Source organism: Equus caballus, chromosome 2 (assembly GCF_041296265.1).
Source record: "Equus caballus isolate H_3958 breed thoroughbred chromosome 2, TB-T2T, whole genome shotgun sequence".
Lineage (NCBI taxonomy): Eukaryota > Metazoa > Chordata > Mammalia > Perissodactyla > Equidae > Equus > Equus caballus.
This window is the reverse complement of record NC_091685.1, coordinates 62,634,090-63,194,708: the sequence shown is the minus strand read 5'-3', so window position 1 is coordinate 63,194,708 and position 560,619 is coordinate 62,634,090. Positions and strand designations below refer to the sequence as shown.

The 560,619-nt window shown below is 43.6% G+C and overlaps 6 protein-coding genes and 3 long non-coding RNA genes across 29 annotated transcripts; 5 read left to right on the top strand and 4 right to left on the bottom strand.

The window, feature by feature from the left end:
- The first annotated feature begins 758 nt into the window (after positions 1 to 758).
- On the top strand, positions 759 to 42,929 carry ZNF395 (zinc finger protein 395). 8 transcript variants are annotated; one of them, XM_070256703.1, is made up of 12 exons: positions 24,441 to 24,560; positions 25,169 to 25,377; positions 26,021 to 26,179; positions 27,504 to 27,750; positions 29,167 to 29,399; positions 31,247 to 31,356; positions 34,865 to 35,100; positions 35,605 to 35,705; positions 36,425 to 36,707; positions 38,046 to 38,138; positions 39,021 to 39,124; positions 39,377 to 42,929. In XM_070256703.1, exons 4-12 carry the CDS (start codon positions 27,517 to 27,519, stop codon positions 39,486 to 39,488), a joined length of 1,506 nt encoding a protein of 501 aa, XP_070112804.1. In that variant the 5' UTR covers positions 24,441 to 24,560; positions 25,169 to 25,377; positions 26,021 to 26,179; positions 27,504 to 27,516; the 3' UTR covers positions 39,489 to 42,929. The 8 variants fall into 8 exon arrangements, with proteins under 8 accessions (XP_023491978.1, XP_023491979.1, XP_070112805.1 ...); XM_070256702.1 differs by lacking the exon at positions 25,169 to 25,377; XM_070256701.1 differs by lacking the exon at positions 24,441 to 24,560 and having other exon boundaries at positions 24,712 to 25,377.
- On the bottom strand, positions 31,453 to 39,101 carry LOC111772509 (uncharacterized). Its single transcript, XR_011434538.1, has 5 exons — positions 38,964 to 39,101; positions 38,220 to 38,321; positions 36,636 to 36,853; positions 32,214 to 32,328; positions 31,453 to 31,625 (listed from the first exon to the last, which is right to left on the bottom strand). It is a non-coding gene; the product is annotated as an uncharacterized lncRNA (long non-coding RNA).
- Positions 42,930 to 44,572: 1,643 nt separating the features above from the next.
- PNOC (prepronociceptin) lies at positions 44,573 to 70,266 on the bottom strand. Of its 6 annotated transcripts, none has more exons than XM_070256706.1 (4): positions 70,124 to 70,266; positions 56,868 to 57,017; positions 47,734 to 48,182; positions 44,573 to 44,994 (listed from the first exon to the last, which is right to left on the bottom strand). In XM_070256706.1, exons 1-3 carry the CDS (start codon positions 70,124 to 70,126, stop codon positions 47,781 to 47,783), a joined length of 555 nt encoding a protein of 184 aa, XP_070112807.1. In that variant the 5' UTR covers positions 70,127 to 70,266; the 3' UTR covers positions 44,573 to 44,994; positions 47,734 to 47,780. The 6 variants fall into 6 exon arrangements, with proteins under 6 accessions (XP_070112807.1, XP_070112806.1, XP_023491983.2 ...); XM_070256705.1 differs by having other exon boundaries at positions 47,792 to 48,182; positions 70,124 to 70,235; XM_023636215.2 differs by lacking the exon at positions 70,124 to 70,266 and adding an exon at positions 66,854 to 67,432.
- Positions 70,267 to 113,599: 43,333 nt separating this feature from the next.
- On the top strand, positions 113,600 to 228,312 carry LOC111772507 (uncharacterized). The gene is made up of 3 exons (XR_002806399.2): positions 113,600 to 113,969; positions 190,814 to 191,100; positions 226,180 to 228,312. It is a non-coding gene; the product is annotated as an uncharacterized lncRNA (long non-coding RNA).
- On the bottom strand, positions 123,425 to 132,666 carry LOC111772508 (uncharacterized). Of its 2 annotated transcripts, XR_011434529.1 has the most exons (4): positions 132,365 to 132,666; positions 131,758 to 131,842; positions 128,258 to 128,334; positions 123,425 to 126,914 (listed from the first exon to the last, which is right to left on the bottom strand). It is a non-coding gene; the product is annotated as an uncharacterized lncRNA (long non-coding RNA). The 2 variants fall into 2 exon arrangements; XR_002806400.2 differs by lacking the exons at positions 131,758 to 131,842; positions 132,365 to 132,666 and adding an exon at positions 128,541 to 128,875.
- Positions 189,320 to 284,854, bottom strand: ELP3 (elongator acetyltransferase complex subunit 3). Of its 2 annotated transcripts, XM_001495587.6 has the most exons (15): positions 284,607 to 284,854; positions 281,354 to 281,453; positions 278,514 to 278,652; positions 271,729 to 271,799; positions 270,878 to 270,941; positions 268,831 to 268,899; positions 266,284 to 266,438; positions 249,276 to 249,437; positions 246,346 to 246,472; positions 237,753 to 237,946; positions 223,264 to 223,354; positions 220,707 to 220,772; positions 218,579 to 218,806; positions 217,533 to 217,614; positions 189,320 to 190,589 (listed from the first exon to the last, which is right to left on the bottom strand). In XM_001495587.6, exons 1-15 carry the CDS (start codon positions 284,623 to 284,625, stop codon positions 190,513 to 190,515), a joined length of 1,644 nt encoding a protein of 547 aa, XP_001495637.1. In that variant the 5' UTR covers positions 284,626 to 284,854; the 3' UTR covers positions 189,320 to 190,512. The 2 variants fall into 2 exon arrangements, with proteins under 2 accessions (XP_001495637.1, XP_070117380.1); XM_070261279.1 differs by lacking the exon at positions 278,514 to 278,652 and having other exon boundaries at positions 284,607 to 284,727.
- On the top strand, positions 284,767 to 339,090 carry NUGGC (nuclear GTPase, germinal center associated). 6 transcript variants are annotated; one of them, XM_023636205.2, is made up of 20 exons: positions 284,767 to 284,921; positions 288,873 to 288,905; positions 296,423 to 296,510; positions 299,373 to 299,477; positions 300,089 to 300,197; positions 301,020 to 301,236; positions 301,745 to 301,975; positions 304,491 to 304,700; positions 309,757 to 309,932; positions 311,385 to 311,403; positions 311,682 to 311,771; positions 316,812 to 316,917; positions 318,160 to 318,293; positions 322,390 to 322,554; positions 328,865 to 329,022; positions 330,549 to 330,687; positions 331,865 to 331,973; positions 332,639 to 332,775; positions 335,005 to 335,095; positions 338,607 to 339,090. In XM_023636205.2, exons 3-20 carry the CDS (start codon positions 296,468 to 296,470, stop codon positions 338,744 to 338,746), a joined length of 2,379 nt encoding a protein of 792 aa, XP_023491973.2. In that variant the 5' UTR covers positions 284,767 to 284,921; positions 288,873 to 288,905; positions 296,423 to 296,467; the 3' UTR covers positions 338,747 to 339,090. The 6 variants fall into 6 exon arrangements, with proteins under 6 accessions (XP_023491973.2, XP_070117376.1, XP_070117379.1 ...); XM_070261275.1 differs by having other exon boundaries at positions 284,767 to 284,987; positions 301,014 to 301,236; XM_070261276.1 differs by having other exon boundaries at positions 284,774 to 284,921; positions 301,014 to 301,236.
- A 29,561-nt stretch (positions 339,091 to 368,651) lies between these two features.
- SCARA5 (scavenger receptor class A member 5) lies at positions 368,652 to 483,590 on the top strand. Of its 2 annotated transcripts, none has more exons than XM_014737808.3 (9): positions 368,652 to 369,066; positions 373,199 to 373,316; positions 400,105 to 400,233; positions 437,690 to 438,364; positions 448,003 to 448,083; positions 450,113 to 450,211; positions 451,946 to 452,002; positions 473,243 to 473,437; positions 481,406 to 483,590. In XM_014737808.3, the coding sequence occupies exons 2-9, from the start codon at positions 373,205 to 373,207 to the stop codon at positions 481,540 to 481,542; spliced, it is 1,485 nt and encodes a 494-aa protein (XP_014593294.2). In that variant the 5' UTR covers positions 368,652 to 369,066; positions 373,199 to 373,204; the 3' UTR covers positions 481,543 to 483,590. The 2 variants fall into 2 exon arrangements, with proteins under 2 accessions (XP_014593294.2, XP_023491971.1); XM_023636203.2 differs by having other exon boundaries at positions 368,697 to 369,066; positions 373,204 to 373,316.
- Positions 483,591 to 530,775: 47,185 nt separating this feature from the next.
- PBK (PDZ binding kinase) lies at positions 530,776 to 556,454 on the top strand. The gene is made up of 8 exons (XM_001492945.5): positions 530,776 to 530,978; positions 536,619 to 536,696; positions 540,833 to 540,926; positions 546,020 to 546,162; positions 546,715 to 546,884; positions 547,497 to 547,626; positions 555,061 to 555,240; positions 555,752 to 556,454. The coding sequence occupies exons 2-8, from the start codon at positions 536,639 to 536,641 to the stop codon at positions 555,949 to 555,951; spliced, it is 975 nt and encodes a 324-aa protein (XP_001492995.1). The 5' UTR covers positions 530,776 to 530,978; positions 536,619 to 536,638; the 3' UTR covers positions 555,952 to 556,454.
- Positions 556,455 to 560,619: the final 4,165 nt, after the last annotated feature.

Genomic DNA, 560,619 nt, shown 5'->3' with positions numbered 1-560,619 from the left:
CCTACACTTTCTAGATGCTAGTAGCCATCTCCCCCCACCTCTCCAGTTGTGACAATCAAAAATGTCTCCAGATATTGCCAAATGTCTCCTGCGGGCAAAATTGCTCCCAACTGAGAGCCAATGACCTATAAGCATTTTGGTTCTCTTTATATATTTTTCATATTTAACAAATAGTGGGAGATAGGGGAAGGGAAATATTTATTGCTTACTTGGTATGAGCTAGGCACTATACCTATGTTTTTTAATTTCACCTTACAGATAAAAAAGCTGAGGTTCAGACACATAAAAGAACTTGCTGAAGATCATAAAGCTTGTTCAGCAGTTAAATCAGGATTGCAAGCCAGGCTGGTTTGACTGCAAAGCTTTTAGTCGTTACCAGCACACTCCCCACTGCCTCTCGGCAAGAAAAACAGCATACCTCAAACTGAAGGTGAACTGCAGATTCAACAAGTATGCTAAAGATATTTAAAAACTTTTCGGAGTAGGGGAATTATCACTCTTCTCATCCTGACATTTCTTTGAATATGAATATATATGACCATACAGAGAGACACTGGGGCCCTTCACTACCGTGTGGCTCTGCTCTTATCTCTGAAAAACAGAGCAACACAATGGAACAGCTTCTTGTTACAAATTATACAAAAGCCAGAGCTTAACGGTGCCAAAAGCAACTGGTATTGTTTACATAAGGGCTGAAAGCTAATAGTTAACTTTCTCCCATTCCAGAAACAGTAAATAACGCCTCACTTTGCAACTACAAACGAGTAAAATGTCATAAAATGGAGAAGAAAACATTAAATCAAGAGGAAAATGGAAAGGCTGCTTCCCAGGCGCCCTCCCTCTCTCGCACTTTCGCTCGCGCTCCGGGCGCTCCGGGCTGCGCAGCCCGGGTCTCTACCGCCCCCGCCGAGCTCGGTCCGCGGCGCCCGGGGCTTTCTGGCTTCCTTTCCCGCCCTGCGGCGAGCTCGGCCTCTCGGAGAAGCCTGTCTCAGAGCCAGGCCTGGAAAAACAACAGCAAGAAACTTTGGCTCGGTTTGCGGCCCAGCGAAAAAAGGCAAACACCCAAGTTTGGTTCGGGGCTGCAGCCGCCGGTTCCGATTCGGGGGTGGGGCTGGGGGTGGGGGTGTGTCACATCTCGGTCAGGTTCAAGTGCGCATGTGCGCGAGGAGTCGCTGGGGCACTTATTGAGCGCCCACTGTCTACGAGCGGCCGGGGGTGCGTATCGCGGGCGCGCGGTGGGGGCGCGGGGAGGGCGCGGGCGCGCGTGGCCGGCGCGCGGCCGCGTGCGCGCGCGGCGCCTGTGGCGGGGAGGGGGCTGGCGGAGGGCGCCGGGGGTGTGTCCCGAGCCTCGCTCCTTCGCTGGCTGGCTGGCGCGCTCCTGCGCTCCCTTCCCGGGCGGGGAATCCGGGCCGGGTTGTGGCCGCAGCCGCGTACGTGAGCGCAGTGTCCCGGAGAGGGAGGGAGGCCGGCCAGGTGGGCGCGAACGCAGCCTCGGCGGGCGGGTGGCCGGAGCGGAGCGGAGCGGCGGGCCGCGCCGGGTGGGCGGATAGGGGCCGCGGCCGCTGCAGCGCCGAGCTGAGCCGAGCCGAGCTGTCCGAGCGGGAGCGGCCCGGCCCGCGCTGTTGCTCGCGGCGGGGCGAGGTGAGCTGCGCGGGGACCTCGCGGCGCTGCAGCCCGGGGCCGGGGGCGGCCGGGAACTTGCCCCGCTCCGCACGCCCGCGGGGCCGGGCCGGGGCCTGAGGGCCCGGGGGGCCGGCGCGGCGGGCAGCGGCCGGTCGGGGCGCGGGGCGCTGCGGCAGTGCCCGCGCCGGCTGGGTGGGGGCGGCCGCCCGCTCTCCGTGCGTCGCCTTGTTTATGTCGCTGGCCGCCGGCGCTCGCGAAGGCACCCCCTCCCCAACTTTGAGCGCTGGTCCGGAGTCGCCTCGACGACGAGGACTGAGCTGCCCCCTCCCTGACCCTTTCCGGCTGGGCTGCTCGCCCAGCCCTCCCGGCGCCCCGCGCGTTCCTGCCCACTCCGCCGAGCGAGCGAATGCCGGGCTCCGGGACGCGCGCCGCGACACACCCTCCACCTCGGAGGCCGGCTGTCCTTTTCTGTCCCCCCCTTCCTTCCGCGCGGTTTCACCCTCCCTCTCCTCACCGGTGGCCCCTGGCCCTCCTTGGAGCTGGCACCGTGGGCAAGTGCGGTGCCCGGGGTGGGGACAGGGGGGGCGGGCCGGGGGCTGGACAGGGAGTTTGTCATGTGCAAACAATCTCAAAGGCAGCGTTTTCGTCCTTGCCTTGGAGTTCAGGGCTCAGCACCTTCCCTTTGGGATTGACTCAGAAATCTAAAGAAGCCCACCTGCCAGGGGGTGAGGGGGTGCTGCTGCCTCCTTGATTTCAGGCAGTGCTGGCTAATCCCCAGTGGCTTTGGAGCGCTCACCAGGCAGGCGGTCCCATAACGCCAGGCCTCCAGGCGCAGGGGTTACCTACAGGCCACCGCTACGTTCTTTACACTCCTCTTTCTAGAAAAGTGTATCTGGTGCAGTTTGCCTGAAAGTGAGTGATCAACAGGTGTTGAAGGCATTTTTGCCACCCTCCTAGGTGTTATGTAAACAGAGGTTCCGAGTCTCAAGGAACTTGAAACACAACGAAGCAGAGCAATTAAGTTAAACTCCACAGGTACTTTTGAGGGTGTGCTGTGTTCTCAGCACCATGCCAGGCTCTCTGGGAGATGTTAAGAGGCACACACGAAATCTAAGGCCTCAGAAAGCCTACTGACCAGGTGGAAGTGATTTGAGAGCTCAAGTTCAAATTAATGTTCTGTGGCTGCCTAAATTACTGTAAATGCTCAGGGGCTAGGGGTAGGGGGAATATCAAAGGGAAGGTTAGCGGTTGGGAATGGATTTAGAGTACTGAGTTCTGAAATAAGTTATACATATGGAGAATAGCTCACTGGCAAAGGCCCAAGGGCGAGAAAGGCAGAAGTAACAGGTGCAAGAGGTCGCAGCGGGACTACCAGAGGAGAAGAGGTTCAGACAGTTATCTCAGTGAGGGGGGATACACAGATAGATGAGATGATTTCCTCTAGCGGTTATAATCTCATGGAAGAGACAGAAAGTCTAGAGCATGTGAAATAAGACCTCAAGTTAGGGCACAATTAACGGTCAATATGAGAGGTATGGAATAGTGCTATTGGAGTTCGGAGAAGGGAGCTATAAGCAGGAATTGCAAGGACTATATTCCTGGAGGCTGAGACCCTTGAGATGGGCCTGGAGGTGCCAATGAACGTGGCCTTCCAGAGAGACAAGGAGGTGGCCTGTCTAGGGAACCTTTCCTGAACAGTAGGAGATAAAGGTGGAGAGGAACAATGGTTGAGATTGTGAAAGTCCTAGAAAGCCAGACTGGGGAATTGCACTTTACCCTGTGTGTTCTGGAGAGACATGAAAGGTTTTTGAGCCAGAGAGTGATGTAATGAAAGGTTAATTGGAAAGGTTTTTAAAAGTAACGTTAGGAGACAAATCTGTTAGTAGGCGGTTGCAGTTGTGGGGTGTCCAGGGTTTGGACGGGGGTAACTGGAAATGGAAAAGAGGGAGGGTTTTGGAAGCATTACTGTTGAAACGTGCTAACAGGGGCAGGGTGAAGGAAGGAGATGAATGGAAATTAATTCTTTGTGGAAGCTGATTAGATGCCAGGGCCTTGGAGCTGCTGTAGTCTGTAACTGGAGAAATCGGAAATGTGTGTGTTGGAGAGAAGTAATTGACACTCAGGCTGCAGAGAAGTTTCTCGTGTTTGCCAAGACATCCTAACATAGGTGTCCTGTAAGCAGCTGCAGCTCAGAGATTGGTGGGAGAGGCTGCCAAAGCCGGGAGAGGGAAGGCACTCCTGAGGATAAATGTGGCATCTTCTCAGTCACAGGGAGGCAGTAGAGGTTGCTAGTGAGTGGGACTGAGGGTCTGAGTTGGAAGTCTCTGTTGTGTATTGCCATTAAAATGATACCCTCTGGTCCTGGACCTGGCAAAGTGACTCTGGGGAATTGAGGCTCCAAGGAGGATGGGACACTTATTCTTCTAACCCTGAGGGTGGGGTTGGAGACTAGAGGGAAGTAGAATGGAGTTTGCTAAACATATGAATTGCTGGGCTTTGAGACAAGTTGAAGTTTGCTTTCCAGTGAGATCTTCAGGCTTATCCCGGTGTCCTTCATAGGGGTGCGCGGGGAAGCAGCAAGATGGGGGAGCAGCAAAATGATTGGAAGGAGGAAGGAGAAAATTTTGGGCCTGGGGACACTGCCTTTCCCAGGACGGGGTCGTCCTCACCAGCGCCATTGCCCGTTCTCTGGAATCCAGTGGGCTGCCGGCAAAGGGGAGCTGGTTCAGTTTTCCCTGAGCTCCGAATTCTGCTTTTTCTGTTGCAAGGGTGACTTAGGGTGATTTGCTGAACAAATTCCTCAGGCCTCAACTTGCAACATCTGAGAGCTGGTGAATTTGAAGGATGATTGCAAGAAGTTGCAGAATGAGTGAAGAATGTAATTGCATTTCCTTATCCTCCCTGTTTCTTTGAGATGAAGAATCAGTGAGGTAGCTGGGTAAGCTGACTTGGTGGGGAGAGGCGTCCATGGGATGTTTTTTGTTTATAGGGAGTATATGACTGGCAAAAAAAAAAAAAAAGGCAAGGAGCAGTGGTTGAGCTTATTTACTCTTTGCAGAGCAGTGTATTCTGCACTGTTTTGACCATAACCTACATTAAGAAATAAAATTTACATCATGACCTAGAATAATCATGTATGTAAAAATCTAGGTTCGTGAAGTGCCTTGGTGCAATCTCCTCTGATATTTTTGTTTTCTATTATTTTTCATTAAAAATGCTTATTGTCTCCCACTGAGTTGATTTAAGCACTCTGTGATGGATCATAACCCACAGTTTGAAAAACAGTTGTAGAGAATTTTCACATCTAGTAAGTATTTATTGAGCTGCTGATGTGCAGAGCTACCCTTACTAGTGCTGAAGGTGGAAGGGAGCATGAGGAAGAGATTAAAAGTCTACAGATTAGTTGGAGAGATAAGACATCGCTGTGATTAAGGAACAAGGCAAGATGATTAAGTGCCAAAATGAAAAATAAGTACTCATAGGGTCAGAGGAGGGGCAAGCAGCCTGTGCTGGGGTGGCTTGGAGGAACTGTTTGGAATAGGGCAGAGGGTGTGGGATGAGCCTGTTGGGATGTCTTGTGGTGGCGCACAGGTTGGGGGTGTAACGTGGACAAAGGCTTGGAGTTAGGGATGTACCCAGTGTGTGTGAGAGTGAGGAACAGAGGGTTCTTGATAGAGAATAGGGAGAAATCAGGTTGGAAAGGTGGATTAGGGTGAAAATACAGTGTAGGGCTTAGCCACGGGTGGCCCAAAGAATGTTTTCTGCTTTCAGTGTCTTATAATTTGGACTATTCAAAGGTCTTTAAAAAAAAAAAAAGGAGAACAATCCAGAAACCCTCTGGATTTGAGACTCTTGAAGAATCAGACCAAGGTGATCCTCTAGAGCTGAGTGGTGGCTGCCCCCTGTGGATGGGAGACAGGCCTTGTGGTCCCAAATTGTCATAGTCCCTGTGCTCCCTGTTGCCTCAATCCAGTCTCTTTGGATTCCCTTCTTAGTCCTGTAGGCCAGTGGGTTTGTGACCTCAGTTTTCAAGAGACTTGAATGCCAAGCTTGGGAGTTTGGGATCGCTGTCCGGGTAGGAGTATGACATTATGGAATCTGAGATATTTGTGTGCAGATGATTTGTTTTAGGCAAGTCAGCAGCACTTTCAGAGTTGCTGCTGGCTGGGACTTTGAAATATTTTTCTGATGGTTGGAAATGGTACAGATTAGAGAGGGCCTTGGGCTCTGTTCTCTATAGTGCCACCAATTTCTGGTGACCCCAAGATCTCTCAAGCCTTCTCATTTTCGACTCGTGGCTGGCACGGTTAGATGGTGGCTCCTGGCGTGTATCCTCTGAGAATGATGTTGGGGTACTAACTTGGTGAGATGTGAGTCACGGCTGCGAAATGCCATATGACATTAGATTCTCAGGAGCTTTGGTTCTGAGAGTCAGTAATAAAGGAACATCAAGGAGGGGGCTGTCAAGAAATGACAACCCCAGAGGGTAGGCCTCCAGGATCCAGCGATTTGTAATCCAGGATTCATAATAGCCACAGAGTAACTCATTCAAGCCCAGGGGTTAAGGCAAATGATTCCCAGGAAACCAGCCTGATTTGAGGACCAGCTGAAGTGAATTAGTTCAGGTCTCTGCATTTTAGAGACAGTTTACCCTGGGGGGTCCATAACCACCCATGATTCAGAGGGCTTCCCAGGTGAGCTACAAGGTAGGAGCGACTGAGCAGTAGTCACCCCGCTTTTGTACAGGTTGCACAATCGATTCTTTGAAAATAGTGCTTTTGTAGCATTGGAAAAAAGTCAAAATGGAAGTGCTTTTTCCTTAAAAGTGGGTGGCTGTAGGATGCAAGGATAACCGGAAGTCAGCCGGATCTCATCCAGTGAAGCCCTTTTCCTGTTTTATATGATGGTTCAGTTACTTGGATCAGAGAAATGTAGCAGCTGTGGTGCACTCTGGCTTTACGAAAGTATTTAGTAGTTTCTTAAGATGTGATGGTCCATATTAAATAAGTGGTAGAATGTGGGCTGGATGGTGTTATTAGTTTAATTTGACAATCATATGCAAAAACTGTTAATTCGTGACACTGAGTCAGCCGAGAAGCGAGTCTGGAAATGAGTGCTGTAAGGTTCTATTCTTGGCCTTGAGCCACTGAACATTATTTCCAGTGTTGTGGATGAAGATACAGAAGGTGTGTTTGTCAGCTTTGCTGATGGCACAGAGGTGGGATGGATCGCTTATTTAGTAGCTAAATCAAGTAGATGATCAAGATAAAATCATCTAGAATGAGGGCCCCAATAAAAAAAGAAGTTCACTAAGGGATAAATGTAAAGTCTGATTTAGTTTTTAAAATTTGAATTGTAATGTATTGAGGTGTTCCTGCATTCTCACGAGATAAGCCCACTTCTGGGGATGAAGCTGAGACCATATCCAAAATGTACATGTTTGATGCACAGAGATGATTCAGTTTTTTTTAATCTATAGTGAAAAATTGGAAACAACCTAAATATCCAATGGTCTGAGTGGGCTGTAAGTAGTCCATAAGTGATTCTAATTAATTGTGTCTTTGTAATGGAATATTATGAAGCCGTTAAAAGTAATGTTTAGAAACAGTTTTTTGTTTGTTTTTTTGTTTGTTTTTTTTGAGGAAGATTAGCCCTGAGCTAACTACTGCCAATCCTCCGCTTTTTGCTGAGGAAGACTGGCCCTGAGCTAACATCCATGCCCATCTTCCTCTACTTTATATGCGGGACGCCTACCACAGCATGGTTTTTGCCGAGAGGTGCCATGTCCGCACCCGGGATTGGAACTGGCGAACCCCAGGCCGCCGAGAAGCGGAACATGTGCACTTAACCGCTGCACCACCGGGCCAGCCCCCTAGGAATAGTTTTAAAATAACTTGGAAAAATGTTTCTGCTAAAAGTTAAGGTGCATTTACAATATAATCTCAAGTCTTGCAAAAACAAAGTCTGTAGGAAATGCTACTTCTAGATGGATCTAATTGAGTGACTTTCTTTTTTTACATTTTTAATTTATTATGTGCATTTTCTATAACATGTATGTATTTCACAGTGGGAAAACCACTACTATGTATATTTTTTAATATATTTTTTTAGAGCAGTTTTAGGTTCATAGCAAATAGAAAGATACAAAGATTTCCCACTTACCCCCTGCCCCACACATGCATAGCCTCCCCCATTATCAACATCTCCCACCAGAGTGGTACGTTGTTATATCTGATAAACCAACACTGACACATTATTTTCACCCAAGTCCATAGTTTACATTAGGGTTCATTCTTGGTGTTGTACATTCTATGCATTTGAATAAATGTGTAATGACATGTATCCATCATTATAATATCATAAAGGGCCTTTACTGCCCTAAAGCCTCTGTGCTCTGCCTGTTCATCCCTCCCCCTCCCAACCCTTGGCCTCCACTCATCTTTTTACTGCCTCCACAGTTTTGCCTTTCCCACAGTGTTACATAGTTGGAATCATATGGTATACAGTCTTTCAGATTTCTTCTTTCACTTAGTAATCCTTCACGTTTTCATGGCTTGATACCTCATTTCTTTTTAGCACTGAATAATAATATTCCATTGTTTGGATGTACCACAGTTTTGTTTATCCATTCACCTACTGAAGGACATCTTGGTAGCTTTCAAGTTGTGGCGATTATTATGAATAATGCTGCTGTAAACATCTGTGTATACAGGGTTTTGCTTGGACTTAAGTTTTCAACCTCTTTGAGTAAATACAGGAGCATGATTGCTGGATCATATGGGAAGACTATGTTTAACTTTGTAAGAAACTGCCAACTGTCTTCCAAAGTGGCTGTGCCATTTTGCATCCCCACCAGCACCGGCTGAGAGTTCCTGTTGCTCCACATCCTCACCGGCATTTGGTATTGTCAGTGTTCTGGATTTTGGCCATTCTAATAGGTGTGTAGTGGTATCTCGTTTTCATTTGTATTTCCCTAATGACATGTGATGATATCGTCTTATGTACTTTCTTGCCATCTGTGTGTCATCTTTCGTGAGGTGTCTGTTAGGTCCTTGGCTTATTTTTTAATCAAGTTGTTTGTTTTCTTATTGTTGAGGTTTAAGAGTTCTTTGTATGTTTTGGATAATAGTCTTTATGAGATATATCATTAGCAAACATTTTCTCCCAGTCTGTGGTTTGTTTTCTCAATTCTCTTGAACACTGGTATTTTACAAACATTTTGTTATTCAGGGACAGGCTGGGGTAGAGGTCAGTGGTTCATTCAGTGACGCACCTTGAGTACCTGTCAGTTATGGTCAGGTGCTGGATTAAACACTGGAGTCACAAAGTGAGACTCAGTCCGTGACCTGAGGTTGATGTGATTGAAAGGGGGTACTGACAGGTCAACAGACCACACAGTGTATCCCTGATGGTACTTCATACGTGCAGGTCATGTGGGAAAAATGTCTTGGGATTGTTCTATTCATGAGTTTCATGTGAGCCCTAAGTGGGATGATGCTTTCAAAAAATCAAATCCAGTTCATAACTGGAGCAGAACTTTAGTGATCCAATCACAGGATCTAGTTTCAGTGACCTCTGCTGGTCATATGACATTTGGACCACTTGGGGGGCCATGATTTAAAAGAAATTTGAACAACAAGACTTTATCCATGGGAGGGAGACGCTGATGATTGAGAATCAAGAATGACTGGAATACACTCATGGGGTGGGTACACGATAGCGCTTTCAAATATTTTCATAGTTATCAGGTATAGGAAAGAGTATACTTGATCATTTCTGCTCCTAGTGTCACTATGACCAATGGGGGAACAATTGCTTTATCCTCTTTAAGCTTCAGATTCCTCATCTGTAGAATGGTTACATTACGTGATTCTTCATCTGTAGAATGATTACACTGAAGTGTAATGACCTTTTATTACACTTACACTGAAATGTAAGTTCCCTTTTATTTTATTTATTTATTTATTTTGGAAAACAACCCCAACTTTTTTTTTTTTTGAGGAAGATTAGCCCTGAGCTAACATCTGCCACCAATCCTCCTCTTTTTGCTGAGGAAGACTGGCCCTCAGCTAACATCTGTGCCCATCTTCGTCTACTTTATGTGTGGGACGCCTGCCACAGCATGGCTTGCCAAGCGGTGTATAGGTCCGCACCTGGGATCTGAACTGGCAAACCTCGGGCCAGCCCCTTTAAGGTCCATTCTAACCCTAAAGACTGGAAGAGCAGATTTCAGTTCAGTATGAAAAAGGACTTTTTTAGCCAGCAGAGCTGTCCAGCAATGGAAACGTCTGCCCATGGAGCAGTGAGCTTCCATTGTTGGAGGTATTCTGGTTGGGCTGAATGCTGTTGATTAGGGATGCTGGAGAAGAGAAGGACAGGAATTAGGCTCACCTCCAAAGTCCTTTCCGATTCTTAGCGTCAGGTTATTACGTGACTTGTCAAAGCTGAAAGAATGTGGAATAGGGGATTTGCCTCTAGTTGCACCATTTGAGTCACCATCATCATGTAAGCTCTTTAGAAAATGCTTATAAATGGGTCCCAACGTTTTCAAGAGACCCTTCTGGGGTCATTTTAAAAAAGGATGAAGAGAACTATTTCCAGGTGGATCAGGACTCAGTTTGTGGCCCCAGGGCTGCTGAAAATTGAATTTGGTCTTTAGGGAAAGCAAGAAGGTGGGGATGGGATGGAAATGGCAAATAATCATAAATAAAATAGATTGACTTATGGAAGACTAATGTGTTTATTGGCCAGTTCTATTCAGTATAGTTAATAAATCAAGCAGGGCCCTTTAATTGAATGCTGAGTCCTCTGCTTTGGCTGTGGAGGACCTGAGAGTGCCCTTGACCGTTTCCTTCCTATTTCGTTTCCCACACTGCAGATATTTATCACCAAGTATAGCATGTTAAATGCCATCCTGACACCAGGGATGAGACTGTGTCTTGTGGTGGCTCTGTAGGTTTAGCGACAAAGAGAACAAGAGATGGATAAATTTAAAGAAACTTGTGAGTGGGATTTTCCAGAATGCATATATTTAGTGTATATCAGACAATAAGTTTGTGGTTTGGGTTGAAAGTTTTTCATTTTTATTATTTATAGCTTACATGTAGAAAATTTGGTTTAGTTTAATTTTGCCTAAATTTTACTTAGATAGATGGTTTATTTAGAATCCACCCTCATTATTTCAAACTTTTAGATTTTCTTCCTGATATTTTTGGATTACTTTCTTGTGTTAGGGCATGGCTAGGGCTAACTCACATAGCAAAAGTTTCTGAGTGAGAGAATGGAGGTTCAGCTCATCTTTGGAGAATATCACAGGAGGGCTTCTGTCTCCACAATTCCTGCTCACATTTTGGCATTTAAAAAATCAGTATTTGGCAAGAAATTGCTCTCTCCTCACATGGAGTAAAGCAATTTTGGGGGGTACGGCCTAGGAAATGCCAGTTTTAGGTGTATGTAAAAAATGGAGGCAGAAGTTGGTTATTTAGAACTAAGGTTGGAAATCTTGGTGCTCTTGATGGTGAAGGGCCGGGTCTCCTTTATCTTGGTGTCGTCTGGGCCTCACACAGCATGTGGCACTTCAGCTGTGCTGGGTGAATTGCTGTGACTCGGTTTCCAGGGCCACATATAGTGGCTATGGGGAAAACTTAGATTATCGTATGCCTTTTTTTAAAGCAAAGTATAAGAAGAAATAACAGTTCTCAGCCTTTTTTGTCCTTTGAGTATTGAGACGCCATAAAACTTTCGCTAAAAACAACCACATTCAGTGGCTGTTTTTCAAAGTGCAGGGGGAATGAAAAACTCCCTCTCTTCTTTCTATTTTTCTTCTGCTGCTGAAAATGAATTGCTCTTGGTGTGCCGTTCTTAAATTCGTGTGTCCTCTCTCCATTTTAATCTTATCTATTTTTATGGTGACTGTCGCCATGGTACTTGCGCTCTTTACATAGCACAACAGAGATTTCGGATGTCTGATAGGACAGCTCAGAGTTCGGCTGCAGCCAGCAGAGAAACTGTGTTTGAGTTTTTTTTTTTAAAATGAGGTATCATTTGCATACAGTGGAATGCTCAGATCTTAAGTGTGCTGTTTAATCAGTTTTGACAAATGCGTTTTGAGACAGAACATTTCCATCACCTCAGAAATGTTCCTTGTGACCGTTTCCAGATAATCCTCCCCAGCCCAGAAGGACCACAGCTCTGATTTCTATCACCCTAGGTTAGTTTTGCCTACTAGGTTCTTAATATTAGAATTTTGTGTTTCTAAGGACTTTATACATAATGCTTGGAAGAGGTGGAGGGGTGTGTGTGTGTGTGTGTGTGTGTGTATATATGTATGTTTGTGTTTGTGTTTAAAAATCAGCGTTCTATATGGTTTGGTGGCCCTGGTGAGTAAATAATTTTTTGGAGCTCGTCTAAAGTGGTGTTCAGATTCTTCCTTCTCCTTAGCCCATGGGATATGGATTTATGTTAGGAATCCTGATTCCCAGATGGAAAAGTCTGAGGCACAGACAGCTAGGCATGGTGTGGAATAAGTGTGATTGGGCAAGGGCTGCCATTATTGGCAAGTGTATGCGTGTGTGTTTGTTGTGTTGGAGAGCTGGAATGCTCAGCTAGAAGAGCTGGAATTGCTCCTAGGATATCCCTTCGGATTACCCAGAAGCCCCCTGACATACTTTCTCTTTTTCTCTGCCTCTTCCTTGAAATAACATAGACGTTTAACAATCCACAGAGTTACAGAGTTGGGCTTGTAATATTGAAACAAGATCTGTGTTGCAAAGTCCGCTGCTTTCCACTGCTGAGCTCTCAGCCTCCTGGGAAGCGTGTGTCAGTTTTGGGTAGAAATTGCCCCTAAACACATTACTGAAATGTATTTAAGGAGTCAGTTTCTTTCTTTCTTTTTAAAAAAATTAAATGGCTAAATGAAATTTTCATTTCGCAAGTAGTACATGAACACGTTCTCTGTAGGGGAAAAAAATGCAGACTTTTCAGAGCAAACAAAATCTTCTTTGACAACCACTCCTAATCACAGTGCTTGCCCAGAGGTTAACCACTGTTACGAGGTTGTTGGTATTTTCCAAATGCTTTACATACTTGTATTTATACCTATAGAACTCAAGAAAAGCTAAGTGCACTGCACTGCTAGTATCATGCTGTGCTCCCCTCCCCCGACAGTGTATCTTGGTGATTATTTCCTGTCTGTATATATAGGTCTTCTTGATTCTGTTTATTTCTGCATGGTTCTTCCTTGGAATTAGAAGTCTTCCCCTAAATGAGGGACGTTTAAGTTGTTTCCAAATCCTCCACTGTGACAAATGCTGTTATAATAAACATGGCTGCACATGCTTCTTTGTAGCACGTCCTAGTATTTCTGTAGGTTAGATACCGAGGAGGGGAATTGCCAGGTAATAGGGTACTTTAATTTTATGTCTTAATAAAGACCTGTTATGGGGCCAGCCCCGTGGCTGAGTGTTAAGTTCGTGCGCTCTGCTTCGGTGGCCCAGGGTTTTGCCAGTTCGGATCCTGGGCAGAGACATGGCACTGCTCATCAGGCCGTGCTGAGGCGGCGTCCCACATAGCACAACCAAAACGACCTGCAACTAGAATCTATAACTATGTACTGGGAGACTCTGGGGAGAAGAGGAAGAAAAAAAAAGATGACGACAGATGTTAGCTCAGGGCCAATCAAAAAAAAAAAAAAAACAAAGCCCCATTACGAGTCAGTTCCCAGCTTAGACTTAATGTAGGCCAGGGCGTACTTGAAGGGTACTCAGACGTGCAGCGGTGGTCTTCTAAGAGCAGGCAGGATTTAGGGTGTGCTGGGTGTGTGCACCCCATGAGTCAGTGCTGGTTGGCTGGAAGGGTTGGTGGGAAGGGCTCCTCTGGGCCCCATGGTTTATTCCGTCTGGCTCCCCCGAGGACTTTGCCCTGCGTGTGGGTCATGGTCGTGTGGAGAAGACTCACGGGATGGATGAACAGCATGTTGTGGACTCTGGCTAGTAAATTCCAAACCCATTTCATTCCCTAAGTGGGGACATTCGGTGCATCTGCGATTCTTCCCTGTGCTGTCTTCAGAATACAAAGTGTGGCTTAAATGCTTAAGCCAAGGGTGAGGCGCTTGGAAGCATTTTAGTGTTCTTAAAAATCTGGAACACTGTCATGTTACTTTTATTAGTATGGTTCATTTTATTTGGAGAAGGGTGGTGTGTGTACACTTCTCGCCATCATCCCTAGATCTCTGACAGCTCCTAGAAAACATGAAAATTCATCATGTCAGGCCAAACTCATGCCTTTAAGAGCCAGTGTGGCAAGGGAGGGCTTGGCTGTGTCTCTTGAAGGGCATGGCTGGTGTCATTGGCCACCTAGCTAATGAGAGGCAGAGCCCTTTTGCAGCCTGAATTCTTTCATATGCATTCTCCTTCAGATCCCTTAGGCAGATGTAAATGAAAACAGTTCTGGTTCTGACCCTGGGGGAACCCCGCTGTTGCATTCAAACAATTATCCAAACCCAGTAATGCACTTATGTTGTTTTCTTTTGGGGTATTGAGGTGTCTCCTCCTCTGGTCTCCTGCAGGTGTCAGCAGGTGCTCCTGCCATTTCAGGATTTGGTGACAAAGCTGGCACTCCACCTTATCTCTCCCGTTTGGAGGATTCTGTCGGGGCCCTCCTGCCTTCATCTTTCTGGACTTCATGGCATGCCCTCCCCACCACACGGCCCATTTAGGTGACTGTCCTTTGGTTTTACAAGTCATCTTTCTTGCTGGACAGCTACCAGTGTTCCAAGAGTGGACGATTCTCCAACTTTAGAGTGGGTGGGTGGGCAGTGCGTTTCTTTTTGTTTTTAGTAGTTCTGCTGGACAAAACTGTTTGTTTGTTTGTCGGTCTTTGTGACCACAGTAGGATGACAGTCTGAACTAAAGTGATGAGGAGACCCCTTTACTGGGTTCTGACTGTTGCTACAGAGCTCTTACGTGGTTTCAAGTTTTTTTTTTTTTTAAAAGCTTGGCACCTGAGCTAACAGCTGTTGCCAATCTTTTTTTTTCTTCTCCCCAAAGCCCCCCCAGTACACAGCTGTAGATTCTCGTTGTGAGTGCCTCTGGTTGTGCTATGTGGGATGCCGCCTCAGTGTGGCCTGACGAGCGGTGCCTTGTCCATGCCCAGGATCCAAATCAGCAAAACCCTGGGCTGCCGAAACAGAGTGCGTGAATTTAACCACTTGGCCATGGGGCGGCCCCAGGTTTTTTTTCCTGAAGCCTATTATACCGCTCTTGTCGATTTAATTCACTGGTTGCTCTTTCTCCTACTTGCACAGTCTTCCCTGTAATCTTCCTGGAAGCCTGCCTCTTCTCTACCCAGAGTTCAGTGCCTTTTTTTTTTCAGGCTGACATTTACTGAGAGCTCTGTGCCAGACACGGTGCTCAGTGCTTGAGGTGCGTGTTTTCATTCTCTCCTGGGCTCCTCTCTCAGACCTGGAGTATTAGAATCTCTATGAAGAGGAGCTTGGTGACTCTCAAAACCAAGGCACTGTTGAAAAAAATTGCATTGCCTCATCATAGCCCCAAATTATCCTTTGGCGTAGGAGCCAGTGCTTTCACTGTTTTACACGTGAGGAAACTGAGGCACAGAAAGGCCAGGTAATTTGCTCAAGGTCACAAAATTGGGAAGTTAGAGCTCGTTTGCAACCCTGTTTCCTGGTGCATCCTCTTTGGGGTGTTTGAACAAGTGTTAAGTAAGAATAACTGTAGCCCTGCTCCTGGGGGAGCCCCATAGTTGATTCTTTGCTATCTTAGTGCCCATTGCATTTCCCCTTCCATGCCAAACCACCACCACTACAGTAATCTCTCCGTGAGTCAAGTTTTCACTAACAAGGAGCCTTTAAGAAGTCATCCAGAGCCAGCCTTGATGGCCTTGTGGTTAAAGTTCAGCGCACTCCACCTTGGTGTTCTGGGTTCGGTTCCCAGGTGTGGAACCACACCACTTGTCTGTCAGTAGCCATGCTGTGGGGGCGGCTCACAGAGAAGGACTTACAACTATACACAACTATGTACTGGGGCTTTGGAGGCAGGGAAGAAGAGGGAAAAAACACATGAAGGAAGATTGGCAACAGATGTTAGCTTATGGCAACTCTTTCCCTGCCAAAAAAAAAAAATGTCATCCAGTCTAGCTTCTTACTCCTCTTGCTTGTTGCATAATTTTCCTGTATAATATAGTAGAAAGAGCATAGCTTTTGGAATCAGGCATACTTGAGCTCACATCTTAGTTCTGTCACTTTCCAGCTCTGTGGACTTGGGAATGTTCCCCAACCTCCCTGAGCCTCAGTTTCCTTATCTGTAAGATGGAGGAGCTGATGGTACTTATCTCATGGGATTATTGTGAGGGATGAAATGAGGCGCAGTCTGTGAAGTGCTTAGCAAGTGACCGGCACATCAGTCTCTGATAAGTGGTAGCTCTTAGAACATTCCTGAAGGAACGTCAGTCTATCTTCCTGTTTTATTTCCTATTTTCTCTTGCCTGTGACTCTGTAACAGTTCTACTGAGGTAGTTAGATGCGATTCTGTTGCTTGTGAACATCCCACTGCCTTTTCCCTGAAAAGGTTCTAGTCTTCTGCCTGCCTGCCTGGCTGCCTGGCGCAGCAGCGAGACCCTAGGCGCTCCTCGATCGTCTTCAGGCAGGTGGGGGCCCAGCAGCACTGAGCAGCCACGGCCTGAGTGTCTTGGCCTGCTGAGCGCCGATTTCATCCTTCACTTCTCTCAGAGGGCTACTTGGGGGCCATCTGGTCTCTGTGATTGATCCACATTTATTTTGTCGCTTTGGCTTAGAAAATCCTCACCAGTGAGCATGCTGATCAATGCTGCCCCTCAGTCCATTTCAGGAAAAACACCCTGAGATCCTGAGCTGGGACTGAGGTGACCTCTCATTCAGCTTGTTTCTCCGTCTCTATTCGGTCTTTGAACTCATCCTCAGCCCCACAATTATTGGGGCATGAAGATTCCTTAAATGGTCTCCTCCAGAGAAAGGGACTTCCGTAGTGGGTCATGCCTTGGGCAAGCCCCCCCCCCCCCACCGCCTCGTGCTCATTTTTCACCGCGTATTTAAACAATCTTCCTTTGTGGTGTCTATAGTCTCTTCACTTAGGCTGACTTTCTGTTTTCTGGGGGAAACATGTCTGTCTCCCTCACCCTCCAGTCACTCAGATTTTTTTAGACTCATAACTTTTTTTTGACTTATTTAACTTATGTCAAACCCTTAAAATTTTAACACGCACATTCATCTAACTTTATGAGTTTAATCCTAAAACCATCTTTTTGTCAGTCTTCGGTGTTGGATTGCTGCATATTTTTTGCATTTTCCTGAAAGAAGCAAATTCTGATTCATTCATCTAATTATACAGCACGAGCATATGAATGTAGCTCTGGAGCATATTAAGTGCTTATATAAACAAGCGCTGGATGTGTGATCCAGGTGGGAGCTCAGCCCTAAAGTGCTTTGAGGGTGGGGTCTGAAGCTTGGGCTTCTTACTCATTCTGTTCAGTTCATCGGTGAGAGCCTGACACATGTGTTCACTATCAGCAGATTTTTAAAAACACTGGTGTGTATTCTATATTGCTCCTTTCCCTGGGTTTCTGGTGAGTCGGTGCCGAATCGTTTCCCGTGTGGGTCTGCACTGCCGTGGGCCGGATCCGGCTCCGGGACAGCTGGAACAGGTCCTGGGCGTCTGCGGGTGGGGCACAGGTTTGGGAGGAAGGCACTGGAGGTTCCTCAGGGAGGCTGGCCCAGCCTTGCCTCAGGGAGGCTTGGCCGCAGGCCTTGAACCACCCTGGGCAGGGCCCCAAGACTGTGATTTCGGTGGGGGGAGGAGAGCAGGAGAGGGACCGAGGGTGAGGTGAGTGGCCAGGTCACATGGGGAACGGGCAGCAGCCAGGCCCTGGCTTTGGGCCGCAGGGGCAAAGCCGGCTGGCGTGGTGTTGAGCTCTAAGGACTGAGTCTGGGGATTGGGTCCCTGTGGCCAGCAGGCCTCTAAGTGGAATATGTTGGATTTCTCGGTTCCCCTATCTTGCTGAAATCAGTTTTGTTGTGATTGCAATTAATTAGTTGCTCACCTGTGGTCAACTTCTTGATTTCCTTTAGCGTCAGTGGTTGTATTACTCGTTCTGGTTAAATATCCTTTCACAATCTCACTTCCCAGATCCCGGCTCAACAGTGGCGACTAAACATTCAGAGTGGCCTGTTGTGTTATTTAGCTATCTAGCACCAGTCTATGATAGGAGAGCAGGGGAAGGAAACGCATCTCTCGAGTTCCTTCCAGATGCTGGGCACTGCTCTCATTTTTTTACAGGTGAGGCAGGAAATTGAGGCTCTGAGATGGTGGTGAATTGTCATAAGTCACACAGGTTGAGGTGATGGGTCCATGTCTCTGGCTGCTGTCTGTTCTTTCCCTGGAGAAGTGCCCTCGACAGTGTGCCTCAGTGCCTTGGCTTAGCTTCCCTGGCACATGCTGTATATCCATTTTGGTAAGCCAGTTTCAGCTCCTCAGCGCCATCCAGCCTTTTTTGCCTCAGCCACAGCACTCCTGGGGGATGGAAGCATTCTCCTTGGTTTTGGGAGAAATGCTCCAATCCTGGGAGAGCAGAGCAGAGTCTCCCAGAAGAAGGTGATAGAGTGACAGGGTGAGGAGCTGTCCCCCATCCTGAAACAGAAAACCTGTCTAATTAATTGAGGAGTCAGAATAAAGGGAAAAGTTGGGTTAAAAGTTGATCTTCGGAAACCTGGCACCTCCTTTCTGGCCAGAGAGACCTGTTCTTATGGGCCAGTCAGCCATCCTGGTCTTGGAACGAATTCTGGTATCCAGCTCCTGTTTCAGGTTTTTAAATGTTATCAGCCACTTGACTGTTCTGTTATCCCAACAGCACACGTTTCTTATCTTGTGACTTACAATTCCCAAGATTACAACTGATTTCCTGGTAGCTTAGGTTTTGCGTGGCTCCCCGATGAGACTTGGATTCCTGAGAGGTGTTTGAGTGGCAGCTCCATCCCTTCCCTCATCTGTCTGTCTGTTCTGGTTCGCTGTCTCTGGTTGACCCATCTTGTCTGCCTGTGCATGGTTTCTCATCTTTAATTCTGGACCTCACACTCCTAGCCTGGACCCCAGACCAGGGGACACCGTTCTTGGGCCCCTGCAGCCCTGTGTGCTCTGATTACCTGCCACGGAGGGGGCCGCTGCCTTTTGATCACCTGCTGATTCCAGCCAGGCAAGGCCCCAGGTGGCTCTCACCCTCCTCACACGCCCCACTGTCTGTTTGTTTAGCATCATCAGGGAATGTGATTATTCATTCAGATAACTTTGGGGTTCCAAATAGTTTTTCTACTTTAGCTACCTAAATGAAAAGAAAAAAAGTGGAGTCTGCATTTCTCTGCCTTCTTAAAGGAGCGAGAACGTGAGAGAACCTTTTTGGTGGTCTCGGGATTGGCGCCTCAGGCGTCATTCCTGCGCAGGCTCCCCTTTCTGGCCTGTGCACACTCAGGGCCTTTTGCTTGTGGGCCTTTGATTGTGAGGGTTTTTAAACTCTCACCTCCATGTTTTGTATTTTGGGGTGGTTCTTTTGTTGCTAGCTTGTGCTGTTCATGACTGTAAGGACCTCTGGTAGGTCCCTTCTTCCCAGTGAAACGCACACTTTCTTCCTCGCAGCACAGTGAGGATCAGACAAGGCAACGTAAAGGCGTCAGGGCTGTGAACTCCAGAGCCCCTATCCTGAGACCTGTCTTTTGCTGGGTCTTCCCTTGTGCAGAAGAGAGACCTGGACCAGGGAGGGGCCAGGAAAGCTGCAAATGCCACACTTCGCTAGCTTGGGCAACTCAGGGACCTTCTTGAGGAACCTCAGTTTTCTCAGCTGTAAAATGAGGATTATATTGTCCCTCTATATTTTCTTGAGTTGCTGGGAGGTTGGGAAAAAAAGGAAGCCCTCAAATGTGTGTATTAAGGTGAGTGTGGACCCAAGTGCCGTTCAAGCATTCATTGGTGGTTTGAGCAGTCCCTTAGAAGCTTATTCTGAAAACTGCCAGAGAGAGCTGCTGGCTCTCCTGGAGACATTCAGCTCCTTCCGGCCACTCTGAGTGAAGTGCCAAGTCAGCAGTCGTCCATCTCCCCACCTCCTTCAGGAACCCTCATGTAGTTTTAGCACAGTTCAAATCTGGTTTAAGCACGGTGCACACACCCACAGGTACACATGTGCATGCGTGCCCACCGCCCCCTCACATGTTCAGAACCAGTGCTGGGTGACCCTCCAGCTCACAGCACAGTTACAGGCACGCTGTTACTTGGACCTACTTCCTTCTATAGATGTTCTCTCCCTGTTTTCAAGAAGACACTACTGTCTTAGAACTGAGTTTGAACACGGTTTGAAACTCTATCCTTGCTTTTGATACCTCTGTCTTCATTTTAGGGCAAGCAAGCAGCAAGTATTATTTCTTATAACACATTATTTTTGAGTCTGGTGCTGTCCTCGCCCACGGGAATATCATCGATTTGAAATTATAAATCTGCTGGGATAAGCAAGATATGGTCTCTCCCCTCAAAGGGCTTACAGTCCAAGAGAGATGTAGTCCTATTAATCCTAGTAGGAATGGTTACAGAGTACTGAGCCCTAACTAGGTGCCACGTGCTGTGCTAAGAATTGTTTTGTTCCACGCAGAGCAGTGTGTGCATGACAGAGCAATGAACCAAGGGCGCTGGTGGTTTGAAAGCAATGGGGAGCTAGGTGTGAAAGCAGGGGAAGTGTATTTGAGTAGAGCTGTGAAAATGCTGTTCTCCCTGCCAGCAGAGCAAACAGAACCATTTCTTTTACTTGATTGAATGACTGTTGTGCAGTCAGACAACAAAAGTGTTTGTTGATCAGGGTCATTTATTATTTGCTGGAGAAAATTCAGTGTAACCACATCAGCTGACCTGTTTCTGTGGTCCATCTGCTGGAATATGAAAATAGCACTGCTATTTGGGGCCCTTATTTTCCCTCCCATTATTCTATTACACCTATTACAATAATGGGAAGGCTGGATGCTCACTTACAGGGGATGCTGTGGAGAGGGTTCTGGCCCTGCATGGGGCATGGGCAACCTTTAAGGTCCCTGTCAATTCTGAGAGTCTGTCAGTTTAATTTTACTGGTAATCTAAGCTATTATACATTGGTGCAGTGTAATCTGGTTTTTAAAAACCTTCAGAAGGAGATAATAATTAGGATGCCCTGAGAATCCAAATGGTCATTCTCTGAACAGCTGATTTAGAAATGATGGTATTGGATCAGTCGCTGATATGCTCACTGCTGTGTATCTTTAGCTTGTATTGTGAAAATCTACAATGCACACCACACATTTTAAAAATGGTATAACACAGCCTGATAAATAACTTGAGAGATCTAGAAGTTTTAGCTCAGGCCTTGGCTACTTTCAGAGAGGTTTGTATTCAAAGCCAGAGTCCTCTGGGAAGAAAAGGTCAATATATGCTCAGTGAAGTGAGTATTTTTTGCTTTTTCTAAATAAGCCCAGGAGAAAATAAGGCTTGAGAACCAGCAGGCAGCATTTGGCTGGTGATGATGGAGTGTGAGAACTTGCTTTTCCCAGAGTTCAAGGGTGACCTGCAACTGAGAGGACCCCAGACATATTTGCATATAACCATAGATGTGCTGCATATGTACACGGCAGCTCTCAACAGCGATCGATTCTGGCTAAGAATTGCTGAGAAATGAATTGTTTGGAAATCCCATTGTCCATTGAGTGCTGTCGTAAAGTAAGAGATGTGGTTTGCTGCAACATCTTGACCTTTGGATGAGCTTAGAACACCACACTGAAAAAAATTAAGTGAAAACTTTACAGATTTAAAAGAAAAAAATAGCAACTTTCTGATAAAAGATTAAGAATGTTATGTGAAATAATAGTGAAAGAACTGAAAACTCAAACCATTGATCTGTGCAGTGATTACCCAGTGGAGATCATAAAATAGAAAGCTGAGGTTTAGTAGAGAACCTGAAACTCTTGGCAGAGGGTTGACGTCCTTCCCCTTGATCCATAAATTGTTCATTGAGAGGAAGCAGGCACCCAAGGTTTAGCACATGGGAGTCTTACTCTAAACTTCACTCTCCTCAGCTTAAAAAACAGAACAAAACAAAAACCATTAGTTTTGTAATGAATCACTGTGACTTATGACCTGTGTCCTAGAAGTGCCACTAGGTGATGTCATGGCTTGCTGCAGTGTCCCTGGGTGGGAGGAGAGAGCAGCCATTGTGTATGAGCGTGTGCACACACATGTACATGTGCTCAGACGTGGTTGTCCGGCAACAGTCACATGTCAAATAGCAATTTGCAACCCAGACCCACAGAGAGCATTTGTTTTCCTATTCTGCCTGTTCCAGTTATTTAACTGATGGCAGATGTCCTCATTAAGGACTCTTAGCACATCAGAATATGTTTGCTGAGCCTGGAAAAGGGCTAACCCTTTTTGGACATTGACCAAAATATGTATTCTAGGGTAGCCAACCCCTCCTATTGGTGACAGTGGTAGGGATGAGAAGAACAAGAGGGCTCAGGATCCCCTTAAAACTGTACATCAGCAGGAAAGTCTTTTTTTTTTTTTTTTTTTGGCATGAGTTTATGTTTCAATCAAGGAATTCCTGTAAGTTGTGAATGTAACATCATAAAGTGGGATTTGGCTACATGTTGAAGCATTGTTAGTGTTACCCTGAGATGTTCCTTGATTTTGCTTTGCTGCATCAGAACCATATGGCATAGGGCCGGCCTCATGGCCGAGTGGTTAAGTTCATGTGCTCCACTTTGGTGGCCCAAGGTTTCGCCAGTACAGATCCTGAGTGTGGACATGTCACCGCTCATCAGGCCGTACCGAGGCGGCGTCCCACAGGCCACAACTAGAAGGACCCACAAGTAAAATATACAACCATGTACTGGGGGGGTTGGGGGAGAAAAAGCAGAAATAAAAAAGAATGGCAACAGTTGTTAACGCAGGTGCCAATCTTTGAGGGAAAAAAAACCCAAAACCATATGGCAAATTAGGGGATGATTGCTTTATACAGACCATTGATAGCTCCGAAGAAAGAAACCAACGGAGGAGTGAATAGAAGGAGACATCAGAGAAGAGAGGTTTCAAGGAAGCTACAGATAGATTGATAGCAGCATGCTGGGGGGGATGGTAAGGACCCTCCATCCGAGCTGAACAGTAATGGGCAATCCTGGAAGGTCACTCTAGGGTCTAGAGTTACCTGGTTCCTCCTCCCAGCTGCACGCAGACGTCTGTAGGTGCTCGAGTTCACCTCTGAATCCCTGGAGGACTCTGTTGATTGTGTTCTCTCTGGAGCCATGTCTGTAATATCAGGATGAGTGTGCGGTGGACACAGGAGAGGCAGTGAATCACACCTGGTGATGCTGCTCAGCTTGCATTTAGTCTAGATTTGTGTTTTTTTCTTGCGTGCTATCAATCCCCAGTATGAACTTGGCTAAAATTTTCCTTAGCTTTTGGGATTGATTACAGTCTCTTTGTGCCCTCTCAGAGGGCAATTTGTGTATAAAGGTCTTCCCAAGCCACTAAATGATTAACAGTGACTTGGACTGTTACTTTAACATGTTTTGACTAAAACATTGACCTTTATTTTGTAGGTAGGAGGCTAAGGTGCAGGTGGAAGAGATTTTCAAGGAAGGAAAGTGCACGAGGAAATGGAACTAGAGACTCGCAGGACTGGGAGCTGTTTTTTTCCATTATGGTTCACTGACATAGGAAAAGAAAATACCATGTAGATGAAAAGCAGCTTAACTGAGTGTTTTATTTTGAGAGATCCTAGACCCACTGGAATAATGGCAGGATTGTAATCGTTGACACCAGACAGACATGAGTTCAGCACACAGGACTCAGGTTCCTAGTTGTGTACCCTCAGCATCCGAACCTCCCTGGGGTTCAGTTTCCTCATCAGAAATAAAAGATGGTGTTTCTCTCAAGTCGTTCTGAGGATTAAATTAGATATAATTTGTGAAAGTGCCCATTAGGCACTTAATAAAGGCAGTTTCCCTTCCTCCTTTCTCTTCTGCTTTTAAAAATTAAGATTTGGGTGGTCTAAAAATAAAGCAAATAATAAAATGCATTTCAGTGTGGAATTCGGGCAAGTTAAAGGAGAAAAGCCAGAGAAGGACAGGAAGCGCCCGTGGGACCAAGCCGGAAGAGGGCACGTTCCCCAACTCTGCAGATCCAGCAGGCTTCACAAACCAAAAAAAGTATTCTTTAAATTTAAAAAAAAAAAAGGGTTTCGAAAACAGCATCAGAGTTTTTTAGCCAAATATTTCAGTCTCTCTCTGGAGACTGGAAGCCAGGAATTTTGGAAATGCTGCCCTTTCTTCATTTTTGGTGGTGGAAACCTCACACTTCCTGCTGGGGAGCGTGGGGGAGGCCGCCATGTTTTTGGTCAGGAAGAGGGCCGTCCTTTGAATGGATGGGTGCTGCCACCTGCTGTCTCCCCGTGGCACTGCGGCTTCACCTCTAGCTCTTCAAGAGCTCGATGAAATTAAGCCGAGAGTCAGGGCTTCTTATTTCTGGCTTGAGACTTCAAGGATCACGGTAGGTGACTGAGTTTTTCAAACCGAGTTAGCTTAGATATACATTTTTTTTTTTTTTTTGTAGTGGTAAAGCATTTGCTCCCTACGTTTGTCTTCCTCTTTATTGTTATAGTAAAGCTTTCCCATGGTGTTACTGAGTATAAAGTCACTGGACAACTGAACAGGAACTCGGTAGGATGCTTTGACTTCGACCTTTTCCTACCTTTGCTTTGCTTTCTAGGGAATTCAGGATGGAGACACCATGTGATCTGATTCCAGCCCTGGAACCTCTGAGTAAAATACTTGTAAAAATGAGCCAAACCCTTTTCCTCAATATTTGCAACTTTATTATCTTTTAAAGGTATTTTTCCCACTCCTGTTTTGTTTTTGTGGAGATATTTGCTTAGCATACTTTGCTGGAATGACCGGGAAAGAGGCCAGGGTTTGGGAGATGTTGAGATGGCATGAGACCCAAACGAACCCCTGAGGTGTTTTTGGACAAGGGAAAAAGTGAAGGAGGTTTACGGAACTGTTCAAAGACAGTTTGAACCCATAGCTGTGGTGACAGTTTTCATCTGGTGTGAGTGCGGCCAGGAGGGAGAGGCGGGAGGGAGGAGAAATGTGGCTGGAACGGTCTCTGGACATGCCGAGCTTAATAGGCTGGGGTGGAGTTAGCCTGGTGGGCGTTCCAGGTAGGCAAATAGCATTGGTATTGAGGTCCATGAAAATCCTAGTATTTTATATCTGCCACAGCACTGCAGATGTGCTTTATCAGTTGCTCAAGTGGATAGTAACTGAATAAATGAGTAGGTGGGGACAGAGGACCTGGAACATCAGAGATCAGAAGTGTGCTAGGGGACCCAAAGGAGATGCACCGCAGGATGGCTGAGGAGCCACGAGCGCTCTGGAGAAGGCAGGCCGTGTGAGTTTGCCAAGTGCCGGGTCTGATCCCTCCCCTTCTGCTCGCAGACCCAGGCCCGGGAGCAGCCGGGCCCCTGGCAGGGATCCACCCCATGACCTGTGCTGGAGCAAAGGATTCATATTTGTGGTGGTGGAGGGACTGCAGAGTTCTGGCCTGTTTTTGTACGACCAATGGAAGTCAATTCTCAGAGAGGAGTTGGCAAGAATGAAGGTGGAGAGAAGGGCAGCTGGGGACAACGAGGGTACCGTTGGGGGTTGTGAGTACAAAGCTTGACCCTTCAGATGTTGGGCAGTACCTTGAAGCCAGTTTGTGACATAGATGGCAGAGATGGAAGTCAGTGGAGTCAAAGGAGATGAGGAATGGGGAAGTAGAGGCCACAGGTCATGGGTCCCAGGCAGAGCATATCTGGAAAGAGGAGGGGGAGCATAGTGTAGTCCTGAGAAGCACACTTTGAAGTTCGCAGGTCTTGGGGTCCCTGACTTGGCCTTTTACCAGCTTTGACCTTGATCAAGTCTCTTAATCTCTCTGAGCCTCTGGTTTTTTTTGAGAGCAGAACAAGGCTGGATGCTAATGGTCCCTGCAGAATGCCAGAATGCCAGTACAGCACTTAAAACAGTCTAGCACATAGCAAACGCTCTTAAGTGTTAAGTAGGAATATACTGTCTACACATATAGAAGAGGTATTCGGAGGTGAGCCCTCCAAGTGACTTGGGGTTAGATCTTATTACCTAATGGGGAAAAAAAGGTACCATTCATCATCTTTTTAAGAATCTGAATGGTAAAGTCTAATACAGAATTAATAAGAAGGCTGTGCCCAAAATATTCATTCCCACTGAGGCTGGAACTAGATTGGACTTCATCATAATGATGCTCCTTTGCATTTCTGTCACGCTTTACAGGTTGTGAAGAGCTTCTGCAGGAATGTTCTCATTTGCTCCTCCAAGGTGCTGGTGAGGGGAGTGTAGGCATTGTGATGTATAGATGAGGAAACGCTCTGAGTGGGACTGACCGCGTGGCCTGAGGACAGATCTGTGTTTTCCCTGCGTCTCACTTGGCAGGTGGGGTGTGGGTCAGGGGAGGGATTTCCCACGAGCAAGCTTGTTGACTGATTCGGGTCACTGAGGGACCTATAAGATAGAGTTCCTCTTTTCTGGAATGGTGTAGGTGCCTGAAGGTCAAGGGGTGGTCCCTGATGGCCCTGCCCAGCCCTGGGGCTTGTTGAGTGCCAGTGTGGTTAGGACCCTCCTCCCAGGCAGGAGGATTTTGACTAATGAAGTGTCACACCAAGGTTTCCAGTTCTGATCTCCTCCCTAGCTCTTCCTCTCTATAAAATGCCAGGATAGCCCTACCCGATTTCCTGCTTTCTGGAGTATGACAAGTGGGGGTGCGTTGATGCCTCAGAGCATGCTGGAATGATGTGTGCCATTTGCAGAACAGCTCCTGTAGGTCATGAGATGAACGCACTGAGGCCCGGAATGGCCTTCCTTGTTCAAGTGACGGCTGTGGTCCTACGTGTCCCTCACCCCTGAGTGGTTAGTGGTCTGACGCTGGGTGCTGTTGGAGGTGGCGTGTGGGCAGCTCGGACACCTGGACTTGAAGTCAGGAGACCAGATCTCATTCAGGCCGTGGCCCCAACTACCTTTATCACTGTGAACAAGTCGCTTAAACTCTACGCATTAGGTTCCTCAAGTGTGAAATGAGGAGAGTTAACGTGGCTCGTTTTTGTGGCTCTTTGCAGCTTTGAAGCCAGTTGAGCTTCAGAATCTGTATCAGCAAATGTCCTCATGCTTTGACTTAGCCGTATCACATCTAGGAACTTGACCGAGGAAGTGGTTGTTGGTGTGTGTGCTGAGGTTGAGCTCAGAGATGCTCCCTGCAGGCAGAGCAGTTTGAACAGCGCAACACCGGATGTAGCCCTCAGGTCCAATACTAAGGGATTTGTTAAATTGGTGATGATACATCCACCCGAGAAAATAACTGTGTGGCTTCTAAAAGTGTTTTTATACAGTAACACTTAATGATAGAGTAAAACCTACACAAGATATCAAGTGAAAATTCACTTTACCCAACCATGATCCCATTTTAGTAGGAATGAAAGTATATAAATACACGTATAGAATAAAGCTTGGAATGCTATGTAGGCAATGTGGGTATCTCTGGGAGGCAGCTTCTTGAGTGATTTGTTCTTCTTTGTGCTTATTGGTATTTTCTAAATGTCCTACTCGGAATGGATATTACTTTTGTAAAGAGAAAAAATTGTAAAAGTTACTTTAAAATGCTTCATCTGTTTTAATGGATGCTCACGGGCTCCTGCTGCGTGTAGGGCTTCCTGATTCCTCCAGATAAAGACTAAAGGACTCCGTGTCCCCTTTGCCTCCCCAGGAAAGGCAGCAGCATGGCCACTGTGCTGTCCCGGCGCCTTGGTAAGCGCTCCCTCCTGGGAGCCCGGGTGTTGGGGCCTCCCGGGGCTGCCCCACCCTCGGAGCCTCAGGCGGAGCTGCTGGAGGGGGTGACTCCCCAGCCCTTCCTCGCCTCTAAGGACACTTCCTGCCAGGAGCAGCCCAAGGAAGTCTTCAAGGCTCCCAGCACATCAGGCCTCCAGCAGGTGGCCTTTCAACCTGGGCAGAAGGTAGGTTGATCCCTGAGTGGACAGGCGACTGATCTCCCCAGGCTTAGGGCTGGCAGGCCAGTGGTGCCCTGAATGACAGGCCAAAAACACTCTGGGCACCAGTTTGCACACAGACTTATTCCTTGCAGCCATGTGGGCCCTTGGGCAGTAGGCTTCTTGAGAGAATGAGCCGTCCTTAGCAGACCCAGAGCTCCTGCACGACAATGCTGTCTGTAGGAAAAGCTGGAAAGACCTGACATCTGATATTCTTGGCTTAGCCCTACTCAGAACCTCAGTTCGAGGCGTGGCCAGAGCTCAGTTTTTCTTAATCTGCATCAGTTTGCAACTTTACACAAACAAGGGAAAGAATCTCAGCTTTTAAGAGATAGATAAAGTTGTGTCTTTGAACTACCTTTAGACATTTTCAAGAGACAGAGGTGTTTGTGTAGTCAGAATGCCATTTAGATTTCCTTTTCCAGTGTTCCTCTCCTCGTGGCAGGGCCCAGTCATCGCCTGTGCCTGATACTCTCACTAGACCAGGTGGATGGGCTTCTCTCTCACTGCCTTCTCAAGGGCCAGTAAATAGAGACTCTGCCTTCTGTCTCCCTGCCAAGGCTTGTGTCGTTCAGTCCTCTCTTCCCACGAGGTAAGGCGACCTGCCAACCGCTATGTACCCTTTGAGAGAAGTCAGCCTGCTTCTGCACTTCTGCTATCTTGTTCCAGGCAGAGTGAGAATTCTCTGAAGGGAAAAATGCAATTTTTTGATGTAAGGCGTAAGGCAATTCAAAGCAATAGTTGGGAACCAGCAGATAAACAGGCCTTCAAAGGCAAGCAGGGCAAGAAATCAGAGGGATGGATATAGATTCCAGATTCATTTGATCAGAAAAATTAATCCATTTACATTTGAAGTGATTATTGATAGGTAAGGACTTACCGTTGTGATTTGGTTAATTGTTTTCTGACTGTTTTGTAGTTCCTTTGTTCCTCTCTTGCTGTCTTCCTTTGTGATTTGTTGATTTTTTTGTAGTCGTATGCTTTGATTCCTTTCTCTTTATCTTTTGTGTATCTACTAGAGGTTTTTGTTGCTTTGTGGCTACCATGAGGCTTATAGAAAACATGTTATAGTTAGAACAGTCTATTTTAAGATGATAACTTCAGTCCCATACAGATTCCAAGTTCAGGAAAAAAATCCCAGAAATGGACATGTTCACTTTCTCCAGCTAGAGAATTTATAAGGATCTGTTTGGGGAAGAACCAATCCAGTGTGGCTAGTCTGGGTGCCCAGGTGGGAAGCAGGTACCTGGGAGCATCTGTTTGAATTAAAGATGAGTCAGAGAATACAGTTTGTGGCAGGTGTATCCTGGCTCCCAGAACTTGGGGCACATGGGGTGAGACCTATCAATTGCTGATCACTGGTTGCTGTTTTTCTCCCCCCAGGTTTATGTGTGGTATGAGGGTCAAGAATGCACAGGACTGGTGGAGCAGCATAGTTGGGCAGAGGATAAGGTGACTGTCTGGCTGTTGGATCAGAAGTTACAAATCTGCTGCAAAGCAGAGGAGGTGTGGCTGGCCGAGTTGCAGGGCCCTATTCCTCAGGCACCACCTCTGGAGCAAGGAACCCAGATGCCAGCCTACAGGCCTGTCTCCAGGAACATTGATGTCCCGAAGAGGTTTGTGTGGAAGAACCTGGGCTCTGAAAGACAGGAGGGTGGTGAGGTGTGGGGTCGTGGGGTGCCTTGGGATGGGGAAAGAATGCATAAGTCCTAGGTGCCTAGCTGTCAAGATATTGGACAAATGGGATACAGAGAAGGCATCTTTTAAAGAAACCCAGAATGGCATCTTTTCTTCCCCAATTCTGTTATGAGTGATGTGTCTTCGGTTTGGCTAAAGGTTATATTTTTCCTCTTTTTATGCTTAACCTAAAATTTGTTCTTTGTTTTTCATGACAAGAGAGAGGGAAAAAATGGCTTAGATTTGACGTCCGCAAACTTGTTCTCAGTGGGCCAGATAGTAATTAATGTAAGGCTTTGTGGGCCAGAGTGCCTGTTGCAACTACTCAGCTCTGTTGTGGTGTGTGAAAGCAGCCACAGAAGTACATAGACAAGTGAGCGTGGTTGCACCCCCAAAAAACTTTACTTATGGATGCTCAACTTTCAATTTTATGTAATTTTCCTGTGTCACATGTCAAATAATATTTTTCTTTTGATTTTTAAAACCAGTTAAAAATTGTAAAACCATTCTTAGCTTGCAAGCCGTACAGAAGTAGGCGGCAGGCTGTGCCCACCCGCAGCCCATAGATTGCTGGCCCCTGGCTTAGATATTCAGAACCTTGATGTTGAATGAAGAATGTACATTTTGCTTTAGAATTTTATGATACGATTTTATTAGAATATACATTTATTAGAATATATACTAATTTTTATGTTGCATACTCTATGCATGTTGATCTTTCAAAATAAAAAAGAAGACCTGCCAGTGGAGATTGTCTTATATACAAGATGTGCAAGAAGTTAAGCCCCATTCCACCTCTTTCTGTGTTTCTCTGTGGTACTGCTGTTAGTGACAGTACACCCGGTGTCTTGAGACCAGACTAGAGTAACAGTATTTGTGATTGTGAATTCGGTGGAATGCTGGCAAAGAAGTTTTCTGTCCTGTGTAAATCGAAATACAAAGATCATACAAAAAAGAGGATGCTGATATGTTTAATATATTACTATACTTGGTTTAGCTGCTTCAAACCCAGTCACATATTTTAGTGCATCTGAATTGTAAAGAATGAATGAATACAGTCTTTGAAGTAGACAAGCTACCTAGAAATTTATTTCGGACTAACTTTTCATACTTTCGCATTAACTTAGAGATAGCTCTAGTTTCACTTCCAAATAATGTAACTTGATATGGATTTTTAAAAAATTGCACGTGAAATTTTATAGAACTTTGCTGTATAAAGCATTGGGAGATTTATTTTAGTGTTTCTGGTTTACTTGCTCATTGTCTTATGTAATAGGTTCTGTTGACATTCAGAAGCTATCAAAATTCCTCATTTTTGGGGAGGAGAGGAAAAGAATTGGTTAGTGTAATTGCTCCCTCTTAAACTTAAGTGTAAGACAAGGAAAGGAGGGTGATTTTAGTGCTTTCAGATTCCAGCGGGCGTCTTTTATGCCTATGCTTTATTTCATTGCTTTGACTCTTGTCTGTTTCCCCCAAATAAAATTCTCCATTTTAAGCTCCAGCGTCCGAGTTAGGGAGGGAATTCAGGGGAAAACGGAGCTGCATCAGGATGTCAGCAGTGGGATGGAGACCCTCCAGCTTCTATTGGGGTTGACTGATATTATAAACATAATTCAGAATGAGTGTTTTTCATGAAGAATCAGTAGAAACCTTCATGCTTGATTTAATTTATATTGCTTGAGCACACATTGGCTGATTGTAGTGGGGGCGTGGAGGGGGCAGTCTAGAAGTGTAAGATGATCGCGTGTCAGGAAGCAACCTTTGGCACTCACCCATTTGAATCCAGGAAGTCGGATGCAGTGGAAATGGATGAGATGATGGCGGCCATGGTGCTCACGTCCCTGTCCTGCAGCCCAGTCGTGCAGAGTCCTCCTGGAGCTGATGCCAACTTCTCTGGTGAGGAAGGGGGCCTGTGTGGGTTCTGGGTGCAGCAGAGGCTCAGGGCTGATCCCCTCTGCTTTGAGCAGCTAATTGCCACAGTCACCAGCCTACCAACAGGATCTCTGGAGTCTCTTCTCACGTGCACCTCAGATGGCTGAGTGATGTTGAGTTAGATGCTTCCATTCTTTTTCCTCAGTTTCCTCATCTGGGGAGAAGTTTCCTGGTGCATTGTGAAGATGATTGAGCATGGGACTGAGGCACACTGGCCACTGGAGTAAGTTCTTCTGTGGGAGTAAGTGAATGAGGCACTTCGGTGGGGGCCTGAGCAAGGCCAGTAGAGGAATATTTAGTTCACAAAGGCAGAAACTTACTAAATGGTCCTCTAGTGGCCTCAGAAAATTCATGTCCCCATTCCAAGTGCCTCAGCCTTGTAAATTAATGAGGGCCTACAGGCCAAGGACCTGAACTAAATGAGCTGAAGTCTAAAATAAATCTGAATGCTTAATACAAACCAAGAGTATGACTTCAAAGCAAATTTATGAACTAAAAGAAAAATTCTTCTAGTGCGACCCCAAAATCCATTATCAGTAATCTGGGAGGAAGAAGGGTTGCTGGATGTTAGTTGTTTGATGAGGCTGGTGGTGAACCTGGAGTTCTTTTTGAAATTCCTTATAGGGCTGGCCTGACTTACTCCCAGGGAATAACTTTTTCATGGGTGAGATCTAACCGGATTGCAAGCTACTTAAAAGCTTGTAGGAAAGTATGGAAATAGCTTGGAGCACATAGCAGGAGGAAGGTGGCCTTTACAAGTATCCCTCACAGTCATCTCCTAGATAGAAAGTACGTTTAGAGGTGTGATAAAGCAAACTTACTTATTTCGCCCAAAGCCTGTGGTCAGTGACTAGGCTGCTGGAGTAGTCACTGTAGTCTGATGGCACCTGGTTGTGCAGCATAGTGTTGCACACCTGCTCTCTTAGCACTTGGGAGCTACACAAGCAAAATGCAGAGGAAGGAGTCAGTTTTAAAGTTCTCAGGAAATTCTGCAAGTTTAAGAGATCCAGGAAGTTGGTCAACAGAAGGAAGATCCAGGAAAGAGTCACAAAGGGAAAGAAGCATTGACTCCAATTCCCATCAGGTTATGTGTGTATAACACGTGCATACATGTTCACACACACCCCAACAAAACACGCCTTAACTGATACTAGGCCATTAAGTCCCTTTTTGACAAAAAATTGTCTATTAAAGATTTTTTCCATTACAGTTTATTTCTGATCTTATGGTTGAAGTCAGTGGAAAAATAAGGCTTCCTCGGCAGCTGACTATATTGAAGTATTCTGCGGGGTGAGGTCTGTACAACAACCCAAACCTTGCTGTCATCATGGATTCTTTCTACACAGAAACCACCTGCTCCCTTTGGAGTTGTTAGGATGGCTCTGCGCGTTGTGCGTGTGTGTAAAGAACAGAGGGAATGAGGCCTATTTCTTAAAGGCTCACCGTGAACTCCCCTCCTGTGCGTTTGCAGAGGAGCACTTTGTTTCTATGCTGTAGAATTCCTATTTCCCCTGCCCTGGAAATCTTATCTAAGGTAGAGTCATTTATGTTCACCTGATAGCTTATGGATTAATTTGTGATACTGACTTCTTGCTTTGTTTTATGTTTTTCATCCTTTGTGTGCTACTTTGCCACCTTCAGCCTTTGGGCCATTTGCACGGTTCCTTGTGGAAGGCTGCTGTGATGTAGGCTTTGCTGCGGTTTGACCTGCCCTCTATTTCCAGAGTGCTGATCACCTAGATGGAGCATTCTCCTCCTTGCCCTTCTCTCCCAGATAAGTTTCCCGAGTGGACAGGTGTGGACCCTTGACCTGTTGACCCTTTAGTGACTCCTGAATTCTTTTTTTTTTGAGGAAGATTAGCCCTGAGCTAACATCCACTGCCAGTCCTCCTCTTTTTCCTGAGGAAGTCTGGCCCTGAGCTAACATCCGTGCCCGTCTTCCTCTACTTTATACGTGGGACGCCCACCACAGCATGGCTTGCCAAGCAGTGCCTTGTCCGCACCCGGGATTGGAACCGGCGAACCCCGGGCCATTGAAGCGGCACGTGGGAACTTAACCTCTGCACCACGGGGCTGGCCCTGGCTCCTGAATTCTTACCTGAAGGGCTCCCTTATTTTAAGCGCCATGTGTAGATGTCGTAAACTCTTGGTTTCCAGGAAGGGGAAGTCATAGCTTTGAGGCTTGTCAGTGATACTTGGGGAGGGGAGAGTTCATCCAGCCCATTCCGTTTGGGTGGGCTTCCCCTGGCGTGTGAAGTTGGATTAAGGACAGCCTGCACTGGAAACATGGAATGCTGGGAGCCTAGATTAGCCTAGAAGCGGTTTGGAACATAGAGCAGGATGAGAGAAAAGCAGTCGAGTTTTTGTGCTGGCCACAAGGGCTGTGGTAGTCGATCTCTGAATCCAGGAACACCCCATGGAACACCCGCCCGTGTTGGGAGATGGGTCTTTTGGGGACTTGGCCACCATACCTGTGCGTCACAGCGCTTTTTCCCCCTTCTCTTGCCATTTCCGTGTATCAGAATTTCAGACTCTCCTATACTGTAAATGGATTCACGGCCTAGGCATGGAAGAGTCTGGGTTGGGCCTAAAGCAGTCTGAAGACAGGCAATTTAAAAACTGAAAATTTCACGCATCTCCTGGTGATCTTCCTGTTGAGACGCTGGGAGGAGGGCAGCGGGTTCAGGGCCATGTCAGGCGTGAGGGCTTCCTGTCGTCTGGTGATTAGTCTGAATCACTCTCAGAGCCTACCTTTCCCTCTCCAAACGTGTTACTTCTGGCTAAAAGTGGGAGCCACGTGGGCTGCAGCTCGCTCTGCTAGATGTTATTCCTCCTGTAAGAGCCAAATGGTTTCTTTTTGCACACAGGTTTTGGTGTATTTGCCTAGGTTTAAATTATCGAAAGGCATTTTTCAAGAAAGCTGGTCCACAAGCTCTGAACTTGGCCTTTCCATCCCACAGCGCTGTAGGGAGAGCTTCCTGAGTGGTACCCGGCACGCTGTGTGTGCACACTCTCACCCACTTGTTAGACCTGGAGGCTGCAGGGGCTTTTCTCCTCCCTTCCCCACTCTCCTCCTGCTTTCTTTTAACATATAAAGTGAGAAATACGTTTTAATTAGGTTCTCTTTCTGTTAATAATACACAAAATGAAGTTGCAGCGTGCGTTGCTTCGTCAATGATTAGCAACATGGCCGTGGTAGGAAGTGTCCACTAGAGCAGACCAGGGCTGCCCATGGAGACTGCTGCAGTGAACGGGCCCACTCCTCATCTTACCAAAGCTCAGAGACGGAGGGTCCCTCCCACTGTCCCCCCTTGCCCCCAGAGTGGCAAAACCAGCCAGAGCCAGAGCCGGGAATTGGCTTCAGGAGCCCAGACTCCAAACGAGAATCTCGTGGTCTCCCACCTGGGCTGGCCGTGCCAGAGCCGTGCCTGGGGACAGGCCCGTGAGCGTCCTCTGTCTTCTCTCTGGCCAGCTTCCCGCGCGGCCTGTGACCCGTGGAAGGAGAGCGGGGACGTGTCCGACAGCGGCAGCAGCACCACCAGCGGGCACTGGAGCGGGAGCAGCGGCGTTTCCACCCCCTCGCCCCCCCACCCCCAGGCCAGCCCCAAGTATTTGGGGGACGCCTTTGGTTCTCCCCAAACTGATAATGGATTTGAGACCGATCCAGACGCTTTCCTGTTGGATGAACCAGCTCCACGCAAAAGAAAGGTACAAAGTATGGTATGAGGGTGAACTCGGGCAGGAGGGTTGGTGAGGGGCCGGCCAGCCAGCCAGCTGTGGAGGGGAGGGGCCCCCGCAGGCCCCAGGCCTTCTCTGGCTCCATCCCCTTTCAGTTTCCCTTCGTGGCTTCTGATCTCATGGTAGTCCCAGGAGCCTAATGGAATCTTTAGTGCTCTTTAATGCCACTTCCTTTTCCTTTCATCTCTGCCCCAGTCTCTGCCTTCTTTTCCCACACTCCTACAGAGGCCTGTGTGTGAGAGGCCTCCGGTGGGGTCTTCCTACAGTGCCAGGCACTGCTGCTGGCCACCAGGACCATCTCCTGGGTCCGCGCTCTCTGCCTCTGCTTGTCAGTTTCTCTGGCCCCAGAGAACCCCTTCCGCAGGGCTTTTTGTTGGGTTCTGTTTGAAGGCAGTGGAAGTTCCCACTGGGTGAGGGTGAGAGGGGCATGAGGGAGAGGAACATACTCCGATTATCCGTCTTCCTTCCTCCTAGAACTCTGTGAAGGTGATGTACAAGTGCCTGTGGCCAAACTGTGGCAAAGTCCTGCGCTCTATTGTGGGCATCAAACGACACGTGAAAGCCCTCCACCTGGGGTAGGTCTGGAGCCCAGGGCCGCTGCCAAGGGTGCCGTTCAGGTGTTCCTTCAGCCTGCTGGCTCCCCATGACCCACAGCCTGGAATGCTTCCAAGAGAATGGCTTGCTGAGAACAACACCTGGTGCCTATCCCTGACCCCTGTGCCCAGCAAGATAGCCCATTGGGAAGAGATCTTTGCTGGGAAGGGAGGACCCTCCCGTCGTGGTGAATGGTGATGCTGGTCATGGGAAGGGAGCTCCATCCATCTTGTGGATTTTGGTTCTCAGTAGAAATAGGGTAACTTGGTGAGACCCCATTGTGAGTTCCGTACCTCCCTCCCCAGGGAGCTGGGGCTCCATTAGCACTGACCCCCTGGAGCCTGGGCTTCTTGTGGCAGAGGAATCTGACTCACACCCCTCTCCCTTGAGGAGAGAGCGTGACCGCAAGTAGGTGAGGCCCAGAGAGGACCCATGGCAGAGCTCAGAGGCAGGTGACCCCTCGGGAGGAGACACTCGCACACGTTCTGTGTGAGAAGCCCTCAGTGCCAGTAGGCACAGCTCCCATTGCTGTGAGCATGTAACTCCTGCAGTGCTGCATCCGGAGCTGGTCTCCTGGGCCTTCTCCTGGGCTCCTTCCCTGGCTGGCAGGGTGGCCCCGAGCAAGTACTCCCTTCTGTCCCTTGGTTTCCCCTGTGTTTGAACTTGTCCCTGATCATCACCACATCTCCCTCCCACACAGGGACACTGTGGACTCCGACCAGTTCAAGCGGGAGGAGGATTTCTACTACACAGAGGTGCAGATGAAGGAGGAAGCTGCTGCTGCTGCTGGCGCCCCGACAGCTGACCCAGCTCCCACCCCCGGGGTGACCAGCCCGCCCCTTGCTGTTCTCCCGCCGCCTCCTCCCAAAGCCCAGTCCTCAGGCCCGGAACACCCTGGCCTGGAGTCTTACCTGCCCTCTGGTGCTCTCAGCAAGTCAGCTCCTGGCTCCTTCTGGCACATTCAGGCTGACCATGCATACCAGGTATGGGGTGGGGGCACGTTGGGGGCTCGGCCTTGTGGTCACGAGGACAGTCAGTGTCTGACCTTTCACCAGCCAACCTAATCACAGGCTGCTGACCGCCAGGATTGAAGGCCGAGCCCTTTAGCTAAATTGCTCATCTCTAGCTTCTAGAAGGAAGAAAAGAAAAATGACTTCACATTCAATAAATGTGGGAATTCCAGGGTTCTACGTCAGTCGCTTTCATGAGTGGTTACTAGAAATCTGGCTGACTCCCTGAGTTTTACAGGTTGTTGGGTTTGGACTAGGGAATTGCTACTTCTCTGGTTACAAAAGGGGATGGAGTAGTGTATTTGGGCTTCCCAGAGCAAATCCCTAGTTCCTAGAATTGTGTTACATTAGCAAGCAGTCCAACACCCATTGTTGGAATGAGTGTTAAGCTTTGGGCTATGATTTTCAGATAGAATAAGACATAGTCCCTGACCTTGTGAAGTGCATGGTTTAGCTGGAGAGAGAAATGAATATGTAACTATGATTAATTGTAACAAATAGTTAAAGTGCCTTATTAGAGGCACAAGAAATTGTGGGTACAGGAAGGACCAAGCCATGCCCACGTGATTGGGAAAGTTGTCCCGGAGTGGGTGGCATTTAGGATGGTCTTCACTGCACACTGTAGGTAAATGCACAGCTTGCTGTGTGCCAGTTTTTCTTAAAATCCTTTTGTGCCTACAAGTTGGTTTTATCAGACTCTAGGCTGATTTGCAAGTTAGTAATTAAAAAGAAGTGCTTTCCATCAGAAAGCCGTTACAAAATGAGCCAGCTCTCCTTCTCATTGGAATGAGTGGCTGCTTTGCTATTTCATGTTTGGCCAACTTCAGGTGGCCTTTCAGGCAGCTGGCTGACACTATGAGATGGGGCCTGGAGAGTGTGGCTGTGTTTTTACAAACAGACCTAAACCCAGACACCCAGGAGAGTGTTGCTACTTCCAGTGCTTGCCTGGGGAGACCATACCCTTAGTGCAGCTCGGAAGGCTTCTGGACTCCTTTGGGGAACTGCCTATAGCGTATTCTTGGTAGGTGATCCAGCCAAGAAGTTAATCTGCCATGGAGGTTAGGTCATGAGGCTGCTCCATAAAGCAGCTCTGAGAGAAGGGTTTCAAAAAATAGATTGGAGCCTGAGACGAGGACACGCCATAGAGCTGAATATCTGCTAGTTCTATTGGGAAGAGCATTCTTGTCTATCCCAGCATTTTCGGGTCAGAGAGACACCTTCTGCTGGGGACCGTGAAGTTACAGGGAAGATGGGTGGACTTGAGAGCTCCCTGAGCTGGAACCAAGGCCGACACGCTGTCGTCTCCTGCAGGCCCTGCCGTCCTTTCAGATCCCCGTGTCGCCACACATCTACACCAGTATTAGCTGGGCTGCCGCCCCCTCCACGGCCTCCTCCCTCTCTCCGGTGAGTGTGCCCGTGTCCAAGCCTCAGCACGTCTGGGGGCCCTGGAACAAGCCGAGGGTTCTTCCATCTCCCTGCACTTGCCTCCAGCGCCCAAAGGTCTTGAAGGTCTCCACGCACTCTCCCCCTTGCCCAGCAAGGTCACAGCTCCTCTTAGAAGGAAGAAGGAGGGTACTCGCGGAGTACCTAGATCAAGCAAATTTATTGCCAAGAAAATCATGAGGCTAGGCCAGAGTCAGTGTTCTACTTAGCCCTGAGTGTCTGTGGGTGCTTGTTAAGGTTTTAATGCTGGGAGAGGAGCAGGGAGAGAATGTGGGAAATCTGGAGAGGAAGAGGGTGAGCAAGAAAGAAGATAGGAGGTTTTGGGGGCTGTAGCGGGTGATCAGAAATCTCAAGGCCACTGTGGACCAGCGCCTTAGGATGCTTGCCTCTGAGCTAAAGAAAATTGAAGTAATTTTGAACCACACATTGTGGGTCCTAGTCTTAAATATCTCCCACAGGAAGCTATCACACTTTGTAAAACCTAAGTGCCCGAGGGTGCCATTGGGGCGCTGCGATCCCTCTTTTTGTTCCACGTATAGTGACTCCATCTCAGTTCGCAGGGAGCAGCCCATGAGGTGGCCAGGTCCAGTGGCTCCCCTACCCACAGCCCCTACACTGTCGCCAGCCTGGCTTACAGGCCTGCGCTTCATTCTCCACCCTCCCTTCCTGACCCGGCCCCTGTGCGCCTCTCGCTGGAATATCCTTCCAGAGAGGGTGTCCTGGAGTCCTGGCACAAGGAGGGCCTCGGCAAGTGGGGCCGACTGTCCCGTGGGCTGGTTCTCTCACCTTTCACTGCTGCTCCCGTGCTCACGGCAGTGCTTGCGGCCCCTCTCTCATGCCCAGGTCCGGAGCCGGTCGCTAAGCTTCAGCGAGCCCCAGCAGCCACCACCTGCAATGAAATCTCACCTGATTGTTACGTCTCCGCCCCGGGCCCAGAGCAGCGCCAGGTGAGACTGGCCACTTCCATGGCCTCCTTTCTGGCTTCTGTCCCCGACATCTATACTGCAAGTGTCCCCCTGACCCTGGTCTCCAGGGCAGGTCCCTCAGGGGAGCCCAGCTGGAGGACACCCTGGACGCTGGGGGAGGCTTCCAGTCCTCTGGCCCTTGCAGCGTCGGCTTGTTCACACAGCTTCGGCCTGGCTGCTCTCCAGCTCTAAGCACCAGCGCGTGACTGCACCCTCATTATTCTCTTTTGGCAGGAAAGCCCGCGGGGAGGCTAAGAAGTGCCGCAAAGTGTATGGCATTGAGCACCGGGACCAGTGGTGCACAGCCTGCCGCTGGAAGAAGGCCTGCCAGCGCTTCCTGGACTGAACCTGTCCAGCCGGCTCGGCCTCTTTGCTCCTGGCCCTGACTGCAGCCAGATGACAAAAGGCAGACGCGCCACAAGCCCTCAGCAGAAACCTAAAAGATAAAGAGCGGGCGTTGGGAGTTTGGGCTCTATGGGCTAAGGTTTAATACTTAAAGCATTTTTCCCTCCCTTGTGGGAACATTTCATTTTTTAAAAAAAGAAAGGAAAATACTTTTTTCCCCTAAAATAGGAGAGAGCCAAAACTGACCAAGGTTATTCTGTAGCGAACCAGAGACCAAAGAATTAATTACTCTCGCTTTCCCACATCCCGTCTCTGTAGGGGATTAGTTTGTACGTATCAAAAGAAGGAACAGCTCGTTCTGTTTCCTGCTGAGTTGGTGAATTCTTTGCTTTCTCAACTCTTCCAGAAAGGACTGTGAGCAAGATGAATTTACTTTATTTTAAAAAAGAGTTTCTGGCTGATGACTCAGAGCAGGACCTGCCGCGGATGGGGTGGGCAGAGTGGGGGTATCTGGGCGCTTTTTAAGGTGCCGCTGGCCCCTCTTCTCCGCCTGAATCTGGGAGAAGGGAGAGCTTGTCCTCACCAAGCAGCTTCCATGGAAGTAAAAGGAGAGCCCTTTCTTGGTGACGACTGTTTGAATCTGGGTTTCCTCAGACGTTGGGTTGCATCCCAACAAATATTGTATGGCTTCTTCTCAAAGCCCAGACTAATAGGTTTTTAAAGACTGTCCCCAAATAGCTGAGCCAAAAGGCTAGTCCAAATTCCCTTCTTGAAATGTGGCAGTTAAACACTACCTTGATCATCCTTTCCTCTTTCCTTGAGGAAAAAGTAGAGGGTTTAGTATCTGTGAAAGCTCTCCGCTGTTAGCTGAGTGAGTCGACTCCCTCTGACGTTCCCTCTCTCCAGTTATGGAATGACACCTCTAAAACACTTTATTTTCTTTTATAGTATATTCAGAAGCCTTTATCTGATTAAAGTTCCCTTTTTTCGATGAGAGACCTTGTGGTAGGTTCCTCTTTGTCTCTGGTTTCACCAGGGATTTTCCCATTTCCCTCCCAAGGCTGCAGGTGGGGCTGGCATGGGAGAGGGAGAGAGAAGAGAAAGATGGAAAGGTAAACGGCAGCGTGGCCCTAGGAAGGAGAGGGAATTGACAGGTGGCTGATTGTTCCATTGGCTCACCTGCTTCTTTGGGGGCAATCTGATCTTCTTCCTAAGGTGACAAGTAGGACCAGACTCTTGGGTCAATGCAAGAAGGTTCTTCTTCTTTTTTTTTTTTAACCAGTGTTGGTCCAGTCCAAGTGATGAGGAGGGTCAGTTTGATTCAGTGTAACCTTCCCAGAGACGTGTTGAGCACCATTTCTTGCCTGAGGGTGGGATGGGGAAGGTTAAAGAGTCCTGGGGAGCTCCTGTGATGAGGAGCTGGGGTTGGATTAGCAGTTCCTGGTGCTTCAGCCCCTGGTGTTTCTGGAGACCTTGGGAATTGAGAGGAGCCTGAACTGCGCTTGCTTGGGAGGTAAATAGGCAGAGCTGTGCTTGATGAGCAGGAGGGAGATGGAGCGGGCGTTCAGTGCCATGTTAACCAGTGATTAATAAAGCCTGGGCGCACTGAGCCCCGAAGGGAGGACACGGTTTTGTGTGGGAACCTCACCTTTCTCCTAAGCGTGAGTTGTTTGGGGATCCTCAGGGCCTGCTTGAAGGTGACCACCCTCCCAGCTGTCTTGGGTACCAGTCCTGGACCTATGTCCCAGATGTCAGGGGCTCAGGGAATCCCACCAAGCCACCTCTTTGGGGGGACTGGGCAGCAGCGTCCACCCTTGGCTCTAATCAAGGCCGTCCTCTTGGTCCCAGGTGGAAATAGCTGCCTGTTGAAGCTCCTTTGACTACTTCACATGGGGAATGCACAGGTGCTTTTCAGCCCAGGACTTGCTGAGTGTTAGAAAACCTGCAGACCTGCTCGGGGCCTGATGTTGTGAAGGGTGATAGTGACCTAGGTTTGGTGACAGAGGGTAAGACGCTCTTATGATGGGTGTCTTTGGTGGTGACGGGGTATATTTTTATAACTTAGTAAAAATTATGTGGAATCTGTCCCTTGGTAAAGCTGGAAGCCAGGCCAGCAAGAGGTGGCCCAGGGTTCTTCCTCCTGTCTCTTCAGCCTCCCTGAGAATTGAAAGAGGACAGCAGGTTGTTGCCTGTCTTGACCGTACTGACTTCCCACAGTGTCCCCCTTGAGGTCTTATCGGTGAGGGGCAGGAGCGTGGGGACTAGGGGAGTCTGCCCAGTGGTGTCTCCCCTTCCCTTCTCAGTCAGGGCTCCTGCTGGTTCTCGTCTTTAGAGAAGCTGTGTTAATTTTTCCCCTCGGTTTGGATCATGTAGATATAACTGGATATATAAAGAGATTTTCTCTAAGTGAGGTAGGCTTTTCATGTTATTGGTACACAGGGCAGAAAAGGAAGAGAGAAAGAAGAAATAGATGAAAACAATTTAAAAGCCGAGGTGGTTTTATTATTTTTTTGTTTTGTTTTGGTGCAGCTTTCCCTGTCTGCATTTGCGCCTCTCTCCTTTTTGGTGGTGGTGGTGGCCTCCTCTGGCCTCGCTCCTCCCGCTCCTCCATCTTGTGGCTGTTGTGTTGGTTCTTGACGTGTGGTCTGTCCTTGGGGTGGCCCCATTTGTTTCTTCTCGGAGGGCGGGGTGGTTTGTGAACTGATCCAATGATCATGCCTATTTTCTTCATCTCTGTATCTCTCCCGACTTCCCAGCCCACCTGGGCAGCAACATTTGCTAGAAGGTAAGATGCCACAGGTGTGCGTTTGAAACTAACAGGACTGATTTTCCAAGCAGTTATTTTGGGAAACTATTCCAGTGATGTTACCCTTATTCAAGAGATTTCTTGGCATTACCTCGGAGTCATGTGGTGCCTGCGTTGAGCAGCCTTAATGATGCTGAGTCTGCACCCATGCTCATTCAGGGCAGAGAGAGTCCAGCGAGTAGTGTCTGTGGTCTGGTGCACGAGGCCTGACTAGCGAGTGAAATAACTTGGATTTAGTTATGTGACTTTTATGCTGGCTGTGAAAGCAACTTTGTAATTTCAGAGAGCGTTTTGAGCAGCATCCGCATAGTGATAGTAAGCCTATAGCTTGACTCCTTGGAGGACATTATTGATTTGGATGTGGAAGCTCTTGAAGAAATCTGTCCTGTTACTTTCTGGTCCTCTCGGGTTCTGACTTTACTAGGGGCAAGGAAAAAGAAAAACAAAAAAAAACTAGAGAAGAGGGAGATAAATCCCATCTGTGAATTTGTCTTAATAATTGGCGCCTTTTCCCCAGCTGTCTTCCAAGTATTATTTTTACTGTTAAAAAAATTTTTTTAAAAATGTGAAATGTAATGTTTTTACAGCAACAATATGAAATATATTTTATAAGGAATAAAATGGTACATTGTCTGATTTAATGTGTGCCTGTCCCTCTGCCCCTCCCCTTGCAAAGGATAAGATTATCATTGTCCTTAGTGTTAAACAAATGATAGCATGTGACACTGGGAAACACTAGGTGACATCACCAGGGACCAGGCCAAGCGCTTACACGGATGACCTAAATGACCATATGAAGGAGTGCTATTACTCCCATTGACAGAGGAGAGAGTGAGGCACAGAGGTTAAGTAACTTGCCCAAGGTCATAAACTGGGCAATAATGGCACTAGGATTGTAGTCCAGGCAGTAACTATTTTCTATACTGCTTGTACTGACAATCGGGAGCATGTTCTTGGCCATATTCCTGAGTTTGCTGGGGAGTGGGCAAGTGACTTAGGAGAAAATACATCACACTTTACTTATGGAATGCATTCTGACCCTAGGGAGCAGCTCGGGCCACTCCTGAATTCCTTGATTCTGTGTACTGTGCTGGCCCAAATGGCTAATTTAAAAGCTGGCCTAGGTGGGCAGGGTGTTGGAAGCAGAAAGCAACCCTTGCAGCACTGGGACTGCTTTATGCAATTTCAGCTTCTAGGACCATGGTGCGTCTCTGGGCACGGCTTCTAGGGACCCCCCCAACAGTGCCCGATAGTGAAGGTGATGCCACTTTGAGAAGACCCGGGAACTTGATCACAGCAGAAGTCGGTCAAGCTCAGCAGCCTGTAAAGCGGGTGTGGGAGATTGTCTTTGGCCTTGTTCCTTACCTTGGGGTAGAACAGAGGGCTTCTTTCTCCCACTTCCTTTGTCCTTCCTCACCCCATCTCTCTAAGAAAGTCCCAAATGAATCCACTGCTCTACTGCAGTTTGCCCGAGCCCCCTTCAGATCAGGTCATTGCCTTTGAGCTGGCCATTCTCCGTTGGCAGCCCTGGGCCCTCCCAGGCTTCATCTGAGGAAACCCAAATTTTCCTGCTTCTGGTTGGGTTTGACCAACAGGAGACACCTGGCTGGAGTTTGAAGGGCCGGAGGAGAGAGAAGTCGGGGTATTGTGTCAACTGGCCCTTCTGCCCTGCACAGTGTGAGTGGCTATTTCCCTACTGAGAGCTACAGGGAGCTGCAGTTCTCATGGGGTTCCAGTAACCCCCCCTTACTAGAGCTCCCCCACTCCTCCGCAGAGGCCTCACCATCCCTTACTGATTTCCTGTATCCCTGTCTATTTTGTAGATGATTGACTCTCCTCAATTACGCCATTTGGGTGTGCCAGATGCTTCTTGGCTGAACTCTGGTAGTTACACGTCTTAACATGTTTCATGTTAATTGGAACCCATTCCGGTGTTCCCAAGCCAGCAGGATCAGCATCACCTGGAACTTGTTAAAAATGTAGATTTGTACTGAGTCAGAAACCAGGAGTGGGGCCCAGCAACTCACTGGCCTGTGATGGTGATGTGCACAGGGAGGTTCTACAGACCCTGTGCCCTCTAGGCCACCCGTCCATTCGCACAGCTGTGGACATCAACTCCCCCCCGACTTGGATCTGGGGACACAGCGCAGGTGGGGTGTTGCCCTGTCTTACTTTATATAAAGAAGATCCATGTGCTTTTTGCCTGTGCCTCCCGAGAGGCAGCTCTGATGGTGTGTTTGGAGTCTGTGCTCCTCACTTCACTGAAAACAGCCAACCAATTTATTAACCATTTGCTCAGTAGAAGTTTAATGGAGAAATATCTGTTTAAAACAATCAGTCAAAAAGAACAGCTCTTTTACAAACAAGTTATGGCAGTGACGAGTCAAAACCCCAGGCTTGGTTTCCTGTTCCTTTAACCCACCCCTAGAAGGGGGAAGAGGCAGGTGAGAAGGAATGATGGGGCTGTTTAAATGTTAGCTGGGGGAATTACAAAAATACACTCTGATGTAGCAACAGGGGTGTCGTGAAACATGCCATGGGCGGGGGGCGGGGGGAAGACAACCAGACAGGAGCTTCTGCGCCCTGCGGGTGGAGACCTGGAGGCAAAGCCTGCCTCAGTGCCTTGGGGAAGAGGGAATCCTGGTACCCGGCTGGCAGGTCTGGGGCTGGAGACATGCTGTTTTGGGGATCACCCGGACACCTGGGGAGACAGAAATGATTAAAATGGCAAACCTGATAGTTTTCCTGACCCTTCACTCCTATTGGCCCTCGTGACCGAGCAATGGAAAGGAGGCAAGGAAAAGCTACCAACTGAATGGATAGCCCCTGAAGCAGCAAGAAGGGTTCCCTCACTCCCTCTACACGCCTGCTCTCCCTGGCCCTGAGTCCACTGGCAGGACTGAGGGTCAAGGTGGGGTCTGTGGGCTGGGCCTTGGGATGCATGGCATAGGCCCCCTGCCCAGAAACAGTTTTCTTGTCCCTGGCATTTGGAACTCATGTGTAGTAATTCATTTCCCGAGGCTAAATAGCCTCCTCATACTGCGAGTGCTCTGTAAGCCTGGTTTCACTAATTCCTCACCATGAATGAACCTGTTCACTTCCCACTGTCTGGAAGGGTCAGGGCTCAGGGCAGCAGAAGAGAGGACAGCGGTATAGGGACAGCAAATACCGAGACCAGTGTGCCCTTTTCACAGATCAGTCTAGGACTAGTCCTGAACCCCAATGCTCCTCCTAGCCAGGACATCATTACACTTCCCAAATAGGGTTCTTTATCCCATTCCCGTGGTAGGGAGCCCCATTCCCTCCAGCCTTGTAAGTATACATTGGTATTGGCTACTCAGAAGTCCACAACAGCTCTGGCAACAGGAGGCCCCCAGGATGGGGAAATCTCAAGCCAGTGTAGGGCTGGTTGGGGTGTGTGTAGGTGAATAGAGGTAGGGTTTAAGCTGCCCGATACGGACTCGTAAATATATATCCATATCAGAACTCAGCAACCATGAGTATGTGGAGAGAAGAAGTAGAGATGGTTGCAGGAGAAAGGAGAGCAACCAATAATATCTGAATGAGCTGGTTAATGTTTCCAATGTTTCCATCAAGAACTTTCCAGTTTTGTTTCAGTGCCTTTCAGTTGGAAGCTTAATAGAAGAATTAGAAAAACCAATTTCCTGAGTAGGGGTTCAAATAGTTTTTAAAAAAGTAAATTGATTGCGCCTAATGTGACTGATTTTAAACTGTCTTTAGGTAAAGAAAATGTTTGCAGTTCAGATTTAGACATGAGCTTCAATGTTCCTTAAGAGCCACTTTAAAGAAAAATGTCTTTAAGATTCGAAATAATTAAATCCATGTTATTTCTGAAAGATTTGCTCGTGGGTACTGCACAGATACGGCTTAGGAAGAAACAGAATGCTTGTTAAGGTTCCAAGAGCATGACTTCAAAACCAGTGCAGGTTAATTCAGCGCCTTTGTAGATTAGTCATTCTGCTAAAATAAACACAGCAGCCTTCTCCCTACAACTTAATACATATGTCCATATTTGGCAATGGGCCTTTTGCAAACAAGCTGGCCTACCTGCAAAGAGTGACGTGGGCTGCCTCTGTGCTGAAGTGTGGGTGCCAAAGATTAACACATGTATTAATATACTTTAAAGGAAGATTATCAACGATCTGGCTACCTTTCTTGTATGGGAAACAAAAATAAAAGCGCACATGCAGACTTTTTTCTTTTATGCGTCTGAGTCAGGGGAAAGCCTCACTTGGGGAATGTTTTGGGAATGTTTTTGACCAACTGATTCGTTCTTTCTGTTCGGGTGAGTTTCTAGACTGTTTAAGGCAGAGGCATGAGACTCTGCAGATAATCATATTCCCGTATATGAGTTAAGGCACGTATGCTCGATGGTTGGGATTTTCTTAGATTTTTAGGACATTCCACTATACTAGCTCCCTATGCCACTCAAAGTTATGTATGGGTTGATGGGCTGAGGAAAGTCGAGTTTGTAATGACTGGGCAATAAATTAGGGTCTTTGAGGTTTAGTATCTGAAATGTAATACAGATGCATGAGTAAGCATGCCCATGGGGGCAAGAACAGACCAGAAAGGACAGAGGAATAAGGGCAAACAAGCAAACAAAACCGAAACAAAAATGGCACCTGGAAAGAAGCAAAAAGTGAGGAAGGATAATGATCCCTTAGTCCCTATTCTAAAAGCTGCCAGGTCAGTTGGCCTAAATTCTCAAAGCCTTACTCAGCGATGATGCCATCGACTGCAAGGAATCAGTTCATCTCTGGCAAGGCGGTAGGATGGGCAAATGATGAGGGGAAGAAAGAAAAGCAGAAAGTGTAACTCCAGGTCCTAATGAGAACTCCTTGACTGGAGAGGAGTGGGGAAGTTTAATGGTTTTCATGGAATCCAGTCACCTCGAAATATAGGAGGGAATGGGGGATAGCCAAGCTGTCTTTGAAGGTAAAATAGTAATATCACGGCCACAGAAATCAGGCTCTTTGCAAATGGCTACGGGTAGGTCCAGCTCTTGGTTCTTAGAGAGAACGTCTCTGAGGAAAGGTGAGCTGAATGGTTGTTACGGCAACCAGATACGAGGACTGGTCCACTGAACTGTCCCCATAGTAACTAAGCTCCTGGAGAGCTATAAAGGAATTAGTTATCTTAACATACTACTATTATCCCCATGGTAACCAGTCTCTAAATGGCAGTGGTCAGCCTCAAGGAGCAATCCTAGGAAAATCTTTGCTCCCTAGAGAAAGGGTGGGCATAAGGCGGGGAGGTGAGTTTACCTCCCAGGCCGCCCAGGAGCTGAACACCTTGAGGTGGTGTGGGGTCCGTGTATGTGTTTGGGGGCTAATGTGCTTCCAGTTCTGGGAGGAAGGCTAAGACAGTGGGGATAAGAGTTTTCTTCTTGCCCCCAGCTCATTCGTGCTCAACTCACTCATGGGTTGAAGTGGACGGTGCAGCTGGGAGGGGCTCCCCTTCCGGCTACGCATTACCATTCTGGTGCAGGGTGCGCCGGCGCTGGCTGGACTGCATACTCAGGACCAGGTACTGCCTCATGAACTCACTGAACCGCTTCTGGTTGGCCAACTTCCGGGCAGACTTCCGGGCCCCAGTGAATCCCCCGAACCTCTTCTGCAGCTGCTTCTGCTCCATCTCTCCAGCCTCATCCATGCCAGGCTCTGTCCCTTTCTGCAGTTGGAACAGGCTCCTGATGCGAGGCATTCTCTTCAGATGCATCTCGGAGGCTCTTGGCTGGTAAAGAGCAGCCACCACATGCTCTGACTCAGCAGAGCTGAGTTGCCTGGAGCCCCTGCCCATGACCTTGGTGCATGGAGTCCAGAGAGGGCTGGCCAAGACCTTCCCTTCACACTCAAGGATGCACACCTGCAAAGACAGAGGTGGGAGGAAGGATAAAGACCAGTGATGTCTATTAGTCCAAGGCAATGAGAAGATAAAGTCCCTCTATCATCTATGTCTGTAATGCAAGCACTTCTGAGGCATCTCAAGTACCATGCAGCAGTTTTACATGTGGTTTGTTAGGTTCATAGAATTTCAGAGTTGGAAGGAAACAGAAAACTATCTGGTCCAGCTCCACCATTTCACAAATGAAGAAACCTGGGGCTCAGAGAGGTGAGGTTAACTTACCCTAGGTGACACAGCAAGTTAATGCAGAATGAGAGCACCAAAATTGCACCCAGTTATAGCCTTTTTTGGGCTTTTGGAGCCAAACACAGCTTGTGAGGGTCCCCCATAAGGATGGATTTTATTTTGCTCTTTTATCAGGCTTGGGGGAGGTCAGATTGACTGAAGAAATTGGGCATGTCAAAGTGTGTAGTTAAATCTGCATGGTTATTTGAAGGTCACCAGGTAAAGATCAACCTTGGTGGTGTTAGTTCTTCACCCTACATACACTATTCATCATCATCTGTGCATGATTTATAGAAAGTGAGGGTCAAGGGTCTAGGCGGGTTGGACAATCTGGTTCCAGATGAGGAAGAGGGACCATGAGATGCAATCCAGTAGACTCGCCAGGCTCCTGGGAACTTGTGACGCTGCTCTGCCTCTCCAGGTGTCTCCCACTTCTCGTCTAGACCACCAGCCTGACCACGATGTTTCCCCATCCCCTTCTGACTGGTCGTGACCTGGGCCCCACCGTCTCACATTCTTGTCTCTGATTTGGTCTCCTGGAAGCCTCTGACTCCAACTTTTCTTCCTATTTACTGGTTTGGCTTTACCCCAAATGCTCCTCTCTGTGTTTCTGACCTTAACCAGATGAAAATCCTACTTCAGCCTGACCTTGCCGCCATGGGCAGCATGAAGCTGCAGGGTCTTTTCTCAAACCTTGGAACTCTTGCCTGGCTTAAGGACACCAGGAGTTACTGCTCTCTGTGGCACATGAGAAGACTGGTGTGTGTGCCCCATAGCCCCTATCTGGGGGTCAAAAACACTCAGCCAGGTGTTCAGGGTGGCACAGATGCTCTACTGGCAAGTTTCTAACCTGATCCCTAACCAAGGAGTGAGATGTGCATGCAGCTTAAATCACAGACCTCACAGGCTGTTCCACCAAACTCTAGAAAGATCTCCTTCAATCCTACTTCTCCTGCAAGGCTTTGCCACCCTTGACCCTGACCCCCTTTTGTCACTGCCAGGCTTCTCCAAGATGTGATGTGCACTTACGCCTCTACCTCAGCATCTTCCACTTTCTCCTCAACTTGAAGTATGCTTCCCACCCTCATCCACGCCACTAACTTTGCCTTCTTGAGGACCACCAGTGACTTCCCAGTCACGGGACCTAATGGTCCTGCTTAGCCCTCATTCTCCTTGACCCTGCAGCATTTGGCAATGCAGACAACACCCTCTAGAAAGTTCTCTTTCTGATATTGCACTCACATCTCAGACTTGGTGCTCCTTCCTCCTGTGTTCCTAAGATTCTGACTTTAAACTTCTTCTCCGCTCTCCTTACAATCTGCCCCTTGGTGACTTTGTTCATTTCTGTGATTTTGGTCATCACTTTCTCAGGGTATCCCAGGTCTATATGTCCAGCATCTGATATCTCCTGAACTTCAGACTCTGATCTCCATCTGGAATCCCCATCAAATTGCCTGACCAGCACTTTAAGTGAAATTTGTTAAGAATGAAGTCCACCTTCCCTTCTGGGGCAGAGGCTGCCAGTTGCCCATTCCATACTCATCTCCCCTCTTCCTTACTAACAGAATGCTTGTTTTCTTCCTGAAGGCCACACGTATGTTTCCCAACCTCCTTTGTAGCCAGAGGTGGCCAAACACATATAAATGGAAGTGACCAGGTGGGACTTCCGGGAAACTAGGGGGCTGACTTAGCTAGGAAGAACATCGTTCCACTTCCTCCAGCCTCCTGCTTAGAATGTGGACATTTTGGCTGGTGCTCAGTTGGCAATCTTGAAACCAAGAGGTGACTCAGAGGATAGAAGCCATATGAGGATGGCAGCCATTTACAGGTAAAGCAGAAAGAGAATGAATCTGGGACATTGGTGATGGAGTGGAGTTGTTATTCCAGCCCTGGACTGCCTGCCTCCCGACTTTTTTATGAGAAATCAAATTTGTCATATTTAAGCCACTGTTACTTTAGGTTTTTGTTACTAGCAGGTGAATTTGCTTCTTATCTGATATACTTTCCCCACCCCAAGTCTGCCTTTCTGCTCAGTCTCTGTGTGTCTGTCTCTGAGTGTCACCTTATTCCCCAGTTGACTTGGGTTTAGAATATCTGGGCATATCCTCAGCGTCTCCCTCCTCCCAACTCCCATTATGCCATCCAACCAGTATGTAAGCCTGCCCCTCCTTTCCATCCCCTCTGCCTAAGTACCTCTTAGGGTGCAGTGGCTTCCTAACTGATCGCCCCATCTCTGACCCCAGCTGCTGGCAGAATAGTCTTCCAGAAGAATAGATCTAGTCACATCATTACTAGCCCACAACTGTCCAATATTTTGTCTTTGTCCAAAAAACAACTCCAGACCCCTGAGTGGAGCATTCAAGTACCTCCGCCATCTGGTCTTAGCCCATCTTTCAGTCTTATTTCTGATTCCTCCTCACTGCACCCCTACCCCTGGCCCTGCCATGCCTTTTCTCACTATGTTCCCGCTGGGAATGACCTCCTTCCATCCATCCTTTGGGGCCAGCCAAGCTCCAGAGTGACTCCTCTATGACACCTTCTTCTAGTTCCCTGGCCAGAATTGCTCTCTCCTGCCTCTGTGTTCCCACAGAACTTTGTATTGCTCTTGTGGAAATTTATGTGGTTAATATAATTATAATACCTCACAAGGCAGATTATGGCAAATTAGAGACCTCATCTTACTCATGCTAAGATCATTTACAGGAATCTTCTGCATCTAGTAAATAGTGGGGTTTCAACAGAGATTTGTCAACCTGAGTCGAATCAATTAAGAAGTCACCTTATGCTTAGCTAAGTGTGAAAAAGAGAAAATTCTTTTAAAAAAGAAAAAGGACGAGAAAGAGAATCTCCGAAAGAACAGGAGTTTCAGCTTATTGCAATGGGAACTCGCCCCATCCCCCGCCCCAGCACTTGGTAAAGGCTTCTGATGTCATACTTGTCACCCTGTACAACTCTCTGTTTACCTGATTACTTGTCTTTCGCATTAGACCAGGGTTCCCAACCTTTTGTGGGTCATGAACTCTTTTGAGAATCTAAAGAAAGCTATGGACCCACCCTTTCACCATATAAATGCACACTCATGTCAAATGTGCATACAATTTTAGAATGTTCATAGATCTGCTTTTCTTTTCTTCTTCTTCTCCTCTAAGCCCTCCAGTACATAGTTGTATATTCTAGTTGTAGGTCCTTCTAGTTCTACTATGTGGGACGCCGCCTCAGCATGGCTTGATGAGCGGCGATAGGTCCGTGCCCAGGATCCTAACTGGCAAAACCCTGGGCCTGTGAAACAGAGCACGTGAACTTAATCACTCGCCCATGGGGCTGGCCAAGGGCTCATAGATTTATAAAACCATGGACTCCAGGCTAAGGACCTCTTTACTTGGCTGTAAGTTGTGCTGTAGGGAGAGTCTATATGCATTCCAGCCACCTAATACCTGGGATATGAAGTGGAGACCATACTGAGGATGAGAAATGGAATCAACAGGAGAAAGGATGGGATCTGCAGCTGAAGTCACCCACTAGCCATACTGGGAACCAGCCCCAACTCTTCTTGTGTAGCAGCAAAGCGTTGCATAGAATGCTAGCACTAGGAGGACCCTTAGGCAACACCTGGTTCAATGGCTCCTACACCTGGGTGTGAATCCAAATCACCTGCAGAACTTTAAAAAACACAGAATTTCAAAACCCAGCTAAATCCCTGAGGAATAGAACCACAGTTTAAAACATTTTTACAAAGTTCAGGTAATTCTGAAATTTGCCTAGGTTTGGAAGTCACTGATGTAGTCCATGTTTGCATCTTACGAGGAGGTTTAGTAATGTGTCCAAAACTACACTGTTAGAAAACAGTATAACCCGAACAAGAACTCAAAAGTTTCGAGTCCCAACCCAGGACATCTCCTACTCAGTGTCCTCTGTGTGCTTGCAATACGGATTAATGGAAATTAACGAGAGAATAAGGATCCTGAGACAAAAGGTAAGGTTCTGATGGGAAAGTTGCTCATTTTCTGCTGGACCAGAGAAGAGAAAGAGACAGTATACGATGGGAATACCACTTACCTTCACTGGTAAGGCTTCCAAGGAGCACCCTCTGCCAAGCCCACCTGCTAGCCAGAGGCGGTGGTTTTGGCACCTACTGATACTCAAGCTGTGGCTGTTCTGAGCAAGTCTTTTCCGTTTGGATTTTTCTCAGAGATGCTGGCAGAACTAACACATCATCGGTGCCAACTCGGCAGAGGTACATAGAGAAACCGCTTTTTCACACTCACAATGTCACTGGATATGAAAGAATCGTGGGCAACTTCCATAGATGAAGAGGGCGGACTTTTGAACAACGATAGCTGCAGACTGGAGTGTTCTTTAAGAATCACTACTGAAGCTTGTTAGAATGCAAAGTCTTAGCCCACACCCCTGGAGATTCCGAGTCAGAAGCCAAGGGTGGGGCCCAGGAATTTGCATTTGTAGCAAGCACCCCCAGGTGATTCTGAAGCTGGACAACGCTGAGAAATTCTGCTTTGGAACAAGCTCTGAGGAGGAAGAAGCCATCATGGAACGCAGTGGTCAGAGATTCTTCCAAAGGGTCACTGGGGTCTGTACTTAGCCTTCTCCTAAAACACTTTGAAGAAAATCACGTAGAACCAATCTGTAGTATGTTATTTCAGATAATTATCCTATTGGGTTATTATTCTATAGCAGTGGGTGCGATTTTGCCCCCTTGGGGACATTTGGCAGTCTGGTGACATTTTTGGTTGTCACATGGTGGGCATGGGGGATGCTACTGCAGAGGCCACGGGTGCTGGTAAACATCCTGCAATGCACGATAGCCCCCCCACACAACAAAGAGTTATCCAGCCCAAAATGTCCACGGTGGTGAGTCTGAGAAACCCTACTCTACAGAGTCAACGAGAAAGCAGGAGAGCAGGGTAGCACTGGGAAATCCAGTAGAAGTGTAGAATTTTGGAGCTGAAATGGACCTTTGCACAATCGGTCCAATCTTTGCAGAATTGGAGCCCCCAATGCTTGTTGAGTTGTTCCTCTCCTTCAATTTACAGGAACAGGTGGAAGTTGTTAAACCTGGAGGCTATTAGATCTGTGAGCCCCTGGGTTTCTAAGCCCAGATGGTAATTAGATTGTGTGTCAATCCGAGAAAATGAAATTCTGTGATCAAACCAGATGCATAGCCTGTATGGAGACTTGACATACTGTTTAGATGAATTAGGTACTAACAAAATCATCTCAACTTTCGATTTAGGAGAAAATTTTGGGCAAATATGAGGAATCCAAATTCACAAGAGCATTTGTAGCACCAGATGGACATGTGAGCTTAATGCGTAACCCTGTGGTCTGAGGGACCCAGCAGCCTCTTTACAGAGATGGGTTAATGGTCTATTAAGTAAGCTGAACACATTTTCACAGCCCACGCTGATGGCATTGCTATATTAAGCCAGGGTTCGGGTGAGCATCTGGAAGTCTCAGATTGGTGCCAAATTGATCTGTAAAGCTGGGCTTGTGGAGAAACTGAGCAAAGGGCCATTTGGATGTCTGGGATCAAAGATTAGGGAAACAGGCACAGGAACCCTTAGGAAGGAGCAGAAGAAGGTCACTGAGATTGCCAAGTTTCTGCTACTAAAGAATGAAACCACTTCTGACCAAGAGAGATTTGGGAGCTGTTTCCTTCAAGAGGTGCTGCTAGAATGCCCAAGGGCTGACACGAACAGGCCAGCAGATGAATAGTGCAAAAGAAAAACGTGTAAGGAACTCCTACTGCCAATCAACCACTGAGTTTTCACATAATGAAGATAGAAAGCGTGAGCAGAAGTTGTTCTTTTGCTATTAATAGAGCTTTAAGAAGTTTTAAATAAATTTCCACAGATCTTTCTTGGGGGTTACCTTCTGCTTTGTCTCTACAGCAAATCAGTGAATCTAGTTTCTTCTACTTAAGCTGATGGGGTAAGTACCATCCATATTTAGGTGAAAGCCCAGGACATTGCAGTGGGTTTGGGTGTGTGAGTCATTTACTGACCAAAATTATAGTCTAACAAAAAGCCAGCCATACTTGGACCATACCTAATCGACCTGGAGTGAGAAATAAAGAAATTCTTGATGAAGCCAAGGGTCCAGAGGGTTCTGGGAATAGCTCGGGCTTGCATAATTTCATGGAGGGATTGGGAAGGTGGCCTTGGCTGAAATATCTGAGTCCCCCCATCATTCACAGAGTGGACAGACCCAAGGATTGTGATATTTGGAGATGAGATGTGGTTGCCTACATTTTAGGCATTTCATAAAACTTTTAAAAATAGATTAAAAGTGAATACAAACTAGAAACCAAACAACCAGGCAGCCAGGTCCCCAGGGGGTCAGCAGGCACTGTGAGGGGTTCATCCTTCACTGTGAGGCTATAACTGGCCATTTTCTAACTTGTTTCAAAGAAGTAACTCACAGTGTTAAACCCAGAGATTTAAGATGCTATGGAGAAATGGAAACATGGTCCAAATTCTTTACTGGTTTCCAAAGACACCAACGTAAAAATCTCTGCAGTGTCTGCCGTGGATGTACATACCTATCGGAGATGAAAGTTCTTGCAATTTTACCGTTTCCACAGGACATGCCTATTGAGCACTTCTCTGTACCACAGACTGTGCTACACGCTGGGATCCCCAGAACCATCAGAAAAGGAAGCGTGCACCTAATGGTGAGAGATGGACTAGCAAATACAAGTATCTGCAGAGCACAAAGGATGGAGAGGCTGGCTCTATTGGGGGCAGGTGGAGAATCAGCAAAGTGTTCTTGTAAGAGGTGAAACTTAATGTTGGTTTTGAAGGATGAGGGGGATTTATTAGCTGAGGGAGGAGGGAGAGGCTCGCACAAGATGGCAGGGCTAGTTCCAGGAGCAGAGGGAAGGCCAGGAAAGGAAGGCGAGATTTCCTGGGAAGTGTGGAAAGTGATTGGAGCCCAGGAGAGAGGAAGGGAGGAGTGTACCTTTGGGAGTTCTGTGTCACCTGAGGGGAGCCAAAGGCCTGGGATATGGGTATGGCATCTCAGAGGGAGAGAGTACATAGAGGTAAGAAGCAGGAAATCTTGGAGATCACTTATGTTTAGTGGGTAGGGAGAGGAACAGGAGCCCCACAGGAGGCAGCAAAAGGAGAGTCAGAATGGAGAAGAGAGCCAGGCAAGTTTGCCAAGAGAGGGCAAGGAGCAAATCAGTCCCAGGATTCAGTGGTTAGGAGTTGCTGGTGACTTCCAAGAGAGCAGTGAGTGAGTCAAAGTTGCAATCTTTCAAGAAACATGACAACGAAGGGAAGGAAAGAGCAAGCGGCGGAAGGGGAAAAGGAAGGAGAATGCTCAGCAGGAAAATCAAGGGTACAAAGGAAGGAGGAGGAAGAAGGGGCAGGAGCACAGACGGGAGGCAGGTGGGGAGGACAAAGACAGAGCCCAGGGTGGCGGTAAGGAGGCTGGAAAGAATTTGTACTTGTTGGGCTCCGTCTTCTCAGTACAAGGCAACCCAAGGTCATGGCGTCCAAGGGGCTGGGAAGGTCACTAGTGCTTAACAATCAGGGGTGATGTTTGTTCCAAAGAGAAGTCGGAGCCAGTGCAGGAAGAGCTTGGTGTTTGGGTCTGTCGGGGCTGTGTCTGCTCATCCTTAGAGCGTTAGCCCAACACAAATGCTTGGTTTCTATATTTGTACATTTGCCTTAAGGAACAGTAGTTACTTTTGGTTGTTTTTAAAGGTTGAGGAGTTTGAAACATGGCATCTTTTGAAAAAAGTTTATCAGACTATAAAGAAAAAATAATTGTTGTATTGGATTCGATAGGAGAGGAGTAACTATTTAGACGGAAATGAAAGCAGTTGAGAAAGTAGCTTATTTAATGAAAAGAAATTTAATGCAGGACTTGCACCTCAAATTCAAAATTTAAAATATAAGCGGGCATTTAGGCATTTATTGTAGAGTTATCTATAATATCAAAAAATGGAGGGCAACATACATACTCAACAGGAGGGAAATGGTTAAATTATACTATATTCATAGAAAGAAATTACTTAAAATAATGTTTAATAACACAGGAAAATTATCCTGATATAATGTAGCAAGTGAAAAAACTGGGATTCTTCCTCTAGTGAGTTTAAAGGTGATTTTAATTTTCATTTTTTATACTTCTGTGAATTCGCTAAATTCTCTAAAATGCGTATACATTATTTTAATAATGAGAACAAAATGGCAGCATGGGCAGGTCTTCATTTGAATGTGGTAAAGTGGAAAGATGACGGGGTTTGTGTTCAGAAAATGCTCAAGTCCTGCGTCTGTTTCCTGCTGATCACATGACACCGGGTGAGTCACATGACCTCTAGGTGAGGCCTTAGTTTCTCATTCTGGATCTGCTCTGGCGGAGGGAGAGAGGAGAAGACAGCGATGCTCCCAGACCTACCCCAAGGCTGAAGCTGTCGAGAGCTGGGTGGAGCTTCTCTCTGCAGGCCAGGCAGTCCTTCTGGCAGCTGCTGGACACGCTGGAGAAGAGGCTGAGCAGCAGGAGGTCACAAAGCAGGATTTTCATGGTGCAGGAGCCGGGAGCCAGTTGCTAAAACACAAGCGAGGGTGGGTGGCAGTTAGAACAGCCATTCTGTGTGGGCCAGTAGGGGCTGGGGGCCCTCGCACAGGGGATGCAAGAAAGATACTCTTTGGAGGGGACGGTGTGAGGGCCCGAGATTCACCTCCCAGGAGGAAATGGATTGTCAAGGGCACAGGTGGTCTGCTCCTGCAGCCAGGCCTAATGGTCATGCAGGGACTAGTGTCTGGGCTCCTGGGGAGAGCACACCTCTGCGATTCCTGCCACCCAGCTGGCCTTGACATGCACGAGTGATTCCGGGGAGCTAAAGGCCTCACTTCGCAGCTTACCAGTGTGTGACCTTAAGACAACCTTTCCAAGTCTCAGTTTTCATAGCTATAAAAGGGGAATAGTGGTCCCTGCCTTGTCACAGGGCTGTTGCAAAGATGAGATGAGATCCGCAAGGAAAGTTTTGTAAAGTGCCTTGCAAGAGTGAGATGCGTCAAACATGAGATTTACGAGTGACTCATGTACCTTGTCTCATCCTCCCCAGCCCCGACCAGGAGTGACCCACGTCCCAGAATGTGCTCTTCCTGGAGGCTTCTGCCACGTTGCTTGTCCATTTCCCCTGCTAGATGTGAGCTAGCTTCCTGAGCACACAGCCAGTGCTATGTTCACCTTGCTCGTCCACGCAAAACACAGAACAAGGTGTGTGGAGTTATTTATTGAAAAATGAACAAAGAAACTATTCTAAGGGGATAGCTCTAATGATGACTAGTTAGTTAGCTCAGTAGTTTATATTCTTTGTGCAGGATGGCCTGAAAGATGCACAGTTTTTCCTCTTCCTCTTTACATTTATCCTGTGATCAAGCCTCCTGGATCAGAAAGCTATTTCGTTGGACTGCATCATTTTGGGTCCTGTAGAACCATCTTTACTTGGAGGATTTAGAGAAAAGGGGAACAAGGGAACTTTCTAGACATGTTGTGAACATTCTTGATTGGGCTGTAGGTCACAGGGGTGTATACATTTGCCAAAAACTATTGAATTGTACATTTAAATTCTGTGCATTTCACTGTACGTAAATTTTACTGAAAAAAAAAGAGTTCAGTGTAGGAAAACAAAAATAATTGCCTTGATGGCTTTTTCACCAGACTATACTGAGAAAAGTATAAGCTTTGCTGCTCAAATGCAGTGTGTGAGCAGCATCATCAGCATCACTTGGCATCTTGGTAGAAATGCAGACTTTCGGGCCCTACCCTAGAACCACTGATTCTAGATCTGTGTTTTTTAGCCAGATCCTCAGGTGATTTGTGCAGATGCTGAAGTTTGAGAAGCACTGGTAGAAGATGGATGTGAAATGGAGCAAGTCAATAGGAGGAGGAAGGGGATGCTGCAGTTGAGGTCACCCAGTGGCCATATGGAGAGACCACCCCAGCTCTTGTGCATCATCTAAGGATTTCATACCAAGAGGATGTCGACTAGCATATGCTCAATCAGTGTTTAAGTCAATGAGGTGACATTTGAGATGGGTTTTGAATGACGAGTAACAGTTTGCCAAGAGGACAAGGAAGGGGGCATCTGAGAGACTCAGGAAGCAGCCTTTTCAAAGGCATAGAGGAGTCAGAACCATAGCCTGTGAGGGGATAGGGAGCGGGCTGGTGTGCTGGGGCCACCTGCCTGCACTCCCTAAGGGAAGCCCCCTGCCAAAAGAGAGGCTTGATCCAGAGGAATGGGGTCTGCTTTGCCATCCTGAAGGGTTTGAGCTTTACCCTACAGGTTATGAGAGTCCCAGGCTGAGGAACATGAGCATCTATACAAATGAATATATCTCAAACGCAGTTTTTCTTCTCTATCCCGAGGGCCAGTACCTTACTTGAGATTTATTGCCTTGGGTACTGTGATAGCCTCCTAATTAGTCTGCCTAATGATCTGGCTTCCCACCAAGCCTTCTCCAAATTGGATGATGTCACTTCTCACTTAAAATAATTCTATAACCCGCGTTGGGACTCAGCATTGCTCCTGCTCACTTCTCTAGCTTCGTCTCCCATCACTCGCCCTTGTGCCTCCTCTCGTCCTAGTGAAGCATGTATAATTCCCAGCTCTATTGGGTCCTTAATGCCTTGGTGAAAGGACTTCTTGGTACTTGCTCTTCCTTCTGCCCAGAACGTCTGTCTCTAACTGATACTTCATACACACCTCAAGACTTATGCCCTCTGGGAAGCCATCTCCAATCCTGGTCTGCGTTAGATGAATCTCCTCTGCTTCTACAGCATTGGGATGCAGCACATCCTAGCCAGAAGCAGGGGAGGCTCAGGGGCCTGCCTGTCAACCAGGCACAACACATCTTTGTCACAGAGTTGTCATGATTAGCATTTTCTCATCTGCTCGTCACTACAGACTGCCTGGGTTCACATCCCAGGTCTGCAACTCAACCTCTGTTTCTCATCTGTAAAAATGGGACAGTAATAGGACCTATCTCTTGTGACGATTAATGGGTTAATGTTTGAAGGAGTTAAAATGGCACCTGGCACATGGCAAGTACTATAGAAAAGCAAGAGCCCACACAGAGCCTTCACTCTATAACTCCATCACTGTCTCTCTCAGGGCACTGATCACGCTGCACGGTAAGCTTGGACTATGTGTCTATTTCCCCTACTGGCTGTGACTTCCTGAAGGGCAGAGATCACGTTCTATGGTCCTCTGTCTTTCTGTCACCCAGCACAGGGCACTTAGAAGATGCTAAAAATGTTTGATAAATGACAGTGGAGTATCTCAGGAGCCATCATCCTTCTCCTTAGCAAGTGTAGGGTTGAGGAGTGTCTAGGAGCCTCTGCCTCATTGGGGGGCCGGGATGCTCATAGCACGGGAGCCACTTCAGGACCTATGTCACTGACAAAGCTTCCATTAGCTAATTGTTCAGTTCAAGAAGGGAGGCATATGAACTAGTTTTGTTTCAGGGCAAGGCAAGATGCCATCCTAAGCTGAACTTCCACATGTGTTACAAACGGCGGTGAGGCATGGTTGGAATAGTTCTATATGCTAAGTTTGTACAGGTTAATTAGGTGTTGGTAGACAAGCTATGGAAGCTCATCACCACTTACAGGTCCATTTTTTTTGGTGAAGAAGATTTGCCCTGAGCTAACATCTGTGCCAATACTCCTCTATTTTGTATGTGGGATGCCTCCACAGCATGGCTGACGAGTGGAGTAGGTCTGAGCCCGGGACCCTCATCCGCAAACCTGGGCTTCCGAAGGAGAGTGCGCGGAACTTTACCCACTCGGCAATGGAGCCAGCCCCCTCTTACAGGTTCTTTTGAAGAGAAAATGAATCTTGAGTTCCAAACAGCCACCATATAAGCAAATGTCTTAAATTTAGGACTACCTTAATAAGCCTTTTGTTTACATTGAGAATTGCCTTTATATTTCTTATTCTACTGACTTTCAGTTTTTCTAGTCAGGAGACATTTTTGTAGAATTTGTCCCGAATGGCATGGCTGTGCTCTTTACGGCCACATGATGGCAGTGCCTGTATGTCACAGAAGAAAGGGAAGGAGAGGAGAAGAGACTGCTGCCTTTCCTTCCTAATACAAAATCGCAATCCAGAAGGTTTGCGTAGGCTGAGCTGATAAGTGGTGACAGATGTTAATGAAATGCTCTCTGGCTGAGGTTTTTCGTGAACTTCATTAACCGGGGCAACTTGCACTTTTGGGAAATGTTTGCTGGATTGACTGATACTTGTTATCTCAAATTCTGGGTAAACGGGTTTTTAGGGTGAGGTGAAGAAAGAAAATGAACTCCTGGGACATTTAGCATGTGTTCGATTTGGTAGCCTTCTTGCATGTAAAATGTGGGCCTTCTTTGGTTTGGCACTAGTCCATGGCACGCCTCTCCTCCACTTTCCCACCTCGCTCCCTCTCTAGCTCCCACCCCTCACTTTTAACAGGTGACCCCACCCATTATTTAAAAACCATCCATACTCAATGCTATTCATTCTCCTCTGCAATTCAAAGAATCCTTAGAACGGGAATGACAGCACAGTCCTATCTCACTGGCGGTTTGTGATATTTAAATGAGATTAATATAAACGAAAGCTCAAAATATATGTAATTATCTTTAAAAAGAGGACAACATTTTGTACTTTTGGATGCTCCTCGCAACACTTGATATGGTTGTGTTCTAGGTTAGGTTAGATTTGGAAGTTTATTGAAAACTCAATGGAAGTTTTTCATTTTTAAGAAGTCTTGACAACATCTATGTGCTTTTTTTGTTGCTTTGTCTATAAGTTAATGCCAATTAAGGTGAAAGCGAGTAATTAGTTAATTCACGGGTTATATTTATGTTTGATCTTTACACTTTGTGACTTTGGGCAAGTATTTCCCCTCTGAGAGCTTCAGTCTTCTCTACTGCAAACTGGGGGTAACAACAGGTTTTTGTTGTTGTTGTTTATTGTACGATACTGACCATCAGTAAATAAAACTTCCCTGAACGTGTTTGAATTTTATGGCTTGCATTTCACTGGTGAGCCAAGCTCAGCTAACACTTCTATAATCTGGACATCTCGTACTGAATAAAGAAACGTTTAATTACCTTTTAGTTCGGTAATGACACCTCATAAATCTAATTGTGCCTCACTGTTTATAAATTATAAACATACCACTGTGTTTCAGCCTTAATCTATTTGCATGTAATCTTGCTTCTAAGGGCAATATAATTCGTTGTTTATCTGTTTGGAGAATTACGTATGAAGCTTTAGCTGAAGCTAAAAGTTAATTGAGTTTTGTCTTATTACCTATGAGAGAGCCTGTAATTTTGGTGCTTTTAGTGGTGAAGGGAAGAGGAGCAGACTTCCCGCTAGAGGTATGTGCGTCCCCATCCTTCTCATCAACCACATGTGTAGATAGTGTTCTTTACAGGTTACAAAAGATTTTTATATCCACATACAACCCTATATCTAGGGTTAATATTATCCCCCTTTTGAGATGAACGTAAGTTCGTAGAGGTTAGGCAACTTGCCAAGATCATCCAGCTTATAAACAGCAGAGCCCTGACTCAAACTCAGGTATTTTGATGCCAAATCGTATGTTCTGGGAAACTAAACTCCCTATACTGGTGCTGCTTTGAAAGGCTGGCAAATTCTGGTGGAATCTCATTGAGACTGTCTCTTTGTATTTAATAGTAACTATTTAGAGTACTATGTGCCAGGCACTGGGCTAGCTGCTTTAGCATCCATCCTGTGGGGTAAATGCTATTATCCCCATTTTACAGTTTAGAAGACTGAGGCTTGACGGAGGAGAGAGAACTTAGAGTGGCAGCCCTGAGACAAACCCATCTGATTTCCAGGCTCATGCTTTCAATGGTCTCTGCAGTTATCTGGCAGTCTTTGCGTGGGTGAATTCATTCTAAGGACCTCCTTTTGATCTGAACTCTGGGCTTCCTGCTCCTCTGATAGCAATCTCTTTATTTTTATTGTTGCCTCTCCCCAGTTCAGAGGAAGTTTTCATTGCCCACCAGCACGGGGGTTTGTCTTTCACACGCCTCATTTCTTTGACCCGTTGCAGATAGGCCTCCTACACAGAGCTGTTACTTCTTCAGGAGCTATTACTGAGGGAGGCCTCTTGAGTTTCTTTTCCTCCTCTGACTAATACACTTACGTTGAAAAAGGTCCCTCTTCTGCTCTAAATTTCCACCTGGAAGGAGGGAATGGGCTTAGAGGAGGTGGAGGCCAAAGCAAGTTCCCTCCACAGACCAGGTAGGCCTGGTGCCGGGCAGCGCTGAATGAGCGGGAGCCCTGAGAGAGAAACGGGAGTCCCAGCTGCTAGCTCGGGCTCTGTCGCTACCCGGGGCATCTTGAGCAAGGCCCCTTCTTTCTCTGGGCCTCAGTTTCTCCTTCTCCAAAAGGAGGCAGTTGGAGGAGATAGTTAATATTTTTGATTTTATAAGTGGCCAGATATTTGTGATTTCCTGGTAAAGGGAAGCAAGAAGGAAGGAGGGAAGAGGGAGCGAGGATGAGGGTTTCACGAGCAAGCAGCTTCAGGGCAGCACAGGGCAGAGGCCAGGAGAGCAGGCCAGCTGGGGGCTCAGGCGAGGGCCTGGAGGGGCCACAGATACATCTCCTCTCAGGCTGCCACAAAGAAAGAGTGGAAATGTATCACTCTTAACCTTGATCTTCTGCTCAAAGCCAACGGGTCCACATATCCTGTTAAAATGGATTTTTAAAAGCTTTTATTTACTTTTATAATAAAATCACTCAACATTCTTTTCAAAAAGATTAGAAAATACAGAGGAGCAAAAGAGCCATGGATCTAGACCAATAATCTTCACGCTTCTTTAACTGTATACCTCCAGCAATCAGCTTTCAGCACAAATTCCCAATTTATTTATTTGTAGGTTGTATACATTATAAAACCAACTAGAGTGCAAATTAAGAAAGAGAACAACATGAAAAAGCCTCGATTTCCTGAAGTCTGGTGGATCGTCGGGCACCCACGTCCCTTCTGGGCACCACTGGCCTAGACTTGCTAACATCTAGTGACGACACTGACGGTGAGTTCTGAGGAAGCTGAGGACAGTCTGACGGGTCTGTCTTCCCAGCTGTCAGCACTGCGCGGCTCCTATCAGGAATGCCACACACGTTTCTTGGCTGAATGAATGAAAAGCTGAATGGGGAGTGGGGGCGGGGAAGTGCAGAGACAAGTGAGAGAAGAGGGGCGGTTGGCTCTGAGCTGTGGTGGAAGGCAGAGCCCTGGATGGTGTATGTGTGATCCACCAAAATTTTCACGAGACCCAGGACTCCTCGGAGGCAAGCTCTCCACTTCCCCGCCAAGCCAGGGCATTCAGAGCTGGCCATGCTGCGTTTCTGCCATGCCGACGCAGCAGCCAGTATTTGAAAAACCACAGGACACATGGAAAGTCAAGACTGAATGTGATTGTAGCCTAACTAGGGAATTGCCCAGAAAATCAGGTTGGCCCTCAAATTGGAGTGCCCCAAATCTCACAGCTAGTTTGTGGTTAGAAGGAAATCTTCATGTTAGATAGTGGGAACACCTATAGACATTTAAATAAAAGTGTTTAGAAAATCCAGTTTGCCTAATGAGTTCCCAACCATTCAGGCCACTGCAAGCTGTTGTCACGATGACTCCTTTTTTCTGAGAAGGGCCCATCCCGCCCTCCCCCCCCCCCAGCCCCGCCAGGATATCTGATAGGGAGCTCCATCCAGACCAGAAAAGAAGATTTCAAAGATTCCTTCCTGGGCTCTGGGCCCTGTAGGCTGGGGGATGAGGCTCAGTGAACCACGTTGATAAAACCATAGAACGCTTACCCTAAACCTCACATCTCTACCCCGCGTGTGTGTGTGTGCGCGCGTGTGCGTATGTGTATTAGCACCATGTAGACAAGTTGAGCTCACTGCCTGGCACACAGTAGGTTCAATAAATGGCAATTCCTTTGCCCACCTTTTGTGCCTTTGTCCCAGTAGCCCCCTCCCTCTCCAAAGCCCTTGACCCATCCAAGTTCTACCTCCTTTTCTGCCCCACTAGAATCCTCGGAACCTGAAGCCAGCGCTCCTTCCCCCGAGTTCCTCCAGCACCCGCTGTCTGGACGACGCCCGTTAGGACTTAATTACACCCAGGCTTGCCTGGTCCTCTAATTGTTTCACTGTTTGTGTTGCCCCACCCCCACTCCATTAGTTTGTAAGCACCCCCGACCCGAAGCGGGAGAGGCGCTGAAGCAGGGAAGACGGGACTCAGTCTTCTCTCTGCCAGCCCTGAAGAAATTACTTAACCTCTCAGCTTCAGTCTCCTCGACTGCAACACGGAGATAATGACACCACCTCCCAGGGCTGCCGCCGGGGATAATGGGTGTGAAAGCGCTAAGATGTAAATCGTTGTACGAATGTAAAGGGCTGTTATTATCACCTCTGTTGAATCCCCCCGAAGCCCCCGCGCGCCTCCCCTGCTTGGTGGAGTGTAGATGATAAACACCTGATTGATTGAATACAGACTAGCTTTGTGACAGCTCCTGTCGTAGGCTCCAGAGAGCACGGGTTGGAGCCTAATGCTGCAATTACTCCCTTCATTCACAAGGCAAAATCTCCTGCATTTTCTAAATCCCCGAGTACCCTCAGCCTTCAGCTGATAAAGCAGGGGCTACGGCCCTGCAGAGAACAAAATTGCACCCCGAAGCCGCCCCCAGGCTGCACCACAGCGCCCTCGAGGGTCAGTACATGGAACCGTGAAGGCTGCTCCTTTATAAGGCAGCGCTTGAAACCCTCCCCTACAGAAGACCCAGCAAGCCCAAATGGACGCTAATCCTTTTTGTTAAAGGTATCACACCATCAGTGGAAGTGTATCGAATATTTCCCTGCCACACTTTATAAATGTGAAAAAGGAGCGTGCGTGCAGCAGCCACCCACAGGCAGTGAGAAAGAGCAGCAATTTCTTTGGAAGGTTTTGATAAGAAGCCAGGCAGTTACTTTTCCCCTCTATGTTGAAAACTCTGGTTTAGGCTTGCTGGCGAATGCCGTGCAAAGCTCATCTTTTGTTCATCTGCCGAACAATGTTATTGGTTATAATTGGGGCAATTATGGGCTGCTCGAGGAAGCGAAACACAGATGTTTAAGCCCAGGATCAGGGTATTCAAGTCCAAAGCAGCTTGCTTTAAATAGTCCATTTCCCTCATCATCCTGCCTTACTTGAAATTCCCCTAGAACTTGCCCATGTTCAGAGTGAAATGGGGGGAGAAGGGGATGGGTAATGGAGGGAGGGGAAGCAAGACATGAAGGGAGAGAGATGCACAAAGAGAGGGAGAAAGAGAAGGAGGCTGAGGAAGAGCAAGAGAGAGTTTGGATGACTTCTGAACGTATTCCACCCGGGCAGAGACCGTCAGGTGGGAGAGATGGGGAGGAGGAGAAAGATGCAGAGAAAGATAATAGACCTCCAAATAACTCAGGGTCTGGGAACCAAGGTCATCCCTGCAGAAATCGATGTGGAATTCACACACAGCGACCGCACTCAGCAGTGTGCTGGTGGAGCACAACGCCCCGGGTGCGACTTGTCCCCACCTCATTATTAGCAATTTCTATTTGATTCCCTCAGGATTAAAAACCTAAATCCAAATTAAGTTCAGTCATACATTGAAAACCAGCCTGAACACACTATGCGGGAAGGAAAGAGGAAGTCAGCCACAGAGAAATCACTCACAAGGGTGCCAGGGGTGGGGGGCATCCCGAGGGCTGCCCTGAAAGGCAAGCCCCCCCCTTCAAGTGCCTACCCCTCCTCTGAGCTCACTCCTACAGCCACCTTTCCTCAACAGATAGCAATGACAAAGTAGGTGCCTCATCTGGGGAATCAAAACTTTTCCTCATCTCCAAGTTCAGCTCTTTCTTCTTCTGCATCTCCCTTTAGGAGGAAAAACCTCAACCCTCCCCCTGCCACTCCCCATCCGAGCCCTGAAAATAAAATGAATGAAGAAATAATCTCACAGGAGGCCTGGAGCAGCCTGGATCCACACTGGACAAAGGACAGAGGCTGCGGCCAGCGCCCCGGCTGCCCTGCTCCTTCCCGGGGCTCCCGGCAGTCTGTCTTGGGGCTGGGATTTGCATGCAGTTGCCTACCTGAGAGCTGTCAGTAGCCGGCTCCTTCGGATGTGAGGCTGGGTTCTCGTATCAGCCACACCAGCATATATATCCTCCCCGGCACACACACAGCCCTCCCCTTCCCTGCCCACCTCGATGACACATCCACACACTGACCCCCTTAATCAAGCCAACGGCAGAGCCTACAATCCTTCCTGGCCGCTGCTGCCCCCCAGCTCTGTGCTCAGACCTGTGACATCCCACCCTCCCCATCAGTCCACTCTCAAGCCTGCTTTACCTGGGCTCCGTTCAGCCAGGATCCCACAGCTGCTTCCCTTTGCTTCCAGAGGCACCCGAGGACTGACGGGGAGCTCTGGCAAGTCAGTCAGAAAAAAGACTCCTGGTGACAGTGGTGAGGCAGACCCCAGCCCTGGAGTCTCCTTGAGCAACGTTTTTGCCTGAAGAGTAAAGAATAGGAATCAGGCAGAAGGAGAGGGAGCTCACACCCGGCTGCCACAGGCACGGAGAAGTCCAGAGCTGAGCTGAGTCAAGCCCCTTCCTATTGTCGTTGCCCCACAGGCAGCAACAACTAGGCCACTCGGGAGTGGCTCCACCTGCCACAGGCCAGGTCAGGAGGTGTCTCATTGGTGCCTGCAGCATGGCACAATGTAAAATGCTGAGACTTCACACTCAGAACGAAGTGTCTGAAATTCTGGCTCTGCCATCAGACCAAGTTGCTCCTCTTTGCGAACCTCAGGTCTTCCTTCTCTAAAATGGGTGTAATACCTCCCAGGATGGTTCTGAGCAGAAAAGCGAGATTCTGTTTGTATTTGAAACATATGAGACTTTTCATAAATGTGAGTTCTGCATGCTTTCTATCCTTTTTACATTAAACAATACCAGATGAATCTAAAAATCCCCCGTCAGCATCTCATGTCACATCAGAGCGCTTTTAAAGCTGCTGCTGTAACTTAGGGTGTCACAGCTAACTGCCTTAGAGTCTCAGAAGCTGCTGAAGACGCCCCTCGGCTCGCTGTGGAGCCTCCTTCCCTTCTCTGTGGGGGGTAGCTCACGGTCAGCCCAGGCAGGAATGTTAGCTTCTGCAGCGTCCTTGGGGGTCCTCCTTTCCTTGCCCTGGGAGAATTGTGCCATGACCTCCTCCTTGGCTCTCCCAAGAAGATCCAAAAATATTCCAGAATCTCAGGGTCTGAGTCTGGGTTGTCCAAGGGGCTGAAGTAAGTCTAGCTCTCTCATCGATCTGAGATGGGTGGAGAAAGATTTGAGAAAGCATCTGCTCTGACTGCTAATGGGTATGGGGATTCTTTTTGGGGTGACGGAAATGTTCTGGAATTAGAAAATGCTGATGGTTGCACAGCATAGTGAATATACTACAAGTCATTGAATTTTACACTTTAAGATAGCGAATTTTATGTTATACGAATTATATCTTAATGAAAAAATAGATGGAAAGCAAGCAAGCAAGCACCTGCCCCAGATTAAGAGCAACAAGTTTTAAGATTAAAACTTCCCTCCCATTTGTATTCACAGCCAAAGGGCCCAGGAGATCTGCACACCCATGATTTTCCACGTAGGTCTCTATTGCTCGAACCTTAACTCTTTGTTACCCCAGGTCAAAGCTCCCGCTTTGAACCTGAGAAGTCATCACGACTGTGGCAGTCTTGCCTCCTGATGTATGCTGGGGTCCCAGGCTGGAGCTTGATTGCCCCGTGTGGTGGCAGATGTTGCAGGTTCCCTACCTAATACCCAGTCCCCTGTTCTTCCTTACTAAACAGTACCCTTGATTTCCTTCTAGGTGGCAATGTGCTCCACCTAGAAGAAAATCAAAGCTACATTTGCCACCCTTCCTTGAAGCTAAGGGTAGCCAATGAAAGTCAATCTGCTAGTCATTGAGTGGGGCTTCTAGCAAAGCTCTTTTAAAGCGGGCCAATTCAGCTAGACAAGTCCTCTTCTTTGCCCTCCTTCCCCCTGCCTGGAGCATAAATGTGATGGCTGGAGCTATAGCAGCTATCTTGGATCGTGAAACAACTTTGAGGATGGAAGCCATGAGCTAAAGATGATGGAGCATAAAGATAAAAGGATTCTGGTAGTCATCTGGTCCCAAGATGACTATGGAGCTGCCATACCAATCCTGGATTTCCAAACTCCAATTTTTTTTTGAAGAGGAAAAACTCAAATATTTATTTCAAATATCAGTCAGGGTTCAGTTAGCTTTTGCTGCATAACAAGCCACACCATAGTAAGAAGCTTAACCAACAAACCATCTATCTGGCTTGTAATACCACAAATTGGCATTTTAGGCAGGGGTCAGCAGCACAGCTCTGGTCTCAGTTGGGCTCCCTCATCATTCTGCAGTCAGCTGCAGGTGGAGTCAGAGGTAGGTTGCCTGGCTGTCCGCTGGGGCACCTGCGTTCTCCTCCACGTGTTTTATCCCTCCCATGTCCCTCATGTCCCTTCAGCGGGCTGGTCTGGTGTGGTCTCAGAGCAAGGCTGAGGTGCGCGCACAAGCAAATACAGTCAAGCAGGGAAACAAGCCGAAGAGGGTAGCATTCCTTGAGGCCTAAGCCATTGCTTTTGCTGCATTTGTTGGCTAATGGCTGTCGCAAGGCCAGTCCAGAGCCAGGGTGGGTGGTGACTTTTCACAGGACAAAGGGGGTGGCTACAGAGAGGAGCCATTGATAACTTCAATCTACCGTGTTTCGCTTAAGCCACTTATTTGGATTCTCCGTTAACGCAGTAGAAAATCGTCTGAAATGATACACCTGCCTTTGAGCACCTAGTAATTCCTAGGGTGTTTGGTAGCTGAATACTTTTTCTTTCCTTGAGGGAAAGAAAAAGCAAGAGTGAAAAGTCACTTAACTTCTCTGAACTTTTTTCCTCATTTACCAAAGGGAAGAGTCAAACCGAATGACCTGGAAGTTCTCTTTGGGTTGAATGAGGCCACATGCTGTGGTCGGCTGTGTCCTGAAACACGTGGAGGGGGAGGCTGGAATGGACCCAGGAGGGTAGTTTACAACCACTGCTGGGTCGGGGAGAAGAACCTTGCCTCTCGGAAAAGCAAGAGGAAACTAGAAAGCACGCACTCGGTGTGGTGCTCACGCTGACTTACAGGCTTTTTCCTCAGCACTTGGCCCCTGACCCGTGGCACTGAGGTCCTCCGGCTTCCCCCAGGTGGCAGGTTGTAGAGCCGAGAGCTGCCTTCTGCTCTCCTGACTGACGGTATACATTTATTAAAGTCGTTGGGGAGGAACGGTCACACAGCCTCATTTCCAACAATTACGAGGCAGTGGAAGTTCACTGCTGCCCAGACTGGCTTGCCATCCTCTTGCAACGGAGAGGCTCCAGCGCGGGGGCTGCAAGAATTAGACTCCATTCACTTCTGACAGGTAAGTTTAGAGGCAGATTTAGAAGCTCTTAAAACAGCCACCAGGACATTTCAGCAAGAGGGAGTGCAAGGGGAAGAAGGCAGCCCTGGGTGGGCTCCCTCGCGGAGCCCCTTGAACCTCCAGCCACCCAGCAATTTTCCCCGTTCAGGTAGAGAGCATCTCACCATCAAGTGTTTGGCGGCTTGGAATTCGCTGATTGACTGTGGCGCCTCCAGCCAGTTGGTCTCCTTAGTAACCACGCCAGCAGGGTCCCAGCTGGAAAAGCTGCTGCTTATTTTCAAAGAGGGCAAACTCTCTCCACGTTTTAAAACACCTTAAATCGGAGCACAAACGGATTTTTGAAAGAGAGAGACACACGTGCTTCTGTACAACTTTGCTTCCAAAAATGGATGGGCTTTATGGGCGATTGAGGAAAGTTGAATTTTAGTGTTCTGTAAGAGCTGGGTTTTAAATGGAGAGTTAGGCAAATACAATTTCAAGGTGAACAGCCAATTATTGCCTTTGCAAGTGTAGGTTTTCCCTCCCAGAGTATCCAGCCACCTGCTGTGCTAGGTGACCTGAGATGAAAGGGAGCTGGACACAGGTGTGCTTGCCCTCGAGAAGCTAGCCTGGGCACAAGACGGATGCTAGCGAATGGTGGCCAGGACGGCGTGCACTGTAGTGGCTCTGACAATCAGGGAATTAGAATGCACATAACCAGGTGCTAATTGTAAATCAGACTGGAAGTGAAAGAGAGAAGTTCGAGTCAGAAGGCAGAGATGACATGATGTTTCTCCTGTTTTTTGAAAAGAATGTTAGGATGCTGAGGATCATTACAGGTTCTGAGCGGGCAGCAGAGTGGCAGCTGGGCTTCACTGTGGGCAAATACAAGGATTGGGGGCTATGTTAGTCTGCACGGGCTGCCCTAACAAAGCCCCACAGGCTGGGCGGCTTCAACAGCAGACATTTGTTTTCTCACAGTTCTGGAGGCTGGAAGTCTGAGATCAAGGGTTAGGCTCTCTGGAGGCCTCTCTCCTTGGCTTGTAGAGGCCGTCTCCTCCCTGTATCCTCACATGGTCTTCCCTCTGTGTGTCTGTGTCCTGACCTCCTCTTCTTATAGGGACACCAGTCCTATTGGATTGGGGCCCACCCTAATAACCTTATTTAACCTTAATCACCTCTGTAGAGGGCCTATCTCCAAATACAGTCACATCCTGAAGTGCTGGGGTTAAGGCTTCAACATACAATTTTTTTTTGGTGGGAGGAGGGCGCAATTCAGCCTAGAATGGGGAAAATGATACTGTGCCCATCAAATCACGAGGATAAAACCCCAGAAAGGGAACTAAAGGCCACTATGAGCCACTGGGTGGCTAATGTGCATGGTGAGTTCCTTCTACCTCTGGGCCCAGACCCAGGCGTTGGTCTCCCCAGACACTAAGCTGACAATGTGCGTCCTGCTTTGCCATCGCCTCACAGAGTTCCTGAACACTCATGCAGTTCTCACGGCTCTGTCTGCAGAGTCCCCTCACCCCAGGAGGTGTGTCCTGAATCACAGAAACTTAAGGAATGCCATGCTCAGAATAAGAAGGCATCCAGCCACTCCTGATGCTTCAGATCGTGGTCCCTGAGAAGTTTTGTGGGATGGTGCAGTTTTTCCTCTGTGGGGTCAATATCTGAATGCTGGGAGGTGGCTCCAATATCCTTATTTTCCGTGACTTCCTTTACATAAATGTATGCTCCTCCTTCTGGATACAAACCCCTCTTCAGCTTGTCCTTCTGCTGGGTTAAGCACGAGTTCGAATGTGAGCTCATTTGTTTTCACATCTCTGCATCTTGGGAGGGACTCTGAGGTCTCTCTCTAGCTCAAATCTCCCCTTCTCTTCCGGTGCCAGATTCCCAGTGCCTTCAGGAGGTTCTTGTTCAGCTGTCACCTGGATGCCCACAAGGATGTTGCCATATTCCTCTTAGCTACCCCCATCAAAACTTCCGGTGTCGGCAATAACATTCTCACAGCCTACGTGTTCTAAACGGTCGTCTTCCTTCTCTCTCATTCCCTGTCCTTTGTATTCGGGGTGTTATCAAGCGGAATCGGTTCATCTTTATTGCCATTTGTCAGAGATCCCAGCTCTCCCTCTCTTTCTCTCTCTTCGATCTAATCCATATACAGCTGCTTGCCTGATAATTTTTAAATGACATTTTCATTTTGCTTCATTCGATACCTTGCTCCAAAATTATAATTTAAAGGCAAAGAATGATAGAGTTGCAAAGTAGTGGGGTGCACTGCGTCGCCATTAGACTTGAACCCTGAAGACCTGGATTTGAGTCCCGCCCTAGCCTCTCACCTGCCACGTGACTTTGGTCAAACACTCCTACTTCCAGGACCTTGAACTCCTTCTTTAAAATGGGCATAGTAATCCCTAACAATGGTATTTATTCAGTTACTGTAAATAAATTCAGTTAATGCAAATAAAAAGGCTTTGAAAACTGTAAGGTACCACACAAATGCAAAAATATAATGATAGTCGCTCAAGACCATCTCCAGTGCAACCACTTCTTATAACTAATTAAAAATTGTCCTTTTCCCTTCTTGAGCCTCCATAGCATTTTTCTGGACAGTTGCTGGTATTCAGATTTGCAGTTTGCATGGCACAGTGTGTCCCCTGCTGATCCCTGCCAGGTGCACGTCCTGCCTGCAGAGGACTGGAAACCACCTGAGGGAACCAACTTGTATTTTCTCCTGTTCCTCTCCAGCGGAGTACGGTGCCAAGCACACCGAGGTCAACCAATCCCACGTGCATTGATTGAGCACCAAATATTTGTTGATATGCACTGAGTGCATAGTAATAGGCAGGGGATTCAATGAAATATAATAAAAGTCCCTGCTCTCAAAGAGCTCACAGGCTGGTTTGGAAGATGAGCTGCAAGAACGGAAAAGGATGTATAAGGCTGTTACAGTGTTAGCGAAAGAGACGTGGGCACTGAAAGCAGTGGATCCCCTACGCCTGGCACAGTGGGAGAGCCTTGGCCACTGGGGAAGATTTAAGCTGGGTCTTGAAGGACAGGTAAGATCTGGATGGGTGGAGATGGCGGAGGGTAGGAGACAGGGAACAGGCCGGGGAGCTGGAGTGGAGGAGCCTTTGCAGAAGGGAGATGTAGCAGAAGGGGCTGGACGTGCAGGCCGGGCGAGACAGTAGAAGGCCTTGAGTGGTGGCCTCAACAACTTGACCTCTACCCTGGCAATCAGAAGACGTTGAGAATTGTTGCGCAGGGGGTGATATGCTCAAGGCCGTCTCTTGGGCGTGTTAAGCTAGGGTTGACCCTAATACTTACTGATTGGAGAAAGCAGGAACGTGTCTCTGTACGTGTTCATCTGTCTCTCTGGGGCCGGTTCTGTATGGACGACTGCAGCCTCAAAATCCCGCTAGAAATAAATATACAAATAGTCAAGCAACCACACTGAAAGCTTTCTATTTTTTCAGCAGTGTCACGTGAAAATCTCCTGATCCCTTGACATTTCCTGTTTCTGGATAAACTCACTTCTCTCCCTCACCGCCACCATCAGAGGCCTCACGACCAGGGCCAGTCTGAGCCTGTGCCTGACAGAGAAGGGCCCCTTCTTCCTCCCTCTCCCCGAAGGGCTGTTGGCTTAAAGCTCACAGAATGCCATTTCACGAAATTGTGTTGTTCACGCAAGATGACTATCTTCCCAAAGCTATTTCGTGTTTCTGGAAGAGGAAAATATGAAACAAATTAATTATTTTTTTTTGAGAAAGAAAACTGTTTTAGTCCTTTGCAAAATAAAACAATGGATCTCCAAGCCTGATTTTTCTGCATCAATTAAAAGACATTTCCTAAGAACCGTGTCGTGACCTCCCCCCTCCCGCTAGCCCTCTCCCCACCCTGGGCCTCTGCCGGCCACACGCACACACAGCTGGTACTTCCAGCTCTGCCTCCCATCGTTACAATCAAAGAGCTTTCACCCAGCACCCGCATGAGCTGGCGCCTTTAGAATTACTTGCAAAATGTATCTCATTGAATCACACTAGTGCCTAACAAAATCTGAAGCCACACGGTCGGTTAAGATAATGGAATTGTTTCTCCCCCGGAAAGATAGGTGGTTAACCTCTTGTGTCATATATAACAGAACTGAGTGCTGTCTTCCAAGAGAGGAACTTTTGCAGAGACTAACTGGGGCTGGCCACAACTTTGCTCTGCCTTTTTCTGTTGCTTTGCCCACCAATGTGGAAGAGGTGCCCAGCCCTGGCCCCAGGAGTTCAGACTCCTATCCTAACGACAGATAAGACTAAATGAGAATGGGACTCCCTCCTGAGGCAGCGCATCTGTATTCCAGGCTGCCACGCGGCCGCCATGGGGCTGCATCCAGGACCCGAATGTTTTATTGAACCATTAATAGTAAATTTTCTGCTTGGATTCCCTGCTGCTTGGAGACAAAAGGCACCAGAGGGCTCTGAGTCAGGGCTCAGGGTTGGGGTGGAAACATTCTTATTTGCATTCCATAGCTTCGTGCGCGTGCACAGTCTAAACACACACAGACCACCCCCTCCCCACCAGCGTAACTGTACAAATTCTTTTTCATTCATTCATTTGACAGACACGGACTGAGGGCCTCCTCGGAGGCAGGCACTGTGCTGGGGGCTGGGCACACAGACAAGAATGAGACAGGATCCCGTCTGCAGCACACCGTAGCCCCTGAAGCTTGAAAAATGCATTTAGGATTAACACAAAGCAGTACATGCCCCAAATATGAATAGATGCCAGAGGGTTTTAAATTAATGAACAATAGATTCAGAAGAGAGAAGTAAAAGGAAGGCCAGATGATCACAATTGGGTAAAATGGTATGGTCACAGACTGGTGGGAAACAAGAAAGAAAGAAATCATTGACACGGTAATTTTTACTTCTTTTCAAAATGTTATTTCATGTTGTTACAGTAATATTCATATCGTAAAATAGGGAGAGGTTAGGTGAGAGGACATTCAAGTTGTAGCCAGAGTCTTTGCAAGCAATACAACATTCTCTCATAGTGAAATATTTGCTCAATGAATAAATGTTTCATCATGCAAACAATTATCCCAATAATTTCCAGAGATGGAACCACCTATGGAACAGAAAATGGTATTTTCCCCCCAAATAAAAATAGTTTTCTTTTCTAATGATACAAGCAATGCATGCTCATTATAATAAAAACTATTTAGATGATACCCCAAAAAAGCATAAAAATGAAAGTAAAAATTCATCTGGAGATAGACGTAGATATATACATAAATACACATATAGGCAAGTGCTATACAGTGGAGCAAAGACAGTCTTTTTAAAAAATGGTGCTGGAACAACTTGACATCCATGTGCAGAAGTGAATCTAGACACAGACCTTACACCCTTCACAAAAATTAACTCAAAAGCATCATAGACCCCACATGTTCTTTGCAGTATTCTTTACAATAGCTAAGACATGGAAACAACCTAACTGTCCTTTGGTGGATGAATGGATAAAGAAAATGTGGTGTATATACATACAATGAAATATTATTCAGACATAAAAAAGAATGAAACCTTGCCATTTGCAACAACATGGATGGACTCTGAGGGCATTATGCTAAGTGAAATAAGTCAGACAGGAAAAGATAAATACTATATGATCTCATTTATATGTTGAATCTAAAAAACAAAAAATAAACAAAAAAACTGAGCTGGTGGATCTAGACAACAGATTGGTGGTTGCCTGAGGTGATGGGGGGAGGGTGAAATGGGTGAAGGGGGTCAAAGGTACAAATTTCCAGTTATAAAATGAGTAAGTGATGGGAATGTAGTGTAGAGGATGGCGATTATAGTTAATAATACCGTGTTGCATATTTGAAAGTAGCTAGGAGAGTGGATCTTGAAAGTTCTCATCGCAAGAAAAAGATCTGTAACTGTGTGTGGTGACAGATGTTAACTGGACTTATTGTGGTGATCATTTTGCAATATATACAAATATCGAATCATTACATTGTACACCAGAAACTAATATAATGTTATGTCAATTATACCTCAATTTAAAAAAAATGCATCATACACAACTAGAAGGACCTACAACTAAAAAATATACAGCTATGTACTGGGGGGATTTGGGGAGAAAAAAAAGATTGTCAACAGTTGTTAGCTCAGGTGCCAATCTTTAAAAAAAAAAAATGCATCATAGACCTAAATGCAAAACTATACAACTCCTAGGAGATATCATAGGAGAAAACTTTGATGACATTTAGTATGGGGATGACTTTTTAGATATGGTACCAAAGGAGCAATCCATGAAAGAAAGAATCAATAAGCTGGACTTCATTAAAATTAAAATTTTCTTTTCTACAAAAGACAATGTCAGGAGAATGAGAAGACAAGCCACAGGCTGGGAGAAAATATTTGAAAAAGACACATCTGATAAAGGACTATTATCCAAGAGATACAAAGAGCTCTTAAAACTCAACAAGAAGAAAACAAACAACCTAATTAAAAAATGAGCCAAAGACCTTAACAGACACCTTACCAAAGAACATATTCAGATGGCAAATAAGCATATTAGAAGATGCTCCACATTGTATGTCATCAAGGAAATGCAAATTAAAACAACAATGAGATACTACTACACACCTATTAGAATGGCCAAAATCCAGAACACTGACAACACCAAATGCTGGTGAGGACGTGGAGCAACAGGAACTCTCACTCATTGCTGGTGGGGATGCAAAATGGTACACCCACTTTGGAAAACATTTTGGTGGTTTCTTACCAAATTAAACATGCTCTTACCATACGATCCAGCAATCATGCTCCTGGGTATTCACCCAAAGGAACTGAAAACTTATGTCCACACGAAAACCTGCACACACATGTTCATAGCAGCTTTACTCGTAATTGCCAAAATGTGAAGCAACCAAGATGTCCAGATACATAAACTGTAGCACATCCAGACAATGAAATATTATTTAGCACTAAAAAAAAATAAGCTATCAAGCCATGAAAAGACACGGAGGAAGCTTAAATGTCTATTACTAAGTGAAAGAAGTCAATCTGAAAGGCTACACATGGTATGATTCCAACTATATGACACTCTGGAAAAGGCAAAAGTATGGAGACAGCGAAAAGATCAGTGGCAGCCAGGGCTTCGAGAGGAGGAGCCATGAATAGGCGGAGCACAGAGGGTTTTAGGGCAGTGAAGATACTCTGTGTAATACCATAAAGATGAATACATGTCATTATACATTCGTCCAAACCCACAGAATGTACACCAAGAGTAAACCCTGATGTAAACTATGGACTTTGGGTGATTATGATGGGTCAATGTGGGTTTATCAATTGTAACAAATGTCCCTTCTGGTGGGGGGATGTTGATAATGGGGGAGGCTATCGATGCATGTGTAGGGGGTCAGGGAGTCAATGGGAAATCTCTGTACCTTCCTCTCAGTTTGCTGTGAATCTAAAACTGCTCTAAAAATAGTCTTTAAAAAATTTCATTTCTAATTCTATTTCTCAGAGATAATTCCTCTTAATATTTGGTTGTATAGACCACCAAACTTTTCTTCATGCATGTATCTTTAAAACTCTACCACCATGTTCATAGCAGCATTATCCACAATCACCAAAGGTGGAAAAAACTCGAATCCATCAACAATAAATGGATAAACAGAATGTGATATATCCATATGCTGGAATATTGTTCACCTTAACAGGAGGGAAATTCTGACACTTGGTACAACATGGATGAACCTTGAAGACATTACGCCAGGTGAAATAATCCAGTTGCAAAAGGACAAATACTGTAGGATTCCACTTATATGAAGTACCTGGAGGACTGAAATTCATAGCAATAGAAGGTAGAGTGTTGGTTGCCAGGGGCTGGGGGAGGGGAGAATGGAGAGTGGTTTGATTGGCCTGGAGTTTCAGCTGGGGAAGACGACAATGTTCTCGAGATGGATAGTGGTGAAGTTGCGCAACAAGGTCAATCTAAGGGAAGGCTTATTGTTCAACTTTTTCAACTTTTGAAAGTGATAGTTAATGCCACTGAATTGTACACTTAAAAATGGTTAAAATGGGGGCCAGCCCAGTGGCACAGCAGTTACGTTCACACATTCTGCTTCAGCATCCCAGGTTCGCTGGTTCGGATCCCAGGTGCGGACCTATGCACCGCTTGTTAAGCCATGCTGTGACAAGTGTCCCACATATAAAGTAGAGGAAGATGGGCATGGATGTTAACTCAGGGCCAGTCTTCCTCAGCAAAAAGAGGAGGATTGGCAGCAGATGTTAGCTCAGGGTTAATCAGCCTCGAAAGAAAAAAACAAATGGTTAAAATGGTCAAATTTATGTTATGTATATTTTGCCACAATAAAGAAAGTTCAGTTAAAATATAACTCTGCCGCCTCCTTCCCACCGCACACACACATATGTACCTTGGTTGCAAGTAACAAAAAAACTCAATTCAAATTAGTTCAAGCACTAAAGAGGACTTTAGGTACAGAAATACCTCCTAAACCCAACGGCAGGCACGCAGCTAGCTATTTCGGGCACTGAGACCAAGAACCAGAAGCTTCAGAAACAAGAGCCACTCTCTCAGTCTCTCTGTCTTCTCTATCTTTGGGGTTGCGAAGTCTCTGTCTTCTACACCATTCAGGGCATCTGTTTCTTCCATCTCTCAGTCTGGGCTGGTTTTCTCTGTGTTCCAAGCGTGCGGTGGAAGGTAGCTGCCCTCAGCTTCTGGGTTTACTTTTCCTTTTAAAGATTTTTCCCATTAAAAAACCCTCAATTTTCAGATTTAAATGACCAACCTAGAATGGCTTAACTTTTCTAAACCCCAACTGCAAATTCCTAGCAAAGACATTCTTTGCTCCCAAGTTTACCTTGAAAAATTTCAGGCTCATAAAAAAGTTGGAAGAATAGAACAATAAACCTTTCACCAGATTCATCAGTTGTTAACATTTTGCCACACTTAACTAGTTTTCTCTCTTTCTCTACACACACACATACAGTTTTTTTGTTTTTTTTTTAGATTGGCACCTAGGCTAACAACTGTTGCCAATCTTTTTTTTTTTTTTCTGCTTTATCTCCACAACCCCCCCTGTACACAGTTGTATACCTTAGTTGCAGGTCCTTCTAGTTGTGGGATGTGGGACGCCGCCTCAACATGGCCTGACGAGTGGTGCCATGTCCGCGTCCAGGATCTGAACCCTGGGCCGCCGCAGCAGAGCGTGTGAACTTAACCACTCGGCCACAGAGCTGGCCCCAACATACAGTTTTTTGAATGAACCATTTGAAAGTAAGTTATGGATATCATAACACTTCTACCCTGAATGGTAAAGACGGTCTTTTTCCGAAACACATACCCTCATCACACCTTAGAAAATTAACCAAAATTCAATCATATCATCTAATATCCAGTACAGATTCAAAATTCCTCAAGTGTCCCAAATTTTCCTTTATAATATTTTTTTATCAAGGATCCAATCAAGGTTTTTATGTTGCATCTTTTTGGTCATTTAAAAATCTAGAATAGTCATCTTGTCTTCTTTCATGTTTCTTTCTTTTTTTTTTTTTTAAAGATTGGCACCTGAGCTAACAGCTATTGCCAATCTTCTTTTTTTTCCCTTCTCCCCAAAGCTCCCCAGTATACAGTTGTATATTCTAGTTGTGGGTCCCTCTGGTTGTACTATGTGGGACGCCACCTCAGCATGGCCCGATGAGTGGTGCCATGTCCACGCTCAGGATCCGAACCAGTAAAACCCTGGGCCACCAAAGCAGAGCTCACAAACTCAACCACTCGGCCACGGGGCCCGCTCCTCATGTTTCTTTTTTTCTTTTTTTTTTTAAAGATTTAATTTTTTTCCTTTTTCTCCCCAAAGTCCCCCAGTACATAGTTGTATATTCTTCGTTGTGGGTCCTTCTAGTTGTGGCATGTGGGACACCGCCTCAGCGTGATTTGATGAGCAGTGCCATGTCCGTGCCCAGGATTCGAACCAACAAAACACTGGGCCGCCGGCAGCGGAGCACGCAAACTTAACCACTCGGCCGCGGGGCCAGCCCCTCCTCATGTTTCTCGGTATCAACTGTTTCAAAACATTCTGGCCAGTTGTCTTATAGAATGTCCTTCATTTTGAATTCGTCTGGTGTTTCTTCATGATTGGTTTCAGATTAAATCTATTTTTTTGTAAAACAGTCACCTAGGTGATGCTGTGTACTTCTTATTTCATCTCACCAGGAGGCAACTTCTGGTTGGCTATTTACTGGCGGTGAATATAATAACCACTAAGTCTTTCCATTGTAATGATATGTTTTGCCTTTTGAATCAATAAGAAATCTGTGGGGTGATAACTTTGAGACTGTGTGAATATTCTGTTTCCCTATAACTTTGTATCCTATATTTTTTGATGATCTTTGCCTGAATCAATTATTATGTTGGAGAATGCAAAGAGGTGATTTTCTATCAGTCCTTCCTCATTTATTAATGGCATTCTTGTAAAGAAGAGCTTTCCCCCGTTTTTCTTCTCATTCCCCCCTCTCTCTTTAGGAGCACTATAGTATGAACATCTTTAAAAAAAAACAACCTCAGTGTATCATGAACACTTACACGATTATTCTTTTTTGATGCTCAAATTGCCCCAAATTTGGCAAGTGAGAGTCCTTAAAGTTGCCAACTGTGTCCTGAGCTGACCCCATTAGTCTTTGAACACTGCATTTTCTGGTACAATATGTTCCAGAAGTACCTTCCACTTTCTTGTCTCAGATCTGGAATCAACCAAAAGAGAGAATGTCACTGGCTTAAAGTGAATCTGTTAGCCCTTGCCCTTGACCCCAATGGCTATAGAGGGAGGTGGAGTGTCGGGAAAGGACCCCATAGAACAAACCTTCCTGCCTATGTTTGTGTGTGTGTGTGCGTGTGCGTGTGTGTGTGGCAGTGGGGAGGCGGATGCCCTTGAGCGCTGGAAAAACCTAGAAGGTTTAATACTGCAGGGCACCAAGATTGGGACCAAGAGCCTAGTCCAAGACTTCTTCATGTTACCTTTTTGGGACATCTCCATCCCATCTTTCTATTTCAAATGTACCTCTGATAATCATGATGTGTATGCAAATGCTGGTGGGAATACGACAGTTTTATGTTGGGGGCTCCTCACGTCCCTAGTGATGCATATTCAGACAAACTGTGATAAATTCAGCTTAGATTTACTGATCTCCCATTATGTGCCAGGAGAGTTGATTTCGCAGACATTGTCTCATTTAGATTTTAAAACAGCCATGCAAAATAGGTACTGTTATTCTCATTTACAAGTTAGCAAAGGAATCTCAGGTTAAGTAACACGCTAGTAAGTGGCAGAGTCCAGGCTCCAGGTAGTTCTTCAGACCCTACATATGGCCCTTTCTCTCCCGTTCCTTATAATCCTGTACATGAAAACAACCTGATGACCCCGATACAGTCAATCACCAAGTGTGTCCTGAGTACCATTGTGTCAGGCATGTTCAAACACACATCATTTATTAAGCACTGACTGTGTGCGAAGTATTAAATTCGCTAATGTAGCAAATGAATGGAAGATATAACTCCCATTGTTTAGGACTTTATATTCTCACTTGGGAGTGAGGGGAAACATACAAGGAAAGACTCATACAAAGAAATAGGTGCAGATTATCTTGAAGAATGTGAAAAAGGTGTCATAAAAATGTCCAATGAATAGATTTTGTAATAATCGTGATACGTTATTTTAACTCATTTGAAGAACTTTTTGGAAAAAGTTATTGACAAGGGAGTCAAGAGACTTTAATAATAATTAGATACTTTTAAACTGAGCGTTTACTGTGTACCAGGTGTGTTATGTATGCTATATGCTCTAACCCTCATAACACCCTGTGGAGGTTTGGGAGTTGTGTCCTCCCAAAATTCATATGTTGAGGCTCTGACCTCCAATGTGACTGTATTTGGCGACAGGGCCTCTAAGGAGGTAAGTGAGGTTAAATGAGGTCATAAGGGTGGGGCCCTAATCCAGTATGACTGGTGTCCCTATGAGAAGGGGAAGGGACACCAGGGATGCACACACAGAGGAAAGGCCACGTGAGGACACAGTGCAAGGGCAGCCATCTGCAAGCCAAGGAGGGAGGCCTCAGGAGAAACCAACCCTGCAGCACCTTGACCTTGGGCTTCCAGCCTCCAGAACTGTGAGAAATAAATGTCTCTCGTTTAAGCAAGCCAGTCTGTGGGATTTTGTTATGGTGTCTCTAGCAGACTAATACACACCTGTTCAAAGAAGGAAGCAGGATCTCCACTTTTCAGATAAAGATAACCAGGTTCAGAGGAGCAAAGAAACTTTTCCAAGTTCCTGCAGACGGGAAGTGGTGATACCAGAATTCAAATCCAGTTCTATCTCACACTGAAGCTATGACTGTTTTTGCTGCAGTCTCCTTCGACTGAGTTCTGGCACTGCCACAGCTGAAGTAGGTGCCATGAAGGCGAGGATGATGTCTAATTTGCCTACCATTGCGTCCCTATGCCCTGCTACAGTACCAGTCACAGCGCTCAAATGTTTGTTGACTGAATATCTTTGCCCTAAAGAGCCTTATGATTTGATTTAGACACAAAATCAAGCAAATATATAACCCATATCATACCATTGTTGTGGTGGAGGTTTTTGGACCAGTAATTCTGGGAAGGGAAAGTTCAGGGTGGGGTGGAACAGAAGGAAAGACTTCAGGAGGTAGATGGAACTCCAGCTGGACCTAACTCTCAGGACACCAGGAAAAATAGTCACCGTCAGTGTCCAATGGCTTATTTCTTTATCTTTTATATTTTAAGTCATTTTATGAATATTTTACAGAATGAAAATAAAGGAATAGTGAAAACAACTTCGTCAGAAATTTTCATAAAAATTCGAACACAGCAAACCTCTGTGTATTAAGTAAATTTTGAGGCACAAACATCATTGAAAATGAAACAATGCTATCACATGTCCTTTTAGCCAAAGGGGACGGGCCGGGTTTTGTCATAAATTATTGCCATGAGGAAGTCCTTTGACTGACTAACTGGATGAAAATACCATATCCCCTTTTTGTCCCTAAAATTACATTGTTCACACATTGATTCTTAAATTTGAGAAAAATCACTAAGATACTGTCATCTGAGGACTCAGTCTGAGATTTCACTCACAGGATAAATTTTATCATCACTCTTAGAGTCTGGAGTGCTGCTCTCCGTCTCTTTTCATTTCATCTTCTGGTTTGTCTAATAATTTGTAATGTCTTCTCTGTCTATTTTCTTTTCTTTGCCTTTAAGGGTAGTAAATGAAAAATTCTGAATTGTCATCTGTGTTCAATGAAGGCTAAAAGCAGACTACAGAGATGGCATCTACTGCCTTCTTTTATACCTTCTTGAAAGATGACATAACTCTTTTGGCAACAAGAAAAATGAAGGATGACGGTTTCCTCACTATTGCATCCTCTTTCTAGACAATTTCATCATCCTCCTATTTTAAAATTATTTTTGTCTTTTTTTGCATAGCTGGGAACAATAGATGAATAATGATGAGGAATGATGAGTAACAATTTTCAGGTAATGGAACAGTACCATATTTCAAGATATAAGAAAAATAAGATCACTAAGATCCTACATTCTATTTTAGACACAGTGCCTTTAGATATTTATTTAATTAAAAAATATGTAAATTCTCTTTTTTTTTGGAAGGCCTCTAAGAAAGAAGAAAATTATAAAATACTGATCCTTATAAATAGTTAGAACTGGAAAAAAGGGACTTGGACAAGCGGGTCAGGACAGACAGGCACTCTGGCTGTGCCCAGCAGGGAGAGGCGACACCGCGCTGCGCGTCCGGGAGTCAGAGTAGATCAGATTTACCACGGCTGAAGTTTCGTTGGGAGGCGGGGCCATCAGGTTGGAGGTCTGATCATGGCCTCCGTCCATTTGAGCAATGTGGACTCTGTTTGGCAAGGCAAGGCACAGTAGCTCTGAAAGATTAGAAGCAGGAGTGCCATGATGCATGCAAACCTTCTTCTGGTTCTTTTCCGCAATGATTGTGAAGCTTTATTCCCAAGGAAAAAATTTAGCTTTTAATGTGTCATAAAAATCATACATAAGAATCCTAACATTCAGTTCAAGCATTATGCATTTATTTTCAAGTGCTTCCATATGTATTACATTCTTTCACAAATTAAAAACCCACATGCTGTCTTCACTCCACTTAAAACCACACACATATTAACAAATAAACTGCTTAGTTAAACCCTGTTTCATTGAGAGTTTGCACTGACTCCACGGGCCTTGAATGTTTTAGGCACTGCACTGGTTTGCTAGCAGGGGATGTGACGATAAATACTAGATTTCTCAGTCTGGAAAGCTGGAGCTGAAGAGTGAGCGTGGTTGTAAGTTCTGAAATGGTCAGGGCAGTAGATAAATTTAACACACATTTGTTTTTCAAATTCTGAAAGAGTTTCATAGGGGAGAAGCTTATGGAACCATTATCCTAAGAGGTACTGATGCCTGAACAAGTAATATCAAAGATTAAGATAAATGTGGAGATGACAGTCATAGCTGGTTATTAAAGAAAACCTGAGCATGTTGAGTGGCCCTCCCTTAGAGGCTGCTGTCAGGGCCGTACATTTCCAGCTGCTTAGGCAGAGTCACACCTAGTGTGGCCCTTCTTACATCCTGGGGAGGCAGTCTGCACCAAGAGGAGCATCCTGTTTTCAGAACACATCCCCATAGACTATTTTTTTTCTTTGCTTTCTCGTTTTTTTTTTTGGTGAGTAAGATTGGCCCTGACCTAACATCTGTGCCAATCTTCCTCTGTTTTGTATGTGGGACACCTTCACAGTGTGGCTTGATGAGCATTGCGTAGGTCTGTGCCAGGAATCTAAACCTGTGAAACCCGGGCCACTGAAGCAGAGAGCAGTAACTTAACCACTATGCCACTGGGCCAGCCCCTAGACTTTTTTTTTGGTGAGGAAGATTGACCCTGAGCTAACATCCATTGCCAATCTTCCTCTTTTTGCTTGAGGAAGATTGTCACTGAGCTAACATCTGTGCCAATCTTCCTCTATTTTATGTGGGATGCTGCCTCAGTGAGGCTTGATGAGCGGTGCTGGGTCTATGCCCGGGATCTGAACCTGTAACCCCAGGCAACCAAAGCAGAGTGTGAGAACTTAACCACTATGCCACTGGGCCGGCCCCTAGAGTAGTTTTTTAAAACAAAACAATTACTGATTGTTGTCTGGACTGAGGAGGGCTGTCACTTGGGGTCTCTCATGAGGTTGCAGTCAGATGGTGACTGGAGCTGGAATCATCGCAAAGGCTGTCTGTTGATGCTGTTTGTTTGTTAGGATCTCAATTCGGGCTGAGGACTGGAAACCCTGCACTTTGCCTCTCCATTGTTGCCTGTGTTTCCTCACATCATGGCGGCTAGGTTTGAAGAGTAGTCATCCCGAGAGAGCACGAGGCTAAAGCACCTTTTATGACGTAGCCTTGGGAACTGCACAGTGGCCCCTCTGCTGCATTCTCTTCATTAGTAGTGGGTCCCTACGTCCAGCCCAATTCAAGGGCTGGGGAAGTAGATTCTACCTCTTGATGGGAGACCCACTGACGTTTAAAAAATAATGCTGGTTATCATCGCCACATATTGATGATAATTATACCTAGGGTCTCTCCCTTGCCATTCGTTCATTCAGTAAATATTTATTGTGTTGGGTATTATATTCATGCTTGACATCTGAATAGGACTTTATAGCTTTCAAAGCACCTTCATATCCATTATTTTACTTGATATTGTCAACAACCATGTCCAATAGGCTGAGTGTGTTTTATTACTTCCATTTTTCAGATAAAGTAATAAGAAACTAAGGAACTCATCCAAAGTGCCTGAGCTGGGGCCTGGTCCAAAGGTCACTCACACCTAAGTCTGAACTGGGACCATGTTCTTTCCATTCACCCAGAACATCTCTCTTTCAACAGGTCCAAGACTGGGGAGGGGGATAGAGAATCACACAGACTTGCTTTGAAGTCACATGGCCTGTGAGGGCGGTGCTACTAATTATACTGCGATCACAGGTATGAATCAGAACCTTACCAGGTAAGCTGGACATGTGTTCACCCTACCCACAAACGGTCAAACTTCATTGGCACCCAAGTGTCCTGTGTTTTTCCACCAAATCACGCCTTAATTTTTAAACTTCCCATCTCTTTAAGCAAAACCAGCAAATGCAAAAAAAGACATCAGTGTAGGAAGGATCCAGAATGTCCCAGGATAAGGCATGAGGGCATCTAAGCACTTACATGTAACTGTTCGACCAGCTCCCGGAACCTGGCTCATCCCACAAGAGCTGAGGCCCTGGGACGACTTTGGGTTGATGGGCAGAGGCCTGTAAGGAGACGTCTAGTTGTCCTAGGCTTCTCTTCTGCTGTGCTGCATCACCGGTTGGGGATTCAGGAAGACTACACTCTAGAGAGTAGAGTTGAGGGTACAAGTGATAGACTTGGTACAGGGTGAGGAAGGAAAGGCAGCTCTGATTTGGTGGCCTATGGCTCAAGCCTAGGGTTAGGATGGGCAAGTCAGGGATGAACAAAATCAAAGGCATGTGGTTGCCAATTGAGTGTGGGTGTGGCATAGCCTGGGGTGGGGCTGTGTGCAGTTTGGGTTCTCCAGAAGGAGATACTGAGGGGGAGTCTGGGGTGTAAGATGTTTATTAGGGATCAGCATCTGTGGAAGGAAGGGGAAGGAATCAAGATTGGGTAAACCAAGAAGTCACAGTGCGATGCAAGCCCGACAAAGCCCTGGCCAGCCCAGTGGGGAGCTGTAGGGTGAACATTGCCCATCAGTGTTGCCCCTGTTGGACAGAAATGGCTGGGCCTTTATACCTACCTCGCCGGATCAATGGATGCAGGCTGCCCCAGGAAGGACGGGACCTTGGGTGACACAAACTCTAACAATTGAGGCAGATCATGAAGGAGCTGAGAGCTGGTAGCTGTGTGCTGGCTATGCTTCCGCGAGCTGGGCCACAGTCCTTCCTTAAAGGGGGCTGTGTGGTGCATCTCCACCCCAGGCTGTTATAGGAGGAACAGAAAAACTGGAAGAAAATTCCTACTTTAAATTAGGTGTGGACTTGGGTTTAAGGGACCCAGACCTGGTACAGATTCTGCTTCTAATTGGTTGTATGACCCTGGGCATGTCTTTTCCTCTCCTTGGGATTCACCATTCTCTCCTCTAAAAGTGAGAGAGCAGGGTTCGAGTTGGAGCCAGCCTGCAAGGCCCTTTGTTTCCTGGGCTGGGCAGACTCTTCTGCCTCTGAGAGTGGGCTGGGTGAAGCATTCTTGCTCTTGCTTGGGGCTATTTGTCACAGGCTGCTCAAAGTAAACTAGAATATCCCCCAGAGAATAATGTTTTAAATGGAACTATAGAGGAATTTCTTGTGACTGTTAAGTGGCTAAAGAACAGAGAGTCCCCAGGGAGTGATCAGATGCCACTTGTCACACTTGGGAAAGATTTAGCCTTTCCATTAACGAGAAAGAGTGTATAGAGTTGTGGTTAATAGCTGCCGTGTGCCGTACTTAGAATTTATGGAGAACGTTTTTGTGCCTTTCCTGTTCTTTGGATTTTACTTTCTTCCTGAAAACCCTTCACTGGCCTCTTTTGTGTTTTGTAAGCATCAACTTAAAATTGCACATTTGATGTGGAAGACTTTTTGAAACTAATGGATTATCTGTAGCTTTCCATTATTCTTATCTTCTGTTCCCAAGGTAATTAAAAGATGGCTGCGGCACTGAGTGATTTCAAGCGCTTCATCCAGTTATCTGCAGTATTTATCTTTCTCCTTGTTGCTGAATATCCTCTTTTCTTTAGTTGAAGAAATCTTGACATTTTCAGTGTTGCTCGCAGATTGGTGATAGGAAGGCTGGCAGGTCTTCCCGGGACTTGTGAGTTCTCCAGGCAGTCAGCTTTAAGTGAGATTGAGGTGGCAGCCCTAGTTGGCCTCCGAGGACCTTCAGCCCCCTGACTCCCCGGAGAACAGGTGGAAGATAAAGGGGCAATTAGGGGCGTCGGGAGGTGGAAGTCTCTGCAGCATGGCAGGTTCTGTAGTGGAGAGATTCAGGGAGCTGTGATTCCCGCCAGGTGGGGGAGAGGAGAAGGGGTCCCTTTGGGCAGAAGGGACACTTCTAGTGCTGTCAGTCTTCAGAGGTGACAGGAAGAGAGGGAACCCAAACTGGAGGGGATGTCCAGTTGACAATGGTCATCTGTGCGCTAATCCCGGGTTTCGCAGAGGTGAGCTCCAGGCTGGATATAAATGGATGGAGGGGAAGAAGGGCAAATGGCATAAGAAAATACCAGCGGCAGGACTCAGCTGGAAAATGAAACTTGGCTGGCAGGAGGGCCCAAGCGGGGAAAGGATGCAGATGAAACAGCATGACTGTTAGTAATCAGAAGTCCTTCTTTTCCTTTTTCTGCCCAGATTCTGAGAGGTTGAACTGGAAACCACTTCATTTTCTTGAGCCAGTGGGAAAATGTATTTGGAGTGTGGTTCTAGTAGCCTCTTAGGAATGGATCACAGTGTGCAAGAGACTGGATAGTAGGGGGCAGTACCCCAAGGGAGACTGGTGTAGCCCAGATATGAGAGAAGGCAAGGGGAAGTGGTGTGCAAACTCTAAAGTGCTACACAAACATGTCCTCTCACTTAATGTCATCATACCTTCCAGAAACCTGGACCTCAAAGCGGGTAGTACCTCAGAGAGCTCTGCAGTGCACCATGCCCGGTTTCCCTGCCTTGCCCCTAATCGAGCCCTTTAGTGACGTGAATTTGAACTTGGTGTAAGAGCTTCCTACCTGGACTTCCTGCCTCAGTCTCTTCTCCTTCTGATTACAACCTTGTCTCCGCTTCTGGAGCAGTCTCACCAGCACGCAGTGTTATGATCCTCTCCTCTGGGTGAAAAACTCTCCAAATCGCCCCAACCCCTCCAACAGCAGCCGATTTCCTCACAAGCGTTAGGCCCTTCAGCTTGCTTTTTTATTCTTATATCCTGTGTCCTCTCTCACCCAGTCTCATAGAGAGTCATAATTTTAATTTTGCTCTTTCTGTCTTTATTTATCATTTGTCCTCCTGATCAGAATCCCCCCTTTTTCCTCCTTCCCCCTAAAACCTCGTCTATAGAACTCTTATCATCCCTAAGGCCGAGTTCCGATGCCACTTTGCTCAAAAAGCTTAGCAAGACTTCTCTGAGCAGAATCCATCTTTGTGTCTCCTCTGCTGCCATAGCACTGTTATTGCACGTAACCCAGTTTGCCTTGTTTATTGGTTCTTTTTCTGTCTTCCCCGTGAACTGCTGGTAATTGAGGGCAGGAATGGTGTCTGATTGATCTGTACGTGCCACACAGTACCTCAGCACTCAGAGAAAAATTGTTGTAACTGTCACTACTCTCTCCCTTGAACCTTGGCCATCATTTCTTTTCTTCCTACATGCTATTCCTCTCGGGGACAAAGATCCCTTCCCCAAAGTCCTGATTTTGATTCTGTGTGGGGCCAGTGCTATTCTGCTTCCACATCTTCCTCTGTTTGGTATGATAGCAGTTAATAGTGTCTGTCCCTTTCCCGCGGCAGGAACTGTGGTTGCTCAGAGCTTCATTTTCGCTGTCCAGAGACCCAGCGTGGTAACCCACCGAGTCAGCAGGCTGAATCATTGGGGATCCCCATTTTGCAGATGTTAAAAATAGAGCTCAGTACCTATTTCTCAAGGGTTGTTAAGGATGAAAAGAATATCACTGGCAAATGAGCACTTTATAAAGAAAAGTTTAAGCCTCAAGATAAAACACTTAGATGATCCTTTGCTCACGATTTGCTTTTTGGATGTTGTTGAAAATATCAGTTCACCTCCATTTTTCATCTATAATATTAGAACTAAGGATCCTCAGAAATATTTGTCTGAGCCCCTGGAGAGTGTGAGGGGTGGACAGAAGTTAAGTGACTGGCCCAAGGTCACACAGCTAGTGCATGCACATTGTAATATGACATAGCATTCACCCAAATATAGAGAGAAGAGTAAGTTCTGCTTGAAGCCAGGGATGCTGAGGGCAAGGGGATTTCCTTCCTGAACAGATAGACATGACATCTTCTCAACACATTATGAAGTTGATTTCCAGGGCCGTGGCTATGGACTAACTGGGTCACCTGGACTATTGATTAGATCCATTACCCATACCTCTTTCCACAATGACACCAGTTAACTCTCCTAGACTCTGCCTGTGGAATGTCACCCTGCAGCCAGCTCACAAACAATGCCACTAGGGACATGAGCCGTGTGAAAAGGCATGGCCAGGAGGCTGTAAACGCCCCTGTTGGCCCAGCTTAAAGGGTTGTTGAGAAGGCTCAAGAGACAATGGCTGCAAAATGCACTCCACAGCTTGCCACACAGAGTAAGCGCTTAATGAAATCACCCGCTGGTGTTATGTTTATTCATTCCACATCTCAGAACTGTCACATGCACTGCTTGTGTATAATCTCAGAATATGCAGCTGGAAGGAACTTTCGAGATCTTCCAGTTTAACGTCTTCAGTGACGAATTCCTGACAGACAAGAGTCTTGCTACTCATTGAATCAGACCTATTGCATTTTAACAGGATTTTAAAAAGTGGGAGATCCTGTTAAAGTAATCTAGATAGCCCTGAAGCACCTGGTGGGGTAGGGTGCCTAACTACTCCCCCGTTGGCTGACTTTGTTGGTTCTTCTTATGCTCAGTCCACGTCTTCCTCTAGTGGTGTACACCCCTTGGTCGGGGTTTGTCCTTTTGGCGCAACACAGAGAACGTCTTTCCTGCTTTCTCAAGGGCAATCTTTCAGTTATTGGAAGACAACCGTCATTTCTCCCCTGAGTCATCTCTGCCTAAAGGAGCCTGATTCCTTCATCCGTTCATTGTGACCCGTGACTTCCTGAGCCTTCACAATCTTGCTCCCCAGCCTTTGGACAATTTTCAGGTCTATAATTAATGCAGAGCCGCCTTCCTAAAAGGATTAGAGGTGGTTTATGACAACAACAGCCAAAATGTAGCAAGATTAGGCTTTATTCCTAATAGAAAAAGGAAATTAGGATCAGGAAAAACTAAGGAAGAAATATGATAAATCTAAGAATTAATGAAGTTGACGTAATCCAGCGTAGAATTGGGCTCTGAGCATCTGAACAGCAAAAGTAAAAAGAAAAGGACAGTAAGTCATGGGTATTTATTGTTAAGAAAGAGTACTGCATACAAGACTCTCTTGGGAGATGTGCTTTTTCTTGTCTCTGAGCTTCTCATGCGAGGCTTTTTTTCTAAATAAGTTTTTTACTTTGGAAGAATTTTAGATTTACAAATAATTGCAAAGATAGTAGAGTGTTTGTGCAGACTCCCCACTCAATTTCCCCTAATGTCAACATCTTACACAACCATGATACACTTGCCAAAACTAAGGAATTAGTTTTGTACTAACACCAGTATGTGACTATTAACTAAACTCCAGACTTTATTTGGATTTCATCAGTTTCCCCACTAATATCCTTTTTTCTGTCCCAAGATTCTGTCCACAGTGAATTTGGTCATCTGGTCTCCCTGGTCTCTTCTGATTTGTGAGTTTCTCAGGCTTTCCTCTACACAAGGTTTTTATTGTTGTTGTCCTTGTTATCAGGAATGTTGAATAATTTCCTTAATAGCAAAATTTTTAACAAAAGCAGAATCACATTTCATATGCCATCTCTTGTAGTGATGCTCCACAAAAGTTGATGTGAAAATATTGAAGTGTGTTCAGTGAAGATGATTCTGTAGCTCAGGCTAACGGGGGCCAAGCATAAAGCCTCTTGGTGGTTTAACCTGAGAAATGGGTAGGATCGCAGTTAGAAGAGGATGACTCTAGGCCCTCCTTCAACATCACTTCTCTTAGAAGGCTTCCTGAAAGAGCCAGAGTAGGTGGGTCAAAGGTGTGTTCTCTGACACTGACCTGCAGTGGTGGTATCTATACTGCTGATTAAGGACAAACGCTCATCTTTTGGGAAACTAGATGATCGTATGGTGGCTCTTTGTCATGCTGACATAAAATATATCTTCTTGGTTAAGTTTTAAAATGTACTCTATTCAGCTTTTCTTTCCTTCTTTGTCTCTTTTTCTCTCTTTCTTTCTCTCTCTCCCTCCGTTCTTTCTTCTCTTTTCCTTCAGACTTAATAAATGGATCTTCTCTTCAGAAGTTTTTTCTAAAGCTGTTTTCACCTGAGCATGAGTGAACAAGAACTGATGTCAGTATAATGCCCTGTAGGAAGTGGGTTGTGGAAATAATACGGCGGTGATGTGACAGTTGTTAATCAGGCCAGATAAAAAGGGGTTGCGAGAAGAATGCATTGTAATGGACTGGAAAATGTGGAATATGCAGAGAGAAAGTGACGCTGATCTGGTTGAAGAAATTCTTCTGGAAAAGCAGCTGAGTCTTCTGCCAGTGTGAGACTCCTTCACTGCTGATGGCACTCATTAGCCTACTTCACATGGTTTGTTATAGAGTTTTATGTCCTTGGCAATAAGAATGACGTCTTCTGGTCTAGATGAACGAGAGTTTCAAGTATCAGATAAGCAGCGTAGTACTGTTTTATCAAAAGTATCCATATATGGAAACCTGAGTAATGTTCTAATCTCAAACAGCTCTTGAAATTCAGTATTACATGTAAAATAATGGGAAATTCTTTATTATTCTGTGAATTGCACATTAAATACTTTGATTTAATTCACTAAGTAATTTTCTTGGTCCTTTGGGGCTGCTATAACAGAATGCTGTCGACTAGGTGGCCTCTAAACAGACATTTATTTCACACTGTTCTAGAGACTAGAAGTCCCAAGTCAAGGTGCCAGCAGATTTGGTGTCTGGTGAGGGCCAGTTTCCTGATTTGTAGATGACCATCTTCTCACTGTGTCCTCACACGGCAGAAAGGGCAAGGGAGCTCTGTGAGGGCTCTTTTATAAGGGTGCTAATTTGATTCATGAAGGCTCCGCCCTCATGACCTAATCACCTCCCAAAGGTCCCACCTCTTAATACCATCACATTGGGGATCAGGTTTGAAATACAAGAATTTGGGGGGGGACACAAACATTCAATCTATAGCAGTAATCGTGGAACATTTGTGGGTGGATTGTAAGAGAGTGGAGATTTCAGTTTGATTGGAAACTATGGCATATGTTCAATTTAACTCAACAAACACTTTGTGGACATGCCATGTGGCTGGCACTATGCTAGGCACTGGGGATCCATAAACGAATAAGACATTTATTTTCAGCTTGAGGAGCTAAACAGCTCAGAAGGAGACAACACAAGAGAAGTTCAATTAATTTGTGGTGAACATTATGAGAAAGGCATTCACGAAGAGCTATGGGAGTACTGATGAGGAGTATTCAACCCGACCTGGGGGCGTAGGGACAGCTTCTTGGAGGAGGGGACACCTGAGTCAATCTTGAGATAAAAGAAAACTTGGAAGTGGAATGTGGCAGCATCAGCAAGAGCGCAGAGGTACGCGACAGTGGTGTTGGAGCTACAAGCAGTTCCATCCTAGTCAGGTGTAAGTGTGCATCCGCGTGTGGTAGAATGAAACTAGTTAATCGTACCATGGAGCTTGCACTTTCTCTTCGGGGCGAGTGCAGAATCATGAAGGGTTCTCATCAGGGTGTGATGTTTTGATGTTTTAGATAAGTCTCTCTGGAGACCATTTGAAGGATGAATTCAATGGAAGATAGACTGAATGCTCGGGACTCTGGAAAGACATTGGCTGAATGCACTTTTGTGACCCCCCCGCCCTTTCTCTCTGATGAGGTCATCAACTAGTAAGAAAAGTGTGGTTCACTGCTGGAGCCTGAAGGGGAATCCCAAACACTTCTGCAGCTTTGAGTGTGAGATGTGAGTGTGAGCCAGTAGTGGGTTGTATCAGTGCACCATTATTTGCAATACTGGGAGAAAGCCCTAGGTCCTGGGAGAAAGACGGACTTTCTGGCTAGGCTTAAGGCAGAGCCCACTGATCCCAAAGGGCATGGACTGCTGCTTCCATCCATCCTGGTCTCCCTCAAGGGGAACTCCCTGCTGGGTTGAACTGCTCTCTTTCCATGTGATTGGGAGAACACCGTTCCTCTCATGGTTCCCCAGGACCTGGCTGCCTCCTCAGGTGCTTCAGTTGAGAGGTGCCAGGCCATTTGGCTCTGACCTACAGGAGAAGCAGTTCCTTCCTCAGCAGCCAGCTCCCCACTGCCTGCAAGAGCCCAGCATCCTGACTGGCACTATGTGATAGAGTCAGCAAGGAAAACCCCTAAGTCCTTTAGGGGCTCAGTAGCTTGAAGGCAAACCTAACCAAACAGACTAGGGGGTTCTGATTTAGAGGTAGAAAGAAAGCAGAGATTTTTTTAAAAATTACGCAAATCTTACAGAGATATTAGACTATGTTATGAAGAAATGGTCAAAGAGCAAAAGTGTCTGGAAATGCAAAATTATTTCTAAATTTAAAAAAGTGAACAGAATACCTGAAAAAATGGAACAGATATGATTGATTTAGTAATCCGGAAGATCAAAGGGGGACCCGATCATAGATGATTGCCATCCCTGCTAAGCTATCAAGTGATTCACAGCTATTTTTCAAAAGAAAAACAATGGGGTTGTATTATTCATACGCACTTTACAAATTCATAAGCCCGATTATCATTGCAACTGAAGTCTCACTACATTATCGCTTTTCTTCCCCAAGCGTGTGTGTGTACTGCGCTCTTGCAATCCCATCTCCTGTAGCATTTTACTGAAGAGAATTCAGTTCTTCCAGGTTGATGTACTCACATATTATTTCCATTTGTTGGATTTTGCATTCATCATTGTTACTTTTGTATCGCACTGTCTAGGAAACCAGTGAGAAGGACAGGAGAACATTTTATATCAAAGCCTATTGGGAACAGTGAAAGCAACATTTAAGGGAATATTTATAGCTTAAAATGTGTTGTAGTATTTTCCTAGTTTACAAAGAAGGATAGATGGCTTGGAAGTGGTTCATTGAGGCATAAAAATAGAGGTGAAAACAATAATGTAAATGCTACAACTCAAATGTAGAATGTGACGCCATGTGCTGGAACCAGTAAAACTGCGCAATTTGTCGAAAGAGGAGTGCAAATAAGAAGTATGGTAATAAATTAGAAATTGGATTTTGTTGGACAGGTAATCCATTTTCCCCCTAGTCCCTAATATGTTGTCTGCTATGAAACTTGTCGAATAGAGATACAGAGCCATCAAAGTTCTTGTAAATGGAGCATAGAAAGCTCTTTAGTAAACTTTCAACTGATTAATTTTTTGATAAAGGCAGAAGAGACCAAAACTAGAGGCGTCATTCAGAATTGCAGTCCTCATAGCAAAAAGAAGTATGAGTTACATTATTGATGGGAAGCTTGTGAAACTAGCCAAGAGTTGATTATAAATATGCTTGGAGAGAAGGCATAACAAGTTATTGAAAAATTCATTTAAAAAATGATGCTATTAAAAAAATGATGCTGTTGGACATCACAGGCAATATGAAAGAGCAATTACCATCATGTATGGTTTGGTGAAACTACTGATGTATTGAGTATGAAATAGCTCTTCGTATATGTATGTTACATACATGAGAGAGAAGAGCTTAGAGACTTTCTGTCTTGTTTATCACTAAAAAAGCACATAGTGCAGAAGAGATTTTTCATTTCATTGCTAATTAGTTCATGAGTGGTGGTGTAGACTGGAAAATAAGTGTTGGGGTCTTCTCTGAATATACCTGGCTGTGTATAAAGCAAGGAAGTGCATTCATTGCTCTGCAAAGAAAAGAGGTTGCTCTGTAATGTTGATCCACACACTGCTCTCTTCACTGAGAACAATTGCTGGCCAACACCATGCATCCTGTATTAATCATGTCTTTTATTGTCTGTATTCCGATGTTTTGACATCTGGAGCTTTGCTGACCCTGAACGGATTGCCATCCCCCCCCAAAAGGTTAGCTAATTCCTGGAGATAGTAAACAAAAATCACCTGAATTGCCTTTCATATGCAAACCAACCAGTCCAGAGCCCAGACTCCTAACTACCTTCTTTATCAGGCTCTCACACTCCGGGCCACTATCCATCCATGCTAATAACTCCAGGACCAGGTACCAGACAACTTGGGACAGCCCTTATGCCCCAGAGCCTGCTGAAAATATTCAGACTAGCCAGTGCTAAACCAGTTTACCTTGCCTCACCTGTTCCTTCCCATGGAAACCACAATAAAGGCTCTCGCCCATGTTTCTGCCCCTCTCCCTCTGCCTCACCACCAGCCCTGATGTTTCCTCATGTGACCCCCACCAGGGTGTGGCAGGCCCCCACCTCTTGGATCTGTCTAACAATCTCTTTTCAATGGCAATCTTCTTCTGATCTGTTGGCCTCATCATACCCGAATACTAATAAAACCTACATTTTCAAACACGTCCTGATCTTGATTCAAGGTTAATAGAAATAGTGAAAACTATGGGGGACTCCAACCAAATGATAGCACTGGTGGCATATCTTTTTAATGTGCTATGTCTAGAAATGGGCACCTAGTACAAGACTTTTTTCACATGAGGTATCCTAGCTGTCAGAGAGAAAGCAGCTCTTAAGAGTTTTGAAATTAGGAATAAAATAAAAACATTTCTTCGTGACACTGATAATGTCATAAACTCCATTTCTAAGACTTCAAGAGTTTTGCTCAACTGTATATCTCAGCAATGTGTTTATTGTCTTTAGCGTCTGAGCCTATTGCCTCAGGGCTGAATGATCATGAATTTTAGTACTGAGGATAAGATACCAGAATTTCTCTGTGGTGCAAATAGCTCAGTTGCAGAAAGTTTGTCTTTTCTCCAGCACTCGATTTTCTTCTCAGGGAGAAAGAAATCAATGATGTATTATTGGGCATATTTTAAAATTACCTTCAAGGGCTGCAATGGAGCATGAAAAGCTACTTTCCAAAGAGTAGATTAGGGATCCATTCAGCACCGATTCCCAAGCAGAGAGTCATTTCTCCAGCTTTTGAGTGTGATACGCTTATTGACCTAGCATCTGATGGGGAGCTGGAAGATGTCTTCGGTGAGTCATCTCTCCACGATTTCCGTGTCCCTGTTCAACCCAAATGTCTAGCATTATCTGACGGAGCCAAACTCTTGCTGCCATGCTCAATAACTTATCATTGAGACTTGGAATTCTATAATTATTTAGAGATAGAAGAAACCAGTTAGATGTGGAATCTGGTGACACAAACTATGTCATCACACCACAGAATGAAAAGATTTCAAACTGTCGTCCCTTTCAATAGATCTGAAATAAACAGTATAGATTTTAAATGTTTTTATTTTTATCATTAGAATTATGACTCTTTTTAGAAATGTCGACAAAAATAACCAATCTATAAATGAAAATTTGGGTGAGTTTATTCTGAGCTGAAATCTGAGGACCACGGCCCAGGGCCTTTCTTCCTGAAGGAAGAAAGGGAACCGAATGTGAGGTGTACAGGGTGGTTATATACCCCCAAACAGGGTGTTTCACATATGATTGAAATGTTCCTCCCACAATAGTCAGAAGATTGCCCTGTCTGCACAGGGCTTGATGGACACAGCAGGTAGTGGGTCTGCTATCTCGGTGGGTGTAGCAGGAGGCAAGCCTATTGTCTGGAGCTGGGTGGTCACAGGTGAGCGCAGCAATCAGTTCCTAGCCTAAGGAAAGATGCTTAATCCTTAGGGGAATGCCAACATTGGGAGGGGGAGGGAAGTTGCACCTTTATCTCAAGGGCCTTTGTTCTTGCCATAGGGAATATCTAAAGCAGATATACAATGCATGCTCAACGGCCTTGGTCAGGCCCTTTTGGAAAGACAAGGTCAGGCCAAATTAGGTTTACACCAAATGGCTTCCTCATATTCTCTAAAATATCCTATTGCTTGCCATTTTTATTTGTCAGAAATGACCTAAAATTTGACCCATTGGTCTGTGGACGCCCAAGGTAGGAGAAATCCTGATTTAAAGTAACAGCTCTTCTTAAAGAATTGCCCTTCCTTTCCTTACTGGGTCAAGTACATTTCCTTATTCTTCTGGGATCCTTTCTCCCTGAAGAGGGTCTGTATTAGTCAGGGTTCTCCAGAGAAACAGAACAAATAGGAGAGATATATGTATATATACACACACACACACACACATATATAAAATACAAATTATATAAAATATGTAAATAATTTATGTATAAAATGTATAAATATATATATAATTTATGATAAGGAATTGGCTAACATGATATGGAGGCTGAGAAGCCCCAAGATCTGCAGTCTGAAGGCTGGAGAACCAGGAGAGCCAACGGCGTAAGTTCCCGTCTGAGTCCGAAGTCAGGAGGAGGCCGATGTCCCAGCTGGAAGACTTTCAGCTGGAGAGAGAGCAAAGTTTGTTTGCTCAGCCTGGTGTTCTATCCAGGCCCTCAGTGGGTTGGATGAGACTCACCTACACTGGGGAGGGCCATCTGCTTTACTCAGTCTACCGATTCAGATGCTAATCTTGACCAGAAACAAACACCCTCACAGACACACCCAGAATAATGTTTAAACAAATATCTGGGCACCCAGTGACCCAGTCAAATGGACAAATGGAATTGATCATCACAGGATCCTCAATCCTTCTGAACGTAGGATTAAGTGAGGCCATTGCATCAGTATGCCATACAGGGTATGGATGAAATCTAGCAGAGAATAGAACTCAAGTTCTCTTTCCAAGAGGCACCACAGCCCACATGATTCTCATACTGATAGGCTTCTGGCATGACTGTACCATCAACTTCCCAGGTGTGCCGAGAGCCTAGATGTTTCTGGATCGCTCATCCTCAGTGAGCGATCCTCAGATATAAGGACCTCATATCAAGGTCCTTAACTGCAAGCAACAGAAATGGATTCCGACTGATGTTAGTAGCAGAGTCATTTATTGAAAGGATATTGGGAAGGGAACCCTTGTGCACTATTGATGACAATGTAAATTGGTGCAGCCACTATGGAAAACAGTACAAAGATTCCTAAAAAATTAAAAATGGAACTATCATACAATATAGCAATTCCACTTCTGGGTATTTATCTGAAGAAAACAAAGTCAGTATCTCATAAAGATACCTGCACCCTCTTGTTCACAGCAGCTTTATTTACAGTGGTCAAGATATGGAAACAACCTAAATATTCATCTACAGATGAATGGAGAAAGAAGATGTGGGGTGTGTGCATGCGTGTGTGTATATATATAATGAAATATTATTCAGAATAATATTGAATCAAAAAGAAAGAAGTCCTGCCATTTGCAACAACGTCTATGGATCTTGACGGTGTTATGCTAAGTGAAATAAGTCAGATATTAATAAATAAGTCATGTATATTAGTTAGGATGCTTTTGTCTGCAAGTAATAGAAAACCCAATTAAATGGCTTAAAGGAAGAGGACATTCATTCATTCACTCATTTGGGAAATGTTTATTGAGTGCCAATTGTATACTAGGTACCCATCTAGGTGCTGAGGATTCAGCAGTGAACAAAATTTCCTGCCCTCATGAAAAATTACGGTTGGAGGTGTGGGGGACTGGTCTTGGCCATGCCAAGATATGTCTCTTTGGCATGAGGATTATTGGGCTGGTTGCTTTTGATAAACTGGGATGGGGAAGGAAATTCTGAGGGGTGGAACTTGCTTGCCCTTTGTTAGGAGATATTTACATTTGTAAGGTAAATTTCTATCTGTAAAGGTGCCTCCCTCTCTGTACCAGGAAGAAGAAAGGGGATGACCTTCTCTCTAGAAACTCTTAATCAATGCCAAAGGCAAGGACTTAAATCTGCATAATAATCTTACTCCTGTTTTTGGTAACCTCCTGTAACTGACTCCCCTCCAGCCCCAACATCCTCCTTTGTCGTTAGCTGAGATGATATTTAAGGTGGTGGCTTCAGCCATTTTGGTGAGTTGCTCAGCTTGCCTGAGCCTCTCCCATGTATACAGGTTATAAATGTTTGTTTAATTTTATCCTGCTATTCTGTCTCATGTGAATTTAATTCGTTCTCCAGCCAGACGAACCCAGAGAAGGTAGAGGAAATGTCTTCCTCCCCTACAGAGGAGGTGGGAAGGAAGAAGATAAACTAATAAACTATATAGGGATAACAGGTGGTGATAAGTGCCAGGGGGAAAACCTCACAGGTTAGAGTGACCATGTGAGGTAGGGCTCACTATTTTTAATTGGGTGGTCAAGGAAGGACTCCTTGCTAAGGTGACATTTGAGCTGAGACCTGAAGGAGGTGAAGGGAGGAGCTATGTGGGTATCTGGGGGAAGGACTTCCATTTTCAAATTAAGGGGAGTTAGATTATTCTAACAAACTCTGTTTCTGAAAATAACTAAGAATGTTGGATTAATTTCTTCTTCTTCTTTCTATCAAGATATAATTGACATACAACATTATATTAGTTTCAGGTGTACAACATAATGATTCAGTATTTCTTTATATTATAAAATGATCACAATGATAAGTCTAGTTAACATTCATCACCATATATAGTTAAAATCTTTTTTTCTTATGATGAGAACTTTTTTTTTAGTGAGGAAGATTCACTCTGAGCTAACATCTGTTGCCAATCTTCCTCTTTTTTTTTTTCTGTGAGGAAGATTGCCCCTCAGCTAACATCTATTGCCAATCTTCCTCTTTTTGCTTAAGAAGATTGTCACTGAGCTAACATCTGTGCCAATCTTCCTCTATTTTGTATGTGGGATCCCACCACAGCATGGCTTGATGAGCGGTGTGTAGCTCTGCATCCAGGATCCAAACCTGTGAACCCTGGGCTGCCAAAGCTGAGCGTGTGAACTTAACCACCATGCCACCAGGCCAGTCCCTAATCTTCCTCTTTTTTTGCTTAAGGAAGACTAGCCCTCAGCTGACATCTGTGCCAATCTTCCTCTATTTTGGATGTGGGTCGCCATTACAACATGGCTTGACAAATGGTGTGGGTCTGCAACAGGGATCCGAACCTGTGAACCAGGGCGGCTGAAGTGGAGCGTGCCAGACTTAACTATTATGCCACAGAGTTGGCCCCCTGATGAGAACTTTTAAGTTCTACTCTCTTAGCAACTTTCAAATATGCGATGTGGTGTTATTAAATATAGTCACAGTGCAGTGCATTACATCCCCAGGACGTATTCATAACTGTGAGTTTGTACCTGTTGACCTTGTTCACCCTTTTCATCCACCCCCAGCCCCCACCTCTGGCAACCACCAACCCGTTCTCTGTGTCTATAGTTTCTGTTTTTAGATTCCACTTGCATCACATGCAGACAACAACCTGCAGAGCAGAAAAGACCCTTTCTCTCTCTCTCAACTTTCCACTGAAGTATAACATATTCAGGGAAAAGTACACTGTATTAGTTTCCTATTGCTAGGGTATCAAATTACCATACACTTAATGGCTTATTATCTTATTACCTTATTACACAAACTTATTATCTTACAGTTCTGGAGATCAGAAGGCTGAAATGGGTTTTACAGCACTAAAAAAAAGGTGTTGGAGGGGGTGGTTCCTTCTAGAGGCTTTAGGGGAGAACCCATTCCTTGCCTTTTCCAGCTTCTAGTGTCTCCTGCATTCCTTGGCTCATGGCCCCTTCCTCTATCTTCAAAGCCAGCAGCATAGCATCTTCAAATCTCTTTATTCTGCTTCCATCGTCACATCTCCCTCTCTGACTCTAACTCCACAGCCTCTCTCTTATAAAGGATCCTTGTGATTACATCTGTTCCATTTAGACAGTTAAGGCTAATCTGCCACCTCAGGATTCTTAACTTAATCACATCTACAAAGTCCCTTTTGCCATGTCAGGTAATATATTCACAGGTTCCAGGGATCAGGATGTGGACAACTTTGAGTGAACCATCACTCTACCTGTGATAGATGCAAACAAATAAATGGCTCTATGAATTTTCAGAAAATAAACATTTCCACATTACCAATACACAGATCAACAAATGGAATATTACCAGCACCTCAGAAGTCCCCTCATGCTCCCTTCTAGCCATAGCACCCCTCAAGTGTTGTGAGGTTACCCCTCAAGGGTAACCACTAATCTGACTTCTAATACTTTGGATTAGTTGTGCCTATTTTAAACTTTATATAATCAGAATTGTACGGTATGTATTATCTTGTATTTGGCTCCTTTGCTCTATATTTTGTTTTTGGGATTCGTTTATCCACACTGATTCATATGGTAATAGTCTGTTGATGTTCATTGCTGTATAGTATTCCATATAAAGTATTCCACCATTTAACTTTCTCTTCTACTGCAGTGTACATCAGTATTATTTCCAGGTATAGGCTATTATAGAGTACTGCTATGAACTTTTTTATGCGTAACTTTTGAAATGTATGCATCTGAAATTGGTCAGAATGTGGCTTATTTAATTTTTCTGGAGGGATTTGGCAATATGTAGTAAATACATTAAAATGTTAATATTTTGACTTATAAGATCTATTTCTAGAAATTAATCTTAAGGGAAGATTTAGGGTTATACCCTAATATTTATGTATCAGAATATATTCATCTCTTCATTTTTCCAGCAGTGTGTATTGAGAGTGTCTACCGTGTGCTAAGCCGTTTTCTAGACACGGAGGATACAGCAATGAGGTAGGTAGACAAGTCTCTATGCCCTGATGTTTACGTCTCAGTGCATTTTATCTTGGGGTATACAATATGTGTGCAGTGATGTTGGGTATATCCTAGGAGTGGAGTTGCTGGTCATGGGGTCTGCATATGTTCAGCTTTAGCAGAGACAGCCATGCAGTTTTTAAAAGTGGTTGCATCAATTTAAACTCTCCCTAGCAGTGTGTGAGAGTTCCAATTGCTTCACATTCCTGTTAACACTTGAAATTGTCTTTCTTTTCAACTTTTGCTGTTCTTGTGGATATGTAATATCTCTTTTTTAACATAACTTGTGGATATGTGTATCTCTTTTTTAGGAGCAAAAAAAGAAAAAAGAAACCTTTTCTGGAAGTCCGCCTCACAGACTTCCCTTCATATGTTATTGGCCAGCTTTTCGTCTCGTGCTTATTCCTTTCTTAATCACTGGAAAAGAAAATGGAATTACCAATTGGCTTAGATTAATGAAGATTTGCCCTGCTGGGGCTGTTATGTCTCAGCCTCTCTGAAGCACATGACCACCTGATAATGGAGGATATTGTGATTCTGTTAGCTGGAAAGAGGAGGGAGTGGCTGTTATGTAGGCATCCAATAGGGCCTGCATAAATAACAGTACTTAGGAGGCCTCCGGTGAGTTTCCTGGGTCCCTCTGCATTCCTCCTGTCTCAACTGTGTAGTAGCAGCCCTATTTCCTTCTGATGATCGGAATCAGTCACCTCAACCAACATTGACATCTGCTCCCTTTTTGCCTGTTTTTTTCAGTGGCTTCTGGTCTTTAAATGGCCAAGCGGAAGTCTCAGCTTTTAATTAAGTGGAATCTTTATTGTGTCTCCTAATGGAAGCATTCCTCCCTTGGGTGCTAAGTTAGCAAAGCCAAGAGATGAGGAAACAGAAAGCAAAAACATTGCTAGTAGGTATTTAGGTGAGATGTGACCTATACATGTGTGAGATGTGACATTCTTACTGCACCCTATATTAGTTGGAACTTTATTCTGGCTAAGGGAGAAATGGCACTGTATATTTGCCATTGATACAGAGAAACCTGAAGAACAGAACCTTGACTTCTTCCATTCTGTGTGGTCAGCTTTTTCTGAGTGATAGTTCATGGTGAGCCCACTGAATCCCATGGGCATCGACACAATTGCCTTACTACCTTTACGATAAACTGAGTTCCTTGGTCAGAAATAATGTATGGAATACTATAACGGCTTATAAAACATTCAGTAAATCCACAGACATGCTGGTAGAAACATTTGGAAGGGAAGGCAACATCAGTGTGTGCATTCCACTGAGGACAAACTGCTGACGCCCCCATGTTGGTGTGAGTCCAATGGAATCAACCTGCTGACAAGCGGCTGGTAGTCCCATTGGAGCCCAGGGGTTGTTGCTCCTTCGGGTCAGCTGGGCACTCAGGAACAGCAGTAGCCTGACCAGCTGTGGTGAGGTGGAGATGGTGGTGTTGAGCTCACGCCTCCTCCTCCCCCTGTTGCCATGGCTGCTTTGTCCATGAGGTCAGAAAGCAGAAACAAGGGTGGCTGGAAAACGAGACTAATTGTCATCTACGGGGGGATGTCTAGTTCATCTACTTACTTCATCTACTTATGTAGAGTCTCCTTGGCAGTTGAGACATTCTCGTGAGCATGTACTAGGCACACAAATATTCCTAAGTTCTGACTCCACCTAGAAAGGTCCATCCACACGCTTCTTCCCCAAACACAATCATGTGTCACTTAACAACGATGATACATTCTGAGAAATGGCGTCGTTAGGTGATTTCATCACTGTGTAAATATCAGAGTGTACTTACACAAACCTAGATGTACTAGATGGATAGCCTAGAGTACCAGAGTACACACCTAGGCTATATGGTACTAATCTTATGGGATCACTGTCGTATATGCGGTCCATCGTTGACTGTAATGTCGTTATGTGGTGCATGACTGTATCCTTGTCACCAATCCTCCAAACTCATTCCTTTCAATTCCCTCAATATTCCTCTAACTCATTAGCTATTAACAACTGACTGTGAATTGACTTAGGTTCTTACCTCAGACTACCTCTTCTACACAGAAAAGTGAATGACTGTATTTCCTTCCTTGCTGCCTTTTAGGACCTCCTCAAAGAAGGTGGTAACATTTGGGGGTCTACGTCTGGCTGGTATCAGCTTATTGTGCAAAGTCAGGCTTGAATTTACTATTCCTCAGTGAACTGGTTATAGGACGCTCAGCATGAAGCCATGGTTGTCGATTGGAGAGGAGTGGTCAAGAGACAGGGACGAGCATGATGGGAGTACTAGCCAACTGCACGTGGGATTTCTATAAATTGCTTGGTCTTGTCCTGCATGTGCCTTTCCTCTAATGATGCTGGGCTCACTCAACTTTATGGCCAGGTGGTTAAGAGAATGTCTAGTTCATAGGCACTTCAGCTGTCTTGATCTCCTGGGGCCTCCCTAACCAGCCGTTCTATTTCTCAAAAGGAAAATTGTTATGGACTGAAGAGGGAATGTAGCTTCAGTCCAGAACTTCAGAGTTTCTGCTGAGATTCTCCTTCTTGGGCTTGTGGTGGCACCTACAGAGCTTCTCAGTCTGGCACAGGCACATGGAACATCTCCGGATACACTGAGTCATGAGGTGGGCCAAGCGGCGTTGCTGCTTCCACTGACGTGTGGGCAGGTCTTCCTCTGAGCCCTGGAGTCTAGTATTTGGGCAAATAGCAGGAGAAATTCAGGATACTGTATTGTGTTAGTTAGTTTGCGTGTAGATTTCAGCAGTCCTAGAAGAGAGAGGAGAACTTAGAGGAGAGGTAGAGAAAAGAAGGTATGACTCTTTAGAGAGAGAGGTTCTTTCTCTGCAGCCTGCAATCTACGTTGACTGAAATCTCTACCGTTTGGAAGCTCGAGGGACTGGGAAAGCCAGCTTCTCTCCCAAGCTGAAGTTAGTGGCAAGTCTAGAAGTTAGTTATCCCCGAATTTGTTTTCCCCTTCCTCTTTAGTAACATGCTACAGAGCGTGTTGCTTCCTAGAATAAAGGACTACATTTTCCAGTCCTGCTTGCAGCTCTGAACCTAACATTGAGATACAAGAATCGCTGGAAAGGCTGATTTAAAGGGAGCTGATTCAGTTTTATAGGTTCCTTTGTGTCCTTTCTTCTTCTGTCTGCACTGAGATGTGATGACTGACATTCCAGTATCGATCTTGGACCTTGAGGTGACCTTGGGCTAAAAGTTAAGTGTGGCAAAGTGGAACGGTAGGAGTTCAGATCCCCCATGAACACAGCAGAGCTACCATACCATACCTCTGGACTTGTTTTATGTGGGAGAGATATAAACTATCAGGTTAACCATTGTTAACTCTTGGTTTCAGTTATTAGCTACTGAGCCCATTTCATCATAAGTACGTATTCCAATAATCATTAGTCAGAGGCCATGCTAGCACAGTGCCTCCCAAACTTCAGCATCACCTGTAGGGCTTGTTAAAACCCAAGATGCCCCACACCCAGAGTTTCAGATTCAGCAGGTCTGGGAAGGGGCCTGAGAATGTGCATTTCTAACAACTTCCTGGGGAGGCTGATGCTCCTGGTCCGAGGACCACAATTGAGAACCCCTGGCTGGGGGAATGGGTAGAACATGGAAGGTACTATGTAAAAGGCATGAATTTTTCAGGTTTAAAGGTTCTGTTTAAACAAGATCTTTCATTTTGGTTACTTACATGTGGAATTAATCAGAAACAAATAAATTGGAAACCTCCACATTTTTTTAAAACCATGATTTTATTGAGATATAATTAACAAAACATACAATCAATCCATTTAAAATATACAATTCAATGGCTTTTAGTATGTCCTACCAAGTTAAAAAAATTTTTTTTTGAGGAAGATTGGCCCTGAGCTAACATCTGCCACCAATCCTCCTCTTTTTGCTGAGGGAGACTGGCCCTGAGCTCACATCCATGCCCATGTTCCTCTACTTTATATGTGGGACGCCTGCCAAAGCATGGCTTGACAAGCGGTACCATGTGCACACCTGGGATCCAAACCAGCAAACCCTGGGCAGCTGAAGCAGAACGTGCGCACTTAACTGCTGAGCCACCGGGCCGGCCCTAAAAATTTTTTTATTGTGGTAAAATATACATAGCATAAAATTGGCCATTTTAACCTTTTTTGTTTTTTTGGTAAGGAAGATCAGCCCTGGATTAACATCTGTTGCTAATCTTCCTCTATTTTGTATGTGGGATGCTGTCACAACGTGGCTTGACCAGCAGTGCTATGTCCAAGCCCAGGATCGACGCCTGTGAACCTTCGAACCCTGCGCCCCTGAAGAGGAATGGGCAAACTTAACCATACCCCACTGGGCCGGCCCTGCCATTTTAACCATTTTTAAGTGTGCAGTTCAGTGGCGTTAAGTACACTCACATTGTTGTGTAACCACATTTTTGTGTAATCACCACCATCCATCTCCAGAACCGTTTCATCTTCCGAAACTGAAACTTTGTCCCCAGTAAACGCTAACTCCCCATTCTCCTCCTTCAAGCCCTTGGCAACTTGCACTGTACTTTCTATCTCTATGAGTTTGACTACTCTAGGTACCTCACAGGAGTGGAATCACATAGTATTTGCCCTTTTGTGACTGGCTATTTCACTTAGCATAATGTCCTCAGGGTTCATCCATGTAGCATGTGTCAAAATCTCCTTCCTTTTTAAGATTGAATAATATCATATTGTATATGTATACACCATTTTTGTTTATTCATTCATTTGGACATTTGAGTAATTTCCATCTTTTGGCAATTGTGAATAAAGCTGCTATAAACATTGGCCTACCAAGTTTTTGATTTAAAATTTTAAATAGCTAATATATTCATATGGCTCAAATACAAGAGAATGGATGCACAGTGAAAAGTCTTGCTCCCACCCATGCTCACAGCCTTCCAGTTCCCTTCCCCATTGGCAGCCTTTGTTATCAGTTTCCTGTGTGGCCTTCCAAAGATGTATGACTTTCTTTCTCACACAGATGGCACTTACTATCCTGTAAGCACTGCTTTGCACCTGTTTTCAAAATTTAACAATGCTCTTTAGAGACCTAAATTAAAAGCTTTCTCTTTCTTTTTTTCCAACTGTATAGGATATCATTGTATGGATGTACCATATTTATTTAACCATTCTTTATAGATTGTCACTTACATGGTTTTCAATCCTGTGCTTCAGAAACACAGCTGCAATGAATAATCTTGTAAAAATGTCATTTTACGCGTGTGAATACATTTGCATGATAAATTCCTAGAAGTGGAATTAGTCAAAAGATAGTGCATGAGTAATGTATATGTATATAGCCAAAAGTATATAGATAGATATCTATATATATCTCAAAATTACTCATATATATATATGAGTAATATATTTAGTCAAATTGCCCTCCACGGAAGCAGTTCCACTTTTTGCTCCCATCAGCATATATAGAGAGTGCCTGCCGGCACAGCCTTGCCAACGTAACATGTTATCAAAGTTTTTGATCTTTCTCAATCTGTTGGGTGAAAATGGTTTCTGATATCCACGGAAAGACTTGCACAAGAATGTGTATCGTAGCCTTACTCATAATAGTAAAAACCACTTGTATCAATTTTAAAAAGGCTGTGAAAGCTGTGCAACTCCCAGAAGGCCATCTTGCTCGGTGCCCACCTCAGAGGGGGTTGTGGAGGACAGTGGGCAAGGAAATTTCTCCCGGAGACCAGGACAAGAGGTCACAGAGGCCAGTGGATGAAGAGCAGAACCAAGAACAGAACTAAGGCTTTCTGGGTTAGCCGACCAAGGAACTCACTCTTCTGCCAACTAGAGTGTGTAGATGGTGTTACGGACCAGCGACTGCCTTGTGTTTTCTGTTTTCCCCTTTTCTGGAAAATGTTGATTCATTTATCCTATTCTTTCTTTATGACTGTTTATCGGGTGAATTCAGCTGGGTGAATTAAATAATGTGTTTTTTAGCTTACAGGTCACCAGACCTTGAGACAGCACATTGGGGTCTGAGATCATGGACTTTGAGCTGGATGTGGTAACTGGATCAGATATTGGGATATTGGCTGGTCTCATGGGTAGACTGTGGCAGACATCACTGGATCCTTGATCAACATTCATGCTACTTTCCTTTGGCCTTTTCTTTCTTGCTTACAGAACCCTGATTTTGTTGGGGGTGGGGATCACCTAACTGCAAATCATGAGTCATGAAGAATTTAATCTAATCCAGAGGCCTGCAGGGTGATGTTTTGCTTTTCTGATCAAAAGAGCAGATGCACTGGTGCAGTCCCCCCCCTCTTCTTCCTACCTTGCTCCAGACAAGATGCCTAGAGCGGCAATGACTATCTTGTCAGAGCCTCTGCTCTAAGACACACAAATATGGGAGACTCATGAACAATTGTTGCCCAGCATCAGTCTGCCTTCTTAGTTGTAAGTTGACTCTGGCTGGTTTAAGCAGAGGAAGAAACTTTTTAAAATGATGTGATATAGCCACGTTGGAGGACTGGATAATATCTAGTAGACTTGGAAATATTCAGATGGTATGACTCAGCAATTCTACTCCTAGAAATATACCCTCTGGGAACCCTTGCAAACACACAGGAGACAAGTACAAGGCGGTCTGTAGTAGTATTATTTATATTAGCATAAAATTAGAATAACTTAAACATCTGCCCATAGGGGAATGTATAAATTTTGGTACATTCATTCGGTGGAATTCTACAGAGTCACAGCAGTAAAAATGAACAAACTAATAGCCACATATATCATCCTGGAAGAATTCCATAATCGTAACGTTGAGTCAAAAAAAGCCAGTTGCAGAAAGATACATATAGTATGACACCATTTATATGAAGTTAAAGAATATACAAGATGATTATCATCTAGTGCTTAGGGTTTCATACATATGTAGTAAAGTATTAAAGATGCATGAGGATGATAATATCAATTCAGAGCACTGTGGTTGCCTCGCTGGGGAGAAGTGAATGGGGTTTAACTGATTTGCCACAGTTTTACTTTTAAGGTTTATTATCTTTGTACTCTTTATGCCTTATGTTTTGCTCGCTAAATTAAAATTTTATGAGAAGTGGTATTGGCTTGCCCACTGGAATGGTAGAGCCATGCAGGTGTGGGCTCAGAGGCCACTGGGTTGGGACCCACAGATAAAATCCACGTACATCCCGATACAGAGCTGGTCTGGGGAGGACACCACTGCTGTCCCGCTGAGCACTGGGCCATCTGTGGCAGCACCAGGACCACTGGCTCTGGACACAGGCTGCTGCCATGAGCACTGCACCATTCTTACTCTAGCCTCTCAATCTTGTTAAACTTCCAGACAGAATCATCTTTAGCTCTTGCTTCTCTGCTTCTCTTGCTCCTGTTTCAAAGCCTAGGGCGAGTGTGCCTGACTGGCAGAGCCTGGGCTGTGTGGCCACGTTCTAGCTGCAAGGGAGGCTGGGAAGGTGACCAGCTGGCATTTTCAGCCTCTATAGTGGGAGGTGGGCCCTACCTCTCATTAAAATTCATAAAGTCGGGAATTCCTTAAATGTTGGATGGAGGTTCAGATTCTGGGTGATCCCAAAGTGAAAATGCCTATGATAAACCTTCAATACACATAGTCAGGTAAAGTTAGTAAAGAAAGCATCCTGGGTAGAGGAAACAGAAGAAATAAAAACATTGAAGTGATGTTTTTCTGGAATGTAGAAAAAAGAATAGTAGGTGGCAAAACTTAATAGGCTAACCTTCACCTGGTTATAAGGAGTACTGAAATCTCAATCTCTCAGTCTGTGTTTATTTTCTAATTAGTCATTATTTTTTTTATTTAGCCAAAATGATCTCTCCTATTAGACCATAAGCTCATCAAAGTTAAGCACCATTCCTTACCTGGGAGAGATGCCATGTTTGCTATGGAAAGCCCAGGGCATTCAGGTCAGACCGAACCGATCTTGAATCCTGGGTCTACTACCGATTAGCTAAGTGATAGTGGCTATGTTGGGCAGCCTCTCTGAGATGGTATCTTCGTGAGTAAAATAGAGATTACACCCACTTTTCTGTGTAGTAAATATTATATCCAAGATAAATAAGGTTAGAGAGTAGACGAATGGTAAATATTTCCTTCCCTTTCCCTTTAGGCCCTTTCTGTTCCTCCTCAGGTCCTGCACTGAACTTAGAAAGCACTTAGCTGGTGTTTGCTGAATGAATGAATTTGGCCTCATCACATCTGAGGATGTACGTCTGCCCTTCCTGCTTGCAGCTGCCATATTTGAGCTTACTCTGTGGTAGCCTGGTGTAATTCCTTTTTTCACGAACAGCCCCTAGGAAATTTTTACAAGCCAACAGAACTTTACTGGTGCTACTTTTCTTCGTTCGCTGAACAGTTCATTTGACAAATGGAACACCAGATATGTGCCAAGCTCCAGGAACATACGACATGGACCTCACCATCATGGAACGTGCAGTCGCAACAGGAGGGCTCGTGTGTGAATAGCTGTCACAATGGTGAGTGCTGCAGTAGAGGGGAGCACAAAGAGCAGCTCTCATGGCCCTCTCTCCCCCCAGTGCAGCATGTGCATTTTATTCCGCTGTTATGCCATGTAATTCCCAGGGTTTTCCCCAAACATGAGTGTTCAGATAATGATCATTTAGTTTAATTATTTTATCAGAATATTTTTAGAAAATGATGTCCCTATACACGCTTTTCCAACATGCCCAAACCCAACTTTTACTTTACTTTTATTTGCCAAGTCTCAGTGGCCTCCTTGAGCAGGAATTGGTCAGGTCCCATTTCAAATTTCCTGCTTCACATGGTTTCTAAAAGCTCTATTCTCAGAGTTTTATCTTGACTTCTTCCTACTGAGAATGATCACGACTAAAACAATTTCCACTGAGAACTAATTATGAAGATGGCAGCGAAATTACTATATCAACAGTCTCATTAATCCAACCACTCCTGATAAACCCCAATGGAAATTAGTAAAGGCTGTAACATAGCAGGGGACGGGCCCACCAGAAGCACAGGCAGGATGGCTAAGCCCATCTGGCCCCAAATTCTGATGCTCAATCCAGAGGAGGAAGGGTGGAAAGAAGGGAAATATTGGACTTTCAGTGAGTCTTCTGGCTGTTAAAAGGAGGTGAGGCCATGGGGTACTAATAAGAAACTACCGATAGTTTAAATAAATAAATTAGAGCTAAGTATGGATAAAGCTCAAAACCATTGTGGAAAGAAAACATCAAGTTGCAGAATAATATAAAAGATTTTGAAACTTGCAAAACAATGCTTTATATATTTATGTGTATGTAACCAAGTAACAAAACCATCAATATACACAGAAGTGAAAAATTCTGAGTTTAGGAACGTGGTTATCTCTGGGGAGGGGGGAAGGATGATGAGATCGAGGTAGGGACTCAAGAGTTGTAAACCTTTAATTAAAAACAACATAGATCTGAAGCAAAAGGAGGGAGAACGTGTGAGGATGGAAGCCCTGCCATCCCGTGGATACAGCCAAGGTGACAGGGTAGGAAGCGAACGGAAATGGATGGAGAAACCTAAATCCGAGTCTTGTTGCTGCTGTGGCTGGGTGGTGAGACCTCGGATGGGTTTCTTCAATAAGTTTCTTCTGGGCTTCTTTTTGCAGAATGGAGGAAATCATATCTGACTCTACCCTCCTTAAAGTATTTCTGTGAAAATCATTTACTCAATGTATACGAATACATTATAAGGACCGCTGTGTGTTCTCCAAATGAAGGATTATTGCAATCAGTCAGAGCTTTAGCGTATGTATGGTTAAGTCAGGAAAAGATTGAGCTTAACAACAAGCCTACAGCAAGGGACCTCTGTATTTACCAGCAATACAGAGCTTGGATATAGAAAATAAAACGTTTCAAAAAACATGGGGAAATGCCTGACAAACATTGAGGAAAAGTATCCCTAAATCTTTGCCCATGTTCCACATTCCCACTCAAACGCTCCCTTTAGCGCTGTCGCATCTCCATTCCTGATAGTGTTCACTGGAAATTTCCAGAGGGTGCTGTGTACCGGCTCACTAGGTACAAAGGGAAAAGGGTGGGTGGGAAAGAACATCTGACATTATCTTGAAGTGGGGGGTCTGATGTTACCTGTAGTTAATTAACTGCCCTTCTTTGAGGGCATAAATGCTCGTGCAAGATTCACTGGGATGCATGAGCCCAAGGGCTCTCTATCCAGGCTTTTCCACTGGGGATAGCTTACTGGGGACACGGGGCGGATGAAGTCATACCCTGAGGACTTTCACCTGCAGTCTTCACTTAAAAGGTGGTGCCTTCAGTGACATACTTGTCAGCAAGGGTCTTGACTAATTGTTTTGGGTTATTTTAAGACAAAGACTAAGGATTTCTGCCAGTGGTTGCTTTGCCTATTGGTTTTTGTGTATTTTTTGCATGTCTGTCTCTATTTGCTGTCTCTGGCTGACTCTTACTGTGTCTGTTTGTTTCTCTCCAAGTCTTATCTGTCATTTATTCTCCCCTTATTTGTCCTCCAAGCCCTAGCCCTAGCCCTAACCCTTAGATGTCTGCTCTCATTTCTCTGTCTCTTTTTCTGGTGTTTGTGGCTCTTTTTCCCTTTCTCTCCTTATTTTGTGTTTCTTTGAATGTTATCTGATGCCTGCTGGTTGGGGACCCCAAACTACTCTTTAGATTCAACAGCTTGGAAATCTCTTTGTTGAAATGGTTACTCATACTCAATTAATGATTACTTCTTCCCTATTGTTCTGAAGGAATGAATTTTGTCTTGAGTAGAGTGTGCCAGGAGAAAGCAAATGAGAGTCACTGTTCGCTTTGTTCTGAGTGCAACGTGGTTCTTCCAACTCCTAGAAGGCCCCTCGAGTGAGAGAGGGCCGCAAGTTGCTGTGCTCGGTATCTTTGCCCTTGAGATTATGCTGGGCCACGGTTGAGAGAGTTACTTTCAGGGAAGCAGATCCCAGAAAGGAGTCACTGAGTGAGTAATATGACCTTGCTGTAGAGATATGATTATATTTTGGGAATTCAGAGAGCAGTTCAGTAGAGAGAAGAATCCTCATTTTGGGCAGTCATAACTTTTCACTGCAGCGTGTCCCTGCAGATAGCATCAGAAAGAAAAAGAAGCAACAACAGAAAAAAGTGGTTTAATTTTTCCTAAGGTCTGTGTAATCACTTGTCCTGCCCATGCTTGCTACATTGGGGTTGTGAAATAAGGATTGAACAGACTTGAGCTCGTGGAGGTACTGAAGAGTGATATAGAGGTGTCTTAAGGCAGCTTCCAGTGGGCACAGCGTGGAATTCAAGGTAACAAGGAAGAGCTCCTGCCTCTCATGTAAGTTTCAAGTTCTTTTTGTCAGTGATACCAGACTGTTGGCTTGAGGCTCAGAAGCTTTAGCTGCCAATTTACCACTAGAGGTTCTCTAGTTAGGTTTTAACATTAAAATTGTGTGTACGCAGCTCTAACCTTTATTCTGATCAGATTGTGTAAGAATTCACACATGCATGCACACGCACACACACACACAGTATGCATCACGTAGACATAAGCATAGATGCAGCCTTACACACATACCCTGTCCAGAGCATAGACAGATTTCCCCTCCTTTCGAAATGGACTTGCCCTCACACCATGTCCTACAACTTCCATTTGGTGCTTGCTGCTTCTTGCCAACAAGCCAAGTGCTGCCATTGTCTAGCCCTCACCTGTTTTGGGACGGCTTGTCCTAGCATTCTGCTGAGGTGTGGTAGAGTCTTGATGTCCCTCATTCCGGCAATAGGTCAGCTTGTAGGCTGTATAGTACTTGCTCTGTCCATCAGTGTGCAAAGGGAGGCCACATGGCATGGGGGTCAGAGTACAGATGTCAACGGTCAAATGTTGGCTCTGACTTTCTGGCTGTAGAGCCTTGGGCAAGTCCCTTCAAAAGGTACAATACAACCTACCTCACAGGCAGGAGTAACTCATAGTAAGGATTAAATATGGGCACTTAGAACAGGACCTGGAAACTCAAAGAATTACACCTGTCAAAGAACCAGGTTGGCTCAACCCTTACCCTTTCCTCCTTTATTTACCTTCTCTCCTTTGGTCTCAGGAATCTGACAGAACCAGACCTGGAGCTTCAGTATGGGGCAGAAAGTGAGGTCAAGGCGGAGAGGTCTATGGAGAGTTCCTCAGCTCTCTAGGGGGAAGGCCCACTTCCCTTTCCTCTCCAGATGTCTGCTTGCATCCCCAGGTCTAGTGTTTCTCATTCTTAGCCCCGTTGGCCCTTGAGCACCATCTACATGCTAGCAACGGGATTTACAGTGACATGCCAAGTTCCATTTTAGATCTGAATGAAGGATCCAAAGACGTTCATCTTTCGTTCGATGGCCTCAGGGAGAAGAATTTGGAGATAGGGTGCCGGGCTTTACCAATCAGAAGGAAAATTTTCCAGCAGAGCTATCTAAAGACAGAATGGCTACCCCTGGGAGAGGCTGGCGTCCTCAAGGGCTGAAGTTTATTGGGGATGCTTTTGGAAGGACTCTGGATTAGGTGAACAATAGGACAAGGAGTCTTTAAGATTGTATCTTATGCTAAAGCTCTGTGATTCTGTGAAAAGCCACTTGGCCTACTGGCTTTTCATTTTGTTTTATACCTTTAAATACATCACAGTTCTCTTTCCCCATCTTACAGCGGGTTTGAGTTCCATGGCAGCAAAGCCTAGTGAAGACACTGACCAAGTTCCCTTTATTGTTTCAACTTTATTGTTTCGAACATAAAGATATGAATAAAGAATAACATAATGAAAACCCCACATACTCATTATCCATCTTTATCAAATCTTAATTTTAAGCCATATTTACTGGAGAATTCTTTAAAACAAATTACACATTACAGATACAATGGAGACCCTTCTCGGATCTTTTCCTCCCCCTCATTTCTCCCAGAGGGGATCATACTCATGAATTCAGTTTTTATCATTTCCATCCACATTTTTATATTTTTGCCACATATGCTATGTATCCATAAAAATTATAAAGCATTGTTTTGCCTGTTTAAAAAATTTAGATAAATGATATCTTGCTGTAAATGTCCCACTGCATCTTGGTTCTTTTGCTCAAAATTGTTTCTGGGATTTATTGAGAGTTGATAGTTGTAGCTGTAGTGCTTTCATTTTTAAACGCCATGTGGCGTTGCAATGTCTGAATATAACACAATTTTACTCGTCCATTCTCCAGTGAAAGGACATTAGACTGTTTCCATTTTTTGGACTTGTTTTGTTTCTATTACATACAATCAACATTCTCATACATGTCCTTTTGTGCACACACGTAAGAGAGTTTCTTTAGGGTATTTATAGCTTTTAAACTGGCAGATCAAAGACTATGCACATTTCAGCTGTCCCTGATGTTGCCGAATAGCTCTCTGAAGTCACAGCAATATATCCTCCTCTGTGCAGATATGGAGTTTCCTGTCTCTCTTCATCTTTGCCAACATTTTCATCATCAGATTTTACATGTTTTGCTCATATGATGGGTGTGAATGCATCTCCTTGTTGTTTTATTTTGTATTTTCCTCGTTGCTAGAGATGTGTGTCTTTTCATGTGTCTGTTGGCTACTCAGGTCTTTTCTACTGGGATCTGCCCTTCATATCTCTGCCCATTTTTCCTGTTGGGCATCGTTATCATCTTCCCTTTGACAGAGAGAAAAGCAGCGCCTGAAATCCAGGAGCTGGTCTGGTGCTGTTGGTGAGGTCTCGATATTCTCCTGTTGAACACACTAATTTCATACACTCAGCTTCAGACAAGGCCACTCTGGGACCACAAGAGATCAAGGCAAAAACAACAGCACTCCGTAATCATGCCTGAACCCAGACAATACAAGGACATTGTCCAAGGCACAAAGTGTGAAACACCCCGCTGTGGTGGGCAGAATTCTGAGCTGTCCCTCCTCCCCCCGGTGTACACACACCTTTCCCAGTTATTCAACCAACACTAATCTAGGGACCGTTGTGAAGGGATTTTACAGATGTGATTAAAATCCTAATTCAGTTGACCTTATGATCAGGAGATTATCCAGTAGTCCTGACCTAATCACATGAGCCTTTTAAAATCAGAGTTTTCTCTGGCTGGTTGTAGAAGAGGAGGTCAGAGGTCACGCTCTGGCTGGCCTGGAAGAAAGCAAGCGTCCGTGTTGGGAGCTGCCTATGAGAAGTGCACGTGGCAGCAACTGCAGGGGGTCTCTTGGAGCGGAGAGTCATCCCCGGCCAATGGCTAGAAGGAAAATGGGGACCTCAGTCCTACAGCTGCAAGGAAATGAATTCCAACAGCCAGTGAGCTTGGAGCAGGGTGTCGAGCCCTATAAGATAACTGCAGCCCTCACCTAGTGAGACCTTGAGCCTGTCACACCTGGGTTCTGACCTACAGAAATGGTGTGATGAAAAGTTTGTGTTGTTTTACACCACCAGGTTTGGGTGATTTGGTACAAAGCCATAGAATTCTAACACCTCCATCTCCCAGCTACTATGAGCGCCAGCTGCTTCCTTACCACTTACAGCTTTAGCTTCAGTCTAGTCTTCCCCTTGCCTAGAAAAGATTAAGATACCCAGTCAGAGAATTACCCCCGCTTCCTGACAGCATTCAGTCCTTGCTTACTTAAACCTTCCCCAAAATCACCTAGCAAAACCCCAAATCCTATAATTAGCCCTTTCTTATACTCTGCTAGTGGGATGCCCCATGGTTCCCTGTGGTGTGCATTCCCTCTTGCTGCAAGGCATGATAGATCCAATTTGTTCATCTGCAGGTGAGTTCCGGTGTCTCCAGCTGGAGGACACTGACGCCCTAAATAGGATGGGCACCTGCAGTTAGAACTAGCTTGGGCACTCATTGGCCATGTTATATGACAAGTCTTACGTGCTTTTTAGGATCTAAGTCCTTCCGTAGAATGAGAAGGTGGGGCTAGATGATCTTGAGGGAAGCTGCATGGCGGAGTGGAAAGAGCTTTGGAGTTAGACAGTCTTGAGTTCCGTCTCCATTCTGCCCTTCCTAGCTATGTGACTTTGGCTATGTATTCATCTTCCTGAGCCTCAGTTTCATCATCTCCAGATTGGGACCCACAAACCAAAACAGGTTTGATGTAAGGATTAAATTAAATGAAAATTTCTTGGGTTACACAGATGTCTCAATAATATCTATACACAATTTTAAATGCACACAAAATTTATAGCATTGAAAAATATTTTGAGGGGGCTGGCCCTGTGGCCAAGTGGTCAAGTTCACATACTCCACTTTGGTGGCCTGGGGTTCTCCAGCTTGGATCCTAGGCGTGGGCCTACACACTGCTCATGAGGCCTTGCTGTGGCAGCGTCCCACATAGAAGAACTAGAATGACTTATAACTAGGATATACAACTATGTACTGGGGCTTTGGGGAGGAAAAAAAAAAGAGAAAGATTGGCAACAGATGTTACCTCAGGGCCAATCTTCCTCACCAAAAAAAAAGGCATTAAAAAAAACCTCACTAGGAGTAGATTAGAGTACCAAGCTCTTTAAAAAAAAAATATTTTGACAACAGAATGTGCTGGTGTTAACCAATGCTTGTCCTGATTACCTTAAGTTCTCAAACTGTTCAAAATGCCCACTGCCCGCATGATGTTAACAAGGATGTGATACAGGGAGTTGATATATGTGTTTATTACCACCTAAAACATGGATCCAAAATTTTCCATCAGGACACTCTGTAGAAGATTTCCAGCAAGTGTTTCCTCTCCTCTTCTTTTTTTCTAAAATATTCCAGCTCTTATTGATACCTGCTCAGCACAAGGTTGACGTAAGGGAAGCCATATTGTAGGAAAGGAACCATATTGTAACTGAATGACCTCTGATTAACTAACCCAGCTAGATAAGCACCGTCCAGGAGATATACATGCTCTGTAGATTTTATGGCGCTCCCAGTTGCTATAAGTTGATAACTTTGTTCTTTTGAGTTCCTTAGGAATGTGATGACCCCTGGGCAGAGAGTCTATGCTGATGACCATTATCAATGACAATTGAAAGATTGTAGAGGGCATTGCTCCAGTTTCTGATGCATATCCAGGAAAGCAAAAGATTATCAGGAACTAAGACCAGATGTCTGCCCCACCTGGAGACCAGATGCCTCCCCCATGGGGAGACCAGCCCCCTGTACAACTGGCCTATAGTCCTTGTTCTGTAAGATGGTTCTTTTGGATGTTAGTCAGCCATCTTTCCCCTTGCTAGCAAGCTGTAATAAAACTCTTTCTCTCCTACCACCTTGCCTCTTGACTATTGGCATGTCTTGCAGCGGGCAGATGATCCCCCTTGGATGGTAACATTATGTTCTATGATTATATGCTATAACCTTTGCTGGTATATATTAAAGTGACTGTTAAATTTTATGTCACTGATATTACTCACAAATGTTCAAAATCTCACCAGCCTTTGACTCTCAAGGAGGCCTTATTAGTGTTAATACCTTTACCTCATTACCTCCTTCAGGAATTCCCTTCCCTTCACGTCTTCCTGGGAATCCCCAAGAAGCATCCTGGGCTTCTCACATGCACAGAGATGCTTCCCACATGCACAGAGATGCTTCCCACTTGTCCTGCATGGCGGCTCATGGTGCCGCAGCTTTGGACCGGGCTCCCACCCCCTGCTGCCCGGACCTCTGTCTCAGCTGCCTGCTCCCCTCCACCCTTCTCAGATCAAGGCCGTGCTTCTCTCAGGCCTCATGTCTGCAAGTGCCTTGCATTTGTCTGTGAGGTAAGACTAACAGATGGGTCTCACAGCAATGTGGCTTGGGCCCCAGAGGGTGACAGCTAATGTGACCACTCTTTTAGTTCACCCAGAGTCCTTTCTCCCAGGAGATACACACACCACCAAGATGTCTGGGTTCAGATAGATTTGAGGAAAAGCCACCACTGCTCCAATTCACCCCTCAGGCCTGTACCTGTACCACGTCCAGCTCATCCTGTCTAACCTTGTATTAGGGTTCTCTAGAGAAACAGAACCAACAGGATATATATATCCTATTAGTTCTTTGCATGATCCAGCTCCTCCTTGTTTCTGCAGAAGTGATGACCCTGTTTGTTCTTCATCTGCCTTCTTTCTGACTCCCCTCTCAGGAGAGAGAGAGAGAGAGGGAGAGAGAGACTATAAGGAACTGGCTCACATGAGTATGGAAACTGAGAAGTCCCAAAATCTGCAGTCGGCAAGCTGGAGACCCAAGAGGGCCAGTGGTCTATTTTCAGTCCAAGTCCAAAGGTCTGAGAAGTGGAGCGCTGATGGTGCAAGTCCCAGCCCGAGGGCAGGAGGAGACTGACATCTCAGCTGGCAGTCAGGCAGAGAGAGTGAAGTCTCTCCCTCCACCTTTTCTTCTATTCAGGCCTCCAACAGATTGAATGTGACCCACCCACAGCGGGTGTGTCATCTGCTTTACTCAGGCTACTGATTCCAATGTTAATCTCGGCCGGAAACACCCTCACAGACACACCTAGAAATAATGTTTAACCAATTATCTGGGCATCCCATGGCCCAGTCGAGTTGACACATAAAGTTAACCATCACAAACCTCTTCTTTTGGGATAACGTCTGTGTCTGGCCCTGAAATCTCTACTTCCCTGAAGGTCGTCTTCTGTTGAGCCATCTCAGTTCTCTGGACATATTTGTATATACCTGAATCTAAATAATCGATAATTCATTATTGACACCTCTTTATGGAACACCGCCTTGTCATGCATGTCAGACATTATGCCATGTGCTAGGGACACAGTGGGAAAGAAGAAAGGGAACATTGCTGCTGTGAGGGGCCTACGTGGTGACAGAGAGAGACACTGAGTGAGTGCAAGAGTAAGTCAACAAGATAATCGCAGAGTGTGAGCAATGCCGAGAGGGTCATAAACGGAGGGGGGAGGGATGTTGGGAGTGGGATGCTCACTTTAGTGCTCTTGGCCAGGTGTCTCAGTCTACTCGGGCTGCTGAACAAAATACTGTAGACTGGGTGGCTGAAACAGCACACGTCTCTTTCTCACAGTTCTGGAGTCTGGAGGACCGAGATCAGGGTACCAGCATGGTCAGGTTCTAGTGGGGGCCCTCTTCCTGGCTTGCGGAGGGCTGACTTCTTGCTGTGACCTCACTTGGCAGACAGAGAGCTCTGGTCTCTTCATCCTCTTATAAGGGCAGCAGTTCCACCCCCATGACCTCATCCAAATGCAGTCACTTCCCAAGGGCCCTGCCTCAAACTTTGGGGATGAGGGCCTCAACAGATGACTTTTGGGGGGACACAAACATTCAGTTTATAGCAGCAGCTGAGACCTGCCTGAGGGGGAGTCAGAAAGGAGGCGGATGCAGAACAGACGGGCATCACTTCTGCAGAAACGAGGAGGAGCCGGATCCTGCAAGGTCCTGCCGGCTTAGTCAAGCAGTGTGGATTTCATAGAGTAAAGGCTAGGCTGGTGTAATGAAGAGGCCCAAGAACATTTAGTGGTTCAGGAACATGCAAGTTTATTCCTCTCTCATGCTTTGGTCTGGGGCAGGGAGGTGACCTCTGCACCATGACCTCGTCCAAGAGCTCAGACTAGCAGGTGCTATTTGCAACAAGTGACATGAAAGTTGCTCACGTCACTTTCAACTACAATCCATGGCCTGGAAGAAGTTCCATGGGCACACCTGGCTGTAAGGGAAACTGGGAGAGTCTCTCTCCAACTGTCTAACCGTGTGTCCAGGAAAGAGGGGAGAAACCGTTAGGAGGACAACTGGCCTAGAGGAGTCTGCTACATCTTATTCTTCAGTGATGCTAGAGAAAAGTACACCTCTATTGTTTTACATGTTTTCTCTGTTAATTTATTAAATTTTTCATTTGCTCCAGAAGCCATCTGTGAAAGGAAGATGTATTCCATTCTTCCAGTGAAGCCTTAGGTGGAGATCTGGGGCCATTTATGGAGAGGGGGCTTGTCAGGAGACTGGAGCCCAGAACTCTGGCTCCGCTACCCGGGGCTGTAAGTTAATTGAGTGGAAACAATGATTTAGTCAATTGTCATTCGAGTCAGACCATATGTCTGATACACTGTATCATCGAAGCCAAGGCATTCTGGTAGAGAATGATTATCCCCATTCATTATGCACAGAGACTCTAGACTCTTCAAAACGGATAGATTACAAAGTTGCTGGGGCAGAACCTGCAAAAGATAAAGTTATAATTGAAAGCTACTTATGTGATATATTTTAAATGACTTCGACTTTCTACTTCTAGGCACCCTAAGAAATCTCAGATAATTGTTTTTGGCCAGAGCTAAATTTAGAACACCTAAGATGGATGGTTCTGTCAGGCTCTTGCTCAAGTAATGTTAATGATTTCCTGTTGTTTAATAAGTGCTACCACTGGCTGCCTACTATATGCATTCCACTGACAGGACCTTGTAATCATTTTATTTAATCCTCTCTGTACCCCTGGATAGGTTCTTGGATTTAGCAAATAAAATACTGGATGCCTCATTAAATTCAAATTTCATATAAATAAAAAATAATTTTTCATAGTAAAATATGTCACAAATATTGCTTTAAAAACTGTTATTTATCTGAAATTCAAATTTACCTGGGCATCCTGCATTTTATCTGGCAACCTGCCTGGAAGGTAGGTGGTACCTTCCTCATTTTTCAGGTGAGGAAATGGAGATTCAGGCAGGCTTCAGTGACCTCCTTGGGGTCATATAGCCAGTAAGGACTAGTACAGGATTTAAATGTGGTCTTCGGGATTTGGAAGTTTGTGGCCTTGCCACACATTGTGTTTATTCCATGCTATACTCATTAGACTGCCCCTCGATACCCTCCTGACCTGGTCCTCACCCACCTCCAATATCACCTCTCCTCTACTGCTGTCAGCTCTAACAGGACCCTGTGCTGGGTGCCGGGGGCAACCTGGCCTCAAGCAGCCCCCGTCCAGCAGAGACCAGACAAGGATCCAGCCAATTACAGCACAAAGTGATGGGGACCAGTCGAGGAAATAATTTATTCTGCTTGACAAAGTACCATAGTCTGGGCAGCTTAAGCAACAGCACTTTGTTTTCTCCCAGTTCTGGAGGCTGGGAGGTCCAAGATCAAGGTCCCGGCAGGTAGATTTCCTGCTGAGGCCTCTTCTCTGGGCTTGTAGGCAGCTGCCATCTCATTATGTGCTCGCATGACCAGTACTTTGTGCGCAAGAGAGCAAGCTCCCCGGGGTCTCTTCCTATAAGGACACTAATCCTATCAGACTAGGGCCTCACCCTCATGAGCTCATTTAACCTTGAGTACTTCCTTAGAGGCCCATCTCTAAACACGCTGGGGGTTAGCACTTCAATGAATGAATTTTGAGGGTCACAAACATTCAGGCGACAGCAGAGGGCTAGTGAAGTCTACATGGGGCAGGTGACATTTGTGCTAGGTCTAGAGAAATAAGCAGGCGTCAGCAAAGGAGGCAGAGAGGGCGTTCCAGGTAGAGGGCGCAGAAATGCGTGCTATGTTGGAGGAATTGCAGGTGGTCTGGCGGCTCTGGACAAGCGGCTCTCAACCTTTTATTGGCCAGAACATCACCTGGGGAACTTGTTCTCAATTCTGCTTTGGCAAGTGGGCTCAGAAGTCCACATTTTAACCTGCATGCAGGTGATTCTGACGTGGGTGCTCTGCCAGCCTCTCTGAGAAACACAGTCTGGAGAGTCTCTAGAGATGAAGCTGAATGGGCCGGCTGGACCAGGCGGCGCCGGGGGATATTCATGCTAGACTGAGGAGCTAAGATCTTACTTAACGTACAGACAACTCAAGATCTCTTTTTTAAAAGATTTTATTTTTCCTTTTTCTCCCACAGCGCCCCGGTACATAGTTGTATATTTTTAGTTGTGGGTCCTTCTAGTTGTGGCATGTGGGATGCTGCCTCAGCATGGCCTGATGTGTGGCACCATGTCCGCGCCCAGGATGCGAACTGGCAAAACCCTGGGCCGCTGAAGCAGAGTGTGCAAACTTAACCACTCTGCCACAGGGCCGGCCCCTCGAGATCTCTTGAGGAAAGAGATCAAGATGAAGTTTCCCAAAATGAGAACAGAGGTGTTTCTTGAAGTTTAACTTTGAAAAGATTTTGAATAATGAAATTAGAGCCAGTTTGATAATTCCTCCGGATGGGACGGGGGAATTTCACCCATAAGTCTAGGACTCAGATTAAATCCCAAGGATGAGCTGGACACAGGGAAGCCAGCCAGCAGGGCATGCGGGTTGACCAGCTTTGAGAGGCTTGGTTTCTCTCTGTTGGAGAGCTGGACCACACATCATCTTTCTCTCTTTGGTGGAATATTCAGCTGATAGAGTCAAAAAACTGGTGAATGATTCTTTCAGGCTGAGGAAACAAGGATACCTGCCTTAATATCATTTTGGAAAAAAGCATCCAGTGGACTAAACATAAATGATAACATGATTTCTGTTTTCCGATTTACTCATTTAAAAGTTAATTTTTGTTATAAATAAGCATGCATTTATTTCAGAAAACGCTGAAAAGTAGAAGAAAAAAATCACTCATTCTCACTTCCCAAACAAAAGCCATTAGTTTTTTGGTTCAAATATAAAGTAATTTTTATGTTTTAAATAATTTATTATTTGATGTTGCTTCCAGTTTGGACTAACTCAGTACGCAAATGTCCCCAACTTATCTCAGTGAACGTGACTTCTTTTAAATGGACCTGAATTATGACCTAGTTTAAATTATATCCAGTTTGACTAATATCTGCTGACTGCCTGCCACGTGCATGGTATTGAGTTAGACCCTGTGGGGTTACAAAGATTAATAAGACACAGCACTTGATTTAAGCAGATGATCAACTATTGAGGCGGTCAGACCTGTGTATAACAAGATAGAAGGGTGACATGGGTCAACAAAACAAGTAGCTAATCCCAGCTGGTATGTTTACGTGGGCGGTGGGAGTGAAGGGCACGGAAAGTGGCATTTGGGCTGGAACTGAAAGGATGCCTGGGTGTTCAACTGTAGAATCTGAAGGAAAGAGAGCAAATACGTGAAAATACATGGGGCTGGTCCTGGCCAGGGTGGCCATGATGGCTCGAGGAAGTGATGAGGTGGAGAACGGGCTCATCTGAATTCCAAGTGGCTGCTCCTCACAGAAGGAGCAGAGTCAGAGAAGGAGGAGAGGTTGTGCTTCCCAGGGGACTCCGGAAAGCTGTGAGGGTCAGTGGCCACAGAGAGACAACCAGTGACGCAGGAGGAAATGCAAGGAGAGGCCGGGAGGTGGGGAACTGTGTGTGCACGCATGTGTGTGTATGTGTCTTTGTGATGTGTACGTGTGTGCGTGTGTCTACACGTGTGTGCATGTGTGTATGAGGAGAGAGAGAGGGAAAGAGAGGGGCTGATTTTTGGCAGTGGCTCTTTGTGAAAGACATTTGATAAAGAGAGATTCTAGGACACTTCCTATGTGACATACCTTGTAAAATCCCTAATGCCCTTTGTCTCACCTTTAAGATTATCTTTCAAGAATTTGGTGTCAGATTTTGCTTTTTTTGGCTGAGTTGACATGCAGAGTCAGAGGGCTCAGTTATAGTCTGACTTCCTGTATAGTTTCTAAGATTGGGCTCTGAAAACTTTCAGTTAATTGAGGTGTATTTTCATTTCCCCTTCTGTTACCCTCGTTCAGTTATCCATTGCCGTGGAGAAAAGAACCCCCAAACTCTGTGGGTAAAAACAGCTATTTTGTTGCTTATGAATCTGTGGGTCAGGAATGTGGGCAGAGCTCAGTGGGTGCAGCTTGTCTCTGCACCATGTGGTGTCAGCTGGGATCCACCAGGACCCCCTCACATGGATGGGGCCTCGGCTGTCAGCCGGGCGGTCTTGGGTCTCTTTCATGTGGCCTCTCTCTCCTCAGTCTCTCCTCCTTCAGAGTCTCTTGCTTCATGTGGCCTCTCTCCTGCAGAAGAGCCTGGACTTCTTTACATGGTGGTTGGGTGAAAAGAAGAGAGAGTGGAAACCACAGGCCTCTTAAGTTCTGGAACTCACCTTTCCCACATCCAGTTGACCAAAGCAAGTGTGGAGCCCAGCCCAGACTCAAGGGGTGAGGAGAAAGACACCACCTCTTGGAGGAAGATGCTGAAAGGTGCTGCGGCCATGATTTCTAATCCACCGAACATGACAACAGCCTTCTCAGGGCTTCTTTATCACCCCTGGCCACGCTCTCCCTGCAAAAATCTCCTGGCTCTAGAACCTGCAGCTTTATTCCACCGCACGGGACGCAGACCTGACTGCGCTCTGGAGGGAGCTGACTCAAGACTTCCCAAGCCTTGTTCACTAAACAACCATCCTTGAAAGGGTGGTCCGGAACAAGGAACCACTCTCACAAGACACATGGGAACATGAGCAATCCATGGATAAGCATCTCCCACCAGGACTTTACCAGCAAACAAGCCAGGCAAGACCTCTGTGCTCCGTGAGCTGGCATTTTGGTGGGGAAGACAGGTGACAAGTAAAGACACTAAGCAGATTGGCTTCAGTGCTCTGAAGGTGATAAAGGGCTTGGAGGTGGGCCTGACCCAGGCAGACGCTACTTAGATGGGACGTCAGTCAGGGAAGGCGGCTCTCAGGAGTTTACATATAGGCTGAGAGGCGGATACTAGCTGGGAGAAGCACGTTGCAGGCAAAGGGCACAGCCTGCACGGGGGCTCAGAGACAGGAAGGAGCTTGGCGGGGTGGAAGAGCTGAGAGGGCAGTGTGCCTCAAGGATGGTGAGCCAGGGAGAAAGAGGCGTAAAGCCTTGCGGCCACGGGGAGAAGTGTGGGTCCTACTGTGAGGGCACATGGCAGGGTTTCAGGCAGGAGCGATCGGACCTGATTTGCATTCTTACCAGGCTCACTTAGCTGCTGTCACAGAAGGGATTGGAGGGGCTTCTACAATGGTTGACAAGTCTTTATTATTTCTGATTGAATTTTTAATCTATTAGCTCAATCTGACACCGAATGGGCTTTGACTTCCATATTCTCAGAATTAAAACTGACTTTTAAATTTAATCACTGACATTTTCTGCCGCTTCTGATGTAAGCACATCACTTCGACTTATCTCTCTCTGTTCTCCGCTCAGGCGCTCTCGCGTGCCCATTCGTGCTGCTGCGCCAAGGCTCAGAATCTCAGTGTGGGGCTGCACGTTCCTTTAGGAAGGACAGGGAAGGGAGTGCCAGAGGAGGCATTCAGACTTCCCCACAGCGTGCAGGCCTTTAGACCCAAGGAAGGCTGCCTGACGTTCAGCTTGAGAGCTGTATCAAGCAGGTACCTGTGGGGAAAACGGCCACCGATTTAGCTCTTTGAAATATCGTCATGCGCCGCAAAATGAAGTTTGGTCAACCACGGACTGCATATATGACAGTGGTCCCATAAGACTAGCACCACATAGCCTAGGCGTGTGGTAGGCTATACCACCAAGCTGGTGTAAGTTCACTCTGTCATATTTGCATGATGAGAAAATCGCCTAATAATGCATTTCTCAGAATGGATCCCCGTCGTCAAGTGCTGCATGACGGTAAAGCATATTGAAGTTGGGCTGCTTAAATCCTACACATTTGCCTTGAGGGCTTGGTTTGGATTTGGTCTGTAGGATCTGTGACCCCGACAGCGTGGACGAGGGTGAAAGGTAGTCACAGGGGCCACTTCCAAGCTGGAGATTTCTTTGAAGCCTCATACTGAACTCAAAATATGTACAGATTTTCACACCTTGTGCCATCGCACAGCCTTGTTTTAATATAAACGTGCTTTAACCTGGGTCTCTAGAGCAAGATTGGCCCCGTTGGCCTCGGGCTTCGCGTACTGGGCCGGCTACACGGACGCTGTGAGGTGTTCATGCCTCAGTGTGCACTGCTTTCTGCTCTTGGGACGTGCCACACCCTTTCTTACCTCAGGGCCATCCTCTGTGTCCTTCCTTTAGCCTCGAATACAAACCCCCACCCGTCTCCCACCCTAAACTTGTCTATATAATGCCTACCCGTTTTCCAGTTCTCAGCTTAACCTCACTTCTTCCCAGAAGCCTTTGCTTTATCCCATCCCACTCCTGCCTAGTCCGTGTTTCCATCACATCCTGCCTTTCTCCTTCGTAAGACTTAATGCATTTGTGCTTGTTTAATGTCCATCTTCTTTGTTAGGCAAAAGGTCCATGAGGGTGGATGTTTTGTTCACTCTTCTTTTTGGAAGATTAGCCCTAGCTAACATCCACCACCAAGCCTCCTCTTTTTGCTGAGGAAGATTGGCCCTGAGCTAACATCTGTGTCCATCTTCCTCTACTTTATATGTGGGATGCCTGCCACAGAGTGGCTTGATAAGCGATGCGTAGGTCTCCACCCAGGATCTGAACTGGTGAACCCTGGGCCGCCGAAGCGGAACGTGTGAACTTAACCACTGAGCCACTGGGCCGGGCCCTGTTCACTCTTGATCATTCTCTGAAAATATCTTTTCATTTAAAAAAATTGTTTACCTGTTTATTGTTCTTTCTGTGAGTCTTAGGGCCTTGTCTACCTTGTTTGTCATTGTACCTCAGCTCCTAATAAGGTCTCAGCCCAGAGCTGGCCCTTCATGATGTTGTGAATGAGGTATGTGGAAAGAGGGCAGGTGCAGAAGCACACGTACCTGTGTGTGGGCCCTGCTGCCCTCTTACAATCTCAACTTGGCCAAGTGTCAACCTCTTGGAGCCTTAGCTTCTCGATCTGCAAAAGAAAAAAATAAAGATAGTCTAATTACACTGCAGAGGATCATTGTAAGAGTCAAACGAGTTAACAATTGTAAAGTGGCTTGTTGTTGTTCTTATCTTGGAGCCCACTGGGTTCCTCCCTCCCTTTTAAGGACTGTGGGGTTCCCAGTTTGGAGGGTGTTCTGGCAACACTCTCGTCCTTGCCCTGCTGAGACGCTTCACCTGCCAGAATCCGATTTCCTCTTCCTCAGGAGCCTCACTGCCGGTCACCGTCTCTCAGCCAATATTTTCCCTTAGGGATCTGCTCTCCAAGATGTGAAAATTAGCTCCTCCTCACAATTCTGGGGACCCCTACGTTGGGCCCTGTGTCGCAGCCAGAGGGGATTGTTTTCCCCGTGTGAGGTGTCCTAGCAGTTGTCTTGCGAACAGAGCAGAATTAGAGTGAGCAGCTGGTTTCAGTTTCTATTCATATATTGTTCCAGTCACCCTGTAAGCCTGGTCTTTATCTTCATTTCACAAATGAGAACACAGGTTTTTCCTTGTCCCTTCTCAAGGACAGAAAGTGGTGGAATCAGGTTCTCTGGCTCTGGAGCCCTTGCTCCTGCCCTAAACCTCGTGGTTGATAGTGAAGCATTTACCTGATGGCCCCTGGTCCTTGGCCGTAGGAAGGACTATGGAAATCTCTCGAGAGGGTCTTTAGTGATAAGACATCAAGGTGACTCAGCCTCATATCTAAGTTCATCTGATCAGTTCACAAAAGTGTCTGTGGCTTCCTTCTGGATTTTTGATGCCCTGGGGGTTTCTGGCGATCGTCTCCTGGGCCAGTGATTCTGAACTGATGGCTCTTACTTCTAAAAACTGTGGTGTCCAGGGCCGTCCAATAACCTCAGAAGGTTTTTTTTGGCCTTTGAAAAAGTGGCCAATGGATAGAGTGAACTGGATTTCTAGGCCATAGTTTTCCTCACTTGTTGCAGCTTCTCTGCTGTCCCGGCCCCTCTTTGCACAACTTGTTCCCATCTTGGGCCCGCTGGTGCTAGAAGAGTGTATTAGTCAGGGCTCTCCAGCAAAATAGAACCAATAGAATTAGATATTTCTATCTATCTATCTATCTATCTATGTCTTTATCTGCTATCAACTATCTATCTATCTCATTATTTATCCATCCATCACTCTATCTAGATTTATTTTAAGGAATTGGCTCACTTGATTGTGGGGGCTGGCAAGTCTAAAATTGGTAAGGCAGGCCAACAGCCTGGAGATTCAGGTAAGAGTTGGTGTCGCAGTCTTGAATCTGAGTCCTGCAGGACAGCAGGCTGGAAACTCAAGTAGGGTTTCTATGCTGCAATCTTGGGGAGAACTGTTTCTTCTCTGGAAATCTCAATCTTTGCTCTTAAGGCCTTCAGCTGATTGGACAAGGCCCACCCACATTATAGGGTAATCTGCTTTACTCAAAGTCTGCTGATTTAAAGGTAATCACATCTAAGAAATAACTTCACAGAGACATCCAGACTAGTGTTTGACCAAACAACTGGGCACCAAGAGCCTAGCCAAATTGACACACAAAATTGGGCAAAACAAAGAGAATGTGGACACTGTCATCCTAGTATCTGTTGCTGCCATCCATATTGGTCCCCCTCTCTACCACCTACCACCAAAAATTTCACTGACTTTCTTTTCTCCTTATAAAATAAATGTGGAGTGCTCTCTTTGGTTTTCACACGTTGCCTGCCATCCCCGCATGCTGAGTTCACCACCCACAAGGCTCTGAGGTCACTTCAAGATTAACCATATCATTTTGAATACTTCTATTTGCTATGTCTGTTCAAACTCTTCCAATGAACTCTTTAGGAAACCCGGACCATGCAAATCATCCTCTCAAAACTTGTCCAAATACCAAGAAGGCAAGGAAAACTAGTATTAATTAGATATTTACAAGTATTATGACTAATACGTTAGTTGTAGATAAAAATATATGATGCAGTAGAATTGTACATTGTTCATGTGTTTATGTGTATTATGGAACCCCTATTTTTTTTTGGAGGAAGATTAGCTCTGAGCTAACTACTGCCAATCTTCTTCTTTTTGCTGAGGAAGACTGGCCCTGAGCTAACGTCCATGCCCATCTTCCTCTACTTTATACGTGGGACGCCTACCACAGCATGGCTTGCCAAGAGGTGCCATGTCCGCACCTGGCATTCGAACCGGCAAGCCCTGGGCCGCTGAGAAGAGGAACGTGCAAACTTAACTGCTGTGCCACCGGGCCGGCCCCAGGAACCCCTCTTTTAACCAGCATATATAGTATATTTGTGATGTGTTTATGCCAATTCTCAATAAATTTTTTTATAGATATTTAAAGAACTATTTTATAAATGGTACATATTTACTTTCAAGGTATATTAATGGTGCTCAATCAACTTCCAGTTATAATATGGTTTCCATGAGGAAAATATAATCTGCTTTATGATGATCTTTATGAAATAATTTTCCAGAATTTATTTTAGCCAGTGTGTGGGTGTCTAGCGCCCTTTCACCTCTGACCTTTGATATCCCCTTCTCATTCTCCTAAGTCTCAGCAATGCCCCAGCTCCACTGGAGGCCATTGCCCAGTTACCTCTGGTGTTAACCTAAGAGAAAGTAGTACAAATATCTTGTAGTAAGTATTTATTCTGAGTATCAAATTTAATCCATAAAAATAGAATGTTTGCCTTCTAAGAAGAAATTTGTATTTTTCTTGGCTTTAGAAGGGAGCCTCAGGCTAATGTCCTTGTACATTTTAAAATGAAAAAGAGTCTTCAAACAAATCCTCTAATTCTCCTTTCAGGAAAAAGCCCCTGGGTCCTTGTTCACTAATTTATTTTGAAAGAAGCTTTCCATGCCAGCCAGCAGCAGCTGCATTTGTGAACATTCTGAGTCCTGCGTGTGGTGAGGCAGTGAATGGGGACCCCTGAGCAAAGGGAATAACTTTTGATGAAATGGGGGTCCAGGGGGTTTTGAGGCATATGGAGCTGGGAAAGGGGGTTGCAGTAGTCTGGGAAATCTTCAGAGAGGGATAAAATTGGCCTTGTAGGCACTCTTGGTTTGCGAGGAGAGAAAAGCAAGAGCAAAGGCTTAAGGTAGAAGTGAGCACAGCAGAAAGGCAGAACTGGGCAACGGGCCCCACAGACCTGAGGGGGCTCATGGACAGGGCTGGGCAAGGCGGGTAAGGCTCACCACGGAGCTGTGTGAAGGCCAGATGGAAGGAGCTGGACATAATTTCCTCTGGAAATCAGAGGAGAGGAGTCAGAGAAGGTTCTTAGAAGAGACAGAATGAAGAGTGTGTTTTGGAAGAGTGAGTCTGGATGATTTTGGGGGCAGAGATCCGTCAGAGTCAGGTTATGCAGTAAGGAAGGCTCAGCCTCACTGGTGATCTGCCCACGCCAGAGCCGGGCCTCGAACTCACCTCCCTGGACTCCTGGTCCAAGTTCTCCTGGGTGGGAAGGTTGGTAGAGAGAGCCCAGTCACGAGGTCCTTGGCAGGTTCCTCCTCTAGGCAAGGCGTGTGAGAGAAAAAGCGTGCTCGTTTATTCCCTTCCTTATTCTGGAGAAGACTTGTGATTTGTTCCTTGTTTTAGAATATGATTTCCTTCATGTGAGGCTTTTAAAGAATTAGAGACGTTTCTAGGAGGTAGCCCATTCCCAGGTTCCTTCTCCCCTCAGTGGATCAAAAATATTGAATGAAACACAGTTGAGGAGCTAACAACCGAAAGCTGGATTAGGAACCGTGGAGCATAAGGAGAGGAAAAAGGGCAGGGGTGGGGCAGGATTTAGTGCTTGCTCTCCTTCATGGGGCCAAGTCTTTCCCACGTTTATCCTCACTCCACCCCGCAAGGTTGATGGCGGTACCTCATTTTGCAGACGATCAAATTTAGGCTTAAATAACTCAGTGCAGAGCCAACTCAGAAGTCTTGGCCTTGGGCCAACCTAAGTCAAAATTCAGACTCGGACTCAGATTCTCAAGGTCCCCTTACCTCTACACAAGAAAAAAAAAGGGTCTGGGAAAACTCTTACCCTTATAGCTAGGTATCCGCTTTGCAGTCCTGGCTGTCAGATGTTTTGCGGGGAGAAGAGGGTTCTGTGGGAGAGGGAGGTGGAGACTCAGCCCAGAGTTTCCGGCTGTGGAGAGCAGGGCCGTGTCTGCTCCGGGCTCCAGGGACAGAAGACCTAGAGAGAGAGGGCAGGATTCCAAACCATCAAGAGGGAGAAACGCGGAGCTTGAGGGATGGGCAAGTATGCCTCTGGCACCCTTGCCCCTGGTCGGCCTGTAAGGACATTGGTAAATTTACATCTCCAGGACGGTGAAGGACTCTACACTTACGGCCATGGCAAGGAGGTAGCTAAAATAGCGGCAGTTCCCCGGCTCACGCGTGTTGGGAGAACTCCTTTGCCTTTCCATTTTAAAAATCTAAGTGTCTCTACAGATTAAAGGACCTAATGAATGAAGCATTTCCCTTCTGTCGCTCCAGTTTCACCGTGGGCTGTCGGCGCGGGCTGATTGATGTTTGCACAGAAGCAACCTCTGCAGGTGCAATTGCACCTTGCTTTCATCACTTGTTATTCTTCCAAACACATTTCCGCGTGTTAAATAATTTATCTATTTGACCTTATTTGTAGCTTCAGGATAGTCAGCATATTGATTTATTATCGTTTCTTTTACCGTTTCCCTAATTTTTTGGGGGGGGGGGTGGGTGGGAGGGAGTGGTGGTACATGCCGAGCGGGGATTTGAATGATGTCCAAACTTTCAGTTCTCTATGTGAAGCCATTGCAAACCTCTTTGTACAAATTATCACTTCTTCTTTGGGTTTTCTGGGAGGCTGTTTCCCAAAGTAGAGTTACTAGATCAACGATATAAACACTTACAGCTCTTACTAGATAGTTTGGCAGTATCTTGAAAACACCGTTGGCATCCCCTCTTCCCCTTCCTCCAATGATAGAAATTCCTGTCCCACATGGGAATAGCCATGTCCCATATTTGGAACGTCCATCCTTCTGGTCACAGAAAAACAGGAAGCCTGGATTCTAGTCTCTTCTACCATATACTCTCTGTATTTTGTCCAAATCTAGTTTTCCCTCTCTATAAAATGGGGTTATGTTTACCTTTCCTATTTATACTAAAAATCAAGTAAAACTCAGATGAAAATGTGAAGATGTGTAAAAGTACCAAGCGGTCTACAAGTGGAGATGGTATCCCTTTACCTGGGAATGTATGATCTTGAAGAGAAAGGAAGGGAAGCTAACATATACTTAGTGCCTTGCAGTTGTCAGGCATTTCTTAAACTTCACCTCACTTAATCTAGTCTCATTGGGTCCTTATTTAACCCAATGAAGTAGGAACCTACGTATAATACACGAAGAATCCAAGATCCAGAGACAGTAAGTCATTTTCCCAAATCACACAGCTAGGAAATGGCAGACACAGAATTGTAGCCCAGGTTGGTTTGATTCTGAGTCCAGGCTACATCCCAGGCTAGGACCCTTTGTTGCATGGCATTCGCTGGCAACAAATCTGAAAACTTTTTAGTGAGGGATTCAAGGTCGATGTATGAGTGGGCCTGAGCTGCCGTAACAAAGTACCACAGACTGGGGGCCTTCAACAGCAGAAATTAATTGTCTCACATTCTGGAAGCTGGAAGTCTGAGATCAAGGTGTCAGCAGGGTTGGTTTCTTCTGAGGCCTGTCTCCTTGGCTTGCAGACGGCCGTCTTCCCCTGTGTCCACACATGGTCTTCCCTCTGTGTGTGTCTGTGTCCTAATCTTCTCTTCTTATAAGGACACCAGTCCTATTGGATTAGGGCCCACTCATATCTCCAAATACTGTCATATTCTGAGGTACTGGGGGGTTAGGATTTCAACATAGGAAATTTGAGGGGACATAATTCAGCACTTAACAGTAAATAAAATTAATTAATTCCCTGCTTCAGTCAATTTTAGTCAATGAAATTGTGTACATTGAATTCATCAAAAATGGGGACTACTCTACAATTGCACACTACGTTGGATTTACAGATTGGAAGCACCTTACCATTTTGAGCCTCATTTAACCATGCTGTGAGGCATATAGGAGAGATGTTATTAATCTTCCCTAGAAACTGAGGCTTAGAGCTTTTATCTGACTTATTCACGGACAGGTTAAGTTGGGTGTAGTTTTTGCTACTCTTGCAATAAAAAGTAAAACCTGGTATTTGCATCTGAAGGTAAGAAATATCGAACCATTCACCAGAATGCTGTCCTAAACACCTTAGGCAGATTATTAAAGACACACTGGAATAACAACAGATTTAAAATTTTAGGAAAAACATTTTCTATAATTCTACTCCAAACATAGGTATTTTCAGTTTTGTCTATTTCCAGTATTTGTACCTATTTTTATATAGTTGCCATTATTGTGTGTATCATCTTGTGTTCTGTTTCCACTGCATTTTTTAGTTCTAGTCTTTATTTTGAGAAAACTGTAGATTCACATGCAATTGTATATATGGATTTAGAAGTGTGTTCTTTAGTTTGAAGTGTTGAAGAATTTCTTATTATCTTTTTGTTACTAATTTCTTGTTTGATTCCATTGTGGTCGGAGAACATACTCTATATAATTTCAATTCTTTTAAATTTATTGAGGTTTGTTTTATGTCCCAAAATATGGTCTATCTTGGTATATGTTTCACGAGCACTTGAAAAGAAAGTGTGTTCTGTTGTTGAAGTATTTTAGGAATGTTGATTAGATCCTGTTGATTGACGGCATTGTTGAGTTATTCTGTCTCCTCGCTGGCTTTCTGCGTAGCTGTTCTATCAGCTCTTCTGAGAGGGGTGTTGCAGTCTCCAACCATAATTGCAGATTCATCTATTTCAATTTTATCAGTTTTTGCTTCATGTGTTTTGCATTTCTGTTGTTTGGTGAATTTACAGCTAAGACGCTATGTCTTCTTGGTAGATTGACCTGTTTGTCATTAGGTAACATCTCTATTGCTAGTAATTTTCTTGCTCTGAAGTCTATTTTATCTGATACTATTATAGACAGTCCTGCTTGCTTTAGGTTAATGTTCGCATTATATGTCTTTTTCCAACTTTTTAATTACAACTTGTTTACATCGTTATATTTGAAATGAGTTTCCCATAGTCATCATAAAGTTGGGTCGTGTTTTCTAATTTACTCCACCAATCCCTGCCTTTTGATTGGTGTAGCCCATTTAAATTTAATGTGATTATTGAGATGTTAGGTCTTCAGTCTTCCATTTTATTTTTTGTTTGTTCTCTCTGTTTCTTGTTTCTCTGTTTTCTTTTTCCTTCCTTTATGTGGCTTACTGGAGCATTTTTTAGAATTCTATTTTAACTTATCTACATTGTTGTGAGTGTATTCTTTGTTAACTCCTTAGTGGTTGTTTTAGGAATTATATATACACAACTTACCACAGTCTCCTTGCATCAGCATTTTACCTCTCTTTACCTTCCTATACACTTCCTGTTTTCAACATAATTTTCTTTAATATTTTCTCTCTATATATGTAGAATCACATCAGATAGTGTTATTATTTTTGCATCAACCATGAAACATAATTTAGAAAACTTAAGGAGAGAAGGAAAGTCTATTATATTTACCTATATTTTTATTTATCATGTTATTTCTTACTCCCTGATGTTCCAAGTCTTCTTTTTTTTTTTTTTTTTTAAGATTTTATTTTTTCCTTTTTCTCCCCAAAGCCCCCCGGTACATAGTTGTGTATTCTTCGTTGTGGGTTCCTCTAGTTGTGGCATGTGGGACGCTGCCTCAGCGTGGTCCGACGAGCAGTGCCATGTCCGCGCCCAGGACTCGAACCGACGAAACACTGGGCTGCCTGCAGTGGAGCGCGCGAACCTAACCACTCGGCCACGGGGCCAGCCCCCCAAGTCTTCTTTTTTAATGTTTCCTTTCTATTTAGAGAATTTTCTTTAGCCATAAGAAATCCACTCTAATTTGAATTGTTTTTCTTTTATAGGCAAGGTGTCGTTTTTTTTCTTGTTGTTTTCAAGATTTTTTTTCTTCAACTTTAGTTTTAGGAAATTTGACTATGCTGTGTCTTGGTGTGGATTTCTTTAAGTTTATACTATTTGGGATTTGCTAAGTTTCTTGAATCTGCAGGCTTATATCTTTTGCCAAACTTGGGGTGTTTTCATCCATTACTTCTTCAAATTTTTTCAACCCAGCCCTTTTTCTTCTTTCCTTCTGGGACTCCAAAACCACAAATGTTAGATCTTTTGTTCTAGTTTTACACTTTACTGAGGCTCAGTTAATTTTCTTTTCAGTCTATTTTCTCTTTGATGTTCATACTGGGTAATTTCTATTGTTCTATATTTGACTTCACTGGATCTTTCCTCTGTCCCTCTGTTCTGTTTTTTGAGTCCATCCATTGAGTTTTTCCCCTCAGCTTCATTGAAGTATAGTTAACATTGTAAAATTGTGTGTATTCAGGTGTACAACTTGATGATTTGCTATACATACATGTTGTGAAATATTCACCACAATCAAGTTACTTAACATGTCCTTTCTCTCATACAGTTGTCATTTTTCTTTTCCTTTTGTGGTGAGAATAATTATGATATACCCTGTTAGCAAAAAGTATACAACACAATATTGTTAACTATGGTCACATTGTTGTACGTTGGGTCTCTAGAATTTATTCATCTTGCAAAATTGAAACTTTGTACCCCTTGACCAACATCTCCCCATTGACCCCTCCCCCAACTCCCTGATACTCACCATCCTACTTTTTCTTTCTATGAATTTGACTATTTTAGATTACGTAATATAAGTGAGATTATGCAGTACTCATCTTTCTGCATCTGACCTATTTCACTTACAATAACGTCCTCTAGCTTCATCCATATTGTTGCAAATGGCAAGATTTCCTTCTTTTTTAAGGCTGAATACTATTTTATTTTATATATACACACACACAGATTTTCTGTATCCATTCATATGTAGATGGACATTTAGATTATTTCCTTATCTTGGCTATTGAATGCTTCAATGAACATGGGAGTATGGATATCTCTTCAAGATCCAGATTTCATTTCCTTTGAATATATACCCAGAAATGGGATTGCAGGGTCATATCATAGTCTATTTTTAAGTTTCTGAGAAACCTCCATACTGTTTTCCGTAATGACTGTACAAATTTACGTTTCCATCAACAGTATGCATACAAGGGATGTATACTTTTCTTCATATCCTCATCAACACATTTTTCATCTTTCTGAGGATAGCCATTCTAACAGGTGTGTGGTGATATCCCATTTTGGTTTTGATTTGCTTTTCCCTGATGATTAGCGAAGTTGAGCACCTTTTCATATACCTGTTGGCCACTTGTATGTCTTCCTTGGAGAAGTGTATATTCAAGTCTTCTGCCTATTTTTTAATTGAGTTGTTTGTTTTTTGTTATTGAGTTATATGAGTTCCTTATTTGTCTAGATATTAAACCCTTGTTAGATATATGGTTTGTAAATATTTTCTCCATTCCATAGGTTGCCTTTTCACTCTGTTAATTATTTATTTCCTTTGCTGTGTAGAAGCTTTTTAGTTTGATGCAATCCCATTTGTCTACTTTTACTTTTGTTGCCTGTGTTTTGGTGTCATATTCAAAAAACCATTGACTAGACAAATGCCAAGAAGCTATTTCCCTATGTTTTCTTCTGGTAGTTTTATAGTTTCAGGTCTTATCTTTAAGTATTTAACCCATTGTGAGTTTACTTTTGTATATAGTGTGAGATAAGGGTCCAATTTCATTCTTCTGCAAGTGAATGTCCTGTTTTCCCAGCACAATTTATTGAAGAGACTTTCCTATTCTGTATTCCTTTTTTTTTTGTTTTTGAGGAAGACTAGCCCTGAGCTAACATTTGCTGCCAATCCTCCTCTTTTTGCTGAGGAAGATTGGCCCTGAGCTAGCATCTGTGCCGATCTTCCTCTATCTTATATGTGGAATGCCTGCCACAGGGTGGCTTGATAAGCAGTCTGTGGATCCGTACCCAGGATCTGAACTGGTGAACCCTGGGCTGCTGAAGCAGAACATGGGAGCTTAACTGCTGCACCACTGGGCTTCCCCTCCCCCCCATTCTGTATTCTTGGCACTTGTCAAAGATAAGTTAACTGGAGATGTGTGGATCTATTTTTGGGCTCTCTATCCTGTTCCATTGGTTTATATGCCTCTTTCAATGCCAGTGGCATACTGTTTTGATTACTGTAGCTTTGTAGTGTATTTTAAAATCAGAAAGTGTGATGCCTCCAGGTTTGTTTTTCTTGCTCGAGATTGATTTAGTTATTCAGGGTCTTTTGTGGTTCCATATGAATTTTAGGATGGTTTTTTCTATTTCTGCAAACAATGCCGTTGGGATTTTGATAGGGATTGCAGTGAATCTGTAGATCACTTTGGGTAATATGGACATTTTAACAATATCAATTCTTCCAATCTGTGAACACAGGATGCCTATTTTTCCATGTCTTGTTTAATTTCCTTCACCAATGCTTTCTAATTTTCAGTGTACAAGTCTTTCCCCTCTTTGATTAAGTTTATTCCAAAGTTTATTCCTTTTGTTGCTATTGTGAATGAGATTGTTTTCTTAATTTCCTTTTTGGATAGTTTGATATTTGCGTATAGAAATGTGAGTGATTTTTGTACATTGATTTGTATCCTGCAGCTTTACTGAATTTGTTTATTAGTTCTAACAATTTTTTTGTTGAGTCTTTAGGATTTTTTATGTATATGATCATGTCATCTGCAAACAGAGATAATTTTACTTCTTCCCCTTTGGTTTGGATGCTTTTCATTTCTTTTTCTTGTCTAATTGCTTCAGTTAGGAGTTCCAGTAGTATGTTGAAAAGAAGTGTTGAGAGTGGGCACCCTTACCTTGTACCAGATCTTAGAGTGAAAGCTTTCAGTTTTTCCCTATTGATTGTGATGTTAGCTGTAGGTTTTTCATATATGGCCTTTACTGTGTTAAGCTCTTTCTGTACCTATTTTGTTGAGAGTTTTAATCATGAATGAATGTCGAGCTTTGCCAAATGCTCTGTCTGTGTCTATTGAGATGATCATGTGGTTTTTTCCCTCTCATTTTGTTAATGTACTGTAGCACATTGATTTCTATATGTTGAACAATCCTTGCATCTCAGGGATAAACCCCACTTGGGCATGGTGTGTGATCCTTTTAATGTACTGTTGACTTCAGTTTGCTTGTATTTTGTTGAGGATTTTTGTATCTATGTTCTTTAGGGATATTGGCCAATAGTTTTCTTTTCTTCTAGTGTTTTTGTCTGGTTTTGTTTATTAGGGTGATACTGGGCCTCATAGAATGTATTTGAAAGTGTTCTTTCTTCTTCCATTTTTTGGAAGAGTTTAATAAGGAATGGTATTAATTTTTGCTTAAATGTTTGGTAAAATTCACCCTTGAAGCCATTTGGTGCTAGGCTTTTCTTTATTAGGAGATTTTTGATTATTGATTCAACCTCCTTATCTATTACTGGTTTGTTTAGGCTTTCTATTTCTTCTTGATTCAGTTTTGGTAGGTTGTATGTTTCTAAGAATTAATACATTTCTTCTAGGTTTTCCAGTTTGTTGGCATATAATTGTTCAGCATAGCCCAATAAGATCCTTTTTATTTCTGAGGCATCTGTTGTAATGTCTCCTTTTTTGTTTCTGATTTTATTTATTTGATCTTTCTCTTTTTTTCTTAGTCCAGCTAAGAATTTGTCAGTTTCATTTATCTTCTCAAAAAACCAACTCTTGGTTTTGTTGATCTTCTCTGTCATCTTTTGAGTCTATATATCACTTATTTATCTCTGATCTTTGTTATTTTATTTCTTCTACTAACTTTGGGCTGTTTATTTGAGATCTTTCTTCTTTTTTAATGTAGACATTTAACATAGTACTGTTTTCTCCGCAAAGCCCCCTAGTACATAGTTGTATATTTTTAGTTGTGGGTCCCTCTAGTCATGGCATGTGGGATGCCGCCTCAGCATGGCCTGACGAGCAGTGCCATGTCCGCACCCAGGATCCAAACTGGCGAAACCCTGGGCGGCCAAAGCAGAGTGTGTGAACTTAACCACTCAACCATGGGGCCGGCCCCTCCACTGAATTTTTCATTTGGTTATTTTACTTTTCAGTTCTAAAATTTTCATTTGAGTCTTCTTTGTAGCTTCTATTTTTTGCTGAGGCTTTCTAAATGTTTTTGTTTAAAGTTTGTTTTTACTAGCTGGATGAAGCATTTTTATGCTGACATTTAAAATCTTTGTCAGATAATTCTAACATCTCTATCATCTCAGTGTTGTCGTCTCTTGATTTTCTTTTTTTATTCAGTTTGAGATCTTCCTGGTTCTTGGTATGACGAATTACTTTTGACTGAGACCTAGACATATTGAGTATTATGTCATGAGACTCTGCCTCTTTTTAAAGTGTCTGTTTTACCTGGCTTCCTCTGATACCATTCCATCAGGATGAGGGTGGATGCTGCCTTACTGCTGCCAGATGGAGGTAAAAGTCTGGGTTCCCCTCTTGGCCTCTGTTGAGATCTCAGTGGGCAGTCTCGCATTACTACTGGAGAGATATAACAGTTGCATCTCCCTACTAGGCTTCCACTGATATGAGCTTGGCTGGGAGAGGTTTGAGTGCCTTGTTACTGCTCCACAGGTGTCTCCACTGACACTTTTGGTGAGGGGCTGGTCTTGTTACTGCGGTATGCTGGTGAAAGTCCTGACTCTCCCCTAGGCAACCTCGGGTACCATCCCAGAGGGGAGAGGTGGGGGCTTCATTACTGCTGGGTAAGCGTGGCAGTCCAGGCTCCCAGTGTAGTCTCCATTGACACCATGGGGAGGGGTGGTGATGATGGTGATGAAAAGCATTATCACCTGGCAGGGTTGACCATCCTGGTCCATACTTAGCCTTCTTTGACATGACTATGGTTGGAGGAGGGCACATTGGAGTGCCTCATTACAGCCTGGAAAGAGTGGAAATCCAGGCCCCCCACTTGGCCTTTACCAGCACGGCTGGAGGTGGGGCCACAACTTTTTTCCACAGTGTTTGGCTGAAGTAGAGCATTTGTTGTCTAATTGTTTTCTGTCTTGCTAGGTGGTTGACGCTTTTCTGGTCATTTGGCTAGAGAGAGCGAGTTTTTGGGGGGCTTTTTTCGTCTGTACTCATTTGTGTTTCTGAGGTGGCAACTTCTTAGCTCCAAGTCTGCGATATGTGAGACAAAAAGAAAACCCAGGGAGCTCACTACCAGGTTCCTTGGGAACCAAAGTCCCTACATAGTCAGCCTGCTTTCTCCACTTCTCAGTCTTCTTATGTTTGTCTAGAGTTTTAACTGTACATAGCAGGGCGGGTAGGGAAAAGCATGTCTACTCCATCTTTCCAGAAGCGGAAGTCTCCACTGCACATTATATCACATAGTAGGTTGTATTTCGACACAGTCTTTATAACTTAAATTTTTCTATGCTGTAATTTTTAGTTCACCATTATGCTTATTTCACTCTAGTTTTGATATACCAAACTCAAGCATTACATAAGATAGTAATTAAAACAATTACGGTATAATTAGAGGTTCTAAAGAATCCTTTTCAACTTCAGATCCATAATAGTCTGAAGGGCTGAGGCAAATCAGTTCTCTCCTGGGTATACAGTCTGTCCCTGGACGTTACAAAAGCTGAAGACTGTCCAATACTTATTTCCATGTGGGCTTCTCTCCAAATAGTTCTTTACATTTTATCCATTTCTAAAGCATTTTCATATCCCATCTTGCATCTGTACCTTTGCGTGTGCTTTCTCTAGCATCCTATCTCCTTCCCCACATGACGCAATTCCTCCCACGCGGTGGGATGCCACCCACATCTGAAAGCAGCCTTTCTCTTGCGGGCCTCGTGTTGGACCTCTCCCTGTGTTCCACTGCTCGCACCGTCCGCCTCACTTTGTTGTTTCTGTATCTCACATTTCCCCTTCTGACTACACATTCCTTGAATGTGCAGACAACTGTGCCTTTTCATCTTTCTGTGCCCCAAGTACGTACTGGTTAAACATAGAAAGAACTCGATGTATTTTATGAAAACATTAATTAACTTATTGGACCCCCCACCTCATGTGTTGTGAGGTAGACAAGATTACTGTTTTCCCTCCCAAAAGGGTGTCCATATACCCCCTTTCTTTTTAGGTGTATATTTGACTTTGGGGAAATGTGGCAGAGTCTGAGGAGCACGGCCTCTGGCGTCAGACGGATCTGGGTTCTAATCCCAGCTTCCTCTCTTACAGTGACCTCAAGTCCCTCAACCTCTTGGAACCTCATTTTTCTCATCCGTAAAATGGGGGCAATAACATCTGCCTCTCAGAATTCTCCAGAAAGTTAAATAAAATGTTATTTATTCCTTCCTGCTTGTTCACCGTTAAGCCTTTGGACTAAATAATTTGCCATTACTTGGGAGTTTTCTCCAAGGCCTTTTTAAAACCCATTCTTTATTCATTAATTCGCTCCTACCTCCTCCTGCCCCCGCACTCCTCAGAGAAAAGATACTGAGCTTTGGGGCTCCTAAGCAGCCCCTGAGAGGTTCCTGAGCCTCCTCAGATAAGGCCACGTCTTTCCTTCCGTATGGGAGAGACTTGAACAGAAGGCTCCCAGAGGGAGTGAGAACAAAAGGCTCTCTGTACAATGTTACCGTCAAAGTGGTGAATTGTGAAATGAACCTGCTTGTGGCTGTAAGTGAAAGAACAATATCTCTCCTTGGCGTTCTTTCTGTGTCCTTTTCCTTATTCAGATATGCTCACCAGTGTATCAACACTCTTTCTACGGTGGAAAATCGGACCAAAGTGAAGGTCTGATTCCCAGCTTGGCATTAATTGGTTGCATGTCATGGAATCATAAATGACTTACTTTTTATTTTATTATCAGAATGCCAGTCCGACCAATTCTTTGTATCTAAGACTGACTATCTGTGGGTTTTTAAGTTGTTTGACCTCAAGCATAAATCTGGCTGAAATAGACTCAAGAAGTAAACATCTGTGCACTCCCATCCATCCCACTGTGCATTCTCTCAGCAAAGGAGCTGTAATTCATATCCACAGGCAGATCAATACTGCTGTGTCTTTAGCTGTGGGCATTTTCTTCCCACAGCAATATCCCCATAGCACTTATACCTGGGGAAGTCCTGCTGTTCCAACTGTTTCTTTGGCTGGTTGAGGGATGTAAATCTGTATACTGCACAAATAGTCAGGGACGCGTTCTGATGCAGAAGGTGACAGGGTGTGCTGCTGTCCTGCGGCTGCTGTAACAAAAGACTGCAAACTCGATGGCTTAAAGCAACAGAAATTTATTCTCTTACTGCTCTGGAGCCAGAAGTCTGAAATCGACCAGGGCAGCGCTCCTCCGGGGCTCTCGCTGAGGGTCCGTTGCCTGCCTCTTCCCGCATTCCTGGTCCGGTCTCTGCCTCTGTCCTCACACCGCCTTCTCCTCTGAGGGTCTGTGTCTTCTTCTCTTCTGTCTGTCTCAAATCTCCCTCTGCCTCTCTCTTACAAGAATACTTGTCATTTGATTTAGGGCCCACCTGAATAATCCTCGTCTCAAAATCCTCAAATTAATTACATCTGCAAAACCCCTTTTTCCAAATAAAGCTCACGTTCATAGGTTCCAGATTTGATGTGGATATCTTTTGGGGGCCATTATTTTAACCTGCACAGGGGACTAAGAATGACTTCGAATTGGATGACTTGTAGATATTTTCTCTTTAGCTCCACGCCTTGACGTTTGGGACACAGAAAGATTTTTGTAGACTGAAATACTAGGTAGTTCCTGGGAAAACACAGAAATGGTTATGTTACTATATAAGCACCAGAATTCTGATTATTTCTTTAATTCCAATAGTGAAATCTCACTGATTCTAAATATTTTGTAATGGGTATAATTTCTAAGACTCAGATATGCCAAAAGGAAACCCTTAATTGTTTCCCTATAATTTCTATCTCAAGCTTCATTTACCCGATCAAATTTAATCGTCACTTGTAAAACACTCAGTCCCTTCCATGATTGCTGAGTCCTTTCAGGTTTACAGTTAAAGCTCTCCCCTACTCCCCTTCTTTCTCCACAGGGTTGATTCTAAGTTCCTGGCTTAGGCAGACTGTAGAGTGTAATGGTTATGTGAGCCTTCCAACACATACTACCTGCACCGAAAACCAGCATCTCTGCTGACCAGCTGTGCAATCTTGGTGCTGCAGGTTGGGTTCCTGGGGAGCAGACTATGAGACATAGTATGTTTGCTAGGAAGTATCCTTGGGCTCAATACCTTTGAACGGAGGGATGGGAGCAGGAGTGGACAGAGGAAGATGTCCAACAGTGATGCAGGTCCAATGACAGCTTTGGCCAACCCCATGGGTTGCTCTGTAGCTAGGATAAGCCTCCAGAGTTGCCCCAAGTTGGGCCAAGATGACCAAGTCCTTATACTCCCTCACTGATCAGTCACTGGATGCAGGCTGCCCTGAGAGGTGATGTGGTCTGAGGCAAGGCAGAGCTCTGCCGCTGAGGCAATCGCCTAAGAGGCTGACAGCTGAAGCTATCTGCCAATAGCCGCCCAGTGTCTACAGATGTGGGTGGCACATTACAGTATCCACTACAGTCCCTCATCCTGCTTGGATGTGCTTCTCCATCTATGTTCTGAGAGCAGTTACTCCAGGATGCCAGTGCACTTTTCCTCCTGTGGGAAATTGACACGGGGGAGGTTTGGGGGATGAACACCACCACCTCTGAGCTTGCCTCTGAAGCACACTGACACTCATCATCTCCCTCCTTTACTCTCTATTATAGATTCCCTTTGACCTTGGCTAGCACCTTTGCTGATCTTGGTGGCATAACACAGACTCTCACCTCTGAACCCTTCTCAAGGCTGGTCATCAAGTCCTTCTCAGGCTGGGATTCCTGCATTTGTCCATCTTCTGTCCCAGTTGGACAAGGGAGTGACAAGAAATGCTCAAGTGGATTGTTCCTCCCCCATTTTGTTACAGCAGCCCCACCGCCTTCTGTCCATCAGTGTCAATTAGCCTTACCAGGATGGTGTCTCCCCTTCTTTCCTGGTGGTGCCTTGGCTCAAGGAGCTGAAGTGCAGAGGTGCAGTCACAGCCTAAACTTCAGCAGGACTGTCTGTGTCCCCTGGAAGAGCTGTTCTCCCTTTGCAAAACTGAGTGGCAGAGCCCAGAGTTGCAAGGACAGGAGGCATAAATTCCCCACGTGGGTCACTGGATGTGATGACAATGGATGCCATCCCTTGGTTGCCAGGCCGTGTATTCTTCCTTTTGGGGCACAGCCCTGTATAAAAGTTTTGATTAAAAATGAGTACTGCATTGGGGGCACCCCATCATCTGAAATTATCGCTGTCAACTTTGATATCAGATTTGCCATTAATCCCAGGCCCTGTTCCCAGCCCCGTGTAACCACTGGGCACTCTCCTCTCCAGTCCTCTCAGGTGGGTCTTCCCCCGCCCCAGGAAGTTTCCTCACGTTTGTGTACTATCCGCACACTGCTGAATCCTCAGGGAGACCCTAGGCAGAGCTCCAGAGTTCTCTCCCTGTGCAGCTCGATGTCCTGCAAACTCTAGCCTCCTCCATCTCTGGATTCTCGGATCTGTCTTTCCTATTTAGGGAGTCTTCCAGGTTCCACCTAGTCCCCTTCCTGCACCGGGTCTAGAAGCTCTCTCAGAGCCTTACCTGGGGCAATCGTAGGGCTTGCCTTATTTCCCATCTCAGGGATCACAGTCCTTACTTGCCTGATGTCCACTGTCTCGAAAACCAGTTTCCATTTATTTTGTCCAGATTTGGTTGTTTCAGCAAGGAGGGTAAATCTCAGTGGAAGCAGAAATTGCCTGGGGTTTTCTAAACCTAAAGGCCAAAGCTTTTTCCCCTCCAGTTTCTTCATGACCCTTTCTCTTTGGGGCAATGTCAGTCTGGAATTTCCTGGCCTGCAAAGCAAAGGTTCACAGGTTAAAGTAAAGCAGGAAAACAGAAAACACCAGCAAACAAATGTGGCTTACCAACATCACCTCTCATTCTGCCCAAACGGCCGCTCGGATGGTTCTTTCACCTTCATCAAGTCTTAGCATCACCGAGGAAGAGACTCAAAAGATTCTGTTGGTGTCTAAGCCTTATTTATTCTTGGTTTTATTTTGTGGGGGAAACCGCCCAGCCACGCGCACGAACCCTCTGAGAAACAGACTCGCCCAATTTCAGGGACTTGAAGCAGCCGGGGGAGGCAGGCAGCACAGCCAGCAGCATCCCGGGCATGTGCGGTCTCTTTCCACTCACTTTACTGGGCGAGGGCTCACCGTCTGTGTGCGTGTCTGGGTCTCTAAAGCCAGCATGGGTTGCTGTGGAATTGCAGCCCCGCCAACGTGCCTCACTGATGCAGGGGGCAGAAACTGGCCTGGCTCCCCCTGGGGCACCCCTAAATCCCTCCCTCTGTGGGGCCCCGGGGAAAGCAGAGGCTGGAACTCTGGGCATCTGGGCTCCTGGCAGCATCTCTGGCTGTTTATAACCTGCTGTGTAGTGTTGAACTAACTTAGAAATGAAAGTCCCAGCTTCTTTAAATTAACATGGTAGGAGAATGCTTGGACTTCATTTGAGGTGTGCTGAATATTCATTTTGGCTCATCTCCAAATGGTTAAGGGCAAAAATTAAACATTCAGCTGAAACTGAGGCTGAAGCCAATTATCACTATTATAGAAAGAACTTAGGAGATAGAACAAATCTAACATTTTATTAAAAATTAAAATTATTTTTTCTGTTACTTAGAGTGGGAAACACACGTTTATTATATATGGCCTCAAATATGGCCATAAAAAATTTTTGGCATTTTGGTTAAACATGTATATGTTTCCTACATAGTTACAATTGTGCACAACAAAATTTAGCTTTGGATAATACATTGTTTAGATACATCACAGGTTGTGTTAAACATGAGCACTTGTCTGCAAATCTGACACTCTAGATGTACAATTTGCTTGTGTACAGTCGAGCTGACGGTTCTAAGATGTGCTTTAGTACGAGGTGTCAACAGAACAGTTGCCGAAGTTCTGGATTTCCATGCGGTGTTTCTATCTTTCACTCTGATGACACCCACAAAACCCTTAAGGGTACTGAAGTTTAGGAGGTAAAGGCCAGAGGGTATTCATTTAGCAGCTGAGTCAAATTTGTACATTAACACTATAGTACTAAAAACCTTCTTTAAACGACTGTTTCAAAATGATGGTCTGTTCTCGCCTTGGGAACAGAAAGAGAAAGACACCTGTTGATTACATCTGTGTCTCTTTATGGTGTTCCCATGAAGAAAAATACTAAATTATTTTGCCTAATGATGACAATTTCAGAAAATCCCAGAACAAACAGAGTTTCTGATTTGACGACTCCAGGTGATTGTTTTTTTTAATCGTGGTGGGAGTTAGGCCATGTATGGCTGTAGCAGAATGGATCTATAGTTCAACACATGAATTTTGAGGAGGGGCATAATTTGTCCATAATAACTAGATTCTAACCCAAGCCAAAAGTCGATGGGCTGTGCTTGGAAACTTCATGACCACTCTGTGTCAGAGTCTGAATTTTCCTGAGAAGGAAACCTTTTTTTTGTTTATAGACAGGACAGATTATTTTTCGATTTATTTGAGCAAGAATCTACAGCTACATGTTTGCAGTGACAAACATGGGAACTGCGAATGAGGCTGAGCAGATCCCATCTTCACATTCATCCAAGCAGATGACAGATGCATCGTATGCGTCTCTTTTCTGGAATTTATATAGACGAAGTCTCTTAAGATGAACTTTATAGAATGTTTCTTCTGGTTTGATGTCTGTCCTGGAAAAACTGTGAATATGAAAATGAGTATCAAGATGAGATAAATGCCTGATATGATAAAGAAGGTAGAATTCCAGAGGTCAGCTTCCTTCTGGAACTGAGACAATGTAGCTTCTTTCTTCATGTGTGAATTCATCTTTCAGGGAGTTATCTGATTCTTTCCCAATAAAGACAGATGGAAAGTCATTTTTTTAAAAACACATCATATGGACCCCACGCTAATTAGTTCATCAGTATCAATATTGTGAACTGTGGCCTCTTTGCATTCTACTGTGTATTTAAAATCTTAATATCAAAATTACAATCAATAGAATTGGGCAGAGAAATACAAGATAAGCTTGGATCATCTTGATGCACAAAGTAAGGAAGTACTGACTAAATAAATAAGGAAGAAAGAGAAGAAGGGAGAGAGAGTCAGGAAAGTGGAGAGAGAGACAGGTGGGGAAGAAGAAGAAAAAGGGAAAGAAGGAAGGAAGAGCGGAAAGAAGGGAGAGAGGAAGGAAGGGAGGGAAAAGGGAGGAAGGAGGAGAGAAGGGAGGGAGGAAGGGAGCAAGGGAGGAGAAGTGAGAGAGGAGGGAGTAGAGAGGAAGGAGGGGGGTATATCAAAGGGACACAGAGGCAACTGAAAGAGCTCCCAGTGGCCAAAGCTAGAAAATTTTGAACAAAGTAATGATAGTAATGTATTATAACCCAAAGAAAAAAATAGTTATCCATGAGTCCCTACTAATATACATAAATGATGGAAGAAATAAATACATGGATGAAGGGACAAATTGTCCTTAAGGAGAATACCAAATTATATATGTGGATTCTCCCCCCTCCAGGAGGTGAAGCTTAATTCCCCTCCCTTTGAGTGTGGGCCAGTCTTAGTGATCAGCTTCCAAAAAATAGAGTGTGGAAAGAGAGAAAATAGTAACTTGACAGCAGAGAATCCTGGCAGATGCCAAATGATCAAGGTGGACGTCACCAGTGATAAATCATGTTGATATGTATTCCCTGATGTGAAATGATGAGAAGGGCACCTTATCTCTGTAGTATTCTTGCCAATAACCCCAGTCTAATAATGAGAAAATACCAGACAAACCCAACTAGAGGGAATTCTGCAAAATACCTGACCTTTCAAGGTCATGAAAACAAGAAAAGACTGAAAAACTGTCCTAGACCAGAGGAGACTCAGGAGACATGATGACTAAATTCAAAGCAGAACCCTGGATTGGATCGTGGCACAGAAAGGGGATGTTAATGGAAAAACTAGTGAAATTTGCAGTCTGTAGTTCAATGAATAGTTTTGTACTTGTGTTAATTTCTTAGTTTTAATAAATTTACCATGGTTAGGTAAGATGTTAATATCAGGGGAAGTTAAGAGAATGTTGTATAGGAACTCTGAACTATCTTTGCAACTTTTAAATAGAAAATTATTCCAAAATTAAAGTTTAACTTAAAATTATAATTTTTCTAATTAACTCATTGACAATTCAGTGGGATGTTTTGGTGGTGAAGGTGCTGTGAGTTCACAGGTGTTCTCTGGTGCTGAGTTAATCAGAAAACCCTTCAAATCTTTAGCCTAAAGTCTATAACCAAAACTTGCTGAAGGTCATCAAATGTCTAAAGGTACATTTTCAAAACTACACCAAATATCCCAAAATATCCCCATTTACAGGCAATAGGTTTGAGAATGCAAAGGGCTGAACAGTCATAATGGCCTATATCTATATGCACATCAGCATTAATGTTGTGGGTGGCCTGGCCCCAGAACACAAACAAGGTCACTTGGCCATATTGCTGCAGGAGAAGTCCCTGCCAGGACTTCAGGATAAATGTCTGCGCCAGTCCCCACAGCACTGAGACCGAGCTTGTGAATGAATATCATTGAAAGTTTAGAACTCACATTCTGAAAGGATGACACTCTAGTGCAGGAATAATATTGCTGTATGTTCAGCAACCAGATTCTTCCTGTTATTACTACACTGCACATTGGCAATACCAAATAGGTGCTCACTTTTAATGGCACATTAAAAGAATTATAATTAATCCTTTTGTGGCAAGCCCCCTCAGACATTTCCCCTTTTGAAGCCAATGTTGTGGCTGGACCTGCCTTTGTGTTTCCTTATTATGATTGCAAGATGCACCCCAGCAACAATCATCAGGGAACTTTGAAAAGACAAGGTACTCCGGAAGACACTCAGCCTTGCTGAGCCCCAAAAGACCCTCCAAAGGGCCCACATCTGTACCTCAGCACAGAGCCAGCATAGGGATACTGCTGGCTAGAGGACCAGGCACCATGAGCTGGGGAAATAGAAGCAACACACTAAGATGAGGACTACCACCACGTTTTTTTTTTTTTTCTGGAAAAAGCAAATTATTTAATGGAAAATCCTAAAATATGTGACAGCCATTTCCATTCAGTATACTTTGCTACAATAATTCCATGTGTTTAGCAAAAGGAACTCAGTCTCCTTAAAAATAGCAGATCAGGATCCAGTGTCAAGATGGTGGTGTAGGCGGACTCTGAACTCACCACACCCCCATGGACACAACCAACTTACAACTACTCTTGGAATAATTACCCCTGAGACAGAACCTAAAACTGGATAAAAAGAACCCCCACAACAAGGGACAGTGCTGACTGAGGTAGAAGAGGCAGAAATTCCTTTTTGGAGAGAAAAATGCCATCTTTGAGCTGCAGCACTTCAAGTCCAGCTGGGAGCAATCCTAAGTATGCAGCCCTCCCTGGAGGAGTGGGGGATCTGAGTGGGGGAGCATGACCACAATAGGCAGGTTTTGGACTCAGCACAACCAAGACAAGTGTCATAATATCTGGCTTTGCTGGCTATTAACAACGGGGAATACCCCCAGAAAGGCTATCAAACATAAAGGAAAAAGAAGCCTGCTCTTAAAGGGCCCATGCACAAATTCACCCGTTTCAGAGAGCAACCTAAAATCACCAGAAGGAAAGTTCTTTGCCACACAGTCCTTTCGTGAAAAGAGACTCTCTTGATAGGCTCTGGGTGCGTCTCAGTGAGAGGTGAGACCTCCCCAGGGACTGAGACATTGGCAACAGCCATTGTTGTGACTTAGTACAGGTGTGCTGACACAGAGGCTCTCAGATGTCTGGGAGCCCAGCAGGAATGACCTGCCCCCTGGAGTGAGTGCCACTCAGTGGTCAGCCAGGATGATGTGCCGAATGCCCTGAAACAGTGAGGGACTTCACAGGAAGGCCTATGATCTGCTGTGGGTTTTTAAAAATTAATTAATTTTTATAATATTATATAAATTTCAGGTGTACATCATTACATTTCAATTTCTGCGTAGACTACATCATGTTCACCACCCAAAGACTAATTACAATCCATCACCACACGTGTGCCTAACCACCTCTTTCTCCCCCCTCCCTCTGGTAACCACCAATCCCAGGGGAGTGCATTGCAGTGGTCCCTGACCTGATGGGGCACGGCAGTCCCTTCACCCTGCACAGTGCTGCGTGTTGACTGTATACCTGTTGACATGTTGCTTCCTCCAGTCCTGATCAACGGAACTCTGCGAGGATGGCTCTCAGGATGCTCTGTTCCAGAACGGAGGTATTTCTTAAAGGAAACGAGATATGAGTTCTCATAAGTGGCTGTACCACCAGCCTAGAGGCTGCGGCATGCAGAAACTAGTTTACTCTTTTCACTAGCATGATTTCTAGAAGAAAGTGGGTACCAAGGGGTCATAGCTTGGGTGAATCTAAAAGCCCTTTGTCTTTACCTGCAGGCAGCATTCTCCAGCAAACATATTTACACAACTTTTATTTAAAAATTTTAGCTTCTCTAGATCTCAAACTACAGAGAATTGTCTTTTTAAATGATTCTTAAGTCTATTGTGTTGAATTTGATTAGTAAAAACAAAACATGTTTTGGGTACCCCATTTTTCTCTAACGTGTTCTTTGTTCATATGTTTTATATTCTTTAGATCTGAATCAAAGATGATTAGTCATAGATATTGTAGTACGAGATTTTGGAGTTTTACCTTTTTAGAAAGTTTTGGGAGTCCAGAAACAGACATGGGAATTTCTTGGGGATGCAAGTTTGGAGGAATCAAGTTTGTCTTACAGTCACAGCCTCTTAACGCTAGACCTGATTTTTTTCAGGTGGCAATACAATTCTAAAATATGATCATTTCAATATGTAACTAATATAAAAAAATTGTTAATGAGATATTGTACCCTTGTTTTTCTTACTGAGTCTTTGAAATCTAGTGTTTTGCACTTACGGTACATCTGAATGCTGACGAGCCAATCTCTGGTGCTCACCTCTTCTACTGGACAGCATGGTTCTAGGCATAATTCTCAAGCTGGCCTTATTTGTTTCTTCCTCATTCTCCAGCGTCTCTCTTTCTGACATAATGGAGGGAGTTGCCTGGAGGCCGCGTGGGCAGTGGTGCTGGGTGGATGGCGCACCCTAATTCGATTCTGCTGCAGTACTCAGTCGCTCTGAGTAACTGAGAAACCTGGACAAACCAGTGAAGCTCTTAGGCTTTAGATTCCTGGTTCAGCTTTTTGACCCCCAATTTTTGTGCTATTTCTTCATCTCTGTTTTCAAACCAGGTGTTGGCAACTGTGCTCAGCTCTTCCTGTAATACTTGCAGAATGCAGCAAATAAAAACTGCCACACACACTGACACTGAGGCTTGGCAAACATTTTCCTTATAACTACAAGCGGGAGTGGGCACATTGTCTCCCTTCCAGGTTACCGTAGGGGATAGTTTTATTAAATGATTCACCAGATTTTCCTATTTCCATTTTCTTGCAGCTTGCTCCTCACCTGCCAAGCTATGCTGATGTATTTTTGGTTTTATTATGGCAGCATCTCACTTCAAACTATCAATTTCTGATTAGGATAATGCTAGCTGCTGTAACAAATAACCTCCCAAGTTTTCATCGTTTTACACAAAGTTTATTTCTTGCTCACGTAACAACTCAGTTGGTGGGAATGAGGCTCTGTCCATCTTACGGATCCATGATCCCCTAGGGCCTTGCAATCTTCTGCATCCAGCCAGTGGAAAGGGAAAGAGAGGAAGTATGAGTATTTCTTAAAAGCCTTGGCCTGAAATTGCACACATCACTCTGCTCACAATTCATTGTTTAGAACGTGGTCCCCTGGCCACACGAACGGCAAGGGAGGCTAGAAGAGCTGATCTTGGTACCCGGGAAGAAAAGGAGAGTGTGGATCTTGTTGAGTGGCAGATATCCTTATCATAGTGTTTCTATGAGTGAGACTGGCTTTTAACTTTTCTTTTTCATACATTCCTTGTCTAGTGTTTGATATTTAAGGTTAGACTAGGTTATGCTACTTATAAAAGGATATAAATTGGGTAGTATTTCTTCTTTTTCTCTTTCTTGGAAGCATTTGGGTAACGCTGAAATTTATGTTCTTTAAATGATTCATGGATTTTTCCATTAAACCTGTCTGACTGCTTCTTTGGAAAAAGATTTTTAACTATTGATTCAGTTTGTTAACTCGTTATGGGATGATTCAGGTTTTCTATTTCTTATCAATTTTGGTAGGCTCTACTTTTTAAAGGGCTTGATCCATTTCAACTAATTTTTCAAACTTAATAGATTTTTTCACAATATATTCTCCATACCTTTTTTATTTCTGCAGCACTGGGAGTTGTGTTCCCTTTTTCATTTCTAATATTATTTATCTATTTTTCTTAGGAAGTTACTTGAGGATGTTCTCCAACAAAACAAGGATGTAAACCAGGAAAGGGGGAAACATGGAATTGGTGGGCTCCAATCCTGGAGGGCAGGGCTGGAAAGTTCTGGGAGATAGCTGTGTGGTGGACTTTGAAAGTCCCAGCCCACAATGGAGAAGAGAACTAAGGGTCTTCTTCAGAAAAAAAAAATGTGGCGAGGTCTGCAGAATGGAGAGTATGGCTAAAAGGTTGGGGGGGGGGGAATTGAGGATATAAAGACAAATAACTAAAGAAAGAAAGGAAGGGAAATTAGAAATTAGAAGGGATAAAATTGCACAAGAAACATATGAACCAACCTAAAATGTGACATAATTATAAGGAGTTAATCAGGTGTAAAAATAGGGAATCTTATTTTTCCATGGTGCTAGGGATATTCTCTTTCAAGCGGCCTGGTGTTGTAAAATTGAATCCACAAAGAAATCGATGTAATTCTAACACACTATGCGGCCCAGCATGGGAAAACAGCTGCGTAATCATAGTAATGAAGTGCTTTCTTTCATTGGTGTCAGCTTTTAGAGTGAGCACAGAGATGGGGAGCGCTCAGTTGAAGGACAGAAGTGAAGTTTAATAAACCTAGAAAATATGTAAGAAAGTGACATATGTCCCATTATTTCTTTAGGATAAATTACCAGGGGCTGGATGGCTGCAAATATGGGTGTGTACATTTGTAGTTAGTATACATCAACCTCCAGAGAAGTGGACCAGTTTACTCTCTCCCGGTATGTCGCCCTGCTCCCATCTGCCTCAGGATTTCTACGAAATCCTCAGAGCTTCTGGCCCATTTATGATATCCTTCTCCTTTTTCCAGCCCTGCTCTAGACATTTTCCCCTACGTTACTATTTATTGGATCATTTCAAAGGATTTTGGCATTAGAGGGGAGGTAAAGTGTGTGTCCTTCAAATTACCATCTTGAAAGCAGGAGTTCCCTGCCAGATTTTTAAAATGTAAATTGTTTATTCTTCCTGATTATAAAGGTAATGCATGCTCGTTGCAGAAACAGTGTGAAGCGAAGAGAACACACCAGCGCCTCTGAGCTTCTGAAAGGCACAGAGCTATGAGGATGCTGGCCAGGGCGCTCAGCCCTGTGGAGGGCGTGTTTTGGCCTTTTGGTATCTTTCTGCCAAAACTGAGAAATGCAAAAGAAACAACCTCTTTGCCAAAAATATTGAGAGACAAAGATTGTCCAGTTTTGCCTTGTAATTTTCCCAAATGAAGCAGCAAGGTTGTATTTTGATGTTTTTCCCTCGTCTCTGGTGCTCCTATAATTTTGCTTTCTCTAACATCTCTCTTCGCCTCACCTGTGCTGCTGAGCAGTCCAGTAGATGCCCCGGAACCCTGTTCCCTCAGGCAGTAGATCTTCTGCTGGTAATGATTGAAAAATCTGTATGAAAAGTATGCTACATCAGTCTGTGCCACTTGATTGCCACGAGCATGGGGGACAAAGGAACTCTGCAAAGCCATGTAGATCCCGGCTTGATGTGGAGTAGCCAGGTGTCATCAGGGGCTCCCGCGCCCCTGAGTGTCCTGTGCAACTTGACCCAAACTCGTTTCCACAGCCTGTGACGTTAAGCTTCCTTACATTTTCTGTCCTTGCTTTTCTGGTGGTTTTCTTCTGCTTTTCTACTTTTGTACAGCAGCGGCCCTGATTCACAGGCATCTCAAGAACTTGATAAGTGAAGAGTCACAGGGAGAGATCATCTCCATGTACCACTTGCCTTCTGCCAGGTCTCTTGTCTCCTCCCCTGTGAGGCCCCCCTACTCTCTCACCTGCTCAACCCCCATACACAGGGCCTTGGAAAGGGCAGCCCTCCTCCCACCAGGCTGCCTATCCCAGGCCCGCTGAGATCCCAGTGAATTAAAATGTCTCCATCTTGTTATTTTACTTTATTACTTGAGAAGAATTCTCTTATGCGATGATTAGTTTTGTATGTCAACTTGACTGGGCTCCAGTACCCACTTATTTCAACAAGCACTAACCTAGTTGTTGCTGTGAAGGCATTTTGTACATGTGGTTAACATCTACAGTTGGCTGACTTCCAGTAAAGGAGATTACCCTCAACGTGGGTGGGCCTCATCCAATCAGTTGAAGGCCTTTAAAAGCAAAAACTGACATTTCCCAGAGAAGAAATTGTTCCTCAAGACTGCAACATTAACTTCTGCCTGAGTTGCCAGCCTGCCAGCTTTCCCTACAGATTTTGGATTTGCCAGCCCTCACAATCAAGTAAGCCAATTCTTTAAGATAAATCTCTTTGTATACACACACAGACATACATACATATACACATATATGTATATCTCCTATCTATTGGAGATATATATATATATATATATACATATATATATAAAATATGTGTATATCTCCTATTGGTTCTGTTTCTATACCTGTGTGTTTGTTTTAATTACACAAATAAGGCATATTTAGTACAGAAAATTAGAAGTTACAAATAAACCAAAAGAAAAATCTTATCAGCAATTTCACCACCACCACAAAATAATCACTGTTCACCTTTCAAGAGCTGTGTGCAGATATACATATTTCAAAAAGGTATATTTCATACATTTTTATAAGTAGCTTTTCCCTTTAATATGTTATGAATAGCTTTCTGTGTCAGTAGCTACAGATCTACACAATTTTAAATGACTGCCAAATATTGTGGGTTTTGCCTATACCATAATTTATTTGATCCTTCCCCTACTGTTGGAAAATTACATTGTCTCTACAATTTCACTGTTATAAACAACACTCTACAGAATATCCTTGCTCATCTATCTTTGTGCCCTTTGTCTATGATTTCTTGAGATAAATTCTCCTGGCTTCCTCTCATGCTCTCACACACCCATCCATACAAGAGGATATTTTCTATAAAACAGTGATCTCCTTGGGCTGTTAACCTCTTTAAGTGGGATTCATAGGTTGTTAGAGCTAGAAAGACCTTACGGATCTAGTCAAACCTCATGATTTTCAGACACACAGAAGCTAAGAGGGGGAAGCAAGTTTCCCAACATTACACAGGCAACTGAGGGCAGATCAGGGCCCAGAAGCCAAGTGTCACAACTCTGTGCTTTCAAATGAATTGATTCCACCCTACTCAGTGGCTGGATTTTATCTCAGGAAAGCACGACACCCTGTCCAGGTGGTATCTTCCAATTTGGTGAAAGTCAACATTCAGAGTAAGTGCCCTTAGCATTTGCAGCCACCGGGAAACCAGCCCAGTGAGAGATGAAAGAGAAAGACTCACGTCCTCGATTTCCGGAGGACTTGACGTCTTGACTAGGTGAACTCTCTGCAGGCAGGGTGGATGGCTGCTGCTAAACCAATGCTGGGAGAAACTGAACTGAGTAGGAGTAATTATTCATGGCAATAAAATGTCTGTCTCATTAGAAAAAAAGTTTTTACATTATAAAAATAATATGTAGTCTTTAAAGCTGGACATTTTGAACAGCAGGGAGAAAACAAATGATCTACAGTCATGTTGTCTAAAGATGGCCACCGCTAATATTTTGGGGCACTTACTTCTGGTATTTTTGTATTTGCATTTTGTATAATACAAAGTTCTAATAATCAGAGTCTATATTGATTGTTTTCCGTAACATCACATTATAAATATTGCGTGTGTTGTTGCATAGTCTTCATAAATATAATTTTAATAACTGCATCATATTCCATCATATCAGTGTCCCAGCTTAGGATCCCCCTATACTGAACACACAGTTGTCTCTACCTTTTCACCGTATGAGATACAGATGGGGACAGAGAAAGGTCCTCTAAAGGAGGTATATTTTGGAAATATTGGAGCTAGTATTTCAAGATTCCTATGTATTGGTAGCCCGAGGCTGCACTTCAGTTTAATAGATGGATAATAACTAGAAATAAGGTCATCAGGGTAATTCTAACCTGACAACATTCTTAAAAGTCTCGAGCACCTGTTTGAAGGAGAGACTGACTCTTAACACACCTGTTTAGCCTAAGGACTTTTAAAATGATCGTGCTTTCTGCCCGTTAAATTCACAAGGTCCGTTAGAGGCTGATTCCGGCCTTACTGCCCCATTTTGACAAACTGTCCTCTGCATATGAGTTGCCCGGGGAGCAAGGTAGAATTTAGCTCCTGGGCCCACCTGCAGAAAGGCTGATTCAGGACAGGGATGGGACCGGGAAACAAGCATTCTTACCTAGCACCCCAGGTGCTTCTGATGCAGGTGGTACGTTAACCCGCTCCAGGGAACACTGTGCGGCTTGATAACGCAGTAGCTTCCACCAGGTGCGTGGGTGTAGGCCCTACAGTTCATTCCATTCATCACAGAATATTCCTCTGATGTCTCGGCAGTTAGTGATAAGTAAATCAGGTTTTTTTTCCAGATAAATATAACTTATCCTTCATTGCAGCTCACATTTTACATCAAGATTAAATTGTAAATGATACCAAAGATTACTGACTACCTCCTTTGTGGTAGCTATAATTTTTTAAATTTTTTCTTTTAGTTTATTAAAAGAGGAAGATTGGACCCTTTATTTCACAAAATTAGCCATAATTTTCCTTAGATTGAACTCTCTTCAAGCAATGATTGTGCTTTGACTAGCGCTGTCTCACAGAGGTGCACAGAGTGAATATCAGTCTTTATTCTGAGTCCCCAAATGATATAAGAACGACAAACTTGCAGTTGAGGACAACAGAGCCATGCAATGGAGCAGCATAGTCCAAAATAGACTTGTCAATCTTACCAAAGTCACAGCAGTGGGGGACATGAAATGTAACCTGTACAGCTGGACCTTACTAACAGGTATGGCCAATTGGGCTAAAAACAATGACCATTAAGAAAAAACAGACTAAACCACAAAAAGATAACCCAACTGAAAAATGGTTAAAGGACTTAGATAGACATTTTTCCAAAGAAGATACACAAATGTACAATAAACACATGAAAAAATGCTCAGCATCATTAGTCATTAGGAAAATGCAGATCAAAATCACAATGAGATACCATTTCATACCCAGTAAAATGGCTATCACCATCATCATCATAAGGGAAATTAACGAGTATTGGTGAGGATGTGGAGAAAATGGAACCCGTTGCTGGTGGGAATGGAAAATGGTACAGCCACCGGGGAAAGTGGCGTGGCAGTTCCTCAAGAAGCCAACATAGAGCCACCATATAACCCAGCAATTCCACTCCTAGGTATGTACCCCAAAGAACTGAAAACAGACACTCAAACAGATGCTTGTTCGCCACTGTTCATGGCAGCATTATTTACAGAAGCCAAAAGACGGAAACAACCAAGTGTCCATCAACAAATGAATGGATAAACAAAATGTGGTATATATACCCAATTGAATATTATCAGTCATAAAAAGGAATAAAGTTCTGGTATGTGCTACAGTGTGGATGAACCTCTGAAACATTATGCTAAGTGAAAGAAGCCAGTAATGAAAGGCCATATATTGTATGATTCCATTTATTTGAAATGTCTAGAACAGGCAAATCCATAGAGACAGAAGGTGGTTGCTGAGGGTGCGGGGGCGGGGAGCACAGGAGGGTGACAGCAAAGGGGACGAGGTCTCTGTCTGTGGAGACAAAAAAGTTATAAGATTGTAGTGATGGTTGCACAACTCTGTGAATACACTAACAGCCACTGATTTGTACACTTTAAGTGGGTGAACTGCATAGTATGTAAATTATATTTTAACAAAGCTGTTTTAAAGGAAGAAAAAATTAGTATAAATACATTTATAGCTTACATCCCCGATTCAGAGGGATTTAAAAAATCCAGGATAATCACTGATGTGGAACTCTGCTTTTAATTTTAAAAGAAATAACAGAATACCTTAAGAAAACAAAACAACAAAAACCTGTGTATTAGTGCACAACTTGTTATCCGAGAAACATAACATTGTAATACAAGCATTACATTGTAATAAATTTGCTCATTAATATTAATATGATGATAATGATGATGAAAGCTGGATATATTTTCTTTTGTATTTTGGCTGAAGGTACATAATCAAGAGAACTTTTTCTGATCTTTCCAGTATACACATGTGCCCACGAGTGCATATCTGTGTGTATTGTGCGTATAATTGACGTATAATCTAAGATGCATACATATACATGCAAATGAGTTTGACTCTATGCACGTTTTAGTTATTCACATGCATAGATCTGTGCAAATTGCTGGCCAGATCCCTGTTGATTCCTTACTGGCTGCACCTGTTCTCTTCACTTGCTTTATGTGAATAATGCCTTTGATTATGTGACTAATCCTTCTCTGACCCTGTCTGGTGCTCTGACCACTGGTCCTGGGGGGCCACGGAGACATGAGCGACCAGTGGGCCTTGCATGGAGACTTCTCATGCACAGCTTCTAATTCCTTCTGGGTTCCAGCTTCTGTTTCCCTAATGTCTTTCTCATTCTACTTAATTCAACCAAAGAACTGGTGATAAAAGTTTCCATCCTGAGACTTAAAATGGAGTTTATTAGAGTGGGAAAGAAAAAGCGAAAAATATAAGGAGAAAACCAATTTTTCAAAAAAAATTACTGTGCCACACTTTGATGGTTTGGTTTAAAAAGCCAGGGGTGGACCACGTACATTCCAACAGGTCCAAGAAAGGACCTGATGTGTGTGGAGAACGCTGTGCCTCCTCTTGTGGTCCTTTTATGTAGGGATTTGCATTTTTTTCACATGACCTGGAGTAAATTTATTCTTAAAGTCTTTCTCCTTATGATTTATTTTAATAGACTTTATTTTTTAGAGCAGGTTTTAGGTTCAAAACAAAACTGAGCAGAAAGTACATAGTTCTCAAGTACCCTCTACTCCACTCCAGCATTCCCCACTGCCAGCATCCCTCACCAGAGTGCTAAGTTGGTTACAATCAATGACCCAACAATGACACATAGTTAACATCTAAAGTTGGGAGTTTACGTTGGGGTTCACTCTTGGCGTTGTCCATTCTGTGGGTTTGGACAAATGTATAATGACATGTATCCACCATGACAGTATCACACAGAATAGTTTCCCTGCCCCTGACATCCTCTGTGCTCCACCTACTCATCCCTCCCACCTCCAACCTCTGGCAAGCACTGATCTTTTTATTGTCTCCATAGTTTTGCCTTTTCCAGAACATCATATAGTTAGAATCGAACAGTGTGTAACCTTTTCAGATTGGCTTCTTTCACTTAGTGATATAGTACATTTCAGATTCTTTCACGTGTTTTCATTCCTTTATAGTGCTGAATAATAACCCATTGTCAGGATGTACCCCAGTTTATTTACCTATTCACCTGCTGAAGGGTATCTTGGTTGCTTCTAAGTTAGGCAATTATGAATAAAGCTGCTAGAAACATCTGTGTGCACGTTTTGTGTGGACATATGTTTTCAACTCCTTTGGGTAAATACCAAGGATCAAAATTACTGGGTTGTACAGTAAGAGAATGTTTAGTTTTGTAAAAAACTACCAAACTGTTTTCCAAAGTGGCTGTCCTGTTTTGTGTTCCACCAGCAGTGAGTGAGAGTTCCTATTGTTCCACATCTTTGCCAGCATTTGGTGTTGTCAGTATTCCAGATTTTGGCCATTCTAATGGGTGTGTAGTGGTAACTCATTGATTTTTTTTGTTTTTGAGGAAGATTGTCCCTGAGCTAACGTCTGTGCCAATCTCCCTCTATTGTGTATGTGGGATGCCACCACAGCGTGGCTTGACGAGTGGTGTGTAGGTCTGCGCTCAGGATCTGAACCTGTGAACCCTGGGCAGCCAAAGCAAAGCGCACACACTTAATCAATATACCACCGGGCCGGCCCCTCATTGGTGTTTTAAAGTGCAATTCCTGAATGACATATGATGTAGAGTACCTTTCATATGCATATTTGCCATCTGTATATCTTTGGTGAGGTGTCTGTTCAGATCTTTTGTCCTATTCCTAACTGAGTTGTTTGTTTTCTTATTGTTGAGTTCTAACAGTTCTTTCTTTGTATATTTTGGGTAACAGTCTTTTATCAGATGTGTCTTTTGCAAATATTTTCTCCCAGTCTGTGGTTTATCTTTTCATTCTCTTATTAGTGTTTTTTCCAGAGCAAAAGTTTTTAATTTTAATGGAATTTAGCTTATCGATTCTTTCTTTCACGGACTGTGCCTTTGGTGTTGAATCTAAAATTCATCACATCCCCAAAGTCATCTAGGTTTCCTCTGATGTTATCTTCTAGGAGTTTTGTACTTTTGTGTTTTACATTTAGGTCTCTGATCCATTTTGAGTTAATTTTGGGGAAGGGTGTAAGTTCTGTGTCTAGATTCACTTTTTTTGCACGTGGATTGTTGAGCACTTTTTTGGAAAAAAATTATACATTTTGAAGAAGTGTTTCATTTCCCTTCTGTGTGGGCGTTTTCATAGTTACATCATTCAAAATCATTCTTAAACAATTTTCAAACAGTTAGAGAAAGGTTTTCTTCAGAGTCTCAGTCAGGGGCACGAACGTGTTGCTTATCATTTAGAAATGGCGTGGGCCTCAGCTAAGCACAGATCTGTTCTCTCGTTGATCTGATTTTCTTTTCTTTTTCAACTTGGTTAGTAGCCAGGCAAAGCAGGGCATTTATCAGTGGCAGCCAGTTTCAGGTACACAATGAGTTGGGGAAAAGGTTGCTGCTGATTTCGGTTGAGCCGACAGTGGCAGCCGTTGCATGGGGCCAGAAGCAGAGAAACAGATCCTAATTGTCTCTGGAGGGGTAAACACAAAGCAGAAGCTACGGAGAAGGGCAGGAGGAGGCACTGGGTGATTCAGCGCTTTACCGCTCCTTCTCTGTGAGTCACCACAGAAGCAGTTTTCTCAAAGGGGTGGTGAGGACCGTTTGGGGACGGGGCTGGGTAAGCCAAGCAGAGCCCAGTCCTGCAGAGTAAACAAACCATAGTGAAAGTGGGCCCAGCTAGACCCCTTCCCTCAGGAGGTCGGGCTCGGATGCGTGAGACCCCAGCAGAAAGAAACACGGGGCCTCTCCAAGGTGCACGGTCCTGACTCGTGAACACATTGCTGGATGGCGCAGTGAGCACCAGCAAGCAATGCAAATCACTTTTCTACATCCCTTCAACTTTTCTCCATGGCTGTTTCTCTCCTGGGTTTATTCCTTCATGTTTCCTCTCTCCTGCCACCTTCTCCTCACTCGGCTCCCTCCCCTGCTGGGGTTTTCACGGAGTATCCTTCCCCCTAAACCAGATCATTGAGTGTCTGCTCTGAGCCCAGACACTGGACCAGCTCTGGGCACTGGGGTAGAGGGGATCAGAGGGAGTGGAGATGCATGACATATCAATGCCACCATTTTGACATCAGCATCATTTTTTAAATTGTAGTAAATAACACATAACATTAAATTTACCATCAACTTTTTTTTCCTTCTTTTTCTCCCCAAATCCCCCCGGTACGTAGTTGCATATTTTTTTCAGTTGTGGGTCCTTCCAGTTACTATCAACTATTTTACGTGCACAGTTCCTTGGTGTTAAGTATATTCACATAGTTGTGCAAGAGATCTCTAGAACTGCTTTATTTTGCAACTCTGAAACTCTGTCCCCATTAAACACCAGCTCCCCCAACATCAGGACAATTTTTAATAGCCATGTCTTGATAATCACAATGTCAAAAAACAAATGATTGAAGTTTCATCTTCAAAAATATCAGGCATATATGTTGACACGTTTGCACATGTACTGAATATCTCTGAAAGGATGAGTGCTTGCTTTGGGAAGAGAAGCGGGTGGCTGAGGACAGGGTAGTAAGAGCGACTTTTTCTCATGATAGATCCTTTGTACCTTTGGAATTGTGTACCATGTGCTTTCATATCCTAGTGAAAAAATTAAAGTAGCTAAGGAAAAAAACGATCGAGTCACGTGCACCACAGACCCCCTGACTCCGTCCCGAGCACCAGCCGGGCTCAGGGAAAGGGGGAGGGATAGGGATGTCTATTAGGAATATTTCTTGGTACTTAAAAATGAAATACAATAAAATAAATATCAAAAACATAGACAATGGTGCATTTCTATTTAGATAGGACTGTTTGGATCTTGCCACTTCAAAATATCTTCCCTGCCAAAATGGCCCCATCAAGTCAGCCGTGCCAGAATGCCCTACCTGGGCGCCCCCCCACCACAGAGATAAGATACCTTTTGCACCACTGCAGTGCTGGGGAGTGGCACTGACAATAGCAGCAGCGTCCAGAGGCAGCAGAGACCACAGCAAGCTACAGAGGCCCCAATGGTGGATGGAAGGAGAGCTAGTGGCGCTGTGTCTGGGAGAATCAGACAGGAGGACAGAAGGGATGCGGGAGGACTTGGCAGGACAGGAGCAGAAAAGCACCAGGCATACTTAGCCAAGGTAAAGGCAAGAGTCTCACTGACACGAGTACAGCAGAGCAGAGAGAATGAGGTGGGGGCCACTCTGTGGGGGATGCAGTCGGTCTACGTTCTGTAGAAATGGGGGCCCCTATGTCATCCTACTGCTCCAAACACCTAGCTGTGTGTTCTTGGGCAAGCTCCTTAACCTCTCTGTGCCTCAAGTTTTCACATCTGTAAAATCAGAAATACAAAATGAGGGTTTCTGTGAGTATTGAATGAATGGAGATATGTAAAGACCTTAGAACAGAACCTGGCACATAGTAAGTGCTTAATAAATGTTGGCTACTGTTGTTTTTGCCATTGTCATGGGAAGGTTAATCTGATAGGTCAGATTAAAGGAGAGAGAAAACAGAGGCAGGTAGATCTGTTCTGAGAAGCAGAGGTCACATGAATCCACAAAGTGGTGAGGGCAGTGACAGTTCAGATGCATACAAGAGAAATCTGAGGGAAGAACCCAGTAATTGGTGACGTATGCAGCGGGGACTAGGGGAAGGCAGGGAAGCGGGCAAAGTCCAAGATGACGACAAGCAGTAGAGTCTGGGTAGCTGGGAGGGTGCTGAGGCCATTAACAGAAGGAGTCGGGCAGGGCAGCTCCTCTGTGGGGATGGACGAGGTCAAGTTTAATTTTAGATGACTTTGAGGTGACAGTGGGCCATTATGCAGAAATGTCAAGTGTGCAATTGGAAATGAGTGACTGGAGCCCATGAGGAGGGGCCATGATTGTCACTAAGAGATTCCCCGTGCGCTTAGATCAGAGCAGACGCGGGGTCCACGTAGAAAGGGGCTGGGAGGAGCGGGAGGGAGGGCAGCGGGATGCTGGGCTGTATAATGTATAACGTCATGTAAGCCCAAGGAAGGGGGGAAACGTCATCACAGTCCTGGGGGCCAGGAGGAAAAACACCGGGAAAGAGGCCCCTGGAGTTGAAAGTAGGAGATCAATGTTAACATTTGAAAGCATAGAAAACTTCTTCATAAAAACATTTAAAGTAAAAGTTTCCTGATTCACAATATTAAAAGCAAGCTACAAAATAGAAAGCATTTTTGGTTATTTTTGTGTTTGGCAAGACAAGCGCATAAAGATTTGAGAAGCGCCACTTGTGACTGCCCGCAGGCCCCGGAGCTGCGGTCTCTCGCGTCTTTCCCATCGTCTTCGTAATCCCACAGCGGGACGCCGCGCCGGGCGCCGCCGGGACGCAGAGGGGACGCGCGTGCGGTCTGGGCCCCCGAGCAGCAGGCCGGCCTCCAGGCCCTGCTCGGCTGCGCTTTTCTGCTTAAACACCATTGTGAAACGCTGTGTCATTGTGCCTGAGTAAATTGGGGTTAAGGACACTGCGTTTGCAGCTCTGTGTGCCTCCCCCTCCTTTTTGTCGATTTGCTGCTGCATTCTGATGCCTTCTCTCCTTCAACCTTCTTCAGCCTATTTCTCTCTAAAACTGGCCTTTCCTCCCCGTGTTAAGTAACCTTCGCAGGCTGGGCCCACCCCGCACCGCGACCCATGACCCGGGGGCCTGGGCAGCGCGCTCCCCGCCCGGCTGGCCGGCGCAGGCTGCTGAGGGTCTCTCCCCGGGCTTTCTCGCTGCATCCCTGCTCCCCTGCGCCTCCCGCGCATCCTCCACGGCCCTCCCCTCGGCGTAGCAGGCTTTCCGGATTGCTCTCCCGGAGGACACTGTCCTGGACGTCTGTAGTCCTCGGCAATAACTGAGTGCCCTTAGCTGACCATCATGGGACAGTTCTACGATCCTGACTTTGTGAAGGGAGCTAAACGTGCTGTGTATTCTCCAGAGCCCGCGAGGGATAAGCGTATTGACTGGGATCGCAGACTCCGAGAACAGGCTGCGGGCCCTGCGCTTCTCCACACGCGGAGTGCTGTTTAAGCGTGAATCTTCAAAATCAGGCCTCTTTTCAACTCAGTTAATGAAATGGCCTTAAGTGTCTTGTCACATTCATAAATTCATATAATCTTAATATATTTGGTTTTCTTTTTATGGACTTCAAAAGTCTGACTGGGCAATTTATCACCTCAATAAGCAAAACCTTCCTAAGAAATTTTTAAAATTCTTATAAATCTAATATATAAAAAAATTTAGATAGAGCAAACCTCAAGTTTTCTTAAATATTCCAGCATTATTTACAAATTTAGTCAAATTCTCTCACACCTTTCAACTTTAAAATCGTGTCTAAAAATCAACTGCACATTTTAAATTGGAATCACAAGCTAATCTGTTGAATAATTGACAATGACAACCCTAACCCAAAGTCTTTATAGTATGAATTTCATTTCTTCTAAACTTTCCTGGGATTGAAAATGATTTTCCCTGTTTCCTAGGCCAGCCTAAGGGCCCAAGGCTGAACTATTACAGAGCAAGGTCGGATTCCATCCCTGGCACTGGCTTCTCGGTACAGACAAAAAGTGTCTGTTTTCAAAGGGGGTAATGAATTACTAAAGCAAAAGAGGTAGTTAAATATTTGCTATTCAGTTTTTTCGATTTTCAATTTAAAATAGAAATCTCGTGCTGTCGGTGCTGACTGAGTAGGCTGAGTGGTGGAGCGTGATCAGAATGTCACTGTCTTGGAGCCCCGCTAATGGGAGCGTCCCCAAACCTTTATGACCTCTCTTAGGTAGTAAGATGTCTTTCCTTTTCTTTGAGTCCCTCAACACAATCTCAGTTCGACAATTAGAATGTCCCATCCCACATAATATCCACACTGCAAAGGTGTGACCTCTGCCCTCTCTCCAGCGCTACTGTTGGGGTGTCAGTGCCTCCTCGCCACTCCCTGCAGGATGAAGGACTGGGGCTCGTGACAAGTCAGGGTGGGGAGGAGTTTTAATAGGACGGGTCTATCCTAAGTGGCTTTGTGCTCTCCGGGCAGGCAGAGGGTTGGACCGGCGGGTGGGGTGGAAGGTGGTGCATCTCTGTCCCGTCGGCCACCTTCTCCTCTGCAGCCCTTGGAATCTGGGGCCACTTTCAGTTTCTTCTGCCTGAGACTATTCACCCCACTGGGAGGCCCTTTTGGACAAGCCCTAGACATCCCATGCTGGCTTCCTCCCTGTGTGGCTCGCCTCTGGTCCCCGGGGACACAAATCCCTCCCTTGTCCCCCTCCTGGCTCCCATTCCTCTCACTTTCCCTAGAGGGGTAGTCAGAACCTTCTAGATTTCCCTGGAGGAGATACTATGCCCATGCTGGAGGGGCGCATAGCAGCCTTCAGAGGGTCCTGTTGGCATCTAATTCAGGCACAGGGCACCCCTCCCCCACCTCCCCTCTTTGAAAAAAAAGGTGGGTCTCTCTCTAAAAATCCTTTTCCAAAATCTCCTCTTAATCTCCAATCTGACTTTTACACTCCTGATCTGGATGAGAGCTCTGAGACCAGTCTAAACATCTCCAGCTCTCTGAGTCTGGTACCTCACTGAGATCTCTCCTTTCTCAGGAACTCTGTTTGAGCCTCCATTTTACCTTTTATTATACCGACCAGCTCAGCGGGCACTGTCAGGACACAGCTTTATTATTATTATTTTTTACCACCATTGCCTTCACATGATTCTGTCCACCAGCAACCTCTCAGACAGATCTGTGGTTCCCTGTTTTAGCTGGGAGAGCAGTCTCCTTTGCAGGCATTTAAAAGTGCAAGCCAGGCCATGTCAGCACTGCAATGTCATGCCCAGTTCCAGACTCCTCCCCTCCCCTAGCCCTGAGGAAGGGGCCTGGGGTATCCTCTCACTCTTGTTCCATCTTGCTCTGTCACTCTTTCCACCTCCCCCTGCTGCAGCCTCCTTAAAGGTGTGAGGAGGGCAGGGAGCATCGAGGAAAAGGAATGGAGCATTATATGACAGAAGGTGCTGCAAGAGGGCCACCTGGCACCTCTACTCTAAGTGCGTGAGGTGCATTTCTGGGTTCTGGAAAGATCTTTGCAATGAGCTCTGTGCCACACTGCTTCTCACTATCTGGTGGATTCTCTCCCTGCCTGACTGTCCCCTCCGCCATCTGCATCTATAGTCTCTGCTATGGTTTGAATGTTTGTGTCCCCACCCCCCCCCCATTCATATGTTGAAATCCTGGCCCCCCAATGTGATGGTAGTAGGAGGTGGGGCCTTTGGGGGGTGATTAGGTCATGAGGGTGGAGCCCTCATGAATGGGATTAGTGCCCTTATAAAAGAGGCCCCAGAGAGCTCCCCTGCGCCTTCTGCCATGTGAGGACACGGTGAGAAGATGGCTGTGTGTGAACCAGGAAGCAGGCTGTCACCAGGTATTGAATCTGCTGGTGCCTTGATCTTGGACTTCCCAGCCTCCAGAACAGTGATAAATTTCTGTTGTTTATGAGTCACTTAGTCTATGGTATTTGTCACATTCACTAAGTCTCTTTCTGCTGAGTCCCTTCATTGCTGCAGACACCCCTCTTGGGAGGAGTAACTTCAAGATGTCTCAAGCAGACTGTGTTCCCTGGGTCCATTGGGTTCATGGGGATGCGTCCATCCTTGCACTGGTACTCACTGCTGTCCTCTCTCCTCGCCTTGCTGTCCCAGCTGCTCCTGTTGGCTTCCCACTTGAGAATTCTCCTTGAGAGGTAGGTGCCAGGCTCCATGTTCACATATATCTCCTGACTCAATTTCTCCTCTCTCACTGTGTGCATCCTGGTGGCCCTACCAAGATCAGCCCATGAGTTCCTACAGCTGGAGGGAGACACCAGGCTCCCCTTTCCCAGGCACTGCCATCTCGCTTAGTGGTCCTCTTGGAGAGCCCTCAGTTGGCTCCTGGGAGACCCTTGCCTCCCTTCTTTCCTCCCCGAATTCCCTTCAGATAATTCTCCTTTCCTGTTTCAGTCTTCTCTTTTTAGGCTGGTGGGGTCTAACTGGATTGGTTCTGCTCTAGTTTACTGGGTTATTGGTTCTACTTTGGTTTATTAAACCCCTATAGTTTACTAAATCCCAGATCTCTGTAGAAGTGGAGGTCCTTGCCACTGTCATCCTCAGCTTGGGGACTTTGGCCAAAATTCTGAGACAACAGGAAAAGAATATCATCACATCTTGCTTGAAGCATGTGCTTACATATTAATTTATTGTACTTTTGGTTACTGATCTTTTTTTAAATTTCTATTTATTTATTTGTTATTTATTGCGTTCATAATAGTTTACATCATTGTGAGATTTCAGTTGTACATTATTTCTTGTCTGTCACCACATAGGTTCTCCCCTTCACCCCCTGTGCCCACCCCCCGCCCCCCTTCCCCTGGTAACTACTGAGCTGTTGTCTTTGTCCATGTGCTTGTTCACATATGAGCTTATTCCACATATGAGTGAAATCATATGGTGTTTGTCTTTCTCAGTCTGGCTTATTTCGCTGAGTATAATTCCCTCCAGATCCAACCATGTTGTTGCAAATGGGATGATTTTGTCTTCTTTTCTGGCTGAGTAGTATTCCACTGTATATATATACCACATCTCCTTTATCCAATCATCAGTCAATGGCACTTTTTTCCCATGTCTTGGCTATTGTGAATAGTGCTGCAATGACCACAGGGGTGCACAGGTTACTTTGGATTGTTGATTTCAAGTTGTTTGGGTAGATACCCAATAGTGGGATAGCTGGGTCATATGGTATTTCTATTTTTAATTTTTTGAGGAATCTCCATACTGTTTTCCATAGTGGCTGCACTAGTTTGCATTCCCACCAGCAGTGTATGAGGGTTCCCTTTTCTCCACACCTTCTCCAACATTTGCTATTTTCAGTCTTAGTGATTATAGCTATTTTAACAGGTGTAAGGTGGTATCTTAGTAGAGTTTTGGTTTGCATTTCCCTGACGATTAGTGATGTTGAACATCTTTTTCATGTGTTTATTGGCCATCTTTATATCTTCTTTGGAAAAATATCTGTTCATATCCTCTGCCCATGTTTTGATCGGGCTGTTTGTTTTTTTGCTGTTCAGTTGTGTGAGTTCCTCATATATCATGGAGATTAACCCCTTGTCAGATATATGATTTGCAAATTTTCTCCCAATTGGTGGGTTGTCTTTTTGTTTTGATCCTAGTTTCTTTTGCCTTGCAGAAGCTCTTTAGTCTGATGAACTCCCACTTGTTTATTTTTTCTTTTGTGTCACTTGTTTGAGAAGACATGGTATTCGAAAAGATCATTTAAGTTCAAGGTCAAAGAGTGTACTATCTATATTATCTTCCAGGAGTTTTATGATTTCAGGACTTACCTTCAAGTCTTTGATCCATTTTGAGTTTATTTTTGTGTATGGCATGAGATAATGGTCTGCTTTCATTCTTTTGCACGTGGCTGTCCAGTTTTCCCAACACCATTTATTGAAGAGATTATCTTTTCTCTGTTGTATGTTCTTGGCACTTTTGTTGAAGATTAGCTGTCCGTAGATGTGCAGTTTTATTTCTGGGCTTTCAGTTCTGTTCCCTTGATCTGTGTGCCTGGTTTTGTACCAGTACCATGCTGTTTTGATTACTATGGCTTTGTAGTACATTTTGAAGTCAGGGATTGTGATGCCTCCAGCTTTATTCTTTTTTCTCAGAATTGCTTTAGGAATTCGGGGTCTTTGGTTGCCCCATATGAATTTCAGGATTCTTTGTTCTATTTCCATGAAGAATGTCATTGGGATTCTTATTGGGATTGCATTGAATCTGTAGATTGCTTTGGGCAGTATGGACATTTTAACTATGTTTATTCTTTCAATCCATGTGCATGGAATCTCTATCTCTTTATGTCATCATCTATTTCTTTCAATAATGTCCTATAGTTTTCATTGTATAAGTCTTTCACCTCCTTGGTTAAATTTATTCCTAGATATTTTATTCTTTTTGTTGTGATTGTAAATGGAATTGTATTCTTGAATTCTCTTTCTGTAAGTTCATTATTAGAGTATAGAAATGCAACTAATTTTTGTAAGTTGATTTTGTACCCTGCAACTTTACTGTAATTGCTAAATATTTCTAATAGTTTTCTGATGGATTCTTTAGGGTTTTCTATATATAAGACCATGTTGTCTGCAAACAGCAAGAGTTTCACTTCTTCACTCCCTATGTGGATTCCTTTTATTCCTTTCTCTTGCCTAATTGCTCCAGCCAAAACCTCCAGTACTATAGTGAATAAGAGGAGTGATAGTGGGCATCCTTGTCTTGTTCCTGTTCTCAGAGGGATGGCTTTCAGTTTTCCTCCACAGAGTATGGTGTTGGCTGTGGGTTTGCCATATATGGTCTTTATTATGTTGAGGTAATTTCCTTCTATCCCCATTTTGTTAAGAGTTTTTATCATAAATGGCTGTTGGATCTTGTCAAATGCTTTCTCTGCGTCTATTGAGATGATCGTGTGGTTTTCGTTCCTCATTTTGTTAATGTGGTGTATCACATTGATTTGTGGATATTGAACCATCCCTGTGTCCCTGGTATAAATCCCACTTGATCATGCTGTATGACCTTTTTCATGTATTACTGCATTCGGGTTGCCAATATTTTGTTGAGGATTTTTGTATCTATATTCATCAGTGATATTGGCCTGTAGTTTTCCTTTTTTGCATTGTCTTTGTCAGGCTTTGGTATCAGAGTGAAGTTGGCCTCGTAGGTGTTAGGAAGTGTTCCATCTTCCCTGATTTTTTGTAAAGCTTGAGAAGGATAGTTATTAAATCCTCTCTAAAAGTTTGGTAGAATTCTCCAGGGAAGCCAGCTGGTCCTGGGGTTTTATTTTTTGGGATGCTTTTGATTACTGTTTCAATCTCTTTCCTTGTGATTAGACTGTTCAAATTGTCTGCTTCTTCTTGATTCAGCTTTGGGAGATTCAAGAGTCTAAGGATTTATCCATTTCTTCTAGACTGTCCATTTTGTTGGCATATAGCTTTTCATAGTACTCTCTTATAATCATTTGTATTTCTGTGGTATCCGTTGTTATTTCTCCTCTTTCATTTCTAATTTATCTGAGCTTTCTCTCTTTTTTTTCTTTGTAAGTCTGGCTAGGAGTTTGTCAATTTTGTTTATCTTCTCAAAGAACCAGTTCTTTGTTTCATTGATCCTTTCTACTGCCTTTTTTGTTTCAACTGCATTTATTTCTGCTCTATTTTTATTATTTCTCTCCTGCTGACTTTGGGCTTTGTCTGTTCTTCTTTTTCTAATTCAGTTAGGAGTAGTTTCAGATTGCTTATTTGGGATTTTTCTTGTTTGTTAAGGTGAGCCTGTATTGCGATGAATTTCCCTCTTAGTACCACTTTTGTTGCATCCCATATGAGTTGGTATGGTATGTTTTCATTTTCACTTGTCTTCAGATATCTTTTGATTTCTCCTTTAATTTCTTCAATGATCCATTGGTTGTTCAATAACATGTTGTTTAGTCTCCACATCTTTGTCCCTTTCTCAGATTTTTTCTTGTAATTAATTTCTAGCCTCATAGCATTATGATTGGAAAACATGCTTGTTATTATTTCAATCTTCTTAAATTTACTGAGGCTTGCCTTATTTCTCAACATACAGTCTATCCTTGAGAATGTTCTGTGCGCACTTGAGAAGAATGTCTATTCTGCTATTTTTGGATGGAGTGTTCTATATATGTCTATTAAGTCCAACTAGCTTTTCATTTAATTCCACTGTTTCCTTGTTGATTTTCTGTCTGGATGATCTATCCATTGATTTGAGTGCAGTGTTGAGGTCCCCTACTGTTAGTGTGTTGTTATTGATATCTCCTTCTAGGTTTGTTAATGGTTGCTTTATGTACTTTGGTGCTCCTGTGTTGGGTGCATAGATATTTGTAAGTGTTATGTCTTCTTGGTAGAGTGTCCCTTTGATCATTATATACTTCCCCTCTTTGCCTCTCTTTACCTGTCTTATCTTGAAGTCTACTTTGTCTAATGTAAGTATTGCGACCCCCGCTTTCTTTTGTTTGTCACTAGCGTGGAGTATCATCTTCCATCCTTTCATTCTGAGCTGGTGTTTGTCGTTGGAGTTGAGATGTATTTCCTGGAGGCAAGAAATTGTTGGATCTTGTTCTTTAATCCATCTTGTCACTCTATGTCTTTTTATTGGATAATTCCATCCACTTATGTTTAGGTTGATTATCAATATATGAGGGCTTAATGCTGCCATTGTATCACTATTTTCTGGTTCTCCTGCATTTCCTTTGTTTCTTGTCCCATGTGTTTCGGTCTACCAGTTGAGTTATGTAGTTTTTAATGCTGTGTTTCTTTGTTTTCTCCTTATTTATTATTTGTGTCTCTGTTCTGCTTTTTTGTCTAGTGGTTACCTTGAGGTTTGTATTCAAAATCTTGTAGATAAGATAGTCCATTTTCTGATGGCCTCTTATTTCCTTAGACTAAACCAGTTCAGTCCCTTTCCTCTTCCCCCTCTAAGTTTTTTTTCTCACATCTTATTCCATCTTGTGTTGCGAGTTTGTGGTTAAAATGACAAGATTATCTTTGTTTTTGATGTTTTCCTTCCCTTTATCTTTAATGTTACACTCGAATATTTGCTAACTTGATCTGATGAATAGCTATAATTTTCTGATTTTGTCTACCTATTTATCTCCTTACTCCGTACCTTTCATTCTTTTGCATGTGGCCGTCCAGTTTTCCCAACACCATTTATTGAAGAGCCTTTACTTTCTCCATTGCTGGTTCTTGGCTCCTTTGTCATAGATTAGCTGTCCATAGATGTGTGGTTTTATTTCTAGGCGTTTGATTCTGTTCCCTTGATCTGTGTGTCTGTTTTCATTCCAGTACCATGCTGTTTTATTATAACTTTGTAGCATATTTTGAAGTCAGGGATTGTGATGCTTCCACCTTTGTTCTTTTGTCTCAGAATTGCTTTGGCTACTTGGGGTCTTTTGTTATTCCATATAAATTTTAGGATTCTTTATTCTATTTCCATGAAGAATGTCATTGGGATTCTGATAAGGATTGAATTGAATTTATAGATTGCTTTAGGTAATATGGACATTTTTACTGTGTTTATTCTTCCAATCCATGAGCATGGAATATCTTTCCATTTCTTTATGTAGTCTTCAATTTCTTTCAATAATGTCTTAGTTTTCATTGTATAGGTCTTTCACCTCCTTGGTTAAATTTATTCCTAGACATTTTATTCTTTTCGTTGTGACTTGATTTCTCTTTCTGGTAGTTTGTTATTAGTGTATAGAAATGTAACTGATTTTTAAAGTTGATTTTGGACCCTACAACTTTGCTATAGTTGTAGGTTATTTCTAATAGTTTTCTGTGGATTCTTTAGGGTTTTCTATATATATAGAATCATGTTGTCCACAAACAGCAACAGTTTCACTTCTTCCTTTCCAATTTGGATACCTTCTATTTCTTTTTCTTGCCTTATTACTCTGCCAAAACCTTCAGTACTTTGTTGAATAGGAGTGCTGAGAGTGATTGCCCTTGTCTTGTTCCTGTTCTCAAAAGGATGGATTTCACTTTTTCCCCATTGAGTATGATGTTGGCTGTGGGTTTGTCAGATATGGCCTTCATTGTGTTGAGGTACTTTTCTTCTATACCCATTTTATTGAGAATTTTTGCCATAAATGGATATTGGATCTTGTCAAATGCTTTCTCTGCATCTATTGAGATGATCATGTTGTTTTTATTCCTCATTTTGTTAATGTGGCATATCACATTGATTAATCTGCAGAAGTGGAACCATCCCTGCATCCCTGGTATAAATCCCACTTGATCATGGTGTGTGAACCTTTTAACGTATTGCTGTATTCAGTATGCCAATATTTTGTTGAGGATTTTTGCATCCATGTGCATCAATGATATTGGCCTGTAATTTTCCTTCTTTGTGGTTTCCTTGTCTGGTTTTGGAATCAGGGTGATGTTGGCCTCATAGAATGAATTAGGAAGGGTTCCATCTGCTTCAATTTTTAGGAATAGTTTGAGAAGGATAGGTACTACATCTTTGAATGTTTGGTAGAATTCTCCAGAGAAGCCATCTGGTCCTGGAATTTTGTTTTTTAGGAGGTTTTGATTACTATTTCAATCTCTTTTCTTGTGATTGGTCTATTCAGATTCTCTATTTCTTCTTGATTCAGTTTGAGGATGTTGTATGAGTCTAAGAATTTATCCATTTCTTCTAGGTTATCCAATTTGTTGGAATATAGTTTTTCACAGTATTCTCTTCTAATCCTTTGTATTTCTGTGGTATTGGTTGCAATATCTCCTCTTTCAGTTCTAATTTTATTTATTTGAGCCTTCTCTCTCTTTTTCTTAGTGAGTCTAGCTAAGGGTTTGTCAATTTTGTTTATCTTCTCAAAGAACCAGCTCTTAGTTTCATTGTTCCTTTCTACTGTATTTTTAGTCTCTATTTCATTTATTTATGCTCTAATTTTTATTATTTCCCTCCTGCTGACTTTGGGCTTTGTTCCTTTTTCTAGTTCTGTTAGGTGTGGTTTAAGATTACTTATTTGAGATTTTTTTTGTTTGTTGAGGTGGGACTGTATTGCTATAAATTTCCCTCTTAGAACTGCTTTTGCTGCATCCCATAAGAGTTGATATGTTGTATTAGTATTTTCCTTTTTTCCAGGTATTTTTTGATTTCTCCTTTGATTTCTTCTTTGATCCAATGGTCGTTCAGTAGCTTGTTGTTTAGTCTCCACATATTTGTGGGTTTCCCAGCTTTTTCTTGTTTCTAGTTTAAATAGCATTGGGGTCAGAAAAGAAGCTTGATATGATTTCAATCTTCTTAAATGTATTGAGGCTTGCCTTGTTTCTCATCATATGGTCTATCTTTGAGAATGTTCTATGTGCACTTAAGAAGACTGTGTATTCTGCTGTTTTGGGATGGAATGTTCTCTATATATCTATTAAGTCCATCTTTTCTAGTGTTTCATTTAAGGCCACTGTTTCTTTGTTGGCTTTGTGTCTGGATGACCTATCTATTGATGTAAGCGGGGTGTTGAGGTCCCCTATTATTATTGTGTTGGTATCAATTTCTCCCTTTAGGTCTGTTAATAGTTGCTTTATATGCTTTGGTGCTGTGTTAGGTGCATATATATTCATAAGTGTTATGTCTTCTTGGTGGAAAGTCACTTTTATCATTATATACTGCCCTTCTTTGTCTCTCTCTCTCTCTTTTTTTATCTTGAAATCTGCTTTGTCTGACATAAGTATGGCAACACCTCCTTTCTTTTGCTTGCCATTTGCTTGGAGTATCATCTTCCATCCCTTCACTCTGAGCCTATTTTTGTCTTTAGAGCTGAGATGTGTTATCCAGAGGCATTATATTGTTGCTCTTGTTTTTTAATCCAGCCAGTTGCTCTGTGTCTTTTGATTGGAGAACTCAATTCATTTACATTCAGAGTGATTACTGATATATGAGGGCTTAATGCTGCCATTTTATGTCTTGTTTTCCGGTTGTTCTATATTTCCATTGTTTCTCTTCCTTTGTATTTCTGACTGCCATTTCATTTTGGTGGTTTTCTCATTATTTATGAACTGTGGCTCTCCTCTGCTTTTTGTTAAGTGGTTACCATGAGGTTTGTATAAAAGATCTTGTAGATGGCATAGTGCATTTTCTGAAAGCCTCTTATCTCCATTAGCCTAAGCAGGTTCCATCCCTTACCTCTTCCCCTTTATGAATTATTGTTGTCATAAATTATTCTGTTTTGTGTTGTGAGTTTGTGACTAAGTTTAAGTGTTTATAGTTACTTTTGATACTTTATTTCCCTTTATCTTTTTCCCCCTTTATCTTTTAAGTCATAATCAAGTATTTGCTACCCTGTTCTGAAAGAGAGCTGCAATTTTCTGATTTTGTCTGTCTATTTATCTCCTTGCTCAAAGCTTTGTAGAGCCTTGCCTTTTTGTTTCAGGTATAAGGGCATCCTTGATAATTTCCTGTAGGGGAGGTCTAGTGGCAATGAACTCCCTCAGCTTTTGTTTATCTGGTAAAGTTTTATTTCTCCATTGTATCTCAAGGATAGTTTCACTGGATAGAGTATTCTTTGCTGAAAGTTTTTGTCTTTCATTATTTTGAATATATCATTCTATTATCTCCCAGCCTGTAAGGTTTCTGCTGAAAAATTCACTGAAAGCCTGATGTGGGTTCCTTCGTGGGTTATTTTCTTCTGCCTTGCTGCCCTTAATATTTTTTCTTTGTCATTGACTTTTGCTAGTTTTACTATTATACTCCTTGGAGAAAGTCTTTTAGCACCGATGTAATTAGGAGTTCTATTTGTTTCATGCATTTGTAAGTCTGATTTCTTGCAAGGTTTGGGAAGGTCTCAGCTATTATTTCTTTGAACAAGTTCTCTGCCCCTCTCTCCCTCTTTTCTCTCTCTGGAATACCTATAATCCTTATGTTGCTTTTCCTAGTTGAGTCAGATATTTCCCAAAGAATTATTTCATTTTTTAAAAGAGATTGGCATCTGAGCTAACATCTGTTGCCAATCTTCCTTTTTTAACTTTTCATCTCCTCTCCCAAAGCCCCCCAGTACATAGTTGTATATTCTAGTTGTAGGTCCTTCTGGCTCTGCTATGTGGGATGCAGCCTCAGCATGGCTTGATGAGTGGAGCTAGGTCCATGCCCAGGATCCAAATTGGTGAAACCCTGGGCCACTGAAGTGGGGCATGTGAACTTAACCACTCGACCATGGGGCTGGCCCCCATTTAAAAAAAAATCTTAGCTCTCTCTCCTCCTCCACCTGAAGCAGTTCTATGTTTATATCCTCTAAATCACTAATTCTTTCCTCCATAATGTCAGCTCTATGTTTTAAGGATTCTAGATTATTTTTTATCTCATTAATTTTGTTCTTCATATCCAGAATTTCTCCTTTTTTTTTTTTTATAGTTTCAATCTCTTTAGTGAAGTATTTCTTCTTCTCATTAATTTTATTCCTGAGCTCACTGAACTGTCTTTCTGAGTTTTCTTGTAACTCATTGAGTTTCTTTGACAGCTATTTTGAATTCTCTGTCATTTAGTTTGTAAATTTCTGTGACTTCATGGTTGGAATCTGGAGATTTGTTAGTCTCCTTCTGCTCTGAATTGCTGCTTTAGGGGTTGGACCCATGGCCGAGTGGTTAAGTTCGCGTGCTCCGCTGCAGGTGGCCCAGTGTTTCGTTGGTTTGAATCCTGGGCATGGACATGGCACTGCTCATCAAACCACGCTGAGGCAGCGTCCCAGATGCCACAACTAGAAGGACCCACAACGAAGAATATACAACTATGTACCGGGGGGCTTTGGGGAGAAAAAGGAAAAAAAATAAAATCTTTAAAAAAAAAAGTTGCCTACTGGTAAACATTGAATTGCTGCTTTAGTTTTTCATAGTGTTTGATGAACTAATCCTTTGCTGGTGCATTTGTGGTAATGTCAGGTCACACATTCCACCTGCTACCACTGGGGGGAAGCAGGAGCTTTGTTTACTATCCCATCCCATCTACTGGAAGTTGTTTGAGTACAGTGGGCAGTCCCACCAGCCAGGAAAGTGTTCACAGATCAGCTCAGGGATGCCACCACCTCTTCTTACAGTTGTGCTGAGGCACATTCCCACTTGTGGGGCCACAGGGAAAATGTGGCTGCTCCTGCCATCTTGGAAAGTGTTCACATGCATGCATAGATTTGCCACCACCTCTTCTTACAGTTGTGCTGAGGCACATTCCCACTTGTGGGGCCACAGGGAAAATGTGGCTGCTCCTGCCATCTTGGAAAGTGTTCACTTGCATGCATAGATTTGCCACCACCTCTTCTTACAGTTGTGCTGGCCACTGTGGTTAGTAGTTAGGGCTTCTTCACAGGGTCTGAGCCTGGGCCACTCATTGGGACCACAGCGGCATGGTGGGCTCTCCTGCCAGCTGGGAAATTGTTCACGCTTAGGCCCAGGGCTGCTGCTCCTTCTTATATTCGTGCCAAGGTGCATTCCCACTTGTGGGGCCACAGCAGTACTACTGTGTGTTCCCACTGGCCAAGAAAGTGTTTGCACACACGCATAGATCTGCTGCTGTCTCTCCTTATGGCTGCATCAGCAGATGTACTTTGTGGGCATGGCTTCTTCACAGGGTCTGAGCCTGGGCCACTCGTTGGCACCACAGTGGCACAGTGGGCTCTCCCACCAGCTGGGAAAGTGTTCATGCGTGGGCTCAGAGCTGCCTCTGCCTCTTCTTACAGTTGTGCTCAGGCAAGTTCCCACTTGTAGGACTGCAGTGGCACTATGGGCACTCCCAGTTGAGGAAGTGTTCACACACGTGCACATGATTGCCAGGGAAGGCTTGAGAGTGCCCATCTATCTCCACTACTTCCCAGAGGCCCAATCCATCCACCTTCAGATGTATGGCTGCTTGGGTCTCTCAGGTGTCCTGTTGTGCTGTGTGGGTATCCTCTCCTGATCAATGACTGTCCATTTAGTTATAGTTTAAAGAGGGAGAGATAAAGGGAACAGCTCACTCCACCATGTTGCTGACATCACTCTCTGGGAAAATATCTTAAATGGTTTTGCTACAGAGTCCTTTCTCTCTTTTTTTGGTCTATTACATCATTTTGTAACTCCTATTATTCAGTTGTTGGACCTCATGGACTGGTCTTCCAATTTTCTGTGATATTCATTTTATCTCCATGTTTTTTCTTAGTGTTTTTGTTTACCTTTGTGAATATATATACAGCATCTTGCTATTTCATGGATGTAATATCATCTCTTATCTCTTTGAGGCTATTAATGATTTTTGAAGTTTTTCTCCAATGTATCTGTTTTCTCCAAGTCTCTTTTGCCTGTTTGTTTTGGATCTGACTTCCATGAGAGAGGTTTTCCTCAGAAATCTAATAATTCTTGGCTGTCTGCTCATGCTTAAGAGGGGAGGGGAACTAAAAAGGTGATGGGAAGCTCTGGGTGTACAGTGGGCATCTAATTTGCTTGGGTCGCTGTAACAAAATACCACAAACTGGGTGGATTAAACAACAGAAATTTATTTTCTCACAGTTCTGGAGGCTGGGAAGTCCAACATCAAGGTTCTGGCAGGGTTTCATTCCTGGTGAGGACTCTCTTTCTGGCTTGCAGATGGCTGCCTTCTTGCTATATCCTCAACATGGTGGAGAGAGAGTGAGTTCTCTGTTGTCTCTTCTTTTTTCCCCCACTTTTATTGAGATGTAATTGACACACAGCACTGTGTAAGTTTAAGATGTACAGCATAATGATTTGACTTACATATATTGTGAAATTATTACCACAACAAATTTAATTAACATCCACCATCTCCATATAGATAAAAAAAAAAAAAAAACGAAAAAAATGTGCTTTTTCCTTGTGATGAGAATTCTTAGGATCTACTCTCTTAACGACTTTCACATAAACCATATAGCAATGTTAACTATAGTCATCATATTGTACATTACGTTCCTAGTACTTATTTATGTTATAACCAGAAGTTTCTACCTTTTGAATACCTTAATCCAATTCCCTGTCTCCCTACTTCCTACCTCTGGTAACCACAAGTCTTATCTCTTTTTCTATGAGTTCAGTTTTTCCTTTTTTTAAAAGATTCCACATATAAATGAGATCATACAGTGTTTGTCTTTCTCTAACTTGCTTCACTTAGTATAATGCCTTCAAGGTCCATTATGTTGTTGCAAATGGCAAGATTTCCTTCTTTTTTATGGCTGAATATATTCCATTGTGTGTGTGTGTGTGTATACTTTTTTATCCATTTATCCTTTGATGCACATTTAGGTTGTTTTCATGTCTTGGCTATTGCAAATAATGATGCTATGAACATGAGGGTGCACATATTTATTTGACATAGTGTTTTCATTTCCTTCAGATATATTCCCAGATGTGAAATTGATGCATCATATGGTAGTTCTATTTTTAATTTTTTGAGTGGCTGTACCAGTTTACAATCCCATCAATAGTGCATAAACGTTTGCTTTTCTCTACAACCTCATTTGTTATCCCTTGTCATTTTGATCATGGCCATTCTAACAGGTGTGAGGTGATATCTCATTATCATTTTGATTTACATTTCCCTAATTATTTGTGATATACCATTCCATTCTTTCTTGGCCTAAAAAGTTTCTGTTGAGAAATTCATGGATAGTCTTGTGGGAGTTACCTTATATGCAATTTTTCTCTTTTCTCTTGCTACTTTCAAAAGTCTTCCTCAGTCTTTGACTTTTGACAATTGAATTATAATGCGTGTTAGTGTACCCCTATTCAAGTTCAATATATTTGGGGTCTTTGGGGCCTCACGGATCTGGATGTCCATTTGTCTCCCCAGATTTGGGACATTTTTAGCTATTATTGCTTTAAATATACTTTTTGTCCATTTCTCTTTCTCTTCTCCTTCTAGAATTCCCATAATGTGGATATTGTGTGTTTTGCTTGTGTCCTATAAGTCCTGTAGGCTTTCTTCACTCTTTTTCACTCTTTTGTCCTCTGCTCCTCTGACTGAATAACTTCAAATGACCTGTCTTTTAGGTCATTGATTCTTTCTTCTACATGGTCTAGTCTGTTTTTGAAGCTCTCTATTGAATTCTTTAGTTGAGTCATTGTATTTTTCACTCTAGGATTTCTGTTTTTTTTTTTTTTTTTTTAAATGGTTTCTATTTCCCTGTTGAACTCATTTTGTTCATGCATTGTTTTACTAATTTTGTTTAGTTGTGTGTTCTTGTAGTTCACTAAACTTCTTTCAGAGGATTATTCTGAATTCTTTGTTTGACAGTTCATAGATCTGTTTCTTTCGGGTCAGTTATTGGAGCTTTATTATTTTCCTTTGGTGCTATCATGTTTACCTTATATTTCATAATCCTTGACTCCTCACATTGGTATCTGCACATTTGAGTAAGCAATCTCTTCTTCCAGACTTTACAGGTTCCCTTTGGCAGAGATAGTTCTTCACTGGTCAGCCCTGTTTTGATTTCTGGACATATCTGCTGGTAATGTTCTTGGGCAGGTAGGACTTGCTAACAGGGTCTATTTTGGGGAGAGGTTGCTACCTGAGCTCTGAGGCTGGAGTAGGGTGTGCCACTCTCTGACTGAGAACAGTTAGATAGGACTGCTGGCTTGGTTCCCTGCCCAAGCGAGGCTGTAGGATGAGGTCACAGTTACCTGGGTTCTTTGGTCAGACTTACCAGATGGTCAGGACTGGGTAGTGTACTCAGCAGTAGGGGATGTCTGAATTAGCTTCCCTGCCCTGGAAGGGCAGCAGGACAGGTCTCAGGGCCTGCACATTCATTGGGAACCCCAATCAGGCAAGACTGTGTACTGAATTCTCTGGCCAGCTGGAGTCACTGGTTATGCTCTGAAGATGGGGAAAGCCACAGGCTGTGCTCTCTGTTCAAGTGCCTCTGTAAGCACTTCCCACGTGCTCTGCTTAGGTTCCCTGGTAGGGTGGGCTGAAGGCTGTATTCAGCAATGGGTAGGGCTACAAATTAGTTCCCCAGGTGGAGTGAAAGAACCAGCTCCAATGCTGATAAAGCTGTTTATTTGTTGTCTTGACTCAAGCTGACCCATGCCCCAAGTTCTCTGGCTGAATCGCGCCACTGGCTTTGCAGACAATCAGCTCTGCCTGCCATACTCTCTGCTTGAGCATTGCTGGGCTATGCAGCTTCCAGGTGTTCTGGCCAGGCTTCCTGGTCAGGCAGGGCTGGGAGCTATACTCAGCAGTGGATATGGCTATGACTCAGCCCCCCTGCCAGGGTGAGATGAGAAGGGCAGCTCCAAGCAGCCTCCCTGGCGTTACCCATCCGGTTCTCTGGTCGGAAGAGTCTGGGAGCTACACTCAGCAGTGGGTGGGACTATGAATTAGCTCTCCTGCCTGGGCAAAGCAGGGGAACCCTCCAAGCTTGGCAAGGCCTTTTGTTTGCGGCATTGACTCAAGCTGACCAATTTCCCCAAGTTCCCTGGCCAAATGGTGCCACTGGCTTTGCTCTGTGGTTCATCAGCTTTGCTTGCTGTCTCCTCTGCTTGAGTGTTGCTGGGCTACGCAGCTTCCAGGTGTTCCCAATTAGGCCTTCTGGTTGGGAGGGCTGGGAGGTACACTCAGCAGTGGATGTGGCTATGACTCAGCTCCCCTACCTGGGCAGGGGAAGACCAGGCTCCAGAGATAAAAAAAATGCTCTTTGTTTGAGGACTGAGATCAGGCAGACCTGCATCCTGCTGAGTTCCCTGGTCAGACTATGCCACCATCTTGGCTCTGCAGATGCGCAAAGCAGCTGCAGTGGTTGGGACTACTACTTGAGCACTGCAGGTAGGAACTAGGTCTGCCAAGATCCAAGTGCTGGTTGTTGCAAGCCCCTCCCCCCTTCCTCATCACAATCAGCTTCCCGGTAGTCAAGTCCCACAGATTCTCCTGCAATCCCCCATGGGGCAAGACCAGAGTGGCGGCTCCCATGAAGTAACCTACAACACTGAGAGAGCGTGATGTCCACCTAGGCTCTTTTCCCACTGAAGGAACTGTAGGCTCAGAGGTGACCTCTTGACATCGTGCTGCGCTGGCCTGGGGGAGGGGCAAGGCAGTCAGAATGTAGCTGCTCCTTTTACCCCTTTATATGCTATCTGTCTTGGTCTCTATGGTGCAGGGGGAGTGCTTCGGCCTCTCCCTCATGTTCTAGAATTCTCCTCAGTGGTTTCTTGTCCATGAATAGTTGTTAGTTGTTCTTCTTGTGAGGGGGCACAAAGCCGGGAAGGACCTATGTTACCATCTTGGTGATGTCACTCTCTTTTGTTGTCTCATCTTACAAGGACACTAATATTATTGGATCAAGCCACATTGCAGGGGATGGGGATTCAATATATGAATTTTGGGGGAACAAAAACATTCAGCTCATAGCAGTGGGGCTTATTGATTTTGCTGTGGAGCAGCCATCTGGGTTGTTTCTTGAGAAATTCTATATGACAGTATCTTTAGGTCTTTCCTCTGGGGCTGGTGAGATTTTCCAGAAGAGCCTTTCAACTTCTGGCCTGTAGGAAATAGGTCTAGCTGCCAGCATTCTGAAAACTGAGTTGAGGAAAACAATTGGAGGTCTCAGTACTCACTCTCCGGTATGCATGGGTCACTTAATCCTCCTGTTCTCAGTTACATTACACTGACCTTCAACTTTGTCTAGAGTTCTCTCATCCAAAGATCCTTTGTTTGACCCTCTTTAGAGAATAAACCTCCAGACTATTGCTGAGGTGGGAAGAGAGCATCTGCTTAACGGAAGGAATGGGATGGGGACCTAGGAACCTAACTGCTGTCAAACAACTTTCAGCAGTCCTCCTGATTTTGTACTCTTCCCTTCCTCTCCAGTGTATGGTACTGTCAGTTCCTGTGGCTTTTGAAGTTTCTGAGGTAGAAATTGTGTTGGCTGTGAACTTTCTCCACTGCCCAGTCTCAAATGCTAAGTGAGTTACTACATCCATGTGCTTTATAGCCTCCAAAATCTTACTACTTTTGCCTTGTCTTTTGCTCTTCCTGTCATTGTGGATTTATGTTTTTTTTAAAATCGCCTTTGGTCTTGTGTGAGGTTTGGGTGGGAGGAAAACTAAATGTGTGTATTCAAGCCTCCATTTTAACCCAGAAGCTTCCATTCTTTTCTATAACAGTAACTTTCAGAGTTAGTTTCAGTTCTCTATTTAAATAGATTGATTACTTACTGCTGGGTCTTTCTTTCCATATTGTTCTTATTCCCAATTTGGATGTATCTGTTGGCTATATTTCTTCAGCAACTAGTTTTTCAAAGAGCTCATTGGCAGTTGCACCAAGAAGCGGCCTGAGGTAGGTGGGTGGAGGGCAAACAGTGTCTGCTAGGCAAACACAGCTTCAAAAGGATCCTTTTCCAACACAATCACCAGCCCGAAACCCTTTGTTTTAGAAATTCTAGAGCTACCACTCCTCATAGGTATTAGAGCCCTTGAATCTTTGCAAGTCAGCAAATGTCAATCTGTTGCCTTTATACGCAGCTCTTCACTTACTAACTTTGTGGCCTTGGTTAACTTAACTCTTTTGAAGCTTGGTTTCTCCTTTGTAAAATGGAGACCGTAATTCCTACCTCAGAGGACTGTTGCGAGGGCGCCAACAGGCCTCTGCTCCGCAGACAGTACTTCTCTTTCTTCCTCCCTTTCCCCAGCGTTCCTTTCCTTTCCTTTCCTTTCCTTTCCTTTCCTTCAGGCAGATGTAAATGATCCTTTGCCTGCCGCCCTTGCACCCCAGACACGCAGTGGTCCAAGACCCTAGTTCTTGCCAAGCTAGCCAGAGGTGAAAGCAAGCCTCGAATCAGGCAGCTGCAGGCCAGGCCGGCCCTTCCTTGGAGGTCCAAGTGCTGAGCCCTTCCTCTCCTGCCCTAGTTGGGACAGCAGGTATGGTCGTCTGCTTGGGGCTCACATTTGCTAACCTCACAGACGAGATGGGCCCTGAGACAAGAGGATAAGCTTCTCTGCAGGGCTCCAGATGGCAAAGGAATATGACTTGAAGCAGTAACTTGCATCGGGGGAGAAAAGCTAAGGTGTGATCACCTCAAAGTCAATAAAAGCATGTTCATGTTTCAGTGCCTTTCAGTGAACCGGCAGCCTGACATTTTGCATGACAGGACTTGTTCCCCATCAAACGTGCCGCTGTCTTCTCAATGAGAAAGGCCAAGTGCCAGGCACCTTTGCTCCTCCCCTACCTCCTGGAAGGTGGGTTTTGAATGAAGGGTCGAAAGACTTGGGGATAGAAGTAAAGGGAGGGACACAGAAGCAGCCTCCTGTGGATGAGTGAATGCTTGCAGAAAAAAGCTTACAGCAGCAAATCTTAGTATTGAGTCAATGAATGTGCGCAGCCCCACGCTTAGTACATGATCCTAGCTATTGTGACAATGAGAATATAAAAGAAGATACGAAAGACCTGCTTCAAAAAATTGTGGCATCTCAGAGAATGGAATATCAGGTATGCAGTCATTAAAAAGGATGAAGCAGATCCGTGTGCACTGACACGGGAAGATGTTCACGTTACATTCTGTCCAGGAACACAGTTCCAAAGCAACATGCACAAGGTGACCGTTTTATGTCAAACGATCCTATGTGATGTTCGTGTGCAGGAGAGACGGCTGGAAGGATGTTCCTCACAGTGCTTACCACAGCTGTCTCTCCGATGGTGGGATTCCAGGTTATGTTGCACTTTTCTGTTTCACTTCGTTATAATGAGCATATGTAATTTTTAGGACAAAAAAAGCTATATTTATTTAAATAAAAAGAGTAGACTCTTGGCTTTGCACTCTCTCTCACTAGCTGCAACTGTACAAGCTGGTTTGTTGTGAGGATGAAATAATACTGTGAAAGCACACACTCATTGCTCAGTGCTTCTTTAGTGTCCTCTTTAAACATAAGCTGGCTGGAAACTTTATTTCGTCCTAAAAAAGGAAACGTGGGGTAGAGTGGAGTGAGAGAGGCTGTGTCACTGACTTGGGTTTGAATCCTAAATCCACTCAGTAGCTGAGACCAGGGCTGCTGTGCTGGGCCGCTCGGGGGCACTTTTCATGTTAGTGTATGCGATCCGTGGACGGTGTAGGAATGGAACTGGGTAACATGATGGCCCTGTCTGTGACTTCAGGAAGACACCAGCCCCCGTGTTCTCATCTGTTAACTGGGGGAGACAGGCGTTCAGCTTTCGGGCTGCAGTGAGGATAACCCAGATGTGGAGGCTGCAGCCTAGGGTAGAGGCCAGCGCCTGCTGCGGCTTGGGTGGCAGCTCCTTCCCTGGGAGGAGGAGTTTCCAGGTGGACAAGAAGGGTATTCCGGCACGTGAGGACAGAGGCAGGAGACGACACTGCACAGCTAGATGCAGAAAGGCAGCTGGGTTGCTACTTCTTACGGGCATGTATTTGATTATCTGCCTATGTTAAAATCAGTTTCTTAAAAAAGTCTGTAAACTTAGTTTTTGGAACTGCTTCACAGAGTGAAACACAAACATATTGCCGGCATACACAACCCTAACATACAGAAATGTGGCCCCGCCCCTCCCCACCCTGAAAGGCTGCCAAACTCCCTCAGAGGGACTCCCTGAGCGGACATGGCTGCCAGCACACACAGGGGACCTCGGCAGCCCATACTGATATTGGCCTGCTTTCCGGGAAGCCCCCAGAATGAGAGTCATATCTTAAAACGCTGTTGTGCTGTTGCGGAGTCTGCCTCTCGTCCCTCAAAGCATGGATTTGACAGTCATTTGTAACCTTAGACTCATGTGAAGGAAACAGAAGGACCAACTAGAGGATGGGAGAAGAGAAGGCCTCAGAGCACCAGAGAATCTATTCTTCTGACACGGCTTCTAGCAAAATTTAGAGATTCTAGCAAAAAATCAGATTCTATTGCCAACTGATAAGAAACTCTCATTAAGATGGGCCAAATACCGCCACTTGTCAGATATTAGTAACAAAAGCTAGTACTTCTAGTGTTTTATGTTCCACAGACCTGGTTCTAAGACCTTACACACACGAGCACACTCAGTCCTCACAGGTACTGCAGGAGGGAGGTGCTTTTATCATTTTCATTTCACAGCGAGGAAACTTGCTAAGGCACAGTTTACTTGCTGAAGGTCACATCTGTCAAGAAGCCACTTCATTAGTGTAACAACTACTTATATAGCGTTCGTCCTGGTTTACGCAATACCTCTCAAATGTGACTACATCCGATCCTTGCTCTCACCCTGAAAGACGGCTCTTATCTCACGTTACAAACGGGGACCTGTAGCTCAGAAAGCTGCGGGGACTTGCCCAAAGCTTCAGAGTTAACAGAGGAGCCCAGGTTTTCAGAACCTAGACCTTGAGCCCTTTCATAAACTCAAGGGTCTGTGAGTTCTTTAAGAACAAAATTCTGTCTTCAATTAGATGATAATCTTTAAAAAACTCACAAAAACCTTTGGAAATGCAAACTTGCAATTTGAAAGATGTTTTCAGAGAACAGGCTTTGGGTTTTAAGTTGTACTTTTCAGTATTCTTTTGGGTCAATAGGTATTTTTTCCTTTAAAAGGGGTCCATTCATTCCCAACTTGGAGAAACAATGAGCTTTTACCAGGCCCTTTCACTTGGTGATAATGTATTTTTAAAATCTCATTTTCTATTCAAATAGATTTCAGTCTGTTTTTTATATGGCTTTTTTTCTTTTTTTAAACTCTCCAGGTGATTTAACAAAAAGCTGAACTGAAAGCAGAGCTATCTGACTGGGCTTGAGATGGTTGCTAAGGAGTCATTAAGTATAGATCAGAAACACAAACTGTAGCTTTACAGGTTTCATGCTGAGGCTGGCAGGATCACGCCTAACTGCTCTATCTTGTGAGGCGGCCCGTTGGACTGAAGAGCACACACCTCCGGAGGACCAGGCCGTGGAGGTGCCAAGTACTGCGTATGCCAGGAAAAGTCCTTGCAGTTAGCAGAGAAGCTGAAGCTTCCAGTGGCAGAAAGGCTGCAGGAGCTCTGCCCCACTGGTGAAGCTTTACAAGCTCTGCAGCTGTGCACAAGGCTAGGAGACTCACTGCAAGGAAGGCTGAGGAAGAGCTAGAAAGGAGGTATTCTCAGGCCTAAGAGGAAAATACAGATAAAAAATGACAGATATCTAGTAGAAATGTGCAAGATCCTAGGCAATTGTTTTAAAATCTTGCTCTATATTATCTTTTAAAGGAAACTTTACATGTGAATGCCTTTTTACAATTTTATAAAGGACGTGTTTGTACATTACAGGTTTTGGTCCTTTTAGGTAGACAGAACAGATGGGAAACTGGAGGCCCAGACTCTTGTGTTAGCCAAGTCGCGCTGCAGGCAGAAGCGAGCCTGCGCCCGCAGTCAGAGACCAGCACGCTGTCCACTCTATCTCCAGTTACGTGTGCTAACAGCTAGTATGGTGTATGCTGTTTTAGTTTAATAGTTTCATTTTTATAGGGAAAACAAGCATAATTGAGAAGTAGCTAAATTCCCTAAACTGTACTCATGGAAAGCCTTTGTAGTTCCCCAGTGAGCCCACAAGAAAGCCAATGCCATCTGCCTTGTGGCAGTTTCATGAAATGGCAAACAGTACCCAGGAGGAAATAGTGTCACAGATGGGAAACTCAAACCTATGAATTCATGGCAAATGTCACTGCATTTACAGGGAGAGGAAAAAATCTTACGTGATTCTTCTTTGTATGCTGAAGACTTTATTTTTTGAAACTTTTAGGGGAATCAATTCCATTTAATAAGCATTTATAGAATGCCGCAGAAGCCCAGGGGCGCAGGGGTAAGCCACGCTCTGAAGAGCTGCCCCTCTCCAGGGCGCCTCCTTGGTAGGTTACCCAGAAGTTAGAAAGAGGCAGTTCTACAGGATGAGCCTTTGAAAACGCCAATCTGTTCCCTATTTTTAGGTTTGGATCTGTTTTCTATTTTTTTGTTTTCATATATGAGTTGAACTCTTTACTTTTCTCCATTGAGAACAAACCAAAATCCATCTTAAAGAATTAAAATGCAGAGAAGAGCTTCTGTGGAAATGAATCTTGACTCAGGGTCACACAACCTCAGACACGTGCACGTCAGACTCTGCGTGCTCAGGACAGACACAGGGGAAGCCAAACGCTTCTCTGGGCCTGAGTGCTGTTCACATTGTTTTGCAGTTGTCAGAGTGTGGGAAGTACAGACAATAAAAAATGTGAAATAAAGGCTGTTTGTAATGGCCCATCAATCATGGTCGACTCCTGAATGGGGAAGGCTGGTTTCAAGCTTGAAATACAAACCTAAAACCTCAATTCCTCTCTCCCCATCACACTGTTATTTCATACATCAGCACAAAAACCAGAACGAGTTGCATGAAAACAAAAGCTCATTTTCCTGTACGGGAATGCATCCGTTGTTAAAGGCCAGAGATCAAAGCCTGACAGTTTTCCTATGTTCCAACCTGACCTACAGTATACTATAAACAACCTAGTCCTAAGTTTACTCCTCAAATGGTAACAGCTAGTTTTATTTCATGAATTATAGTGTCCAAATGAGTTGATTAATTTGCTTTTCTCACTGTGTCTGAGTCAAGCAGGCCTCATGCAGAATTCAGAAATTGGACAGATGACTTAAACTTTGAAAACTGAAGTGACTTCTTGAGAAGGGGCAGGAGAGGGAGGATGGGAGCTCTGCGTGCCAGAGGCTCGGGGGGCTCGGTTGGCTGATGCCCGGCCTGCTCCTGAGAGCAGTTTCCAGTCTCTGTGGCCGCAGGCTGGGGGTGAAGCTCCTTGCCAGGAGACAGGGTAGGTCCATTTGCTTTGCTCAGCCTCTGCTGAGTATTTAAGATATCACAATCTCTTTTTCTGCCAGGGAGGATACCGCACCAAGGGGGACTGGTTTGGCTGTTACTTTAGCGTCTTTACCATGTACGGGCCTTGTAATCTGTAACCAATCTTTCTGTAATAATTCCTGGTGCCGACCCCTGTGAAGGAGCAGAAAAACAAAAGTAAGAAGAGTCTCTACTAAGCGAAACGTCAGTACCCCTCGAAAGCCAGCAGAGGCTCCCCTCTGAGCCGTCCTCCTCCCCTCTCCCACTCCCGTTCACAGACCAAATTCCAATCAAGATTGAACCCCATTTCAATAAGTTCGGCACAGTTTCATTACTTTGGATTCCAGCTGTATTAAAATACAGAAACTCTATTTCAGAGCCTGCGTATTTCCAACCCTGCTGGCAGCACACAGCACTACTTCAGACGTCGCAGGTGAATGAGAAGAGGTGGATTTAATGGGTTAGATGTCTACACTCGCAATGAAGCCAGACAGTATTATGGTTTCCTGGAAGTCTGAAGGAGAGAAGAGGGGATCCGGAGAGCTGCCAGCAGCAAAGGCATGCTGAAGGAAGAAAGAACTCGCGTATGAGTGTCAGTGCCACACTCACTCATCACGAGCGACAATTTCAGCAAAATCTCACCATCAGTCACATTAAATTAATGGTACTTAATTTGCGTTCTATCAGTTTTGTTTGTATTAATTGGTGTATTTGTCTTGTTATATTATCAGCAGAAGCACCAGAAGTTTAGACCACTTTTATGTTTGTAAACATTTAAGGAACATTAGCTGCTTTAAGTCAATACTAAAGTCTATGAACTGTTTTTCTTTAAAAGGAATCTATATATTAAGTTTGAGAAACACTATCCTAAATGCTGCCTCTAAAATACAACACAGGATAAGAGGGTAAGGCAGGGCTTATACGGGAACATCCGTAGGCGTGGTTAAGAGCCGGGGCTGTTTAATTTTTACTGAGGTCATAATAGTTCATAACATTGTGAAATTTCAGTTGTACATCACTATTTGTCAGTCACCATACGTGCCCCTTCACCTCTTGTGCCCACCCTCCCAATCCCCTTCCCCTCTGGTAACCACTAAACTATTCTCTTTGTTCGTGTGTTAGTTTATCTTCCACATGAGTGAGATCATATGGTGTTTGTCTTTCTCCCTCTGGCTTACTTTGCTTAACATAATACCCTCAAGGTCTATCCATGTTGTTGCGAATGGGATGATTTTGTCTTTTGTTAGGCTGAGTAGTATTCCGTTGTATATATATAATACATCTTTATCCTGTCATCAGTTGATGGGCACTTGGGTTGCTTTCACTTCTTGGCTATAGTGAACAAGGCTGCAATGAACACAGGGGTACATAAGTCTCTTTGAATTGTTGATTTCAAGGTCTTTGGATAAATATCCAATAGTGGGATAGCTGGATTCAGCAGTGTAAGAGGGTTCCCTTTCTCCACAGCCTCTCCAACATTTGTCCCTCTTTGTCTCGGTGATTGCGGGCATTCTAAGGGTGTGAGGTGGTATCTTAGTGCGGTTTTGATTTGCGTTTCCCTGATGATCAGCGATGCTGAGCATGTTCTCATACGCCTATTAGCCACCTGTGTATCTTCTTTGAAAAAACGTCTGTTCATATCCTCTGCCCATTTTTTGATCAGGTTTTCGTTTTTTTGTTTAGTTGTGTGAGTTCCTTATATACTTTGGAGATTAGCCCCTTCTCGGATATATGATTTGTAAATATTTTCTCCCAGTTGGTGGGTTCTCTTTTTGTTTTGTTCATGGTTTCCTTTGCCTTGCAGAAGCTCTTTAGTCTTATGAAGTCCCACTAGTTTATTTTTTCTTTTGTTTCCCTTGCCCACACAGACATGGTATTTGAAAGGATCCTTCTAAGACCATGTCAAAGAGTGTACTGCTGGGGCCGGCCCCGTGGCTGAGTGGTTAAGTTTGTGTACTCTGCTTCGGTGGCCCAGGGTTTCGCATGTTCGAATCGTGGGTGTGGACATGGCACCGCTCATCAGGCCATGCTGAGGTGGCATCCCACATGCCACAACTGGAAGGACCCACAACTATGTACTAGGGGGCTTTGGGGAGAAAAAGGGGGAAAAAAAAGTGTACTGCCTATACTTTCTAGGAGTTTTATGGCTTCAGGTCTTTGATCCACTTTGAGTTTATTTTTGTGTGTGGCATGAGACAATGGTCTACTTTCATTCTTTTGCATGTGGCTGTCCAATTTTCCCAACACCATTTATTGAAGAGACTTTCCTTTCTCCATTATATGTTCTTAGCTCCTTTATTGAAAATTAGCTGTCTGCATATGTGTGGTTTTATTTCTGGGCTTCAGTTCTATTCCATTGATCTGTGTCTGTTTTTGTACCAGTACCATGCTGATTTGATTACTATAGCTTTGTAGTATATTTGAAGTTGGGGATTGTGATGCCTCCAGCTTTGTTCTTTTTTCTGAGGATTGCTTTAGCTATTCAGGGTTTTTTGTTGCGCCATATGAATTTTAGGATTCCTTGTTCTACTTCTGTGAAGAATGTCATTGAGATTCTGATTGGGATTGCATTGAATCTGTAGATTGCTTTAGGTAGTATGGATATTTTAACTATATTTATTCCTCCAATCCATGTGCATAGATTATCTTTCCATTTCTTTATGTCATCATCGATTTCTTTCAATAATGTCTTAGTTTTCATTGTATAGGTCTTTCACCCCCTTGGTTAAATTTATTCCTAGACATTTTATTCTTTTTGTTGTGACTGTAAATGGGATTATATTCTTGAGTTCTCTTTCTGTTAGTTCATTATTAGAGTATAGAAATGCAAGTGATTTTTCCAAGTTGATTTTGTACCCTGCAAGTTTGCTGTAGTTGTTGATTATTACAATAGTTTTCCGATAGATTCTTTAGGGTTTTCAAAGTATAAAATCATGTCATCTGCAAATAGCGAGAGATTCACTTCTTCCTTGACAACTTGGATACCTTTTATTTCTTTTTCTTGCCTAATTGCCCTGGTCAAAGCCTCCAGTACTATGTTGAATAAGAGTGACAAGAGTGGGCATTCTTATCTTTGTTCCTGTTCTGAGAAGGATGGCTTTCAGTTTTTCCCTACTGAGTACGATGTTGGCTCTGGGTTTGTCATATATGGCCTTTATTATGTTGAGGTACTTTCCTTCTATTCTCGTTTTATTTAGAGTTTTTAGAATAAATAGATATTTGAAACTGTCAAATGCTGTGTGTCTACTGAGATGATCATGTGGTTTTTATTCCTCATCTTGTTAACGTGGTGTATCACACTGATTGATCTGTGGATGTTGAACCATCCTGTGTCCCTGGTATAAATCCCAATTCATCATGGTGTATGATCTTTTTAAATGTATTGCTGTATTTGGTTTGCCAATATTTTGTTGAAGATTTTTGCCTCTATGTTCATCAGTGATATTGGCCTATAATTTTCCTTCTTTGCGTTGTCCTTGTCTAGCTTTGGCATCACGGTGATGTTGGCCTCATAGAATGTATTATGAAGTGTTCCATCTTCCTCAGTTTTTTGGAACAGTTTGAGAAGGATAGGTATTAAATCTTCTTTGAATGTTTGGTAGAATTCTCCAGAGAAGCCATATGGTTCTGGACTTTTATTTTTGGGGAGGTTTTTGATTACTGTTTCAATCTCTTAACTTGTGATTGGTCTATTCAGATTCTCCATTACTTCTTGATTCAGTTTGGGGAGGTTGTATGAGTTTAAGAATTTATCCATTTCTTCTAGGTCATCCAATTTGTTGGCATATAGTTTTTCATAGTATTCTCCTCTAATCCTTTGTATTTCTGTGGTATTGGTTGCAATTTCTTCTCTTTCATTTCTGATTTTAGTTATTTGAGCCTTCTCTCTTTTTCTTAGTAAGTCTGGCTAAGGGTTTGTCAGTTTTGTTTATCTTCTCAAAGAAACAACTGTTTCATTGATCCTTTCTGTTCTTTTCTTTCAATTTCATTTATTTCTGCTCTAATTTTTATTTACCACCTCCTGCTTACTTTGCGCTCTGTTTGTTCTTTTTCTAATTCTCTTAGGTGTATTTTAAGATTGCTTATTTGATATTTTTGTTTGTTAAGGTGGGCCTGTATTGCTATGAATTTCCCTCTTAGGACTGCTTCTGCTGCATCCTATATTAGTTGGTATGGTGTATTTTCATTCTCATTTGTCTCCAGATACTTTTTGATTTCTCCTTTAATTTCTTCAATTGTGGTATTTTCACACAATGGAATACTACATAGCAACAAAAAGTGAAAGGACTATAGCTATCTGCAACAACATGAATGACTCTCAGAGACTTCATTTTGCATGAAAGAAATCAGATATAAATTCCATCAACACGAAGTTCAGACACAGGCAAAACAAATTTTATGGTGATAGAAGTCAGAATACTGGTTACATCTGAAAGATATGGACTGAGAAAGGAAAAGGAAAGTCTTTTGGAGTGCTGAAAATGTTGTATCTTGATCTGGGTTAGTAGTTACATGGGAATAGATAGATGCAAAAATTAATCAAGCGGTATACTTAAAATGTTGTACTTTATTGCATATATATCTCAAAAAAACAAAAACGAAACTCGAGGAGGCACACCTATTTAATAGATGTTTCAATGTGTTTTAAGAGCTCAATTTGTCCAAAGAATTCAGTGAAACAAGGTGGAATGAGTAGGATGAGAGGCAGGTGGTTAAGAGCCATCACTATATCATACAGACGCATCTGAAGTCATTCAATGCAGTGCTTTCCGTTTCTAGAATCCCACTTGCTAGAAACTATTTTTCCACCTCCCTTTCTCCCACTTTAGCATCCACATTCAAAGTGAACTATGCTCTGTGACATGACAGCATTCAGTAGAGGCACAGGCACGTCAAAATTAAAACCTGACTTTTCCTCATCTTCAGGGCCATGCAGAGGCCATTAGCATGGGCAGGTGAATCTAAGGATTTTCATCAAAGGAGCGACATGACTGACTTGCATTTGAAAGAGATCACTCTGATTGCTGTTTTGAGAAGAGAAGGAATGCTCCAGGAGGGCAGGGATTTTTATCTGTTCTGTTCACTGCAGAATTGCTGGTGCCCAGAGCAATGCCTGGCACGTTATTAAGTACTCAATAAATATTTGTTCAATGCATAAGTGATCAAGGGCAGAAATAGGGAGACCAGTTAAGAAGATCTTGTAATAATCTAGGTTAGAGATGGTGGTGGCGCAAAGGAGAGTCATAGCGGTGAAAAGTAGCTGGAATCTGGAAATATCTTTTAAGGCAGAGTCAAAAGAATTTGTTGATGGATGTAGGGTGTGACATAAAGAGAGGGGTCCAAAATGACTCTAAAAGTTTTGGTCTGCATAAGCAACGGTTTGGAGAAAGAAGGAGTTGCCGTTTACTGAGACTGGAAAGATGGTGAAAAGAAGGGGTAGAGAGGGAAATCAAGAGCTTGGTTTTGGCTATGCAGATGAAATGGCTATTAGACGTGCAAGTGGAGACATTGAGTAATATGTGATTTTGGAAGCCTTACTTTCTCTTAAAAAGAGACAGAGAAAAATGATCTCTTTTCTTGGACTGAGTAGAGCAGTAGCCTTGCAAGGGGAGTTGGCTGAGGAGGAAGCAGTGATGTATGGAGAATGGCAAAGTGGGAAGATGGAGACAGTGGTATGAAGTACATTCACATGGTTGTGCAACCCTCACCACCATCCATCTCCAGAACTCTTTTCATCTTGTAAAATTCTGTATCCATTTAACAATAGCTACCTATTCTTCCTTCCCTCATCCCTGGCAACCACCATTCTACCTTCTGTCTCTATGAATCTGGTTACTCTAGGTACCTCAAAGTAAGTGGGAATCACACAGTACTTGTCCTTTTGTGATTTGCTTATTTCACTTGGCACAATAGCTTCAAGATTCATCCACGTTAAGTTTAAGCCATTTTGAGCTGAGTTTTCTGTTACTTGTAACTGAAAATATTAGAACTGACATATAAGCTTGAGGAGAGGAAGAGATCAACACATGAGGTCAAATCACCACTTAAAATCAAAATCCAGAGTGGTAATTCTGACCATGCCACTCTCCTATTTAAAACTGCTCATGGCGTGTCCCAAATTCCTCAGCCTGATATACAAAGTCTCTCATGTCCAGCCTCTGGTTCACCTCTTCAGCTTTAGTTCCTGCCACCACTGACTTTACTACTTACAGTCCAGGATTATCACAACAGGTATAATTTCACTAGTCTACCATGCTGGCTTTGCTGCTGCCCCTTCAGTGCTGTCCCTCAGCAGCAAGCCACTCCACAGTGCACTCCCATTCATCCCTGAACCCACAACTTGGACACCACTACCCAGGAGACCTCTGCACACACTTCCCCTATCCACAGAGAAGCTGGAATTCATAACCCCCTCTCTCCATGCTAGCTGTTCTATTGCTTTAGTAATCATGCTGTGCTTTATTTTACCTGCATGTCTATCTCCCCTCCTAGAACGTCAGCTCTTTGAAGTCAATGACTTCTATCATTAGGGATTAGTACAGTATCTGGCATATAATCAATATGCAATAAATGCTTGCAGATTTACTGTACTGTATTCAGTTATTGCTATGTTGTGTGCATACAAAGAAAAAAAAGAACTGGCTGTATGTTAGGTGCCAGGTAGTGGGAATGACTCACTGTAAAGGGATGAAGGGCAGGGCTTCTTAATTTAGGTACAATTTCCTACCTTGTTAGCTAAAAATTTAGAGGCAGCTTTCTGATTTATACCATTACCTCCATCTAATAAAAACTGCCCCTACATTTTTCAGAAATATTCCTGGATTTTTATATTTCTACTCCAATTTTATAAAACAGATGTCATTTTCCACAGACTTAAAACAATTTCTTATGGAGAATTGTAAATATATAAAATAGACATGATAGTATATCGAACCTCCATATACCCACTACCCAGCTTCAACAATTATCAGTTCATCTACCAGACTTCTAATGCTTCCAGCTTTTTACTTGTGTGAAGTCACAAAATATATTCAGTGTTTCCTTTTGGTTCTGCTCAGCTCACTTAATTCTCCTCTTTCAAACAATGATGGTAATATTCTTTACAAGTAATTCCCAGACTGAAGATGTGCAGTTAGTCAGAGTGCCTTACTTCCCAAAACATGCCGCAACCACGTCTGTCCAGCGTAAATAGGTGCAGAGGTGAGAGAGCAGCTGCTCCTCACATTGAACACAGGACTGGACAGCCCTTGAATAAGTGCAGAGTTCAATGATCTAGAGTGCCCTGTTCTCCTAAGCTTGCCGGTGAAGAGAACAGCTTTATGGGGGTACCACCCACAACTCCTCAGTAATGATTCCCGCAGAGCACACTGCCTCCTGGGCTCTCTACTTTTGCTGTTATACAGGAGGTGGGCCCTAGAAACCACTACCAACTTGAAGAGAGGCACTCAAGCTTTGCTATGTGCCTTTTTGAAGGAAAGGCCTAGTTTTCAGCTCCTATCCTTAGTTTCAATAACATGCAGGAGCACTGAGATGGAAAGTCTACTTCCGGGCCCCCTGGGAAGCTTTAAGTATTCTGGGGAAAGAAGTATGACCTCTAGCCAGCCTGGATTCCAATCTCTTCTTACTTAAACAACTAAACAAAAATATTCCCCATTTGCATTTCTTTGTGCCTCTTGTTTTGTGAAAGACAGATTTCTCCCTGTTTCTATAATCTGCAGAACAGTCTGGCAAAATTATTAGTATTCTTAGCCAGCTTCTACGGGAACGTGCCATCAGCTGGGCCGGGTGAAGGCTGCGCTCTGCTCTCCCCTCCATGTTTAGCAGGGCTCCTAGACAGTCCTCGTCACGGTAACTTTCCTTTTGTTAGCCAGCCAAGAAAAAGCAATTACATTTCACAGCTGACGTCAGCTAACCTCCTGGACTGACGTGGGCAGGCTGTCTCACAGGCCCAGTGGAACGTTGCTCCTGCCCTTGAGGAGAGACGCAGCGGGCTGCACAAGTAACGGAGTTCTCTACCCATCACCTGCATGTGATGCTGCTAAATCCTCAGGTTGGGGATTTATATGCAGCAGTCCCCAGGGTGCCCTACTACAGAGCAGACAGTTGTCAGTAGAGCATTAAGGATGTGGAGGAGTGTGGGAGTCAAAATGCTTGCTTTGTTGTATCCTCCAAGTTACCTAACCCACAACCACAGAAGCTACCTCTATCACAAGGGCCTCTTTCCTACACTTGGAGGCAGGATAAATATGTTTATCTTCACCACTTTATCAGCTGCGATGATCATCAAATGAGGTAAGGTGAAAAAAAGAATATCTTGAAATGTACCTAGAGTGATATTCTGAGATTTGGCTTTAGTGACCAGCCTCTGTATTGACCTCACTGGCCTCCACCTCTGCCCTAGGACACATACTCTTTTGGGAGGAGAAAATAAGCTTTTGTGTGTGTGCATAAGTTTTAGAGATTAAAAACTGAGTTATTAACATGATAGGTGATGTGTTAGCTGCAGGCACTTTAGATAGAATGCAGCCCCAGGGCAGAGCGTGAAATGAAAGGCAGAGGACACTGCCTGCTCCAAATGGATGAGGAGCAGAGAGCTGGTGAGCATCGGTGGGAAAGCCCCTTCCCCTGTCCCAACTACGATCTCTGGCTTAGTGCTCCAATGAACCTCCCACCTGCGGGGACCAGGGGCTACAAGCATTTTTCCATAACAAATGCTTTCAAGCCTCAAGCCCTCAGAGTGGACAAAAAGTCCTCTGCTTTCTGACCCCCTCTCCCTCCCTTTGAAAGATACGTACCATTTAGCTTAAGACACAGTTTTGATTACTCTAAATATTGAGGAAAGAAAGGCAATCACATAAAACGTACATGCCAACTGCTTCAGCCACTGGCTATAAGAGCAGGTTAATTATGGGTTGATCAATGCTCTTTAATTTAAAAGTGGGGGGAAAAATCACAAAACCTTAAAGATGATTAATCAAAGATGAAAATGGAACAAACCTAGCTGTTTACTTAAATTCTACTCTGATTCTATTTTAGAAAACATAAGGGGAGGAAGCAGGCAAAAGGAGTAAACTAGTCAACGTGATGCCTGAATTGGCTGAAAAACAACTCTTTGCTTCTCAACGTTACTACAGCCTTGTCCTTCTAAGGGGATAAATCCAATACCACGTAAAGGCTTAGAACACTGAAAATAAACACATTTCCCTTTAAAAGAGAAAATAAGTCAGGAGCAAGAAATGAACCTAAACTAGACCCAGCTTGTGATTCTCACTTCATCTCAAAACAAAGGAAGAACAACTTTATAGTTGAGTGACTATAAAGTATAAAGCCGGAGGAGGAAGACATTTTTCTGAGCACTTGAATACATGCCAGCATTGCATGCTAGATGTTCAACATGCACAAACTTAATTTAAAACCTAACAAGATTGGAATTATTATCCTATGAGAATGTGATTTTCAGAAAGGGTCGTAACTCAAGGTCACACAGCTGGGAAGCAGAATTGTAATTCAGACCCAGCTTGCCTGACTCCATGGCTCACTATTTCTAATGAGCTATGGCGCCTGTGTTATGGGTAACGCCCGACCCTGCTTCCCCAACTCTGGCTTTAAACATTGTCTGCTCTGGTAATAGCACAGTACAGAAAGGACATAGGACTTGTCTTGATCACCTCACCTCCAGTTTTTCAGTGTCCTCTATTTGATGAATAACTAGATGAAACAAATATGGTGACCTTATTTGCATTTTGCTAACAGCTTGGTAAGAAACAGAAGAATAAGTCACATAAAAGGGTCTAATAACATAGGCAGGCAATAAAAAACAGATCTTTGTAAACAGATAGGGCTTAGAAATGTAAGAACAATTGGGAAGGGGGATACTTTTCAGTAACAGCTTGATAAACTGTGGTCACCCTTTTCAAAACGAGAAATACAATATAGAGTTTGGGAGAAAAAGCAACAAAGTTGGAACAATGATGGGAATTAGATCCTAGAGGAATGGCAGACAAGCCAGAAGTATTTAAGTTTATAGAAGAGAAGGTGACTTCAGGCTTGATTATGGCAGACTAAATGATTCTGATTAACTTTCCAGCTGAGGACAATTTAAAAATTTGAACAAAATTTAAAATGCTTCCACTTTAAAAAAAATATCAAAGGTCCAACAGTTATTAAATATCAGGCAGAGAATAAGACAATGTGAGCATCAAGAAGCGAGTAGAGCCTCTTCTGCCTCAGTAGCATTTGCCAATCCAAGAAGGGGAGCTGACATCCACAAAGGCTGGCAGGAGACAAGTGGGACTGGGTAGGAGTCATGTGGCCACCAGAAGACGAGGACCAGCTATAATACTCATCTCACTCCCCTCAACAAAGGGCTGTTGTCTACACTGTGGGAGGTGGAAGAGCAATGAGAGGCAGAATTGCTTCCAAGTCTCAAGGAGATGAAGGAACAAGGGTTCTGAGTTCAGAGCCTGGCAAAAGCACAGACCCCGGCATAACAACTTTCTCACTTTGAAGTGATGGGAGGGATTGCTGGGGAAGGGGTCACCTAGATGACCTAGATAAACCTCAAGCCTTATTCCTCGACAACTAGTGCTTTTAGATGCCTGGCAAAAGCAAAGAGAGATCCTCCTTGCAGGAATCTAATATCACCTAGGTCTTGAGTATTCCTAAAAGCAAATTCTCTCACAAAATGCTCAGCAAATAATAAAAAGTGATGAAGTACCCTTTGAGACAAGACACCATGATAAGAAACAAGAGACTGCAGGGACTCCAGATTTGAAATCATTTGATATAGACTGTAGAAGAGCTATGCTTACTATGTTCATGGAGATAGAAGGTGAATTTAAGAATGTTTAAAAGCATCAGGAAACTATAAAACATGATATAAAAGAGTGGAAAAAGATACCAGAAATCAGAGAGTTAAAAAATAAAATAAGGGCTCATTAATGGATGAGTTTAGCAGTAGATTAGACTGAATTAGTAATGGAGAAAAAAAAATGGGGGTAGGAGAAGAGGGTATGAGACACAATGGATACAATGAGTAGGTCTAACACATGTTTAATCGGAGTCCCAGGAAGAGAGGGGGAGAGAATGGGATACAGTCAACATATGAGTTAGAGGCTGAAAATTACTCAGAACTAAAAAAAAAAAAAAAAAAAAAAAAAAAAAAATCAACTCACCAGTTAAGCCCAATGATGCCTAAGCAATCCAAGCAGAGGAAATCTATACCTAGAAACATCATAGTCAAACTAGAGAAAACAAAGACAGCCTAAAAACAAAGATGATATTAAAAAAAAAAAAAACATAAAAACAGCCAGCAGGATATCCTCAAAGACAGACATCTGATTTCTTAACTGCATCATTAAAAGCCAGAAGACAGTGGAAAGACAGCTTCAAAGTGCTGAAAGAAATATAAATGCAACCCCAGAATTCTATACTCAGTGAAAACTTCCCTCAAGAATGAAACAAAATAAAGACATTTCATACAATCAAAATGAATACTTTGTTACCTGCAGATTATTACTAAAATAAATTCTTTAGGTGCAAAGAAAACAATACTTGCAAATACCCAAATATCCAGCAACAGTAAATCAGATAAACTGCGATATCACCACATCATGGAATCCTGTATATCAACGAAAATGAATAAACTACCTTACAGATGCAGCAAGGATTGAAGAGCAAAGAAAAGTAAATCTGAATGAATATTGAGTGTATATAACAATAGTAATAGTAATAATATCTTGTGGATTTTTGAAAACATATATCACACACACAGAAACTTCAGAAAAGAGGATATTTAAATGGACAACACAACTTCATTAGTAATCAGGGAATGTAAATTAAAACTACAGAGAAATACCACTACATACTCATCATATTGACCAACTGAAACTCTTTATACATTCCTAGCGGGAGTGAAAATTGATAGCACTTTAGAAGACCACTTTGCAGACTCCTACCGTTGAACGTATGTACTTCCTATAGTCTAGCAATGCCACTCCTACGTATAGATTCCACAAAAATGTGTGTTAATGGGCCCCAAGATACATAAACAAGAAGATTCATAAGCCCAAACTAGAAACTACCAAATATCCAGCAAGAGTACGACAGATAAATTGTGAGATACTTGCGTAATGGAATCCTACATATCAGTTAAAATGAATGAACATAGTCAGAGGCAATGTGTCTCAATCTCACAATGTTGCACAAAAGTAGCCAGAACAACAACAAAAAAACCACTAAAACAATCCCACTTATCTAAAATTAAAAACAATAAAACTAAACCATATAGTTAAGGGATTCATAATTAGGTAGTGAAAAATAGAAAAACATGGAAGAAAATCTCACAAAAGTTAGGCTTCTGGGGAGAAGGAAGAAGGCAAGGCGTAGGGAGAGGATGACTGGGAAGGGCCAACAGGGGGCGCACTTCTTGGATGTCGGCTACGTTCCTGATCTAAGAGGGGATTACAGAGGCACTGGTTCAACAATTCATTGTTTAACATTTAATGAACTTTCCTATTTGTTAGTTTACTGTCAATAAAAATGAAAAAGAAGAGAAGGTACGATTAAGTAATTTCAACTACATGAATGCTTGTTTACATGGGGAAATAAACCAATTCTTCATGTATATGGTAAATCAGACAAAAAACCTAGTGATTTCAACTGGGAAAGAAAAAATATGAAATTACTAAAGAAAAATTCTGGCCTAATAATTTAGACATTTTCATGTCTGAAGAGGAAAATAAATCAGAAATCTGGAGGTGCACGCCTCTTCTTTGACACTAGCTTTGTTAGGACACGAAGCTGTCCTTCATCCCTAGTTACATGTTGTACCGAATTAAAATTGAGCCCACATCACATTCCTAAAGACAAACTTTAAAAGAGAGAAAAAATATGCTAAATCTTGCCTTTGAAATTTAAATTTCTGATTTTTCCAATTAGATGCAAAAAATTGAGATGATAATTCATGATCATTTAAAAAAATCAGTGAAATAAAAACAAATTAAAGAAACTGTGTCTTAATTACTTTTGGGTTCAATTAATTAACTATTTATTGAGTGCTTGATATATATATGCCTAACAGTATTAATACAAGGCAAATGTATTCATTAGTTTCATTCAATTGCTACTGAAATGAGACTTTATTACATCTCATTGATCTCTTGGTAGGATGGCAATATTTCACTCTTCAACAATGCATACTGATATGAGAGTTAGGGAAAGGTTTTTATTCTGAATGTTTGAAAATGAACCAATTAACTCAATGGCCCTAAATCTTTGAAAGAGAATTATTTTCCCCTTCTGTTAAAATAAATATCTTACAAGGTTACCCACGTGTAATCTTAGCTCTTCAAAGTAGTTGGTTATTGTAAGTCACTGTACAGCACACTAGCACATTATTCTCCATCACCTTGGAAGACACAGAGACTATCTAAGGAGAGGTATAAGACCCAAACCTGCTACCCAGCAGCCTAAAGGCTCCTCTATCCATTCTGAAATGGCTATACCAAGATAACAACAAAGTAAGGATGAACAAGGAATAAAAGTAGGTAACTTATAAAGCAGGTATAGAGAATCTAAATAGAAGCTACTGTGGTAACTTAGAGTAGGATGATGCTGGTGGGTTATCCTATAGATCTTAGAAAGGTTTTTTCCTCACAGGGAGTCTGCTATAGGAGGGCTCACAACCATCCAATTAAAAAATGGAGTGGCTCTGTTCCCACCAGCACAGAATGTCTGCTATGTCACAGATCATTCTCACTACTTTGTGTATGTCCCAAATCATTAGTGTGTCTCTGCAGAGGCTAAAGATGTGCCAACTATAAGCTGTTAGGAAGAGGGATCCCTTCTATTTATAGTCTTTTAAAAACAGACTTTAAGAAGGAAAATGGTAGAGTAGGAAACTCCAGAGACCAGTCCCTCCACTGAAACAACCATTAAGCTGGAAAAAGCAATCAGAAGCAACTATTTTGGGACACTAAAACCTGAAAAGACGCTCACAGCAACCAGGAGAGTGCTTGATGAAGGGAGAGCTGCTGAACTTCGGTAGGAGGGCAGCAGATGTGAACCGCCTCCATGCCCCATTCCTAGAGTGGCTGGCTGGAGCCAGGGCGGGCAGTAAGCCCTTGTCCTCCAAAACTCTTAGGCTGTGCACTGTTTGGTGTGCAGCTTCCTGTGGGGACTAGTGTGGATGCTTGCCTTTGTTTTGGTGCCCCACTGCTGTGCTAGCTTTCCCAGGGTGTCTACTGTAAGATTTGAAGAGACATACACCATCCTCTCCTTTTTCGAAGATCCAGACATTTAGGGAAATCCTTGTCAGGTCACAGGCTGATTGCAGAGATGATAGAACAGAATTTTTAGTGATCACACACAACAAAAAATACAGACTTGGCAAAAATAATTTGGAAAAAGTCACCATACAAATGGATGACTGCATCCCTCAAGAGCAATCCCTGAGGAGAGAGAGAATCTACTCAAATGTGCAGTTCTGAGCAAAAAATTGCAAAGCATACAAAAAACAGGAAAAAAAGAATTTGACAGAAACTATGCCTGAGAAAGCCTAGACACTAGAATTACTAGGCAAAGTCAACTGTGTTAAATACGCTCAAGGAGCTAAAGGAGACCACGGACAAAGAATTAAAGGAGCACAAACAACAAAAGCAAAAATCAACAAGTGGGACTACATCAAGCTAAAAGCAAAAGAAAGAATCAACAAAATGAAAGGCAACCTACAGAATGGGAGAAAATATTTGCAAACCATATATTAGACAAGGGATTAATATCTAAAATTTATAAAAAACTCAATAGAACTCAGTAACAATCTGATTAAAAAACGGGCAGAGACATTTTCACAAAGAAAACATCCAAATGGCCAAAAGGTATATGAAAAGGTGCTCAACATCATTAATCATCAGGGAAATGTAAATCAAAACTACAATGAGGTATTACCTCACACCTGTTAGAATGGCCATCATCAAGAAGACAAGAGATAACAAGTGTTGACAAAGATGTGGAGAAAACGGAACCATTGTGCACTGTTGGTGGGAATGTAAATGGGTGTAGCCACTATGGAAAACAGTATGGAGGTTCCTCAAAAAATTAAAAATAGAACTACCATATGATACAGCAATTCCACTTCTGGATATATATCCAAAGGAAATGAAAACAAGGATATTGAAGAGATATTTTCACTCCCATGTGTACTGCAACATTATTCACAATACCCAAGATATGGAAACAACCTAAGGTCTGTCAATGGATGAATGGATAAAGAAGATGCGGTATATATATAGAATGGAATATTATTCTGCCACGAGAAATTAGGAAACCATGCCATTTGCAACAACATAGACAGACCTTGAGGACCTTATCCTAAGTGATATAAGTCAGACAAAGACAAATACTGTATGATATCACTTATACTTGAAATCTAAAAAAGCTGAACTCATAAAAACAGAGTAAAATGGTGGTTTCTATGGGCTGAGGGATTAGGAAAGATGTTGTTTAAGGGTACAAACTTGCAACTTGTAGATAAATAAATCCTGGAGATCTAAGGCATTGTATAGTGATTATATACAACAATATTGTATTGTAAACATCAAACTTGTTAAGAGACTAGACCTTAATTATTCCCACCACAAAAAAAGAAACGATAATTATGTGATGTCTTAGCGGTACTGGTACTACTACATTGGCAATCATATTGCAATATATAAATGTATCAAATCAACATCTTGTACACCTTAAACTTACACAATGTTATATGTCAAATATAATTTCAATTAAAAAAAAGAAAAAGAACTAAAGGAAATCAGAACATTGTATGAACAGAGAAGGCATGTCGATAAAAAGATAGAAATTATAAAAAGAAACCAAATAGAAATATTAGAGCTGAAAAGTACAATAGCTAAAATAAAAAAATTTTGGACGGCTTCAATGGAAGTAGTTCAATGGGAGATCTGAGCAGGCAGAAAAGAGAAACAGTGAACTTAGAGATAATGAAATTGAATTTATCCAGTCTAAGGAGCAGAAGGAAAAAAGAACAAGGAAAAATGAACAGAACCTAAAGGACATGTGGGAAACCATCAAGCATACCGACATACACATCATAGGAGTCTCAGAGGAGATGAGAGCAATAAAAAGCAGAAAAAGAAATAATGGCTGAAGACTTCCCAAATTTGATGAAAGACATGAATCTACACTTCTGAGAAGTTCAACAAATTCCAAGCAGGATAAACTGAAAGACATCCACACAGAGGCATATTATAGTCAAATTGTCAAAAGCCAAAGCCAGAGAGGATCTTGAAACCAGCAAGAGAAGTGACTTGTCATACAAGAGATCCTAAGTTAGATTAACACCTGATATCAGAAACCATGGAGGTCAGAAGGCAGTGGGATGACACATTTAAAGTGCTGAAAGAAAAAAGTGTCAATCAAGAATTCTATACCCGGCAAAAGTCTCTCTCAAGCATGAAGGAGAAATTAAGACATTTCCAGATAGACCACAGCCCAGGAAGTTTGTTACCACTAGACCTTCCCCACAAGTATCCTTCAGGCTGAACTGAAAGGACATTAGACAGTAACTCAAAGCCATATGAATGAATAAAGAAAGAACACTGTAAAGGTAACTACATAGGTAAATATAAAAGCCAGTATTATTGTACTTTTGGTTTGTAACTCCTTTTTTTCTATATAATTTAAAAGGCAAATTTATAAGACAATATATACATTTATGTTAATAGACACACAGGTCTAAAGATGTAATCTGTTACGATAACAATGTAAAAGAGAGACAGATGTATAGGAGCAGTGTTTGCATACTATTAAAAGTAAATTGGTATTATTCAAACTAGGTTGTTATAAATCTGTTAACTGTAATCCCAAGGTAATCACTAAGAAAATAACTAGTAACTAAAAGTGAGATGGGATGGATATATTATTATCAAACAAAACACATTTTAAGTCAAAAAAGTTTACAAGCGACAAAGCACATTATATATTGATAAAGGTTTAATTCATCAAGGTTTAGCAATTATAAACATATATAAAGCTAACAAGAGAGCCCCAAAATACATGAAGCAAAAATAGACAGAATTGAAGGGAGAAACAGATAGTTCCACAATAAGAATTGGAGACTTCAACACCCATATTCAATAATGGATAGAAAAATCAGACAGATCAATAAAGAAAGAGAGGACTTAAACAACACTTTAAACCAATTAGACCTACCAGACATATACAGATCACATCACCCCCAAACAGCAGAATACACATTTTCCAAAGTGGACATGGAGCACTCTCCAGGTTAGATCATTGATCAGGCCATAAGACAAGTCTTAATAAACGTAAAAAGACTGAAATCATACAAAACAAGAAAAAAAAACAAAGGAAAAAGAGCAAGACTCAAATCTTTAAAATTAGAAATGAAAGAGGAGACATTACTACTGGCTTGACAAAAAGGATTATAATGTGTATGTACACCAACACACCGGATAACCTAGTTGAAACGGACAAATTCATAGAAACACAAACTACAAAAACCAACTCAAGAAGAAACAGAAAGTCTATACAGTCCTATAATAAGTAAGGAGATTGAATCAGTAATCAAAAACCTTCCAAATGGCTTTACTGGTGATTTCTACCAAATGTTTAGAGAATTACACCAATCCTTCTCTAATACTTCCAAAAAACTGAAGAAGAGAGACATTTCCTAACTCATCCTGCAAGGTTAGCAATACCTTGATACCACAGCCAGACAAAGACACTACAAAGAAAACTACAGACCACTACCTTTTATGAATATATATGGGAGAACATACTTGCAAATCACAGATCTTATAAGGGCCTAGTATCCAGAAAATATAAAGTATTCCTACAACTCAACAACAAAAAGACAAACAACCCAATTAAAAAATGAGCAAAGGACTTGAACAGACATTTTTCTAAAGAAGATACACAAATGACAAATAAGTACATGAAAACATGTTCAACATCATTAGTCATCAAAGAATTGCAAGTCAAAACCCTAAGAAAACATCACTTCACACCCACTAAGATGGCTATTAAAAAGAAGGGAAAATAACAAGAGTTGACATGGACGTGGAAAAACTGGAAACCTTGTGCACTGTTGAGGGGAATGTACAACGATGCAGCCGCTGCAGAAAACAGTTTGGTGATTCCTCAAAAAGTTAAGCAGAATTACCATTTGATCCAGCAACTCCACTTCTGGGTATATACACAAAGAAATCGAAAGCAGGGGCTCGAATAATTTTTTATAAACCAATGTCACAGCAACAGTATTCACAGTAGCCAAAGGATGGAAATAACCCAAATGTAAAAAGAGTATACATACACACACAACAGAATATTATTCAGCCTTAAAAAGGAAACAAAATCTGATACACGTTATAGCATGGGTGAACCTTGAAGACATTATGCTAAGTGAAATAAGTCAGACACAAAGGGACACACATTGTATGATTTGACTTCATAGAGACAGTAGATTAGAGGTTACCAGGGGCTGGGGAGATGGGGGAATTGGGAATTACTGCTTAATGAGTACAGAGTTTCTGTTTGGGGTGAAAAAATCTTTTGGAAATAATAGTGATGGTTGCACAACATTGTGAATGTAACTAATGCCCTTGAATTGTATACTTAAAAATGGTTATAATGGCAAATTGTATGTTATAATACAATTTACAACCTCCCCAAAGGGGAAAAAGAAATGACTTTAAGGTGCATTAACTATCAGCAGGTGTTTGAGGTGGAGAAGAGTAGATTAGGGTAGGATATCTCCAGGGAGAAACCATGTACCCTCAGTCCAAAGATGGTCTTTCTATATTCCATAACCTAGAAGGAAGATACGAATGGCCAATATCATAGATATAAAGCATCAGACATTTAGATTGGCTTGTAAGGGGGGATAAAGGAATGTCCTCATGGACGAGAGATGGCAGACAAAACGTCAGAGCCAGGTGCTTCTGTGCGGCCTGCCAAACTCTGCTTAGCACAGTGTGAGTTAATTGTGCTGCCATGACTGGCTATGTGAAAATCTGATACTGGGATTGGGACAAGAACCCTTGAATCTAGGTATGCCCAAAGAGAGTCCATCCTGGGAGAAGGCCTGTAGAAAGGAAATGGAAGCCTATTAATTCCAAGTTAATGAAAATGTATTCTATCACTCAGTATTCAAAGATGGTCACCACCAAATCCTCTCTCTGAGAAGCAGAATTTATTTCCTCTCCCTTTAAATCTGGGCTGGCCCAATGACTTCTTTAACCAAGAGAATGGGGCAGAAGTTGCACTGTGGTAGGCAGTCTCTAAGATGACCCCCAAAGTTCACTGCCTACTGGTATTCACGATCTTGTGTAATCCCTTCCGCTTAGGGGTGGGCTGGACTTGTTGACTCTCTGCTGAGACTAGGGTATAAAAACTATGGCTTCCATCTCAAAGGGCCTCTCTGTCTCTGTGATCATTCTGCTGGGGGAAGCAAGCTGCCATGTGATGAGCAGCCCTACGAAGAGGCTCATGTGACACAGTGAGAAACTGCAGCCCTAAGACCAACGGACTGTGAGGAAATGAAGCCTGCCAAAAACCACACAGTGAACTTGGAAGTGGATCCTTCAACCCCAATTGCATCTTGAAAGGATTACAGCCCTGGCTGACACCTTAAATGCAGTTTTATCAGATACACTGAGCCACGTGCACCCAGCTAAGTTACGTATAGATTCCTGACCTACAGAAACTATGAGATAACTGCCAGTTGTTTTTAGCCACTAAGTTTTGTGGTAATTTACTACAAAGCAATAGACAATGATGATCTGGGACTTCCAAGCCCAGGCCTTCACTTCCTTCCCCTTGGAACCTAGCCTTCATGCTATGAGAAGCGCAAATCATGTGGAGAAGAACCAGGGTGCTCATGTTGACAGTCTCAACTGAGCATCTGTTACCAGCTAGAACTGAGACTCCAGACAAGCTACCCTAGCCAGCTGCCAGCCATTTGAGCCACTCCAGCCAAGGTCCTAGACATCATGGAACAGAGATGAGCCATCTTCTCTATGCTTTGCTGAATTTCTGATCCACAGAATCACTGGGCAAATAAAATGGTTGTTTTTTTAAGCCACTAAATTTTGGGGTGGTGTGTTACACATGAATAAATAACCAAAACAACCACTAAGTAGTAAGATTTGCAGTAAGAGGTAAGAGACCGCCTAGAGTATAGATCTTGGGCTTCTGGACTGGTATACTGAACATCAGTGATTCATTCATAAATGGTGGACAAACTGGACAACTAGATGCTTAGGGAGATAGAGGATGGGGGTGCATGAGGAAACATTATCCCATGGCCACAATCTAAAACACTAAATCTACCAGTTAATTTCTTGGAAATGTGAGCTGTTTGGTCTGAGACAACAGTTTAAGCCAGGTTGACCAAAGAATAAGAAATTCCCTGGGTATGTCCTGTTGAAATTAGAAATGCCCTAACTAAAAGGTTCTATAAAACCAGTATCTTGGTTGCTGCTAAGGAAGGCAGCATCAATATTTTCCAGCATTATTTAGTCTGCTCACGTAAAGAGGAAGAATCTGCCAAATCTCTGCCTCTATAGATCTAAAAGAGAAAAGCTTTATCAAATTGAATGGATTATAGCAATGTCACATATTTAGAGAAAACAATAGTACTAACCATATGAAAGTTACATTGATAATCAGGAGCTAACACTGCAACAACTATAAAAAAGAGAGCAGATGGTGAGTAGTTTAGGCTAGACCACTTTGGGGAAGGCTTGTTTCCTCAGGAAAAAGCCTATGAAGTGTCTAACTTTACAATAAAGGCAGTAATTTATATCAAAGCTTCCAGACCTCTCAGGAATATTATCTGGAACCATATGATATAACACTATTCCTATTCCTAAGCATACAACCATCAGTCTCAATAACTATAAACTAAGCAGATCAAGAATGGGGATGAAAAGTCTGCAAGTATTAGTGTGTCAACATTAGCAAGGCTATCCTCCGACTTTTTTTTTTTCTTTTGCTGAGTAAGATTTGACTTGAGCTAACATCTGTTGCTAATCTTCTTCTTTTTGCTTGAGATTTGTCCTCAGCTAACATCTGTGCCAATCTTCCTCTATTTTGTATGTGGGTTGCCGCCACAGCATGGCCACCAATGAGTGGTGTAGGTCCACACCCAGGACCTGAACCTGAGCTGCGGAAGTGCAGTGCATGCCGAACTTAACCACTAGGCTATGGGTCTGGCCTGCTCTGAGACTTTAACGTGCATGTTTCTGAGACACAAGACTTCACAGCAAGGACCTGGGAAGAGCAACAGCACTTGCCAAATGCTGTTCCTCAAGTGCCAACAAGCCACTATCTACCAGTATCACTAGCTTCTGCTTAGGAAACTTCACCAAAAATTCAGCTGCCCACAAGATCTAAACAGTGGAAACTCCCTAGTGGTCTATTTAGGAATAATTGAAAAACATGCAATAATTAATAGAGTCATGTGATGCCAAGTGTGCGATGGGTCTAATGCACTTGATATGCAATACAGTATGAACTGGCACCTGATTCATGTACAAATGGATAAAAATCAAGTCAGGGAATGATAAATACTGAGAGGAGTTATGCAACAGCACCTTCGTAGTCCAGTTGCAATACAGACATCAATTAGCAAACATTTAGCCAATCCGTTATCTAGCAAAATAGTATTCTATGTCATCAATGTTAGTCTGATTAATAATGATGCTGAAATTTAAAAAGTTCTTGTAGTAAAGTAATATTTTATGTGGCATCTATTGTCTTTAAAAAGAAAGATATTCACCACCACAAAAACATAATCCTATTAGAACATGCACCAAAAAAAAGAAATATGTATGATCATTGTTGGAATATCAAAATGGAAGAAATAGAGGAATATATAGAACCCTAACAATGTGCATTTAATTAGGGGATAATTTATTAAAAGATAAATTATGCAAAGGGATGAAATAGAAAGCATAAAAGAGAAAACAATATTTTCCCTTCTTTTCTGAGGAGTCCTATATTAACACATGTACATGCAGCACAAACTGGTTTGCATTTGGCAGGCTTCCTGTATCCATTAGCAAATAGCTAAGCCAAAATGAGGAAAAGCTTTTCTAGGCATTTTAGTAAGGATTATGAGTCCATTACCAGGCAGATCTGGTTACAAAGGTACCCTTCTTTTCAACTAGATTATAATGCAAAGCATAAAACTACCTTCACCTTAAACGGAGGGAGATGTGTTGCGGCCTGGAATACAGGTGAAGTTTCTGGGGTCAGGTAAGTAAATCCCTGTCATTTGTAGCTTAATGAAACAAAATAAATGCTATTTTCTGCCCATATACCATTTTACTAATCAGTGGTTCTGGGGTACAAGATCATTAATTTTAGTCTTATGAAGCCATATTGGACTATACAAGGTACAGGCTGTTGATTTTTTTCACTAGTAGGGATTGTAGATGTGGCTTTAGAGTCACATAATTCTGAGCATCATGATTTAGAATGTTCTCATCTCCATAGTGACTTGTTTACTCATCCTATATTTAAGTACTTCTCTCCTGCCCTCTTCTTTGCCTTTTTAATAGGTTTAAACAAAATGACTACCACTGTCTGACTTCAGTGATTTCTGTCTTCAACCATTCAGACATTTTCCTCATTTCTCACCAACACTGTGTGATTTATCAGCCTTGTACAATTCTTGGCAAACGGCCATATTAATTTTCTACTTGAAAGAACACAAATAGAATACTGCTTATGACGAAGGTGGGAGGAGCCTGGGGAGTAGCTGTTCATCTCGATGCATAGCAATTAGCCTGGTAAACAGAAGCAGCAACATGATTGGATCTGATACCTAGCCAAAATTGCCAAAAGGAAAAAAAATCATTCTGTTGGGGGTATTAAGTGGTTTTTAAATAGTGGCTACTGACAGTCATATTTGCCCTTTTGGAAATGGTACTGGCAATGTGACATCAGAGATCTCTGGTTTCCATGGTGATTATTAGTGATGGCATTTCAAATGTTGCAGTTAGGTTCTACAGTACAATCTCTTGCACTTTACACCATAAGAGAGGGAAGAGAAAAAACTGCTTCACCTTAACATTTTTAAAGGAAAGAGTGCTGCTCATCCAAGTAGATGAACATCAGGGCTTTTAAGTAGATACGATTTGCTAACCTCAAACAGACATGTAAGTTGGTGAGCGATACTAAAGTACTTGGACTTAATAGGGACTAATTAATTGCTTAGCTATTTAGCAGCAATTAACTTTTATTTCCTGCCTACACATTATTTTATAAACTGGTTGTTCTTATACTACTGATTTACCCATTTTTATATGTGGAAAAGATTATTTTCTTACTCTGAAGCAATTAATCCTGAGTTGAGAAATAGTGTAAGCAGGGAGAAACAATTATCTTCCTCTGCAGTTGAGGGCAACCTGTGAGGTGAAAACTGAGCTGGCTGTCCCACCCAGGACGACATCCCTCAAAGGCGGGGCAGCATCTTGTACTTCCTCTAGCTGCACTCTCAGCCCCGTCCCTGGCACACGGGAGATACTCAACACACTTAAGTGATGCTGATGTTGATGAAGCTAAATATTTCATTTTGCGTTGTTTAATTCAGAGTTGATGGTTAACTTTAAAACACAAAGTTTACTTACTAAGACAATTAGATATACTTAAAAAAAGAGTGAATAAACAAAAGTTTCTCTAAGAAAGTGCTTCATTTAACTCTGATAAAAAAGTTTTCAATTTTCTCATATAGCTTTAATCTTTTAGAAAAGATAAATCAGCTATAAAATATACAGTAATACCTTCTGTAATACAAAATATAGTGAAGTTAACAGAGTGAAAAACGCGTTTTTTAATAGGAAAAAACAGACTCCATGGAGTCTTTCTGACTAGTGATTCAAATCAGATCTACTGTGTAGTTAATATTGTCTAGAGGTAGAATCAAAGATTATAAATCCAAGTAACAGAGAAAATCCGCTGGCAAGATGAAGGGAAGTCATAATGAATCAGAATGTAATTAAAAAAAAATTCTACATAAATGCATTACTCTTACAGTCACAGTAACCAGAATGATAAATGATCTGTCTCTCCCTTAGGACTCAACTACTAGTTACGCCGGGACAAAATATCTAGGCCACCACTGTGTATGGGTTTTACAAAAGCCTACAGACCAGAATAAGAATGAATTTACAAATCAACGACAAGGTCAAAAAAAAAAAAAAGGTAGGACACTTAGGTCACAAAGTACCACCCGTTGTGACTGAAGTTAACATGTATCCACAAATCATGGATAACATCAGCTACCTATGAGAAACTTTATCATCAAATACTGAAACTACTCAACGACTCAATGAGATTGAGATCAATTACTGATGAAATTAAAGGGTCTCCTAATATGATTTCAGAAAAGAATTTACGTAAAATATAATCAGTAAAACACAACTGGTCATGTTGAGAACTGACTGAAACTAAGACACTAAGGGGCAGGATTCTAGACTGTTAGAACTATCTTTTGATAACCTAACCCACTTGTTTTCAGTAAGGAAATAAAGGTCTACAGACACGAAGTAACATTATCCAAGATCACAAGGAGAGCTCCTGTCAACACGGGAGGCATCCAAACCCTCCTCCCGTGTCTCTTCATATAGATCCTATCTAATCAAGTGCTCTGAATACATGCAGCACAGTCACCAGTGTTGTCCAGAGAGATGTTCATTCTAAGGACCAATTTATAAAGTATAACTGTTTCACTTTTTACAAAAACCAATTAACACACAAACACACACATCATTATATTCAAATCAGTAAGTACCAAAGTCAAAATGAACAAACATGGAAGGAAAAAACATAACAAACATGCTCTAATAATAAACACTTTAAATCTGCCCTCCTGAACTTCTGAATAATGGACCTCTCAGGTGTGTGATTCAGAAAGCTAGATAGAACAGTAATATACTACTAAATTAGAGAAATAAAATGCATACATAGACTAAATGTTCTAGACTTTTTCATTTGAAGGGTGACCAGATCTTGAGTCAAACAGAAAGTCAAGGCCTTATGTGGTTTCCTCAGTAGGAAGCAATGGTGGGGCTTACAGACTGGAGTGGCAGGAAGTAACACTTCACTTCCTTCCTCTCACAGAAGTCACTTTAGTTCCAAGAAGGCAATCTAGGGCTGCTCCTATAGAAATCCACCAGCCAAAAGCAATCCCGTACAGAAATCTGGTAGTCCTATTGTAGCAGTTGATAGGAAGAAAGGTTCTTCCCTGTTATTTTTAGCAAGTCTTTTGTTATTTTAAAAAACCTACAGGTAGATGATCAGAAATTGAGCTATTATTTAGATTACGATAAAAAGCTAGAAAGAAGACAAATGCTGATTTCCACATAGAAAGACACTCCGCCCAGAAAAGGCAGAAACTGAGGCTCTTATGGGCAACTGAGTATGACCTCAGGCAAGCCAGAGGCCTTCTCTGCATGTAACATTTCTACAGAGATAGATCTCACAAAGACAAAAGAAATAATGGGAAATGATAGAATCCTGATGCTCTTCAGTTTTAAAATTGATTAGTTTCCCACAGACACCAGAAAATCACATGACTGCATATCAGACTTTGGGAGTGCAGGCCTTGCCAGGGTCCCAGAGAGTATCCTTACCTTAATGATTTGGAAAAGAATACTAAAACCTTGCTACTGAAAGTGTGGTGTGAAGACAATCAGCCTAGGTATCACTGAAAGCTGGTTAGAAATGTAGGCTCTCAGGCTCCACCCCAGACCTAATGAGTCGGAATCTGCATTTTAACAAGACCTTCAGGTGATTCACAAGCACATTAAAGCTTGAGAAGTATCGTCCTGAAAACACTGACAGTGCTCTGGCAAAAGAGGCCACTGAAATTTCAGGTGATCTCAACCCTCCAGAGATTCTTTGTAGAACGAGTATCAGGAAAGGTTGGCTTCTGGTCAACCACAGGTTCAGACAATTGAGAGGTAAACATTTTTTTGTTACAAAATCAGTACCAATCAGGTGAGCCTCATTTACTTCCTTTTTCTTTAGTGGGATTAAAGATAGAAAAAATATATAAAGCTAGCCATGTTAAGAAATGCTTTATGAATCTGTCTGGATAATGCCAAAACCCAAAGCCAGACTAAATGATTAAGTGCGCCTGGGTCACTACACTTTCATAATTATAATCATTAAAACCTGAGCAAGGGTACTGATTTATTGACCGGCAACAACTTACTGATTTTTTTTTTTAAAATTTCATTTCAACTTTCATTTTCAGAAAAGACTATTTTCTTAGGAGAAAATAATCTGCCTTTAAGCATGCAGTAGTCTAGAGGGAAAACAAATGCTGGAGGAAAAATAACCTAAATTTTGATCATGGCTTTCACCACGTTAGCTTATTGGGAATAGCAGCTTTTGTAAGGATACAACACTAATGAGCAGGAGTGAAAGGGTGTGTACGCTATTTCTTGTTCCACTCATACTAGAATTTCCTTTTCATGCCCACATCCCCAATTACCTGATGTCCTAGATAAGGTATGGTACTTCCAAACAGCAGAAAGCTGTGCCCCAAGAGCAAAGCCATTGAGATCAACGTGTAAGGAGCAAAGGACTCTGCCTTTAAACATCTCACACTGGCAACTGAGGTTCTATTTTAATTTTTTGAACACAAATATTGATAATCTCCACATTGGTTTATGTTTTTCTTGGATCCAAATCATTAAAATTCATTTTCCCAGACAGAGTAACTAGGCACAAAGCAAAGAGAGAAGTTGACCATGATAACTAGTGTGACAGACAGTGATGATTAGTACGACAGACAGACAGCGAGGAACACAGGATACAGATTACTGGTCTTGCCACTCAGAGTTGGAAGGCTTCTGAAAGCTCTATTCCACCAAACTGCTTAGAGGAATTTTCTTGGTGTTTGAGCACAAGTCTTTCACTATCCAGTTCTGCCCGATTTTGAACATGATAATCATAAACAAGGGCAAGAAAGGCCTGAGGTAGTTTTAATTGTGGTACCAAATTAAACATGTGAATGAATCATGAACTTTGCCCTCCCCCAATTACCTGATATAACAGCTATTTTCCCAGATCCATGTTCTTCTCTAGCAATTCTTTCTGCTTCCTCCATCAGCAGCATGCCAAATCCCTTTAAGGAGCAATGGACAGGGGGCGAGGGGAGGGGAGGGGGAATTAGGGAATTAAGAAGGAAAGAAGTCATTAAGAGGGGTCTGTAAAACAAGACAGTTAATATTTAGTAGTTGCTAAAATCTGTTAAAATAAGAGTGACAAAAAGCCATTTATAGGAATAAGGAAAGAGAAACTTTTCAATTATACCAAAAATACACTGTAGCAGACTAGTAAAAAGGAATACCTTTGAAACAAAAGCCATCAAAAGGTATTTTGTGGATGATGTAATCTAGTCACAGTAAGGAGGCAATTGCCTCTCAACTTTTGTCTCTTTTTAAAGAAATTCTAGGCAATCTCCAGGTGATGGAAGTCTGGGGCATCTAATCTTGTATTTATTAGTCACCCCTCCAATTTCTAAAAGGCTTTGGAAACCAGGCAATATTCTTAAATCACCAATTTTGGGGTACAGAGCTACGCTATAGCTACCATTAGTGGTTTTAACCCATTTTCCTGAAATTTAAAAATGTGAGTTACTTATTTATTTAGGTTGTTTGGGGGAGTGGAATAGTGTTCCACTATATATCATATAGCTTGCACTTATGAAGTGCTTTAATATCTCATAAGTGCTTTCACATTATCATCTCCTTTGATACTATAATGGTTGAATCACAGAAATTGCCGGTATCGGGCCATTTCTGACTTTCAAAAGCAGCAATTTCGTATGGTTCAACCTAATATTATATTCCACTTGACTGAGTCTCAATTTGTCTTTCCCTCCTCCCCCCTCATACCAAAAAGGGTGCAATTTGGAGAGAAAACATCTCTGAATAACTAAAATATTGGTTCCTCCATTTCTATACTTCCCTTTCCCCTTTCCTCTTTCTGTTTCTTCCTCTGCCCCCTCCTTCGCCCTATTCCTTTTCTCTTGACCTCCTTTGGGCAATTTCCTAATTAGAGTCAAATGGAAATGGAATACAGGATACCTGATGCTGGAATTTAGTAGGATCTCGACTGCTCACAGGGACGACACTTCCATATACATGCAGCTCTCGGACTATGGAAACACCTCCAACCAATTCAAAACGGAAGGTTTCCTCTGAGCACTTTCGTAATCGCAGGAGGCCAATCAAAATGTCTTGATCTGGGTCTTCATACGACAAGAATGTTTCCCAGCCACCATTTGCAACATAATCTCTCCTTACCAATTCAACCTGTTTATTTTTAATAAATAACCACACAAAAAAGCTTTTTTAAATTAGAGAATAAAGTTCATTTTTATAATTATATGTATTTATTTAGACTAATATCCACAATTAGGGATAAAGAATGAATAATCATGAATTATGTTTCTTTTTACTTGTCTACTCTCAAATATCACTGATTAAGAGTTTGTGCCTTGTTCATGGGCTATTATAAAAGGAAAACAATTTTACAATTTCATAAATATGTGAACTTCATTAACCTTGAGATTCTCACAGAGATCCGCCTCAGTAAATGCTTCCATGTATTTAAGTCTTTGATCCTCTATGAAAAGTCTCTAAGATAAAATTACACATTACGTCACACATGCAGCTCTTGGGAGCACCGTGAGCCCCAGAACTGTCAGGTACTCGATGGTTTCATTTTGTAGTCCTTACCTCCTCCTCTAAAGCCTGTTTTCGGGGTGGGGGGTGCGGTGTGGAAAGTGCTATTAGTCACTTGTTCCCTGATGGGATTTTAAGAAAGTATGGTATCCCATAGGGCCTTTAAAATATTATGCCTAGTTATGAGACTAAAATGCTAAAGAAAATTCGATGACTGGAGAGTAGCTTTTGTGGTAGCAATCTACACAGGCTTTTGACTCTTTAACTCATTGTTCAAGTGGCCTTGGCAGTTTGCCTTAATATAAGCTATACGTAACAACATGCATACACAGAGAAACTTACATATGTGGCCATGGTCACACCCAGGTATACTCCAAAAATGGGCAGACTATACCCAGAGAGTGAGGTGAACAATTCAGACTAATACTTCTATTCCTTCTTTTTTTTTTTTTGAGGAAGATCAGCCCTGAGCTAACATCTGCTGCCAATCCTCCTCTTTCTGCTGAGGAAGACCACCCCGAGCTCACATCCGTGCCCATCTTCCTCTACTTTATATGTGAGACGCCTACCACAGTGCCAAGTGATGCCATGTCCGCACCCGGGATCCAAACTGGTGAACCCCGGGTCGCTGAAGTGGAACGTGTGCACTTAACCACTGCGCCACTGGGCCGGCCCCTTATATTCCTTCTTAACTTAATGTTTGCTAAATAACTGGATTGCATGAGAATTTGGCAAAATGATTAACTGTGCTTGGGTCTACTTCTTCTCCTCAAAAGGTCCCAAATGTGAAAAATGTCAATTAAATAAATAATTCATTTTGAGAACAGAAATATTAATGCAGATATCATCAATTCTAGCCTTTCTCAAACAGGGTTCCACTAGAGAGCTAAATCCCACAGAAAATTTGGCACATGTATAGACATTATAGATATATAGGAAGGAAGCTGATTCGTTACAAACAATGAATGCCTTCAGGCATTAGGCTTAAGTTTTGTGGAATCCCTGTTGATAAGGGCTGATCTATTCATTTGATTATCGCCAAGGGGCAATAATTTAACAGTTGCACACAGAGATAAGTAGATAGCATCCAAGTAGCTCTACCTGAAGATAGCTACCAGTCACATGTGGCTATATACATTTGAATTCATTAAAATTAAATAAAATTAAAAACTCAGTTCCTCAGTTGCGCTAGCCACCTTTCAAGTTCTTAACAGTCACATGCGACTGGTGGGTGATATCATATTGGCACAGGTTATAGAACATTTCAAACACTGCAGAAAGTTCTACTGGACAGTGCTGATGTAGAACAAAGTTCAGACTTGGTTTTCTTAACTGGGCTCTTAGAATTCAGCCACCCTCATATTTAGTTTTCCTGGCTTGGCATCTATATCTGATCCTCAATTACTCTTTGCTCTTAGTTTACTCATTAACTTGTAGACTTCAGTCTTATTGGTAAGAAGGTGTGGGTTCAGGCTTGACAACAATTTACAAATAGGACCCAATCTCTCTATAAAAGGAACAAACTAACCTGGTATGGCCGCACTTTGTGATGAATTTCTTGGATTCCAACCTCTCTGGTTCTCACATCTCGACACTGCCAAAAAATAGAAACAAAAAAGGTAGGGGAAGCGGTAAATATAAAACTGGTAACTAATTAAATTTTTATTGAAACTTCTCCTCCAAACTCTGGGGTCAAAATTAAGTTTGGACATAATTTGCATTGAGATAAAAGAACTGAATTTAAAAATGAAGCCATCTTTAATAAATCTGAGGATAAGAGAAACAGGAATGGAAATGTATGAAGTTAGTGAAGTACTGCTTTTAACAGAAGTTTAGAATTCAAAGGAGATCAATACATAATGTAGTATTGTAGGTAAAGAACATACGCCCCAAAATCTGAAAATAGTTTTACCCAGGGGATATAACTGTTTCTGAAAGTGCAATACAAAACTATGCATATAGAAGAGTAAAAAGCAAATTCTGAATTTAAAACCTTCACCATTTTATGGCAGTTAATGTTTTTAGCATCACCATATTTCTATTACCTTAGAAATGTCAAAAAGAGAGATGCTAAAGACTGCTGTTTTTTGCAGAGAGGGGCACTGTAGAAGAAAGGGTGTAAGGAAGGAAGGAAGAGACGGAAGAAGAGAGGAAAGAAGGAACCTAGAGCGATTTACTATACCATCTGAACCACAGTCACAAAGAGCTCTCTGAGTGTCCCTGGGAGGCACAAAGCTGCCTGCAGATGATATGGATGCAATGGTTGGTCTGCATGGCCCAGCACATGTGATGAAATCTCACTTCTATTTCACAACCCAGTGTGCATGCTACATAGCCTGACATTTATAATTACAAAATCCTTACAGTACTCCATTAAATGTCCTATGGTATACTTTTCCCTATAGAACAAACTGTAAAAATTATTTTCAGGATCCTAACATTTTCCACTAGTGGAAAAAGAGCACCCTAGGAAATCTGATGATGTTATGCATCTATACTACTAACAGTGTATTTATGAAGGACTGCTTTATACGTATAGAATTTCCTAAGAAAAATAAGAGGATATTATTATTTAGTTCTACGAAAACAAAGCAATTTCCATGCTGGAATCAGTACAAGATAACAATGATTTGTTGATGTGGATATCATGAACTCAAAAATTGTACAGCAAACAAGGATCACAAATCTCTGTAATTATGAAACTATTACATTTAGGTGTTGTCTTTTAACTATAGCCATTCTACATAGTAGCTTGCACATGAATGTACTATACTGAACGCTTGCATGCTGTTTCTTTCTTCTTCTTTTGTTGGGGAGGGGGATGCTTCTTTAAAGGCAGAGATTGATGTGCTTATTTTCTGGTAAACACATTGCCTGTGTAAATGAGATGTCTTTTGGCTATGAATGAATTCTAGTCTTCAGACTCCCAGTTTACTTTAAGAGAGGCTGTTAAGGTTTATGAAGGGGACAGGGTTAAAGATGATAGCTGGATGCTGAGGTTATCAGGATAACCAGGCCAGGTCAGTCACTTCGGCAGTGGTATTCTCAGAGGAGAGAGGAGGTGGAGAATGAGGACAGCTGGAGACTGGGAAGCAGAGCGGGTGTACAATCTTGTTTGGTGCTATTAATCACTGTAAATACATTTATTGTTTTTCTATAACTTAAAATTGTTTGGGTTTTTTTTTGGTAGAATAAGCCACTGATGTTCACAAACTCTACTTTGGATAAACAATTTTCTGAAAAATTTTCTCTATAATAATTCAACGGAGAGAATAAAATGTCCTGGGTAAGTCCACCAACATAATATGCAGTCCTCAAAATGACGTCTTTCAAAGTGCAGTCTATGTCTGTACTGTGCATGAGACTATCTCACAGCTCCATCCCAGACCTAGTGAATCAGAACCTCTGAAGGCAGAGCCCAGGAATCAATGCTCAGGACTCGATGCCGCTCCTGGCCTTTTCTCTTGAGCAGCTCCAAGAAGTAGTTCCTAGGGCACTGGGTTTCAGACCTTATTGTGATTTAAGAATCACCTACAGAGACTGTTAAAGTGCAGATTCCTGGGCTCTTTTGACTTCTGGGGTCCCAGAAAGGAGATGCTTGGTAAATATTTGTAAAAGAAAAAGTGACTAAATAGACATGGGGGTATGCTGGGGCGAGGGAGACTGGTCTGTGTGGGCAATAGCACTGTTTGGTAATTATTTCACACATGTAATCCTTATTTCTTTGAACGTCATATCCTCATATTCTTTCATGACCATGAGTCAAGAATCGAACACCCAATACTTCAAAAGGAAAAAGCTTTTTAAAAAAGGAAGTTGAGCACATGGTTGGCAATCTGAGTAGGTAGAAAAAACAACTATTAAATTGACAAACATACACTCTTTTAGAAGAAAGCAGAAGGGGTATAAGAGATAGGAGGCAGCTTTTGCAACCATTAGCTTCAACTTCAACACATTATACAGTAAGAATGCCTTCAATATATGAAAGCTTTTTGATCAATTTCTTAAATTTCTAAGTGTGATAGTATCAAACTTTTTTTTGTTTCAGATTACTTTGATCTCAACAGTTATGGTCAGACTCTTACCTGTATTCCAAGGTCTTTCATTCTTGCAAATGCGAGCTCTCTCAAATTACCATGCTCTACTCCAGAGCTGACTAAGGGCATTGGAATGTCTCTGTAGGAGAAAAACATCAGCTGTTGCAAAATATAAATCATTCTCTATAGCAGTAAGGCAGGGATATTAAAAAAAAAAAAAGAAATGAACAAAAACAAAAAACCTACAAAGCAGACCAGAAAAGCAGAGGATGAATGTCTTGACCAGGAAGCAAGATTCACAGCTTCTCTATCTCTCAGTTTTCCCACAAATCAAATTATGACTTTCACCTACCACTCAAGGTTTCTGTGAGAAACACCTGATGAAAATCACTTTAAAGTGCAAAACAAATGTCTGATAACCATTAGTAACCATTTTTGGCTGAAGAGACATTTGTACTAAACAAAATAAGAAATAAAACCTTTTTTTACAAAATCCAATTTGCTTAAAGAGGAGAAATAACAATTATTATTAATGTGCTGATTTACAGCTTACATTTTCCCACACAGTTGCTGAATGACAAGTAACCAGGAAGTGCAAAATCCTGGCTTGGCCAATAACTGGTCTCAAAGAATAAATTTTTTCCCTGTTTCCCAAAAATCTAAATTAGAAATGACTCTGCATTAGAAGAATAACAGCTTGCCTAAAGATGAGAGGAAACAAAATTTATTTCCTGGCATTAACATAGCCTAAAGTGCCAGGCATCAAGGAAACTTCAATCAAAGCTGAAGTTATGAATTCCACTTTAGTAGCCCCCAATACTCTCTTCTAAACTCAGATCTAAAGATAAAACAATTAAAAAAATATAAAGTAAGAATATGCTCAGCACATCTGCTTCCTATTCAAAGACAAGTCCTCAATGTGTTTGTCTAATATTTGGTTGATTAGAAGAAAGACTTGAAGAATACACCAAGTATCTTTTCTTCTCATTTTTTGCTTCTGAATCAGCTTGAGTCTTTTCTCTTTCTTTTTACTTATCTCTTCAAATGTTAAGTAACTACAATTAGCTAATTCATCCATTTGATTCTAATAAGATATTCCTTACTCAAAAGTATCAAAAGTCAATCAATTAGCATTAAAAGCTATATACACTAAGTCTATTAGGCTCTAGAAGCCAGCAGTTTCCACAAAGACACTATAAAGCAATGATAAGCCAAATTCTTTAGGACGACACACCAGGGAGTTCAAAGGGAGAGCGACATAAAAAAACATATTTTAGAGTGATTAGTTAATATATATGGTTTACTTTTAGTTTCAGTAAAATAAACTAACTTGCTATTTTTGTGACTAATTTCTTAAAATCAAATACATTTTAAATTAGTAATCAGATGAAATCGAATGAAGGCTAGTGAAGTTAAAAAATATGGTTTATTTTAGCAAGGAATGTGCAAATATACTGTTTTAAGTATTTTACTGTTTCATATTCTATAAGCCAAAGTTACTGTCTTCTAAATGCCCTTTTTACCCTGATATATTTTATAAGTAACTCAAAAATACACGTATATACTTTTACAACTTAAAGGAAAATTTAAAACATTGTTATACATGACATGAAATTAATCTGATTAAAATCAATGGCAACCACTGTTAGTGTCCATTACGTGACAGAGACATTCTATTCTTGTTATTCACAGCAGTTACGTTCTGTAGAGGCCTTGAGTTAGAAATACTGAAGCATTGCTCCTAGGGAAAATGCAGGGTTAGGCTCCTGCGAGCCTTTAGTCATATTTTCTTCAACCAATCAATACATAACCTGTTTTATGCGTGTTTCCGTTTAAAGATACTTTATTTAACATATAACTGATTCATTAACATTGTACTTGTGACCAACGGCACTATAATTCATGCCTCAAAGAAGCTTGTCTAACACATTTATTTTCTCCATAAGGCACATCACAGTCTTCTTGTGCTTAGGAACACTAGACAGCACCTCAGCACTGCAATTCGGAACCATTTTAAATAGCAAAATCAACAAAAAGCAGAAAATGCAAAGAATGTGTTATTAAATAGACTACAAAAAGGACACGTTTACAGTATTAGAGCTGAAACAATCATGCCAATATCCTGTTCCCCATTAACCCTCCAACTACCAGTCTAGCATCCACCAATGACTCCGTCTGTATCACCTTCTCTATAACCGTTGTCAAATAGTGATTAATCTATTTCTATCATCCCTTCTACATTTATTAGTTTAGTCTGTATTGTAATGAAGAGCATTCCCTTCTTCTCTATTTTTTCATTTATTTATAAACTCATGGATTCCTATTTTATTCAGTTGTAATCTGATATTAACATTATTTATTTTGTTGCTTAAATTAAATTTGGCTAGTGGGCATGCATTCAGGCTGGCTTCTGGGTCCTTTTGACATGTCTCAATCGTTCTTTGAATATTTCCTTACTTTCTGGAACAACAAGATGTTCCAGGTTTATCTTGCATGTTTGCTGCCCTGGGATTGGCCATTTTCCAAGAAGCCCTGATTCCTTTTAGTGGTGAGTGATATTTAGAAATCAAGACACGGGGACTCACTGTGCTCATTACTACTGAGGTGTCACTGCCTCTAGACACTCTCAGTGTACACAATTAAGAAATTTATGTATGTATATTGCACTTTTACAAATTGAAGGTTTGTGGCAACCCTGTGTCGAGCAAGTCTATCGGTACCATTTTTCCAAAGCATTTGGTCACTTTGTGTTTCTGTGTCACATTTTGGTAATTCTCACAATCCTTCAAAATTTCTCATTATTTTTATTTGTTATGGTGATCTGTGATCTTTGATATTACCATTGCAATTGTTTTGGGGCACCACAAACTACACCCATATAAGACAATGAACTTAACTGATAAATGTGCATGTTCTGACTTCTCCACTGACCAGCTGTTTCCCTGTTTCTCTCACTCTCCTTAGGCCTCCCTATTCCCTGAGACACAACAATATTGAAATTAGGCCAATTAATAACCCTACAAAGGCCTCTAAGTGTTCAAGTGAAAGGAAGAGTCACACATCTCTCACTTTAAATCGAAAGCTAGAAATGATTAAGCTTAGTGAGGAAGGCATGTTGAAAGCCGAGACAGCTCAAGAGTGAGGCCTCTTGTGCCAAACGGTTAGCCAAGTTGTGAATGCAAAGGAAAAGTTCTTGAAGGAAATTAAAAATACGACTCCAGTGAACACATGAATAAGAAAGTGAAATAGTCTTGTTGCCGATACAAAGAAAGTTTTAGTGGTTTGAAGAGAAGATCAAATCAGCCACAAAATTCTCTTAAGCCAAAGCCTAATCCAGAGCAAGGCCTTAACTCTCTTCAGTTGTATGACGGCTGAAGGAGAAGGAAGCTACAGAAGAAGTCTGAAGCTAGTAGAGGCTGGTTCATGAGGTTTAAGGAAAGAAGCCGTCTCCATAACATAAAAGTGACAGGTGAAGCAGCACGTGCTGATGGAGAAGCTGCAGCAAGTTAACCAGAGGACCTAGGTAAGATACTTCATAAAGGTGGTTACACTAAACAACTGATTTTCAACGTAGACAAAACAACCTTCTACTGGAAGAAGATGCCATCTAGGACTTTCACAGCTAGAGATGAGAAGTCAATGCCTGGCTTCAAAGCTTCAAAGGACAGGCTGACTCTTGTGTTAGGGGTTAATGCAGCTGGTGACTTTAAACTGAAGTCAAAGCTCATTTACCATTCTGAAAATCCTAGAGCCCTTAAGAATTATGCCAAATCTACTCTGCCTGTGTTCTGTAAATGTACCAACAAAGCCTGGATGACAGCACATCTGTTTATAACGTGGTTTACCCAATATTTTAAGCCCACTATTGAGACCTACTGCTCAGAAAAAGATTTCTTTCAAAATATTACTGCTCATTGACAGTGTACCTGGTTACCCAGGAGCTCTGATGGAGATGTATGAGATTAATGTTGTTTTCATGCCTAACACAACATCTACTCTGTAGCCCATGGATCAAAGAGTAATTTCAAGTCCTATTATATAAGAAATACATTTTGTAAGGTCTAGCTGCCATAGATAGTGATTCCTCTGATGGATCTGGGCAAAGTAAATTGAAAAGCTTCTGGAAAGGATTCACCATTCTAAATGTCATTAGGAACATTCACAATTTATGAGAAGAGGTCAAAATATCAACATTAACAGGAATTTGGAAGAAGATGATTCCAATCCTCACAGATGACTTTGAGGGGCTCAAGACTTCAGTGGAGGAAGCAACTGCATGTGCGGCAGAAATAGAAAGAGAACTAGAATTAGAGGCAGAGCCTCAAGATGTGACTGAATTGCTGCCATCTCATAACAAAACTTTAGCAGACAAGGAGTTGCTTCTTATGGGTAAGCAATGAAAGTAGTTTCTTGAGATGGAATCTGCTCCTGGTGAAGATGTGAAGACTGCTGAAATGACAACAAAGGATTCAGAATATTACATAAACTTAGTGGATAAAGCAGCAGCAGGATTTGAGAGGAGTGACTCCAATTTTGAAAGACGTTCTACTGTAGGTAAAATGCTGTTAAACGACATTGCATACTACAGAGAAATTGTTTGTGAGCGGAAGTCAATCGATGCAGCAAAACTGTACTGCTGTCTTATTTTAAGAAATTGCCACAGCCACCCCAACCTTTAGCAACCACTACCAGGACCAGTCAGCAGCCATCAACACTGAGGTAAGACCCTCCATCAGCAAAAACGTTTTGACTCGCTGAAGGCTCAGATGACGGTTAGCATTTTTTTTAGCAATAAAGTATTTTTAAAGTAAGGTAGGTAAATTATTTTTTTAGACATAATGCTACTGCATACTTACTTCTACAGTATAATATAAAAATAACTTTTATAGGGGCTGACCCCGTGGCCGAGTGGTTAAGTTTTCACGCTCCACTTCGGTGGCCCAGGGTTTCGCTGGTTTGGATCCTGGGCGCGGACATGGCACCGCTCGTCAGGCCATGCTGAGGCAGCGTCCCACATGCCACGACTAGAAGGACCCACAGCTAAAATATACAACTATGTACTGGGGAGATTTGGGGAGAAAACAGAAAAAAAAAAAAGATTGGCAACAGTTGTTACCTCAGGTGCCAATCTTAAAAAAAACAAACAACTTTTATATGCACTTGGAAACCAAAAAATGTGTGTGACTTGCTTTATTGCAGTGGTCTAGAATAGAACTTACAATATCACCAAGGTATGCCTATATATATATATGCATATATATATATATAATATGCATGCATATTTACATGCACATAAACATGTATCTATAACTATTTCTATATACAAATTAAAAAACCCAAGAGTTCATGCTGATAATTACAATTCTAATCTGGTGCCTCAATATTCTTTTCAGCTTTCCTCCTTTCATATTTGTCAATCCTTTCAGACAGTGAGAAATCTGGCCCTCTTATCTTTAGTATGGTTACGTATTTGCTAGATCAAATAATTTATTTGTTCAACGTAAGCAATGTCCCAGCTACTCTAGCAGCCACCTCTATACTCTCTGCCCTTGCTCTCCATTACTTCAGATGCAAGGGATGCTGCTGTCAATGCCTCCATGGCACTGCCTCCACAGTGATGGCAAGTAGAAATGGGAAGAGAAAGGTAGATGGGCACTATGAATACTATTAATAATGAACCAGTACTTTCAAAAGCCACTAAAATTTTCAGTAGAAGTAAACCCTTTGAGGAATAGGTTTTATCATATAGTGTTGTTAAGCAGAACTTTATGATAGAAAGCAAGCCAGAATTACCAGTAAAGCTGGCTAATAATTTGTGGGGCCTAGTGCAAAATGAGAACGAGGGGCCTCTTGATAAAAAATATTAATAATTCAAAGATGGCGAGAGCAGAGCATTAGGCCAAGTGCAAGGCCCTCTGAGACCACACAGGTCACAAGTCCCTGAAGCTGGCCCTGATTACTGCAAAGCACAAGTCAGTGAGGACCCGGTAACACAGGGCTTTATAATGATGCTGACACAGTTCACAGATGTCCTTAAATTTATGTCTGTCACTACAAAAATGCAACACGGCTTTAATGGTCTTTGGCAGTGACATGCCTGGAGTATAACAGATTGGAGTTCTTGCTCACTGAGGAGTAGAAACGTGGCAATCTCCACTTTCAGTGATAAAGTCTTTTTCACTGAAAATGAAGGGAGATAATTCTACATATGCTGAGCATCTTCTATGTGTTAAGTAGTGTATTGAGCAATCTGTAATATATAAAGATAAACAGACACTGTTGCAGTCTTCTAGGAGTTCAAAACCCAGGTGAGATTACTGACCATCTGAACTTGCTACATCCATCTGGGTAGGAGTTAAAATTATTTTTAGGTCTTTCATTTCGTTTCGCTCTAGTTTCACTTTCTTGGCTTGAAATTACATTCAAGAATACTCACTTTCTATTTCAACAGGTAAGCATTTCAAGCCGAGAGGTGCTAATATTTGCAATTTGCTCATCAAAAACCTTTCAAAGTGATGTCTAGAGCTTATTTGGTCTGAATTTCTCACGCTTCAGAAGCATGTTTTGGTTGCAAATTGGTATTCCTATTCGAATGCTTCACAGTGATTTAAATATCACACGCAGGCAGACAGCTGTCAAATAGCCTGCGGGCAGCAGCAGTTTAATGTGGCTCCATCATGTGTCTGGACAGAATTTTACATTTAATTACTGACTGCACCCTTCAGGGCTGCAACACAGAATCACCTATTAGGATGCTGCTTCATAAAGACACCCAGGAAGATGTTATTGACTCAACTGTCATGAAATTAGAAGTGTAAATTAGTTAAGAAAAAAAGGGGGGGGGTGCAGTGGGGAAATGGCCAATTAAAAATATCAAGTAACCTGTTAGTAAAATATACTGTTGAAAAAAGACAAGTGTAAAACATGGTATTTTCACTCAAAATATCTTTCCTCCTACTTTCCTTCCTCTGTTCCTCCCTTCTGACACCTGTCTAAAAAGTAATTCCTAGAATCCTCTTCTCTGCGTATGAGTTTAGATTCACTAGTCAACACTAAGCATATTGCCTGTAGTTGGCAGGAGCTGTCACTAGGTGAACCTACATAAAATAGCCAGATTTCCTGAAGGCACAGAACACAGACACATATGATTTTCCTTTATTATGATGTAAAACAAAAATAAACAAACTGTAAATATTAAAATCACTTGGATTAAACACTCTGGGAGGAGGCTTTTCGCCTTTGCCAATGTTTCCTTCTAGCAAGACATAAGTGACTGCTTCCAAATTAAGGAAAGTAAGGTGCTTCACTGCATTCTTAGACTAGTTTCAGTTTTCTACATTCTCAGAATTGCTCTAAAAGTTTAAAACTGAAGATAGAAGAAACATGCAGAGTCAAAACCCAGTGATTCTCCTTTCCCAAATCAGAAGATTTCTCAGCCCCTTAACACTGTCTAAACACCAAGTCTTCTCTTGTGCACGTTTGTATATAATGCTTGAGTTACCCATTAACACTTTCCTTAGCACTTTTATTTCAAAATTATACAATCTAGCTCTTGATACAAGTTTCTTTCTAGAAGTCTAGATATAACAAATTCTAGATGTATCTGAATATAACTTTAAAACACCAGTAAATGGGATACAACGTTTTAAAACAGAGATATGAAGCTGTTTTACCAGAACACAGTATCAAATTGTTATTAAGTGTGCTATGCGAACATGGACACGGCTTTCTGTTCCCCTAGTCTCCTTATTTGTCCACAAAAGAGGAGATAATTCAAAAGGCCTCTGACAGGTAAAGGTAAAATTTATTAGTTTTTTTTGAGCTATTTCAATAAAAAGTACCATCTCCTTTATGACCCAAATTCCATGACTGGCCAGTTATATATAAACAGACAACTGATATAAGAAAAAACAAAACAATAATCATTTACATGGAAACAATGTTAATCCTCACTAATAACTAGTAAAATGCAAATTAATATCCCTAGGTAAATAAAATAAAAAATACAAGCATCCAATTCTATAGAGGTGATAAAACCAGCAAATATTTACTCTAAATTGGTATAATCTATTTGGAAAACCATATCAATATACATAGCAAAAACTACAACATTCACTTAGACTCCCCTTGTTCCAGAAAATATATTAATAATAATAATAATTAAAAAGATGCTTGGACCCTTATCAGGAGTAACCCTTCTCCTAGATTATATGAATCCAACAGATTATTTCAACAGAAGTAAAAAGTTCTACATACATGGATTTTAGCTGTAGTGGAGGCCAGGATAATGATCAACCAAAAAAAAAAAGTAAAGAAGAGTTTACTGAGTAAGACAAATCAAAATGCTAGACTACTATGCTGCCATTAAAATTATAATTGAAGATTATTCTAAGTTTTTACCAAGAAATGTAATGCAAAAATGCAAGAACATATTTGCCAATATATAAAATGTACTGTTGTGTAAAGATGCATCCCAATTATACAAGGAAATTCTTGGAAAAATAATCTAAGCCTGTTATTAATAGATATATTGAAAGCGATTTTAAAGTAGCTTTATAGAGAAAATATTTTATTCATGTAAATATATTACTATATGACTGGAAATTAAGAAGAAAATAAAAGTTCTGGATAATTAGTAATATTCTATAAACTCTGTTGGAAAAATGTACAAAATCACATGATCAAACAGAAATGTACTCGGATCAACTTGTACACAGCAGAAACCCATCATACCCTATACCTCTCAGCACTGCAAAGGCCGCGTCGAGAATTTCAGTGATTACTGATAACAAAAAGCAAGTCAATATAAAGTAAATGAGTCATTTTTTATGCAGTATATACAAAGAAAATATGTAAATATAAAAGGGGTAAAAAGCAAGCAGCAAAATATAATAAATCTGAATGAATTCCTACGCAAGTAGCCACAGTAATAGTTCATCAGTGTTCAATGCAAAACAAAGTAACATAAAATATTTGAAGGAATTCTGCCCATGCTTATAGAAAAACAAATGCTTTATCGAACGTCAGTCCACAGTAAGCTACATTAAAAAAACAGAATTCTAATGGAAACTTCTATAACAATATCATAGGTATATTAAAAACATAAAAATATAAAAATAAAATAAAATGGAAAATACCATAAAGACTTGAATCTTTATACTAAAAAACTTAGAAAACAATCACATTCAAAGTTAAGAAAATTATCAGTCTCAAAGCATGAAAATCAGACATCACAGCTAGACTCCAGACGACTCCCTCCACCAAAGACATTTACTGTGCTAGGAACTGAGTCATCACTGTCTTCAAACAACAAACTGTCCTCAGACTCACTGAGGACATTACTAACTCCACATTTTTAAAGAGATTTTACCTCATTTTACAGTATTCCATTAAGTTTTAATTCACTCACACATTTATAAAGTAACAGAGTGTCACTTGAACATCTTAAGCCTTCATCCACCTGTACCATTTGTCCCACGTCAACCCTTTAAGTGATGTACTGATAGAGAACTATAACTGACAGGTTGGCCTCCTGGAATTAGAGCTGGAGGGCTCTTCCACGGCCAGTTCTCCAGAGAGAGCTGAAATACGGTCATGATAAGAGAACTGAGAACAGGGAGCTTTCTTTAATCAGCCTCATGTTCGATATCCATATCATGCCTTTCTCGTATATGTTCAGGTTGTATTATATACATATTCTTAATTCTTCCTGGCATGACTCCTTTATAATCTTCCTACAGAGACTATATTTGCTGCTCTTGTTTTCTTGAAGGTTTTATTTTCTTGGTGGTAGGCCAAGATAATGTCCTACAGTGATATTTCACAAAGTCCAGAAAATTAAGCTTTTAATGTTATAGCAATGTCTCTGTTGCTTTTGACTCACTGGTTACAGCAGTAAGAAATTTAAAGCTGAAAACGAAGGGGGTAAATGCAAATTCTTCATCTGACTGCCTGTGTGCTCTATGCCTTGTTACTTTTGGTAAGAAAACTATGGTATCTACAGCTGTAAAATTTCTATCGATTCTGTGATATTTGTTGCCATGCTTTGCTGCTGGGAAATATGTTCACTATTCTCTGGTTGCCCTGTAGTCTAAGTGCCTGACATTAAGCTTTTTGATTGTAGTATAAGTGCTTGACATTATGTTTTTTGTGTGTGTGAGGAAGATTTGCCCTGAGCTAACATCTGTGCCAATCTTCCTCTATTTTGTACGTGGGATGCCTCCACAGCTTGGCTGATGAGTGGAGTAGGTGTATGCCTGGGACCCAAACCCATGAACCCAGGCCGCTGAAACAAAGCATGTGGAACTTTAACCACTCAGCCACGGGGCTGGCCCATTGACGTTACCTTTTTGACTACTGAGGCATCCATTTCAAAACACACCCATCCTAAATAAACATATTGCCAGCTGTACGACACAGCTACAAACAAAACAGCCAGATAAGGAATTAGGCTGCCCCACCAATGAAGGTCCCTCTTTCAGAAAGCCCTTGGTAACCTAGATAATTGACCATTTGAATGACCCTATTTCTCCCTCCCTGCACCCTAATTCCCATTCTTATGCTTTAAATTAGCCAATAAAGAGTAAACCCACAAAACCCTAGACACTCCACCCTTGGATCCTAATAAAAGCAGAACCTCAGGTTCATATCCCTCACCCTTGCCATGTGCCCTTGGGGCTTGCTGGGTACCCTCCAAGACCTGTGAGTAATAAATCTTGTTCCTCAACCTTCCCTGAAGGTTTTTGCTGAAGTGCATCCTGCAATCATAATAAGAAGCCTAACAGCCAGTCCAGCCACAACATTGGCCCTGTGGGGGAAATGTCTGGGGGGATCTCTAGCAGTAGTGCCTCAGGCATTCCTAGCTGACAGCATCACTATCAACAGGTTGAGACCAACACAACAGTGATATTTGTTGCCAGGCTTTGCTGCTGGGGAGCAGTATCTTTACTGTTCTCTGGTTGCCCAAGTCATTGCATTTCACAAAGCAAATGATCTTTTTCTTTTGTCTTTGTTAATACTACTTATTACATCTTTCTTTTCTACTGTATTAATTTAAATTTTTTGAAATAATCTCAAAGTTACAGAAAAGTCCCAAGTGCAATACAAATAATTATTTTCCTGAACTATCTGAAAGTAAATTGGAAACAAGATGTCCCAACAGCCCCAGGATACTTTACTTCCTACAATAAGGATATTCTCTAACATAACCATAAAACAACCATCAGAATCAGGAAATTAACACTGATGCTTAACTATTGTCTAATCCTAGACTCCATTCCAGCTTCACCAGTATCTCAATGTCCCTTCTAGCAGAAGGAGCCAGTCAGAACCTTGTGTTGTGTTTAGTTGTCATGTCTCTTTCATCTCCTCCAAAATGGAACTCTTTCCTTTGTGGGGGCCTGGAATTGGCCACCCCAAGATATGTCTCTTTGCCATGAGGATTATTTGGGGTTGGTTACTTTTAATAAACTGGGACAGGGAAGGAGGCTCTGAGGAGTGTAACCTGCTTGCCCTTTGTTAGGAGACACTTACATTGTAAAGGAAATCTCCATCTGTAAAGTTGTCTCCCTCTCTGTACCAGGAAGAAGGGGGGATGACCTTATCTGTAGAAACTCCTATCAATACAGAATCCAAGGACTTAAATCTGCATAATAATCTTATTCCTGTTTATTGTGCTTGTCTGGTAACCTCCTGTAACTGACTCCCCCCACCCCCAACATCCTCCTTTGTCTTTAGCTGGATATGATATTTAAGGTGGGGGCTTCAGCCATTTTGGTGAGTTGCTCAGCTTGCCTGAGCCTCTCCCATGTATACATTATAAAGCTTTGTTTAATTTTCTCCTGCTATTATGTCTCATGTGAATTTAATTCGTTCTCCGGCCAGACGAACCCAGAGAGGGTAGAGGAAATGTCTTCCTCCCCTACACCTTGATCCTCATACTTTTGAAGATTACAGGCCAGTTACTTTTTAGAATGTTCCTCAGTTTGGGTTTGTCTGATGTTTCCTCATGATCAGATTCAGATTATGGAGTTTTGGTTGAGTAACACAGAAGTGATGCTGTGTTTTCAACACATACTGTGAGGTGGCACAAAACTGTGATTTGTACTATTACTGATGATACTCACTTTGATCAGCTACTAGCCTTCTTCATGGTGAAGTTACTCTTTTCCACCTTGTAATTAATAAGTATATTGTGGGGAGGTACTTTGAAACAATGTACAGTCAATTCTCATTATTTGCGGTAGTTAAGTTGTACAAAGTTGCCGCAAACACTGAACTGGTAAATATTAAAACACTGCTCCTAGGGAAAATACGGGGTTAGGTTCCCGTGAGCCTCTGGTCACAATATTTTCATCAACTGATCAATACATAACCTTGTTTCACATGTGTTTCTGTTTAAGGACACTGTTTATACATACCATTGATTCATTAACATTGAACTCATGGGCAACAGTGCTATAACTCAAGCCTGAATGAAGCTTATCTAACACATGTATTTTCTCCATAAGGCACACTATAGCCTTCTTGCATGTAGGAACACTACACAAAACTTCTGTATTATGCTTAAGGGCCAGTTTAAACAGTGAAATCACCAACAAACAGCACAAGAATGCAAAAAAAACCATGGCATTAAATAGACTGTGAAAAAGACACACATTATATTTACTACATTTACAATTATTTCATATCTACCTATATGTTGAAAACCATGAGTTTACACCAATATCTCCTATTCCAAAACAATAGAGGGTACACTCTAATTTTCTCCATTTTCACATTTGTAATTCCCTTTTCAGATAACAAAAAAGCTAGCTCCCATTATCCTTAATATTATCTACTTATTAGATCAACCCCCTGCAAGTAACCAATCTTTTGTTGCTGCCCTCCTCTGTACACCTGCTCAGAGACATCCTCCTCACCCTGCTCAGCTCTGACATCCTGTGCCAGATGAGCCCTCTGCAAGAATGCCCTTTTTACCACATTCAGGCTGCAATACCCTGCACCACACCACTGCCTCCTCCACCAAGAACAACCTTCTCACCCTGCACTGGGCCCTTTGGCTCCCTACTTCTTCCGCACAGAGGCCTGCATTGTTCAGCACCTCCTAATGTCTTTTGGACTGAATTGTTCAGAAGAGTTGAAAAAGAAGGGGAAGGACAGCACAAACAACTGAATTTTCTCTTCAGTATCTCCTTAGTATTTTCAAGTGTATTTTAAAAAATAGAGATCATATAGGCCCAACTGAAGGGCCAATACAGTTAGCCCTCCATATCCATGGGTTCCATATCCATGGAGTCAACCAAGTACAGATGAAAAGGCCTACGATGGTGGCATCTGTCCTGAATACGTGCAGACTTTTTTCTTGTCACTATTCCCTAAACAACAGAGTATAACAACTAGTTACATAGCATTTACATTGTATTAGGTATTTTAAGTAAGTAGATATGATTTAAAGTATATGGGAAGATGTATGTAGATTTTATGCAAATACTATGCCATTTTAAATAGGGGCCTCAGCATCCTTAGAGTTTGGTATCTGCAGGGGGTCCTGGAGCCAATCCCCTGTGGATATCAAGGGATAACTAATTTAAAAATTTTAAGAAATCAATATGTTATAGCAGAAGTACAGTGTAAACATCCTTCGGCCTTTAAGCAAATTCATTATTTTATATCCTGGATAATTTTCTTTTAGTTGATAATTCTGCTTGTTTTCAGTACTCACTGTTTTACATTATTAGTAACACAATTTTTGTGCTCAGTGGAGTACTAGTCACAGCAGTTGATTGTACATGCATTTGCTAGTCACATTTTGCTCTTCTATTTGTAATACTGGAATCAGGGCAGTTTCTGGTAGAGTGGTGGAAATGTGCCTTAATGGCCAGCAAATACAGGAATTGCTTTGTTAGGATTATAGATAGATAGGTAAGTTTTTGGCTTTTGAAATTTTCCTTCACTGTTATGTTATGTTTCTAGTTAAAAAAAGATGAAAGGCCCAGGACTGCAAATGACATCTTAGTTTCTTTCCTAGGAAAAAGACAGTTAAGATGATTTCCTTCAAGCTATCAGGAATATGTCACACTTTCTCCAAATTTACATTAATATCTATAAAGAATGATTACTGTTACTCTTTCTTTTTTCTTCACCAGCTCTACAACAGTAGGACACACGGCTACACTTTCTCCTCCCTCTCTCACTACTGTGTCTAGATTGAAGTAGACCAGGAAAAGGAAATCCTGATGTAGGATCATAAGCTCCTGGAACTAAGCACCACACCCATTTACCACCATCACTCCATTTCCTGGCTCACAAATGAATGGCAAGATAAATACCTGAATAAATATGATACTGGCAAAGTGGCTTGGACACGCTGTCTTTTCACTTCCATCCCTCTCTGTTTACACAGAGAATGCCAGGTGTCCTACTTTTAATTAAAAAAAATTCAAACCCCTCAATATGAAATCAGACTATTCTTTTTAAGCATTCTAAATAGACAGACTAGTCACTGATTATTTCTGGCATAAAAGACAACACACTACCTCTGCACTCGGTACACTCGAGTCCATGGAGGCACAAGGGCAAGGATCCGAGCCACCAACTCGATCAAGTCACTAGGAGAATAACTCTTGTATCTTCCTGATTTCCAAAGCTCATAAAGCCCCGTTCCACGAATCACCAGGGTAGGGTACAGTTTCAAACCATCAGGACGAAAAGCAGGGTTCTCAAAAAACTCCTGTGAATAGAGAACAGAAAATTACTTCTCCATCACTTATGTAGAGATTACCCATGGGGAAGTTTCAATGCTGGGCCAGCTTCTCTCACATAACTACCTGGTACTTAGGCTGCCTTTGGTTTCCTCCATCAAGGGAGGGGATGCAGACAGAACAGAAACTCACTGTCTTTACAGCCTCACTGGAGCAAAGCATGTGTGTGCTGGGTTACAAAGCCCTCGCTAATCCAGCCCCTACTGCTGCAATCTCATCTCACATCACCCTCACCACCTTGCCTCTCTGCCTTTGCGAAGGCAATTTCCTCTGCTGGGGAAGTTTGTCAATTTTTCTTCATCTAGCTAATCTTCAGGTCTCAGCTCGATTGCCAATTCTTCAGAGAGGCCTTCCTGACCTTCAAACAAAAGTTGCTTCACTTAAAAAAAAAAAAATCCTATTGAATTATATATTACTGCTTTCTTAACATCATCATACTGACAATTTATTCAACAAATGCCTTCACCTCTAGGCTGTATCCTTCCTTTTAATAATGGAATATATTTAATTGTTTAAACTTTTAAGAAGTTGTGACAGAGATTATCATTCGGCCTGTAAAACCTAAAACATTTACTATACGGCCCTCTGGAGAAAACGTATGCCCATCTCTGGATATGACCATTTTGTCCTCAGGCCAACTGGCAGTGTTCCTAACCCAGGATATACACGTGGCCCATTTGTTATCTTGACACTGAGCAATACATCTAATTCATCTACTTTGACACAGTCATTTCCTGTACTCTATCACCCCAGCTGGCTGCCTTATTTCTTTATTTGGGATGCAGCAAGGAGTCACCAGGGGTTCTCCTTTCCATGATTTTGCACTGCCAGTTTGCTCTTATCTTGCTTTTGCATGATACGTGATGGAGGAATGAAGGGGGCTCATCCAGTTTCCTCTAACCCCCATTCTGGCATTAGTACCCATACGCCAGCAGTACTATATTTTATGAACTGTAAAAATGCTTTTTATCTTGTGCTACATTGTTCTTGCAGAGCTTTCCATTGTTTAACTTGCTTTTCAAAAAAATGTAACTGTAGGCTTTTCGATCACTCTCACTGATTTCTGTCATATTCTTAAATGTTGTATTGTTCGTGCACCATTTGGTTTTAGGGATATTCTTCTATAATTGCATGTAATTTTCCCTGTAATATTTACATATTGAAGATTCATCAGATCTTTAAAATATATATTCTATAGCCATCCACAAAGAGCATGTATGCAAGTTATTCTCTACCTAGTTTGAATCCATATTGGAACATACGATTTCAGAAAAGTACTTCTGGTCCTTGTATAATAAACTTAGGAGACATATAGGCTGATATACCCCTTTCATAACAATGATGATAGATGGAAGTGGTTCTGGACTTCTGGGTAAACACGGAGAATTCAAATGTGTTTATTTCTGTTCCCTCCAACATCACACTAAAATAACAGGAAATAATTTTTTAAAAAGTATAAACCAGAAGAACAAGGAGAACATCAGAGGAGATAAGAGAGGGACAAGTGATTGCAATAAATATTTGGAGGACAGAAAATGGAGGGGGGATTGGTAAATGACTTTGCAAGTGAAGAAAACCACAAACAAAGTATCCGTAAAAGGGGATACCAAGGAAAGGCCAGCTCAGTCCCTCCAAAGTCCCAGAAAGGCTCACGGATCACAAGCACCAGGAACTGAGCAGGATGGAAGAGAGCACTGGATCAAAGTCTGTACAGAGAAGGATTCATCCCTTATTCCTCTGCCTTTGCTACAGGCAGCCAGCTGCCTGTTTGTTTCCTGGAGAACCTGGAAAGCTGCTAGACTCTAAGAAAGGCCTGTGAGATCAGGCTGAAAACAGGAAGACTAAGTGAAAGCCAGCACACTGACTGGTGAACTCCCTGTCCTGCTCCTCAGACACCAGCAGCCAATTTTCTGTGACCTATGCACACCACCCACCCCCAAGCAGGAAGCTGGAGAGGTCATCTCTGGATTAATCAAAGGGCCCTAAACAAGAGTTTAAGATACTGACATTTGGGAATCCCCTAAAGAAAGGAGGGCTGATTATATGAACATCCTTCAGTAAGGCACAACAGCTGCTAGACACAGAGAGCTTGCAATCTGGTTTTTCAGTCCCTCACTTTTAAAGTATGACCATTTGGCTAAGGATCACCAGAAAAGCGAGGAAAGCCTAGAACATGAACGGCAGATCAAAACAAAAAGAAGAAAAGGAACTTGGAGGAAAGAGGAAAACAAAACAACAACAACAAAAAACCGACTATAATTAATTCCTTCAGACGGATAAGAAAAAAATATATTACATTCATAAAACAAGAATAGAATGCTGGAGAAAATTGGACAACCAGAATATAAGAAAAAACTCTTGGAAATTAAAACTATAACCAAAATAAAAGCATTTAATAGAACGGTTGAAAGATAAACGTGAGAAAGTAATAAGCAGCAAAAGACAAATAGATGAAAAATAGAAAAGATAAGAATATTGGATGATCAACCTGGGAGATCCAACATTTGTTTAACAGAAGTTTTAGAAACAGAACATAGAACATAAAAGGGGAAAAATTATCCAGTAGTATAAAAAAATTTCCCAGATGACAGGGTCCTTCAATATCTAGCACAATTAGTTAAAAAAACTCTTGCCAAGATGTACCGCTGTGAAATTTCACAACATATGGGATAAAGAGAATTTCCTAAAATATTCCAGAGTGAAAAAAACCCAGGTTATCTATATCATAGGATTAAGGAATAAGGCACACAGGATTAGGAAAAAAAACGATACTGTGCTCCTTAAGAGCAGTGCTAAAAGCTACAAGACAATGGTGCAATACCTTAGAAACATCTGAGGGAAAACGACTTTATAGAATTCTCTAAGTGTGAAGGTAGCATAGAGACATTTTTGAGCATGCAAAAGGCTTGCTTCCCATGATGAATCCTTTCCTAGGAAAGTGCTAGAGAATGTGTTTTAGTAAAGGAATAAACCAATAAAAGAGATTAACTTGGGATCCAGAAAACAAAGGATCCAATCCAGGAGAGTAGTGAAAAGCAGTTCCCAAGGAGGATACCTGTGAACTAGGCAAAGACTGCCAGTCCCACTTGGAGCTGTAAGACAGGACCTCCAGGCGTTATGTCTCCGGCCGAAAAAAGGAACTGATAGAGTATTCGCTAAGTTAGGCCATTGACAGACAGGATTCAACATTGAGAGGGAACATTTGAAAGTTACAGGTACACAGAAAACTAAGCAAATAAAAAAATAAGACAATTGTTAACTCTAGAAAAACAAAGGATTATTCAAGAAAAGAATTAAGTGTAGTATATTACTTGGCTCCATGTGAATAATAATTTATATAAAAATTATAATGTAGACATTGACTACTAAAATAACTAAAATACTAATATAACAATATTGGGAGAATGAGAGGAGTGTATAAAAGAATTAACTCTTCAACTACCCTAACAGTAAGACAAGTGACTCTATGTAGAACTGATAGGAAAAAGGAATCCCAGCAGACTAGTAAGAAATATAGAGGTAAATAGCAGGAAGAAACTCCCAGCTACAAATGAAAGTGGCAGAAGACTACTGTGTTTTGATATTGGATTTTCAAATATTATTTGATAATGATTTTAATTATTTAATAACTTTTACATTATAAAGATAAAAAAGTTAATTTAATAAACATCATTGTGGTGGCAAGGTGAATGATATATTAGAAGGGAACACGGCTGGTGGCAGTGTTACTTAGTTGAGAAGCTGTTTAGCTGTGCAGGTGAGCTGATGGAGCCATGAACTAAAGCTGTGGCAGTGAGGATGTGGAGGAGGTGACAGCTTTGAAAGATATTCAGAGGGGGTGACTGACAGACTTCTTGTTGGATTAGATTCAGGGTATGAGGGAACAGCAACAGCAGCAGTGGCAAAGATGTACTGGGTACTCACTATGTGCCAAGCATTTTTCTAAGTGAGTTGCACATGTTATCTCAACTAATCTTCATAACAGGTAGCTTCTATAATTAGCCTCATTTTAGAGAAGAGAAAACTGAGGAACAAAGCAGTCGAACAATTTGCTAGTAAGTGGTGGGACCAGGATTCAAACTAGGCGCAGCCTGGCTCCAGAGTCCAAATATTTTCTACTTCCTCTTGAATGACTCCTAAATTTCTGGCTTGGTAGATTATGTGGATGATGGCACCACCAAGTATGACAGGAGAGTATAAGAGGAAGAGGCCACTGGGGGAAAGGATAAATATGTCCATATTTGGTGTATTTAGTTCGAAGTACATGTAAGACATCTGGTGCTAGTTGAAGAGTACTAAGTAATTGATCTTAGGAGCCTAAGGATTAAGGCTGGAGAGCACACGAGAGTCACTGAAGGGTAAGTGGTACACTTACAACAACAGAAGAAAGGCAAGCATATAGAAGAGAGCAAAAGACAGAAGCCACATTGAAGTGGTGGGAAGAAAAAAGAGACTGAGCAGAAAAGAAATGGTCCTAGAGATAAAAAGAGAAGCAGGGGGCAGTAGAGTCGCTAAAGCCAGGGAGATGAGAATTTCAAAATGGAGACCATCTTTAACAATAACAATGCTAAGAATGAATAACATGACAGCAGAGAAGTATCCTTTGGATTTGGAGATTAGGAAGTACTTTACAACATTTTGAGAGAAGAGCTTCAGTGAAGGGTGGATGCCAAACTGCAGTAGATTCGAGGAATGAACAGGAGAAGAAAGCAGACCCTGGAGCGTTTGTAAAATGACATGGGTACACTCAAGGAAAAGGAAGGCAGGGTACTGACTGCTGTTTATCACTGTAGACCTTATAGTAGAATTTGACTTTTAAAATTATTCATATAGTACTTTGATACAAATAAAAAATAACTAAAAACAGAACGAGGTTTAAAGTTTTATTTCTGTAAGATCCAACTTGCCCTGAATTTCAACATCATTCAGGTCATGCATAGTCATTCATAATAAAATAGACTTCCTTTTGCCTAAGAAAGGAAACTCGGAAAGGCACTTGATCTCATCTCATCGGCCTTGTTTCCTCATCTGGGGAGGCTACAACAGACGGTCTTTTCTGATATAATTCTACACTTACCTGTATGCTATGACAATACCTTAAGTAACAAACCTTTACATTAAAAACAAACAAACAAAAACAAAGGCTTCTGACCATCCCCACTAAACTGTAACTTAATCCCACTGGTTTTTGGGAAAAACTGCAGTAGGAAAGAAAAGAACTTCTGAGTGTCAAAAGTGTGGGGCAAACATTAATGGCCTCTGAAAGATTTCTAGTTACTGACAGGAGATTCTGGAGACAAATATTTCCTTGAGAGAAACAGACATTCTTCAAGCATTTTCAAGTAACCTGAGCTTGGATAACCAGGAGCAGTCTAATTTTTAAAAGAATTAAATACCAAAAACAGCTAAAAGCTATTTTGAGTAATAAATAAATCCTAACGGAGGATAGGTGGAAAGGGTGGAGTTATGCTCGTAGGATAAATTCCTAAGATGTTAAACATTCTCTATCACAACAAGGACTTTCGGCTTTATGAGAAAAAAAGAAAACATTTCAAAAATAAATCTTTGTTACTGGAAAATATAAGCAAACACTATTTATCACACATGGCTACAAGCTCTGCACCTATCATTAGATAAGAGTGTGAATTTGCAAATCAACAGCTATACTCTTAGTGACCCAGAAGTGACCTAAACAACAAGGTGTGAGATCTAAGCCAATTTATAACTAACACACGTAGGCACACAATCCCAAAGGTACGGCTCTAACATCTTAGTGGACTGTGCAGTGGCTTTATGGATCTGTAAAAGGCGAGGCTATCCTTTGCAATCATATGAGCAGACCCCTGATTTAGCAACCCTTCCTATGGAACAAAACACGTAAAGGGAAATATATCTGTGGGTTGCTAACGATATGACATTAAAATAGAGAAAAAAGTTTTTAAAGTGTAAAATATACTGTCTACGAATTTAAGAAAGGTTGTGAATTCCAAACAGGCCCAAACGAGGACATTTCCTAAATAAAAACTAGTTCTGAAAGTTTTTATGCAAACTTTTTACTGAAGTGTGTCTTAGATATAGCAAAGTACACAAATCCTAAGTGTACAACTTGACAGATTCTTACAAATCATGTAACCCGCACCCAGACACTCAAATCAAGAAAAAGAACATTATCAAAACCTCAGAAGCCCACCTCATGCCTGTTTCTGGTTACAATTTCAACGTAAGTTTTTGTACTTCATATTAATAGAATTCTATATTAGGCAGTCTTTTGGATCTCGTTTCCTTTGCTCAATTATTATTTGGAATAGAAATCAGCCATGTTGTTGCATGATGTTGTAATTAACTTATTCTTATTGTTTTTTAGTATTTCATCATATGACTACAACATAATTTATTTATGCACTCTACTGTTAATGGACATTTGGGTTGTTTCCACTCTGATGATATTACCACCAGTAATTTGTGACCATGTCTTCCGGTAAATATATGCGTGCATTTCTGTTGAGTATACATCTAGGAGCAGAATTGCTGGGTCATGGGGTATGCATATGTTTACCTTTAATGGATACTATCAGTTTTCTAACATGATGGTACCAATTTACATTCCCATTAGCAGTAAATCAGAGTTCCAGTTGCTCCATACTCTTAGCAACACTTCATACTGTCTTTTTTCATTTTAGCTATTCTTAGTTATTCTGGGGAGTAGACAGTAGCAACATACTGCAGTTTTAAATTTCATTCCTTTGAAGATTAATCACTTTGAGAACTCTGAAATAGGTTTATTGGCTATTTGTGAAGTGCTTGTTCAAGTTTTTTTGCCCATTCTCCTATTGGGCTATCTGCCTTTTTCTTACTAATTTGTAGAAATTATTTATTTGAAAGCAATTTATAAGTTAATTTTGCAGAGAATTCTTCTCTAGAGAGAAATCAGATTTTCATTTTGGCTCTACTTTGTTACTCATTTGCTGGGATGCAGTTAGAACAGGCATATGGTCTACTCATATTCCCTAGGCTTCTCTGAAAAGAATACAAACAAGCAGATAAATCTGTTTACAGGAAGGGTTGTCTCTTGTAATATTATTATTATTAAACTATTCTTTATTTTGAAGATACTAAGGAAAATGAATAGTGAGACTCAGCTATTTGCTATTACTTGAAACATGACATATTTTTTTCCAAGGGCACTTAAAGTTATGAATTCTGGCTATACCACTGGTCCACTTAGAAGCTGTGCTAAAGAAAATATGTTTCAGGTGACTTTTAGGCTTAGAGTCTGAGTACCTGGCTATTAACTAATGAGGGGACATTATTAGACTCAAAATCTATTACACTGCCAATATGGGGGAATTAGTAACAGGGACATCTGTGAATTAATGTCATCTTATAAACAGGCCTTTAGTTGTAACTCACCGGCTTAAAAATAATAAAAATAAACTTCTTAAAAAGAAAGAAAGAATTAGTAACTTCACAAATAAGGCATGGTAAATTCTATTTTTCTAAACAGAGTAAAATAAAAGGATTTTTGTGGATGAAATAACTTGATAAATATTTTCACCCTCTTCTCTAAAAGAACATTCCTAAGACACTTTGCCTAGCTGAGAATCTGAAGAAAAAGTTTTGATCAATCTCACTTTCCAAGAAAAGCTAATATGGATCAAGCTAAAATGTGATAGAGTTAAAAAAAAAAAAAACCAAACCCACACCCCAGAGATAGGTATAAAACTTCAAAGAACAGGTGCCAGCCCTGTGGCCAAGTGGTTAAGTTCACACGCTCTGCTTTGGCAGCCCAGGGTTTCTCCAGTTCGAATCCTGGGTGCAGACATGGCAGCATCCCACGTGCCACAACTAGAAGGACCACAACTAAAAATACACAACTATGCACTGGGGGGCTTTGGGGAGAAAAAGGAAAAATAAAATCTTTAAAAAAAAAAAAAAAAAAAGCATGGCATATTTATTCAATGGAAATTAAGCAGATATTTAAATATGTTAACATTTTAACAGAGACCAGGCTATAAGATGGGTAAATGCTTGTCGTAATGTTAAGGGAAAAAGCTATTGAAATAATTACCTATCATATGTGTAAGTCTAAGTGTATCTGTGTGTATATATGTATAAACCACCTCCTCCTCCAAAAAAGCCCAAGCATAAAAAAGACCTGGAAGGGAGTATATTAAAATGTTAGGATTGTATTTGGTGTTGTGGCTGTAAGTGACTCCTCTTTCTCTATTGTGTTTCTACTGTTCTATTATGAGGATGTACTGCTTAAATAATAGGGAAAAAATCCACAGTAAATAATTAAAAAGAGCAGAGAGGGTAAAAGCGGCATGCAGAGGTATTCTGAATTAGCCTGGTTTAAAGTAATACTTACTATAAACTGTTCGATGTCTCTCTCTAGCCCCACATTTGGCAGATCAGGCATCATATGAGCCACAACTTTGAAACCAGAATCTTTGGCTAGGTGAAATGACTCACATACTGCCTTCACAGTGTGGCCCCTGAGGAAACAAAATTCACCACCTGTTACACAAATAAATGAACAACAAGCTTAACACAAGGAACAGAGAGGAAAAACAATCTCTGAGACATGTAACAGTAGTTCCATAATGCAGAATAATATGGGTAGGGAAAAAGAAATCTCAGAAAGTCATTTTTACATCTCCACCCCTGAGAAGGCCTGGAAGAAAATCATTTTACTTCTGTGATATTTCTCATAAATTCCCTCACGCAGCTACTCAAAGTTCTGGCAGTAAATGACTGGGGTAACAAGAGTTAATGTATACTAAAATTATTTGGTTTAGCATCATCAGCCAAAATAAGCTTAATATAAGCTTATTTTATTTAAGCTTATTAAATAAGGTAAATATCTAAATTTAAAACAAGAACAATGAACTCAAAATCAAGCAGAAGCAGCATCTTGTTATGTTCTTTAAAAATCTTTTGAAATTATTTGTAGAGAGGGAGAGGAAGAGTGACACCTACACACAAAACAGATTTCACTCTGGTGGGCTGGAGGGTCCTTAAAAAAGCAAGAGGAGAAAATGATTCAGTAACAAGGCAGAATCATTTGGGGCCTGCTGGATAATCATCTGAACATTCTAGTGCCACATCCAAGCAGAAAGCAAGCCCTAATAAGAGTCTGGGGGCTGTGAGAAGGATGACTAAGCACTGAAGCCCTGCGTTAATCCCTTTACCACCAAGACATTCCAATTCACCACAAAAGAATCCTAGAAACCACTGACTCTGACCCTGCCCCTTTCTCTCTGCACGCTCCCGTCCATTTCCATGGCTTCCATTTCTAATCTCTTTTTGCTAATGACTTCCCAATTTATCCGTACAGGCTAGGCCTCTATCCTGATACCACTCCCAAGCATCAATACTCTAAAGTTGCACTGTACTGTAGTCAGCAGGCACACGTGGTTACTCAAGTTTATATTTAAATTAATTAAAATGAAAAATTCAGCTCTCAGTTGTGCTATCATATTGGACAGTGCAGGCAGAGAACTTTTCACTCACTGCAGAATGTTCTGTTGGACAGCCCTGCTCTAAAGCAAACCTTCAACTGGTTGTTCCACAAGTATCTAACACTCAGTATATCCAAAATAAAACTCATCTTCCCTTTAAGCCTCCTCTACTTCCCATTCTCTCTTACCCTCATTTCTACTCAGTCACCAAACACTGTCATTTCTTTCTTTTTAGGACATCATTTCTTGCTTAAATTACTGCAACAGCCTCTTAACTGGTCTTCTTTCTAGCTTGCTCTTCTTGATCCACCCCCCATACTGTGATCCCCATGAAGTGACCTTTCTAAAATGCAGATATGCTCATATCACAACTTAGCTTACAGCTTGTCCTTGGATTAAAGCCCAAACTCCCTGGGCTGACTCCTGAGGCTCCTCATAATTTGGCCCATTCACCTTTTCAGCCTCACCTCTTACCATTCTTCTCTCTCACGCTTTACACTCTTACCAAACTAAACTACTCCAAATTCCCTAGATATGCTATGTGCTCCCATCCTCAGGAGTTTGCTCATATTTTTCTTTCTGCCTGAAACAACCTTCCTCCTCCCCACCTGATTAACTCATACTCTTCCTGGAAGTCTCAGCTTAGATGTCATTTTCTTCAGAAAGCTTTTTTAACTCTTTCGGTTTCCACAGGTGCCTCTAGCACAGCCCTTGGTTACTGCAGTAGTCCAACCAGTGTCCCCAGTTCGAGTCTTCCCCTACATGAATGCCTTTATCTCAGGTTTAATCTTTTTCAAACCTGACATCCATCAGATTCTTCCTTGTGCTCAAAATCATTCAACAGACTTCTATTATCCTAAAGGAAAGATTCCATCCTCCTCAGCCTGGCATTCTTCTTGGTTGTTTCTAAGACGTTGACCAGTCTTTACTTCCTTCTCCTAGTACAACCCCCAATCATGTCTACCCAAATCGAATGTGCTGAATTGGACTTTAATGTCATGGACATTAAAGTCCAATTCAGCACATACATACTCCCTGAAGCCTGCCTTTACCATCTTAGGTCAAGGAATCCTGCTGCCTAATTAACTCCTGAAATCTCTTATTTTTCACTAATTTACCAATTAATCATAAAGTTCCTCATACAGTTAAATCTTTCATGTGTATATTTTCTGCTCAAGTTTGTACCCATTGCTAAGCAAACGTCCCTGCCAATTAGCATCTGCTCCATAAAAACTAACCTCTTAAATCTCACCTTGACTCCCTTCTTGTTCCAACCCCTTTCTTTGTTCCCATTCTCCTTGGCCTTCTTTCCTGCTTTAACCTACTGACCTTGAGCCCTGCCTTTTGTTTGTCACATGGGAAAGGCTGTTTATGACAAGAATAAGAGACATGAACATGTTTAAAGGTTACTGGAAAAGAGCCAGTAGAGAAAGACCAAAAATCAAGGAAAGAGGGAATGGACTTAAGAGGACAGGTAGAAGAATGATTCTGAAAAGCAGGAATACTGATACCTCTTTCTCTAAGACTTGCAGGAAGGAGGAAAGGATGAGTACGCATGTGGATAAAATCAGCGGGGGGCCGGCCCTGTGGCAGAGTGCTCCGCTTCTGCGGCCCAGGGTTTCGCTGGTTCAGATCCTGGGCGCAGACATGGCACTGCTCATTAGGCCACTTTGAGGTGGCGTCCCACATGCTACAACTGGAAGGACCCGCAACTAAAATATACAACTACGTACTTGGGGGATTTGGTGAGAAAAAGCATGGGAAAAAAAAAGAAGATTGGAAAAAAAAAATTAGTGGGAGCAGAAGGCTTATGCAAGATCATTTGCCACCACCTTACCTGTTGGTATCTCTGGCCACATCTTCGTAGACACTCTGCACCCCAATCTCCAGCCGTGTGCAGCCATAGGTCAACATGTCACTTAAATGCCGCTTCATGCAATAATCTGGTCTGGTCTCAATAGTAATTCCGATACACTTTGTGAGGCTTCTCTCAGAATATCTATAAAGCAAACCTAAAAGTAAACAAGCTGCTACAGCTTTCGGACATTTGCTCCCACTAAAGGACTATCTTCTCTTAGTCCTCCCAGGACAAGACAGTGATTAAGAGGACAGCCTCTGGAGCCACATGTCAGAGTTCAAATCCTGGCTCTGCTATTTCCTGACTGTACAAACAGGAACGTTATTAACCTCTCTGTGCTTTGATTTTTTTATCTGCAAATTGAGGGTAACAGTACCTATACCTCACAGGATTGAAGTGACTGAACTGGCACACACTGCAGTAATGTTATCATCATCATTATCATTATTCTCCTGCAGTATGCTGCAACCATAATCTCTTTGAAAGCACTGATTTCAACTGTGAAACTCTATTTTTCAAATCCTAGCAACGATTTTTCACATTAAGTGGAAACCATCTGCATTATTTCCCACTTCATATTTTAAAAGTCATGTTAAATAAAAGAAAAAGAAGAGGAGAGGGTATGTATAATGATCACAGGAATAATTTAGATAAAACGTCTTCTACATACACAACAGTCTTTTTGCCAAGCCTATTAATCTTAGCAATAATTTACAAAGTTAGGAATCATTTTTCTCTTTCACTAAAACCAGATATCAGAGTAGTTAGTACCACTTTAGATTCAAGCTGTTTGAGTTAATGGCCTTAATGCCAGCCAAAAATCCAGACATAAAAATGACTTGCTGAGGGGGCTGCTGATGGGAGGCAATAGGAAGTAATGTTTACAGAGGCCATGGTGGCCAAGTACTGTGCTATACACTCCACACACACTGAACACTTCTGTCAGCTCTATGAAGCATGTTTTATTATCTCCATTTTACAGATGAAGAAACTGATGTTCAAAGGAATTAAATATTCTGTCCAAGGGTATAGACTTCATAAAATCCAAGTCAAGATTTGAAGTTGTGCCCGTCTGACTTCAAAATCCTTGCTTTGTATTTCATTTTGGCACGCTGCTTAGACAATTCAGCACGGGACATTAGATTTCTCTCCTTTTCAACTTCTGTGACGTTCTAGGACCCAATAATTCTTCTCAGTGCATCCTTCCACAACTGTCTCAGTTCTTTGGGGAGGGTGAGAGAAGCCTTTCTTTGCCATTTAATTTCCTTCTTTCCAAAGAAGTTCATAGCTATTTCTTGAAAAGTAAAAATCATAAAATTTCCATAATTTTGTAATAACTTCTTTAGGTTCATGCCTTCATTCACTGTCGATAAAAATTGACTTATTTAATATCATTAAGAAAGTTAAGAATCACTGAACTAGAGGACTAATTCTGAAGTCTTTTACTCTAGACATTCAAGCTCTTTGGCCCGGTTTACTAGTGTATTGCATAAGATTTTCCAGACATTCAAACTTTTTTGCACTGTTTATTATTGTATTACATAAGATTTTATATAGGATTACCAGAGGCAACAAGATTAAAGGTAAACAATGAGTCCAAAGTTGCTAAAAGATGAATTGTAAGACAGAAAAAGGGCTCGGATCTTATCCAGTCTTGCCTAAGACAGGATACTAAATCATTTGGTTTCTCTGAAACAATCAAATCAGAAAGTCCCATGCCTCTCAAATAGGTGGTACAAAGGTATGCATATATGCCATACGATAAATGTAACTCACCTTTTTCAAATACCAATTATTGTGTTTGGAGAAAATCACTACTTTTTAAATTAAAACAAACACTCATACACTATGGAGAAAGCAAATTACATGAAGGTTAATTTAAAAAAACCCAAAAAGCAGGAAACTCTAAATGAGTATATTTAAGAAAGTAAATGAGAACGTCTTAGAATCAAGCATTCAAAAAGTATATCACAAACCTCCCTATTAATTGATATTTTTATAAAGCCTATAGTATTTCTTAAAAGGATGCCACTAAGTTAGCAAGCTCAGCAGCACAATAGTACCTTGCATCACTGGGAAAAAACTAGAGGGTAGGCAATTGCACAAATGGGAATTTGTCTAAAGGAAAGAGAAAATTACTAGCTAATCTTTCTATTGCACAGATCATCAAAGGCCCAACCAAGACGCACAGAGGAAGCTGCTGCAAGTATGATAAGGTCTCCTTATAAGTAGTCAGAATATGATATAGGACATGGAGGCAAACCTTATTCTCAAACAATCATTTAACTCCGTTTCAAAAACGTCTTTCCTCTGAGGGGAAAAGTCATTACCTTTTGCAGCAGCAGAAATGGAGAAATAAAAAATTCAATTTTTTAAAGCCAATTTATCTTATATTTACAAAAGGCTTTTACCACCATCTTCTTTTCAGAATTGTATTTTCATCTGAAAAGCAATTAAGCAGAAATTCTTATCAAATTTGAATGAGAAAAATAATGGAGTATTTTTGTGAAGAACAAAATATAAGGTCATCTTTCCTATTAGAACATTGTATTTTTATTAGAATTTTTTTGTTAAAGCTATACTTAGTCTTACATATCACTGAATCTTGCCTGCTCATTTAACAGAGATGTAAAGATAAAAATATAGTTGTTCTTGGGGCTGGCCCCGTGGCCGAGTGGTTAAGTTCGCTGGGCGCGGACATGGCACTACTCATCAGACCACGCTGAGGCAGCGTCCCACATGCCACAACTAGAAGAACCCACAACGAAGAATACACAACTATGTACCGGGGGGCTTTGGGGAGAAAAAGGAAAAAATAAAATCTTAAAAAAAAAAAAATATATAGTTGTTCTTTAATATGCAAATACGTGCATACGGGCTTTCAACCAATCTAAATAAAGTATCTGAGCTAATGTTTTATGGCCTGCTATAATCCTCCAAATCATTTACATAGCCATGCAATAGTATGGCTCTCCTTTAGTACCTAGTCCAACTCCCATATCTTCCAGGAGGGCCATAGACTTCTTGAGTTCTTCGGCATCTGGGAAATGTACCAAACACTTTTGAACGCTGATCATAAGCTTGCAAGAAGCAAAGTCAAGACTTGTACCCAGGTCTTCTGATTCCAATTCCACTGCTTTTTGTGGTATTACAGGGTCATCTTAACTAAGTTTGTACGCCACCAGTGTGGGGTTACGTTGAACCTACACTTTTTCGTATGCCATAGGAGCATCACTAACTATAAAAGATGCTAATGTTCTCTGTGAAGCATAACTTAAGCCAATAACTTATGCTGACAGCATTTTTGTACAAGAAAGTAGGGAATGGGACAATAACCTAGGAATCTAAAAGCAAAAAAATCCAAACGCTACCTTGAAGAAAACAAAGCTCAAATACATTTCTCCTCCTATGACATCTTCCCAGTACCTCTCAGTAACTCTGTGCTCCCGTTCCCAAAGTACCTTGCCCATACTATGAATACACATCTCCCTTGACTTATGATGGGGTTACCTCCCAGTTAACTCATTGTAAGTTGAAAATGTATTTACAGTCACGTGCCACATAACGTTCTGGTTAATGACGAACTGCATATACCATGGTGGTCCCATAAGATAAGTATCAATAGCCTAGGTGTGTAGTAGGCTATACTGTCTAGGTTTAAGTACAGTCTATGATGCTCACACAATGTTGAAATCACTTAATGATGTATTTCTCAAAATGTATCCCCATCGTTATTCCACACATGACTGTAATACACCTAACCTACCAAGCATGGTAGCTTAGCCTAGCCCACCTTAAATGTGTTCAGAACACTTACATTAGCCTACAGTTGGGCAAAATCATCTAACACAAAGCCTATTTTATAATAAAGTGCTGAATATCTCATGTAATTGAACTACTGTAGTGAAAATGAAAAAACAGAATGGCTGTATGGGTACAGAATGGTTGCAAGTGTATTGGTTGTTTACTCCCGTGACTGTGTGGCTGACCGGGAGCTGTGGCTTGCTGCTCCTATCTGGCATCACAGGGGAGGATATCGCTAGCCTGAGAAAACAGCAAAATTCAAAGTATGGTTTCTACTGAATGTGTATCACTTTCACACTGTTGTAAAGTCGAAAAATCGTAAGTAAAGCCATCTTAAGTTGGGGATTGTCTGTATTAAGGAAAATTGCCTTAATAATGGTTGTGGATATGTCTAGGTAGACAGGAAGTTCCTGGAAGGCTGTATGCTTGAATATATTTAGCAGTAAGGGCTTCAGCACTAAAATTTCTCTTTCAATAGAAAAAGATACAAATGAAGAACAAATAAATGAATTAGGCATAATTGAGGACACAGGAGGTCTCTCTTCATTCCCATGGCAGCCTCTAGAAAATTCTACTGGTTATCTTTCCTCTTGCAAAGAGTCAACCCTAGAAGGTGCCTAGCACTACGCCAGGTATTTTACAGAAAAGTAAAAATACAATAGTTCTTATCCTAGATGCTTAAGAATCTAGCTGCATGGATAAGACACACAGATTAAACCAAGAACCACATAAGAACAAAGAGCTAGAAGTGGCAGAAATATAAATGAATACAGATTATTTCTTGAGAAGCATGCCTTTAATTTCTGGAAGGAAGAAAGTGACCTATAAAAGTTATATTTATTATTATTTATTTCTCCATGCATTAAGGGCCCCGACCAGGTGGACACCGAAGGAAGACAGCAACCCAATGTTGAAGTCTCTTTATTATCTTCTGTAAACTGTTTTTTGATTCACTCCCAGAAGGCTATGGCATCAAAGAGCATTTCTCATTATTATTAATCTGTTGCAGTCCTTTTTTAAAATCTGTCATTCATGCAGTAGGATGTGCCTTATTCTGGTCCTGTGTGAAATCTCACCAGAGCTCTAAACCCTGAAAGGCTTATGCAACTTACCTGGACATCCATCCACCTCAAACTCAACCTGCTCAAACCAAATAATAATGGTATGTAGATGAAACATTAATTTTCATTTATCAGGATGCACAAACTCTTCTGCATTTACAGTCCCAAAATGAGTAAGCAGAATTTAAAAACTTCTTTGGAAAGCAAAGACTTGTGTGAATTACCAAATAACATCCGGGGTTATTGGTATAATTCCTCAGCAGTAGAACCACACAACACATTCTTTTGTTGGCTATAATCATATCTGGAAAATATCTCAACAAACTTTTATATTCACGTATATGTTGTACAACGCTGTGGTAGAGATATCCTAGACATAAGAACGATCGCATTGGATGTTTGGGTTGTTTGAGGATTTAAAAATAACTTTTTCTTTTTTCCTTTTTTTGAGATGTGGTCAAGTTTTCTCCTTGGACATTGGTGGTTATGTCAAGAGGATCTATAAAATAATAAGTTCTGCCCGACACAAACTTGAGGAAAGAGAGAGGAACAGAATTTTGATTTTTAAATGAATACTACCTATGAAAAACTAACCTGGTGACACTGTAGCTTAGAGACTAATCAGCAACCCTTGCTCCCTATCACACTGGTTGGCAAACTTTAAGGTACACAAAACCAACCCATAACATTTGATTCTTTCAATAGCTGACAAGAATGCTACCATTTTATACTCCTAATCAGACAGTGGAAGAACCAACAGCAATGCACTATTAATAGAAAAAAATCACGTTATCACACATTCTTTTAACATTGTATTTACATTCTAATTTAAGGTCTATATATAAATGCATTATACGAAAGTTGTTATTGTCAGAAAGTGAATGCTAGATGAAAAATAACTTGCAAACACATCTTTTAGATAAAAATTCTCATTCCAATAGAAATCTTCAAACCATAGAATGTCAGAGAAAGAAGTAATTTCAGAGATAATCTAGATCCACCTATTAATTTTCGTAGATGAGGAAACTAAAACACAGAATAAGTGGCTTAAAACAGGTTATAATGTAGGATAATAACAGAAGTAAGTCTAGAACCTAAGTCTCCTGATTCTTAATGCACAGTTCTTTCCACTGCACTCATGTACAAGATTTACTAAGTACCCTCTGTCCTTAAGGCATTGTGCTAAATATGGGGATCCTCTCTCTTAAGAAGACAGTCCCTATTAAAAAATATAGAAAAAAATGCCTTATATAGAATTAGACAGATGAGTGACCTCAGCATGATGGAGGAGTGTGTGCTGTTCCCTTAGTCTCCTCACCATGAGATACAACGAAAAGGACATTCATTAACCGACAGAGCATATGCGCACAACACAAACAGACATCTGAGAGATCCATGCAACCATACATCTGAAGGTGGGGGTACTGGATCCCCCAGGAAGCAGTGGAAGGAGGTAAGCGGATCTCCTCCCTCTCCCCAGCAGCAGCAACCTAGGGCACAGGACCTCATGCAGCAGCCAGGGTATGACTCTGTGAGGAGACGGGGGAAAAGGCAGTGCTCTGTGGGAATGCTTTTGCTCTCAGAGTTGCTTCCCAGCCTGCACGAACACCCCACACCAAGGCAGCTCAGTCACCATGGGGGCGCCCCCACCAAGCTGAGCAGCCAAGGTGGGCCGCCAGTCAGTGTGGAGCGGGAGCACGGGCAGGAAAGAAGGCAGCCCCTCCCCCGCCACCTCGCCTGGCACACCAGCTCAGCTGGTTGGTCAGGGCAGGGGATCCCCACCAGAGTGCCTGTGCCTGAGTGTGTGAAGCAGTGGTGGCCAGACGCAGAGAGCCCTACTGGCACAACTTCCAACAGAAGAGCACAAGTCTCAGGGGATTCGGTGGGCTCAGAAAACAGAGCTCCTGCCCTCCTCAGTGGTGGCAGGTGGAATGTGATCAGATACTACCATTATACGCCAGCAAAGGTACACCCATCAAACAGCATGCAGAAATACATTAACACTCCAGACCAGAAGGAAAATGACAAGTGTCCAGAAACCAATGCTGAAGGCACAGAAATTTATAATGTAAATGGTAGAGAATTGAAAATAGTTATTAAAAAACTCAACAAGTTACAAGAAAGCTCAGAAAGACAGTTCAATGTCTTTAAAATTAATTTTAATTTTTTATTTTAAATGTCTTTAAAATTAAAATTAATGAGCAGAGGGAGTTTTTTCACAGAATTAGACAATAACAGTAGTCACCAAAACTATTATTCTTGGCTACTGAAAACCAAAGTGAGGGGGTGACTAAACCAACAGATGCAAACACAATCATTATCATTAATTACATTAAACGTTAACAGATGAAACTTTTCAATTAAAAGGCAGACATTGTCAAAATGGATAAAACCACAAGACCCAACTACTGCAGACTATATCCTACAAGAAATCCACTTTCAATATGGAGATACACATGGGTGGGAAGTAAATGGATGGAAAAAGATAATATATAGGGCAAACAGTAAAGCACATGAAGGCTGTTAATGGTTAAATTAACATCAAATAAAGGAAACTTCAGGACCAGGGATAAAGGACATTTCATAATGATAAAAAGGTAGTTTCATAATGATAAAAAGTTGATACATCAGGAAAGTATATGAATCATAAATGTGTATGCACTTAATAACAGATCTTGAAAATGAATTAAGTAAAAATTAATATAACTAAAGGGAAAAATAGATAATTCTTCAATCATAGTTGGAGATTCTAATATCCCTCTCTCTTAGCAACCGATAGAACTAAACAAAAAAAAATCCCCCAAAACAAAGACAAAGACCATCTAAACAACACTATCAACCAATCTTGATTTAACAGATATAACATTACATCCAATAATTGCAGACGACACATACTTTCAAACATACACAGTATGTTCACCAAGAGAGACCATATATGTCAGCCCACAAAATGTCTCAATAAACTTTAAAAAACTGAAATTGTATGTAAAAGGCCCTCTCTGACCAAAACAAAATTAAATGAGAAATCACCAATACACTATCAAGAAAAACTCCATATTTTTGGAAATTTGGAAATTACACAACCCATTTCTAGATAATCCATAAGTTGAAATATAAAGGATTTCAGGAAATATTTTGAATTGAATAATAATTGAAATACAACATATCAAAATTTGTGGGATTCAGCTAAAGCAGAGCTTAGAGGAAAAACTTAAAGCTTTAAATACTTCTATTAGAACAAAAAAGGTCTATAATGATGGCCAAGCTTCTAAACCATACTTAAGTCACAGAAAAAGAAGAGCAAAATAAGCCCAAAGAAAGTAGAAGATAATAACAAAAATAAAAGCACAAATCAATGAAGTAGAGGATATAAACAAACCCAAAAGCAAATTCTTTGAAAAGAATAATAAAGTTGATAAACCCCCAACTAGACTAATCAAGAAAAAAACAGAGAACACAGATGATCAATATCAGAATTGAAAGGGGTGATCACTAACATCCTACAAATATTAAAAGCATAATAAGGGAGTATAATGAACAAATTAATACTGAAAAGTTTGATAACATATATGAAACAGACAAATTCTTTGAAAAATATAACTATCAAAATGGACAGACAAAACAGAAAATCTGAATATCCTTTTATCTATTAAAGGAATTGAATTAATCATCTAAAACACTCCCATAAAGAAAATTCCAGCCGTGAATAGTCCTACTGGTAAATTCTAGCAAATACTTATGAAAGAAATAACATTCTTCTTATATGAACTCTTTCAGAGAACAGAGGAGGGAGCACTCCTAACTTGTTTTATGGGGCCAGCTTAACACTAATACAAAAATCTGACAAATTACAAGAAAGGAAATTACAGCCCACCATCCCTCATGAACACATATAGAAAATCCTTTTCAAAGTATTAGCAAGTTGAATCCAGTGATATACAAAAAGGATAATATATTATGACCAAATAGGTCTTATCTTAGGAATGCAAGGTTAGCTTAACATTAAAAAAATCAATCAAAATTTATGTTATCAGAATAAAGGAGGAAAATCATGTGATCATTTAAACGGACGCAGAGAAATCATTAGACAAATGAGTTAATGATAAAACCTCTCAGCAAACTTCTTCAATCTAATAAAGGTATCTATGAAAACTCCCACAAGTAACATTGCACTTAATATTGAAATATTAAATGTTTTCCCTGTATTACTAGCCATAAGACAGAGGCCCACTTTCACCACTTCTATTTAACACTATACCAAACGTCCCAGCCATTGCAATAAGGCAAGAAAAAGAAAAGCATACAAAACCCAAAAGGAAAAATTAAAACTCATTGTCTTTGCAGATTACATGATTGTGTATGAAGAAAATCCTTGCAGATTTACAAAAACAACTTTTAGAACTAAGTAGTGAATTTAGTAAGGTCATACAATGTAAGGTTAATATTCAAAAATCAACTGTATATCTAGATACTAGCTGCAAACAACTTGAAAATAATACTTGTAAAAATTTCACATACTATGTCATTAACAAACATACAAATATTCTGGAATAAATTTAATAAAAGGCTTACAAAATCTCTACACTGAAGACTGCTAAGAAAAATTAAAGAAGACCTAAGTAAATGAGGAGATGGACTATGTTCATGGACTGAAAGACTCAATATTGTTAAATTATCGATTTTCTCCAAATTGTTCTATAGTTTTAACACAATCCCAATCCCATCACACTTTATAAGATGATTCTAAACTTTATAAGGAAATGGCAAAGGACCTAGATTATCCACAGCAATTCTGAAAAACAATGACAAGGTTAGAAGATTTACAGAACTTGACTTCAAGATATACTATAAAACTACAGTAATCCAGACAGTGTGGTACTGGCATAAGGATTGAAAAATAGATCTATGGAACAGAAGAGAGCCCAGCCCCATATTTATATAGTCAACTGATTTTTTTGACAAAGGTGCCAATACAATCTAAGTGGGAAAGGGAAGTTTTTAAATAAGTAATTTTGAAACAATTAGATATCTATAGGGGAAAAAAGAAACCTTGACTTCTATCTCACACTACTCAAAAAACTGATTTATGATGGATCATAAGACTAAATATGATAGCTAAATACAAAAGCTAAAACTGTAACTAGAAGAAAACACAGGAGAACATCCTCTTGCCTTGGGAGTTGGCAAAGGTTTATTAGAGACAACACAAAGAGCAGCAATTGTGAAAGGAAAAAAGTGCTAAATTAGACTTCATCAAAATAAAAAACTTCTGGGGCCGGCCCCATGGCTGAGTGGTTAAGTTTGCATGCTCCACTTCAGTGGCCCAGGGTTTCGCCGGTTCAGATCCTGGCCTGGACCCAGCATCGTTGGTCAGGCCACACTGAGGCAGTGTTCCACATAGCAAAGCCAGACAGACATAGAACTAGAATATACAACTATGTACTGGGGTGTTTTGGGCAGAAGAAGAAAAAAGAAAAAAAAAAAATGAAGATTGGCAACAGATGTTAGTTCAGGTGCCAGTCTTAAAAAACATTTAAAAAAATAAACTTCTGCTCAAAGATATCACTGACGCATTGAATAGACAAGCCACAGACTTGGTTTCCATATTTACAAGATATAAATCTAACAAAGGACTAGTATCCAGGATACATAACAGTCCTGTAAAAAATGGGCAAAAGATTTTAACAGACACTTCACAAAGGAAATATTACAGAAAGCATAAGCACATAATAAAGTGTTCAACGTCATTAGTCATCAAGAAAATACAAATTACAACCACAAAAGATACCATTACACACACCCACTAGAATGGCTAAAATTAAAAAGACTGACAATACCATATGCTGGTGAGGATGCAGAACAACTGAACACTCATATTACCTGTGGGAGTACAAATGGTACAACTACTTTGAAAAAATGTCTGGCAGTTATAAAATTAAACACATGATGTACCAATACCACTTCTAGTTATTACTCAAGAGAAATAAATACATATATTCACAAAAAGACTTGTATAAGAATGTTCATTTAAGTTTTATCATAATAGCCATAAACTAGAAACAGGCCCAGTGTGCATCAATGGAACAGATAAACAAACAGTAGTCTATGCACACAATGGAACACTACTCAGCACTAAAAAGGTAGTAAACACTGAAATAGCCGACAACATTGACGAACCTCAAAATATGCTCAGTAATAGAAGCCTTACACAAAAGAATATATGCTATATGGTTCCATTTATATGCAGTTCTAGAATAAGTGAAACTAATCTATGGAAGGGGAAAAAATGAGAACAGTGGCTGCCTCTGGGAGGTGCAGGTGAGGATTCACTTTCTGAGATGATGGTAATGTTCTATGGCCTAATAGGGCTTTGCTGTACAGGTATAGGCATTTGTTAGAACTCATCAAATGATATACTTAAGATCTGTGCATTTCATTGTATGTAAATTTACTTCAAAAGAAAACACCACAAACAATAAACTAGTTAATGATGTGCATGATGACATATTTGGGGAGAAGTGTACTGAAGTCTGCAACTTTGAAATGCATAAAAAAAAAGAGGGATAGATGGATGGACATAGGAATGGATAGTTGGATAAGTATGTGATAAATCAAGTATTGTAGAATCTAAGTGATAAGTATGTGGTGCTCACTGGAAAATTCTTTCAATTTTTGTTTGTTTAAAATAAAATATTGGAAGAAAAACAACTAATATCTCTTTTAATGACTAAGATTGCATCCTAGCTTGGACTGGTAATGTTAAGGATCCTGGTCACCATCTATGAAAATCCGGTTGACAAGGGAGGAAGTAAAAGTGGTCAATACATAAAGTGAGGGGTGGGGAGTATTAGAGCCAAAGCCCAGAAATGCAGGAGGTTCTGAGACCTGCCAGAAATAAGGTCCAGGGCAGCCAATAGTCACTTTCAGGCCTTCTTAGGCTGCTTTTGCTTTCCTCATAACTCTGCAAGCAAGTCCATGAAACTGACTTCTGGGCCTGGTACCCAGAACTACCTAGCACTCTAGCTTTTCCAAGACACATAAGGACATAGTTGAAGGATTTAAAGTCATTGATGGGGGAAAAAAGAGGAAGGGATAGAAATGAATTAAAAATTCCACAGGGAGAAGGTATGACTCACCCACTTCTTGATGGGTAACTACCCTTTTAAATTGCATCTTGTGAAAACAGTCAAGGAGCATTAAAGATTGAATGTAAAACTGCTTCTGGGCAAGGCTGATTAGAAAAAAAAATAAAACTACTTTAAAAGGTTGTTCTGAGTTACTTGGCAACATTTGCATTCTGGTGAATGGGTGACTCAGATCCCACTGCCGGTCCTTTTCATCTCCAGAGCTATGATTTTTAGAGGAAGATAGTCACCTATAATTGTTGCTCTCTGGAGACTACTGAAGAGCCCTCAGTCTGGCTGATAATAATGAGGGATTATCACTTTGCTTGATTTAATGAGCCTTCACAGAAACCATACCTGCTTTGTCCTTGAACTCTCTGTTCACTCGGCTTTCTAATTTTCCCATCTACAAGGATCTAACATACTGCTTGCCACTAACTTGCCCTAAGTAATAACCAGGTTCACCTTGCTAGGCTTTTCGTTACCCTGACTCAATCTTTTAAGAAAGAAGCAAAAGTTAAATCAGGTTAGACACATGCTAGCAAAGCAGGGACACTCAAGCTGATAGAAGAACTTGACCCTAATTTGAACAGAGACTTTCAAGCTTAAGCGTTGTTGACTCTGTCACAATATGTAAATTTTAACTTAATTTAAAATTAATCTTAAAAAAAACTCTGCTAAGCTAATAAAAGTCAGTATTACACCTGTGTCGTTGTACTAATATCAACTACTACTAAAATAAACATGCAGTTTATCACCTTACAACTGAGAAAGGTGGGCCACACTGTACGGTAACCCAACCAGTTTTCACGAACACCCTATGTGCAAGACAACATAGAGAACGGCAAGGTAAATATCTCATCCCAAAATTTGGAAAAAAACATGTTATGTCCAAAACACAGTATCTCTGGGCTGCTCTTTATTTCACAAAGATGTTAACATTTGAAAATAGTTTTCTATGTCTCTAGTTCTATAGTACAAACGAGACTATTTCTTCAAATTACAGTTTCCCTAAAAAACAAATACCAGAATTGGTAGTAAAAATTTATCTCAACAAAGCAAACAAGATGCCACAAATTGGCTTTTTCTAGATTATCTCATAAAAGTAGAGAGACCAGGAGAAAGGAGCAAAACATGTCAAGTGTGGGTTGGCAGGATTCAGTGTAACATTTATGGATGGTTTTATGGCTCCCACATTGTACTTTTATTACTTCCCAAGAGCCACTCATGAGATTTGTTGCAATGAAGGTTCAAGTCATATATACATTTTTATCTGAAAGTAAAGTGTCTGTTGCCCTCTTGAGGTAAATTCAAGAACAGAAACTAAACAACGCTGGCTTTGCCTAGTCTATTACAGAAAGAGGCTTTCTTCTCCAAAGGGGTTTTCCTACAAACATTTCGTGATCTGAAGCAAGCTAGTTCTAATATAGAAGTCCATTTTCACCCCAACAACTTACAAACACCTCTAGGCACTAGAACATTTCTGCACAAATAAAGCTAAAACTTTAGACTAGGAATAAAGCAAAATTTTTTAAGTTTCAACTCATGCAAATGTCAAACTAGCTGCATCCTAAAATTTCATTATGCAGATCTACAGTTGGCCTAGCTCAAATGACCCAGGGGACCCACATGGTAGACTGTGAAAAGCTTTGTGGAAACTTTTATGAGGGTCAGAGGGACGGGGCAAGTCCAAGACATTTATAGCTCAATTCCACTTAATATGCAAGGTCTGCAACGCAAGAACAGCTGCACTGAGAAAAGAGTAATATAGAAGCATGGGTAGAAAAATTTAACGGTCTTGATAGATTCTCCTGCTAGGGAATTCTCAGAGTTGAATGAATTTTAGTCAGTAACCCTCTGAGGTACTGTTGCCATTCTAATGTCATGGGGCTTTGAACTAATTAAGGTTGTTTTCCTTCAAATTACATTTTATTCTAAACTATCATTTGATTTTCAGTATCATTAAGAAGAATGAGTTGGATTACATCATTACTCTTCTAAAGTTTGAAAGACTTCAGTGTTTTAGTAAGCATGACTCATATTCATAAATGATCAAGGTTTTGAACGAACAGTAAAAACATGATCACCACCTCATCCTGCTTCTAAAAGACCCTGTAGGAGGAAGAGATCACACTGGCCAGCTGTTGCTAAAAGTCTAGATTCATGGGCATATAACCTGTTATATTCTCCAGAGACAATCAGACAAAGTAGGTTGCTCATACATACTCTCCCAGCTGCCGAACTCTACACAGATCCCTCCAGCTACCCTTGATATTTATTTAAATTTATGAAACATCCTCTCTATTCTTTTCATTTTTACAAACCCAAAGGAGAGCAAAAGAAGTGCAGGGGATGGGAGAAGTAGAGAGGGCACAAAAAATGTCCCTATCCTCAATTCCAAGAGGTAGCCCTACCAAGGTCATTAGCTGTCAAAATTTACCCACATACTAATCATTCATTCCAAATTCATTCACACATTTACTTATGGCTACTACAGGCCAAGAACTGTTTTAATGACAGTGCATCCTTAAGTTAATTAAAATGTGGTCCTACTTACCCTACAAAAAACTCTCTAAAAGGAGCATTATTTGAACGACCTTAAAATTAGCTATATGACTGCCCCCAACATAAAAGAGAAGCCAGAAAAAAGCCTGAAGGCAGCTTCCTCTAAGCTATCATTCGATTTTCAGTATTATCAGGAGAGGGAGTGCAAGAAAAAAGAGACCATATTTCTTCCAACACTTTGAAGCTCTGATGATGCACACATATGCGTGCTTCTACACACAAAGGCATACACACTCATTCATTTTTACACCTACCACAGTTTCTTGCATCATTGCAAAGTTCTGAAAGCAAAGCTGCCTGGCTTTCATAGCCCCTCTCCACCACCAACTACCTGTGTAACTTTGGACAAGTTGCTTAATCTCTCTGTGTCTTAGTTTCCTCACCTGTACAATAGGAGTAAGTTAAATACTTAACTCTAAGGTTTACTGTGAATATTAAATAAGTGAATAAATACTTATCACCTTGTATTCAGAGTAAATGTCCTCTTTTACCCCCATTTCCCATGTTCCTTCCTCCTTAGCTCTAACGCCTATGATGAGCATCATTCTACCACCTCTCCTACGTATTTATACTTACATGTGCCTGTTCACAAAAATGATGGGATCATACTATAAGAATTGCTCTAAAAATTGTTTCTTCATGCAGTATTGGAGATTGGAAACTCTCCCATTAGGTGATCTTACCATTTGCATGGCTATAAATACCATCTATGAACTCATAATCCTCAATTCTGTATAGCAAGCCCAGACGTCTCTTGCATAGCCTACATGACATCTCCAGTTGAATGTATCCTACGCATTTCAAACCTAACATATCCAAAATAAAATTCTTGATTTTCTTCCACAAACCTGCTCTTCCCTATCTTTTCCATCTCAGTATACAGCACTACCCATCAACCATTTCCTACAACCAAAACCTGGGTGTCATCCTTGATTCCTTCCTCTTTCTTACCCCTAACCCAGTCCAAAGTACTGCCAGTTGCAACAACAAAATACAGCTCTAATTCATCCTGTCTTCTCGCCCACCCTCACGTGAACTAGGAGGGATACCACAGTCTTCTGTCTGGCTTCCCTCTTTCACTCTCACATCCCTCTAATCTATTGGCTAGACAAGAGCCAGAATGACCTTCTTACTCATCAACCTGAATATGTCAATCTTCTGCTTAAAATCCCATCTACTTCTTACTACATTTCAAATAAAATTTTAACTCCTCAAAATCATATACAATCTGGCCCATACCTAACTCTTCAAGCTCACCTCATGACATTCTCTCCCTTGTTCACTGGAGTCTAGCCACGTTGGCCTCCCCTCTGTGCCTAGAATACCCCAAGTTCTTCCCCATTTCAATGCCTTTCTCTTATTTTTTTCTGCTCTTGGCCTGACTGACTCCTCCTTGTACTTCAGGTCGTAGCTTAAATATCACCACTTTGTCTAGGCAACCATATTCTTTATTCTCTATCACAGTAATCTGGCTGTCTCCATCACCATACTTACTGTTGATTTGTTGAAAAAGTAGAACATAAGCACCACAAGGGCAAGGACAACATCTGTCTGTTCCCCATGTTGTTCCCAGTGCCCATAGCAGTGCACAGTACCTGGTGGGCCCTTATTAAACATTTGGTAAATAAGAGGGAATAGTAACCTATGCAGGAATTAGCCAGGTGTTTCTGAAACTTCTGAAAATAAAAACTATTTTAAGACTTTCACTTCTTAAATCATTGAACTATATATGAAACCTTAATATTCTTGTTGCTAAACACTGAGATATGAGGTATCAAAGAAATGCATAATTCTCTTCTGCTTTGTCAACTAGAATTTGGAATGAATAAATGATCTCATTCATAAACAGAAATTATTTAATAGTTATTAAATAGCAGTTATTAGTAAATAATACCAAGTAATGGTCACTTGTTTTGTTGATTTTATAGCAGTTAAATGTTTCAGATAAAGTTACCCCCAGTGCTCTTTTCCGGCGGGCTGAAAACTCAACTAGCCCAGTCAATACTACTCTTGCAGTTTAGACCAACCTAAGGCTGAAAAGATCTACAGTGATTTTGTGAATTACTCTTTCTCTGAGAATGGTAATACCAATAATCTCTTCCCACAAAACAGAAGTAACCACAAGAACTAGGAACATATGAGATAAGGGTACTAACTAAACTTACTGTAGTAATCACTTTACGATATATGTAAGTCAAATCGTGATGCTGTACACCAAACTTATACAGTGCTGAATATCAATTAAATCTCAGTAAAACTGGGAAAAAATGTATTAAACCTTACAACTCATCAAATATATGCAAATAAAAATAATAAAATCCTTCCCCACCCCCAAAAAAGAACTCAGAATGCAGATGTAGAGTAGAAGGAATTCTCACAGGCTACTGCTAGGATAACTGACCACCACTTAGGAGAGTACAATAAAATTCTTACTTGACTGCCTCATAAATATTGTTGGAGGTATGTCCTGATAAGGCATCATGTAAATTTCGAATAAAATAGTCTCTGTATTCTTCTGGAAGGGCCATAAATGTTCCACCCATCACAATAAACTCCACTTTATCCACACTGTGACCAAGCTGTTTTAACTGAAAGACATAAATTCATCACCATTAGAAAGATACAGTCAATTACTCTAAGAGGGTATTGCAAACTTTGAATTTTATTTTGCAGTGTTTTCATCAGTATAGTTTAAAAATGAGAAGCAATTAAACATATTTAGTGAATAGGGTAGATTCAAAAAAATAGATTCCAGAGTCTGGAGGAGAAAAAATAATTATAGCTCAAATAAGGAAGGAGAGTGAGAATTAAAAATAATAAACAAACTTGGCATCAATACCTGCAGAGTTAAGTAGAAATTTAAAAGCACAGAGAATGTAAACTAGAAAGCAGTAAAGGGAAATATAATAATATGTAATAAAAGAAATATTTATTGATCATGTCTTTTACGCCAGACTTTGTGGTAAGCCTTGGGGACAAAGAAGATGACTATATGCAACACAATCAGGACATGATGCAAATGAAAGAAAAATAATATTAGAAAGAAAAATTAAGAAAGTTTTAAGTTAAAACTAAATTTTTAAATCAATTGTGAAGATTCTGGGTACAGGTGGCACCTCAAGTCTGCTTTCCAGACCAAAAAAAAGGGAAAATAAAAATCTGATAAAATATGAAATACGATGTCTCCTCTACTAGGGGACAGAATGGTATGGATCTTTCATTTTGTCAAGTACAATAAGCCAAGATTCTAATTTTTAAAAACAAGCATTTAAATTTCTTGTTATCTTAGGCCTGAGAAAAATGGGATCAAGTGGACTACCAAATTATGAACTCAAATTAATGTATGTAAAGCATGTCTACACTTCATATAGACAAAAAGGAATGTTTTTTATACTTATTTCTGAAAACAGGAAATGATTTATACATACATACATCTTTATGTACACATATTTATATTTATACATACATACATGCAACGTATATGCCTATATATGCAAATATACATATGTAAGCATGTGTATATACATATTAATACTAAAAGAATATTCTATATCCATGGTTTTTCATAAGGGATACACAACAAAATCATCCTGGTAGCTTTTTCAATTATCTTGCCAGGACTCTAAACCAGATTTAATCAAAACCTCCAGACGTGAAGACCTGGTTTTTTGGAAAAGTTACTCAGATGATTCTAGTGCATTTACAGTCAAGAAAAGAATCACTGCTCTGTGTAGTTTCTAAATCTTTTAAAATTCATGCTCCTTTTTGGTAAACATAAATATTCCATACTCTATTGAAACTTTTTTTTTTCTGAGGAAGATTGGCCCTGAGCTAACATCCACTGCCAGTCAACTTCTTTTGCTTGAGGAAGATTGTCCCTGAGCTAACATCTGTGCCCACTGTCCTCTATTTTGTACGTGGGATGCTGCCACAGCACGGCTTGATGAGAAGTGTGTAGGTCTGTGTCTGGGATCTGAACGCCAGGCTGCTGAAGCAGAGCATGTGAACTTAACCACTATGCCATTGGACCAGTGCCTCTACTGAAACATTTTAAATGAATTAAATATCATGGCTAAAAAAGAAATTGAAGCAATGGTTAGTTTAGAACATGCTTTTCCAAACTCTGCAGGCTCCCCCAAGGTGGGGTCCTCTCCTATAGCTGACAATCCTGACCCATATATGCTTGGGTGACAATAAAGTGAAATTACAACTGGCTGATATTCACTAATGATGCTAGTTAAATAAACAAAGAAGCGACACACTGACTATGGTATGTACTACCTTCCATTTGAGATTTTATAGTTGCCCTACTAGATGTCACTGTAAAAACTATGGACAGTGCTCATTATTTTTTTAAATTGGACAAGTTTAAAATAAATTGTAAAAAAGAAAGTCTGTATTAATGTTCAGATTTCTTGAACAGGGCACGGCCATTTACACAGTACTTGTTTTTTAGATCAGTTATATTGAGGTATAATTTACATACCATAAAATCCATTAACTTTAAGTATATAATTGGATGAGTTCTGATAAATGTTTAGAGTTGTGTAACCATCACCACAATCACGATATCGAATAATTCCACAACCCCCAAGACTTCCTCGTACTCATCTGCAGTTGATTCCCTTTTCCCACCCCAGCAAACCAGTCACAATAGGTATGTGGCTTACGGAAGCTAAAGTTCAATCCATCCACCTATTATCTAAGAACTTCTACACATCTATATTCCATCAATTTCATATTATAAATGACTTTCTACAAATAAAAGATTTAGACAATATAAAAACCTTAAAGAAAATAATACAGTCTCTAAAGGAAGAAGCGTTTTGATTACAGTCTGCCTCCCTCAGATGGGTATTAAAAACTTACAAAGTGAAAAAACACTCTCTTAGTTCTTATTTCAGGTTCAACTCAAATTAAACAATGATACCTTCTAACCAAGCATAAAAAGCTAATTTAAACATGCTTTTTAAAACTTACCTGTTCTATTCGGTGTCTTGTCTGTAGATAAGGGTCATATCTAGCACGAATAGCTCGCATGGAGGTTGGCTAAGAAAAAAAAGAGAAAAACATCCTGTTATGCCCACATTAAATTAAAAAGTAGTTTCAAAAGGGTTGTATTAAAAATAAAATTTTCTCGGGGCTGGCCCCGTGGCCGAGTGGTTAAGTTCGCGCGCTCCGCTGCAGGCGGCCCAGTGTTTCCTTAGTTCGAATCCTGGGCACGGACATGGCACTGCTCATCAGACCACGCTGAGGCAGCGTCCCACATGCCACAACTAGAAGAACCCACAACGAAGAGTACACAACTATGTACCGGGGGGCTTTGGGGAGAAAAAGGAAAAAATAAAATCTTTAAAAAAAAATAAATAAATAAATAAAGTAAAATTTTCTCATGCTCCTTTCTTCCTTTCTCTGTCTCGTCAGGGTTCAAATGAATGTTCTGACTAGCATCTGGCTAGTCTCCACCCCATCGTCAGAAGTGTTTCAACAGCAGGGCATCTCCTCAAATCATACTTATCTTTGTGCAAACACTTGTAGAATCTCCAGGGTCACCAAACTGGTATACTACTCAAAGACATAGCTGTGCATACATATTCAAAAGACTTACTTGGTAAAATAACCTTTAAACAAGGTCATTAAATACAACATAGTTTGTAATGGTAAACAAAAAGCCTTTATGCTATTATACAAAAATATGAATAGTATGAATTTCAATAGCATGAAACAATGTACTCATATCAAATCTTCTCTGGATATACTGTTAAATGGAAAGGCAAGGTGCAAGGTTACGCGTAACTTACGCGTAAAAAAGCAGGATAAAGAATACATATATGCTTATATATCCATATAATATTTTTGAAGGGTGTATAGGAAAGAGAGAATACTGATTGTCTGTTGGGGGCAGTGCTGGAGCAGAAAGGGGTGGCTAGAGGACAGGAATAAGAAGGAAACTTTTCACTGAATAATTCCTTTTATATTTTTAAAAATTTGAACTATGGAAAAGAGAACAAAAATAAAAAACCATATACAAGAAGAAAAAGTCACCTGGTTTGCTGGCTGCTGACCTATTCTGAGGATGACTGCTTGAAAAGTGTGCTCACCGGTCCCCTGCTTTTACTCTTGCCGCCACATCAATCCTTTCCCCACAGAGCCATCAAATCATCCTTTAAATACTTATATTGAATTCTATCATTCCCTTGCTTTAAACCTTAATGGCTTCTCATGACACCTATAATAAAAGCCAAACTCCTACCCCTGGTTGACATCTGTCTCTCCAATCTCATTCTTCTCCTTACCCACTATGCTCCAGAACACCCCGTCACTCCTACCACAGCTCCTGGTTCTGGCTATTCTCTCCGCGAGGAATGTTCTTTCCTGCTGTTCTTGAAAGGCTCCTTCTTGACATTCAGGACTCAGTTTAAGTCTCTCCTCCTCAGACAATCCCTTCCTAGCTACCACAGCTAAGTATCCACCCAGGTTCTACACCTTACTTGATTTTACTTCTCTGCTTAGCACTTACTGGCACCTGATATTTTTTTCTTGTTTCTTTATCATCTATTTTCCATTATTAGAAGATAAATTCCACCAGACCAGGGACCTTACTTGTTTTTTCACCGCTGCAGAAGCAATACAATGTAGCGGTGGGGAGCACAGAATTCAAAAGCTGGCTCTGTCACTTACTAGCAGCGTGTCTCTGGGCTGGTTGTTTAAGCCTTCTAGGCCTGTTTACTTATCCAGAAAACTGGGATAATAATAGTGTCTACCTTCAAAATGCTGCTTTAAGGTTTAAATTCGTAAAGCACTTAGAATGGTATTTGACATATTAATAATAAGCACTTACATAAGTATTTCTCCAGTGACTAGAACAATATATGCAGTCATTCAGCAAATATGTGGTGAATGAACAACTTTTGTAATTGGGAAAAAAATAAAAAATAAAAACTTTAAGAAAGCCAGTACTTGTAAAAGCCCAGTACAGGTAAAGTATGATGTAACATTTCCTCAGGACAACCTCACATTACTTTACCTCATATCCAGTATAAGACTGGGTCGAATATTCAAAATCTGAATCAGGTCCACCAGGACAGTATCTGCCAAGACAACAAAACAATGAGGATTTCAGCTACACAACTTAGTTCAACAGCTGAGTTCAAGTATCCTACAGTCTCCCTAAAATCCTGATATCAAATAAGCTTCATTTTCTAATCCTAACAGAAGAGTCTACCTTTGCAGTATCTGCAAATAATATATTTTCTACTAACGAGTAAACAAGATAAGCCTAAAGAGGAACATTATTACAGTCATTTTCAGACTATTGCAGTCGCTGTTATTTTAGAGGCTTAAGCTTTTAGGGGCAAACAACAGGACTTAAGTTTTCCTAAGTCTGAATTGATACTCACAGTACTCTCTTGGTAACTATACTTAAGAAAATCCTTCTCCTGTTTAATCTTCCTACCTAGTACATACACATTCTTCTGCTACTTTTTCCAATTATCTAAATCTAAGAAGTCTAGAGGTTATTTACATAACTTTTATTTTGATAATTTTCTGATCCAAATTCATTTTAAATCTTTGATATTTGGAATTTAGGCAGCTCATAATTTCACATTTCATTTATCAAGTTAACAGAATGTCTACTGTTTTGAGTTCTATAACCTATATATTTCTTTACTATATATTGCAACAAATTACAATCTTTATTTGATTCATTTTTAAAGCACTGAAATATCCTATCAATGGCTGCTTGTTTCAAAGAACTAACTTATGAATCTATCAAATTACAGTTTTAAATACTACCAGCAAGGCCTTAGGGGAATTACTAATTCAATTAAAATACACACACACACACATACACCTTACCAAAATCATCATACTTACACACATATATTTCCTGTAAAGCTGATGTGTGGACATCTGTGGGGTTTGCACATCACAGCCACAACAGCAATCTGTGAAAGAAAGATTAATTAAAAAGCTATTATGGAATAATTAATACAAAATTCTGGAGAGTGGTTCTCTCTCAGAAAGAGGGAGAGGAATGCAGAAGCAGCACACAAGAGGCTTCAAATGTACTGGTATTGGGTAGAAGGGTGATCTCTTTTCAATGTTACTAATCTTTAAAATGTACATATGCATTGTATATACCAGTGTGTATTATATTTTACAATAAATTAAGTGCAAAATAATGAATTAATAATTTTTTTTTTGCTGAGGAAGATTCGTCCTGAGCTAACATCCATGCCAGTCTTCCTCTATTTTCTAGCATGTGGGCCACCAGCACAGCATGGCTGCTAACAGAGCAGTGTAGGTCTGTGCCTTGGAGTGAACCCAGGCTGCCAAGGCAGAGCACACTGATCTTAATTACTAGGCCACTGGGCCTGGCTCAGGAATGAATAATTTTTAAAGTCACTTAAAGTAATTTTTATTCTCTCTTGCTTGCTCTGATTTGTTTTACTAAAATAGCCTATAAGAAAAAAATTATGCAATTCTATAAAATTATATCTAAACCTAACCTTTGTAAGTCAAATTCCTCATGGACACACTAGATCTCAACATTTACAGCAGAGACTATCAAACGAGAAGCTAGACTTCACAGAGTGTGTGCAAAATATTCTCAAAGGGGTCTATCAGAGCTCAAGTGGGGCAAGACGAGTTATCTGCTTGAGAAAAGAGGTGATGGCAGAGATGGTGTACTGGTTACACACGAGGGTGGTTGGTCAGATAAGGGTATACACTAAGGCAAATGTGAGCCAGGTGTCTTACTGTCAGAGAACAAAGTCATAAATATGGCAAGTGACAAAACTAGAACGGACTCTGTAGGTTGGATAAAAATGAAGCTACTGTTGTGAACTCATAGTTTTCAATATACATAGATCGATATATCAATAAATATATAATGTGTAATGTATATGTATGTGCATGTATGTATGCCTACATACATATATGTGTCCTAGCTTGGTCCACTCAGAGGGTCTGGGAGCAGCAACACGCTAATAGCAGTGAGCACACCAGATCTTGGTTTCTAAATACCCTTCTTTACTAAAAAGCTCCTTGGAGAAATGGCTGATTCCAGGGCTGGGGTAAGAAAGCAGATGAGCCTGGAACATTTTTCTATGACAGAAATCTAGAAACTGCTCAAAGAATGATGGGGACATTAAAAAAAGACACAGAGACCAGCTTGAAAGGGCTCCCACTAGTCAAATATGGGATAATTTACACATCAAAATAAACAATGAAAGTAACAGATCATAATTCACCAAATAGGAAACCATTAATCCATTCGTACAAATAAACAAATGAGTAGACGGGAAGTCTGATAAGAACAGGATATTTACACAGTTTCAAAGGATTAGCAGATATTTGATCCTGTCCAAAACATCCATTAGACATTTGGTCTAGGCCAAAAAGTCCTTGACATTTGCAGGACCATTTAGTCCTGTCCAAAAGGTCCATAAGACATTGAGTCCACACCAAAAAGTCCTTCATATCTGTTCATTTTTGGTCCTATCCAAAATGTCCATGGAGACACTGGGTCCACGCCAAAAGGTCCTTGATATTTGGTTCTATCCAAAACCATCTGACTGACCAAATATGTTCACGGACATTTTGGACAGGACCAAATGTCCAGGAACTTTTGGAGTGGACCGAATGTCATAAGATGTTTTAAACAGGACCAAATATCAGGGAACTTTCAGGGTGGACCAAATGTCTTATGGACGTTTTGGACAGTACCAAATGTCCTGAAAGGTTTCAAAGTACTTCACCACACAAAACTTCTTAATTACAAAGTGAAAAAGAATAACTTTACAGAGGAGAAACCTGGTGGACATCATCTTGATCAAAATGAACATCAATGAAACTATGCACCACCTGAGAGGATATAATAAGAACACAGTATCACTTCTGTGGTTTTCCTGCCAAGGATGCATAACCTGTATCTAATTATGAGGAAACATCTGATTAAGCCAAATTAAGGGACATGCTACAAAATAACTTGCCTGAAATCTTCAAAAGAGTTAAGGTAATGAAATCAAGGAAAGACAGAGGAAGTATCCAGAGCGAACGGACATAACAACTAAATGTCACACGTGATTCTAAACTGGGTCCTGTAAGTCATTATTGAAACAGCTGGTGAAACTTGAAAGGGTTCTGAGGATTACATGATAGAAATGTACCAGTGTTAAATTCCTGATTTTGATGGCTATACTGTGGTGATGTAAGAAAACGTCCTTGTTTGTAGGAAATACACATGAAAGTATTCAAAGGCATCAGCTTTGCAACTTCAATGGTTTAGGGGAAAATGTTCTTTGAACTGGACTTTAAACTTTTCTGTAAGTTTACAATTATTTTTCATAATAAAAATTACTAAAGTTTAACTTAAATCATTAGCGATCTAGAGAAACTCCAAAATAAATAATTTTGCAAATGTGAATTAAAAACTTAGATTTTCAAACAAATGTTTTTATTTAAGATGAGACACCACCACATATGCCACTGATGGGGTCAATCTAATTAACCATCTTTTATTGAGGGCCTACCCTACAGGCCAGGTTCTGAGCTACACAGAGCAGGTGGGTGCCGAGACTACAAAAATATTAATGCCCTGCCTCTATCCTCTGAAATCATATTACCTAGCAGGAGAGGAAGACATAGAGAAATAAGCTATTTTAAAACCACATAGTAAGAAGCATGTAGAAAATACTAGGAACGCTCAAAGAAGGCAATTAATTAGCCTTGACCAGAGCTAATCAGGGATGCCTTCCGGAGGCACTCACAATCATGCCGACTAAGAGTTAACTGAGCTAAGAAGACAGGGGAAGTGGAGGCCAGGGAAGCAATGTGCAATAGTTTTCAAACATTTTTTTCAAGCAGGAGAACTCACCTTTCACATAACATTTTACTTAGAACCTCAATTTATAAAAGAGATAAAAGAAACAGCCCTGGGTGAAGTAGAGATGGGACCTGCTCCCATGGCTTCTCCATTATTCCCCATAGTGGCTCCTAAAAAACTTCTAAGAAACCCTGTAGTTTTGTAGAATACAGCTTAAAAATTACTGATAAAGTAGAAAAAGCAATGAATTTGGAGTCAGCCAAAGAGATGTAGGTTTGAATTTTTTCTCTGTCCCTAACTGTGTATTTTCCTATTTTGTGAAATGAAGACAATACTACCCATGCCTCAAAACTATTTTGAGGACTAAATTAGAAAACATACCAGTACAGTGACTGGAATGTAACAGGTGGGCAACACATGGTAGGTATTGTTGTAATTAATAGTGATATCACTAAGAATAATAACAATCATGGTGTTCTAAGAAAAAAAACCCGCACAGAAACTCAAATACAAACAAACTCAAAATGGATAATAGACCTAAATGTAAAATGCAAAACTATAAAATCTTCTAGATGATTACATGGGAGAAAACCTATGTGACTTTAGGTTTTGCAATGAGTTTTTAGATACAACACCTAAAGCAAGATCCATGAAAGACAAATTGGTAAGCTGGTTACACTAAAATCTGAAAGTTCTGCTCTGAGAAAGATACTGTTAAAGAGAATGAAAAGATAAGCCATAGACTGGGAGAAAATATTTGCAAAACAGACATCTGATAAAAGACACACATCTAAAATATACAAAGAATTCTTACAACTTCACAATAAAAAAACAAACCACCCAATTAGGAATAGGGCAAAAGATCTGAACAGATACCTCACAAAGAAGATATAGAGATAAGTATATGAAATAATACCAAATAATTGTATGAAAAGATCCTCAACATCATATGCCATTTGGGAACTGCAAATTAAAACAATAAGATACCACTACACACCTACGAGAATGGCCAAAATCCAGAACACTGACAACACTAAATGCTGGTGAGCACATGGAGCAAGAGGAACTCTAATTCATTGTCAACAAGAATGCAAAATGTTACAGCCAATTTGGAAGACAGTTCAGCAGTTTCTTACAAAGCTACAAATAGTCTCACCATATGATCCAGCAATCATGCTCCTAGGTATTTACCAAATGAGTTGAAAACGTATAGGTACACAAAAACCTTCACACTAATGTTTATAGCAGCTTTGTCCATAATTACCAAAGGCTGGAAGCAATTGGGATGTCCTTCAACAGGTGAATGGATAAACAAACTGTGGGACATTCAGACAATGGGATATTATTAAGCACTAAGAAAAAATGAGCTATCAAGCCACTAAAAAGACACAGTGCAACCTTAAATGCACATTGCTAAGAGAAAGAAGCAAGAAGAGGCTATATACTGCTGGATTCCAACTAAATGACATTCTGGAAAGGCAAAACTATGGAGACAGTAAATAGATCAGTGGTTGGCAGAGGTTTGGAGCAGAGGAAAGGATGAATAGGGGAGTTTTAGGGCAGTGAACTACTCTATATGATACTGTAAAGGTGGATACATGACATTACGCATTTGGTAAAACCCATGGAGTGTACAACACTATGAGTGACCCTAATGCAAGCTATAGGCTTCAGTTAATAATAACACAGCAATATGGGTTCATCAATTATAACAAATGTATCAAACCAATGCAAGGTATTAATAATAGGGCAACCCAGGGAGGGGAAAGGAAGTAATGGGAACTCTCTGTACTTTCTGCTCAATTTTTCTGTAAACCTAAAACTGCTCTATAAAAAAGTAAAAACAAATCACACCAGAGTAACAGCAGGAAGAAAAGCATTGAGAATAAACAGCAGATAAGGAATGACAATCAGCTGTGTACTTCTGATATTTTTAATAGACTAACAAATGACAAGTAATCTAAAGAAGAAATAAAGGCCAAAACATTCCTACCAGCGATGGTAGGAATGCACAATGCACTTCACATCTTTTGGAAACTGAGTGGATGAGAGCACCATGAACTAAGATGGACAAGAAATACAAACGAGCAAGTCTGAGGTTAGTTTTGGTTATGTTATAGTTAAGAGTGTACAGGCAGTCAAAGGAGAGATGTCTAACAGGCAATTTGACATGAGCCTGAAGCTCAGGGAGAGATCGGAGCTGGGAGTCAGTATATGGCAGTACTTAAAAACATCAATGGATGAGATCACCAGAGAAAGCACATACAGTACTAAAAATAGTGGGCCTGGGACCACAAAAAACAGAAATCAACTTTTAGAGGCAAGCAGAACAAGAATAGCCCTCAAAAGAAAGAAAAGAAATGATCTGAGGTAGGAGGAGAAGTTGGTTGTCATGGAAGCCAGGTGTATTGGTCAGGTCGAAAGGTTGCTAAATCTTTGTCTTCCATAGTGGCAAGCTCTTACATAATGTCTAAAACTAAAAATTCAAGACTTATCTATACAGCATGTTATTTAGAGATATGGAAGTAAATGCCGAGAAATCAGCAAAGAGTTAAAAGTGGTTGCTTTAGGGGGAAAAACAGGAAATGAAGGGTCTGAAACTATTAGTTTTTCTTAAAGAGCCTGTTACACTAGGTACAACCAACCAAACAAACAAAACAAAAACACTTAAACACAAAGGAGACAAGACCAGGACTGGTAGTACACTGTATGCAAAAGTTCTCGGGTTTAATTAGCCACAAACGCAATACGATCCAGGAGATATGACTACCAAACAAGGGAACATAAGCTGCAATTATTAGAAGTATAACATCTCCATCCATTTAACAGACTGAACAACTTAAATCACATTAAGAACACAGAATTTATTCTGGGAACCACGTTTTAAGAGGATCCAAACCCTAGCTCTCACACTCATCCTTTTTTCCTGGAGCCCCTACCCTAATTCAGGCTCTTAACCCTTCATACCTAGGTCAAACCAAGAGTATCCTAACTGCTCTTTTTGTCTCCAAGCTACCTTATATCTTGTATCCAAATTAATTTGAAAAAATCTATTTTGTTCATATCACTCCCCCTCTAAAAATCTTTACCAGTTTCCTATTGTCCACCTTCTTTATGGGACATTGAAGATCTTTTACAAGCTGATCCAAAACTAACTGTTCAACCCAACGTCCTGAGGCTTTCCCAAACGACTGATCAAGTCCAGTCAGCCTGCTGTACGTACTGCTCCCTGCACACCCACACCTCTTCCATCATCTCTACCTTTGTGCCTTAGCTCCCTGTGCCCTTGCTCCCACCACTCCTTGAGCCTGTTCTTCTCTGCTTATAGGAGCACCATTCATAAGTTAAGCAAAGTTCCATGCTTTCAACTGGGCTTTCCCTCGTCCCTTTAACTGCAGGGACATCTCTGTCCTCTGGACTCTCATAATGCTCCCTATTGTGTCAATTGTCTCACAATTACCATATATAGAACGGCTCTGCACCATTAACTACCTTTTAAAACTATCTTTTATAAGTATCAATTATATTGAAAGCCTTAAGATACTGGCTTAAGATGGCCAATAATATTTATCATACTGTGATAGTCACCAAGCCTCAATCTATACCTTTAAAGACACCAAAACATCATGTACTCCTTTAAGCACAACATATTTTTTCCCTCTCTATGCCTCCTATCATTCTGCACATATCTCCACTCCAGCACATATCATAACATACGGATTTTATTAGTCTGAATCGCCCACCTCCACCTTACTAACTGGGTGTTGCACGGAGGCAGGGATTTCTGGGACAACAGATACACAATCAATATTTCATGGATCGAATCACTCACCCCACTGGCAGTTCTGATAGGTTTTGCCTTTAACTTGGGGACCAAGACCTTTCGATACTGAGGTGGGACTGCAGCAATGATATCCACCAGGCGAGGCTGTGCTGAAAGGCCATATTTGGCAGCTGTCTTGGTTTTCACCCTGAAAGTAAAGCATCTAGTATTATCAAGATCACAATATTCCAAGGACAAGCTACCAAAAGGATGACCTACAAATAACACCATCAACTCCTGTCACTCCCCTATGCTTTCACCAGATGACAATCATGGCTTTACCATCTGTGAATATCAGAGAAATAGAAGAACAAAATTCATGAATGTATGACTTCCTCTTCTCACCCTGGAGTACCAGAAAGAAAATTATATCTACAGGGAAGGGCCCAGGATAGTGACACAATGTAGGCATCATTCAAAACAGTGCTTCAGCTTCAAAGGATTCTACCCTTTTCTCAACCTCAGCACTACTGCACTTGGGATCAGATTAATTGTATTGGGGGGACTGTTCAGTACACTGTAGGATGCTAAGCAGCATCATTGGCCTTTACCCACCAGCCCCCTTCTTACTATAGTAACACCCAAAAATGTCTCCTGTGGGGGAAAAATCATGCCTGATTGTGAACTACTATCTTAGACCAAACAAGCAAACAAACAAAGAAAAGAACAATTCAAAGGAAAGCTATGCAGAAGCAAATAGGAAATAAAGTATATATTTTTTAAAGCATTTTAAAACTACTTCTAATACTAAATATTATATACATAAAAAACAGAGGACAGAATATATAAATGTACTTTAACAATTGTAAAGCAACCACTCGTGAAACCACACTCCAAGAAAGAGAATATAATGTGTACTTCAGAAGATCTGTTTGCTGCTTCCTGATTGTAACTCTATCCCTAACCCCCAGAAGTAATCTTTATCCCGACTAATAATTCCTTGCTTTTCTCTATAATTTTACCAGCTTTTCTTTTCTTGGCTGTTAGCCAAACCCTAAGAGTCATCTTAACGTCTCATTTTAATCCATTTAGAAATATCGTGGGGTGTTTGCATCATTTTCTATAAATGTTAACTGAGTACCCGACATGTACAAGAGACTACCTAACTACTTGGTATGTCAGGAGGTATAAGGCATAGTCATTTCATGCTCTGTGTTTGCAGACAGGCATGCACATCTGACTGATAAAAATATATGTGATAAAACACACACATAACAATGAATGCTTCCAGAGTTCCAGAGGAACTCAGTGTGTGCTGAGGAGACCTTCACGAAAAATGGGCACAGAAAAAAAAGAGTAGGCTTCACAGACGACGAAAACACGAAGACAACACTGAGTATAGACAGGCTGGCTTACGGGAAGACTCAAACACAGGAATGCACATATTTTAAGAAATATGGGTACACCAACTTGACAGAAAGCAGATTTTCAACGTAGAGAAGTTTAAAAAGTTGGAAAAGTAAGATGAAGCCAGATCGAGAGGGCTTACATAATAGGCTGAGGAATCTGCATTTAATTCCTTAAGCTCTGGGGACACGCCTAAAGTTTCTGCACAGGGAAATGACAATGATAAAAGATAAGAGGAAATTAATTCATCAAGAGATTAATAGGGACTGAAAGTATAAACTATTTCAGTAGTCTAGACTTTAAAAAGGGATGGAATAGAGAGTTAGCAATGGAAATGAAAGTGAGAGTCATAATGAAGAAAGAGTAGGCAAAATTTAGATTCTCATTGGACCTAAGGGAAAAGATTCAAAGATGACACTAGAGTTTCAAGCCTGGAAGAGGGTTAACACAATTAAGCAAAGAGGACATCCAAGTAGGGGCTGGTTTTAAAGAAGATGCTAGCTTTAGCTTTAGATGTGCTAAACTAAAGAGAAAAAACAAAAATATACAAGATGTTGAAATGTTCACTAGAAATAAAAGATTGGTATAATTAGCAGTATAGCCAACAAAGACAGAATAAAATTGTTAAAGAAATGGTAGAAAAATCAGTAAAACACAATGTCTTCATAGTCAAAAAAAGGATAGTTACTTATTCTTGTAGCAAAAGTTTATTAAGCACAATGTTCCAAGGAAGGCGTCAAATACTGTAGTATCTCAAGTAACAGAAAATGGTCTAAAAAAAAGGTCATGCGTGCAGTGATTAGATCATTGCTGACCTGGGAGGGGGAGAGAAGCTTTTCACTAGAGCAGATCTATATAATGAACACGCAGTGAAAAAAAGAGATGCAGAGAGCAAAGACCACTCTCATTTGAGGGTGTAGCAAAGTCCAAGCTGAACCTGCCTGTGGAGAAGCGGATGAACACGGCGAAGGGGTTCTGAAGGAGGTAAGGGTTGGATTAGACCAAAGGCCCCACAGGGAGGGTTTTCCTGGCAGAGAGCTACTGCTTCCTCTGAGACAGCAGGGAAGACAAGAAAGATGTGAAGTGATGTGGCTCAGAAGGTGAGAACGTGGGCTCTGGAGACAGACGACCTCATTCCAAATCCCAGCTCTGCCGATTCCCAGTTATTTACTCTTGAACAAATTATTTAACCTCTCTCTGTTTCAGATTACAGGTGATACAGGCACCTACCTCATACAGCTTTTGAGAAGATCAACTGAGCTAGTACATATAATGCCCTAGTAACAATGACTGGAATATAGTAAGTGCCCAAGAAATGTTAGAAGTTATCACTATTATTAGTCTATGAGACAACTTTGCCATAAATGAGTGACAGGGCAGAAAGCAAAATTTTCAACTGAAAAATAAAATATGAGATAGAAAACAAGCAGTATTTAATAATTTCATAAAAGAGATCTACTACCTAAGAACAAGATTACCTTCTTTTTTATAGATCCACTTACTTGTTTAGATCGATGTCTTTCCCCTGTTCGTGTGCTTCAATTAGTTGTTTAATAACATCTCCTATGGTCAGCATCATTAGCTCAGCAGGGCTGAGATCTCCTGGAAAGACAATGTTTAACAATGTAAAAAAATCACATTATTCAGTAAAGATTTTTGTATATATTAGCAGTTTTCCTTCCAAAATCATTCCAACCGTGCCAAATGAATAGCTCAAGTTCACAAGACATTCAATCTCCATTGTTTACAATTTGATCCTATCTTTTGTATCTTTAACTTAAACAAACCTGGCTTCACTTACATATGGGAAGAGCTCACTTTAGAAGCACATGCAGCAAGAAAATGATAGATACAGAAAAGAACAGAGACAAACAGGAGAAAGAACCTAATCACATAGGAAAGCACCAAAGTAGTTAAAATAGCTTCCCTTTATCTCCAGTTTTGTAATTACATTTAGATGCATTATTTCATCTGATTCTCAGAATGGTGTAAAATAGACAGAACAGCATATTTGCCTGTCCCATAAAAATGCTACCAAGGGGTGAAGCTGAAACTCAAATCCAGGTATCTGCAGAAGCAGTACTACAAAGCAATGCAGTATTACTTTGTAACACAAAGGACATGGGCTCTATACTTGTCTAAGGATCTTAACCTCTAAGATACAGTATAGTCTGTCCACCATCATGACCTTCTCCTGGCAACTGAGGCTCCCCTGCTCATCTCAAAGGCAACAGCAGAAGCTGACATGCTCTTACATGATCTCATCCCCCCAATTACAGTTGACTGGTTCAAGGATGGGCACCTATCCAAGTCAGGCCAATCTGAGCTCTTTTCCTCAAGGCAAAAAAACCCCAGTCTCTCTCCAGTGAGAAAAGCTGAGATTTCAGCTTGGGAGCTGCTAGCAAGCATGCTTCCTGCCTGTAAAGAAAGCTGGGGTACAAAAATAACGAAGTCATCAGAGAGAAGCACAGATGAGAAAGGCCTGGCAGTTATGGAGCCCTTTCATTTACTTCATCTCATTTGAAACCTCACAACAAGACTGGAAGTTAGGTATTGTTATCCCACTTTACAGATGTGAAAAATTAAGGCAAGTTAAGATGCCATTGTAAACGGTATAGTTAAGACTCAAATCCAGGTCTTTTCTCCACAACTTCCATGCTTTTTTCACTGTACCAAGCTGCCTCCAATTTAATGAGGCAAGGTTAACACATACAAAGCAATCTGAGAGAAAAAAATGTTCACCTATAACTAAAGGCTAAACGCTTTTCAAACCATGTAACTCAGCACTTCAGAGCTCCACAAAGGCACCTCGGGGGCCATGTAACAGGGGTAGGGCTGGCGATGGTGGTGGAAGAGGAAGGGGGAGGGGGAGAGAAAGAGGAAGGCTAAAGAGGGTCTCTTTCTCCATTTCAACCAAACAGCTTGGCTTTCATCTATTTATATATTGAGGTTCTGCATAAGAATTTATTTGGAGGGGAAAAGGGGACTCAGGTGATAAAAACAGAATAGATAAAGATTTAAAAACCACTTGTCTTAAGAATTAACTGGAGAAGTAAACTAGTAAGGAAAGGCATCGTGGAGGAAACGGCACAGGGGTCTTTAAAGAAAAGGGCAGGATTTGACCAAGCAAAACAGAGTACAATCCAGAAGAAACAATGTTGGAAAGAGGAATTACCTATTGCTGTACGAAGGTGTGTCATCTAACTAGAATACAGGGCTTCTAACATGGCTCAGTAAAGAATAGATTACAGGGTACATCAGCCACTAGGCAAACGGATTTAAATGAAATGCAAGAGACAGTGGAGAACTACATATTCTCAAGTTTGGGAGTAAAAAGATGAAATTAGTTATTTAAGAAAATTAGTACACAAAATACACTAAAGAAAATGAGGATACAAAAAATGATTCAGAAGATGAAAAAAATACATACTATCTGGATACTAAGTAAAAGCCTCTTGAAAGGCAACATTGTAAAAAAATCCCCACAAGATTTATAGTAAAAAAGTTGGATAATAGGCTCCTCTCCCTAGCTCCCAACTCCTACAGGATGCGTGATAATGGGAAGATCAATGAATTCTGACCTCCCATTTCCTTGCCTGCATAATTGGCAAAATACATACACATCTCATAAGACCACTGTAAGAATCAACTGAAGTAATGTATATGAAAGCCAAAGTACTATTCAAATATTAGTTACTGATGAAGGCAGGTTAGGAGAATGGTGGCTGGAATGATGAGAAATAAACTATTTCAAGAGGTGATTTCTAAGTAAGAACTAACAAGGTTTGGTGATAGATGAAATTAAAAGTGTAAAGCTGTCTGGCCTGACAGACTGAGGTGGAGCAAGTTAGAGGAAGAAGACAAATTAATTTGAGGCATGTAGAGTTTGATGCCACAAGAGAACTGAATGACACTTGCAGCTGTTGCTCCAAGAAATTGCAGTTTATGCCAAGAGGCATACTGATTAAGGACAGATTTATTTTTAATTTTATGGTTTTTGGGTTCACAGAGACAGCCTGACCAACCAGTTCCACTTCCTAAGTATAATTTTGGGCTGGGAAAGCAACTTAACTCTTTGAACCTCAGTTTCTCCATCTGTAAAATGGAGATGATATCGACTCCAGAATTAATAGCAAAGGCTCAATAAATAGTAGCTATTATTATCATAACCATCATTATTATTAGGCCCACTGCTCAAATGAGTGCACAGAGATAAGATTAGAACCTGTGAAAAAACACTAGAAATCTGACTCCATCCCGTCGAAAAGCTAAAGATGGAATTGCTGCATTCTAACTTAGGAGGTAATACAAATGAGAATAACTGAATAATTGTCCCATAGAATCCAACAATACTTTAGGGTCTTTCTTCTTTCTTAACTTAGGATTTAAAAAAAAAAAAAACGTGAAATGTGTCCTAAAACAAATCTTAGCAAACTACAATCCGAGAACGCGTTAACTCGACCGACCACGTTAGCTACTTGGAGGGCATACCCTGGAATAAAGCTTTTCCTGCCACTTACGCAAAAGACATCAAGTGACTGCCAAAGAGGAAGAGCAAGGGTAGGTTGGTTTAAAAACCACAATAGGTAAAACGAGAAGGCAGGGAGCCAACAGACAGGCTGACCCCAGGCGGCGGGGCGACTGGACCAGGCAGCGGATTCCGCGGGAAAAACTGGGTTCAGCATCTGACCTTCCAGATGTTGGCCCCTTCCCTACTACTCCCCTTCCCCCTCTGCCTCTCCCTCCCTTTCGCACCTTTCCGCTTCTGCCTCATCGCTCAGCTGTCGCAGCAGCCGTCTCCACAGATAATGTAGCTACCGACTCAGACCACGGGGAAAGTTGACAGCCACAAAGCAACCCCGGCCTGTCGTAAAAGGACGGTCAGTGTATCGTAAAGCTGTTCCCAGAAAACGGCGAGCGCCAAGGTCCGCCCGCCCCCCAGCGGCCGGTCGCGGAGCCGCAGGAGGAGGAAAGCCGTGGCGGAGGCGATCCTGCCGGGGGTCGAAGGGCTGTAGAGAGGGAGCGTCTGAATGCAATGGCAGCTGGGCCTTAGAATGCTCGACCTGGACGGTATAGCGACAGGACAAAGCTTATGTACAGAGACTGCGCCAGGAAGCCTACATGAGAGAGTACAGGGTATAGGAGCCCAGGGGGCGTCACGTCACGGGGCTAGGCGGGAAGGGGAGCGGGAGATCGCGGGAGGAGAGCCCGCTAGTCCCAGTCAGAGCCCGGGAGAGACCGGCAGCATCGAGTAACAGTGAGAGGTGCAGGCTTTGACGCCAGTGGTCACCGTGGTCTCCGACGAATGGCACGCATCGTCGATGGCCATCGTGAAAGCTACGGAGGTCTCTCCAGAAAAACGCGCACACGCACGAAGTTTGGCAGAGGTTGGAGGCAGGACTTGGGATAACCCATCTATGATCTCCGTTGTTCATGGACCAGAAATTAAGAACCCCTCTCATTACATAAAGCCAGGAAAACATGCTGTTTCCAGTTCCTCACTTCCCACCAGAATTGACGTAACTCCAAGTCTTTGACCCCACCACGATACTGAAACTGCCCCGGTCAGCTTTTCTGCCTTCCTCAGGCCGAATTCAGTGGTAGTTACCTGTCCTTGTCATCCTAGTACTAACTGACATGAGTTAGCTTCCTTGAAAGTCTTTCTTCTTAGGACCCTCCACACTCTCTTGATTTCTCTTCTACTTTTTCTCAGTCTCTGGTGAACTCCTCGTCTACCTCACCTCAAGGTATTGGTGGACCAGAGGCGTCACTTCTCAGCCCTGTCTTTCAGGGTTGTCCCCAGAGCACCATAGCTTTAAATACCGTCTATCTCCTCCCATTTTTATAGTCCAGCCCCAACTTCTCCCCTGTTTGATATCTTGTTAGATCTGGGCGTCTAATATGCATCTTGAACTTAACATGTGCAAAACAGAACTCAGTTTTTACTCCAAATCTGTTCTCTCCCCCCGCTCTTCCTTACCTGAGGGCACTGTCATCCACCTCATCCCTCTTTTACCTCACACAAGAGAAAGATCGAGGTGGGTAGGACAGCTGTAAATTTTAAACAGGGCTTAGGATAGGCCTTACTGGGAATGTGATATTTGAGTTAATACTTGGTAGGCAGGTATCTGGGGGAAGAGTGTTTCAGGTAGAGGGAACAGTTAGCACAAAGGTCCCAGGACAAGAGGATGCCTGGTGTGTTAAAGGAAAGTAAGGAGGCCGGTGTCAATGGAGCAGTGAGTGAGGGGAAGTGTACTAGAGGTCAGAAAGGTGATGGGGTGGGACACAGTGCAGCTCCTATGAGACCTAGTCGGCCATCATAAAGCTTTGGCTTTTACTCTAAGTGACTTGGGGAGCCATTGGAGAGTTTTTAGCAGAGATATGATCTGATTTCTAATTTTAAAGTATCTCTTTTTGCTGTGTTTAGAATAGACTATAGGCCCTATAGGGGGCGAAGGACAGAAGCCGGGAGATCAGTTAGGTGGTTATATCCTACCTATACTGGTAGTTCTCAAACTTGGATGCACTTTAGAATCACCTAGAGAGTAGTGAAAAATCCCGGTGCTCAGGTCCCACCCCATACCAATTAAATCAAAATGTCAAGGGATGGGAGCTAGACATTAGTATTTTCTAAAGATCCTTGGGTGGTTCTAGTGTGTAGCAAAGTTTGGGAACCACTGATCGAGGCCAGAGATGATTTAGACTCAAATCTGGGTAGTAAGCAGTGGAGGTGGTGAGAAGTGTTCAGATTCTGAATATATTTTGGGGATGTCAGTAAGACTTCCTGACAGGTCAGGTGTGGGATATGAGAGAAAAAGAGACATCAAGATCAAGGGTGACACTGAAGCTTTTGGATCAAGGGACTGGAAACACGTAGTTGCTGTTTGCTGAAATGGAGGAGACTGTAAGCGGAGTGGGGTTGTGAGGGGGTCCGTCTGGACATATGTTTGGCATGCCTAAGACATGAAGAAAGTTGGGACTGGAGATACCAATCGAGAGTTATAGGCATGTAGGTGAAATGTAAAGCTATGAAATAAGGTGAATGTGGAAAAGAAAGAGAAGAGACCAAAGACTAAGCTTTGGGGCCTTCTGTTATTAGCAGGATGGGGAGAAAAGGAGTACCAACAAAGGAGGCTGACAAGGTAGGAAGAAAACTAAGAGAGTGTGTGTACCTGGAAGTCAAGAGAAGAAAGTGTGTTAAGGAGGAGGGACTGATCCAATGGGTCAAATGCTGTTGATGGGTCGAGTAAGATGAGTGTTGAAATTGACTAGGATCGTTGGGGCCTTTGACAAGGAGAGTTTTATGGAATGGTAGAAGTGATGGCCTGACTAGAGTAGATTTATGATAGACTGAGAGGTGAGAATTTTGAGACGGTGAGTTTAGACAACTCTTTTGAGGAGTTTTGCCACGAAGAAATACAGAGAAATGGGGTAGTAGCTGGCAGGGTAACTGGGGTCAAAGGGAGTGTTTGTTTGTTAAAACGGGATAATTAACAGCAAGTGTGTATGCCGATGAGAATAGTCCAGTGGAGAGTGAAAATTAGATGAATTAAGAGAAGAGAGGAAAGTACTCTATCTAGTCCTGCAGCTGGAGAAAAGGGATGGAATCTGGTGGACAAGAGAAGGGATTAGCTTTGGCTGGGCGCATGGACAGTTCATTCATTAACAGGCTGGAAAGCAGAACATGTGAGTGTAGATTCTGATAGGTGGTTGCGTGTGATGCTGGGGCTCTGTGGAAGTTCTCTTTCAATTGCTGCAGTTTCTTCAGTGAGTTCAGTGAAAATTCAGCCTGGTAGTTTGTCCAGACTTCCAACAGACCTACATTCAGGTATCCAAAGAGTGTCAAAGACCACCATAAAGAACCCAGGCAGCTTTAAAAATGATCAGAGTTAATTTTAGTTTTTGGGTACTTAAGTATTATCTCTGACTAAGAATATAGTTAACTGTTGAAGTAAAGAAACAGCCAGTAGAGGGAGAGCTAAGCACGTGGGACATGAATATAAGTTTAAGGTGTGATTTTGCCCAGCGAGGTAAGTAGAAGACCCAACACTAATGATGACATTCACTCTGATTTTCTTGTTTTGAACTTTATGTTGGTATTTCTATGGTTTTCTGATGGATGAGGCATACCATCTTGCCAAAAGTTCAAAGCAATTTTTAAGGTCACACTCTAAATATTTATCTTCAGTGCTTTTTGACCTCTTTGCTTTCTGGATCCCCACTTTAGACTAAAAACATACCTACAGTTACTGAGGCTTGTCCTTGTAATGACGGAGCCTGTCTTTGAAGGTCAAACACTACCTGAAGCTGAAGGCTAAAAAAATAGGTTTTTACCTGTACTTGATGTGATTAATGGGTCGCCAGACACAGCAAAATGGAGTATGTTCTACTTTCTTCTCTCCTGGACAGCGATTCAAAAAGATTAGTTTTTCTAAAAAATATAGATGTAAAATTTAATTTCCAGAAAGAGTTATTTAAACTTTATGACCCTCATTTGTACAAACAATCCAATGTTGTTTGGTTTGGGGTGAATTTCAAGACTGTGTATCAAGAGTCGTTTATCTTCACCATCTCATATCATCCATCTCTCCCAGTTGTCTTGTGTTGGGGGATGTGAGAACCAGCTTTGTCTCTTTTGGCACTGGGGAGTTTTTCCTATCTGCTCAAATAAGTCAGATGCATCTGAATAACTTTCACCCTCAAAAAAAGGATGCTGTAGGGTGGATGATGCAATCTCTTTGGAGAGGAAAAATGACCAATATCTGCCTGCTTGTAGGAATAAGGCAGAGAAGGATGTAAGATCCCCAGTTTACATACAAGTAAAGTTTAAATAAAAGAGCGAAAATGGAACAAGTCAATTTCTGAGGGAGGAGATTGTCATAAATAGCCCTCTGATGGCAAATCAGTTTCACTTCTGCTTGTGTAAATGTGGGTTTGTGACTGGCCACGAAGGGCTATATAGCTCAGCTGTTTCCACGTATCTACACCAAGGCAAAGAAACTGCCACCATCTCCTTTGCAGACTCCTGGAGCCAAACGGAAAAAGTAGTATCTGGTAAGTTGTTTCTGTTATGTTATGTATGCTGTAACTTATGGTTGATTAAAAAAAATAGACTTTAGATTTACAGAAAAATTGAGAAGATAACACAGAGAATCTTCATATAACCCACACTCAATTTCCTCTTTTATCTTACATTAATATGGTACATTTGTTATAATTAATGGACCAATATTTATAACATTATTATTAACTAAAAGCTATACTTTATTCAGATTTTCTTAGTTTTTATCTAATGTCCTTTTTCTTTCCTTTTTTTTGTGTGAGGAAGACTGGCCCTGAGCTAACATCTGTTGCCAATCTTCCTCTTTTTGCTTGGGAAAGATTGTCCCTGAGCTAATATCAGTGCCAATCTTCCTCTATTTTGTATGTGGGATGCTGCCACAGCATGGCTTGATGAGTAGTATGTAGGTCTGTGCCTGGGATCCAAACCTGTAAACCTTGGGCCACCAAAGTGGAGCTTACAAAATTAACCACTATGCCACTGGGCTGGCCCCTCTAATGTCTTTTCTCTGTTCTAGGATCGCATCCAGGATCTGACATTACATTGTCATGTCTCCATAGGCTTCTCTTGGCTGTGACAGTGTTTCAGACTTTCCTTGTTTTTGATGACCTTGACAGTTTTGAGTAGTACTAGTCAGGTATTTGAGGAGTACTGGTCAGACATTCCACCGGATTCATCTCTATTGAGATTCGTTTGTTTTTCTCAGGATTAGACTGGAGTTATGGGTTTAGGGGAGGAAGCTCCCAGAATTAAAGTGCCATTCTCATCACATCATGTCAAAGGTCTGTACTGTTGACATGGTTTGTGATGTTGACGTTGGCCTGGATCACCTGGCCGAGGCAGCGTCTGTCAGGTCTCTCTGCTGTGAAGTTACTCTTCCTCCCTCCTTTCCTTACTGTCCTCTTTGGGACGAAGTTGCTCTGCAAAGCCCACCCTTCCGGACAGGGAAGTTATGCCCTCTCTCCTTGAGAGTGGACTAGCTACGTAAATTATCTGGAATTTTTCTATATGGGAGATTTGTTTCTTCTCCCTCTCTTGACTTTCTTACAGTAAATTATTCCTTGAGAGAAAGTGTATTCTACTTTCTTGTTTGTTTAAGAGAATTTTAAGGCTTTGTAAAGGCCAGTGAAGTAGAAATCTGGAGATTCAGGGTTTAGTTTGAATTTTACTTAAGAGTGTGATCATTGGCAAGTCACTAATCATTCCTCCCCAAAGAAAACAGCTATCGCAGGCATCCTTGGGGGTAGTATTAATGTCATCTTATGCCTCATTAACTTTTGGCGAGCTTTGGGGGAGCAACATGAGAGGATTCAAATTCATTTCTTTAGAAGCTGATAAAGTATGTTATGAAAATATCTGCTTATTTTACTTACCTTTTCACCTGGGGGAGAAAGACAGAGAAAATCATGTCGTTCCAGTACCTCCTTTATTTTATCTGCCTCCAGTGGCTGCGCTTCTAATGTTGCACATATCAGCTTACATGTTAATGCTGAAAACATAGCTCTTTTCCTTTGGGAGTTTGACGGCCCTTGTTTCACTTTTAGTTCTGAGTTAATGCATTTAAATTGCTCCTTTGGAACATAGCTAGTTTGGAAGAGCAGTGCAATGTCCAATGAGGTGGTTAAGAAGTGTTGCCAACACCAAAGTTACTCAAAACTTAAAACGAAAGGAAATAAATCCTCAATGTCATCAACATTCTATCATTTTATTAAGAGGCCTCTCCTTATTTCATACTTCAGCCCACCTCCCTGTGGGAGGGGAGGAGACTTTACCAAGGACTCTTGAAGGAAGAGGGGATAGAGCCCTCAAGGTGATTGATCAACAGGGACAAGAATGGGAGTCAGTTTATCAGTGAAGGTGGCATATGTACTCCCCAAACTAAATAGACTTGGCCCAGGTAAATATAGTATTGATTTCTATTTAACTGTCTTCACCAAATATTCTAAAAATAAATAATGTTTGTATGGATGCTTAAGTGCCTATAGAGCACCTTTGCATGCGATATTACATTTAGTCCTCACAATGAACTCTTGATATAGGTGTTTCACCTTCTTATTTTGTGTGTGGATAAGCTGAGGCTCAGAGAGGTTAGGTGATTTGTTCCGTGTTACATCGAGATACTGGAGCAGGATCCAAAACCCAGGCATTCTGACTCCAAATCCTGAGTAATTTCCACTTCCCTATTCGCAGTCGGGACTGTAAGCCCTCTGTGTACAGACACCTCACCCATTTTGTTCCTGATGTATCCCCAGCACCTAGAACGGTGCCTGCTACATAGCAGACACTCAACAAATATTTGTTGAATGAATGAATATAAGCCTGCCATTATTAATCTTACCATTTAAGGTGGATTTAAAATACACACTTTATTCATTCAACAAATATTTATTCAGTGCTTGCTATGTACCGAGCACTTCCCACATCTATCAAAAGTGGGGGAATAAACCAAAGTTAATGATCAAAATGCTCCTTAAAGGAATTTTGCTTGTTTAAGAACTTTGGGTTTTTTCCTGTTAATGATGCCTTGGGGCTGGGGTCGAGGCAGGAATGAGAGGAAAGCAAAAATAATGTTGGGAAGGGTTAAGGATGTGAAGCAAGGTAGGGTGAGATGAAATTCTGGTAAAGGAGAGGAGCTAGGGGAAGAGAAGAGGACGTTTGTAATTCTTTTTTTTTTTTTTTTTTGGAGGAAGATTAGCCCTGAGCTAACATCTGCTGCCAATCCTCCTCTTTTTGCTGAGGAAAACTGGCCCTGAGCTAACATCCGTGCTCATCTTCCTCTACTTTATGTGTGGGACACCTACCACAGCATGGCTTACCAAGCAGTGCCGTGTCCACACCCAGGATCCGAACCTGTGAACCCCGGGCCGCCGAAGCGGAATGTGCACACTTAACTGCTCCGCCACTGGGCCAGCCCCTATAATTCTTAATACACATTTGATTCTGCATCAGACACTGATGAATGCAGTGAAAGTGTACTACTCAATCTCCCTCTCTGTCTCTCACACACACCCACACCCACACACACACAAACAACACACCCTCACTCTGGCTTGTTTTACTTCTGAGGGCGTTGAAGAATTTTCAGGCAGTAGCTTCAGTTTGAGTCCCTAAGTACAATTTTATCAAGTGGCTCCTCTCTCTACTCACCAGCCTTCATTCCCCAAATGCCTTTGTCACACATTTGAGGGAGCCCCTCATTTGTGGGCACTGTTCCTCCATCCTCCTTCTCTTAAGCTCCGGAGGCTTTGTTTAGATAGTATCTATTTGAGGCTGCTTGATGAAATGAAGGGAACACTGAACTTGGAGTCGCTATGTGACCTTGGAGGAGTTCCTTCTCCGCCCTGGGCCTCAGGGTCCATGTCTGTAAAAGGAGGGGCTGAGAGCATTCTTTATTCGTTTCCACCATGTGAAGCTGTACTGATGTAGGAATGACTATTGCATTTGTGTGACCTCTGTTATGTTATTTTAAGAAAAAAGACAGTAAGCAAACACAAACAGAAGAAAGAGAGAGTGAGAGAAGCAAGAATAACTGTCAAAAGTCGCAATTCTTTAACAGGAAACTGGTTCTGTGCAACCTTCCCATATCTGGCTACATACGCAGAGAGTCTCATTTAAAAGGTGCTATTCTTAGGCTCAGTGCACAAGAATGTAAATAAGTACTAAAAGCAAAACTTAAGTGCTAACCACATGGTTGAAATGCAAGTGAAATAAACCACGCATGAAAACCTTGCCTGCATGAGCAATAAATTTGGACTGTTTTCAATTGCTTCTCCCCAGAAACCAAATTTTCACAAAATACACCACCATTACTGCCTCTCTTTGGTGGGAAGGTGGACCTCAGCATAATCTGAGGCGAGACTATGCACCTGTGAGTAGTTTGCTCCTTAAAGCAAAATGAACCTGAGATTACAGTAATTTCAGTTGTGTGACTTTTGAGTACACAGGAGCCCTCATCACTGGTATGATCGTGGTTTCAATGACAGGTGGCATTCAAAATAGGAACTTTAATCCTTTAGCTCCCAACTAAATCAGAGAACATTTGCACTTTAAGGACTAGTTCAATCTTTCATTTATAGATGACAAAAGTAAAGCCCAGAGTAATAGAATGACTTGTCTGAAGTCCCACAGCTACTCTGACTTGTGCCAAAGCCAGAACTGGAATCTTCCACACCTGATTTCCAACGCCTGTCCCATTGCATCCTTTAGTTCAACTAATGACTATGTACTGGTTAATTGATAGATTTCATTCTGCCTCCTCAGCCTTTTTGTAAATGATCCCTTCCTATTTTCCAGTGTCTTAGTTTACCAATCAAATGATCTCTTCCTGCCAGTCTTTGAACATTGGCAGAAGGAATTTGAGGCCCAATTTACCACAACTACAACTCAAATAACGTCTAATTTCTCCAAATTTCAGTTAGGGATCACAAATTACTTGTGTGCTGGCACCAAAGATGCTGCTGACTAGGAGGCTCATGGTTTGGTGTCTCCATTGCATGCAGCTAAAGCCAATCCAACCCCGGATGGTTACATGCTAACAGCCCATGCTGGCCGCCGTGTGCTGTTGTTTAGTAAATGAAGTCAGATGAACTGAAGTTCCTGTGACTCTGAAGGGAGCCAACGTTCTAGAATTTGGTGACTATGTCTGTTTCTACTCTAAATCCGCTTAACCTCTCAGAGTGAAGGGCCTTAATCTCAGTGTTTGCATGCTGGTAACACTTATCACCTTGTTAGTTCTTTCGGGCTTCATCTGGTGCCTCTATTTCCTCCTGGAATTTGACCCCGGAACACAGGTTGTCCTGGAGGTCTCCAGTGCATTTGTCCGCTGGTAGGATCATACATTTTGTTTTGTTTTCACTGCTCCAGTGATATGTTGCCTAACATTTTGTGTGATTCTGGCTCATTGAGCTGCTGTCTTCGGAAAACAACAGATCTCTTTCCTAGGGGTAATTCCTAGTTCTGTATCTAAAGTTGCTGATGGGCATTACCGTATACTTGAGCACCTTATAGGTCATCTAACCTTTTTTATCGTAACTCACCTAGGTTTTGATGTGGTTTAGTGTTTCCAACCCAGCATTTCAAACTAGGAATTGCTTGTGTCTCTCATGAATTTTAGTGACCCCACAGAGCACTTCCACTACCAGCTTTACTGGTGAACATTTCGAACAAGAACATAGAATTTGGGGATTTGAAGAAGCCCTAAAATTCCTCTAGTCCAATGCCATTGTTATGTGGTTGTACAAGTATAGATTCAAATACCTCTAGTAGTGGAAAATTCATTACTTTCCAAGAGAGCTCATTCCATTTTGGACAGCCCTGACTATTAGAGAATGTTAAGCCAAAATGTGCTTTCTTGTACTTTCCACCTAGTGGATCTAGTTCTCGCCTCTTGGGACCATAGAAAGCATGCACCGTCCCTCCTTTATATGCAGCTCTAAGGTCATGGTTTTTTGGTTTTTTTTTTTTTCTGCTTTCCCTTCCCAACCCCCCCACCCCGTACATAGTTGTATATCTTAGTCGCAGGTCCTTCTAGTTGTGGGATGTGGGTTGCCGCCTCAACATGGCCTGACGAGCAGTGCCATGTCGGCGCCCAGGATGCGAACCCTGGGCCGCCGCAGCGGAGCGCACGAACTTAACCACTCAGCCACAGAGCCAGCCCCTAAGGTCATGTTTTTGAAGACAGCTGTGAAGTCCTCTCCCCATCTTCTGCCTTTGCCTGTGTCTTCCCTTCCTCAAGTTAAACATTCCCACTTCCTATGGAGCAGTCCTCACTATCAATGCTGCTGCATTTGCACACTTGTCTATTTGTTCCTACTCTTTGGTTTACTTTTTAAGCCAGGACTCTAATCATATCAAAAATGAATTTGGTTTTTAAACATCCTTTGGTGTAGAATCTCATCAAAAGCCTCCCCTCCATTATTTCATTCGTTCATTCAGTGTTTATTGTCAGTCATTGCTCTTCATGATAGAAATGCAACATTGAAACAAATGCAGCCATGACCTTGAATGGCTCAGGGTTCAGTAAGGAGGAGGAGGCATAAATAAAGCATGGTAAGCATTATAACAAAGGTGCACTCAGAGCAGCGGTGACACAAGGAGAGAATGATTCGGAATCAGGACACACTTCCACAGAGGAAATGCTGAAACAGGATCTTGAGGAAAGAGTAGGAATTCACCAGGAAGAAGCAGGGACGAGTACTCCACACAGGAGGAACAGCATGTGCTAAAATGCATGGAAGTTCAGTAGGATACCCTGCCTTGGAGATCTGTAAGGAGTTTGAGATGGTCTGAGAGGGGGCCACAAGGTAAGGAACAGAGAGATAGGAACTACCTAAGGCTCAGGACCTTGCACATAGTAGGGGTTCACACCACATTCCATCAGCACCCACCAAGTACAGAAACCATGTGGTCAGTTCATAACCACCAGCCAAACTAAGAGTATGAGGCTGTTTCAACTGGTGAGTTGTGATTTTCGTTTGGGGTTAATATGTAAATGAAGCACAGTCTCCCTAACTAACGGCCTGTGGGTCTAGTGGGGGTTGACGGATCAGGTGGGATTTTGCATATTTCAGAAGGGCTGGTGACTCTCTGCTTTTGAATTACACAGCTGAGTAATCTAAATAGCAACATCAGATATGGAGAGTAAGCACTTGGGGTGCTCTCCGCTTGTGTTCCTCAAGTTCTCCTCTGTGTGTGGAGAAAAGAAGCTCCAGGATAGTGTATCCCCAGCCAGTCTGTGCAGCTCCCTCTGTTCTGAGCCTGTACCGGTCTAGTTCTCCCTCTGTGCCCAAGCCTTGTCTGCCGGTGGGCTTAAGACAGGTTGGATGGGACACTTCTTTTGGATGTGTCTCTCCTTCTCCCTCCCCTGTGGATGCCCCATGCTGTGGTGCTGCCTGCAGCTGCAGTAGGGGTGTCTTCCTGGTGGAAGTGAGGGTGGGTGGTGAGGAAGATCCAGATAACCCAGTTATTGCGTCTCTCCTTCCCTACTCAGTAGCCCCCAAAGCAACTCCAGGGAGCCCTAGGAATATCAGATGTTCCATCCATCTCTCAGATTCTTGCTGAGACCTGCCAGCACTAAATGTCACTGGCACGAGGATTCAAGTGGGGCACTGAGTGGGGCACTGGTGTCACCCAAAGCAGCAAAGCCATATGACTTCACCTTCATGGTTCTGGTCACTAGAGATTTATTCTTATTTCGGAGTGAGTTGCCTTAAAGATCTCAGGTCATATCAGTTTAAAGTTCTATAGAGACAACTATTATTGAAAACCTATGGTCAAACATTGATTTTTCTCATATGTAAATCACCATGTAGTGTACGAGGTGTTGCGAGGGATTCACAGATAAGTTAGAATGGTCATTGCCCTTTACGAGCTTGGAATCTGGTTGGGGAAACAAGGCATAGCAAATTTACATGGTATTTTTGGTTTTTTGCTTTTCATATTTATAATTTCTGCTGGGCCTGTGTCCCATGTTCATGCCCCCCTCACCCTTGTACTTTGTGTGTATTTTCAGGCTGATTCTCTAAGTGGATAAAAGCAGGCATTTGCATAACAGGAAATGGCAGAAACTGAGGATTTTGTGGGTCAGGAGCCACATCCAGGTAACATCCCTATAAGATCCTTTGATGAAGTAAATAGGAACTAGTTACCATTATATAATCAAGGGCAAGTGGGTTAAGATTGCTCTTTATTCAGAAGCTGCTTTCTCATGATGCATTTTAATAGTGAATAAATATAAATTATTTCTACAACAACTAAAATAGCCCCTTCATAGTGTAGCGGACTGTCTGACCAGCAATTAAATTTGTGCCCTGTCTCCTTTAAAAGGAGTTTCCAGAAAACCAGCTTAGATTTTCTGCAGGTAGCTTCTCTTGAATGGGCAAGGTCAGGCCCCTAGAATCATTTCAGGTGCTTTCCTTACAAGGGGAAATGTAGAGTGAACCACATTGGAGACAGTGAGGGAGGCCTTCCTACCTAGAAAGCTGGGGGTGGGGGGGTGGGGGCGGGGCAGGGGGCGGGACCCTGGAGCCAAAGAGGGAGCTCTCCTTAGGAAGGTGCAGGGAAGTAACCCCTATATGCAGAAAACAGGGTGTATCACATCCTTTGTGTTTTGAGAATTGAAGAGGAAGAATGTCTTCACCGGCAGGGAATGAACCCCCTTAGGGGCAAGGGAAGCAGTGTTTCTGGGTCAGTGGGGTAGTGGCCAGCATCTGAGGCATGGCTGGGCACGCAAATGGAAAGAACTGCGATTTGGGGGCACCCTTGGTTGGGCTTAGCCCTGAAAGGGTGGAGTTGTTTTGCTTGGAAATGCTGGCAGTCTCTGGCAATGGTCAGGATCAGCAGTGAACCTGCATCGTGGGTCGGGCTGTGTGGGATCAGCATTCAAAAGTGACACCTTGTGGCAGCAAGGAGCAACAGCAGCAGTAGACTGAGGTTTCCTTCTGTGGGCTGCCCCCATGCACCCGTACTGCTCTTTCCCACGGTAATTTGGTATAAAATGATGGAAAAGGTGAGGAAGTGCTTCAGCAATTACAGGGAATAGTAAGAGTTGTGGTCCAGGTTCAGGCCAGTTCATTCCAGTTACGATTTAATATGAAGCTACTACCCTTAAATGGTATATAAATCCAAGATAGGATACTTTCTTCTTTCCAGGTGATTTTTCATTTTAGAAATTGAAGAAAAAGTTTAAAACCCTGCTGTTTTATCTAACTTCTTAGACTTTGCCTTTGTTGATAAATAAGCTTCCAGTCTCTTATCGGATTAATTGCCAGTCCTTCTGAAGTTGAAATAAAGGCCATGGATATATGGACCTGTCCCTTGTTTGACACATGTGGCTGAGATGCTGTGCAAACATCATTTACACAAAAGAGTTCCTGAGTTACAAAGTTGAGATCAAGGCCTGATGTCCTGTTGCTTTCTTCCCACAGATAGGTTGTGGAAACATCCTGGAATTCTGAGACACCTTTTGTGACACAGATAAAGTGTTCCTCGGCTGGTAACTGGCCTAAGGGCTTGAGTGGCATATTCTTTTCTTTTTTATCCCTTCCTCTCCAGCTCCAGCCACTGAGCCAGCAACCACTTGGTATTTAGTTCTAATGTAGTCTTGAAACTGAACCGAGATGAATTCTTTGAATTGAGCTCAATCATAAAGTTCGAAGGGGCTGAAGTGCAAGCTCTTTCAGTTCCCTGTCACTGCAGGAGCATGAGGTGGCAGAGCTTCAAGCTTTGGCAAACAGCATACTCTGCCCTGCAATACTCTGAGGGCTGTGGGCTGTCTCCAGAACACGGCAGAATTTGTGCTGGAAGATGCAAGGCTGAACAGAGGGGGAATGCCGCCTAAGGTATCTGGGGGACCCACACTGGGAGCCCAGTGGTGGAGATGGGCCTTCTGCTTGGGCTGCCATCCTGAGTCCCTGAGGGAAGCTCCTTCTGTGTTGTTCTTCAGGGAAGATGACTTCCCACTGTCATGCTCAGTTTGGGGCCTTCATGCCCTTATGTGAACTTAGAGTGTTATGACTCTTGGGGATCAACTTTTCTTCCAGTTCACCTCACAGCCATTTTCTAAGACACCAGCCAGCCCAGGGGCACTGGGTTAGGACCGTTTCCAATAACCTTGACCCCCAAAGACTCACTTATTGCCCCTATCTAACCAGGTGATACCACTGGGGGGGTGTTTTCTAAAATTTATCCAAAACACAATGTTTTGGTTATACCCTTTCCTGAGGGTTATGGACCCTACCAGCCCTTCACTTCATAACCAAGGGAAACCAGTAATGTGAACGAATCTTCGCAGAGCTACAAAGATCTGCTCCTCAGAGATTTGTATTCTTGCCTATGTAAGGAAGAGGCTGCTAATGTCTTTCAGTGAAGAACAGGGAAAAATTTCCGCAAATTTAATCTCTGAAGGGCATCCATCTGGCTGGGCACCCTCCAAAATTCTTGTGTTGCTTATATTTCTGCCAGCTTTCTCATTTTGCTGATGAGGAAACTGAGGCTCAAGGAGAAGAGATTTGCCCTGATCACATGGCCGATTCTTTCCTCTGCATTCTGCTCCTGATCAGTTTCTTTCCCACTTTGAAAAGACCTCCCAGAGGCCTTGTCTTGTGGCCCCACACTTAGCCTTGTCGTGGGCTTCTCTTTACACAGTTGGTTGATTTCCTAAAACTTGGCATTTGGTGGAGAATATCCAGCCACTTTGTTTCTAAGGATTTCCAAACAGATGCTTTTCATCTGGGGAGATATGTTGGGCTCCGCATTTTGGAACTAGATACAAAAAGTCCTCTGACTCTGGGAAGGAACCAGACTGGAATGGCCCAACAGTGCCTGCTTCTGAAATGAGCTTACAGGCCTACAGGGCTGGCAGGGGTCCTCTTAGACTCTTCAGGTTTGTATATTGATGGACGTCAGGCAAATATACCATGCCCCAAGACCTTTAATTTTATATAAGCTCTGTTTATCTCTAGTTGACGATGATTTATTTAAAGAACCAATGAAAAAAAGAAGACGTTCAGATCGAGACCAACGGTTCCGAGCATTTCCCTCCGTGGAACAAAGTGCTCTTAAGGAATGTGAGTGTCATGAAACTGCTATATGGCTTGTTTTAATGTGGCTCTGTTCTCTTTTCCAAATGTGTTAAAATGCTCAAAGGAAGAGAAGGTTAAATTCTGAAACAGGATGAAACATCTCCGAATGAACCTGGTGGTCCAGAAAGGGAGGCTTCATAGTCTCTGCAGAGATATCGAATTTGACAATTTATCTCTAGGAGTCTCTGGATAGGAGGGTTGTTATCAAAATAACCTCTTCCTGATTAGAAAAAAGACTGCAAAAATGGTTGGTTTGGTGCTTTAGTGGATATTTATGAGGTCCTTGCATTTTTTCTTTTTATGACCACAAGAGAGAAGAATCTAGAAGGGCTAAAGAACATGGCAAAGCAAATGCTGACTTCCGTTTCAAGGAGTTTCAGAGTAGGCTGGCTCCTTGGAGGCTCTCAGCATTGATGATTCCTATCTTCCATGAGCTGTTATCTCTAGTGTCAGATAATTTACCATCTTGTTCATTTTGCTTTTCATTTCATTTCTTTTTTTCTTGCTCTGCAATATTGAGCAGACTCCTCCTGTGGAGACCTTGTACTTGACCCCTGCCAGGTACTTCCCAGGTAATACATCTCTGTTGATTCCAGATGAAAAATTGGAGTCACGGACCAGAAGGGTTTTGAGCAACACTTATCAGAAACTTATTCAGTCTGTCTTCCTGGATGACAGTATTCCTAACGGAGTCAAGTATCTCATGTGAGTCTGATATCGGCTCCCATCAAATCTTACGTTGATGTCTTTCCTTAGGTGATTGTAGTGCTTTTCTCTAACAATGAAAGGGAATTTCCAATTAGAAACCCAGCAAAGAAGGCTGAAAATTTCTGTAGCTATGGGCCATTATTATTATGACTGATAGTTGCCATTCATTAACTGTCACTGTTGCCAGGTAATCTGCTCAATACTTTACATACATCAAATTTTGTTTAATTGTTCCAATATCCCCATAAAGTAGGAGCTGTTATTAGCAATCATCCTCATTTTAGCAGAAATTGAGGCTCAGGGAAGCCAAGACATTGACCAAAGTCACACTGTTGGTAAGTGAAAGGTCACAGAATCTAACCCAGGCTGTGTGACTCTAAGCTGTGCTCTCAACTGCTTGTGCTGAGATAACGTGAAGGACTTGAGTGACGCTGAGGCTGCAATTTCTCCTGCTCAATAAGACTTTGTGTTGCTCCTAATAATACTTCACCTTTGCGTAAGTTTTATTTCTAGGGTCAAGACTAGGTAATTTTCATACAACACAAACAAGGATGCCTCACATCTATATAGACGTTATAGAGTTTGTGTAGAATTGTCATTACCAAGTATTTTTTCATAATCTCATTTGATCCCCATGACAATTCTGTCTAGTAAACAGGGATTAATATTCCCCTTTGACCAAGGAGAGAACAAGTCACAGAAAGATGTAGTGACTTGCCTAGGATTAGAACTCAGTTCCTTTGTGTTGTAGTCCAGTGTTCTTCCCACTATGCTGTGATGACCATGACAATGTGCATTTAAAAACTGATCTAGAAACAGGCTTCTTGCCTTGATTGAAAAACCATCATTGGACCCAATCTACATTGGATTATTTGGAAGCTCTGGGGCTGGGAAGAGCTCCCTGATCAATGCCATCATCCAGCAAGAAATGTTTCTACCTGTGTCTGGAGAAAGTATATGTACGTCATGTATTGTACAAGTGAGCTCGGGCTGCTGTGAACAGTATGAGGCCAAAATCCACCTTCTCTCTGACCAGGTAAGTGGCTCCTGCCTGCTTTCTTCCTGCCTTCCTTGCTTGCTTCCTTCCTCCTTCCGTCCCTGTTTTCCTCCCTTTCTCCCTGTTTCCCTTCCTCTTTCCCTCTCTTCCTTCCTTCCTTCCTTTTCTTTCTTTCCTTCTCCCTCTCTCTTAGCGATTAATATAATCTTAGAGATTATATTCCTTTTAAATATAGCTCATGCCTTTGTTGAATGAAAACAACATAGTACAGAATGAGAAAGTTCAATAGAGTGAGATGGGGTTTCTAGCCTTAGTTCTGTCACAACTTGTTATGGGACTTTGGGCAAGCCATTTCCCTCTTTGGGTCCCTGTTTCCTCATCAACAAACCAGGGAGATTGGGTTAGATGATCCCTTGCTGGATTAGATGATTTTAGATTTCCTGAATATGCAGCCCTCTTGCCCTCCACAGGGACAGTGGACTCTTCGCTTTGTCATTGTTTTCCATATCTTTGTCATGAGGGGCTTGGCTCTACTCTCTCTTGGCAGGAGTGGAAGGAGGAGTTGAAGAACTTGACTAAACTCCTACACAGGACGGAGGAGCTGGGCAGAGAAGAGGCAGATAAGTGGGACAGGGATGATGCAGTGGAGGAAGCCATCTGGAAGCTACAAATACTTTACGGAAATGGGGCGGAAAGGAAGAACTATGAGGAGTTACTAAGGGCCAAGCCCAAAGGAAAAATTCCCACCTCCAGAATCATCACCCTCAAGGCAGAAGAGGTAGCTTCAAGATTTTTTTAAATTTTGTCATGCATCTCAAATATAATAATTGAATTCATTTGGGGGATTTGCTCAAGGTACAGTGTTTTTATTGGAAATAAGTTGATACCCAAATCATAAGTATCCATGACCAAGTTATTTTTCATTATTTATGGCTGTCAAATGGGAATTTTTAGTGTCTGAATGGGGAAGCTTTTGTGCACAGGAAAGGTTATTTACAGTTACTTGAGAATTAATTAAGAATGTTTTTGGCTGCAAATGATTTTTTTAAAAACCCCAACTTATAATGGCTTAAACAAATAGGGACTTATTCATTTTCTCACATGAGAAGTCTGGAGGCAGTTGGGTTTGTGGGTTGGCTCAGTGGCTCAACAATGTCAAGATCAACATCTCTCTGGTTCCCTTGGCCTTCCATCATATTTATTACCTCATAGTCATAGATTGCTATTGAATTGTTAGACTTCAAAGCTAGCTTCATGGAAGGCAGAAATGGATAAAAAGGTGGTACCAACCATATCTCCTCTTTCACTGGGAAGTAAAAGCTTTCCCAGAAAGACCCCAACAATTTTCTGTGTAGATTTTCTTGTTCAGAACTGAGTCACATGGCCTTTCCAAAGCTGACAGGGAGTCTAGAGAAAGCAAGAAGCAGAGTTGCCATGATTGGCTGAGACCAATCTCAATCTACCACCTAAACAAACACACAGCCAATCAGGATTCTGCTGGCATGGATGAAGGACAGGATGGATATTGGATATGCAACTCGTAGGACAATGCTCTCCTCACTTTTATAATCAATATTCATCTTATTAAATGGAGTTTCCATTTTAAAGGAAAATACTTGTGGAGCTAATATCTAATTTATTAAAATTGTACATTTGAAAATCTTGTTTTTCTTGTATCTTAAAATTCATCTTTAAAATATTATTCTGTTTATAAATCTGACATTTTTTTGTATAAAATAAAAACAATTACTTACACTTATTCTGAAAGTTAATGTTGAATTTTCTCCTATGTTTAACATAGCAAATCTTCCTTGTATAATTAATACTACTTAAAACAATTAATCATATTTCCTTAGAGTTTTGCTATTATAGCTCAAGTTTAATATATTCAGTTCTCTCAAAAAATTTTAAATACTTGACCAGGCATACTTAGAAGTCAAATGAATGAAACTTTCAAGGCACTTAGCTCTTGTACGTCTAGGAAATCAAACAAATGTAGTAGCCATTTCCTTTATTTAAATGGATATTACTATTAAAAATAATTACCTTCCTAATATCTAGAACACAGACTGAACATGTTCAAAGAAACACAATGATTACAAAACTGGTTGCGCACTTTATCTGAATACACACAACTCACACTAATCTATCAAGATTATATTTCTTCACTACTCTGTATTTAGAAATATTCCTTCCCAGTGTTACAGATTTACCCATTGAAACAGGGGCACAGAATTACCATCTCAGTGAGTAAGAGCACAACTTCAGAGTTTGGGTCAGGGATTCTAGACTAGAATGAGAGATCTGAGTTGGCCTCCCAGAATGGTTTGCCCTGAGCCAGTTTATTGGCTTGAGCCCTCTTCTTATAGAAAGGAACTTTTCAAGCCCATGCTTTTTCTATTATGTTGCCCTTATTGTATCTGCTTAAACTTTTATCATCTACTCTTTCACAATTTCTCGTTATTTGATTATAATTGATAAATCTGTCATTCCCTACCCAGATTGCAACAAACCCTCTGATTTAATCTCAACTCTCCTAAGAATTTACTTTCTTGTCTTTCTTTCAGGACCATTCTATCAATATTTATTAACAGTGACCACCATACATCCCAAATCTTCTGTCACCTGAAGTATCCCCATAGAGAGTCACTGCCATACATAGTTATTGGCATGAATGCATCATTGACCCAAGATATGTTTAGGTTGGAGCAATAGGCTGAGAGCCATTCCCCATCCTGCCCACCATCATTAAAACATTCTGGAAATGCCTACATGTCATGACATGTTTTGTACGTGGAAGATAAATTTTAAAAATCTTTTTAAAGATCAATTTCAGACCAATTTTAAATTTGGAAAATATGGTCACCATATCACTGTCAATTTCCTATAATCATGGCTTTCTGGTAATTAAAGTGTTCACGTTAGCTATGTGGGAAAAATGCTCTCTCTCCAAAATGTAGAGAACTGCATATTACATTAATTTTAGAATTGAAATGGAATTTAGAAGATAAAATTATTATCCAGTGAAGCTGTAACTTTCCTGAAGTCCCATTCTAACTGGCTCTGGTTTCTTCATCTGTAAATTAAGGAGCTTGAACTTCCTGATCTCCAGGGTCTTTTCTGGCTCTCAGAGTCTAGACCCTTGCAGACTGCATTACAGACCTCCTGGTGCCTGTTGCCCAGTGCTGCTGCTTACCATTACTCAGTGTACCTTCACTGAACCTGAATCACGGCCAGTCCAGGACAGAAGAGCAGGGAGAATATCTAGTGTGTGTGACTTTGTCCTTCCTCAGGCAGGAGAGCTGTCCATCAAGCTGGACCCCTACATCCGGACTCAGAGGAGAGACTGGGATGGAGAATCAGCTGAGACACAAATCTGGCCCTTGATCAAACAGGTGGAAGTGACTCTTCCCAAATCAGAGCTGATTCCAGAAGGAGTTGTGTTAGTGGACATTCCAGGCACAGGTGACTTCAACAGCAAGAGGGATGAGATGTGGAAAAAGGTGATTCTGTTTCTTATGGCTTCGTTCCCTCTTCCCTCAACTCCTCCAGCCTTTCTAAAGCAACAAAGAATGCTCCACTTTCAGCTGAAGGCACTTTATGAGCTCAGGAGAGTTAAATTCTGTTTTTTGTGTTCTAAGCCTCAGAGCAATGGCAGGATATGGGTGGCCAGAAAAATGAGGGGAGAGGGGGGCATTCATGGGGTAGGCCTGGTGGCCGGAACAAGGATATGTGATATATGAGAAGGGTCAGCAGTAGAGTGGCCTAAGAGAAAGTAAAGGAAACAAAAACCCAGTGGGAAAGGGAGGCCAAGATTTGGGTACAAAGCAGAGAAGCCAACAGCCAAGCACCAAGGAACCAGGAGGCTGCTACCGCGATTGCTTGTAAGGAATAGAAATCCACAAAAGCAATGCGGTTAATCAAGAGACTAGAAAGGATGTCGTGAGACACGTCTCTCTGGTCCTCTGCGTGGTCTCTTGTGACTCCTCTTTCTGCATTTCTCTGCAGAGTCCTGCTGCCCTCCTAGCTTTCTCTGCTTAGCTGTTAGATCTGTGTTGTGGAAGATGACCACCCTAGCCCTGTGTCTACGTGACGTTTTAGTTCATGTGCTCATGACTGTCTGACAATAGTCTCTAAGTGTTTTAGTTTCAATTCCTAAGAACAAAAATGTGATTGATTACTGCCCAGATGATGGATTAACTCTCTCTGGATAAAGTATCCATCCCTACTGCAGTCAGCTGTGGCTGAAGGTGATGGTTGACATGAAAGTCCAGCCTTCCAGCCAAAATCTTGGGGAGGGTTTCAATTCCCAGCTAATGAGGTAATGACGTATGAGCTGACCAGGCACCCCCAGATGTGTCTACAGCCAGAGAGATAAGCATTGGGGTAGTCTGATCTGCATGTAATGATTAGAGGTTGAAGTATTTTTAAGAATTTATCTCTGGGGGGCGGCCCGGTGGCGCAGCGGTTAAGTGTGCACATTCCACTTCGGCGGCCCGGGGTTCACCGGTTCGGATCCCAGGTGCGTACTTGGCACCACTTGTCAAGCCATGCTGCAGTAGGCGTCCCATGTATAAAGTAGAGGGAGATGGGCATGGAGGATAGCTCATGGCCAGCCTTCCTCAGCAAAAAGAGGAGGATTGGCAGCAGTTAGCTCAGGGCTAATCTTCCTCAAAACAAAAAAAAGAATTTATCTCTGTTCAATTTGCTTTTCATTCATTAAACACATGTAATATCTAAGACAAGGTACTAAGCACTGAAGCTGCAAAGATTGTAGCTAATAATAATAACACTAGCAGACATTTACTGAGCATTTTCTTTGTGCTAGGCACTGTCCTCAGTGAAGTAAGTTGCCCATTGTAACACTGAGGATTTTAAACTGGGCAAGATGGCTCGGGAGCCTCTCTGCTCTTAACCCTCTATATCCTGATGATCAAACAGAACTAAATGAAAAGATGCAGAGCATGACCTTTAGTGTTAAGAAGAGTGTGTATGTGTATAATGTTTGTAAATGCACAGCAAAAGTAAGACCCTGCCTTCTGGAAGAATATACACCCCACCGTTAACAGCACTTTCTGTGTTTACTACCACTCTTTGCTCATACACCTTTGTATTGTTTGTGTATTTTGCATGGACATGTATTACCTTTACAATGGAAAAGTTGAAAGCAAAATAAAACAATGTTGAGTGAGAAGCAGAGCTTTCCCACAAGGGGCCTAGAGTCCAATAGGACAGATGAAACATGCGGATGACTAAATAGATGGCAGGAAGTGTTGAAAGGAGGACAAGGTACTGTGAACACTCAAAAATAGAAATCACCCCCAACAAGAGATCTCATTCCCTCAACAAACACCCACTGAGCATCTGCTCAACTTGGTGGGAGGTTCTGGATGGACAGAGACAGAGTCCTTGCCCTTGGGAGTCTCGTAGTCCAGAAGCAGGTCAACTGGTCACACTAACAAACCGTATTACTTAAAGATGAGACCACAAGGTGATGAATTCCTTCTGGAGGTGGGTGAGGCTTCAGGGAGGACACTTTAGGTCAGCCTCCATTGGGCAGAGAAGACAGCTGCCTTCTGAGGTGGGATTGCTGAGCACCATTCCACGCCAGAGAGCAGCACTAGCAAAGCCCCAGAGTGCTGGTGGGGGAAGGATGAGTCTTCCTGGGTGGCTGGGGGGAAGAGGGTGTGAGGGGTGTAGAGCAGAGAGGCGCAGAAGACAAGCCTGGAGAAGTTGGGGGTGGACTTTGATACTGCGCTTCCTGGGGAAGCGTGAAGGGCACGAGGGACTGGGGCATGTGATAGAGAAAGAAAGGGCGTCTTTAGGCAGAAGGAGCTTAGGAGCACAGGGTGGGCACATGGGAACACAGGACGAGAGCTGGAAGGGGACTGAGAGGAGGTCCAGTAACATTGAGAGCACTGTCAGTGCAGCAGCTATCGCAGGATTCACTTCAGGACCACTGATTCTCTGCTGTGTGTAGATGTTAAATTCTGCAGATTTGTGCTAAATGAATGATTGTGAACTGGGGGAGCTTTGTGACTGTAGTTTCCAATCAAGAACTAGTGCAGGGTGACAGCTTACAGATAATCTAGCCTATGCCCTCACTTTACAGATGAGGAAATGAAGGCTCAGAAAGGGGAAGTAATTTGCCCAAGACCCCACAGCTACTGAGTGGCAAAATCTGAATCAGAATGTTCCTACCTTCCCAGCTGAGGCTCTATCTCACCCTCAAGAAGTCCCTAACAGTTCCTTTAAGGTGAAGGCAGTCCCAGCTTCCTTGGTCAGTCTGTTCAGGCCTGGCCATCAGAGCCTTTATTTCTGCAGGATCTTGGCTCTTGGAGTGTTCCAGGCTGGGCCCAGGGAACAACATCCTAGGGAGGCAGCCAGCCTCTCCCTGGATGGAGCCATGGCTGCTGCCAGTTCAGATATGCCGGGCAGCTTATCAAAGCCCTCTCAGAACAGAGGAGCCAGCAGACCTGGCTCTGAGCACCCGCTCTGAGGAGGTCGGGCTGAAGGGGAGCGATGGTTCCCAGCCTGCTTTGCTTGGCCTCAGCTCCCATGCATTCTTGTGGTTTGCGATAGTCTCTCTCAAGAAGTTACTAAAGAGTCCCCTCTTTCCAGGGAGCAGAGCACAGTGCCTCCTCCTCTGGCCTCTCCAGCTGCCAGTTTTGTCTTCCCTAAGCTAAAACTGTTACGAGTTCAGACGTCCCTGTTCTGCCACCTAGAAGTCGTGCGACTTTAGGCATGTCCCCTGACCTCTCTGAGGCCCATTCTCATCACGGGGAGGGAGGGCGGTGGGGGTGGTGGAGTGGTCATCCCACCCCCTCGTTAAGTCCAGTCGCTCTTGTCTTATAGATAGGCTTTTTTATGTCTTCCACAACTATAACTTTACCACATCCTGGCAGTCAGGAGCTTTATGTAAGGCCTGAAATTTACCCACTGCAACCTTTTTGTTGCAGTCCTCTTCTCACGTTAATAAACATTTACTAAGCACCTGTAGTTTACCAGGACTATGGGGACTGCAAAGGTGAAAGAGGCCCTGCCCTCAAGGAGCTCACACCCTGGTATCCTACCATCTTCCAAACCTGATTGAATAGCCTGAAGCTTCCCTAAATTGATTATAATTGGGGAAGTGGGATGGAGCAATTGTTTTTACTTTTCTACCTAAACATGAGTCCATCCACATAGGGAGGAGGTTCAGGACCCATAGTTGTATGGCCTTAAGCTGGTCCTTTGCGTCTCAGGGTCCGTTACCTTCTCTACAAAACAACTAAGTTTGCTGTAGAGATTGGTGCTTTTACAACAGTGATCCACGAAGTGGGGAGATTTATTAACAGAGGGTAGGGGGCACTGAGCAGGTCGGGGCTTCAAACCCTCCACCCCAAATTCAACTAAAGCAGTTCTATTTTTAAAAATCAAGGTTGACAACTGGAATTATTTCTAAGATTTCATTGGAAAGAGGCTCCACTGCTAAAAACAAGCTTGAAACCCACTGTTCTAGATCAAGGTTTCTCAGCCTCAGCACTATCCACATTTTGGGCCAGATAATTCTTTGTTGTCGGAGGGCTGACTTGGGCATTATAATGTGTTTAGCGGCATCCTTGGCCTCTACCCTCTAATGCCCCCTAAGTCATAACAGTTAAAAATGTCTCCAGATATTGCCAAATGTCCTCTGGTACAAAATTGCCACTAGTTAAAATCCATTGCTATAGAGTAAAATAATCATTTAATTAGCAAGTCGCAAACTTGTCGCGCCATTATATGCAAAGTGCTGTCCTAAGAAACCACAAATAAGCTTAATCCCTGAGTTAGACCAGCTTTTCATTTATATGGAGGGATAAGAGAAGTGAAACAATACAGTAAGAGAGATGTCACAACATTTCTCAAGGCAACACGTGATTACCAGTCACATGAAAGTTGCATATTTGATAAAGCAATATTTATGCTGTTAATCGTAAGTTATATGATTTCATGTTCATTGACCTTTGCAATGTGAATCATATGGTTTCTGGCTCCCTGCTGCAGCATGATGACAGTGTGCTGAATATGCAGGGGCAGTCAAACATCAAAATGATGCCCGGTGATGGTAGCTTTGGGCTGGATACATGATCAGAACTATTTCTGGAAAAACAATAATTTCCCCAGAGGACAACTGAGGTAAAGCAAGCCAGTGATGGATCTGGGACTGGAGGTCTGATATCTTGAATTGTTTCAATCACTAATGCCACAAACATCTGTGAAGCCTCCGGTATGGGCTAAGCGCTGTGCTTGAGGTGATATGGATTCCAAGCTGAAAGGTGCAGCCCCTTCCCATTTGGTGCTCACAATGTGTGTGTGTGTTGAGGAGGGGTGCAGAGTGCCGACCCTGCACAATAACTCTATCTGAGAGGCACTGTGGCAGGTAAGTCCAGCTGCTGTAGGATGCAGAGGAGGAGTGGCCCACCCATCCTCAGGTGGCCCTTAGCAGAGTCTTGAAGGGCAAATGGAGTTCAAGCAGAGAGGTTATGGCAAGTGAAATACTACTTGTATTCTTAAACATATTGTGGTCATGTTTCACAGACCATTGATAAATGCTCAGTGATCTGGGTGATCAGCGACATTGAAAGAGTTTCTGGAGGGAGAGCCCATGAAAACCTTCTGAATGAGAGCATCAAAGCCTGCCAGAGGGGTTTCTGCAGGGACGTTGCCCTGGTGGTCACCAAGAGCGACAAACTCCACTTGCCAGAATATCTAAGGTACCGTGCTGAGCTTGCCAAGGTGTAGGCTTCCCTCCCTGGGTCCCGACTGCCTTAAAGACAGCACTTTGACTCATGGGCATTGTGAACTTAGGAAAGTAACTGTTGGGGATGAAAGAGAAGTCTGAGTGACTTCCTAGGACATCTGCACCCTTGGGTAGATTGTCTTGGGAATCCGAACCATGTGGCCTCTCTTCTGGAGTAGCTGCTTAACAAGCTAACAGGCTGTCCTCTACACAGCTCCAGGGGTGCCACTCACGCGTACGGAATGCAAAGAGCACCCCCTGGAGTTGTGCAGTGTGACAGTCCTGTCTGCCCCCCGCAGATATGGAAAGCCTAGATACTCCACAGCTAATAGGCACTTTCTGTAATCCTGTCTGGCATGGCACAGCTTTGAAGTGTCTGATTCTGTTCCAGATTTGTCTGCTCCTAAGGCTTTATACCCATTTGGAGCAAGGTTCTCAAAGTTTTAGAACTTTGGCTAAAAGTAAAAGCATTCTTACAGAGTCATATTCTAACAGAAAATAATGAAAGATAAGCATTTAGGGCTTACTAGATGTTACTCTCTGTTGATTTCCGTGTAGATCTCCATTCCCCCTGGAACTAGGAAGACTATTACTTATCTTCCATATTGGGACTTTGAAAGTGAAAGGGGGGTGTTATTAACTCACACAGAGGAGCAGCAGGTATAAACTGGTCTGTCCTGGGTACACAGGGCATATGATCATGGGATATAACGTTGTTGCTGCTTCTCTGCTCTAACCAAAGCTTCTTTACCTGTCACCTTTGCCATTTCCCCTATCCCTACTGAAGCTTCCCCTATCCTGCTGTCTCCAGGAATTCTCTCAGCAGAGAAAACTTCCAGGGTGAGAAATAGGCTAAGGCTTTTCCCCCTAACTTCTTGCTTTCATGATCTGGGTTGGAATTTCTGCTTCGTTTTTTTTTTCCCTATGAATTCCCTTTACCCCAACCCCTACCACAGAATAGTATCTCAGTCTCCCCCTTTGCAATGCCAACTCTAAAACTAAACATAATTCAGTCAAACTTAGTAAATGTTTATTTAACACTGTGGTAGGGGTTGCAGATTCAGAGAGGCATACTGCCTAGTGGCTGAGGTCACTGTCTTAAAAGAGGGTTAGAGGTTATGTGAGAGGGACAAGCAAAGTGTTATGGGAACCCAGAGAGAGGGGGCTGCGTTTTGACTGGGCCAAGGGGTGGGATCACAGAAAATTCCACTGACTACAAAATATTGAGAAATAAAGACACTTTGTTCAAATGGACACTGGAGGTGGATCAGAAGAGAGAGTGTTTGGACCCAAAAAAAGAGCTTATGCAACGGCATCAAGACATGACAGTACAGTATGCTCTGCTTTCAGGGAAATTCGAAAGACTGCCATGACACGTAATGAGTTAAGTAACATTTTACTTAACAGTGTACATTTTTCATTTCAGGGAAAGAAAAGTGAGAAATGTAAGTATGGACTAGTTTTTATTTTTTATTTTTTAAGCTCTATTGAGATATAATTGACATACAAAAAACTGTACACATTTAATGTGAACATCTTGATGAGTTTGGACACGCATGAACTAATTATTTTTAAATAATACTTTTTATGATTAATATTATGTAATTCAAATACATGCACATGTGTGTGGCCAAATGAAGACTGAAAAAATGTGTCTTATCACTTCATCACTCTTCATAACCCTGGACTCTTTGCCATGCTTTTATTTCTTTTCACAATCTAGCAAGCTATTCAAAGTCAGCGAGAGGCTGTTTTAGAAAGAAATGCAGTGATAAAACTACAGAGGAATAAAATTCTCAAGGAAAAGCTAACGGTGAGTTAACAGATTTCTCTATGTATTTTTCTGCTTTTCAACAACTCAGATTTTGAGAAAAAAACATTTATTTGGTCTTGTGTGTTAGCCAGGGCAAAAGATTTGGATTAGACAATTTTTACTTAACTTAGTCCTATTGATTAATAACTTTGTGACCTTAGGCAAATTACTGTACCTCTCTGAGCCTCCATTTTCTCACCTGTAAAATGGGGAAATAATAACATCTACCTCCTCTGATGTTAGAAGGACTGAATGGGCACACGGTCTACTGAGCCATACGTGCAGTTAAAATCAGGGATCAGCAGACGGTTTAAGGTGTTCTTCACCAGAGGAGTGCATAGGGTGCTGTGGGAACACAGAAGAAGGATGCCCAAGTCACGCTGGCAGTCATGGAGGTGGTACTGGGGAGAGGTTCAGAGAAAACTCCTCACCCTCTTGAGCAGAATTGTAAAGAGCCAGGAGTCTTTAGTGGGGTGAAGAAGTAGGAGAAAGGGCATTTGAGATGGAGGAAAGGACGTGATTGCAAAAGCCTGCTCTGTTCAGTAATCTATATGCCAGTAGTTTGAATGGCTCAGCAGAGGGCATATGCAGGAGTGTTGGGAGATAAGGCCTGAGCTGTATTTTTCAAGCTTGTGCAGTCGTTCTGTGGGAATCTTGGTGTTTTCTTAAATTATTTTTATTATTCTGTCACTAAAATGGGTACAACATAAAACTCCCTACTATAATAATCTTATACAACTATATAACTGAAATCAATTTTAGGATAAAATATTTTTTTCATCTTTCAAAACTTTTTATTGAAAGTAAAAAATATACAGAAAAGTGCGGAAGTCATAAGTGTACAGCTCAATGAATTTTCACAAAGTGAACATACAAGATAAAATATTTTTAAAAAATATAAATATTCTATCAGAGTTAGTACAATGCAATAGATGATTGGTTTTCCTGAGACTAAATCTTCAGTGCTGGGTTTTGTAGTGAAAACATGTGGCCTTATGTCCAGTTCTATATTTAATTGCGTTCTGTATTTTGACTTCAGTTATATTGATGCAGAAAATGTCTGATGTACAATGTGGAATTGAAAATTTCAAAGCTTTTTTTCCTAATTCAGAATAATCAGACCTTGTACTTAAGCCAAATCCTTCTACCAAGCCATTCTTGAATGCTGGTTTTACTGAGGGAGTAACTCAGTAAAGCTGTTCTTATTCTTTTTAATTGTTCTTGTTGGCATTAAAGAAATATGCATTTTATGAGTACCTAATCGCATTATTTCCAAAAGCAGAAACATAAAGTACTTCAATAGACAATTCACAGCTATATTTATTGCTAATAAATGTGGCAAATTGGTGTGGATGAGATAGGGTCTGGGCAACAATATGTCAGCTTGCAGGGTGGCTATGGTTCTGACTCGTGTGGTATGAGTTCTTTGGAGGGCTGTGCACCTACTCTCTGATGGCTAGGTGATGCCTTAATTCTCCAACCACTTTATTTCAGTTTGAGTTCTTGTGGAAACCTTTACTTGTACTGCATGGCTTCATTGGAGCAAATTTAATTTTAATCATAGAAAATATGAAGCAGAAGTTGATTATAAGATAATCATTCATGTAGATGTCTATGTTTATTCTTTTAATTTAAAAAATGAAAATTAAAAAAAAATATTGTAAGAAAATTGACAGACCCCTGAGACTACATTTATAGATCTTAGTTTGGAAATAGTATGTATTTCAGAAAGATTGTTTTCTCAGCTGTATGGAGAATGGATGGTGGGGGGAGGAGCGAGTGAAGATTGGATGTAGCGACCAGTTGGGAAGCTTTTTCTGTGATTTGGGTGGAAATGGTAAGAGCCTGAAGTACGCAGTCACTATGGGAATAGAGTAGAGGAGATGCATTCGAGAGATATTAGGGAGTTCAGATCCATAGGTCTGGATGACTAATTGTATGTGGGAGGTGAGAGAGCTGGGTTTTGATGCTCTCAGGCCTGTCACTTGAACTGGTTATTATACAGCATTTTACCTGTGCTTTAGCATACCTGTAGAGAAAACCTACACTCCTCCTCCTGTGCCTCTCTCCTTTGCTCTCACATTATTCCCACACTCACAACACTTATGACACCAGATGTGGGGGGCTTTCTTGCACCCAGCAATTCTCTATGACACCAGCTAGGTGTCCTACAGTTTAACTCAATGTGACACTATCTACATGGAGATAGCGTCAGATCCCACAGGTTGAGGACTCAGTCCCATGAGACTGCCCCCTACTTTAGATACCAACTGCAAGTAGTAGGTCCCCAGGTTACCCACAAATTCTGTCCAACTTGGCTACAAATCAGAGGTCCCCGTGACCTCCTCCCACTTGGAGTCTATTATTTGCCAGATCAGCTGGCAGAAGTCAGCAAAACAATTACTTATGTTTTCCAGTTTATTATATAATAAAGGATATGATAGAGGATACAGATGAACAGCCAGAGGAAGAGATACTTAGGGCAAGGTCTGGGAGGGTCCTGAGTGCAGGAGCTTCTGTCCCCGTTGAGTTGGAGTATGTCACCCTCCTGGTATGTGGATGTGTTCACCAATCTGGAAGCTCTCGGAACCCCATAGCATTGGGATTTTTATGGAGGCTTCCTCATGTAGGCATAGTCAATTATTAACTCCATTTCCAGCCCGTCTCCCCTCTCTGGAGAATGGAGGGGGGGCTGCTGAAAAATCCAGTCTTCTAATGGCTTGATCTTTCTGATGACCAGCCCCCATCCAGGAGCCCATCCAGAGTCACCTCATTAGAAAAACAGACACTCCTATCATGCAGGAAATTCCAAGGGATTTAGGAACCCTGTGTCAGGTACCAGGGTCAGAGACCAAATATTAGAACAAGAGATGCTCCTAGTGCTCTTATCACTTAGGAAATACAATGGTTGTAGGAGCTCTGTGCTAGGAACTGGGGTCAAAGACTAAATGTTAGAACAAAAGATTTTCCTAGCACCCCTGTTTATAAGGTGTTTCGGAGCCCTGTGTCAGGAACTGGGGCAGAGACCAGTATACATATATTTCTTATTATTTCTCAATACCTTATATTATTTTACTCAGTTTGAAGGTCATAGTGAACTCATAGCTTTTCACAGAATTATTGTGTTCTTTTTGATGTTCAAGTTCACATCTTGACCTAGGAGCCCTTAATTTAAGCTGGCTCCTTTTAGCATTACCTAGACATTTTACAAACCATTTTTACTCTCTGGCAACAATAAGAAATTCAGGCCCATTTCATTTTTCCCTGCTCCAGGGCATGGACCTACTGTTCTCAAAGAAACTTGGGTTTCTTTTAGCAGAGAATAGTATTAGAAATAAAATTTAGGATGCTAGGAGTACATATCGAATTATTTCATCCAAGTAAAAGAAGTGGGCAGGGTGATATCACTGCAAAATCATTTTAATGACAATGCTGGTAAAGATAGATTTTTTTAAAACATAGGTCATGATTTACGTTACTGATTTCAGTGTAACTCCCCCTTCACTATATATCTAGTATCCCTTCTATTTTTAACTCAGGTTTTCTACTCTCTCGTGTGCAGTACCTTCTTACGAACTTTAATATGCTGCATTATACACTGTCATATGAAACGATGTGTGCAAATTATAACAGTGACTAAACTTTCTACAGGCTACTTTGATGAGTATCTGCTTACCTCTTGGATCCTACCTTCCAGCTGTAACTGTGCTTTTCTTTTACAATAATGTGGACCCTCATACTGTAGCCACTTCAGTGACACTATAAAACTGTTTCTTTGTACTGCAATAGCAATGTGTTAACTAATCTTCGATAATTTTTAGGGAAGATATACAACATTTAGAACAAGATTTTAAATACTGCAAACACCTAGACACAGCTAGGCATACTCCTTTCTTTTAACTGTTGTAAAACTCTACTTTAATTCCACATTAGTTTTATCTGCTAGTAGAAAATAGTTTCAAATTTCCCTAAACTTTTTTCCTAGAGTCAAAACTCTATCAGAAGAAAAAAGAGTTAATCTTGGCAGATCCTTTATACAGTGTGTGGGACCTCTGGAAGCCCACTCATGCATCTCTATTCCAGCCGTGACTGGATGGGCTTACGACTTGCCAGAGAGGTGGCCTCTCCCCTCTCCGAGTGGAGTGCTCACTCAGCTGTTTTATTTCTTTGCATCAGAAAGAAATTGACAACTCTCTACTGTTTTCTGCCACCCCCAAATACCTGTGCATACACATGCACGTGCTTTATGGTTTTTCTCTTTTCTTTTAAGTGAGAAGAATGAAAGATTATGGAACAAGATTTATATATAATTCTAGTATGCCTTCTCTGTGATGTTTTTCTATTCATAAAAAAAGATTTTTCTCATATGATTCTTAATTCTTTGACATTGAAAAACCATCATTTGTTTAAACATTGCTCTGCCTTTAAATGTGTTCAATTACTTGTTAACCACTCAGCTAAGAAACGTTTATAGGACCTTTGCCTAGTGTTTTGTTGTGTTGTGCTGGTAAATGTTTAACAATCTGCTGTTTGAAGAAAACAGAGCCCTGATTTGTAGCCTTTGCAGATTCCCATGGTGTAAGTACTCCCACCATTGCCAATTTCAAGCTACCATGTGATGTCAGTGGAGGCAGGTTGGGAAAAGCGGTGTGCAGTCGACTCTCAGGAGCTGCCCAGCTGCCTCCAGCACATCACTGCCCTTGCCTGAGTTGTGCTGTTTCTTCCAAAAATGATCCTGGCACTTTCACCCCTCTGAACATTTAAGTATACTTGTGAGCTATTTTCTCTATGTGTCTCCTTCTAGAATTGATATTTTTAACTCCCAAGAGAATAGTTTCTATGCAGCAGTTCCCTCACAACTTCTGCCCTTGTGAGGTGTGGACAGATGGGAACACCTGACATACAGAATGCTGTCTGCAGAGTGCACGTTCTCGCAGAGCTGAACCTGAATGAACTGAAATTTGCTCCTGTGAGGCCTGGGTATTGTTTCCTTTGGCAGGTTTGAGTTATTCTTCTTCCTGTGTGCCTCTCTCACTGCAGAGAAAACTGCCAGCTGACTCCAAGGTCCATGATGCCTCAGATCTGGTGTACACAGTCAGCGCCCAGGAGTACTGGCAGCAGGCTCTCCTCACTGAGGAGGAAACTGGTAATGTGTATTATTTTATCTCAATCACTGAAATTCTCAAGATCCAGCTTGGCATTCTGAATTTCCTGCTCTAGAACTTTTTGTTCCACACTGCCAGCTTACCACAGTTCCTAACTATTAGCAATGTATTTGTTTTTCTCTCTGCACTATTGTGGTGCCTGAGACCACAGTTCCTTTCTTTTCCTCATCTTGCCATGAGCTGGGGAAGACCAGTGATCAGGTTGTCATTTCCTTAGTATTTGGCTTGAGATTCCTCACTCACCTAGCTATGGGGATTAGAAGTACTTATGGAGTATCTATTTTGTGCTTTGTCTGTGAGGGGGAAAAGTAGAAGACGTGGCCGCTTTCTTCATGGAACTTAAAATCGACATAGGGAGCTAATATTAAGCCATGTGCAAAAATCAAAGTAAAAATAAGGCTAAGTTAAATGGTGCCATGAGCACAACAGAAGGTCAGAGAACCCAGAGATTTGTATGACTGGAGTCCTCAGTGAGAACTGCTGAGTAGGCAGGATCTGAGCTTGACTTTGATCTGAGCTTAAAATGCCTTGAAATGTGCATGCATTTCACTAAACGTGGATGAGTGTGAAAGGAGGTTAAGGAGCAGAAGGTGTGCAATATTCCTAGAAATGGAGGAACTGCTTGAACAAGGATACAAAAGAAATAATCAGCATGGCATCTGCAAGGAATAACACAGAAAAATTTCCACCTACAGGAATAGTGGGAAAAAAGTATGATGGCATCTGTTGTCTTCTGACTACCAAAGGATTAGGGCTAAGATACACTTCTAATGTGGAACCCCACTCATCAGAGGTTCTTATCCCTTTCCATAGCAAGCATGAGCTATTTTGATATTAAGGGTTATTCGATATAGACAGAAAAATCTAGGGAGACTGAAGAGCTGAGACTCTGGAAATGTGAGCACCTTTGGTTCAACTATTCAGGTAAGTACCAATCCAAAGGGAAGTGCCAGTTTTTTTAACCAACTTGCACTTTTCTATGAGGTTCATTTTATACTGCTAAATAAAATTAATATTCATCATTGCTGATCTCCCATTCATTATTGTTGATCCCAGAGCTGGAAAAAATGTTCTCAGAAAGGTTGATTTACTGGGCACCCAGCCCACACAGGACCTCAACTGTAGTTAACTCAGACTGCCATCCTGATCTGTTAATTTTTATGAATTCTATTTACTGTGAACTCAAGCCTTTTAAAATTGGTTGTGCTGCCTGTGAATTCCAGAAATCCCCAAGTTAAGAGAATATATCAGGAAAAGGCTCTTGGACAAGAAGAGGAGGATGGTGACCAAGTATGTTACTGAAGCCTTTGGCCTGTTGCTCCTCACAGACAGTTTCAACTGCACGGAAAACCTGCCGGTACGGAGGACCCCTGGCTGTATGTTCTCTGCCCCCTAGCCGGGGCAGAACACTCTCTTTTACCAAGTTAGAAAATTAACTTTTGATATTTTTCCTTTTCATATCAAAGGAAGATGCTAAGCTCAGAGAATCTAAAGAGGACAAAAAAATAATTAGAGGGTTAAAATTGTAACATTTGAGTAAAAAAGAAAGAAAGAATATTTTACCTGGGATAGATGGGCTGAGGGGACAATATAAAAATAGTCAGTGGCTGCTTTCCCCTCTCCTGAGACTTGAATAAGATGGAATGTGTTTTAGCGATGGCGGGAGTGATTTGTTTGTTTCTTTCTAGTGGAATACAGATGATTCTTGCTTATCCTACAGAGGCGTGTTTATACGTACAGTCCAAAAAAGTCTCATCTGTTGGTGGATTTCCTTCATGCCCTGGTGCTGTCAGGATCTCAAACTCAGAGCAGCATAGTAAAACAATGTGAGAGGAAGGAAACTAGGAGGGGCTTTCAGCAAAGAGTTTAGATGTTTATCTTCATGGTCTAAAATGCAGGCCTTCTAAATGACCAGTTAAAATTCCTTTTCTCATGGTAACAGACAAAATTATCTCTTTGATGGATGATTTTTTTTTTTTTTACCCTGCTAAATTAGAGGCTGGGGTAGTTTTGGAGAAAACTCTGTTGCTGGAATCAATTATAACTACATTGCTTCCTTGTGAGGGACTGAGTATATACACGGACAATCATATATAAAAACAGAACTCTGACCCACAGCCTGTAGCAACCTGCGTAGGAAGCCAACCCCTTATCTCCAATAACAGCTCGGGAAGCCAGCCTGCTGTCAGTTAGACTTGTAGGAAGGCAGACTGCTGTCTCTAGTCACAATCCAAAAAGCTAAACAATAACTTCTGTAACAGTCAGCTCAAAATGTCCAGACCTTGGTTAATAACTGACAGCTTCCCTAATCTTTATCCCTGCTTCCAACTTAGAGTCAACTAGAGAAAGCCAAATATGCATCCTAATGAGTCACATAGGATCCCCACTTCTAGTTAGCCTGCCTACAGCTTCCCTGTGCCAGTGGCCTCCCGTCAGGGCACACCTGAAGCCTTCCCACCCCTCTGCCTGCCTTTGAGTCTCTGCCAAACGCAAGTGGTGGTGGCTGACTCCTTTGCTATAGCAAGCCCCGAATAAATAGGCTTTGTGTGTTCTCATTTAGTTGGTCTTTGTTTATTTCCACACTTGCTGTTACCCATCAGATTTGCACAACCAAGTCTGACTTCTTGTTATGCAGAACAGGGAAGGGGTGGAGAAAGTCAAGGTGCACCAGTAGGGCTCTATGAGAGTTCAAGGGGCTGGTTCTGAGAATGTGGGAAAGTGAACCTGGGATGACCCTGTGGACTGGCAAGGAGAGGCAGATAATGGGACCTGACTCAATGTGAAAAGGAAGCAATGCCAACTGTAGATGGTCTATGCAGTTTGGGTCAAATGTCCACATTTTAAAAATTCTATGGAAAACTGACATATAGAGCGAGATTCACTGTCTTTTTTTTTTTAATTTTATTTTATCATACTTCTTGTCTTGTTTTGGTTTAGTTCTGTGAGAAAAAAAAACTCTCCTGAAATCTAAGATTTTCTAATTTGACTTTTGTCCTCTCAAATACTGGGGAAGGGTTTGACCTTCTAACTTCCCGAAAAAGTTTTTAAGGATGAAATTTGCCTCTCTGCCCAGCAAAAGATTGCTTTTGGAAGTGCTGATGGAAAATGAACCAGATGTGGTGCTGTGTGTGTTTGGTTTATTTTACAAACACAGGGACAAAGCGTTTTGCAATCAAACTCGGAGTGCCTGCCCCACACGCTCTCCTCTGGTGATGCGGAGGTGCAGCCTGTGGGGGGGCTCAGTCCTACCCTTGCAGCCAGACTTCAGGTGATGGAAGACGCAGAGAATGGGGCTGGTTGGCACTTCTGTGATAGCTTATTAGAGGGAGCTGCCAGCAGCTTTCCTCAAAATTCCTTGGCCTTGGATATTGGTCTCAGTCTTAGTTCTTTGATGGAAAGTTGGAAGGCAAAAGTTTTGTCAGTTCCTTTGCATTCTGAAAAAATCAGACCTAAAAATGTGTATGATTGATCATTTTTTAAGATTGTGACTCAAACCAAAAATTTAGAGTTTGGGTAGTTAGTGATTTTAAATGAACAGGGATCTAGTCATTATTTTTAAGAATCATAGGAAGTTGACTATAGCATCTCAATGTCGAATGGGTCCTGCATTTATTCATAATGGGGGCCAGACTTTCCCTTTCTTATCATTCTCTTGTTTATTCAACAAGGATTTATTGAGAGACTTTGTGAGAATCTTGCCAGTACAGTTTCTTTCGTGACTTCTTTCTTATTTCATTTTGATCACAGTGACACCACAAACTCAAAAGAATCTAGAGGGCACTCTGGAAATAAAAGATGGCTTATAGAATTCTTACTAGTGAAAACTGTGAAATCTCCAGGGTGTGCCTGAGACTGAATAGTCTCCATCGACTCTAAAACTCATCAACTGTAAGACTCCTGGAGTGTGGGAGTTTCAGGCTGGTTTCAGCATCATTCAGCCCCATTCACTTACTTCAAAGATGGTGCAATTGAGACCCAGAGAAGCTAAGACATCTGTGTAAGGTCACATGTGAATTTGGGAGCTATTTCTGTCATCAAATTTGGAATAGAATTTAACAACCTACATTATCTAGGGGCCAGCCCAGTGGCATAGCTGTTAAGTTTGCGTGCTCTGCTTCAGCAGCCCAGTGTTCGCCGGTTCAGATCCTGGGCGTGGACCTACGCACTACTGATCAAACCATGCTGTGGTGGGCATCCCACATATAAAGTAGAGGAAGATGGGCACGGATGTTAGCTCAGGGCCCGTCTTCCTAAAAAAAAACCGCCACAAAAACCCTACATTATCTTGCAGTTGCTCCATGCCACTCATTCACTCCACAAATGTTTATGGACTGCACTCTCTGTGTCACACCTTGGAAGAAAGAAACATGAATCACACAGTTTGTCCCTTCAGCAAGTTCCTAGTCCAGGGAAGGAGACGTGGAATGAGACAGCAGAGCAGGAGGAATGCTATACGCGGGGGTGTACAAAAGGCAGTACAAGAAAGAGAGCCCAGCTCTGCTGGGGGAGTCAGGGAAAGCATCACATGGGAACTGACTTCTGAGCTTTAGTCTGGAAGGATGAGAAGATGGGAACAGCATGTGCAAAGGCACAGGGTCACAAAAGGGAATGACACATTTGGAGAATGGTGGCAAGTTCAGGGACAGCTACGTGAGGGGACCTTTCGGGCAAACAGAGAGCTGATGGGGTGCTGGAGAAGTTGGTTGAGTCCTGGCTGTGAAGGGCCCTAAGTGCCAAGCTAAGGAGAAGGGCTTCCATCTGCTGCAGGTGGGCACTGTGTGGTTCTCACGCAGGGGACAGATGCTAGAGTTCCCAGCTTAGACTCTAGAGGTCAAGGTTGCCCTGGTGGTCACTCCCTTGTATTACTTGAATATATATTTTCCTCCCTGACTAGCCTGTAGTCTTCTTTGAAGAAGGGACCAAGTCTTTATTTTTGTGGTCCTGTAGCTTTGCTGTTCAAAGTGTGGTCCAGGGCCCAGAAGATCAGCATCACCTGGGGGCTAGAAATGTAGGATTCCAGGCCCTCAGATTTGAACAAACTTTCCTGGTGATTTGTACACACATTAAAGTTTGAGAAACACTATCCTCAAAAACTGCTTTGTGCACAGTCAAAGCTGTTAAATGTTTGTAGAATCTGATGTCATTGGAAAAATCTGTTTTAGTAACAATTAAATTTTTATTTGGATGGTTACTCCCCCAAATAGCCTTATGGAGAATACACCTGAAATAAGTTGCAGGAGGCATATGTTTCTTCTGTTCTCCCATCCCACAAAGCCTAAGGAGGTCTGTGCACTGAGGGATGCCTTATTGTGCTGATAGGAAGAAGTCAAACATGGGTGATTAGCTCAAGCAAAATCTTGTGTTGGTGGATAAGCTTAAAGGAAGCAAAGTTTGAGGAGAAAGTGCCTTTAGGGAGGGAGTGGCCTCACGCTGTTTATGGCCCTTGTCCCTAGAATGAATTCTTGCACATGAGTGGCCTGCGGAGATTTGTGGAAGAGAGGATGCAGCTGCTGGAGAAGGCCATCGACCAGTGCTTTGCTCATGTAGTACAGCCTCTGCAAGAAGGGGTTAGAAATGCCAGGGCTTCCTACCGGCGGATCCTCGGGGCATTCCTGGTGGTAAGTAACCCTTTCCAGGGAAAACCCTTGATGTTCGGTGAGGTCTGCCTAATCCCCAAGCTCTTTTTTCGTGATCCCATTGCTTTTGAAGGAAAGAAAGAGCTAGAAAAGATAGGAGTGAAAATTGCCTGTAGGAAAGCACATAGAGGGAATTGTTGAACTGTGCATTGTGAGGACCCAGGAAAGGGTACTTGGTTCAGTAGAAACAGTTGGAATTTAGGATCTGTGGGTCTTATTTTGAGTGGCAGCTCCACCAAACATCCACTGTATAGCCTTGGGCAAGGCCCTACACCCGTTTAAGCCTGTGGATTTTTCTTCTGTAAAATGGGGGATGCTAAATACTTGCCCTACCTATCTTACAGGGTTGATGTAAGGATCGATTGGATTACACAATAAGAAAACCTCTTGTAACCTCTCACTTGGCATGCAAATTGTTCTTTTATCTTTTAATTAGTTATATGGAGTTTCTGAGGGATGAAAATGTAACTGTAAGGCAGTATTTATCCAAGACTAAGGGGTGAAAAAAAGAGGCCCATTTTATTAGTTTTCTAGGGCTGCTATAACAAAATCCCACTTAAATGACAGACATTTATTTCTCACAGTTTTGGAGGCTGGAAGCCCAAGGTCAAGGTGCTGCAGGGTTGGTTTCTCCTGAGGCCTCCCTCCTTGGCTTGCAGATGGCTGCCCTCTCACTGTGTCCTCACGTGGCCTTTCCTCTGTGTGTGCATCCCTGGTGTCTCTTCCCCTTCTCATAGGGACACCAGTCATATTGGATTAGGGCCCCACCCTCATGACCTCATTTAACCTCATTTACCTCCTTAGAGGCCTTATCTTCAAATACAGTCACGTTGGGGGTCAGAGCTTCAACCCATGAATTTGGAGAGACACACTTCAGTCCATAAGACCTGTTGAGAGTAAGGGGTGATGGACAGCACTGCTCATGTGGCAAGGACGACACGGAAGTCTCTAGCACTGAGAGTAGTGCATAGCCTATGTTGTGTTTGTTTTTAGTAGAAGTTGGAAATTTGGAACGTTAGCAGTGAAAAGGTGGTGTGTAATGGAGCTCTGTGTTTCTGTGGGCCTTTTCATACACACAGATCATACCAACTTTCTAGCATGTGGCCTCTTCTGGATGTTCTTGTCTGTGTGTTTTTTTGTAAGAGCTTGTTTAGATATCTAGATTAGTAGGTATGTGTGGCAACTGGGATGAAAGGGAGTAGGAGCTACCTCTAATATGGAAAAAGAATGATGCTAAAAGAACTAAAGCTGAAAGAGTAAAGAAGTGGAATGATTCCAGGGTCACTGGAGAGGACTGTTAGAGTTTGAGCACAGGAGAATGAGAGCTAGTGCACCTTCCGCACAGCTGGTGGGTAGCTGAGTATCCACGAATGTGGTATGTTTGCATTCATGCATGCATGCATTCATTCATTCAGCAAAAGTGAAGGAAATGCTTACTCTGGTACCAGGCACTGTGCATTACCTAATTGAATCCTCACAACAATTCGGTGTAGTAAACATCCTTATTGTTATTTTAATTTTACAGCCTTACAGAGGCTGAATAACTTGTCCATGGCCACGCATGGGATCCATATCCACCGCAGCCCTGTCCAGCTTCAGAGCCCAGATGTCCAACCCCTACACTTGCCTGTTCCATCTCCCAAACTGTGCTCTGCAAACTATTGTAGGTACCTGTAATTGCCAACTAGTTACACAGTTTAACATTTGTAAATCCTCATAAAAGTAGGGTAGTTGGGTACCTTCACTCCTTTTTTTCAAGGGCTATTGACTACAGGCATGGGTGCTAGGAATAGCATATCCCACTGATGAAGGGCATGGGCTCTGGTTTCAGTCTCACTTTCCCCATCTATCAGCTGTGTGACTGTGGACAAGTTACTTACCTCCTTTGTGCCTCAGTTCCCTCATCTGTAAAATGAGGACAATTGTACTTATGTCATAGCGTTGTTGTAAAGATTAGTTGAAATAACGCATGTAAGATACAGCCCCGAACTTAATCAAGGCACTTTAGCATATAGAAAGTGTAAGAAAGGTCAACTGTTGTTATTATTAGGTTTGGGGGATAGAAAGAAAACCCAAATACAGTCCCCGCTCAGAGGAGATGAGATAACATGGAGTAATAAAAGGTGTCATGTGGTGAGGACCACACGAGAGCCAAAAAATTCTCCAAATGTTCAGAGGAGGGCGAGCATTCTGGTGGGGGCTGTGACAGATTGGAATCTTTTGGCTGCAAATCACAGAATCCCTAATTCAAGGCAGCCTGAAGCATGAGGAAATGTACTGGCCACATGACTGAGATCCAGAGGAAGTGTGGGCCCTGGGGGAGGGGTAGACTTAATGCAGTGGCTCTGGCCCTCTGTCTCTGCAGTCTCCCTCCCCCCCCCCCCCCCACCCACCAGGTATGGGCTTCGTTCTCAAGCTGCTTCCCTCGTGATAACAAAATAGCTGTAGCTGTCCTTAGACTCACATCTCTGCAGCACAAGCTCTAGAGTAGGGTTTGTCAACCTCAGCATTATTGACATTTGGGGCCAGATAATTGTTGTAAGATGCTGTCCTGTGAATTGTAGGATATTTAGCATCCTCGGTCTCTACTCACTAGATGCCAGTAGCACCCTCTACTTTTCAGTAGTGACAAAATAGCTCCAGGTTGAGAACCACTGGCCTAGAGGAAGAGAAGGATGGTCATTTCTGGAAGCTCTCTCAGAAGAGTGAAGAAACTTCCCCCTAGAAACCCCAGCAAACCTTCCTTGGTATTTCTTTGGCTCTAAATGAGTCAATGCCTATTTCTAAACCGATCTCTGAAACAAGAGAATGCCCTGTGCCAAATAGTTTAGGCCTAACAGGACTAAGTAAGGGACAGCTGGTAATTGCCAGGAGAAGTGGGGAATGGATGTTGAGAAAGAAATTATGGAGCTTATTAGAGGACAACCAAATAACTCTTCTACAGAGGGTGATGTTTGAGTCAGGCCCTAAAAGATCAGCAGTATTTCCATATGCAGAGGCATGGAGCGGGAGGGGAGGCATTCCAGGTGAGGAAGGACAAACACGTTTGGAAGCCAGTAGGTGGGTTAGTCTGTACAGATAGCAGCGTTCTGGAGTACTAAGCTGGAGACAGTCAGGTTACTGGAGACTTTAGACCAGGTCAAAGGGTTTGAACTTGGTGAAGTTTCAAGCAGGAGAATGGCTTCATCAGAGCTATGCTGTGGGAAGCTTAATGTGCTCCTAGAGTGGGAAGAGATGGAGGCAGAGTGATCGATTGAGTCTCTTAGATTAGGTGAAACACAGTAAGGGTCTGAACTAGAGTCATAGCAGAGGGAATGGAAAGGAAATGATGGCTTGGAGAGCAAATTTGAAGGAAGTCTCAATCAGCCTTGTCAATAGTGCTGATATAGTGGATGTGGGAGAGCAAGGAGGTAAAGACTTCTGGGAAGATTTGCACCAAGAAAAAGGAGATCTCATAAATTGAAAAACGAAATAAGGAGGGAGGGCAATATGTTCAGTATTGGAAAGTATGTGTTTTGTATTTAATTCAGCTGGAATATCTAACAGCGTGATGGAAATGTGGGGCTCAAGCCCTAGAGAGGTGGGGCGCTGGAGGTCTAGATTTGATAGTCACTTTCAAGAACTTGATAGTTAGATCTCTGGGAGTGAATAGTATTGAGAAGGAGTAGAGAGGAGGACAATAATATGACATAACCTCAAACAAAGGCCACATTTAGGGAGAAGAAAAATAAAGAGGAGCCAGGAGAGGGAGCAGAGAAGGAGTAGTCTGAGAGGTAGGAGGGGAAGGAAATAGTGTAATGCTTATTTTCTTGTACTTATTTTTAGTGTAATGCTTAATTTCTCATTTTCCAGTAAACAAACCAAGGCAGGAAAGTTTGTTAAGAAGGAGATTATCAGATAATCTGAGAGGTTAAGGATAAGTGGGGTAAGGAAGAAGCTGTTGGATTTGGCCATTGAGAGTATTCATTGGTGACTGTGGTAGGCAGCCCCAAGACGGCCCCAGTGAGCCCCACCTCGTGGGATTCATGCCCTTGTGGAGTCTTGTCCGTCACAGAATCAGGGCTGGTCTCTGTGGCCAGTGGAGTGCTGCAGAGGGGATGGTGCATGACTTCTGAGATTAGGTCTCAAGGGCCACTGAGTCTTCCACGTGGGTCTCTCAGATCACTCACTCAGGAGGAAGCCCGCCTCCACATGCTGAAGTCAAGCAGCTATGTGGAAAGGCCACATGGAGAGGAGCTAAGCCCCTCACCAATAGCCAGTACCACCTTGCCAGCCCTGTAGTGAGCTCCTTGGAAGCAGATCCTCCAGCCCTATTCAGGAGACCATAACACCACCAACACCTCAGGGAACCTCACAGAGAAGCCCTGAGCCAGAACTGGCTAGCTGCTAGGGAAGGTCAACTTATGCATGCAGTTTTGACCCCTACTTGGCCATGTAAGAATGGGCCTTGGGCCTGGAACGCTTCCTTGCCAGGAGATGAAAGCCCTCACAGCCTGTGCTGGGCTTATTGTCTCTTGTGGGGGTCTCTTTCCCTGTTTTATGCTCAGTGTCTACTTTGTTCTACTTAGTGCAGGCGTCAAAGGCCTCAGGCAAGCTCCAAGATTTCTGTATTTCAGATCCGTAGGGGAGGGCCTGGGTCCTTCTTACTGCAGCACAACATGGGATGTGTGCAGCTACATCACCTGTGTCAGCTGTGGAGTGGGTCCACTGGCCACAGGGGACCCATGCATGGCAAGAGGCTGGATCTTGTGCACACTTTTTCATCTTGCTATAAGTAAACACTGTGCCACTTGAGCCTGGTGCACACGTTGTCTGTTCTCAGCAACCTTGTATCATGCACTGGTCTCTTCCCTGGGGAGCACTTATCTGCATTTTAACCTTGGCCACATAGCCTGGTCATCCAGTGGACAGTGAAACACCAACAAGTCATACTCGAGTTCCCGACCCACAGAATCTGTGAGAGATAAATGTTTATTGTTGTTTTAAGCCACTAAATTTGGAGTAATTTGTGTCATAGCAATAGATAACTAAGTGACCCTAAAGAGAACCGTTTCTATATGATGGTAGAAGATCCCAGATCACAAAACGTGAGTAAGTGGGCGCTGAGATGTGAAGGCACGAGGTGGAGACCACTCCTGTGAGACCATTTGCTTATGAAAGGAAGGAGCAATATCAGCCACCTTGAGGCCTTCACTAGGACTTCATTCCGTGAATTGTCCCCTCTCTCAGCTCTTTAATGGCGTCCTTCTCTGTGACTGCAACCATACCCAAAGTGTTCTTATTAGATAAGCAACTTTCCTTTGTGATCAGAAATTTGGGCAAATGTTTATATACTAACATCATATCATTATGCAACAGTGAAATAACCTAAATGTCTAATAATAAGAAAATGGTAAAATGAATTATTATACATCCATATGATATTATATTATGTGGCTATTGAAATAACTTTTTGAAAGTATTTACAATGAATTGAGGAAATGCTCATTATTATAATAAGTGAAAAGAGAAGAATATTAAAATATATATATATGGTATGATGCCAATTGTATCATGCTACACAGGCATTCACTTGAAACATATTGCCTTAAAACATGTATCATTGATTAATAATCACGAAGACTTCTACTGAAATTTTGGTCAGTGCAAATGTATTTTTGTTCTCTTTATTAAGGATCAGTATCTGGCTAAAATTTATCAATGTCTCTAGTAGCTCTAGTTTCATAATTTTTTCCTTTGATTTATTAATTTATTTCTCTGGGAAAAAATACTACAAAGATATACAAATCAATTATGTTTCATTAGATACTTAACAAAAAGTGTAAAAATTTGGACTAACTTGGAAAATCTGAAACATATACTCACAGTAGGGTCATAGCACATTTTCACTTAATAATTGCTCATTTAACAAATGTTTGTCAAGCGCTACTTGTGCTGCTGCCTGGAGGTGAGGACATGAAGATGAATAAGACATTGTGCCTGAGCTCTACAAGCTGATGGTTTAGTATAGCAGCCTGCTGAGAAAACAGACAAATACAAAATGGCATGAGAAGAGCTATGATCTGAGTGAGCACAGTGTGCTTTGGAAGCCCAGGGCAGGGGAGCCCTGCCGACTTGAGTCGTGACTGCTCTCCTCTCTGTCCAGTTTAATAATACGTTGAAAGATCAAGTTGTTTCTACTCTCCCCTGTGATTCTCAGTAATAACCTTTGGCCAAAGGCAATGCATTTCTGATCCTGTGACATTCTAGTTAATGCCTACTAACTCTACTAACTTATTGTTTAATTATCTAGAGGAGTAGAGGAAACCAGGGTTTTCACCAGACTCTGAAAGCTGTTTGCTTGAAAAATGGCATCTATGCCTCCAGGACTCTCACAAGAATAGATCTGAATGAAGCCATCACTCAACCCATCTATGACCAGATCGATCCTGTTTTTGGAGGCATTTTTAGGTAAAGGATCTTTCCTTTTGCTTCTTTGTGAAGAAACATCTAAAGAACGTTGGGCCAGAGTCTCAACTTTAAGAATTTGTGCTTTGGATCTGGAAGTGTAAAGAGTAGCTTGCAACTTGAGGAGGAAAGCTTAGTCTTTGGCAAAACACGAAAGCCTTCTTGGTTTGGTTTACTTAAAAGTTTCCCATGGTGACCTGGAGTACAGATGGAGATGTTGCTTTCAAACTAATATTATGATTCCTATTATTTGTCAAATATCTCATACATGCAGTAGGGGATAAATTTTCTTATGGATCTGAGCCCAGGACAGGGTATTTTGGTTGGAAAGTGTGGAGTTAAGCAAACACATAGCCTTCATAAATTTTCCTGAATGCAAAAAGGGAAAGTGGCTCGCTGATGACTCTGTTTGTTTTTGACATGCTGCATGCTCACACACTTACCAGCTGTGTGACCTTCATGGTGCCCCCTCCTTCCTAGACCTCCAATTCTTTTCTCCATCAACAGAAACAGACTCTCCTAATCCCACTGCAGCAGCCTGTATCGTCTCCCTCCTTCGCCTCTGGCATTTCACCTGGTCCACGGCAGCTGCTGCATGAACCATTCTACCTTTGCTTGATTCTTACTCAGGGCCTCCCTTTCCTGCCCCCAACTTCCTTTGAACTCATTTAGGATTATGCCATCCCACCTACACCCACCCCACCCTTGTTACAGTCTGTAGGGTGAACTCCACATTCCTTAGAATGGTGTTCAAAACCTTTCACCTGGCTCCAGCTGGCCTTTCCCATCTCTCCCCGCACTGCTGCCCGGTGTCAGCCCTCTGCTTTAGCCAGCCCGGAGGGTCGCAAAGAGCAGTTGAGATGTACCAGGAGCTGTGCTAAGCTCTTTGCATGCATTATCTCATTGAGTCCTCCCAGAACCCTCTGAAGTGGCTTCTATCTTTTTACAAGTGAACAAACTGAGAGAGGAATCGTACAGCTTCCCCAGTGTGACCCAGCTCATAAGCAGAGAGCTGGGATTTCAAGCCTATGCCCTCGCCTCAATAACCTGTGGCTTCTTACTCCTGGGATGTTCTCACTATGTTGTCCCCATGGGAAATAACTCCTTCTTTTTTTCACTTCCCTAAATCTTACCCGTCGTTTAAGGTCTACACCTTAACAGTCCTCAAGTCCCACCCTTTCAAGTGGAAACACCTTGGCAGTGGAAAGACTGAGTTCTGAGGTTACCAGATCAGTGTCCAAGGCCTGGCTCTGCCACTTACTAGCTGTGTGGCCTTGAACACATCAGCAGCTTCTCTGAACCTCAGTTTTCTTATCTGTAAAATGGGCCTCATTGCATTGATATCATAGCTTTTTATGTCAAGGGCCTGGCACAGCACAGAGCCTGGCACATTGTAGGAACTTGGTAACTGTTAGATCTCATCCCCCTTCTCTTAAAAATTAATAAAAGGATACCGCTAGTTTCCTCTTTGTTTTAGCCCCATGGTGGTCACATTGTTTCTTAACATTTTACGTTGCTTTCTTCTGTAGAGCTGGAAAGCCCACTGGTTCAGCTTTGATGCCTCACATAGATGCTTTTAAGCACTCTCTGCAGGAGAAAATGACAGAAATTGGAATAAGAAATGGCTGGAAATATGATAGCTGCAAAAAAAGTTTCCTGATCCAGGAGGTAAGACCCTTATAAGGTGAAGAGGGTGGTGAGGTGGGGTAGTGACTTTTGCCCCACAGGATTTTGGAGGTTACCTGTCTCTCCCTGCTTGTTCCCCTGGAGTGTCCAGGGTCTGGGCATGTCTCATAGCAGGCACTGTGAGATACAAAACAGAGTGGGATGGGGGAGAGAGAAGCTGTCCTGAGACGGCGGGGAGGGGTAGGACACTGGACAAGCTTTGTTCCACTGCCAAGCAACCGATGGTAAATGCTGAGATTGTAGAGGAGACTCAGTTTCTTGGAAGAATCTGCAAGGGATCCTTAGATCTGTAAGAATTTGAATCCACTTATCACATTTTCACTAACCTCTCTATCATTTTTGCCACTATGAAGTATTATCCAAAGCAGTGAAGCTTAAAGAAGTGTCATTTTTTTGTAGATCACTTTTAGTTTTGAGTACTCAAGACTCTTGTTCGTGACCCATTTTCTTCTAGGCTGTATTAGTCCATTCAGGCTGCTACAACAAAATACCATAAACTGGGTGCCTTATAAGCAACAGAAATTTATTTCTCACACTTCTGGAGACTGGAAGTACAAGATCAAAGCACAGGCAGATTTGGTGTCTAGTGAGGGCCCACTTCCTGGTTTCATAGACGGCCATCTTTTCACTGTAACCTCACATGGTGGAAGGGGCAAAGGGCTCTCTAGGGTCTCTTCTATATGGGGAGTAATCCCAGTCTTGAGAGCTCCCTTCTCATGGCCTCATCACCTCCCACCTCCTAATGCCGTCACATTGTGGGGTTAGGATTTCAACATATGAATACAGGGGGACACAAATATTTGGTCCATAGCACAGGCCCAGCCCAAATTCCCTGGCAACCCTAGAGAAATATCCTGTGCCTCCCTGCCCTCCCTGACAGAGGGCCTGTTCCAGCACCTTGCCCGTGCCTGATTCTACTCAGCAGATATTTACCGAGTTGTTTGTAGGTGCCAGGCCCTGTGGGAAGCACTTTGGGATATAAAGTTGCTTAAGACAAAGTTCCTGCCTATGAGAAGCTCACAGCCTAATTGTGGAAACAACATATAAACAGCAAACCATAATATAAGGCAGAGGGAAATAGTGGCCACACACAGGGACACCTGACCTGCTTCTGTGAAGGAATTGTCACAAACGGCCTTTTGTTAACATGGATTCTCAGATAAGTGCCATCCTGGGAGACATGGAGGAACACATCCTCAGAAAGAAGAGGAGGATCTATGAGTCTCTCACCACCTCTGTTCAGAGCGACCTGAAGCCCTGTTACGAAGGTGGGGCAACATTTCCGCTTTCTCTGGGATCTCTCTGTCAGCTCCTCCAGCATCCTTTTCCGCTGCTCCCCCATCAAAGTATTTGTCCTTCTGCACCCTAAGTCCCCGGAACACTCTTACTCTACAAATTGAAAAACAAATACTTGGAAAGGTGTGGGGAGAAGTAATTCATGAGCCATTTTCATCTGCGTGTTTCCAGTTCTTTCTGTCCACTCTTTATCTAGACACTTTGCTTCTCTCCATGCTACATCTCAGCTAACTAAACTATAAAATCCATTATACAATTCTCATTCTTATTTTCTTTAAGTATTTGTAAACTCACTTTCTAGCTTCTTCTTGTTTTGGCGGTCCCATTGTTTTTTCTAGGGTAGGGGGAGTGGAATTTTGTAAGCTTCTGATTAATTCACTCGTTAGATTTTCTGAATGATAGTAATTAAATATTGAGAGTGTTAATTTTTTTGTATCATGTTATTATAAACGATTTCCACTGTATGGAAAATGGTGCTACATATATAAATATATGTAAGTGTGTGTGTATGTATGTATATGCGTGTGTATATATATATATATATATATATAGTTCCTTTGCTGGTCCTTCTTTTGAATACTAAAGACTTCCAAGCAAGTCCTTGCTGTGGTGTGACTGTGGCTATCATTTTTGCCAGAGGCAGCTCAGATCACTGGCAAAAAAGCTTGTGAGAGAATGAAAGATGTCATCAGAAGAGGGGTCGACCAGCAGGTGGCCGAGGGCATGTTTGAAAGGGCTCAAGAAAGGATGCAACACCAATTTCAGCAACTGAAGGTATTCTACATCCAGAGTCTGAATTCCAGTCCAGAAGAGCCTCCTGGGGGAGGAGGGGAAGCGGGTACAGAAGACGGAAGAACTAGTAGTCATTTGGGCCCAAATAGAGCCAGATGCCTTCTGCAAAGTGGGCCCAACCAATGCCCACGATACTGGGAGAGGAGGCAGCTGGCGCTTAGCATTCTTCCTTCACTGCCACCGTGAATGTGGGTGTCGGGCTCCCCACTAGGGCTGTGACTTCAAAAATGCAGCCACTCCAGCTCTCTCTGGTATCTTTCCTCTTTAATAAGTCATCAATAGAACAGTAACTGTAATATCTAGGTGCGATCCTAAGCTCCTTACATACGTAAGCTCATTTATTTCCCAGCAAGTCTATGAGATAGGTACTATTATTGTTCTCATTTTCTAGATAAAAAACTGAAGCAAGAGAGAGACGTATCAAGAGGCCACACAGCTAGTAAGTTGCAGAGCTAGGATTTGGGACAGGTCATGTGGCTCCAGCATTTCCAATGACAGCATTATCTCAGAACAGGTTTCTTAATGAGGGAAATGTCTAGTCTACATAAAATGTCAATAAACTGCTATAGGTCAGTCAGTTATGGTACCTCGCATAGATTTAGGTTTGATGCTATCTACAGTCATGCACTGCAAAACGACATTTCAGTCAGTGACGGACTGCATATATGATAGTGGTCCCATAAGATTAGTACCATATAACCTGGGTGTGTAGTAGGCTATACCATCTAGATTCATGTAAGTACTGCACTCTATGATGTTTGCTCAATGATGAAATCGCCTAACGACTCATTTCTCAGAACGTATCGCTGTCGTTAAGTGATGCATGACTGTATTTTGGAAGACAGTTACTAATAGTTTCCTTGGACTTGAGTGCTTCTGTCAAGTACACTTGGACCATCTTGTCTCAGCTTGGGTCTCTTGGCTTGCCACCCGCCCTCTCCAAGTAATATAAAGTCTTTGTTTTAATCCAAACCACGGTTGGTGCCTCCTTGGCCATGTAAGTTTCCAAATTCTTCTGCCTCAATCCAGGCTTAGCTGATCCTTTCCTGACCTCCTGAGGAAGCTGGCTATTTGCTATTCCAGTCCACGTCTGAACCAGCCTGCTTCCTGAAGCATCTCCAGCCTGCTTCCACTCAATCTCCCCTCCTCCCACCACAGCACTTTTGGAAAATGCCTTTCTCCACAATATGAAGGATGTAATTTCTCTTGGAATGGCTAAGATGTATCTCAGTTACCAGTAGCAGTTTAGTTTCTGTCATTTAACATGCTATCGCAGTCTACAAAAACATGCAGAAAATTGGCCAAACTCTACAGCAGCCAATCCCCATTGAGTATATAAAAATTGGCCCATAAGGTACCCCAGAAAAGAGTTCCACTAAAAAATGATTAGTACATTGAGCATATACAAATATCTTAAATGACAGAAATGTTGGAAGTTGAAACTGGGCAAGACCTCAGAATGTTCCTATTCCCTGATCTTGCAGACAAGAAAGCTGAGGCCCAGAGAGCCTAAGGTAGCATTTCAAGGCTCACAGGTAGAGCTGAGACTAGAGCTCAGGGTTCTTGGTCTGTGTGTTGAAGAAAAAAGCATAAGAGTAGGAGTCAGGAGATCCAGGTTCCGGATCTGACCAGGCTCTGTCAGGCTAGAGGAAAGAGTCAGCTATTTTCAAAGGGAGGCAAGAGATGGTTAGAAGAGGGAAGGTGGTTTTAGTTGATAGAAGGACTAAGAGTAGCAAGAAGACGTTTCTCAGGCAGTTGGGAAGAAGAATCAGGTATGTCAAGTATGACATGTTGCACAAAGCAGGTACTCAGTAAACATTCATCCAGTGACTAATGTGTGACAGCATGGTGGGGTAGTGACAGGCTTGTCCTCTTCTTCTATTTCTGCTGTTGCTCTTCTCTGCCCCATGCCTCCATGCATCCTCATTAGCTCCTGATTCAGTCAGTTAGCACCAGAAGCACAATCCCCCATGAGTCTTGATGGGCAGGAAAGGAGATACTGAGGCAGGTGAGACCCCACAAGAATGTTGCCCTGATGACCACTGCGGACTTTGATGTGCTCTCCAGTGGCCCCTCTTGGACCTGGCTTTGATTTTGGCAGCACCAGGCTGTACACTGGCTGGTTGGGGAGTTGTGTAGGGTCCCTTTCATAAGACTCCCTTTCCCTTGGGCTGTGCCACCCTAACACAATGACCATCCTTTGTTGTATAGAATGGAATCACGGAGAAGGTGAAGGGCAGTATCGCCACCATGCTGACCCTTGCTTCATCCCAAGGGGATGGTCTCTACAAGGAGCTTGCAGGTAAATACTTAAAGCCTTTACATAAAGGGTGATCTTGCAGACACCCCTAGCTGTGGTTGCTTTTTACTGGGTTTAAAGAAATTAAGTTAGGAAGAATTTTCTGGGCAAGGACTGGAGATGACGATGACGATTCTGACTTTCCCACCCTTTGCTGAGCACCCAACAGAGACCAAGCATCATACTCAGGCTGTGTGCACAGCATCTCATCGAATTCTCACACTGACCGTCAGAGGTACATGTTACTGCTCCACTTTGCGGATGCAGAAACAGACACTCAGATTAGATAATGTGCCGATAATGTGCCGAAGGATCCATAGCTGGAAAGTGGCAAGTTCAAATCCATAACTCTGCCCTGCTGTCTCCATAAACCCATTCTTTTAAGTTGATAGCTTTTAATGAAAAGCCTGATTTTCTGGGGGCCTGCCCTGTGGCTGAGAGCTTAAGTTCACATGCTCTGCTTTGGTGGCCCAGGGTTTCACCGGTTCGGATCCTGGGTGTGGACATGCCACTACTCATTAGGCCATGCTGAGGTGGCGTCCCACATGCCACAACTAGAAGGACACACAACTAGAATCTACAACTATGCACTGGGGGAACTTGGGGAGGAAAAAAAAAGAAGATTGGCAACAGTTGTTAGCTAAGGTGCCAGTCTTTAAAAAAAAAAGCCTCATTTTCTGGTAGTGGTGGAGAAAGTTTCTCTTCATCCACCAGGAACCTGGGGGTACAATACCAGCTGTGTGTGCCCTATCCCTTTCATGCCGTGGGCTCCACCAGGCTCCCTGGTATTAACTGGAGAGTGTAAATTGGTGCAAAAAGCAATTAAGCAATTTCTAACAAAATTAAAAATGCACATGTCTTTTGGTCCAGCAATCCTACTTCTAGGAATTTATCCTATGATATCCTCATACGTGAGCAGAATGGCCTGTGGACAAAGTTATTCAGGGCAGCACTGTTTATGATGTCAAACATTGGAACAACTCAAATATCTATCAGTAGGGCACCAGTTAACTTAGCTACACAGCTAGTGGAGGACCATGCAATTGTTAAAAAGAATGAAGTGACTTTATATATAGTAGTGATTGAAAGTAGCGGTCCAAAACATATTGTAAAGTGGGAAAAAGTAAAGTGAAAAAAATGTGTGTAACGTATTGCCATTTGTGAGAGAAAAAAGGGAAATACATATGTATATGCATAAAAATCTCCATGGGATACACAGAACCTGGTCATGCTGGTTGCCTCCAAGGAGGGGAACTGGGAGACTGGAGCACAGAGAATGCACGAGACTTGCTTTGCACTCTGTATATTTTGTGCCTTTAAATTTTAAACCATGTGCACAGTTTCCTGCTGGAAAAAAAAAATAGATCTGATGCCATTTATGTGTGTCATTATGTCAGGGTGAAAGTGGTCAGAGCTATTTCCAAAGTAAAAGCCACAACTGCGGCTTCTAAACGTCTCTCCTGCACTTCTCTGTCTCACTGGAAATCGTCAGCATCCCCATCTCTGGCTGGTTAGCTGGACGGCTAACCTGTTCCTGATGGTCCCTTGGGAAGGAGATGCAGCACCCTCACACTATAATTTATTGCCTTCTCTCATGACCTTCTGTCTAGGTTTTCACAGGAACCTGTTTTAAGATTATAGTTATCCAATTGTGTCTTCTTTGAAGAGCTCCTACTCACCAAAGGTCTTTCAGCTGTCCAGGTCTCACATATAGACAATGTTCCTCTGAGTTTGATGTAAATTGCTTCTGCCATAATTTAAGACCATTCCCTTTTCTTCACCATCAAGAGCAAATATATACCATGTGGGGAGAAGTGTGCCAGGTGCCAAAGAGATCTAACACAGTCCCTGCTCTGAGTCTTACCTGGTTGGTAAAACACGATGTGTAAGAATGTGAATCACAATGGTGGACAGTATGCATTCACTCTCCAAGTAATTATAATCACCTCCTAGTGCTGGGCCGTGTTGTAGGTGTTGAGGATACAGCAGTGACCAATGCGGGAAAAAATCTCTGCCTTCATGGAGCTCACAGCCCAGCAGGCAGAAAGCAGGCAGTAAGCAGAAGGATAAATAGAATACGTGGCATGCTGAAGGGTGGTAAATGCTCTGGAGGAAAAGAAAGCAGAGGAAGGGGAGAGGGAGGGCTGAGAGCAGGGGACAGGGTGGTCAGAGAAAGTCTCACTGGGAATGTGACATTTAAACAAAGACCTGAGGGAGGGGGCGCACTCGGGCACCAGATTGTTGTTCTAGCAATTCAGAAGACAGTGTTATTCAGGGCTGGGGCAGTGGGGAAGCTTCATGGAAGCCGGGTCCTGGAGTGGAGCCTGGAAGCACAGGCAGGGTTTAAGAGGCGGCAAGGAGAAGGGCGACCTTCCAGACTCAGGAGCAAGACAAATAGACTCAGGGTTCTAACTCCCTTCTTGGTCATGAGCCCCACCGCTGGCCTGGCTCAGGGCAGGTGAGTCTGAGTCACGATGTGGGTGTGTGGAGCCAAGGGGATTGGAGAGGCACTCAGGAGCAACACCAGGGCCAACCCCAAGGTCAGTCTGAAGTGTCCCTTTAAGGAGGACTGTATCTGTCAGGGTTCTCCAGAGAAACAGAACAAACAGAGTATGCGTGTGTATGTATAGAAAGCAGTTCATTTTAGGGAATTGGCTCATGTGACTGTGGAATCTTGGTGAGTCCAAAATGTGATGGGGAGGCCAGCAGGCTGGAGACTCAGGAAAGAGTTGCAGTTCACGTCCAAAAGCAGTCTGCTGTCGAACCAGGAAGAGTTGATGTTGCAGATGAAGTCTGAAGGCAGTCTGCTGGAGAATCCCCTCTTGCTTGGGGGAGACCAGCCTTTTGGTTTAGTCAGATCTTCACCTGATTAGATGAGGTCCACTCACATTGTGGAGGGCAATCTGCTTTACTCAAGGTCCACCAATTTAAGTGTAAATCTCGTTCAAAAATACTCTCGCAGAAACTTTGAGCATAATGTTTGACCAAATATCTGTGCACCACATCCCAGACAAGTTGACACATACATTTAATCATCAGAAGGGTGTGATTTGATTACAGATCATAGGATGAAAACCGGAGATGACAAAACAGAGCAGATTGACTTAGATTGGGGACTGCTGGGAAGAGAGAGATCAGGGGAGGGGGAAAGATGCCTGGAGAGGACTTAGGGGAGCTTTATTGTGTGGTGGCTTTGTATCCTTCCACTGAGCGCTTGTGAGGCCTTAGTAAAGACCTAGTGATTTCCCAGACCTTTTTTATTGGTAGATTTGTGTTCATTTTGAGGGTTACTCATATGCTGAGGTGAGCCTTAAAGTAAGAGCAAAAATGCCCATTTGATCGGGTTATTTATAAAACAAATCGATGGGACTGTCTGATCTCTAAGCTCCATTCTAGATCTTGCATTCTGGGCCAAGTGACCCAGGTCATAATAGGATTCTCAGGGGATTTGTTTTCTGGTGACACTTCTGAAAAGGACGCTAACTCCTGATACATGCTTTCTTCTCTTCTGTAGATGTCAAAAGTGAATACAGGGAGATGGAGAAGCTGCACAGAAGCCTGAGGGAGGTTGCTGAGAATGCCGTGCTGCGGAGGGGCATGCAAGAGTTCCTTCTGAAGATGTCCCCCAGCAAAGTTGGCCCCCCTACAACATAGATTTAATTCTTGGGGCTTAACACCAAAGGGATGAAAAGCAAGCCTGGAGCCAAATAAGTAGAATTACTTCTTTTAAGAAAAACCTAATAAAGAACATCTCCCAACTGTTTGGGCTTTATATGCAATATAAAATTCAATATATTGTTACTTCTGGCATGAGCTAATTCCTGAGCAACATTCATTTTTATTCTATAGACAAAAAGAGCTGTCTTGAATCCGCAATGGAGTTCTAAAGCTTTAGGGACTAGAAACTCGTGCTTCACCAAAGAAAAATATGTAAACGTCAAAAACTTAAATATTATGGGGAAAAAAACCCATTGCAAAATAAAGCATTAGGGATCCAATTCTAGTTCCCGTTTTAATACTGATGAGACTTTTTGGGTAAGGAGGTAACATTGTGCCATGGAAACAACATGGGTTTGAGAGAGAGACGGACAAGAGCCCTGGCTTCACCTCCTCTCGGGAGTATCCTCTACGATCAGTGCTTCTGAAACGTTTTGATCTGGGGACCCTGCACTCTTAAAAATTATTGAGGACTCTAAGAGCTTTTGTTTATGTGGGTTATATCTCTTGATATCAAAAATTAGATTAAAATTTAATTAAATTTTAAATTAAAATTAATTTAAAATTAAATTAAATTAAAATTAAGTTTTGTCTATGGGGGTTATATCTCTTATATCCAAAATTAAAATGAGAAAAATTTTAAATAATTCTTTACTAATTCATTTAAAAATAACAATCCCATTACATTTTAACACAAATAACATTTTTATGAAAAAACTACTTTCAAAAAAATTTAGTAAGAAGAATGACATTATTTTATCCTTTTGCAAATCTCTTTACTCTCTGGTTTGATAGAAGACAGCTAGATTCTCTTGTCTGCTTCTGCATTCAATCTGTCATAATACGTCTTTTTGGTTGATGTATATAAAGAAAACAATCTCGCACAGATAGAGAGTTGGAAACAGCAGAGTATTTTAATAGCCTTTTCAAATAACTTCTGAATATTTTTCCTTATACTACTATCTTGAAAAGTAGTAGTTTTTTAAAGATTTGTGGTGTGGAATCTGAAACCATACTGGTGAACTTTTTTCGTAGTCTGTTACACTATAATACATCTCATACTTTGAATGTATCTTTTACCAATGCGTGATTTTGACATATCAGGCGTTGGTCATTTTGAAAATATTTGTTCACTGAATTAAGCAGATCTTCCAAATGTTGGAAGATTACACATTTCATTATGTAATACCAAAAAAATCATATTTGTTAATGTCTCTTCCAACTTCACCAGGAAATTCTTGAAGTATTGGGAAGCTGTCAAGCTCACAGTGGAGGAGACAAGTTTTATAAAATTCCAAAATTTTTTCCTAAAAGCTTATCTTATCATTGGCAACAAATACCATTGTTTTCTTTGAGGTGATAGGTTCATTTAGTTCTTTTTTGAGAAAAAGTCCACCATATAACCAAATTTGATTAACGATAGTTTGTCTGTCAATCATTATTTCAAGTAAAATGATATTCCATGAAAACAATGTCAAGTTCAAGTCACAACTGAATCATGCAAGTGCTTTCCGTTGAGGCAGTAGAAGAGCTTCAAGTGTAGTTCTCTTTTTGTCACACAACATAGTAAAATGGCATCTACTTAAGGGTCAGTAATTAATAGAGTTGATAACTTATACTGTTTCATTAAGAACATTCTTAAGTGAATGTGCTTCTTTTTTTTAACTGCAAGTGCAGGATAATGAGAAATACAATAGCTGCTATGTAGTTTGGTGCCACTGCCTTGATTCACACTAAGGGGCAAGTGGTTTTACCCACCTTTGTTTTTAATATTTAATATTTAATATTAGTGCAAGGGTCACCATAGTAAAAAGGAAAAGGCAAACAAGATTTTAATATTATAAAAACAGTTTGGCCTAGCAGACCCCAGAAGTGTTTCAAGAACCACACTTTGAGAACCACTGTTTTAGAGAAATCACTTAAACTCCCTGAGCTTCAGGTTATTTACCTGTAAAATGGTGATAACATTAGTACCTACCTTGAAACTATGAGGGTTATCAGGAAGTTTAAAATAAAGCCTACAAAGTTTTGACAGATAGTACTTAAGAGTGCTTGATAAATGGTTATTGTTTTTGGGCAGAACAGAGTAACAGTGTAATGACTTATTTATTGGGAGACTTGGGTTCTAATCTCAATTCTTCCCAGTACTAATAAAAACTTTGACAATTCCTTAACATCTCTATGATTTCATTTCCTCATTTACGAAGTAAGAGAGGTGAACTGGATGACATAAAAAGTCTCTTACTGCTTTGAAATTCTAGGATTTTAAGGTCTTCCCTCCTTGTTTTAATGTTCTTTTCATTAAGTAAGATAAAAAAGGATTCATCCATGTAGGTGGGTCTCAGAGTTTCCTTTTCATTTTGAACTTCTAAACATATATAATTCTATTGCAGTTCACATAGTTTCACTTTTTATATTTCAAGTGAGGAGTGTGGAAGACATCTACTTGTGGCCATGATAGAGTAACAGGGGCCAATTAACCCTCTGGCCTTCAGCCACTAAAAAACCAAACAAAATTTATGAAACAACAGTATTCAGATATGGAAGAATTGTCAGTGTGAGACAATGATCTCTGAAGAAAGGGAGACAAACAAGGTGAGCCCTACAATTGCCTCATCCTGCTGCCTAGACAGAGTTTCCATACTATAGGGAGGGGGAGCCCAAACAGAGCCCGGTGGTCTCCCTGAGTTAAGGAGATGGAGTTCAGAGTTTGGGGAGTCCAAGGTGAACAGAATTCACAGGGTGGAGTACTGTGGAGAAGAGAGCTGTATTCCACAGAGAGAAAGTTGCAGAGATATGAGGCAGCGTCCCTCGAATCTTTGAGTACTGATTAACACATGCAACTACCAAGAAAGAAACACTGGAAAGGAGCAGGCAGAAAAATCCCCAAATCTCACATCAAGATAGGAGCAGCCAGAATCAACAGACCTTTTCACACCTGGGGCAACAAGTAGAGTCCTCAGAAAAACATTACCTTGTAATAGGGTAAAAACACTCCTAAAGGCTGTTGTGTACTTACCTGACAAAATTTAAAAAACAGCTTCAGAAGGATCAAACTGTTTCCAACTAACTTAACTGCATCCTAGAACAAAACACAAAAACATTTAAAGGAATAAAAAATTCCAGCACCCAGGTGACGTCAGCATCATGGCAAAGTGAACTTGCCTAGGACTCTCTCCCCTCAAACATACAACAAAAAGGAGCAACCATATTTCAACAGAAAATACCCTAACAGCACAAAAACCTCGGAGAGACACATGGCCGCAGGATGGAGGGTGGAGAGGCGGGAGCCTGCCTTGGAGGAGCTGGAACGGGGTAAGAGAGAACTTTCTTCCTCCTCTAAAGACTGCGGTTGCTGCCACAGGAGGCTCCATGAGGGAAGGAGTGGAGGAGGGGTCAAGCATCCACAGGATCACCCAGGACTCCCTAGTGCCCTTGCAGCCTAGAGGGAAGCCCTCTAACAGGGTGAAAGCTTTCATGTGGGGTGACCTCATCAAGCCAAGAGCCCAGGAGACCAGGTAGGGAGAGCTGATTGGGAAACCCGGGACCGCACGCAGGAGAAAGCGCCCCTCCCCTGAGCCTCACCGTGCCATCTTGGCTGAAGGAGGAGGGCTCAGAATACGTGGCTATCGACCCCCACCCAGTGGCGATAGGCTGTAACTGCAACCAAATAGTATCAGAATGGGAAAGACCCATCCTTCCAGCTTCAGGCAATTTATCAAATCTCCAGACCAGAGAGAAAACAAGCATGCAGAATTCAGTACTGAAGACGCAGAAATAAGTAAACTAAACAACACTGAATTAAAAAATAGCTATCATCAAAAAACTCAATGAGGTAAAAGAGAATATAGAGAAACAATTCAACAAGTTCAGGTGCTACTTCACGAAAGAGATTGACACTATAAAGAAGAATCAATCAGAAATATTAGAGATGAAAGACACAATGGAAGAGATAAAACAAAATACGGATTCCCTAAATACTCATGTGGACATCATAGAGGAGCGAATCAGCATAATTGACGATAGATGTGTTGAAATGCTCCAGACAGAGGAGGAGAGACAACTAAGACTAAAAAGAAATGAAGAAAATCTACAAGAAATATCTGACTCAATGAGGAAATGCAACATAAGTATTATAGGTATTAAAGAAGGTGAAGAGAAGGAGAATGGAGCAGAAAGTATGTTCAAAGAAATAATAGCAGAGAACTTCCCAATTCTAGGGAATGAGAGGGAAATATGTGTGGAGGAAGCCTCCAGATCTCCTAGATTTGTCAATGTAAAAAGACCTACTGCAAGGCACAGGGTAATAAAATTGGCAAAAATGAATGACAAAGATAGAATACCCAGGGCAGCAAGGCAGAAGAAAATAACCTACAAATGAACCCCATCAGACTTTCAGCAGATTTCTCTGCAGAAACCTTACAAGCTAGGAGAGAATGGAACACCATTCAAATTTAAAAGACAAGAATCTTCAGCCAAGAATACTCTATCCAGTAAAAATATCCTTCAGATATGAGGGAGAAATTAAATCTTTCCCAGACAAACAAAAGCTAATGGACTTCATAGCCACAAGACCCCCACTACAAGAAATCCTCAAGAAGGCCCACATACTTGGAAAAAGAAAAAAAGGGAGAAAGGGGTCACAAAACACAAAGTAAGGAGACAAATAGGTAGACAGAATCAGAATAGGATAGCAAATATTCAGCTATAGCATTAGGCTACAGGGAAGAAAAGCACCAAAAACAAAGACTGTCTTGTCACTTTAACCACAGATGCACAATGCAAATTGGAATAAGATATGAGAAAAATAACTTAGGAGGGGAGGAGGAAAGGGACCAAATGAGTTTAGGCTAAGGAAATAAGAGGCCATCAGAAAATGGACTATCTTATACATGAGATTCTGAATACAAACTTCAGGGTAGCCACTAAACTAAAAATCAGAACAGAGACACAAAAAATAAATAAGGGAAAAACAAAGAAACACATCATAAAACACTACATAATTCAATGGGTAGACCAAAACACACAGGACGAGAAACAAAGGAAATACAGGAAAACCAGAAAATGAGTGATATAATGACAACATTAAACCCTCATACATCAATAATCACCCTCAATGTAAATGGATTGAACTCTCCAATAAAAGGACACAGAGTGGCAAGATGGGTTAAAGACCAAGATCAACAATTTGTTGCCTCCAGGAAACACATCTCAGCTCCAATGACAAACACAGGCTCAGAGTGAAGGGGTGAAGGACGATACTCCAAGCTAATGGCAAACAAAAGAAAGCAGATGTCACAATACTCATATCAGACAAAGTAGACTTCAGATAAGGCAGGTAAAGAGAGACAAAGAGGGCCAATACATAATGATCAAAGGGAAACTCCATCAAGAAGAAATAATGCTTATAAATATCTATGCACCCAACACAGGAGCACCAAAGTTCATAAAGCAACTATTAACAAACATAAAAGAAGATATTAAAAATAACACAATAATAGTAGGGGACATCAACACCCCACTCACATCATTGGACAGATCATCCAGACAGAAAATCAACAAGGAAACAGTGGAATTAAATGAAAAGCTAGATCAGTTGGACTTAATAGACATATATAGAACACTCCAACCAAAAATAGCAGAATACACATTCATCTCAAGTGTGCACAGAACATTCTCAAGGATAGACCATATGTTGAGAAACAAGGCAAGCCTCAGTAAATTTTAAGATTGAAATAATAACAAGTATCTTTTCCAATCATAATGCTATGAGGCTAGAAATTAATTACAAGAAAAAGGCTGAGAAAGGGACAAAGATATGGAGACTAAACAACATGCTATTGAACAACCAATGGATCATTGAAGAAATTAAAGGAGAAATCAAAAAATATCTGGAGACAAACGAAAAAGATAACATACCATGCCAACTCATATGGGATGCAGCAAAAGCTCTGTTAAGAGGGAAATTCATCGCAATACATGCGCACCTTAACAAACAAGAAAAATCCCAAATAAGCAACCTCAAATTACACCTAACTGAATTAGAAAAAGAATGAACAAAGTCCAAAGTCAGAAGAAGGAGAGAAATAATAAAAATCAGAGCAGAAATAAATGCTATTGAAACAAAAAAGGCAGTAGAAAGGATCAATGAAACAAAGAGCTGTTTCCTTGAGAAGATAAATAAAATTGACAAACTCCTAGCCAGACTTACAAAAAAAAAAAAAGAGAGAGAGAGAGAGAGAAAGCTCAAATAAACAAAATCAGAAATGAAAAATGGGCAATAGTAACAGACTCCACAGAAATACAATGGATTATAAGAGAATACTATGAAAAACTATATGCCAACAAAATGGATAACCTAGAAGAAACAGATAAATTCTTAGACTCTTACAACCTCCCAAAGCTGAGTCAAGAAGAAACAGAGACTCTGAATAGACCAATCACAAGGAAAGAGATTGAAACAGCAATCAAAAGCATCCCAAAGAATAAAACCTCAGGACCAGACAGCTTTCCTGGGGAATTTTACCAAACTTTCGAAGAGGATTTAATACCTAACCTTCTCAAGCTATTACAAAAAATTAGGGAGGATGGAACACTTTCTAACACATTCTAAGAAGCCAACATCACTCTCATACCAAAGCTGACAAGGACAGCACGAAAAAGGAGAACTACAGGCCAATATAGCCGATGAACATAGATGCAAAAATTCTCAACAAAATTTTGGCAACCCAAATTCCACAATATATCAAAAGGATCATACTTCATGATCAAATGGGATTCATACCAGGGACGGTTCAACATCTGCAAATCAACCAATGTGATACACCACATCAACAAAATGAGGAATAAAAACCACATGATCCTCTCAATAGATGCAGAGAAAGCATTTGATAATATCCAATAGCCATTTATGATAAAAACTCTTAACAAAATGGGGATAGAAGGAAATTACCTCAACATAATAAAGGCCATATATGACAAACCCACAGCCAACATCATACTCAATGGACAAAAACTGAGCGCCATATCCCTGAGAAAAGGAACAAGACAAGGATAACCACTATCACCACTCTTATTCAACATAGTACTGGAGGTTCTGGCCAGAGCAATTAGGTAAGAGAAAGGAATAAAAGGAATCCAAATAGGGAGTGAAGAAGTGAAACTCTTGCTATCTGCAGACAACATGATCTTATATATAGAAAACCCAAAAAAATCCATTGGAAAACTAATAGAAATAATTAACAACTACAGTAAAGTTGCAGGGTGCAGAATCAACTTACAAAAATCAGTTGCTTTTCTATACTCCAATAATGAATTACAGAAAGAGAGCTCAAGAATATAATTCCATTTGCAATTGCAACTAAAAGAATAAAATACCTAGGAATAAATGTAACCAAGGAGGTGAAGGACTTATACAATGAAAACTATAAGACATTACTGAGAGAAATTGATAATGACTTAAAGAGATGGAAAGAGATTCCTTCTCATGGATTGGAAGAATAAACATAGTTAAAATGTCCATACTACCCAAAGCAATCTACAGATTCAATGCAATCCCTATCAGAATCCCAAGGACATTCTTCACAGAAATAGAGCAAAGAATACTAAAATTCATATGGGGCAACCAAAGACCCCAGATTGCTAAGGCAATCCTGAGAAAAAAGAACAAAGCTGGAGGCATCACAATCCCTGACTTCAAAATGTACTACAAAGCCATAATGACCAAAACGACATGGTACTGGTACAAAAACAGGCACACAGATCAACGGAACAGAACTGAAAGTCCAGAAATAAAACCACACATCTACATACAGAGAATCTTTGACAAAGCTGCCAAGAACATACAATGGAGAAAAGATAGTTTCTTCAATAAATGGTGTTGGGAAAACTGGACAGCCACATGCAAAAGAATGAAGGTAGACCATTATATCATGCCATACACAAAAGTAAACTTAAAATGGATCAAAGACTTGAAGATATATCCTGAAACTATAAAACTCCTGGAAGATAATATTGGTAGTACACTCTTTGACATCGAACTAAAAAGGATCTTTTCAAATACCATCTCCTCTCAGACAAGGGAAACAAAAGAAAAAATAAACAAGTGGGAATTCATCAGACTAAAGAGCTTCTGCAACGCAAAAGAAGCTAGGATGAAAACAAAGAGACAACCCACCAACTGGGAGAAAATATTTGCAAATCATATATCTGACAAGGGGTTAATCTCCATAATATATAAGGAACTCACACAGCTGATCAATAAGAAAGCAAACAACCTGATCCAAAAGTGGGCAGAGGAGATGAACAGACATTTTTCCAAAGAGGACATACAGATGGCCAATAAACACATGAAAAGATGTTCAACATTACTGATCATAAGGGAAATGCTAATCAAAACTACACTAAGATACCATCTTACACCTGTTAAAATGGCTATAATCACTAAGACTAAAAATAACAAATGTTGGAGAGGGTATGGAGAGAAGGGAACCCTCACACACTGCTGGTGGGAATGCAAACTGGTGCAACCACTATGGAAAACAGTATGGAGATTCCTCAAAAAACTAAAACTAGACCTACCATATGACCCAGCTATCCCACTACTGGGTATCTACCCAAACAATCTGAAATCAACAATCCAAAGTAACATATGCACTCCTATGTTAATTGCAGCACTATTCACAATAGCCAAGACATGGAAGCAACCCAAGTGCCCATCGACTGATAATTGGATAAAGAAGATGTGTATATATACAATGGAATACTACTCAGCCAGGAAAAAAAGGCAAATATATCCCATTTGCAATAACATTCAAGGACCTAGAGGGAATTATGCTAAGCGAAATAAGCCAGTCTGAGACAGCAGATGTCGCATCTGAAACAAGGCAAACCAGAAGACAGTGGAGTGATCTCTTTAGAAAACTGAAAAATCCAAAATTGTTAATCTAGAATTCTATACCCAGCAAAAATATTTTTCAAAAGTGAAGTGATATAGACTCTTCAGACACACAAAAGCTGACAGAATTCATTACCAAAAAACTAGTACTACAAGAAATGTTAAAATCCTTCAATCAGAAGAATAATGATGCCAGATGGAAATCTGGATCTACATAAACAAATGAAGAGCACTGGAAATAGTAAATATTTGAGCAAATATAAAAGACTTTCTTATTTTTCTTTAATGTCTTTAAAAGACTTAAAAATTGTTTAAAATAAAAACAACAACAATGCATCATGGGGTTTATAACATGTAGAGGTAGAATGTATGACAATAGCACAAAGGCCAGGAGGGGAGATATGGAAGTATATTGTTGTGAGGTTTTTATACTACACATAAAGTGAAATAATATTACTTGAAGATAGAGTGTGATAAGTTAAAGATGTATACTCTAAACCCTAGAGCAACCACTAGAAACACAAAAGAGAGATATAGCTAATAAGCCACTGAAGGATAAAGTGGGATATTAAAAATACTCAATCCTAAATGGGCAAGAAAAAAGGAAAAAATTAACAAATAAACAGAAGGTAAAATAGAAAATAAATAGCAAGATGACAAATTTAAACCCAACCATATAAATAATCACATTAAATGCGAACAGTTTAAAACACTAAGTCAAAGGCAAAGATGATCAGATCAGATTTTTAAAAGCAAGACCCAACCATATATTGTCTACAAGAAGCTCACTTTAAATATAAAGACACAATTGGTTAAAAGTAAAAGAAAGTGTATGTGGAAAATAGATACTCACAAATCCCAACCAAAATAAAGAGTGGCTATATTAATATTAGAGAAAGTAAATTTCAGAGCAAGGAATATTTACATAGATAAAAAAAGTCTTTGCATAGCGATACAGTGGCTAATTCCTCAAGAGGACGTAACAATCCTGGTTACACATCTAATAACAAAGTTTCAAAATACGCAAAGCAAGAACTGGTAAAATTCAAAGGAGAATTAGCCAAATTCACAATTATACTTGGAAGTTTCAACATCCCCTCTGGATAATTGGTAGAACGAGTAGGGAAACTCAGAAAGGATATAGAAGACTGGAACAACGTATCAACCAGCTTTGCAGATTGATGTTTGTAGAATGCTCTCCTCAACAGCATCCGAGTACACATTTATTTCCAAGCGTACTTGGAACATTTACCAAGATAGACCATATCCTGAGCCACCAAACAAATCTCAATAAATTTAAGGGTTTATTCTCTGACCGCAGTGAAATTAAATTAGAAATAAATAACAGAAAGAAATCTGGAAAATCTCCAAATATTTGGAAAGTAAATAACACTCTTCTAAGTAACCTGTTGGCCAAGTGAGGGCTGTGGACTCACATCTTACCTTGTTAGATTTATATCTCTCTCCTCTAAATCTTACTTTTGCCCCAAAGAAATGACCTCATTGCTGTCAGGAGCCATGGAGTTAGCTCCAGCCAAAGCTTAGAAGGTTTGTCAGAGGTGGCGCTAGCAGTGGGGCTGTTTGTTAACTGCCTGAGGAACGTAACCAAGAGCTGTCTGTTGGGAAGACACCTGCACTGGCAGAGCGGAACAAATAGGGGAGAAGCTGGGGCAGAGTTTTGAGTCTCGGTAAGAGGCATCAGGCTGATACTAACATGAGTCCATGAGAGAAGGTCAGAACTCATGCCAGAAAGAAAGGAAAAGCTTACACACCAAGGGTAGACTCGAGAGGAATGCAGGAGATTCAGGAACAAGAGAGGCTGGTTCAGGAGCTTAATATTGGGAGCAAGAGACTTTCCTTGTGTTCCTTAGGGCTCTATCCTGGGTTCTAAGTAGCAGTGGGTCCATATGCTCAGGAAAGGAGAGACTGGCTAGAGATAGGCAGGGTGATACCATCAAAGACAGCAGGACTGGGCTTCAGGGCAGCCTCGATTCTAGAGGAGAGCAGGGGAGAAGGTGCATCGCTCAGAAGACTGTGAGGTGGGCAGGGAAAACAATCGTGTTTGGAAACACAACTTTAAATGCCTGCACAGTACTCTCATGCATAGATGTACTATCATTTATTTTATCATTATCCTGTTGTTGGACATTTAAATGCTACTGTTTTTCTCCATTGTAAATAATATCACAGAGAATATTCTTATACAGAAATCTCTGTCCCTGTCTCTGATTTTTTTCTTTAGGATAAACTTTTAAGAATTCCATTACAGGATCGGAGTATAAGAGCATTTTAAAATTTCAATTTTTTTCTAGAAACACTGTCCACTTACTGGCAGAAATGGGAATTCCTGCGACATCAATTTTTCTTAACCAAAAATGGGTATTATCCTTTTCTGTAGCATGTTAACGGGATCAGACTTTTAATATTACCCTCTTGCACTGCTTGGGTTGTTACTGATGGTGAAACATCTTTGTGTTTATTTGAATTTCTTCTATTTGAATTGTCTTTTTATGGTCTTTTCTTTTGGAGTTCCCCATCACTTTCTTCTTGACATTTTTCTTTTTACTTGGAAAGAATTTCAAACTTACAGAAAAGCTGCAGTAATAGTACAAAGAACTCCTCTGTGCCTGTGTCAGCTTGCTAACATTTTGCTACATTTGCTTTATCATTCTGTGTGTGTGTGTGTGCTTGTACATACTTTTTATGAACTATTTCAAACTAAATTGCATATGTCTCATCCATTTTCCCCTTAATATTTTAGTGTATACCGTAGAAACAAGTATATTCTCTCACATCACCCCAGTACAATGATCAAATTCAAGAAATTCAACACTGATAAAGTACTATCATCTTGTCCACTGTTTACACTCCAGTTTCATCAGTTGACCAGTTTTAGCCTCTAGAGCAAGCTTTTCAGTAGAGCCTCCAGCCCAGGAAGGAGCATGTATTCCGTTCAGTTGTCACATCTCTTTGATTCCTTTGATCTCAGACATTTTTGAGGAATACAGGCCAGCTGTTTTATAAAATTTTGGCTTGTCTGATATCTTTTCATGCTTAGGTTTAGGATATACATCTTTGGCTAAAAACAGTCACATAAGCGCCTCATCCTTTCTAAGGAAACAAGTCAGAATTTACTGCTGACAGCTTGACAGTGAGGGACGAGACTGGAAACTAAAAACAGATGCGAGACTCACCCGGGTGTGGAAGCAGGTCCTCACTTTCTGTCCCTCAGGGTGACCTTCACTAGCCTATGGGGGTGAGTGTCTACGGCAGGGAGGTTGAGGACAACCAGGAATAAGCCTTCTCATCTCTTAGGCCTGAAATGTGGCCTGCCCATGGCTGCCAGTGACCAGGGGTGGCACTGACAAAGAGGGCCCCCCCTGGTTTTTTTTGGTTAGGAAGATTGGCCCTGAGCTAACATCTGTGCCAACCTTCCTCTGTTTTGGCTTGATGAACGGTGTGTAGGTCCACTCCCAGGATTGGAACCGTGAACTATGGGCCGCCTAAGCAGAGCATGAGAACTTAACAACTACGCCAAGGGGGCGGCCCCCAAAGAGACTTTTACAATGTGGTGGGGGAGGGGAGAGAAGGCAGTTGACCCTTAGCTCCATTTCAGCCTGCAGGGATCAGGAGGCAGGAGCTTGCCTTTCTCAAGCTTTCCCTGCCCTCCAGACGGCTGAACTACTGAAGGGCCAGGTGGGTCTCCCAGAGCACAGCAGTGGGAGGACGGGAGGCATGGCTTCTGCCGCTAAGGAGAGGACCCTGCCAGGCTGAGACTTCCAGAGGCTCCCTGTCTCTGGCCTCCCTCTGTCTTTCCTCCTCACATCCTGTCTCCTCCTCATCTCCCTTCTCCAATAGCCCCCTCCAGGTCCCACGCACCCTCCTTTGGGAACTCTGCCCTTTTCCACCTTTCAGTGGAAAACTCCAGAGCTCAGATTTTGGCCAGAAAGTAATGGAGACGCTCCTCTGCCTACGTTTGTCAAAACCTAAAATTCTAAAGTGAGGAAGAATGGATCCTAATGCCACAACTTTACCTTTCCACCAGCAAGAATTGTAGCCTTGGAAATTGTCTGTGAGCAAGCACGTTTCTCCAGAGCAAATATCATCATTGTCCTTACTTTAGAAGCCAACGCTATCTTGTTTCTTACGAGGAGCACTTACTCTTGGACTCCCTTTCCTGGCAGGATTGTGTGAAGGCACCCCTACGCCATCCTGTCCCAGGCCAATATCACCAAAGCCACACTTGCATGAGATGGCTCTGTTAGCCCAGCTCCCCCAGACTGTGCCAACTTCAAGTAGCTTTTTTTTGAGGAAGATTAGCCCTGAGCTAACATCAGCTGCCAATCCTCCTCTTTTTGCTGAGGAAGACTGGCCCTGAGCTAACATCCGTGCTCATCTTCTTCTATTTTATATGTGGGACGCCTGCCACAGCATGGCTTACCAAGCGGTGCATAGGTTCACAACTGAGATACAAACCGGTGAACCTCAGGCCGCCAAAGCGGAATGTGTGCACCACCCGGCCAGCCCCTCAAATAGTTTCTTTCTCATCCCCAGGTCTCTTCTTTGGGAAACACCACCTGTGTCCTGCCTCAGTTACGGTACAATAGTCATAAAGCGTGACTCTGACTCATTAAAAATATTAAATTATAACTAATAAGCTCTGCTTAGGAAAGCAGGGAAATGATCATTTTAGAATGCACACCATCCAAATTATAGAAATAAAAAAACCTTCCTGTGCTAAATGACATAAAGGAATGTGTGGTGTCTGGAGCACTTCATTACGTGACAATATTGGATAAATCAGGTGTTACTATCACCATACGACCACGTCAGCATTTCCATGTGATGGGGACAGCTGAGAAGAGCCCCTTTACTTTCCCAGAAAGCATGATACCATGTGCGACCAGTGTTATCAATTAACCTTCAGTTCTTTTATTTCTTTTGCATGTCTCCCCATTCCAACAGAGTTACCGAGAAGAGTGTGAATTCATGCCAGTTTTCTTCAATCCAAATACCATGTCGTAACTCAGTATATCCCCCTTTCTCCCAACCGCACAGTTTAATCTGATTAGGGACAAAGGGCAAATTGATGATGATCCATGAAATCTAGATAAGACTGTGTTCTAGATACTCTCTGTGATAAAACCCACTTTAAGTCTCTGTTTTAAAATCTGGCTGCGTAGTCTATACAAAAGTGCTTTCATTTATTTTTTTCCTGGAGAAACGTGGGTTCTTGCTGCTGGAAAGGGGACAAGTTATGTGGCTGTAATCTTTGTTTTCTGCATCACTGTGGAGGAAAAGACAGATTTGCCTCAAGCTAGAAGACACGGAAAGGCTGTGCGTGTACAGCTGGCGGGAAGAGAGCGGAAAACTGCTGCCTGGGAGATGAGGCCCAAGGCACTGATTCTCATCCTCTTCCTCTCTGAAGTCAAAACCTGCAGGAGGAAGAAGTCTTTAGAAACCTGATAGAATCATTGACACTCGGGAGCTACCTGTGTCTTAGGAAGAGTTTGGGGTGAGTTAAATATTCCCACTCAAACCCAGTCTGGGCGGAGCCGACATCAGGGAGCAGTAATCGCTGACAATTAAGGGTTGTAGTTAGGCAGGTATTTCTTTACATCTTACTGAGACTGTTCAATGTTTATTGTTTTGATAACGGATGTCTCCTCCGAGGCCGACTGCCAGGGAGGGTAAAGTTCTCCAGATGTGTTGATTCTGAAAGGCACACATCTTAGTCCCTCCCACTCCTCCACACGCAGCCTCGTTGACCCTTCTCCTTTCAGAGTGCAGGAACTTTGGGTTATTCTGAAACCAAGAACACATTCAGAGGTCTCCGTTGTTTCTCCTTAGGTGTGGTGGAGGTCACTGCTTTGAACTTTCATGGGCATATGCAACCAGCAGGAGTCTTGTTCAAAGACAGGCTCTGATCCAGCAGAGGTGGGGTGGGAGCTGGAGATGCCGTCTTTGCATCAGGCTCGCAGATCTGCTCCTGCTGCTGGTCCACAGACCACTCCCTGGGGAGCAAAGGCAAAGAGAAAGTGGAGAGCCCTGGTCCCGGTCCTGCCTCTTCTGCCTGGGATGCCTGCACTACTTACTCCACCACTCGGGGCCACGGCCTCCTAACCTCCAAAATGAGGGGCTAGTGGGTCACTAAACACAAAGGTCTCTTCTGGCTTTCATATTCTAAGAGACTAACTTGAAGTTTGCCAAAGGGGTAGGGCCTTGTGTCCCAAAGGACAATGGGACGGGCTGAAGAAATAGGAAGGAGAGAGCAGGCGTTGGCCCTGCACAGCCCCAGGGGTGTGACTCCCGGCCGCGTACCCTGGGGGTGGTGCCCCTGGATCTGTGCAGTGGGGCAGTCCGGTGGTGATCAGGCAATCCCTTCTAGCTCTATTAATTCCTTAAACTCTAGAGTTCCCACGAAAGTTCCTTTCCATGTAGAATACGTTGGCAATTTTTCAGAGAATTGCTGTGTACCTGAAGGATTAACATTGCTCCAACTAACGGCAGGCCTCCCGACTCCCTGAGAAGTGCTTTACGCTCTCCATCAGAAAAGATCCAGCATCAGAGGCCTCGGTGCCCGAAAGGGGAGGCTTGGGAGAGACTGCACAGTGCTTTGAACATGTGCCAAGCTGTGCTGGTAACGTGAGACTGCACGCTTGAATTTGCCCAACAGAATCCCGGAATGTCAGCACCAAAGGGGCCCAGGGAGCCACCAGCACTCAGAGGCCAAGTGTGTGGGCTTGGCATGTCAGCACTTGGATGCTTGGGCTTCAGCCCCTCAGCAAAGTGCCTGTGGTCTCTGGAGATATTGTCGCCAGCCTGAAGATCAGCCACGTGGTGGAATAGGCTCTGTGCGTGCCCAGCTTCAGGGGGTGAGGCTGGCGAGAGGACCCCTCAAAGGAGAAAACAAGAGAACAGGCCTTGCTCTGGGGGAGGACGGCTTCTAAAGGAGGGATCCTTCAATCAAAACCCACAGTCAGAGAGCATAAGCGTTGGAAGGGGCTGTAGAATCGCTTTTCTTGGGTCTCTAATCTAGGACAGACCTGCTGGGAATGCAGGCTCTGGGGAGGGGCAAGGAGGGAGATGAGACTGGAGGGGCTTTCTCTTTCCATCTACTGTGGCAGTGGACAGTGACCCAAGGAATGTGACCTAATGGAGAATCAGCTATGCTCACATAGATACGGCGCCTGCTGGTGCGCTGGCTTCATCTGGTAACACATAGGGACATGGAAACACAAAGGCAGAAGAGTTGTGCCATCTGCCTTTAGTTTGGGTCCTCAGCAGCTTTCCTCGCCTCATTCAAAGGACTGGAAGAGTTTCCAGAGAAAGACAGCGAGATTCATGAGCCTGTTCCTCACACGTGCTAAGATCCTGGTGGATGCCGTCTGCTCTGTGAGAGGCACAGTGGCATGTGTGTGGCAGAAAGCCAGTACTTGCTGGGAAGTCACCAGATGTACTCAATCCAGAGATGAGAAGAGGCAACCTAAGCAAGAATGCTCTCTCACCCTTGCCAAGAGCTCATCCTAGGGCTTCTTAGGGAGCGGACGTTTAATCCCAGCCAGTCTTGATTCTACCTCACTGCCTTTAACTAGGATTTGAGGTTTCCATGCATAATAAGTCTCAATAGGAATTGCGGAAGGGGAAACTCTTGGTCTAGGAATGGATCTATCTTGAGAAGTACACACACGTGTGCACACACTTTCCAAGGAGCATGCTGAGGGCACGGGGAAGGCTCTTCAGTGCTGGCCACTCCCTGTACGCTGAACCTCCGCTCCCCCCAGGGGAGCCCCCAAAGCTCATGAGCAGAGAGGAACCACAGGAATGGTCTATGGAAATAGTGACCAGATTATTCTGACACTTTCTTCTCTTCTTCTTTTGCATGAGGAAGGAAAAAGAGAAAATATTTCAGGCAGAGAGAGAGCAGACCGGTAGTATCATGAGTCCTGAGGCAGGACTTCTCTGAGACTGGCTACAGACTCACCCTGACCAACGTTAGGCCATGGTGTTTGTGTATTGGCACACTATATTTGTGTATTAACCACATCTTTCATTTTCTATATTCTGATTCTTTGACATCTGGGGCCTTGCTGACCCTGGAGGGACTGTCCCCCACCCCACACACTCCCCACTCCTCCCTACCCCCCACCCCAGAGGTATCCAATTCCTGGAGATATTAAATAACTTACCCTCCAGTGAGTGTGCTTTTCAAGTGCAAACCAATCAATCCAGAGCCCACATCCCAACCACCTCCTTTACCTGTTCTCACCCTCCAGGCCACTATCTACCTGCCCTAATCACTCCAGGGCCAGGTACCAGACAACGAGGGACAGCCTGTGTGCGCCAGAGCCCATCGAAATTATTCAAACTGGCCCTTTCTAAACTTGCTTGCTCTATTTCACTAGTTCCTTCCTGAGGAAATCACAGTAAAGGCTCATGCCCATGGTTTCCCCTCACTTCCTCTGCCCCCGACCAGCCCTGTTGCTTCCCACGTGGCCCCCGCCATGGTGTGGCATCCTCCTTCCTCTTGGGAACTATGAGTAACAAACTATCTTTTCAATGGCAGTTGTCTCGTGATCTGTTAGCCTTACCATACCTCAAATCTTCCATTAATACATTATATTTAAAAATGATTTCCATAGACATAGAGAAACAAAAAGACTCATGACATTTCTGTGGTCATGATGGAGAGATATAGGCTGAATGTCAAGTAGATACAGGTTGAGTTATAAGAACTAAGCATAGTTGCCCAGTGGATCAGCATCATCTTAAGGAATGAGAGCCGATGGAGTCACCTGGAGCTTCAGTCCTGAGCTTTTCGGTATCTTATCAATGGCTTGGTTGTAGCAGATGGCAGCTCATCGGGTTTGTAAATGACGCAAAGCTAGGATTAACTAATACTGTGGAAGACAGAATAAAAATTCAAAGGATCTCGACAGGCTGGGGTGAGGAACTGAAACTAACAAGATGAAATATACATGGGGATGAATGTAAAGTAGACTCCCACTCAGAGTCTACAGTCAAATGCACAAGACCAGGATGGAGAAAACCTGGCTTAACAGCAGCCCATGTGTAAGGTTTGTCTGTGTGACTTGGTCAACAGTGTGGAGTGGCACTTAAGAAATGTCATTTGGTCTCAGGCTACAACGGCAAAGAGTTGTGTCCAGAGTAAGTAGGCCACTGTGTCAAAGTGCTGAATACCTGCAGACCTGGGGTCAATGTTAGGTGGTCCATCTCAAGAGGCTTTTTGAGAAAGAATAGGCTGTCCAGAGAAGGGTGACCAGGATGGTGAAGGGTCTAGATACAAAGCCGTATGTAGAATGATACATATTTTAAAAATTGGCTAAGATAATTATGGATAATACAATCACATTAATGAATTAGTGTAAAATTACATGTGCAAAGAATTTTTAAAAATTAAATAAATGGGACTTTGGTTAAATATGGCAGATTGAATACAAAGATTTATCTCCTCTGCCTTCAGAACACCACTAAAACAATTGTAAAAGGATTTTGTGGGGGGTTTTTTGGTTGCTGTTGTTTGTAACAATAAGCCCAGCCAAAGAGAATGGGAGAGAAGACAACAGCAACAAAATTCTAGAAGCTGAAAACCAGAAAAATGAGTGATAACTGACTTGGAGGATTCAAGAAAATTGAATCCTCAGTTGAGAGTGGGGAAAGTAGAGAGGCTGAGGAACAATCTAGTTTGAAACCTAATGTGATGGTTTTAAACCATAGCTCCCAAATTCTTTGACACTCTTCCCCATAAGAGATGTCCTCTCTTTGATGTGGAGGCATTTGTGACTTCTTCAATCGGGAAAGCACAGCAGAAGAGATGCTGAAGTGAGGTGTGATTTCTGAAGAGAGTTCATAAAAGGCCATGCAGCCTCTGCCTCGTTCTCTCGCAACGCTTCCTCTCAGGATGCTCCCTCTCAGATCCCGGCCATCATCCCGTGAGAGACTCAAATCTCATGAAGAGACCACGTGTAGTTGCTCCAGCAGACCTGTCCAGCTGAGTCCAGGCTTCATGTCATTGCAGTCCAAGTACCAGTTAAATGATGAAGAAACCATCTTGGAAGTAGATCTCTAGCCCCAACTATTTCAATCTTCAGCCATTTAAGTCACCTCTATCCATTTGAGTTTGCCCAACTGAGGCCCCAGACATTGTGGAGTGGAAACTAGCTATCCTTGCCTGGCCTGTCCACATTTCTAACCCATGAACTCCATAAACCTACCAGAATGGTTTCTGTTTCATGCCATGAGGTTGTGGGATGGTTTGTTACACACCAGGAAACTCCCCAAAGTCTCAGCAACTGACAGCACCGGGTACCTCTTGAACTGCGTTGAAGAAGGATGATTGGTTATTAAAGGATTTCAACTCCCAGCTGGTCTCTCTGACTCCACACTCCTGTTGCTTCCTCATCCCAACAGAAAAGTGTAGGCTGGTCTCTGGAGGGTTTCTAGACGGAGGGACGTTAAGCCTGGTCATGTCATACTGAAATCATACTGTAAACAAGTTGATTAAGTGCACATCCCAGACGCTGAGACCCACTTGCCAGCCCTCTTTTTCCCTTCAGCTCCCAGAACCTTGGCTGCCAGTCTGAGACTCCCCAAACAGAGGGCTGAGATGATCACACAACAAGAAAAAAATCTTAACGACAAACATTGGGGGTTCCCTGGTAAAACAGCCCATCCAGATCACCCCACGGTGAAACCCTGACTTGACCCACCCATGTCCACAGAGCTTTCAAACAGCCTTTTTAGTACTACACTCTTAAATATGAGGAGTTTACAAGCCAACTGAAACTCACGTAAAAGATGAAGACCAAACAAGTAGAATATAAGCAACTTAGAGAAAACAGAGCCAGCCCTGGTGGTCTAGTGGTTAAGATGCAGTGCTCTCATCACGGTGGCCTGGGTTCATTTCCCAGTCGGGGAACCACACCACCCATGTGTTGGTTGTCATACTATGGTGGCTGCATGTTGCTGTGATGCTGAAAGCTATGCCACTGCTGTTTCAAATACCAGCAGGGTCACCCAGGATGGACAGGTTTTAGCAGAACTTCCAGACTAAGACAGACTAGGAAGAAGGACCTGGCCACCCACTTCTGCAAAAAATGGCCATGAAAACCCTAGGAATAGCAGTGGAGCATTGTTTGACAGAGCGCTGGAAGGTGAGAGGATGGCGCAAAAAGCCTGGGCAGGGTTCTGCTCTGCTGTCCACAGGGTTGCTAGGAGTTGGAATCCACTTGGTGGCACTAACAACAACAAGAAACAGACAATTGCAAGGAGAAGAAAATATTTTTTAACAACTATCATTAATATCTTTAGGAGATATGTGAAGATATTGCGTCTTTAGGGAGATATATGAAGAAAATGTTACAATGAAAAAATTATCGCAGAGGCTCTGGAAATTAAAAAAATATGCCAGCAAAATTTTTAAAAAATTGAAAACAACATTTGAAAGATAAATTTGAGGAAATGTCCCCAAAAGTAGGACAAAAAAAAAAAAAAAAAGAAGCTGGAAGCTGGGAGAGAAAAGCTAGGAAAAGTAGAGAACTTGTCCAGGAAGTCCAATATCTGAATCGCAAGAGTTTGAGAGAAAGAAAAGAGAGGGAGGAAAGGAAAGGAAATTATGAAGGGAAAAATTCAAGAAAATTTCCCAGAAATAAAGAGCCTGAGATTCCAGACTGAAAGGTCTCATTGAGTGCCCGGGACAATGTAAACGCTCACACCAACACTTATCTTTGTAAAATTTCAAAACAGTGAGGACAGAGGAAATTTCAAACACTTCTAGAGAGGAAAATAGGTCGGTGATATATAAAGATCAGGAATAAGAGTGGTTTTGGACTTCGTAATATTGAAGCTAGAGGACAATGGTAGAATGCCTTCAAAATTTGGATGGGAAAATACCTCAACCTAGAATTTTATATGCAGACAAACTATCAGTCAAGGGAGAGGGAAAATAAAGGTATTTTCAGACATGCAAGGTCTCCACAAATGTATTCCACCACAAATGTGCTCCACCCAAACCAGGAAGTAAATTAAGAAAGAGAAAGGCAGGATAGTGAGAAAGCAGAGGCTCCAACCCAAGACAGAATCAAGGAGAAGCTCTGGGATGAAGGTGGAGGAAAATCTCTGGATAACAGCCATGAACTAGGTGTAGAGAGCAGTTGGTCCAGAGCGAAGCACACCAGAAAGTGTGGGCAGACACCTGAAGAAATACAAACTAGTAGACTAGCTCATGTACTCGACTCTATCTAGACGAGATGGACGCAAACGGTGCGGGGTGGCGGGGGGATTGGAGAAGAATTAGTGATAGAAAACCAGAAAACTACACAAACAGAAAAACAAGATAATTATTAACTCCAGGGAAAATAAAATGTAGAAGGCATTGCATGGCTTGGCTGTGAATAGTATTTATATAGTTGCAACAAAGTAAATGGAAAAACGACCCAACAAGAGTAGGAAATACCTGTACCAGGAGAACAGGGGAAGGTGCCTGTGGGGTGGGAGACAGAGGAAAGAAAGCTCTGTTCTCCACAGTGGGAATGGATGAGGCATAAAACAAAAAACCAAAAAGTCAAGAAGTACTATAACTATGTTATTTAGAAATGTGGAATAAACATAAAAAGTAACAGTTTAAGGGTTGCAAGTGGTGCCCGTGGGAGTTAGGATAAGGGTCTGAGAGGTTAGGGAGTGGTTGCTTTCATAAAAAGCCCGTAGAACTATTTGATTATTTTGAAAGATTATTAAAAGGCATGCATATCTTTGATAAATGTAAAATCTACATTAAAAAATGAACGCCTCTATTTTGCGCTAGCCATGACATGTATCATGCTTCAGGAAAGAAGAGAAAGAAAGAAAAATATTCTATCACTTTCTATTCTCTCTGATTCCTTTTCTCTTTTCCTCCCACTCCTTCTCTTTTTTCATTCATTTGCCTCGTTTTCCTCCATCATTCTTTCCCAATTTCTCTTCAACTTTTTTTCTTTTTTTCTCCTTTTCTTTCTTTCTGGCATAATATGCAGCCCAAATAACTTTATTATTATTACTTATTACATTTATTGAATATAATGTTTCCTGTTCTTAGTTCTTAATATTAAAAACATGCATGGAATGTTCTCTCTCCCAACCAAAGCAATCTAAGCAAAATCAATCATAGTTATTTTTTATAGAGGTGGAGAAAATTTTTGTTAAAGGCTCTCAACTCAAGAGTGATATCAGAGGTCACTGGTCCAACCAGTGACCTGATGTAGGAGACCGCTCTGTGGTCCTTCTGTCGGGCATGGATGGGTAGTCCATGTCATTAAACAATGTGCGTGTGGGGAATTTTCAGTCATCAGCCGGGACACCCAGATCCAGACAGCTTGGTTGTGAATGAATGAGAGCTTCTGTGTGCGGAGTGGAAGTCTGCCTCTCTCTCTAGTATAATTTAATGACCACCTAACACTGCTCCCCTCGACGGCCCTTAATACATCTGCGACAGAAACCCTGTCTCCCTGAGCGACTTCTGCTCTGGGCTAAACACTGCTCTTTCCTGTTGGTTTCTGGACCCTTACCACCCTAGTCACCCCTGTGGGCACCCTCGAAGCTGTGCCTCAATCTTTCAGTCAGAAGCACCTAGAACTGAATGTACTTCACCAGGCATAAGCTCACTGATGCAGACTGCAGGAGATGTGTCACCTCCATTTTCCCGCTCACCATGTCTCTATTAATGCAGCCTAAGATTTGAAAGAGTTGTTTCTCTCAACTCTTGCTGACTTATATCAACCTCAAAGTTGTCTAAAATCTTAGGTGTTTTTCTTACATGCCCCTCAGGAGCCAGGTATCCCATAACTTGTATGTCAGCAGACGAATTTTTCCAACATTGCTGTCTGTTTTACATTTATCCCACAAAATCTCTTCCAAGCTTTGGCCCAAATTCTCACCCTGTTTTGAGAAGTTTCTTATGATTCAGTTGAATAAACATGTTTGGCTACCAATTACAAATTGCTGACATTAAAATGACTTCATCCTCCAATTCTCAAACACGACTTCCATCATCTCAGCTCCAACACAGATTGCTGCAGAGCCCTCACTCTCTGACCCGTTTCGGGTACCCTGAGCCATGGAGCTTGACCATGGAGGTCTGGGCAGGCCTTAATCTTGAGTCTCCGGCCTGTGCACACGATGGGGGTGTCATCACCTTTATTGCCTGCAACCCTGGACCAGTGTCAGAAAACCCGGGCTGTCTCATGTAATCCATCATCCCCGCACCTTCTGGGAAATGAATGAAAATGAGCTGAGCGCAAGGGGATGGAGCAGATGGTTGGGTGGATTCCATGACGCATGAGGAGCAGGGAAGTCCGTGGGCGGAGCCTAGTGCTCCCACTGCCTTGGACTCAGTGCCAGCTGTCAGCAGCTGGACACCAGAGCAAGAACCACATCGTGATTACTACTCCATCTGTCAGGGGCTGTCAACTCTGAAAAATAGTAACAATGGCTGACATTCGCAAAGCACTTTGTGTTTTCAACGTCCCTCTCCCTTGTAATAACCCTTGCAATGGGAAGGCCAGGAAGCAGTAACCCGGGGGTACAGATGAGGAAACGAAGATTTGAAGAGGATCAGTGACTCGCCCACACCCACGGCGCTTGGAGGGTGCAGCTGGGAGTCAAGGCTGGGCGTCCTGGCTTGGAATCCAGTCTTCCCTCCACAAGGCATCTCTGAAGCCTACTGTCCACTTACTAATTAGTAAATGTTGGTCTGTCACCTGCTTTGGGCCTATCCCTGGGCTAGATGCTGGAGAGGGGAACACAAGAGTATAGCACGTGAATCCTGACCTCAGCGAGCTCAGAGCAACCAAAAGCAGCCTGTTCAGGCCCCGGAGCAGTTGGAGCAGCCCCTGAGCACAGCAGACACTGGGAGAGGAGTGGTGCGGTCAGAGGAGAAGGCGCCAGGCAAGGACGAGTCTCAGGCTGGTCCTGAGGGCGAGCTGCGTGGGAAAGTCTGGGGGACGGTGGTGGAGGGTGGGCAGCGGACGCAGTCTCAGTAGCTGGGGGGTGGGGGAGGGCAAGAAGGGCCTGGCCTAAGTGCCCAGAAAGAAGAGGGCATTGGGGTCAAGGTGGAAGAGAACAGGATGGAGAGTGAGCCGGCGGCAGTGGACAGCCATTGGCCTTGAGTGTGGAAGTGACGCCATGCTTCAGGCACCAGCTCACTGGCATTCATGGGGCTGTGCTGCAGGATGGGGAGACAATGACAAGTGGGGGGTGGTCTCATCCTCAGGAAGGTGACAGGCAGGATTGTCTTACTCCTCTCAGAATGAACGGCTGCTCTCCACACTCCATTAGCAGGAGACATCTTTTGCTATTTGGCACTCAGAGGAATAGGGCTTATATTTTTCTAAAATTTGTTTTTGTTTAAATTATAAACAAGTCTTTTTACAACCTTAGCTCAGCATTTCCTTCAGTGTGGCCCATGGAACACCAGCCCTGTTCTCTGTGTTTGATCAAGAATGGAGAAGCCTTAATACTATGTCCCCCTCTTGGAGAGGCACCGTGCTCAATAGCGTCTTAAAGGCTCTGATAAGTCCTGCAATAAAGGGACACTTTTGTTTTGACCCGAGAATCCTTTTTCAAGGGACTCCTGGGAACATCTCATGAAACTAGTGGGCTCACAGTCACTGCCTTGTCGCGTCCGATCCTGGCAACTGCCCTGTGATATGGGGTGACTGAGAATACTGAGGCCAAGGAGTTAGTGATTTGCCCAAGGACATGCTACTAGGAATGGTCAGATTAAAGTCCAGGACTTGACATGGTACATCCAGGGCTTTCTCCCTGACTCAGCCCCACAACATCAGAATCATCTTTTTGAGAGGTTATTGTATTTTTCTGAACTCATGAGGTATACATGATTATTTCAGGGGGAGGATAACAGAAAGCTATAAAGGAGAAACTGAAAAATCGCCAGGAAGGACTTAAAGCTGCTCAGGCATAGACTCCCAGAGGCCTGGGCTGCCTGCGTATCGGGAAGCCCCTGTCGGCAGGCCCGTGCTCCCTCCCTCACGCTTCGCTCCGGGCGGGGCAGGGGGCTGGCGGTAGCTGGGGGGGTGATGGATTTCAGTTAAACGCAGGTGGCTGCTGTGAGATAAACAGTAAGACGACAAACAGAAAGCATTCATCTTATTGACCAAACAAAATTTTATAAAACCACAAAAGCTAAATTCCTCTGTCATTTCGTGCGTACGATAATTACTTCTTATCGAAACTATCTCCTGAACGTGACTTGCACGGATGAAATTCACTGCATAATTAAACAATAGTTACTTTTTTAAAATGGTAAATCTAAATTCTGGGTTTTGACAGATTACATACTTTTTACCGGGGCCTTCCTACAAAGCTGGAGAACGACGGGAAAAGATAATTGCCATTCCGTGAACAGGCATAAAAATTGCCTTTGAAATATTTGTATTTCACATGAAACAGGTTAAAAACTAACAAAAAGGAAAATATTAAAGATAAAAATTATAAAGAACATATTTTTTGTAGAGCAGGCCACAAAGGAAGAAACGGCAAGGTGCCCAGTTATCAAATTCACGGAGACGGGCAGTGGGACGGGTCAGGGCCGGCGAGGCAGGAAGGGCAGCTGTGTCTGAGGGGCCCGGAGTCTCGGTTTCCTAGGATGAGAAGGGCTCTGGAGACAGCTGGTGGTGACGGCTGCACAACAAGGTGAATATACTCACCGCTACTCACGACTTAAAAATACGTAAGATGGTGTACTTTACGTTATGTGTATTTCAGCACAATTAAAAATTTTAATTTAATTTTTTCAAAAATTAAAAAGGAATCACAAGTTCATACATACGCTGTTCATATACGGCAAATAGCATATAGTGAAGCCACATGTAACAAAAACTCTTAAGCATAGCGTATGGGATCCTGGGAGAGGCCGGAGCTACACGGCAAGCGCAGCAACCTGGGCTTCCTGCTGGGGGAGAATGAACGCAGCCCTCCCGCCTCCCTCGTTGCTCATCTCTGAGGTGCTGTGTTCTCTGTGCTCCAGCCACACAGCCCCCTCTCCGTGCCTCCAGCACGTCCACTTTGTTTCCATACTGGGGTCTTCGGACATGCTTGTTCCGTGTGCCTGGACCACACTTTCCCCAGATCTTCACATGACAAATATTTAAGGAGCACTTGCTGTGTGCCAGGCACTGTTCTAGGCGTTTGGGAGGCGTGAGGGAGCTGCCTTCATGGAGCTGATGTTCAGCAGACGTAAACAATACATTAGTGATCACTGGCAAGCACAGTGAATTAGGCAGTAAGTTAAAGTCACTCGGGACAACGAAAAAAAAAGAGAAAAAAAGTGGGGCAGGGGAAGGAGGCTCCGGAGTGCTGGGGGTGGACAGCAGTTTTAAACAGCATCATTAGGGTCAGCTCCCCCGAGAAGGTGACATTTGAGAATAGATTGGAAGGAGGCAAAAGGAGCTGGCCTCGCAAACTTCTGGGGGAACCATCGCAGGCAGATGAAACAGTCAAAGCAAATCCCAGGCAGGGCCCTGCTGGTGTAAACGGGGATGCTCAGACAGCTGGAATCACAGGCTGGGAGCTCGCGTTAAAAAAACAATCAGACTAAGTAAGCACAGTTTAAGGAGCTCGACTTCACGAGTCAGTAGGGAAACGCAAATTGAAACCACAGGATGGGGACTCTAGATACCCACCAGAATGGATAGAAGGGAAAAGACAGACATTACCAATGCAGGTGAGCACACGGAGCGACCGGAACTCTCCCGCCCTGCGGCCAGAGGGTGAACGGTGTGGCCACCTTGGAAAATTCTTGGGCAGTATCTGTTGAAGTGGAACACCATGCCCCCTGTGACCCAGCGACTCCCTTCCAGGGTATAAACCCAAGAGAAGTGCACCCCCATGGTCACCAGGAGACATGTGGGAGAATGTTCACAGCCACACTTTTTATAATAATGAAAAACTGGAAACTACCCAAATGGCCGTCAACAGTAGGAAGGACAAATTGGTTGTGGAATATTCACACGATGGGACACTTACAGCAACGAGGATGAATGACCTACTGCTAAACACAACAGGAATCTCAGAAACGTGATGCTGAAGCCAGACACACGTTTGTGTGGAGCTCGAGAACGCCGAGGTCATCTGTGGGGATGGACCGTGGCAGGGTGCTTGGCTGGGGTGGGGCATTAGTGAGTGGAAGGGGCACAAGGGGGCTTCAGAGGTTCTGGAATGTTCTGCTCTTGACCCAGGTGCCAGTTTCGCAAGTCTATTGAGTTTGTGAAGAATGCACAAGTTGGACAATTATGATTCGTCCATTTTTCCTTGGCTATGTTAGACTTTTTAGGGTTTTTTAGGTTCTTGTTGGAGGAAAGGAAAACAAAGTCAGGCCTGAGGACAAAGGTTGGAGATTCATCCAACAGAGCAGCACCTGAGGCCATGAAGAGCCCCTCGCGGGGTGCTGGGCTGTGATTCTCCACTCTCACGCTTTCTCTCCCCCTGGACCGAGATCCTGAAGGATAGAGGCTGGGTCTAATTCACGTTTGCAAAAACATTTGGAATATGTTGCATGAAGGTACATAACAGGTGTTTGTTGAATGAATAACTCTGAATGTGTGGAAGGAATCCCCACAGATGTAGACGCTCCAGAAGTAGAGGACAGTTGTGGATGTTGTGTCCAAGAGCCCAGCATCATGACCTTATGTTTCAGCATTGCTCCGTTTCTCTGTATGGAAATGGAAGAGGATCACTCCCTCCCCACCTCTGCCCTAGAGAGCTGATGGGACAAACGAAATCATCCAAAGAAAGCAGGCAGCGCTGGACTGCACCGCTTGTATCCTGATGCGCCTCACTGCCTTCCGCATCCATGGGTGCAGCTACTGCCGAAGTCTCCTCGACTCTCCTTCAGTGCCGTCACATTTTCATAATCCTGTCCAGGGGGAAAACCGCCTGTTATAAATGCCTTCTGTGATTGAATGGAAGCAAACATTTACGGGACCATTCTGATTTTAGGTGACAAGAAGGTATCATCTGAAAACCTGGCCTCCAGGTCATTCCTATACTTCCCTATCAAACGTCCCCTTGCCTGTTTGGGCAGCTCTATCCATAATAGATGAAGATTGGAAACAACCTAAGTGCCCATCAACAGGGGAATTGATAAACACATCGTGGTCCATGCATTTAACAGAATATGGCTCAGCAAAAAGAAAAAACAAAGAATGAACTACTGCTATGTGCAACATTATGGACAAATCTCCTCATTATAAGAAGCAAAATAAACCAGAAACAAAAGAGAAAAAAAAACTATCCCCTTGCCTGAAGCTACTGGGTTTACAGTGATAAGCTTCATTCCTGTTGCAGTTTCACGGTTTAAGGGCTCCACGCCTACTTTTGGGGCTCACGTGCAGCAAACTAGTCCCCTCCGTGTCTGTGCCGTCAATATCAATGGGAAGGAGCGCCTCAGCCAAGAGCCTGGGCTGCGTTTGGGTCCCCTCCCTCCCCCGTCTCCTACGGGTAGGGCACAGCAGAGTTGGAGTGTTGGAAATGCTCTTGTTGGGGAAAGGAGGATCTCACCAGGGTCTCACTAACCCACTGCCTTTCTTGCCAATATACACATCTCTGCAATGAAGGTCCCCGGACATAGCATCTTGAGCACATTTCTGGCTATTTTTAAAAGTACATTCCTAGGGAGGTTAGTGAATTGATGGGAGACTAAGAAACAATTTTCCATGAGAGGCGGGCCAGGGGCGTGCGTAGGGGCACAGACTCTGGAGGCAAACTGCCCGGGGTGGAAGCTAGCTCTGCCTCTCGCAGGCTGCCTGACCTTGGACAAGTTGTGAAGCTCCTCTGTCTCTATAAAGTGGCATTAATCACAGTACCTTCCTTGCAGGGTTGTTGTCAACATTAAATGAGTTAATATGTGAAAAGCCCTTGGAACCGCCGAGCACATGGTATCTACATAAAGTATTTTCTCCTCCACCTCATGCCTTCACCCCCCAATTAGTATTATTATATAATTACTGCTTATTCCCTCTGTAAAATGGAGTGCTGGAGCTGCCTCCCAGGAGTGGCCAGGAGGTTCAGTCACTGAAAATGATTAAGACGGTCCGACTCAGCTGTGGGTTGGCAGCTGCACTGTGGAGAGAGCTGAGCCTTGGCAAACTGTCCTCATGCACGACGTCTGACCCTCAAGTATTGAGGCTGAGTTTTTAATCAACAAACGGGAGCGTATTCATGAATGTCACTTTCAGAGCTCTGTCCTTAGGGTGCCGTGCATGTAAACCGACAGCGCCATCAGGCTCAAACCATTTTTGGAATTTCCCTGATGCCTTCCTGCATCACCTCCGATCTGAACGTAATTGCTCCCTTAACATTTTGGTTATACCTCCTTTCTAAAATGTAATTGGTCCTGCTGAGGGTCCAGTTATTTGTGCCTGAGCCCACCTTTCCTCCTGGATGGCAACCCCCTTGAGGACAGCGGGCTCGCCTTACTCACTCCTGTAGCCCCGGCCCTTTCAGTGCTCTGTAAATGCTGGCTTTGCTGCTGAGTCGTGTTGAGCTCGACCTGGGAACTTCCTTCTGCATTCACACAGCACCCTCCTGAATATCCCCGGTATGGCCGATCTGTGTCCTTTGCGAGATGGATGTGACTTCAGGAAAACACGTAAAGTAATTCTAAGCCAAGTTTGGTGAATGAATTGAGCAATGCCAGTTCTGTCCTATAAATAAGTTTATGAGACTGGTTTTCTTGCATGGCTCGAAAGCCAGGTCTAGCTGCCATTCCCCTAGAAGCTTTTTTGAGCAGGGCCTTTAGAATAGGCGTGTGGAGTCCCGAGACCGAGGTTGACATCGCCGCTCTGGACTGAGCTGGCGTTCCTGTGTGGGGCTGTAATGCTCAGATTGGCCACCAGAGGGGGCACGTGTTCCAGGTCCCAGGGGAGCCGCTGCAGTTGCTCCAGGAACTTTATAAAGCCTGGCGGCCAGAGCAGCTGCAGTTCACATCTCAGTCTGCACCTAGCAGAGCTGCTGGTGCCTCCACAGAACATCTCCCGAGCACTGCCTGTGGCTGACCGCTGACCGAGGCGAGGACCGGGACAGGCACTGCCAGGCCACAGGCCCCCACTCGGGCACAAGGTCGAGTCTTGCCTCCTGACCTGATCCTCCTGGAGAAGTGACCCCTGAGACAAGTCACTGGCACCCTTGCAGCCTCTTTCTATGACTCCGTCTGGATTTGGCTGGCTGTGGGGACAGGCTCCGAGGGGCTGCCTGGGTCTCAGTGTGGTGGCAGCAGCCAGCTCTCCGGCCACCATGGCGAAAGCCGGAAACTGAGGGGACAGGCTCTGCAGCCTCAGTGGAGGTACAGGTGAGTCTTGCCACAAACTTTGTCCTAGCACCTGGGCATGGTGTCCCAAAGGTAGCGGAGGACAGGGGGATGTGGCGGATGGAGCAGGGCACTGCGCCAGGGCATCCTCAGGTGGCAGAGCAAGTGGGAAGGTCCCAGGTGTCGGCTGCCTGGGCTGGTGAGTGTGAGCCTGCACGTGGGGTGCCAGAGGAAGCCATTGCCTTAGTGGCAACTCTGCCTGCCCCTTGACATGGCTTGAGAGCCTATTCAGGGAGCAGATGGTACAGGTGACAGTTCCTCTACATGTGCAGGGTGCGTGCACACGCATGCTCAGTGGTGCAACACAAGAAGGGAGAGCTTTTCTATAAAACAGCTGCACCTCTCCAGCTTTGGGTTGTGATTTATGTTAACTAAGTCCAGTCAGAGGAGGAAAGGACTGGAAACCTCCCGAATGATTCTCTCCCTAGAGATGGCCGCCTGCACGGTGATTTTCACCTGGTGCTGATGACTTTAAAACTAGGTGATCTGAAGAAAAGCTGCGGGCCCTGCAGAGTTAGATGCTGGAACCCAGAGCCACCATCTTTGCAGCAACTGGTGAGGCTTGTGCCACCCCCAGCAGGAAGAGTTGGCGAAGTCCTTCTGCTGCCCGGAGAGGGACTTTGTGCATCAGAGTGCAGATTTCAGCTCCGGTCCGCATTCACCATGTCTTTTGCAAAGGGAACCCCAAATAGCATTGTTTATGGGACTGGCCAGGCAAGAGGGAGGCCTTAGGGACCTGGAGACCCCCCTACCTGGCTGTTTGGCAGGATCAGAAGATGCTAGGGCTGGGGGATGGTTCTCCCCAGACTCCACCACCCACTCCCTGCATGCCCTTGTGGGTAAAGCCCTTCCATGTGCACCATCCCACTTGAGGCTCGCGGTAACCGAGCAGCGGCCACTGTGCTGCTCCCCATCAGAGAGATGACGGCCTGAGGCTGAACAAGCTCAGCTGATTGGGCCAAGTCTCTGAGTAACACGAAGTGGAGCCAGGACAGGATGCCGTGTCCTCTGAGCTCCTCACACCCCACAGGCCTGCACAGAGCACCTGGGGTGGGGCTGTGCATGGCTGATCACTTCAGCTCTAAAATGCATCAAGACACCCCTAAGAGGCTGGTAAAGTGTCCTTTCACTGTGGCCAGAAGGGCCCACTTTTTGGCTTGAAACAATAAAGTCCTGGTTCCTTGGGCTTCATCCACGGGTCACTTTGGCGTCCATACCCTGTCCATGTTCCCGTGGCCCTGGTCCCCTCCCTTCAAGCTCTTAGAGCCTCTCCTTGACCCCAGGGACCTCACCTGGGCCTCTTCATTGCCTAGTCTCAGCCTCTAAAGGTGGCCATCAAAAGGGACTGACACACGCTTCCTGGCCAGAACAACTCTGACGCTGAGCCGGTACCTGGGCAGGAAGCCTTTTCCAGGCCTCACCCCTTTCTGACATCCATTGGTTCTAGCCTCTCTGGGCCATGGTTGGCTTATCTTTATCTGACACCGCCTGCTCCCTCACAGAGCTCCTGGGAGGGCAGAGAGATGCTGATGCAAACGGTCTGTACCACATGGGCACACCAAAGAGTCTGCTGTATTGTCACCACACTGGGCAGTTAGTTGTGCCCTGTCTGAGAGCACAAACTTGACCCCAAAGGCTATGAGACCAATGATGCGAGGGTCCAAATTCCTGTCCCCATTCCCCCAGAAAGAAAAACAGCCCCAAATAAAACGTGGGGCAGACAGAACATTCTTAGGTTTGATTCCCGAGTAACAAACAGTGAGTTGGCTGAGCATTTCCAATCCCATCTCACTCACATCTGGCCTCCTCCAGCACCTCTTCCCAACACGCTCCCAAGGCTCCTGCACGACCAGCTGAGGGGCGGGGAGGGGGCAGAGGAGGGACGCCCTACAGACCCCTTCTAGATAATGGGCGGTGCAGTCCAGCTCTGGTCCAGGAGCCGATCAGCAGAGGGGGAAGGGGGAAGGAAGGGGCTAACCTGGCCCAGGCCTGTCTCCACACTCCACTCCCTGCCTGGTAGCCCCTGCTGGGCTTTGCATGACCTCTGCGTAGCAGCGCCTGTTGTCTTTGGCAGAGAAAGGGTTATCACAGGCAGAAGAGACACTGGCTCCTGCTTTGCAGCTCCCCAGGATGGAGGCCAGAGGGAGGGGTGGTGCATACAGAGCTCGTGAAACCAGGGAGGGTCCCCAGCAGCTTAGCAGCAGCAGATCTGCTTGGGGCCCCACCTAGAGGCCCTTAGTGGGTGGAGGACTTGGATGGAGGGTGGGTATTGGGAAACTGGTAAAGTGGACACGACTGCAGCACAGAGAAGCTAAGGTGGGGAGTGTCTAGGGGTTCTAAGAACCCCTGGGTCCAGGGGTAAAGATCCTGGCAGAGCTGTGGGCTCCCCCTGCCCCCCTCCCACAGGCTGGAAGAAAGGCCTGCAGAGATGGGGGCACCCTGAATGTGCATGCATGCATGTATGTGTGTGTGTGTGTGTGTGTGTGTGTGTGCGCATACGTGCACACATGTGCAGGAGATGTAGCCTCTCCCTACCCAAAGAGACAAGAGCAGAAGCCCCTCTCCGTCCCTCCTGGACCATCAGAAGGACAGTTGTATGGCAACTGGTCAGTTCTGGCCTCTTCTCAGCCCTGAAGTCAGAGGTCTCTGGAGACAAAGGTCAAGTCATGAAAATAGAGATTTGTGTGTGCTCTGCTGGCGAGCGGTTGGGCCAGCCCCGTTCGTTAGCCCTCTGCTGGAACAGTGCTGACGCCTCCCTCCCACCCTGCCTCTGAAGAGGAGCGGATTAGCAGTTCCCTGCTGTCCACGGGCATAGTCCCCCTACCACCACCTGCCAGGCCCCTGTCATCTCCTCCCAGGTGGTGGACCCCTGCTCAGGGCTCTGGGCCGGGACATATCTATCCTCCCAGGAGCTTTTATCTTCCAAAGACTTCACTTTCTCAAAGTGGATTTTTGGGTTCATTATCCAGATGGTCAAAGAGCATCAGGACCAAAGGTCAAGCTAAACCAATGGCTGGAACCAAGCTGAAAGTGGAGGGCAATTTGTAACTTCACTGAGCATATACATGAGAAAATGAATATCAAGTACTTTATGCAAATAAATACTTTGTAATTTGGCCTGAAAATGGATTTTTCTTATTACACGAAGAATGCAAATGAATTGTAGAAAACCAAGAAAATCCAGCAAATAAAAAGAAGCACAAAATCCCCACAAAACCCACCAGAGTCCTCACATACCTGTCTCACCCGCAGTAACCTGGGGCATCTCTGAATACAGTCTTTCCCATCACATGCACAGAACATGTGTATATGTTACCAAATGGGATCATGTTGTTAACACTAGTGTAGACAGCCTGGTTCGTTTCAGATAGCATGGCATTTTCCCAAATCAATGGGTGCGTTCCTGTAACACCATGGGGAAGACCCAAAGCCCCAGTGAGCCAGCCTCAGGAGGCTGTCCAGACAGCAGGGCCCTCCTCTGGTCTACGGCTGCCCCGGTCTTAGTGTCCACCCCAGAGGCCACCTGCTCCTCAGGCTCCTGTGGGAGATGAATCCCTGTTACAGCCCCACTGAACCCAGCTCCTTCTGACCGTGCCAGCCGGGAGCAGTTCTGATCTTGGCAGCAGTTCTGATCTTAGCTCCATATCCTGCTTTATATCTAGTTTCCCTCATTTCCAATACAGAACAGAAGCCCACGTCTCTCTGACGTGCCCAGGGCTCCAGAAGCTTGGAAATGGCTCTGTTTGGACCAAGAGGGTTGGCTTCTCCAGGCCCCACCCGGCACGGCCCTCGGTGCTCTGCTAGCTAAGGGCTGCAGCCCCACTGAGAGCTGTTGAAAGGAAAGGGACGCATCCCACAATCCGAAAGACCCAAAGGGCCTTGGCCTTCCCAAGCACTGAGGAAGTTGGGGAGCGGGAATCCAGGTCCTAAGGACCTGGTGGATGACACTCATTGATGAGAAGGTCCCAGAGTTCAGGCTTAGGGTCAAGGCGGGTGGGCGCCTTGTTCCATCCATTTGTTTTCTGTTTTCATGTATAGTTTATTCTCTTTCTCTCTCTTCCGCCTCCTTCCTCTCTCTCCTCCCCTCTTGCTGTCTCTTCTGCTGCTGCTGCAGGACAGGATGGAGAACAAAGCCATGTACCTGCACACTGTGAGTGACCGCGACACCAGCTCCATCTTTGAGGAGCCCTTTGACGGCAGGAGCCTGTCCAAGCTGAACCTGTGTGAGGATGGTGAGTGCCTCTGGCTCAGTCTCGGGGTGCAAGACCAGCTCTGCCCCACCACCCAACCTTGGCATTGCCGCAGGGTGCTGGTGACCTTGTCTAATATGACATGTGTTGAACTGCATGCTCTGAAGAGTTTTCCATGTGTTTTCTCATTCACGTATCTCAACAAACCTGTGTAATCAGCAGGATGAGTACCCATTTTATGAACGAGCTAGTGGAGGCAGAGAAAAGCATCCAGGATCATACGGCTTGTCAGTCGCAGAGAGGTTCCAGCACCGACTCTCCTGATTCTAGGGCAGTCCTTTTGCCTCTCTGCCATCCTCTCCTCTGAGTGAGCCTGTGGTCAGGCAAAGGCCTCTGAACCAGTTAGCCCAGACCCTCTCAGGTGAGGAGCCTCCAGTCCATTCCTTGAAGCGTTAGTGAGGAGAGAACACACCTCTCCAAGGTGCTCGTCTCTCCCTTGGGTCTGAGGCCCCAGGTCATGCTGAAGGAAGGGGTTCCCCATCCTAGAGACCCAGATGGCATACGCTCTTGGGGGCTGGTTATTTGCTAAAACTCTGGAGATTCAACTGATGCAGCTTCCTCCAAAGGAGCCCGGAGCACCTTGCCAATGGCCTGATTCTTGTGTATCCAGCACAGAGCTCGACACTTAGTAGGTGCTTAAAAAATGCTTGCTGCATGAATGAATACACTCCTCTTTGCAATGAGTGTAGGAGAGAGAGCATCCCCCCACTTCAAAGATGAATAGAATGGAGCTTACAAAAGAGTCTTGTAAAGACTTACGGTCAAAGTTATGTAAAGACTTATAGATGGAGACAGGTTGTACTAGTCAGGGTTCCCCAAAGAAACAGAACCAGTAGGATGTACACATACATAAAATAGATTTATTAGGAGGAATTGACTCATATGATATGGAGGCTGAGAAGTCCCATGAGCTGCCATCTGCAGGCTGGCGACCCAGGAAAGCCAGTGATGTAATTCAGTTTGAGTCAGAAGGCCTGAGAACCAGGGGACCCGATGGTTTAAATCTTAGTTTGAGAGCTGGAGGAGATGAGATGAGAGATCCCAACTCAAGCAGACAAGCAGGAGGCGGAAAGTGAGTTCCTCTGCCTTTTGTGCTATTTGGGCCCTCAACCAATTGAATGAGGCCCACCCACACTGGGGAGGGCAATCTGTTTTACTGGATCCACCAATTCAAATGCTAATCTAACTGGAAACACCCTCTCACACACACCCAGAAATGATGTTTAATCTGGGTGCCCTGTGGCCTGTCAAGTTGACACATAACATCAACCATCACACACGCCTTTATTGGAGCTTTTTCTCATGCACCATATTTTGTTGTGCTCCACTCTGCTAGCTGCCTTGATCTTGAAATTACTCCTTCTCATGCTCCAACCATGTATTTCCCTCCTACAAGGTGTGAAGTGTAGGAAGGGAAGCTGGGTGGCTCAGAAAGGCAAGAATTGGGGACAGTCTCAGCAGGAGAGGAGACAAGGAGATTTGGGCTTCGGACCAATGTGTCTCTTCACCCTGCCCACCATTACAGCTCTTCCTCTGGATTCCAATGAACAAGCATATTTTGAGGACCTACAATGTGTCAAACTGTGGGTTAGGTGCCAGGGATGCTCTAAAGAGAAATTAAACCATCCTTGCCCTCAAAGGGCTTATGATCCCAGTAGAAGGGACTGGCCTGGGGATAATTACCTGTAATACAAAGTAGGCAAAAATTTCTGTGATTACTGAAGTTAAGCAGGGAGGAGGCTTTCTGGAAAAGGCCTTAAAGACTGAATAAGATTTTGTAAGAGAAGAGGTAGGAGGGGAAAGTTATTACCTGCTGAGTTACACCAAGCGGGCAGGTTAATGCCGCCTAAGAAGAGAGGAAAGTCCCTGAAGAGCATGGTCGCTGGCCAGTGCTCAGCACTTGCCAGTCAGAACATCAGCAAAAGCCAAGCTGACTTTCACATCCTTGATCCAGTCCTCTCCCACCAGCCCACTTCCCATCAGTAAAGAGGCCCAGTGTGGCAAGAAAGAACTGGGATACAGCACATTGGGGGGTGATTGGAAGACCACTTGGTATCTTGGGTGCCAGTGGGGGAAGGGTAGGGCAGGGGGGTTCCAGAGGTCAGCAGAGGCCTGGAGTGGGAGGTGTCACTGGGCAAACCTACCCTCTTCCCTTTACCTCATCTTATTCTCCCTTTTTCTGAACCCCAGATAAACAAAGATAATTCAGACCAGAAGGACGGAAAAATAACAGTAACCCAGCCACTGTGCTTTCTAGGCCCCTCAGCAATGGGGCGATCTGGTTCAGAGGGCAGTTTTAAAGCCATGTTGGCAAGTGTCCTTGGGGGTCACCTGAGGCCCGGGCACTCTGTAAGGTGCAGACTGTAGAAGCTGGAAGATGTGGGGTCAAGGCTGATTTACCCCTCCTGGGGTGTGTGACCTGACTGTGGCACATGCCCTCTCTGGGCCTCAGTGTCTCCATCTGCCAATTCAAACGGGTGTCTGTAAGTGTGTCCAGTATTTGCACCAAAAGCGTCTTTGCCACAGACATCTTTGCTGCAAACATTTTTGCCACGTAACTAATTGGCCATAAGGCAATTTTGTTGTACAAGATAAAATAACAAAAAATGAAATAAAAGAGGGACATTTAAAAGGACGTAATGAAACCTGTAGTACCTATCTGGACTGCTAAATGTTCCATTACGTGCCCTGTCTTTCGATTTCACCAAATCATCTAAGGCAGTTTCCACGCCAAATACCAAATTTCTGTCTATGTTGTGTTCTCTCCATCAAATAGCAACAAATGTTCCCCATCTTCAAGAAACTTACACTCATCAGGAATCACATAACCTTTTCTTTTCAGGGGGGGATAGGAGGAGCTTGATTCTTTTTTTGCCTCTGACTTCTAATACCGCGTGATAAATTTGGCAAAGACGGCATTAGAGAACAAGCCATTGTATCTACATTAGCTAGAGAACGAGTAACTCACGCTCTGGAAGGCTGTTGTGAGTGACAGCCGCTTCATTTGTGTTTGCCACCGCTTGGCAAACTTTTGGTTTCGATGGATGGCAGGAATACTCGCCAGAGGATGTGCAAACTGATACGTTCTCATTTTCTAGTGTAGTGTGCAATCTGGCATCAGTCTTATTTCACACTTCCAGTAAGTTTTATCCCCATAAACTGTCCAACCAAACTGTCAACCAGTTACGTTATCTTTTATGGCAAAATTGCCTTATGGCCAATTAGTTATGTTATGAAACTGCCTGCAGCAAAGTGCTTATGGCAAAAGTACCCAGAGCCGTCTCTGAGGTCCTGTCCGGTTACAGATTTCTGTGTGTAGAAACAGACCTGGTCATTGCTTTCAGGGTGTGGTCCTTTTAAAACCTAAGGTAGAACAGGACACCACCCTGAGCCCAGCCCACACAGGCTCCCACCCAGATGGGAGTCAAACCCAGGCCCCGGCCTGGCCTGGGAGGCCACTGGCTTTCAAGTTGAACCTGCTGGCGGCTCACTGGGGCCTCAGCTCCCCAGAAGGTGGTTCCCGAGGTAGGCTGCCCCAGACCCACTGGGCTCACTCCCTTACCTCCTTCTGGTCTCTGCTCAAATGTCACGCCCTCCCCTGCCCCCACTCCTTGCTTCTCTTTTTCCTTTTTCCCAGAGTCCTATGTCCTTTTGAGACAGATGCACTTTTCTTATTTATTATGTTCATCATTTACTGTCTGTTCCTCACAGAAGGACACAGGCTGGACAAGGGCAGGCATTTGTTCTGTTCGCTGACAGCTCCCAGCCTGGCACACAGTAGGTGCTTGCTGAGAATTTGTTGAAGGAACAAATGAATGAACACAAGGTCCTTGAAATCTAAAGATGACAGAACGAATACATTCTAAACCTAACTTCCAAATTATCTATGTCTCCCCCACTCTTTCTTTGTTTCTGGAGCCAGGCGCGGGGTGGGCGCTGAGATGAGAACAGCTCCCCAAAAGCTCACAGTTTCCGGTTTGATTTATTTCCCCTTCCCATTCATTTCTAAGAGGAGAATGGGGAGCTCTGATTTGGGGAAATTCAAGCCAGATTTGATCTGTTTCCCCAGGATTCTGCTTCATCTTTGATCCTCGTCTCTGGAGAGTGTGAGAGGAGGGAGAGGAAGAGTGGGGCTGGTCCGGAGGGAGGAGGGTTGATGGGAAAGAAGAGGGTGGACGGAGATGGGGAAAGGGAGGGATACCAGAGCCACCCCCTGGGCCTTGACTGAATTAAAACAGAATCGCCTGGTAGGCCTTGGAGGGCTCCAAGTCCCTTCCGGGATTTTCCCCTGAAGGCAGGGAGATGGGGAGAGGAGGCTGTGCCTCCTCTTGGCCTGGAGGATGCTGGGATCTGGGGAGGCAAAGCTGCAGAAACACAGCCCAGATATTTAGCTATGACTCAGAGCTTAAGGACATTAGGGTGGAACATGCTATTTTAGAGGTCACATGTTGATAACTCCCTGTCCCCTCTCCTCTTCCGTTGTCCCCTGCTCCGTCCGCTCTAGTCTTCTCTTCTCCTCCCACGCTGCCTTTATCACCCGGTAGGTGGAAAGAAGGGAAGGTTAGGGACTGCTGTGTGCCTTGGTTCCTTCTCCCCTGCAGGAGAGGCCAACCCTGCAGGACGCTTCCCCACATCCCTCAGGGCTCCCTCCCACACCTGCTCTCTGACGTTCTTTGGCACCTCTCACTCCTCTGCACCCCTTGGTGGGGCCACCTCTCTGGACCCCATCTCCTCCCTTGTGTCTGAGCCATCAGCATCCTCGCTGGAGCCCCATTGTTGATGGGAAGGCCCCACAAGCAGGGACGTCCTCACCTCCGTGTCTCCAGTGGGAAACAGCATTGGTTCCACCTGTGCCACCGGAATTGCGTGGAGGGGCTGATTGCAGAATGTGACCTCCGAGGTCCTTGAGCCAAGCCTCCTCTGACCTCGATGCCCAGTTACACTTCCTTTAGAACAGAAACCCAAAGGGGCCGGCTGGGTCTGCTTGCCCCTCTCCCTTTGCCCTCTCCCCTCTGCTCCTTCCTCTCCCTCCCTCCCACTTTCTCAGCTCCTGCCTTTCTCCTCTCGCCTGTACAGCTGTAGGCCTTTCCAGTCTGGCGCCAGGAGGCGGAGGAGGCGGAGGGCTGGGCGTGGGTGGTGTTTGGCTGGGCCTAGCTCCTCCACGGCCCTTTCCGAGGGCCAGAGAGAGGTGTTAGTGTCAGAAAAATATTGCAGTCATGCTCACCCTGCGGCCTCAGGCCCTCCACCACGCTCGTGGCGTCATCCATGGGCTGCAATGGGAGGTTCGCAGGGGTAATGAGTTACACATGCTCCTGGCCGCGCCCGCCGCCCGCAGCCAGGCTGCTTGCTGAGTTTAGGGACCGAGCCCCCCGTTCTGACGTTCCTTTCCCATAAAATTAAATTCTTCTCCTAAGGGAACCCCCACGTCCCCCTTCTCATCAATCAAATCTCTCTGGTTCATCTGGTGTAGCTGAGGGCTGCTGGGCAGCCGCCCAAGGGTAGGAATGGATTTCCTGGGAGGGTCCCCTAGGGCCTCACAGAGGTCACACCCTTTACAGGTTGGAGCATTGGGCACTGGAGCAGGAGAGAGCAGAGATATTAACCCCTGCAGCACCACGGTGCTCCCAGGATTCTCTCCCTGGCAGACAAGAGCCGAAAGCAAAGCACAGCTAGATAAACGTGTGGTCACTGTGGGCTGGTGGCCAGGCTGGATCCTGGGTCTCCCTTACCCAGTGGACTGTCCTTGCACCAGATGGGGAGCAGCCTGGGGAGGTCACAGCCTGGACGCTGAGGTTTGGCAGGTCTGGGCTCGGTGCAGGGCGTCTTCTGTTTGCCCTCCATTCCTACTTGCCACCATTCACCCGCTCTCTGCCTCTCTGGGTTTGGCCACTGGGGAGCCACCGAGCAGGAGGTGGGCAGATGGAAGACAGGGAGGTTGCAATATTTATTCCCCCATCTCCTGCCCCATGGGGTCACCTCAGATTGCTGTGTCCTTCCACCCAAGGTCACAGCTCCTCGTAATCTACCCTCTCCACATGGAGAGAGGTTTTTTTGCCTCCAGGTTCCAGTAAATGCTCCCCTCCTTGACCCTGGGGGCCTGGGGTGGTTACAGCGGGAGGACCCCACTCTAGCCCTTATGAGCATCTTACACCCTGGCCACACCTTTGCCTATAGTGCCTTTGTCAAATCCTGTGACATTTTCTAAGTTGAGTGGGCCACCTGTTTCACTGGGGCCCTCACCATGTAATCCTCAGTGTCCTCATCTGCAAAATGGGCGTGCTATTCACCTCACAGGAGCTGCGGGGGAGTCGGTTGATAGAACCCTCGTAAAGCACCTCATACACAGTCGACCCTTGATACACATGTATTTCACCTCCCTGCCCTTTGAGAAATGTCCTGCAAATCTTGGGGAAGAAGGAGAGGGAGAGATGAGGAGGTCAGGGGCAGCTGCTGCCACCCACGCCACTTCTCAGGGACCCCTGGCCTGGACAGTGTTTTAAGGCTGGTGCTTACCTTCTGGTAAAGAAAGCAGAGTTTTGGTTAGTGGGCTTCCTCATAGAGCCTAGATACTCAGAGAAACCAAATGAGGTCTTCTAGTCCTATTCCCCAAAAAGTAGAATCTGTAAGGAATCTTCTGGGCCCTGGGGGCTGCTGCTTCTGTGGTGTGCCTGCGTCTGTCCCTTCCCCATCCCAACAGGGGCACTCGGCACCCAGGTGCCTTCCTGATGTCTGCTGCCGGATGGTCGAGGGATGTGTTTTGTTGGCCCTGGGGGGAGGCTGGGATCTTGTGGAGGGTCAGGGAGGGGTGAGAGCAGTCCAGAAGACCCACGGGCTCCTTCCCACACAGGTGGACACTAAGCAGCCTCTGCTCCGCCTGCCTCCTTCACCGAGGCCTCCAGCCTGTGGTCCCTGCCGTGGCCTGTGTGGCATGGCTCCAGGGACGGGGCAGGGACGAGGCTCTGGGGGGTGTCACTGGTCTGACTGCTGGCCAGGTGTACTCTGGAGTGGGTGGGCTGGCAGGAGGACTGACAGTGAGAGTAGGGCTGTAAGTGGGGTGGGGGCTTCAGGAGACCCCTGAGGGGACTGGGCGATGAGTCGGGGCACGGTTATTCTCAGTCGTGGCACCGTTTCTCCCCCCAAGGACCTTGCTCTTGTGGCTCCTGGCCTTCCTTCCCCTGCTTATTCGTTCACACATTTCTTCGTCTTCATTTTTCCACAAGAAAGGTGTTTTCAGGCACCCTGCAGGTGCTGTGCCCTGGCCACGGGCAGCAAGGGGTGCCAGGAGTCATGAGACAGGCTCTGCCCTCTGTCATTTTACCGTCAGTCCAGCTGGTCTGTCCTCTTCCCTCCTCCCACCCTCCGCACTGCAGACCAGCGTGAGGTTGGTCCATGTGCAACACTTACCTAAAGGTGGCCCAGTGGGAAGGACGTTCAGGGTTTGGACCACACAGTTGGTGCCTCACTCGCCCCAGGTACCCGAATCCAAAGGTCAAGTCCTTAACAGTCTCACCTCCATTGCGAGGATGGCGTTGCACAGTGGCAGCAAGTCCCAGAGCAGAGAGGCTGGGCTCCAGCTCCGGCTCTGCTGCGTGCTAGCTGTGAAACCCTGAACCAGTTCTTAGCCTCAGCTTCCCCTCCTCTATAAAATGGGATAACAGTAGCCTCTGACTCAGGGATGTTGCAAGGGCTACCTGAGTTATCCCACTTTAAGCCCTCCAACAGTGTGAGCTCCATCAGTGTCAATCTTAGGAGGAGTCCTGTCACATCCCTCCAGTCTGTCTGGTTCCACCCTGGGGCCCGCCCGTGGTGTTCTGATTCCTCCACGTTCTCTGTTTTCAGTCTCCAGGACAGTGAGCTTTGTTCCTACCTCTTTCTTGGTTTATCCGGTGTTGATGCGTGGTGTCAGATGATAAGCAGTGTGACTGATGCCCTTGACTCTAGAAGCCCTGGCTTCTCTCTGTCTCTTTCCCGGGCTTCTGTCCTGGCCTCCCTGGCCCGTCAGCCAGTTCGTTTACACTTATGCTGCAGCTGTGTGCACCTGAGTGCCCTCTGGACTGTCAGCTCCTTGGGGGCAAACACTGTCTGCCTTGGATTCATGTTAATGTCCCCAACACCTAGCACTGTCTTGCACATGAAAGGCGCCTCTGCTTGTTGATTGACTGAACACATTCTTGTTCGCCAAATCCATCAGTGCCAGGATGAAGGAAGGCTTAGAGAGATGAGTTTAAGACAAATAAAAGGAACCGTGATGTCATTCATCCAACGATTACAGAGTTTTATGGTGCTGCTGGTGTAGGCAGAAATAAAAGGTCATGATTCCTACCCTCGGGGAGCTTAAAGTCTCCTAAAGACACAGACATGTGAACAGACCCTGCATTATAATTTGACTTGTGTCCGACAGAGGGAAGGAGTACAAAGTGCAACTAGACGGGTATGCAGGAGCCCTCCATGAGCCTTGGGGAGGAAGGCAGGCCCCCTGCAGAGAGAGTTGCTGGAATGAAATAGCGAAGGACAGGCAGCAGCTTGCATGTTAGAAGGGACGGGGAAGGCTTTCCAATCTGGGAGCACAGCACAGAGCTCAGGCTGAGGAAGGGGAGAGGCAGGAGGTAATGAGCGCTCACTTGTTGAGCTCTGCTGGGCCAGGCACTGCTGCCAGGTTTTTACAAGTGGTAGCTCGTTTGATCCTCAGTTAACCCAAAACAGGAGTCCCCATTATTATACCCAAATGACATATGAGGCCATGAGGCACAGAGACCAGGTAACTCACCCAAGATCACCAAGTTAGGAAGGATTGTCCATCCAGGCTCCTATAACAGATACCATGGACTGGGTGGATTATAAACAGCAGAAATCTATTTCTCACGGTTCTGGAGGCTGAAGTCCAAGATCAAGGTGCTGGCAGACTCGGTGTCTGGTGAGCTCCCTCTTCCTAGTTAATAGCCGTCTTCTCACTGTGTCCGCACGTAGTGGAGAGACAAAAGAGCTCTCTGGGGTCTTTTTTACAAGGTCGCTAATCTCATTCATTAGGGCCCCACCCTCATGACCTAATTTCCTCCCAGAGGCCCCTCCTCCTCATGCCATCACCCTGGGGGTTAGGTTTCAACACACGAATTTCAAGGGGACACAAAGATTCAGTCTATAGCAGTTGGAGTCAGGATTCACTGACTGTGCAGCCCACACTCTTAATTTTGCTGAAGCTAAAGCCAAATCATGGAAGGTCTCCTGTACCACCCATAGGAATTTGGGTTTCTGGGGGCAATGGGAAGCCAGCTGAAGGTTTCAAAGCGTGAAAGGATAAGGTCCAATTTGCGTTTCAGCATGGTCACTCTAGCCACAGCAGGACGATAGGTTTCCCAGCGGGAAGGTCGTCAGTGACCTCTGCAGAGCCGGTTCAGTGGGGTGGGTGGGAGAGAAGCCAGAGTGCAATGGATTAGGTCTGACTTGAAAGGCAGGGAGAGAAACCAATGCAGATGCTGCTTTGAAGACACCTGGCTGTGAGGTTGGGAAAAGAATCGATGGAGTGGTGGAGGGGTGATAGTGTTGTGTCCAGTTAGGATAATCCAGGTGAGAAATGCTGGTGCCTTTGAAGAGGTGACGGCAGTGGAGGAGGTGAGAGGTGACCCAGTTCTGGCTGTGTACTTTTAGATTAGAGCCCACGGATTGGTGGGGTGTGTGGAAATGAGAAGAAGTCCAGGGAAGGCACTCATGCCATGCTGAGAGGTCTAAGATGTTGGGAGGTAAGGAGGAGCAGCAAAGGAGACTGAGAAAGAGCAACTAGTGAAAGAAAAATCAGGAATGTTGAGCCCTGGAAATGTACTGAAGAGAGAGTGGTGCCCATCTGTGCCAATACTGCTGAAGGGTCAAGTTGGAAGAGCACTGAGCATTGGCCACTGCACTGAGCCATTGGAGGTCAGTGGTAACCGGGTATATTCATCAGTCCAGGCTGTGTAACAAAATACCACAGACTGCCTGGCTTCGACAACAGATATTTATTTTCTCACAGCTATGGAGGTGGAAGTCCAAGATCAAGGTGTTGTAGGGTAGGAAGACATTTCCTCTTCCCAAATGGGGGTTCGTCTGGCCGGAGAACGAATTAAATTCACATGAGACAGAATAGCAGGAGAAAATTAAACAAAGCTTTTTGAGGAACAATGGCCCGGGGCCTTTCTTCCCAAAGGAAGAAAGGGCACCCAAGAAGTGGGGTGCCCAGAGTGGTTATATACCCCCAAACAGGGTGTTTCACATGTGATTGAAATGTCCCTCCCACAATAATCACAAGATTGCCCTGTCGGCACATTGCTTGATGGACACAGCAGGTAGTGGTCTGCTGTCTCAGAGGGCGTAGCCAGAGGCAAGTCAATTGTCTGGAGCTGGGCGGTCACAGGTGAGCGCAGCAATCAGTTCCTAGCCTAAGGAAAGATGCTTAATCCTTAAAGAAATGCCAGCGTTGGGAGGGGGAGGGAAGTCAGTTACAGGAGGTTACCAGACAAGCACAATAAAATGCAGATTTAAGTCCTTGCCTTTGGTATTGATTAAGAGTTTCTAGAGAGAAGGTCATCTCCTTTCTTCTTCCTGGCACAGAGAGGGAGGCACCTTTTACAGATAGAGATTTACCTTACAAATGTAAACGTGTCCTAACAAAGGGCAAGTTCCAGTCCTCAGAGCCTCCTTCCCTGTCCCCGTTTATCAAAAGCAATCAGCCTCAAATAATCCTGATGCCAAAGAGAAATATCTTGGGGTGGCCATTTCCAGACCCCCACAGTGTCATCAGGGTTGTTTCTCCTGAGGCCTCTTTCCTTGGCCTGTAGAGGGCTGCCTCCCGCTGTGTCCTCATGTGGTCTTTTCTCTGTGCACATGTGCCCCTGGGGTCTCTCTGGGTGTCCAAATTTCCTCGTCTTATAAGGACACCAGTCAGACTGGATGGGGGCCCATCCTAACAGCCTCATTTTACTTTAATCACCTCTTTAAAGACCCCGTCTCCAAATGCAGTCACATTCTGAGATCCTGGGGGTTAGGGATTCAATACAGGAATTTGGGGAGACAGTTCAGCCCATAACGCTCAGCAAGAGCAGTTTCAGTGAAGTTGGGCGGAAGGAAGCTGACTGGAGCGGGTTCAGGAGAGAACAGGAGGAGAGGAATTGGATGCAGCGGCTGCATGCGAGTCTTTCAAGAAGTTCTGCTGTACAAGAGGACAGAGAAATGGAGGGGAAAGGGAGGTCAAGAGAGATTTTTGTTTTCTTTTTTAAGATGGGAGAAATAGCAGTATGGTTATGCTGATGGAGTGATGCTGTGTAGAGGGAAACATTGGCTAGGCAGGATTGCTGGAGTTATGTCCTCGAGCAAGTAAGAGGAGAAGGAGTCTGACGTGCAGTGGAGGGCGTTGGCTCGGCCCAGAGCACAGACAGCTGGACCACAGTGACAGAAGGGAAGGCAGAGTGTGAGGGCCTGGATGCAGGTCATGGTTATGCTGTGGTGGAGCTAAAGGAAGCTCTCTCCTCATTGCTTCTGTTTTCTCAGCCAAACAGGAAAGCGAGGGTGAAGGTGGAGGAGGAGGTATGAAACAGGTGTCTAGGAGATGAGTTCGTGAATGGACTAGGAACAAGCCCACTGGACAGCTGTCAGGGCCCACCTGGGTCTAGTGGTCATGAGCTGAAAGTCAGCCCAGTAAGCATGGGAGCCGGTCTTTCCTCTCTCCAGCTGTGCTCAGCTCTGCGGATGTGAGTGCAGAGTTACAGTTAGTTCAGAGCAGGGTTAGAGTGTCAGAGGTCAAGGGGCACGAGAGTCAGACTTCTTGAGGGAATGAGCACACCAGGAGACAGGGGAGCGGGTTATTGGGACGTTTGAAATCGGGATTGAGAAGGGGTTTTGATTATTGGTAAAGCCGATAGAAATGTAATCTGAGCTACATGTGCAATTTAAAATTTTCTGTTGGCTGCGTAAAAAGGTAAACAGACACAGATGAAACTAATTTAAATACAGTAATATGTTTTATTTAATCCAATATATCCAAAATGTTATCATTTTGATATGTAATCACTATAAAATTTATGGAGATATTTATATATTTTTTCTCATGCTGAGCCTTCACACAGTCTGGTGTGTATTTTGTGTTTCGAGCCTACCTCAGTTTTGGCCAGCTACATTTCAGGTGTCTCAGGCTGGAGGTGAAATCAGGAGAGGAGGAGAAGCCAGGAAGAGTTGGAACTGGAGCTTGAGAGAGAGCGAGGGTGAGCCCCGAGAGGGGAGGGGTGAGCAGTCGTCCCCTTAGCAACGAGGAGAAGTGTGCAGTCTTATGATGTGAGAGTCCAAGCTAGGGATTTTAGCGAGAAGAGAGAGAGAAAGTTCTGGAAGTAGCAATGAGGAGCAAAGAAAAACACCTATGGCACCCTAAGGCTGGTTGTATGAGAGTAGGAGAGAGAAATCCACATCTGAGAAGACAAGGGAAGCAGATTTCAGTTAGAACAAGAAAGTAAAAGAAATGTTCTGAGCAGAGGCGGAAGAAATCAGGGATTCTGTGGAGGACCCGCTGAGAGGTCCAGGGTCCACCATGGAAAGGTTTTGGCAGTTGGGGAGGGAGATGGGGTCAAAGGAGGATGAACAAGGCTGTTTGGGGCTTGTAGTAGGTGATGAGGGGTCCTGGGGGTCCTGGGGTTTCTGTGGGGCTGATATAAGCCAGGACCAAGGACTCAGTGAGGTTGATCATGCTGGTCTTGGGGCAGAAACTGATGGCGAGGCTGAGTGTTTGTGACAGGGGTCTTGCCAGGAGCACAATGAGTCCTAGGACACCCCCACCCCTGACAGTGGTGTGTGGGGGCCAGGGGAGGAGGATCCTTGTCCTAGAGCCGAGGGGCTCTGGAGTTCATTTCGGCTGTTGTGGAGGCCAGGAGGCCGGGAAGGTGGTGGGAGGGATGACAGGGTTGGTAGGAAGTGATTCTAACAGAAGTGATGATAATACAGGGCTCCCCCTACTGGAGCGTGTGGCATTGGCAGGCACTGTGCCCAGGGCTTCAGTAAATTGTCTCCATTAGACCTCAGTATATGTTATTAGTCCCAGTTTGTCAATGTGAAGAGGAAGTCTTAGGTGAAGTAAATTGCCCAAGGTTGCCTGGCTAGTCAGAGGCAGAGCCTGGATTCAAATCCACAAATTCCTGGTCCTTAAACCCCACCCCTCAGCACAGCTCACCCTTGCTCCTTCGGGTTCCAGGCCCTGGAGACCCTGTACAATCAAGAGCCGGCTGGGGGCGGCAAGGGGCCAGAAGGGTGGATTCCTGGAGTTTAGGGTTTCAGGGGTGGAGACCTTCCGGGGATGATGAAGCTAGGGTGGGGCTGTAGGAATAAATGGCTAAAATGCAAGGGACAGACGGAATGAATTATTCTGAGAGGTGCTGCTGGCAGGAAATAGATATAAATTCAAATAGCTTTGAACAAGAGCACAATGGCAGGGTCTTAAATGGCTTCTGAGGGAAGCTGGGACACTAACCTCTATGGCCTTCAGGTCAGAGAAATGCCCTGCCTTCCCGGTGCTCCTGCCCCTGCTCACTCCTGGGACTTCTGGCCTGGAGTCAAACCTGCATAGGCAGAGTTCAGCTGTTGGGTTTGAAGATCTAAACACACTGGGGAGAGGGGCCTAGGCAGAGTGGGGCTGGCCTGGCCCCACCCCTGCACGCGTGGTTGCTGGTTAATGGGAAAGCCCAGCCACCAGCTGATGGGGGCTTGTGGTGGTCCCAGCCTTCTGCACAGCATCCTGAAGGCTGCCTGCTCCCTGCTGCCATCCCATTCCCTCCTCTCAGGCTCGAGCTTCAGTTCAAGTCAAGATTACCCAAGACGTTCATGGTGGACGGAAGAAGCCTCATCTGTCTATCAACAGAAAACCCTGTTGATAGGGGAGGCTGTGAGGGGGGGCCTGCTGCTAGCCTCCTCTCCTGCACCTCAGTATGGGTCTGTTTCTGTCATGCAAGGGTCATCTTGGGGAGCACAGGGACTGATGGAGGAGGGACTAGGAAGATAGAACATACTAGAGACCGGAAGGGGGCAGATTGAAGAGGATGAATGAGGGCAGGAGAAACTGAGGACAAGCTTCTCAAGGAAGGCCGTGCTTCCGGTTGGCAGGAGCCACCTTGCTTTATGACCCCTCTCCCTGCATGTTGATTCATAGAGCACCGTTCACTCTTCGAAGGGTCTCTGTTTGAAAGTAACCTCATAATTTGTCCATGAGTAAAAGTGAGCTTGACCTGGTCCCCTTGCCCGGCAAATTTTATCTTGGCATCTTGGTTCTCCCATTCCATTAGGACCTCTGTATATTCAGCCAAATGGAGGAATTCATTTCTTCCCTCCAGCATTTTGATGATTCCCCAAACCTGACCTAAGGGCATCTATTAAAATGTAAATGTAATGTCTTAAGTATGACCAAGGGGAGCTGTCTTTAACATGTAGGTTTATGTTGGGGTCCCTGAAGAGTGTGGACAGACTGCAGGTATGAAAGGCCCTGTCTTGCCAGCAAGTGGATGTGAGCCTGACTGCCTCGTGGATGCCCAGCGCAGCCCCTCCACCCTGGGCTCGTTGGGTGTGCCCTTCCCCCCTTTCTGCGAATGCCCCTCTGGTAAAGGAGTTCTGTTTTGTGATCAGGAATATAAAAATGGTTGTTCTTGCTACTCTCTGTCTAGATAAGTTTTCAAAGCTCCAAAGTCTTATTTGTAGCAAGTTTAGGTCCTAGATTGGGCAAAAATCCATCTCCTAAGGAAACCCAGAAACGGAGCAGCCCCTGGATACAAAGGTAAATTGAGTGGTTAAGAGAAGGATGTTTTGGATCTCATGCTCCCTGGCTGCAGTTCCTGTCTTGGGAAAAGGCAATGATAAAGCAAACAGCGCCAGGGTTCTCCCTGGGGCCTACCCGAAGCAGTGGTCCTCTCCAGGATGCTCTATCATTGGTCTTGGGACAGGCTGCCTGAAGGAGAGAGAGCTGCCCTTCACCTGGCTGGGCTGGATGGGCAGTGGAGGTGGAATCTGGAAGCCAGCGCTCTTAACCAGTCATCTTGCCCAAGAAACGGGTGCTGAGTGAACTGTCCTTGTTATATTTCTTCCCCTGACTTCCCCACCACATGCAACTGTGTCTCTTCTCTAGACCTCACATTCCCTCCTTTCTGCAAGGCTGAAAAACCCCAGCTCTGCCACTTGCCTTGGGCAAATCACCTAACCTCTCTGAGGCTCATCTTTATCGTCTACCGAACAGGAGTAATAATACCTGTCTTCATGATTGTTGTTGAGTTAATAGAATTAGTGTATCTAAGTGCTCTGCCAGAATAGGTGCTTGGGAAGTGACAGCTGTTATTCTGTCGTGTTGCATTGTTGGAGATTCCAAAGCTGTTTTAAAATGTAGGTTTTATTATTATCCAGGTGTGCTGAGGCCAACAGAGCAGAGATGACTGCCATTGAGAAGATAGTTTGTTGTTTACAGTTCCCAAATGGAGAGAGCACGCAGTGCATACCCTGGGCAGGGGGTGTTGGGAGCACATGGGCAAGCACCAGGGCAGGTCAGGAGGCAGAGAGGGTGAGGGGAAACGTGGGCAAGGGTCTTTATTGTGGTTTTCAAGGGAAGGAATGGACGAGGCAGGGTGAACGGTCTTAGGATTCAATAGCTTGAGTAATTTCATGGGCTCTGGAGCATGGGTACCTAGCTCTAGGGTGATTAGGGTGGGTGGATAGTGGCCAGAGTGTGAGAACTGATAAAGGGGTGTGGGGTACTGGCTCTGGATAGGTTGGTTTGCATAGGAAAGTCTTGCTTGTGGGAGAGTCCTTTAGTATCTCTAGGAATTGGCTACCCTGGGAGGGTCAATCTCTCCAGAGTCAGCAAGCCCTCAAGATGTTGAAGCATCAAATACAGACTAGAATATGTGGTTATGGGCCAACCCAGTGGTGTAGTGGTTAAATTTGCCCTCTCTGCTTTGGCAGCCTGGGGTTCACAGGTTCAGATCCCAGGCGTGGACCTACACACCGCTCATCAAGCCATGCTGTAGCAGTGTCACACATACAAAATAGAGGAAGATTGGCAATGGATGTTAGCCCAGGGCCAATCTTCCTCATCAAAAAAGAAAGAAAGAAAACGTGGTTATTACAAAGCCTGAACAATGGCTTGCAGTGGCCAGTAAATTTGTGTTTAGTTTATTAGTCTCATTTACCTACAAACAGCCTACAGATGTTAATTGAGCACCTGCTTTATGCCAGGACCTGGGATCCAGAGGTGAATCATGAACCCTGCTCTCTGGGAGCTAACCCTCAACAAATCTGTATTTTGTTAATTGATTTGTGGGCACAATTCTATTCATGTTAGTAACTACACCATCATTGGCCACGATTTCCCAACAAAGCTCTCTACAAGATAACTGTTGGTTCCAGGGCTTACCAGGTGACAGAGGTCCATCATCTTCGCTCAGATCCACAGAACTCCCTTCTGTGGCTCCGCCTGCTCTGCTTTCTGTGCAGAAGCCACAGAGCCGGGGGCTGTGAGCCTGTGGGCTTCAGGGACACTTCCAGCTCAGTCCTGTACAGACGGCATGGGTTGGGATCTTAGCCTTCCTGTCTTCAAAACCAGATACCCAGATGGCCCTTCCATCTGAGTTGGAGGTGGAAGTTGGGGGAGTCAGAGAGGGGGTGTTAAACTTATCCAGTGCTGCCCCTCAGATAGACCAATTCATCAAACCAAGGCAGACCAGGAGACGGGAGGAAAGCTGCACTAGTGGCCTGGAAAGAGTAGTAATTTAAAAATGAAAATAGCTGGGCCCTGGCTTCCACATTGCAAACACATCGTCAGATGATTTATTTCCTCTGACAGGGCCAGGAAAGAAATTGGGAATCTTTTTGAGAGGGATCTAGGGCCACTCCTCTCCTGGAGGAGGAGGGTCTTTGGCCTGAATTTAAGCAGAATCCTGAGCCTGCTATTGTTTGGTCTCCCTGCACTGAGACAACATTTCTTCCAATCTGTGTGCTGCCCATTTTGGGCAAGAGTTGGGCATCTTCCACCAGCCCCTGCCACCACTTCTTCTTCCTGGGGACTCCTTGGCTCCTTCCTGCCTCCCAGGTCTCAGTGATGGGCCAGCTCACCTTGACCGCCCTTGTCTCCCCTCCCACCTGGCTTTCTCTCTCCATCCCTCAGCCCCAGCTGCCAAATAATATGCACACCAGCCAGAGTCCCTTCCTCCTCCAGCTGAAAATAAGCACACAAGCCCCTGATTGTTTTCAAGGATTTTGCAGAGTAACTTGGGAAATAGATAGGGCTTAGGAAAAATAACAAATTTCGCAAAGAAGTTCCAAAATTACAAGATATCTTTAGAAGTACTAGGAGAAACTGTCCCAGGTCATCATAACATCTAAATCGAATTAGCTCTGGCCGTCCCTCCTTCCACCCACTCTCCCTTTCTTAGAAATGGATCTTAAAGGGCCAGACTCATCTGATCATGCCGAGGACCATAGTCTTCTTGGCCTGGCACCCTCACTGGCCCCTCTGCCTGGAGGACTCAGGTCTGTGGTCCCACAGGGTAGAGGTGATTGGTGTTCACTGTATGCCAGTTGGTGGTTCGGGACTCTCCCAGACTCAGGTGAGATGAAACTGCAGGTGGGTGGGCCTCCTCTGCAGGTCCCTACCTCACACTCTCCTCTTCTCTTTATTGAGGGAAAGTAAACAGAGGTCTCCATTAAAGCCAGAAAGAGATGGCGGCTTCAAAGACAGAGGTTATTTGGGGCTGCTTATTACAATGAACAATGTGAGGAGTGAGTAGCCAGACTGAGGATGATGAAATCAGTCTTGGGTGGTTTAATGAAGATCCTTGGAGGCGATGAGCGCTGAGGTCCCTCCCGGCAATAAAACCTTATCTCCACCTGCTGTTTATGAACTCTGGGACCAAAGAGAACAGAAAGAAATGACTGTTTGTTGTTGGTAAACTCAATTAGGTGACAATAGAATCATTGCATCTTGTTTCTTATGTTGTTTAGACCCAGGTTCTTTGGAAACAAGTAAATATCCACCTTTATCAGATGCAATTAGGGAGTACTTTTTTTAATGGAAGGAAAATAAATTCCAACAGATAATTCCCTAAATGCTCTAGAATTATGATTAAGAAAATGAAAAATTAGGTTTTCAAAGAAAGGTTAACTCGATGAAGCGGATAGCTCAGAATGCTTGCCCATGGTCTGACAGTCAGCGTGTGACAGAGGCGGGCTTTGACCTTTCCTCCGCAGAGCCCACACCCATGCTCTTCCTCCTGAGAGAGTCGATGCAGAGATTCTGGGGCTGCCACCGGAGTGTGGCACTGACCTTGGGGGACCGTCTCCCGACTCATCCTTGGCTCGATGGTCAGGAGCTGAGTGGTTTTCACATGAACTTTCCTTCCTGTTCTTTAATCCTTGCTTCCAAGTACCTCCCCACCCTCAGCGGAGAGTATTTTAGCAAAAGCTCTTTAGGGAGTACTCTCGTTCTCATGATCAAAAGGAATCCTTCACAATTTTAACTGCTGAGAATAATAAAATAGTTTGAGATAACCTCATTTTGAATGTGTCCTATTAAAAAAAAATCAAAGTTTGGGGCCGGCTCCGTGGCCGAGTGGTTAAGTTAGCACACTCCGCTGCGGCAGCCCAGGGTTCGGATCCTGGGTGCGGACATGGCACCGCTCATCAGGCCACATTGAGGCGGCGTCCCACATCCCACAACTAGAAGGACCTGCAACTAAGATATACAACTGTGTACAGGTGGGGTTTGGGGAAATAAAGCAGAAAAAAAAATCAAAGTTAAAAAAAACAACCAAGCTCTTATAATAGTAAGACTTTTCATTGATTTTCCAACAATGTGTCTTCACATTCTCTTTTGCTATGACAAATGGCTTACTCCAGGGCTGTGCACCTCTGTGCCATAGATGCGTGAGATTTCATTATTGAATCAGAACGTCCAGGGGTGGGGCTCAGGCCTCAGGATGTCTAAGAAGTTCCGTGCGTGATTATACTACTCAGCCAGGACTCAAGTGTCAGTTCAGTCCCGGTGAATTGCCCCACAGTTTACCTCTCTGTGCGCTAAGTGGCAATCCGAAGTCATGGGTGAGCAAAGAAAGCCAACATTTTGTTTATTTTTTCAGATGAAAATTTTGCTCAAAAATATGTTTTTACAGCCAACAAAAATGTGTCAACTATTTTCACAAGGCAAATGTAAGAGATGATCTTTGCAGCAAAAATAAATGCCTTACATATGTCTTTGTTCTTGCAAACAAACTCGCCCTGCCCCAGAGGACCTGTTAGACAAGTGGGGCAGACAGAAATGTAAATAGACAATTGTGGATAAGGAGGTTAGTGCTAGCGATATGTGCAAGGTTCTGACCTGGTTCTTTCAGTGTCACTTAATCCTTAATGTTCAACTTTCTAGAATATTCTTATTTATTTATTTATTTATTTATTTATTTGAGGAAGATTAGCCTTGAGCTAACTACTGCCAATCCTCCTCTTTTTTGCTGAGGAACCTTGGCCCTGAGCTAACATCTGTGCTCATCTTCCTCTACTTTATATGTGGGACGCCTACCACAGCATGGTGTGCCAATGTCCGCACCCGGGATCTGAACTGGCGAACCCTGGGCCGCCAAGAAGCAGAATGCGTGAACTTAACTGCTGCACCACCGGGCCTGCCCCTCTAGAATATTCTTGATCTTGAACATCTAAAACGTTTGATTTTGCTTCTCTATAAATGAAATCTCCTTGGAGTGCATGAACGTTTTTCTTGTAATTTGTCATTGAACTGTGATTTAATTACTTTCACTAAAGTCAGTGTTTCTCAGAAAGTGGCTATATACTATACAGTGGTATTCAAGATGACTGTGATACGCAGGTGCAAATTTGTTATTTTAATAGTTAGGTGTTTATTTTGATGTGTAATAGGAAGATACTAATTTTCCACTTATGATGATGATATAAAATTTCCTTCTCAAATTTAAGTTAAAAAAAATAGCCCTGGGGTACTCAGCTAGGGCAAAATTGTGCAGGCGAATTGAGCAGGTGGGATGTCTAGACAGGGGAAACCATCTGACTGCTTCCAGCCCACCAGCAGGAAGCCATGTGCTCCATGCTGAGATAAACAGCATCTCCTGGCCTGGCATTCGGGGCTGTTCTTCACGTCACTGTGTTAATTTTTAGTTTCTATTTGCTGTTGGAGACACTGGCCTTACTGTCTCCAGGCCTCTCAAGTCCCCTTCCCTTGACTTCCTGATGTCCTGAGATGCCACCCTCATTTCTGGAAGCCACTGCAACATGGAAAACCTTTCTCCTGATTCTCTTAAATCTTGAAAGAGTTATTTTTCTTTTTTGTTTTTTGTGTGCCATTTTCCCATCGATTTGGCCTTGTGTGTGACCATGTCTGCAAACAACAACTTTGTTTAATAAATAACAGCTTTGTCTGGTACTTTCTTCAGAGCTGCGCTCACATGGAGGAAGAATGTTTTCTTCTTGAAGTCACAGTTTTCAAATTTATAATAGCTGTAAATTGGAGGATTAAGCTGAAGAGAAAGACAATGGATTTCAGCCCATCTAGAGAGGCCTGTGCTTCGAGGCCCTGCTGAGTTACAGCCTCCTCCGTGCAGACTCTGGGACTACCTCCTGTCACAGAGTGGACCACTGCCCCTGCAATGCAATGCTTGGCTTGTGCCATCTCTCTCCTACACACCAACTCCTTCAAACCTGCCTAATAGTTACGTGTTTACATCTTTTCTTCCCCTCAGGTGGGAGCCTCTGAAGGGCAGTGGCCTTATTTTCATCTCTCAGTCAACAAATGTTTTCTGAGTGCCTACTGTGTACCAGGCAGTGGTCTAGGAACTGGGGCGTTGGAGGTGAGCAGTGCTGACAAAGCCTCTCCCTCCTGCAGCTTGTTAGCTTTGCATTTCCCAGTGTCTGTCAAAAGTGTGTTAAGTATCTATTGCTGTATAACAAATCACTCCAAAACTTAGCATCTTAAAACTACAAAAATGTATTATCTTACCCAGTTTCTGAGGATGCCGTGAGTGTGCAAGGAAAGCTAAGATTTTATTTTTTTTCAGATCAAAATTTTGCTCAGAAATATGTTTCTGTATAATACAATCTGGCAGGAGTCTGGGAGCAGCTTAGCCGAGCACTTCTGGCTCAGGGCCTCCCATGAGACTGCTGTCAGGATCTCAGCAGGGTGTAGTCATCTGAAGTCTTGGTTTGGGCGGAGGATCTGCTTCCAAGCTCACTCACGTGGCTGTTGGCTGAAGGGCTCAGCTCCCTACCCTGTAGCCTCTCCAGAGAGTGTTCATGACATAGTGGCTGGCTATGCCCCAGATGAGTGTCCCGAGAGAGAGGAAGAATGAGCAAGAAGGAAGCTACAGTGTCTTTCGTCTGATCTCAGAAGTGACACACCATCACTTCTGCCATATTCTACTGGTCACACAAACCAATCCTGGTACAATGCAAAAGGAGGCTATATAGGGGGCAGGGATCCTCCAGGGCCATCTTAAAGGCTGGCTACCACAGTAGGACAATGGACGGTGGGTATTCAACAAATGTCTATTAAAGTTTTTACCCCAACAATCCATAGTTAAAGCCTCTACTTTTTTTTTAATAGACTTTATTTTTTAGAGCAGTTTTAGATTTACAGCAAAATTAAGTGGAAAGTACAGAGAGTTCCCGTATTCTCCCTGCCTCCATACACCCATGGCCTCCCTCCTTATCAACATCTCGCACCACAGTGTACATTTGTTACAATTGATAAACCTACATTGACACCCAAAGTCTGTAGTCTGTTAGGGTTCCCTCTTGGTGGTGCACATTCTGTGGGTTTGGACAAACGTGCAATGACCTGTATCCACCATTATAGTATCATACGGAGTAGTTTCACTGCCCCGAAATCCTCTGTGCTCCGCCTAGCCATCCCTCCCCACTCCCAACCACTGATCTGTTACCGTCTTCACAGTTCTGCCTTTTCCAGAATGTCATACAGCAGGAATCATACAGCGTGTAGCCGTTCAGATTGGCTTCTTTTACTTAGTAATATGCATTTAAGTTTCCTTCATGTCTTTTCATGGCTTGATAGCTCATTCTTTTACTTTTTTTTTTTTAACAAATAAATGAGCATACTTTTTGCCCTGGCTTTGCTGATTGTATCATTTTGGAGTGTTTTTTATCTTCCACCAAGCCTAAATAATTTGAATGTTTACCCAGCTAACATGCTGCTGCCACGCTAAATTAAAAAGTCAATAAATGTGTTTGAGGCAGACTTATTAACGTGTCTTTCCCCTAAATTTTCTTCTTTCCCCTTACAATCGTATTCTCTAGCCATCTTGCCAGAACCATTCATGTTCTGCTTGTCTAAGCATTTGTGGAAAACCTCTATTAGAAACCCTTATTGTGCTGTATTTAGAGTGGATTTTGTTTAATGTACAAAGTAATCTAGTCTTGCTAAAAGAACTGAGCTATCTCAGAGGAAGGTCTATGTCGTGTGTGTTAGTTGATGAAGGGACCTGTCACCAGTGGGTGCTTGCCATTGAACAGAAGCCTCAGGTAGAGGGGAAGGGACGAAATAGAGCTATGAGATGGCAGTTTGCCCTGCTCTCACGGTGAACTAGCAACACACATGCCAACAACACAGGCAAGATTCAAGTGAGCAGTATTGTTGGCTGTGTGATTTCCTCCTCCTATTCTGCCAAGACTGAAAGTCAGTACAGAATTGACAATAAAAGGATGGTGTTTTACAAAGCTGGAGGCATCACAATCCCTGACTTCAAAATGTACTACAAAACTACAGTAATCAAAATAGCATGGTACTGGTACAAAAACAGGCACACAGCTCAAGGGAACACAATTGAAAGCCCAGAATTAAAGCCACACATCTACAGACAGTTAATCTTTGACAAAGGAGCTAAGAACATACAATGGAGAACGGAAAGTCTCTTCAATAAATGGTGTTGTGAAAACAGGACAGCCACATGCAAAAGAATGAATGTAGACCATTATCTCATGCCACACACAAAAATAAACTCAAAATGGATCAGAGACTTGAAAGTAATACCTGAAACCATAAAACTTCTAAAAGAAAATATAGGTAGTACAATCTTTGATATGAATCTTAAAAGAATCTTTTTGAATGCAACGTCTATTCCGGCAAGGGAAAAAAAATAAAAAATAAACAAGTGAGACTTCATCAGACTAGAGAACTTCTGCAAAGCAAAGGAAACCAGGATCAAAACAAAAAGACAACCCACCAATTGGGAGAAAATATTTGCAAATCATATATCTGACAAGGGGTTAATCTCCAAAATACATAAAGAACTCACACAACTGAACAACGACAAAACCAACAACCCAATCAAAAAATGTGCAGAGGAGGGGCTGGCCCCGTGGCCGAGTGGTTGAGTTCGCGCGCTCTGCTGCGGGCGGCCCAGTGTTTCGTTGGTTCGAGTCCTGGGCGCGGACATGGCACTGCTCGTCGGACCGCACTGGGGCAGCGTCCCACATGCCACAACTAGAAGGACCCGCAATGAAAAATATACAACTATGTACTGGGGGGCTTTGGGGAGAAAAAGGGAAAAAAAAAAATAAAATCTTTAAAAAAAAAAAAAATGTGCAGAGGATATGAACAGACATTACTCCAAAGAAGATATAAGATGGGCAATAGGCACAAGAAAAGATGTTCAACATCGCTAATCATCAGGGAAATGCAAATCAAAACTACACTAAGATATCACCTTACACCCATTAAAATGGCTATAATCACCAAGACAAAAAATAGCAAATGTTGGAGAGGGTGTGGAGAAAAGGGAACCCTCATACACTGCTGGTGGGAATGCAAACTTGTGCAGCCACTATGGAAAACAGTATGGAGATTCCTCAAAAATTAAAAATCCCACCACTGGGTATTTATCCAAAGAACTTGAAATCAAAGAACTTGAAATTCAAAGAGACTTATGCACCCCTATGTTCATTGCAGCATTATTCGCAATAGCCAAGATGTGGAAGAAACGCAAGTGCCCATCAACTGGTGATGGGATAAAGAAGATGTGGTATATATACACAATAGAATACTACTCGGCTATAAAAAAAGACAAAATCATCCCATTTGCAACTACATGGATGGACCTTGAAGGTATTATGTTAAGCGAAGAGAAAGGCAAACACTGTATGATTTCACTCATATATGGAAGATAAGCAAACACATGGACAAAGAGGACATGTCATTCAGGTTACCAGGGTGAAGGGGCTTGGGGGATGGGCACAGAGGGAGCTCTTACATGGTTACAGACAAATAATGAACAACTGAAATTTCACATTGCTGTAAACTATTATAACCTTAATAACAATAATAATAATAATAACAATAAAAGGATGGTGTTCTAATTAGTGGGATTAAAGGAAGAAGAGTCCTTGACCTTGTGACTGATTGGTTTAGGAAAATGTTTTCACTCCTAGAGGAAGGAAGACATCCTTATTTTTTTTGGTTTCTTCCCCAAGATGAAAAATTTCAAGCTGAACGACAATTAGCACTAATCTGGCACCTTATAAATTGTGACGTAGCCTTGAAAGTCAAGCTGTGAGTGGATGTGGTTTGCACTTGATCCTCACGGTATTAACGTTCAGTTTACTAAACTGGCTGCCTCGAGTTCAGGCATGTTATAACGCCTTGTTGTGCCTCAATAAAAAAGTTAGATGCAAAAAAATTACATCAACTTTTTTTTTGAGAAAACAATTTGTTATAGTGAACCAGAAATAAAAGATTCCACTGAAACTGGAACAGTTAACAGAATATGTTTGAACTCAATTAAATCTTCAAGGGAAATAAGAAGAGTGTCAAACAAGCCAATTAGTGGAGAAGCCAAGATTGATTTGGGATAAACATAAGGATAATCGCATTTCAGCAGGGGTGTCTTCTGAGCCCTCCCAGCTGTTAGTCTGCCATCATTCTCATCATCTCCTAAAGAGGAAGCAGGGCTTAGAGCAGGAGAGCAGGAACAACCAGCGTGGTAATGATGGCTCATATTTGTATAATATGCAGTGCTATGCCTACCGTTCTGACTCTCAAGGAAAACAGACTTTTTTCTAATAAGTTGCAACCAGACAGCCAGCAGCTCTCATAAGGAAAAAACAAGAAAAAAAAGATGAAATGCTACAAGAAGCCTACATCTTTAGGAGCAAAACAAATTATAGATCTTAGTGTGTGGAAAGGGATGGAAAATCCTGGAAAACAAGATTTAGGGTGAGTTAGAAAGATGTACTCTGCACAAGTCAATGGAAAATCAGGTTAACTCTTCAAAATTTGCTAACATTTAAGGGTTGATGAAAATGATAATTGAATTTGTATTTCTTGACAACTTGCTCCAAATTGTACCCAATGTTTCATAGAAATACTACGTAATAGTTCAACTTAGCTGTTTTACTAGCAGTATTTTCAATAAAATGGAGTAAATGAGTAGGAAAATATTTCTCAATTACCAATAACTCTTGGGAGCCGGGGCACCAGTGTGGTCACCACCATTTCCCTTGTGGTGACCAAACCTCCTGGAGGTGGTAATGATACCTGAGAGGTAATAAGTAGCCCCTGAAGTACCCCCCTTGCAAATGCAAAGTTACGAAGGATTACAAACATCACACCATCTTTAAAAACATTTCTGAATATCAATTATTTCAACATCTATTGTCAACCTTTTTCTGCTCCCACACCTTCCTCCATGTGCGACACACTCCATTGAGCCATGCTATCACTTGCAGGAGATGGAGAATAAGCATAATAGGGGCATGCGTCTTTTGAAAAAATGCCCTCTATCGATTTTTACCTGTCCTGCTGGAGGTCAGGGTGGGAGAGCTTCCCTTCCTTTCCACTGTCACTTGACACGGCGAATGACATTAGTGAATTTCCTGGCCTCTGCACGGGCCATATGAGAAGGCTGCCTTGAAGGAGAAATCCTGCTGAAATATGACCAGGAGTTAGTGCACCTGGGTCCTCACCCAGGGTTTGCGGCTAACATTTGACATCCTTTATCTGCAAACTGAAAGGGCTGGATCCATAAGGTCCGGTAGGGCGCTGATATTTTGCTGTTGCATTTTGGCCAGAAGCTGCTGAGCCTTGTATAGTTGCCCAGGATGAAGTTAGTATGTTTTTCTGGAAATCTAAACCCAGGTTGCAAACTGGTGGTCAGATCTGGCATGCAAATGTGTTTTGTTTACACTTCCCAGTGTTTTTTGCTTTTTGTCTTTTTTAAAAAAAAATTCTTTGTCAACACTAAAACAATAGGAGATTTCTCAAAATCACTTCTGGCTTCTCTTAAAAATTTTGATCTGGCACACCACAGCCTCTTCCAGACTGGGCATGCGCTTTTGGGTTCCCCAGGCCTACCTGGCCCACTTTGTTCATTTCCACCCCTTGGCCACTGTAGACACTGGAGTTTGCAACCCCTTTGTTATTTTCTCCATACTCCCTCAGGACAATGGTGCTTTGGAAAGGACACATATTCCAGCCTATTTGAGCTTTCTCTGCTGCTTGCACTGGCCCTGGGAAGGTGGGTTCGTGTGGGCATGTGAGCTGCGGGCATGCCTGTCTGGCTCGTTCATGAGTGCAGAGGGTGGGAGGAGAGCTAGTAGCTGAAAAGCTTGTCAAGGTTCTGAAAAGTTCCCCATCGTTACAGCTGCATAACAGATGTGCAGGTGTATGAGTGTGAACATCTGTGCATCAGGGAGAGATGAGACCAAAAGAGAAAAAAGCTTCTGGGGTTTTCAAGTGCCTTTTTTCCTTGTTGTCTAGGTCCGTGCCACAAACGACGGACGGGTGGCTGCTGTACCCAGCTGGGCTCCCTGTCAGCCCTGAAGCATGCTGTCCTAGGACTCTACCTGCTAGTCTTCCTGATTCTTGTGGGCATCTTCATCTTAGCAGGTAAGAGTACCTTTCCTGTCCTGGCCTTTAAGGATGCGACAGGAGGCAGTAAGCGAGATCAGATGGGAACTGGTGAGCTGGAGCCTCCGCTCTTCATTCCCATGGTCACGAGCCCTAACACTGCCCTTATCACCACGGAAACCACGAAGGAGGAAGCCGACCCATCTTTCTGACTGGGCATGATTCTTAACAGCATTGCCCGTTTCGTGTGGGATGAGGAGTTGGCAGGGGCTGTGTGAGCTTGGGAAATCTCAGTCCAGGAGCAGAGACCTAGCTGCTCTGAGTGGCTCTTGACTTTTTCCGCATCACTGTGTGCATTACATTGGGCCTCTCTGGAGCTCTGTGCACAAAGCAGGCTGGGTCCCTTGTCCTGGGGTGCAATGAAAATAGTCATGAGACGTTGTGCCACTGAGGCTAATCAGCGTCATGGTAAACCTGCTGCCCTTTTGTAGTTATTGGGCGTGGGGTGGGTTTACCCAGTTCAGCCAGGCTCTTCCCCCTAGTTTCTGTCTGCAAGCCAGGCTGGTGATGAGCTGGAGTTTGGAGCCCATTCTCTAGCCAGGAAGAAGCAGAGCTCATGGACTTAGGAAGGGATCAAATGGAGGACCCCATGCTTCGAGCAGCCCAGCTCACCACCCACAGGTCACCCCACCACGATGGAGGTGGTGAAGTAGATAGGGACAGAGGCTGTGATGGTCTCTCCTGACTCCCACCCAGAGAAAGGGATGCTCAATTACCACTTTTCTCACTGGAGGTATGTAGAGCTGACAAAGTAAGCCAAGGGATCACTATATTTCACCCTCACTTGTCTTACATGAGTATCTACTTTGTGCCAGGCTCCATGCCATGATTGAGGACACAGCTAAATAAGATCTAAGGGCTTGCCTCAAGGAGCTCCCAGTCTTGAGGATGAGGCAAGAGCACACAGATAGAGCCCTGTCTCCAGGCAGAATGCGATAGGGACTACGATGGGGACGATATGTCAACACAACAATTGGTATGGTAACCTAGAGTAAAAAGTGTGGGTGTTGCATGGAGAAGTGATAGGGGGGAGGGAGGCTTGCTCAGAGTGAGGCTGCTGGCCAGGTGGAGCTGACTTGAAGTGCTGAGGGTGAGGTCCTTTGGTTAACTCTAGGCCAGAATCTGGAGGTTAAGCTCTTGCTGATAACCTTTCGCTGGCAATCCTGAGGCAGATGCCCAGGACCTCCCTGGTCTTGATTCACTTCCTATCCAGTGAGAATCGTTCTTGGGCCCTGTGATGGGATGGTCAATGCTGCCTTCACCCTCAGGTTTCAACACTCGGGGCAAAGGGCACCATTAGGGGTGGTGTCTGTCCCGCCAACCATTGACCTGGGAGAGTAGCCAACAGCAACAATGAGAAAAACTCATGATTCATCCCAAGGACCAAAGGATGATGTCCAGCCAGAGGCTGATTTGGACATGTTCTTGGGCTGCTCTGTGAGAGATTGGAATCTGGGTTTTGTGGGCTTGGCAGCCACGACCATAACAAATTTCCAGAATGTTTGGAAAGTGTTTCACCCCAGCCGGAAAGCTGGGCTATGGTATTACAAGTACTCTGCTAAACAGGAACTTTTAGGTTACAGAAGAGGGTCTCTAGGAGAGAGCCAGGCTGGTGGGGACCCTGGGGCAGGGCTCTGGAGGCCTGGGAGGCCTGGAAGGGCATCATCTCTAGGGGAAGAGAAGACTTGTAGAGTAATGAAAGGTCTCTTCCGGTGTCTGATGGGCTGACACGTGGAAAAGGGCAGACGTATTCTGTGTGGCCTCAGATGGTAGAACTAGACGAATGGGTGGATTTTGTAAAGAGACAGATTTCCATTCAAAATAGAGGAGAGTTCTAACAAGCTGTGCTGTCCAGCATGCTGCACAGCAGATTTTTCTCTTGGCTTGGAGTTTGAATGGGATTTATGATGACATCCGGGAAGTTTCAGAAAAGAGGGTGAAACATAGTTTCCCAATCTGATGACAATGTTGCCTTGCTTCCTTGGTTGTTCCACGTGGAAACCTGGGGAGGATTTTAATCAAGATCGCCTTTGAACCTGAAGTTTCTGAGTCCCAGATTCTCTGTGTGGAGTAAAAATTTTGGGTGGATTGGAATTGATCTGATGAAGCAGAGCATCATGCTTTATCTCTTGGCTCTGTGGCATGGCCACTGTCACCTCCCCAGTTTCTTGTCTGGAAAATCATGTTGGCCTCTGGGAGAGGCTTAGTGAGAGTGACCAGTGAAAGAATACAGTCACCAGCTACCTCTTCCCTAGGGAGGGGACTTAGGAATGTGGTGGACAAGTCTGGGGTTCTTCAAGGAGGTCCTGCCTCACCTTAGGTGGGAGGTTTCTTCAGGTTACCCTGATTGAAGACCTCCAGTGAGGCTCCCTTTTGGAAAATACCAAGATGGTGAGGAGATCCATGGTTCAGCATAAACCAGAGCTTGCCTGGCCTTCTGTTAGGTATCCTGCTGTGGCCACTTCCCCATCTTGGGTAAAACGTGCTCTCCACTGCCCTGCTGAGGTCACCTTGTACAGGAGGTACAACGGACTGAATTGTGTCCCCCACAAATTTATATGTTGAAGCTCTAACCCCACAAAGTGATGGTATTTGGAAGTTGGGTCTTTGGAGGTAATTAGGTCATGAGGGTAGGGCCCTCATGGTGAGATTAGTGCCCTTATAAGAAGAGGCATGAGAGAGAGAAAAAGGGAGAGAAAGGAGGGGGAGAGATGTCTCTCCACCAGGTGAGGACACAGTGAGAAGGGGCCATCTGCAAGCCAGAAAAAGAGCTGTCACCAACAACTGAATCTGCCCACACCTTGATCTGGGACTTCGCAGCCTCCACAGCTGTGACAATAACATAAATGTCTGCTGTTTAAGCCTCTCAGTCTGTGGTATTTTTTATAGCAGCTCTAGCTGACTAAAACAGGAGGAATTCTTTTTGAACCACTCTTAGACTTCAAAACCTCCTCATCGACACAAAGCTCATACATTTCACAACTGGGTGACAAGATTATCCACTGCAACCCAGTGCCATGTCTGAATATCTGATTGGTAACATCTGATGGGAGTACAAATGCTTCTTCTTACTGTTCACATGGGACTTCTGAATTCATCTCTTTATCTAAGTATTCAAAATAAAAAGCCAATACTGTACCTTGTGTTTATGCATCATCCCAATTTCCTCTGTCAGAAGGTTAATCCAGCCATTGCCCAAATTATTATCTCAGTTGGGCTTTCTACCCCTCATCTAACTACCCATTCCTGACCAGCATCCTCTTGGGACTTTCCTCGGATACTCCCACACCATCGCTGGGTTCTATGCCCACATCATCTTCCAAGGAGGCAGACTGAGTCCATTCTTTCTACTCCCAAATTCTTCTAAGTCTTTCTATCTCTTCAACCCATTTTGTTTAGTACCTGGGCTGATGGTTCCCTATTATGTTTTTGTTCTGTTCCAGACTCATTTTTGGACAATATAGACTATCAGGCTTAAGTTCATGAACAGGAGAATTGAGATTGGCTGGTCACGTGGTCAGGAGGTCCTCAGTCTAGCACTTTAGGGAAGATGTTCTCTGTGATGAAGGTTAAGGGTTAGAGGAGAATCAATCTTACCTGTGACTGTTCTGGGACATCACCATAGTGACAAACATCATCAGGAACTACCTCTTTCTTCCCTTTCCTGTCATGACTCTATTGAGGAATTTGAATTTCCACTGCAAAAATGAAACAGCAGAAAGGGGAAGTGCAAACTTCTGGGGTTCTAATTTGGTGGGAAACTGGAGTATTACAGCTAATGTGGACTACAGAACAGGACCAGGGAGAGTTCCTGGTGAAACATGGTCTCCTCTCCCACCTTAATTTAATCCTCTCTTAACAGCAGCAGTCAGACGTTGCCATCATCCTCAATAAGTGCTTAACTTGTGCATGAGTGTTCAGTGGGTGCCAGCAAGGGAACAAGCCCTGGTGTTTTAGTCCATTCAGGCTGCTGTAATCAACTTCCATAGACAGAGTGGCTTAAACAACAAACATTGATTTCTCATGGTTCTGGGGGCTGGGAGTCTGAGATCAATGTGCTGGCAGATTTGGTGTCTGGTGAGATCCTGCTTCTTGGATCTCACTCTCTTGGATCTCATTTATAGAAGGCCGTCTTCCCTCACTGTCCTCGCTTGGTGGAAGCGGTGAGGGAGCTCTCTGGGGGCTCTTTTATAAGGGCACTAATCCCATTCAAGAGGGTTCCACCTCATGACTTAATCACATCACAAAGGCCCCACCTCCTAATACCATCAAATTAGGGGGTAGGATTTCAACACATGAATTTGGGTGAGACACCAACATTCAGTCTATAGCATGGGAATAAAAAGAATCATGAGATATGATCCCTGCTCTGGGAGGTTTCAAAATCATAAACACACATACCCATTAGGACAGTATGATGTAGCTAATGCTATGAGCCAAATTATGTAAAGGAGAGCCTGATTCCCGAGAGCTGGAGGGGTTAGGGAGGCCTCAGCCTGGGAAGGGCTGAACACTGAGTGATCCAAATGTTGTCTGAACTGAGCACCCCTTTTTCTGATCATCTTGTTTCAAGTAGGTCTGTCCCTGACTCGCAATCAGAGAACAGTGTGCTCAGAGCCCATGTCCATGGATGTGACAGATTACTGACACCATCATGCATCTTGGAATTAAGGGTGTGATGCCTTTGGCCTTTATTGGGACATTCTGTGAGAAACAGCACCGTGAAAGCCCATCCTGTGCTTGTTGCAAGGGTGCTGTTGAGGATGTGGTTCATTCCATTACACGGTGTCAACTAAGAGGGCCCATGGGGAAACCATTTTCTGCCCTAGTCTCAGAAGGAGGTATGCTTTCCTTGAGAACTTAGTTTGTTTGAACCTTTGGGAGACTGTGAATGTGAAAGTAAGTAAAATCGCTTTCAAGGAAGTAATTAATGCAAACTGAGAGTTAGTTGTCATCCATTCTAAGGTGTATGAATTTGAAGGTGATTAAAACGAAAGCCTGGAGACAGATCTGTGGTCCCCCCACAGCAAGTGCCCAGACTTTAGGGAAAGCATTTTTCTGTGGGTCTCATTCCTGCCTCATTTAGCATCTCCAACTTGTTCTTCCTTCATCTTGTTCTCATCTACTCTTATCTTCGTCTATTTTATGTGTCCTTGTAAACTGTCTTAATCCTTCTTGGAACAAGAAAGGGTGTTATGCACAGTTTTGTCTTTTAAAAAATATTCTGTCTACTCTCTGCAAGTTCATGATGTTTTTTAATATGTGAATGGATGAATGACTAAGTAAATGAATGACAGAGACAAGGAAGTGTAGAGGGGATCTTATTTTTGGAAAAAGGTTATTATTTCAGTCTTAGCCAAGTATCGAATGACATGGTAAATATGGAATCACCACTCAAGAACATGTGGCTAGTCAAAGAAGTAGGTGTATAATTAATTATATCAATACACACACACCATAGTATGTACTGGATTGGCATTATAGCATCTAGGGAAAATATTAAGACAGGCAGGATCACGGAGTACCTTATACTGGTTAACACCATGGACTTTCAACCATAGTGTTTGAACCATGGACTCAAACCCGCCTGTCTGGTTTGAAATCCCCTTTCTCCATTACCAGCTATGTGACACTGACCAAGTTACTTGAGCTTTCTGTGCCTGAGTTTCCCCATCTGAGAATTGGAGAAAGAAGTATACCCACCTCATTGGGTTGTTATGAGAGTTAAATAAGTGAATATATCTAAAGCTCTTAGGAAAGTGCCTGGCATACAGTATGCACGATAGAAGTAGTAGCCATCATTGTTGTTTTTATAGTCTTAGTATTACCACTACTGTTAGCATTATTACTCATGTTTTTCTTGCTTTTCTTTGCAGTCAATTAAGCTTGATAATGTGAACTGAGAGAAAAAGTTTGGTCCATTCCCAGCTCATCCATTAACACTCTATAACCTTGGGAAAAATCACTTTGCTGTCTGAACCTTAGGACACTTATTTGTAAAATGAGCAGGTTAAACTAGATCAGTTCCTCAAAGTTTTGACCGTGACCTACATTAAGAAATATATTTTACGTCACAGCTAGTTCACATATAAACACATAACTGAAATCATCTTAAATGTGGGATGAATGCTGATGATTTTCTATTCTATTCATTTTTCAAAAACTAGTCACAACCCGTACATTTATTTCATGGTCCACGAACAGGATACAAACCATCATCTGAAAAACAATGGGCTAAATGATAGCTCTATTACTCTGTGTGTCTTTCAGACATTCTAAGAAAATAGCTATATTCTCTTCAGGCTATGGGCTTTGAGGGTAAACCTCTAAGTTCAAATCCGGGCTGTGCCATTGAAAGCTTCTATAATCTTGGGGCAAATAATTTAACTTCTCAAATCCTCAGTTTCCTCATCTATCAAATGGGATGAAATAGTACCTAACCCAAGGGTTGTTGTGATTAATTAATTAATACATGAAAACTCGTAGTGCCTGGCACGTAAAAAGTACTCAATTAATGTTAGATATTATTATTATCATCATCATTATTGGAATAATCCGAGGGATTTTGCTGTCAGAATAGCAAAGGATTAGAAACCTACTCTTTTAGCCTGAGTACCCAGTGGTTTTGTCCACAAACGGAGAGAATTGTGTGCTTGGTGTGGTGGGAGGGCATGTGCCCATGGCCCACACATTTCTAATAAACACACAGGGGAAGCCTGGAGACTTTGTCTGGGTGATCCTGGGCTTGCCATGACAGCGCAGGGCTCAGTACGCCAAGAAATAGGATAGTGTTGTCAGCACTGTGGCTCCTCTGGGGAGGGAGTGAGCGAGCCAGCTCTGTGATGCCATTCCCACGTGGCACTCAGGAGCTTGGCAGGGCCTCAGAAGACGTCTTGTGCAACCTCCCTCCCAGAGCAAGACCTTCCCTCCTGACTTCCCAGACCGACAAGGTGTTCTGCCTCTACTGAAGAACAGCCACAAGTCACAGAAACTTCTTCCTAATCTTCCTTGATTATCCCACACATGCTGGTTCTAGTCCCTTTTGCAGGAACAAGTCAGAACAAGGCTTTCTCCTCATCCTTGTGATTGTTCTGCAGCGAGTTGAAAATACTAGTACTTTCAACAGTAGCTCATTGGACCTGGTTTGGAGAACTCTGTGTGTGTGTATGCCTCTATCTTCACACTCACCACATTATACTGAAGTTATCAATTTATCTGCTTGCTCCCCTTCTGGTCCAAAACAAGGCTCTTTGATGATAAGGTGCTGTGTCAGGTTCGTCTCTGTACTCCCAGTCCTAGCATGATACCCCCCACACAGGAGGTGCTCAGATAGTGTTTGGCCCAAACTGAACACCTCAACATAATGGCCATACCCCACCTTCCATCCCCACTCAACAAGGTGCAGGTTTGAGTGGTCAGTGGAATTAGACACAGTACTGCATGTGTGCTGGGCTGTGGCTAACTTTGATCTGGACACTCCACGTATGCTGATGGAGCCTAAATCTGTGTGAACTCTTCTAGCAGCAACTCATAGTAATACAGAACACCACACCCCAAAGGTGGAATACTACGTAGCCATTAATAATCATGTCCATTCGCCAGCCCACCCCAACCCCGGATCTCTTTCAAAGAAAACAGTGCCTAGTGAGGGCTCCTCCGACCTATGTCGGTACATCTGGCTTTTGTTGGTTTTGTGTTGCTTTAACTTAAATGCAGATTCTGTTAGTGATCCCAGTTAAATGTCATCACGCTGGTCTCTGCCAAGTATTACAGCTTGTTGGATCGATTTGAATGTGGATTTGGACATCTGTCATTTAGCTTTCTCCTTCAGCCTCGTGTCATCAGTCGTGTCTGAGCCAGTATCCCAACCCAATCTCCACTCCACAGCCTGCCGCCACGTGCACGGTTCCCAGGAGGTTATGAGCAAAGGCACGCCAGCCCATGCACACACTTTGCTGTCCTGTGAGGTGAGGTGGGGTCACCTCAAAGACCCCCCAGCAGCCTGAGAATCTGCTTTCCCCTTGCATCCCACTTTGGCTGCGTGGGCCTTCCCAAGCTTATCAGAGCTTTCCCAGCAGAAGGTGCCTCAGCCTCACCTTAGCTCAGGGGAGTGGGAGAAAAAAGGAGGAAAAGAATCTCGACACCCTCACTTTCCATGAAAGATTCCACTGCCCAGGATGCGGGGTCTTTCATATCTCTCTGACTTTGATGGATGCCTCCAACCACCCCTGAAATGAGAAAAGTGGGCATGGGGGAAGGTTGCCCGCAAATTTGATAATGTGCTTTCTGGGTCTTCAGTCAAATCATTATAATAATTAGATAGGAGAGAGCAGAGGGCCGATCTCAGCTACATCCCCCTGGAACCCTTCTTCTAGACGAAGGGCCAAATCTGTCCACCGCTTGTTTTTGTCAATAAAGTTTTATCAGCACACAGCCTTGCTCATTCATTTGTGTATTGTCTATGGCTGCTCTTGTGCTACCACAGCAGAGCTGAGTAATTATGACAGACACCATACGGCCTGTAGAGTCTAAAATAGTGACTCTCTAGTCTTTTACAGGAAGGTTTTGCCAACTCCGTCTCTAGGCTTACATTGATCATTAATTAGCCCTTTCATCTTTTACCTCTAGATTGTACTCTATAATTTTCAAAGAATTTTCCCATACTTTATTTCACCTAATCCTCCTGATAATCAAAGGGATCCAGAAAAGAGTTCACAGTGGTATACGGATGAGGAGACTGAGTCTCAGAGGAGTGGCTGTGCTGGCCCACAGTCCCACAGCTGGAGAGAGGGAGGCTGGAGCATGGACAGCAGGACCATGTGAATCCAGGACTTCTCTTACTCTGGACTCCTGTCGGAGGCAGTATTTATTGCCTAGTGGCAAAGTGCATGGGAGCTGGAAACAGAGTGTCAGGGTACAAATCTTGGCTTTGCCACTTACTGTGCGACCTTGGGCAAGTTATTCAAGCTTCCTGAGGGTTATTGTCCTTGTCTATAAAGCGGAAGTGATAACACTCCCCACTCCCAATCGTGCTGGTGAGGATTGAATGAATCCATCCATGTAAACTGCCCGCAACAGCCCATGGCCCGTAGTCAGTATGATCAGTGTTTGTTAGGTGATTATAATTGACTGTAACTCCTGCCAACTGTACGTAATCCAGCCCTCATTTCACCCTGCTATATAGGAAATATCAAGAGAAACTTGTCAACTGCTTTGATTTCCATCCAAGGAGCCAGGATTGGAGGAAACTTTAGAGGCACTGTGAACGCAGCACCCAGATCTTGCTAAGAAAAGAAATTTTCTTATTTAAGCAAGAAGAAGATGGGAATGGCCTTGAGTTAGTCTCTTGCTTCCTTCTGCTGCTTGCATCTCCCTCGTCACGGCTCAGCCTCGTACCTTCAAAACCTACCTTTCCTTCTGCTTTCTGGTTCTGTCTTCTGCTGCACGTGCCAGAGCTATGATAAAGTGGACTTAGTCACGAACTGATGGCTTTGAGTTTGCACTGGGATTGAAGCCAAGCTTGTTCAAACAAGAGATTGAACAAGCTCTTGTTCTCTGCCCTTTTGGAGAGGAGTTATAAACTCTTAGAATTTCTGCGATGATCCTGTAGGCATCATGCCTTGTCTGCCGCCGCCCAAGGGCCTGGAGCCCTCTCACATCAAATCCAGAACAACAAACCCTTGTTGAGTGCCAGCAATGTGCCTGGCACTGGGTTAGACACAGCGAGATATGAAGGGGACCAAAGGGAGGAGCTGCTGTAAAGGTCGCACCAACTGGAGAGCAGATACGCAAACATAAACTATAAAACACAGTGGAGAGCAAAGAACAGACATTTTGGAACAAGGCAAACCTGCATCCAGATATCAGCTTGATCTTTTATGAGTTGTGACCTGGGGAGGTTATTTAAGCCTCATTTTTAAAAAGCCATTAAAATGGGGACAAGGTGATCACTTGTCGGTATTGTGACGATTCCCTGAGATGACACATAAGTGCCTTGCGCAATGCCTGGCTTACAACAGGGGCTCCATGAAGGATGCCCTGTAAATCTCAAAACAGAGGTAGTAAAATATTCTGAGAAGTTCATATTAAGGCAGTGGAGCAACCGATTAGTCTCCGTTGCTGCAGCGCTGCGCCTGCTTCACCTCGAAATCTTGGAGTCCCTAGGAGCTCAGTCCTTGGCCGCCTTCTCTTCTTTAACTGAACTCTCTTCCTCATGATCTCCATCAAATTCCATCTCTGACTTCACCTCTGACTTTTGCCCTGAATGCTACACTAATATGTTTAATTTCCCACTTGTGTTGTTTCCACTTGGGTATTTAATAAGCATCTCAAACTCAACATGTGAACAGAACTCTTGATTTTCCCTCCCAAACTTGTTTCTCTCCATTCTTTTCCATCTCTATAAAGGACAACATGATCTACCCAGCTGTATTAACCAAAAACCAAGGAGTCCTCCTAGATTTATCTCCCCACCTCCCATGGGCACTCCATCAGCAAGTCCTGGTGGGCTCCATCGTCTCTCACCTGGACCCTCCAACTGCCTCCCAGGTGGAGGTGCTAGAATTAGCAACTAAAAATACAGGATGCCCTGATAAATTGGAATTTCAGATACACAATGAATAAGTTTCTAGTATAAGCATGTCTCAAATATGTGGCTGGAGGGCCCGGGAGGAAAGATGTCAAGGCCAAGAGCTTCTCACGTAATCCGCCAGTCTCAAGTCTGCAGTGGTGTTGGTGGTAGTGATGGTGGGAGGTGGCCCTCCCTAGTTTCTCTCTTGTTCCAGCAGAGGCTAGTAACTCCTTATTGTGGCCTCCAGGCAGATGGTGTGTTTGGTCTTGTTAGGATAATGTCCAGCTTCACCCCATGCCTTCCATCTCTGAGACCTCTCTCAGAGATGGGAAATCTGCGTCTTCTTGGCTACAACTGTCCTTCCAGCTGAGCTGCCCAGCGTGGCCTGATGGCTGGCGGGCATCCCTGGAACTCCTGCCCTTCTCTGTGATCCTTCGTGAGAGCCCCACATTCCCTGACATCCTTTTTGGAGCAATCCAAGGGACGTAGAGAACTGGGGCCTGGGGTGGGGTGGGGATGGGGGTGGGGCTGTGTGGCCCCTCCCTGCATTCCTGTCTCACCCTGCTGATGTGGTCCAATTCCATAGCCTCCCCAACCCAGAAAGTTTTAGAAGAGAAGCAGGCCCCAGCTCTCCTCCAGCTCAGGGAACATGAGTGGCCTCTCCCAACGGTCCCCTGTAATGCTCCTCTCTGATGAGAACATCAGTCTGAGGTCAGCTGTCATCTAGTGGGGCTACCTGGAGCCAGCCCCCCTTGTCACAGAGATCCCTACCTCATCTTTGGAGCCCCTTCTCCCACTTAGCACCCACATGAATAAGGTGGGGGGGGTGGCAGTGAAGAAGGTGTCCCGAGTGACTTTCAGGAGGCCATGGTGCTGGGTCCCAGGGTGGGAGGTGGAGGAGTCACACAGAACCCTGGCCATGCCGCGTTGCTCTGGGAGGGAGTCCTCCTGCAAAGGCCTTTGTTTCTCTTCTTGCTGTTGTCAACAACGATGGGGTCTGGCCAGCTGTCCTCGTGAATCATTTCAGCATATTATCTGAAAGTAATAATAACAAAAAGGCAGAGTTTTGGAAAAACTTTATCTTTTGGGGAGGAGTCGAAGAAAGGCTCTCTTATTTACCCGTTAACACTTCTCCCTGACCATTAGCCATGGCCCCTGAGCACGAATAAATGAGCAAATTGCCTTGAGGAAGTCAGTGTTCTTTCAGGATCCAAAAAGCCATTTATATCCTTTGGCTCAGAAATCCTACTCCATTTGTCTGAAGGAAACGATTACAAAGAAAGAAAATAGCATGTGTACAAAACTCTTAGCAACGTTATTCATGACCACTCAAGACTGGGAAAAACCTAAATGTCCAACCTGAGGGGGTTGTTTGGCTAAATTGTGGTAAATCACCACAAAGGAATATTACACAGCCATTCCGAGTGATAGCTATGAAGCAACATGAGAAAATGTTTATGAAGTCGTGTTAATGGAAAAAGACTGCCCAATTGCGTGTGCACTCAGGGTGCAGTTGTGCAAGCAGATGTGCATACGAAGGGAGGAAGGGTGGGAGGCAGCTCGGAGACATGCAAACAACTGCGGTCCACCGGGAAGCTTCTTGGTACAATTTCTTCTCTTTCAATTTCCTCTAATGTTGTTGGAGTTTTAATAAAACCACCCATTTAAAAAGCCATGGAATCCTTCTGTAAGCCCGAGAACACAGCACACAGCCCTGGGCTGCCCGGAGCCACCGGCACACCCTCAGGTGGGGCCAGTAGGTCTCTCCCTGTTGAGTCTCCAAACGTGCGCCAGCGCTGCCCCTGTCCGGTCCCAGGTGGCTGCCAGCAGAGGCTCCCTGGAGTCGGGGACTAGAAGACACTCCTGCCACAGATGGAGAAGCTGGGCAAGTGCCCAAGGGCACACAGCAAGGGAGGGGCCTGCCGAGTGACCAATAAAACCAGAGCTGGAAGCATTAGTCCTGGCCTCAACTTTGTAAATGAGACTGAGGCCCAGGGTGGGGAAGCGTCCCGCCCAGGCCTTCCCACGCCTCTGTGCCCAGTGGGGACTTGCACTCAAGCCTCCAGATGCCCCAGACTCCTGATTCCCTGGAAGCCCTGAATTCCTGCGCTCCCTCCTTAGGGGCCCCAGGCACCCAGCCCCAGACACATGCTTCCTGGCGCCTCTCTGGGCTCCCCATGCTCACTGGTTTGCTTTTTTTTTTTTTTTTAAATAACTTCTACCTTCTTTGGGAATAAAGTCATTATTTGGGAGTAAAGTCAAATGCTCCAAATTTCTGTTTAAACTGATTTCTTTTTTCCTTTAGCTTTTCTCCCAGCTTTATTGATGTATAATTGACGAATAAAAATTGTATATATTTAAGATATGCAACTTGATATTTTGAAATACATACACATTATGAAATGATCACCACAATCAGGCTAATTAACAAAACCATCATGTCACATAGTTATGATTTGTGTGTATGCGGTGAGGACACTTAAGATGTATTCTCTCGGCAAATTTCAAGCATACAATACAGTATTAACTATGGTCATCATGCTGTACCTTAGATTTCCAGAACTTATTCACTGTGCACAACTGCAACTCTAACCCTTTGACCGCCTTCTCCCCTTGTCCCCCACACCCTAGCCCCTGGAGACCATCATTCCGCTCTCTGCTTTTATGAGTTTGACTTTTTTATTTTATTTTATTTTATTTTATTTTCTGCTTTATCTCCCCAAACCCCCCCTGTATGCAGTTGTATATCTTAGTTGCAGGTCCTTCTAGTTGTGGGATGTGGGACGCCGCCTCAACGTGGCCTGATGAGCAGTGCCATGTCCGCGCCCAGGATCTGAACCCTGGGCCGCCGCAGCAGAGCGCACAAACTTAACCACTCGGCCACGGAGCCGGCCCCTGAGTTTGACTTTTTTAGACTGCACGTTTAAGTGAGGTCAGACAGTATTTGTTTTCCTGTGTCTGGCCTTTAGCGTAGCGCCCTCTAGCTTCATCCATGTTGTCACGCATGGCAAGATCCTCCCTACTTGTTTTCCATAGTGGCTGCACCAGTTTACATGCCCACCGACCGGCCACAAGGGTGACTACCACCTGACACACACAGCGCTACCTTCTCTCAGGTTAGGTGCACGCTTCGGTGCTGTGACCCTTGTGTCCTGACGTATTAGCTTTTGCAGCTTCCACCACCTCGTGCACGTTTGTGCATATTTGTGCATGCTCTGAGCACTCTAGTCCCTACTTTTTTCCATACAGCCAGCTGACTTCTGGACAGTGCTAGAGAGCACCCTCTGGGTGGGAGAGGAAAGGGCTCCAGCAGCATGTCACCTGTGTCCCTTCACTCTGGACTTTGGGGCCACTAGATGTGTCCCTTTCCTGACCCTTCAGGGAGCCTCCCTGTTGCTTTGAATACCTGGCCCCAGGGCCCCCTGCCTGGGTCTTTGAGATCTCTCCGCTCTGCACCCGACTCTACCATCCCAAACCATCCCAGCCAGCCCACCGCTTCCTCATTGCCTTTGGTCCTGGTTGTCAACCTCAGGCCATCTGGTTTCCCTCTGGACTAGACTGCAGAAAGAGGGAACAGGATGGTGTTAGTCAGCTCAAGCTGCCATAACACAATACTACAGACTGGGTGTCCGAAACAACAGAAACGTATTTTCTCACAGTCAGGAGGCTGCAAGTCCGAGATAAGGTGGCGGCAGACTCGCTTTCTCCTGAGGCCTCTCTCTGGCTCACAGATGGCTTCTCGCTTGTCCTCACATGGCCCTTCCTCTGTGCTTGTGCATCCCTGGTGTCTCTCCCTTTTCTTATAATTCCACAGTCCTATTGGATTAGTGCCCGATCTTTACAACCTCAGTTCACCTTAATTACTTCCTTAAAGGCCCTGTCTCCAAATACAGTCACAGCAGGCTTAGGGCTTCAACATATGACCTTGGGAGGAACACAGTTCAGTTCGTAACAAGGATCAGGAAAAACATCCCTGGCTGGTTCTGCTTCTGGGTCAGATATCTGTGTGCATCAGACCTTATCCTGCGAAAGGGCCCTGCTCTAAGTGATAATTCCATGCCCTGTTGTGCTAAAAAAGAGTTCCCATCACCTTCTGTCTCGTTGTGGCTTATTACCAAAGGCCCCATTCTGTTACCCAAGCTTGGCCTTTGCCTGGTCCCAAAAGGAGTTGGGTATGTGTCACAATGACCAGCTGAGGGCTCAGGGCCAAGGGAAGCCATGCTTTGTGGATCTCAGCCCACGGCCTTAGGTGGTGGCAGCAAAGGCAGGAGAGTCCACCCTCGTATTCCAACTTTGGGCTAGTCAAAAAATGGCTCCCCAGGTGGATCAGTTTCCTAGGATTGTCAAAATGAAGCACCACAAACTGAGTGGCTTAGAGCAACAGGAATTTATTTTCTCACAGTTCTGATGGCTAGAAGTTCAAAATCAAGGTATAGGTAGAGCCATACTCCTTCCAGAGGCTCTAGGGGAGAGCCCTTCCTTGTCTCTTCTAGCTTCTGGTAGTTGTCGCTTAGTATTTTTTGGCCTGTAGATGGATCTCTATAATCTGTGCCTCTATCTGCACATGGCCTTATTCCTGTGTCTCTGTGTCTTTGTGTCCAACTACCCTCTTCTTATAGGGCTACCAGGCCTATCGGATTTAGGGCCCACCCTAATCCACTATGACTTTAACTTAACTTGAGTACATCTTATTTTGGGGGTCTTATTTGCAAATAAGGTCACATCACAGCTTCTCTGGGTAGACATGAATTTAGGGGCAGCCTACCCAATCCAGGATACCAGGGAATGATCAGCAGGAAAGTACACTTCTCTGGTGAAAAGTTTGGAAAGGAAGAAGCTGTTGGGCTCCCTCTTCTCCTGTTAAATCTCAGGGGGCCTCCCTATTCTGTATTCTTTCATGAGATGGTCCATCAGGTGTGGCCACAAGAGGAGACAGAGGAGAGGCTCAGGAAAACAAAGTTTATTGCACTCACAGGTCCTAGAGACAGGAGGCACGGCATACCACGCAGGGCTGCATGGGGAGGCACCAGGTGGCCGGGAGGCAGAAGACAGGGGTGAGGGGAGCACTTAGGCCATGGTCTTTATTAGGGTTTCTGCGAGAAAGGTAAGGCAGGGCAGGATAAACAGTTTAGGTTTAGGATTGGCTAGTTTGAATCATTTTGTTGGGTTTGGGGCTGTAGGTGGTCTTGAATTGCCTGGTGTTTGGCCCTGGGGTGATTAGGACAGAGGAAAATTGCCTCCCGCGGTGCACAGGCCAGATGGAAGAGGTGAGGCTCTGGACTGGGTTCATTTGCATGTCAAAGACATGCTCGGGGCTGCGCCCTTTGGGATCCCCAAGAATTGGGAAGCCCAGGAAGGGGCAATCTCTCTCCAGCCAGGAAGGTTTTTTTAAGATGCCAAAACAGCAGAATATAGGAAATTAAAATTATATGCAACACACCCCCACCCATGGGAAAGAGGAAGGACCTGGCTTCCTTGGTCCCCAGCTCCTGTATACCAGTGCAGCCCTCTGGGTGGCCTGAGGCAGCGGGTGGGGGGGTGGTGTTCACATTGCAGATCAGGTTCCATCCTCTGCCTTACCCTGTGACCAAGGGCAGGTCAGCAGCTGCACCAGGAGGACAGGCCCCCACACTGGTGGTCTGATCTCCAGCTCTCAGCCCCAGCATTGCCACTGGCTGTATTACCTTGGGCAGGAGGCCTTGCCCCTGGGAGCCTCAGGGACCTGATCATTTGACATATCAATGGTCACTAGTCATTGGCTGCCTAGAAAACCCATTTCTACTTTGGGGCTCTTTAGAGGTTATATCTGGGACTCCAGGTTGGCAATTTTGGGACTCAACTTTCGAAGTCCCATCAGCTCTGAAAAATTCTAGGTCCTAGAAAGGAACCATGGCACCTGCTCCCTGGCGTTCCCTTTTGCATCCACGTAGCGCATCTTTCATCTTGCTCTCGTATTAAGACTGGCGGTCTCTATCTGACTCCCCACTATACTGTGACCTCCGCGAGGGCAGGGGCCATATCTGAACACCTGTGTATCATCCACATTAGCCTAGATTTTGGAATTACACGGACCTGGGATCCAATCTCATTCTGCTCCATTTTACTCTGCGACTTTGGGCAAATTACTTAACCTCTTTGAGGTGCAGTTTGCTTATCTGTAAAGTGGGGGTCTTAATGCCATCCCCTGAGTAATGTAGTGCCCCTTGAATGAGACAATGTACTTAAGCACCCACCATTCCTCTTGGGACGGAGTCCCATACATGGTAATATCACAGTAGTTCCTGGTGTGGGCTACATAATAAGATGCTTAGTCCACACTAACCTATTTTTTTCTCAGAGCTAGTGCTCAAATAGGCATTTTATGCAGCTCTCAATGGGCTTAGCTGAATGAGTGCATGGATGGTATCTGTTAATATACATTCAAGGGTAAAAATCAGCCTTGGGGTTCCTGGGCATTGCTGAGGATGGACAAGGTTAGTATTGCCTTGAGACCCAGGCAAATGGAGTGGAGCCCCTGCCCTGTCCCCATACTTTAGAGGTCCCCACTCAGTCCCTCATCTGGTCACATCCCATCCCACAAGGTGAGGAGTCCTAAGGACTGACAGAACAAGCCCTCTGGAGCCCATGACCCCCTCCTTCTGGGCCGTGCTCCAGCCCTGGCCCTGGAATTTCCTGCCCTGAAGGAAATTTTCATGCCCAGTTTTCCTCCAGAGCCTTTAGATCGTCCAACTGAGGGCAAATCTCACTGCTGGCTGGAGGGTGGCAAAGTGGGAGCTGTCTGCAGGTGCAGGGCCCCCACCGAGGAATGGGAGGATGGAACTTGGATGTTCAGGCTGGGGTGTCCCCAAGCATCCCCAGCTGGGATGTCAAGGCCCACTGTGGTACAGGACCACCCAGGGGCAAAGTGGGGCCGAGGCTCCCCTCACAAGGCAGGGGCCTGGACCAGGCTCTGGGTAGGCGTACGTGTTTCTGGCACCTCCGAGGTCTGGCTCTTGTCAAAGCCCAGACTTGGGTGATTTAATGGCAAGGAATGTGTTGGTGTCACTGCCTCAGACCCAGGGGCTGGGCTCCAGTTGGCAGTGCCGATGTGCTAAGCCCTTGCCCTCCTTGGTGGATCTGGACCTCCCCTTGCTGCGAGGACTCAGCTCAGAGGCAGCCAGCGGGTGGCGTTGCTGTCAGCTCAGGTCTCACTGTGAGGAACGATGGTTTGCTGAGCATGTTTACTGGGCCTTCCCCAGCGTCTGCTTGGGAACCCTGTTGGTGGCCCCAGACCTGCCCAGGACCAGCCTGCTCCTTCATGAGTGGCAGCCCCATCGGCCCAGCCAAGTCACTCCAGCGACAGTTCTTTCTGCAGTAGCACTTCCTTCGGTGTCTGGGGCAGAGGCTCCTCTCGTGTGCCACCCCACTGCAGCCCCCAGCTCCTCTTCAGGAGCCACACCCATTTCTACCACCCCATCCTTGCCCAGGCTGCCTGTAGGGGAGGATGCAGAGCTGAAACACTGGCAGGCAGAGCGTTTTCCCACCTAGTTCCCATCCCTGTGAGCATAACAGTTTCCGCAGAGAAAAGCTCTTCCATGGGATATGATCAAGGTCGAAGGAGGTCAGCTGGGGGCGAGTTGTGTGTTATTGCCAGCCTGCACTCTTCTTGCCTCCCTCGCACTCTGAGTTATCATGAGGCACACAAGGCCCGATTCCCGAGCAGCCCAAGGCCCCCACCTTCCCACATGGCAGCTGCCATCCTCACCACCGGTGCCCCCATGACATCACAGTAGTACTATATTCCACACCCATTATTTCACTTGATCCTCACACACGCTGTGTGAGGTAGATGCCATTATCCCCATCTGTAGGTGAGAAGATCGAGGCCCAGTGAGATTGACAGTTCTCACGGGTGAATGGGTGTTCATTATCTTCAAAGGGCACTGGAGGCTAGGGTCTGAGCTGGGCTCAACCCCCAGTTTCCTAGTCAAGAGCTCCTCCTGTGACCCCCACTGCCCAACATGGTCTCCACTTGGCCCCCACCGAAGAATGCAGAGCAGCTTGAAACCAGAGCTCTGAGCCAGGCAGGAACGGCTCTGCTCACGTGTGATCGGAACGGGCCTTGGGGCAAGAAGGAGATAGGGAAACTGAGGCACCTGGTCATGAGGGACAAAGAGGGTGATTTTCCACAAAGAAGGCTCGTTCCAAGGCAATTCTCTGTTCCAGCCGTCTGTGTGGGCTCCCCAGGCTGGCTGTGTGGGTTTTTATGATATCTGCTTTTATAGGACAGGCTACACAAAAAGATCTCCAAAAAGGGCTGTAAGACCACTTTGCAAATTATGAAGAAAAACACATGAACTCTCATGGATGGATTTTTAAATTTCCTTGATAAAACTGGAGGTTATGGAGAAGTTCCCATTCCTCTCTGTAGCCCATTGCTTTCCATTTAACTAGGCGTTTGAGGCTGGAATGATTTTTTTCCCTCTCAGTCTTGGAAAGTGTCCCACAGCTGGAGCCGCCTGCTCTCAGCTGTTTGTTTTTCTTCCTTGGAGAGGGACTTGGGAACGTACCCACCAAACCCCAGAGGAATGGGCAGTTTGAAGAGCTCTCAAGTCCCCTGCACACAAACCCCAAACACGTGGGCCCCGGCTGCATTCTTCCTCCCTGTGGGCCGGGAGGCTGGCTGTCAGTCCTGACCTCCACAAAGAGCAGGCCAGCCCCAGGCCCCTCCACCTCTGCATTTGATGGGAGAGAAGACCAGGGAAGGGAAAGAAGATTCTAGCCCCTGGGCCCCAGGCCAGGTCCTGAAACTTCAGTTGTGAAAGCTGAGCTGGGGCTGCGTCAAGTGGTTCCCAGTCGGCCCATTTGTCATCTGGCCTTGGGTGGGACAGGCAGAGCCTGAGTAATGGCCTGCCTGGAGACTTGCTTGGACCCAGCCAGGCTCTCCCGTGAGTCCCACCCTCACCCTGGGGGCCAGTCCCCAGACCCAGCTCCAGGCTTGGTCCATCTCCCTGACCCCACCCCACCCCAGCTCCTCTCTTTACTTCCCCTTTAAAATATTTTTTATTGTGGTGAAATAGACATAACATATAACTCACCATCTTAACCATTTTTAAGTGTACGGTTCAGTGGCATTAAGCACATTCACAATGCTGTGCAACCATCACTGCCATCCATCTCTGGAACTTTTTCATCTTCCCAAACTGAAATTCTGTCCCCACTGAACACTAACTCCCCATTTCCCTCAACCCCAGCCCCTGGGAACTTCCATCTGCTTTTAATTTCTCTGAATTTGACGACTCTAGGTACCTCATGTAAGTGGAAGCATACAGTATTTGTCCTTGTGTGATGGGCTTATTTCATTAACATTATTAATGTCCTGTAGGCTCATCTGTGTTCTAGCATGCGACAGGCTTCCTACCTTTTCAGGGCTGATTAATAGTCTTTTATCTGGGTCTACCACGTGAGTATCCATTCATCCATCAACAGATACTTGGGTTGTTTCCACCTTCTGGCTGTTGTGAACGATGCTCTATGGACATAGGTAAACAAGTATCTATTTGAGTCCCTACTTTCAGCTCTTTCGGGTATATACCCAGAAGTGGAATTTCTTGCCCTTTGGATTTTTAAGCCAGCTTGCCCTTGAAAGTCCAACAGGACAATCTGACCACCTGGGACCTCTGTTTGCTGGGAGATGGAGAAGAGGTTTAAGTAGAAAAGACAAGAAAAGCAAAAGCTAAGGGGATAATAAACGTTAATCATCCTACAGCTCTCAGCATGACGATGTCACTAAAACAGAAACGAGGCAGGGTTGTCACTATAAATGCAGATTCCCAGGGCCCACCTCATCCCTGAGTCAGAATCTCCAGGCTATGATCTCAGAGTTTCTTGGGTGCATCTGATTTACAGCAAGTTTTAGAACAAGTGCCTGAAAATTGGACATTCCACTCACTGGACGAAAGGTGGCAAAAGGGACCTCACTAGATTCTCTCTGGTCCTGTGTACACTTGGGGGTGTTGCTAAGGACCAGTCCACCACACCCAGTCTCCTGGGTGTCAGATCCTCGGGTATAGCTGCGTTAGCCTTGCCTGGCTGAGTTGTCTGTTACGGTCTGTATCAGCTTTCCAGAGCTGCCATGACAAGACACCACAGGCTGGGTGCTTAAGCAACAGAAATTTGTTTTCTTACATTCTGGAGACTAGAAGTCCAAGATTAAGGTGCTGGCAGTGTTGGCTTCTTCTGAGATGTCTCTTTTTGGCGTGCAGATGGCCTCCCTCTCGCTACATCTTGATGAGGTCGCCTCTCTGCACGCATGTGCCTACCGTCTTCCTCTCCTTGTAAGGACGTCAGTCATATTGGATCAGGACCCACCCTAATGGCCTCCCTTTAACTTAATCACCTCTTTAAGGACCCTATCTTCAAATACGTTAACTTCTAAGGTACTGGGGGTTGGGACTTCAACAAAGGAATTTGAGGGGGTCACAGTTTAGCCCATAACACAATCCTCTCCTCTTTCATTCAACAGATGATCACTTAAAATTCTTTATATTGCTCAAACGTGACAATACCCTCAGGAAATAGAATAAAAATTGCTCATAATTCCACTGCTCTAGAAAGTCAATTATTTTCAATAATCCCAGTTTTCTTTTCATCCTTATATTTGTGTGCGTGTTTGTTTAATATTACAGCATATGCATCTCCCACTATGTTACACGAAAGGTCTCACAGCTGTCATTTGTAGGGCTTCATCAGAGTCCATATAGTTGATGTACTGTCATTTAATTATTCTTGAATTGTTCATTCACGATTTCTCCAGTTTTTCGCTTCTACAAATACGAGGGCAATGAGTTTCTTTGTGCTATAGCATTTCCCTTGTTTTGGATTATTTCCTCAGGGTAAATTCCCAGGAGTGAGGGTTTTGAACAAAGCATGTGAGTATTTTTATGGCTGTTGATGCATTTTGCCAAATTGCTTTCCAAAACTATTTCACTCTGTCATCAGCAACGTATAAACACACCACTTCGTACCATGGTCTTGCCAGCTTGATGCAGCGCCACCCCATTGTTTTCAGAGAAATTTCATTTTGTTCTATTTTGCATTTCTTTGATAACTAATGATCTCATGACGTTTTTCATCCATTTGATTATTAATTTTATCAACTCTTAAGGGAACTGGCGCTTTAAGCCTTTTGCCTGTTACCTATGTGTGCCAAATCAGGTGTTTATTAAGCATCTGCTACATGCGCACTATGTGGGGTGCTGTGGGGCGACCAAGGAGTGTAAGGCACAGTTCTTATCTTCTAGAAGCCTGCAATCAACATTCATGTGTTATTTAGTCATTGCTGATTTCCTTGTACCCAATGCACTGCTTTGCACATTGTGTGTGCTCAATAAATTTGGTTGAATGTTGTTCCATCCCAGATCACATGTTTAATTTCTTTGCGGTTCTCAAAGCTCTGCATTCAATTCAAAGGAATGCAGAATCAGAATCCAGAACGAGCCTGAATCCCAGAGAGAGAGCCTCGACCTGAGAATTTACCATGGATGAGCATGAGTTCTTGCATCACAGCACTGGGAGGATGAGCTTGACAGCAACATTTAAAGCCACATAGAGGGTTTGAGGGGAGCAGTATTGCCATCACAGTTATGTTAATAAATGTATAGTGTGTAGAATAAGGGAGGTGACAGTCCTGTTGGGCTCCATGCACATTAGACAACTCCATAACTCTTCAGTGTTTTTCTTTCTTTTTCTTTTCAATTTTTTATTTTGAAAACATTTGAAACCCACAGAGAAATTGGAAACATCATATGGCTCTTGATCCATTTTGCCAAATTGGTTTCCAAAACTATTTGTTTTGTCTAATGAGCACCCATATACTGTTAATATCGGTCCGTCAATTGTTAACATTTGGTACATTCTCTCCCCCTACCCCCATTGTTACCACTATTTTTGTTGTTGTGGAACCATTTGAGAGTAAGTTGCAGACTTCACCCCTAAATACTTTAGTATGAATTTCCAAGAACAAGGAAATTCTCTTATATCACCACTTACGGTTATTAAATTCAGGAAATTTGTTGGTACAATATAATTATAAATACATAGTCCATAATTAACTTTCTTCAATTGCTCCATAATGTCCGTCGTAAGAATTTTTTTTACCCTGATCATGCATTTAGTTATCATATCTCTTCATGACATCAATATTTTTGAACACAGGTCAGTTGCTTGGTATAATGTCCCTCAATTTGATTTTGTTTGACTGTTTCCCTTGATTAGAAATAGGTTAAACATTCTTGGCAGAAATACTTCATAAATTCTGCCCAGTGCATCACATCAGGGGGTATGTTGTGTCATTTTGTTCTTTTATTGGTGATGTTAAATTTGGTCACTTGGGTAAGATCTCATCTATCGTAAAGTTTTCTTTTATTCTTTTTCTAATTAAGCGGTGATCTGTGGGAGACACTTTGATTCTGTACGGATGTACTGCTTCCCAACTGTCTTTCACTCATGATTTTAGCATCCATTGATAATTCTTGCTGAATCAGTTATTACAGAGTTGGTCATAAGAGGTTGGTTTTTTCTACCCCCCTCAGTGTTATTTTGCTCTCTGGGCAGTGCAGGTATAGATGGGTGCAGACAGTGGCGTGCCAAGTCGGCTCCAGTTATGTGCATCTTTTCTTCACTCCCTATTTGGTGATATCACATTGGTAGCTTGAAATCGGGAGTATTTATACCTCAGAAACTGGCAAGTGCTACAAAGTGGGACTTTTGTTTTTCCCCCGGAGAAGCAGTTGTTAAACATTTACCGCTGGATGAAGATAAGCTGAAGCACATTCACAGAAGAAGGATTTTGGTAGTGAAGGGATCCAAAACCTTGAGGAAAGGGGATGGCTTCATACATTTAAACGACTATGTTGTGGGGAATCCTCGTTATTTAGGAGGTGTCCGCTTTACACCCCGCCTTCCCTCCCACCTGCTGCTCCTGTCACAGATGAGTCCTCGAGGGAGTTGCAGGCCTGCACGCCTGCCCCCCCCATGCCTTCCTGTGGGGAGCTGCAGGGGGTGGCATGGAGTGCAGAGGCTGCAGGGCACCTTGAGAAGGTAAAGAGATGCTTCCTGCTCTGATCCTAGAGGACACAACGTGGTTGCAGAGAGATGCGACGTGCAGAGGACATAACATTCATGCCAAGTGGCTTTCATAGTCTTGGTGAAGTGGGTGCAGAGTTATTTCTAAGAATGACAGGGATAAAGCAGGCTTGGGCATTAAGGAGCATGAAGCAGGTTTTGAATAGCCGCTAAGGGGATTTTTTTCCCAGCCTGCTAACCCACTCAAGGAAGTTCAACCCCAGGTATATTCAAACAGCACGAGAATGGGCCAAGTCAGAGTAATTCTTCAGCAGTATAACGCGGTCCAAGAGGTAAAGCAAGGAGAAGAGGCACATGCGGCTGCCTAGGGTTTCTCATCGATGAGGACAGAAGTGGGCAAACTCCCCCAGAGGCCTGAGGCGTTTGAAAGCAGCTCTGAATCCAGGCAGAACAACAATTCAGGTATAGCCAGAGGAGAGCTAATGGAGGGGCTCAAGTTTCCAGGATCCGTCTGCTCGTTAAGACGGTGGGCAGGTCTCCTCATGGTGAGACAGCTGACAAGCTAAGTGGCTGTGGTTGAAAAGAGGGGAGTCAGTGTTCAGGATTTCTTTGGAAAGTACCAAGTGATTACCAGGTCCTCGGGAGAGCAGTACTGGGGGTGTACTTCACCGGGGGTGGTGAGGGTAAAGAGCTGTGTGTTGAGGTTGCCGGAAAGTCACAAACGTGAGAAAGATGAGCAGTGAAGGTGCTGAACACTCTAATTTAGAGTTGCAGGACTGAGTCTCAAGGCCCGGCTGTCAACAGCTAGTGGTGGAAAAACCATTTTTTCTCACTGCCCTCAGTTCTTCACCTGGTATAAATGGGGATTAAATGCTGGTCAAGAGAATAAAATTAGATAGTGTGCATACAGTGCTTTGCAAATATAAAGCTCTATATAACTGTTTGATGTTCCATTATGAAAATTAATGCCAACAAATCTGATAATCAATGAAAAAAGGAAGGCATCTAGAGAGCACACATAAATACCAATAGTTTGAATTGACTAGGGCTTTGCGATATATATGGGGTTTTCTTCCCACATATTTGATTCCCTCCAATGAGATAACATATGCATAAAACACATAACACAGTGCCTGACTGACAATAAGTGCTCAGTGTTTACTCTTTTCTTTTTTTTTGTAAATGAAGCTTAGCCCTGAGCTAACTATTGCCAATCCTCCTCTTTTTGCTGAGGAAGACTGGCCCTGAGCTAACATCCATGCCCATCTTCCTCTACTTTATATGTGGGACGCCTACCACAGCATGGCTTGCCAAGTGGTGCCATATTCGCGCCAGGGATCTGAACCAGTGAACCCCGGGCCACCGATAAGTGGAACGTGTGACCTTAACCGCTGCGCCACCAGGCCAGCCCCTACTCTTTAGTCTTCACAACAACCCCGAGGTAGTTGTCAATCCTGTTTTTAGATGAGAAGGAAGAGACTCAGTAAGACAAATTCCCTTCTCCAAGAGCAGCAGGTTAAGTGGTAGTCAGGACCTGAACACAGGCCTGTGGACTCTAAGTTCTATATTCCTTCCTTTCTAATCTATGTCTAAGAACCCATCCAATTCTCTGAGTCTCGGAAATTGGAAAATCCACTTCCATTATATAGTCTTCTGCACTTCACACAACACTGTCAGTTTTTGAAAAATTGTAAAGATGAGACACACACAGTGTTTTTTTATTAAATATGTAAAAAGTTATCATGAAAATTTTTCCCTTTTGTAGAAAAGGCTCTGACCCCACATAATAACACATTGTGATTGATGACTGCCACTGGCACAATTTCACTGGACTCTTTTGCAATACTAAATATTTTTGCAGAACTAAAGATATCCAACCTAGTAATGCAAGATACTCTGGGGACCAATTAATACTTCAAAGTAACTCTTACTCTTACTGTAAATTATTATTATTATTTTTTGAGGAATACTATCCCTGAGCTGACATCCGTATCTGTCTTCCTCTATTTTATATGTGGGACACCTGCCACAGCATGGCTTGATAAGCAGTGTATAGGTCTGCACCCAGGATCCGAACCAGTGAACCCTGGTTCACCGGAGCAGAGCACACAAACTTAACCGTTGCACCACCGGGCTGGCCCAGTGTAAATGTTTTTAGTTGGAAAAGCTCTGCTCGTTTAGGTGGAAATGCTTTGGCATGATTGCCAACTATGATTCACATGGATGGATGGAGGGATGGATACATAACTGGTTTCCTGGGCAGCTGCGTGGTATACTAGAAAGAGATGTGAACTGGGCTTCAAGACATATGAGGACTAGCTCTGGTTCTGATACCAGCTATCTAGATGCCCTGGGACATTTCACATCACCTTTCCCAACCTTCATTTCCTTATCTGAAAATGAGAAGTAAGTGATTATTAAGGTCACTTTCAGCTCAAAACATCGATGATCTGTCTGTACCATTTTTGAAGAACAGTGATATGAAAGATTTGACACATGGGCTGCAAACTCATATTCTTAAAGTGGAAACTTGATAAGTGCCTAGATTCTTGGCAAGTCTGGCCCAGATTCCTTACATGCTTATTAGTGAGAATAATTTCCAACCTCCTTAAAATACTTTATGACGGGCTCAACAAGCAAAGAAAGATGGATTGAGAAAATTGGCCAACGGGGAGAGCTCCACCACTCCAACCCAAAGCAGTGTAGAAAGCCTAGAGGACCAATATTGAGCTGTTTGAAAACAACATTTATGGAACATATTGTCCAGAAAGATAGGAACAGAGAAGCATGCTCACTGCCCTCACTGATTTCAGATTACAGCCTCACATCACTGGCTGGGAAGCAGACTGGAGAGAGGGACCCACCCACAGTAGGCTCCTGCTGGAGCGAGAAGGAAGGACCGTGCACTAGGGTAGGGCAGATAGTGAGAGAGTCAGGTTTGAATCCGGATTTGCCATTCCCTAGTAGTGTTGCCTTGAGCAAGCTGTTCAATCTCTCTGAGCTTCATCTATAAAACTGGACACATGAACATGCTTTGTGTTCTGTTGTGAAATGCTCAGTCAGTTGTGGCCACAAGAGGAGGCAGAGGAGAGGCTCAGGAAAGCAAAGTTTGTTGTACTCACAGGTCCTAGAGACAGGAGGCACGGCACACCACGCAGGGCCACATGGGGAGGCACCAGGTGGCCGGGAGGCAGAAGACAGGGGTGAGGGGAGCTCTTAGGTCACAACCTTTATTGGAGTTTCTGTCAAGGTGAGGTAAACAACTTAGGACTGGCTAGTTTGAATAACTTTGGTGGACTTTAGGTGGGCCATAGAGGTGGTTTCTAGTTGCCTGATGCCTGGTCCTGGTATGATTAGGGCAGAGAAACACTGTCTCTGGGGGCCAGATAGCCAAGGTATGGCCTCAGATTGGATATCAAAGGTATGCTCCCGGCTGGGCCCTTTGCTGTCTCTAAGAATTGGCTAGCTCCAGGAGGACCAGTCTCTCCCCAGCCATAAAGGCTTCTTAAGACGTCAAAACATCATAATATACAGAAAATCATTAAACACACCTACACGCATACAACACAAAACACATCTCATCTGTAAAACGGGCATATGAACAATGATCTCAGAGGATCACATGAGATAAAATACATGACAACACCCAGCCCACTGTCTGATACTGAGCAGACACCCATTAATATTAGCTTTCTCTCTTCTTCTGTCCAGTTAAGTGAATGGACCATGGGATTAGTCATCCTATCTATACCTCTGTCTGCCTGTGTGACCTGGGGCAAGGTTCCTCTGTCCAAGATTCCATTTCCTTACCTGCAAAATAGGGAGGGGCATCCAGATGGTCACGAAGGTATCTTTCAGACGCGACGTTGCCACTTTCTTGTCTGGTTCCTGCTGAGAACTGCAGTGTATATTTGTGGGCTGGAAGCACAGGGACAAGAGGTCCCAGTGGGGGACGTGGAAAAGGTAGACTTGCAGGTTGGAACCATGATGCCAGATTGAGAAAGAGATTGTCCGTACCTTGTGAGCACAGACCCAAGCTCTGACACCGTAGCCTGCACTGGACCATCTCTTTAGAGCTCACATAATTAATCTGCCCAGTGTCCAACTATGGGCCCAGCCTTTGGTGAGGCACAAAAAGTGCCTGTTCTACCACATACATTTAATTTTCACATTGATGAAAAACCCGACATTTCCCCTCTCTGAGGACTGCTATAAAAATAAAACATCCGGGTGTATATCAGATATTCCATATATGTTAAAGTGCCCAGCAATCAGTAAGTGCTGAACAAATGAAAGTTTCCTCTCCTATTAATTATTCATAACCCAATTATTACATAAAGAGAGGCTATTTCTGCAATAAGATCCCAAGAGTGTGTTACCCACAAGCAGCAACAAGAAACTCTCGTTTCTTGTCTTAACGTTCACACACTTCTTAGTATTTTTAAAAATATGTAAGTGGTCAATTGCCTAGCTCAGTGATGAAATGAGATTCTAGAAAGAAGTTTCTGCTTTATGAGGAGTGGCCACCACATTTATGTAGAAGGGCCATGCATTAAGTGAAATCCGGCAAGTTAGGGTTTTTTTGTTTTCTTGTTTTTTGCTTTACTTTTCAAACAGAATGAAAACTGACGGAGATAAGATCAACTCTGGGCTCTAAACGAGCAGTATTCACAGCCCTCTTTCTTGATGTGCTGCGTCATTACAGATGGCGGGCTGTATTATATTGTATATCATTGGGGACTTGAGCTTATGACAAAGAAGGGTGCCTGGGACAGTCAGTGAGCGTGTGCCGTGGGGCAAGTCACTTTTCTCTAAGTGCAACTCTGCTTTCCATGTGCGGTTCAGAACAGGGTCTGAATTTGTCAGGAGAGGTTTTTCTTTCTTTATAACTATATTCAGTTAGTAAGTCTTTGAGGGCTACAATAAAGGACCAACAAGCCCCATTAAAGTAGAGCGAAAATTCCCCACCAGATTTTTGTTTCTAGACAGAGTTGTCAGATCCCAAGAGTGTGTTACCCACAAGCATCAAGGATTTGAAGAAACCCTTGGTCCTCGGAGCATGAAGCAGTCCGGCCCCAGGAGACTTGGACTGGCCACATTTCAGGCTCTTCTGAGTCTGTCAGGCTGCTGCCACCTAAGGATGTGACTGAGGCCTGGAAATCAGCACCCACCTTTGCTGTTCACCCCCACTTCTTCCCTGTTGATCTCTAGTAAAGGCCTTCACTAACCACTTGTTGTGGGTTAAATTGTATCCCCCTCAAAATTCCTATGCTGAAGTCCTGACCCCCAGGACCTCAGAATGTGACTGTACTTGGAGATAGGGCATTAAAGAGGTGATTACAGTTAAATGTGCTCAATAGGTTGGGCTCAATCCAGAATGACTGGTGTCCTTCTGAGAAAAGAGATTCGGACACAGACACACACAGAGGGAAGGCCATGGGAAGACACAGGACGACCACGGCCAACTACAAGCCTAGGAGAGAGGCCTCAGGATAAATCAAACCTGCCCACACCTTGATCTCAGACTTCCAGTCTCCAGAACTGTGAGGAAATAAATGTCTGTCGTTTAAGCGCCCAGCCTGTGGTATTCTGTTATAGCAGCCGGAGAAAACTCATACCCCACTTATTTATGTTTTAAAAAACATATCTAAAAAAATTAAAAAAACAAATAAAAAGACAACCAAAGACACAAGAAAAGGAAAAACAACAACAAAACATATGGGCGTGTAGAAGGTTTTCAGACCTGCCTCTCTCTGGTGACCTATGGAAGCTTGGTGGCCTGATTTCAGGCGCAGCCTAGAACCACCACCGGCAGTCACTGCATTTACACCTGATCACGGCCTCACACCGCTCTGTGTTCACCGTGCACATTTGTTTGTTTTCCCACCATGATGGGAAGCCAAGAGGAGAGGCTGGTGGAGACACTGCGGTTGGCCTCAGAACACTGGCTCCCGATCTTGGTTTTATCCCTTCTTGGCTATAAGACCTTCAAAACTTTACTGAATTTCTCTGAGCTTTAGCTTCGCCCTCTTTGAAACATGGGTAATAAAGCCTACTTCACAGGCCGTTTTGAGGATTAAGTGGTGTGAGATACGTGGAGCGTCTGAGATACCCATGTTTCAGGCAAAGTGCAGAAAGGAAGATGGGAAGAAAGCTGGCCTGTGCATGCTCAGGGAGGGAGGGATGCTTGTCTTAACCTGGATTCTTGTGGAAATCAGAGCCTGAGACACAGGCTTGGTAGTTAATTCTGAGAAGCAATCCCAGAAGCAGGCATGGGGGACTACGGAGATCGGAAAGGAGGGAAAGCAAATACAAGGATGTGTCCCTGAGTCGGTCCCCGCTGTGGCTACTGGGGCTCCGCCCTGCCAGGACCTTCTAAGGGGCTATGTAGTGAGCGCTGCAGAATTGTCTGTCTGTGGAGAGTATTTATCCATAGCTCCTTCCCACATAGGTCAGGTTTTCCCCAAGGATTAAGGCCATGCATGGATGAGGTCCAGGTGGTTCCCAAGATTCTGAGAAGTCAGAGAAGCCCTGGGGGCAGAAAGCAAGAGATGGGAGGGGCAGATGAAGTGAGGTGCTGCCAGTTTACTCCCCCTCCACCCCACAAGTTGGTCATGTAGCCCTGGCTGGAGTGAAAGATGATCGGAGAAGGTGTGAGGCAGGGCCAAGGGCTGCCCTGCCCTCTCCGCTGGTCCAAGCTCCTCTGTTTCTAAGAGGTGTGGCACTTCTCTGCTTCATGACAATCTCCATTTTCAGTCCTTCACGTATTTGTCTGACAACTATCTGACAACCTACCAGGGTTCGAGGTTCTGTTTTAGTACTACGTTAGTCTACATAGCAAGTCCTAATTCTACTTGCAAATTCACAAAGAAATAGCCCCTTTCTATCAGATTTCTGTGCTCCATCGAAATGCTGGGTTTTCTCACATTGCTGGTAATGATTTCAGATACTCTAGCCTCCAAAATGGGAATCCTGGGGACAGGCTCCTCAATAGGAACCTTTTTATTTATAATTCATCCTGGATCCCATTTCATAGTAATCAACAGCGCATTATCAGAGACTCCGTCCGCTTGGACCACCAAAGGGAACACTTGTGCCAGGAGAGTAGAGTCTCCAGCCACACTTCTGGGAAAAGTAATAAACATATTGGTGGGGTTTTTCTTCCTTTGAGGTTATGCCAGGCCATCCTAATATGGATATCTGTGGCTGTCAGCAGGCCGCTGGTCAACATGTGCTCCGTGCATCTTCCAATGCACAGTTTGTGCTCATCAGTGTGCCAGGGACAGGGTCTGTTTGTGAAGGATGGGCATCTGGGTTGCAGCCAGCCCACTGTTCCAGTGGGCAGGCAGTCTTCACTTCTTGCCTGTTGTTGGATCCTGCCTCTAAGACCTAGAGTTAGCCACCTTTGCTTGCTCATTTAGAGAGCTATACCCATCTCTGAACTGGCAAAGGTCACCGCAGGTAGGCATTCAGGATACCAGACCTATGCAGGCAAAACCTGTGGCCCCAGGAGCCACTGGTTGCTAAGTCTCCAGACTAACAGGGCATCAAAAAGCATCGGCTACCCGTGCGAAGATGGAGGCTCTGTCCGGCTTCTTTCTGCAAGCAGCCAGCCTCCTGCTCTCTGAGCTGAAGCGGAAAGCTCTTGACTCCCTCCTGTGTCTGTGCCGGGGCGGGTGGGGCCACAGGCAAAGAAGTCAGTCTCTAGCCTGAAAATGTTTATTCTGGACTTCCTGCTGAGCTAGAAATGAGGGTGTGTGGTACTTATAAGCCAACCAACAAATCAATAAATAAGCAAGCTCACCAAAAACTTACCAATCTGCTGCCCTTCTCTTTGGGTCCTTATGAGTGCCCCCTAATCCTTCCCCCGCTCCATCTGCCGCATTTCCCCTGCCTCAGCCCTTCACTTACAAAACACAATTCAAAGATTAAAGTATTAGAAATTTCAAGTGGGTGACCGCAGAACACTAAGCCCCAAGTACCAGACCCTTCAGAGTATGGGGCCCTGTGTGTCTGCACTGGTCACACCATGAGGCTGGCCTTGGTTTTCCTCGACATCTTGGGGTCAGGGGAACCCTACGGAAAATGTGCATCCCTTTAAGAGCTAAAGATCTACTGATAACCTCTCTGTTACGTAATTTTGAATAAATATTATGCTCCGCTTTTAAATTAATTTCTATTAAAGTCACATGTATCCAAATCTCAGTAAATTCACCCCAGTTTTGCAGACCACCTGAAAGAAGGCCCCGCTCTCTTTTTCTTGGTGCTTATATCAAAGTGCTTGCGTCGCAGTTTCATTTCAGCCCATCCTTTCCCACGCTCTGCCCTTGATGTGATGTTCTATGAATTCCTTCCTTAAGCATCACTGGCTTAAATAAGGACAAGGCAGTCCCGCCTCATGCGGCAGTGAGAGAAGCCTGGACTCAGAGCCAGGCAGGTCCACCTCCTCCTGGCAGGGTTGCCTTGAGCTAGTTACTTAGTCACTCTTTCATCTGTGAAATGGTGATACCAACTGCCCGCAGGCTGGGGAGGACCACATCAGAACCGTGTGCCTTTGGCCGTGTTCCAGCATCTACCTCCGAGTGGTCCTCCTCCGTCAGACTTCTCCGATGCCATTGCTTCGTGCCCTGCCAAGCCTCTAAAGAGTCCCCCGCGGTTCTGGGGCTGGTGCAGGGCCTCTGCTCAGGTGGGCTGCTGGTGTACTGCAGCAGTGGTCTCCTGGAAGGAAAGGGGGTGATGCCCCATGCTGTTTTGTGTAAGGGGGGAAAGTGGTGGGGCCAGCAGGGCCTTCGGAGACAAGCAGCCTGAGCTTGCTTTCACGCTCTGCCGCCTTCTTCATCTGAAAATGGGCATAATAATTCCTACTTCACAAAGTTATTAGGAAGAGTAAGACACTAGAACCTAGTTCGGCACTCACTCAGTGCTTCATAAATGTCATCCCTGCCCTGCTTCCCCATAGAGATTTTGGAGTTCAGCATGTGACTGACTACCCCAGCAGCAGGCGTAGAGGACAGAGACTGGATTAAGGGACAGATGACGCCAGTTCATCCTTATTTTATGCCTCTGGCAATCTCTTGACTTCTCTGAGCCTCTTTTTTCATCCTTAAATGACATTATGAATACTTGCCCTGCCTACCTCCCAAGGTTAGTTATGTTGAAAATTAAGTGAGGTAATGGCTGTGAAACTTTATACAAAGATACACAGTTATTAACACGAATGCCCAAGGTTTAGGTCGCTAAACCTCAAACAGAAGGCTTAGCCTTCTTCTTGCCCCCCCACACATAGACATTCTGCCTTGCTGGCTTTGTAGGGTGCCTGGTGTGTTTTGGGAAGACAGCCTCTCTGGTCAGCCTTATCTGGAGCACGTTGGGTTAACCAGGACATGATTATTGTTTCTGTGAACATAAAGGACAATTTTGGAACAGAGAGCTGACTCGGGGCCGGGGTGTGGGTGGGAAGGCAACACCCTATAAATGACAATGCTGCAGGAGATACAGTGTGCAAGCCACGCAGCACAGGGCGTGGCCCCAGGCAGACGTTCATAGTTTAGTCATTTGTTATAACAAGGTACACATTAACACATTAATTAGCATTCAGCGATTAATACTGAATCAGAATCTGAATTTGAACCTCTACACGATTTCTACCAAGTAGCCTGACTCCAGCCTGGGTTTAGGATGGGAAACTCACTACTTTCAAAGCTTTTTCCACATTTACATGTCCCTGTTAAAGTTTGTTCTGTGCCTTCCACCTATCCACTGTATCGCAAAGTGGTTAAGAGCTGGGAGCTCTGGAACCACACTGCCTGGGGCCCAAAGTCAGTTTCCTCCATCTCCTGGCGGTGAAATCTTGTGAGTTACTTAACCTCTGCATGCCTCAGTTTCCTCATTTGCAACATGAGGATAATAATACTTATCTCATAGGGCTGTTATGGGATTGAGTGTATTCCCAGGCAGAGCACTTAGAACAGTGCCTGGCACGTAGTAAGTACTCAGGAAATGCCAATTATCGTTATTCTATGATTTATTTTCCCCTTTGTGAAAGTATAAAAGTTGAAGAATAATTAAAGCACATTAAAAGTAAATACACCAGGCAGAGAGATAAATGAACTGTTTGCATAAACATGAATTAAGAGAGACACACGCAAGGAAGAACTGCTCCCTGCTGAGGACAGGAAACATCTGGAAGGCATTAGTGGGGAAGAGCGTGGGGGGGGGTGGTGGTGGTGTGAGCTGAGAACACATTGTGACTGTTAGAGGGAGATAATTCACTTCTGGGGTGGGTAAGTGATTCTGAAAAATGGGAGGCTGCTCTGGGCTTCCACAGTGGGGTGGGATGCCCAGAGAGTATTCACCCCTCCAAATAATTTCCCTTCTGATCAGCCTGGATACCCAGAATGTCTGCACCATGCCTTTCAGCTAATGCATTGCCTCGAAAAGGCCACTTCTAAAATGAGAATATACGAACCTAAAAATAACAAGGCACCATTTTATGTCTGTGAAATTAACAATATGAAAATTGTAACACTCTGTACACTGAGGTTTCACTGAAACTGGCACATTAAAAAAATCTATAATGTACACATAAATAGGTATAACGTTTTGGCTGGAATTTTTAAGAGTCATAAAAATGTCTATGACTTTTGATCTGCTAATCTAGCTTCTGGGAATTTATTGTTAGGAAAATTTTCAAAGAAGGAGAGAATTTTCTGCATTTATTTTCCATGATTGAAAAAAATAATCAACAGTAAGAGAAAGGGTGGATTACAACACATCCCTTTGATGGACTCTCAGGCAGTCATCAAAATTATAACTGGAAAAGACAGAGAGAAGGATGGGAAAATGTTTATGAAATAATCATATTAGGTAAAAAACAAAACCAGAAATCAAATTATAAAGATTGAGTATGCCTAGGGATAAAGCTAGAGAAAGAAAACCAGTGTGCTCTGTTGGAGCTTGTGGGATTGTGGAAGAACTTTCTTTTATCTGGATTTGTGTTTATATCGGTTGTGCAATGAGCAATAACAAAAGACCCAAACGAACTCTCCGGGAAGGGGCAGCTGACTGTCAGCCATCACCATGAGGCAGGTCAGTCCGGTCTCCAGGATGGAGAGAAGGGGCCCTAGAGCTGGTGGGTTCTGAGAGAAGGGGGCTGATGGGCAAGACCAGGGGCCTCTAAGGGCACAGGGCACCAGCTGGGCGTGGGGACCACCTGAAGAGAGAAGGAGGGAGCTGGAAGATGGCAGGAGAAAGGGGAATTGCCCACCTCACGGTGTTCCCTCTGGCAGGCTCGGGGGAAGGCAGCCTTACATCAGTCCTGTGACTTAAATCAAGTAGATTGCACCATTCCCCTTAGTCACTCAATCCCAATTTATAAACCCGAATTTACAAAACTCAGAGTGTTCCTTCTACTGAGCTGCAGTGTCTCTTTGAACCCCAGGGCCATCGTGAGCAGAGACTGACAGTAGGATATCGGCTTCCTGTTTTCCAACCACCCCATCTCTAGTGCTAGCCAACCAATCTGGGTCAAATGTTGGACAAACACACTGATTTAAAACCAAATCCTGGCCTCTGATGGCTTCTTAAGCAGACAGTTCCTGCGGTTACTTGGGTGGTGAGTGGGTCATGGATTCATTTCCCCAGAACCTTTACTTGTATTGACAACTCTTCAGCTGACCTTCCAGAGTAGTGGCGCAGTGGAGTGAGCCATTGGACCAGGAGCTGGGAAGCATCCCATTAGGCAGATCATTTACACTCTCCTGGCCTCAGTCTCTTCACCTGAAATTGGGAAAAATTTTCACCAAAGACTTCATAGACCCAAATCCAATGGTGAAAGTCTGAAAAGCACAGATAAAGCTAAACAGGGCCCAGTTTGCACCACATTAGTAGAAGTCTCATGCCCAGAATGAAGGAGCTGATCCTTCCAACATACTTTGCCCAGTCTGTCCATACCTTGGAAAACCACATTTAGGTCAAGCACGAGGCTTTAAAGGGATGTTGACACACTGGAGTATGTGCAGAAGAGGCCAGCTGGGATGGATGGAGGCTGAGAGCCTAGTCATGAGAGAACAGATGAAGGAACTGCAGACTTTAAACTGGAAACGTTATCACATAGCAAGGATGTGACAACTGTCTTTGAAATTCTGAAGAGCTGTCTTGTTGAAAAATAGCTGACTAGCTCTGCATGACCCCGGAGGGCAGGATCAGTGGACAGAAACCACAGGGAGGCAAGTCTCAAGTCTGCAGAGAACGCAGAGCACTAACCGAAGGTGGAGAGGTGGGTATTGGCAGAGGCTGGGTGACCACTGAGCAGGGTGATTTTCCTGGAGGTTGAAGTGCTGGGTGAGGGAGAAGTTGAGGGGGGCTCTAAGGCCCCATCTAGCCCGATGAGCCTCTGAATCTAATCTGAGATGACTTACCTCCTCCAGAGTGGCCGCCATAAATGCCGTGTACTTCCAGAAGCATCACTGAAGGGCCACAGCAGCCGGTCTTCACAGCTGTGAGGCCCAAGCACCCTCACAGCCTCTCTTCTCTCTTCCAAACTTGAGGCTCTAGAGGAGAGCTATCCTATCTGAATTTTCTCATTGTTTGAACAAGCTGTGCACCAAACTCTCTGGCTCTCTCCATCCTAAGATTTCCAAGGCAGAATTCCCTCCGTGCCTCATCTGCCCCCACCTCTTCCTTTGGCCCACTCCCACGGCTGGTTTCCATTTCGCTAGTGTGCAGAGCAGAGGGGGAGACAGCTGTGGACAGTTCTCAGCAAACTGACCACAAGCATCCGTCGTCATCCCGGCACCAGAGTTTGTAGTGCACCTGAGTCAGTGCAGTCCACAAGCTTCCAGGAGATGCTGGCTGCTGGATTACAATTATTACGACGCACATCGCTCCCCTTAGTAATGTGAAATAGCTGCTTGTAACCAAGAAAAGAAAACCTCTCCAAGAGGAAATGGTGGGAAGTCACTGGGATGGGTTGTTTGCCCGAGGAGGGAAATAGGGAATGGAGAAGGATGGTTGGAGGCAGCAGGAAAGGGAGGGTATGGATATAAAACACCTGCACCCGCCCAGAGGGGCCCTTGGCACAGCGGCAGGTGAGCAGGAGGGAACGAGACGCTGAACTCAGGAGGCCTGGAAACAAACAGTGTTGCCTCCAGCCTGGCTGAGTCTGCTGCCAGCATGCTTCCTCCAGGCAGCCCTGGAGCCGACTGTGGGGAGGCACCAGCTTCTGGAACAAGCCAGCCGTCTGGGATGCACGCCTGGCTCCCCTGCTTACTTGCTGTGCTCCCTTGGGCAACTTTTCACAGCACTAACCCCAAAAGGGGATCACAGCAGTATCTGCCTCCAAAAGTCCAGAGGATCACAACACACAATATCGTAGGGCCAGCCCCGTGAAACTGCTGGTATCCCACCATTTTCAACATCCCCAAATGACAGTTTCACATGAATTGACCTCATTCATACATAATGGTTAGACAGTACAGTGGTTCCCAAATTAGTCTGCACCTTAGAATTCTCTCTTGCTCTTTTAAAAATGGCAAAGCCCAGGTCACAGCCAGACCAATTCAGTCACAATTTCTGCAGGTTAGACGCCTCGCCAGGTGATTCTAATGGGCAGACAGTTCGAGGACCACTGGGTTAGCACAGTGCTTGGGATCCATGAAGGCACTCAACCACAGCCACCTCTGCTTTCCCTTCATCTCTAGTTTATTGAGCACCTGCTGCGTGCCGGGCTCTGGCCGGGCGTGCCTCTTGGGACCCGGGACCTCCTGAGCGGCGCTCATCTCTCCCCCTCCTCCTCCGCAGTGTCCAGGCCCCGGAGCTCCCCGGACGACCTGAAGGCGCTGACTCGGAACGTGAACCGACTGAACGAGAGCTTCCGGGACTTGCAGCTGCGGCTGCTGCAGGCTCCGCTGCAGGCGGACCTGACGGAGCAGGTGTGGAAGGTGCAGGACGCGCTGCAGAACCAGTCGGACTCGCTGCTGGCGCTGGCGGGCGCGGTGCAGCGGCTGGAGGGCGCGCTGTGGGGCCTGCAGGCGCAGGCGGCGCAGACCGAGCAGGCGGTGGCCCTGCTGCGCGACAGCACGGGCCAGCAGAGCGACGCGGCGCAGCTAGAGCTCTACCAGCTGCAGGTGGAGAGCAACCGCAGCCAGCTGCTGCTGCGGCGCCACGCCGGCCTGCTCGACGGGCTGGCCCGCAGGGTGGGCGTCCTGGGCGAGGAGCTGGCGGACGTGGGCGGCGCGCTGCGCGGCCTCAACCACAGCCTGTCCTACGACGTGGCCCTCCAAGGCACGCGGCTGCGGGACCTGCAGGTGCTGGTGAGCAACGCCAGCGAGGACACGCGCCGCATGCGGCTGGTGCACATGGGCATGGAGCTGCAGCTTAAGCAGGAGCTGGCCGTGCTCAACACCGTCACCGAGGACCTGCGCCTCAAGGACTGGGAGCATTCCATCGCGCTGAGGAACATCTCCCTGGCCAAAGGTACCCACCTGGCCCACCCATGCCCGCAGTGCCTGCCTGGGGCCTCCTGCTCAGGGCTTCTTCCTGCACACCCCTGCCCAAGGGCGCAGGCGTCCCCCCACCTCCCCCAGTCCTCATGCCATTGGGAGCCCTAGAAGACTCTAGAATTTTCTGCCCAAGTGATCTGTGCCTATTTCCAGGCCTGCACCTGTCTTTCCCCTGGGTGGACCTCCCACTGCTGCCCCGCTCCCCCAGAGAGCATACTCAGTGTCCACACACCTAGGTATCAGAATGGCCAAGAGTGGACAGTGGGGGACTACTTAGTCAGAGCTTGGATGTGCCAGCTGGAGCCTCCAAGAGTCTGGGGCTGGAGGGAAAGCAGGGGGTCAGGCTGCAGGCTCAGGGAGGGAACAGGGAGGGTTCCTCTGGCGTCAGGGGGTTCCAGTGTTAGAGCTACAAGGAGCTGGCGGACTCTGGATGTGAACCTTGTCTTCCAGGCTGTTAGGAAGCTACATTCATCAGTGTAGAAGAGCATGTTTTACTTATCAATTTGTTAGTTTCATTGATAAACATAGAGGCAAAGATGTGCGGGCCTCCATTTGTACTCTTGCTCTGGGCCCACAGACATTGGCACCTTTAGAGCCAACTTCTCTTGCTTCCACCCCTGACCAGCTAGTCCCTACCCTCCTCTCTCCCATTCCTTCCTGCTGCTGTCTGCCCTGCACGTCACGGTCAGAGGCTCCTTTCATGAAACGTACTTTTCCTGCATCACCCCCTCTGCTCAGAACTCACTGTGGCTCTCCAAGTTCTGCTGGATTCATTAAGGAGTCCTTAGCCTGACAGTAGACAATCATAGCACCATTTTGAACATCAACCATGTCAGGTATCAGGCCAAGTGTATCTCATACGATGTCTTTTAAAAACAAAAATGAGTGTACCGAGATTCAGGGAGCTGCTCACGGTCGCAGATGAGGAGGTGATGGAGCCAGGATCCGGACCCGGGCTTTTCTGATTCCAGAGCTGGTGTGCTTTCCATCACATACCTGGCCCCAGCCTACCTTTCCTGCCTTCTCCTCCAACTGTTCCCCATACCAAGGGTTGCAAACAGAACTGTCTGCAGGGGCCAGTTGAGCAATGTCAATGAGTAAAGTGGCCTCAGTGTCAGGGGAGTTGTAGGGGTTATGGCAAGTCCAGGTCATTTTGGCCAGGCTGGAATGTAGACCTGGCATTGAGAGTGTCTTCCCATTTTTCAGGAGAAACTAGAAACATGGAATCTTCTAGAAATTTTTTATTTCTTATCTCTGTGCGCCAAATACAACACATTTGTGGCCATATATGGTCCATAGATGGCCAGGTGCAAACTGCCGTTGGTGTAGCATCCAGTCCAGTGGGACAGTCTTGTCACTGTCCAGTGGCACAGCTTGCCTTCCCACTGCCATAGCTTTACTCCGGCTCTCCCTCCTACTCCAATGCCTCCTTCCTCCTCTTCCTCCTCATCATCTAAATCCCACTGATCCTTCAGATCTCACTCAAACCCCCTTCCTCCAAGAACGCTCCTGGCCTCTCTGGCCCACCACAGTCTCCCTGCCTGAGCTTCTGCATGTCAGGGTGGAAAGGCGTCATGATGGGGCCTCCATTTGCCTAGAACTTTCCAATTCACAGAGTGCTTTTGTGTATACTGTTCTGTTTTCAAGTGGGTTCCCAGGACCGGCGGTGAGGGTGGTGGAAGGCAGGTTTTATTATTGAGGACGGGGTGGGATTGCTGCAGAAAAACAACAGAACTCCAGGGGGAAATACTTGACTCACTCAGGTCCACACAGTGGGTAATGCTCCAACCAGGACTTCCTGTTGTCCACAGCTTTAGGAAGGTACAATTCACATGCCCCAAGATTCACCCATTCAGTGACCAGAGTAGGACTTCTCACCCAGCACCCAGTGCTCATCCTACCACACCACAGCCTGCCCTCCTCTGTTCGTCCCCAGCGCCTAACAGTGCAAGTGTGTAACGGACGCAATGATGTTTGTGGAACGACTGTTAGATCTTGAACCTGGGCAATCAGAGGATTAGTTTTCTTGTCCTGGGTCAAGACGGGTTTGGGTTTCACTTTGGGTTTGGGAAACTTTGGGTTTCACATCTCAGAAATCAAAGGAGGACAGGAGGCAGAATTTCTTCTTCCAAATCCACGCCCTGGGATCTTGGTTCTTCCTATGTTCTCTTTTCCTTGCCCCCCTGCCCATGGCCGTCTGTTCAGGTACTTGCTAATAATAGCAGCTACAGTGAATTATGACCTACTATGAGCCAGACATTTCGTCGACATTAATTCTCTAAACATTAAAGACAACTAATCCTCACAACCTGCAAAAAGGTGGTATTGTCCCCATTTTATAGATGAGGAACTTGAATAACTTTCCCACAGTTTCTTACACAATTGGCAAGTAGCACAGCCAAGGTCTCACAGTGGGTCTTTCTGGCTCAGAAACCGTGTTCCTGTCGCTGACCCTCCTACTTTCCAGGGTGGAGAGATACCAGCTGTGAGCAGTGAAGAGAGAAGAGAGCATGTCCCTTGGATTCCGTTTCTGTATTTGGGGGATGGTCCTTCCCAGGTGCTCCCCGCTTCCTTCTTCTTCCAGTCAACAGATGTCACCATGCTTCCTGCATCCTCCTGGGCCTCACTGACCGTTTCACATCCTGGTGCTTTGATTTCCAAGTCCACTCTCCTTGGCTCCAGCTGAACCTGCTCTGGATCATTCATATGCCAGCGGTCTTCCAGTGGAATCCTCCAAGTAGTCTTCCATTGGTTCTTAAACTAACTTTCACACTCAATTCCCTTGAACTGAAGGTTTCATCGCAGTCCCGCCCAGGCCTGCCTCCCCGTCTGCAAGCTTTGCATTCTTGATGGGCTGCTGGCTCTTCAGAGGTGACTACCACTCGGCCCTTCTGGCTCCCAGGATTACCACTGCATCTGGTATCTCCCTTTCCCAGCCCCCTCTCTCCTGGTTGCCAGGGACCCGGTTGGTGTGACTCGAGAGAATTCTGTTTGGTATATCTGAATGTAATTACCATTCAATTTTAGTGAGACCAAACTCTACCCTGGCTTTTGGATAAGGGGTGGTTTACCAGATAAGCTTCCATGCATTTCTCAGCTGCCCTCTGGAGTGGCCTTTCTGCCCCAGTTTTGTCCATTCGTCTCTCAGTCTTTAAACCACACACACACACACCGTGACACACACACTCTTTGCCCTTTCCTGGCTCGGAATCCACAAATACTCAGCTGTGTGTATTTTTCCCATATGAGCTTATTTATGTTATTCTTGAGCTTGACCCCAAATGGTTTTCATTCTCTCGTTTTGTTATTACAGTTTTCTACAAATTTTGTCTCCAGTTTGTCTTTGTGTACATTCGCAGGGTGCTTTCTGTTTTCTCCTTTGGATTTTCAGCATTAATCAGCTCTGTTGAAATCTCTCTGGGGCTTTGTAAGAAGCAAAGAACTTAGATGATCAGAGAGAGGAGGCATGCCAGGAGGGGAGAAGTAACCAGAGAGGGGAGGACTCTAGGAGGGGGAAGGTGAGAGCAAAGGCCTGAAGGTGGACTCCAGCCATATTCAGATGGCTCTGTTTGCTAGATGGATGTTTTATAGACTCTCAGAACGTTCAAGTGATAATAGGTCTGTGAAATCATCTAGTCCACTCCTCTTGGTTTGCAGTTGAGGACCTGAGGCTCAGAGAGGGGAAATGACTTGCCCCAGTCAAAGATCAAGCCAGTGGCCCGGCTGGGACTAGTTTGCCAAGCAAATTTATCTATGGGCTGATTTCCTGAGGAAAAAATCACCATCTAGTAGAATAGAGAGTCCAGTTCAACAAATGTTTGCAAAGGAATGGTAGAATAGCGTGGGCCCTGGGTTCCAGCTCAAACATTGGGACCATGGTCTCTAGAGAATAGGGGTTTGTCGCAGGTGCTGAGCATCTCTGTAAACAGAGCAACCTGTAAATAGTGTTTCCATGTGACTTAGGATTGGGGAGGTGGACTGCTGGGTGGCGCCCCTGGGGGGTTGCATGGCACTGTGTCCTTCACCGTCCACATCTGACTCTGCTGGGAAGGGAGTGGAGAGCCTGCTGTGAAAATCAACACTTGTGCCCAGGCTCACCCACCTGCCTTTGCCCTTGAGGCTCTGAGGAAGGCTGGCCTTGCAGGCTGAGACTGCAGAGGGTGGAGTGGGGGCGGGTCGTTCCTCGACTTCTGCGCCTGTCTCCTCTGCTGTGAAATGGGGCTGTCTGTTCCTGCCCCGTGCGCATGCTCAGGGTCGTGGCGAGGATGCCTGGAATGAAGGAAGTGAGAGCTCATAGAACTATAGAGGTAATAGCACCGAGAATCCAGTGCCCCAGTGACATCAGAGAAAGGGAAGGGGAGGATTTAACTGAGAGGCTCCACCTCTGTCGGCTGCCCCTGGGGTTAGCATGGCTCTGGAGGTGGTGTTTATGTTACGATTTTGGTCACTGTTTTGCTAGCTTCGGGCTGTTTCATCAGCTGTCATGATAATTTGTTCTTGGCAGGTCACTGTTCAGATTCCAGCACACGCGAGTCCCCCACCCCATCTCTGGTTCCAGAATCCGGGAAAGGAGAACGGATTGCTTTCCCCTCCCTGTTGGCTGGTCCCCAGAAGAATGCTGGTGTTTCTCCCAAGTGCTCAGTCACATCTCCTTCATTCGGTTCTAGAGATGCTTCCAGCTGGAGCAGCGCACAGGCAGCCTGGGAGAGGGTGGAACTGCACTGGGGGCAGCATTGGGGGACTGGGCTGGAGTGGTGGACAACCCCTGGGAGGGGACCCGGGCACAGGGCTGGAAGGCACTCTCCCTCCTCCTCCCACTCCCCATGTCCCTGGAGGAGGCGGGCAGGAAAGAGAAGCTGGCACATGGGACTGGAAGCACAGTGCAGGAGCTCTGGGGCTGCTTCCATGATTGAACAGAAATAGGCCCTTTGCCTCCTTGTCTCGGCTGACCTCCATGCTCTGGCCTACCCCATGAGAGACAAGGTGAGACGGTGACAGTGTCCAAAGTTGAGAAGTGAAAAAGCTCATCTGGTAGCACTGGGACCCCTGATACCCTAACGGCTTCTACGATGCACGGAAGTCATTATTTGAATCTCTACCATATGCCCAGTGCTGTGTGAGGCCCAGGGCCGCAGAGAGTCGGGCTCCAGCCCTGCAGATGGGCCTGTCCTCCTTGGGGACCACAGTCCGAGGTGAGTGGCAGTGCACAGTGAGTGGTTCAGGTGGCCTGACCAGGCTCAGAGGTGCTCCCCTGAGGGGTTTGGCACAGCGATGTCCGAGGCTCCTTCCAGCTCTGAGATCTGGGTCTTTGTCCTGGAGCCCTAAGAGGTCAGGAGGGTGCGCATGACAGTGAGCTTCAGGGCTAAGAGGGGTGGGACTCTTAGAAAGGAAAAGATTTGTCTAGTGTCTGGGGACACCATGAGGAGAGCATTTTTGCTGAGGTGGAAGAGAGCTTGTGTCCAGAAGCATCAGACTGTAAGTTTTTGGAAGAAGGGGTGAGGTTGGGAGTGATCCGCAGGGCCTCCGACAGAGGGGGCTGCGGCGCATCGTGCTGTGAGGGGCTGCCTAGGGCTCTGAGTTCGTTTGATTGTGATGAGGTTAATCAGATAGCAATGCACACATGGGTTAGAGAGAGAGCCCGGAGAAAGATCTTTAAAAAGGCTGGGAGCGAGGCCACGAGGACCCCGATGAGCGTCGTGGCAGTGATATGACACAGGAATCACCTCGATGACAACCTTGAAGTGTGATGGGGGGAGGGGCAGAGGAAAAGAAAGCTGGAGATTTTTAACCTGGATTCTAGAGAAGATGTTAAAAGTCAGGGGGCCAGCCCCATGGCCGAGTGGTTAAGTTCCCGCGCTCCACTTCGGTGGCCCAGGGTTTCACCGGTTCGGATCCTGGGTGAGGACATGGGACCTGTCATCAGGCCATGCTGAGGTGGCATCGCACATGCCACAACTAGAAGGACCCACAACTAAGAATATACAACTATGTACGAGGGGACTTTGGGGAGAAAAAGAAAAAAAAACCATAAAATCTAAAAAAAAAACAAAAAGAAACATAAAATCTAAAAGTCAGCTCTCAAGAGTGTATTACCCATGGGCAGCGCTGATTTGAAGAAGCGCCTGGTCCTCAGCGCTCCAGCCAGCCTGGCCCGATGAGACACATTTTAGGCTCTTCGGCATCTGCTAGGCCAGTACCACCTAAGTACGTGACTAAGGTTCGGAAGTCAGCACCCAGCTTTACTGTCCAGTCCCGCTTCTTCCCAGTTAATCTCTAGTAAAGCCCCTCACTAACCACTTATTTGTGTCTTAAAAACTATATCCACACGTAGGATGCTTTTCAGACGTGACTCCCCCTGAATGACTCAGCCAAGTTTGGCAGGGTGACTTCGGGAGCAGCTTAGAATAACCAGAGGCAGTAATCTTAAGCGCTGAATGAATAGTGGGGCCCAGAGGGTCAGGGCTGGCCTTGCCACTCAAAGGTTACCAAGCCCCTTTATAGCCATTATGTCATTTAATCCACTGACTCCTCACTCCACATGCCTGAGAAAGGAATTTTTACTTGGGTTTAGGTCCTGGTTCCATAAAATCTAAGATGCTCCATATGCATACTCAACCCCCACCTTCCAAATCGTCTCCACCACGCTGATGCCCCAGCATCAGGATCATTCCATCGGGCAGCATCTTCCCTTTGCGAGAATTACTCCTAGGAAGATCCTTACATTGAGTCACACCTGCATCAGAGCAAAGAGAACAAACTGGAGTGCGTGGTCCATTGCGTCTTTGACCCACTCAATTCTTGGATCACTGGATTCCATGTGGGGAGGCGTGGAGGGGGCAGAGAAGATTGAAAATGGGTGGGGTGTCCTGGGGGCTGGGGGAGGGATGTCCAGCCCGGTGACAGCTCATGGAGTGTGGAGTCCCAGGCACCTGTCTCGGTTCCCTTTGCTGCAGCCTTGGCCTGCGGGGAGATTGCTGCAGTGGGAGAGGTGACGCTCGCTTGCTTCTTCACTGTGTCTCTCCTTTACTGTACAATCTTAAGCATGTTCCAGACAGGCTCCGTGTCTCAGTCCCGTCATCTGCAAACTGGGATCACCATGGCCCGTCTTACTTTGCTTTTCTTCATAGAGAGGAGGCAGATGGCTACAAAACCCTGTCCTCCTTAAATGATTTGTTTAACTCGTGGGTTTTTAAATTGTTCATTACTTTTTCCCTGTGCGTGTGCCATTGAATTATTAAATAGCTGTCAACTTTACTTAGGGTCTGAGGACAGTGCCAACTTCTGGAATGGATCAGTACATCCCAGTCTTGGCCGTCTGGTTGTTTTGTATGTATTAAAACCCTCTGACCTCATATACTCATTCATTCATCAAATATTTATTGTGCAAGACATTACCGCTGTGCTGTGAGTATACATGTTTTCGTTTCCTAGGGCTGTCCTAACAAAGGACCACAAACTTGGTAGCTTAAAACAACAGAAATTTATTCTCTCACAGTTCTGGAGGCTGGAAGTCTGAAATCAAGGTGTGCACAGGGCCATACTCACTCGGTGAACTCTCGGGGGGCATCCCTCCTGGCCTCTTCCTAACTGCTGATGTTACCAGCAGCCCTTGCGTTCCTTGGCTTGTAGACCCATCACTCCAGTCTCTGCCTCCGTCGTTACGTGGCATTCTCCCTGTGTGTCTGTCTATGACTTCTCTTCTTATAAGGACACCAGTCATTGGGTTAGGGCTTACCCTACTCCCATATAACATCATCTTAACTAATTACATCTGCAAAGGTCCTATTTCCAGATAAGGTCCTATTCTGAGGTTCCAGGTGGACATGAATTTTGAGAGGACACTCTTGAACCCAGTGGAATACAGTTTTGGCGTTTTCCTTGGTCCTCTTTTTCTCTCATAAAGCAGCAGGAGTAAGGAGCTTAGAGTCTGGATCCTCACAGCTGGTACAGGAATGTCAAGGATGTCGTCCTGACTCAGGGAGCTGGCAATTTTGTTACGAAAAAGAAAACACATATACCTTTGACTACATGACAAGGCAGTGTGAGATAATTGTCAAATGGCACCGAGTGTGTGCGTTCAAACAGGCTGTGCCCACTTTCAGCAGGAATGATGGATCAGAGAACATTTGGCCAAGAAGGTGGCAAGGAGCAGCCTGGGTTGGGGGGTGGGTTAAGGTAGCCATAGGAGGTTGGCAGGGAGGGCAGCCCCACTGGCCAGCCTGGGCACAGCAGGTTGCGGTGGGGCAAGGTTCCATTGTGTTCTGGGAATGGCGAGCTGTGGAGCATGAGGAGAGGCCAGGGGCCAGAGAGACCTGAGTTAAGACCATGGCTCCTTCACTCGCTAGCTGGCTGTGTGGCCTCAGACAAGTAGCCTCAGTGCTCAGCGTTGTTTCGGGACTGGATCCAATCACATACGCTAGAATCCCTGCCACGCTGGAGCCTCACCCTGGATGGAAGCCTTGGGAAGGAAGGGAGCCGCACGCAGGAGCGCAGGAGCAATAGAAACCCTCCTTCCATCCAGGTGCTGAAGCCAGGAATCTGAACACGATCCTGGCCGCCACCCCCGCCTTCACCTACATTAGCCGAACTCTGTCACTTCTACTTCCACAAACAGCCACTTCCATGCCCCCGACTGCCGCTACCCTAATTCAGGGCTCCAGCCCTCCCACCTGGGGTGCAGCCTCCTCGTTGGCCTCCCTGCCTCTGCTTTCCCTCCTGGTCTGATCCGTTTTCAGCACCGTGGCTGGAGGGGTCTTCCTGTGTGCAGATCTGATCACTCTTAGGTCCCTCCTGTGGCTTCTGGTGCCCTCAGGGTCAAGTGCAGCGCTCAGGCCTGGCCTCCAGGACCCTCCACCCTATCTTCTCCCATCACATTCCCCACCCCTCCCCCAGCTTCTGATCCATCGTGGCTCGTGTATCTCTTTCTTATCTTCGAGCTCTGACAGGGGTTGTTCCCTCCGCCTGGAAGCCCCCCCTTTCTGTCTTAGTTGGGGTAGCTAAAACTAAATATCACAGCCTCGGGGGGCTTCGACGGCAGACTCTCCTCACTGTTCCGGAGGCTGGGAGCCTGAGGTCAGGGTGCCGGGTGGTTGGGTGTCTGGTGAGGGCCCTCTTCCTGGCCTGCAGATGGCTGCCATCTCAACGTGTCCTCACACGGCAGAGAGAGCACACTCGCCGGTGCTGGGGAGGGAGGGAGCCAGAGGGCTATCTGGTGCCTCTTCTTATAAGGGCACTAATCCCATCATGGGGCATCCAACCTCTTGACCTTCCAAACCTGGTCACCCCCAACGGCCCCACCTCCTAATGCCATCACCCTAGGGCTTCAACACATGCATTTGAGGACACGCACATTCAGTCCGTAACACGCTCCCACTCCTCCCTTAGCTACCTTCTGTTCCTCCTTGAGATTTCACTTTGAATATTGCTTCTTCCAGGAAGCTTTCCCTGATCCCCCCTCCATACCCCTCCCCCAGACTGGGCTGGATGGAGCCCTGTGAGCTTCCAAAGCATAATGCTGACCTTCCTCCCTTTAGGAGGGGGTTTGTTTCTTCTGCAGGTGGCCTGTTCCAGAAAACTACCTTCTAACCTCCATGCTGTTTGTAACCCTTTCAGGACCGCCGGGCCCCAAAGGCGATCCAGGGGATAAAGGGAAGGAAGGCGAGCCTGGAACCCCTGGATTACCCGGACTTCGAGGTAATGGAGAGGCCCCCAAGAGGGACCTAGGCATACCAGGAAGGGGAGGGCCCCCCTGCCCGTCCATGCCTGACCTTGACTTTCTCAGTGGTACCAGCGATGGGGCTCCCTGGGCAAGTGGCCAACCAACTCGGCTTCAGCTGCCCAGTTCTGTGAAGAGACTGATGGGTTGTGGGTGTAACAACAGGATGGAGCAAATGTTTTTCCTTAGAAAGTACCAGGATCTGAAGGAAAAGATGCATGAGAGGCTCACAGCTCCCTGAAGCCACTTCCCACCCCGAGTCAGGGACCATGTGACCAGGGCCTCCAGAAGGAATTGACAGTGCTCCGCAATCCAGACCAACCCTTCAAGGAGGCTGTGCCCCGCTCAGTGTCTCCTGAGTCACCAGGCACCTGATGCCCCCAGCTCCTCAACAAACACTTGTCTCTCCCCTTCCCTCCTCATCCTGCCCCACAAGCTGGTGACAGCCCCGGACATCCCCTGGCTGGTGCCAAGGGCACTTTTTGGCCTTCTGCAGAGTATGTTCTTAGACTCGTCTTAGAAGTTCCTATTCCGTTACTTTATCAAACTTCGCATCCTAGTCTGTTCGTTCCTGAGACTCTGCTGCGAGCAACATTTTTCTAGGAGAGTGTGAAGTCTTCTGAATGATGTAAGAAGAGGAGAAGAAGGGAGAGCTGTCTGCTTATTTGTGTCAGGAATTATACCTCCAAACCATCCCCTTCCTAAACCTCTCAGGAGACTGCAGACAGGAGAGGAGGCAGGGGCTGGTGGAGGGAGAGCCCACAGCGCACCCTCCACTGCTGCCTCCCCGCTCACGGAGCCCCCTAAACTCAGAAGTGCTGCGGAAACCCTTTTTCTGTCTTAGAAAATTGTAGGATGAGGAGCCATGGCCGTATCCTGCACCAGATGCAAAATTCTGAGGCAATAGGGCCATTGGGCTCCAGGAACATGCGTTAGGAAGGAAAAAAAGAAATTAAGTCCTTCTCTGAGGTCCTGCCACCCTCCGGGCGCCACCTGTCCTCTTCCAGCCATTTGACGTTGGCTCAGGAGGAGTGGTTACTGGAAGACAGGTTTCTCTGTGTCACGGAAAAAGGCCAGGGAAAGCCAATTAACATTCAAAGCCGGAAAGAACAATTACTTGGTTAATTAAGGTGTTCTGCTTGCAGAGAGAACTGTGGGCGTAGGGGGGGCCCAGGAGAAACTAGGTGAAAGCGTTGCTGACTCTGGCTCTCCATGGCGAAATGTGGGCGGTGGCCGTGGGGCCTCGTGGCCAGGAGCCGTGGGCCTGATCCAGCAGCAGGCCATCGTCCCATTTACTGACCTTGCTGACTCTCTCCCTTCTCTTCCGCCTACCATCCCCTTCTCTATACTTCCCTGTGTTAACCACAAGGAAGGGACCTTTTCGGTTTTTTCTTAAATAGGATGGGGAGCTATTTCATGTTCCTCCTACTCCAAGTACCAGTAAGCATGAGATGAAGCCAACTGACCATAAACTTTTAGTTCAGAAAGAGCAGGACTCAGATCCTGCCTCCAACACTCTCTGCTGTGTGACCGTGGGCAGGTTACATAACCTCTCTGGGCCTCAGTTTCCTCATTTGTAACACAGGTGAAATAATACTTAACCTCAGTTTATTAAGAGGATTAAATAAGATGCTTTATGAAAAGCATCCAGAACAGTGCCTGGCACATAGAAAATGCTGAAAAGAATGTTTGCCATATCTAAATCTCCAGCGTAGCTAGAGGCCAAGGGACATCTCCCAAATGGGGTTGGCAGCACCACCATCGTTCACAATAGAATTGGATCTTTCGGGAGTAGGTGTCCAGCCTCACTGGAGAGAAGGTGCTGATGGGGAAGGTTGGTGCTGGCTTTTCAGACACAGCTTTTGCAGCATCTTTAAATTAACTGAGAAGAATCAGGAATCAGAGGCAATGGGAGGGCGCATGGCTGAGGCCTATTGTTGAGCCCGATGCCCTCAAGGCCCTTCCACTTCTGAGTCTGAGCCTCCACAACTGTCTCTTGTCTCCCAGGTCTGCCAGGGGAGAGAGGAATCCCAGGACTGCCTGGCCCCAAGGGCGATGATGGCAAGCTGGGCGCCACGGGACCGATGGGCATGCGCGGCTTCAAAGGTAATAACGAATCTCAGAGCAGCCTCCCTCACTGCTCGCCTCAGGGAGCAGCAGGGCAAGGGAGCGGGCAGGCAGGGTATGAATTCTGGCTCTGCCACTGCCGCTGACAGGCTGAGTGACCTTGACTAAGTCACTTAATCTCATTAAGCATCAGTTTCTTCATCCAAAAGCTAGAAATCCTCCTGCTTCCATATTTCGCAGGGCTGTCAGGAGGATGAAATGGGGCGTCTGTGTGTGAAAACGCTTTGTAAACTCTGAAGTGCTGTAGAAACGCGAGGGAATGTTACTCGGGGTTGCAGCTCCGGGATGTAACCAGGGGAAGCCAACCGGGGGAGGGGCCCCAAGAGAAAGAGAGGCTACAGAGCCTGGCCAGACGGCGCCTCCTCTCCACCTCTGCCAGACTGCCAGCAGGCTGTCATACTCTTTATTCCCCAGATATTTAAAACTTGAATCAGTTCCCAGATTTATATTGCAATAGCGTTTCCTCTGATTGTTTCCTTCCTATCCATAGTCACCTGGTGCCTTTTTAGTGGAGCCTCCTTTATGGTCAGTCCCTGTCTTTCCCTGGTCCCTTTCAAGTGTCCAGACCCCCTGTCATCACTGCAGAAGATGAGGGAATCTGACGCTCCCCCCCAAGGCTTCACCTTCTCGCTTGTTAAGATGAAAACTAAGAAAAAAGCAGCTAGTCATTCCCACCCCATGTCTAGGATGGATCACTGGGAAATTTTATTCTACTTTCTGGTTGGTGGTTTAGCAGGCTGAGATTTTCTTTCCTTTTATGATCCGCACTTGTAACAATTGATTTTAAAACAGATTACAGAAAGAGTACATGCTTGTTGAAAACATTTAATGATAAAGAAGTGTACGAAGTATAAAGTAAAAAGGGAGTCCTCTCCCCTGTGGTCCCTTAAGCTCTTACTCTTTACAGTAACCACTGTAAACACTTTGGAGCACATCCTGCCAGACCTTTTTCTAATCACATTCATATTTACATCTCTGGTTGCCTTTGTTTTTTTCAAAGCTTGGATCACATTTGGCATCCTCCCCTGGAACTTGCTGGCTGGCTTTTATCACCAGACGATATGCCCCAGGCTTTTGATTTGCAGATATCTTTCTGGAGGTAGTTGGAATAGAATTCCCTGGTCATTTTAACGCCCCTTTGAGTGGTGCCAGGACCCTCTACTTATTTGTGAGTGAGATGCTCTCTGGGAAAAGAGCTCTGTTCTCTTCACCAGATCCTGGGAAGGAAATTCTGCAATTCGAGGGAAACTCCCCCTCCTGTTTTCTCGCCTCCCCCACTGGTAAATCAGCATGACAGAGAACTTGGGTCTCTCCCTGTGTAGCTGAAGCCCCGCCCTCTTTTCTTTCCCGTGCTTCTTAGAGCAGACTTGGATGTGGATTTCTGAAACCTTGCCTGTCATAGGACTATCTGCTTTGTCTTCCTCCTGCTGAATACCACGTACTCCTTCCGTCTGGGCTGCTCTTATATGCTCCCTCCCTTCAGTTAGGAGAGAATGAGACTTCTCAGCTGGGTCCCCCCCACCTTGTGACCAGAACACACAGCATAACCGGCTCAAGCTCTTATCTTTCTTGCCACACCACGCCCTCCAGTGCTGCTGGCTCCTGCCTGAGAGTTTCTGTGGTCTTGGGGTAACAAGTCTCCTGCAGATAATACTTTAAGCACGATTAGGATTTATTTCTGCTTCTGATGCCAGTTTTCCTCCTCTGTTTCAGGTGACCGAGGCCTGAAAGGAGAGAAAGGAGAGAAAGGAGACAGAGCGGGGGATGCCAGTAAGGAAATCCTCGTGGGGTCCCTGGATTCTGTGTCAGCACAGGTGTAGCTGTCGCCCCTCAAGTTTGGGGTCTGCAGCCTGGAGCCGTGGGCTGGGGCTCTAGGGGCTAAGGAGCCCTCTACCTGCCTCAGGGCTCTGTGGTCCAGCAAGAGATAGTTATACTCCAGGGGCACAGGCCCCGTTTCCAGATGTGGTCTAAGCCCCGTGGTTCTGGGGGAGGGTCTGGAGGCACACTCCCCGGGCTCCCTCCCAGCTGTGTAGCACCACGCCTCCATTTTCACATCTACAGGGCAAGGATAGGAGAGTCCTTACCTCACAGGGCATTGTGTGCATTAGAGGAGTTAATCCATGTAAGGTGCTTTCTGTGGTGCCTGGACACGTGGTTAGAACTCAGTAAGTATTCCTTATCATTATTCTATGGAATACACCAAGTCAGAGGCACTTCCTAAAATCTTCAGAGATGCTTGCCAAAATTCACTTCCTGACCTCATTAAAATGCATGACTTCCCTGGGAACTTACGCGGGGAAAGGGGTACAGGCAAAGCCCAATCCCTTTGGTTTTCCTCCTTTGCCACTAACTGAGCAGAACGGCTGGAGATTTCATTATTGGGAGAGCTCCAAGTCCAAGGATGGGCATCTTTCTGAGGAGGGTCCTTCCTAAAATGGTTACAAGGGAAGCCAGCTTATCGAGTTATGACACTCTTTTTTAGGGTTTGTTTCTCTCCCAAAAAGCTACATGTAGAACCTTAGAGAGATTGCCAGAAGAGAATGAGTCTCCTGGCCAAGTTTCAGCGAATAGAGTCTCCTAGCCAAGTTTCAAAAAAATACTAGCATATAGTGATTTTTGGGCTCTGAAGCGCTGCCGTCGTGTGTGAAGGCATAAGTAGCTTATCCTCTTCTAGGGTGTCTGTGCTCCGGGCTTGGCTCTCTAGAAGACGGGGCCTGGGGAAGGAGGCCGGCCTCCAGGTTCTGCTGTGGACACTCTGGGACAGACACCACTGCAGAGTCACATCTTGGACCCAGATGGAGGGTTTCCCTAAGGCTGATCTTTGGTTTCAGTAGGTCTTTAAAATGACACTTCCATCTCAGTCACGCAGGACCAGAAGGAGACCTCACTCCCGAATAGTGCCCTTTCCCATGGTTCCCTGAAGCTATACCTTATCTCTTCCTTCCTCTGCCCTTCTCTTTCTCGGCGCAGTGAGTAAGGATCAACTAGGAGGATGTACATGACTTCACTTTGTCACTCTAAAGTGATGGAGTACCTGAGAAGGCCTTCCTAGGCTTACCCTGGGCTCCGCATGCCCACCTGACCTTAGGTGCTGTAATCCACAAAGCAATCTGTGTTTCACGGTCTTTCTAGCTTTATCCAGAGTAACTTTAAAGGGCAGCCAAGGGCTTTACTGGGAGTGTCCTGGCTAGATGAGCTCTGGTGGACCCTGCAGGAGCCAAAAGGAGAGTTTCAATGGCAAAGGAAGGGAGTCTGGATATTATCAATGACAGCTGTGATAGATCTGAGCCACATTTATCTAGTGGGTTGGGTGCCATATTTTGTCTTTGGGGTGCTGCCTTCTCCTGGTCTGTTTGTTGACTGGTTTCTGATGGAATGCTGCCAAGGTAGCTGAGAAGGACCGCGGCATTTAGCTGTGTCAACTAACAAACTCCTGATGGGGTGGCAGGGAGGGAGGAACTGTGGGAAGATGACCTTTGAGAGGGCGATCAGAACGCTGCCCACATACCGGAGGGGTTCTTGTCAGGAGCTCTTTGGCAACTGTTCTTCAGGCAACTGGAGAGGAGAGAGGAGGTCTTTGTTACCGAGGCTGGGGAGAGGTGCTGGTTCTCGGTCACCATTAATCCCAAGGATGGTCTCGTCACTGTTTCCCTGGCCTCTGTGGGCCCAGCTGTCTGGGCTCTGTGCATGGATCGGGCTCTGAGGCTGAGAGCACAGTATGGGGAGGTGGGAGCTGAGCCATGGTGGTGTGGAGCTCCCCCAGCCATGGGTGGGAAGCTTGGAGGAAGGGCATCTGATCCACTTGGCCCTGGAGTTTGTTGACTGCACTGCCAGAGGCTGATGTCAGCTCTGGACAGCCCCTCATCAGGGACTACCAGCATTCTTTCCTGCCCTGAAGAGGCTGCACCCTCACTGGAGGCCAGAACTCAGGCCACCGCCCTTTCACAAAGCTCTAAGGTTTTCCTGTCTATCCCTTAACAACACCATCGGTGATGGACCTGGAAAGTGAGGTGGCTCAGGAGAAGACAGCCCCATCGACGGGAGGCGCTACATGGCATATGGAGGAACGTGGGAGACATGCAGGATTGTAGGAAACAAAACTGGACGGCCATCCATCCGGCTCCCCATTTTCAGAGGCCCGGAGTGGAGAGCTGACTGTCCTAGGGCAAGGGCAGAGGTGGGACGAGCACCTACACCTCTGATTTTTCTAATTCTGGAACGAGAATTAGACCCTGGTCTTCAAGAGGAGGGTGGGGCTCCTTAAGCCCCTGGTGATTCCCTCACCTGGAGATGTGGCTTTAAGGACCTGAGGCTGAAGGGGACCGGTGAAGCAGCTCAGGGCTGAGAGCTATGCCTTCCCACGGCCTCCACCCGCTGGCCTGCCTCTGACCACGCCAAACCCACACTATATTCAGTCTCCTGCTTAGGTTTCCAAGGAACTCCAGTCCCAGAGGCATTAACTAGATCCCTGGGACTGGGGTTCTGAGGAGGGAGCCAAGGATCATCTTTTGGAAAAGTGCGGAAACTCTGAGAAACTCTGAGTGCCCACTTCTAGGGGGTTCTTAGTCATTCCGTGGGTTCAGGGCAGCCCCACCATAAGATGTAATGGATGGGAAGAAGGAGTTCTCAGCGCCAGAGCTCTACCCTCCTTCAAAAATGACTGCTGTAGGGGAGGAATCCTCCGCTAACCCAGCTTGTAGCTGAGGTCATGGACCCCTTTACCCAACACCTCTCACCTTTAGCGGCAAAAGCTCTGAAGTTCCACAGGGGAGGATGTTACTACAGTAAAGGAATTGATGTGAAAACAAGACAGATACCCCTTAGGTCAGAATCAGAAACTGGGGGTTTTCCTGTGAAGAGGGCATTACAGAAAAGACTTCCCAGAACCCATGAGTTAAGTCAATTTTGAAATACTTTTCAGAACAAGACCTTGCAATTGTTTACCTATGTTTTGGTCTGGAGTCAGAGGATTTTAGAGTCGGATGGGGTTTCAGATCAACACCTCTCCCACTCCCAAGCCCACCCCACCAATTTACTAAACTGAGAGGTGGAGAGAACCCCACGGTCCCCCTGCTACGTCATGAACAAGTTAGATCTAGAATCCCGATCTCCTGATTTCTCCTTGATGAGAAGTGAGTAAGGTTTTTTTTGAGGCAAGAGTGATATCAGTCTGATACCATAAATCATAAGGTGATAAACATGCTGTTAGATGTTTAGCTTTGGGAGGTTGGCCAGGAAAAAAAAAGTTACATACACATCTCAAGACAGAAAGACATTTGTTTTACCCTCATATATGGTCCATTTGCAAGAAACACAAATAGTGCTTTTGCAGCTAGGGGATGGGTAAAGGATCCAGTTTTGTTTAAGTCCCACAGCATGAATTTAAAGCAGGATATAAGTTTAGATTGTTTAAAAAATTTTCCTCAATTTGGTTTCACATGGAAAAAAATATGCAGAAAAACCCAGGGGTAAATTCTAAGCCAGTGCTTGTCAATAGTTATCAGTGGCAACTTAGAAAACTTGAAAAATGTTTAACACCTTGTGTGTGTTTTCAGTACTTAGGGAAGTAAGTTTGCAGGGGTGGGGAGCAGGGGGCACCCCAGGGTACAATATAAGCTCAAAATAAATGATCGAGCTGGTGGTTTCTAGACAGTTTTTTTCCATAGCTGCTGAGATGTTTCTATCTCTGTTTTGGAATGAAGGGTGCAAAGAGAGTCCTTTGGAATCCGTGAATTAATTCCCTTCCTCCCATCCCTGTCCTAGAGTTGACTGCACCTGGCGCCCAAGGGAACCTGTTGAGGATAACGTAGCACCAGAAGCTAGCATCCTTTCAGGGTTGGAGAGACACAGCTCCTGGGCCTTTTGTTTGATTACTTTACTTCAATTATATTTCTTTATTTACTTAATCATGTACACATCCTTAATTCCTTATACAACTTTACGACCCCAGCAACAACATGATTTAAAAATAAACCACACTTCAAAGAAAAATTAACCACTTGCATAATACAAACGTGTACCTTGTACTTTGAGGAGGAAAGTTTCTGTGCACATTATTTCACTTAATTCTCACAGTCATCTTCGGGAGGCATGATCACGTCCTTGTGAGAGAGACAAGGAGGCTGAAGGGAGAGGAAAGGAGGCTGCTCAAGGTCACCAGAGTTCATAAGGGCAGAGCGGGGACACATGTCAGGTCTGTCTGGCCTGGAGCCCACTCTCGTCCTTCTGCTGCCATCTTAGATTATCCTGTTTTCTCTCTGGCCTTTGACAGCGTGGGGTCCTCCTGGGCCACTCTGTTTATGCTTAGTGGTTAGTGTGAAGGGAATAATTTTCTGCTCAGCAATTCTTAGTTACTTTGAAGGTGGTCTTCCCTGTCTCAGGGTTTGCTCTTCGTTTCACCAAGCCTTGGCTGCCTTACCTGTGTCTGTGGCTCTGAGATAGGCCAGGGTAGAGTTTTTCTCGTGGGAGGGCTCTGCGTCGGCCAGCAGAGCCCTTCCCACCTTACTTGCTCTTCCCATGCTTTGTGACTGTGTGAACTGAGCACAGTAGCTGTACTGAGCTAACATGCAGAAGCACCTGCCACATACCTGGCAGCGTTGATTCACTCATGCATTTGTTCAGTTTGTGCATTCATTCATTCCTTCTCTATATGCTTATATGGGGAGTGCTCAGCAGATACAAACACCAAAGGGTGTGTGGAAACAGAGAAGTGTTTTTCAAATGTTTCTTCCCCTCAGTTTATGTCTAATAACTGAAAATACACGGCAATGCAAAATTCACTCTGGAAAACTGTCCTGCAGCAAACACTGCTGAAGCAGAGTGGGAGACACCAGAGAGAAAGAAATGAGGGCAAGGACGTGGTAAATGAGGAGGTGCTGTGAACCGGATGAAAACTGACCATGGGTAGCAGGGTCAGCAAAGGCCTGAAGCCCAGGGATCAGAAAACAGGGCTGGCATGGGGCTGGCTTTGGAAAAGAGCAAAGGCTAGAGGGATGGAGGTGGGACCTTTGGGAGGGGAGGAACTGGCCTCCCTCATTTCCATCATAAAAAAAAGATAACCGTGTGGGAGGAAGGAAAACATTGAGGGAAGAGAGCATTGGGTTACCATATTGACTTATTTAGCAAACATTTATTCAGCCTTCACTATATATCAGGTGCTGGCCGAGGGCTGGGGAGGCTTGTCCTCGCCTGGAGCAGCTCCCAGTCCAGCGGGTGAGAAAGACACATAAACAATCACAGTGGAGTGTGGCAAGGGCTATAGCAGACATACAAGGGCTAATTTTGCCTTCTGTTGTGGGGGTGAGTCGATGAGGAGCCTTTGACCCAAGTCTTGAAGGGCAAGTTGGTGTCCAACAGGTGGACATGGAAGGCAAAGGTATTCCTGGTAAAGAGAACTATGCGTGGAACAGCAGAGTGTTGTCTGATAAACACAAATAGTTTGGCATGGCAAGCGTTTGGAATGGAAGACACAAAAGATAAGGCCAGAGAGGTATGCGCAGGTTGATGGTCAGGAGTTTAGGTTTGACCCCTGGGTTCTGGGAAGTCGAGATGGGCTGTAAGCAGGTAGTGACATGGCAGCAATGGGAGGTGACTGACCACGGGGAGAACAAGACTGGAGCTGGGACCGAGGGATAAGGGGGCCGAGGCTGTAAAAACAGAGCCTCAGCTGTCCCTGATGGTCCTCAACACCTCGACCAAGGCTGGGCACAGGTCCATGTTCCAAGTCCCCGTTTCTCTGCTGCTCCTGCTCCTTCTCTGGACTGAGCTGCCCTCCTTAGAAAGTCCTGGCTTTCAGAAACATATTTCCCAAGAAGAAGATGAGACCTGAGCTCCAGGGGAGCAGCACGGGCCGTGGAGTACCCATCCTGAGATCCGAGTCCCCTTCTGCCCTGACTGGCTGTGTGGCCCCTGAGGCCACTTGCTCGCCTCCCCAGGCACAATTTCCTCTTTTTCCTTCTGTTCTGTTCAGAGGATGGGAGCTGGCCTTCCAGACGTTCTGGTTCGCCAAGAGTCTACTTAAGCCTTCTAAAAACCAACCAATCCAGTGACTTTTCCTGAGCTTCCCAGTGAGCCCTTCCCCAGAGCGTTACATCGTTGTGCACAGTTCCCTTCCTATTAATCCGTGCTGCCCTCCATGTGATGGCTTCAAATAGATTCAAGAGGGCCCGGGAAAACAAAAGGCTGGGCTCCTTTAAGAAGCCAGGTGGTAAAGTGGGGGATAAGGAGGGGGTGGCGGAGCTGCTGAGACTAGGAACAGCCGAGTCAGCTGTGTTTCATTCCTTTCTTATAAGAGGGAGAGAGAAGCTGCAGGGTGGGCATGGGCCCGGCAAGGACAGACTGCTGAGGCTGAGGTGGGAGGGAGTGCGCCCCCTTCGAGAATTGGCGATCAGAGAGATGCAGAGCAGCGCAAAGAGGTCATTAACAGGACACTAATACTTACAATATTCTAAATATATGCTAAGAGAAAGCAGGAACCCACTGAGGGCCAAAGCTGAGGGCTAGTTGGAAGCCAGTGTTTGTAGTTTGTTAAGAATTAGCGGCCAGATGTGTGAGTGGAAGTTGGGGAAAGTTTGCTTCTTTGAGCTGTTGGTCTAGCGGGGTATATGGCAATTGTGAGTGGAGGTAACCAGCTTGACTGTTCCCTCAGCTCCTGTTCTTTGTATGGTGAGTGAGCGGGAGAGCATGTCCCACGCTCTGTCTTCATTTCTCTCCTTACCCATGTTTAGCTGGCCCTGCTGTGCTGGTCCTTCCAAGGGGGCCTGGAGGCAGATCCCGCGAAGACTGGCGTTCCCAATTCCCAGGCAAACACGAGGGGCTTTCCGGGGTTTGCCCTGCAAGAAAACTCCTCTAGTAATGCAAACCTCAGACTGAAGGTGAGCGAGGCATTTTCTACAAAAACAATGCCTTGGAACCACCAGAGAATTGAAATTTTGGTCTTCGATGTGGGTTTTGTATGAAGAAAGTTTTAAGTTGAGACGTCCATTAAAACCAGGAATGGGTAAACTGTTTATTTAGAAAGCAATTCAAACAAGCTCAGGAATTGTTCCTAATCCCCATGACCCTGTGCTCTTGCCTTGTGCTGGGAGGTAAAGCCAGCTGAAGTCATGGCAGACTCAATCTGGGAGGACCCCCCACGTCTTTGTGATGTAACTGGGTTGCCTTTAGCTGCCACCACATTAACCTCACAGCTCTACTTCCCCTCCTGTCCTGACAATGGAAAACCCCCCAGGGGTGTACTTGGAACCGCTTATCTAGATGGACTTCCTGCCACTAGTGCTGGATTTCAGCGTCTCTTCTAAAGAGCGCTGTTGTGGAGTCCCGTTGGAAGAAAGAGAAGATGACAGAGGGAGGCCAAGCCCGTGGATACCCAGGAAGGTCTTGTGGATGCTGTGGGAGGAGCGGGTCATGGCTGGTTTCCTCACTGACTCAAAGGCTGGGCGCGTCCCTTGCTGCAGTGCCTCCATCCCCTACTGCGATCCTTGGGGTTTATATTGAGTTCAATGCTATTTACTGAGGACCGACCACCCCCGTCACTGAGCCCATGCCTATTTCAAAACCACTCTCTAAGGTGTGTGTTGTTTATCCCATTTAACAGGTGAGGAAACTATTCAATTACTTGCCTGAGGTCACAGAGCTAGAAAGCAGTAAACATGGGGCCAGAGGCAGGTCCTGCCTTCAAGGATTTATAATAGGGGTCTCAGACCTTGAACTTGAAGGAAAGGAAATAGGACAGGGTGGGCACAGTGTGAATGAAGGCAGAGGGTATGAAAAAGCCTTCTTAGGAAAGGCCACTAGTCCTGGACATGAGACCTGGCAGTAAAGGCAACAGCTCCCTGAAGCCCTTAGAATGCTGCCATATAAACATCAACACCTCCTCCCAGCCACAGGCGTGAGAACAGGGGAGTTCAGTGCCACTGACATTCTCCTGGCTCGACAGCATTTCCTTCTAGTCCTGAAGACCTGCTGCCTCTCACTGACCCCTCACTGCCCTTTGAGAGGCCCAGGAGCAAAAGCAAAGCAAAGGACTTGTCCCTCCACCTGGGCCACCCAGGAAATTTCTGCAGATCCAGCTCTGAGCAGAGCTTCTGGGCATTAGCGACATCTCCCACTGCGATGGGTTGAGCTCCTGGTTCCGGGCTGGGCAGGAGAATGTGTTTCGTTTATAAATAAATGTGCTTCATTTATTATTCGATCAGACACATTTCACTGAACACCTATGAGGAGCCAGGCAGCCACAAGTAGGGCAGTGGAGAAACAAAATCAGCCAAGACAAACACCCAGTTTCCAAAAAGTATGCAATAGAGATGGGGAGACCAACGGGTGAGTCAACAGTTAGAGAAACCCAGCATGGCAAGTGCAGTGATCACTCGGGAGGTATTTCTGCTGCTCCTAAGCCCAGTCCTGAGCACCCTGCGTGACCCCCAATCACACACACAGTATGTGGCCCACCAGGCTGTGGGTCTGGAAACCCTGGTGTGGCCATTTTATCGTGTGACCTTGAGCAAGTCACTTTCCTTCTGAGTCTCCTCACCTCTAAAATGGGTATGATACCACCCACTGGAGAGGAGGGCCGCAGATCAAATGAGACCCTCTAACAAAAATGCTCCGAAGCGTCTGCGTAAAGTACCATGTTAAGCTAAGAGTGGATTACCATTAGGAAATAGCATTTCATAAAGTGTACTCACAGGCCAGACCACATCATAAAAGCGATGCCCTCCAGCAGCGCCTGACCAGAAATTCCTGAGTTTGCTTGTGGGATGCCTCCTGTCCTTCCCATATGGACCACATTTCCTGTGGCTGTCAGGGAAAAGAGAAGTGTCATGGCTAGGGAAGGACAGAGCCCAGCTTCCCCTCCTCAGAGAGGCAGGCGCAGAGCCCCTGTGCTGCAGGCCGGCTGGGGGCGTGGGGAGTTCTGTCTTCACAAGAGAATGAAAGTTCAACTTCCTAAGTGGGCAGCTGGTCCAGATTATCCCCGGGGCTCTCCTCTGCAGCTGCAGAGAGTCAGGGCCTGTTTTCCCAGCCCATGTGTTTATTTCTATTCTCCACAACCTCCTTTCTTTCGCTTTGTTTTGCTTTGGCAGGGCCTGGAAGTCAGGATAAACAAGCCAATGGAGCTGGGATGTTTCAGGCTTAGGCTGGGGTTCTCTCCGCTCCTTTTCTTTAGGAGCCAAGTTCCCTGGGCTTCAGGACCCTTCTGACGCACAGCCAAGCAGGTCCTGGGGGTATGCAGGGATCGGTTCTGTTCCTAGAGCCCCTCAAAGGGCGGTGAGTCCCGTTGGTCCATTCATTGCCTCCCTCCGTCACTCATTCAGTACGATTTGTTGAGCGCTGCGATGTGCCAGGCTTTCTGCCTGCAAGCAGGGCTGCAGCTGGGAACCACGAGGCTGCTGAATGGCTGTCGCTTTCACGGAGTGTACAACGTGAGTGCGCAGAGACCTGGAAGAGGGAATGGCGGTGGAGTATTTCTCATATGTGCGCAGCCATGTTGGGGCCACAGGTCAGAGAAACCCTCCCAGAGGAGGTGACATTTATGTGCCTTACTCACAAGGCGCGACAATTGGTAAGTTGTGTAGCTGGGGCTTGACCCCAGGTCCATCCCTTCAAACAACGCTTCTCAACCCTGGCTGTGCATCTACCTTCCCTGCGACCCTTTCAAAGGCAGCCCCTCCCTGCAGCCCCGCCAGTGGACTGTGAAGTCCTGGGTGATTCTTAGATGAGCTCAGGCGAGAACCACTGCTGTTGGTCCATGGCCCTTTCCTTTGCTCCTAAAGACATTAATTACTGCAGACTCCATGGAGCTGTTGGGACATAGACGAAAAGACTTTATGTATGGAGAGGGCTGTTATTAAATATTTGTCCTAAGTATTCAGCCTGACAGCCGACTCTGTGGTTTGAAAACAAAAGGCCTTTGCTCATCTCCCTGGCTTCACTTTGTAGCAGCTGTGTGACCCTGAGCAAATTATTTGACTTTTCTGGGCCCGTTTTCTCCTCTGTTGAGTAAGAGCCATAATAACTAACTCATGGAGCTATTGTGAAGAATAAAGGAGAAAATGCACGTATGGAGCCCTTTGCACAGTGCCTGACATGAGTGGGAACCGAGTGTATATTAGGTCCCTTCACTGCCCGTCCTTGACTTGAAATCTCTCCTGGGTGGTACCCAGAACATGGCTTTGTTGTCGCTGGGTTTGGGGGTGGCTCTGAGCCCTGTGTGGACAAGCCCTGCAGGCGAGAGGTAGTTCTAAGGCTAGCCCAGCCCTGGAAACCAGTTCTGAAATGGTAGCTACTGGCCGTTAAGCTGTCCTCCTGGACACGCTGAGTGGCCGAGTGATGAAGCCACTCGGTTGTGCTCCCACCAGATGCTGGAGAAAGAGGAAGATATTCTGCCTCCTGCTCTCCAGTTATGACTGCAAAACCCAAAGCATAGAGAGTAAAATAAGGTAGGAAATAATCGGATAAGAAACACTGGAGCCATCCAGAGGTGCCAGTGCCCTGTGAATGAAACCAGATGCTGGTTTTAAAATCCTGGAATGGGTCCCCAAGAGATCCTGTCGTGTTCCCCTCCATTCCCAGAGGTGGGAGGAGCAGCTGTCAGGTGTGGTACAGAGTGGAGAGGATTCCTGTGTTTGAAGTGGGAGACGGGGTGCAAGGCCAACGTCCAGGGCCCCTTCCAGCCCTGGACCTTAGGGGTCAGAGCCAGGGTAATCTGGAGTAGCCCCAGCCTACTTGCTCTGGGACCTTGCTTTTCCTACGTATGTATTTACAAGGCAAAGAGAGCAAAGAAACATGTGTTTTAAGAAGATAATCCCCCCATATTAGATTCGTAAGGTCTGTTCTAGGAGCCCCAGAGTGGCCTCAGCCTGCACTCCACATTCCTGGACCATTCTGGAGCTGCCTTGCTTAACAAATCACATCCAGCTTGCATTAGTGAGCAGAAAGCTGCTGACAGCAGGAGCCGGTCTTCTGCCCACGCCCCTGTCCCTCTCCCCTAATATGCTAAGGAGCCAGGAACTGTGCTCTGGGGAAAGCAGAGGAAGTGAGGAGGAGATTAATCCAACAGGAGGGGTGAGCCCCCCTTGCTCCCACTCCCCACGCAGCAGGGTTGCTTTGCAAAGAGGCTTTCAAGGATATGGTCCCTGCTCAGGCCACAGCATCCAAGCCATCCTCAGCAACACATGAAGACCCCTCAGTGCTGGCCCACACATTGCTGGGCAAAGTGCTGGCTGGCCAGGGAAGGTAGATCACAGTGATGGGTGCCCATGATGTGCCAAGCCCTTGACATGTGCTATTGCTCCCAGCTGCCACTATTATACCCATTTTAAGAGGGTAAGTGTAAAGAGGTTGCATCTGACCAGTAGTGGAGTTAGAATTCGAATCCTCTTCCTGAGTCCAGAACCAGCCTCTTTCCACTCTCCCCTGTTGCCTTCCCACAGGGATCACCACAACCGCATTTTCCTCCATCCAAATTCCTGAATCCACCCAGCACCCAAGAAGCAAGTAGCTAACTGGGTGTGTGGGATTCCCAAGTGCTCTCTTGGGGCACTTTTCATAGCAAGGACCAGAGACTCATTGGGTCTCTTCAAGTTATGGGGGCTTAGAGTAAAGACACTTGGAAAGACTTTAGAAGACCAGGACTCATAATACAAGTGGGCCTTGCAGAGCCCAGAATGGGAAGGTCATTCAGAATCTAAGGCAGCTCTGGGGGCCAAAGCACTAGGGACTCATGGCTTCACTCTAGTGTCTCATCTCCCACATGGCTTATTAATTCCACAGTTCCTGCCTCTTTTTGCTTCTGCTTCTGCTCAGCTCTTTCCATATTCCCCCAGCTCAGATTGCTAAGAGAATCTGGGTGGTCCTGCTAATCTTCATTATAGTGGTTTGGACAGAACTCTTGAGCCAGACAGATCATTCATGGACTTACTCATGTGCAAGGAAGTGCCCACGGGCTGCGAGCATGCCAGACACTTTGACCAGCTTGTCTAATACCAGTCTTATCACAACTGATGTCAAAGATAAACAAAGCCGGATGCCAGGTCAGGACAGATCTTAATCAGTAATATACTATTGCAATAGAGAAAAGAGGCCAGCGTGTACTGAACTCAACTCTGATCTGTCCAGAGGTGATGGGGCATTTTCAAGGGGGAATGAGGGGATAGGGAGGGGGGTGAGTGGGGGCTCAGTAGAGTCAGGAAAGTGAGAAATTACAAAAAGCAGGAAGGGGGTTGGTCCCAGTGAAAGCTCTCTGGGTTTGCTACCTGGGGCTTCTCCAAGCTAGGCTCCTCCCCTCCCACAGAGGCTGGGAGACAGGCCCTGTCTTCAGGTGTTGGCTGGCACAAACAGTAAATTCTTTTGATAACCTTGAGTTTTCTCAGGTAGGCACTTTGAGGGGGGCTAGGGTCATCCAAGGAATGCAGACTTGAGCTGTTAGAAATTACATTAGTGTTTGTTTAAGTCTTTATAGGCCGAAGTTGAGGCCTAGTTGATGAGGACTCAGAGGAGCCTGGCTAGAGTTTGGTCAAGGAGGGAATCTTTGTCACTGATCCCCTCAGTAACCCTGGAAAGTGAGTGTCACAGGTGAAGAAACGAGGAAGAGAGAGTGTCTTGGTGTCTTTAAGACTTCAGATGAACACTAGCAGCATACCTTGTCTGGCCCCCTCCCAGTCCCCTCCTCCTGGCTCGCTCCTCTCCTGGCCACACCCCGCTGCCTACCTTGGGTCCGCTCCTGTGGCACTCAGAGGGCAGCCTGGAATCTCCTTGCAGCCTTTTTGTGTCCAGAGAGGAAGCAGGGTTGGATACCTCTGTGTCTCCATGACTGGGGCAGTACGTGTTTAGAGATCAGCCAGCAATAGGGAGTCTAGAATGATCTACAGAAAGGCAGCACAAATAGATGCAAACCAGGGTGGGGATCCCCAGTGACTGTACACAGTAGGTACATGGTCTCTATCCTGGGGCGACAGCATTCCTGCTTGAGCTGGTGGGATCAATGGGTGGGAACAGCACCTATCCTGAACAGTCAGGCACCAAAGACTAGAACCCGAGCGATACAGGAATCATGAGGCATTTGGCTGGGGATTCTGATCATACCCACTGACACAGCCATGCATCCATGCCCTCCACCCCATCTATTCACCACACATTTACTTAGCATTTTCAGCTAGCCAGGCACAATATTAAGTGTTGAGGGATCGTGGACAAATAAAACATCATCTCTCTTCCCAAGGGAAAGTGGGATATATACACATAACCCTCAGAGAATTGCGAGCTTTTCTTGAGCTCTCTCATGCAGTGCCCTCTGGTCAGAGGAGTGCCAGCCCACAAAGGGCAGACAACACTTACTTGTCCTCACAGCCTTCGCACCTAGTACAATTCTGGAATGTGATAGGGATTCCGTGAGTGCATCTGGATAGATAAGTAAAGAAGTAATTGAGAAAAGAAATACGTGCATTGATAAAGATAAATATAAAGAATGAATAAAGACAACACATTTTCAGCACCCCAAATCTGTGCACAGGAAATAGAATCACCCTGGACTTCAATGAATGTTATCATTTCCCTCAAAATCTAAGGGTGGTTCCTCTTTCCCCTGCCTGGAAACAGTGACACATTCTCTTTCAAACACGAACTCAGTGGTAGCCCTGCTTTCCAAGGGCATTCCTGATGTCTTGGTCCTCATATAAGACTTAGGAGAAGCCAAGCTGTGCTATGAATTTGACGTAGATGCATTACAGTTCAAGGGCTAAAGCAGTTGTTTTTAGCATAGTTGCTCCATCAAAAGACGTCTTGCATCACAGTCGTGAAGCAGAATTAATGGACCCTGCCCGGAGACCTCATGAAGAATGAAGGACTCTGGGAGAGAAAGGAAGTTGTAGACAGAGGATTGGCTCAAGGTTAAGTCTCAAGTTCAGGCCCCAGCTTTTCTACTGCTAACTGTGGAATGACCTTGGGCAAAACACGTCACCTCTCTGGGCCTGTGTTCCCTTGTGTCACGTGAAGAGTTTGGGCTATGTCATCTCCAGGTCTCTGCCAGCTGGCAAACTCTAGGCTTCCCCATCATTTGTGATGATTAGAAAAGCCCAAAGACTATGACTGTTACCTAAACATAGCTCCATGCACTAAGTAATAGTGACGTCTGTAGTCCACAACTAAGCTTAAGCAGGTTGTTACTAGAGACATGCCCGGAAGATGCAAAGCTTCCCGGTCCAGACACCCTGCCTTCTTCTTCTCCACAATCTGACCCCGTCTGTGCCTCAGCCCCGCCCTCTTTGCTGGGTTGGCTTGGGGGGGCTGGGTCAGGACTGGAGCAGATCTGGGATCCTGCTTCAGGAGAGTGGACAAGGGCCTCGTGCTTGGTCCCAGTAGTGGCCTGGGTAACAGGCAGGGAGAGTAGAGCAGGTCAGGGAATGAGGAGGCGGGTTCTATGTCCGGCACTGCAGCTAGGCAGAAAGCTCTGAGCAGAGGTTAGAACCACTGATGCTCCGGAGAACCAGTTGATGAAACGATTGAACCTTTTGATCTGGGAGAGAGCAAGGAGGCTGCCCAGCTAGAAAGGGCATATCTCCCGCCCTGGGTCCCCTGCATCAGCTTCCTCCCCTGTGGTTACACGGGGACAATGAAGTGATGCTTCTGGTCTGGGCTTTGATTTGAGGGGGCTCTTCTCTGTCTGCTTCTCTGTATGAAAGGGAGAACTTCTGGCCCCAAACCTGGGGCAGCAGGAAAAAAAGTAGCAGAGGCCTGGCCCTGTGAACATCTGAGTGTCCCTGCGATGTGGGGACAAGGGAAAGCTCTGCCCAAGACTTAGTGGGCTAGGGAGTGGGACGAGCTGTCAATCAGAAAACTCTCCACTTGTCCTCCAGGTTTTTGGTGAGGAACAGCTACTTGTATTTCCCTTGGGTCTTCCAGATAAGACATGGAGCACCAACAGTGCTCTTCCAGCAAAGAGTGGGGTGGGGTCTGGCCTTGGGGTCATTACTGTCCTCTCCACTTGCAAACGGTGGGCATAAGTGCAGATAGACTCCAGTCTGCAGGGTAGAGACCCCCAAACAAGGGAGAGTTTGAGATTCTCTTCACCTGCGGGACTCCCTTTATGAATCGAAATCAAATATCCACATGGGGAATGGTTGGGGGCAGGGTTTTCTGCAGGGTTGCTGAGCCTGGTTTTGCTCAGGAAGGATTTTTCAGGGCTCACTGAGGTGGAATGCAGAGAAGAAAGTAAAGCGGCCTGTCAGTGAGGGGCAGCTGTCAAGAGAAGTCGCACACAGCAGTGAAAGCCTGAGGTCCCTGGCGCTAGTGCTCGTTATGAGCACTCTTGCCCTTTGCCCTCCAACTGGATCATCCCCTTTTGCTACTGGCCTAGGAGTGCCTGGGTTTTGGACAGTTAGAAATCCCTGACTTCCCTTTTCCTCTCCTTTCATGTACAAGGAGAGGAATCCCCTTGACCCCAGGTATCCCAGCTCGCCCCTTGGGGACCATTCTGGGTGGGCGTCTGAGGAGGAAGTTCCCTGAACTTACAAGAAGCGTCCTAGGCAGTGAGAGGGTGGGGGTGGGGGTCACAAAGCAAGCTGAGCCACCTCGCAGGCACTGCATCTGATGGCCTAGGGCTGACACAGCTGTGGGGTGAGAGCGTTGGGAGTGGTGGTTGGTGGCTTGGTGGGAAAGCTTAGCCCTGGGGCAGAAACTGCTGGGAAGAAGCAGAGTTTAAACCCTCTGCCCACAAAAACCCAAACCTCTTAACAAGTCCTGACATCTTTCCCAGGCTGGGGAGGGGTTACTGTTGCCGTCATCTGGTGATTCCCCAGGGCATTCCAGGAGGTGGCATCATCTCTCAGGCCTGGAAAAGACTTGCCTGTGGGCTTCCCTATAGCTCTTCAGGAGGCCAGAGATACTGTTCAGGGAACAGCCCCTTGGCCTCTCTGAGTCCCTGAATTGGGGCGGTTTGCCTCATAAGCAGATCAAACCTCAGCCTCTGCTTTTCCCAAGGGAGGTATTCTCAGAGCCAAGCTTTTGTGAGGGTGAAGAAAAGGATGCAAAAACCATAGCTTAGTGCCATGTTCCATAAGGTGGAGCTAGAACAGACTGTTGTCTGGTTTAGAGGAGCCCAGGGGAGGTGATGCGGCTGTCAAGATCATTCTGATTCTTTTGAGGCATGCAGCATCTGCCGACTCCATGGGCAGGTGACTGTGTTCAGCCTGTGTTGTGGGGAGAACTTGTTCTTAGACCCCCCAGGGGGTCTGAATCTGGGGGGTCTAGGAACAAGTGACAAGGAACAGGCTCCAGTGCTCGATGAGCCAACCCTGATGGAGTCTGGGGGTGGGGAGTCCTGGGGCCGTGACCTTGTTTGGTGGGTGGAGAGGATGGGGCATAGACCAGAGACATCCTTGAAATTTATGCTATGAGTCCTGTAATTATGGTTACCATATGTTTCCAATTTTTTGAACTTGTCTTGTTTTTAAACATTCTTTTGTCACTTCTATATACATTGAAGCCTCCTGAGAATTTCAGTATTTCAGCATCCAAGTGACACCTTCCAGATTTCCTCCAGCAGCCACCATAATCACATGACGGACCATGTTTCTGTTTTCTCATTTGGAATGTATGGCCATTGTACTAATAGCCTGAGCTCTGGGTCCAAAATCCAGGACCATCCCACCAAAGGAAGCCGTCAGTGAGAGAGTGAGTAGAAGAGGCTGTGATGTAATACGAAGGCCCTGGAGCCGTGGGATGCCTGACGGCTGATTCTCCATTCAGGCTCCCACCAAAGCCACAGGCTCTAGGGAGCCGTGTCCACTAGAGAGGACTTGCCCACCTGGGTCTGTGTTATCTGAGTTCGTTCATTCATGTATGCTTTCATTTTGCACAGCTTGGGCATCTCGGTGTACTGGGCACTGTATCAAGCCACATGATCTGTCTTCAGAATGTTCACAGTGTTCTAAAAGAGTAAATAGGCAATTATTACATGAAATGATAATTATGTCCATAGAAGGAGCCCTGGTCAGGTGTGGGGGACCAAGGGAGGCTTTTTGGGAGATGAGATATCTAACCTGAGATTTAAAGGACAAGAAAAGCTTAGGCTAGAGTACAGAGAAGGGTTTTTCTGAGGTGGGGAAGTCCACGTCCTCCGTCAGCTAATTCAGGTCTCCACTCAAGGCCTTCCTTCTCTCCCCATCCAAGATGGCGCCTCCCCTCACTCTCCATTCCCTTCCTTGTCTCCCCATTCGAGATGGCGCCTCCCCTTACTCTCTATTCCCTTTCTGTGCTTTTGTTCCCCTCTACGCACTCATCACTACTTGGCCGTAGTTATATTTTTATTTGTTTCCTAGCTTTATTACTAGTCTCTCCCACTAAAATATCAGTCCATGAGGGCAGAGACTTTGTTCATGGATGTATCCATAGCTCCTAGAACAGGACCAGGCCCCCAGCAGGTAGTCAGTCACTTATTCGACTAAACGAAGCAGTGAATGGAGTGAGTTCAGGCTGGCCAGAGCAGAAAGGATAAGGGGGAATCTCTGAACATCAGCCCTGGCTGCCCACGCTGCACCCAGCCTCTTCCTGTTATTTTGACCCAACACCCTGAACTCTGCCTGGCCTGCTCTGGGACCCACAGCATCCTCCTGCCACTTATTCCTCTACTTATGACCGCACACTGAGGCTTCTGTTGGAGGCCTCCTGGCTTGGCGTGGCCCACTGCCACCGTGACGGGGTGCTGACAGAGGCAAGGCAGGTCTAGGAGAAATCAAAGCTGACATCTCAGGCTCAGCCAACACACCCAGGGCTGAGCCCCCAGCCGGGGGGCCAGGCCTCATTTGTTGCTGCTGGCTGCAGGTTAGCTTGTCATTACCACTCCCAGGGGAGTTTCTCTGTCTCAGACCTGGCCTCTGCATTCCAGCTTCTCTCCACGTTTTCCTTCTCCAGGATTTCTGTGTTCTCTTGCTCACACTCAGCCTTTTTTGACAGCCCGGGGGGAGCTTGTGTTTTCAGTAAATCTCTGTGGGGAGAATGGTCAGGGATGAAGGATGAATACAAAGCAGCATTAGACATTACAAGGAGCTTTCTGGAATCATCCTGCTGTAATCCTTCACCATTGTGCCAATGGTGTGGTTTCCTGGTGGCTTCTTTGGTTCCCCTGTACAGAATGTTCCAGGGTTTCCCCAACCCCAGCAGTGCATAACAGACATGTGGCCTGTTCTGACTCCTCTCCTTTCTCATGTGGCACAGATGTGGGGCTTATCAATTCTGCCACCTCCTCCAGGGGTCTACAAAAGTCACAGTCATTAGAAGGGGGAATGCCCTAGCCCACCTGGCAGAAAAAAGAAAGAGATAAAAATAGTCCAAGGTGCAGTACTTATTGTGAGCAGAACTTGATAGAGTTTGCTGTTTTCTCTGACAGTTTACACAGGGGTTTTCTTTCTTTGTGTCACCTACTTGTCACTGTGTCACAGTAGTGTCCCCACCTCCACCCTACGTGTTCCAGGTGGTTTCTGGCCACAAAAAAAGACAACCTTGACTTCTTCCCTGGCCTTGGAATCACTGAAGCTGGAAAGAACTTCACAGATCATCTAATCCCGTCACTCCCAAGTGCTAGTCCCCACACATACGTTACCTACGTTACCTCAGAATCATTTGGGACACTTGTAAAAGAATACAGATCCCTGACTCCCACTGCCAGGATTCTGATCCAGTAGGTCTGAGTGTGCCCAGGAATCTGCATTTTCACAGCATTCCTAATGGTTTTGGTGTATAGCCAGACTTAAGACCCAATGAACACTCCACTATCTTGCCAAGGGAGGAAGCTCAGGTCCCCCAGGAATGAAAATAGCCCCCCATGAATGGAGGGCAGGCAGGATGGTGAAACGGATGTTCAAAGACACATCAGGAGACCTGCACTTCCATCCCACCTCTGGCCCTGACACTGTAACTCTCCAGCTGAACCCTGGCTTTGAGGTGATCTTCAGGCTTTTTCCGGCTGCTCCGGTGTTCTTTGACTCCCCAGAATACTCCTGTGGAGAAATAATGCATTGCTTTATAATGCAAAAGAATGAATCTTCATTCATTCATCTATGCAGCAAACATTTACTGTCCATTTCCTGCAGCCAGGCTCTGCGCTAAGCAGAGTTTGTAGATGATTGGGACAGGGTTCCAGCCAGTAGGGAGGGGAGCACACTAGGAGTGCCTCCCGTGTGTCAGGTGCTGTGCTCCGAGCTGAGCCGTATCCAGGTCATTTTGCAGTTGGGGGAATTCCTTCAGAGATGCTATGAGACATTCTTAAGGTCATCCAGGTAGAAAGAAGAACCTTCTGTGCACCAGAGGCTGTTCTGAGCTCTGTACATCTATTTCCATATTTCACTGATTCTGTGACACCCATTTTAACATCTCTGAAATCAAGAAGCATCTAACAAGTGACACAATTTGCCACTGTAACTGGCAGAGCTTTTTCCTTCTTTTGTTACTGTTACAGCCGTCGAGTCAATTCCAACACAGCAGAGTGGAACCGTGCCCCTTCTTTCTGCGCCATCCTCTCACCTTCCTGCGCTGTATCAGACAGTGCTCTGCTGCTATTCATAGAGTTTCCATGGCCAGTTTTTTCAGAAGTGGGTGGCCAGGTCCTTCTTCCCAGTCTGTCAGTCTGGGAGCTCCACTGAAACCTGTCCACCATGGCTGACCCTGCTGGTATTTGAAATACCGATGGCATAGCTTTCAGCATCACAGCAACACAGCCACCACAGTATGACAACTGACAGATGGGTGGTGCGGTTCCCCAAGTGGGAAATGAACCCGGGCTGCGTGACAGTGCCGGATCTTTATGGTGATGTGCCTTACAAAAAGTGACATCTTAGATTTGGTGAACTACTATCTCCTGCTAACAGAGAGTAGGTGGCAGAGGCAAAGTCACACCCAGGCCTTTGGCTTCAAGCATTTTCATGCTCACAGCTGAGTGAGAAGGTGGACAAGAATGATAGACCGAAGGGCTGAGGCCCTTCCAGGGATCTTTCCACCTCCCGAGCTGCACAGCAGGGCCACCTGCCCTCTGTCTTGATTGTCCCTTGGTTTCCTCTATTCCCCCTTTCCCCTCCTCCCTGGAAGACATGATTGCCGGTCACCAGGTCTCAAAAGGCAGAGAGGAATCCAGCAATTGCACTCCTTGGTATCTAACCAAATAAATACTTGAAGACTTATGTCCACACAAAAACCTGCACACAAATGTGTATAGCAGCCTTATTCCTAATAATCACCAAAACTTGGAAGCAGCTAGATGTCCTTCAGTAGGTGAGTGGATACACTGCAGTACATCCACACGATGGAATATCGTTCAGCACTCAATAGAAATGAGCTATCAAGCCACAGACAGACATGGAAGAACCTTAAATGCATGTTACTGAGTGAAAGAAGCCAATCTGAGAGGCTACATACTGTGTGATTCCAACTATATGACAGTCTGGAAAAGGCAAAACTATGGAGACAATGAAAAGATCAGTGGTTGCCAGGGGTTAAGGGGTGGGGAGGGATGAACAGAGGATTTTTCTGGTGAAACTATTCTGTATAGTAGTGTAGTGATGGATACATGTCATTATATATTTGTCCAAACTCATAGAATGTACCACGCCAAGAGGGAACCCTAACATAAACTGTGGACTCTGGGTGATCCTAATGCGTCAGTGCAGGTGTATTGATGGTAACACATGTAGCACTCTGGTGTGGGATGTTGACAGTGGGAAAGGCAGTGCATGTGTGGGGGCAGGAGGTATGTGGGAAATCTCTGTACCTTCCACTCAATTTTGCTGTGAACCTCAAACTGCTCTGAAAAAATAAAATCAATTAAAAAAAAATGGTGGAGAAAAGGAGGCTGATACAGGGTAGGGATGACACACTATGGTTTCTGCTGGCCACCGTCTTGGCCTTGGCTGTAGCCCGGCCCTGTCTTCCCTATGGAGGAGAGGTGTAGTGGCGAGTTAGGAAGGGTCCCTGGGCGGGCCCCGGTGTGTCCAGAGCAGAGCAGTGACTATGGGCTGCTCCCTGCAGGTGCCGTGGAGGCCGTGATGATCCGGCTGGTGAATGGCTCCGGCCCACATGAGGGCCGCGTGGAGGTGTACCATGACCGGCGCTGGGGCACCGTGTGCGACGACGGCTGGGACAAGAAGGACGGGGACGTGGTGTGCCGAATGTTGGGCTTTCGCGGTGCAGAGGAAGTGTCCCGAACGGCTCGATTTGGGCAAGGTAAGGTGCTCTGGAGGAAAAGGACACAGGCAGCGGGCCCAAGAATCCTAGGACTGGTCTCCTCTCTAAAGCTCGAGTACCCTCGACGGCAGTCCTGCCCAGTGTTACCTGGCCTCTGCCGGAATACCTCCTGACGCGGGAAGTCTCTGTCCCCTAGGCAAGCAGGTCTGTCTTCAGACAGTTCTGATGATGAGAACATTCTTCCTTTCCTTGAATTGACTTCCTTTCTTTTCTTGTCTCCCGTCAGATTCCCTCCGGCCCTCGCCTCAGCCCTGTGTCTCAGGCATGTGTCTGATCCCACTCTCACTTACCACCGTCACATCGTTGTTATTGCCTAACGCTCATGCAGCACTCCCTGTGTGCCAGGCTCGGTTCTAAACGCGTTACGAATATTCACTCATTTAATTCTCACAAAACTAGGAAGTAGATACAAGTATTATTCCCATTTTCCAAATGAGGAAACAGGCAAGAATAACTTGCTGAAGGTCACAGAGCTGACAAATGGCAGAGCCTGGTTTCAGACCCAAGAAGGGAGCATGGGCTGTCCCTGTCCCTCTCTGCCCACATCTTCCTCAGACGAATATCTCTAGATACTTCATCTTGTCCTCATACGACAAGATTTCAAAGCCTTCACCATTTTGGTTGCTTTCCTTTCAACGTGCTCAAGCACATGTCCCTTCCTACAGATGGTACAAGAGACTTTGAGCAAGGGGAGACCCCTCCCGGGCAGACCGCTGATTTGAACCACTCATCCCTTTCCTGTTTCAAAGAGGACACTCTAGCCCAGCTGCAGTCTCCTTCTACGGCACTGTGTCTATCCCTCAGGCCAGCTCTCTGTGTTAGTCTGCTCAGCTGCTGTGATGAATACTACAGACTGTGGGGCTTAAACAACAGACGTTTATTTTCTCAGAGTTCTGGAGGCTGGAAGACTAAGATCAAGATGTTGGCAGGTTTGATTTCTCTTGAAGCCTCTCTCCTTGGCTTGTACGTGGCCGTCTTCCCCCTGTGTCCTCACATGGTCTTCCTCCTGAGTGTGTCTGTGTCTCCTCTTATGAGGACACAGTCAGATTGGATCAGGGCCCACCTTAGGGCCTCATTGAACCCTAGTCATCTCTTTAAAGGCCTTATCTCCAAATGGTGAGCATTCTTGGGTCCTAGGAGTCAGGCTTTCAACATCGGAATTTTGTGGGGACACAATTCAGCACATGACACTCTCTATGCCTTGGCATGCTCACTGTGGCCATCACTCAGGCCGATCTGAAGATCTACAGGAGCTGAGAGCACTGGCCATGGGCCCTCCGCTCCTCACAGCTGCCTTTCTCTTCATCCCCACTGTGGGCTGCCGTAATTCTTGCTCAGAATCTCGCCCCTTAGACCTCAGACACTGTTATGGACTGAATGTTTGTGGCCCCCAAACCTAACCCGCAGTGTGATGGTATTAAGAGGTGGGGACTTTAGGAGGTTTTTAGGTCACGAGTGGAGCCCTCATGATGGGATTAGTGCCCTTACAAAAGGGACCCCGGAGAGCTCCCTCATTCTCTTTCTGTGAGGATACACAGACAAGTCAGTCAACAACCTGGAAGGCGGCCCTCCCCAGAACCGGGCGAGGCTGGCCTGGTCTCGGACTTCTAGCCTTTAGAACTGTGAGCAAAAAATGTCTGTTGTTTATCAGCCACCCCGTCTACGTACTTTATTGCAGCAGCCCAGCAGACTAAGACGATAGCATTGACCGAAAGTGCCTCTTGGTGAAATCTGTTGTGACAGCTGGCAGAGAGTGGCTGATTGACCCCGCGCATCCTGGCCTCTCTACTTCAAGGTCAGAGCGCGGGGAGTTCAAAGGGGCCAGCTCCACAGAGGGCAGCCCACCGGGAGAGAGAGCACCTTCCTCCCACCGCAAGCATTGGGCTGGCTTTCAGCCTGTTTTCTTCAAGGAAAACTGCCATTTCTGATTGCATGAGGAACAGAAAGAGCAAGAACAGTCACTGCTTTTCCATTTTGGGTTCTAATGAGGACTTCTTCCTAACATGTGGAAGTAAAACGTTTTTGGGGAAAGAAAATCATAAACTCTTTTAGAGAAGTCAAAATAGGTCGTTTAAATGTCATGGGCCATATTAGCCTAGAGCTGAGACTCTGCATCCTCTTCCATTCCCCTGTGATTTTGTATTGTGTGACATGTGAGGAAGCTCCAAAATTGCCCCTCGATTCTTCACACCAGTTGAAGGGAAGGCGGGCTTCCTTGCACGTACACATCAGATTTGCACCGTTATTTCCCTTTCATAGTTCAATAACTTACGTCATGTGATATTCGAGACCTTGGCAGGTAGATACCGGGTGTTATTAATGGGTACACAGCGGGAATGAGGACCTGGGCAAGGGAAGGGACTGACCCACCCGAGGCTTATCCGGCGCCCTTTTTCCTGCACTTCCTTCTTTCCCTGGCAGTTTCTAGGCACCTTCCATGGGCCAGGCATTAGGCCCAGTGCTGGGGCACAGAGTGGAACAAACCTAGTCTCTGACCTCAACATGCCCCATTTAGCGGGAGAGACAGATGTTTACAGATTCTAAACATCGTAGCATTGTAAACATCTAAGCATTGTAAGGGCTATCATGCCATAGCAGTTTCGGGGCAGAGGGCAAGAGGTGGCCGCCTCTCCTGGCAGCAAAATGGACTGTGCCTCAGGTCCAGATGCCCTCTGACCACAGCCTCCTACCCCACCAGTGCCCCGACTCTCAAGTCTTTGTACACCCACTCCTCAGCCTTCTCCCCACATCGGCTCTGTTTCTCTCTGCACCCTCTGGATGTGCTTCCTGCCCTGCCAGCCAGGACTGCAGGCCCATCCCTCTTCCCACCCTTACCCACGCCCCTGCTCCTCGTCTAGTCCGTCCATGGGTCCTGTAGATTCTCCCAGTGTCTGTCTCTCTGGCGTCCCTTGAATCTGTCCCCTCCTCTTGTTCTCATTACTCTTGCCACAGGCGCTCAGGCCAGGGAGGGCAGTGGTTAGGAGCTCGGGCTCTGGGTCACAATCCCGTATCTGCTGCTTACTGGCTGGTGACCTGGAGCAGATTTCTTAACCTCTTCAAGCTTCAGTGCTTCCACTTTTGAAGGATGATTGCAAATGTTAAGTGAGATCGTGTACTTGGTCAAGCAGTCAGCACAGTGCAGGTCCCGTCGTGCACATTTATTTGCTGTCTGGTGGGTGGAGGCAGCGTGTCAGTTGAGGCGGGTGCAGTGGTAGCTCTGATCCTCCAGGAGCTGCTCCCCACAGGGCTGCCTCCCCTCCACCTCCAGGCTGGCTCCTGTAGTCTCCCTCCTCATGGCTGCCAGGGATCTTTCTACAGTGAGCACCTGCTCATGTCACTCCCCTGCCTGTGTGCTCAGTGGGTCTTTATTGCTCTCAGGACCAACTCTGCTTTCCTTAGCTTAGTACCCAAGGCCCTTCCTAACTGGCCTCTCACTCCTCTCTCACCATCCAGCCATATGCGTCTGCTGGTGTTCTCTGAGCTTGCGTAGCTATTTCGTGTCTCCATTTCTTCTCAGGTGCTGTTCCTTCAGTCTGGAATGCCTTTCCCTTCTTCTTCATCTAGCTACTTCCTATTCAGCTTTCAAAGTAGGCTCAATTCTCACCTCCTGAGGAAGCTTTGCTGGCTCCTTCCATCCCCTGCTCCACGCAAACCCTATGAGTTAAATACCCCACTCTGTGCTCCCGTGGCATCTTCTGTGCACATCTCTCTCGCAGCACCTCTCCACTCTCCTGATTGCTGATGGATGTGTGAACATCTTGAGGGCTTTACTTTTATGGCTCCAAACCCCAGCATTGTAGCTGGGTCATAAAAGGTACTGAATAAACATGAGGGCAGGAAGTGAAGGAAGGAGGAAGGAGGGAGGGAGGAAAGAAAGAAGGAACTTCTGTGCCTGCCTGACCTGAGTCCTCCCCCGTGTAATATGAGAAACTGCCAATCCCTGGCAGTTCTCTCCGTGGTCTGGCACCATAACATTTTTCCTGGACGGGGCTCAATAATCAAATTATCGGTTTCCCTGGGAAAAAGCAGGGAAAGCCCTAAATGAGAGAGACCTAAAGAAGTCTCTCTTATTTTAGTTTAAGTGTTTTTAAATTTTAAATTGGCCCAAGAGCTGTTGGAGAGGGAGTGAGTGCGGATGGAGAAGAGGGCGGGGTGATGGCTGGAACGAAGTCTAGGAGGGGATGGAAGGGAACAGAATCTAGCAGAGCTGGGGGTTAGCCTTGTACCTGCAGAGAAGACCTTTCTGTGAGACAGACAGACAGACAGAAGGAGGTGAGGGTGGGTGCAAACACAGACGGATTTGTACGTGGGAGAAGGTGGATGGAATTGGGAGTGTTTACTTTTAATCGTATCATTATTAGCATTTGTTGCCCTTTCTTTCTGAGATAAAATTTGAATACTAGAAGATGGCTTAGTGCAAGGGTCAGCAAACATTAAGAGCCAGGTAGTAAATATTTTAGGTTTTGTGGGTCAGATGGGCTCTCTCACAACTACTCAACTCTGCAGTTGTGCCATGAAAGCAACCACGGACAAAATGTAATCAAACGGTGGGGCTGTGTGCCAATAAAACTTTATTTACAAAAACAGCAGGCAGTCGGCCAGACTGACCCAGGGTTTGCCACTCCCCAGCTTATGTCCGTGCTGTGAACTGTGTACTGTGGCTCTATAAGGAGCGAGGACTGCACTGGCTGGATGTCAGAGTCCCGGGTCATGGTCTCTTCCCCTTAGTAGTTATGGGTCACTTAATCTTTCTGGGGCCTCAGTTTTCCTATCTCTTAAATTCTGTTAGCTAGCTGTCCTGCCTACCTGTGTGTGAGGCTCAGATAGAAGCCTGTAGCATTCAGTGTAACTTATTCCTTTTATGAATATTACTCTAAATAAACATATAGATGCTCAAATGTTAGGTCCACAAGGCAGAAATTTGTGTCATTGTTGTGCTTTTTTGTTCATTGATGTAGTCCAAACACCCAGAATAGAGCCAAGCACGGAGTAGGCTCTCAAATAATTGTTGAATGAACAGATGATAAGGATAAAATAAAATCTCTGCTTACTCGTTCTAACAATGTCATCTTCAAACGCCCCTAGTGCTGTAAGTGTCAGAAGACCTGGCCTCTAGTGCCAATTTTTCCCCCTCAAGATAAAACATCACGCTGTGGCTTCATTTTTCTGATCTGTAAAGTGGGAGCAGAGTCACCTACCCTGCTTAGCTGAGAGGGCTTGTCATGGAGCTCGAAGGGCGAGCCTGTGTGGAAGGGCACGCCTCGTCTAGATCACGGCTTCTCAGACCCGAAGGCGCATGTGAATCAGGGAGAGCTTGTGAAAATGCAAACTCTAATTCAGGTCTGGGAGGGCCCAAGACCCTGCATTCCTACCAAGCTCCCAAGTGATGCTGACACTCCTGGCCCTCGGGCCACACTTTGAGTAATCAGATGTCAATTCTAAAGTTAACGTGAGGTGCCCAGAGTTGTGGGAGTTCCAGCCTCTCCGACATGGAGAGGAGCAGAGATGGTTTTCGGGTTAATTGGCCCCTCGGCGAGGCTCTATGCTGCTATCTGCAGTGATGCAGATATTCAGTGCTGCTGATTTAAAGACCCTACTCTCATTTTATTAACTCTGCCCTGACCGAACATTAGCCAGAACTCCCTGGCTAAGCACCAGCTAGAGTTTGGAGGTTCGTGATCCTCTATATGCATTTGAGCTGGTGACCTTGGGTCTGTTCCGTGTTTGTCAGTCCCCTTTACTTGCTTCTTTATTTGCTTTGGGTGTGACTAATCCCACAGAGCTCTTGGGCCCACAGCCTTTTCCTGAGTAATTTGTAAACTGATGTGTTTTCCAGGAGACATTTAATCTGCGCATTATTGCAAGGCCTCAAAGGCTTATTGTGTAAGAGACACAGGGTATCCGGCCAGGGAAGAGGCTCTGGTGAAGAAAATCATCCAAGGAGATGGTGGAAGGAGGCCTCTCCTCCCATCTCTGTCCCCGAACTCACTGCTCAGTGATCCCTGGAAATCTCTGCATCACAAAACACATCTGAACCACTTAGTCTGTGTGGGTGGTTATTGGGCAGCAAAATGGTTGAAAGGTCCCCATGACATTGTTTTTGTGGAAATTTCTCCCATGTAGTTCAAGAGTGAGTGACACTTTCAAGGTTTTAACAGTCAGTCCTGACAATTCCTCTAAGAGAAGTTGTCTGGCTGCTGAGACGGGACAGGGAGACGGGGCTAAGATCAGGGTATGGTATAAGCTCTGAGCTACCTTTTTATAGGGTTTTGGTGGATTTCAAAGCCCTTTAAAATACAGGAACTATTTATTACCTCCTTTGACTTGCTCAGGTTGACACAGCCAATAATGTTGGAACCCCGTTTATGACCTTTCACCTCATACTTTTTGGTGCCAGGTCATAGACCTGACAAGTTAGGGTGCTGGAGTGACCAACCATCCCAGTTAACCCAGAATTTACCTGGTTTTAGCACTGACAATCCCAGGAATCCCCTCCCAGTTTGAAAACTGAAATGGCCCTAGACAGGGCTGAGTCTTGAACCCAGATCTGTCCTACTTATTGTAAAGCCCTGCTTCTTCTGCTGAATCAGTGCTTCTCAAACTTCAGTGTATAACCACTTAGTTGAAGTGTAGATTCTGATTCAGTAAGTTTTGGGTGGGATCCGAGGTCCTGCATTTCTAACAAGCTCTGGGTGATGCTGATGCTGCTGCTCCAGGACCACACTCTGAGCAGGAAAGGTCTAAGCCAGTCTTCCTTGGGAGCCCTGAAGCTCAGTCACCCTTCCAGAGGGCTTTCAAATGGGCTCCCACCATCTGGAGCCTGACATGGCCGCCAGCCCAGAAAGCCCACAAGAACCGTGGGTGATGGTCCTTCCAGTTCATCAGTAGGGGCTCCAGGTGACTTCTGGTGCAGCCCACTCCCCTCTCCATTGACCCCTCTGACCCCAGAGAAGCCCTCTCCATTCCCTCCTGGAGCCTCACCCAGCTGCCCTATTCCCCTGACATTCATTGAGGCACCTCAATGCCAAGTTTATGTCTCTTAAGTCTCAGGTACAATCCTGGGAAGGCCAACTAAAGGTTCCCCTGCATGGGCTCCTTTAGACCAGCAGGTTGGTCCCATTAAGAGCTGGTGAACATGACTGGCTGCAGGCAAAACTCAAATAGATTGTCTTAGGAACCTTGTACTATACTAATTACTTATGTTAGGGATGCTTCTTCCTATCATTAAATATGTGTCTGGTTACAATGTTAAATTCTGGGGTCCCCCAGCACTCCAGCACCACTGTTTTGGACTCATAAAATGAGACCATCTGCTTTAAACTTCAAAAGATTGGAGGTAATGATGGCACTGACCTACTTGATTATGGGGCACTGGATCTGTCCAATCCAGGATCTGTCTGACATTGTCCCTCTTGGTAGGCCTTGCGTGGGTATTCACCAACAAAGACTGTAAGATATCATATCTCAAAAGCTATGAAATGTGATTATATGTTTATATGTTTAATATACAGTGTGGGCCTGGGAGGCAGCAAGAATTGAGCTTGAGTTCAGACTCTGCCACTTACAAGCTGAGCAACTTTGCACCAATTGCTTTCTGAGCCTCAGTCTTCCCATCTATAAAATGGTTTATTAATACCTATCTCAGAGCACCATGGTGAGAATGGAGGAAGATCATATGTGTAAGATGCCCGACACATAGGAGATACTCAGTAAATACCATCATCACCACTATCAACTGTTATTATTCTGCCCTCCAGAAACTGAGCCTAGAAAATAAGTAGTTGGTCTTGGTGGCGTGGAGAGGGCAGGTGGGAAGCACTAGATCTGAGAACTGCCAGCAAAGGCTGGGACGGCCTGGTCAACGACAGACACAGCTGTGCTCCCATTTCTCTTCTGTCCTGCTCTCCTGCAGATCTGCTAAGAAACCATGTTGACTTGTTTTCACAGGCACAGGGAGGATTTGGATGGATGATGTCGCCTGCAAGGGCACAGAGGATACCATTTTCCGCTGCAGCTTCTCCAAATGGGGGGTGACAAACTGCGGACATGCTGAGGATGCTGGAGTGACGTGCAACAGACACTGAAAGTGGGAATGGCCTTGCTGCAGAGCCTCCTTCCTGCATTCCTGGGATGGGGGCATTGCTTGGGGCTACCCTGGCCATGCCTCTGTCCTGCCCAGTCCAGCATCCCCCTGCCCCGTATCCCTATCCCAGGACCCTGGTGGCCTGTCGGCATTCTCCTCCTGGACAACTGCTCCAAAGTGCAACTCTGGGATCTACTGCCTGTCTCTCCCTTCCACCAGGGTTCCTGCATGTGGAGCCCTGGTCGACTGGATCGCCATTTTGCCCAGCCTTCTAAACACCATGCCTTGGGCCTCAATATCCATGTTCCCTTTTGGTCTGTTAATTACAGATGAATGCTGAGAGTATGTCAGATCAAATGCAGCAGTGGGGACAGGAAGGAAGTATAACAGGTCATTTACTCTTCAGATAATTCCAAACCTCAGTTAGGCCAAGAGTTTTGACATCTTCCTTTCCAACAAAAGAATGATTCATTTTTCCCTCTTTACTCTGCCTCTGCACACCGTTTGTTAGTTTGTGGAAATGACGTAGAGGAGTGAGAGAGAAATGCAAGTCACCTGTAGGAATCAATCAGGATTTGGCAAAGGGGAGCGAACCTAACATTTATTGAGTGACTACCATGTCTGCTACATAGTATCTTGGGTGCTAAATTCATTTATTCACTTTGCAGCATTTCTACAAGGCATGTTAGCTTGGGTAAGACCTTACCGCCAGGTAGCACTCAACTGACCCATTCACTAGGCCTATAAGTCAGAAGATTGAGAATGACTGAGACCGTTATCTCTACTTGAACCTTACACCTGAGCAGGAAGCTCGGGTATAAGACATGTGTGACTAGAAGGTTACATACTCCAAAACCTACAAGGTGGAAGCGAAAGATCAGACATGACTGGCTGCCAGACCAACCATCCACATGGGAGGAAAGCGACTTGGAGAGTGACATGGGGGCTGTCTGGATTAAACCAAGACCCACACTCAGTCGTCTGGCAGTCAGGGTTAAAGGCAAGTCGCCTGTGTCTCAGAGCTGTTTGGAGGTGATGATATTGAACCTTCTGGGTCTCTTTGGGTGGATCCTGTGATCGGGAGAACACGTGTCCTGATGAATCCTATAGGAGTGGAAGGAAATGAGGATTCCCTATTACCTCTGGGGGAAGAAGGGGCTGTGGGCCCCTCTGCAAGTCCTCAATCTGCACCCCTCTCCTAGTGACAGGGAGATCACAGTCTGCTTTTGACACTGAGGAGGAGGTCAATCTGGACCATATACGTGTTCTAGGACTAGCGGAGGTACAAGGTAGCCAGTGAACACAGACCCACCTCACCTGTGGGAGTCATAGACTCATAGACATGCCTCAGATACACACTCACCTGTCATACCAGGTGAGCATTGGCTTGCCTGGGGAAAGCGACACCTTGGACCCTCCAGGTGTAGGACAGCAAAGTTCCTGGCTGCCAACTAAACCAATATGTGCTATTGGTTGCTCTTTGCTTACAACATGCTTGTTATTCATTAACATCCTAAGGATCAGAGACTCTCCTTCTGACCATTTGCTGTGTTTACACAACACGCATGTACTCATGCATCTTTTTCCAGAGCCAATATATGTATGCATATATAAACATAGCATTCTTTACTACATAACCCAGCACATTGCAAAGTTTGCATTAAAAAAAGAAAATACTAAAGATGGAAAGATGTCATATTGAATGAAATAAATTCCCAAATTGGTTCTGGCAAGAATCCAGTTATCCCACCAATGAAGACCCACATAATTTTCTTACTTGGTCTTTTCATTTGGGAAAACACAAGTCTTGTCTTACATCAAAAAGCTTTATGTTTTACATAAAAATCTTTATGTTTTACACACTAACAAGGGTGATAAGTGTTTGAACATTAAAATAAAAGTCTGCTAGTTTACATACCTACTTAAGAGGACATGGGAATAACCATGGACCTGTATTTCAGGGACTAAAGAAAATTAGGCCTGGCCTAAAATACATTAGACCTTTTGTATGAAAGAATTTCAATAAAGCTAAAAACATGTCACTGATAAGCTTTCCATTGCATCCTTTCTCATGAAAATCCAGTGACCGTGGGGAGGACTGCTGAAAATTGGATGGTCTGATCATTTCTCAGTGGGGATTGGTAGAATGGACAGTTTATGAGAAGCTGCCTTAATACTTCTAGAGGACAACAGACACAGTTTAGACCAAGAATGTGATGGAATGTGACGTCACAAGACTTATTTGGTAAACTAAGGAAAGGATGCCAAGCAACAGAATAATAATCAAGGCCCAGCTCTAAGAGAATTGCTTTTGTACCCAATAAAGAAAAGAACACCTAGTTCCTCACATCTCCAGAGTTCTGACTTGGGGATGTGCTCCCCTGAAGAGCTCCATTCATACCTAAGAAGGTCCAGAGTTAGGTACAAGGTCTGTGAAGTCACTGGGCCTCATTACCTAATGAGACACAGGAATTCCCAGGCCCAGGAGCCGAGCAGTGGGGGTGACCCAGACCACCACATAGTCCTGGTCACTCACTCATAGTTGGCACCTCTGGGAAAATCTAGTGGCCCCAAGCTGGCTGTGGGGCATGATAATGTGCTAAAAGAAATCAACAGAGAAAAGTTGACTTTCTGGAAATCCACAAAGGAGGCATCCTCTTTTTCTCCTCTAAAAAGCCTGGTGATACCCCGCCTCCAGATCATTGTGCTCCCCTTTCTGTAAACAGCCCCCGTGGAGAAGGGCAGAGACCCTCTTTTTCCATCCTCTCTGTCTACAAGGCACCACTTCTGCCCTCACCTCAAATGCCTATGAGGACCAACCTTTGGAGCCTACACCTGTTGTAGTTAAGCCAACCACTGTAGTGGACTAGATAGGTGGAGAGGAGTTACAACAGTCTCAACCACAGGTACTCCTCAGTTTCTTCAACTTTGTTGTTTTATGACCGTTATTCTAACATTTCTATAGTCAAATGTGTAGGGGCCGGCCCTGTGGCCGAGTGGCTAAAGTTCCGTGTGCTCCACTTCGGCGGCCCAGGTTTGTGGGTTTGGATCCCTGGTAGGGACTTACTCCTCGCATCAGCCATGCTGTGGCAGCATCCCATGTACAAAGTAGATGAAGACTGGCAACGGATGTTAGCTCAGGGTAAATCTTCTTCACCAAAAAAAAAGAGTCAAACGTGTGAATCACCTGTCTTTCTCTTCTTAGAATAGCTCTCCCTTCAACCCTTCATAGAACACCGCTCCCCCTTCCCTCCAGCTCCTCTCCTCCCTCTCCACCTTTAGCTTTTCGGAGCCGAGATGGGGTTCTGACTGACGGACTGGAGCTTTGCTATTTATCCTTCTCTACCAGCTCACTCCCCTGATTAGAAGAGGCTAAGGAGGTTTCAAGTAGAAAGACTCTCAGTCCCCTGGGTAATTCTCCCACTCTAGCTGGAGGGAAGTTGAACACTTCCCAGCCCTGTGTGAGCTTTGGTAATGGTGCTTTCCTCAGAAGTTGTTCCAGCTGGCTTCACGGGGTTCACACAGATTGGAATTCAGCTGACAACTCAAGGGAACCCTATGTACCTTTCTGAAAATTCCTCTGTGCAGCTCCCTACTCTTGGGTACTGTGCCCTGCAAATTCCAGCCACCTCAGCCTCCCCCGTCTCTAATCTTTGTCTCCTCACCTCAGTGAGATTGCTGGACGCTGGGCTCCCCTGGCCATGCTGCAGTCAGACAGAAAGCCTAGGCCAGGGTAGGCTCACCTCACATGTCCTTTTCTCAAGGGTCACAGTTCTGTGCTACCTGTTGTCCAATGTCTGAAATTAAATGTTTCAAGTACTTTGGACAATCTTCTGGTTATGACAGAGGAAGGATAATTCCAGTAAGAACTCTCTAATGGCCTGGAGTGGAAGTCCTCCTTCTGGGTATTTCTAGCCACAGAGAATCATAAGGGAAGAGCTTTCATGGTCAAAACACAACACGACGTGAGGATTTGACTAGTTCTGGAAAGAGAATCTTCAGGTGGGGAGGGGGCTTCCCCTTCACATTCTCTCACAGCCCCCACTCAGACTTCTTTCAAAGGTCAGCCTCCCAAGGCTCTTGCTTGGTTCTCCTTAGTACTGGTCAAGATAAACTAAGGGTGAGCAACAAGAGAATAATTTCGGGAAAAAAATAAATAAATAATAAAAACAGCTTTAAAACAGACAGTTCTCCAAAACAGAAGTCTTAGAACCTTTAATCATTACTTGAGTTGTGGTCCCAAAGAGCTGGTACAGATTTCCTGGCTCCTTGGCTGGCCCATTTCTTTCTCAGCCCCGCCTATGTCCATACCATGAGTGCTGTCTTACATGCCACCTGTGTTCTCCTCACAAGTAGAAAAGAGAGTGCTGTCTCTGTTGCCCACCAGGGCTCCAGTCACCTAGGGCTCATTCTGGGTCTGAGGGACAGACCTCTTCCTTCTGCAGTTGACGGATTCAGATCAGTTTTAATGGCCACAATTAATCACCCTTCTCTCCCAGTGGAAACCCACGCCCTACCCACAGGAACGGTTTTGACAAAGTTCATGCCCTTCTTTCACGTGTGTATTCATTTAATAAGTATTTATTGAGTGCCCACCAAGTGCAAGGCCCTGAACCCAGTTGAGGAGATGCAGTGGTGGAGCAACTGATTCAGGACCAGACTCCCTGCCCTCATGGACCTTACCTGTTAGCTCTTGTCCTCTTCACAGTAAAACGTGACACACACAAGAACAATAATATCCAACAACAGGAAATACATAGGGGAAGGGAACAGTGGACGGTGGCTGCTGGCCAAGCTACTTTGCAAAACACAAATAGCTCAATTGTTTAAAAAAATTTTAAACACCATCTTCATTGCTAGTGAGTTAACAATAGTACAGATGGCCTTGGTTATACAAATAATCAACAATAGGAAATAGGGATGATTAAACACGAAGTATATATGCCCATGCATTCAAAATAGTGGTGGATAAGCAGAGATCGTGTGACAGAAACAATCCCTAACATTCTTGGAGCCTTTATCGTATGACAGGCTCCAGGGCCTTTCCAAGAATGAGCCCCCTGAACCTTTGTAACTACTGGTTCTCTTCTAATCATCCCAGTTCTACAATGAGAGGGGAGATGCAGGCACTGAGAGGATCACACAGTAAATGAAGTGAGGACCCGAATCCAAGAAATCTTAAACACTACACTGTATGTAACACAAACAACAGTATTACTAGAATCCTAAAAGGTCAGCTCTGAGAAAGATGGAAATGGAGATCATAGATCAATTATGTTAGAATACAAAATATTTGAGCCCTTGAGCCCCGTTAATGAACTTACAGAAATAAACAGCTCTGACTTCAATTACCTACAATCAAATGACCCAATGAGCCACGAATAGAGCGAACCCACAGCAAGCTTCTTAACGAGAACCAACTCAGACAGAAAGAGCACAGACTCCCTCTGCTCCCCCGTGGCTTCTCTAAAGGGACTGGGGGCTCCTCCTTCCTGGGCAGTCCTGGAAGCTCTCAGCTGTTTACAGCATTTAAAGGGGTCAGGCAAAGGTGACGTTCTGGAGCTCCTAGAATCTGTTCAACTGCTTCATCATAAAAGGAGTCCATCTACTATCCAAAATATTTTGGGTTCTTTCTTTCTCTTCCAAGATTACTCAGCACCTTTGGTCTTTGTGAAATTATTCCTCAAATCTTCTCTTTTAGCAAAGGATTTCAACTCAAATCACTTTTGAGTATAATTTCTTCCCTCTCTAAAGTCTTCTGACACATTTATTTATTCTTGGATCACAAGTTGGGCTGAGGAGGAAGTTGTTTGACATTTGGAGCTGTTTAACTTCATACCAAGAAGAATGTCCCACCACAACACATACTAATCATAGCAAATTGGGTAATATGTCCTGAATCAAGATTAAGAGTCATTTACTATTATTCTGAACTTATTTCCTAAGTTATCTAGTTATAATCAGAAAATATCTTATTCCTTCCATGTGTCTCTGAGGCATAGTTATATACGAACATAGAAAACCAGACAGTTAAGAAACATATCTTGAAGGACAGTCTTTTCAGATCCTCCTTGGGTAGCTTAGTATTGGGCAGTAGAGGGCAAAGGGCAGGTGGGGAATCTCCGCACTTACACGGGGAGGGATATGCCAGAAGGGAGTTGATTCAGACCAGGAGATGAGGTTGAATGGCGGGCAAAGAGGTGATTTACAGAAGGAAAATCAGGACAGGAGTTGGGTTTGTTAGAAACCAACAAAACCAACTTTTTGGAGATTTCTATGAGGATTCAGAGTTTCAATTTGGACACCAGAAACTTCAGATTCTGTTATATAAACAAACCCAGAGAAAGGCAGTTAGAATCAGGGATCTCATAGATAGGGTAAGCCCTCTCCTACTGTCAACTTCTTATCTACAATTCCCGGCAGTAGTATCTTCTGATGGCACGATTCCACTGTTTAAGATACAGGATGTTTGAGGACATCATTTTGGTGGTTGTTCCCTTTACTTAGTTGTTCAATCTCCTTGGACACTGTGCCTTCATTTAGGGTCATCTCCCATCAGGTGGTGAGTAGTACTGCCTTAGCCTGGGCCTTTGTTAGAATGACATTGCTAATATAAAATCCAGAAGCATGAATTTTCTACTCATTCTAGTAAATGTCAAACCAGAAGTCTTTATTAAAACAGTTACACATAACAACATTGGCTCATTTTACTGAAATGATGACCTAACCAGTAAGATTTGATGAACTACCCAGCCCAAGTACTTACTTCTCTGTGTGGCCCATTCAAACTCTAACCTTTTACAAAAGCTGGACTAGAAGACTTCATTGTAATTCCTTACTTCCTTTAGGGGCCAAAACCCTGTATGTGTGGTCCTGGGGCATGAGACCAGCTGGGCATCCAAAGCCCTTTGCCACTTTGCAGCGGCTGTCTGAATACTTGTGTCAGTTATTAAGTTACTGTCTCTCATCCCCAAACTCATCCTGATACTCAGCTTGTGATAATCTGCGATCCTCTGCAGCCCCCACTTCTGCTGTGCTGGCCCCTGTTGGGCTCTCCATGTCGGCAGCTCTAGAGGGAGACTATGAGGCTGGAGGATAGAGCAGGGCTTGACCCTGACTATCTGCTCCTCTCTGTGGCTGCGGGAGAAAGCTTTTCCCTCTGTGAGCTTTTCCTGTTTGCTTGAGGTTTCTGTAAGCATCATCCCAGCAAGACATCTTCCTGTAGCCTCGGTGCCTTCCTGAAGCACCAGCTGATCCAGTCTGCAGTTTTCCCAACCCTAGAACCAGCCTCAGCACCTCTTGGAGACACCAGCACCAGCTGGCCCGTGTCCTGCCCCAGGGTTCTGCTTCAGCTCTGCAGGACCCCTCCTCTAGGTGTCTGCATTTCTCCCTTAGTTTTCCTGCTTATCTCAGCTGTAGGGATCATAGTTGCTTCCTACAGTTGCTACCACCATCATCTTACGGTTCTCCTTTTACCTGTTCAATTATCTAGTTAACAGTTTTTTATACGGAATTTTCTCTCAAATAACTGGTATGGTTCTGCCTTCTGGCTGGACTCCGACTCAAATAACCTCAAAGCTTGTAAAATCATTGTTGGGGACTTCCTCCTTCAAAGATAGCCACTAAAGGTCACCATTTCTTCTAAACCAAGTTGTATTTTAAAGCACTTAAGCAAACAAGCAAAAAACCCAAGGTTTTGAAAAACGTCAATAAGTAGACTCTCCCTTCATTTAGACTCAAAGAAGTGGAACTGAAATTTAGTAAGTATTTACAACTTGCAAGCTACCATACCTGCATCATAAGCCTTAAAACAATTCTGTGCGTTAGTTTTTCCATTTTAAGATAAGGAAAGTGACCCTCAGAAAGGCTAGTAATTAACCCAGGATCATAAACCCAGTGAGCAGCAGAGTTGGGACTTAAGCTCAGATCTGAACCCAAAGCTGTACCACGTTGCCTCCACAAGCTGGATAGCATGGGTCCATTCCTTCTCAGAGTCAAGAGAATGAATTAATTCAAATGGAATACATGTGGCACCGTTTGAGAACATGGGAAAGTGGGTATTAAAATGAAGAAAGCAGCATTCTTAGCCTCCAAAAGCTCTCAATCTAGTGGGAAAGACAAGATAATAACAATGTGGTATTAATTAGTACAACCCCGGGGAGTGGAATAAATTGCAATGGAGTAAGGCCTGACCTTTCCTATGGTCGGTGTTATGGACACTGATCCTTGGACAAACAAGCATTACCAGCCCTTCTTTAGCAGTCAGTAATTGACTCTGCTACGGAGTAATCAAGAATGTGGAATGTGGGAAAAAACAGAAAAATGAGAAAGGAAAGGAAAGTATATTTACTGAATAGCTTGTATTTTCCAGACACTGCTGGATGCTTCACTTATGTTGCCTTGTTTAATCCTCACAGCCACCCTATGAGGAGTCAATTACTATTACTCCCATTTTACAGATGTAAAAACTGAAGCTTAGAGGAGTGAAGTAACTTTCCTGGGGTTGTGTAGCTGCTAAGGGGCAGAGCTGGGATTTAAGGTCACTGGGACAAGGGGTCAGACTTGAGAGATTTAAGAAGTGGTTACTTACCCATGATGCTTCTGGATCTCCGTAAGGTGAAATGAGAGAAAGGAAGTTTATAAACCAACCACCTTGTGCCTTATCAGTGCCTTGGACACATTGCTGATGCTTACACTTTGTGTTTCTCACAAAGAAAGGAGAGAGAAATTCCTTCGGGTAAGAAAATTAGATTCATTCTCTCACTGACATTTGTGTTACCATGTTAGGAGCGGGCAGCCTGATCCTGCTCTTCAGCGCTTCCTAGAGATCCACCTGTGATCCTGCCCCACTCTTACTCATAGGCTATCATGAACACACTTCAAATCCAAACACTGCTGCAAAACCTGTGTTCCCTCTTCTCATCAGCCTGCCTTTTGATTTACATAGAGTCCAATTCAGGTGAGCAGCCAGAAGCCCCCTCTTTTTAGGTCTGCCTCTTTTCTTCCTTCCTTCCTCCTGTGCCCAGCTTCTGGGGTCCCAGTTCTATCCTGTTCTGCCCCATGGACCAAGGCTTTATCCTGAATGGCAATGGCAGTCCCTACATTCTGCAAGGAATGCACCTACAATACCAACAAACCTCTGTTATTTATTTTGATTGCCTCTCAGAACACAATGTTGTTGTTGATGCTAAATGATCCCCTCCCTCCAGAAGGGAGAATAGGGAGGAATGAAGGGGGTGGAGGTGCCAAAAACCCTCTCCTGCCGTGGAAACACTTCTGAGCTGTATGGGTAAGACAGGCCTGTTATTAAATGGGCAGTCTTCTGAGCAAGTAGATATGTGCCCCCTTGAACCCCTTCCACCTAGTTAGTTGACACTTACCCTTTTCTTCATCTCCTTCTTACCCCCAAAACAGTGTATGTTATGCCTGTTAATCAAGCCTAACTTATATTTAGAAAGTGAATGATGACCTTCTTTTAAGTTTCTTAATTTGCACAATAAGAAGAAGTAACATATTTAAATGTTTACTGAGCACTTCCCTTATGCCAGGCACTCTGCTAGGTGCTGGAGACACAAGTTACAAAAGACAGTCTGTTCCAGTCAAGTCTCACATGATTGCAAAGAAGAGACCCACTCAAACTGGTTCACCTAAAGGACTGCATGCAAGTTGCCTACTGCCTGGTCTAATCAGCTGTGACCAGATTAGAGGAGCCAACGAGAGACCACAGTCACATAGGACGGACTCCCCTGCCTTTGTGTTAGGAGTTGTGGGCAGGATATTTGTCTTAAGATCAGTGGGAAGTAGGCAACGATTAGCATCTCTATATAGTCCCTGCCCTCAATGTGCTGTCACTTTAATAGAGAGATGGACAATGAAACTGGCTTGCTAAGTGCAATGGCTGAGATAAGCGTAGGTGTTACAAAGTCATGGAAGAGGGGCAGCTAAATAAGACAGAGCGGGAAAAGAAAGTTTTCTAAGAGCACTACTAAGCCCTGAATGAAATCTTGAGGGTGAACTCAAATGGCTGCATCAGAAGGGCAAAAACTAAAAATGTGGAGAATACCAAGTGAATGAGGCTATGGGAGACAGGAACTTTTGTGCACTGCTGGTGTGAGTGGCGATATAGCTATTCTGGTTAACATTCTGACAGTATTTAGTAAAATTAAATATGGTTATGTCTATGTAAAGGAAATAATGAAATATATATATACATGCACACACACACATATACATATAGCAACATAGAAAGAGCTCAAAATAGTATTAAGTGAAAAAAGTAAGATACAAAATGAAAATTATAACACTTCCTCTTCCAGCCAAGATGGAGTAACAAGTACTGAATTTACCCTCCCATCTGAAACAACTAAAAAGCTGGATAAAAATTAGGAAACAACAGCTCTCAAGACATGGGACATTAGGCAACAAAGGACAGTGATCCCTGAGAGATGAGAAACAAAGTGGTGAGGTCCATGATTCCCTCTGATTACTGTCTGGAGAGAGTTTTCAGTCCAAAGCACAGAGCGGAAATTCAGGGGGAGCCCTGCAGTTTCCCTGAGGTGAACAGATGAAGCTGGGAGTCTGGGAAAACCAAGATAAGGAGAGTTTGCAGAACAGTTTTGGAGAGGAGAGAGCTGCACAAAAGAGAACCCAGAAAACCTTCAGGGGCTCCCCTTTGAATACTCAATTGAGTACTGATCAGTACAAGCATTGGGGAAACTATACACGGTCTAAGGAAAGAACCATCTGAACACATTAGAGAAAACGGTGCCCAGGGTTCACGTAGGCCCAATTTACTTAGCCACATCCCAGAACAAAGCTCAAGAATATTTATAGAAATATAAAAATAGTTAGTTCCCAGCAAGGTAAAATTCACATCTGGCATCCAATCAAAAATTTCATGCAAAGAAGTGGTGGGGTAGGAAATGGGGTGGATAATACGGTAAAACTGACACGGGAATGTCACAGGTGACAGACTAAATAGACAGGGACATTAAAACAGTTATTTTGAAACGTATCCCGTATGTTCAAGGACGCTAGAGGAAAGACTGAACGTGTTAAATAGACAATGTGCAAGACATTAAAAAAGGCTCATATCAAACATCTTGAGGTGACACTGCAAAGCCTGAGTTGAAAATACACTGGCTGGGATTAACAGAAATTTAGACACTGCAGAAGAAAGGACTAGTGACCTTGAAGAAAGAATCCAAAATGAAACAGAGAAAAAACTGAAAAGAAAAATGAGTAGAGCATCAGTGACCTGTGGAAAACTTTAAAGAGGCAAATACGTGTATAGCTGGACTCCACAGAGGAGGGAGGGTCAGACAAGATATTTGAGGAAGTACGTAATGGCTGAAATTTTCCCAAATTAGATGAAAACTATAGACACATAGATTCACAAAACTCAACAGACCTAGCACAAGGAAAATAAAGAAATCCTACACTAAGATACATTATAATTAAATTGCTTGAAACCACCGATAAAGAGAAAATCTTAAAAGCAGGCAGTGTGAGGGGAACATCATATACAGAGGAACAAGGATAACAGCAATAACGGCAGATATCTCTTTGGGAAAAACGCAAGCTAAGAAACAGGTGCAACATCTTTAAAATACTGAAAGAAAACAACTGTCAACCTAGAATTAACCAGTGAATGTGCTTTCAAAGACAAAGGTGAAATACAGATTTTTTTCAGACATACAAAAGTTGAAAGAATTCATCACCAGCAGAGCTGCACTATAAGAATGTTAAAGGAAGTCCTCCACACAGAAGCATAATGATGTTCGACGGAAACATGGAGCTACACAAAAATCAGCAGTGCTGGCAATGGTCACTACCTGGGTAAATATAACCAGTATTTTTCTTGGCATTTAAATCTTTTTGAAAGATAACGAACTGCTCAAAGCAAAAATAATAACAATGCCTTGTGTTGGAAAGGATGTGGAGCAAATGGAACTCTCACACACTGCTGGTGAGCGTGTAAGGTGATACAGTCCCTTTGGAAAACAATCTGGCAGTTTCCTAAAAAGTTAAATATATACTTACCACACACCCAGTCATTTCAATCCTAGGTATTTACCCAAGAGGTATTTACATGTTCACACAAAGACTAGTATACAAATATTCATAGCAGCTTTATTTGTAATACACAAAAATTTAAACGACCTAAATATTCACCAACAGATGAACAGATAGATAAATTGTGAAGTATCCATACAGTGGACATAGTTGTGGATGAACAAAGCCAGACTAGAACTTTAAAAAGACAAGTAACATTGACAGACCTGAAGCAAAACTGACCAAGAAGAAAAAGAGAAGACACAGTAAGAAGTGTCAGGGATTTAAACGAGAACGAAGTAGAGACGTAGCAGAGAATAAAAATAACATGAGGGAATATCATAAACAACTTTAAGCCAATGTATTTTTTGGGAAAAGTTAGATGAAATCTAGACGAAAATTGAGATGAAATTACAAATACTTTTGTAATGCCAAAACAGCACAAGAACTTGAACAGCGCAGTGACATTTAAAGAAACAGAATCTGCAGATGGTTTAATAGGCAAGCTCTAACAAACATTCAAACAACAGAGCGTGGGAATCTTATGCACGTACTTCCAGGGAACAGAAAAAGGGAGAACCCTCCCCCAACTTATTTATGAAACTTGAACAACCTTCACAATAAAACAAGACAAAAATGTAGGAAAAAGGAAAAATCATAGGCCAATCTCACCCACCAACATAGATGCAAACATCCTAAACAACATATTAGCAAATAGAATTCAGCAAACTATGAAAATATTATAAATCATGCCAAGTTGGATTTATCCTATGAGTGCAAACTTGGTTTAACATTAGAAAATCTATTAATGTAAATCATCACATTAGCAGATTAAAGGATAAAAGTATATAGCTATCTCAATAGATAGTAGAAGTCCAATATCCATTAATAATAAAAACTCTCGGCAAACTAAGGCTAGATGGGAACTTCTCACAGGGCTATTTGTCAAAAACCTGTAACAAACATACATAAATGTAAATATCAGCAACTTTCCCTTTAAACATCAGAAACAAGATAAAAATGCCGGCTATCTCTGCTACCTTTCGGTAATGTACCAGACATCTTGGCCTACACAGTAAGAAGAAAAAGAAATAAAAAGTGTGAGGATTGGAAAGGAAGAAGCAAAACTAAGCATTTGTAAATGATATGATCATTTATATAGAAAGCCCAAAACAGGGACAAATTATTAGAATTAACATGAGAGTAAAATGCATGAACGAATAACTACGAGACTGAAAGAGATATAAGCATGCAGTCCCTCATTCTGATGTCTGCTCACTTTTAAGTATACTGTCAATTCTAAAGTTTAAAAAAATGAAAAATTATATCCCAGTGTTAGTTTAAGCTCCTCAAAAGCTATGAATAGCAGCAGAATACTTCCACTGAAATATTGAAACAGACGGATCATCACTAATAGTTTTGGAGCAGAGAGTACTGTTTGAGCCCAAGAAGCTCTTGACCATCTGAGCCCCAGGGCTGCTCTTCAGCCGCACCTTGTCCCACTGCCCACTGTCCTGCCCTACACTCCAGTCTACCTGACAGGCAACACAGATGCCATTTGCTCTCCAGAGAGTGCTTCCTTCCACTGCCTCACTCCACCCCTCAGTATTACTGACCTTCAGGTCTCAGTCTAAATAGCACTGCTTCTGGGGAAGCCTTCCCTGATCCCCCCTTATTATCAGCTACCATGGCACCCTGCTCTGCCCCTTCCACATTACTACTCCCGTTTGTCCAGAGTCAGGTTCTTTCTTTAGACTGTCAACTCCTTGAGGGCAAGACTGGTTCTCCACTGTGTCATCACACCTGGTAGAGGGCCTGACGAACACTAGGTGCTTAAAATCTGAGAAACGAAGGAAGATAGAGAGGGAGGAAGAAAAACCTTCTCCTTTCTGCGCTAGAAAGAGAAGAAAGAGGACCTATATGTTGCAGAGTGGGTAGAGGGATGGTTGAGGGGACAAGGGGGTGTTGACTTTGCTTTCTGGGGAAATATCCCCATCCTGTGGTATTTTAGGATATTATCTTTTCTAAAGTCAATTTTGCCCAGTAGCAGCTTCCCAACCACAGACGTGATGGGATTTTCTTTGTAAATTACATTATGTAATCAGTTACTGCTGGTGAATTGCACTGCTGGAAAAAATATTAGTAGGTAAAAATATTAAATCCCCAAATAAAACATGTCAATGGTGAGTGACATCATTCATGGAGCAGAAATTTGATTATATTTAGGGGAGGCCGTTTCGTAAAAATAGAAAGATTATGCAATATGGAATTGGAAGACCTGGAACCAAATCTTAGTCCACAACTTACTAAATAAAACTCCAGCCTCAGGATCATCATCTGTAGACTGGTGTATCCCACACCCCTTAGGTTAAGAGGATTAAAAAAACCAAAATTTTAAATTGAAAGTGTTTTAAAATCTAAAGGGTTATTATACAAATAATAACATTTAATAATAACATGGAAGACTTTGGCCTTTGATTTACTGAAAAGATGGTCATTATAGTTTAAAATTACAGGGAATTGATCAACGATAAAATATAATACACATGCCTTAATAAGTAAATAAATTCTGGGACCAAAATAAACTATACTTTATTATATTACACTGTTAGAGTGGTGACATCAACCACAGACTTAGCTGACTTGTCAAGGAAACACAGGATTGGGGGTTTTTTAAATCACTCCACCATCACTGCTCCTAAGATGAGAGGACCCCTAGGGTCCAGTTCTTTTCTGAAAGGGCAGACACTGAGATATCTGTAATGTGGTCACCTTCAAAATACTCTTTGGAGCCCATTTCTCTGTAGCTTTACTGGGTAACTGGCCAAAGAGCTTAATGAAACTTGAAGGGCAGGCGGGTAGAATAGATAGCACGCAAATGGGGGAAAATGCTTTCTGTAGTTCTCCCCTCTTCATTAAGATCACTGTTGGCTCTCTGAGGACATCTGCAGGCTAATGAAGGAATGAGAACTGAAAGCCTTAGGCAAGGAACACAAAATGTCTAAGGACCCAAATCAACTAGATTTCTAAAGCCGACTGTGGCATATGTATGAATCACCCAGGGATTTTGTTCAAATGCAGATTCTTGTTCAGTAGGTCCGGGGTGGGACCCCAGAGTCTGCCAGTCTGTCTCTCAGATAATGCCACAAGGCTGCTTGACCCCTCATGTGTTGAACATCAAGGCTCTAAGGGACTTTCAGAGCACTGAATGTCAGAGGTGGACGGGATATTGGAAGTCATCTTGTTCAACCTCTTATTTTATAGGTGAGGAAGCTGAGAACAGAGAGAGAAGGCAGGCACCACCACAATGTAATGATGGAACATAGTTCATTTCTCTAAAACTGGGTTTCATGTCTGTAATAGCAAACTATGTGAGCTCAGAAAGGCTTTCCAGCTCTAATATTTAGCGCCAGTATCACTTGACCAGGGCCACAATACTCACACAGAGCAGTGCAGGTCTAGTTTTCGCCTCCTCTGACGAGCTCAAGAGGTCAGGTTGGGTGGCACAGGCCACCAAAGATTAATCTGATCGCCAAAGACCTTAGGCATGAAAATGGCTATTTTTTCAATGGATGATATTTTTGTTTCCTGTTTCTCTTTGACGTGCTGCTGGCTGGAGAAGTAACCAGTTCTAGATGAGGTAGAAGATGCTCCTGGTTTCCAAATGAAATTGATATTTCCCAGATGGTAAGAGCCCAGTCCAAATTGCTGAAGGGGAGTCAAGGTCAGAAATCACCATAGGCTCTTCCTACTGTCATCTCTGGCTGCAATAACAAAGAAAGGCCAACTCCTGAAACAGTCACTCCAGCACATCACCCAGCGGGTTACAGCAGGGTTGCCTAAAGCCTGACCCTCACACTCTCCAGAGCATCCCCTTCCCAGGCTCTGTGGAGACACTGCCACCACCATGACACAATTGGTCCCTGTAGCCATGCTAGGGGGGAAACAAACAGGACCACTGATGTTTAACTCGAGGACATTAGAGACAAATTCAGCTAACTCTCAACCACATTAGGTGTAACTGATCCAAGTTTTGGAATGCATTACCTTGAAAAAGCAGCTGACACTGCACTTTATAATCCAGGGCCTTGGAATGGATTACCTCAAAACCACAATTAATTGGCAGAATATGGAAATAAGCACTGACTCATGGAATTCATTAACATTACCATTTAAAGTAGTGGTTAAGCTACATGAATTTAGAAATGCAGAAACTGACACTGTGTATGATCTGGCATGGAATAGTGGAAAATTCCCTGAACTGGGAAGCACAAGATAAAGGCTTTATCCTTGAATCTTCCACTTACTTAGATGCATGTCCTTGGGCACGCTACTTGGTTTCTCTGAGACTCACGTTCCTACATTTGTAAGACGAAAGGCTGTATTAGACGATCTCTCAGCTGTATTAGACGATCTCTCAGCTCCCTTCCAGCTCCAATATTTTATGACCTCAAAACTTGTACAGCCTAAGAGAAAATTCACAATTCCTATAAAAGAAAAATGTTGCTAGTAAGAATTCTCTGGTCCCTTGATGTTATAGACAGAACTGTCGGTTCTGCTCAGGAACTGCGTACACAGCTAGTTGCTTTTCATCTGGGACCTCGACCATATTCAGCTTTGTTTCCTCAGCAAGTAGCACTGTGTTTGGCACAAAGCAGGACATGATAAATGTTGAGGAAGTGAATGAAAAGAGTCAAGCCTTAATTTAGAAAATTTAACTCTAAAATCCTGGCAAGGCTTAAGAACACTATTTCCTTGACCCTACATCCAGTTACTATCCTCTCTGTCTCCTCTTTAAAGCCAGATCTCAAGAGATGACATGCTGACTCTATTCCTCACTTCCTACTCCCTCCTCAGTGTGTTCCAACCTGATATCTGCCCCTTTAGGGAGACTGAAGTTCTAAGCTCACCAATGACTTAAGTGTTGGTGAGATGTTGTGAAATACGTATATTTGGTCTTGGTCCCTGGTTCCTGGGACAGAGCTCCTAAAAGTCTTGTAATTTCCTGAGTGATAAGGATGACAGCAGGCGTCTTTTGGTGCTCATAAGTCCCTTTCAACCATGCCTGAGTTTATGCTAATAAGGTGGCTGTTGGAGAACGGGGGCTGGTTACCAGAGGAACAGCCACTTGAGTATAGGGTTGGAACTTTCAACCCCACTCTGATCTCTGGGGAGGGGAGAGGAGATGGGGATTGTCACCAGGCCAATCATCAATGGCCAATGATTTAATCACCAATGGCCGATGTTTGATCAATCATGCTACATAATAGCACCTTCATAAAAATCCTAAGCAGCAGGATTGGGAAAGCTTCTGGGTTGGTGAGCACATGGAGGTGCTGGGAGGATGGCTCCTGGAGAGAGCAGGAAAACTCCTTGCCCCTTCACCATACCTTGCCCTAAGCATCGCTTCCATTTGGCTGTTCCTGAGTTCCAGCCTTTATAATAAACAGGTAACAGTAAGTGAAGTGTTTCCTTGAGTTCCGTGAGCCTTTCTAGCAAATTACCAAACTGGAGGAAGGAGTCATGGAACCTCTGATTTACAGCAGGTCAGTCAGAAGTATGGGAAGCCCAGACTTGCAATTGGCATCTTGTGGGGCTGTCTAGTGGGACTGAGCCCCAAATCTGTGGGGTCTGTGCTGACTCCAGGTAGTTAGTATCAGAAATGAATTAAATTGTGGGACACCCACTTGGTGTCTCCAGAGCACTGGAGAAATGCTTGATGTGGAAAACTCACACATTTGGCATCAGAAGTATTGTGAGTACATAAACAGTTTTCCTTTAGTTGGGAAACCAAATGGGACTTTTACAGACTTTACTACGGCCATTCATCACCATTCAGTACTGTTGTCTGCTGTCTTTTTTTTGGAGCACACTCATCGGGCTTCTTTCACACCACACTTTTCTGGTTTCTCTAAACCTCTGTGGCTGCTTATCTTCAGTTCCCTTTGCAGGCTCACATTTTCCACTGGCCGTTAAGTCCTAGAATTCCTTAAGACTCAGTTCTATGAGCCCTCCTTGGACTATCATGCATCTGTATACCACTGACTCCCAAATGAACATCTCCAGACCAGACATTTCCTCCTAACCCCAAGCTTACATCTCCAAGAGCCTACATCATCACCTAGATATCACAAAGGTCTATCAGATGCAATATGGCCAACTCACCAACAAGAAACTAAATCACCTGATTAAAAATTAGGCAAGAAATTTGAACAGACACTTCAACAAAGAGGATATCCTTATACAAAATAAGTGTATGAAAAGACATTCAACACTGTTAAAACCATTCCACTCCATGCTCATTAAAATGGCCAAAATTTTTTTTTTAAAGTGACAATACCATGGGGCTGGCCCCGTGGCCGAGTGGTTAAGTTCACGCGCTCCGCTGCAGGCGGCCCAGTGTTTCGTTGGTTCGAATCCTGGGCGCGGACATGGCACTGCTCATCAGACCACGCTGAGGCAGCGTCCCACATGCCACAACTAGAAGAACCCACAACGAAGAATATACAACTATGTACCGGGGGGCTTTGGGGAGAAAAAGGAAATAATAAAATCTTTAAAAAAAAAAAAAGTGACAATACTAAGTAGTGATGAAGATGTGGTATAATTGGAACGCTCATGCTTCGGTGGGAATGCAAAATGGCACAGCCACTTTGGAAAATTGTTTAGCAGTTTTTATAGTTAAACACACACTTATACGAGCCAGCAACCCCAATTTTAGGTATTTACGCTAGAGAAATGAAAACCTATGTTTGCATAAAAAGCTGCTCATGAATCTTTCTAGCAGCCATTATTCATAAATGCCAAAACCTGGAAACCCAAATGTCCTTCAATGCATGAATGGATAAACAAACTGTGGGACACCCATACAATGCAATAGTACTAAGGAATAAAAAGAAATGAACTATTGATGCGCACAACAACACAGACGAATCTTAAATGCATTGGCTAGGTGAAAGAAGCCAGACTCAAAAAATTATATACTGCATGATCCTACTTAGATGACATTCTTGAAAAGGTAAAATTATAAGGACCAAGACTTTATCAGTGGTTGCCAGATGTTAGGAGTATGGGGAAGATTTGACTACAAAGGACACCATGAGGGAATTTTGGGAGATGAAATTGTTACGTATCCTGATTGTAATAATGGTTATACGTATCTACACATTTGCCAAAATTCATAGAAATGTATACCCTCCAAAAGAAAAAAAGCTCTGAATTTTACCATATGTGAACTTTTAAAAATTAAAATACTGTACATCTAAAGCTGAATCTGTTCTCCCCCTCCATCCATGCACACTGTCACATAGTGCCCTCTGCCATCCAGGACTCTCTAGCACAGTGAGCATTACACCACTGTCCAGTTGGCATGCTAACAGCTCCCTCTCCTGCCACTCCATCCACTGTATCACCCACCCTGGCTGTGGCTCTCTACCCCCCTTAGACTTCTTCATCCCATACCACCAACTCTCCTGGGTAACTTCAATATCTTCTTAGCTGGTTACACCATTTCTGCTCTTACTTACCTGCAATCAGTTTTCCAGAGAGTGGGCAGAGAGAACTTACAAAAACACAAATTTGGGGCCAGCCCAGTGGCATAGTTGTTGAGTTCATGTGCTCTGCTTCACAGCCCGGGGTTTGCGGGTTGGGGTCCTGGGTGCAGAGCTACACACCACTCATCAAGCCATGCTGCGGCAGCTTCCCACATGCAAAGGAGAGAAAGATTGGCATAGATGTTAGCTCAGCGACAATCTTCCTCAAGCAAAACGAGGAAGATTGGCAACAGACGTTAGCTCAGGGTCAATATTCCTCACAAAAAGAAAAAAAAACCCACAAATCTCATCTTTTCATTCCCTCGATGAAAATCTTTCAACAAATTCCCATTGCTCTTAAGATGAAATTCAGAATCCACATGGTCTGGATTGTGCCTCTCTCCCCAGCCTCACCTGGTGCCTCCACTCCCCGCTCCTTCTGTACTTCAGCACACTGGCCTTTCATTTCATCAGAGGCACCAAGCTCCGTCAGGCCTCAGAGCCTTTGGCACGCTCTTCCTTTTGGCTAGTAGTTCCTCCCACTTGCCACCCCGTTATGTTGATTAACTACTACTCATATGCTGTCTCTCTTGAAGGAGGAACACGAATCTGAACTGCCTTGAGCTGTCACATTGCTGATCTGAACCATTTAAACCTTCCTAGGCAGAAGGCAGAGAGAGTCAGAGTCTCTGTATTGTGTCATTCCAGAGGGTTCCATCCCCATCATAGTCCATGAGGAGAGTTCCCCTGGAGTTCTGCAGTGCACAGCCAGCTTAGCTGTACTAACTCAGAAAATAGCTTTTGCTTTTTCCAAAGGTCTCACCTTACATGTATTAACTGTGTCTTAAAACGTGTTTTTAGACACTTGCTTGGTATAACATTGCACACTTGGAATATGGAAATCTAAAAATGACAAGGAAATCAGCAAAGAAGTTTTTAAAATACCAACAAAGAAATAAAGAATTGGGAAAAGGGAGTATGTCAAAGCAACAGTTGGAAGAAAGGGATATCCTATCCCTAGTAAAAATTGGCTAGAGTAAGCCATAGTACTAAGGATTCACAAGGGCTAATTAAATTAGTGGTAGGAAAATGGAACCGATGTATTTGCCAAATAGAACATAAGGCAAGAGGTAAGAGGCAATTGCAGTGATCCAGGAGAGAGAACAGGGTCATGGAGAAAGGAGGTGGCACTAGAAATGGACGAGGGCCTGATCCTAGATATATAAGGAAGGCAGAACTGACAGGAATTGACTGGTTGGAGGTGGCAGGTGGAGGAGAGGTTCCTGGCAGCATCAACAGAAAACTATCCAAGCAGGAGGGAGTCTTTGGATGTGACAGAGAGTGGAGGTGGGAGGTACACACAGGCTCAGTCTGAGGCACGTTGAGTTCAAGGTGCTTCTGAGACATTCAGGTAGAGGAGTGAGGGAAGCAGTTTACTAGTTACATCTTTAGCTAGAGATATAGAATTAGAAGCTGTTACATTTACCAAATATCAGACAGTACTAAAGCCATGGGGAAGGGTAAGATTGCCTTGGGAGATAGCATAGAACGAAAAGATGAAATGACCTAAGACCGAAAGCCAAGAATTTGACTCAAAATAACATTTTAGCTTTGTTTTAAAAGTCATTTAAATATTTTTTACAGAATGGTTTGAATTAGAGAGTGCAAAAATTGTAAGTAATTAACAGCAACAAGTTACAGAGAAATGTTTTCTGTATAAGTGACACTTTGGTAGCTAATGTTGGAAATATTTTTTTAAAATAGAGAAATGAAAAGTTGTTAAGAATCGTCTCTAGGTTATTCTCATCATCAGAGGTATTAAACTGTTAAGTCACTCTTTGCCTTTCTATTTATGCCACTTGAAAGAAGCCCAGAAGAGCTAGGAAACTGAAGAAGAGATAATGTGTTCCTCTTGGGGAAATATTTTTGTAGTAGCTAAAATGGAGGAGCTGCCAGGGAAAAAAGTCAAAAACCCAAAAATTGTGTTAAAGAAACTAAGGAAATTTTGACAACAAAATCTGCAATGTTATGTATAAACCACTTCTGACACAATATTGCCCAGATGTGCATCCAAATTTGACCCCAAGATAGGATTTATTACTCATTAGAATGATGTAGACCTGTATATCTCAAAGGTCATTTAAGGCTCTGAGAAGTAAAGAAATCCGTTTAATTTTATTTAGGCCATCATATCCCAAACTTAAAAATTAAAAAATCCATTCTGCCAATCGCTGCCTTTGGTTGGACTGTTTAATCTCTTCCATTTAATGTAATTACTGATAAGGTAGGATTTATGTCTGCCACTTGCCTTTGCTTTCCACAAGGCTCATGTCTTTTTGGTTTCTCTATTCTTCCAATCCTGCCTTCTTTTGTGTTGAATATTTTCTACTGTACTACATGATTTCCCTTTTCTCATCTTTTACTATATTTTTAAAGTTACTTTCTTAGTGGTTGCCCTGAGGATTATAATCACCATCTTAATATGTAACAATCTAGTTTGAATTAATACCAATTTAACTTCAGTAATGTACAAAAACTTTGCTCCTGTATAGCTCCAGTTTCTCTGCTCTCTTGTGTACTGTTATTGCCATCATACAAATTACATCTTTATATGTTGTGTGTCCATCAGCATAGATTTATAATTATTGCTTTATGCAGTTGCCTTTTAAATCACATAGAAGAAAAAGAGACTTCCGAACAAAAGCTACATTTATGCTGTCTTTTATATTTACCTATGTAATTATCTTTCCTAGTGCTCTTTGTTTCTTCATAGGTGTTTACGTTACTGTCTAATATCCTTTCATTTCAGCCTAAAGGACTCCCTTTAGTATTTCTTGAAGAGCATGTTTGCTCTCTTTTGCTTTCAATCTTTTTTATATTTTCTATCTCTTTATTAATGTTCACTATTTGGTGAACCATAGCTCTTATACTCTCCTTCAGCTCTTTAAGCATAGTTGCCATTAGTTCTTTACAAATATTTACAATTTAAATTCTTTGTCCAATAATTCCAACATCTGGTTTTCCTCAAGGTTAGTTACTATTTTCTGCTATTTTTTTCCTATATGGGGCACATTTTCCTGGTTCTTTGCATGCCTGACAATTTTGTTTTTAAAACAACATAATGTGGCAACTCTGGAAATTGGATTCCCCTCCCCCAACTCCACAGGGTTTTTTGTTGTTGCTGTTTGTCATTGTTGTTACTGTTTGTTTAGTCACTTTCCTAAATGAATTCTGTGAAGTCTAGAGCCAGTGTGTGGTCATTGAAGTCTCTGCTAGGTTGGCTTAGTGGTCAGCTAATGATTGAATAGAGAATTCCTTAAATATCTTCAATAAATAAGTCTTCCAGCCTTTGCCTAGAGGCTCTGCGTGTGCTGGGAAATGCCTTCAATGCTCTGACAGGCAGTTTGCAACACTGTCTTGGCCTTTATTTTCTGCTTGCATGGAGCTTCAAGGTCAGCCAGAGGTGAGAAATTATGGCCTTCTCAGAACCTCCTGGCCATGTTCACAACCCTGCACATGTATGTGGTCTTCTAGAGTCCCAGGAGTGTGTCAGAACTTTTCAAAGCCCCTTATGAACATATTCCCCAGCTTTTCCTTTTACATTTTTTGGTCAGCTTCTTGTTTGCCCAAACTGTTAGCATTGCCTCAAGCAGCTGTGATGTTAAATAATTGCCACTAATTGTTTTCAACAAATGCCCCAGGGAAAAGACTGTTCAAACTCAGCAAATTCTGAGTCAGATCAAATGGACAAACCATGCAAGTGGGAATTTCCAGGAAACTGCCAGTTGGTCAAATAGTGACAATTCTCTGGTAATGGGGATTGTAGGGCAGCTCAAACATGTTTTCCCCCTTCAGTGGTTGCCAGCCTGCTGATTCATGGCTACCATCATTGTGAGGTTGCTGGTTTTCAAGGCTACCATGGATCTGAGGAGAGGAGGATGGGATAGAGCAAGTTAAAATGCCACAAAGTTCACTCTTCTTACTGAGATTCAGCTGCTTTTTTTTTTTAATGAACGCTCTTCAGATTGTTGCAAACCTTTCATTTCCAGAGTTATAAAAAAGTTGATTTTGACCATTTTTGCCAGTGTTCTCATTGCTTTTATGGAGGAGCAGATTTTTATAGGTCTTTACTACATCATTATGGAAATTGGACCCTCAAAACTTTTATTTTTAAACCATAGAATGCTTTCTTTATGCAACATCTGTTACTTTTCTGTGCCTATTAGTAGTAGTATCAGCTAAGATTTATTGACTGGATGTAAAGAGCCAGGCACACATGCACTACCTTATTTGATCTTTACAACAGCCATAATAAGCAAATATTATTATTATTGTTATATTATTACTATTTCCAAATGAAGAAGGTGGGACATAAGTTAGATCCGTGAAAATTAGTAACAGAAACTTCAATTAAAATGGAGTCAGGAGGCCAGAAAGGGGAGCTCTCATGCCCTACATTGACACAGAGCCCAACAGGAAGAAGAAAGACTTCCTTTTCTTGACTAGCAAGAAGTTCAGCCAATGAAAAGCCACTATACTTTGAACTCTCAATTCCTCCAATGGACTCTGTTTACAATAGCCTTCGCAGCTTCCTCATTCCCTCTGTAAAAGAGTTTCTCCTCCCCTTGCTGCTTGCGGCTTGCATGTGGCTCACCATGGTTGTAGACTTTGCTGATCTCAGATAAACCCACTTTTGCTGGAGAAATAACTGGCTATTTGTTTAAGTTCAACAGATCATCTATTCAAAATCACAGAAGCTAGTAAGTAGATGGCCTCGAGGAAGCAAACTACCATGTCGTGGAGAGGGCCACGTGCAGCCAACAGCCAGAGAAGCTAAGGGCCTCCTCAGTCCTACAGTGGGGAGGAACTGAATGCTGCAAACAGCCAGTGAACTGAGATGTGGATTCAACCTCAGAAAAGATCACAGCCCTGCTCAACACTTCATTGCAGTTTCGTGAGATCCTGAGCAGAGGCATCCAGAGCAGAGGTAAGCCAGGCCTAGACTCCCGATCCACAGAAAATGTGAGATAATAAATGTTTGTTTTTGTAGGTTTTTTGGTAACAACTTTATATAATTCACATATCACACAATTCACCCATTTAAAGTGCACAATTCAATGGTTTTCATTCTATTCACACCACTGTGAAGCCATCACCACAATCGATTTTATATTTTCACCACTTCCAAGTGAAACCTCATACCTTTTAGTAGTGACCCACCATTCTTCCATTCCCCTAGTCCTGTGCAACCACTAATCTACTTTCTATCTCTATAAATTTGTCTATTCTAGACATTTCATATAAATGGAACCATACAATCTGTGGTTTCCTGTGCTGGCTTCTTTCAATTAGCATAATGTTTTCAAGGTTTACCTACATTCGTTGTAGCATATAGGGGTATATCATTTTTTAAAATTACTGAATAATATTCCATTGTATGAATATACCACATTTGGTTATCCATTCATCTGTTGATGGATGTTTGGGTTGTTTCTACCTTTTGGCTACTATGAATAATGCTGCTATGAATATTCATGCACAAGTTTTCATGTGCACATATGTTTTCATTTCTCTTGGGTATATAGACATGAATGGAATTGCTGGGTCATATGGTAACTCTATGATTAAACTCATGAGGAGCTGCCAAACTGTTTTCTAAGCTGTACCATTTTACATTTCTACCAGCAATGTATGAGGGTTTAAGTTCTCCACATCCTTTCCCATACATAGCTGGGGTGTATGAAAAATTCTGGTGGCTTGTCCCTCCCAGGAAGATACCATGTCCCTTAAGTGAGAGCTTGGAGAAGAGGGAGCCCTGTTCTTGGTTTCACCTGCCTAGAGTAGAGTTTCTGTCACTTTGAGCTGGGAGTAGGGAGAAAGCGAATGAGTCATGGTTCAAATGGAACAGACTTTCACTTTTCTTACAAAGTTTTACTAGATTTTCTTAAATAAATATTTCTTTATTTGCTACATGCCCTAAGGACAATTTCCAGAGACTTTAAACATTAGGTTTTAAAAAATAATTTTCACTAGTTATGCTTGTTTTGCTAGAAATTATGGAACCCCTCACGCTATCATTCCAGAAGAGGAAATCTAAATGTTGGTTGTTTAAAGCAGCTAAGAAGGGCTGCCCCATGGCCGAGTGGTTAAGTTTGTGTGCTCTGCTGTGGCAGCCCAGGGTTCCGCCCATTCGGATCCTGGGCACAGACATGGCACCGCTCATCAAGCCAGGCTGAGGCGTTGTCCCACATAGCACAACCAGAGGACCCACAACAAGAATATACAACTATGTACTAGGGGGCTTTGGGGAGAAGAAGAAAAAAAAACAAGAAGAAGATTAGCAACAGACGTTAGCTCAGGTGCCAATCTTTAAAAAGAAAAGAAAAAATAAAAAAAATAAAGCAGCTAAGATGGTGGTAACTTGTTTGCAGCATGGAAAACTACACAGGGAACTAGTGCTCTACAAAATTTACTTTGAGAAACACTGTTGTAGGCTAATCAAGCTTGGAATAAATTGAGAATTAGTTGAAGTTGAAAGTGATAACATTTAACAATTAATGGAAAAATATATTGACTGCACTTATTTCAACAGTGAAGTATTTTTATATATGATTTCAAAAGGAAGAACATACTTATCTTATTTGATAAATTGTGCATGGCCAAGGTACTTTCACCACCTTATGCCCGTATATATTAATTACAAGCAATTATGTTTTAGAAGGTTAAGTAAGCCAGTGAATTCCAAGCATTTGAGTTTCACTGAACAGTTAATTTCCAAAAAATATTGGAAAACTGCTGTAAGGTTGCCTATTTTTAATATTGTCATATAAGGACCTTTTGAAAGACCATCTACACAAAACATCACCATTTCAGATCTGAGAGGGCATTTAAACATCAACAAAGAATCTCAGGATATGATGGATAATCTTTTAAATTAACTGCATTTAGCCCTCTAAAATGCCATTTGTATTTTACTCCTGTTATGGTAGACCTGTAGAACTTTGTTACAGACTGATTAGAAAATTGGCATATTTTGGAACCATCAAAATTTGTAAGCTAAATAAATAAAAATGGCAAATGTAATGGGCTCCCTTGTTTTGGCAAAGCACACCTCCCCCATTTTGGATGAAGCCAAGACTTAATTCCATAATCAATATATAAAAACCAAAATACTTAGTGAATATTCACACTTTACCAAAATATTTAATAAACACTCCTGGAAATACACAGCTATCATAGTGCATTTAAATTTTTTATATTCATATACTTGTCAAAGAAACTCGAAGAAGTAGAGGAATTGAAAGATAACAGTGTGTACATTGACATTCAGCCATTAATGGAGATTAAGCGTTTTTGAAATTATCATGTATGGAATGGAAAGTAAGATGGGTGTGAGATGTCAGATTTACACAACAATTTTCAGGAATACACCCATTTTGTAAAATGAGGAACACCTATGTTAACTATTAACATAATTTAGGGTTAAATCTCAGAATACTTTTCTGTTAGCATAATATATCTCTGAGAAATTCTCCTGCACTTGAAGAGCAGTACAGCTGCTCTGGGCTTCATCCAACTTAGGCTAACATCTCTATGATTCTTTCTGCAGTTAATAAAGTCTCTGGAGCCCTCTTACTGTGGTTAAATGCTAGCAACGGCCTTGCCAGAGCCACTTAGCAAAGAACTGGCATTGTAGGTTTCCAATAACTGAGTAGCCACAGGCAGTCATAGCAAAGATCTATGGAAAGTATATCACCTTTGAAAAAAGGAGTCGGCATTCATGTCTGGCGTGGTAGATCCTGTGATCAAGGCATCCTCTACGCAGTGTTTGCTGGAGGTAAATGGAATGTGTCACTGGTGCCTCCTTTTTCATTTTTAATTCCATGTTGTTCCTCCAGAGAATTATTAGAGTTATTTTTCTCTTTCTTTTTCCTCTTCACAAGAGAAATGAGGTAATCTACTCATCCTACAAATGGTTTGGAAGATGAGGAGTAACTGGGGCAAAGCAAAATATCTTCCAAAACAAGTAACGTTTAAGTGTCTTTTTTCTTTTCCTCAGAATATAAAATGTTTTTAAATAAATAATAATTCTGGCAAAAAGTCTCCTCCCTGGACTTTAGGGTGGGGAGTAAAGTTCAGATTCCGTCAAGCAAAAGGAGATCTGCGTGGATGACAACCCATGCTTCACAGACAGATCAGAATAGTCCTTTCCTAAAGTTTTCTTCCTATTTGAGAAGGCCTACCTGCCTAAAGGCAGCATTTTCAGGGCTTGCTCAGCTATAAGGGTTTCCAGTGCAGCTCACAGCTGACAGAAACACCATCTGGGGAGCAGAGAGCCGGGTCAAGCTGTGGTGACCAGTCAGTTAGTAACAAGGTTAATAACCAAGAAAGGACTCTACCCTGACAGAACAGAGTCCAGATCCACCAGACATGCACTGAAACTAGGGATCCTGAGGGAGCACAAGTTCAGGACCTACAACCAAACGAAGAGGTGATTGCCAGGGAACCCTGCAAGGCAAAGTCAAGGACTGAGGTGAAAGGAAAAGCATCTAGGAGCAACGTGTCCCAGCATGTCCGGACTGACCCATCTCATCACAAGAAGGGCAAGAGAGGTTAGCATTCTTCCATAAATATTTACTGAGGAGTAAGGAAGCCTATACTTGGACCAGGAATACAAAGGTAAAGGAGAGACTTTCAGGGCTAAAAATGGTAGATTGGATATACGTACCCTCTATCTCTCCCTTCCAAAACCCTAGTGAAACAAGAATAGAGCAACTTTGTCTTTTATAGACATAAACCTACAAGAATGGGCTAATAGGAGGGGAGACAAAAACAACATTTTTGAAACTGGAAAGCTGATGGGTGAGTGGCGAATGACTTACCCGAAATGAAAAGGCTGAATGTTAAGTGTGAAATGGAGAAGTCTGTGGAATTCCCAAAAAGTTTAGGCCTCAGTGACAGCAGCTACTTCTGGATGTGGGGGCGAAGGTGTGGCTAAAACTAGAGGATTGGTTGAAAGTCTAGGTAAGAAATGATTAGGCCTAGAAACAGTGACCAAACTGAAAGCAATGACCATTCCTAGCACCCACATTGTGGTCTTGAAGCATCATTTCCCACTTTAAAAAGAAAAACACGGGGGCTTTTTAAGAAATGGCTGCTGCCAAGTCGGGGGTGAGAAATGTACAAGATGAGCCTGAAACATCTTGTCATATCAATTAAAAATTAAGCTGTTAAAAAATGCTAAGGTCATGTAAACAAGATTCAGATGCCAACTTGAAGAGGCTCCCATTGGCCAAAGATGTTATAGTATGAGTGCATAGTTGCAATGAATTAAAATCCATCAAATCTATTGAAATACATGTATTTATAATGTTTTTTTTTTTTGGAAGATTAGCCCTGAGCTAACATCTGCTGCCAATCTTCCTCGTTTTTGCTGAGGAAGACTGGCCCTGAGCTAACATCCATGCCCATCTTCCTCCACTTTATATGTGGGACGCCTACCACAGCATGGCGTGCCAAGATCCCGCACCTGGGATCTGAATTGGCAAACCCCCGGCCACCAAAGTGGAACATGAGAACTTAACCGTTGCGCCACTGGGCCAGCCCCTATAGTAATATTTTTTAAAAACCTTAAGTGGTCGCATTAGAAGGATGATCAGCAATCAATTCATTATTTTGAAAATTGGTAAATAAATGGAAAGAATGAAGTATTTATATAAATGTACAACTGGATAACAAAATAGTAGTTGAGAAGAAACTACTATATGAAAAGAACTGATAGAATTAAAATATCACCATTTTGTAACCTCCAATAAATTGATGGATCTAGAGATTAAGCACCAATAACTACTAAGATCATAAAAAAAGAAACAACCAGACATTATGTGCTTTCTGATGAAAAAACATGCCACCACTCAGGGTTTAATATGCTGTGAAGCAAAAACTAACAGAATTAAAAGACGAAAGAGACAAATCTGCAATCATAATTTGAGATTTTAGCACTCTAAATAATCGATAGAACAAGTAAAGAGAAAATCAGTAAGGATATAGAAGAGACTACATACACACACTATATGTTGTTTATCAACCAACTTGATCTAATTGACGCTTATAGGGTACTCCTCTCCAAACTGCAGAATATACTGTTTCTATATAAGCATATGGAAATTTCTCTAACACCATAGACCAAGTGTTGGGTCACAAAAGTGTTTCAACAAATTTCAAAAAAAACTTACAGGATATATTCTCTGATTGAATGGAATTAAATTAGAAATTAATAATACTAGGACACCAAAAAAAAATCTCCAAATGTTTGGAAATTAAAAGTCATACTTCTAAATAACCCTGCATTAAAGAATAAATCACTAGAGAAATTAGAGAATATTTAAACTAAAATATAATGAAAATGCAATATGCCAAAATCTATGTGATGCAGCTAAAGCAATGCTTAGAGAGGATGTATAGCTTTAAATACTTATAAAAGAAAAAATGTTTAAAATCAGTTATCTAAACCTCTACCTTAACAAACTATGAAAAAATTAAAATAAAAAAATTAAATCCAAAGCAACCAGAAGGAAGGAAATAAAGAAGGCAAGTGATAATTAATGAAGCAGAAGATAGACAAACAACGGAGAAAATGAACAAAGCCAGAAGCTTATTCTTTGAAAAACTAATAAAATTGGTTATCTCTTAGCAAGATTGATTTAAAAAGAGAGAAAAAACAAATTACTAAAATCAGGAATGGAAGAGAGGCGTTACTATAGATACCATAGATAATAAAGTGATAAGGAAATATTATGAACAACTTTATGTCAAGAAATTTGAAGACTTAGATGGAATAGACAAATTCCTTGAAAGATACAATTATCAAAACTAACTCAGAAAGAAATAGAAAATCTGAATAGCTCATATCTATTGAAATGCTTAAATTTGTAATTTATAAAGCACTGATGAATTCTATTAAATATTAAAGAAGAAACAGCACTAATCTTAAACTGTTTTGGAAAAAGGAGGATGAGGGAATACCTCCCTAATATTCTGCAAAGTCAGCATAACCTGGATAACAAAACCTAACAGGGATGTTATGAGAAAAGAAAATTACAGGTCAATATTCTTCATGACTATGGATAGAAAAATTCTTAATAAAATATTGGCAAATGAAACTCATAAATACACGTGTTAATTATGTATATAAAAAATCTCAAAAAACCCCTACTAGAACTAATAAATAAATTAAGTAAATGGCAGGATTTAAGCTCAACATAAAAATCAATCGCATTGTTTATACTATCAACAAAAAATGGTAACTAAAGTGGAAAACAAGATAATTTACAATAGCATAAAAAAATACTTAGGAATATGTTTAACAAAATTCATGCAAAACCTCTACACAAAAAAGTCTAAAGCATTGCCAAGAAGATCTAGATAAATGGAGAGAGAAACTTTGTTCATGACTGTGAAGATTCAGTATTACTAAGATGTCAGTTTGATCTATGGATTCAGTGCAATCCCAATCAAAACACCAACAGAGTGTTTTGTTTAAATTGATGAGATAATTCTGAAATTTGTATGGAAAATCACTGAAAATAAAAAACACAGTTGGAAGACTTCCTCTACCTGATTTAAAGGCTAATCAAGACAATATGATTTTGGCATGAAAACAAATAAATAGATCAAAGGAACGTATTAGAAAATTCAGAAATATGCCCACATGTATACTATGAGTTGATTTTCAACAAAGTCAAAAAGGTAATTCAATGGGGACAGCCTTTTCAATAAACAGTGCTGGAAGAACTGGATATGTATGTGAGAAAAATGAACCTTGACTCCTACCTCATGCCATCCATAAAACTTGAGATGATCACAAATCTAAATTAAAAGCTAAAGTATCAAGCTTGGGTTAGGTAAAGTCTTAGAAAGGATATAAAAAGCACTAACCATGAAAAAGTGTTAGATTGGATTTCATTAAAAATTTAAAAATCTATTCATCAAAAGATGTCAAGAAAATCAAAATTCAAGTCAAAGATGGGGAGAAAATATACACACACATACATATATTGCAATATATACATTTAATGAAGGATTTGTTTTCAGAGTATATAAACAGCTTGTACAATGCAATAATAAAAAGACAAACAACCCAATTGAAAAATGGGCTAAACACTTTAACAGATACTTTATAAAAGAAGTAATATGAATGATCAATAGGCATATGAAAGGATGCTCAACATCATTAGTCATCAGAAAACGGAAATTAAAACCAGAATAAGATACCACTCTGCACCCACTAGACATAAAATCATACATTGTTAGCTGGAGTGTAAAACAGCACAATTTTGGGAAAACAGTATCACAGTTCCTTATAAAGTTAAATATACACCTACTCTGTGACCTAGAAATTTCACTTTTAATATTTTCTTATGACCGATGAAAATATACATTCACAAAAAGACTTGTAGAAGAATGTTTATATTCAGCAGTTATATTCCTAATAACCCCAAATTGGAAATAGTTCTAATATCCATCAACTCATCAACTGAACAAGAGAGAAACAAATTGTGGTATACCCAATCAGACAGAAAAAAAGTACATACTGTCTGATTTCCTTTATATGAAGTTCAAGGATGGGAAAAACTAATCACATGATAGAAATCAGAACAACAGTTACCTATGGGTATTGGTGATTATTGGGAAGGGGGCAGGAGAGAACTTTCTGGGCAGCGATAACGTGTATTATTTTAATTGTAGTGTTTGTTGCCCAGATGTATACATTTGTGTATTGTGTGTGAGATAAGTCAAACTTACCAGTTGTGTACATAAAATCCATGCATTTCACTGTAGGTAAATTTTGACTCGAAAATTAAAATAAATGCATTTTTCAAAATAGTCTTCTTTTAAAAAAGGAACTTATAGAAGATGCAAAAAGGCATGCCTTCAGTCTTGGTCTGGCCTGGAATTTGTAACTATATTCGATTAGATTCTTAGGCCTAAACCACAATGTGAACTCGAAGTGATGTCAATTCAGCTTGGTGATGCCTTTCCTGGCTTCCTTCCTTCCAGCGATCTGCCTGTGCCTGCCACAGGGGAGCAATGTCTGGGAAGGTCCTTTTGGCCTTTCTCTTCTTGACCATGTTCCAGTACTCTTTGTGAGGGACTAACCTCCTTTGGTTTTGGCGAAAGGACTCTAATGGCCTCACAAGTCTGGCAAGTTGATTCTACCCCATAAACACTGCCTGGATTAATCTTGTCCTTTCCAGTCCACTGCCACTGGCCAGTTTAACCCTTCTTGATTTCTCACCTGGACTTGCACAACAATCTTGCCTTGTCCACCCCCTTCAATACATACCAAGAAGATCTATCCATCTAATGCACGATTCCGATCATATCACTCTCCTGCTTTAAATCCTTCCATGGCTCTCTAACACCTACAAAACAAAACCCAAATTCCTGCTATCAGAAAAGCCCATCATCTGGTCTTTACCTATTTTCCCGTCACTTTTCCCCCATTGCTATTGCTCTAAGACTATGCATCCTCTCTCACGCCCCTACGCATTCTGTCCTCTGCCTGGAGGGCCCCGCCCCTCCCCTCTGCCAACCAATCAGGATGGTCATGCACACGTCTCATCCTTCCAGACCCCAGTCAGTAAAATCTTCCCTACACCTCAAGCACAGTCAGCCCTCATGATCTACTTGCCACACTGTGCCGCACCTATTTGTTAATTATATATTCTGTATTCTCCCTGAAGGCAGGGGGAGGTTTCTTAATATCTGTTTATTTTTTTAATCTCCAACCCCTGGCTCAGGATCATTTGTTCAATGAATAAATGAATGAATAAGAGAGAGGGAATGAGTTCACCCCCTTCTGGAGTTTTCAAGGGCAAGGCTCAAAGTGCCATCCCTCTTCCCACACACGGGAAGGGACCTCACCAAAATCCACCTAGTTCAGGTTTACATTTAAATAAATAAATACCTACCTCCCGTTCAGTGTGGCAACCATATCCAATATGCTATGTAGCTAGCTTCGGACTGTCCTCTGATTCAGGATTTCTGAATTTGTGCTGAGAATATCACTAGGTACACGAAAGGGCATAGGTATTAGAACCTTGGGGGGCCTTCCCTTCTGATATCCACCTAGCCCTTCACTGTGTCTCAGGAACAATTATTTAAAAAACTGAGTGTATCATGTGTCTGGAAAAGTGATCTCTGGTTAAGGGCAGTATGGTGATAACCAGCTCTGGGCTTGTTTTTATGGCTCCTGCTTCACACGTTTTAACAGCTTCTCCATTTACCTATCATCCTGGAGGAAAGGGTCTGAACCTATGATTTTCATATGTCTTGAGAACATCCGGTTTATTTCTCCTTACACAATATGTTCAGTAGATGCTGTTCTTTCCTGGCAGGATAATTTCCAACAGCATGCAGTAAGCAGAAGGACTTCCATTCCCTCTAAGTACCTTATATATTCCAGGTGGGTGGTGAGTAGTTAAAATGTAAACCACCAAAAACTCTTTCCTATTACTCACTGTATTGATTCACCCTAAGAAGTTGAGAATCAAAATGTTTTCTGGTTGAATTAGAAAGCAAAGAACATTGTGGAGCAAAAACAACATCGGGGGTGCTGAAATTGTGGCCAGATGTCAGAGCCAGCCCAGAAGTCTTACACAATCACAGAGGATGGAATACTCATCTTTGTTAGGCATTAAGTAGGCGTCTTCCCTGAGGGAGGGTTAGAATTCCCTGTCACATCTTCTCAGTTCTCTGGACCACAGTGGAGGAAGGAACTCATCAATTAGAGGCCACTCAGATCCCAGCACATTTTCCAAAGCACTTCTTGTTTTTCAAGCCCCATATTCCCAGAACCAGCAAAATTTCACTTCTTACTGGGCGGTAGGAAAAGTCACAGCGCTTTGAGTGGAAATCTTTAGCCATCAAGGATGAGTAAAGGCTGGTGGAGTCCAGCCTTCCTGTGAGGCAGCTGTGTGGAGGGCTTCCCAGCCCCTGCGTTGCTCCAAGGCCGCAGCTGCACCCCTCGCCCAGATCCCCAGCGTGAGGCAGCTAGTCAAGGCAACCTCAGAGGTCACTGATATTCCCATTCCTGTCTTCTCTTTTCTAGCCTCCAACGTTTCCATCTCACGATCACCATCCATCTGAACTGACACACCCTTTTCCTGTCCTTAGTAGGGAGGGGGCAGAGTATGAAGCCAAAAGCAAACAAACTATAAGATGTTACATTTGCCCAACATTTTATGATTTCCCTACTTCACATATGTGTGTCCATGAAGCAGATGACAAAAATTAGGCCAAAGGTGGTTTCTGTGAGAGATTGAGTGGAAAGAGCAAACACAATAGTCGGAAACATTGTCTAGGAGGCAGCAGCAGGCTTCGGCAGGCAGACCCCTGTGGAACAAAGAGTGTGAGTGAGGTGACTAGGGGATAATCTCTTATCCCCTGGAAGGGCCACTTGCCTCTTCCTGCTTCTGGTGACTGCCAGCCTTCCTTGGTTTGTGGCCACAAGCCCACATCTTCAAATCTCTCTCTGCTCTGTCTGCACATTGCCTTCTCCTTTGTGCATCTCTGTCAGATCTCCTCTTCTAAGGACACATGTGATTGCATTTAGGGACCCAATGGTTAATCCAGGGTAATCTCCCCATCTCAGCAACTATTAACTTAGCCCCATCTGCAGACTCTATGTCCAAATCAGCTAACATTTACAGATTCTGGAGATTAGAACCTAGTGTCTTTGGGGGCCTTTATTCACCCAGTTACAATGTCTTTTCCCATTTTCTGTCTGGATGGTTTTCTCTGCTGTTGAATTTTGAGAGTTCTTTATATAGTAGTCTAGATACAAATCTTTTGCAGATAACGCAGTTCACAAATATTTTCTCCCATTCTGTACCTTGTCTTTTCACATTCTTCACAGGGTCTTTTGCAGAACAAAAGTTTTCATTGTGATGAGGTTCAATTTATCAATTTTTCTTTTTATAGAGTACGCTTTTAGTGTCAAATCTATGAACTCTTCACCCAGCCCTTGGTTCTGAAGATTTTCCCCAAGGAGCACCAGTCTATTTCTAAAAGTTTCATAGTTTTCTGTTTTACGTATGAGTCCGTGTTTTTCCCCTTGTTTGCCATGATGAACTTTATTATACAGCTGTGAGTAGCTCTAGGACGCTGTGGTAGGCACTGTGAGGTTAATCCTGGTGGGTGCTGACAGTGACATTGCTGTACAGCATTCTACTGTATAAATATACCATTTCTTTAGCCTTTCTACTGTTGATAGACATTTGAGTGGTTTCCCAGTTTGGCTATTACAGATAATGCTGCTATAAACAATTATGTGCATGTATTTTGGTGCACATATGTGCATTGCAGTTGGGTATATATCTTGGTGTGAACGACGTAACATTTTGAGTTAATTTTTATATAAGGTGAGGTTTAGGTAAAGATGATTCTCCTCCTCCTTTTCCTCCTCCCCCTCCACTCCCTCTGCATCATGGATGTCCAACTGCTCCAGCATCATTTGTTGAAAAGGCACGACAATTTTTTTGTTTTACGTTCCAGCTGGAGTGATCTTCCTACACTAAAGATCAGACCATGTCATTCTCCTGTGTAAATTCTTTTTTGTTAAAAAAAGATTGGCACCTGAGCTAACATCTGTTGCCAATCTTCTTTTTTTTTCCTTCTTCTTCTTTCCCCAAAGCCCCCCAGTACATAGTTGTATAGTTTAGTTGTGGGTCCTTCTAGTTGTGGCATGTGGGACGCCACCTCAGCATGACCTGACAAGCAGTGAGTGCTGTGTCCGCGCCCAGGATCTGAACCAGCGAAACCCTTGGCTGTGGAAGCGGAGCACACAAACCTAACCACTCTGCCACGGGGCTGGCCCCCTGTTTAAATTCTTCAATGGCTTCTTATTGCACTAAGAGGACACCTACCTCTCCAGCCTCATCCTGGGGCATTTTTGCCCATCTCCCAATATGTCCCAGCCACCCTACCTTCTTCTCATTCCCCCAGACACTCCAATGATTTTGCACTTGCCTTTCCCTCTGCTTGGAAGGCTCTTCCCCTGGCTCCCCAGGAGACTGGCTCCTTCTGATCTCTGAAGTCTGAGTCTAAAATCAGCTTTTCTGACTCCCTTATGAGAGTAGGACCCTCTACACAACATTCTCTATCACGGCAGCCTGCAAATGCCCTCCACAGCCTTGATCACCATTTGCAAGTGCTTTAATTACTTATTTATTGTCTATCTTCCTCAGTAGACAGTAAGCTCTATGAAAAAAGGGGCCAAGTTATTGATCTCTCCCACTGTTGGTTCCTCAGCATGTAGTGCTGTGTCTTGCATACAGTAGCTGCATCAAAAATCTTACTTAAATACTGTTGTTAGGCTAGAGTTTGTGATGATATGTCCAATTTTGTCTCAAATACTAGGAAGAATTTTCTGAAAACTAGAGCTGTTTGAAAAGAAATGGGACGCTTGGCATGTCTGAAGTCCTCTCCCTGGAACAGGATGACACAAAGGCATTTCCACATCTTGAGAACCTTGACAAAGCAATGTCTATGGTTCCTCTCAACTCTGAGATTGTGGTGCTGGAAGTGATTGGGGAGAGGAAGCGGTATGGTTCCATTATAAGTGAGTTCAGATTTTAGACAAGTCTACTAAACAATGGAGGGTTTGGAGGGTCAAGTATTTTTAGTAATCAAAAGAGAAGCTATTTGGAAAACAGGTAAACACAAGAATGAGAGGGTATACAGGAGCAAAAACTCCTCAATTTCCTTCTGAGTCTTTTCCTCCCCTTCATCTATGCTGGAGTTGACCACTTCCAGAGCAAATCTGTGTCTTGGTCTGCTCTGACTGCCATAACAAAATGCCATAGACTGGTGGCTTAAACAACAGACAATTATTTCTCCCAGTTCTGGAGGCTGGGAGGTCTGAGATCAAGGTGCCAGCATGGTTGGGTCCTGGTGAGAGCTCTCTTCCTGGCTTGCAGGCAGCCACCTTCTTGCCGTGTCCTCACTTGCCAGACAGAGAGAGAGAGAACTCTCTGGTGTCTCTTCTTGTAAGGACACTAATTCCATTGAACCAGGACCCCACCCCCCATGACTTCATCTAACCCTAAATACCTCCTAAAGGCCCTACCTCCTAATACCACCACAGTGAGGCTTAGAGTTTCAGCATATGAATTTGGTGCGAGGGGGTGGAGGACAAAAACATTCAGTCCACAGCAGTTAGCAAATGTTGATTCAGGGACCATTGCTAAGACATAAAGTTATCAACTCAGTGACTTCCCAGATGAACTGGCATATTCTGTGTCACTGAAGGACAGATGGAATGCTATATGCAATGATGTTTATCTATCTGTCAATCATCCAAGTATTCACCAAACATTCCTGAGCTCTTACCCAGCTATGGGGGGGAGGGATATAGAGCTGACACTCTAGCGAGGAAAGACAGAAGCAGAGAGGATAGTCCAATGCAGTGGGAGATGTGCTGGGACAGGGAGAATCGGAAGGCATTGTAGGAGTTTGGAGGAGGAATAACCTAGACTGGGGGGATTAGAGAGTGTGTCCTGGGGCAGGCAGCACCTGGGCTGAGTGCTGAAGGATGATGAGACACCAGTCCCCTTAGGAGTGGGAGCAGGGGTTTCCTGGCAGAGAGAAAAGCATGTGCATGTGCTGGAGACAGGAGAAAACACGGTGCTCTGGGAAGCACCATTAACTCAGTACAACTGGAGACCAGACTCCGAGCTGGAGGGACCTAAGCCACAGGCATTCAGGGTCAGATCCTAAGGGTTTTTTTTTTTTTTTTTTACCCTGAAGTTAATGAAGAACCCTGAAGGATTTCAAGCAGGGGAGTGACATGACCAGATTTACTTTTCAGAAAGGTTAACCAGGCAGCAATGTGGAAACTGACTGGAGGAGAGGAGTGACCGGAGCCAGGGTGCCAAATTAGAAGGCTGCTGAAGTCATCAATAGTGAGAAGTGCGAGTTTATGGCTCAAGGCAGAGGAAGGCGGGATGGCGAAGAGGAAAGGGATTTTAGAGATGCAGGGGCAAGAGCTGTCAGAACTTGGATGGTTGAAGGAAAGGGAAGCTCCTGGCTCAGGCCCTCAGGGTGGATGGAGCTGGAGCTGTCATTCACTAAAACGGATCCAGAGGAAGAGTATCATGGGGGCGGCAGGGGAGGGGGAGTGCTCGGGCCACCTCAGCTGTGGACCCAATGGCTTCACGATGCCTGAGCAGCACCCTAGGGACATGTCGAGTTGACTGGTTGAATATACAGATGTAACAAGATAAAAATCTTGAAATTTTAATTTTCTTCTTCATCTTCCCTAAACATTCTCACCATTCTTCTAGCCAATCAGCAGCATCCACTTGGCCTCAAGGAAAATTTAAATGTAATAGCAGTAAAGAAAAGAGAAAAACAGTTAATTTTTTTTTTTCCTTCAGGCTCGGCTCTTGAAAGTCAAAAGGGGAGGCCTGGAATGGAGCAGAAGTTAGAGGTTATGCCATGAAAAGGTGACAATGCAGATGTTCCTCCGGGCCCAAGCAGCCAAGAGTCAAATAGAGAGTTCTGGGCTCTTTTGCTTAAGCCAAGGAATCCAGGCCATTTATACATTGGAAGAAATAACAGATCCAGATTGGAAGCTGTTTCCCATGACAACTGACTGGTATGCGAGATTTTGAGATTAATGATTATGTTTCACAGGCAGTAACATTAAGCTTGTGAAGTTCAGATGTTTCTACCGGTAATCTCTGGAGGCACTTTTATGGTTACAAGACAGAGAACACGATGGTTATAAATATAGGTCTTTACCCAAGGGCTCTCATTCTTGTGAATATTTTCTGCCTCATCTTACACCTGTGTCAATACCCTCATCTCCCTGGAGTTTGTTTTCAAGAACGGTTAATTAAGCAGCTCTCAGTTTCTGGCATTAGGCAGGATTTTATTAGCCAGTAAGAACAGAAAAAAGAGGGTTTGTGAAAATGTAGGGCTTACTAAAAAGTATAGAAAATTATAGATATATATATGTATATTTTTTTTTTGAGGAAGATAAGCCCTGAGCTAACATCTGCTGCCAATCCTCCTCTTTTTGCTGAGGAAGACTGGCCCTGAGCTAACATCTGTGCCCATCTTCCTCTACTTTCTATGTGGGATGCCTGCCACAGCATGGCTTGCCAAGCGCTGCCAAGTCCACACCCGGGATCCTAACCCACGAACCACCCCCCCCCCACCCCCCCCCACCCCCACCCCCGTCGCAGAAGCAGAACGGGCGAATTTAACTGCTGCGCCACCGGCCGGCCCCTATAGCTATTGTTAAAGAAATGGTGGGGTCTATATTATGGCTCCACAAAAATATTAGAATGAGAATAGAGATAAGGTGGGTGCAAAGAGACCGCCTGTGCTTAGGAGAGTGGGACCAAAAATGGGAAGGCCCTGGAGGTGGAAAGATGTGTATGTCTGTTAGACGAAAGACATTTTGAGCACGTGTTAAAGAGGAAGTCTAAGCTCAACATGATTTCAAATCCTGGCTCTATCATTTATTAGCTCTGTGACTTTAGGCAAATTACTTAACTTCTCTGTGCTGATGGGGATTTTTAGGCTGCTTAATTTTAAAATGGCTTATGATGAGGATTTTTAGGCTGGTTAGTTTTAAAACTACAGATGAGATTCAGGCTCCAAGGAGTGGAATTTGTTTGCCCCTTTGTTGGGAAACATTTACATTTCTAAGGGAAACCTCTATCTGTGAAGATGCCTCCCTCTCTGTGCCAGGAAGAGGGGGGGGATGGTCTTATCTCTAGAGGCTCTTGGTCAATGCCAGAGGCAAGAACTTAAGTTGGTTGCTGTCTGGCAATCTCATGTAACTGGTTTAGGGTGGTGGCGTCTAACCTTTCTAACCTTTACTTAATCCGATTTGATTCTTGTCTAAAAGTCATGGGATCACCCAATGACCAGACCCCACCCGCACTGATACCATTTTAACTTTTTTTCATGTTCTTTCCTTTGTCTTGTAAAGAGATGAATCATATACCTATGCCTTATAAAATTAGCCCTAACCCTCAACTCGGGGCAGCAGCAGGAGCTCTGACTGCCCGTGGGTTCTGTCCCCACGCACCAGCTCTGCCTGCCCATGGGTCCTGTCCCCATGCCAGCGGGGGCAGCAGCAGCAGCTCTGCCTGCCCATGGGCTCTGTCCCCATGCCAGCGGGGGCAGCAGAAGCGGCGGCAGCAGAAGCTCTGACTGCCCATGGGTCCTGTCCCCATGCTATTCCACACTATTTTCTAAATAAAAGAGCACTACTGCCAGATCTTGAGAGTCTAAGAAATCTTTCTTTCGACTCCTCGGCTCACCGACCCCGCATCATTTCTGGTGGCCCGTACGGGGAATTGCTTCATCGGCTTGTGAGCTCGAGTTCTGGTAAGTGCCCTTTTCTTCCTTATGCCTTTCTCTTTTTCAAGGATGGATCTAGATTCACTGCTCCATCGGGAACTTTCTCGGACAGCTGTATGAATCCACGTTTGCTGCCCATGGCTACTCTATGGGGCAAATTGTGGCATTCAGCTTGAAGAGATTCAGTACCTTAAGCCTCAGGGTGATGGAGAATGAATTAATCCATTCCTTCCTGACTTTATCTCTAATAGACAAATTTTGCGTGGGCGCGGGTCGGCCACTTAAGTCATTAGGACAGCCGCCAATCTCCAAGACTCCCGTGGAAGGTTTCTTTTCCTAAGGCTGGATTGGGATCCCTCCCTCTGGCACCTGACCATGCTCTGAACTGCGAGGAAAGTCCCACTCGGGACTCCAGTTCAAGGAAAGTACCAAACTCTAACCTTTGGTGGAGTATGGGAACCCCTTCTTGGGAGAATGGCTCCAGGCTGCAATTGGGTAGAATGTCCCCCAGACTGGCGGAAAATTCCTCACTGTCTTTCTCTTTCTCACTGTCTTTGTCCTTTTCTCTCCTGGGGACCATACGCCAGGCACCTATTCCTGCCAGGCAGAATAGGGAAGATGTTCAAGGGATGCCCCATCCCTTGCTACAGGAACTCCATTGGGGGGATTTTCAAGGTAATGGCTCCCTTTCTCTGGGACCATACGCCAGGCACCTATTACTGTCAGGCAGAATAGAGAAGATGTTCAAGGGATGCCCCCATCATCCCTTGCAACAGGAACCCCAATGGGGGGATTTTCAAGGTAATGGCCCCTTTTCTTTCTCCTTTTCTCTCGGGAACCATTCACCAGGCCTATGCTGTCAGGCAGAATAGGCACCAGGCACCTGTTACTGCCAGGCATAACAGGGAAGGTATACAAGGGATGCAATGCCGGGGGACGCCCCCATCACCCCTTGCTATAGGAACCCCACAGTAGGAACGACGGGTAGGACGCTGCCCTAGGTTCAGGGGGGATTTTTCATGGTAATGGACCCGTTTCTTTCGTCTCTCTTAAGAGTTACAATGGCCATTTTCGTCTCCATTTGAGCTTTGCAATTGGGAAAGAAATCTTTAAAGAGTAAAAGGCTCCACCGCTGGGAGCCCCAACTTTGGGTTTCTGGGCCTGATCACCCCAGCAACCCTAAGTGGGGGTGCCCTCTCTTGACGGTTGACTCATTGAGTATTTTAGTCACCTACTGAGTCGGTTATGAGGGTAGGAGACCTGTGATTCATTCTGTGAACTGTCGTGCTAGGGTAGTGTGCCGCAGCATAGGAACTGTTGTGTGACTCTTATCTTGATAACCCTCTGGAAGAGGCCAGGAGGGCGAGGTTTGAGCTCTTCTTTTCCTTTCTTTGTCTGTCTTATTCATCATCTCCTTTGTTGTCACCAAGTCGAGGTTAAAGTTCAGGCTGGACCTGAGCAGAACCTTGACCTTCTGTAAAATTGGAAAAATAAGCCTTTTGCCAGGGATTTAACTCTCAAACCTGGCTCTAGGAGCCCCAGCCTCCAGCCAGTTCCAGGCCTTTGCCTCTTGCTTCCCTACCTCAACTGTGCTGGCTCGGAGACAAAGTGCCCAGGCTGAGCGGGACTTGACTAAATCTTATAGCTATGTCAACATCCGCAATCGGCCTCTGCAGCCTTTCTCCATCTGCTGTCAGTCAGACACTGGCTTTACTGCCACAGGGAAGGCCCCTAAGCATCCCCGGAGGCCCACCCTGCGGATGCATTCTAACTCCATCTGGGAGAAAACTTGAGGGGTTTCTCTGTGCTTTTGTGATGCAGCTGGACAGGTAGATCAAACTGGAATGTAATTTGCGTTACGATCCAGTTTCTGGGAAATCAAGAGCAACTGTCTTTAGAAAATCCTTGCAAGAATGGAAATACAGCTCTAGAGGCAGTTCAGACTCCACCTAGTTCCTTTATCACGAAAAGGATTATCATCTCCCCTCTCCAGGAACTACTATCTAAGCCCATCACTAATTCCTAAGACTGAAGCAAAAAAAAAAAAAAAAAAAAAAAAAGGAAAAAAGAGAGGAGGGGAGAGGCAAAACGGCCGTAAGCGTGCCCTTGCAAAAAATCTAGCATCTTGAGTATCTTCTCCACAAATACTGGTAAAAAACAATAGCTGTAACAATAGCTGTGCAGTCTCTGTGTACGTGTGTCTATGTGTACGTTATATGTGTGATATTTTACCTCCCGATGGTATTGCCAAAATTAAGAGCTCTGTTTAATTGGCTTAAAGTAAGCCCTTACATAAATTCTAAATGTAGTAGAAATTAATCCAATGTCTTTCAAGTTAACGTGATGTGAATTAACCTTTGGTAAATGAAAGCTTGTTTAAGTTTGTTGGTTTGATTGAAAATAGTCTTGTTGTCAGAGTTGTCGGTATTTGCATACGATGCAGGCATGCAGCCTGGGTTTCCAAGTCAAATAAGTTCACTTCACGTTGTCTGTTAAATTCGTCAGTAAAATAATAGCTTTAAATGATGACCAGTTTTGTCTAATGTCTCAAGTGATGTTTTTGTAGGTAATCTGAACATAATTGTTGGAAACAAATAGTTTAAATAGATAAAAGTGGGTACAATAACTGTTTTATGGTCTGTATACTTGGAAAAAAACTGCTTCGAAATTCTTTTTGGTAACAATCTTGAGTTTTGCCAAGTTAAGTTAAATGATAAAAATCTGAGTATCTGGGTCGTTTTTGAATTGGATAGAACACTGAAACATTATTGCTAAACGTACCTAAGTTATTTACTTTTGGCTTCTTATTGTAAAGAGGCTAAAAGCGTTTGGGTCTATTAAAAAGCGTGCCTTGTGTTTTATTGTGAAGCGGCGTGTTTCTAGAAATTATGAAGTGTTTAGAATGCTGATATAAAAGATTGCTTACCTTTTCAGTGTTTACTAGGGTCTGTTAAGGGTTAAAAGTTATTAACTTATATAATTAAAGCTACTGGGAATTAATAAGGAAAACAGCTCTGTATTCAAGGAAAGTAAGGTGTAAGTTTTCAGTAAAGAAGGTACAAAGAATGGAAGTATTTTTGTTTGATGGGTTAAGAAAGATAAATTTGTCCTAATGTACTAGAAAGGAAAAAAGAAAGACTTTGGGACAAATTCTGAAGGCAAAAAGAAAGTTGTAGAAGGTTTGTGAAGAGAAATTCTGAAAGGAGTTTTATGCCTGGTGAAGTAGACTAAGATTAAAGTAAATCCAATTAAGTGAATGAGTTTTAATGTTAAAAATAAGCTGGTGCAGAAATTAAAATTTGGCTTTGAGATCTCTCAAAGGATAATTTTATTGAACTTTTGGCCTGCTCTAACTCTACCTAAAAGACAGAAAATCTATGTTTTGTTAAAATAATTTCCTATATTCAGAAAGAAAGAGGTCTCTTCTAAAATTTTTTTTTGATGGTGTTGTTTGCTCTTGACTGTCTCTGTTGTCACTTTGAATGGATGCCTGAGCATTGTTTAACAGTGAGCGTTGTTTCCTATTTGAACAAGCATTTCAAAAACTTTTGATATTTTTGACAAGCTTCTCCCTCAAAAATATTCAAGTCCTGAATGAAGGCTTTCTTTTGACCTGGTAGATGGAAGAAGAATTTCTCTGAGGATTTTCAGAGGGCCCCTGAGACTTCTCAAAGAAATTTGCTCTCTTCCTATAAGGAGGAAAATACTAAATTAATTAGATTTATTTGGTTTATTAAATTACATGGGTAGCATTGTCAAATAAGCAATGATAAACTTTCTTATGTGGTATTACGTGGGTGAATGTTATTAATATACGTGTCTTAACATTATATAGCATTCCTAAAATTCTAATCGGTTCTGGTTATCAGTCATAATTCCAGTTATTATCTTAAAGTGTTATATGTCACAGAAATAGCCAAGTTTCTTTGTCAATTGCCCTTTTGAGTCTTTTGTCCATTTACAGATAGTTGCTGTTTTACTCTGATACTTTTTGCTTTTGCAAATATGTTTCATCTTCAGAGAAAATTCCTGGAAAGGATTCTGACACAAAGGTTCTAAACTACAGGGTTCTGATAAACTTTCAGATTATAGAACTGAACTGCGTAAGAAATTACAGAATTCTAACAGAAACTGAGCTCGTAGATCTGCTAACAGAAGATTAAGCTCAAGAACTGATTATACAGGACTGTGTGAACTAATGAGGATGATTATAATTTTTTATGACTTCTGTTTGAAATATTGTTGAGTTTTAATGTTTTGTTTTGTTTTCTCAGATTTAAGGAAATCTTTTCTCTTATGCTGACTATGACTTACAGCGATTTAGTGAAGTTATACCGTTATGAGCGAAACTGAAGCATTTATTTTCTCCCTACCTGATCCCTCCAGAATTTGGAAACTCTTTGTGAGTGAGTGGTTATTTCATGGCAATATAGTTATTTGCATAAGTTCAATAAGAACCTATTCTCCTTATAACAGGACACATTGGTTATATTACCAAGGCTTTGACTGGAATGTCATATTTGAAACATACAGGCTCAGATATGACAAGACAGCTTTTCAGGAACAAAGATTGGACTTTCTGGAATACAGCCACTTGGAATCATGGGCCTGGTACCTTGTTTACAGAGATTCTGGCAATCTTACCCGGTAAGTAAGGAAGCTTGCTTATCTGGCAGGTGCAAGGAACCTCAGAATATTTTGAAGGACCTCGAGGAGAGAGGAGTCCACCCAAACCTGTAGGTACTGCAGGCAAAATCTGATGGCAAGTCCTTGGCTTGGCTTTTCTGGCCTCGATAGGCCTTTACAGTTCAATCTGAGATTCCTCATAAAAATTCCAGCAAAGCAGATTTAAAAAGCCTGTATAATCAATTGGTATTCTTGCTGCACTTATGTAAATAATTGGCAGACCAGTTAATCTTAATTTGGCTATCTTTTATAAAAATGAGGGTGATTTTAGAGAGAAAAAATTATGTTTCAGTAGAAGGTATAGTACACATTCATGGATATTAGATTCTAGCTCTTCTCTTCTGCAAGATTCATCTGTTACTAATCATAATGTTTCCTTGTGGCCATCCATCTCTGATACCTGGGCGTTCCCTGGCCACAAGCAAACCTTTTCCTTCAACACTACCGCCCAAATACTAACTAGATTTGCCTTGTCACAAGTGGATCATAAACAACAAGTTCCAAAGGTAAAGTCCCCAACTTATGGATACACACAGGATGGACTATATCAAATTTGGGACGAATATATTTGGCTCACTCCTACTAGTGGTCAACTCAGTCAAAAGGCTACTCTATGTTGGGAACAAACCAATCACACCTGTGATACATGGCCTAATAGCACCCGACCTATGGGAAAAATTCCCCATTATATGTGTTCTCATATCATAGCCTTAAGAAATACTGAGTGGTTTGGGACTGACTGGGATAGACGGCCAAGCACACGTTGGCTAGCCCCTAATGGCACTCAGTGGTTATGTGGCTCCAACTTATGGCCTTGGCTACCACCTGGATGGATTGAACGATGCACCCTAGGTTTCGTCTGGATGCAAGGTAGAACTACATTTACTATATCTCCTCCTACCCAACCTGCAACAGCGCTGGACCCGCTCTGTCTTCCACTGGTATGACCATGTTGCCTCAATTTTCCTTCCCCAATTAGGAATCGAAAGTGTCATCTGGCACATGGAAGCTCTAAACAAATTTACTATGAAAGCTTTAAATGATACACAACGTAGCCTTTCGCTGCTCGATTTAGAAGTGTCCCAAATGAGTAAGGCAGTCCTCCAAAACCAAATGGCACTGGATGTCTTGACAGCAGCGCAAGGGGGTACTTGTGCCATTATAAAAACTGAATGTTGTGTTTATATTCCTGACTACCATCGGAATATCTCTGGCTTCCTATCTGATATGAGCCACCAAGTTAAGTCCATGTCTGACCCCACCCTATCTCTAAATGACTGGTTGAACTCTTGGTCAGGTCCAGGTTTCTGGCCTACTATCAAAACCTTATTCATTGGGTTAATCATCTTGCTTGTATTTCTTATTATAATTTGTTGTCTATTTCGTTGTTTGTCTTCCACATGTCAACAAAGTTTCACCTCCTGGACCACCTCTCATCAAATGATTCTCTTGTCGCCAGAGGCTCTGTACACCTTGTCAGCCTTGGACGCCACGGGCGCAGCCTTCCGGTCCGCTAAGCCTCCTACTTGTACCCATGGCCCCATTTAGGGACAGCTCTACGACCTTGTACAGCCGGAAGTAGTTACAGAAGACTGACCATCGTCCATATCCCCAAAAGATTTCGGGGCCAAAATGGGTTCAGGGGGGGTTTATGATGGGGATTTTTAGGCTGCTTAATTTTAAAATGGCTTATGATGAGGATTTTTAGGCTGGTTAGTTTTAAAACTACAGATGAGATTCAGGCTCCAAGGAGTGGAATTTGTTTGCCCCTTTGTTGGGAAACATTTACATTTCTAAGGGAAACCTCTATCTGTGAAGATGCCTCCCTCTCTGTGCCAGGAAGAGGGGGGGGATGGTCTTATCTCTAGAGGCTCTTGGTCAATGCCAGAGGCAAGAACTTAAGTTGGTTGCTGTCTGGCAATCTCATGTAACTGGTTTAGGGTGGTGGCGTCTAACCTTTCTAACCTTTACTTAATCCGATTTGATTCTTGTCTAAAAGTCATGGGATCACCCAATGACCAGACCCCACCCGCACTGATACCATTTTAACTTTTTTTCATGTTCTTTCCTTTGTCTTGTAAAGAGATGAATCATATACCTATGCCTTATAAAATTAGCCCTAACCCTCAACTCGGGGCAGCAGCAGGAGCTCTGACTGCCCGTGGGTTCTGTCCCCACGCACCAGCTCTGCCTGCCCATGGGTCCTGTCCCCATGCCAGCGGGGGCAGCAGCAGCAGCTCTGCCTGCCCATGGGCTCTGTCCCCATGCCAGCGGGGGCAGCAGAAGCGGCGGCAGCAGAAGCTCTGACTGCCCATGGGTCCTGTCCCCATGCTATTCCACACTATTTTCTAAATAAAAGAGCACTACTGCCAGATCTTGAGAGTCTAAGTAATCTTTCTTTCGACTCCTCGGCTCACCGACCCCGCATCATGTGCCACAGTTTACCCATTTGAAAAATGGGATTTATGGTCATAGTAACCTACATCATAGAGACTTTTGTATTATTTTGTGTGTGTTTGTGCTCTTTTCTTAGGACACTCCCCCATCCCTCCCCGACTCCCCCAACCCCATAGATTCTAAGCTCTGCCTGAGTAGGAGGGAGTTTTGTGACTTAATCATCTTTATGGCTCTCATAGTGACTACTCTAGAAAATACTCTGCAGTGGGCATTCAATACGCACCTGGCACATAGCAGATGCTCTATAAATATTTGTCTAATAAATAAACAAATGTTGAAGTGAATGTGGTAATTACAAGAGTTAGCAAAATTTCTAAATATCCATTTTTCTTCTCAGCCTAAAATGATTGCCACTCTAGGCGAACGCAGTTTTAGTTATAGTGTTTCAAGGCCAAATAAACCTGTAATAAAAATGTATATAATAATCAGTGCACGATCTGAGCACAGCACTTGTAATTGGGGAAGAATTTCAGCCTTAAATATAGGCATATCTATTCTTTTCAACCAGAGTTGTTCCTTTTGTTGACGCAAAATAACCAATAACCATTCTATAGATAAGAGAAATAGGGTGAGTTTTACTTAGGCCAGAGTGAGAATTATAACCCTGGAAGGCCTTTTCCAGAAGGGAAGAAAGCATTCGTAGAACCACGGTTTTCACTCGTCTTACATAAATCTTTTTAGAACAGAGAACATACATTAAGCACATCCAAGATACATATTCATCAAAGTTTCAAACGGGTATTTAGTTGCAAATTAGCAAGTCAACATAACCCTGCTGTCGAGAAAGAGACTAATATGGGCGTTACCAACAGGGCGTAGGAGAGGAAGTCTGCATTCTTAAGAGAGTGCATTCTTTAGTTTAATGGTTAAGGCAGACGTACAATATTTGTTTGAGAATCAGTTTGAACCTGAATAGTTACTCCGTATACCTCAATATGTGAAAATCTCTCGTCACTTTGAAGGGATGACTATAAAAATCCGTTTGTCTTTTCCTGCGCTTCTCGCCTCTCATTGTCTTCAAAGCGTCCCTACTTGGTTCTACAACGGGATCAGTAAGGTAACTGGAACAGCTGAAAAGAACCCGAACGGCGAATACGGCTTCTTATGTCCTTCGCGCCACCCCGTAGTTCGCGCCGACGCGGGGGCGCGGCGCGCGCGTTTGAAAGCTCGGAGGCTTCGGGTCGCAACGACGGTTGCCGCGGTGTGCGCGCTGGCGGGGAGGGAGGCTGCCCGCGGCGCGCGTGCTGGGGCCGCTCGGACGAGTTTCCAGACGACCTCGGCCCAGAGCCCTCGTCAGCCTGGGCTCTGTCCCCGGCGTGTGGCTCCGGTAAGGGGAGGTTTTGGCGGCCCTGACGGCGCGGGCCTGGTGGGACAGAGCGCTCAGCCGAGTGCTTCTGTGACAGCTCCGCCGAGCGGGAAGGTTGATGACGCTGGGAATGTGGCGTTGGCTGGGGATTATCTTAGGAATCGTTTTTGCGACCCAAACCCGGGTGCGCATCTGGATCACGGGGTGGCGTGGGGATTTCGGGACAGAAGTTGCCCTTTTCTCGAAGCGAAGCCTGGCAGTCCGTGCTTTCCATGGAGGCCCCGCTGGCGAATGCGGCGGGCAGGCGGATCTGGGAAACGGATCTAGCAAGCTGCCGTCGTTTACACATGGGCTGCCTGCTGGGGGCTGTGAGGCCCGGGCCTGTGGCGACGTCGGAGTTACGCCCCAGACCCCAGCGCTGCGGCTGGCGCCCCTGGGGACAGTTGGCTACCTCGGCCCGGGAGTCTCAGTTCAGCGCTCCGCGGAGGCTGGAACCGGACCAGGGTTTCTGGTGGGCGAGGGGTTGAGAAAGAGCCGTGTGAAGCCCAGTTCCTTCCCCTGAACCCCTCAACTCACCTGCCTCCAGTTTTCAGGTGAGGTGATGGGGCAGGTGGGAGGAGGATTTGCACCTCCAGCCCTCGGTGAGTTCCTGGATCTGGGGATACAGTCTGCCTCGACCCTGGAAATGCCTGCAGGGGTTGTAAATAATCCCATCAGAACTTTCCCTTCCTTTTTCATTCTGCTTTTTCCTCTGTTTGGCTTCTCTTTTCTCAGTTATCTTTATTTTTTCTCTTCTTTTGTGTTTCCTTTTCTCCACTGTCTGTCTACACTTTAGCTTTGGCAGTAGTATCCACGTTTTTGTTTGGTTCTAGGGTGGCTTAGGGTCCAAAAGTTATTATCTGATCCAGTAGATCTGTTGATGAACTTGCTGAGCCCTTAACTTTTTAATACTGCTTTTTTTCTTTTTTTTTGAGGAAGATTAGCCCTGAGCTAACTACTGCCAGTCCTCCTCTTTTTGCTGCGGATCCTGGCCCTGAGTTAACATCGTGCCCATCTTCCTCTACTTTTTTATATGTGGGACGCCTACCACAGCATGGTGTGCCAAGCGGTGCCATGGCCGCAGCCGGGATCCGGGCGGGCAACACCGGGCTGCTGAGAAGCGGGACGTGCGAACTTAACCGCTGGGCCACCGGGCCGGCCTCTGGGCTGGCTCTTAATACTGCTTCTTAAACCGTGCTTGAATTTTAAAAAGTATCTGAAGTACTCCACAGACTATGAAATTCTGCCCACAGTCATATTACTCTCATTTCTAATATAGCTTCATCTAAGATATTCACAATTTTATGCTGTTCTCTTCATAAGAACCTTGTGATTGGAGGAGGGTGAAAGGGGTGATTAGGCACATGTCTGTGGTGTTGGATCCTAATTAGTCTTTTGAGTGGTGAACATGATGTAATCTACACAGAAATCGAAATATAGTGATGTACACCTGGAATTTATATAGTTATAAACCACTGTTACTGCAATAAAACAACAACAATAAAACCCTGTGATTTAGATTAGTATGGTTATTTAGCAATTAATGCATACAGGATATGTCTACAGTATATACAGAATCTGTGACAGAGTGTGGGCCAGTGGCCAGAAGTCATCTTATCAGTAGACTACGGCCAAACCTGTTTAGTCATGAAAAAAGTTGCCTCAGAAAATTGTGAAATGGTTAAGATATGGTATATTTAGGTGCAAATGGCTTGGGGTGGAGGACTGAGTCCTAGAGTGTTCTAGAATGAAATCAAATGTTAAAAGACTTCTGTTTAAACTTAGGTGTTTTTAACTGGAGGAAAGTTTTTTTTTTTAAACACTTACACTACTTCTGAATGTCAAGTCTTCCTTATGCTGAGGGGAAAAAGGCAGCGAGACTTAGGCAGTAAGATTTCCAGGACACCATACTTAATGGGTTTTTTTGCATCCTACTTTTCTGGACCCCCGGGGCTACTTTGTGTCCTTCAGTTCTCCTTTTGGGCTGCCTCAGAGTTCTCTGTTTGCCATCTACATTTATCCCCTAGATGATCTTATCTAGTCTCTTGGCTTTAATACCATATATATGCTGATACCCTATAAATTTATATCTTCAGTTTGGATTCCAGATCTATATCCAGCTGTCTGTTTCACATTTCTGCTTGACTGTCTAATAAGGCATTCAGAATTGAGTTCCTCATCTCAGTAATGGCACCTCTGTTCTTCCAGTTGCTCAATCTGAAAATTTAGAGCTATCCTTGACTTTTCTCTCATTCCTAGCAAAAATCCAAACATTGGGAAATCCTGTTCTTTCCAGATTCAAAACATGCAGAACACAAACATTTCTCACCATCTCTACTTCGGCTGTCCTGATCCAAGCCACCTGGATTATCTCCCCTGGATTATTGCATTAGCCACTTTAATGGTCTGATTGCCTCCGCCCTTGCTCCCCTTCACTTAATAAACACAAGCCAGAGTGATCCTGTTGAAACATAAGCTGGAGTGTATTCCTCCTCTGCGTAAAACCTTCCAATAACTTCCTGTTTCTAAGTAAAAGCTGAAATCCTTGCAGTGACTAAAGCTCTCTGAGTAAAAGCCCTGGATGATCTATCCATTGATGTGAGTGGGGTGTTAAGGTCTCCTGCTATTATTGTGTTGCTGTTAATGTCTCCTTTTAGGTCAATTAATAGTTGCTTTATGTACTTTGGTGCTCCTGTGTTAGGCGCATATATAAATGTTATGTCCCTTTGATGGAGTGTCCCTTTTATCATTATATACTGCCCTTCTGTGTCTCTCATTGCCTGGTTTATCTGGAAGTCTACTTTGTTTGATATAAGTATGGCAACACCTGCTTTCTTTTGTTTGCCATTGGCTTGGAGTATCATCTTCCATCTCTTCACTCTGAGCCTGTGTTTGTCTTTAGAGCTGAGATATGTTTTCTGGAGGCAGCATATTGTTGGGTGTTGTTTTTTAATCCATCCAGCCACTCTGTGTCTTTTGATTAGAAAATTCAATCCATTTACATTTAGAGTGATTATTGATATATGGGGGCTTAATGCTGCCATTTTATCACTTGTTTTCCAGTTGTTCTGTGTTTTCCTTGTTTCGTGTGCCATGTATTTCAGACCTGCCAGTTCAGTTTGGTGGCTCTCTATGATGGCTTTCTCATTATTTATCCTTTGTGTCTCTGTTCTGATTTTTTGTTTAGTGGTTACCTTGAGATTTGTATAAAAGGTCTTATAGATGAGGTAATCCATTTCCTGATAGTCTCTTATTTCCTTAGTCTAAGCAGGTTCCATCCCTTTATTCCTCCCCATCTAAGTTATTGTCACAACTTACTCCGTTTTGTGTTGTCAGTTTGTGATTAAAATGAAGTGATTATATATATTCTTGATATTTTCCTTCCCTTTTTCTTTACTGTTATAATTGTTTGCTAGCATGTTTTGATAGGGAGTTGCAATTTTCTGTTTCTGTTTGCCTATTTATCTCCTTGCTCAAGGCTTTGTAAACCCTTTTTTCTTTTCGGGTCTGAGGGCCTTCTTGATCATTTCTTGTAGGGGATGTCTTGTGGCAATGAACTCCCTCAGCTTTTGTTTATCTGGGAAAGTTTTTATTTTTCCATAATATCTGAAGGATATTTTTGCTAGATAGAGTGTTCTTGGCTGAAGCTTTTTGTCTTTCAAAATTTTAAATATATCATTCCACTCTCTCCTAGACTGTAAAGTTTCTCCTCAGAAATCTGCTGAAAGCCTGATAGGAATTCCTTTATAGGTTATTTTCTTCTGCCTTGCTGCCCTTAATAATTTTTTTTTGTCGTTGACTTTTGCCAGTTTTACTAATGTATGCTTTGGAGAAGGTCTTTTTCCATTGGTGTAATTAGGTGTTCTTTTAGCTTCTTTTACTTGTAATTCCAGCTTCTTCTTTAGGTTTGGGAAGTTCTCAGTTATTATTTCTTTGAACAAGCTCCCAGCTCTTTCTCCCTCCCTTCTTGCTCTGGAATACATATAATCCTAATGTTGCATTTCCTAATTGAGTCAGCTATTTCTTGGAGAATTTCTTCATTTCTTTTTAGTCTTAGTTCTCCTTCATCTGAAGCATTTGCTAATTCTCTCCTCCATAATATCAGCTGTATTTAAGGACTTCAGATTTTTCTTTATCTCATTCTTGTGTTTTTCATCTCCAGCATTTCTGATTGGTTTTTCTTTATGGTTTCAATCTCTTTTGTGAAGAATTCCCGCTGTCCATTAATTTTATCCTGATTTCATTGAACTGTCTTTCTGAGGTCTCTTGTAACTCATTGAGTTTTTTTATGATAGCTATTTTGAATTCTCTGTCATTTAGATTGTAAATTTCTGTGCCTTCAGGATTGATTTCTGGGTATTTGTCATCTTCTTTCTGGTCTGGAGTATTAATATACTGCTTCATAGTATTTGATGGGGTGGATTTGTGCCTTTGCATAGTCATAGTATTTGGTCGCACATTCCACCTGTTGCCACTGGGTGGGGAGCAAGAGCTGTGTTCTGAGTCCACCATGATCTCTGTCAGCTGTGCCTGATCCACTCCTTGGGACTGCTGTATTGGCCCTGTGGGCTTTCCCACTGAATGGGAAAGTGATCACAGGGGTGCTCAGGGCTACAGCTGCCTGATCCCACAGTCCTGCTGAGACAGGTTACCCCTTTGGGGCCACAGTGGTACCATGGGTGTTCTCAGCATCTGGGAGCTCATTCGCCTGGGCGTGCAGTCTGCTTGCCATCTCCTTCTAGGTCGCACCAGCTGTTGTGCTTGGTGGGCAGGGCCTCTCCACCAAGTATGAGCCTGGGCCATTCCCTAGGACTGCAGTAGCACTGTGGGCTCAGCAAATGGATGAGAAAGCAATCAGGCAGGAGCTCAGGGCTGCTGTCACCTGTTCCCACAGTTGCGACGAGGTGCACTCCCATCCTTGGGGCAACAGTGGTGCTATGGGCTGTCCAGCCGAGAGAGCAGTTGTGTGCGTCCACAGGGCTGTCAGGGGGGACCAGAGAGTGCTCACCTATCTCTACCACCTCCCCTTCAGATGTATAGCTGTGTGGGTCTCTCAGGTATCCTGTTGTGCTGTTTGGGTATCCTCCATTGATCAATGAATGTTCCTTTAGTTGTAGTTCAAAGGGGGAGAGATAAAGGGAATAGCTCACTCCACCATGTTGCTGACATCCGTCTCCTTTGTTCCTTTTTATGATTAAATAATGTTCTGTTCTAGAGAATAGGAGTTCTGTTGAATGATGTTCTGTTGTCTATATTGTAGAGTATATTTTGTTCATCTGTTCATCATCTGATGGATATTTCTGTTTCTTCTTTTTGGCTATTATGAATAATGCTGCCTGCATAAACAGTTTCTTTAAAGGATATAAAAGACCTGTTAACAAATACTTCCAGGAGGTGTGAGAGGGAGACTTACTCTTCACCTTTTTGTACCTCTCTGGTTTCAGTTTTTTCATTGTAAGTAAAATTGGGCTAAATATTTGTCATGGTCTTTTCCAGTTCTCAGATTTCATATTTATGTGGTAAAAGGAGTGATAGTGTTATAGGAACTTTTTCTTCATAAAGAAGAGTTGTATTTTTTATAATTGCAGTTGCAGTGTAAGTTTCAATTTATTTTCATCATAGGACCTAGAGTGATTACTACAATGGAAGAAGTCAGTAATTTCAAGACACCAAGCAAACTATCTGAAAAGAAGAAATCTGGTAAGATATATATGGAACCTTCTTCATTGGTATTAGAAATGTCTTAGTATTATTGTAGTTCGATCCTTTATTATCTGTCACACATAATTTTAGCATAAGTCCTCTTTATAATGTTGATCTTAACAAATAAGACTGATTTTATAGGCCAGGGTTTGGTCATCTATGAGCTAATTTTACTGACATTCTAACAGATTTGGAGGTTCTCCCTGGTGAACAATCAACTTGAACCATTAAGGAACATTACCTTTCCTCCTCTCATACATGCGTGGCTGTGGTAATGGAAAGATATTTTGCAAGGCAATTCAGTGGGCAAAGGAGAATCTTTTCAACAAATAAAAACAATTGGACATTCATATGCAAATTGACCCTTAGCTCACATCATATACAAAAATAGCTAAAATCATAAAATTTCTAGATGACAACATAGGAGAAAATCTTACATTGTTCATTTCTGGTATATAGATTTTTGTGTATTGACCTTGTATCCTGTAACTGTGCTAAACTCACTTATACTATTAACTTTTTTATAGATTGCTTAGGATGTTGTACATAGTTGGTAGTGTTGTAGATGAGTAAAGACAGTTTTACCTTTTTTGCCCCAGTCTGTATTACTTTATTTCTTTTTCTTATAGCACTAACTTCAGTATATTTTTGAATGGAAGAGATGTGAGTGGACATACTTGCCTTGTTCCCAATGAAATAGTGTGTTAGATGTAGGTTTTTCACAGATGCCCTTTATCAGTTTGAGGAATTTTCCTTTTATTCCTGGTTATTATGAATGGGTGTTGAACTTTCTCACATGCATTTTCAGAATCTATTGAGATAAAGTTTTCTTTTTTAGTCTGTTGATGTTGTAAATTACATTAGTTTTCAAATATAAAATCAACTTTTCATTCCTGGGGTAAAGCCAATTTGGTCATGATGTATTTTATATATTGCTTGATTCAGTTTCTAATATTTTCTGTGTTCATGAGGGATATTGGTCTGTAGTTGTCCTTTTTTGGAATGTCTGTCTAGTTTTGGTATCAGGGTATTCTCTATTCATAAAGTAAACTGGGAAGTGTTTCCTTCTCTTTTCTTGAAGAGTATATGTAGAATTGATAGTATGTCTTCCTTCACTGGTAGAATTCACCAGGAAAGCTGTGTGGGCCTGGAATTTTCTTAGTAGGAAGATTTTAACTGTGACTTCACAGTTAATGAGTTATAGGGCTATTTAAGTTATCTATTTCTTCTTGTGTAATATTTATTGGTGTTTTTCAAGGAATTTGTCCATTACTTCTAAGTTGTGGATTTTACTGCCATAAAGTTATACATGATGTACTCTTATTGCCCTTCTAATGTCAGTTGGGTCTGTGGTAGTAGCTCCTTTTTCATTTCTGGTACTGGTATTTTATATTTTCTTTCTTTCTTGATTGGGTATGTCTGTCTTGGTGAATATTTCATGCACTTGGAAAGATCATATTTTCTGCTGTTGTTGGGTGCAGTGTTCCATAAATGTCAGTTAGTTCAAGCTGGTTGACTTGTTTATGTTGTTTTGTTCAGGTCTTCTATATCCCTACTGATTTTCTGTTTACTTTTTCTATTACTTGAGAGAGAAGTATCTCCAACTACAATTGTGGATTTGTCTATTTTTTTCTTTCAGTTCTGTCTGTCGCTTTATGTATTTTGAAGCTTGTTATTAGGTACACATACATTTAGAATGGTTATTTCTTTTCAGGAATTTACCCCTTTACTGTTATGAAATGTCCTTCTTTATCCAGTGTTGTACTCTCTGTTTGAAGTTCACTTTATGTGATCCTAATTGAGCCACTCCAGCTTTATTTTGATTAGCGTTTGAATGGTATATGTTTTCCAAACTTTTTACTTTTAACCTATTTGTGTCTTTATATTTAAAGTGAGTTTATTATACACAGCATGTAGCTATGTTTTGTTTTGTTTTTATCCATTCTGACAACTTCTGTCTTTAACTGGACTATTTAGGCACTAGCCACAGTTGGCAATCTAAATTCAAGTTCAAACAAATTAAAAGTAAATAAAATTGCAAATTTAGTTTCTCACTTGTACTAGCCCATATTTCAAGTGCTTAATGATAGCATGTGGCTAGTGGTGCCTGTACTGGACAACACAGATACAGAACATTTCCATCATGATAGAAAGTTCTGTTGGACAACACTGTGTAGACCATTTACATTTGGTGTAATTGCCTGTGGTTGGATTTAAATCTGCTGTTTTGCTAATGTCCCATAGCTTGCTGATGATTTGTTAATTTTTTTCTAATCTTTTCCTAAGTGCTTCATTTTTGGTAGGTTTTTTGTTTTATCTTAAAATTTAGTTACCTTTTCTTCTCTAAGATGGTGTTAGTTATATCCATTGTATTTTTCATTCTTTGAAGTTCCATTAGGATCTTTTTTTTACATTTTTTTGTCTCCTTCTTTATGCTCATGTTTTCCTTTACAGTATTGAGCATACTTTTAAGATTTGTATTTTAAGGTTCTTATCTGCTAATTCTACATCACTGCCATTTTATGGTCTGTTCTGTTGGTTTATTTTTCTCCTAATATGGGTCATATTTTTTCTTTCATGCCTGGTAATTTGTTATTGGCTGTTGGACACTTAACCTTGTTGAGTGCTGGATTTTGTCACTCCTTTGAAGGATGTGTGATTTTATTATAGTCCACAGTTAAGTTACCTGCACATTAGATTGTTTCCTTTGAGGCCTGCTTTAAGCTTTGTTCCAGACTTTTTCCTTGGGCTAAAATTTAGCTGTACTACTAAGTTGTGATCCTTTAGAGGACTTTACTCAATGCTCTGTGTGTTACAGAGCTACCACACTCTGGCTGATTATAAATGAATTATTCCTAGACCTGTGTAATCTCTGATAATTGTTTAGCATACTGCTTGTCTTTGGCACTTTATCTGGCTTTGGGGAATTTTGTTCATTGTGTGTATAGATAAGTACTTAGCCAGATGCTCCAAGGGAGACCTCTTTTCAGATCTCTGGAGCTTTTTCTCGTGCTTTTTGCCTCCCTCTTTAGTTCTCTGCTCCACAAATTCTAGCCACTTAGGTCTCCTTGACCCCAATCTCTGTCTCCTTAATATGACAAGACCTCTGGGCTGTGTTTCTTTGTGCTGCAGCTTGGAAACTGCCATCAAACAGTAAGTTAGGATAATGATAGGGCTCACCTCATTTGTTTCTCTTCTCTCAGAGTTTACACCCCTACTCTGCCTGTGGTCGATTATCTGAAAACCATTATATCTTGTCAAGTTTCCTAATTGTTCATGGCAAGACAGCAATTCCAGGAGTAGTTAATTGGTCATGAACAAAAGTAGGACTCCTCTAGCTCATCTTTTTTTTTTTTTTGAGGAAGATTAGCCCTGAGCTAACTGTTGCCAATCTTCCTCTTTTTGCTGAGGAAGACTGGCCCTGAGCTAACATCCGTGCCCATCTTCCTCTACTTTATATGTGGGATGCCTACCACAGCATGGCATGCCAAGTGATGCTGTGTCCGCACCCGGGATCCAAACCAGTGAACCCTGGGCCACCGAAGCGGAATGTGCACGCTTAACCACTGTCCCACCAGGCCGGCCCCTAGCTCATCTTTTTTAATGCCTGTATAATGCTCTGTGATACAGATGCACTATAATTATGACTCTAACGATGATTACGTAGGTTTTTTGTTTTTTGCAGCCACAAAAGCAAATCCAAGTATTCAAATATATATGCAGGTATACGTGTGTGTATGATGTCTTTGGGCACATGCTGCAGTGCAGGCATTGGCAAACTTTTTGTAAAGGGACAGATAGTAAATAGTTAGGTTTTGTGGGCCGCCTAGGGACTCTGTTGCATATTCTTCATTTTTTGACCACCTTTTAACATGTAAAAATTCTTAGCTTGGGGGCCATAGAAAAACAGGCTGATTGCTGCCCCTGCTTCAGTGTCACTGTAAGATAGAGCTCCAAGAGTAGACTTGGTCAAAGGGTATCTGTTTAAAATTAGGATAGATAGTGTCAAATTGCTCTCCAAAACACTGCCAATTAAATACTCTTAATAGTAGTATGTTGAGAATGTTAGCGTGCATTTTTAGAGATCTTTTCAAATACTAATTTTATTTTTTATTTCTCTTTCTGACATTTAGGATTATCTTTAACTCCATGTATAAATATTCCTGCCTCTCCATTTATGCAGAAGCTTGGCTTTGGTACTGGGGTAAATGTCTACCTTATGAAAAGGTGAGTATAAGTTTCAAATTAACATTTTTACATGGAACCATAGTTCACTGTACTTGGAGACAAAAAAGGAATATGAAAATTCAAATATTTAGATTTGGGGTATGTTCCTGATCCTACCTGACCACTATATACCAGTCCTAGAACATTTTATAACCAGAGCTCTGCCTGGTATACTTGTCTCCTACCTTCCTCCTGATGGATTATTAAAGGAGAAATGATTTACCTTATAATTCTCTCTTTGGCTTGTGTGGGAAGGGGAAGGGACAGAGGAAAGGGGTTCCTGTGTGGTGATAATGCAGGATTCTCAATAAAAAAAACATCAAAGAGGATGCCAGTGTTGGGGATGCCAGTCCTTCTCAAGATAGCCTCTTTTAGAGAAGTAAAGGTTTTTCTTTCTTATGTCATCATTGTTAAGCAAGAAGGTTAAATACATGATTTTAAAGTAGGAAAATTGTGTTGAAAGAAAAATGAAATAGTAGAATAAGTGCTAATAGCTAATAATATTATAGGTGTCAACAAACACATTTTTTAAAAAGTTGTTTATTTTACTCATTACTCTGTACCTAGTTTCATGTTTAGTAAATAGTGGTAAACAACTGAGTTAATATGTATTCCTCATTGTACTCTTGGAATCAGCCTGACTAGTCCAACCAGGCACATTGTTAGCTTCATCTAGTTTTATATTGTTTCCAAATAGAAATACCTTCTTTAATAAGAAGCTAATGAATTGAGAATAGCATAGCAATTGTATATAAGTAAGTATTCTTGAAGCATTTTTGCAGTTTAAACACCCCCTTTGTGTGTTTGTATGTTACTAGTTCTGTGAGCATTTGTTTTTTAGTATGTAAAAACTCTTGTCTAAGTTATCTTGAAAGAAAAAAATTCACACAGGTTCATGGCTAGTCTCATTATTTTTCACTTTTTTATCTTTTTGCTGAGGATGATTTGCCCTGAGCTAACATCTGTCACCAATCTTCCTCTTTTTGGTTAAGGAAGATTTGTCCTGAGTTAACATCTGTTGCCAGTCTTCCTCTATTTTGTACGTGGGCTGCCACCACAGCATGGCCACTGCCAATTGGTGTAACTCTGTGCCTGAGAACAAAACCTGGGCCACTGAAGCAGAGTGTGCCGAACTTAACCACTAGGCCATGGGGCTGGCCCTCCCTTTTTTAAAAAAATGTTTATAAATGTAAAGTGTCTTGTTAGCAAAGTTATACTGTGCTACATGACTTCATTAGAAAGCTTCATGTGGCTGATAGTGAAAAACAGCAGTCCCTGCCTGACCCTGCCACTCTGTAATGTGGCCCTGTCAGCCTGGGATTTGGTAACTGGGAGGTTTCCTCTGTTTCCCTGGTGAAGCGGGTCCTCCATTTTTCTGCATCATGTGCCTTACTGCTTCTTGGTTTACATCCCATTTTGGTTGAGGACGTCTGGTAGTTCCCATGAGAAGATGCACAGAAGATACAGTTTTGAGTATTTGCATTTCTGAATATGTTTTCATTTTACCCTCATACTTGACTGACCCTTTTTGTTTTTCTGGGTTAGAATTCTCTTTCGGAAATAATTTTCCTCCCGAAGTTTGAGGACATTGTTCCATTGTCTGTTGGCTTGCAGTGTTGCTGTTGAGAATTCTGAAGCCTTTCTGCTTGCTAATTGTTTTTATGTAATCTGTTTTATGTTATCTGTCCCTCCCACTGTCCTGGAACCTTGTATGATCTTCTCTTTGTCTCCATTGTTCCGAAATGTCACAGTGACATGCATGGGTGTGGGCCTCTTGGAATCTGAAAATTTCTGTTATTAAATTTTTGAGAAATTATTTTTAAAATTACTTTGTTGATACTTTTCATTTCTGTTTTTCTGTTCTCTATCTGGAATGCCTATTTTTTAGACATTCAATTTACTGATCACTGATCTACTTTTAAAAAAAATTTTGCCTGGTTTTCTCTTTTCTGTTGGTCTTTTTGCTCTATTTTCTGGGAGATTTCCCCAACTTCATCTTCTGATAAGTCTATTGACTTTGTCATTTTTCTCTATCTTGTTTTTAATTATCTGAAAGTTTTCCTTTTTTTTTTTTTTTAAGATTTTATTTTTTCCTTTTTCTCCCCAAAGCCCCCCGGTACATAGTTGTGTATTGTTCGTTGTGGGTTCCTCTAGTTGTGGCATGTGGGACGCTGCCTCAGCGTGGTCTGACGAGCAGTGCCATGTCCGCGCCCAGGATTCGAACCGACGAAACACTGGGCCGCCTGCAGCGGAGCGCGCGAACTTAACCACTCGGCCACGGGGCCAGCCCCGAAAGTTTTCCTTTTTAAAATGACATCCTAAGTCTTTTGAGGGTGCTAGAAGCGTTCTGTACCTCGATCTGGATGTTGATAACACAGGTATATACACATGTGAAAACTCAGTGAGCATATGGTCATGAATTACTCTGTGACTGTATGGTTCACAGGTTCTCGACTATGCCAGTAGACTTCAGGCTGAAGACTCTCTACTTTAGGCCCTTCCAAAGCCAGTCTTCAGTCTTCAGAAGCTGGGGGATAAGGGATGGGCAAGGGCCTGGTGATACACAATCAGGGAGAGTATCTAGTAATTTACTTGCTTTTTAAATAATTTTCAAAAAGTTCATTGGGACTGTTAAGTCAGTTACTTTCATCTGCTTTCCAAGTTTTCAAAAAGATTGTTGCCATTGTCTCCTTCATGATTTCCATCCTTGTCGATGGGTATATGTCTTAAAATGCCCATGTGCTTTTATTTTAGTGGGGCTTGGGAGGGATCAAATTGTATCTGTATGTTCAAGCTATCATTTTAATCCAGGAGTCTGTATTTTTTAATGTTAAATGAAGTTTGCATTCCTAGATTAAACCCAACATAGTTGCAATTATTATTTTTTAATGGGGCTAGCCCCATGGCTGAGTGGTTAAGTTGGCGCACTCCGCTTCAGCAGCCCAGGGTTTTACCATTTCAGATCCTGGGTGTGGACATGGTGCCACTCATCAAGCCATGCTGAGGCAGTGTCCCACATAGCACAACCAGAAGGACCTACAACTAGAATATACAACTATGTACTGGGAGGCTTTGGGGAGAAGAAGAAGAAAAAATAAATAAATAAATAAACTGATGGATTCATTTTGCTATTTGTTTAAACTTTTTGTATCTATGATATAAGTGAAATCAGCTTGTGACTTTCCTTTTTCTGCTGTCCCTGTCTGATTTTTTTATTAAGGTTATATAGACTCATAGTCCCTTTTCTTTTGATTCCCTAGAGCAATCTGTATAAGATTGAATGATAGGTTACTTGAAAGTTTAGTAAACTCACATATAAAATTATCTAGGCTTTGTATTTCTTGTGGGATGGTTTTAAACTCCTGATTACATTCATCATTGTTCTTAGATTTTTCTAAGAATTTGTCCATTTTGTCTTAAATTATTGGCATAAAAGTTTTAGTATTTATTCACTTAGATTTTTTTAATCTGTTGAATCTGTAGTTTTGTGCCCATTTTTATTTGAAGTATTATTTTTGCCTCCTTTCATTTTTTTTCTTGTGCCATCTCATCAGAAATTTGCCTGTTTTCTTAGTCTTTTCAGTGAACCAACTTTTAGTTTGGCCAAGTATTTTATTCAGATTTTGTAAATATATTCTTGTCATTCTGTAGCTTAGGATACGTTATGGAAAAGGTGAAGATGGACTTGCTCACTGAATTCTAAACATTTGAGAGCTATGGGGTACCCCTTGAAACTTGAAAAATATATTTTTCATAATGAAATGACATGGAAGAGGTTATCCTCAAATATTATTGTTATCTAAAACTGGAGGTTTAAGATAGTTTAGATATGCTTGTGGATGATAGATGTATGTGAATTAAGAAGTTTAATGATCCTTTGAGTACATGTTTGCTTGGTTTTTTTTCTCCCAAAAATTGGCACCTGAGCTAACATCTGTTGCCAATCTTTTTTTCTTTCCTCTCTTTTTCCTCTGCTCCCCAAAGCCCCCGAGTACATAGTTGTATATCCTAGTTGCAGGTCCCTCTGGTTTTGATGTGTGGGATGCCGCCTCAGCATGGCCTGATGAGCGGTGCCATGTCCGTGCCCAGGATCAGAACCAGTGAAACCCTGGGCTGCCAAAACAGAGTACACGAACCCAGCCACTTGGCCACGGGGCCGGCCCTACATGTTTTTTCATTAAAAAAAAAAACATCCTGCAATCACAGAGCTATGCTCATGAGGTAGTACAAAGTTAAACAAATTCTTGGTTCAATCTATTGTTTTATGTTCTTATGGTTAAGCTAAACTTTTTCTCTTTAGCTTTTGAAGCTCTTTCACTAGCTTTGTGCCTCTGTGCTACATACACTTTGTCCTTCGTAATTCACCATACTCATAAATAAATGCCTACCTTACCAGGTAAACCTATCTCTTACTTTGTTTTACTTGTTTATTTAGGCTTCAAAACATTTACACTTTAAATATTGTTAAAATGGGTGAATCCTCCTAGAAAATAGACAATTTACATTTTTTTCAATTGTGTGTTTATTATTATCTCCTTAAACGCATGTCTTTGAGTATATGGTGAAAGGTGTGAGATGGATTGGTTAGTGTAGAGGCACAGTATTTGTTGGGAAGAACAGTCTGTTATTCTTTGCATGATTATATATGGGCCAAATGTTTTTTGTACATCTCTTCAAGTTTCTTAGACATTAGTGTTTATTACTTTAACATTCTATAACTCGCTTCTGGTACACATAGTTAAATGTTTGATAAGTAGATGGTAGTCTGAACATGCTTGAATGGAAAAATTAGAAAATAGTATAGTAATTTTGAAGTTTAAAATTTATAACATTCCATCTTTTTTCTTCTACTTCTCTCTCTTTAACCTCTCCCTTCAAGCAATAGATATCAGACCTTTTGTAATCAATAGATATATCAGCTATACGTGGTCCAATGAACAAGGATACATAATACAAGTGTGATAGTCTAAAATACTTTAAATGTTTTCTAAAAAACAACATATTAAGTCCTTTGCAAAATTTGGAAGTTCTTGTTAGTCATTTGAAATGTATTATGGTTATTAATCTTCCTATACATCTTGGTTTTTTTAAAGATCTCCAAGAGGTTTATCTTATTCTCCTTGGGCTGTGAAAAAAATTAATCCTAGATGTAATGATGATTATCAAAGTATGTATCTAAAGAGACTAACTGACGAAGCTAAGATTTTGAAAAGCCTTCATCATCCAAACATTGTAGGTAAGTTTAAATTTATTTTGTAGCAGTATCTGGTATTATTCTGTTTATCCAGAAAGAGTTTATATAACCTCTTAACTAGTCTCACTAATAAAAATGAGGAGGATGGTGTTGGAGTTTGGCAAGAATCAAATTAATGTGAACATTCTAAAATAAAAATTAGTATATTATGTTATTAGATGCTTAAGTATATATTTAAAACTTCATGGGAATAGATATACTCATTGTGGTGCTGGTACTATGAAGAATTCAGGAATATAAAATGATCTTATTTTAGATAATTTTCTTATTTTCATTTTTAATATAAATAGGACTGGTGAAACTATTATGTTTAAGAAGGCAAAGTATTTAAAAATATTTTAATTTGTTATACAGTCGGCAAACACTGAAGGCATTTTAAATTAGGTCTACTGAATTAGTTTTGTAAATAATAGCTGTTTCATTGTATATTTGTCAGTCTTAATCCAGATCCATTTTCAATCATGTTCCTGTAAAAAAACTTAAATACTGTTGTTCTTCCCTATTCCAGTAAGAAAATGTCATGTTTTCTTTAAGGTTATCGGGCTTTCACTGAAGCCAGTGATGGTAGTCTCTGTCTTGCTATGGAATATGGAGGTGAAAAGTCTCTAAATGACTTAATAGAAGAACGAAATAAAGACAGCCGAGATCCTTTTCCAGCAGCCATAATATTAAAAGTTGCTTTGAACATGGCAAGGGGGTTAAAGGTAACTATGCCATTATGTTTTAAATAACTTCTGTGGGACATGGAAAAACTAAATACTTTATACACCTAATTACAAGGTGAGATTTTTTTCCCCCCAAAAGAGGGAGCTGCCTTAAGTTAAAGTCTTTATAGAATCACTCCTATTTCAGAATGTACTATTTCCTTTTTTATGATCAGTGAAGTATTGTTTGAGGCCTTCACATAGCCTGAAATAACCCAAGTCAGGTAGTTTTGCTTATCAAGATCATGTGTTAGATTTAGTTGAGAGGATTAATAAATTTAACAGAGATTTAATAATTAATTCTGGAGGTATAGCCTAAGCCCCTGTTGATATAAATAAGCCTCCTAAAGATTGCTTTGTGGCATAAGTTTTGGAGTTAGCTTACCTGTAAATAGACATCGATTTCCAAAGAATCACTTAGATTTCTGGTATGGCAGACTGAGGTAACATGGGATGTTCCCTTCTCTAGCTTCAAGTAATTTGAAATGATGGACAGATAGAAGCCTATAGTTTAGGATGGGAGTTCAAGTTGTTCTTTTTGTTTGAAGGTTATCATATTTTTTTTATTAGTTGTATTTTTGCTCTGATGTGTTAAATTTTCCACTGTTTTAGTATCTGCACCAAGAAAAGAAACTGCTTCATGGAGACATAAAATCTTCAAATGTTGTAATTAAAGGTGATTTTGAAACAATTAAAATCTGTGATGTAGGAGTCTCTCTACCACTGGATGAAAATATGACTGGTAAGTAGTATTCTAATTTTTTAAATTTTTTCATACAGTTTGTAAATTGCTAAGTTTTGCATATTTAAATAGGTAGTAAGTTCACTTTCTTCAAAACTCAAAAACTATAACAATTGTGCAATAAAAAGTATCCTTCCTTTCCTGTCTCTTCCCCTCAGCATCCAGCCCCCTCCCTTGCCTCACACAATATAAGTTAGTGGTTTCTTACTAATTTTAACTGAAGAAACTAAGGGAACTATTTCTAACCTGGATTGAGATTTTTAGTGGTAAAAGGTGGGGAAATAGAAAATAAAATTTTAATAAGGTTTTTAACAAGGAATTCATTTAGCATCAACATAGTGACAAGATTTGGGCAACTGTTAGAAGGAGGAGCTGGAGTGGAGGTAGGAAAGAGGGTGCTGGTAGAGGCCAGTCTTCTGCTGCTTGCCCCTGGCCCACCCAGCTCATTCCTCTCTTTATTGTAAATACTGACCATTCTCTTCTTGGAGAGTTTAAGATATGTTCTTGGTTGAGAACTGAGAGCCAGCCTCAAAGAGAAATCGTCTGCTTTCAACATATTATTAATAAATAACATCTAAATTTGCCTTTTTATATGAATATAAGGTAAAGGGAAGGTTAATGAATGCTGTTTAGAACTTATTAGAGCTTAATTTCTAGCTAAAGTAAAGGTCTACACTTGAATTGAAGGAAAAAGCCAAGATAAATAGAGTGACTTTATAATGATGTCTGTGATCATTAATAAAGATAGAGCTCTCATGAAACCCTAGGCCAAATAACTGCTACAAAGTTGAAACTTTAGGAAATAAAAGGAGAAATTGTCAAACAGAATAAAAAATTTTTAGTGTAATTTTTTCAATCCTTAATAGATTGAATAGACAAAACTAAGATATAGAAAATCTGAGTAGTAAAGTTAATCTCTGTGCATTAGAATATTTATTAAAGTTGACCATATATTAGTTGGGTTACAAAAGAAAACCTCAGATTCTAAAAAGTGGAAATAGTCTAATGGTTGACATTCATTGTCCTCAGTGCTATAAATCTAGAAATTAGTGACATGTTACTAATTTAGTAACACAGTTGGAAACAAAAATCCCCAAATTTTTTAGAAATTTAAAATACTTGTAAATAATTCTTTGGCTGAAAGAAGAAATCAAATTCCACTTACAAAATACTTAGAAAATAATGAGAATGTAACATCAAATCAAAACCTATTTAATAATAGAACTACTCAAAGAAAAACATTTTCATTATTTAACCTTTATGAAATTAAGTTGAGTGTTCAAGTCAATCAAAAAAACGAAGCCTTAAAAAATGTAGAAAGCAGAAGTGAATGAATTAGAAAATCTATAAATTCTACAGAATCCCAATATGATCTACTTTGTTTTGAAACATGTCAAAGTGAATGTAAAGTTCATCCTTGAGGATACATGTTCAAACATAGCTAAGAAAATTCTATGAAAGAATGATGAGTAGGAATTTTCCTGACCAGACGTTAAGAAGTATTATAAAGCTTAATATAATTGAAGCAGCAATACTCATGCCAAAATAGGCTGAAAAATATAAGAGAGTCAAGAAATAGTTCCCAAATATATAGAATTTGTTATATGATAAAGGTGATATTTTTGTATTAGTGAAAAAAAGGTAGTTTTGTCAATAAACAATAATGTTTGGACATTTTAGAAAAAATAAAGCTGTTTTCTCTCCTCACTCTAATCTCTATAGATTGAAGATGGGAAAAAGAAAGTAGTAGAAACAACTGTAGGTAAATATTTCCTTAATGTTGAACTTAGGAAGGACAGCAAAGCTAGAAACTATTAAAAAAAAAAAAAAAAAGCTGTGACTAACTGAAAACTTTCTATATGCTAGTGTGAGCTGCAGTCTAGGTTAACATGTACTCTCATGCACTGAGTAGAAGTTGTAATTGGTTATTGTTCAGGTTAGGAGAAGTTTTGCTATGATAACATAGACTCTCAAAAACCTCAGCAGCGTGGGGCCGGCCCAGTGGCACAGTGGTTAAGTTTGCACGTTCCGCTTCTCGGCAGCCTAGGGTTCGCCGGTTTGGATCCCCGGTGCGGACATGGCACCGCTTGGTAAAAGCCGTGCTGTGGCAGGCATCCCACATATAAAGTAGAGGAAGATGGGCAAGTATGTTAGCTCAGGGCCAGTCTTCCTCAGGAGGATTGGCAGTAGTTAGCTCAGGGCTAATCTTCCTCAGAAAAAACAAAGAAAAAAACCTCAGCGGCATAAAACCACCACGGCTTATTATTCAAGCTACATGTCCATTAGGGCTATGTTGCACGTCATTCTCACTTTAGCATCTAAGCTGCTGGAACATCCACTGTATGAAATATGGCCCTTATTATAAGGAAGATAAAAAAAGCTCTAGAGCTGCGCTGTCCACTACAGTAGCCACTAACTTCGTATGGCTATTTAAATTTATTAATAACTAAAAATTTTAAAAGTTCATTTCCTAAGCCACATTAGCCACATTTTAAGTGCTCAATAGCTACATGTGATTAGTGGCTGCCATGTTGGACAGTGCAGATAGAGAACATTTTTGTCATCACAAAAAGTTCTATTGGACAGTGCTGCTCTAGAAAGCCTTGCACTAACAGTTAAATGCTCCAGCTCAGAAATGACGCAAGTCACCTGTCACAGCCCACTGACCACAACTAGTCATGTGGCTCCACCCAACCACAACGGGTCAGCAAGTACAATCCTTCTGTGTGTCTAGAAGATGGAGAGCATGAACTGCTTGATGAACAGCACTAGTAACTACCACGGTGGTATAGCCTTTTCAGAGGGCCATTTGGAAATACATATTTTTTTTAAAAGACTAAACCTTTAAAAATGTTTATTCCCTTCAATCCTATAATTCCATTCCCAAGAACACATTCCAAAGAAACAATTGGGCAGTACAGGCATTTTTTACAGTAACCTGGTGTATTTCTGCAAAACCTCTCATTCTGTGAAAGTCAAAAGATAGAACTAGGTTTATAGAAGAAATAGAATTGGGACAGAAAAATCAAAATCCATGCAGCTTTGAAAACAAAGCAATAACAAAAACAATAACAATCCTAATAAAAATATTAGCATGTTCAATGTTCATTGGCACCCAGCATCAGTCAACTTATGTAGTCATAAACCCTGGGTTTGTGCTTCCTCAAAGGTATATATGAGGGCGTTTGTTTTCAATAGATAGTTTTCATTAAATGTAAAATTTGATCTGGCTTTTTCGATTAAAAACAATATGCATAAGCATGGGGGAAATGTCTTGGTGGCCCCCTTACCTGCACTCTCAGCTTCACCAGGTAGTTTAATGTTACAGTCAGCATTGCAGTTCTTAAGGCTCCTAACAGCTGTGCACTGAGGGAAGGTGTTTCTCTGGGCTGAGGCTTTCTCTTTGTGAGGTTTACTCCTGATCACTTCAAAAATCACATAATTAATCTTTTTTACTAATTGTGTATGAGCTAATTTGTTTTACAAAGATACACATTGTAGCAGAACAGACCATGCAAAAATGTAAGAGAATGTCCATCAATAAGAAAGGGATGGTTTAGGGGCCGGCCTGTGGCCGAGTGGTTACATTTGCGCACTCCGCCTCTGTGCCCCAGGGTTGCACCAGTTCGGATCCTGGGCGTAGACCTAGCACCGCTCATCAAGCCATGCTGAGGCAGTGTCCCACATAGCACAGCCAGAATGACCTACAACTAGAATATACAACTATGTACTGGGGGGCTTTGGGGAGAAGAAGAAGAAAAAGAAGATTGGCTACAGATGTTAGCTCAGGTGCCAATCTTTTTTTAAAAAAAAGGGGGGGGATGGTTTAATGTACTGTGCCACCACACGATAAAATACCATATATTAAAATTATATCAGTTTATATTTGTACGCATGGAAATATATCCAAATATATTAAGTGAGATGAACAGATTGTAAAATAGCAGTTAAAATATTTATTTACACACACATTAAGAAAGTTTTGGGAAAAAATACACCTAAATCTTTAAAAATTATATTTAAGTTTTGTGTTTTAATAGGTAACATATTTACATGTTTCACAACTATAATATATGTAGGGTATTCTGTGAAAAGCCCAAATCTTAACAGTGGTTATCTCTAGATTTATTGATTGACTGATTTAGCAAATATTTTTAATACTAAATACAGTCAGGCACTGTGCCAGGCACTATGAGTATAGCGGAAAATGGGATGGACACAGTCCTTACCATTTTAGGGCTTATAATCTAGGATGGAAAGCAGCTCTTGCATAACTAATGCTAAAGTATAATGACCGTTATCATATAAGGAATTATGTAAACATAATAGTGCCACCTAACGCAGCCTAGATGTTGAGAAAGGCATCCCTAAATAAATAATGTTTAAGCTGATAATTGAAGGATGAGTAGAAGCTCCAAGTTTCATAATTTTTCAATTTGACATAGTGTCCTTGAGAACTGAATAAGGTAATGTCTGCTTAAACTCTTTGAACATCATAAAGGGCAATAAAATAAGTTTCTGTATTGACAAAAAGGAATAACTGAACCATTAAATTCATGAGCTCATCATTTTGTCAGAATCCATCTTCACAGAGAAGCAAACTTAAGCAGTAACATATGTGGGGAACCCATTTCCATTATGTGTAATGTAAACAGACATGTAGGAAATGCACTTGTGATTGTCTAGAGTCTCCAACTGGGACTGATATATTAGACCCAGGGTTCTAGAAAGCTGCTTTTTAGCCTGATGGATCCCTATAGGAATTTGATGTGCTTAGAATGGGGTATGAATCCTTCCTTATTGCCACAGAGTCAGTGCCCACATGGACCATGTCTGCAGACTCTTACCTAGTTGCACATTCCATTTTTAGTATAATATACTCTAACACTGCCTAGTGAATGTTCTGTTGGTGAGAGCTTCAGCTTATCCTAGTCATAGCAGAAGTAGTTTCTAAATCTGCAAAAGGAAATGCGTAAAATTACGGAAGATACATGATAGGGTATCTTTCTTGACCACAGTGGAATTAAGTTAGAAACCAATAACAATAAGATATCTGGGAAAGCCCCAAGTATTTGGAAATTTAGCAACACAAATTCAAATAACCTGTTTGTCAAAGAAAATGACAAGGGAAATTGGAAAATATTTTGAATTGAATAAAAAAGGAAAATATAACATATCAAAATGTATGAGATATAGTTTAAGCAGGTCTAGAAGGAAATTTGTAGCTGTGTACATGATTATACTAGAAAAAAGAAAAGATGTAAATCAATAACCTATGTTCTATCTTATGCTAAAAAAAGCAAAGAAGATCCAAAGGCAGGCTAAAGGAGGAAATAATACAGATGTGAGCAGAAATCAATGAAATGAAAACCAAACACTAGAAAATATTAATAAAGCCAAAAGCTGGTTCTTTGAAGGATAATAAAATTGACAAATCCTTAGCTGGATTGATCAAGAAAAAAGAGAACACAAATCACCAATATCAGAAATGTAAAAGAGGTTATTGCTACAGATTCTACACACATTTAAAGATTAACAGACCAGTACAAACGGGTCTATGCCAACAAATTTGATGACTGAGATGAAAAGAACAATTTCCTTGAGAATTACAATTTATTAAAATTGATATAGGAAGAAATAGGAAATCATGATAGCCCTGTATCTATTAAATAAACATTCCCCCAAAGAAAACCCAAGACCCAGGTGTTTTCACCATTGTCTTCTGTCAAACATCCAAGGAAGAAATAACAGCAGTTTTACACAGATTTTTTTCAGAAAATAGAGTAAGGACCACTGGCCACTTTGTTCTGAGTCCAGCATAACTCTAATATCAAAACCCGACAGGGGCCAGCTCTGTGGCCTAGTGATTAACTGCAGCATGCTCCGCTTTGGCGGCCCAGGTTTGTGGGTTCGTATCCCAGGCACAGACCTATACCACTCATCAGCAATGCTGTGACGGCGACCCACATATAAAGTGGAGGAAGATTGGCATAAATATTAGCTCAGGGCTAATCTTCCTCTGCAAAAAAACACCAAAACCTGCCAAATACATCGTGAAAGAAGAAAATCACAGACCAGTCTCCCTCACAAACATAGATGCAAAAATCCTTAAAAAATATTAGCAAATTGAATCTAACAGTGTATAAAAAGGATAGTACATCTGAGCAACTATTGTTCATCCTCAGAAAAGTTATTTTACTATTCAGAAGTCAATGAAATTCACCATATTAACAGATTTGAAAACATGGTCATCTCAAGAGATGCAGAAAAAGTATTTGACTAAATCCAACTTGCATTCATGATAAAAAAACTTACTAACTAGACATAGAGGGAGCTGAGCCTCAGAAAGACTATACAGAAAAACCTACAGGCAGCATCATACCTGGAGAAGAAGGTGAGCAGGCCTGCTCTCGCCAGAGTTACTTAACCCTACCATTAAAATAAGGCAAGAAAAAAGTAGAAGGCATCAAGATTGGAAAGGAAATGAAATTGTTCATATTTACAGTTGATAATGATTGTTTAGGTAGAAAATCTTAAGGAATCTACAAAACAACTACTAGAACTAATAAGTGAACTTAGCTATTGTATTTCTATATATTAGCAGTAAATAATTGGAAAATGAAACTTTTAATTCCATTTATAAGTACCAAAAAGCATAAAAAATTTAAGGTTAAATCTAACCCAAAAAGTCTAAGGTTTCTATACTGAACACTATAAAACATCACTGAGAGAATTAACTAAGACATAAGTAAATGGAGAGAGAGATCATGATTGTGGATTGACAGACTCAATACTGTTAAGATGCTAATTCTTCCCAAATTATCTGACCATTCAGTCCAATCCCAATCAGAATTATAGCTGGGTTTTTCCTTGAAATCACCAAGTTGACTAAAATTTAAATGGAAATGTGGGTTTACCTATGTCATTCCTGGGCAGGAGCTTTAAGAGCCAATATGTGATTCCACCTTTTCCTGTTTCCCTGATTTAGCAATCATAGAAGCAAAGACATGGTACTTCTCTCAGTCCAATGACAGCATAGTTTGAAAAATGAAGACACTCAGGCACAGAGATTAGGTGATCTGCTCAAGGTCACACAGTACACAAATGTCTTTGAACCCGGGCAAGGCAATCTGGCTCCAGGGTCTGTACTCTTGACATCCACAATCTATTTATATTCCTACCACTTTCTAAGAGAATTGCTGTTTCTTTACACCCTTGGCAACTGACCAGCTTTTTGAATATTTAACAATCTGATAGGGAAAAAGTAATTTTTGTTAATGAGGTTGAGTGTATTTTCATGTTTCTTGACTACATTTATTAACCTTTAACCTACTCGTTAAATCATTTGCCCATTTTCCTTTGGGTTGCTTACCTTTCTCAGTGATTTCTAGTGCTTGACCTTATGACCATTTTACTTGATTTTACTTGTTTCAGTGACTGACCCCGAGGCCTGTTACATTGGCACTGAGCCTTGGAAACCCAAGGAAGCTCTGGAGGAGAATGGTGTTATTACCGACAAGGCAGACATATTTGCCTTTGGCCTTACGCTGTGGGAAATGATGACTTTATCTATTCCACACATTAATCTTCCAGATGATGATGATGATGATGAAGGTATAACTACGTAATTTTAAACTCCCGATCTCCTTAGTTTGAACTAAAGATTAGCTTATAAAATTACATTTTATCTTTCTATTAAGTTAAAATTTAAAAGAGAAAGTTGTTTGATTTAGTGGCATGAGATATAGATTGTGTTAATACCAATGACTAATTTGGTGTACCATCTTGGTTTAATCTCATACAAATGAAATGTAGATTAACTGAGAATAGGGAGATAAATTAAGACAATCTAGAGGAGCAAAAATTACCTTAAAAACTGCCCTTTCCTGAGACAAAGATTGGAAAATTATCATAGTAAGGAGTAGGGGTTGATAACCTAGAAATCCATGACAGCAGCTAATCCACACCACGACAGCACAGTTGAAGAGACTGCCTGCAGTGTAATGAAAAGCATCCTGCAGGATGGATTCTTGTTTCAGGAGGAGCAGTCAGAGTTGCTAAGCTTTTCCATGACTTAAAAGTAATTTTGTTTAATTGTTTCAATCTCCAACTCCTTCATGAGCAGATAAAACTTTTGATGAAAGTGACTTTGATGATGAAGCATACTATGCAGCTTTGGGAACCAGGCCACCTGTTAACATGGAAGAACTGGATGAAACGTACCAGAAAGTAATTGAACTCTTCTCTGTATGCACCAATGAAGATCCTAAAGATCGTCCTTCTGCTGCACACATCGTTGAAGCTTTGGAAATGGATGTCCAGTGATCACCTCCTATTCACTTCCTGAGCTTTGAGTATGGCTCTTGTAAATAACTGTTCACTGTAATACATTTCTATAGTTACTATGATAGTCTGTAATTATTAGACTTTTTGGAAGTGGCCTATTTTAGGACCATAGCACCTTGTGACACTTGAACAACTATTTCTGTTATGAAGGTATTTCATGTATGCTTATGATGTAAGCATTTAAAGTTGTGGGTGTTCTCTGAAGTTTAAGGAACAAGCTACTTAGGTATTTGAACTTGTTCATACAGATTTAAAACACCAGCAATAAAATGCTATAAACACTATTGTCTAATGTAAATTTGGATGAGTAACCATTACTTTTATTAATGATCTTTCTCAAATATTCCCTATTTTAATGGATCTTTTGAAATTAGCACTTTGTGCAGTACAAAATAAGTCTACATTTGCTTATCTTTTAAAACATTAAACCTTTTGCTGGCCTTTCTTGGCTGATTTGCTTATTAAATATGGTCACTGGAAACTGAGAGAATTTGACTCGAGTAGTTCCTTGGGTATTTCCAAGCATTTTGACTTAATGCTTGTCTTGCTCTCTTTGATTTTTACTTTAATTTATTAAATGTATTTTCTGTACTGAAATCCCTTTTTTATTTACTAATCTATATCTTAAGGATTTTGCAGTTCTGGTTTAAAAATAATAAAACTCTAATAGGATGATATGGAATAAAGGGCACTTTATTACCAGAAGGTGTATTATTTTATACTCCATTGATATGAGTGTTGTCATTAAACTTACTGAGTGAATGAGAGTAGGTTACTTTCTCTCTCTCAGCCTTATTTTGTTAATCTGTAAAATGAGGGTGATTTGGATCAGTAGTTTCTTTCTGTGAGCCACAGCCCCCTGGGAATTTTCAGTTATTGTGCTTGTGAATGTAGGTGGTGTGCCCAGACTTGACTGGAGATCCTGGAGGATCTAAGAAAGATTAGGAACCACTGCACTCTGAGCTTTAAACAATTCTAGAATTCACTAGAGGGGTCTTTAAGTTGAGATTATACCAAGTGTACACAGATGATTAATGAGCATATCTTCTATCAAAATATTATTAAAATGACAAGAAAGTAAGTTGAAAGCTGATTTATGGAAAAATTTATGTACAATTTTGCATCCTGACATTGTTATTCTCACTTTGATGTATTTTGTGTCATTCTTACTCCGTCTGCCAAGCTGACAAAGCAGTTTCTCTCTTAGCCTATTCTTTTTAATACGTAAACAAATACTTTTCCTTGACAAATATGTTTCCAGTTCCTGTATTTGGACTATCTAAATGGGAACACAGGACTGACTGGGCCAGCAAATTGACAGTATTTGTCTAAGACAGACATGCAAAATGATCCCGGCATGCTTTTCCCTTGAGTCTGGATCGGGCCTTGAAGTCCTCAATGCAAAGTTGCAGACAATCTGCTACCAACTGCAAGAAAACTGTTGTTCTTGTTCTATAGCTTGCTCTTTAAGTCTCGGGTGTTAGCTGCTTTTTTGGCCATTTCCCTCATTCTCAGGAAAGAAGATTAACATATGACTGGGTTGAGGATACAGCAGGACTAATCTTTTTGCTGAATTAATTGCAACTTATAAATCAACACAGGCTTCTCCCAAGTATGTTTCTCACCTCCCAGAAAATCCCCCTTTACTGTCAGTGCAAGGCCTCCAGGAGCCTGTTTGCATCTCTACAAAATGGAGCTAATAAGCAGCTGCCTAGGAAATGTTGGGACTGTTCTTTCATGCCTCCTAGTAACTACTTAATCTTCTACAATTTGTTGATCAAAATAAAATTGAAAAGATTTTGAAATGATGAAGATACTATATATAAAAATTTGTGGGATGCAGCTAAAGTTGTGCTTATAGAGATTTATAATCTTAAATGCCATATTAGAAGACAAAGGGTGAAAAATTGGTGAGCTAAGAATTTAGGAAAAACAAAGTAAGACTCCCTTCCAATAGAAGGAGAGAAAAGAGCAGAAATTTAAGAACAAAACAAAACCTATCATAAAAAATAGAGAAGAAACCTATAATAGATAGGACCAACAATGCCAAAAGTTGGGTTTTGAAAATATGAATAAAATTGATAAGTCCTTAGCTAGATTCATCTAAAGAGTAAAAAAGATGTCTTATGAATGAAAAACAGAAACATCACTGCACATCCTCGATACCGAATCTCATTCATGAACATAGATGAAACGTTCCCCCCAAAAATAATAGTAAACCAAAGCCAGTAACATACAAAAAAGAAAAACATCAAGACCGAGTTAGGTTTATTTCAGGAAGGCTAGGTTGATTTAACATCCAAAGAACAATGTAATCACCACATTAACACAATGAAGAAAAATCAAAATTATCTTAAAAGATGGAAGAAAAATTTTTGATAAAATCCCATCTCTTCAAGATGTTTAAAAGTCTCATAGAAACCTAAGAATAGAGAGGAAATCCTCAGTATAAGAAAGGGTGTCCATATCTAACAAGGAAGCTATAGTAAACATCACAATTTATAGTTGCTAGGCATTGAAAGTTTGTCCCGTTAAATTCATATGTTGAAGCCTAATCCCCAACGTGAGGGTATCTGGAAGTGGGGCCTTTGGGAAGTGATTAGGTCATGAGGATGGAGCCCTCATGAATGGGATTAGTGCCCTCATGAGAGAGATTCTCTCTCCACCATGTGAAGATAGAGCAAGAAGGCTACAAGCCAGGAAGTGAGCCCTCACTAGGTACTGGATCTGCCAGCTCCTTGATCTTGGACTTCCCAACCTCCAGAACTGCGAGAAACTGTTTAAGCCGCAGTCTACAGTATTTTTGTTAGAGCAGCTCGAACTAAGTAAGACATTAGTGAAATATTGAAAGCTTTTCTTATGAAACATGGAATGAGACAAAAATGTCTACCATTACTTTTATTCAATACTGTACTGAAGGTTCTAGTAATATTGTAAGAACAAGAAATAAAAGCTATAAGATTCTGAAAGGAAGAAATAGAACTGTCATTAGTCAGAGGATATTGAATTGTAGACTGAAAATCCAAAAGTATCAACAGATAAATCATTAGAAAATGTTTAGAAAGGTTGCTGAATGCAAGGTCAATATGGAAAAGTCAGTTGTATTTTATATATGAGCGAACAAATTGAAACTTCAAAAATATACTATTTCCAATAGCTTCAAGAAAAAGCATCAAATACTTAAGTCTAAATAAATTATATAAGACCTCTACACTGAAAAACAAGTTACTGAGAAACTAAATGGAAAAATACACCATGTTCACAGACAGAAAGATAAAAAATATCTTTTACAATCAATCCTCCTAAACTGACCTAAAGATTTGATGCCATTTCAATAAAATCTCAACAGGTTTTTTAATTGGTGATGGCTTTTTGAGGAACTTAATAAACTTTCTAAAATGTATATGGAAATGCGAAGGATCAAAAATAGACAAAATACTCTTGTAGAAAAGAAGGTGGGAGAATTTACTATACCAAATGTCAAGAATATAATAACAGTGTGGTATTGGCATAAGGATAACCAATAAGATTAGTGGGAATAAACAGGCAGAAATAGACCCACACATTGGACACAATTTATGACAAAGGTAGTAAACCAATAATAGAAAACAAATACATAAAAGGGCAAGAGACTTGAATAGTCACAGCCTAAGATGCTCATCAACAATACTATAAATTGTGGTATATTCACATGATAGAATGTTACACAGCAACTAAAATGAGTTTCAGCTAGATGCAATAACATGGATGTATCTTGACAACAAAGATTCAATTTACATAAATTTCAAAAACAGACTAAAATGTTAGACATCAAAAGCTGTGTGATAATGATTGAAGAGGGCATGAAGACTCAGGAGCTGGTGATTTTTTTTTTTTTTTACCTGGGTAGTAGTTAGGAAGGTGTTTGTGATAATTCACCGAGTTGTACATTTTTAAAAATAAACTTTCAAAGAAGTTTTAGATTTACAGAAAAGTTGCAAAGACAAAACTTCCATACACCCTACACCTAGCTTCCCCTATTATCAACATCTTACATTAGTTTATCTGTGACAACTAACAAAGCAATGCACCAATATTGATACATTACTATTAACTCAAGTCCATACTTTATTCAGATTGTTTCTACCTAATGTCCTTCTTCTGTTCCAGAATCTCATCCAGGATACATTACAGTTAGATGTCATGTCTCCTTGGCTATAAGTTTTTCAGACTTTCCTTGTTTTTTGTTTTTTTTTAAAGACTTTGTTTTATTAGAGCAGTTTTAGGTTCACAGCAAAATTAAGAGGAAGGTATAGAGATTTCCCATAGACTTCTGCCTCCACATATGCACAGCCTCCCGTTATCAACATCCTCCACCAGAGTGGTACATGTGTTACTACTGATGAACCTACATTGACAAATTAGGGTTCACTGATGGTGGTGTCCATTGCTATGGGTTTGGACAAACGTAAAATGACAAATATCCACCATTAGAGTATCAAATTTTCACTCCCCTAAAAATCCTCCGTGCTCCACCTACTCATTCCTCCCTCCTCACAACCCCCAATCTTTTAACTGTCTCCATAGTTTTGCCTCTTCCAGATGTCATATAGTTGGAATCATACAGTATATAGCCTCAGATTGGCTTTTCACTTAGTAATATTCACT

What these genes read in the sequence shown, in the direction of transcription:
- ZNF395 (XM_070256700.1), top strand. Translation starts at nt 14,310, where the DNA reads ATGCCCTCCCCACCACACGGCCCATTTAG. An exon ending in AACATTGATGTCCCGAAGAG is followed by an intron (nt 29,400 to 31,246) that starts GTTTGTGTGGAA and finishes ATTTGAATCCAG; the next exon opens with GAAGTCGGATGCAGTGGAAA. An exon ending in GTGAAAGCCCTCCACCTGGG is followed by an intron (nt 35,706 to 36,424) that starts GTAGGTCTGGAG and finishes CCTCCCACACAG; the next exon opens with GGACACTGTGGACTCCGACC.
- PNOC (XM_070256705.1), bottom strand. An exon ending in TCGACAGCTTCAGCCTTGGG is followed by an intron (nt 48,183 to 56,867) that starts GTAGGTCTGGGA and finishes CTGTCTTTGCAG; the next exon opens with GTGTGCATCCTTGAGTGTGA. An exon ending in GCGCACCCTGCACCAGAATG is followed by an intron (nt 44,995 to 47,791) that starts GTAATGCGTAGC and finishes CTGTCTCCCCAG; the next exon opens with GTGTCCGGGTGATCCCCAAA.
- ELP3 (XM_001495587.6), bottom strand. An exon ending in AGTCTTATACTGGATATGAG is followed by an intron (nt 268,900 to 270,877) that starts GTAAAGTAATGT and finishes TTTTTTTCTTAG; the next exon opens with CCAACCTCCATGCGAGCTAT. An exon ending in TGAAAGACCTTGGAATACAG is followed by an intron (nt 220,773 to 223,263) that starts GTAAGAGTCTGA and finishes ATTTTTTGGCAG; the next exon opens with TGTCGAGATGTGAGAACCAG.
- NUGGC (XM_070261275.1), top strand. Translation starts at nt 296,468, where the DNA reads ATGGCAGAAACTGAGGATTTTGTGGGTCAGGAGCCACATCCAG. An exon ending in TCACCCTCAAGGCAGAAGAG is followed by an intron (nt 301,976 to 304,490) that starts GTAGCTTCAAGA and finishes GTCCTTCCTCAG; the next exon opens with GCAGGAGAGCTGTCCATCAA. An exon ending in GGGATGAGATGTGGAAAAAG is followed by an intron (nt 304,701 to 309,756) that starts GTGATTCTGTTT and finishes CATGTTTCACAG; the next exon opens with ACCATTGATAAATGCTCAGT.
- SCARA5 (XM_014737808.3), top strand. Translation starts at nt 373,205, where the DNA reads ATGGAGAACAAAGCCATGTACCTGCACACTGTGAGTGACCGCGACACC. An exon ending in GCTGAACCTGTGTGAGGATG is followed by an intron (nt 373,317 to 400,104) that starts GTGAGTGCCTCT and finishes CTTGTTGTCTAG; the next exon opens with GTCCGTGCCACAAACGACGG. An exon ending in GGGCATCTTCATCTTAGCAG is followed by an intron (nt 400,234 to 437,689) that starts GTAAGAGTACCT and finishes CCTCCTCCGCAG; the next exon opens with TGTCCAGGCCCCGGAGCTCC.
- PBK (XM_001492945.5), top strand. Translation starts at nt 536,639, where the DNA reads ATGGAAGAAGTCAGTAATTTCAAGACACCAAGCAAACTATCTGAAAAG. An exon ending in ATCTGAAAAGAAGAAATCTG is followed by an intron (nt 536,697 to 540,832) that starts GTAAGATATATA and finishes TCTGACATTTAG; the next exon opens with GATTATCTTTAACTCCATGT. An exon ending in AATGTCTACCTTATGAAAAG is followed by an intron (nt 540,927 to 546,019) that starts GTGAGTATAAGT and finishes GTTTTTTTAAAG; the next exon opens with ATCTCCAAGAGGTTTATCTT.